At 44.7% G+C, this 576,716-nt stretch overlaps 2 protein-coding genes and 2 long non-coding RNA genes across 14 annotated transcripts; 1 reads left to right on the top strand and 3 right to left on the bottom strand.

The window, feature by feature from the left end:
• Positions 1–72,488: 72,488 nt before the first annotated feature.
• Positions 72,489–93,309, top strand: LOC119533891. Its single transcript, XR_005216925.1, has 3 exons — positions 72,489–73,215; positions 91,932–92,016; positions 93,271–93,309. It is a non-coding gene; the product is annotated as an uncharacterized LOC119533891 (long non-coding RNA).
• A 6,790-nt stretch (positions 93,310–100,099) lies between these two features.
• ITGA8 (integrin subunit alpha 8) lies at positions 100,100–326,164 on the bottom strand. Of its 6 annotated transcripts, none has more exons than XR_005217174.1 (31): positions 325,815–326,164; positions 325,035–325,168; positions 304,596–304,696; positions 302,484–302,607; positions 297,959–298,020; positions 296,825–296,870; positions 294,597–294,722; positions 293,666–293,710; positions 285,517–285,560; positions 284,589–284,645; positions 279,487–279,539; positions 266,372–266,577; positions 264,741–264,932; positions 230,836–230,881; positions 228,693–228,800; positions 181,993–182,048; positions 181,445–181,599; positions 179,603–179,740; positions 179,051–179,118; positions 177,713–177,860; positions 172,763–172,855; positions 169,115–169,194; positions 165,294–165,374; positions 155,773–155,878; positions 150,015–150,173; positions 136,072–136,200; positions 127,196–127,309; positions 117,102–117,203; positions 109,682–109,804; positions 107,253–107,562; positions 100,100–100,455 (listed from the first exon to the last, which is right to left on the bottom strand). XR_005217174.1 is itself a non-coding variant. In XM_037837631.1 (30 exons), the coding sequence occupies exons 1-30, from the start codon at positions 326,021–326,023 to the stop codon at positions 107,476–107,478; spliced, it is 3,192 nt and encodes a 1,063-aa protein (XP_037693559.1). In that variant the 5' UTR covers positions 326,024–326,164; the 3' UTR covers positions 104,264–107,475. The 6 variants fall into 6 exon arrangements, 4 of the variants coding, with proteins under 4 accessions (XP_037693559.1, XP_037693561.1, XP_037693560.1 ...); XR_005217173.1 differs by lacking the exon at positions 100,100–100,455 and adding an exon at positions 104,264–104,899; XM_037837631.1 differs by lacking the exon at positions 100,100–100,455 and having other exon boundaries at positions 104,264–107,562.
• Positions 326,165–382,349: 56,185 nt separating this feature from the next.
• Positions 382,350–386,270, bottom strand: LOC119535009. The gene is made up of 4 exons (XR_005217150.1): positions 386,112–386,270; positions 384,130–384,215; positions 383,858–383,948; positions 382,350–383,408 (listed from the first exon to the last, which is right to left on the bottom strand). It is a non-coding gene; the product is annotated as an uncharacterized LOC119535009 (long non-coding RNA).
• A 6,180-nt stretch (positions 386,271–392,450) lies between these two features.
• Positions 392,451–489,117, bottom strand: MINDY3 (MINDY lysine 48 deubiquitinase 3). Of its 6 annotated transcripts, none has more exons than XM_037837636.1 (15): positions 488,837–489,117; positions 477,495–477,574; positions 473,905–473,965; positions 472,099–472,224; positions 466,526–466,577; positions 465,522–465,636; positions 457,866–457,939; positions 456,887–456,966; positions 449,091–449,161; positions 440,914–440,994; positions 418,795–418,867; positions 413,061–413,133; positions 410,749–410,836; positions 406,873–406,944; positions 392,451–393,408 (listed from the first exon to the last, which is right to left on the bottom strand). In XM_037837636.1, exons 1-15 carry the CDS (start codon positions 488,928–488,930, stop codon positions 393,259–393,261), a joined length of 1,290 nt encoding a protein of 429 aa, XP_037693564.1. In that variant the 5' UTR covers positions 488,931–489,117; the 3' UTR covers positions 392,451–393,258. The 6 variants fall into 6 exon arrangements, with proteins under 6 accessions (XP_037693564.1, XP_037693563.1, XP_037693567.1 ...); XM_037837635.1 differs by having other exon boundaries at positions 472,099–472,272; XM_037837639.1 differs by lacking the exon at positions 488,837–489,117 and adding an exon at positions 473,297–473,361.
• Positions 489,118–576,716: the final 87,599 nt, after the last annotated feature.

Below are 576,716 nucleotides of genomic sequence, written 5' to 3' on the forward strand. Positions count from 1 at the left end.
CCTGCCCCCGGTTGAGGGGCAGAAGGACGGATGACACCTGAGTGGAGCCCTTTACAGAGCTGGGACTGGCAACACCTGAAGCCCCAGTGAGGGGCTGGGGTTGGGTTCCCAAGAGCAAACCCTCGCAGAACCGTGGCTCCCACTGGAACCTGGAACCCCTTTCCCAAGTTTCAGTCCAGGGCCAGGTCGGGATCTGAGCGGAGGGAGAACAGGTCCCCATCCGGGGTGCACCCCCTGTCTTTGCCCAGAGTGCACCAGAAACATCACCCCAAAGGCTTTGTCCTGAGAGCTTGTAACCAAGAAGTTAGGATTAAAGGGATAACTGCATTATTGTATAGATATTCCTTTTTACTTCTGGTATATTACAGCAGACAGAGGGAAGTTCCTGAAATCTCTGAACTGTCATCCAGCTGCCCTGATCTCTGGTGATGAGTGTAGAGCCTTTATCTTGTGCCAGACTGACTTCAAGAGTGTCTGAACCATTCTACAGTCCAACCAACAATGAATAAGAGTTCCAATTTCTCCACATCCTCTCTAGCATTTGTAGTTTCCTGTTTGTTTAATGGCAGCCATTCTAATTTGTGTGAGATGATATCTTGTTGTGGTCTTAATTTGCACCTCCCTAAAAGCTAATGAAACTGAACATTTTTTCATGTGTTTTTTTTTGGCCATTTGTATTTTCTCTTCAGAGAACTGTCTTTTCATGTCTTTTGCCCATTTTATAATTGGGCTGTCTGTACTGTTGTCACTGGGTTGTAGGATTTCTTTATATATGCAAGATATCAGTCTTTTGTCAGATAACATGGTTTCCAAAATTTTTTCCCCATTGAGTTGGCTGCCTCTTCACCTTTTTGACAAATTCCTTTGAGGTCCAGAAACGTCTAAGCTTGAGGAGTTCCCATTTATCTATTTTTTCTTATGTTGCTTGTGCTTTGGGTGTAAGGTCTAGGAAGTGGCCACCTAATAAAAGGTCTTGAAGATGTTTTCCTACATTATCTTCTAGGAGTTTTATGGCACTTTCTTTTATATTGAGGCCTTTGATCCACTTTGAGTTAATTTTTGTGTAGGGTGTGAGGTAGGGGTCCTCTTTCATTCTTTCGGATATGGATATCCAACTCTCCCAGCCCCATTTGTTGAAAAGACTGCTAGGTACCAGTTCAGAGGCTTTGGGGGCCTTATCAAAGATTAGTCAGCTGTAGATCTGGGGGTCTATCTCTGAATTCTCAATTCAATTCCATTGATCAATATGTCTGTCTTTGTGCCAGTACCATGCTGTTTTGACTACTGTGGCTTTATAATAAGCTTCAAAGTCATGGAGTTTAAGTCCTCCCACTTTGTTTTTCTTTTTTAGAGTGTCTTTAGCAACTCAAGGCATCTTCCCTTTCCAAATACATTTGACAACTAGCTTTTCCAAGTCTGCAAAGTAGGTTGTTGGAATTTTCATTGGGATTGCATTGAATCTGTAGATGAGTTTGGGTAGAATTGACATCTTAATGACATTTAGCCTTCCTATCCATGAACATGGAATATTTTTCCATCTTTTAATGTCCCTTTCTATTTCTTTTAGTAGAGTATGTAGTTTTCTTTGTATAGGTCTTTTACATCTTTGTTTAAGTTTATTTCTAGGTACTTGATTTTTTTAGTTGCTATTGAAAAGACCTTCTTTTTCTTGAGTGTCTCTTCACTTTGCTCATTTCTAGCATATAGAAACATTACTGACTTATGTGCATTAATCTTGTATCCTGCTACTTTGCTAAATTTGTTTATTAGCTCAGGTAGCTGTATTGTCGATTTCTCAGGGTTTTCCAGATATAAGATCATATCATCTGCAAATAATGACAGTTTTACTTCTTCCTTTCCAATTTGGTTGCCTTTTATTTCTTTGTCTTGCCAGATTGCCCTGGCTAGCACTTCTAGCACAATGTTGAATAGTAGTGGTGACAGTGGGCATCCTTGTCTCATTCCTGATCTTAGAGGGAAGGCTTTCAGTCTCTCACCATTGAGTACTATGCTGGCTGTGGGTTTTTCATATATGCTCTTTATCATATTGAGGAAGTTTCCTTCAGTTCCTACCTTTTGAAGTATTTTTTTATCAACAAGGGTTGTTGGATATTGTCAAATGATTTTTCAGCATCTATTGAGATGATCATTTGATTTTTCTCTTTTGATTTGCTAATGTGTTGTAATACATTGATTTTCTTATGTTGAACCATCCTTGCATGCCTAGGATGAACCCCACTTGGTCATGGTGTATGATTTTTTTAATGTGTCTTTGGATTCAATTTGCAAGTATTTTTGTTGAGAGTTTTTGTACCTATATTCATTAGGGAGGTTGGCCTGTAGTTTTCCTTTCTTGTAGCATCTTTGCCTGGTTTTGATATTAGATTGATGTTAGCTTCATAAAATGTGTTACATAGAGTTTCATTTTCTTCAATGTTTTGAAAGAGTTTAAGTAAGATTGGTGTCAGTTCTTTTTGGAAATTTTGGTAGAATTCTCCTGTGAAGCCATCTGGCCCTGGGCATTTATTTGTGGGAAGCTTTTTGATGACTTATTGGATCTCTTTGCTTGTGATTGGTTGGTTGAGGTCTTCTATTTCTTCTCTGGTCAGTCTAGGTTGTTCATATGTTTCCAGGAAATTGCCCATTTCCTCTACATTATCCAGTTTGTTGGCATACAGTTGTTCATAGTATCCTCTTATAATTTTTTTAATTTCTTTGGGATCTGCAGTAATGTTGCCTTTCTCATTCATTATTTTGTTTATTTGCATCTTCTCTCTTTTTTATTTTGCCAGTCTAGCTAGGGACTTGTCAATATTGTTGATCTTCTCAAAGGACTAATTTTTGGTGTTATTTATTCTCTCTATTGTTTTTTTTGTTCTCTATGTCATTGACTTCTGCTTTAATCCTTGTTATTTCTTTTCTTCTACTTGGTTTAGGATTAGTTTGCTGTTAATTTTCTAGCTTCTTCAGTTGCTCCATTAGTTCTTTGATTTTAACTCTTTCTTCTTTTTTGATGTATGCATTTAGTGCTATAAATTTCCCCTTCAGTACCACTTTTGCTGCATCCCATAGGTTTTGATATGTTGTGTTCTCATTTTCATTCATCTCTGTATATTTAGCAATTTCTCTTGCTATTTCTTCTTTAACCCACTGATTGTTTAAGAGTGTATTGTCTAACCTCCAGGTATTTGTGAATTTTCTCAGTCTCTGATGGTTGTATTCCATTGTTGTCAGAGAATGTCCTTTAAATAATTTCAAATTTTTTAAATTTATTGAGGCTTGTTTTATGTCTCAGCATATGATCTATTCTGGAGAAAGTTCCATGAGCACTAGAGAAGAATGTGTATCCTGATGATTTGGGGTGTAATATTCTATACGTCTGTTAAATCCAATTCATTTATCAGATTGTTTATGTTTTCAGTTTCCTTATTTGTCTTCTGTCTGGTTGATCTATCTGTAGGTGAGAGTGATGTGTTGATGTCTCCCACAATTATTGTGGAAACACCAATTGCTTCCTTTAGTTTTTCCAGTGTTTCTCTCATGTATTTTGTGACACCTTGATTGGGTGCATAAACATTTATGACTATTATTTCTTCTTATTGAATTGCACCTTTTATTAGTTTCTAGTGGCCTTCTTTTTCTCTCATGACATTCTTGCATTTAAAGTCTATTTTATCTGAGATTAATATTGCTACTCCTGCTTTCTTTTGGCTGTAGCTTGCATGAAATATTTTTTTCCATCCTTTCACTTTCAATTTCGTGTCCCTGTGTCTAAGATGAGTCTCTTGTATGCAACATATTGATGGTTCATATTTTTTGATCCATTCTTCCTATCTTTATCTTTTAATTGGGGAGTTTAATCCATTTACATTCAATGGTATTACTGTGAAGGCATTTCTTGAATCAGCCATCCTATCCTTTGGTTTATGTTTGTCATATATATTTTTCCCATCTCTCTATTAATATCCTTTATTGTACCCATACTGAATCTCTTTAGTACTGAACCTTTCTCCAAGTCTCTCTGTCCTGTCTTTGTTTCTCTGTCAGAAGGGCTCCCTTTAGTATCTCAAGTAGGGCAGATCTCTTGTTAGCAAATTCTCTCAGCATTTGTTTATCTGTGAAAAATGTAAGCTCTCCCTCAAATTTGATGGAGAGTTTTGCTGGATAAAGAATTCTTGGTTGGCAATTTTTCTCTCTCAGAATTTTAAATATATCGTGCCACTGCCTTCTCGCCTCCATGGTGGCTGCTGAGTAGTCACTTCTTAGTCTTATGCTGTTTCCTTTGTATGTGGTGAATTGTTTTTCTCTTGCTACTTTCAGAACTTGTTCCTTCTCTTCATTTGACAGTCTGATCAGAATAAGTCTCATAGTGGGTTTATTTGGATTTATTCTGTTTGGAGTTTGCTGGGCATTTATGATTTGTGTATTTATGTTGTTTAGGAGGTTTGGGAAGTTTTCCCCAACAATTCCTTCCTTCCTAGACCTTTACCATTTTCTTCCCTTTCTGAACACCAATGACTCTTATATTTTTATGTTTTATATTATCTATCATATCCCTGAGGTCCATTTTGATTTTTTTGATTTTTCCCCATTCTTTCTTTTGTTCTTTCACTTTCCATTCTGTCCTCTTCGAGGTGGCTGATTTGCTGTTCATCTTCCTCTAGTCTTGTACTGTGAGTATCCAGAATCTTTTTAATTTGGTCAACAGTTTGTTTTATTCCCATAATATCATCTGTTTTTTATTTATTCTTGTAATTTCTTCTTTATGCTCTTCTAGGGTCTTATTCATGTCCTTTATATCCTGTGCCATGCTCTTGTTTGTCTTTAGTTCTTTGATTAATTGCTCCAAGTACTGTGTCTCCTCTGGTCTTTTGATTTGGGTGTTTGGGTTTGGGTTATCCATATCATCTGGTTTTTTCATATGCTTTAAAATTTTCCATCGTTTTTGGCCTCTTGGCATTTGCTTAACTTCATATGGTACTTTAAGAATATGTAGGCTGATTCAAACACTGATCTCTAATTGTCAGATTTACAGCTTGGTGATGTACACTTCCTCTAACTAACCAGCAAGTAGCGTCCGTGAGCCACCTATTCCCCTCAAGTCAGTTCTCCCCAACTTTGTCTTTGTGGTGTGTGGAGGTTTGATTCTTGTGGGGTCCAATTGGTGCACTGAGTTTGTGTGTGTATGTGGTGCTGCCTGCCCTGAATGTGGGGCATGTGTCTGAGTAGTTAGGCAGGGAGAGCAGCTTTAATAATCAAACGTCCCAGGTGTTCCTGGAGATTTAAGGCTGTTGCAAGAGTCTAAACCTTCAGTTCACTCTCACCACAGATTGTCTCTGCCACTGACCCACAAGTCCTTGGTATTGGCATATGGTCCCTGGGACTTCAGAGTGGGTCTCTCTTCCAAGCCATGCCCTCCTAGGGCCTCTGCTGAGGGAAGACTGTGCTACAGCACATGTGAGTGCCATCCCTCAAGGGAAGTTCTGGGCTGCAGGGCCATGTAGGGGCGTTCCCAGCCTGCTGAAAGGGTAGCTGTATGGGGCATATTAATTTCCCCCTTTTCACACACCTCCACCTTCCTGTTCTAGTTTGCTAATGCTGCAGAATGCAAAACACCAGAGATGGACTGGCTTTTATAAAAAGGGGGTTTATTTGGCTATACAGTTACAGTCTTAAGGCCATAAAGTGTCCAAGGTAAAACATCAGTAATCAAGTACCTTCACTGGAGGATGGCCGATGGCGTCCGGAAAACCTCTATTAGCTGGGAAGACACGTGGCTGGCGTCTGCTCCAAAGTTCTGGTTTCAAAATGGCTTTCTCCCAGGACATTCCTCTCTAGCAAGCTTGCTCTTCTTCAAAACGTCACTCACAGCTGCACTCCGTTCCGTCTCTCCAAGTCAGCATGTTTATATGGCTCCCCTGATCAAGGCTCGCCCTGAATGGGCAGGGCCACGCCTCCATGGGACTATCCCACCAGAGTCACCACCCACAGCTGGGTGGGGCACATTCCAAGCAAATCTAATCAGCACCAAAAGTCTGTCCCACAAGACTACAAAGATAATGGCATTTGGGGGACACAATACATTCAAACTGGCACACTCCGGGACAATCCAAAAAGGCTATTGTCCATGCCAGATATTGTGGTGTGTGCGTGTTGCAGGAAACACTTCCTGTCACACTGGGTTGTTTGGTACAGCTCTGGGCTGCAGCGCCGGCATCAGGCAGGAGTGTTCCCAGCCTGCCGGAAAGATGGCTGTATGGGGGGATGGTTATTTTCCCCTTTGCACTAACCTCTGCCTTCCTAGCTCTGAGACAATTAGCAGTGGGTGCGTGAAGGGCTATCATCCATGCCAGATATTGAGGCCTGCCTACAGGCTGTGGGGATGCAGTTCCTGTCGCACTTCACTGTGTGGTTCTCACTGCCATAGCCACAGCCACTTTTGGGTTTTAAAAACAAGTCCAACCCCAAACTCCAATCGCCAGTTTCCCCACACCACAGCATGGCTGCTGGTTATTCAGCAGGCTCACTCACTCATTTCAGAATGCAGACTCCCAGTTTCACCAAGTGCCCAGCCCCTGTGGATTTAGCAGACCTTGTCCAGCTGGTGCATTGCTGGAACTGGTGTTCTGGGTCACTTTCTGTCTTTTATCTAGTATTTTTCATGGAGATGATTTTTGCCCTGTCTCTCCTAACTGCCATCTTCTGAAAGCCCTTATCTGTTTTTTTTTTTTTTTTACTTTACAGTCATGATCACTAAAGAAAGCCCCTAATGTTTATTAATGAAGGGTCTTGGGTCAGCCCAGAACTCACCACTCCAACTGCAAACTTATCTTGATAAATGGAGCTGGGTCTAACGAAAATGGTCCCGCCTGACATGCGCAGTAGCTTAGGCTTTAACGCTCAAGTAACCTATACCTCGTTATAATACTGAAAATCATATCCATCATCATATGAAGGCCATTTTCTTACATATGTTCTGTGACTAAGCATGTAATCAATCTGTGCATGCTCAGTAATTAGATCCCCTTAAATTATATCATCTAGAGTCACTGTGCTCATTATCCTAAAACCTGCCCATCTTTTGATTATAAAACTATCAGAATTACTACAGTTTGGGGAGACAGATTTTTGGGCTGCTAGACCATCTGCTCTCTGCTTCATGCCTAGCAATGCACTCTTTCTCTCTTTGAAACCCAGTGTCTCAGGAATTGGTCTTTTGAGCACATCAGGCAGAGAACACCCTGCTTTGATCAGCATCAATCTCTCCCTTAGGGCTCCACAGGGTCATGCTGTTGGTGGCTTGGCAGGGAACCCAGCACACAAGTGGGCCTCATCATGGAAGGTAAATTCAACCCTCTTGGTTTTGGGCCTCTGGGAATGCTGTGCCCTTGTTTTAAGGGAGGGTGAGGGAGCCTTTAGCCCTTCTGCATTTACCTCTTACTGTTTCCAAATCTCTTGTGATTGTGAGAGAAGCTGGCCTAAGAGCTCAGGGAACTAGAGAGAAGTGGGGACAGAGCCTTGATCATACCATGCCTGAAGGCCACTCTATGATTTCTCCATTGCCACTGCCCTGGCTCACTCTTGTCCTGACACTCCACACATTCCAGAAGGTCTCATCTTCAGAATCCAGCAGGTATCTGTCCTCAATAAACAGAACACCTGGGGCAGTTAGTCAGCTCTCTGCCCCTCCATGCAGAGACAAGTTATTCACCACCCTCCCATTCTATCTCAATGAACCTCATATAAGACAGATCCAAGGCATGCTTTCTGAGTTCTCCAACAAAAATATACCTTCTTAATTCTTATTGATACAGAAATGTCCTCACATCAAGATGATGAAATTGCATTTTATTTTGCAAATCTCACACCCGTCTTCTTACTCACTTCCTTAAACATAAAGTATGGTCTGGCCATAGGTGTCTAGCTGGCCATACCCTTCCCTCTGGCCACACATCTCGGGTATTTCAATGTAGGAAGAACACAGCCTCACCGAGCAAGTCCACAAGAGCCGACGTGGACACAGCATGGCTCAGCTGCTGCCAAGGCTCCTTCAGGACATGTCGGCCTCTTGTCTCCTGTGTGCTCTCCCCAGTCACGGACAGAGCTCCCAGGTGTGACCGACATCCAGGCCCCTGCACAGAGATCGCCTGCATGCCCCCCCCCCACTCCTGCAGCACAGGAGGGACCCTCCCAGGAGTTTGCATCTTCCTCTCATTCTGTGACCCCCGAGACAGATGCTCCAGCCCGGAGGCTCCCAGCCCTCTCGATGTTCCCCTCTTTGATCCCACATCTCAGCCAAGATAGCCAGAGGGAGGGCCAGCAGCTCCAGAATTATCCAGGTAGTGACTGACTTCTCCGTGGGAAACTCGGAGAACTTCCTGGCCAGACCGGGACCCTGAAAAGTGGGAGTCCAGACTGCTTTTCTAGTTCTGTTTTAGTTTTAAGATTCCATGTTTTCCAATTAACATTTTAATGATGCTGAGAGAACAATAAATGCTCTGCCATATTTTTAAATGATGGTAGCTCCCAATATTTTCTTTCACTTTGAGGATGCAATGTTTTTACAGCAATTACTTTGAGTATATTTTTCATCTTTTTTTCTCATGCAGTATAGATATACTGCTGGGCAGAACTTTAGGCTCCTTCAAGCAAATTACATAAAATGTGTTTGAAACAAATATATAAAATGCATTTTTATCATGCTTGGTGGTTTTCCATTTGATGTGACTTTGAACTCAATCCAGGGTGCAACAGGATAAACATAATATTTTATAATAGTAATTTAATGATAAGTACATTATAATAAACATAACAATGAATACATATTTAATATACATTATAAGATGCATCAATATATGTATTCAATATACATCTCAATATAAATGGGGGAACCGTGTAAGCTCAGTGAGGCCAGCACTTCCGAAGGGCTGACTGCCGTGTGGAAACTCACGGTCTGTGGGTAACTCTGCACCAGGGCTGTGTCCAAGCGTCACTCCCATGGCCCTGGCAAGTGGGCACAACTGGCAAAGTGGCTGAAGATGTCCAGGACGCTGCAGGAAAGCTCCTCCTGCCCTGCAGGCTGCGCAGATGACCAGCCAGCTCAGGGGCATTTCCAGGCAGGAATATATGTGTCCATCTCCGTCCAGATGAAGAAGAGTCAGTAGCAAACAAGTGTGCCTATTTAATCTTTTAACTTATACTTTCAAAGGTTACTGGAAGTATTGTAATCATTCTTTGTTTTTATTTCTCCTAAACCAGTAGCTCTCGCTGTGCCTGCACATTGGAATCACCTGGGGAAATTAACTAAGTAAAGTGAGGACTGGGCTGCCGCTGGATTAATTAAATCAGTCTCTGGGGCGTCACTCTTTTCTGGAGCTCCCCAGTGATCCCAGTGTGCAGGCTGGGACCACAGCTCTAAACAAATCAAGGTCCTTTGAAGTGATCCTGTGAGCTGATAAATAATTCTCTTTTCTTTCAGAATTATTAGGGAAAGCAGGGACACATCTTATTAGATGATGATTGATAGGTCTGCTTATTGATTGAGAAGCCAGACAAACATCATATAATAGAGGATATAGGGGATATAGATAGGTGACATAGATATAGTTATAGACATGGAGATTTACCTGTACTTACCTGTCTACTATTTTCTGCCCTGCTGCAGACCGTGAACAGCAGGAGGAGTGGAGGGAACGAGTGTCTTGCTCTCTCCTTCACTCCATCACCTGGAGCAGCACCTGCCTCTGCCTTGCTCTCTCCTTCACCCAGCACCACATCCACAGTCTCACCTGCCCTCACCCTCACCTGCAGCATAAAACAGCACCTGCCACAAAGCAGGTGTTCAGTACACATTACTCGGGAAGAAGTGAGATGCCCGGAGGGACCTCGTCCAGGCCCCTCATTTTATGCATAAGGAAACTGAGGTCAAAACGTGTCCTGTCTGCCTGGCACACAGATGCCCATTGCAGCAGGCAGGCGAGGGCTGGGGTGCACCCAGGTGGCCCTGCCCAGAGCTCACCATTGCTCCAGCAGCCTCGTCTGCATCTCTAACTTCCTCACAGGCATTCTTTCCTTCTAGATGAGCATAACCTCGCTTGTTTTACTTAGTGCAAGTCTCCTGGTGACAAATACTCTAAGATAAATTTTCTGAGCATGGATTAATTTAACTTTTATCCTAAACTATATATTCCCTGGTAAATAATTCCACATTGGAAGTTATTTTCCTGCAGCACTTTGTAGATACAGTTCCCTTTTTTTCTGGATTGCTTTATTTCTGCTGAGAAGTAGTTGCCCTCCTCTGAAGGCAAAAAGCCTTTCTCCCTTCTCTGAGTGCTTTCCTTTTTTTTTCTTTTTAACTTATTTTATTGCGATTGTTCACATACTATACAATTATCCAAAGATCCAAAGTGTGCAATCAATTGCCCATGGTACCATCATACAGCATGCATCCATCACCAAAATTAATTTTTTTGACTTTTCAGAACATTTTCTTTACTCCAGAAAAGAAATAAAGACAAAGATGAAAGAATGTTAAAGTACTACTAACTGTAGTATATAGTTTGCAAGAGGTATATTTTTCCCTATATGTCCCTCTATTATTAACTTATAGTGTCATACATTGTTCTAGTTCATGAAAGAAATTTTTAATATTTGTACAGTTAATCATGGACATTGCCCACCACAGGATTCACTGTTTATACATTCCCATCTTTTAACCTCCACCTTATCTTCTAGTGACATATATGACTCTATGCTTCCCCTTTCCACCACATTCACACACCATTCAGAACTGTGAGTTATTCTCGCAATGTGCTATCATCACCTCTGTCCATATCCAAACACTTCAGTTCAACCTAGTTGAACATTCTGCTCACAATAAGCAACCGCTCCCCATTCTTTAGCCTCATTCTATATCCTGGTAACTTATATTTTATGTCTATGGGTTTACATATTATAATTAGTTCATTTCAGTGAGACTATACAATATTTGTCGTTATGTGTCTGACTTATTTCTGTCAATATAGTGTCCTCAAGGTTTCTTCATCAGCCCATATATTTAAAGATGATTTTGTTCACACACCATACATTTCATCCTAAGTAAACAATTGATAGTTCCTTGTATAGTCTCGTATTTATGTATTCACCACCATCACCACTATCTATATAAGGACATCTTCATTTCTTCCACAAAGCAGGAGGAAGAGTCAAAGAAGGCAGAGAGACAAAAGAAACAGAAAAAAGAAAGAGAAAAAAAAAGAAAAAATAAATAAACATGACAGCTAGGAAGCAACAAAAGGAAAGATAGCATTAAACTAAAGTAGAATAAAGAGTCAGACAACATCACCAATGCCAAAAGTCCCATACCCCTCCCTTATGTCCCCCTCTTATATGCATTTAGATTTGGTATATTGCGTTTGTTACATTAAAGAAGCATAATACAATGTTTCTGTTAACTATAGTCTCTAGTTTGCACTGACTGCATTTTTCCCCCAATACCACCCTATTTTTAACACCTTGCAAGGTTGACATTCATTTGTTCTCCCTCATGTAAAAACATATTTGGACATTTTATCACAATTGTTCAGCACTCTAGGGTTCAGTGAGTTATACAGTCCCAGTCTTTATCTTTCCTCTTTCCCTCTGGTGTCCCACATGCTCCTAACCTTCCTCTTTCAACCATATCCAAACACTTGTCCAGTGCACTCACATGGCTGTGCTACTATCTCCCAAAATTGTGCTCCAGACCTCTCACTCCTGTCTTTTCCTGTCTGTCTGTAGTGCTCCCTTTAGTATTTCCTGTAGAGAAGGTTTCTTGTCCACAAACTCTCTCATTGTCTGTTTGTCAGAGAATATTTTAAGCTCTCCCTCATAACTGAAGGACAGTTTTGCAGAATATAGGATTCTTGGTGGTTTTTCTCTTTCAGTATCTTAAATATATCACCCGACTTCCTTCTTGCCTCCATGGTTTCTACTGAGAAATCTGCATGCGGTCTTATCAAGCTTCCTTTGTATGTGATGGATTGCTTTTCTCTTGCTGCTTTCAGGATTCTCTCTTTATCTTTGACATTTGATAATCTGATTATTAAGTGTCTTGACATAGGCCTATTCATATCTATTCTGTTTAGGGTACGCTGTGCTTCTTGGATCTGTAACTTTATGTCTTTCATAAAAGATGGGAAATTTTTGTTGATTATTTCCTCTATTATTGCTTCTGCCACTTTTCCCTTCTCTTCTCCTTCTGGGACACCCATGACTCATACATTCTTGCATTTCATGTTGTCATTCAATTCCCTGAGATGTTGCTTATATTTTTCCATTCTTTTCCCTATCTGTTCTTTTGTTTGTAGGATTTCAGGTGTCTTTTTCTCCAGTTTCTGAGTGTTTTCTTCTGCCTCTTGAGATCGGCAGTTGTATGTCTCCATTGTGTCTTTCATCTCTTGTGTTGTGCCTTTCATTCCCATAGATTCTGCCAGTTGTTTATTCAAACTTTTGATTTATACCTTATGTTCACCCAGTGTTTTCCTTGTATACTTCATCTCTTTTGCTGTATCTTCCCTAAACTTTTTGAATTGATTTAGCATTAGTTGTTTCAATTCATGTATCTCAGTTGAAGTGAAAGTTTGTTCCTTTGGGCCATAACTTCATTTTTCTTAGTGTAGGTTGTAGTTTTCTGTTGTCTAGGAATCTGGTTTCCTTGGTTACCCAATTAGGTTTTCCTAGACCAGAATGGGCTCAGATGTCAGAAGGGGGCAGTATTCAGTACCAGTTTTCCCTGAGGGTGTGTCTTAGAAGATTGACACATCCTGTGAGACCTCAAGCCACTGTGCTTTTCTTAACCTGCCCAGCAGGTGGTGCATGTCAGCCTGTAGCTCCTGACTGGTGTAAGGAGGTGTGGCCTCCTTAGTTTCTGTTTAGGCTGTTTTCCCCAGGCTCTGGGTTCTGGTTCTGAATGGAAGGCGGGTAGTAGAGCTTGGCAGCATCTTATTCCTCTTAGGGAAGATATATGCCCTAGGGAGTAATCATCAGCATTTAAATAGGTTCTTTGTCTCTCTGACTCTGCTCTCTCCACCCTTGTCTGGCTCAGAGCACTGTGAACCAAAAATGGCTGAGGCTTTCTCCACTGAGCTGCTCAGGTTGAGAGAGAGAAAAAGGGACAGACAGCCCCTCTTCAGGGCCAGTCTACAGCTCCCCCAGCTTTACCTGCTGGCCTGAGATAGCACCTGGTCCTCTGGGCTCCCCCTCCTGGCACAGAGAAGTCCGCCAGCTCTTTAAGGTCAGTCATCACTAAAAGCCTCTGTTGAAGTCCATGTTTGTTAATCAAAACCCCAGTTGGAGCTGGACTGAAGATTATTCACTTGTTCAGAGAGTGCTGCTCTTTAGCGCTATGAGGCTTTGCAGTTCAGGCTGCCATGGGGGGAGGTGGCTCCCAGCTCAGGTCCACAGTTTTTATTTACAGATTTTATGCTGTAATCTCAGGCATTTCTCCCAATCCAGGTTGGTGTATGATGGGTGGATAGTCATGGTTGTCCCCAGCAGCTATTCCAGATTATTTACTAGTTGTTCCTGGTTGTTTATTTGTTGTTCCAGGGGGGGCTAACTAACTTCCACTCCTCTCTATGCCACCATCTTCTTCTGTCTCACCCCTTTGTTTTTTATGAGTCATTAAGCATCAGTTTAGTTACAGTGTGCCTGGGTGTGGCACTGTATTTTTGTCACTCTGGTTTGAATTCATGGTATTTTGGGATCTGTTTCCAGGTAATTTTGCTTTCTGGCAATGGTCATGTCAGGTTTGGGTCTTGAGGATTGCTGACCTGATAAAAGGTGAGGGGGTGCATCCCATGCTTTATGTCTTATGATTTTTATGGAGGAGGCATGTTTTTTGAAGGGCTTTGCTTCTTTAAGTATTTTATGAACTTTGCCAGTGAAGTCCCCTGGACCTGAAGTTTCTTTATGAGTGTGGGTCTAAGGAAGATCAGTTTGTTTTCCTTCTGTGTCCCCCACTCACCCTTAGGCCCTTGGTCTGGCAGTGACACATCTGTCTCCTCAGCGTTCATGTGCTGTGTGCCCAGTGTGTGGCTGTGTTGGTGTCAGTTTTCCATCTTATTCTTGATGCTGATCACATCTGCTTTCTCTCTTTACTTCCTGTGCATTCTCACCAGAAGTGGATGAGTTTTGTCAGCCCTACCCAAACAAGGGCTTTGGCTCTGGTCATTCTCCTTAATAAATATACTTTATAATTAATTTTTGTTCTTTTCTTTATGCTCCCTCCCTTCTATTTGATTTTCAGAAGGTAGAGCATTACTTGTTCTTTTTTCTGAATCCCTGAGCTGGGAGCTTCTGCCATCCTCCTCATTGTGCTTCATTGTTGCTCATTTTTATCCTGCATTTAGATTACCCTTGATTGGCACCATCAATATTTATCTACAGCACTCATGCCTTTACCATTTCCATCACTCTTCATTCCTTTCTGAATCTCTGTGCTACCACAGGAAGCATTTCTTGGAGTCCCACCTGCTTCTGCTTCTACTCTTTGGAGATGGATGGGGTTGAGCAGGCGCCATGTCTGATGAATGGAATGCCCGGAGGAGGTTCTGTGGGTGCAAGTGTCTCCCACGGCTGCTCCACCTTCCTGGAGCTCCCGTCTCAGTCTCACTCAGACAACGTGGTTGTTAAGGCTCCACATCACCAGTCCTACTTCTGGATGAGAACAGGTTGCAGGGCTCCCAGGAGGAACAGGGCAGTAGCAAAAATACTTGACTTGCCACAAAATACTTCCAACCCCATTTTATTGAAATGCTAAATACTTTAAATATGAAATGTGTTTACATATTTATGGTTTTAATTCTTCTGTCTTCACCATGTGAATCCAGGAAATGTCTTCAAATACCACATGCTAATTTTCTTATTGCTTCCTTCTTCTTTTTTATATGAGATGTGGTGTACCTTCCTGGGGAGATTATCCTGTTTATCCCATCCAATTTTCAGGCTTTAATTTGCTTTGAAAATCTGATGTGTGTTCTTCAGAAAGAACTCCATTTACTCCTCATTTTCTAAGATCATATGACCATTTCCTACTCAAATGCCGTTTCCATCCTTCCGAGAGACGACTCCCCTCCCAGGCCTGTCCAACCGCCTGGATGGTGGATCCGGAGCCTTTCCCAGTGACTCTGAAATACCTGGTCTGGGGGTCTTGAATATTCCCGTGTTTTTCCTTCCACATCCTGCTTTTCTAAGCTTCTGTTTCCCCTTCCTGAGGCGTCCAAATGACTAATTCCACAGAGCAGCCCTGCTCTGCTCTGTGTGCTTTCTCAAGACTTTCTAAGATCTTTCTCATCTTCATTTTTAAACATATCAGTTTTTGTCTTCATAACTGAAACTTGGAAATTTTAGTTCTAGGAATTTAGAATAGGTTTGCAAAGATACCTATGTAAGGTTATTCTTGGTAGTGTTTGTTTATAAAAGTGACTGTAAAGAGCCTAAACCAGCATTTCTCAGCCTCGGTACTGTCAACATTTGGGCCTCGGAGCCCCTGGTGTGGGGCTGCCCCCTGCCCGCAGGACGCTCAGTGGCATCTCCGGCTCCTCCCAGCTGTGACGATCATGGATCTCTCCAGATATTGTCACAATCACCCCCAATCAAGAACCGCTGTCTAAACCAACATGAGTTACGCATTCTTGCACATCAGCATCTAGTCACTTTATGTAACTACCTTGATATTGCACAAGAAATGCAGGGGACCAGACCCTAAGCATTAATTAATACAAGTCATAGAGAAAAAAAGGACAACATATGCCAAAATGTTAAAAATGTTGGATTATGAGAAGTTTTCCTTTCTTCTGTATAATTTTCAGTATACAAAAAATACAGTTATATATTTTAACAATATGTGTTCATTGCATTTCACTTTGGATTAAATACATCTATTTCCACCTGGGAAAATGAATCACACTTCACATTAATAGCTGTTGCTTTTTGTAGTGCTTATATTCTTTTCTCTGTTTGTTTGTCCCTTTTGGTTTTAATCCTGCCATCTTTATGGCAAGCCTATGCATGATCTACCCCCTCTGCCTGGAAATAAGCATATCTCCTCTGGGAAGTACCTGTCCGGCCAGCAGAGTATAGCAGATGGGAAGCATGATGCTTTCCTCTAATTCTTGGCCCAGTTAAAGCTGAAATGAGAAGCCGTTGTCCCACAGGGGTGAGTCTGGGACTGTTGTGGGGGAAGGTGTGCATGGGTCTCCTAAGTCTGGAACCAAGAAAAGTGCCTTGAGGGCAGGGATGCATCTTATCTGTGGGGGCTGTGTGCTCTGACCATACTTCCCAATCTTAGGTCAGGCACTGAGGCTCATGGTGCCACACACAAACCAAGGTGGTGTGAAGGTGGTTGTGACTCACTTAACCAGGCTTTCTGGGGGCGCAGGGCAGGCTCCCAGGCAGTTATGATGATGGCTTCAGAGGGCAGGAGCTGGGTGACTGGTTTGGGGTCCTCTGTGGTTAGGGGGTGCCCACACAGGGCCAGATGTGGGGCTGAGGGAAGTGGATTGTTGGGACATGAAAGCTGTCACCAGTCAAACCTCAAAAATGGAGTGTGACTCTTGGTTAAATTCACCCCAATGTTTGGTTGATGCCTGAAATGCACCATGTTTGTTTTGATGGGACTTGGGCTTGTTTCAGTTAGTAGCCGCTGTGCCACTCTGGCACTCTGTGCAGACTCGCTGCAGACCGAGGCTGGTGAGGGGAGAGCTTCCTGCACACCTTGTTCAGGAGCCCGGCACTGTGCTCTCCGGAAAGTGAAGCAAGTGACTTGGGCACCACTGAGGAACTCAGAAGGGAATTAGGTGAGTCTGGGAGAGGCCTGGCTTTAATGGGTGCAGAGAGAAGGTTCACGACCACCTTCACACCCCCTTGGTTTGTGTGTGACCTTGATTTATACTTTGGGGACTGGTGAAGCAAGAGATTTCCAGAGATATTTAAACAGAAGGGAGAAGCGTGGACAAGTGTCTGCTGCCGTGGTCCAGACTGGATGAGAGACCATTGACCCAAGAGCCTGTAAAATACGCAGCCGTGGCTGCGGGCTGGAGTCCAGGGCTGCTCGTGGCCTGAGGCTTGGCCACGGTGCTGGGTTTGTCCTCTGTTGGTGTCATCCTGGTGAGGAACAGAATCACTAACTCTCCGCCAAGCTCCAGGGGTGTGGTGGAGACAGTTCCATCTGTAAAGTGCATGAGCCCCCACTGCTCTTCCCACGGTTGGCCCCAGGGCTCCCTCAGAAGCCGGGCATCCGGGAGACAGTGACGTCTTTCAGGAGTTGGCACCTGGCAAGGGCTGGGGATGGGAGGCCGGGGCAGCCATTGCCCTGGGGTGGGATAAGCTGGAGGGCACAGCTTTGGCTCCACCTTGTAACAAGGAGCTCGTGGGGTGCTTCTTTCATGCCCAAGGCCTGATGGGCAGCTGGGTTTGGAGTCCCAGGCTCAGGGTCCAGGAGCGCCTCCCCAGCCGTGGCCAGCAGCTGCCCCTTTAACGGCATGTAGTGTGGCCAAGGAGGGCAGGGTTCCCACCTCGTTAGCCCGTGAAAACTCCATCCATCTCGGTGGTCCGGGGACTCCAGGAGGCGTGAGGGGGGTTGCTGAAGTCTCCCCAGCGAGGGGGTTTCGGGGGCACCAGTGGAGTATGTGTTGCATTGCAATTTTGACAGATTCTAGAGCCTTTTGCTGGAAGGACCCTGTTCAAGGTGGGCTGATTTGCAAGTGACAGCACGAATGGGCTTAAGTGAAATTTGCAAAGGAGGGGTACTTGCTTCCAGAACCCAGAAGCACTATGAGATGGCGGCTTGTTTTAACGTGTGGGTGCTGATGGGGTGGGGCAGACCTCGGCTTACCAAGTAACTCCAGGAACTTAGCTCCTCTGCGGTGTCTGTTCACCAGAGGAGGATGTCGTCACCTGATGTCCCCGTGCCCTCCAGGGTGTGGTGGGTGGGTGGGATCCTGCCTACAGAGGCCCCCGGGGGAGTCCAGGTGAAGGTCTAGCAGGTCCCTTCAGGGGTGAAGGCGAACCGTGCTGAGGGGCTGTGGAGGGAGGCGGGAACAGAGCATGCCAGACAAATCCGTACTTGCAAGTATTTAGCAATTGCTGGTTGGAATCAGCGATCTCAATAATGTTGGGTATTGGGGCCTTAATAGATAGGACTCGAGGCTTCAGGGCCTGTTGTGAGGTGCCACATCCTTCCCAGGTTTTAAAAGCCAAACTGGGATGTGAAATGGGAGGCAATGGGGCCAACGTTCCTTCTTTAAATAGCTAGTATTCAACAGATCAATCACTGGAGGCCCTGTTCTAATGTTACTGAGCTGTACCAAAGATTTTAGCCAAGAGAAGGGGAGGCGGTTCGTGGAGTCATCTTTTGTTAAGCCAGTTGTAAGTGCCAAATGCTTAATTTTATTTAATTTGTCACTTGTTTGATGACCCCTAAAAGCACAGGCCTCATTTAAATTTGGTGGATCCACGGGTACAGCCATGATCTGAGCCCCAGAATTGATTCTGGCCTGAAGATTGCCAATGGGTGCTTGCAGCAGATGCTAAAGTTAACTCAGAGCCCATGCCGTAGTTGCAAACCCAATCAGCACCCTTTTAGAAGTTATTTTAGCAATTTTGGATTCCATTTGTGGATGTCTATTTCAGTTTTCTGTTTCTTCCCTCTGTGCACAGGGTTTGTGGGTGTGAGGCCACTGGATGTGCTTTGCGGGAATATCCTTCGGAATCACAGACGTGGAGGCACCCGGAGGCCCTGCTCGATCCCCCACGTTGTCTGAAATCGGTGTCGTCTGGGTGTGTAGCCTCCCCCTCAGTGGGCACTGCTGTGCTGGGTCCGATGACGCAGACTTTGAGTCTGGGTTGAATTGACCCCTTGGCTGTGCCGCGGGAGGTGCCCTGTCACCCTGAGTCAGGGTCTCTTTGGTGGCAGCAGCACGGCGGGCCCCACAGGGCTGACCTGCCGTGTGCCGACAGCTCTTCCTTGCCTGAGCCGCCACGCCGTGGGTGTCCGTGTGCCCAGGCCACCCGTCTTCTGTGGCGCTCGAAGAGAGGGCTCAGCGCCTGGTTCAGTCCCACAGTCAACGGCTGCTGGACAAGGACCATGCCGCTGAGCCAGCACACGCTGGAGTTGAAGCTCAGGATCAAGGGGAGCCATTTAGGCAGGATCTGCCCCAGTCTCCTGTCCCCAAAGATCAATTATCCAAACTTAAGCTTAGGTCAGTTAAATCCATCCCAGCCCAAAATGGCCCCAGGGCAGGAGTGGCTTTGGGTTCAGTGGAGTCTTCACCGTGTTCCCCAGAGACAAGGCTCCAATCCCACGGAGGCTGAGCTGTGGGTGGGCGGGACGGCCCATGAGAGACCCTGGTGTCTGCAGCAATGCCCCCTGCCCCCAGGACCCAGCTGCTCCTTCGCCAGCTGCGGGCTCTGGACCCTCCCCAGTAATTCTTGGCCAAAGGGAGCTGCCTCCCCCTAGTCTGGGTGCAGGGCCCAGCCCCATTCCCTCTGTTTGGGACACACTGGATGGACCTTCCTGCTTCAGACCATCCTGGGGCATCAGCCGAGGCCCCTGCCCACCCCATCTCAGCTCCGGCTCTCTCTTTCCACCCCACTGCCCCCCAAGAGCTGATCCCAGAGCAACCCCTCTGCCTGACACCACGAAGACTGGGCAGACCTGTGTCTCCTCAGACTTGAGGATGGGGGCTGCCCTGAGTAGATAAAGCCATGCCAAGGAGCTTTCCTGTACAGTCCATTTGAGTCTTCATTTTCTATGGTTTTCTCTGTGCCTCTTCTTTGCTCTTTATGAAGAAAATCTAATAGTCAGGGTATGCAGTTGCTTTAATTGTGTGCACAGGCCAACACCCACACCCCGTTTGTTCCTCCAGCAGATCCTGTGGACTGTTCTCTCTCCCTTGGGGTGAGGCAACAAGCAGACATCAGGCCACTGCCCCTTCATTTTCATTCTTTCAAAACGTCTCTCTGGTCAGGGGCCCCAGGGGGCCTTCTGGATAGGAGGGGGTGACAGGGATGGATGTTGTCTCTTCCGAAATGGATGCATCTCGTTCCGTGACTCAGCAGAGGTCTCTGCCCCCAGAGCTGTCATCGCAGCTCCATGTGCAAAAACTAAACTCACTCAAAACAGGAAAAGGGTGAAGTCTTAGGCCTCGTATGGACCAAAGGCCATGACCCACCCATCTGGACCCAGCGTGACGAAGACACTGGTGACTTCCTCATCGCCTCTGATGACTTGTCCCTCAGGTGACCAGGAGAACCGGGGACATCAGCTTACTCTCCAGTGGCTCAATGACTAAAGTACTTTGTGCTGTACAATTTGTTCCACCACTGAGAGTCTCAGCCCCTTAACTGAAGACTTCTGACTGCTATTCTCTCTTTGCCTTATATGGCATTTTCTTGTTTCTTTTTCATCTTAGCAACAAAATAAAATATCATCCTTTTCTGTTTCTTAGGTATTGAAAACAACATCTTAGAGAATCACACTGATTAGCTTCAGAACTACTAATAAATGTACAGAATGATGTTAAGAGATCCAAAACCATGTGTTCAGGAAGCTGCACGTGGGGTTTGGTGCTGCCTTGCTCCAGCGTCGGTGCCTCCCAGAGCTTTTCCAGTTGGTAAGCTGGATTGCTGGATTGCTGGATTGCATGGTGAAAGTATGTCTAGCTATGTAAGAAACTGGCAAACTGTCTTCACAAATAGCTATATCATTTTGCATTCCCACCAGCAATGAATGAGACTTTCTGTGTGCTGTATCTGTACCAACATTTGGGATTTTAGCTTTTCTAATAGGTGTGTAGTGCTGATTGTATTTTTAAATTGCAATTACCCAATGATATATTAATGTGAACGTTTTTATATGCATCTAAATAAATATTACAGCCATTCTTCATCTTTGGTTTTGCTGTTAAGCTTGTAATTCAAGACAATTACAGTAGGTTAGAAAAATATTTCCACATTCCTCTCTGTTTTCTCACCCTGTGAATTGAGGCTGAGTTGGCACCAACTGGCCATGGGTGAGGGCAGTCCAGCAGAGGAAATGCCCAAACTACAGAAACATGAAAAATGGAAAACATTTTTGTTTAAGCATTTAAGTTTTAGGAAGTTTTCATGCAAAATACATAAAAAAAAGAGAAATAAGTAAATCAATTAAAACATCTATCAGATTACAGCTTGGCTCCCATCCCATTCCTCTGTGTAGATCTGGTTTAAATGTGAGGCAATGACTTTAACCTGCCCTTGCTTCATATACTCAGAAAATAACATGGGCATCTGGGACACACACCCCTCAGCCTCCCGTGGTGGGCTCCTGCAGGAAGCAGGTGCTCTGAACAGTGGCTCAGAAAGAGCTATTTTTGTCCGGAGCTCTATCACTGTGAGAGGCCGGCTGAAGTGCTGCTGGCAGTAATACACCCCGACATCCTCAGCTTCCACTCCATGGATGCCGAGGGAGAAGTCAAAGCCAGAGCCACTTCCCCGGAACCTGGACGGGATTCCAGCAGCTCGGGCAGAAGCCCCAAAGAGGAGCAGCCTGGGAGCCTCGTTGGGTTTCTGTTGGTACCAGGCCATGGAGGTGCCCACACTGGAGCTGCTTCTATAGGTGATGGAGATGAAGTTGCCTGGAGATGCTGCCAGCGTCTCTGGAGACCGAGTCAGGACGATTTGCCCCCTGCAGCCTGGAGAGAGGCCCCACTCAGGAAACACAAAGCGTTCACTCCTCCCAAAGGCTTGAACATAACAGAGATTGAGTCCCCTTGGTCCTCCCAGCTCTGCCCGCGTAACAGAGTCCAGATGGAAGTGGGTGTTGGTGTCTCATCAGGAAGACACATCTACAAAGGCGGCACACAAACATGGCACCGCACCACCCTGCAGGGCTGGCGGGTGAGTCCCTTCTTCATAGCCTCTAACAGGAGAATGGGCACAGGACCTGGTGGGCATAGGACACAGAACACGGACAGAGCACGCCATGGTCTCCAGGGAGGACAAGAGAGGCTCAGTGCCACGTGCACTGCAACCTCATGGTTGGCCGTGGACCCCACGTCTCAGTTTCCTAATAATTAGGTCAAACCAGCTCTACACAGTACAGTATAGTCCAGAATTCATTTCAGCACATTATCCCCGCATCAAGGGCTAAAGTTCTGTTTCATGATGTGTAATCAGAAATGTGCTTACCCTGAAAACCAATCACCAAGAAGCAGAGGACCTGGGCCGAGAAGCTCATCTTGGGTGTCCTGAAGCTCATCCTGGGTGCCCTTCTGGCCTGAAGGGCAAATGGGGTGTGGGTTTCCCAGGCAGCTAACAGTTGGAGCTGCTCTGGAATTGGGGCTGTGTCCCAGGGATTATATAAGATGAGGTACCCTCAGTTAATTTGCATGAGCTGCAGTGTCTCCAGGGGCCTCTCCAGGCTGACAGGCTCACTCCACCTGCAGTTTCCAGACCATGGAGCCTGAGGGAGGAGACCCTGGTCCCACAGAAGCTGAAAGGCTTGGCTGGGCAGGGCCCGTAACTGCCCCATGTACAGGGCTCCTCTCTGGGGGCTGGGACTGAGGTCAACCCAGAGGCAAGCAGATGTTCTATTCTGGTTCTATTCTCACAGAGAGGTCACTAGACGTTCTATTCACGTGGAGATCGGGGCTCGTTCTGCTTTCTGCTCTAACCGGATCCCACATTAATCAGAGGCCACATCCAATCTATCTTCATCACAGAACATAATTCAGAACAAAAACCCCAAACAACAGCAACAAACACTGGTGGGGAAAATTTAAATTCAGTTGATGTTGAGGGAAACATTCAGTATGAGACCCGGACACCTGCTGAGAGAACGTGGGCCCAGCTGCTGGACCGACAAGGCAGGTGGCACTTCCTGCCCACACCACAGGGGAAAGCGGCTGCTCTGCTGCCCACAGAGCACATCTGAGGCCCTCGGCTTCTCGCCCCATGCTGGAGGCCGGGCCAGTCCTCAGGTAACAGGTCACGCCCCCTGAGGTGTCCCTTCCAGAGTAAGGTTGCACCTTGGGGTGGAAGGTGGGAGGGTGAGGTGAAGAGATGGTCCAGCCCGAGTTAGACGGGACCAGAGAGATGATGGGGCTGAGGGTCTGGGGACCTCCAGGGATGTCAGCAGGCCCTCTTCAGCGAGCTCCTGTCCCCCATCTGCCTCTGCTAGGCTCCCTAGGAAGCCCCCGTTGGAGCAGGCAGAGCACTGAGGTGGTGGGCTGGGTGCCCAGGGCTGATTTGCCTCTACACGTGCCCAGGGGATCTGAGGCCCAGGAAACAAGGGGCTGTTCAACCCAGCACTGCTGCTTGTGGAATGCACCGGGAGTTCAAGGAGGTATCTGGGGATTGTGTATTCTCTCTTCACTTGTTGTAGAGAATTCCACTGGCTCTACAAAAGAATCTTTCTTGACAAAGGAAAGGAATCACTTTGTTCAGGAGGATTTAAAATGACAAGGCATAGGGCAGGGTCTGTAGGGCCTTCAGTGGCAGGTGACACCCCAGGCCTGGGTATCCCTGTAACTGCAGAGGCCAGAGCCTCCGAGTGGGGAGCCCGAGAGAACTGGCAGCAAGCAGACAAGTGATGGATAGCGGGAACCAGCTCCAGGCCCCACGCTGCTGCTCTGAACAGGCAGGTGCACTGCGTGGACCTTGTGTTGTCTTATGATGCAGCAAGCCCACCACTCACAGCAGGGGACATGAGCAGGGAGGCTGAAGTCTGGGTTTGCACAACATTCCATGGCCCGATGAGTGCTCTTCTGAAGTTGTTACCTTCTTAATGCCCCATGTAGGTGCCCACGAGGGAGACCCCACCCAATGCAGACAGAGCCTTTCAGCCACCTCAAGGCAGAGCAGCTTTCCCTAAAAGTGGGCAGTGTCTGCAACACTCAGGCCTGAGGTCGTGTGTGGCTCCTGCTTTTGGATATCCAGATTGAACAACAGCTAATCAAGGTATTTTGCCTGAGACTTTTCTCCTTAAGAATTCCAAAGCTACCTCTTCTTACAATAAAATGTTCTCCATCTATTATCAGAATGGACACCAATTGATAAGCTTGAAATCAATACAAGGACCACCTCCCCTTGTATTTCCAAAATCTCACTGAGCAAATATCGAAGTGCCATCAGGGCTGTGTTCCTTCTGGAGGCCCTGGGGAAGATTTAGTGTCCTTGCTTAGCCCCTGGGACTGGGTGGGTTTCTGACACAAGATGGCAGCTGGTACGCTCATGAAGAAATCAAAAATATTTAGGAGTAAACTTTCCTATCCTTTGACAATAGCCAGAAGGAAAATGACACCCCCACCCTCACCTGCAGAGAAAGGTAAGAGCCAGGTGTCTTGTGATAGATGGTCAGTAAGTGGGGAACTCAGGGTTCAGAGGGCTGAGTTGAGTGGGATGTCTGAACAATCAGTATAAACTTCTTCAGTCACTCCAATGCTGATCTTTTATTTTTTACTTTTGATCACCAGGCCATCTGCCTTCTGAACCAGCACTCCACTGTCTCACATTCTAAGACGAAGTTTACCTCATCCAAACAGAGAGGGTCTTCCAACTTCCCCTTAGGTACAAGACAGGCATGGGTTTTTGGTGCCACAACTTAACTGAAGTAACCTCATCAAAACGTCCTACTTACAATAGCTTCACACCCACAGGGATGTATTAAGTTTAAGAACATGTTTTTCTGGGGTATACACACCTTGTGATGGTTAGGTTCATGTGTCAACTTGGCCAGGTGATGGTGTCCAGGTGTCTGGTCAAGCAAGCACTGGCCTAACCGTTACTGCAAGCACATTTGTGGCTGGTTTACTAAATCCTCAGTCAGTTGGCTGCAGCTGTGACTGATTACGTCAATGAAGGGTGTGACTTCCGCAGGAGAGAATGCAGGCAGCTGGATTTAACACAATCAGTTGAAGACTTTTAAGCGAGACCGATAGAGGACCTTCACGTCTTCTTTGGCTAACCAGTGAAGCATTTCCTGAGGAATTCACTGAAGTTGCCAATTCATTCCTGAGGAGATCATCCAACACCTTCATTGGAGTTGCCAGTTTGCTGCCTGCCCTATGGAATTTGGACTCGTGCATATTCACAGTTGTGTGAGACACTTTTATAAAATCTTATATTTATAGATACCTCTTGTTGATTCTGTTTCCCTAGAGAACCCTAACTAATACCCACCTCCAAACCACCACACTCCATCTCTGGAGCCCAAAAATGAATGTTCTTTCTACATGAAAAATACATTCAGTCCATTACAGCATCCCTTTGTTAGTCAGGATTCTCTAGGGAAACACAACTGACAAGATATGTATATGTAAATATTATGAGATTCTTATCAGAATTGTGTCACACAGCTGTGGGGATGGGCAAGTCCAAATTCTGTAGGGCAGGCCGCAAACTGGGAGCTCCATTGAAGGTTTTTGGTGGTTTCCCCAGGAGGAGCTGGCTGAAGGAGAGAATGGAAATTCTCTCTTCTGACAGCTGAAATCATTGTTGGATGAGGCGTCTCTGTTGAAGGCTACCTCCTCAGCTGATTGTAGATGCAATCATCCATAGATGCAGCCAGCTTACTGAAGATTTAAATCCACATATTATCCTCATGGTAACAGTCAGACAGGTGCTCCCTTGACCAGACAAGTGGACACCATCACCTGGCCAAGGGGACACATGAGCTTAACCACCACAATCTCAAAAGCCTTAAGTCATTCCAGTGAAAATCCTAAGTAAGAAAATCGGCCATGGATGTGGCTGTCCTGGAGAATAATTCCCCTCTGTCTGCAGACCTGTGAAACCCAGAGAACAAGTCATTAGCTTCCAAGGTGCAATGGAGGGATGGGCATAGGATAGACGTCCTATTCTGGAAGGGATCGATTGGAAGGGAATCAGGGGTCACAGGTCCCAGACAATTCTGAAACCCAGCAGAGCAAACTCCATTAGATCTCAAGTTCCGAGAGTCATCCATGGAAGGCAGCTTTGTACTCCACCCCTTCCAAGCACTTGCACTGTGGCCAGGCTCCCCACAAACTCTGGGGCCTCACCTATGGTGGGTAGTGTGGGATCTCTCCACCCAGCTGCCCTTCCCTCCCCTGGGCCCCTTGTGGAAAGCTTCTGACACTTGATATTTTACTTTCAATAACCTCAACTTCCCAAAAATGACCCTTATGCAAGTTCTTATGGAGCAAAGTAAGAATGTGTGCTTAATAAAGAGACAGGGTGAGGACAGAAATGAAAGGGTCACGGCTCTGAAGGATAAAGGTGCATCAGAGAAGTCAGAGCAAGCGACAGGATGAAACACACTGAAGCCGTTCATCCTAGGGCCTAGAGGACAGGTACTGGGGATAATCCAAAAGAGAAGGTGGGAAAGAGGTGAGGAGGAGTGGGAGGCCGTTTCAGAGCTGTAGACTCAGAGGGCAGGAACCCCCTGCAGCCCCCAGGGCAGGTGCAGGCTCCAGGTGGGGGCCCTGGGGTTAGGGTTAGGGTAGGGGTATGGTCAAGGGGTAGGGTTAGGTTTATGGGTAAGTGTAGGGTTAGGGTTAGGGTTAGGGTTAGGATTAAGGGTAGGGTTAGGTGTTAGGGTTAGGGTTGGGGTTAGGGTTAGGGTTAGGGTTAGGGGTAGGGTAGGGTTAGGGTTAGGGTTAGGGTTAGGGTTAGGGGTAGGGTTAGGGGTTAGGGTTAGGGTTAGGGTTAGGGTTAGTGGTAGAGGTAGGGGTAGGTGTAGGGCTAACCTTCCAGGAAGTGTTTGTGTTAGGTTTATGGGTAGGTGTAGGGTAGGGTTAGGGTTAAGGAGGGGCTCCTGAAGACAGCTCCGGTTGCTGAGGCAAGAGTGGAATCTCTTCTAACCCATGGTCCTGGCCTCAGAAGGCCTTTTTCCTGGGGCAGGGCATGAGTCGCTGTCTGGCAGCCAGTCCTGGGATCTCCTGGACTTGGCTTGCTCGTGAACACAGCTGGCATCAAGGGTCGGTGACTTTCTCCACTGCATGCAGGAAGGCAGCCGGAGATGGGGTCCCCCACCCCCCAAACTTTATTACCAGCCATTTCTGATGAGAAAGCAAATCTGCTAGCAACTTTACCTTCCAGGAAGTGTTTGTGTCTAATGCCCAAATACTGAGGGCGAAGCCTGAGTCCTCCTTCCCAAGCAGCAGGCCACACAACGAAAGGGAAGAAACGTGCCCACGAGGTGACCCTCCTGAGGCCGATCCCTGCTCAGGGGTCCCAGCCCACTCAGGGGTCCCGGTGCAAGGCAGGGCTTCCAGCTGCACATCCCAGAGCCGGCTTTTCCTCCACGAGCAGCTCCTCCCCGGGAGTCCTGGGCGCCGCAGGGGAAGCCCCCCAGGGTCAGGCGTCTGCCCGTGGCTTGTGGCAGCTCATCCACCATCTAACGGCAGCTTTCTGACCTAACAGTTGATAAGACTTGAGATCTCTGGTATTCACGAATCTGGCACTTTTATGACACATTCTGTAGGAAAACAAAATGATTCTCCTCAATAAGCTGGTGGCCTAGTTCAGGAGAAAAGACCAGCAGGTGATCAGGAATCCAGAACAGACGATTGAGATCCTGAGATCCCGACGAGATATGCAAGATGTGGCTTTGGAAAAGGGGGTGGGCCGTGAGCGGAGCCCACTGGGTGCAGTGAGGTGCAGCTCCTGGTCTAGCCGGCCAATGCACCCTGTTGCTTCCCTGGGAGGCCCTTCCAGGGCTGATGCGAAGAAACGGGCAGAGCAGGCGTCCGGGGTCCGCCTGGGGCCCCGTGGTGACCTCTTGTAATCCTTCAGACCGGCGCTGACCATGAGAATATTCTGTGATGATGAAAGTGTTTGCGCCTGCACTGCCCAACACAGTAGCTGTTAGCCACATGTGGCTGTTGAGCATTTGAAATGTGCCCAGTGCAACTGTGGAACTACATTTTTATTTAATTTTAATTAATTCAAATTTAAATGCATATAACCACATGGCTAGTGTTTACCATGTTGATGCCATTTTGTCCAGGAATCATCAACAATATCATCTTCCTCCAGTGCCCCACAGCCACTTGGTAAGCCCGAGAGAGATGCAGCTTGAAAGTGGATCTCTGGAAACTTCCCTGGTTTCTGCTGCTTCAGGCGCTGATGGAGACTCTCTCTTTCAGAGACACTGACAGGGAGGCTGGAACCAGACCCAGGGTCCTCGGTGGGAATGACGTCCCACTACCCGGTGCTGTCAGCAAAGGTCTCAGATTTCGGTCCTATGCACGGCCCTCTCCACTTCTGCTTTCTCACCTGGCACCAGAGCACAGCTGCACCCCTTGTCCTGGGGGCTGTGCCTGCCTGACTCTCAGCCCTGCCCAGAGTCAGGGACAACGCACTGTGAAAGGCCCAAGGTGCTGGTCTGTGTTTTGGGGAATATGCCAAGCTGCCAGCGAACAGGGGACACATTCTTTCTCAAGGGTGTGACCCAGACTGAAGTGCTTGATGAAAAATATTGTAATAAATGTACCCTTTAAGGGAAGACGATCTCAGAAGGCCCTGATTCTTTCAGGACTGGGTGGCTTTTGTTCTATTAGGAAAAAACAATTTCTTCAACAAAAGCTTAAATTTTGTTTGAAATCTCTTGAGAATGTAATAATTTTTAACTGTTATTCTGAATAGGCAGAAGAAGAAGGAGCGTTATTGTTGATTCTTGAGAATTATTCCTGTGTTCCCTCTAGGCTAAGAGGCCTTATGGGAGATTACGGGATGAAGGAGGACCTATGATGAGACAAGGGGAAACACCTGAACTGCCATCGCAGACGGTGGAGGAACAGAGTAAAAGGCTTGGGGATGTAATGCTGGAATGGATACGTTACATGAGTCCATAAGACCCCCAGAGGATGACGCTCCAGGGGACAGCCCAGCGGACGTCATTCACAAAGGCCGTCGGCACTTCACTGACATTACTAGGAAGTTCCAGGTGGCTGAGCCCTGCAGGAGAGGGGAGACGGTGAGAGGAGTGGTCATGGACCAAGCCAGAGGGAAAGACCGGGTCCTGAAGGAATAGACCAGGGGGTGGTTCTCAGCTGCTAGAAACCAGGGGTCGCAATTGTTGTAAAGATGGCAAAGTTAGAGTGAGAACCAAGTGGGCTTGACCTGCAGAGAGCATTGGAGATGGTTGATAGAACGTGGCATCCCAAGGAGCAAAATACACAGCAGCCAGTGAGGATGCTGCTTAACATCTAGTATCTGAAGAGGGCAAAAATGGAGGAGCAGGAGACTGAGGGTCACTGCTCCAATCAGAAGCAGTGACTTCTGCAGTTTCTGGATCTGATCTATTTTCCAGAACCAGAGCTGTTAATTGATGAGGTGTCTGGGTCCCCAAAAAGGAAGGACCATGCAACACAATGGCAAGTGCATCCTGTAATGATAACCCCAATTCTTCCCCAAATGGAGCTATGGCCAAGTGACTGTACCCTGAGGGAAGGGAATACCAAGACGTCTCGAGCTCTATTGCACGTACGTTCTGATTGGGCACTGATACCCACGTGGCCAAGTCCCTCTTACTTTGGGTCTTCTGTGTCTGCAGGCCCAACTGGTGATCATTTCCCTGGTCTCTGAATGTATAATTGAGATTGGCTTATTTTGCAGTTGGAGAAACCACCCTCATTGGTCCTTGGCTCATAATATTTTTATGAATTTGTTTGAATAAGTTTCCAAACTGAGATCCCTAAATTGCTTTTTTTATATGTCTATTAAATACCTTTTGATCTACATGGTCCCTCACCCACTATTTTTATTTACCTTTGATATTGATTTACTGAAAAACTGGATTGTCCTGTAGCGTTTTCCAAAGTCTGGATTTTGGAACATGTCATTTATCATGTTCCTTGTCCCCTTATTTTCTGCAAGCTAGTGATAAGTCTTGGTAAGATCTGGTCCTGCTCCTTTGGCCCCTGGTTTTTGCAGTGCTCCGGGACATCCTTTCAGGACCTCCTGCAGTCAAGGAATTGGGTTTCCATACAGGATTAAGGTCTTGTTTTAAATGACGACAGGCAACATTCCCAGTTATTTGTGTGCATGTTCCGGGTGATTTTTCCCTTCTCTTTTACCTAAATTCGAGGACAATCTTGGAAGGGGGATCTTCAGATTGAAACATTTACTAAGCAGAATAATTTCTAAGCACAAAATTACTCCCCATGGACTTTGGATCCCCACATCTGTAATCTAATTTTACATTTCATTCCATCCAGTGCATTCAAGATTGGAGTCAGGAAACTTAAAAATATCTTTTGTTGTTCTCTTTAATTAATAAAAAATAAACCAGATGTCCTTCCATGTTTGCAGGCTATTTGACTGAATTTGGAGGAGGCAGAATAAATAGAGTAAAAATTAGTCATTCCAGAAAAGTCCTCAGGGAAAAGTAAAACAACATTTTCTCATACCTTTCCTGGTATCTACAATTCATAGTCTTGGTAAGCAATTCATTACAGAATAGATTGATGTATGTAATATTGCTGAAATCTAATTTCTTTTTCATCCTTTTTTTCCTCTTTACATTAAGAATGGAGGAGCTAAGACCTGGCAAACTGAATGTACCAGTTTGAATGTATTATGTTCCCCCAAACATCATTATCTTTGATGTAATCTCGTGTAGGCAGAACCTGTCAGTGTTAATTAGATTGTAATTCTTTGAGTGTTTCCGTGGAGATGTGCCCCAACCAACTGCAGGTGATGACTCTGATTGGATAATTTCCATGAAAGTGTTGGCCTGTCCATTGGGTAGGTCTGAATTAAGTTACTGGTGCACTATTTAAGATCAGACAGAAGGAGTGAGCTTGTTACAGCCAAGAGGGACACTTTGAAGAAAGCACAGGAGCTGCAGATGAGAGACGGCCATTGAAAGCAGACTCGCTCCAGAGAAGCTAAGAGAGGGCAAACAACCCAAGAGCAAGTTGGAGAAGCTAAGAGAGGACAAACACCCCAAGAGCAACTGAGAGTGATGTTTTTGAGGAACTGCAGCCTAGAGAGGAATGTCCTGGGAGAAAGCCATTTTGAAACCAGAACTCTGGAGCAGATGCCAGCCACGTGCCTTCCCAGCTAACAGAGGTTTTCCGGACACCATTGGCCATCCTCCAGTGAAGGTACTTGATTGCTGATGTGTTACCTTGGACACTTTATGGCCTTAAGACTCTAACTGTGTAACCAAATAAACCCCATTTAATAAAAGCCAATCCATCTCTGGTGTTTTGCATTCTGGCAGCATTAGCAAACTAGAACACTGACCAAAACTTAAAGGAGAAAAGAGGAGAAACTTCTTTAATTTGATACAAAGGTCACCAGTCTGTAGTGGGATCTCGAGTCATCATACTTGGTCTGAGTGTCTAACGGATCCCAGAGCAACGCTGCAAACACAAATAGGACAAGGGGGGAGCTCTGCTACGTTTCTAAGCCTTGGGCTGCAGTGTGGGGAACACGAAGGAGCAGGGACCGCAGAACCCTCTTCAGAGCCGGGTTTTGTTGACTAGGGGAGACGCTTCCTGACACCAGCAATCTTCCTGCTTCTTTCCGTGTTATAGTGAGCTTTCCTGCATGAAAATACATTTGGGAGGTGCTACCGGAGTCATTGCTTCTCATGATCTTTTAAAAATAATCATTTTTAACAGTAATAGTATTTATCGCTTTTGTTTAAAATACTTTAACTCCATTAAATATCTTTTAAAATAATACCTGAATATTTACCAGTAAATCATTAGATGGTTGATTGACTAAAATACTGTTACACTTTGAGACAGATAAGAACATGCATGGACACACAAAGCGTTTCTTAGGATGGAAGTAGTAACTTTCTTTATAACTAAATTTTGGGCTTTTAAAAGCTACATTAGGTAAATTATTGATGAGTTTCATTGATTGCAGTCAGGGGCCATCCTAGAAAAGCAGGTGCAGAAATGTGGAGATGAGGGCACCGCTCTTCGGATGGGCCCGTTCTTGCCAGGCAAGGAGAAAGGCTGGTGGACGCATCAGAGGACTTGGAACTGGAAGGGACCCCAGGGCTGCACCCACGGGAAACTGGGCGTAGGGCCGTGTGCCAGCCCCGCATCACACAGCTGCTTGGAGGCAGAGCTGGACATGAACCAAGAGAGCCCGACGCTGCGACTGTTTTCAGTGGATCCTGAGGAGACACTAGGAACCGAGGGCAGCAGCAAAGCCACTGGTCATCACCGGAGAAACGTGGCCTGAATGAAGGCCAGAATATGGCATGGCTGGAACACAGATTTCCAATGTAAGCCTGCATTATTAAACGCTTTTCTGCTTTATTGATTGCACACGTGAGGATTCACGGAGTAGATGGAAGTCAGCTTCTAGCAGGGCGGTGGACGACACACAAGCCCCCATCGATGGTGCCCATTAGTTCCTTGTGGGTTGGCTCCCAGGGCTGACGGGCCTCTCCTTCCTCCCGAGGGAAAGGAATTGCCTGAGTGCGCCGAGGTGGCCGCCCAGCCTCACCCGCCTGACTGGGGCGGGTGTCACAGCGTCCTCTCTGCCACTTCTGTTTAAAATCCTCAGGACACAGGCTCTTCTGGGATTCAGTGGTGTGTGGAACATACCTCTATTTCAGCAATTTATCACAGGGAACGGCAAGCCCACACCAGCATATCAACTCCTCTAGCATAGGGACCTTGGCACAGATTTTTTTTTGGTAGCCTCAGCTCCTAGCACAATGCCTGACACACAGTGGAGATTCAGCAGCTGCCGCTAGCTGGCTGAGCAAATAACCAGCCACTGTGCAGGAACGATAAGGAAAGTGCCTGCTGCTTTCTAACACACACCGGAGTTCACTCATCTCTTGGCCTCACCTCTGACCACATATGTGAGGCCGAGGAGGTTGGAGCAGGGTGTCCTCCATACAGCAATGCAATTCAAAAACAGATTTGTGGGTGTATTTTAACATTACCCGCCTTGGCAGGGAGTGGGTGACAGCTGAGTGAGAGCAGGAGTCGCAGCGAGAAGGAGCTCTGGGAGGGTGCCTGGGATAACAGGGGTAGGGACAAAGCACCCTGCGGGCGGCTTCCTCCCAGACCTGCCGGTGCTGAGGCCTCACAACAAGGAGCGGCCTGGCTGCCGTGACACCCTCCGCATCAACATTTTTTGACATGTGCTCATTTTGCCAATCTTTCAACAAAGGAATTAAGGTTAATGGTTGATTTGAAAAGGTCTAGCTTTTTTTTTCTACCTGGTAACACATGCACATGGCAAAAGGAAATTCAAATAGCACAACAGGGCAAAATAAAAGTTGTTGTAAAAATGGCAAGCAAAATATATCCTGTTTTAATTTTTCTATTTCATCTTCACTATTCTTGAACAAACACCTCCCCTTGGGTGTGTCAGTGGCATTCTCTTCTCACAGTGGCATCCCCTCTTTTTCAGTATTACATGATGATAAGGCCTTGCTGTGTTTTCATTTTAAGTCGGCAGCATTTGTTGTAGGAGAGTCCAGGGTGACATTTCGTAAGTGCACCCCCCTTGGGGAACGTCGATTCCCGTCATGGCCTGAGCTGGGGCTCCCCTGGCTCCTCCCGCTCCACCTCCTGGGATTCCACTGGGTCCAAGGAGCTGAGAAGGGCTGACAGGGCTGGACCAGAGGCCAGTGGCAGACCCTCACCCCGTCCGGCTGGCGGATTTGCCTTTCACCCTGGGGAGCCCCCACGAGGGGCAGCAGAGTCCATTTCCTCTGGTGTGTACACTCACCTGGGTCCTTCCCGGATCTGCCCTCAGCTAGACAGGCCTCCAGCGAGCGCTCAACGCCCCACCCCGTGCTGGAGCCGTCCGGCGAAGGGGGCTCTGAAATGCCTGGTGGTCGTGCTGCTCTCTGCAGGCCACCCCCGGGGGCAGCCCAGAGCCCGGCAGACCAGCTGCAACCACGACAGCAGCTCGGAGAACACAAAGCCGGGGGCAGAGGTGCCAACAGGTTTCACTCGCACCTCAGTTACTCAGCAATTAAGACCACGTTTCTTGAGTGGCCCCTTTTGTTCCCAGACAGTGTCCTGGGAGGTGGGATTCAGGCCATCCTGGAGTTTACTTTTCAGCAGGGGAGACAGACAATAACCAGGTAAACAAGCGTGTGGACCAGTTTCAGCCGGTGAGAGTGCTGCGGGGAAAGTGGAGCCGGGTCAGGGACCGCAGCGTCCCGGTGAGTGTGCGAGTGTGCTTCTCCCGGGAGGGGAACCGAGAGCCTGGAAAGAAGGGGAGCAGAAGTCGTGGACAGTCTGTTTGTGAAAGCTTTTCCTGCAGCTCAGGGTGCACAAGTGTGTGGTGTGTCTTCAGAGTGTGGCCCCGAGCCCAGTCCCCAATCCCAGGGACACCAGGGAGTTTGCAAGAGGCATCTGTGGTGTGGTAGGAGAGGCCAGTTTGGCCGGTGAATCTGAGGGGGTGGGCGGTGGGGGAGCCTCTAATTCTCGTGGGTCCATGGCCAGTGCACACCGGGCAGGGGCCGTGGGGCTGCAGCAGCACGGGGCTGGGTCCCAGCGCTGCCAGGCATCAGCTGCGTGGCTTGGCACCTTGTCGGGCCTCTCGGTGCTTTAGTTCCCTTAGGTGGAGGTTAACTCAGCTTCGGCAGGAAGGAAGGGGTGGCTCCCCGCACAAGGTAATCCCAGATGCATTAGAGTCACCCCGCAGCAGGCCTCAGAGCTCCCCGCTCCCCACACGCTCCAGGTGTTGGTTAGTTGATCACCCCGGTGGCTTCAGGACCTGCCACGCACCCTGCAGCTTTCGTTAGGTGCCTCATCTTCACCCAGGGACAATCTAGCCTTCCATGGCCTTTCCTGGCCCTTGGAGAGGGATCTTCTGTAGGGATGGATGCAAAGTTCTGTCCCCTTTCTACCTAGGACTAAGGAAAAAAATACACATTCAGTCTTCCTTTGGAAATCTAGCTACAATAAGCACATGGGTCTTTGTGTATTCAGAGAAAGGTGTTCGATAGCGTGTGGGAAGATGCGAGAGAAATGGAGAACACGGTTCCTTTCCAAATTGCAGCTTCCATGCCCTGCTTCCTTCCCGCCACTTCTCTCCCCACACAGCTTCACCTGGTCATTCGTCCACCCAAACCCCCTTCAGTTTCTGCACCAGCCAAGCCCCCTCGGAGCCCAGCACACCGGCACCTGCTGTCCTCCTGCCCGCACGACTGCATCCTACATTCTCGACTTGGACTTTCCTTCCTCATGGCAGCCTCCGTGTCATTCCAGCCCGGACGAGGCTCTCCTCCGAGGTGCGGGCGACTCGGGGGCTGGAGCCTCCGGGGTAGGGACTGCTGAGCCCACTGACTCAACGCGAGCTCTCTGCTTTCTAGGGGCTCACGATTTGAAGGCAGAGCTGAAAATCACCAGAACCCTGCAAAGCAGACAGCGCAGCACTTCCCTCCAGCAAGAGGGTTTCTCTGAAACCACCACCCACACTTTGGGGCAGGAGGTGAGGCTGCAGAAGTAAGCGGGAGTTAAGGCTCTGGATGTCACTGCAGGACAGTGAGGAGGCAGAGAAGACTTTCAATCAAGAGGAAGTAACTGTCCTTAAGCTAAGCACCGCAAAGCAATTACCTGCTTCGCATCTGCAGAAAGCTTTCCAGCCCTCTCCAGCTTCTCTGTCCTCAAGGCAGTGGGAGCCTCAAAGTTTTCAGGCTCAATTTTTCAGTCCCAGCTCGGCCAATAATCAGTGTGTGACTAAGGTCAGTTCCTTAAGTTCTCCAAACACCAACATCCTTGTGAGAATAGCAGGGGCAATAACACAATCGACTTTACAGAGGTGGATTTAATGAGATCCTGCACTTAGCACAGTGACCGGAGCAGATTATACAAGCAAATTAAAGGGCTCGGTTGGAAGTCAGTAACAGATTAACAGCAGTAGTAATAACAGAAGTAGTAACAAGGTAGTAACAGCAGTAGTGACAGCAGCAATTGTAGGGACGGTGGCAGTAGTAATACAAAGAGTAGGAACATGGGTAAGAGAAGAGTGGTAATGGCAATAACCATAGCAACAATAGTGGTAGTAACAGTAGTAATACTGACAGGAGTAGTACCAGTGGTGGTAATGACAGTGCAGATAGCAGTAACAGCGGTGATGGTAGGTCAGTGCTGACGGGAGTAACAGCGGTGGTGGTAGCATCAGGCTGATGGGAGTAATAGCTATGGGAGTATTGTCAGTGCTGACGGGAGTAACAGTGGTGGTGGTAGCATCAGTGCTGACAGGAGTAACAGTACTGCTGGTAGTGGTACAGACGCTCTCCTAGCACAACAGGATAAAGGGCTTCCCTGGGTTGGTTACTTGGACATGTGTGCAAAGGTGCCTAATTTTGCAGTTAGCGTTGGTTTCCTGAGGGCAGACCCCTGGGAAGCTCTCCTTCCCCCCGCCCTCCTTACCAAGCACCCACCATCAGCAGAGCAGCGAGCAGGATCTGGAGGAGACGAGGGAGGAGAGGACGAGACAGGGGCCTGGGGGAGGGAAGGAGAGACGGGAAGTCTGGGCGTCAGCCAGGGTGGACGTTCTACCACCAACCTCCGTGCACACTCACGGCAGCAAGCTGCATGTGTGTGCACACACACTCCCACAGACACCCCGGTGAGACCCACTGGATGGGGAGGCTTTGGGCAAAACCTCCATTCTCAGATCTCTCAAGGGCCCTTGTGGCCCACGCAGGTTAAAATCCATGTTTGACTTGAGCTAAAAACTGTGTTTTCCCTGCTCCGTTCAGCAGGGGCCGTGCTGGCCCTTCTCACTCTCTCCAGCACCGTGGCCCCTCGCTGGGAATTCTGTCATCTGTGGGATCCTTGGGAGATCAAAGTGTAGGCAACAGGTGTGGAAAATGGAGGTCAAGGTGTTTCTGGGCCCAAGTCAACCTTCCCTGAGGAGCTTCAGGGCGCACAGCCAGGGCTCCCTGCTTCCATCCTGCCACCCAGCAAAGCTGGGGGCCTCCCCTCTGCTCCCACTGCCCCTCAGGTCCGGCTCAGCTCGCTGGGACCGTGCAGAATCCTGCTTCTGACACACACCATAGACAGACGGGAGCCACCAGCTCGGTCCTGAGGCCTCAGAATTAACTCCTCCATCTCTCCAGAGTTAGGCCCAGCAGAGGCTGAGCCTGTGAGTGGAGCTGTGATTGGGGCAGCCACTTTAGCAGCACAGAGGGCAGGGGGAAAGCAAGGTGAGGGGCCGTGCTGGCCTCGGCGGGTCACAGGGCTCTTTTCTTGTGTGACACACTCCATGCGGGCCCCATGGTGAAGTGAGCGCACACAGACTTTGTGGTGGTCAGTGTCACCTGGCTTCTGTGGCGTCTGGCCAGCCAGTCACCAGGAGCGAGTGAGTTAGGGTTAGGGTTAGGGTTAGGGCCACCCAAAGTGCAGCACATGCAAACAGGGGGCTGCTTGTGCTGGGAGAGAGGGAACTTGAAGGAGGAAGAGAGATTACTGAGCAAGGCCTAAATATCCCTTTTCAGATGTTTTAGCTTCTGAGTTTCTAATTCAGCTTCTACAGAATAGGCAAGTGAGGCAAACAGACAAGTCCCAAGGTTGCTCCACTCAGAAAGTGATGTCATGTGGAGACTTGGAATGTCCACTCTCCCACATGCCGAGATCTGTGCCGGAGACTAGCGGTCAAGGATGGAGGCTGCTGGGGTTTCCATCTCCAGGTGAGGACACCGACGCCAAGAGACAGAGTGACTCGACCACATTTACCTACCTGGTGTGGCACGGTCAGTACTCAAATCCCAGCCCCACAGCTCTCATCCCCAAAGCATGCATCACTGACATGCTTGAAACCAGCAGACGTTTTGTGTGTTTTGCCTTGGTTCAGCTACCACTGTGCTCCATTACCAGCATTCGTGAGTATCCTGTCAACGTCAAGATGCTCACAGACAAGCTGAGAAAAATGCTAACATCAGAAGGATTATGGCAATATTGTCGACGTGTCAATACTTGACTTTGGTTTGCTTTGCTTGAACGTGAGTAGCAGTGAGAGAGCTTTTAATAGCAATTAGCCTTTTAATGTAACTAAATGACTTCATAACATAGCACTGATGTTAATTTTTGCTAAACAAATATAAAAAGCCATATATTCACAATCTGTTGCTCCCCGGAGCACAGCACCTTTGGGTCACAGGACTCTCATTCACAAAGAGTGCTCCAGGACTACGCCAATCAGAGGCTGTTTATGGGTCCAATATTGGCCCTTTGAAGTATCTGTTGGAAAAAAACGTCATTCAGAACAAAAAGAAGTGAATAAAATGCATGTACTAGCTAGAGGCTTCTATTTGACTCCTCAAATGCAATGCAAGCATAAAGCAACAAGACTGATTTTCTTCTGTGTGAACAGCTTTGAGCTCCCAGTTCAAAAATCATTCTCAGCACAGCAGTAAAACTGGAATCATCGAACAGTTTTTGATCATTATTTCAAAGAAACAAATTGCAGACAGTGCACTGATAGTGTAATTTCTGGCTACAGGTCTTCCAGCAAGCAAACTGCTGCTCTCTTTGTGTTCAGTTGGTCACGGGGTAGTGGGCTTTCTCTACTTCTCTCTTTTAGGCTTACAAGAAAAATCTGCCTCCCTCCCTGGAGCCTCTGTGGCTCTTAAGGAGCTCCTGATCTTCTTGTTTAATTCTCATCTGTTCTGGGAAACAGGTGAGGTTTAGAACCTAGTGATAAAGAGACACGACAGACAGGTGAGAGCAGCTCAGTTTCCAAAGGTCAGTCTGCCCAAGTTTTGTTATTCTCATTTAAGCGGGTGACAGTGGTGCTGTGCTAACACTAACATCCAAGACCAAGAGAAGGCAGCCAGGGAAATGTCTCTGATAAGAATGAGGCCTTTTCCCAAACCATCTGCAAGCTGATGTTTGTGGATAAGCACCCCATAAATTGTAACATTAACAACCCATCCTCCAGCTTCAGAATGAAGCCTTGGGTTTTTAGTAGGAGAGAAATAATTGTAAACACACTCTTCTTTCATCCTGAACTTGCAATTATGCAAAGAGAGCTGGCCAAGCAATGATGGTGACCACCAAATTTTTTCCACTTTCTATAAATCCCTCTCCCTAAAAACAAAAACCAACTGTGCAAACCCTTCCCAAGCCATGAGGCAGCTCTCAGGAGGATGTTTACTTCCAAGGCTTCTCAGCACTAGCAGGATTTACGCCACTTTATGCTCGGAGCTAATGGACTCCTCAAGTTTCCGGTTGTCCTCTTCCCACAGAAGGTGGACAGCTCCCACTCTGGGCTAGGCTTTGTTTCCTTCTTTGAACCGAGAGTGATCTTCGCTCTCCCCCTCATTAGCCAAATCCGTAACTGATGAGCCGCTGGATTCCTTGGTTCAATTAAGGCTCCGTCTACCTGACACCAGCTGGTGGCTCTAGTCTAGTTCCTGAAAAAAGTAGTCACTTCAGTGGGGGAGAGAAATTAGTCCAATTTAGAAACTGTCAGAGTCACTCCTGATTTATGAGTAAATTACCCAGTAAACGTGAAGCTTCAGGGTAAAGGAGAGGACATTTTCAAAATATTCCCTTGACACGATGCTTTCCTCACCTACTCTCCTACGGTGCAGCAATTCTGCTCTTTCTGCCAACTCGGATGTCCTCAGAGCTACACATCCTTTACTTCCTGTTGACCAGCATCAGGCTGAGTGACACACGAGTTTTGAGAGCTCAGTCTTAGCCATCCCTTTTAATGATGTCTGGTCAGCCAAGTTACTCAGGTTTTACGTCACATTCTGTCCAACCCTAGGGAACCATTTCGAAAGGCAGGGTGGAAAAGCAATTGATTTTAGAACCGGCACAAACATCTTAGTGGCAGCTTGTCATTCCCCAGGCTTCCTTACTAGCAAACCCCACTATGTTGCTGTGTTTTTTGGTACTGGGATTGGTGGGTGCTCCTGGATCCCAGGCTTGAATGTTGACCTGGAAGAGCCACTCCCCTGCTCGCACCGTGCACAGGTAGGGGCTGACCCCGCACACGGTTAGGGCTGTGATATGACTGTAGTGAGTGAGACATGAGGAGGAATTTGCTGGGATGCTTCCAAGAAAGTTTTTCTGTCCTTGTGAAAATTGATGCAATAGGGAGGACAATCCTTTTCTGCCCTGGACAAGCTTTGTAAGGAGGTGACTTGAAGTTGCAGGGCTGCCGTCTTACAACTGTTGGTCGGGGAGAAGTTTCAGCTGGGGGTGGCAGAGCAGAAAATTAAAAGAAACCCATATTCTTGAAGCTATCAATGAAATGCTGAATTTTCCTGGAACCACCTTGCCTTTGGCTTTTGTCATAAGGAAAGATAACCCTCCTATCATTTGATGCACTTTCAGTCGACAAATATTCTAGTGCAATGCGGGCAAGACCTTACATGGAACCAGTGTCCTGGGCTCTGGTGTGATTTCAAGTCCTGTCAAAGAAAAGCAACATTAAGTTCTGCTTTAAATATCAGGAGTCAGGGAGGGACTCTAGTTCACAGAGGGAATCAGATCTAGAATGTTAATGTGAGGGCAAAAATGACACTGATGCACACGATTAAAGCTAGAACAAGCTTGTGTGCAGAAGCCAGACACTGTGTGGCCCATTTACCTGAAAAGTCCAGAGCAGGCAAATCCGCAGACAGGAAATGGATTCGCGGTCACCAGGGGCTGTGGGGGCCACCCCGGGGGAGTGCAGCGACTGTCGAGGTGGTGGGGTTTCCTCAGGGGTGCAGACGTCCTGCACTGGGCAGGGTGACGGTCGCACACCATGAATGTAGTAAGTGCCACTGAATAGCACACCTTAAAGCCAATGGTAAATTTTGCGTTATGAGTATTTCCACAAATTAAAAAGACTTGGAATCAGCATGGCACGGCAGTGACATTAAGTAGAAGCATTCCCATTCATGACTTAAATGCAACATTAAAGTTTTGATAATTTCCATATTTTAACTATTCAAACTGTTGGTGCATTCCTATATTTTATGATAAATGGTGGCTATTTACAACATATGTTATCAGTTCATTGCTTATGTTTAATTTCTTTAAATTTTTACTGAAATAAATTGTTTTTAAGATAACAAATGCACCACTTACTTTTGGCAACTGTCCAGCTGTTACGTCCTAGGGGCTACTGACCAATTATGAAACATTTATTAGGTTCTCAATATACACCAGTGCGGACCTTGACACTGATATATGAAGTCCTTGAGCTCTTAAGACAAATCTTGTCTGAAAATGAAAATGTTGATTCTGTAGGCTGTGCCTATTCTATGGACAAAAGCCTTTCTATGCAAATAGGAAAATTTACTGACCATGTGAGAACAAGATAAAATATTTAGCACTAATTGGAAATAAATATGAAGTTTTGATTTATATGTTCAAACTCTATAGAAGGCAGGGGATTAACATAGTCAATATATTAGGGTAGAGCTAAATTTTCAATTCCAATTCAATATGGTCAGTCAGTACGAAACGGTCAATACTGTTATAGACTAAGCTAGCGATAGAGATGCGAAGCGGAAAGTACACCCACACATTATGGCTGAACTACAGAGACGAGGCCGAGACGCTGAGTGTGGACACAGCCAGCTGGAAATAAGCAAATCTTTCACATACATGTAAAAGTAACAGCGATATCCCTGGTCTACAGAATATTACAGTTGAAAAGATGAAGATGTCGCTAACTTATTTACGTGAGATAAATTATATATTTGAGGCAGTTACAATTTCTCAATGAGGATTAACAATTTTATTTCCTCCAAACCTTTCTTTAGGAATATAACTGAACGTCGACTAAAGAGGTCAGTGAGAGATGGAAGATTGCTCAGATGATTGGCCTTCCCAGGTGGTCTGGAAGGATGAACGCCTTTTCGCTTCACGCCCTCAGATACGTACTTGGTCTTCACAGCGTCTTTCAGAGACACGAGCTGTGACATCCTAAATGCGGATCAGTTTCGGGTGGACGGGTTTTCAGTCTCTCTCTCTGGTGTGTTAAACTGAAGAGGCTGGAGGTGGGGCCGGCTTCCATCTGTAATAACTGAGGAAATTATTCTGAGGCAAATTTTTCTTTAATGGGCTTGGCCTCCCAGTTCATGGAATTAATAGAGTGTGGATAAGCAAACTTGTTCTAATAGTTGAACAAGACTGGCAAGCGCACTAGCTGTTGACAAGGATGACTGTGGAGTGGCTTTATTTCTCCTTGTTTGTTCCGAGGTGTGATGAGAGCATCCTATATGGTTGACTTTCTGCATTTCTGCGTATTGAAAGAGCACAGAGCAATCCGTAAGCTGGAGGTTGATGCCCAGTGTGTGACTTTCCAGCAGGTGTCACTGGACTGGGATCACAAACCTCATAGAAGATGGTTTCCTTGGCTCTGCTGGCAGCCAGCCTCGTTGACTCAGATCACTAAGGTGGGGGTGGGGGTTCCCCAAATCTGTGCTGCTGCCTTCTGAAAGGCTCCTCTCGCAGAGCGGGAGAGAACAGCCTGATTCCAACCCTTGACTGGCAGCCGGCCACGTTCCGGAAGGAAGAGGAGGGAGCCAGGGCAGCTCAGATGTATTTTAGAGGAGCCAAAAGGGGCAGAGAGCATACCTGGCAGATGAATGGGCCTGCGTGGAGCTCAGTGGAGCAGCAACCCTGGAGAGCAAATGGAGAAAAGACAGGCCCAGAGGCTTGGAAATCCCAACACATCAGTGTTCATCGGAAAAAAGATCCGGAAGGGTTGAGTCTGAGGTTCTGTGAAAGTCACGAAAAGAAGGACAGAAGTCAGAGGCTCCCTGTCCCTAGTGGCCTGCTTGTCAGAGTCACTCGACTGCGCTTTATCCTCTCAAGACCCCAACCCACCCCCTCTGCTGTCAGGCAGCACGTCCCCCCAGCAGCTGGCTCCTCTCGCCTCGACAGCATGGCCCGCTGAGAATCCACTGGAGCAGCTCTCTGCGGTCACCTCCTCACCCACAGTGTTATGCATTTCACTCAACCAAATACGCAGCGCGCTGATGGAGCCCCCCTCACGCGCTCTGCTCCCAGACCAGGTCTCCGGGGCAGCAGTGCCACAACAGACCCTGCTTCAGGTGAGACGCCATCTGGAAAATACTTGCTGTCGTGGGAAGCAGGCGCCTCGAGCCTCATCACTGACCTCTGATCCAGAGTCCAGAGGTCCCGAGAGGCTTCCAAGGATGTGCTGCTCCCTTCCCTGTCCTGGATGAAGCCGAAACAGGTCGTTCAGTCCACAGTGAGCTGGGCTGGCAGTCAAAACTGAAAGCGCCCTTCAATCATTATAGAGCTTGCCCACTAGTGAAATTCTTTCCAGAGATTATGGAGCACCAGTCTACTAAATATTTAAAAATATTTCCTATTATTTAAATCATCCTAATATTACATTTTAATTTGAGTAATATATAGAAATATATATCTATTAGTACATTTAACATTTATTTAATAAAATGAATAACATTTAGGTTAAGTATTTTATGGTGGGGTTTCTCTCCCACATCCTTGGTAACCATGAAGCAAAGACCCCGTGAGCCCAGTTCTTGCTGCGTCTTCACTGCCAAGGATTTCTCTGCTTTAAGAAAAAGTCAAAGTCTAAAGTCACCACACAAGAACATTAGGAAGTTTGATATGCTTCACACATGCAAAAATATTGTTTGCTTTCTAATTACATTAATTGTGGGATTAAATTAAATAGCAAGAACCCATGATATTATTTTTTTATAATATTAATTATATGTACTAATTGTAATAGCCATGTAATTATTGTAAAATACTTTAAAAATTTAGAAAATATCAGGAAAGGAATAAATATCACCATCAATCCCATTTTCCAGAGAAAAGCACTATTAAAATGTTGGTATACTAAAATATTTGGAGCCTACTTAATATATAATTCTTTGTCCTGCTTTTGTCATAACTTTGTAGTGCCTTTTACATTATTAATTTTCAAGACACTGGAAATCATCTGCTGCATGAAGTTTCTGCTAGAACACCACAACATTCTTGTAGGTTATCAGCATCCATTTCCACTGCTGCATTCGCCGTGTTCAGAGTCGAGCTGTGTTTCCTTGCGGCTCTCCCACCCCAGGGACGGGTCAGGCTCTCCCACCCCAGGGATGGGTCAGGCTCTCCCACCCCAGGGATGGGTCTAGACTCTCCCACCCCAGGGACAGGTTAGACTCTCCCCCTGCAGGGTCGGGTCAGGCTCTCCCACAGTGGCTCTTCCCCTCACTGACCTCCAGTCTCCTGTCCCTTGGCCTCCTGAGAGCCTGGCCCGCTGGGCATGTGATGCTGCTCAGACTCAGTGACGTCCGGTGCATCTTGAAGACTCTCACAGCAGCTTGGTGGCTCCAGGGTTGGTTGTCCACTGCAGACTGACATCCTGTAGCCGATTCCGTCACTAGCTCTGTCACCCCAGTGACGTCCTCCTCAGCTGGGAAAGATCACCTTTGTTCCTCCTCCTCTAAAAAGCCAGCAGGAAATGAAGTCTTTGACAAATCTACTTTTCTATTATCCTTCAATATTATCCAATAAGATGTTCAATGACATACAACAGAATCAGTTTGAGAAATATTTTTTTTATATCAACAGATTTTACATGAAGCTAAACCATCTGGATGAAAAGTAAAAAAAAAAAAAATTCAGCTTATTAGTGAGATTTGGAGACTTCAAAATATACTTTGTAGAAACTTCAAGATCCTTGTAGAATTCACCTGAATCATTTAATAAGATAAAATGAAAATTTCATGCTTTCTCCCAATGCACTGATTGTGTTGGTATAATTTTTCTGCATCTCTTCCTGAAGATATTTTATTGTCAGGCATTTTCATGGTTATGAAGAAGGGTTGCCATAAGGTGTTGTTTCTCAGCATCAGGGAGCAGCCCAGGACCCCTGTCCATTGGCTGGATGTTGTGGGCCTTTGATGTTGGTGGGATTGTGTGTGTTGGGGGGTGTTGTGTAAGGGAACTGGGTGGCTACGGTCACCACATGCTGTGTGCGCTCTACGCTTCTGTGTCTGTTGATCCGGGATGGCCCAGGACCAAGCTTGTTCCAGAAATGCAGACTAGCAGGGCAGAGGGGGGCTGCCAAAAGCTCCAGTCTGGGAGCTGGGAGACTTTCCCTGTGGCAGTGTTATGGTCTGACTGCCATTTGGCTGTGCGGCATCGGGCAAAACATGTTTACCCTTCCTGCGACTCAGTTTCCTCATCTGTGGGATGGGAATGTCGGTGCTGATCTTGCCTCCCACAGGGTTATGGAGAGTATTAGATGAGATGGTGAAGCAAAAAGTGTGCTACACTTCGAGGGTAAATTATTGTTTTACGAAGCATCACAGGGTCAGGGTGGCTGTGAGAACACACACATTACATGTGAGCAAACTGAATTTTACATTGTAAAACTTATAGTTTTATGTTTTAAAATATATTTATTTTACATAAGCCAATATTCTAAACTCCCCAAATGATAGGTATTTAGATATGTGGATTTATATATATTGCTATATACATGGGCCTGTAAAGACTAACTCATTTGCACAGGAATTTAAGAAAAGGAAAAAAGCTAATCTCAAAATAAAGATCCAAATATTAACATTTTCTTAATGAGCAATGTGAATTTTAGAAAAATCATTGTGAACACATTTGTCTTTTATTTATGCTGTTTTTTGCTTCTGGTTTCTAGGCAACAGAAAACAGGTTTTCATTTTACACCATTTAATTTCCTGTTTTTCTACCTCTTTTGTTGTGCCAGTTTTAGACAATTAATTATACAATTAATTTAAAAACTGATACATACTTCACATACCATAAAATTCACCCTTTTGGAGTGTTTGACAGTTTTCAGAAGAGCCTCAGAGTTGTGCAGCCACCACCAGTCCTAACTCAGAGCATTTCCATCCCTGGAAAGAGAGACCAGGGAACCCCAGCAGCCACTTCCCATCTCCTTGCGACCACCCACTCACCTTTGGTCTTCAGGGATTTACTGATTCTTGACATTTCACGTAAATGGAATCAACCCATATGTGGCCTTTCGTGTCTCGTTTCCTCCACTCGGCATTCTGTTTTCAAGATTCATCCAGATGGTAGCATGAATCAGTATTCATTCCAAGCTACGACTGAATAATATCCCATTGTGGGTATATACCACATTTGTTTATCCATTCATCAGCTGATGGACAGTTGGGTTGTTTCCTCGTTGGGGCTATTACGAATAATGCTGCCTGAATGTCTGTGAGCACTTCTTGTGTGGCTGTATCTCTTGGGTATGTACCTAGGAGTGAAATTGCTGGGTCCCGTGGTAACTCCACATTTGCATTTTGAAGAACCAGCTCTGTTTTACATCCCCTCCCCCAGCAACGTATGCACATTGCAGTCTCTGCATCCTCACCAGTACTTGCTGTAGTCTGTCTTTTTAATAACAGCCATCCTAGTGAGTGCAAAGTAGTTTCTTATTGGGGTTTTGGTTTGCATTTCCCTGACAGCTAATGATGTGGAGCATCTTTTCATGTGTTTTTTGGCCATTTTGTGTATCTTCTTTGGAAAATATCTATTCAGATCCTTTGCCTACTTTTTAATTGTGTTACTTTTCCTTTTATCGTTTAGCTGTAAGAGTAATTTTTATATTCTGAATACTAAACCCTTAACAGATATATGATCTGCAAATATTTTCTCCCGTTCTGTGGGCTGTCTTTTCACTTTTTTTGATAGAGTCCTTTGAAATGCAAAAAGCTTTAATTTTGATGAAGTCCAATTTGTCTATTTTTTTCTTTGGTTGCTGTGTGTTTGGTGTTCAGCGTCATATTTAAGAAACCATTATCTAATCCAAGGTCACAAAATTTTACCCCTAAGCTTTCTTCTAAGAGTTTTATAGTTTTAGCACTTACATTAGGTTTTTGATCCATTTTGAGTTAATTTTTATATCTGGTAATAGTGACCCAATTTCAATCTTTTGTATACAGCTATTGGTTAATATTTATATATTAAACATATTTCTACCACCTGTGCATTGAGATTTTAGGGGGTCAATAATAGCACCCGCCTTTCTTGATTTTAGAAGCAATTGGAAGATAGACCCAGGAGTCAGGTGGAGGTATATAAGATATTTCCTTTTGCTATTGGGGTCTGCTTAGGTTTGTTGGGGCTCCACCTGGAATTAGATGAGCTTAACACAGCCACAGGCACATCTCCACACCTGTAGACCCACACTGTGTAGTCTGCTTCCCCGAGGCAGAGAACAGATCAGAACACAAAGAGAGGAGAAGGACAGAGGTGGGACGTGTACTTAATCTTCCAGATTCGCTGACCAAATGCTTCGCTCAGGGGAGGAGTCAGAGAGGGAGGGACAGAGACAGAAGGAAAGAGAGTCTCTGGTGCATATGGATTTTTAGTGGATGAGATCTGCCCAGTTACCCACAGGTATGCCCCTCACTCACCCACAGGTGTGCCCCCCAGTCACCTGCAGGTGTTCACCCAGTCGCCCACAGGTGTGCCCCCCATCGCCCGCAGGTGTGACCCCCCCAGTCACCGCAGGTGTGCCCCCAGTAGCCCGCAGGTGTGCCCCTGCTTTGGAGGGGAATGGATGATGGAGGTGAGAGGCAGGACGAAGGGCCCCCACGTGGGGCAGGAGGAGTGGGGAGCAGGGCCCCACACAGCGTGGCTCAGTTGGTGCCTCACCTCTGAGCAGCACTTGGGAGGCGCCTGGTTTATAACCTGGGCCCGGCAGGGAACCAGCAAACAAGCTCAGTGTCGGGCTGGGAGGGACGGCGAGTGCTTCCGGAGCTGCTCGACTCCTGCGGCATCGCATCCTGAGCTCTGGGACTGACCTCCCTGGAAAACATTCACCTGTCTTCAGTCAGCTAAGAGAAGGAAGTGTCTTTGTGGTTCTTCAGCTCACCTACGTGCCCTCGTCCAGGTTGGCGCTCAGTAACCCTCCATTCTGTGGGGTTGTGTCTAGAGTCGATCAGGCCGTTCAGTTCGTATTTGTTAAGGTAAAGGAGGTTCACGTTCTGTTTTATGAAGGAAACATCCTTTACTGTAATTTCCTTAAAACGTGGAGATCCAATGTCTTTTCTGGGATTTTATTGTTTTCCTGAAAATCGTTTAACATAACCATTAAACTTGAAATTCTCGAGAGTCACCACTGGGGTCATGTGAACTCATCGACCCTGTTCTGAAAAGGTGTCAGTCAAGCTGGTGTTTATCTGACGAGCGGGATCCTGAGCGCCACCCTGCAGCTCCCGGGACGCGTCGCGCTCTCGGGGAGGGTCCGTGGCAGCTCGGGGTGTGCGTGGTGGCGGTGGCGTGTGCGGCTCACCCTGACCTGGAGGAAGGAGGGGAGGCGCAGGTGAACCGAGAAACCGAGGAGAGGAAGACTAGGAGGGGCGAGGCTAGGGCGGCAGGGCCATGCTCCTCCCACCGAGGGGCTGCGACCCTCCCCGCGATCCCGCGGCCTCGGCTACGCTCCTAACCTGTCCGGCGATGCCTGCAGCTTCCGGACTTGCCCTGCCCTCAGGGGCCGCGCTTTCGGGCTCGGGTGGCCGCCGGGAGGGGCTACCCCTCAGCGCCCAGGACGCGCGGATCCCGGCACCGCGCGGACACCCCAGGGCAGCGCCGACGCCCCAGCGTAGTGCGGACACCCCAGGGCAGCGCGGACACCCCAGGGCAGCGCGGACACCCCAGCTAAGCGCCGACACCCTAAGGCAGCGCCGACACCCCAGGGCAGTGAGGACACCCCAGCGCGGCGCGGACACCCCAGGGCGGTGCGGACACCCCAGGGCAGCGCGGACACCCCAGGGCAGTGAGGACACCCCAGGACAGCGAGGACACCCCAGCGCGGCGCGGACACCCCAGCTCAGTGCCGACACCCTAAGGCAGCACAGACAACCCAGGACAGCGAGGACACCCCAGGGCAGTGTGGACACCCCAGCTCAGTGCCGACACCCTAAGGCAGCACGGACAACCCAGGGCAGTGAGGACACCCCAGGACAGCGAGGACACCCCAGCGCGGCACCGACACCCCAGGGCGGCACGGACACCCCAGGGTGGCGTGGACACCCCAGCTCGGCGCCGACACCCCAGGACAGCGCGGACACCCCAGTGGTCCTTCAGGAACCGCCCACAGAGCAGAAGCAGACGAGGAACCACCCTGATGGTCCACATTGCCCGGTGCTCTGAATTCCTTGTGCAGGAAGCTGTTAAAATATACAGGATTTTGTGATAGAGAAGAACGAACACTGGCGATCCGGTTCCTAAGCATATAAAATATTGTATTGTTTTAGTCACCGAGATTACATGTCTTGATTATTTAGTACATCGTTAATAAATAATCATAATGAGTGACACAAATTTTCTCCAAGTTAGTTATTCTTTTCTTGGTATATTAGGAAGAAAAGTATAAGTCAGAGGATCTTTTTTACAAGAGAGAAAAGAGGTGCTATTTGGAATGATGAAAATAGCTCTTGATAATTTCAAAATTTGGGGGACAAAAAAAGGACAGTTAGGATGTTTAAATCTTGTTCCTTACCTTTAGAAATATTTCAGACACTAGTGCTGCTGACGGTCGAGATGAGGGAGCAGTGATCTCTGTCACACCTGCCAGGTGAGAGCACACAGGTGACACCCTTTTCTAGCATCCTCTGTTCCCGCCGTGATCTCAGACCATAACTCATCCCGTTTGGAAGTGACGGCCGAAACATCTGCCTTTCATTGCCTCAGCGTGTCCAAGTCCCGCAGGCGTTTCAGGTAGAACACAGGTGCCCACGAAGCTTCATTTAAACTTGGAAAACTGCAAGGCGCGGTTGATTTGGGGGTACCTGCTCTCTAGGTTGAGGCGTTTTCAGCCTCTTGCTTGAACCTGCCCAGTTGTCTCCTCTTTATCTTTCCTGTGGCGCTCGCCAGGCTAACCTTCCTGCACGCAACCCTGAACGTGCCACTCCCTGGTTCGAAGACATTTAAGGCCTCTGCAGGGAGTCTCCAAACCTCAAAGTCAGAGTGCAGGGTCCCCACAAGACTGCTTTCAGGCACTGCTGCGGGTTTGGGGTCCCCAGAGCTCACTGGAAGCTGTGACACTCTCAGCTCCTTGGAGGGAAGGGGCACAAATTAGAATCAGTGGAGGGAAGAGACATGGGGCAGGGTCTGGGAGGCCCCAGCTGAAGCTTCCTGTACCCTCCACCCCGGGCCACAGACAGGTGGGACTGTGACAGCCTGTCCAGGGTTAGGGGAGCACCCAGAGCACCCAGAGTTTCCAATGAGGCTCGGGTCCTCACTGCCTGTGGCCGACCCTGGGTCTCCCACCCCTGCTGGGTTCAGCCAAGTGCCATTCGTGTCCCCTCCTCTGCAGGCTGGGATGAGACCACTAGGCAAAGCTCCATCACAAATGACGCTATTGGATGGTCCGGTGGCAAACAAAGAAACCCCCAGGAGCAGGAGACAGCGGCCAGACTTCTCTTTGCTGAGCTCAAGGTCCTTGCTGCAGAGCCTCCATCTTTGCCTGATTCAGGTCCAGCTCAGGGTGTGGCCTCGGACCCCGCAGCCAGGCACTGGACACCTGGCGCCCTGGGCTGCAATCCTCCCCAGGTCTGTCCCCCGTGCCCGCCTCTGCTGTGCTCTGCTTTTAGGCCCCCTCTGCCCACTTCTTCACCTACAAAGGCTCAGCTCGCTTTCATCCGCAAACACGGTTCCTGCCACGACAGTTTTCTGACCCCCCCCAATCTGCTGTTTCCTCCTCTGAACCTGTGACACGGTTAAACACAGGTCACGTATGCACTGCCACACTCTGATTTGGATTTGCTCATTCCCCTGACTTGCATAAGGCCATGGAGGGCACGGACAGAGCTTCGCTCCCATGTCCACCCTGGGGAGACTCGGGCACGATGTTGGGCACCCAACAGGTGCTCAAGAACAATTCTGCAAATCACTTTCCCATTTTATCTTCTTTGATACTTTATTGAAATGCTAATATCCCTGGAAAGCCTTTCTTTCCTCCTACCTTCCTTCCTTATTAAAAAGTTATTGCCACAAAGCATTTTGTTTTATTTTTTTAAAAACATTTTAACATTAAATTTTATTGTTCGTAGATATAACACATGCATGTCATTTGAAAGCTAGAATAGTATAAAAAGGCTCGTAACAAAAACAGTGGCCCTTGCTCCATCTCCATCTTCCCCCTTCAAACCGGCTCACACAGGCAATCACTTTCAACTTTTTAGCTCTTTCATGTGGTTTTTAATAAGAGGTGCTATGGACTCAAGTCCACTTTGATATAACCTTATGTATATAGCCCCAAAGTTCTGTAAACCTAAGATATGACAAAGTATGCTGAAGGAGTGACCCGCAGGCTGGAGATGTTTGGCTCTTCAACAGAAGGATGGTGTGTGTCAGAAACTTTTAATCATTTTCAAATATTCTGGGACTATAGCCAGTGAGCTTGAGGTCGACCTTGAGTAGATTTTAGGATGGATTTTTAAAGGAATGGCTCGCCAGGTCTCAAAGAAGGAAGTGGAGCTCACCAGCATCATTTGCTAAGAACAAATTAATCATTTGTTACATCCAAACAGTACCTAAGATGGCACATGTTGAACTAACTTCATCCTTTAGGAGCAGGGTGTGTAGGTTACTGGATCAGGGGAAGACGGGGAGTTTCTAGGTTTCAACAAGACATATGATGAACTAGTTCATGATGCCCTTGGGAATAAAATGGAGGAACATGGTGACGTGTGACATTCTAGAAGTCAAAGCTGGGTGGAAATCACACAGAAACCCATTTCAGCTTAACATTAGGACCATTAAGGCAGAAGCATCTGCCCAGACAGAAAGGACTGTCCCTGACTCGGGGAGCCTGGAGCTCAGGCTGAACGGGCTCTTGCTGGGGAAGGCACGGAGGGGCCTAGAGAACGGGGTGTACCCTGGAACGCCATGCCCTCCAACGGTGCTTCCGATCCTTAGTCTATGATTCTGGCTGTAACTAACAGCACGGCTGGATGACAATATCCTCAGCTCCCAGATACAGCTTGTGCCACAGAAGCCGGGCGTGTTCTCGTGGGGAGGCTGCCAGTGGGCACGGAAAGACTGTGCTGGTAGAAAGGGCCGAAAAGCCTCAACCGCAGGAAAGCGCGAATGGAACGTGCTGCCGGTGGCTCAGCCTCTCGTCACAGCAAGGCCAGGCTAGCTCGGTGCTGCCGAGGCCATTGCCATGGAGACCACCAGGCTGGTCAGCAGGGGCGAGACATCCTGGGACGGAGGCAGCAATGCCAGGCCCAGATCAGAACCGGTCCCGCCGTCTCGCCTGAGGGCAGGGGATGGGCTCGAAGACCACGTTCCTGTCTGTCCAGCAGCTCCAAGGCCCAGAAGAAATGGGGATTTCCTGTCGAGCCAGGACTCGGGGCCAAAGCTGACCACCCACTGTCATCAAACTCCCCTGGGGAGAGAAGCGCCGTCTCCGGCCTCCCGACCTTGGCCTCAGAGAGGCCGCCGGCCACTGGCCGAGTGCCTGGGAGGGAGCAGTTGCCTGAATCTTGCGTGTGGCTTGGGGCTGCCCCTCCACCCCCCTGAGTGCTGCTGGGGAGGCCACTGCGCCACAGCCTCCTCCTGGAGCCCCTGTCCCCTGAAGCTGCATTTTGAATAAACAGCTCTTTTCTGTCACAAACCAAGACATGAAAAATACTTCTGGGTCCCACTTGCTGCTTTTCAGTCCTGCTTTCTCTGCTCTGATCTCACATTCTTGCTGAGTTCTGTCCTTTTGGGGTGCACTGTCGTGACTAAAGGAGAGGGACAAATAGGTCATAGTGCTAATACTATTCCATTTTGGGAATGGTCTTCGTTACAAGAATCTCTTTTGTACCGGGAAAGATTCTGCGCTTTCTTAAAAGTCTTTTCCTTGCAGCAATGAAGATTTTTAAAATTCCACAAAGAAATATTTCCATTCTTGGTCATGCTTGATATCATGCATCATGAACATAATTAAAACCAGCAGGAAATTCGGATATACTTGGAAAAATCAAGACTTCTGAGCATGAGTGCAGGAACAGAGAGTTGGCATCTATCAGCAACACCTCTGTGTGTGTTCCCAGCTGTTCCGACTCCACCAGTGGCTACGCACTTCTGCACAGCCCACAGGCAAGCATGTGGCAATAAAACACTGCTGCCAGCTATGGGCAGACCTCTGGATTTTTCATGGCTATTATTTCTTTAGGACAAACAAACATAAAATTCTTGCAGAAAAAAATGTTCTTAAAATGTAAATAACATTTTAAATACCATTTTGGCTGCTGCATGATTAAAAATCATTGTTTTCTTGTGTACTCTAAGTTCATTACTTAGAAGCCATTGAACCTAGAAATTCATTTACCCTTCTCTTTGGGAGTCGTCTATGTGGCCCGCATACGTGCATGTCCAGAGATGGGAAAATTGGCATCGTTCATCTTCTAGTTTCCTGCTTCATGTGTCTGATTAAATGGCAACGATTTCACTCTCTTGAGTACCTCTCCCCTCTGCTCCCATCCTCATCCACACTTTGATTATTTCTTGCCTGAGTCAGTCCTCATAACTGTCTCTCTATGTATAACCACGTTTCTCTGTACTCCATTCTCCACATTGCAGCCCAGGAAATTAAAAAAAAAAAAAACTTAAAGGAAATTAGATCATGTGATTCTCTTTCTTAAAACCCTCCCACCGCTCTCCATCACACTTAAATCCAAATTCCCTACTATGGCTTGCAAAGCCCCTACTTCTCTCTCAGGCTTCACTTATTTCTTTGAAATTCTGAGTTTTAGTAGATTTATTACTTGTGAAACCATAACCACAATCTGGGTTTAGAATATTCTCATCACCTCAAAAAATTATCTTGAGACTCGTTGTTGTCAGCTCTACTCCTACTCCGCGTCCCCGGAAACCACCAACTTGCCTCCTGTCTATACATTTAACTTTCTGGACGTTTCTTATGAATGGAGCCATACAGGGCATAGAAGCATCCGGCTTCTTTCTTTTAGCATCATGTTTTTGAGATTTATCCATGTTGTAGCATGTAGCAAAGTGTCTTTTATTTCAATTGCTGGAAAATATTCTATTATATAGATATACCACATTTTGTTTGTCTGCTTACCAGTTGATGGATATATGGATTGTCTACAATTTTTGGCTATTACGCAAAATACTGTTATGAACATTCACATATAAGTTTTTGTGTGGCTACTTCTTCATTTTTCTTGCATAGATTTCTAAGAGTCGTTATACGGTAACTGACATTTAACTTTTTAGGAAATTGCCAAACAGATTTCCAAATAGGCTGTATCATTTTACATTCCCATCAGCAATGTGTGCTTTCAGTTTCTCTACCTCTTCTTCAATACTTGGTATTTTCTCCCGTTTTATTATAGCCATTTTAGTGCTTTTTCCTGCATCTGTTGAGATGGTCATGTCATTTTGTCCTTTATTCTTTTAATAGGCTATTTTACATTAATTGATTTTTGGATGTTAACCCAACTTTGTGTTTCTGGGATTGATCACACTGGTCATGGTACATAACCCTTACCATGTGTTGCAGAACCATTTTCCTAACATTTTGTTAAGGATTTTTTGCTTCAATGTCCAAGAAGGATATTAGTCTGAAGTTTCTTTTTTTTGTGATATCTTTGTCTGGCTTTGATTTCAGGGTAAAACTATCCCCATAAAGTTGGAAATTTTTCCCTCTCTTCTATTTTCTGAAAGAGTTTATGTTTTTGTGTCTTTCAGGGAATTTGTTTATTTCATCTAAATTGTCTAATCTGTTGTCATAAAGTTGTTATAATATTTTCTTATAACTCTCTATAAGTTTGATAGTGGTGTTTTTTTTTTTTTTCCTTTCCTGATTTTGGTAATTGGTGACTTCTTTCTCATTTTCTTAGTCAATGTAGTTAACGGTTTGTAATTTGTTTAATCTTTCCAAATAACTTACTTTTGGTTTTATTTATTTTCCCTATTGTTTTTCTGATTTTTATTTCATTAATTTCCACTCTAATTATTATTTCCTTCCTTCCTTCTTCTTGTTTTGAGTTTAATTTGCTCTTCTTTTTTGGGTATTATAAAGGGTACTTTTCTTCTTTTCTGATACAGGCATTAAATCTATAAATTTATCTTTAAGCACTGCTTTAGCTACAGCCCATAAATTTTGAGATGCTGTGTTTTTATATTCAATGGGTTCAAATATTTTTAAATTTCCTTGTGTTTTCCTCTTTGACTCATGGATTATTTAGAAGTATGTCATTTAATTTCAAAATATTTAAGAATTTCCCAAATCTATTTCTCTTACAGATCTCTCATTCACTTATGGTCAGAAAACATACTTTTTGTGATTTCTATATTTTAAAATTTACTGAGACTTGTTTTGTGGCCCAGTATAGGTCTATCCTGGAGAATGCTTTATGTGCACTTGGTAACATCTGTGATTTCTGCATTCGTTGGCTGGAGTGGTCTATAAATATCAGTTTGATTGATAATGTTCATTCTTCAATATCCCTGCTGATTTTCTGCTAGTATTTCTGTCAATTATTGAGAGTGAGGTATTGTGCTCTCAGTCTTTGTTTATCTGGGATTTTCTTTATTTCATCTTCATTTTAAAAAAAATAGTTTTACTGGATGTAGGCTTTTGGGTTGAATTTTTTCTTTTCAACATTTTGAATGTTATTCCACTACTTCTGGCTTTCAGAAGACGTGGCTCCATGAATACTGTCATATTTCTGCATGATGGTAGCTTTCCGAGAGCCACGGCCCACGACTGTAAAGACCTTTGGAGAGATTAAAGGCATCTGCCCTGGAGACAATCACTGTCCGCATTCCAAAGAGTAATAAGGAAAGGGCCCCTCATCCCCTCGGGGAGGACTTGTTTACGTTCCACAGTGAGGCTGCTCTCCCTCTCTGGAAGTGGGAGGGGTCGATGCTCCAGCAGTTCCCATAACTTAAGGGAAACTCTCCCGTGGGACAGACCCCGCCACACACTCAGGAGGCCCCCGGCTCTCGGTGCACGGTCCTGTGGGGCATCGGGAGCCGACACAGCTGCTCTGTGGACCCGGAGGTTGCAGGTTTCTGCTTATATACGTGTATGTTGAGAAATCAGCCATGGATAGTATTGTTCCCTGTATATAAATTATTTTTCTCTCGCTGCTTTCATGATTTTCTCTTTGCATTGTCTTTCAACATTATTGGTTCTAAGAGTAGACCTTTGTCTTTAGGCTACTTGGGTTCACAGAGCTCCTTGGATCTGTAGATTACTGTTTTCCATCAGACTGTAACGTATTCCATCATTACTTCTTCAAGACTCTTTTTGGCCCTTTCTTTCTTTGGCTTCTTGGACCCCATTACATATGTGCTGCTACATTTGATATTGTCCCCAGGTCTCTCAGCCTCTGTCCACTTTTCCTTGATATTTCTTTTTTTGTGTCTGCCACATCAGATCATTTCTATTTTTCTGTCTTCAAGTTCACTGGTTCTTTTTTCTGCTATATTAACAATCTGAGAATACTGAGATCCTCTAGTGAATTTTTCATTCAGTTACTGTACTTTTCAACTTCACAATTTCCATTTAGTTCTTTCTTATAATTTCTATCTCTTTATTGATATTTCCTGTTCACTGACTTACCATGGTCATACTTTCCTTTAATTAGTTAAAGCTTATTTTGTTAGGTTTTTGAACACTTTGTAATAGCTGCTTTGAAATCTTTCCCTTCTAAATTCCACATCTTGGGACACTCAGAGACAGTTTCTTTCAACTGTCTGAGCTTTTCCTGAGTGTGGGTCATGCTTCCCTGTTTCTGTACATGTCTCATAAATTTTTGTTGAATACTTGAAAGTTTGTATAATATATTATAGCAACTATAGATTCTGATTTTTTTCCTACAGTTGTTTTATTGTTTATTTGTTTAGTAACTTGCTTTGACTGAATCTGTGAAGTTTGTCTCCTGCACTGTGCAGCCACTAACTTCTGTCTGTGTTTATTTCTCAGTCTGGCATCTGAGGATTTGCTGTCATGTCTGCATAATTCAGCTTTCACCAGAATATTGGTCAGTGGCCGTGTTCCGATACCCCAGGCCAGTGAGGCCTCCACTCCCTGCTGACGGATCTGTGTGGAAGCTACAGAAAAAAGTCAAACTTCCATCCACTTTCAATGCATCTGCATTCTTATTTCCTACAAGGGTCTTTTGTGGCTCCTCTGTGCATAACGCAGGCTTCGTTGTGCAAGCAGAGTGGGGGCTTGGCTAGCTCTGGTCTCTGCTGCTCAGGCAACAGCCTCCAGCCCACCTGGGGTATCAGAGAACTTGCCGAGCCCCCTAAGGTGGTCTCGCCTCTCAGAACTGCTGCTCAGTCCGCAGTGGTCTGTCGCTTTACTCAAAAGGAGGGTGGCTCAAGATGGACGGGAGCAGCCCCACCCAAGAACGCCACCGTCCTACCCAAAATTCATTAATTCTCGTAAAAAAATGCTTCTCGGTTTGTTGTGTGTCTTTGGTTAAATTTCAGAACACTGGAATCGTTGTTTTCACAGGTTTACCCTGCTTTACAGTTGCTTTTGAAGCAAGGATTTGTTGACCTCACTCGGCCGCGATGGAATTCAGAAGGCTCCGGGTGGTTATTCTTGGCACCGCTCTCCTCATCCCCGGCACTGTGGCACCATTGACCTTCTTTGTGGACCACACTAAGCCCCTTCCCCCCACGTGGCTTTTCTATTTTAACTGTCTGGGAATATTCTTTGCGCAAGTCTTACTTGACTCTTTCCTTCTCTTTCTCGTTATTGAAGTCTCTGCTCAAATTCCTCCTTCTCAGAAAGCCCTTCCTTGGCCTTGTGTAAAGTACCTTCCCCACACTCTCTTCAGACGCTACCTCTTTATGCTGCTTTGTTTTCCTCATAGAACTCATCAATATCATTATGTTGTTAATTAATTTAAAATCATCTTCCCCTCATATTTCATGGGGCACAGATTTTGTTGTGTTTACCGCTGGATCCCCTGGGGCAATCCCTGGCTTGTAGTTCATCTCGGTAAGTATTTGTTGAATGAATGAGTTGAACACAAGGTTTAACTTTGTCCTCTACAGATGCATCTCTTCCCTATTCATGCTTGAATTGCAGTTTTCCATTTCTTCCTCTGAAAATGTTAGGTTTTAAAGAGGAAGCTTTTTCAGGGGAACCACAACTATCTCACAAAGCAGTTGGAGCTTTCCTGGCAAGCACAAAGTGGTAGTGGATGCGCCCGGGGCCAGAGTGGCCACAAATCCAGGAGACCAGAAGCCCATGTGAGCATCTCAGGCTCCCGGCTGACCGACCCTTCCCCACGGCCTTCCCCTTCCCCACCCCGTGGCTCTGACATATCAACCAATCCACATCTCACCAATCTGGGCTGTAATGCTGGTTTGCTGTAAAGATGGGCAAAATGATGTGGACACACTAATAGAAGGATTAATGGAATGATCAGAGAGAAACAAGAGAAGGTGCCCGGGCACAGCTAGGAGGTCAGGCCTCAGTGGTGGCTGAGGCTCCACGGAGACGGTGTCCTGATCTGTTTTCTCAGTGGGGGAGGCGAGGGCAGACAGGCCTGCATGCTGCTCCTGGAAGGGGGTGGCTGGGGCCAGCGAGACGACCTCAAGTAGGTTGCTGGGCTGGGGGTGGGGGTTGAGGGGAGGGGTCCCAGGCAGAGGGTGGGAAGGAGGGAGCGTTGTGGGTGGAGCCGCTTTCCAAGGTCGGCCTTCTGCATTACAGTATCTGTTTAGTTAAAGCTGAAAACTATGAGCACAGAGCAACTGTGCACCAGGGTGAGCGGCCGCCCGCCTCCAAACAGGGGCAAGTCAGCCTCATGCTCAAGGGTCCACAGAAACATTCTGAAGAGCAATTCACGGGGATAACGCACATCGTGATGCTCACAGCGACCTTTTATTTGACGTCTCTACCACTCACACGATTGCAGAGGTGATTTCTCTAACATTTCCTGCTATTGTTTTGTTTTGCTTGCCCAAACTGGTTGTTATAAGTTCAGTCTATTGATTCATATGAGGTTTCCCTGGCACAGTTGGTTATTAAGATAAGTAATGGGGTGAACGGGGAAGTGCACTCGGAGAAGTCTGGCTGATCTTGGCTAAATGAGGGAAGATGCTCCAGGAGCCCCCGAGCTGCTGGAGCCCACCAGGCCCCCGGGAAGGGTGGAGACCTGGGGAAACTGAGCTGCCTTCCCTCCCAGCCCGCGGTCGGTGGCTGAGGCAGACGAGGGGGAGAGTTGCCTTGAGTCATGTGGCTGGAGCGGCAGACCCCTCCGTGTGGAGAGGCTCAGGAGCAACTCTCAGGACCTGAGCCCCACACGCATGGATCTGGGTGTGGGGGCTGGGCCTGGGGGTGCGGCAGCAGCGGTCACCACTCCTCAAGCCCCTGATTCTTGCTCCGGGAAGGGACCCTTGCTGCCCGCGCCTCGCTGCTTTCTCCTCAGGCAGCAGCAGTGCACAGGGACCTCAGGGTGGGAGGTGGCACAGTCCTGGGCTCACATGACAAGCTGCATCTCACTCCTTTTGTTTTCTCCTCACTGCGGTCTGCAGGTTTAACCCGCCGCAGGTTTCCTCTCTAAAAAGTCCCTGTGGTTTTCAGACCAGATATCCAGCTGTTGCCTCTGGAGCAGACACAGCACCATCTACCCCTCCAAAGAGTGGTTTAGGGAAATGAGGAGCACATGGAGCCCCTCAGCAGATCCTTGCCAGGCCAGGGCTGCCTCTGGGTGCTTTGGGTTTGGATGTCAGTGGCCAGGCCCTGTAGACAGCACCTTTGAGCTGGGACACTCATCTTCTTTTGCAGTCTTCCCCGCCTCTTCCCTCCCTAGGTTGCCACAATCACCACTTTGTAATCTAGACTCTCATCGCCTGGGCCTGGATTTCTGCTAGCAAATCTGTTGGCCTCCTAGAAACTTTAAGGGGCTTCTGAGCTCTTACTGTGCGAGGTGCTCACACACTTGCCGAGCTCTAATGTCCTTCCCCTCTGACCCCCACGCCCCTCCGAGCACGTCAGACCCTCTTCTCCCTTTGGCCAGGAGGTGCACTGCCCCCAAGCTTTCCCCGAAGCCTTACTTGGTGCCTTTTTAAAATGGGAGGCCCGCTTCCTTCCCTCCCACCTCCTCAAATCTGAGCCTTCAGGAAACCGTCTTCTGGGAAGCTTCTGTGGAAATCCCTCCTCTCCCTCTCCTGAGAGTCTCTCTGGGCTCAGTGATGATACCAGTGACACAGACCACTAATAGTTTCAAAGCCTGTTCTTCCAATTAAACAACTGATTTTAATGACGATGGTTCTATCATCCATTTCCTCAGAGTATTTAAAGTGGCCAAATAGTCCTGGATAGTCATTCTCAGTAAATACTTGTTGCTTGATTAGTTTTACCTTATCCAGAACTGCAGAAGACAGCAGTGAGTACCACGGTGCATCAGTTCCCTTCCTCATCGTGATTCTGAGATGCTGCGACCATCTGCGGGGCCTCCACAGATTCTCTGAAATACTTCACCCATCCTCAGGCCTTCTCGGCTGCACCGAGATACTTACAGTGTCCTCGGGGGACTGCTCAGTTGGCGTTAAAGGAGGAGGATAATGAAGCTAGAGCTAGTCACTGGAGACTTTTTATATTACAGTTGCCATTTTGTTCTGTTTAAATGCTCCTGAGGCCTCCACCCTTCCCGCCATTAGGATGCCCCTGGGTGTTTGAGGATGTGGGGTGTTGTGTTGCTTCCGCTCTGCTCTCCTCCACAGTCATCTCGTTAGTTCTTTGAGGACGTGATGGAAAGGCCTGACTCAAGTGCACCACGTAAACTCTCAAACACGGTGAGCTCGGAAGCAACCCCAGCGTCTGGAATCATGGGGACCCTGCTCCCGGGGTCAGCCACGCTCAGTACAGTCCAATTTCCTTCCCGCTGCCCACTCCAATTTAGTTATTCAGCTTCCACGGTTGGAAGTGACAGCTAATTAATTCATAGGGAGTAGAAAAAGCAGCTCCATTAATCCTCAGAGGATGCTGGTCTTTCCGTCTCCTCATCACACACCAAGAACTCATCCATGTTCCACACACCCACATCAGCTCCCTTCTCTCTGTTGCAGCCTTGCCCATGCTTCTGGATATCTGGGTTTTGGTAATTTCCAGCTGATTTAGAAAGAATTCTTTTGTAAGGAAGGGAATCGCATCCAGACTTATGGAGATAGAATTTTCCTGGATTAAAACTTCATATCTCCAATTCCATTTCATCTCTCTCAGGTTTCTTCAAGCTTTGTTTACTTCCTCCACCTTTCACCTTCCAGGGTATTAACAGTGTTTGGCTCTAACACCTTCCTCAGATGAGTTTACTGCTCAATTATCACAACCCAATTTCCCCAAAACAGTACGTGATGTATTTTCTTACCAATTTTACCTTCAGTTAAAAAGAAAAGCTTGAGCTTGTGACACAGTGGTTTCTCGCTGACCTACATCGCTGGACCGTGTCCAGGTCAACACACCAGGCTAGAGCCAAACTAACATCAATTTCTCAGAAGTGGGTGTTGCTTTTAAGCTGTAACGTATCAAATTATGAGTGAAGAAAACCGATTTGAAGAGGTTTCTTTGGGCAGGAACATCCATAATATAGAATGTGTGGTGTGTGCGACATCCCCAAATGGTTTAGCAGCACCTTGTTTCGCCGTCATTCCTTCACAAAGCTCAGGGAGGTTTTGCAGCTCCATTGCTCTGTTCCATCATCTTTTTAGTCACTAACTCTAGGATTTCCTCACACTCCTCCTCTCCAACATTTAATTTCTTTCATTTTAGTAGATTTGCACTAAAGTTGATTTAGAAAGAATTCTTTTGTAAGGAAGGGAATCGCATCCAGACTTACGGAGATAGAATTCCTTGCTTCTTTGTGAAGCTATTCATAACCCAGGATTAAACCCAGTTAGCAGCAGTGTTGAAGGTTCAGTTTAGGGTTACTAAGGAAAGTCCAGATCTGTGAGGCATGTGCATTAGCCAGAGGTTTCCGTTTAGGAGCCCGAGTTTCTCTGTTGCATGAGGGCGGCACTGCAGGACCCTGGGGCTCTCGCGGGGGGTGGAGCACACAAGCATCCCCGGCCGCGTGCAGCCTGAAGCCAAGCAGTGCTGCAGCCCTCCCCCGCCTCGCCGCCCGCGACCCTCTCGGCTGCACAGTTGTTTGTTCCGGAAATGCCACGAATCGCTGGAGAGAGGATATCAGGGGAGGCTTCTCTGGACGGCTGCGGGGCCTTCACGGGAAAGCCTCAGGCCTGTGGCCTCTGATAGAGGAAGCCACTCCAGATAATATTTGCTTTCTCTATGCTCCTTAAGGCAAATAAAACAGAAACAGGAACAAGATGTAAAAACAAAAAACATAAAAAGTCCGTTATCTGTGCCTAGTGAAGCCTTCCATCGTGGTCGTTTTGGTCAATGGAGGGAGCAGGGAACCGGGCCCTGGGCAGGTCCCTGGAGCCCAGGGGCAGGGGTCTGGGGGCTGGAGGGGTGAGACCCCCCACCCACCTCCTCTGGAGGGCCTGGCAGGGCTGCTCTGCACGAACTGGCCACGGTCCGGCTCCCTGCCGCGAGGAGTTTCTGGTGTAACGTGAGCTTGGAAACAGGCTCCCGGCTGTGGCTGGGGGCAGACAGCAGGGCCTCTGCACTCACGGCCGGGCCCTTCTCCCTGCGCATCACTCCGAAGGGCTTTGCACAGGCCCAGCAACTGCCGCAGGGATCCATGTGCCACATCATCAGGAAGAGGACACTCTCCCCACAGAGGTTCCGGCTGCAACCGGGCAGGGACCCTCCCCAGGGCCTGGCCCCTCACCCACAGGAGGAAGCCAAGAGACCCGGCGCTCATCAGAGGAGGGTCCCCCTCCCCGGGGAGGTGTTGGTTTTCCCTCCTAATGTCCGAGTCAGAAGGGGGCCTGTTCTGAAAGGTTCGTTTCCGAGATTCTAAATTTGGGCTTGTGAGGTTCATTCAGCTTGCAAAAGAGTTTGACTCTAAACAGCAGGAAGAGCTTTGGATTCCAACATCCTCAATCTGGAAGTGGGGGGCAGAGTTCTTGGCATTTACAGTGGAAGCCCTAAGGTGGACAAAGACGGACAAATGCAAAAGGGAGCTCAGCAAGAAACTGCCCCTTCGGCCTCTGGCAGGGTCCTTCTGGGATGAGAGTGGTTAATTCCCCTTAGATCTCAGAGGAAGACGCCTCCAGTGCTGCAGACGACAGGAATGAAGAATGAACTTTGTTATCTGATCTGAAGCAGGGAGTCGGAAGTTGCTGAAGAGATACACATGGCTGATAGGAAGGAAGGAACAGAACAAGTTTAAAATAAGCCCAGGAAAGGTTTACTTTAAAAAATTAAGTTGTGGTCTAAAAGCAACGGAATACTACCCTGTTTGGACTGGTAGTTGGCATTTGTTTTAAAAATAAGCCAGACACAAAGGACAAATGTTGTGTGATCTCACTGATATGAAATGATCAAAATAATCAAAGTCATAGAGACAGAAACTGGAACACAGGCTGCCAGGTGTCGGGGTGGCACAGCGAGCGGGAGTTCTGGTGTAACTGGTGCAGAGGTTCTGTCCGGGTCAGTGGAAAAGTTTTGGGGATGGATAGTGGTGATGGCAGCACAACACTGAACCCTAAGGGAAACTATGGGTTACAGTTAACAGAAAAATTAGAATAATATTGTTTCATCAGTTGTAACAGAAGTGCCATATAATGCAAAGTGTTAATAATAAGGTGATACATGGAAACTCTGTGTGTATGATTTTTCTGTAAACCAACTGCTCTAATAAAAAGTAAAAAGCACTTTTTAAAAAAGGAAGAAAACACCAAGGACGACATATCCAGGGGCTGTGCCCCCAGGAAATCCTTCTCAGACTTTCTTCACACAGGTGAAAGTTGTGGAAGGACTGACGTGCTCAGCGCGTCTGGGGAGTAGGTTCAAGTGTGAGAAAGGACGGAGCGGGGGGCAGGGGGGTGAGGACGCAGCTGAGGGCAGGGGCCACCGGGGACCGCGGGGCAGGGGCAGCCTGAGAGGGTGCAGGGGCCGAAGTCTGAGCCCACCCGGCGTGCCTGGGGACACTGACCCGCGGGGACGGCGCACGTGGGGCCACCGGGGACTGCGGGGCAGGGGCAGGCTGAGAGGGTGCAGGGGCCGGAGTCTGAGCCCACCCGGCATGCCTGGGGATGGTGACCCGCTTGGACAGCGCGTGTGGGGCCACTGGGGACTGCGGGGCAGGGGCAGCCTGAGAGGGTGCAGGGGCCGGAGTCTGAGCCCACCCAGCGTGCCTGGGGACAGTGACCCGCGGGGACGGCACACGTGGGGCCACCGGGGACTGCGGGGCAGGGGCAGCCTGAGAGGGTGCAGGGGCCGGAGTCTGAGCCCACCCGGCATGCCTGGGGACGGTGACCCGCGGGGACGGCACACGTGGGGCCGCCTTGATGCAGACATGCGTTTCCATGCGTGCGGCTGGGCCCTGGCCAAGCGCAGGTCCTGAGGTTCAAGGCTCGGAGGTTCCAGGGTTGCTCCCAGGGCACCCGCTTCTGTGGAGCTGCGGTCACAGCCCCCCACTCCGCAGACAGGAAACCGGGGCCCCGGGGCCGCTTGGTGCTGATTTTCTCCTGAGAAGCTTCAGGTCTCCTGACTTCTCCCCCAGAGCTCCTTCCTGACAAGGTTGAGGTAGGCCATGGTCTAAAACGAAATAAAGGTCATAGTTCTGTTGATAAAATATTTTACATTAGGGAAAACCTGGAAAATAACAAGAAGCAACAAGAAGGAATGATATTACCCAGTGTATCCAACCAAACCCCCAAATTCTTAACATTCTGGTCTATTTCCTTATGTTTTTTTCCTGTGCATTTTTTACATATTGACATTTATACTCTATAAAATGTGTGTCCTAATTTTCACATATTATCATATTGTGATAATATAGGCATTTCGCTGTAATATGCTGTAAATATTTCATAAACTTAACTTGAGTGAACATAACTCATTCATCTTTTGAGTCATTACTATGTACTACATGAGAAAATATTAAAGGAAAATTTAAGGATATTTAAGTTGTGCATAATCTTCCAACAAATATTTTCTAAAACTTATTGCTTCTACCTGGGATATCTATTGGGTGGGCAAAATTGACAGCGGTCTTTCTAGTTCATTCTTTAGAATATCCCCTGACTTTTAAAGAAAAAAATCAGGTTAACTTTTCAAACTTCAGAGTACTTTTTGATAGGAAAAGTACCCAGCCTCCACTGTTTCAATACACTTTCTTTATATGCCCACATACTCACATTTGCAGTTTTGGTTTTATTTTATTTTTTTAGCTCCTTGGAAGTTGAAAACTGGTTTGCAGCTTTTGGACTAATTGTTGTGGTAGAAGAGACTCCCTCCCGGCCAATCTTTCCTGACAGTTCCGCACTTGAGAAGAAGACGGAGCAGAAAGACTTCGAAGCTCAGTTCAGAGTCAGATCTGAGTGCGAGGGTCAACGTGCTGGGTCGTGGGACTATGGATAAGTTATTTAATCCGATGAGCATCAGTTTAATTGTCTGTGAAATGGGAATAAAAACATCCATAATGACCAAAGGCCCGACGCAGGCTGTGCATCGCCCTGACCCAGGCCCTCTGCTCTCGGTTGCTGCCTCTGGTTTCTGTTTCACGGGTGGTTCCTCCTCCAGGCAGGAAGCCCCCGTCTCCCCTGCCCACGAGCTCTCCCAGAACCAGACACGGCTTCCACTGGGCAGGGCTGGGAGAAAGCACAGGTCATCCCCAGGAGACAGAGTGACCTGTCCACTCGGTCTGGAGCTGGCCCTGCAGCCGGGAGCTCCAGGAGCCATGGTGGCTGCCAGCAGGGTGCCCTGTCCCCGTGGCACCAGGTGCTGCTCCTTACGGTATATTCGTGACAAGCGCCTCCAGGGAAACTGGCCGGAGCTCTGTGGCCGTGCCCTTCTGTCGTCTTTTTCAGGGTCTCCCTGGGGCACGGGGCTGATGCAGCTGGACCGTGGCTTGTGGGTGGTGTATTTAAAAAGCCATGCCTGTCTGAGAGTGCCTTTCCATTGCAAAGAACATTAGAAAATAATTGGCTGGATGTAAAGCTCAAGGCACAAACACCAGTAGGCAGTGTTTTCTTGCCTTCTGGTGTTTAATGCTGGAGAGCCATAGAAGACCACACTGTTTTTTTTTTAATTAATTGATATACATATATAATAGTGATTTCATTTTTTAATAGTTTGGGTTTTATTGGATTACAAAGTCTTAAAGCAATTTTAGAAAATACAAGAAATATCCAAGTACAAATAAAGGTCACTAGTTATCCCACCTCCTAGATACAATCACCATTAATGATTTCCTGCTGTGTTCACAGCTTTATCACATCAGTTTACTGGTAGTCAAATGTTTCATTGCTGTCTTCTCTTGTGTCATGAGTTTTAGAAATCCTCTATTGTTGGACATTGTTTTCACTTTTCACTGTTAAGTGGTTCACCTTGAAAATATCATCTTACCTTTATCTTCCAAAAGACCACAGCAGGTTTCATTCCATTGTCGAAAAATAGTTTTCCTGAGTGGTGCTTAAAAAATGTTTTTTAATCCTCTGGGCTAGAGGTGTCTTCTGCCCCTCACCCCTGCCTGGAGAACCGGCTCCGTCCTTAGCCCAGACGGGACAGCTCGAACCACTGCTGACCCTGCCCTTTGGGGCACTAACTGGCCGCAGGTGGACACCGTCTGCAGCTGGGCTCTCAGTGACCTCATCCTCCAGCGAGGGAATGGAGCCCGAGCAGGTCACCTGTAGGAAGTTAAGTTCAAAGATAAGTGCTGAGTTTTCACTGGGGGCCAACTCTGAGAACCGTGGACAAGCAAACAGGTAGGCAGAGATGCTAGTTTACAGGGGAGACTTGAATGAAGCATCATGGCCTGAAAAGAGAGGGGGAAGGGGAAGAGAGAGGGGAGGGAGAGGGAGGTGGAGGTAGAAGAGGGGGTAGGGGGGAGGGAGGGACAGACAGGAGGGGGGGGGAAGAGGGGGTAGGGGAGGGTGGGACAAGAGGAGGGGGAGGGGAGGGAGGGGAGGGGGAAGGGGGAGGGAGGGACAGACAAGAGGAGGGGGAAGAGGGGGTAGGGGGAGGGTGGGACAAGAGGAGGGGGAGGGGAGGAGGGGAGGGAGGGAGAGGGCAGGGGGAGGGTGGGACGAGGAGGGGGAGGGGAGGGAGGGGAGGGGGAAGGGGAGGGAGGGACAGACAAGAGGAGGGGGAAGAGGGGGTAGGGGAGGGTGGGACAAGAGAAGGGGGAGGGGAGGAGGGGAGGGAGGGAGAGGGCAGGGGGAGGGTGGGACGAGGAGGGGGAGGGGAGGGAGGAGAGGGGGAAGGGGGAGGGAAGGACAGACAAGAGGAGGGGGAAAGAGGGGGGGTAGGGGGAGGGTGGGACAAGAGGAGGGGGAGGGGAGGAGGGGAGGGAGGGAGAGGGCAGGGGGAGGGTGGGATGGAGGAGGGGGAGGGGAGGAGGAAGAGGGGGAGGGGAGAGGGCAGGGGGAGGGTGGGACGAGGAGGGGAGGGGAGGGGGAAGAGGGGGAGGGGAGAGGGCAGGGGGAGGGTGGGACAGGAGGAGGGCTCGGAAGGGGAGGGAGGGGAGGAGGGGGGTCGAGCCAGCTGCCTGTGGTGCTGTCCTCCCCTTGAAGCCGGGCCCCCCTCTGCCTGCTGACTCTTGTGGGGTTTCCCGCATCCTCGCCATGGATGCTCGGGGATTCCAACCCACTGACTGAGGGGTTCTTATATTCCAGTTTGTGTCAAGAGAATATCTAATTTAGGTTTAAGTAATTTTGTTTGGAATGTTCTTTTGATCTATATGCTTGGTTCTTTGTTTTAGCTCAGGAAAGTTTACTTAAATTACTGCTTGAGTTTTAACTGTTCTTGTTTCTTTCTCAAAACTACTCTGAATCCTAGGTTGGAACATCTGTCACATCTGTCAGGTTCTTTCTCCTTCTTTTCAAATTTTTTCTGCATAAGAAAGATCATTTCCATTTTCTCTGTTTACTGTATTAAATTATTTTCTGAGGTGTTTCTTTTCTGAAATGTTTCCCTTTCTCCTGGCTCAATGACTTTGGGCCCCTTTTTCCTTCTTGTTTTCCATCCTAGGGACTGGAGATGGCCTCTTGGGTGCTGGCTCAGGGCCTGGCCCAGCTCCAGCGTAGGTCTGTGCAGCAGGTGCATCGCCCAGCTCGTACCCGGGCCACGCAGATGAAGCCCTGCCTGCCCGTCACTGCCGAGTTCCCGGAAACACGCAGTCGGGGAGGACCCTTCTCTTCCTGGCCTTGCTGTGCTCCGGCTGTGTCTTCTCACCTCCTGCCCTCGCTGGGTGCAGAGCTCAGGGGAGAACGGGGGCTCAGTGTCAGTCCACCTCCAGGAGCAGGGGAGCGAGGCCCAGGGCCTGCAGACCTGGGGTCTCGGAGACCAAAGGCAGATACTCACCGGTGGCCTGTACAGATGAAGTTTGACGACTGCTGGCCTGGGGCATCCACCGAACCTCAATGCTCAGAGCTGCTGGAGCCAGGAGAGGACAGCGGGAGCCTGCTGGCAAGTGTGAAACCAGTGGGCAGGGGCCGGGGGTGGATTTGACCTTGGCTGCGGGACACACGAAGGCTCCTGTGGGCAGCGGGCCTTCCTCCCCGGCACTGTGCTCACTGGCTGTGGCTACTCTGGCCAGGCCAGGCCACGGCCACCCTGGCTGCTCTCGGGTGCCGGCAGAGCTCCCCTGGGTGGCCCAGGCTGTGGGTCCCTCACTGGGGCCTCTTGCTCACACAGGCAGGCGTGGGGCTGACTTGGGAGCCCAGGAGAGGGGCGAATCTGGGCCCTGGGTTCAGGAGGGGTTGGGCGAGGTTCTCCATGCCCAGTTTGCTCCAGCTGTGACTCGGGATGAGGCTGCTCAGGGAGCTCTGACATGGGAAAGCAGGGCAGAAGCCAGGAGCGGAGGGAGGACAGCCAGGCCCTGCTGTGCGCTCAGCCCCTCCAGCCTCGGTTCCTCCTCTGAGTGAGGGCAAAGTGAAAGAGGAAGGAGCAGGCTCAGAAATCAGCGCGGATGGGCTCTCTGCCTCCGAGTGGACCAGGAGCACCTCGCCTTGCTGCTCTCCTGGTCCCCGGAGCTAATGAAATGGTGCTGGGGGAGGGCGCTCTCCTCCTCCTGGCCTGGAGCAGAGAGCCTGCGAGAGAGCAGGGGTACACGTCCCACCACATGGGAAGACGCGTAGCCCTTCCAAGGAGAGAGTAACTGCAAACAGAATTAAGGAGCAAGTCTCCATTTACTGTGAAGGAGGCTGATGGGAGCTGTTTGCATGATTATTAAAAGTATTGCTGCAATTATCTAGCAGACGAAAGAATTCCAATGTCATCATAATCATCAATTTTTTATCCCATTGTTTGGTAAATTCTAACTGAAAAGACTGAAGAGTCATTCAGTGTCTTGGGAAAGTAAATCAGAGTTATAATTAAGGTTACTTTCCATTGCTTTCAGCAACAATGGGAAATTAGGTCTCTAATTATTTGCTATTGAAAGTACTGCTTTGGGTTAGATGCCAATTATGTGAAATGTAGAAGTGATACATGAACTATTTAAATGTACAAATTTGCATGAACTATTTAAATTATCTAGACTTAGCTTTTTTCATGCCAAGTCACAGAAGATCTATGTAGTCATTCTTTTTATTTTATTTCATGCGCTTGCCCGTTTGGGCAGCTGGCCCTGTGTCACCCTCCCCAAACAGAAAATCTCCTGAAATGTGAAGTCTCAGCCTGTGGGGGCAAGCTGGGGTGTTAACTGGGGAACCTGTGCTTTAGAGGTAACGGTGTGCCTCCCCCCGACTGCTCCTAACCCGGAGGGCCCAGACGGCCGTCCATCTGTCTGTGCCCAACACGGCCGTCCATCTGTCTGTGCCCAACCCTGCCGGCAGATCCTGCCTTTCACTAACGTCTGCTCTCCCGTTTCTCTCCTTCTGTTCACCAACAACAGGGCTACAGGCCACCTTTGTAAACGAGATTCAAGCTGCAAGCCTGTCACCCCCGTCTTTAAAAAGGAGTGCAGAGGTGCCCCCGCTCTGTGCCCCAGGCTGAAGAAGCCGACAATCCCTGACAGCCTGACACCCTCTCCCGCGGAGCTGCTCTCACAGACGCTGGAGGCAGCGGGGACTGACCGCGCACCCAGCGTCACCCGGGCCCTGACAGGCTCACTCGTCCCCGAGACCCGGCACGTCCCAGAGGACAACACGCAGCCGCTGCAACCGAAGATTCCCGCTGCCACGTGAACAGGGACGGTGGGTAGGACAAGGGTCCAAGAGGCCCAGGCGGAGGAAGGGCGCTCGTTAGGGGTGGGCGGTGCTTTTCCTTGCCCCCGACTCCTTCCCCCTGGCCCAGCTCTCAGGAATGCTGTCTGTCTGTCTCAGTCGTCGCAGCGGGTCCCTCGGCAAGCATCGTTCTGGGATAAATGAATGAGCGTTTGCAGGCTCAGCCCCTTTCTCTGTGCTCCTGCCTCCCCTTTCACCCTTCTAAGCACCTCTCTCAGCCAGGAACTGTTCATTAGTCAGGACTGTTGGGTTCATAAGCATCACTGTATTAATCCTGGCACCTCCCGTATCTATGTTTAAAACTAACAGGAATCTCCACCCAAACAAAGCAGGTGCATTGCAGATTCCCCCTAAATTAGTAACTTAAATACACTTTGGAACAATTGGAGAAATTTGAATATGGACTAGATGTTAGAAGATATTACAAAACTTGATAATTTTCTTAAGAGTGATAATATCATGGTTACATAGGAAAATGTCTATTTTTAGGAGATGCATGATTATATATGTAGGGATAAAGTGTCATGATGCTGTAACTTAATTTCAAATGGTTCTGCATTATCAATTTATTATCTATTATCTACCTATCTACCTGTCTATCTAGATAAAACAAAAATGACAAAATTTTAAAACAATTTTGGATTCTAGATTCTAGATGGTGGGTTGATGAGTGATTATCATAAAACACTGGGAAAGTGAGATAGCAGATGTCTGTGGTCTTAGGGACAAGTGTGACCCCAAAGGGTCATCGTCCAGGCTTGCCAGAGCATGAGTGTCAGAGGATAATCTTTCCTTCCAGAAAATATTCCTCAGTCTTTATTGGCAGCCTAATCCATATTTTCATAATCTTCACTGTCAAGAAGTTCATTCTTACAGCTATTTTAAATGTTGACTGAAATAAATGAGGCTCTTTGCTGTTTTGGTGTCTTCTGATTTGAAAATCTAATTGGGGGTTTGGATAAGGTACTAGACCTTTACAATTCTTCAGGATTCAAGTTCCCATGTGCGCTCTGGAATGACATCTAAGACACAGTCCTCTCAGAGGTGGTCTGATATTTATCTGGAAACTCTGACGGGAAACAGAATACATGCCCAATCCTTCCTTTGTTCATACTCTGCTCTAGCATCACCTAGAGCAGAACTTGAACCGCATCTTCATCACTCTCTACCTGTTTCCTTGGTTTGCTTTTGCAGATAGCCCTTATTCTTGCGTGACATTCTACCATGCCTCTGTTATTTCTTTGCAGTCTGTCTTCTCCACCAGAATGCAACCTTCACAAGGGAGACTGTGGTTGTCCATCTTGAAAGAATATCGGACTATCTTGGAGAGCTTGTTAAAAAATCAGATTTCTGGGGCTCCACCCTCAGTAGCTGTGAGGTGGAACCCCAGGATTTACATTTTTAACAAGTTCCTCAGTGGGTTGTCTGGGGACCCTACTTTGAGAACCAATTAATTGAATTGGTCTATTCACCAATGTTTCCTTAGCATGTAGACTCGTGTGTAGATGCAGTAACTGCTTCATGGATCCTTGTTGAATGGGTGAATGAATGAAACAGGGAATGAGTGAAAACTGGTTTACTGGTGTTATGGTTGGGCCTTGGAAATGGGGGAACTTTGAAAACCAAATGACAAACAACTTTGAAAACCAATGTGTTTTGCACACTGGATACCTCTGACTTGGGCCTTTCCCAGATCTGCTTTGCCTGGAAGTGCTTGGACATAACAAGGTCACTGCTTAAAGTCACTCTCACCAACCTTTGCAAGGAACTTGGGGCATTTTGGAATACTGTAAACCTGTTGAGGACCTTGTCAAGGAGGACATACTCTAGTCTCCTTATCAGAAAGAGAGCATGGAAGCGATGACTCAGTGTTGGGATGTGTAGGGTGTTCCTCTTTATTGAATCTGGGGTCTTCCTAGGATGCCTATTTTCTTCCAGTCAGTTCCATTCTAAATGGAGCATAATTATAAGGACACCTCATTTGGAGTACTGGGTGACCCCCCAAAAGCTATTCTCCAAACACATTTGATCCCTAGAATCCCACAGAAACACAACAGCCTCAGCTAAGTGCCTCACATACTTTTCCTGAAGCTGTATTTGATTGTTTGTTTCCTCCTAATATAAACAAAGTGTGTTGCCAGCCAAGCCAAGAGGTGGGCTGTTGGACTGAGAGCTGGAGAGTAAGGACAGAAGGGTCTTGAGTATTCTCACTGGCACATGTTATGTCTGTAAAAAACAATAGTTTCCCAATGTCACAAATGATCTCATTGTTCTTGGAATTATTCTGTAGTGGACATCTTTGTCTTTAAGGAACTTTGACAAGTGAGCAATCTGTGTTTCCAGATGCACATTTGCTGATGAAGATAAGTTCTTGTCTGAAAATGCGTGCACGCACATAGTGACCAACTATATACGTAAGTCAAGTCTGCCCCCTGGAATCCAGGCTGGAAACACAGTGGGGCCTGGGTGTCCTCAGATGGTGGGAGAGTGGGGGTCTGCTATGTTTTCAAGGTTCTGTTTTGGTGTCAGATTGAGGGAGATAAACAGTCCATTAATTTAGCAGAGCATCTGGGATCTTTAAAGCCAGAAATGGTCTTACAATTTATCAGTCTTAATTTGCTTATGCTGCAGTTAGACGGAGACGACCCCTGGGAAACACTGACAGAACGCAGGTGTTCTCCATCCAGCTCAAGCACACACACCAGCAACGGCTGCACAGCCCTCCGCAACCCCAACTTCCTCAGCCTTTTCCTTGTGCTGTGCCAATATCCAGGCGGTCTTTAGTAGCATAAACACACACTAATTCCCTTAGGCATCCCCTGGACAGGGTGAAACTTCTAATCTAACAAACATTTGTGTTCTTAATTAGAAGACGGAGGGTGGTCGGCGTTCCGGGCCCTCAGACCCCGGAAGGGCTCTCCTGGGCCAGTGTGGCTGAGGCTGGGGAAGGGCTGGCACTTCGTCACTCTGCCTGAAGGTAGGAATTTAGTCTCACATGTCTATCTTTCATTCCCACAGTTTCTCCTATAATGCTTATAAGGAACGCTCAATTTGTGTGTATGGCTGAGTAGGAATATTGGACTCGCATGCACTTAGCCATTTTCATACATTTGTGTTCTCCTTTTAAGTTCTTCTTCTTGAAAATTGGGATTTTAGTCTCCTGTGGTAAAGACCAGGGGTGACTGAGCACAAAAGTGTGGCATGAGGCGTGCTGCGGTTGCTAGGAAGGCACTAAAACCAGCGTCACCTCATGTGTCTTCACCCTCCCAGCGGGGACCCCAGCAGGAAAGAGGAGATGCTTTCCCTCACTGCACATAGGCCTGAGCTTCTTGGCACTTGCACTATTCCTTTCGATTAAGCCATTCTGTTTCCGAAGGCCACAGTTAAAATGTAAATGTTCCCAGGAGAGGTAAAACAAAAATTACTGTCTATTAGCAACTTTAGATGAAGTTATTTGTTCATGTTTGCTTATCACCTCTTTGGGCTCTGAGGGAGTGGGCCACAGGCTGTTGATTTTGAAGGGAGGAGGTGAGGTTCAAAGAAGGAAGAGAAAACAAAGATGTAAGGTCTCAGAGTTCCCAGTCGGGTTGAGGGGCACATTCTTCAAACCTGGTCTTAGTAGATCACACTCCTGCCTTGGCTCAAAAGGCCACCTGATCAAATCCACTGGGAAAACACTGAAAGTGAAGAAAGTAGAGATGGTTGATTTACAGTAGGACTTTTCAGAGCCACCATTTGCCAAGAGGCTTTGTGATTCTCCAAAATATGTTACAATACTACACAGATCATAAACTTATTTGACCCCAAACTGCCCCCTTTTTTGTAGAGCATTTTCTGGAATTTGTGCTCCTGGTAATACACTGGAAATCCGGGTTTAGTGAGTCGAGTGGTTGGAGGAAGGACAACCCCCAGGGGCCCAGTGTGACTCCATGGAGGGCGTGGGTTGGCTGGTTCTTTACCAAGGGTATGGTTGTGCATGGCTTACTGTAGAGAGGAATATTTTAGCTCTGTAAACTTCCTAACTTATTTATTTATCTCTTCTAATTTATTTTTCCAAGACTGAAGTTTTACATTGTGTTTCCTAAAATGACCCACAGTATCTGAGCTCTTATGAAACCGCTTTCCAGCCCAACGTGCACACTACGTTTGTACCAGCACCACACAATCTCTTTTGCCCACTTGACTTCTTTGACCTTCCTTATTTTATCAGTTCATCTTGGAAACACACTTTGACCAAGCACACCATGACTGTTTATACACAGTTGGAAGACATTCCACTGGAAATTAGTCTCAAAATTTTTCTGTTCCATATAGCAAGGAAGTGGTAATAGGATCCTACTGTTTCATCCTGTTTTCCTAAAGATAGTTTCCTGTGGTGTTATCAGCCAGTTAAGGATTCAGAAAATCTATAGGCATTCCAGTAACTTTCTTCCATCTCTTTTTATTTCTCCTGGAGCAAAAAAACCTTTAAGATACTTCTTTGCTAAAAGTTGAGAAGGCAAAATCTAAGAGGAAAAAAGGAGGGACACATTTGCTTTCTTTATTTCAACTATTTAGATACCCACCATGTCCTTGAGACCCCACTGGCAGAAGATGTGGGAGGGGGTGAGACGGGCATCAGGGGCTGACCAGGGGAAAACAAAGCTTCTGTTTTCCTCTCCTGATCTGATAGAACAAAATGCCTGGAGACTCACACGGGGGGAAGGAGGTTTTCAGTGAAGCCTTCCTGCGAGAGGTGGCATTTGACATGGGCTTTGAATGGTGCCTTCACCTTGAAGAAAGGTGGGGAAGTTCGTGGGAGGGAAGAGTGAGGAAGAGGGTGTGAACCTCAGGGTGTTCGGGGAGCAACAGGCCATCTGGGGGGACGGTGGCCCTCGCTCACCTGAGTCAGGAACCAGGAGTCCTTCCTGGCGCCTCCTGGGTATCCGTGCACACTTCATCGACACGCCCAGGTCCCGTGGAGTTTTTCTCCTGCTCCACCCCTTTCATCTTCCTTGTCCATAGCCTGTCTTCTTTCCTCCTGCAACTGAGCCCTAACCGGTTCCCCTTTCTGCTGCCTTCCTGGACTGTTGCCAGAGAAACCTTCTGAAAGGCGAGCCTCGTCATTTCACCTGCAGCACCCCAGTGCCATGGGAGACTCCAGATTCCCTACCACAGGCTGCGCTGTGCACCAGACCCACCGGGGACCACCCCAGCTCGTCACGGAGCTGTGTACCCGGTTGTGTCAGCTGAGTGTGGAGCCGCCACCACATTCCGGTCCCATCTCCCTGGCTCCTTGCGTTCAGGGGAGCCCACCGTGCCCAGCTGCACCTGCTCTCCCTCAGCCCCACCTTGGCCCAGGTGGCCTCCTCCCACCTGTCTGAGACCTGAGCCTGCTTGCCCTCCACCGGGAGATCTGCGGATCCTCTTCCCTGCGTGTCCTGGTCCCCAGGGCGTATCGGTGTCCCTGGACTAGGCTCCCATCCACCTGCGTCCACGTCACGCCACTGTCTGCCTTCACTCTCATACGTGGCTGATTATTGCTCAGAAGTGGAGGTGCCAGCCAAGCAGTATGTGCATTTTAAATAGATACCACTACCAGGTTACCCTCTGGAAAGGGGCATCCATTTCGACTCCCACGAGCTGTGTATAAAGGCCTCATCTTTCTCAGCCTTGCTAACATGGTAATCTACCAATCTGATTAGTGGAATATGATACACCACTGATGTTTAATAGGACTTTCCTTGATCTCTAATGGCATTTCCTGGTTTCTGTATTTCTACCTTTGTGAACTGCTTCTTTGTTCTTTGCCCATTTTTCTAGAGGGTTTCTCTTTCCCTTAATGATTTCTAAGATGCTCTTCTATGTTCTTTCAAAAGATGCACTGTAAATATTTCCCCTAACTTGTAATGTACCTTTAAGCTTATTTTATGTCATATGTCTTTTAGGTTTTTGCCATAGAGAAGTTAAAAATTTTTATGTTTCTATAAATCTTTTTCTTGCAGTTTCCAGGTTTATTTTCATTCATAAAAAGATAATCTTAGCATGGGGGTCATGCTAAGATTGTAAAAAGTATTCTACTCCATTTCCTTCAAATGTTTCTATAGGTTTATTTTTGTATTTAAACCAAATCGACTCAATTTATTTTGATGTAAGTTGTAAGGGAGGGATTGACCTTCAGCTCCCCAAACTGGTATTCCACTGTCCCAACAGTATTGAGTGACAGTTCTTTCTCCATGAATCATCAACTTAAAATACTCACATCATTTCCTAAATTGATGTGTGTGTGTGTGCCTGTGTGTCTAGTTTCTGAACTTTTCATTCTGATAAAACAAAAGCTTCTCATGCACTTTCCCCGCCCCCCTGCCTGCCCAGGTGGGGGCGACTCTCCAGGTGTCCCTCCCAGGTGAAATCTCACATCTTCTCTGGGGGGCCCAGGAGTCGGGCAGCTTCCCACCCAGAAAGCAGAAGGGGCTCCCCGAAGGGGTGGAACGGGGGAGCCCATGGCGGCGAATGGGGGCACGGAGGAGGCACGGAAGAGAGGCTCTGACTGGCCGACGCCGGGTTTCCATTTTGCAGGGGGAGCAGCGGCCCTGGATGAGCCTGTTGCTGTCCATTCTGACGAGCTGTCGGGTGAAATCTGCTTTTCAGCAACCCCCATAGGGACTGTTCCGTTTTCTGGGAAACCCCCAGCAGGTCAATCATTTTTCTCTCTGGAAAAGCCCTTCTCCGACGGGTCCCTCCCGCAGTGCCCACAGCGAGCCATCTTACTTAGTCCCATCTTTTGGTGATTTCCCCGGTGATCTCACTGGAGACTTGACGAAAACACTCCATTTGCCACCAGTGTCCTTGTCAGGCAGTCGAGTAGTCTCGGTCAGTCTTTTTGTTCCATTTGTCCTCTTTATTTTTCATGTTTGTTGCCTTTCTTGATGGCAGTGAGAGTCCCTGGATGGCTGTTTAGTCACATGTGAGACCCTGGGAGTGGGGTGAACTACTCAGCTGAGAGCGTTAGGGTTCCGCCCTTTCCAAGTCAGGGTGACCATTAACTTTATTTATTCTAGTCTTGGTCCACTAGACAGAGTTCCAATTCTATCTCGTTTTCCTTACAAACAACAACGTGTCTTGAGGATGACAAGGAATTTCAACAGAACAGAATCATGGAACGAAGTTTGTACAGCAAGGAATAAAATCAAATAGACTGATAATCCCAATTAAAAACAAATCCAAAGTATACTGGTTTGTCCCCAAATTATGTTAAACCAAGAATTAAGGTCAGGAAATAAGCCTGTCCATTGAAATGTTTGGGAAACACCTTAGCTCGGTCCTTTAAAATATCCAAGTGATTATCACTGTTCCAGAGTGTTCACCCGGATGCAGCACCGTCCGCTTCGAAGAGCCCGAGGCTCAGCTGCAGCTGCGGCCTGAGGCCTGAAGAGCATGGAGCTCCGTTTCCCAACCTTAGCTGTGCTCCTAACTGCTCACTCCCAGGGAAGGCTGTGGGTGTGCAAACAGCCCTGGGCCAGCAGGGCAAGAATCAGCCCTCTTTTGTCAGTGTGTGGACAGATGCACAAAATATACATATATATATACTTGCTGACTGGCGTTTAGGGTAGACAGTATAAGCAAGATCACAGGATCAGTACAATTTGCAGGGAGGTAAAAAACCCATGAAGTTAACTGCAGTTTACAAAGGGATGCAAAATAGTTCAGACAACGAACAGGATCAGAATCTGATAACCCACAGGACTGTGCTATAATTTTCCATTGAAACATAACATTTCTCTAGTCACCCTCCTTTTGATAAAAAATAATCTCAAAAAGATTATTCTGATTCATAAAATATGGTTGATTTCGTTAGATTTGGCCTGATTATTTATACAGATGCAACAAGAATGACGATGTACCGCATAAGCCTTTTTAAGTTTGCTTTTCATAAGGACACCTGATTGGACTTTGAAAGTCTCTCCGGGCTAGGACACCAAGGCAAAAACGCAATCCAGATTTCACCAGCAGTCCCTGTAGATTCGGGTGAATTCCTCTTTCTCAAGGTCTCTAAGCTTCCTGTGTGTGCCAGAAAGTAACTTTCTTTGCTGCCCTGTGAGGCTGGGAGCCCTGGAGCCGAGTGCCAGCCTGGTTTCTCCAGGAGGTTTTGCAAGCATCAACTTCACAGAGCCAACCTGAGCTCCCAGAGCAGTGTCTGGTCACACCTGATTAAGTGAGCATCTTTCTCAAACATGCATAACCAATTACATCCTGTTAACAAGGAGGGCAGATTCTGATTGAACCTTTGTGAATCATTACTTTGTCATAAAAATAAGGATAGTCAATAAGAGTTTCCAAATTCTGGAGACCCCAGGCAGGAAGGAAAAGGCGATTGTTTTATGAATTGTAGACAGCCTAAGGGAATAGAGTAAGGGTTCCTTGTATCTAGAAAATGGAACATTGAAACAGCAGCAGGACACAGCACAAACAGTGAGTCCTATGTCAAACCATGGACTATAGTTTTTAGTAATAGAACAATTATAAACATGTGCTCTCATCAATTGTAACGAAAGTACCACATAAATGCAAAGGGTTAATCACAGGGTGGCAGATGGGAATCCTGTGTTTTCTGCATGATTTTTCTGTCAATCCAAAACTTCTTTACAAAAGCAAAAAACAAGAACAAAAAACATCAGCAATAATCCAAATAAAATCATAATCATTGTTTATCAGTTAATTCAATCCTAGGTAATTAATCCTTGTTTTACTTGCTCGTGTCTCTGCAATCTCATGAACTCATTGGCTTCTCCACTAGAATTCTGGAATTTTGACTCAGTGCAGTGGCTTGGTCTCAAAGTTGTTTAAGCAATGACAGTGCACACTGTGCCAGGCATCTCCGAGACAATCGTGTTTGTTGAAGACGAGGCCTCTGGCCTGTAGCTGACAGGGAACATTGAAATGAAAATTGTCTGTAGTGACAGAAGACTTAGATAGCTGTGGTTAACTAACTACTGTTTTACAAAAGTGAAAGTTCTGATGAAAGTTCATTACAAAGCAATGCAACTTTCATCATTAGGAAATTTGTATTTTTGTGACAGGTAACATTTTTAAAGAATAGCTGAAATTATGAACTATAACACTGTACTGCTGTGTAATATTAGGCAGATCAGTATTGGAATATTTCATGGACAGTGCGGATACTGGCAAATCTCTAGGAAATTGTTCCAGCCCAGCTCAGCCCCAGGACCGAAGAACACGCCAGGCACGAGTTAGACGTGAATTCAGTGGGACTTTCGGACAGGAGATGAATCCACGGCAGTGGCCGCTGGGAAAGAGGGAAGTCAGCACTCGGCAGAGTGGGGTGGGGGGAGGGGGCGGTTCATAAGGGTTTAGGACAGAGACATTCCACAGAGTGTGAGAACTGACAGGGCTGTGGGGATTCCTTATCAACAGTGATCAGGAGAGGGGGTTTAATGCTTTATTTATGACACCATTTGTACATTCTTTCCCCCTGGGGAGGACTAGTGACCTTTAACATCTGGCCAGGTCAAGAAAGCAGCTACTTTCAGTACGGAGGGCAGGGGGCCTGGGCCCTGGGTCCCCACAGAACTTTACACGGTTTATCAAATGTTTACATTAATAACATTTTATCCATACAAATTAACCAACAGAAGGTTAGAAAATCCTACTTAACTTGACAACACTACCTATGCAAATCATAACATATGAAATGAACTTAATCATTTCTAGCACTTCTCTTTTTAGAAAGTGAGAGAACAAATCCTCTGGAAAATAAGATCAATAAGATGCCATTTAGAGTTTGATTTGCGGAAGGCAAAATATCAAAATTTGTCAGGTTTGTGCATTTTGTTCAATTGACAATGGGTCACTGTGAAATAATATTCACTTTCCCGTTTAACCAAAGTGATAATAAAAGATTTTAAAAGTAAAGAGACGTTAACATGCTTGTAAAAAAACTTAGTTCTTTTATAAGTGAGAAGACTTGTTCTCTAAAACAATAAAGGATGATAAGGTCACTATAAGTATCAATAAGATATTATTCTGATAAAATATAGACTCTTTGCCTTCTAGGAAGATTACTCAGATGATTAAGAATAACCTGTTTATTTTTAATTTTATTCACTTTTATTGAGATATATTCATATACCATACAATCATCCAGTGTGCAATCAATTGCTCAGTACCATCATATAGTTGTGCGTTCATTACCTCAATCTATTTTTTGAACATTTTCCTTGTACCAGAAAAAGCGAAAATAAGAATAAAAAATAAAAGTAAAAGTAAAGAAGAACACCCAAAACACCCTGCCCCATCCTATTTTTCATTCAGTTTCTTTATCCCCATTTTTCTACTCATCCATCCATACACTGGATAAAGGGATTGTGATCCACAAGGCTTTCACAATCACACTGTCACCCCTTGTAAGCTACATTGCTATACAATCGTCTTCAAGAGTCAAGGCTACTGGGTTGGAATTTGATAGTTTCAGGTATTTACCTCTAGCTATTCCAATGCATTAAAACCTAAAAAGGTTTATCTATATCGTTCATAAGAGTGACACCAGAGTGACCTCTTGACACCATTTGGAATTTCTCAGCCACTGAAATTTTATTTTGTTTCATTTCATATCCCCCTATTGGTCTAGAGGATATTCTCAATCCCATGATGCCGGGTCCAGATTCATTCCCGGGAGTCATATTCTGCATTTGCCAGGGAGATTTACACCCCTGGGGGTCAGGTCCCCCGTAGGGGGGAGGGCAGTGAGTTCACCTGCCAAGTTGGCTTAGCTAGAGAGAGAGGCCACATCTGATCAACAAAGAGGTACTCGGGGAGAGACTCTTAGGCACAGTTATATCTCTATTTGAAGTCTGGACTCTTTTTCAGCTTTTTTAAACGGTTGGTAACTTTATCCAGTGTATGGATGGATGAGTAGAAAAATGGGGATAAAGAAACTAATAAAAGGAGATTTAACCTCTCCTTTTCAGTAACGAGCTTCATAAGGGCAAGTCCCGTGATAGAGGGCTCAGAATATCAAACTGCTAGTCCTCAATGTTTGTGAGAACATCAGCCACAATCCAGGTGAGGAAGCCTAACACCTCTGTATTTTCCTCCAGCTCCTCAGGGGGGCCCTGTACATATATTTTTATTCTCTGTCCAAATTATTTTGGGATGTGTCACTATTTCACACTAACCTATGCAAACCTACCAGGTCTCACTTCCTATTGAAAGTTCCATGTAATTATGCTATTTGAACAAACTATGCGAGTTAGATTGTTTAGGAAATATACGTCTTACACCAACTAAACATCTCTTCCCTTGGTCTCACATGGAAGCTGAAGTTTTAAAGTGCATTCTGTATTGTCCTTTACCCTTTGGCCCAATTTGCCCTGGTCCAACCACATCTGCTTCATTCATATCTCTATTTGAAGTCTGGACTCTTTTTCAGCTTTTTTAAACAGTTGGTATATGTGCTAATATTGACATTCATATCTGCCAAGTTCTGGCTCTGAGTTTCAGGTGTCACACAGATACCCAAAGTTCCAGGGATATATCAGGTTACACACAAGGGGAGCAGCATCTCAGAATCTGGAGATAACCACTACAATTCAGGAACAGATTTGACTGCTGTAAGAGCTTACGATCTAGGGACTGTTAAAATAAGCATTCAATTCTGAGTTTACACATTGTAGTTAGTCCCTATTGGTGAGGCATTATAGTGTTTGCCTTTGTTTCTGGCGTACTTCACTCAACATGCTGTCTACAGGATCCATTCACCTCGTTGGGTGTCTCACAGCTTCACTCCTTCTCGTAGTTGCTCAATATTCCATTGTATGCACACACCACAGTTCACCATTCTGTTCCTCAGTCTGTGTACCCTTAGGTCACCTCCACCCATTGCAAATCATGAATACTGCCTCCATGAACACCAGCGTGCAAATATCCCTGCTCTCAGATCCTCCAAGTAAATGCCCCCTAATGAGGTTGCAGGACCTTATGGCAGCCACATACTTAGCTTCATGTGGAACCTCCCCCTGTCCTCCAGAAAGGCTACACCATTCTGCTTCCTAACCAACAGTAAATATGTACATCCCTCTCTCCATGTTTTCTCCAGCACTTTTATCTCTGTTTATATTTTTCCATATAATTTTATAGAGCTCTATTCACATACCATATAACTATCCACAGTGAACAGTTTTTCACAGTAGCATCATACAGTTGTGCATTTATCACCACAATCAACACTTGAACATATTGATTACTACAGAAAAAAAAGTTTTTATTGTTTTTTTAATAAATAATAAAAAAGATAATGAAAGGAAAAATAAAATATAAAATACAGTATAATAGTAGGGTCAGACAACACCACTACCAAGAATCCCATGTCCCTCCCATATATACCCCTCTCATACTCATTTAAGCTTGGTATATTGCCTTTGTTCCATTTAATGGAGGCATATTACAATGTTACTGTTGACCATAGACTCCAGTTTGCTTTGATTATATTTTTTCCCCAATACCATCCCTTTTTCAACACTTTACATGGTTGACATTCATTGGTTCTCCCACATGCAAGAACAGTTTTATACTTGTACATTTAGTCACAATCATTAACCACTCCAGGTTTTGCTAAGTTAAACAGTCCTTTATCTTCTATCTTTACCTCAGGTGTCATAAATGCTCCTCTCACCTCTTTCAGCTTTACTCATAGACATCTTTGTTCAGTGTAGTTGCAATATTGTGCTACCATCACACAGTATTATGCTATCCATTTCTGGATCTATACAGTCAATCTTGCTGATCATTCTGTAGTCCTTCAGCATCAAATTCCTAATCTCTACCCTCTTTCTATCTCCTGGCAGCCTGTGTTATTATCTTTTAACTCTCAAAGTTTGCTCATTAATGTTAGTTCATATAAGTAAGACCATACAGTATTTGTCCTTTTGTTTCTGGCTAATTTCACTCAACATAATGTCCTGAAGTTTCATCCACGTTATTATATGTTCCATGTCTTTGTTCTGTCTTACAGCTGTGTAATATTCTATCATGTGTATATACCACAGTTTATTTATCCACTTGTCCATTGATGGACATTTGGGCTGTTTCTATCTCTTGACTATTGTGAATAATGCTTCAATAAACATCAGTTTACAAATGTCCATTCATGTCTTAACTTCCAGTTCCTCTGAGTATATATCTAGTAATGAAATAGGTGGGTCATATGGCAAATCTGTACTTGGCTTCCTGAGGAACCTCCACACTGTCTTCCAGAGTGGTTGCACCATTCTACATTCCCACCAAAAATGAATAAGTGTGCCTCTTCCTCCACATCCCCTCCAGCACTGGTAATTTTCTGTTTGTTTTTTTTTTTTCTTTTCTTGATAATGGCCATTCTGGTAGGTGTGAGATGATATCGCCTTGTAGTTTTGATTTGCATTTCCCTAACAGGCAGTGAAGTTGAGCATTTTTTCACATGTTTTTGAGTCATTTGTATTTCCTCTTCAGAAAAGTGTCTGTCCATGTCTTCTGCCCATTTTTTGATTGGGTTGTTTGTCTTTCTCTTGTTGGGTTGCAGGATTGTTTTATATATTTGGGATAATAAACCCTTATCTGACATGTGGTTTCCAAATATTGTCTCCCACTACGTAGGCTGCTTTTTTACTTTTCTGACAAAGTCATTTGATGTATGGTCTCGTTTGCTAATGCTGTGGAATGCAAAACACCAGAGATGGATTGGCTTTTATAAAAAGGAGGTTTATTTGGCTACACAGTTACAATCTTAAGGCCATAATGTGTCCAAGGTAAACATCAGAAATCAGGTACCTTCACTGGAGGATGGCCAATGGTGTCTGGAAAACCTCTGTTAGCCGGGAAGGCACGTGGCTGGTGTCTGCTCCAAAGTTCTGGTTTCAAAATGGCTTTCTCCCAGGATGTTCCTCTCTAGCAAGCTTGCTCCTCTTCAAAACATCACTCACAGCTGCACTGAGTTCCTTCTCTTTGAGTCAGCCCATTTATATGGCTCCACGGATCAAGGCCCACCCTGAATGGGTGGGGCCATGCCTCCATGGGAATATCTCATCAGAGTCATCACCCACAGCTGGGTGGGGCACATTCCAAGCAAATCTAATCAGCACCAAAACATCTGCCCCACACAAGATTGCATCAAAGATAATGGCATTTGGGGGACACAATACATTCAAACTGGCACAATGTACAAAAGTGTTTAATTTTGAGGGGATCCCATTTGTTTATTTGTTCTTTGGTTGCTCATGCTTTCGGTGTAAGGTCTAGGAAACCACCTCCTATGACAAGATCTTTAAGAAATTGCCCTACAGTTTCTTCTAAGAGTCTTATGGTCTTAGCACTAATGTTTAGGTCGTTGATCCATTTCAAGTTAATTTTTGTACAAGGTGTGAGACAAGGGTCCTCTTTCATTCTTTTGGAAATAGATATCCAGTTCTCCAAACACCATTTATTGAAGAGGCTGCTCTGTCTCATTGCTTCGGCTTGACTGCCTTATCAAAAATCAATTGTCCATAGATGGCAGAGTCTATTTCTGAACATTCAATTCAATTCCATTGGTCAGTATATCTATCCTTATGCCAGTACCATGCTGTTTTGAGCACTGTAGCTTTGTAATATGCCTCAAATTCTAGTAGTGTGAGGCCTCCCAATTCATTCCTCTTTCTCAAGATATTTTTGGCTATTTGGGGCACCTTGCCCTTCCAAATAAATTTGGTTATTGGTTTTTCTATTTCTGTGAAGTAAGTTGTTGGGATTTTAATTGATATGGCATTGAATCTATAAATCAGTTTAGGTAGAATTGACATCTTAAATGTATTTAGTCTTCCAATCCATAAACATGGTATGTTCTTCCATTTTTTTAGGTCCTGTTTGATTTCTTTTAGCAGTTTCTTGTAGTTTTCTTTGTATAGGTCTTTTGTGGCCTGTGTTCAGTTTATTCCTAAATACTGGATTCTTTTGGTTGCTATTGTAAATGGAATTTTTTTCTTGATTTCTTCCTCTTGTTGCATATTACTTGTGTATAAGAACACTACAGATTTTTGCATGTTGATCTTGTAGCCAGCCACTTTGCTGTATTCACTGATTAGATCTAATAGCTTTGCTGTAGGTTTTTCTGGATTTTCTGCATACAGAGTCATGTCATCTGCAAACAGGAAAGTTTTACTTCTTCCTCTCCAATTTGGATGCTTTTTACTTCTTTTTCTTGCCTGATTGCTCTATCAAGAACTTCCAGCACAATGCTGAATAACAGTGGAGACAGTGGGCATCCTTGTCTTGTTCCTGATCTTAGAGGGAAGGCTTTCAGTCTTTCCCCATTGAGTACGATGTTAGCTGTGGGTTTTTCATATATTGCCTTTATCATATTGAGAAAATTCCCTTCTATTCCTGTTCTAGTTTGCTAATGCTGCCAGAATGCATAACACCAGAGATGGACTGACTTTTATAAAAGGGGTTTATTTGGTTACACAGTTACAGTCTTAAGGCCATAAAGTGTCTAAGATAACACATCAACAATCAGGTACCTTCACTGGAGGATGGCCAATGGTGTCCGGAAAACCTCTGTTAGCTGGAAAGGCACGTGGCTCCAAAGTTCTGGTTTCAAAATGGCTTTCTCCCAGGATGTTCCTCTCTAGGCTGCATTTCCTCAAAAATGTCACTCTTAGCTGCACTTGTGGTATTTGTCCTCTCTTAGCTTCTCCAGAGCAAGAGTCTGCTTCCAATGGCCGTCTTCAAACTCTCTCTCATCTGCAACTCCTATGCTTTCTTTAAAGTGTCCCTCTTGGCTGTAGCTCCTCTTCAGACCATCATTCACAGCTGCACTGAGTTCCTTCTGCTTGTCAGCTCATTTATATGGCTCCACTGATCAAGGCCCACCCCAAATGGATGGGGCCATGCCTCCATAGAAATTATCTCATCAGAGTTATCACCTACAGTTGGGTGGGGCGCATCTTCAAAGAAACACTCTCTGCCACACAAGATTACATCAAAGATAATGTCATTTGGGGGACACAATACATTCAAACTGGCACAATTCCTATCCTTTGAAGTGTTTTCATCAAGAAAGGATGTTGAATTTTGTCAAATGCCTTCTCTGCATTGATCGAGATGATCACGTGTTTCTTCTGCTTTGATTTATTGATGTGGTGTATTACATTAATTGATTTTCTGGGGTTGAACCAGCCTTGCATACCTGGAATAAACCCCACTTGGTCATGGTGTATAATTCTTCTAATGTGCTGCTGGATTCGATTTGGGAGTATTTTGTTGAGGATTTTTGCATCTATATTCATTAAAGAGATTGGTCTATAATTTTCTATTTTTATAGTTTCTTTGTCTGATTTTTGTATTAGGGTGATGTTGGCTTCATAGAATGAGCTGGGTAGCTTTTCCTCCTCTTCAATTTTTTAGAAGAGTTTGAGCAGGATTGGTATTCTTTCTTGAACACTTGGTAGAATTCACATGTGAAGCCATCTGGTCCTGGGCTTTTCTTTCTTGGGAGCTTTTTGATGACTGACTCAATCTCTTTACTTGTGATTGGTTTGTTGAGGTCATCTGTTTCTTCTTGGGTCAATTGTCTAGTTGTAGGTTGTCTAGTTCATTAGCATATAGTTGCCCATAGTGTCTTCCCATTATCTCCTTTATTTTTGCAGGGTCAATACTTATGTTTCCTTTCCTGTTTCTGATTGCATTTATTTGCATCTGCTCTTCTACTCTCTTTTGTTTTTGTTTTTGATTTTGTTAGCCTAGCTAGAGGTCCAACAATTTTGTTGATTTTCTCAAATAACCAACATCTGGTCTTGTTGATTCTCTTTATTGTTTTCTTATTCTCAGTTTCATTTATTTCTGCTCTAATCTTTGTTATTTCTTTCCTTCTCTTTGCTTTGGGGTTAGTTTGCTGTTCTTTCTCTAGTTCCTCCTGGTGGATAGTTAATTCCTCAATTTTTGCTCTCTCTTCTCTTTTAATGTAGGCATTTAAGTCAATAAATTTCCCTCTTAGCACCACCTTTGCTACATACCACAAGTTTTGATATGTTGTGTTTTCAGTGTCATTGGCCTCAAGGTATTTACTAATTTCTCTTGTAATTTCTTCCTTTACCCACTGGTTCTCTAAGAATGAGTTGTTTAGTCTCCAAATATTTGTGAATTTTACAATCTTTTGCCTGTTATTAAATCCAACTTTATTCTGTTACGATCCAAGAAAGTGATTTTTGTAATATCAATATTTTTAAATTTGTTGAGATTTGCTCTGTGATCTAACATGTGGTCTATCCTAGAGAATGTTCCACTTGAGAAAAATATATATCCTGCTGTTGTGGGGTGTAGTGTTCTGTAAATGTCTGTTGAGTCTAGTTCATTTATCATAAAATTCAACATCTCTATTTCCTTTTTGATCCTCTGTCTAAATTTTCTATCCATTGACAAGAGCAGTGTGTTGAAGTCACCAAATATTAATGTAGGGTTATCTACTTATCCTTTCAATTTTCTCAATGTTTGCCTCATGAATTTTGGGGCACTCTGACTTGGTGCATAAGTATTTATGATTGTTCTGTTTTCTTGATGAATTGACCCTTTTATTAATATATAGTGTCCTTCTCTGTCTCTTTTAATTGTCTTACTTTTGAAGTCTAATTTGCCTGATATTAATATAGCTACTACTGCTTTTTTCTGCATGTTGTTTTCATGAAATATCTTTTTCCAACCTTTCACTTTCAGCCTATTTTTGGCCTTGTGTCTAAAGTGAATTTCTTGTAGACAGCATATAGATATGTCCCGTTTTTTAATCCATTCTGCCAGTCTGTGTCTTTTTATTGAGGAGTTTAATCCATTAACATTTAGTGTTATTACTGTAAGGGCAGTATTTTCTTCTACCCTTTTGTCTTTTGGATTTTATATGTCATGTCTTATTTTTTTCCCCTCTTTCTCCTGTTAACCTTCCTGATAATCTTCATTTCTACACTCTTCTCCAAACCTCTGTTTCCTGCCTTTTCCTATCAGCCTGTAGCACTCCCTTTAGTATTTCTCATACCACTAGTCTCTTATTCACAAACTCTCTCAGTGTCTGTTTGTCTGAAAATATTTTAATCTCTCCCTCATTTTTGAAGGACATTTCTGCTGGATATAGAATTCTTGGTTGGCAGTTCTTCTCTTTCAATATCTTAAATATATCATACCACTGTCTTCTTGCCTCCATGGTTTCTGTGGAGAAATCTGTATATAGTCTTACCAAGCTTCCCTTGTATGTGATGTATTGCTTTTCTCTTGTTGCTTTCAGAATTCTCTCTTTGTCTTTGACATTGGACAGTCTGATCAGTAAGTGTCTTGGAGTAGGTCTATTTGGATCTATTCTGTTTGGGGTATGCTGTACTTGTTGAATCTGTAATTTTCTGTTTTTCATAAGAGTTGGGAAATTTCCATTGAATATTTCTTCTATTATTCTTTCTGCCCCCTTTCCCCTCACTTCTCTCTCTGGGACACCCATAACACAAATATTCATGGGCTTCATGTCGTCACTCAGTTCCCTAAGACCCTGCTCATATTTTTCCATTCTTTTCACCATCTGTTCTTTTGTATATATGAATTCAAATGTCTGGCCTTCCAGTTCACTGATTCTTTCTTCTGCCTGTTCAAATCTACTGTTGTATCCCTCCATTGTCTTTTTCATCTCCTCCATATGCCCTTCATTCCCATAAGTTTGCCATTTGTTTTCTCAAGTTTATGAATTCTTCTTTTTGGCATCCAGTGTCTTCCTTCTGTCCTTCATCTCTTTAGCTATATATTGCCTCAGTTCATTAACTTGATTTTAAAATTGATTTAGGAGATTTGTTTGAACATCTTTAATTAGTTCTTCCTTCAATTCATTGAACTGATTTACCATTAGTTGCCTCAGCTCCTGTATCTTGGTTGAACTATTACTTTTTTCCTTTGGCTGGTCTATATTTTCATGCTTCCTAGTATGGCTTGTTATTTTAAGTTGTCTAGTCACCTGACTTTCTTGACTAGTTTATTCTGGCACTTGTTTTCACTCTTTTACCTAGTGTTTTCTTCTTGGTTGGCTTTGTTCTCTAACCCTTGGTGTTCAGTTCAGCCTATTCTAGAACTTTAACTTAGATTCTGTTTAGTTCATCAGAGTTTTTCACCTCTTGTTTTTCTGTTTCTTGCCCTGCCTCTATGTAGCCTTTCTGTGTGATGGTCTCCTCAGATTTGGTCAAACACAGTCAGGTTTCCCAGTCCAGAGAGGCCCAGGACTCAGGAGGAGGGTATGGAGTTTCCTTGAGAATGAGACCCCCCTGTGAGACCTTTAGACTCTGTGCTTCTCCTGTGCTGTCCAGCAGGTGGCGCTTGCCAGCCCCCAACTCCCCCACCAGTGTAAGGAGGTGGGAGCCTTTAGTTCTCCCAGTGACCCTGACCCTGTTGGGGTGTGGCTGACTGAAGCTGGTTTCTGAATTCTAGCCCCTGGGGTCTGAGTTCCCAGAAGGAGGGCTGCCACTGGAGCTGGGCCATGCACCCCTTTTCTTGGGGAAGTTATGGTCTTTAGAGAATTTTCTCTACCACTAGGCTTATTACTTCATCTCTCAGAGCTGTCTTAGCTCTGCTCTTGCCTGGGCCCAAATTGCAAGTCTTTGAGGCTTTCTGTAATGGGCTACTTAGAATAGTTATTTTTAAGAAAGAGAAAAAGATTAAAAAAAAAGAAAAAAGAAAAAGAATGGACCAGTATAGGCTATTTAAAGAAAAGTCCTTTAATTCAGTCCTTGCAGTCCTGATGGGCTACTGAAATGCAAAAAGACAAGGATTTGTAGAGCAATTGAGGAACAATCAAGAAAACAGAAAAACTGGCTTTTCAGAGAAGGTCCCTGCCCCCCTGGGTTTGCATATGTGCCTGTTTCTGTTTGAGTCCAGTTCTTCTCCATATTGTGTTCACCCTCAACTCCAAAAGTCTCTGTTTCTATTTCATTATTTCCTTTTTGCTGTTTTGCTAGCCCTATCTCCTCTCTGCTGGTCTGACTGCTCCCAGATTCTCTGGTGTCTGGTCTCAGTTTATCTATGGTTGGAGTTTTGTTCAGCAGCCTGAGTTTGTTAATCAGTGCTGCAACTGCCGTTCTCCCTCCTGGTTCCCAGCACTGATGGTCCCTCCTCCCTTGGGATTGTGCTTGGCAGGGAGGGGCGCGGAGCGCCAGCCATGAGAACTTACAGATTTCACTGATCTCAGTTGCTCCACTTGTGAGTATTGTGTGATGTGTGTCCAAACTCAGATTCCTCTGCAGTGTCTGTTCCACACAGTTCCTGGCTATCTACCAGCTGCCCCAGAGGAGTAACTAAAACCCACACCTTGCTACTCTTCCATCTTGCTCTGCTCCCAAGAATAACCTTTTATAATCTCTAAGAGCAGATCAATAATCCAAGAAAACTTTGTCATTTTAACAGAGAGAAAACCAAATTCTGAAGATACTGTGTGTGCTGGTTTGGATGTATTATGTCCTCCAGAATGCCATTATCTTTGATGCAGTCTTGTGTGGGCAGGAAATGTATTGACATTGATTGGGCTGGAGACTTTTGATTGGATATTTCCATGGAGATGTGATCACTCAACTGTGGGCAAGATCTTTCGTTGGATAATTTCCATGAAGGTGTGGCCCTGCCCATTCAGCGTGGGCCTTGATTAGTTTACTGGAGCACTATATAAGCTCAGACAGAAGGAGCGAGGTTGCTATATCCAAGAGGGACACTTTGCAGAATGCAAAGGAGCTGAGAGAGGAGCTGCAGCTTACAGAGACATTTTAGAGAAACTGCTGCCTAGAGAGGAACATCCTGGGAGAAAGCCATTTTGAAACCAGAACTCTGGAGCAGACGCCAGCCACATGCCTTCCCAGCTAACAGCTTTTCCGGAAGCCGCTGGCCATCCTCCAGTGAAGGTACCTGACTGTTGATGTGTTACCTTGAACACTTTATGGCCTTAAGACTGTAACTGTGTAACCAAATAAACCCCCTTTTATAAAGTCAATCCATCTCTGGTATTTTGCATCCTGGCAGCATTAGCAAACTAGAACACTGACTGATAAGAAAACTCTTAAAAATCTTAGAATCCTATCAAATCTTAGCCAAATTTCACCACCACAAATAAAATTCCTTTTCTGCAAACTTTCTACATGTTTCTATATCCATTCAGGTTTTTTCCTACACTGTCCTGTTTCTCATTCTGCAATAGCCAGTCCTTTTACTTTGAGACAGAACTACTCTTTTATCTTAGCAAAAACATATCCTGCATACCTTACATATCTAAGTTGCCAAAAAGATCTTGGAAACTGTCTTCAAGTGGGCATCTTCCAAAGCACAATTATTCTCAAAATAAGGTTTGTCAGAATAATAATTCAATTTGGTTAAATGCGAATTTACATTTTTCATCATCTTAAAGATCCAGTAGATATAATGCTAGCTTATATCAGTAAAGCTGTATAAATTTAGGAGGAAATTCTTAAGTAGGATAAAGTTGTGCTGGTATTGTACTTATCATTGGTAACTCAGAAGGTATATAGTAGTTTTTATTTAACTGACCATATTAAACTAGTCCATTTTATCGAAGGCTAATCTGAATTATGAGAACTTGAGTTTAAAAAAACACATTTGGTTTTATGTCTGCAAATACTCTTTTTTCATGGGAAATACTAAAAGTTTGGTTTCTTTCATTTCTAGGACTTCAGGAGTATTAATTTACTGTCATGGCTCAAATGGGCCTTTGCTGCCAAGAGGCCAGAGAAGATGCTGGGCATGTTCAGAGGTGTGAATGTTTTTATTTGGGGCTTACTTACAGGGAAATGAAAGCCAGTCACATTGCCCTAGATTCAGGAGCTGCTCTGAATGGGGGCAGGTTCAGAGTTCAACATGAAGATATTCCGCAAAAGCAGGGGATGCCAGTGAGTGGTTTATAAGGGTTAGGACAGAGACCATGGGAGCAGGGTCTAGGAAAGAGGGAGGATTACGTGTTACCTTGTAGACACAGCATCTCAGGAAGTTCGGGGCAGAGGCCTGGTTCTACAAGGAGAGGAGGTCAAACCTTAACTGACCTAGGTCACGCAAGCTGCTGTGTGCACAGGCTTCAAGGCCTTTGGGGAAGGCCCTCAGCCCCGGGCTCCCACACCCACTAGCTCAGCAAAGCACTTTTCACCTTGTGCACATGACAAAGAACTTACCGTGTGCATAGGACCAAGAAACCAGCAGCAGCAGAAATGAAACTGCAGACTGCACCAAAAGACTCAAAAATTTGAGCCTTCTTGTCAACAAGACTAACCTGCTTATCGTTGGACTAAAAGCTAGTGAGATTGGAGCGCTCAAGTGCAAAGAGAGTGGGCTCACCCACGATGCATGGAGATAGTGAGGAGGACAGAGAACTCGAGGTTCCCCGGGCGCTTCATCGGTCTTTCTCCTTGTCTCCAGAGCCATCAACAGTCGCTGTCAGATCCCATCCTCATCGCTGAAGCTGATAAAAAAACTTTTCATGCAGTTTGGGATTTCATAGCTTTGAGTGATTCATGAACTGGGCAGCATCTCATCCAGGAAGGAGAGGGGGTTTCAGTGAAGGGGGAAGGAGAAAGGGGGTCTCCACCGAGGGGTGGGAGGGGAGGGGGGCTCTCCAGTGAGGGGTGGGAGGGGAGAGGGTCTCCAGTGAGAGGTAGGGGGGGCACCACCGAGGGGCAGGAAGGGGGGGGAGAGGGAGGGGAGTCTCCACCGAGGAGCGGAAGGGGAGGGGGTCTCTAGTGAGGGGCAGGAGGGGAGGGGCAGAGAGGGGGGCTCCACCGAGGGGCGGGAGGGTCGCTCCTCGGGGACGACCAGGGGGGCATGTGAGGAGATTCTCCGGGCAGGTGTGATGTTTCCCTGTTACTTAGGAAGTTCTCACAGAGTGGGGAGCACATGTCCATCGACTGGTGTGTTGTGCTTGTCCACGCTGATGGGTTCTCTGCTGGACCAAGACTAGATTTATCACCATGCTTTTCTTATCAGTGACTCTGAAGGTCACGTTCTGTTTTCTCAGCAGATCCCTGCCAGTCAATTGCTTTTGTCTGCTGGGAAAACCCTTCCTGGAAAGGGGTCTTTTCTGGGCAACACCCAATGCAGGCAGCCATTTTATTTTACTGCGTTCAATGCTACGTGGGAAGCAGAAGATCAAGTGGCCTACAGCCCCAAAATCTGTCTCCTCAGAGTTTAAGGAGCTCAAGGATTTTATGGATTCAAACAAGGGGAGATGGAGTTTTACCATCAGAGTATCAAGTATCTACAGGGCTGAGATTAGCTGAGTTTCAGTAACTTCAGGTATTGACTTCTGCCTGTTCTACAATACAGAAAGGAAAAACATGTATGTGACTATTAGCAGCCATAATCATTTATTTGCTCAGCCCTAATTTCTGGGTCCTGGGTCTCCTGGAGCAGTGAGGCCTATGCAGCTCTCCCTGGACGGCTGAGCCCCTTAGAGACCCCCAGCCCCAGGTGGCCCAGCTCTCTCAGGTGCCCTTTGGGCATGTCTGTGGGTCCAGGCAGCTGTGGGGGGCCTGGGTGACAGGCACCAGCCTTCTGGGGGTTCCTGGCAGTGGAGGGTGAGGACTGTGATGCAGTTGAGCGAAAAAAGGCATCAGCTTGATCCCTGTTGTCATTCTGATTTACAGTTGGTGCAAACATGATCCCTGCAAAAGGGAAATTTCCATTCATAAAACTGGGATCCCTAAGTTGTTCTGTTATTCTTAAAACAAGAGTGTGGGGCATGAGGGACCACAGGCCATGCAGTGTGAGTGCACATCCGCAGGAGGTGCGAGGAGTTGTTTATTCCTGCCACAGCACCCTTTTCAACACTTTTAGGGCCAGAGGAGAAGGATTTTACGTACATGGGCCCTGAAGCGAGAGCACTTGAACTCGCCAGGTTTCATCCACGGAGCCCACCTGGCTCCCTTATCTCAGTCCAGTCCCGCAAAATGCCGTCAGCCAGAAGCCAGTGGGGACAGCGGAGCCGGGTTTGGGTTAAACTGTGAAGAAGCTGCAGAGCAGTCGGTGGGGAAGGGACGGGGTTAGCAGGTCCAATTCCACAGAGGCTGGCTGCAGCTAAGGCTCCTGAGTGCAGGTCTCCAGGCAGGTACCTCCTGGGTAGAGTAATCTTCTGTTATTGTGCATTTTGTGGTGACCACTTTTAACCTGTCAATAGAGATGACAAGAAAATGTTCTTCTGGGAATTAGGAGCAAATTAGCCCTAAACTCAGCTTTGCATGGGTGACTTGTCAGACAGGGACAGTTTCTCCTTTGTTGGAACAGACACATTGCTAAATGGCTGTGGCCTCAGGAAATGTGCAATAAGTGGAATTTCTCTAAAATGCTGCTGCAGTGTCAGGATGTCTCCAGGCAGCCTGTTTCTGCTCTGAGTTTTCAAAATGAATCCCAGATTTTCCCTGTATAGATGTAAATGGAATTACTCCCATGCATGGCTGGGAAGGCTAAAAATGAATGCTTCATTAGCCTCCAATTGTGTTTTGTTATTTAGTGTGTCTGCATTCTAGAATACAATCTGGGAAGGGAAAAAGTGAGACACACAGTTTAAACCTTCTAGTGTGGGAAAATACCTTACCAAACAATCAGAGTCCAAAACGCCAAGCTTCCTGAATCAGAATGAAATTGTGTGCTGGTTGGAAGCTGTCTGTACCCCAGAAAGCATGTTCTTTTAATCCATTCCTGTGGGTGGGGCCTTTTGATTAGGTTATCTCAGTTGATGCATGTCCTAGGTGGGTCTTAATCTTCTTACTGGAGCCCTTTATAAGAGGCTGAAAGACAGAGGACACACACAAAAACCCAGAGACGAGAGCCTGAGAGAAGCTGAGAGAGAAAAGGACAAAGAAGCCGAGAAAGATGGGGCAGCCAGGAGCCAAAAGCACTGTTCCCCCGCAGAGCAGGTCCAGCAGTGCTGCTGTGTGCCTCCCGCGTGTGCTGGGGGGAGCTGCTGTGCACCCCAGAGAGCCGCATTCTCTCAGCCTGATCTTCAGGTGCACACCTGTTGTGGGTGGGACCTTCTGACTAGGTTGTTTCTATGCAGATGTGACTGTACCCATTCGGGGGGGGTGTCTTAATCCTTTACTGGAATCCTTTAGAAGAACTCATGGTGAGAGCGAGCTTAGAAAGAAAATGCCCCAGGAGAAGCGAGAACGACCCACAGAAACCGAGAGAGCCTTTCTGAAAGCAGGGCCCAGGAGAGAAGGACAAGCAGACGCCGGCCACGTGTCTTCCATGTGACAGAGGAGCCCTGGATGCCGGCAGCCTGTCGTCTGAGTCCAGGTGTTGTCTTGATAGTACCTTGATTTGGACATTTTCATGGCCTTAGAACTGTAAACTTGCTAACTAATAAATCCTCATTGTTAAAAGACAGTCCAATCCTGGTACATTGCCCTTCGTCAGCTTTAGCCAACTAAAACAAATGGGTGTGTGGTGAACGCATCCATGTGCATCGCTTACTGTTTGCTGGGTTGGTTTTTGACGGGCAGCTGTTCTCAGGATGTACCCTAGGAAGTCACGGCTGCCCTGGTGGCTGAGAAGGGTTGACATGGGCCAAAAGCCGTCCCTGCACTCAGGGCTGACAACCGGGCAGGGGACTCTCTGTGACGTTGCAGGAAAACAGGAGGGTCCCCCAGCCCAGAACAGGAGCATCGAGAAGGTGACGGTGTTGGAACTGAGCCCGGCTGGTGAGTGGAATCAGGCCACATGTGGAGGACGTCGGTTCAGGCCGGGGTCTGGGATGTGGGGTCTCGGGAATGGTGGGGTGGGGCCTGCTCAGATGTGCATGGGGAATGGTCCATGTGGCAAACGGGCAGAGAAAAGATGAGACTGAAGGTAGAAAAAGCTATGAGCAAGTTGTTGTGGCCACGACAGTGAAAAGTCATGGCAGGCCTGGGCCAGGCGGCACAGCGAGGGTCTCTCTGGGACCCTGGTGGGGAGAGAGGGGTCAGAGGATGCCCGGGATGCCTGAGTGACCAGCAGGGAAGGCTTAGCAGGCAGCGTGCGGAGGGGCATGCCAGGACCCACGTGGGAGTGCAAGGAAGACAGTCCTGGGCTTTCCTGCCTGGAGCTCAGGGGTGAGGGCCGGCCTGGAGGCGGGGATTTGGGAACTGCAGCTTGGGAAGGGAGCAGACTCTGGGAGGAGACTTATCTGGGGGAGAGAAGGGCCTGAGGACCCAGGGACCCCAGTGTCGATGAGCAGGGAGGAGGCTCCTTGTCAGGGCACCAGGAGGAAACATAGAGACGGGCCGGGAAGCAAGAGGCTGCAGGATCCTGGGAGCCGAGGTCACACACTCGAGAGAAAGGCCAAGGCCCTGGGGACATGGCTGGAAGAGTTTGCCATAACCAGGGGTCATGTGTGCAAGAAAGAGAAACCAAGGGGAGAGAACGACAACGAGGTAACTGTTAGAATCCAAGGACATGTGGAGGTCCTCAAGGTCAGAGAGTGCGGCAGGCCCAGGGGGCCTGGGGTCAGGGACTGAAGCACCTAGTGACCCTGCAACTGTTCTTTGAAATTCTCTCTTTGGAGCTTGTGGCAGAGACCATGTGCTCGCCTGACCCCATTTTCTTTGAGGCCGGTAGATAGAATACGCATTCCCAGCACGTGGGCTGAATGTACCTGCTACTCTGGAACTGGGCTGTAAAATCTTTCTGTGTGCTCTCTCGTCCCATCCACTGGCCAAGTGGGAAAGGCTCCGGGGACCCAGGGAGGGGCAGAGCTGCAGAAGAAAGCCACTCCGACCCGAGCACAGCGTGGAGGTGAGCAGATGGGTGCGCCTGACCAGGAAGGCTCACGGTGCCTGGGCAGAAATTAACCTGGGAGTGGGGTTTCTCTTAGCACAGCTGCCCCTCTTCTCCACTGGGCAACCCTCCACCCCTCGGCTTGCACATCCTCCCTGCGGTCCAGTTCCATACTTGGAGATGCTTTTGCATCTTTGGATCCAAGCTCCCCAGGATGGAGAACGTGACAGGCCCACCCTGGGGCAGACACCCTCTTCTGAGGCCGGAGGGCAGGGAGTGGGGCTCAGCAGGCACCACACTGCTGCGTTAAACCTGGGCTAAGAGTTCCCAAACTTAGCATCTCCTGGGGGTGGGGGTGGCTCCAGAAACCTGCATTTTTAGCAAACCAGCATGGATAGCAAGCTCGGCTGTCACTGAATCAAAGTTAATGGAGGGTTAACATATTAGATACGCCCTAAAGCTCTACCAACTTCCATTTCAACCACGGGACGTGAGCCTGCTTCCTTGCCAAGGCATGATATCAATCTTTTTAATTTTTACTAATGTAATTGGTAAAAAATGAAATCTCACTTAAAGATTTGCATTGCCTTAATTACTAATGAGGTTTTCTATGTTTATTGATTTTAATTTTTTCTTCTGTGAGTTGCCTACTAAGTGTTTTTGTCCATTTTTCTATTGGGTTATTTTTTCTTACTGATTTTAGAATGTCTATATTCTGGCTATAAATTCAGCATCTGTTTCAGTAGCATTGAGAAGATGCCAGGGCACAGGTTGAGAGAATGTTTCTGAAGCCCGGCTGCTGGGTCCTGTCGGCTGTGCCGCTCACTAGCGTGTGACCTCGGCTGGGTCACGGTCCTCTCTGGGCCTCGGTTTCCCGCCTGGGAAGTGGGAGGGGTGATAACAGCTCCCACCGGGCATCGATGTTGCAGGATTAAATGAATTGGGACAGATTCCAACAGCATCCAGCACAAAATCAGCACCATATGAAAAAATTGCCATTCATGTTATTTGTTGCAAATATTTTCTTATCTGCTGCTTGTTTTAAAGTTTTGCTGGCTTGTGTAATAAGGAAGTTAAAGAATTTTTCATAATAAATTACTAATCTTTCTTCTTAGAGCTTCTGCATTTGAGTTTTTCATAAGGGGGCCTTCTCTATCCTGAGGTTATTAACAACTCTTTATCTTAACACCCGTGTGGTACCTTTTCCCTCTCTTTACCCTATTTGGAATTCATTTTTGTGAACAATATGAGCTAGAACTCTAGATCCTCCATGAAAGAGGCACCCAGCGTGAACTCCCAGTCCTCCCGGGGTCGCCATCGCCCTGGGAGGGGAGCCGCGGTGTTGAGCCCCAGGAGGCCCCAGCCCGTGGCCATCGTCCAGGACACACTCTGCTCCGTGTCCTGGGGCCGACCACTGAGGCCTGCCTGGCCCAGGGCTTTGCCCTCTGGGGTCTCTTTGGGTATTTGTTGGTGGATCGGAGGATGCGAGGAAGGGAAGTCACAGTGTTTAGTCCACCTGCTCTTTCATTTGCCATCTGTAAATGATCCTTCTAATGCTCTTCAGTTCAGTCCTTTGAATGTTGTAGAAGTTTCCTGTGGGACTTTGGTTAGGATAGCAATAGAAACAGATTGCATGAAAATGTAAAACTACAAAGAAAAGTTTTAGATAAGAGGAAAGCAACTAAGGTTGACACATGTGATAGGATTTGTTGGTAACCCAGCCCCAAACCTGTGGGTTATAAGAAAATATATTGAACAATCTCTAGTTGTAGCTACTTGCTCATTTTGGTATTGTGGGCAAACATTAACTAATTATTCCAGCAACATAAGGCGCGCAGTGAGATTTAAAGTTTGTGGCCATGTACTGGAGCTCAAAATTATCTTTCAGCATGAATGCTTGTGTTACTTCTGTTGGGGAGAAAAGTGAATTAGAGCAGGAGGGAGTAAACGGTGCTGCTGTCAACGCATGATTAAAAGGATTTTTTCAAGGTCATGTTTTTAAGGGAAAATGATTCTTGTGAGATAAGGAGGATAAAGCAGACATTAATGTGATTTGAACTGCAGAAGCTTTGAAAGAATTTTTAGTGACTGTATACAAAACCCCTTGACCTGTGTCCTAGAATTGCCCTACACTTTGAACTCCTCTGGAAGTAACCTCATCACCACCCCGTGAAGGGGAGCCGCGCTTTCACCACCTTTTACACGCCGTGGCCTAGACTTGGACTGAATTAAGCACTCAAAGCTCCTCAAGTGCTGGTGTCTGAGTTACGGGCAGATGGTATTTGAAGACTGGGAATCCATCCCATAATTGCCATTACCTCCTTATCTGGCCTTCAAGTGGCTTAAGGACACACTCCCCTTTCCCCCTCTAATTTGTTCTTAGTGGTTTTATACTTCTTACTAATTTAACCTCCATGAGGTTAGCTGTGAAGTGACTAAAATGTAGATATCCACGGTCCTCTGATCTTGGGGGCTGTGGAGAGGGTGAGGTTTAAAGATGCCCCATGGAAAGCCAGGACTACCCTGTTTCTGGGTCTTGGGAATATGTTTCAGCTGCTTCTTCCTACCTCAGGGCCCCTCCTTTCCTCCATCCTGATCACCTGGAGGGAAGGTAGACAGGGCTCAGGTTATGAAAAGAGAGCCAGCCGCAGAATCTCAAGACACAGTCAGCATTTGCTGAACCAAGGAGCAGAAACGTGAAGCATTCTGTAAAAACAGACCAGTAGCAAATACTCAGTCTGTTCTTCCGTCAGACTGCGGGGTCCACACGGACAGCGGCCGTCCATTGACCACTGTGTGCTCGGGCCTGAGCAGGGCTTGGCCTTGCCACACCACAGCTATTTATTGAATGAATGAGAGAGAGAGTCACGACAAGGACTTAGCACAAAGGACTGCAGAATCCAGGAAACCTGAGCAGATAATCCCGGGACCACCGGAGGCAGCCAGCCTAGACGAGCACCATTTGCACGAGCAGCAGACGTTTGTCGGTTCACCTGCCCTTTTGGGGAACCGCCTTTGGGTCAACTCGCCCTTCACACCAGATTCAGGCCTGGCCGACTGGAGCCTTGCATCCCGTCACACCTACTAGCCGGCAGTCGAAGGACTTCCCGGGACCTTCGGGAGAGAGGCATTTGGGCTTGAGCCTTCTTAACCCCTTGGAGAGAGGAAGGCAACGTGGAGAGACTCAGAGCCACGAGCGGGAGACAGACAGGGGTCCTGGGTCAGGCTGTGCCTGAGCGTTTCTGTCCCATGAGCCGATGCTGCCTTTTGCTGAAGCCAGTCAGGTTTCCTGCCTCTTGTGAGTGACGCACCTTAGCCACAACGGTCAAAGCCATCAGCAGGTGTTTAGAAAGGAGGCACCAACTCTGTCTGCTGCGGTCCACTCGCACTTGTAAGAACCAGGCACAGCGCATCCCGGTGTGCGGTCGAGCATCTCCACCACTCACCGTATCATCTGCAGAGAGACCCGGGGTAAACACCTCCACTCCAGACCCGTCAGTTACATTTCCATACAGACAGGGGGTCTGCCTGAATCTGTCTATTAGAATCAGGACTCTAATATGTAAAACATATCCTACTATGGCATTTTGCTTTAACAAGTCTTACTTCTGGCTTTGTGTGCATCACATCGTATCAGTTAGTATGATAAAACTCTTCATCATCTGAAAACATTAGCTGTTAAGTTTTAAATATTACCTAGAGGTGATTTTTAAGGTATAAATACTTTTTAATGATTTATCTTTACCAAATAATTTTATTTTATCTTCTTGTGGTTGACTTACATTTAAATAATCTATGTATTAAAAACTCCCCGACTGCATTTTATACCTTTCAGTTCTTTGTAGTTGAGGCATATCTAGTCAGTGGGTTACTCAACATCAAAGAACAAACCTTTAGCTGTGGACGCCTCTCCAGTGAGGCTGCCCTTCCTCACGTGGGAGGACCGACCAGTTAAGGTGCCTCCAAGTGCTGGGCGGGTTGGGAGCGAGTGGGCTGGCGAGTGAGCGCACAGCAGCTGGGCGGGCTGCCGCCTGGGGCCGCTGCATCCCGCTCTGCACAAAAACGGCCCGACTGCAAATCTTCCAGTTTTCCAATAGAGGCCAGAAATGTGGATTTTTATGTGGATTCTCCAAAGCTTTGCATATAGGAATCAAATAAAAACAAATACTGGTAGGTCAGTGAAACCCAAACAACCATATTGCAGCCGTCCTCTATCAGCTGCCCCTTCAAACAGGCTGATTCAGCCCTGCACCGGCAGGTGGTCTGATGGCCCTTGGGTCACAAGGCCAAGTGCGGTGACCGTGCTTCATTACCAGCGTCCGGGGCTGTCACTACCCTGTCAGGCCCAAGCAGTGCAAAAGCTGTACCACAGCTGAGAGTTCTAGTAAGGAAAGGTGTACAATTGCAATGGATGGGATTTTGAGGAAAAATTCACCATGGATGCGTTATTTGGGGCTAGTCATGATTCTGAAGGAGAAAGAGTGTGAAAGTCCATGCCCATGCAACCTACAGAATTAGCCTGAAACGCGAGTGACAAAATAGAGGGGGCTCAGGCATTTCTGTTTCTGCGGCTGTTACTTTCATTATTCCACCCTCAGCGCCTCCTACTTGTCCCTCCTCTCCCTCATCACAGTCCTCCACAATCTCACAGTCAGTGACATTTCCCCCAGACATCGCTTCTCCAAGCTGCAGCGACGGACCCCACCAGCCCTCCACGGTAGGGTGGAGGTGTCTTCTCTCATTGCTCCTGTCTCAGGATGAAGCTCAGCCTGTGCTGCAGGTGCCTTGGACTCGGAGGCTCCAACAAGCTCCTGAAGTTCCAGAACTGGTCACGGGGAATTATGTGGTGCCCTCCACCTGGAGCTACCCCTACACACACACACGCACACACACGCACACACACACACGCGTGCACGTGCACGCACACATGCACACGCGCGCGCGCGCGCACACACACACACACACACACACACGGAAACTGACGTGGCTCCCCAGGAGGCCTGGGGAAGAAGACAGTGGAAGAGCAGATGGGTGGGGCAGAAGCGAGAGGGAGGGCGACTCCGTGGGTCAGCTGCTCACGGCCGGCTCCGCTCGTTCCCCAGCCTGGAGAGGGGACCGGGGTCCATGCACCCCATTCCCAGCTGTGGCACCAAGGACCTGTCCCCTCTCGCTCAGCAAACTCTCCTCCACGGTCAAATGTGAGGTCCAGGCCACACAACATGTGCCCAGTGAAAGTTAGCCAGCGCAGCCTTATTTCTCGGTTTCTGTCGTGCATCGTGGTAGCTGTTCTGCCCGACTCTGGGACTCTGGGTCATATGCCTTCCCTGTGTTGGTCAGTGGGGCTGTGGACCAAATCCCCAGAGGAAGGGGCTTCCCTTCCACTTCCCACCAATTCACTAATCAGCATCCTTCATTTTCCAGCCAGGGAGAAAGCTACTCACTTACATCCCCAAACTCACCTTTACCCAGGTAGACTCACCTTTATCCATGAGAATAAGATATTTATTTCAAGGGAAAAAAGCAGAAAAGAGAATGTATATCTCCACATATGTCTACATATAGAATGGCTGGAAGTGACTGAAAGCAACTAGTGAAAGATATCAAAAGATTTGCTGAGAAGATGGAAGGAATGGAAGGAGACTGCAGAGCAGGGCAGATGAGGAAATCATGTGAAAAATATAATTATCTAAATCTTCTAATATGCACAGGCAGGCGGTAAGTGAGGGGGAAGCATATCTATAAATCCATTATGCACATGAGGACATGAGCACATGAGGCTGAGTAGAAATTAAAAGTCTGATATGAAGTTTCTCTTTTCAGCCTCTTCAGCCCTTCCACAACTCACAAGGGTTTTGCCATCTTGCATTACTCTTCAGTGTCTTATATGGCAGACAGTTCTGAAGGTGGAGAAATACAGAATTTAAAGAATTTTAAATTCATATAGAAGTAAAAATTGTCAAATACACACATACCCTACAGTCAATAAAGCGAATAAAAGTTGAATTCTCAGACTTTAAAATCAGGAAGGTTCTCTGTTACTTCTTTAAAAAAATGCCCACCTAAAGGTTGAACAGCAGGGCAACTTTCTGATGACTTAGTTATTTCTACAGCACAGCATACAGGCAGAATAAACCACAGCACAGGGAAATCAGGAGCGTTCTTACTGTGTCGTGTTATGGCACCATAGAAGTTAAATGCAAGATGTTTTATTATCAAGAGGCACTGGTGACAAGGTACGTTTCCCCGTGGATTTTGGCCAGCAGTCATAAATAACAGAGAACTTGCTCATATGACTGCAAAAGGCCATGTGTCAGGCAGATGGTGTTTTGGGGGTGGGGGGGCTGAAATGGCAAGCAGAGTTGTCTGCCACGCCCTTGGTTCTCTGAGGTCACCATGGACTCAAGCATCACTGAGAGACCTTGGCTCAGCCTCCAAATGAGTCTACGTCTTCAATGCTTCTCACGTCTCATGCTGAGGAAATCGGCATTTTAATGGAATCAGAGATCTGAAGGAGAGAACCTGCCATGTCTGGAGAAAAGAACATCAGTCTCGGCACGCGTGGATATCAAGCAAAGGTTTCCATGTTTTAGCTCTTCCTGAGGGGTCCAGAAAGCGCTGCTCTTCAGGTCCAACCCAAGAGTGTGCAGATGCCACAGGGACGTGCAAGGGGATCTGCAAGGAGGACCCTCACCTCATCCTGCCCAGCCGGGCACCTGAATCTCAAGTCAAAGCCTAGAAAGTGTTGACACTGTTAAACGCCTGTGCATAGAACGGCTGGAAGTCACCGAAGGAACTTAGCAAAGATACGGAAGGAGGTTCTCTGCCTACCTCAAACCCCAAGCATTCAGCAGCCACGAAAGCCGTGGTGAGAACCTCCGTCCTCCTGTGACGCGTGCCGGCTCCACACAGCAGGGCTGGGCCAAGTAGCTTGGCGGGTCCAGAAGCGACACTTCCGGGAGTGACCCTCAGACCCCCGCCGGCTGCTCTGCACGAGGACAGCTGCTCCAACCTCACCTTCATTCCACGGAATCTGGGATTTGGTTTTGGGAAAACTTGAGATACGGGCATGCTTTCAAGTGTGAGTGACAGGAAGCTGAGGACTCGTCTTACTGCTTGCCCTCAGCTTTAGGGAGCACCAGAAACCAGGCCGTGCCCCCGGGATTCAGGGGCACCCTGAGGGAAGTGCCAGCATGCACACGTCTCACCGGGCACGGCAACAACGTGGTCTGTAGTGAATGGGTGATAAACACTAGAACTCACGATTAAAGGTGTTCATTCAATTTAATGAATTCTAGTGCAATACAAGTTAAAGTAACATTTGAAAACAGCCACTTACCAAAATATTTGAAAATACTGACAGAATTGGTACATTTAGGTGGATGCAAATTGAATTAGCCTTCTTAAGCAGCAACATGTGAAAGGAATACAAAAATGTTCATAGACTTTGACCAAACAATCACACACTCTTGCAAAGTTAATTCACTGAAGTGACCAAAAAGAAGACCTATGCAAAGTCACTCCTGTCAGTGTAGAAAGCTGTCAACAGCCTCCTATAAGGGGGCAGGTAAGCAAACGGTCCACAGATTGAATGGAACGCTGGGTAATCATGACAGATGCTCTAGTAGGAGGCTGTACAAGTGTGTGTACTCTGGTGCTTGGTCAGAAAGCCGGTTCTAAAAGCAGGTGTTCATCACGACTATTCTGGAGCACATATGATACTCATTCAAGAAATGTTCTTGAGCACCGACTGTGTACCACACCGTGTACCAGGTGCTGTGCTGGGGGTAGGAGACACGGAGCAGCAAGGACAGTTTCCTGCTCTTCTGGAGCGAGCGCAACTGGAAGACAGCCAACGTGAGGCAATCCAGAAAAGCTTCTGGAGGCAGGAGAGGCTGAGCCTGCCGAAGACGGAAGGGGAGGCTTGTAAAGGAGCTGAGATTGAGGTGGGACAAAAATGGAAGCAAAGTGGAGAAAAGAATTCAGTTGTGCAAGGGTGCAGGGATTAGGAGTGGCGGACATCCTTTAACATCTTTTCTTTACTCATGTAATTCACATACCGTGACATTCACCCATTTAAAGTGTACAATTCAATTCGATGGCTTTTAGAACCTTCAGAGAGCTGGGCAACCATCACCTCAAGGTATGCTGAGAATATTTTCATTGTCCCAAGAGCGTCTTATTTTTGCTCTTCCAAATCCCTTCCAATGTTAAGTGTTTTTATAGTGAAGACTCAAGAAACCTTTGCTATCTGGCCCTGTGGGGCCCCTCCATACACACGTGAGAAAGGCCATGAGCATCATCTTCTTTATGTTTCAATTTTCTCAGTGACAAGGTACATAGGTTCATGAAAATCTCCATGGATATCTACACATGTATTTACAGAAATAAGAAAAGGAGTTGAATTCTAAGAGGGGTTTCAGTGGTGACCAGTACACATTATTTACTGTATAAAAATCTCCAGGTTTATAAAACGTAATTTGCCCATTTTCCATGTCTTAAAAACCAGCTGCAAGAGTTTAAAAGAGGCTCTTTTTGAAGGGAAACACAGACAGGTTCTCGGACAAACTCCTGGAGCCAAGGCAGCCTAGCGAGCAGCTCAGGGCTTGCTGGGTTCCCACGTGGAGTGGGCAGCTCTCTCCGAGGCCCCCGGGCAATGCCTCGGGGTGCGGTGCTCGGGAAGGAAGCCGAGTCTGCCCGTGAAGCCTGCCCCTGCCCGCGTCTGGGTCCCAGGCTCGGTCTGCAAGGCCCAGCACCCCCACGCCAGCCCCGAGGGCTCCCAGTGCCTTCGGAAGGGGCGCATTTCCCCAGGGGCCTCTCGTGACTCAGATCAGGCACCGGGCGGGAGTCGGGGCTCCTCAGGGGCAGAGCCCTGCCTGGCCACCGTCTGAGCCCCGTTCTCCCTGAGGGTGTCGCCCGAGGGCCCCGGGGCAGTGTGGGACCCCCGCCCTCTGTGAGCCACTCGCGGTTCTCACCGCCCACTCGTCACAGGGAGGGCCCAAGTGGGCGCCAGGCAGGAGGGACACGCGGCTGCCCCAGGTGAGACGGACCGTGAGCCGGGCTCGTCCTTGCAATCGGCCACCTTGTTCTAGCAGACTCAAAATTCAGGATATCACTTTCAAAAATAATGAATGCCAGTGTAAACATGCCACAGATACATGGGTCTATAAAATATTGCACATTTCTTTTCTCAGAATTTCTTCATAGTATTTTTTCTTTGTTATAAAAAGGATACAAAGTTGTACAGGCTATATGAATTCAGCTGGTCAATTATACCTCAAAAAGATAATATTATACAATATTGTAGATTATTTACAAGAGTTTTAAAAATTGTATTTTTGTGGTAGTTAATCAAGAAGATGAGAAAATAGCTTAAATAACAAATTATTCTTCAAAGTGATGTACTATAAAGATCAGCAGTAAAAATGCAGTAAAGTTGGAATAAGTAATTTTAAATAAAATCCTTCAAAGTCACTTTTCTAGGTTCATCTTACATCTGTATAACTTTCTATTTCCTTCCTGTTTATGTTCAACATATTTCTCCAAGTATCTAAGTATGAGGTATAGTAGGGAAAATAGTGTTTAATCTCAAGCTAAACATTAGTGTTGTTTCTTATAGATACTAAAATGTGTTTACCTATATTTTTAACTACTTTCTAAATTAACGCACTCCCAACATTTTAACAATTGCTTTTAAACACCACTGAGGGTGAAGAGTACCGTGAAATTCATGAATTAACTAAGCCAATGGAAAGATTTATTTTTTAAATAAAAGGAAATAGAAGTGCAGCATTTTACAAAGCTAAATAAAGCTGATATGAGTCCCTGGAGGTGTGGCTAAAAGTAATTTCAGGTAGATGAATGCACAGTATTAGGTGAAACTGACCCCTAACACCAATTTGCTTTTCCCTAATACCATCCAAGTTCTGAGGAAGCTTCTGTTAAGCAAGTGACCTGCAGAAAATGGTTATCTTGGAAGGGAATTAAGCCAGTGATTTCAAAAAGCTCGCTACCCCAATCTCAACCTCCAAATCCTCTAGGCGACCAGGCTCTCAGTGAGAGAGATGGAAACTGAACAGGTAAGTTGCCATCCTCACTCTCTGGGGTCCCAAAGGTGGTGTGCAGCCCCCACAGCCCACCACGTGTCTCCTGCGGCATTTGCCATGAGGAGGCCCCTTCCTGCCCAGCTGTCAGCTCCCCTGTGGCCACTGTCCAAATTCTAGAGGAATCCAGATGCGTCATCTTTGGGTTTACCTGGAGAGCAACTTCCGTTCCCCTGCGTGTTTCAGGGGCTTCCTCCAGGGGTGGCTGGCTCTGCAGGGTGTAACAGCTCCGGAACCTTCTCCCAAGAGCTGCTGCTGCACAGACGAGGGGGTGATTGCAGGAGTCTTCCGTTTTCCAGATCACTGTTCTAGCCCTTCTCCATCCTTCGCTTGTGCAGGACCAGGGCTCCATTTTTCTGGTCTTTGCTTCCCTCTCATGCATCAGGGCTTTTGTCACTTGTCAGCTGCTCCCTGTCAGCCAAGTCGTCCGTGGGGAGTCTGGCTCGGTCGAAGAATCCGCACTGCAAAAAGGAAACATGGGTCCCAAAAAACAGTCATTTTTGGAACCCTCTACTTGTAGAAGCCTCATTCTAAGAATGCCAGATAACACTGAATTTTCACTTTGTGCATTTTCTAAGGAATGTGGAGCTCTGGGAATATGATCTGCCCAGCTCTCCCAGTCAGGAGAGGGGAGTGAGGTGTCCTTCATGGGGAAGGTGTCCTTTACCTGGGGGAGGTATAGTTTACCTGAGGGGGTGTCCTTTACCCAGAGGAGGTGTTCTTCACCCGGGAGGAGTGTCCTTTATCTGGAAGGGGTGTCTGTTACCTGGGGGAGGTGTCCTTCACCTGAGGGAGGTGTCCTTCACAATCCAAGGGTGGGTGGGTTTTCTGCAGTGCTGGAGTCTCCATTTTTACAGACTCTCTGTGGACCTTAGATAAGGGGTGCCAGTTTGAATGTATTATGTTCCCCCAAAATGCCATTATCTTTGATGTAATCTTGTGTGGGTAGATGTATCAGTGTTGATTAGATTGTAATCCTTTGAGTGTTTCCATGGAGATGCACTCAACTGTGGGTGGAAAATTTCCATGGAGATGTGGACCCACCCATTCAGTGTGGGCAATGATTAGTTTACTAGAGCATTATATAAGCTTGGAGACAAGGAGCAAGGTTGCTACAGCCAAGAGGGACACTTTGAAGAAAGCACAGGAGCTGAGAGAGGAGCTGCAGATGAGAGACAGTTTGAAGACAGCCATTGAAAGCAGACTCTTGCTCCAGAGAAGCTAAGAGAGGACAAATGTCCCAAGAGCAACCGAGAGTGACATTTTTGAGGAACTGCAGCCTCGAGAGGAACGTCCTGGGAGAAAGCCATTTGAAACCAGAACTCTGGAGCAGACACCAGCCATGTGCCTTCCCAGCTAACAGAGGTTTTCTGGACACCATTGGCCATCCTCCAGTGAAGGTACCTGATTGTTGATGCATTACCTTGGAAACTTTATGGCCTTAAGACTGTAACTGTGTAACCAAATAAACCCCCTTTATAAAAGCCGATCCATTTCTGGTGTTTTGCATTCTGGCAGAAATAGCAAACTAGAACGTATGGTCCTGGGGACACAGCATCATCCCCCAGCTGCCTGCTGGCCAGGGCAGGGCATTGCCTCCTCAAGGGCACTGTGGGTGGCTGGGGATGGTCACAGAGAAGAGGGGTGGAACACACAGTACATGGAGGAAAGCCAGATTTGTTATCTATTTCAACCCCAGAACCAGGGCACAGAAGTCTTAGTGACTTTCCACAGATTCACCAACAACTCAGGGAAGAGGTGATCCTAGAATCTTCATCCTCCTGAATTTAAATTTAGTAATTTTTTTATTTAATAAAATACATTGTGTTTTTAGGGAACCACAATAATGGCATTTGACTAAAATGTGACTGGGTTAATTCTTAGTCATTTAATTGTGATACTGTTTCTACTTTGGAATGGAAAACTGTGAAAAGTGGCAATCTTATAGGTTGTTGGGCCAGGAATTAATTCCTGTTATAGATTTCTAGAATAAACCTCAATAAAACACACAAAGTGAAAGTTGAAAGGCTTCCTAATGGAGACCGACTAATTGACAAGATTAAGACACAAGTCTATGAATATTATCACATGTATGATGTGTTTGACTTAATTGATGATCCAAGTAAAAATCAGAATTGATCTGCATTAGTTGTCACTATGTAGTTCTTGTAAAGAAAAACTTCAAAGGATTGAGGATGGGACCATGTCAGTAACAAGCTTAAGACACTGGCCAATCAGACAAGAGAGAGGAGTCCTCATAATAGCACTGTCACTCCAAGCACATTGGAAAGGACATCGCAGGCGTCAGTTAACAGAGCCTAACCCTAACTGCATTCATTTATAACGAGATGTAAAGACGAAAGCTGCAGCAAACGCCCACAGTCTTCTTAAATGTCAGCTACACTAACAGATTAACTTCGCCAAAGCAAATAAGATGCAGTTTTCCCTTTATGTACTCCAAACTGTTAAACTTCCTCAATTGCATCTCTAGCATTGTCTTTCTAAATCTCTAGCAACATCTTTCTAAATCCCTTCAGCAGCCTCTCCACTCAAAAAGAGAACGAAAGCAAATAAGCTTACCTTCCACAAAGCTAACGTTAAAATGGCCAGAACCAGGAGTCCAAGAAGTATTGCCAGTATAATTACCCACAACGGGATCGAGAAGGAGACGTTTGGGGTTGCCCAAATAACTGATGTCTTAATCTGAAATGGAAAATAAAGAATTTGAGAGTTTTGGTGAAATTAAGCAGTAACTCCCCAAATAGCACTAGTGTGGCTCTGGAAGGCTCTGTTTGAGTGAAATCACCCCAGGGAGATCTGAGCAGCTGCAGCACGTCCTCGGGTCTGCTGGAAACTTGGAGGGTGGTTGGCTTACGGTCAGCACAGAGGCCCTACAACGGAAAGGAGGTGGGCCAGCACCACCAGGTCACCCGGAAGGAAGTCCCTGGAAAGAAACAAGCCGGGACTGGGCTGGGCCCTTTGCGCAACCCCACAGAACACCGAGCCTGCTCTCCAGCGAACCGTGCTCACCTCACCGGGGGATGCCCTGTGAGCCACCCAAACTGCTGGACGTGCACGAGGTCCGACATTTCTGTCCTCTGTCAAAGCCCATAACCACCCTGCTTTTTATGGGAGTCACTGCAGTGAGCTAGCGAAGGTTTAATTGTCCTGATGATTTGAGCTGCCTTCAATCCTAATCCCAATTTCCAGGTGCCTGATTAGAGCAACAGCTGGGGACTGGAACCCCTGCTGCAGGGGAGCCTGGAGCTGAAGGAGTGCTTCGCAGCGGGACCGCGCTGGCTCAGTGTCCCTCCGCGAGCAGAAGGAGCGTGCCTGCTGCCCCACTGCGAGCAGAAGGAGCGTGCCTGCTGCCCCACACTGGTAGCCTCTGAAGCCCGGGCAGCAAAGGAGCTGCAGACCCCAACTGAAACCACAGAGGGATCTCACCATGCTGTTAAAACCTGTTGTAAAATAACAGAGAAAACTATTCTCGTATCCAAATGTTATCCACTGAGGTGGGCATATCTGGTTTTGCAGAGTGGTAGGCATTTTCCCAGCTACAGGGGACCCAGTGCTCCTGGTTTTATGGGTGTGCTCAGCCCTGACCACACCCAGGAGCCCCAGGCCACAATCCCACCCTACCCAGGCCAGGAGAGGGCTCGGGCAGGCTGGGGCTCTGGGACGTGCCAACCTGCACCCGACCTGGCTTCTCAGCTCTCAGGGAGTAAAACACTAGCCCTGCTGTGCGCCCTGGGACTTCCTTCACCTTTTAGAGTTTCTGGCCAGCATATCTACTTTCCTCCGACACGTCTGCAAGAAGTACGGCGCCCCACAGTCCCGATGGCCCACGCCGCTTGTCCCCAAGGACGGGCACAGCGAAGAAATGCATCCCGAGGCCCCAAAGCCTCATGAGGCCCTGGATTCTGCAGCCTAATAATTTATTCTAAAATGAGTCTTGGCATGTACATAGGAGGCAAGAACTGAATCCCTTCTCTTCACGTTCCTTCCCCTTAGTGAAAACATCTGATGACGCATGAAATTAATGTACTACTCAGAACAAGGCTATGAAGTGGTGTTTGAAAATAACAATATCACTGGAAGCAGACTGACAAGTTTTGGTGATGAGAATTGCAGAAGTTTTGAACTGAAAGGGACAGTCGTGATCATGTGTCCACAGATAACTTACAGCGACTCAGGAGAGAGAAAATCTAGAGCGACAGAAAATTCTGAGGTTTCTTCCTTCTGAGCTCTAACTCCACCAAGGAAACAACACAGTCTTGGTCTGTGTTTTGTGCACATGTTAGAGCTTGCCAAAATTTACTAGCAGGTAATTCATGGGAAGTCTGGTAACAGCTGCTTCTCTATCTCCCCAAGTCACCTCTTTATTATCTCAAGTCATCTCTTGCTGTCTCCTGTTAAACATGGGAAGCTGTCCTAGTTTTTTAAGTTAAAAAAAAAACCAATAATGGGGCTCAGAATAAAGGCTAACACATTGTTAGGTGAACAAAAAGAAAAGGGCTGGAATGAGCAAGCACCACCGAGAACTCGGCCAGGTTCCTGGGTCACTCGACTTTGGCAGGTTGTGATGCACAGTCTACAACACTGTCCAGCTTCAGAAACAAGCAGTCAGGGCACCTACAAAAAGGTAATTAAGGTGTCTGAAGGGTTCCCCATGTTTCCCAGCATATGCTTATCCAGCTCCCTTTTGCAGATGGCAGCTTTGCGGGTAGATCTTACAAACCTGCTGGCTTCCATTTACTCATGCTCCCCAAAATTCTGACAGGAGAGACTTAAAAAAATGAGCCAATGATCATCATTGTCCCCATCAGTGCCAAAATTTTGAAATTCTCATTATCAAAACTGAGTCAGTCTGCTTCCAGTACCATTAGGTTCATTTAAAAATGCCACCCTGTGCCCTTTCTGTACCTTAAAACGTTAGGGTTACACAAGTCACACCCGCGCCCGCAGAGGTAACTCGCTAAGGGGAGAGACACTCTCGGGAGACGGCGCCCCAGGGTGGTGCCCTCCACGCCCGGGCGGTACCGGCTGCAGATCCGTCTCCCACGGCTGCAGCGGGCGGACTTCCCCTCCGTGTTTTCCTGAACTCGCCTAGACTTCTGCTGCACGGAAGAGAAGCTGCTACACTATAGACGGTGGAAATACAGAAAACCAACAATTGTTGGACATGACCCAAAGCATTTCTTCAGATTTCCAGGACAGAGGAGACGGATGCACTGTTACTTAAAGAGCTGGATGTCCCAACCATTAGAACTAGGTCGGTCTCGGGAAACGAGGTGCTGGCGACATGGCCTGGACACCGTGAACTGTCGCCTCTGTGGGCAGCGGCTCTTCCCACAGGAGGAGCCAGGGCTCGGGGCCGAGTCGCTGCAGGACAGACCAGAGCTGCCTCGGCAAGTTTAGGAGGAAATGACCCACGTGTTTGCGGTTCAGACATGAAATCACGTTGCAGAAGTTACAGACTGGTTTTGGGGGGAGCTTGGGCAAGTAGTAAGACGTTGACAATTATCAAAACTTTGTTATTTCTAATACTTATATTTGTCTTGCGGCTCATTTTGACAGGCCCACAAGAAGCTTAGATTGAAGTATCCTTTAGATAATAATGAGAAAAATGGTCATTATTTTAAAAATTTATAAAGATTAAGCTCTAATTCATAGTTAGAATCTGTCACTCATTTCAGATAATAATTAAACACCCCGTTCTCCACTCCAGACTGGTGCTGTCCAACAGAAAGAAATACAATGAGCCACGTGTGTGACTTCAAATTTTCTAGAAGCAATTGGCATCCATTTTGAGAATATACTTTATTTAACTCCAAATATGGAAACCTTTTGATAGCTGAAAAAATACTCAGTACAATTCTTTAGCTGGGAAATGTTTAGTGTAGTCTTTAACAGCCAAAAGGAAAAAAAAAAAAAAAACCTGTTTATTAAGATCACCTCACTGAAGCAGCCTTGAGTTATTCTAAGCATAAAAAGCCTTTGTTAAAATAACTTGCTGTTGCTCTAATCTTAAAATCACCAAAAAGTTATCCTCTGTCCCCAGGAACTCTCCCGCATTGCCTGCAGGAGGATGCCAGGAACACCAGCATAGGGGCTGATAAACAGGAGCTTCTTGGGAAACGGGAGGACTTCAGGATAACACGAGAGTCTCACCAAACAGTTTTCTCTCTATTTTTCCCCTTCTGCTTTCTTCTGGATTCTGGCCAATTCTTTGTCTGTTTTTGGGTTAAAAAAGCCCAAACCTCTCTTCTCACTCTGAACTGGTCTTGGAAAGTTTTTTTTTCCCTCCGGTTCCATGTTGAAGCATCTTCTATAAACTCACCAGAGAAAAGAGACTCATTTCCCTGTGTGATGCGGAACGAGGCGGGCCTGACTGTTCAAGGCTATGTTTTCTAATGGCAACACTTATCATTTCAACATGTAATCAATATAAAAATACTAATGAGATATTTTACATTTTTTTGAACTAATTCTCCAAAATCCAATGTGTATTTTACAACTGCAGTACAGAACTCAGACACTAGGTTTTCAGTGGTTCAAGTGAAATGTAATCCTACCAAAAAACAAAGCTGTGCTTAATGACAAAACATTTTATAATTCTTCAGTTTTTAAGTTTACATTTACATTAGTTATAATTAAATGAAACTATAAATTCAGTTTTTCAGTCCCACCAGCCACGTTTCAGATGCTCAACAAACACACACGGTTAGTGCTGTGGCCAGTGTCTGAAACGGACAGCACAGCTCCGGAGCAGTCTAATGACGTCACCCAGTGCTGTGACCGACGGGTGACTGACAGCCTTCACTCCACGGTTCTTTCATCCACGAGCTGGTCCCGAGGAGATCGACAGAATATACATAAGACTGAAGGTTTATATGAGGACGTGGGCTTGATGCGATTAGCTCTTGCAACTGAGGTACTCAAAACTCAGGGAGAAAAAGCCAATCACATACCAACTAATACATGAACTGTCTTAATTCATTTTTATTTATCAGGAACTGTATCTATGTAAATAAATAGTGTGGTATTTTAACTGTTCACTCATAATTATCTGCAATTTTAGGAAGTAGGATCCAAAAATTGTAACTGGTATAAATTTTCTTAAAGTTTCCCTAAGTAGGGAACATTTAATCATAACTTCTTCGTGTTGTAAATCTTGTGTTCTTTATTATGGTTGGAAGACCATAAATAAACTTTAATATGCCCACAATTTATCATTGACATTTATGATATGTTTTTGCACATTTTGATAAAATACCGATGTAGAAGGGAAAAGCTCCCTTACATTCGCAACCATAATTAATGTTGACATCTGTATTTTTATAATACAAAATCTTGTGTAAACATACTTCATTCGAATCACAAGAATATTTTAAATAAATGTACCAAGACACCTACCTGCAGTGCCATTTAGAACAAAATAACAGCATAAAATGGACTGGCTAAACACATATTTTGTTAACAATCTTTAAATAGCTCCATGAAACAAGTAGTCTCTATTATGTTAGAAGTCTAAACAATGATTTAATACGTGGATTACATTTTAAGGTGCTGATATTTGGCTAGCAATCCTCAAAATTAATTGGATTTACAGTTCATGTGTGAGTTTTCAGAAAGAACTTTCATAAAATATTTCAAAATAACCACCTTTGGAGTCATACAATAGTTCTCTCATCTAGATGCAAATTATGAAATTCACGTTTAGTTGCACAGCATGCAAATGGAAAAAGTTCACTGGTGAGCCACAGGCAGTGTTCAAATAACTGGTTATTTCCCCCAGAGCTGAAAGGATTCAGCGTTCAGTCATCTCCCATGCATCACGCAACCCCCCGCTCTGGACGACAAGGGTCATGATGCACGAAGTTTCCTTCATTCAGCCTCAAGAAGTGGCCTCGAAAAGGGAGTACAAACCAACTACGAGCAGAAACTATTCTGTCATTGCAGGGGCACAGGGGGTAGGAGACGTGATGATCCTCAGGCTACCTGTTCCGGCAGATTCTACCTAGAAGCACGTCCTGCCTGCCAGGCTCTTTGCAGGATAGCACGCCAACCCTTTGAGAAGAAATCGCTCTGAAAATGTCTGCCTCTATCCAACCAAGCCACAGGGCCTGCTTCCCAGGGGTGCTCGTGAACCAGGAGACACGAGAGCACCATTCCCAAAGGTTTCCAATACCCTCACACGGACGTGTGGCAAGTCACCTTCAGCAGACTAGACCTGCTTTTCTGTTTTCCTATTGCAGTAACAGGGCAGTGGGGTGGGGGCACGGGCATCCAAACACGTGGACGTTCCAGGGTGAGCCGAGAACAGCAGCTGCCACCTCGGCCAGCACAGGGAGACGCGGTCCGCGTGTGTTTCTGTCAGGGAGCACATGCGCAGAGAAGACAAGCGGGCCTGATTCACTGCCCTTAGAGTTAGAAGTCTTTGAGCCTCTTTTGATAAACGCTCTACATTAAGAAGCCAAAGCCTGTTTTCTAGGTTGAACATAAATGCAAACCACAGCAGACATCTCATGAGGGAAAAGGAGCAATCTAAATGGAGAAAGATGTAGCAGTGCTTGCTTTAAATACCACCAAGACACACTGAAATATTTTGACTGCAAATCTTAACTGCCACTCCCAATTTTGGTTTACTTGACTTAGCCAGAGAAGGTACGACATTTTGGAAAGTAGACCACAATTTATTGACACTTACCTTGTTCCAGGTAGAATGCTCGGGTTTTATATACCCGGTTTTATAATCTTATTGACATTTCTCTCACGTGGATACTGTCAACAGCCTCAGAGAAGTAAACCACTTCCTGACATTCTCCGGTTGGAGCCAGGTATGGCCAGGTCAAGCCCAGGTGAACAGGACTTGGGTCCCTGCCCTCTCCGTGCTGCGCGGCGCGAGGTTCCCGACAGGGGCCTCACCCCTGAGCCGCCCCTCGTACAACTCTGAAGTGCAGTCAGGGCCCAGCCAGACCCTCTCGACCCAGTATTTGGGATGGGGCCTTAGAATGTGCCCTCTCTACAAGTCACACCAGGAATGGTTCTGTTGCATACTCCAGGTTGAGAACCACTAGTCAACAGTTAAGTTAATTTAAACTAAAAGTAGATTATGCAGGAAAGATGAAAGACCACAAACACCTTTAAGACCTAGGCCAGGAGATCACAGTGCATTCCAAAGCAGTGCTTCTCAAACTGCACCCTCATGGGGGTCACCTGAGACTCCTGTTAAAATGCGGATTCTGACTTGGTGGGTCTGGGTGGGGCCTGGCTCCACATTTCTAACTGGTCCACATCTCGAGCCCCCAGGACCAGGGGCAGGGGCTGTCCGTACCCACGGCCAAGAGGTGACTGTTGGAGCCTCACTACCGTTTTCCAGGGCTCTGACTGCAGCCACTTTCCTGCAAAGCCCAAGCAGGAATGTTCTGGTAACTGTGCCTGATCACTCCTCGTGCACACAAGTGCCAGGCAGCCACGGAGGGCAGAGGCTGTGCCGGGACAGACATTCGGGTGTCAGGAATGCTTAATCACCTCAATTTTTAAAAACAGCACTTCACTCAAATGAAGCGCACACTGCACGTTTCCTTTTTCAGGTCAAAATTACTGTTTTTTGCATAGAAAGGGAGCACGATTGGCAGGATGCACAGCTGGGCCGACCTGCCCCTCTAGAGGAACGTCCCCACCCCGCCCGGCTCACGGAGCCCTCTCTAAGCTGAAGGGGTTCAGTGGGACAGCATCACAACAACTGCTAGCATCCAGACTTACCCGAAACAAAATGGCCTGATTAAAAAACAGCATTAGAAATTTATACTGAAGGTTTAAAAATTACATCAAAAGGCTAGGCAATGTCCATACTGAGATATGAAAATACTGATGTGAAGAGGGGAACTTTTCTCAAGCCCAGGTAAACACGTAAACCTGACACAAGTCGAGCAGGGATGAAAAACAATCATTTCAGTGAAGTCATTTGTGCCCACGTTTTTGCGATACTCACGGCCATGTGTCCGCTGGGGAGCCACGCCGGCTGATCCGTGTACGGCATCTTCTTAACCTCAAAGGAAACCAGCGAGGTGAGGGCGTAGGGGTCGTTTTTCCTCTGGAAGTAAAAATATTGTATCAAAATGTATTCCATGTAAAGCTTCTAAAAGTTATCCTTGCACCCTCAATTGTTTCCATTGCTTTCCATTTCCAAACAAAATTTCCTATTCCATCTTCCTTCTTTTTCTTTTACTTCTCTTTTTCCTTCCATCCACCCATCCAATCATTCATCCCCTTCGCATTTCTGAAGAGAATCTGTCTTATTATAAAAACATAAATAGAAAGCCCGCACCCTAAAAGGATGAGCAGAAGAGTCAGTGCAGCTCCTGCTGGTAAAGCACAGGGGGGCGCAGTCGGCCACACGGCGCTTGTGCTCTGATGGAAGGAGACGGACCAGTTTCCAGGAGAGACGCCCACACCGGACCTGACTCGATGCCTAAGCCAGCGCCCCCACCGTGGACTGGGTGACTCTCTGAGGTGGGGGACACCCTGGGCACTGCAGGGTGTCCAGCGGCCTCCCTGGACCCTACTCACTAATGCCTGCAGCGTCCCCCTCTGTGATGCAACAGCCAAAATACCTCCAGTCATTGCCAAGCGTCCCCGAGGGGCAGAATCACCCTGGTTAAGAGCCAGGACCTGCAACCTTCCACAGTTTTCACAGAACTTTTCGGCAAAAGTCCCCTTTATCTAATTGGTTCTTATGTTGACTGTTGATTGAAGTCAAAGGCAGAGTATTGAACAGTGGCTCATGGAAAGTGGTGCTAAGAACCTCAGCTTCTGTGGCTTTCCTCCACCTAACCCACCCGGGGATGAGCTCAGCCACGTCAGCCTGCACAACTCCTGAGAGCAATTTTGAGTGCTGGTTGTCCAACAGCCATTACCAAAAATTAACTTACATAGTCTTAAAATTAAATAAAGTATATTTTAAAAAGTAACGCTGAAAGTTCAATACTTCCTACTCATTTTTTAAACATTTTACTAGCATCTAAGCTCTTGATATTATTACATCTAGTGTATATCTAACAGGAAAAACTATATATGGTGGCGACTGCACGTCTTTTCCCAACTCTGTATGCAGAGACATCACGCTGGTAGCCTGGACCCAGCCGTGGTGGGACGACTCACACACAGAAGGTGGCAAATGCCATGAATCTGGGAGCCAGGTTTTAAACCATGCTCTAGCACACCCCGTCTATAATCCAGCATTGGTCTCCGGAGGCCAAGCCCACTGGTCAGATTGCAACACTTGTGTTTAGATATTTTTACTGTTTTTGTTTTCCTATGGAAGTTTTCTCTCCCTTTCAGTAAACTCCATTTCCTCTAAATAAGGACAGGCCATGGCATGTAAGAACGATTATAAACTTAGTCACTATATCTTTGGAGTTTCTTCCCCTAACCCTACACTCTTGGATAAGCAATTCTACTCATTTAGAAAAATTCTTTTTTTAGTTATTCTTCTGATGTTCTCTGGTCTCCTAGCATTTCTTTTTTAGGTGAAAGTTGGATTTGTGTGTGTGTGGGAACTGCTTTTATGAAATTTGGAAATCTTTGCTCAGGAAATCACGTGTGTATGTGATTTCCATCTAATCTCCTTACTGCTCTCACTGGTAGACCCAGGAGAGGCAGCTCTTGGTAGTGTGATTCCATCTGCAAGGCTCATAAAGCACCTTTGCAAATGTGTGTCTGTTCTCCCAAACATCCAGTGAAGAAGTTCTCTTTAGTCTCCACATTCAAGAAAAAGAATTGATAGAAAATAATTTATCTGCTCTTGAAGTCAGATCTTTGGTAAACAAATCACGTGCAAACTCCACTCTACATCAACTCTGGATGGAAACTTTTCCTCTCCCCTGATTCTGTTAAGAATACAACAGTTTCTTTAAAAATCAGTAGATGGGCTTTGCACTCCAGACAGGAGGACATGGAGCACAGGTTTCTCTGTGGGCGGGTTTGTTTCCTCCATCTCTCTTCTGCCGTTGGTGGCAGTTGGCCCCCTCACCAGAGGTTCCCAGCCCAAGGCAAATTTGCTGGGTTTGGGATGAGATTGCATTTGTCATATGTTGTTTGGAAGCAGAGGTTCTGCAAATGTAGAAAGTTGTGCTGTTGCAGAAGATGAACCAGAAGTGGGTCCGCTGTCCTTGGGGGGTCTCCAGGAAGGGAACCCAGACTGATTTGTTCTCTTTTAAAATTTATTTCCCAGCAGAGGAAACTTGAGGACCAGAACACCTACCCCCACCCCTGACCCTGATTCATCCCTGGTTGTGTCTAAGGAGCGTGGCTGTGGGGTGGAGGCAGCAGTCAACAAAATAAATAGTTTAACTATTTATTTTTCTCTATTACTTTTCTCCCCAGCCAGATTACATAAAAGTGGAAGGCATGTACCACGGAGTGCACTGTTTGTAGCTTCCACAGCACCGAGCACGGCGGCTTCGTCAACACGGGGTGACCGCCCCACGGACGGTGGCGGGTGAAGGGGGCAATGGTTCCCAGCCCACACAGCACCCACCTGCCAGCACCTTCCCAAAGGGTTAATTCTTTCAGCTATTGAACTGGACCCTTCCCTGGCCCACGAGGTCACAAAGTGCAGGGAAGCATAAGAAAACGTGAGGCTGTAAAGCGAGGGCTGCAGCTCATGACAGGATTGACCAGCTCACCTCCACGGTCAGGCTCAGTGACGCAGTGACCCGCCTGGACAAACGGCGACTCAGCTCCCAGGCTGATTTGTTCTCTTTTAAAATTTATTCTCCAAAAGCAAGTTTTCTTCCACCTTTTTTCATGGGGAAAAATGCAGTTTTTCACTTTTCCTAAATGCTCTGGAGTTTCAAGGAATGGAAACGTGGGCTCTTAGCTATGACCAGCTGGGACGACATCAAAGCGTCGGCTGCTCCGGGGGCTGCAGGGCCTCGGCTGAGCCACGGAAAGCTGAGCTGTGCTCCTGACTCCACATCTGCCCTCTTCCCATAACCGCTCTGTTATTAATGCGACCGCACTGTACCCTACACAGGCTGAAACACAGGACCTGGTGTGAGACACCGAGAGCCCCCACCCCCAGGCCCTGGCTGCCCCATACCCATCTCACGTAGCCCAGGTTTAAAACACCAACATTTTCCAGAAACAAGCTCTGTGAGATGGGAAAACCTAAGCATTTACTGGTGAAACCTTAAACTACAAGCAACAATCAGAGTACATGGATCCTCTAGGACGAACCTAAATAAAATCTCTTCCTGCCCAGTTTGCCCACTGCCCACATGAACAGAACAACAGCACGCACCAGGTGACGTCTCATGGAATCGTGGACCTGCCTGGGTTAGGGGGCAGGAAGGTCACCTCTGGGCAGCGTGAGGAGAGCAGCATCCGAGAGAGGTTTGCCAGCATCACCCCTGCTTGGCTCTCGGCTTTGAGTCCAGAACAAGCAGAAGCTGCAGGAGGATGGGAGATGGGGGCCGCTTCTGTGCACTCCTGCTGGGCCACTCCCCGCGCCCCGGAGGGACCACAGCTGGCCGCGACTGCTCTGTTCTGACCCCTCGTGGGACCACAGCCACGAAGGCCCCTGGACCGCCATCGGCTTTGTCCAGACCCGCTGGTGCCTCTTTCCACTCCACAGGCCCCTGCTGCAACGGGGCAGACTGCGCAGAACTGGAGCCTGAAGTAACCGTTTCCCCGACTGTGTGATGCGGGGGCTCCTCGCCCTCACCTCGGGGTGTGAAGGAGGGGACGGCCGAGCCCCGTGGGGTTGGCCCCAGCTTTGCCCCAGCTCCTCTGTGGGAAGCCAGGGCTGAAAGGTAGAGCAGCGGCAAGCAGGCTGACGAAGGCGAGCGGTTCAGCCATTCTCGTGGCTATTCACTTAAAAAGGTGTGTGGTTTGGAAAATCAGAACTTTCCTGAGGCCTATATGACTTGAAAAGTGGAATATGATTTGAAAAGGCCAATCACAATTTTCAAACTTGTGGCTTGATAAGGTGTTGGAATTACATAGTTTTTGTTGTTGTTCAGTCTTTGAAGAAACTGGAGCATTAATAAATGCATGCCAACAAAATAATTAAATGATAAAAGCCTAAGAGCAATTTATCTTTAGGAGGTTAATAACTGGATTCTCTGAATTATTTAACCTTTTTTTTTTGATTCACAAAATTTATTTTTTATGCTTTCCCCCTCCTCTCTTGTCTGCATATGAGAATTTTATGAAAGATCCCTCGGACATTACTATGCATGTTGCTTTAAAACTTTTCTTAGATGGTGTATTAGTCAGGGTTCTCTAGGGAAACAGAATCAATGAGAGGTATCTATGAATATAAGATTTACAACAGTGACTCACCCAACTGCGGGTATGCACGAGTCCAAATTCTGTAGGGCAGTCAACAAACTGTCAATTCCAATGAAGATGTTCGATGAACTCCTCAGGAAATGAACCAGCAACTTCGACGAACTCCTCAGGAAACACTTCGCTGGGCAGCCAAAGAAGAAGTGAAGGTCCTCTATCTGCCTCATTTAAAAGTCTTCAACCGATTAATTAGATTAAATCCAGCCAACTGCATTCTCTCATGGTGGAAGACACGCCTTTTGGTGAGTCATCAGTCACAGCTGCAGCCAATTGACTGATGATCCAATAAACCAGCCTGTTGGTTTACTAACCAGCAATTGTTAGGCCAGTGCTTGCTTGACCAGACAGCTGGGTACCATCACCTGGCCAGGGTGACACACGAACCCAACCACCACAGATGGCCAGGGGATGCGCACACTATTTAGTAAGTTATACAAAGATCTTTGTGCAGCATCCCCAAAAGATAAATTAAGCTTTTATCTGTAGAATATTTTGCCAAAGCCTCTTTGGAGCATGAGTAGCTTCTCTTCCTGTTTCACCCACAGAGTGAGAGAGACTTGCCTCTCTTCTCCAAGTGGGCAGGAACTAGTGGCTGGCTGTGGTTGCCAACCCTGCCTGCAATGGGGCAATCGGGCAAGGGCTGGGCATTGCTGGGACCCCTGCCCCTTCCCAGCAGAGGAAACTCGAGGACCAGAATGCCTCCCCCCACCCTTGATCCATCCCTGGTTGTGTCTAAGGAGCGTGGCTGTGGGTTGGAGGCAGCATTTCACCCCCACTCCCACCCCACCCAGGCACGGTGCCCTTCCCGGAGACCCCCAAGGACAGCAGACCCACTTCCGGTTCATCTTCTGCAACAGCACAACTTTCCACATTTGCAGAACCTCCGCTTCCCTCAGGCCAGGAGGGGACCTTTGTTTGTTGGTTTGCTCAAGTGGCTACATTCTGAACAGACGGGGGCTGGTGGCCCAGCCAGCCCAGCACTCACCTTGGACGTTTCATGCATTAAACATGAGACGAGCAGACACGTGGGGTCAAAGACACAGAGGAAGGCAAGTCCAGCCCTGCCCTTGGGAGCTTCTGCTCTGTGTCAGCTATATAAGTGGCTGAGGGACGATCCTACCCCCCACAAACTTCATAACATAACCCCAAAAGTTGTTCACTTTGCACACAGCACAATGTCAATGTTTTCTTGACTGGGCAGTTCTGAATCCCAAAGTTTACTTGCATGGTTCATGCTTACATCTAAGCTTTGAAGCAGAGTTAAAACATTTTGCCCCTTGTTCTGAATGTCATGTCGTTTTGCTGTCTTTTCTGGCCAGTTGGGAAAGAAGGAGGTTGTTTTGTTTGTTCAAACCCATAACACTGCACTTAGCAAAAAAAAAAAGCAGACTCTTGATACAGATTCTGCGTTTTGAGGTGGCAGATGACTCCACCATGAACCAAAAGGGGTCTCTATCTTTGTGGGGTTATATAATTAAAGTCACAAAACTAACAATAAAATACAGCCAAGCCCAATATCCATAGATGTGTTCATTAACTAACGAGAAAATACAATGCAAGTCACAAAACTAACAATGAAACACAGTCCTGGCCAATATCCATAGACGTGCTGATCAGCTACATGGTCTGATTTCACCATTTTAAAGGGAATTCTATGCCCCTAAAGTTTTATGAGAGTGCTTTCCAATAGGCCATTCTCTGCTCTATTCCTCCAAAGCCCGGTGCGGTCGGTCACTAAACACCTGAAACGTGATCAGTGAGACTGAGCAACTGAGTCTTTAACTTCATTTAAATTTAAGTAGTTTAAATAGCCCCATGTGCTATTACTACCGTATTGGACAGTAAATTCTGGAATTATAAGACATTTTCTGTCCGGCGCCTTCTCGCTCGGTCCCGCGCGTCCTGTCCTCGGCCGGCAAGGAGAACAGAGGGAAAGAGGGAGAGACGCAGACAAACTGACACTTGAGGTACGCAATGGCAGTGAATGCAAGCCTTTTACTGGAGCCAGGAAGAAAATTTTCTCTGTTACATATTCCACACGAGGCCCTATACCCCGTGGGAGAACAACCTCTATGCGGCCGTCAGGCACGGCTCCCTGTGGGCTGTCTCCCCGAGGCTAGCCCGGGTAATTTCTTATATACAACAGTTGCAACTAATGTGCTGGCACTACGTAAGCGTGTACAATAGGCTAGCAGCAACCGCTGCCTCATGCGTCATATGCGGAAGCAGGATACGGGCGCCATCTTGGCTCAAACGATGGGCGGGGGCTACTCTAGAGCAGGTCGCGGCGTGTCCACTAGGCCTTAACCCGGAAAGCGGCTCCCCACAATTTTCTTTACTGGATTCTGAAACAGCATGTTATACAATTTAAAAATCCTTGAAAAAGTTATCAAGCTTTAATACACTATCTTCTAAAAATCTATACATGGTGGTTAGAGTAGCAACCAACTATCTGTAAATAGGAGTTATGGGGCCACCTGTAGTACAAACAGAAGGCAACCATGCACAGTCGTCCATGTGTCAGCCATACAGCACGGCAAAATACACCAACAAACGTGCCCATTCCCACCTATTTCTAGCTATGGGGATGGGACCTTGGGAAAACCACCTAATCAGTTTGCTCACCTGTAAACTGCAGCTGGTAAGAACGGTACATATTGCACAAGACTGCTGTAAGAACTAAGTGAGCCACTGACAGCAGAAGCATCATCATGGCGCATTGTCATATGTCATTGCTCGACAAACCGGGCAATCTGCAGACAGATGGACCTTTTGGGGAAGGCTGGCTGGGTCTTCCTTAAGTTTAGAGAACCATTTTGACGCACCTGCTCTAAGTCACAGTGCCAACACAGTATCAAGGCACACTGCTAGCCAAGTCTACGGCATCATTGCTGACGAGCCAGACACCAGGGATAACCGACTAGAAAAGGCTCCACGTGAACTGCACATACAGCCAGTGAACTTTAAGGGCTGGGAGGGCTTTAATCCAACCCTTCGTTTCACAAACAAGGAAATTGAGCCGCAGGGAGGTGAAGTGCCCTGATCTCAGCCACGTTGGAGAGGACTCGTGGGCTCCAGCCTCCCGGCCTGGCATTTCATATCAAAGGCACAGAATTCAAATCAGGGCCAGTGTTCCTAGTATTTGATTTTATGTTTTTATGTGGTTTCTTACAAATCACTTTCCCAGCAGGTAGTTTTCTCATATTTGAATGTATATGTATGAAATTCAAAAACACCTCACCCTTATGTTCACACACAAACTTTGCTAACATGTATCAAAACTGCAGGAGCGTCCACACTGATCTCAAACTGCTTCAAACTTTTGCTAAAAAGTCGTGATGACACATCTGATAGTAAATGGAAAAAACTTTGTAGTGAACAGAAAGAAAATAGAGTCATAACAACAAAACCACTTAAGCTCCAATTAATTACTTCCCCTCTTAAGACTACGAAGTTTAGGAAGTCTTTTAAGAAGCATATTTGTTAGATAAAAGAAACGCAGCAAAAGGGAGTAGGGTTTGCTGCTGGGACTATAAAATCACCGAAATAACAGTTGCCTGGGGACACCCCAGCAGCTCCCTGAGATGCCACGGCCAGAGCTGAGGCCTCCGAGCCGCAGCCAGCCCCAGCCAAGCCCCAGCTGACGTCTCAGCTGGAACCTGGAATCATCCTGACTCCCACCCCAGGGCGTGAGATAAGAAACCTTGATTACTGCAGGGAAATTCTCCAGGCAGCCGGCGACGACCCAGGCATGTCCAGAGCGTGGCCCCCTCTCCTAGACCGCACTTCCCGTCTTCCTCCAGTTTGCTGTCATCTGTGATTCTGCCCTTTCTCAGCCTCCCACGACACGTTTGTCAACACCGCTGGTTCTTCCTCCAGAATAAATCCTGAATATACCTTGTCTAACCCGCTCCTCTGTTCTGCCCCACTTTACTCCATTTGTGCCTTGGACTTTGCAGTGACTTCCTACCCCTGCTTCAAATGTCAATCCTTTCAGAGCTCACTAATTAAATAACTGCGTAACTATGAATCCTGCTTGAAGCAGCTAGCGACAGGGAGGAAACGGGGCACCCACAGCACTCTCCACGCAGTCTTCAGTGGCCCTACCCCCGGCGGTGCCACCTCCTGAACTTGGAGCTTTCGTCCTTGGTTTCCCGCCAAAGCTTCACCAGTCTACTGTGTGGCGCTGAATTTCTGAGTCATACTTAACCTGCCTTTCACACTCAACAGCATCTTCCTGTGACGCACCCATACTGAGGTGTGTCTAATTCATTCATTTCTGCGTAGCATTCCCGTGTTAGATGATGCCTCGAATTCATTTTGTCCATTCTCACACTTGTTCATTTAGGCGCATGATTATAATCACGTCACTTCCTACATTAACTCCCCCTGTGTCATGGCGCTCACTGCACGTGGAGTAAAACCCGAGGGTGTCCCGGGGCTGCTGCGTCACTTCTGCCTCGCCGGTGGCGGCGTTCGCTGCTTTTCTGCTGGTTCCCTGAGCACGGCCTCAGCCGTGGACCCTCCGCTCCCCTGCCGGGCCCCACCTGGAGGCTTCTCCCAGAGCCCCCGTGGGCCCCCTCAAAAGCAGCAGCCGCCCGCTTCCCCACCACCGTTTATCTCCCTCACAGCACTCATCGATATCTCAGCTCTTCTCACGCATCGATTCATTTGCTCATTTTCTGACCCGCCACCGAGAGGACGGCTCGGAAAGGTGGGCACGAGGCCAGTGGATTTGGCTGCTGCTCCCCGTGGCTGGTGCTGAGCAGTGACTGGCCACGGCAGCAGCTCCACGCGTGTTTGCTAACAAAGGAATAAATCATCGTTCGACTAAAGAATCAAATGAACCACACACTGCGTCGCTCTTGGCTCAAAATCAACCGGGCACGATGTTGCCCCAGGGCATTAGGCAGTGCTGGGAGATGATTTTGGTTGTTGTCCTGCAGGCTGGGGTGACACCGGCATCTAGCAGGCACAGGCCGTGGGCCACTGCACATCCCACGATGCTCAGGACAGCCCCCCCGCAGAGAACCATCCAGCCCCAGAAGCCAGGACTGCCCTTAGGCTAAAGAGGGCTGTACAACAATGTCAAAAAAGAAAAAAAAAACTTTAATTTTCATCCTGTTTAGTTTAGAAATAAAATTAAAAACAATATTTTTGAGACTATGGAAGTGTTTTAGGTCATAGAAAACAGAAAATCTAGAGATATAAAATTATATATTTATTAACTAATCTCAAAAGGATTTTACCATTTTGTTTTCTATGGCACAATGAACCAAAGGAATAGTTCCTTACAAAAAGAAAATTTCATTTTCCTAATATAAAAGAGACATCTGCACTTTCAGTGAACCCGTCTGGAATTGACCCTGACAGTGCCGGCTCCTACGGCACAAGGCGCTGGCAGGACCAGCAGTTCACAGCGGCCAGACTGAGGCCCCGTGGGCTCCCCAGGCCAGAGGAACATTCCGGAGCAGAACCCAGGTCCCTTCTAACTGGATTTCTGTTCTTTTTCTGAACATGAAACGTGAATTGCGGGCTTGCATTCCCCATCCTTTCTCTAATCGACATGGGCCCCAGGTGCCGGGTTCACTGACCGGCTGCTGTGTGCACAGTTTAGGGCCCAGGCTATTTCAGCCGTTGTCCCCTGCTGGGGAAGAGGCCAGGGGTCTTAGTCTGCTCCCCCACAGACATCTCCCCAAGGGGCTCCCCCACACTCCGCAAGGGTCCCCTTACCTGGAGGAAGGTCCGAGCCCACAGCCTGGACCTGACCTTCAGGACAGCGCTTTCTCCCCCTTCCAGTCGTCCCACCACACAGGAGATGCGCAAGCACTCAACGTTCGTGCAGTTCTGTGAAGACAATGGGCAGCAGGCAGTTAGGAGGGCAGGGCAATTACACTGTATCTCCTCAGAGACCATTTCCTAAGCACTGTCACTAACTTAAACAGAGAACACATGCATTTGGAAACAACTAAAAAAAAAAGACAGCTTTGCACCAACATTGCATCAACTTTAGTGGCAGTTTAGAGACAAAATGGAACATAAAATACAACATCATGGTGGTGAATGCACAGCTATGTGGTGACACTGTGAGCCCGATCATATACCTCGGATGGATTGTACGGTGTGTGAACGTATCTCAGTAAAACTACATTAAAATACACGGCATAAAATCTAAGCCCTTTTCCGAGGAACTTGCAATGGTCTTTCTGCAGGAAGCAATTGGACGGCTTTGTTTTCTCAGGACTTGTGGGAGCATGGATGTCTCACCCAATCTGGACCCTCACGCTGACCCGGGATCGAGCACGTCTGGAGAATGTCACAGAGGAAGGCCCCGAGCCGCGGCACCTCAGCAACTGCACTTAGGAACCGTGGGCAGGCAGGCGCACTGTGACACGCTCCTCTGCCCACAGCACCGTCTGGCTGTGAAGCAGAGCCCTCCTGCATCCGTCAGAGCGAGTAATATGTGAGCTGCATGCTTCTGGAAAGCCTTCCTTGTGACGACAGTTGGCATCTCAAGCCGCTTCCTGGCTGGGCCCCTCGTGTCCACTTCTGCCCACCCTCACGCAGGACGACTTTCCGCTGTCCTCCCACTGCCCAGGTCCTCCTCACGGCTGCGCTTCATTCATCGTCTGCATCTCAGCACTGAGCACTTGCACCTTCTAGGTGCTCAGTGAAAACCAGGTCCCTGGATGCTCTGTAAGTCGCTGACTGGGGCACTGTGCTTTTGTGAAATTGATGAACCACAGAACAACCAGAGGGACACACTGCCATAGGAAACTTCTGCCGGAAGAACCTCAGAATTCCATAAAAACCAAGCTGTCGTTCCCACCTCAATCAGGATGGCAGAGGGAGAAGCTTCCAGCCTCCATCCCCCACAGCAGCTTTGAACAACCAGCAAGAACTGGCAGAAACATCTTTCTCAAAGCCCCATAAAACAGTTTAAGGACTGCAGAAACAGGGCATGTGTCGAATCAAGGAAAAGGCCACTTAAGAGCCATAGGACCTCTTGGTGCCCTGGTTTCCCCCCACCCAGTTTGATGTGGAGCTTGTCCACACACCCAGGGTGGATCCTCGCTCCCAGTCCTGGAGGGAGCTGAGTAACCCTTGTGCACATGTGGGAGCACATGTGGGAGCATGGATGTCTTGCCCAATCTGTGTGGGGGTGGCCTGAGGGACTCGCCACCCCAGAACTTGCCCTGCATGTAGAAGGCGGCTCACAGAGCCTCCCACAGAAGGCTGTGGGAGAGCAGACAAGTCGAGCTGCCTGGGGCACAGGTTTGCAGGTTGTAGGACATGCAGAGCAGTGCCCAGACCTTGAGGAAACTGTTTCCTGGGGAAGAGGGGACATAAACATCCATGTAAATGGAGGCATTCCTAGGGCAAAACCACATGCCCAACATAAGACACAAGTGCAGAAAGGACCAGGGAGGCCCCTGCGCTTTGGCCTCAAGCTATTCTCTAAACTCATCGTATGGATAAGTTCTGAAGGAGAGCACTCACACAGGTCCATCTCCAAAGACTAGGAACAGAAAAGCATAAAGGTGCTTTCTTTTTTCTTTTATTTTTTTAGCTCCTGGCATTCAAGGAAAGCTCTGTCACAACACTAGCTGGATGCAAGCTTAAGGAACAGAAGCCTCAGAGTCTAAATTCCAGTGATAACACATTACAACACCAGAATGTCCAGGTTTCAACAAAAGATGACAAAATACACAAAGAAACAGGAAGCAATGGCCCAGGCAAAGGAGAAGATTAAAGCATGAGAAACCACCAAAGAGAAGGACCAGACCTGGGGACAAAGACTTTAAAAACGGTCCTAAGTGTCCTCAAAGTGCTAAAGGAAAATATGGGCAAAGAACTAAATGAAATCAAGAAAATGAAGGATGAACTGCAAAGAGAATAGCAATAGAGTGATGGAAATTATGAAAAGAAACCAAACAGAGCTGAAGACCTTAGTAACAGAAATTTAAAATTCTCTAAAGGGTCCAACAGCAGATTGGAGCTGGCAGAATAAAGGATCAGTGAATGTGAAGATAACAAAATCAAAATCATTGAGCCTGAGAAGCAGGAAGAGTGAAGAAAAGTGAACAGAGCCTGAGGACGCTCTGGGACACCACCAAGCGAACTGATACACGCACTGTGGGAAAAGAGGGAAAGGGGAAGAGAGAGTATTCCAAGAAATAATGGCTGAAAACTTCCCAGATTTCATGAAAGATGTGAATATACATATCCAAGATGCTCAAATAACTCCAAACAGGATAAACCCAGATATATTCACACTGCGACACATTACAAACTGTCGAGTGCCAAAGATAAAAAGAATTATGAAAACCGCAAAAGTGTGCCATGTACGAGGGAGCCTCAGCAAGATTAAGTGCTGAGTTCTCATCATAAACCATGGCAGCAAGAAGGCAGTGGAATGAAATATTTAAAAAGCTGAAAGCAAAAAGTTGCCACCCAAGAACTCTACAACAAAACTGTCTTTCACGAATGAGAGCGCAACTAGGACATTCCTAGATAAACAAAGCTAAGGGAATTTGTCACCACCAGACTGGCCCTACAGCAGGTGCGAAAGGGAGCTCTGCAGGTTGAAAGGAAAGGACAACAGACAACAGATCAAAGCTGCATGAAGAAATATAGATCTCTGGTGAGGGTAATTACATGGGTAGATATAAATGCCAGTGTTATGGTATTTTGGTTTGTAACTCCACTTTTTACTTCCTACAGAATCTAAAGGGCAAACGCACAAAACACTGACAACAGACAATGCTAAGTTAAGCCATGGGCTATGGTTAATGGGACAATTATAAAACTGTGCCCTCACCATTTTAACAAATGTTCCACACCATTGCAAGGTGTCTGTGGTGGGGTGGTGTATGGGAATCCTGAATTTCATGCAAGATTTTTCTGTAAACCCACAACTTCTCTAATTAAAAAATATATATATATGGTGGAAAAATAAAAACAACCCAAGTCAACAATTTCTTATGAATTTTTAATAATACATGAGGATTTGTGCTGCCCAAGAGAATATAGCAATATTGTTGCGAAGTAGGCAGTAACTTTTCAAGAGGAAGTCTCCTTCCTTCTTACGGAATCTGGCCCCAAACAGTAAGAAGTGTGGGTTTTGTGCTGGGTGCCTTGTGATGCCCTGAGGAGCAGGCAAGGATGTCTCCACCCCGCCGGACCTGCCGTGGACAGCGCCACGTCCTCTCCTGCTCGGCCCTGCAGCTGGCTGATGGGGAGTGAGGAATGGGGACAAAAAAGAAAAAAAAACATGTTGACAAATCGGTGGTCTTGACGCTGGGTGGAGCGAGAGAGGTCTCTGGCGTGGGAATGCGGGGGGCGGGCGCTGGTAGGGAGGGAGACAGGGAATTTGAGAGAAGCAGCTCATTTTGGGGGCAGTTGAAACAGTCTTGGACTTGGGGCTGGGGAGGCTGCGGGACCCCCGGGAAGACGGGCACGGGGAGCCCGTGGGGTCTAGAATGCGGCAAAGTGGGAGAAGCGACCCCCGGAGCTGCTCCGTGCAAGGAACTTCCCAGAGGGCGGGCCCGAGGGGAGTGGGCAGGTACAGGGCCACGGAAGGAGAAAATAAGAGAAATCCTGGAAACTTCTAAGAGACAGGCCACGGGCTGGAAAGAAAACCAGGAGGGCTCCAGGAACTGACCGACAGTTTCAAACGCTGGGGAGGCTTCAGGAGGTAAGGTTCCTGTGAGCCGAGCAGGGAGAGAAGTGAGCACGCTTGCCAGGAGGAGAGGGGTGGCAACTACAAAGGCAGCAGGGGCCTAAGGTGAGAGAGGAGAGGACATTCGCAGGCTGAGGAGGAATTACAGTTTAGTGCCAGAGATACAAGCTTTTCCTATTCAAATAGGAAACTGTGACCCCAACACAGGATATTGGCGTTTTGTACTCTGAAATTCCTAATCAGAATTGTGATTCAGTAAGTTGTTTTCAACTAAACAAAAGCAATAGGAGGTCGTATTTAGCTTTTGATTTTAGAATAAATTTTGCATAATCACTCTATGTCCAGAGTTGTTTTGACTTCAGGACAGGGGGAGGCACAGGGTTTGCAATTTTTAAACAAATAAGAGAGAAAGAGAATAAAATATGAGCCAACAAAGTAATATATGGAACTCAAAGGTTGCCTTGGCCCTCATCTGCAAGGTGTAAGGTTCTATGATATTCAAAAGTCAAGAATTATCTTTCGTCAAATGTATTTCATGAGAAAGGACAAAAGGAAAAAGCAAATGCACGTAATTTTCAAAGGAATTTTAGTTATTGCCTCCAGTGCCTCAATACGCTCAGGAGACATATGCTGAAGTGCAAAGTGCAAACACGTATTTGATTCTTGCTGTTGCCCCCCCAGGCTCGAGCTGGTTTTCCAGAGGGCTTTCCCCTCGGTGCTGCTGTTACTAGTTGGCAATTGTCAGTCTTTGTTTTCTCTCCTGAAAACTTCTGTTACCAACAAGACACAGTTGCATCTATTTCTCCCCAATATGCTCTCTTTCAATGGATCTTTGCTTGTAAGTATGAAGAAAGGTTAACTATGTGATAGGTGACAAGTTCTGGATTCTCAGGACTTTGCGTAATCAAAAAAGGCACCATCCTACTTTATTGGACAGAAATTAGTGATTAGGATTAAAGGACTTTTTATGTTTTGCTCTGCTTTTGCTTCTCAAAAATAAGATAACTCACGAACAGGAGTGTATGAGCAGAAAGGGTATCAATTCAGGGCCCTCCAGCTCCCACTTACAATCCCATTTGTCTTCCTCAAAGCTCAGGTGCTGTCTCTGCATCGCCCGATGACTCAGATTGGGGCGCTCTGGGTTGGAACCCAGGAGGGGCAGGTGCCTGGGTCCTGGGATCTCACACCTCCAGGCTACTGGTTACAAAGCAGGGGTCACGGCACAAATCCCCAGGAGCAGCTCTTGGTCCTCCCCAAAACACACATGCACCCGTACACACACACTCACACCCACATGCATGAACACACGTGCACAACACCCCCACTCACCCACAGGTACCACGTGCACACCACACACCCACTTACACAAGGACACATCCACACATGCAGCCAGGAGGGGGGAATGCTGTTTCTACCAGGGCATTTTCTGCTTTAGTTGATGGGACAAATACTTGCTTAACATTCACAGAGACTGTCACTCCAAACTGTATCTTTGGCAAATCCTTGGTAACCTTTGATTTTTAAATCGTGACAGTTTAACTTGTCACTCTTTTTAGTCACACGAAAGCTAGAAGCAGGGGTAGAATTTCCCGGAACTTGTGCACAGATTTGCTCCCACCGTGGTGAGCACTGTGGACAATCCCAGCCCCCCGCGGCACACTGTGCTTCCAGAGGCAGCCCTGCACCCTTCCCTGACAGCCTGGGTGCCTGGAACTCAGTGGGTGGGGTGGCTGGTAAATTCCGTCATCCATTACTGACGTGGTATTTGAAGTTGCTTTTGAGATGTCATTTCCTTAGAACCAAGTTTAGTATCAAAAGCATCAGGATTGAGGGAAAAGTAAGAGCAGATGGGGTGCACCCAGGCAACTTGGGGAAGGTTCCAGAAGCTCTCAGCGGTGGCTGGATGAGCTCCTGGCTCCGCTGAACGTTGCCACATCTGCTCAGCAAGACACAGCAAGGTGAGCCCGTCACACAGCTGGGCAGGCGAGGCCCTGCCAGTGTGGACTGACCAGTCTTGTTCTGTCCTCCTGGCTTTTTTTAAATAAACTTTTCTGCATGTGTACGGTTAAAATATACACAACATAAAAATCATTTTAACCACTTAAAATGAACAATTCTGTGACATTAAGTACATTGACAATATTGTGTAACTTTCACCTCTTTCTATTTCCATAACATTCTCCTCATCCCAAACAGGAATCCATACCCACTAACCAATAATTCCCCATTCCTCCTTTCCTGCCCCCTAGCAATCACTATTCTATTTCCTGTCTTGATGAATTTGCTTATCCTAAGTATTTAATGTAAGAGAAATCACACAATATTTATAGTTTTGTGTCTGGCTTATTTCACTCAACATGTTATCTCCAAGGTTCATCCATGCTATAGCATGTATCATCATTTTGTTTCTTTTTATGGCTGAATAATATTGCATTGTATGGTCATGCCATATTTTTAATCCATTATTCCATTATACTTGGGCTACTGCAAATAATGCTGCAATGAAAACTGATATACGGATTTCTGTTCAAGTACCTGCTTTCAATTCTTTCAACTAATACCTAAAAGCAGAATTTCTGGGTCATATGGTAATTCTATGTTTACTTTTCTGAAGAACTGCAAACTATCTGTGGGGAATTGAGTTGTACACTTCAGTTTGGACATGTTCTTGGTCTTGGTCTGCATTCCGGTAGGTGTGGGCCCAGTGTAAAAAAGATCTTTTCAAGATGATGCTTCAGTTCACGTGTGGCCCCACTGAACCAGGTGTGCTCTAACTGGGATCACTGGAGTCCTTTACAAGCAGAGTGAAAGTCGGATGGAGAGGGAAGCTGTGGGACATCAAGTGACGCAGCTGAAATCAGTGGAACCAGGAAGAGAAAGGAGAAGACGTCACCATGTGACAAAAGCCCAGGACCGAGGACAGCCGGAAGCCGGGCCCAGAATGCCACAGTCTTCTGGGAGAAAGTATTGCTTGGCTGACACCTTGATTTTGGATTTAGTCTAGCCTCAAAACTGTGAACCAATAATTCCTACTGCTTAAGTCAACCACTCTTAAAAGCTTCTTGCGTTTCCTAGATGTGTATATTCACATCTTTCATCAGATTTGGGAAGTTGTTGGCCATTGTTTCTTCAAATGGTTTTTCTGCCCCCTTCTCTCTTACCTCCTGGGACTCCAAAGATGTGTGTGCTGGTGTGCTCGATGCTGTCCCACAGCTCTCTCAGGGACTGTAATTTTTCATTTTTTTTTCTTTCTGCTCCTCATACTGGATAATTTCTCTCATCTTGTCTTCAAGTTTGCTAATCTTTCCTTCTGCCAGATCAAATCTGCTGTTGAATCCATCTAATGAGGTTTCATTTCAATTATTGTACTTTGCAACTCCAAAATGTCTGTTAGATTCCCTTTTATAATTTCTAGCTCTTATTTTTGTTCAGACAACATTTTCTTAATTTTCTTTAGTTCTTTTTTTATGGATTCCTTCAGCTTATTGAACACATTTATGATGGTTGATTTAAAGTCTTTGATTAATAGCCCCAATGTATGAACTTCCTCAGGGACAGTTTCTGGCAAATTTTTGTTTTTTATGTGCATGAGCCATACTTACATGTTGTGTGTATGTGTGTGTGTATGTGTGTGTTGTGGAATTTCTTGTTGAGTATTGGACATTTTGAGCATTATAACGCTGAAAATCTAATTCTCTCACTCCTCTGAGGTTTATGGGTTTTTTTAATTTTTTTTCATTGAGGACTGGAGCCATTAATTATGACTTTTCCAAACTATTTCTGCTCATACACAGGGAATGGAAAGAGAAAAGCATGCCTGCCTCTTTAAGACCTTCTGCCACTTGTGCCTTAGGGGGGCTGGGCACTGCAGCCAGACCCGGTGGTCTCCAGTGGCTCATCACAGCTCCTCCCCTCACCCCGGGTTCTGGAGGCCTCGGTCCTCATGGCCCACCTGGCACCAGCCACTGCACAGGGGGTGAAATTCACCAATATTTACTGCAATTTACCAGCCTTTTCCTCCAGCTTTTCCCCAGATGCTGCACAGTGTCCCACTCGACTCCAGAGTTCCAAAGAGCTGGTTCAGCCAGTTCCTGCTGGTTCAGCAGCTGTTCTTGTGGAGGGACAGACTCCCGGGGTTTCCTGCTCCACCGTCTCCCCGCCATCCTCTTCCTGGTCTTCAGGGCTCTGGTTCAGCCTCCAACACAGAGCCGCATCTCTGGCTCCTCTTCTGCCTGCGGCACTGGGGCAGGCAGTACCGCTTGGCCTTGAGCCCCCAGCCTGGCCCTGCCTGTCTGTCTGTGAAGTGGACATCAGGTTCTGTGGACATCGTGGCTCACAGCTGCCTCACTGGACGGTGTGCCCCGAGCACAGAGAGCTGAGCCTTGACCCTGCTGTGTGCCTCTTCCAAATGGTCAGGGCAGAAGGGCAGTGTTCATGTGCTCAAGGTAAAGCCCCAGAAACAGTACTGGAGTGAGTGGGAGAATTGAAACTGAATGCAGAAGCTCAGGCCAGAAGGAGCACAGAACCTGCTACAGCCCCACGGCGGCTCTGGCCCAGGACACCTGAGCACACCGCGCTTATCTCTTCTGGACAAGCACAGAAGATTCATGGATTCAGGGATTCAGGGACAGGCCCAGCGGCCGGCAGCCCTTGTCCAGACTCACTTCAGACCTCAGCACTCAGGATCCCCGAGCAGCTCCACACAGCCCCGCTGTTCCTGACGAGCACTGAAGCTCCGCTCACGTGTTCACTGTTATTTCTCTGATGGCACCTCCAGGGCAGGTTACAAGAGGGAAAACGATGTTGCAAATAACCCTTACAGAGATTCACTTTCATCTTCGCGGGACGCGCTGCCTGTAACACGTCAGGCACACACCTGGGCGTGGGGGACCCCATGTACCTGCCGGCCCCGCCCCTCCCTGCTCACCAGCACTCTTGCCGGGCGCTGTCTGGGGGGCTCCAGCTCAGGCGCGTGCCTCCTCCGGACCAGGTGAGGAATGGTGGTGTTTCGCAGGAAAGCACTGAGCTCAGGGGTGTCCTCAGGGGAGGCTGCAGGCTGCAAACAGAAAGAAGGAGACCCCCACAATTACACCAGCCTTCGTTACCTTTTCACCAGCCTTGTGCTCTAGGCAACTGCGGTCGCAGTTGATTCGTCTGGGGGGGGGGGGTGGCGGCCGGTAGCTAATTCCTAGGCTCCCAGGCTTCCTCTGAAGGTACCGGCGGCGGGGGCTCTTTCCCGAAGGCGAAGGCGAGGCGGGGGGCTTGGCCAGGTCCCCGGCGGGGGGGCGTGCAAGGTGTGGAGGGCGGCGAGAAGGAACAGGCAGGACACGGTTCTTTTAGGGATGATGAAACCAAGAGAGAGCTTTATTTGGCGAGAGCACAAGCTTATATTGGGCGATTAGAGGGCGGGGTAGCTGTAGAGGTCGAAGGCTTGGATTGGTTCAGAGAGGGCGCGGAGGTTGATAGACAAGGGGCGGGAGTAGTTTTGGTAACTGCGCATGCGCACTGACGGTGGGGGAGTTGCTCTGGCAATGGGGAGTGTCAGGGGCAAGATACGGGGGTGGGGAAAAGGCGGTTCCCTCCGGCAAGCCTCCCCTACGGTGGTATTTTGGGTGAGGAAATGGGGCCTGCCTCCGGCTCCACTTTCCCAGGCCTGGGGGGCTGTGGAGGGCGCTGTCGCCCGTGCCCACCACCCTCCCCAGGGGCTGATCAGGTCCCCCAGCCCAGGCCCGCCAAGTCAAAGCACGTAATCAGTGTCCCGCATTTCCCCCTTCTTTTCAAATTAAAGGAAGAAGCTTACCGGAGAGGTCCGCTAAGGGATGAGGGAAGGGGAAGGTTGGGGAGGGGAAAAAGGGTTGACGGTAGCTCAGCAAGGCTGGAGCTCAGCGTTGGTGTGGCACCCGGGTGCTCGACAGGAGCCTTGTTGCTTGCGGGATGGACGAGGATGGGAGGTTTAAAGTTGGAGGTTCAGATAAACTGGAGCTCGAGGTTGGTGTGATGTCCAGGCGATCGAGGAGGGCCTCGCGGTCGGCGGGTTGACCGGTGGCGGTGAGGTTGCGGAGGGTTGGTTGCTCTCTCGGAGTAGGGAGCGTTAGAGGTGGCGAGTCGCTGGTACTGGACTTGCACGAACGAGGAAAAAATAGCATCCGTTTGTTTCCTTACAAGCTGGACAATTCTGCGGATAATGCAGGGTCCTAAAGTGAGAGCTAGAATAATCATTAGTAGGGGGCCGAGGAGAGGAAGAAGGTAAGGAAGGAGGGGAGTAAAGATGTGGGACCAATAGCTGGTGGCTTCACGGTCTCTTCTACGTTGCTCCAGTCCCTCTCGAACCTTTTTTAGGCTGTCTTCGGCGAGACCTGTGGAATTGGCATAAACACAACACTCTTCTCCTAGGGCGGCGCAGAGGCCGCCTTCTTTGAGGAGGAGAAGGTCGAGACCTCGGCGGTTTTGGAGCACTACCTCAGAGAGGGAATTGACAGAATTTTTAAGATGGGAAATAGCGTCTTGTAGGTGACGAATGTCCTCATCAACAGCCGCCCGAAGGTGAGTTAGGGCGGAGCTTTGACTGGCTAATGCAGCGATTCCGGTGCCAGCGCCTGCAAGACCTAGGAGGGAGGCAATCGTGAGAACGGTGATGGGCTCTCGCTTTTGCAGTGGGGCAGGAGCTGCAGTTGTTTCCAGGCGGAGGAAGAAGTCTTCCTCACTGTGGTATAGGACCCTAGGGACGAGGACAATCAAGAGGCAAGTTTCATGAGTTGTATTGAGGGTTTGTACATTAAGGCAGGGGGTAAGTCCTGTAGAGGAGCAGAGCCATTGGGAGGAGTTGTGGGGAATAAGAAACTTGGCAGAGCTGCTGGGAGAGGAGTAGTTGGCACAAGCTGTGAGGCTGGGAGAGCTACTCGAGCGAGGGCGGATGCACTTTCCTGTAAAGGAGACTGAATGAAAGGTTAAGGGGACGGCAGAGGTATTCCAATTGCATTCCGAAGGGCTGTCCTCTGTGTTTTCTGAAAAAGAGAGGTTGGAGGCGACCGGCTCATACAGGGGGGAGGAAGTGGAGAGGCAAAGCCAACAAGAGGAGGTAAGATTGGGGTTGGAGGAATTCACTGAGGTGAAGGCCGCTTGGATAAGGTCGAGGAGGGGAGAGGAGTAACGAGAGGGGGGTAGGAAAGGTTGGGGTGGTGGTGTTGGCGATGCGCTGTTTGTAGCTGAGGTGCGGTTTCCGGATGCGCTGCTTGTACTTGAAGTGCGGCTGGAGGGCTGTGGACTAAGAGGGTTAATGACTTTATTAGGACCAATGGCAGAGGGGTTTTTTAATACAGCCTCCTTTTTTATTAATATAAGGGAACCCGGGTCGGTCCCTTTTATGTAAATCCGAAAGCCCCAAGTTCGACCGAGGAGCCAAGAGGGATCAGCAGGGAGCTGCACAGTGAGATTTAAATGTGAGCAGTCACCTGTAGGTGCAGTGTGGTGATAACCTCCATAGATACCCCAGGTAATGGGTTCTTCAGGAGGCTTGCAGTTCAGGGGAGCCCATTTTAGAGTTAGGTAAAGATCAGTGGCGTAAGGCTTCCAATAAGTGGCTAATGTTTCACATCCCCAATATGCACAGTAATATTGGTTGGGAGTATTACAGTAAGGTTTTCCAGAGTTTGAGGATGGGCACATGTAATATTGGGCTTGATTCCAACCAGTGGGGCGTACTAAAGGAGTGGGAAATAAATCAGTTGCGTTGACAAGAAAAGAAGGTCGCCCTGCTGTAACTTGGGTTTGTATAACTGTGGAATCTTCCCATCGTGCCAAGGTCCATTTCCAAGGTTGGTGGGGGGAGTGGGGCTGAGAGATGGCCCGGGCAGAAGAGGCGAGAGCCAACATGATCGTAAGAAGGGAAGCAATACTAGGGTGAGGGTTGTGGAGGTGTAGGGGGCTGGCTTTTGCCTGCCTATAGAGGCGTATAATTTCTCTGATCTCTATATTCTCTGGGGTCTCACTCGGGCTGGGGTTCAGGCTCAGGTGTACTGTTGTCATCTGGTGCACCAGGCTGCGGAGACGACGGCGTTCTCGTCTCGTTAGACGCGTGGTTGCTGGTGGCGGGCCGGATTGCCCTTCCTGGGATCCAGATTGGTTGTGCTGCATCATCTGGGAAAACACAAGCAAACCCGCGCCCCTGGGCGAGGAGTGGGGAGGGACCCTTCCAGGCATTATTCTCTGGGTCCTTCCAGTAAACCATCGGGGCCTGGGTAGGCCTGTATGAGGGCCCCCAATGTTTATGTAGGGGCGAAAGCCCTTCCTTATTGAATGTGAGTAAATTAAGGTGAATAAGGGCTGCTATGATAAGGTCCCCTGGAGTCGCCTGGGGGAGCATTGCCCTTTCTTTTTCTATTTGTGTTTTTAAGCGGCGATGGACTGCTTCCACAATGGCTTGCCCCTGTGGATTATAGGGGATGCCGAAATGATGGGTAATGTTATATAACTGAAGAAAGGCTGCAAAGGAGGCACTGCGATAGGCAGGCCCATTGTCTGTTTTTAGGTCCCAGGGAACTCCCATGAAGAGAATTCCTTGTCTTAGGGCCTTGATACAGTGTTTTGCCGTTTCCCCGGCAAGGGGGACTGCATAACACATGGCCGAGAAGGTGTCAATTATTACATGCACATATTTGAGGCGTCCAAAGGACGGAACGTGAGTGACGTCCATTTGCCATCTAGAATTGGGCTTTAGGCCTCGTGGGTTGACTCCCTGAGGTTGCAGGGGGCCAAGCGGCGCAAAGGGCGCACAAGTTGCACAATTGCGGACAAGATGTTTACAGGTGTCTAGGGGGAGGCCACATAGATGATGTAACGACGTAGCCGAAAAGTGAAACCTGGAATGCAATAACTTGGCCTGGTTAACAGCATCCCCCAGAGGGGCTGCCGTGTGGGTTAGCATAGCTTGGGTATTCTGAGCTGAGACCGCTTGATCTACTATACTATTGCCATTAGCCAGGGGCCCCGGAAGGCCTGAATGACTACGAATGTGGCTAATGAACCAAGGATCCTGTCGATGCTCCAGGATGCTTCTGAGGTTAGAAAGTGCTTTATCAATGGCCGAGTCTCCCGGGAAAAAGGTGGAAAACGCGAGGACTCGGCAGACCTGATACGTGTAGAGGCTGTCTGTGAAAATGTTTACTGGGTGGTTGCAGTGGGCGTTTAGCGCGTATGACACCGCCAGAATTTCCCCCACTTGAACTGAATGAAGGTTGACATAACTGAATAGGCGGGGTTCCGGGTGGTCCTGAGAATAAGAGAGGAAGGCAAAACGGGTTTTGGAGGCGTCAGTGAAGACGGTAGTGGCACCCGGGATGGGTGCAGAGGTGGGGAAAGGATGGAAGGGGCTGCGGAAGGGAAGCTTGGCGAGCCCCTGTAACAGTCGATGGCTAGGATAATGGCAGCTGAATTCCCCCTGAAATCCTTCCAAGAGGATTTGCATGTCCGGGTTGTCACGTATAAGCAGGCGGGTTTGGCCTGTGTCTAGGGGCCAAACAATTTTTTCTGGCGGCTCTCCGAATACATGAACAGCCAGGGTGACTAGATCTGAAGCTAGGCTGATTCAGAGCCGCACTGCGGGGCAAATTTTCCTAAGCCGGCTTTTAGCAGGGTGTACCCAAAGCAGAGGGCCTGGCACGGGAGTGGGGGTAGGGGCAGCGCTGTTCTAAGGGTTGCCTTGAGGTGTAGAAGGCAGCCAGGGGTTGTTAGTCGGCAGGGTGGGAGGAGTAGCGGCAACTGCCGGTAGCGGCTCCAAGGGGGAGCTTGTCAAAGGGGGAGGCGGAAGTGGGAGGCCCCAAGCGTCGCAAGATGGCGGCGTGGTGGGCGTGGCTAAGACACAAGATGGCGGACTAGCTCCACCCTGTGAAAGGGCGGGGCCTAAGGCATAAGATGGCGGACTAGCTCCGCCCTGTGAAAGGGCAGGGCCTAAGGCATAAGATGGCGGACTAGCTCCGCCCTGTGAAAGGGCGGGGTAAAGCGCATGCGGTTTCCGGCCCGGCTTAGGGCTGACGTCATCACTAGAGCACTTCCTCCCCTCAGTAGAAGAAGAAGGAGGAAGTTCGCCATTTTGGAGCAGTCCGGGGGGGGCGGTTGCAAAGAGGCACAGGGCGCCAAACAAAGAGAGAAAGACACAAAGGAGGACAGCAAAGTAATGGAGGGGAAGAGGGAGAGCGTTAGGAAGAATGGGGGTCATAGAAGAAAAGAAGGAGAGGCAGCCGGGATAATTGGGGAAGGGAGGAGCGGCTCCGGAGCAGCGAGGGAGAGGCGGCACCTAACGCGGAGCGGCGAGGGAGAGGCGGCCCCTAACGCGGAGCGGCGAGGGAGAGGCGGCTCCTAACGCGGAGCGGCGAGGGAGAAGCGGCTCCGGGAGCGGCGAGGGAGAGGCGGCCCTTACCTTGCAGGCGAGGAGAAGGGGAGCTGGAGAGGCGTCCGGGCGAGCGGGTGGCTTCACGGGACCGCTGCGTGGAGAGGACGTCGAATTGCAGAAGCCCCACGTTGGGCGCCAGTTGCGGTCGCAGTTGATTCGTCTGGGGGGGGGGGTGGCGGCCGGTAGCTAATTCCTAGGCTCCCAGGCTTCCTCTGAAGGTACCGGCGGCGGGGGCTCTTTCCCGAAGGCGAAGGCGAGGCGGGGGGCTTGGCCAGGTCCCCGGCGGGGGGGCGTGCAAGGTGTGGAGGGCGGCGAGAAGGAACAGGCAGGACACGGTTCTTTTAGGGATGATGAAACCAAGAGAGAGCTTTATTTGGCGAGAGCACAAGCTTATATTGGGCGATTAGAGGGCGGGGTAGCTGTAGAGGTCGAAGGCTTGGATTGGTTCAGAGAGGGCGCGGAGGTTGATAGACAAGGGGCGGGAGTAGTTTTGGTAACTGCGCATGCGCACTGACGGTGGGGGAGTTGCTCTGGCAATGGGGAGTGTCAGGGGCAAGATACGGGGGTGGGGAAAAGGCGGTTCCCTCCGGCAAGCCTCCCCTACGGTGGTATTTTGGGTGAGGAAATGGGGCCTGCCTCCGGCTCCACTTTCCCAGGCCTGGGGGGCTGTGGAGGGCGCTGTCGCCCGTGCCCACCACCCTCCCCAGGGGCTGATCAGGTCCCCCAGCCCAGGCCCGCCAAGTCAAAGCACGTAATCAGTGTCCCGCAGGCAACTTGTTTTTTCACAACTGAGTATGATTCCCAGGAGCGCACCGCAATTTTCTGATTTCCTAGCAGTTCATCACATGGCAAAACGAGGAGCCAGCCCTCACGCTGATGGCCGGAATTCCTGGGGCAGGCGGTATCTTCCTGGGAAGCTTTCAGCAGAAGTCATTTCCCTGAGAAGGGACGGAACGTGGAGCAGGGGTGATGCGTCGTTCCCTCATTATACACTGGGGGTGAGTAAACTGAGGAACCCTTTACGTGGGGAGATGGATCCCGAGGAGGAAGCAAAGGGGGCTCTGGCCTGGGGAGAGCCGAGGGTCCGGGTGAGCACGGCACCCAGGGGAGAGCTGCGTCTGTGCGCTACAGGAACACCAGGTCCCCAGTTTGTTTGCAAGTGTTCTGGAACATACGATGTTATCTAGGCTCCATGCTGGCTACATCTGATGGCTGAATAAACATTTTGAGAGTTCCAATAAACCATGCCTAATATCCTGTTACCATTCTTTATTTCAATCACAGTTCCTAAGGATTAAATTTAGACGGACTGAATATAAAAACCTAATTTTCTCCCTGCTGAGAAGCATATTCTTTTACAGTTTCTCTTTATCATCCCAGAAACAAAATAGAGTGTTCATCTCTGTGGAACAAACAGAAAAATCCTACATGGCAGATGTAGGACACACCCCAGAAGGTGAAGGACGTTCTCAGCGTGTCCCACGGATCCAGAGCGACCCCCGGCGCACAGGGGGAAGGGTCCGGCCGCCGCCCGCCACCCACTCGCCTCCCGCCAGAGCCCCTGGCAGGCTGCTCTGCGCAGTGGAGCTGCTCTCCCCGCCTCGCCTGTGGGGCCCAGGGGGGCACAGAAGGAAGGCCACATGCCCAGGAGCACGAGCAAACAGGGAGAGAAAGAAGACCCAGTGAGGAGGTCACATGGAGGAGAACTCCCAGAGAGTGTGGGCCACAGGTGTGACCAAGCACGTCACGTGCCACAGAGGCGCAGAGAAGGGGCCGTGCCCAGGGGTGTCAGCCAAGACAGGGCTGCAGGAGACGAGGAGGGTGCCAGCCCAGAGCCCTTGCGGCCTGGGGGAAAGTGAGCCTAGAAAATGCAGAATTGTGGAAATCATCATTGCAATCTTCCACATTTTCTGTGTGTGCTTGTGTGTGTGTGTGTGTGTAGATTTTGCTGTGACATTTAGCAAGGGTAATTTCCTCTATTTTTAAGGTCTCTGAGACTCTAAGAGATTAGACCTGTACTTGACCAGCTACAGGAGGAGGTGCTGGGAAGGGTGCGGGGCCGAGTGTATCCCCAGGGCTGCAGCCCCCACCACCACTGGCAGTGGTAATGTATCAGCCCGAAGCTGAGAAAACTCACTCCCGTGTGGTGGCACCGGATGAGTTCGTGTACAAATGAAGAGCAAGTCCTAGGAGGGGTGGCCCTGAGATTCCGTCTTCACCAGCGTGTACGAGAGTCCAGTCCTGAAACCCAGGGCTTGTCGGGAGCTCAAGAAGGGTGGCACCGAGGGCACGGCCGGCAGCCCCTGCTTCTTTCTGGGGAGCTTTAAAGCAGAGGGAGGCCGGTCACCCTGGAGCTCCATAGCCAAAAGGTCTTTAAATGATTGCCAACCAGTTTTCTCAGATAGCGTTCCAAAAGTATTTCAATGAAGAAAAATAGCAAGAAAGAAATCATCCAAGCAATGTAAATAAGAGTTAGCCTGTTCCCCAGGTGAGCTTTGGAGCCGCTTTCACGGTTGGTCGTGAGCCCACAGCCACGCTTCCCACAACCTGAAGACACTGGCAGTGAAGGAGGCTCCTCTCCGTGGTGATAGCAGGCGTTCCGTTTCCAGTAGAATTTGCTGAGTATTATGAGAATCTGAGGGGAAACACTGAAGTATCTTCTTCAGAACAAATATGAAAATTGTCTTTCTGCAGCAAGAAAATAACTGTGAATAAATGTTTCTGTCCCCAGCTGCTACTCAGAATTGGACTCCACCAGGAGTTTTCTATTCTAGCTATTCTCCAGCATAGGTTTAAATTTATGGATTAAAAGGATATTATGTAGCTGGAATGTGCAGTGCAGTTGGGAATGCAATTTCTGAAGAAATAGACTGGGAGAACTCAGATTAAAGCAGAGCGACACATACTATCCTTTCTCATTTGTAATCTGTCTTTGAATTTCAAGAATTCTCAGCAGCCAGAGGCTGTGGATGCTCTCATGTCTCTCTGTCTATAATCAACTTTATGTGGAGAGAGCACAGGGGCTCAGTCTACTGTATAATTTTCCTTAAGACTTAAGTGTTAAGGATTTGTGGGGAGAAAAAAACCTCACTTTTTTTTTTAACCTTCTGGAAAGATCATGCAAAGCATAGCTAGAAGAATCCATTCACCCCACTGGTGATTCTGAAGCTTTTCTATGTATTTGGACATGGTGTTTTTACATTTTAAAGTGTTCATAAGAGAACCTAAAGAACATCTTGACAAGAAGATAAGGCAAAAAAGAAAATGGCCCCAGTGGGTATTTTCTCCCTCTAGCTGAGGACTGGAACTGCAGACACTGCTGAAAGAGGTGGATGAAATTCCTCTGTCAGAGGGAGCATTCTAAAAGAGAAAGACAGACAGACACAGACACAAGAAAGAAATGGCAAAAGGGAGAGAGAGACACAAAGAGAAAGAGGGAGACAGAGAGAGGGAGTGAGGGTACATACAGCCAGAGGGAGAGGACAAATTGGGGAGCAAGCAGCAGTTGTCACCAAAGCATCACAAATGGAGAGGAAAAAATTGGCCTTGGGCATTAATTTTCTGATCTGACTTTCTGAAGCAATGAGCAGCCAGGTTTATCTTTAGGAGTTTGCAGGAGAAGCTTGAGTGTTAAGAGGTTAGCCAAAGACATCGGACAACACCTCAGAATGAGGTGACTCGTGCTTCCACTTGTTCAGGATCCTCAGAATAACTCTGAAAAGAACAAAAAGAAATTGCAGTATCTCAAAAGATATACTGAACAATCTTCTTCTGGGTCTCGAGTTTTAAGTGTTGTGTGAGTGTATGCATGTGTGTGCTTGTGTATGTGCGTGTGGGCATGTGTCTGCATGTGCATGAGTGTGCATGAATGGATGCATGGGTGTGTGTGCAAGTGTCCCATGTGTGCATGTGGGGATGAGTGTGCATTTGTGGACCCAAGAGTGCATGCATGCACGTGCATGTGTGGGTGTGAGTGTGCATGCATGGGTGCATGGGTGTGTGTGTGGGGTGCAAGTGTGCATGTGGGGGCATGAGTGTGCATGTAGGTGTGTGGGTGGGTGTGCATGCATGTGCATGTGTGGGGGTGCATGTGTTGGTGTGTTTATGTGGGCATGAGTGTGCATGTGGGCTCGAGTGTTCATGTGTGAGTGTACATGTGCAGGTGACTGTGAATGCATGGGTGTGAGTGTGCATGTGTGGGTGGCTTGCATGCATGGATGTGCTTGTGCACACATGGGTGGGCATGAGTGTGCATGGGTAGGCATGAGTGTGCATGCATGTGTGGCCATGAGTGGGTGTGTGTGTGCATGCATGTTCACACTTGTAAAGATGGAGAATGACAGCAAGCCCTGGCAGCTGCTGTTCCCGGAAGTCACAAGTGCCTCTGCTTTCTGAATTAATGAGAACAACAAATGGAGTGAGTTAGGAAGGAAGAAAATATTCTTAATGGTGAGACAAAAAAACCTATGTAAATCTGCCCAGCCAAGCCACTGTCTGTGTGGCCACTGATTTTAAACAACTCTGCAGGGCCCTGGCCCTTGATGAGCTGTCTGGCTATAATTTGGACTTCCTGTGGGACTGATTTTGTTCAAGAGCCGAGTTCTCAGTGGCAGCCCCCTGCTCTGCGTGATTCCAGAGACTATTCTTTAACCACACTGGCTTTCTCTCTTGTAAGCTTGTCCTACTACAGACCCTTTCAGACCAGTTTGCCTCAGGATTCTTCTGTCCTGTGATCTCTGAGCCAGTTGACTTGAAGGTTCTAGATTCTGACCCTCTCCCCCGCCCAGCCTCACACGCCGTAGCCCCTCAGCGTCTCATCCGTGGCTGCTGATTGCAAAGTCTTCCAATTTTTAACAATTCTTCACTCTTTATGAAGTTGCAGCACCATAATACGGTTTAACTTGTTCAAACCTCATCTTACCTAGAGGTCGCAGCCTGTTTGAATTACTCTCCAAACCCCGGGATAAAGCCCACCCAAACACAAAAACTGGTAGTTTGCAATCAGCATTTTACTGCGTTGAAGATAGCTGAGAAATACTTTACTTGACTCTAAAATTGTATTCCAAGAAGGATCTGGAACACATTAGTTTTGTGGATTTGTCTAAGCGCGCAAACGGCTGAGTCTTGGAATGCTTCCGAGGACAGAACGTGAAGGGCTGAAGGCGACACCTCCGAGGCGCGTCCTTCACCGCAGATCTGTGACCTTGAGGAACGGCGAACCCTCAGGAGGGACCGGAAACGGGGGGCGCGAGTGCCGAGGGGGGCTGAGCCCCGGTGCCCGCACCCCAGACCCTCGTCAGCGGGTGCCAAGGTCTCCTCCGCCCCCGGCCGCGCTGCTTTCCTGGAGACGCACCTGCAGCTCCCACCTGCGCTCACGGGGTCGGGGCGGGGCCAGGGGGCCGTGGGCTGGAGAGAGGCTGGCTCCGGCCGGCGGCGTGGGCGCCCTCCCCCAGTGTGGGCCCCTGGACGCCTGAGAACTGCGCTGTCCCCGAAGCAGACGCACAGCGCGCTCGGTGGGGCCACCAGGCAGCTGGGGGGCCCGGGGCGCTGCGCGGTCGCGGCCGGGAAACCCCCTCCGCCTCTGCGGATGCTGGCGCTTCCGTGATGACCACGTCTGGAGGCACCGGGAGGCACCGACGCGCGCTTCGGGACTGCGTTTCTCACTGGGGACAGCGTCCTCCCCGGTCCCCGCGGGGCTAACGCTGTGAAGCCGAGTACTTGCAACCAGGCGCTGACCGATGTCAGGGAAAACGCATCATTTAAACACCAGCAATTAGCTGAAGATAGGCTTAATTAGGAGAACCTTGTGAAGATTCTGGGGAACTACAAAGGCTTGGGAGTGGGGCCGTGGCTCCTGTGCGTGGAGGGCCCAGGAAATGAACTGAGGAAATCTGGACACTTTCTCTTTCCTCAGCAAATTTCCTTAGAAACGTGTGGGAGTGTCAGAGCAATGAGGGACAGAGATATTTTCAGTGGCAAGTGGGCAAAACTGCGAATGTACAGAGGAGGGAGAAGCCGACTGAAAAGCGTGTAAGGACCTGAGAGAAAGGGATTTGCCAACAGGAAATGAAGGGAAAAGGTGTTGGGAACGCACAACCCCCAGAGACCAGGTCTGCGCTGGGTGTGGGCATCCCGGGAAAGGTGGGACAACTTGCAGAAAGTGAACTGCTCAAGATGTAGGTCCCTTAAAGGCACTGGCCTCTTCTCACCCGCTGATAAAGAAACTGCAAACCCAAACAGTACAGATCTCACCTTAGTCCACTCACTGGGTAAGATTTAAGACTGGAATTTACCTCTTGCCTACACACATTTCTGCCTTCCTGTTCTTTTTACTAAACCCATCCTCTTTCTGCTTCTTAGTAAAAATAAGACTACAGACACTCCAATTTCTTGTGAAAGAATCTGAAATTGATACTAAAATTTAAACGTTTTCAGGCCAATTCTGTTGAAGGTAAACAAATAATATTAATAATAAATTATTTGTTTTTCATTAATTTCCAATTCATATTTCACACACAGAATAGACAAAGATTAGATTAAGCCTGTCTTTGCAGTATCTAGGAAGAAATTAATTGCTAAATAAATTAACAGTCATTTAATATTTTAAGAGGAAAATAATTTTCAGGTACTCTAAATTGTCTATAGTCATTGATGTAAAATATGCTGATTATCTTTTTTAAAATTATTCATTGAAAAAAGCTTTTTTAGACTCTCTGGGCCACACTTACTAAATATAGGTAAACATATTTCAAGAACCTGAAATAATAACATCTCAACGCTTTCACAGTTTCAGAATAAAAAATAATCTTAGGATTAGTACTTTTAGGGAGGTATTAATTCATATTGTACTCAAGTATTCTTACAACTGTCCACAGATTGAGAATTTTATAAAATAGGCATAAAGTTACATTTTAAAAAAGTGCTAGTCTCAGATTTTTAATCAATGTCTATATCTTAAAGAATAAGTAGGTAGCAGAGAAGACCAGGTGGCTAGTATATCTTACCAATTGGTTTGCAGGAATCTGTGAGCATTTAAGGCAAGTTATCTATTGGTACTTTTCCTGCTGTTAAATTGGTGGTTAAATGGCAACAAAGAAAAAAAGAAGCCCAACCAAGGAGGCACACATTAAACAAGTTACATAACATACACACATACGTAAACAGTGTCAGATATAGAGTAAACATCACACTCAGAGAAAGCTGAATGCCTTCTGCGAAATCATGAGCTGCTGACAATTTAGATTAAAAATCTATGACTATAATGTGACTAGGTTAAATGCAGGGCAGGATGAACATTAATCACTTCAATGTTATACATTAATATTTAAAGATGCTATTTTATAATGTTACTGCTCTTGAAGGCATTAAAATCATCTCAATGAAGAGCAAAGAAAGAGGAAATGGACAGAAAATCCAGAGAGGAAATACTTTACATAATTTTGCATAATAAATGTGGCCTTATTTATTATTTTTCCATAAAGGAGGCCTGTGGCCCTATAAATCCTTTAATATTGAGCTCCCCTTTGAGTTTTCCTCTTTTCAGCTAGGAGTCACGCTGTGTTGGAAAAGAAGGTCTTTTGAAGGATGGTGGTCTGGGGTCCCGGCTGAGTGGGGGCCGCGCTCCAGCTGGGTTTCATGCACGGGCCCTGCAGGTCCCAGGGGGATGTGCTCTCACATGAACAAGTCCTTTATGAGAACATCTGGTCAAGGGCTTCTGTGACATCTTCAAGGGCGTATGCTAATTCATTTCTTTCCTTCACAGAAGGGGCCTAAGCCATGTCTGGACCCTAACCTGAATGGGATCAGCTGTGGACACGTGAGCCCCTTGTCTATCCCAGTGAGGCTGCAGACCCGCTGCGTGGACGTGGGGTGGGGGTGCTGGTGGAGGGCAGGGTCTCACTCCCCCTCAGCCCCAGAATCTGACTCTGCCCCAGTGATCTGATGCCCGTAGGAGCTGGGGGCAGCACTCTGTGCTCTCCTCTGAGAATGGGGCTCCAGTCCGGTCTTGGCATTCCCAGGACACCACACCACGTGCTGCTGGCAACAGCCGGAAGAGGCCGTTTTGGCAAAGGTCCTCATGTATTTTTGTAATATGCCAAAAAGACTTAAAAATAGCATCTTGTACTGATTCTCCAAAATTGAACATGTTTATGTATTATTTTGGTTTGGTTGTACAACTAAGCAAACCATATAGAATAACTACATATTGAAATGGGCTAAATTTAACAGCTCACCTCTAACATTTAGCTTTTTATCATGAGCAATAAAACTAAGAGGAACTTAAATTTTCTAAGAGTGATATTTTAAATTAGGTTTGGCATTTTAACTGTAATACTAAGAAAAGAAAAAATGTGATCAATTCTCAATGAAGTAATTAATTTTTATAATTACTTAGCTTCTTAAAAGCCACTGTTTTAATTTTTTTCTTACCAAAGAAAAAAAAAAAAAAAAAAAAAAAGCCGCTGGCTGGACCAGACTCCTACCTTTATATCCTGGGGGTTGATATCAGGGCTCGTTTGACACCGCAGAGGTCCCAGGGTTTGAATATGGAAAACGTAGAGGAGAAACTCGTCCCGGGAAGACAGCGGCCAGCCCACCTCCAGGCGGGTGTCACCGATGGCGCTGGGCCCAGCGTTGTGCATCTGCAAGCAAGGGGCAGGTGGTGAGGCCTCACGGGGCCGGAGGGGAGCGTGCGGCAGTCTCACCCCCAGAAGGAAATCCCCCGGAGGAGGGCTGGGGAGGATGGCTACGGGGGAGCAGCTCGAGGCTTGGAGGGAGGCTCTTCCACTGTCAGATGCCGGAGCGAAGGCACAGCACACGTGCCCCACGCCGGTCGGTGGCCAGGAGACCTCAAAGCTGCATTAGCTTCATTTTAAACCTAGAGATGCAGTTCTACTTGCATTCAGTCAAACCCCAGTGATTCCTTCCTTGCATGGGAACCTGTCTCTGCTTCCTGACTGCTGACTTGTTGGTCACAACCACATGCGACACTCTCTCATTTGTGAGAGAACAGCCATCCACAGGTGCAAGGACGGCCGCCCGCCACAGCTCACAGGTGCACCTCTGAAAGCAGAGCTCCTTCTGTTTTAATCGGCGAAGCTCAAGGAAGGAAAGGCCACCTTGCACAAGTTGATGAGCATTTTTAATGCATGAAGTCTGTACTTGGAGGACACAAAGCAGCTTGCGAGAAAACAGTACATTTACATTTATCATGTTTTTAAAACTTCGTTTAAAAGTTAGCATGACACTTGTCTTTTTTCACAGTTTTGTAGTTAGAATGATCATTAAAACAATGTAACTGTTTCTGCTTATTTAGGTGACCTATTTCATTTACATTACCAAAGCAGTGTGATATCTGCTGATATAGTATATTTTGAGCTACAAGATTTACCATGTCAGAAACATTTGATGATCTCTTGTGGCATTACTGATAATTACCGTAAACTTTTAAGATCCACTGGTGCTAAGATTTAGAGGCAGGGCTGTCCTGAGGATGACAAGTTTGAATACGTTCCAAACTTTAAAGTGTCACTATTCTTAAGCAGAAACCAACAGAGCATTTCTTTTCTGCGGGATACTGATTACGTGCTTCAACCTGGCGGGCCTGGGCCGGGGGACCGGATCCACCCCTGGGGAGGGTAGTGGGTACGGGTGACAGCGCCCTCCACAGCCCCCCGGGCCTGAGAAGGTGAGGCCGGAGGCAGGCCCCAATTCCTCACCCAAAACCAACCGTTGGAGGAAGCTTGCCGGGTAAGACCGCCTCCCTCGTCTAACCACTCAACCCCTCCGTTACAATGCAACGTCCCCTACTGCCAGTGCGCATGCACCAATCATTGTGCAACACCCAACAACCAACCTCCGCGCCCTCTCAGAACCAATCCAAGCCTTTAACCTCTACAGCTACCCCGCCCTCTAGACCGCCCGTTATAAGCTTGTACTCTCCCCTAATAAACTCTCTTGGTTTCATCACCCTAAAAAGAAACGTGTCCCGCCTGTTCCTTTCTCGCCGCCCTCCATACTTTGCACGCCTCCGCCGGGGACCTGGCCAAGTCCCCCGCCTCGCCCTCGCCTCCGGGAAAGAGCCCCCGCCGCCGGTACCCTCCGAGCAATCCTGAGAGCCTAGGATTTAGCGACCGGCCGCCACCCCCCCCCCCCAGACGAATCAACTGCGACCGCAACTGGCGCCCAACGTGGGGCCCGAACCCACGACCCTGGGATTAAAAGCCGACCCTGGGATTCAAAGTCCTCTCCACGCAGCGGTCCAGTGAAGCCACCTGCTCGCCCGGACGCCTCTCCAGCTCCCCTTCTCCTCGCCTGCAAAGTAAGGGCCGCCTCTCCCTCGCCGCTCCACATCTGGAGCCGCCTCTCCCACGCCGCTCCGCACCCGGGCCGCTCTTCCTTTCCCGCATTAACCTAGCTTTTGCCCCCGACTACCTTTCGTCTTCTCTTCCTATGTCCCCCCATTCCTCCTAACACTCTTCCTCCAGTGGCTCTCCCTCTTCCCCTCCATTACTTTGCTGTGGTCCTTTGTGTCTTTGTTTCTTTGTTTGGCGCGGTGTGCCTCTTTGCGACCGCCCCCCCAAACTGCTCTCGCTACTAGAGGCTCCTGCCTTCTATTCTCGCCGTCTCCTTCGGCCTCGCGACCACGGTTTACCTCATTTTCTTTACTCAATAATCAACCCCCCTCTTTTTTTTCTTTTCTCCCTCCGCTATGGGTAATCATCTATCTGCACGCCAAGCACCCCAAGTTCGCGCTCTGGCCGGTCTCCTAGACACACATCGCTGTAAGGTGTCTGTCCGGCAGCTGCAAGTATACTGGGACCTCCTGCTGCCCTTTAACCCATGGCTCACCACTTGCCACCTTTGGGACCCTGTCACTTATGATCGCCTTGTTGATCGGGTCACCAACACCATGGAACATGAGAGCAAGCGCTTCCCTCCCGGCTTGCGCCCCACCTTAATAACCGTCCGCTCCTGCCTTCAAGGCTCCCTCCCCCCTGATCGAGGCCCCATTAAATCCAAGGAGGCCCTATCAACCCAGTCAACAGATTCAGATAGCGATACTAATGTAGACCACGATTCGGACACAGAATCCTTAGTCGAGCAAATTAACAACGCGCTCGAAGTCGCCCCCCGAAAACAAAGCAATACTAAGCCTCTCCTAAATGGCGAACTTCCTCCTCCTTCTTCCATTGAGGGGAGGAAGTGCTCTAGTGATGACGTCAGCCCTAAGCTGGGCCGGAAACCGCATGTGCTTTACCCCGCCCTTTCACAGGGCGGAGCTAGTCCGCCATCTTATGCCTTAGGCCCCTCCCTTTCACAGGGCGGAGCTAGTCCGCCATCTTATGCCTTAGGCCCCTCCCTTTCACAGGGCGGGGCTGGTCCGCCATCTTATGCCTTAGCCACTCCCACCGCGCCGCCATCTTGCGACGCTTGGGGCCTCCCACTCCCGCCTCTCCCTTCGGCGAGCTCCCCCTCGGAGCCGCTACCGGCAGCTGCCGCCGCTCCTCCCACCCCACCGACTAACAACCCCTGGCTGCCTTCTACACCTCAAGGCAACCCTTGGGGCAACGCTCCCCCTACCCCCACTCCCGCGCCAAGCCCTCTGCAAGCGCGTCCTCCTTTCTCTCGTGCTTTTCGCTGCTTTCCTCTTAACCTTACCCCCACACCACAGAAACCGTATGACTGGTATCCCATTGACTCAGATACTATCAAGCAGCTTCGCAGGGCCGTCAAGGAGGACGGGTTAGGTAGCCCATACGCTTCCCAAATACTGCAGGATCTCGCCATGGACTTTTGCCTCCCCCAAGACTGGGCCTCACTTGCCCGTTCCATTCTTAACCCCGGCCAGTTTGTTGATTGGCGTGCCCACTTCCAGGCAGAAGCAGCTAGGCAGAGCGAGCAAGACGCAGCCACTGGGGCCACTCATCCCCCCGAGGCTTACCTGGGCACGGGAGTGTTTATAAATGCATCCGCCTATATTAATGCGCCTGCCACCTTTTGGCCTATCCTTCGGGGAATCGCCTTGCGAGCTTTTGCCAACTGCTCTGCCTGTCGGCCTAATAAATTCACCAAGCTCTTCCAGGAGCCGAGCAAGCCTTTCGCCACCTTTGTCTCCAGAGTCGAAGAAACCTGCGCTCGAAAGAATTGTCCAGCTTGTAAGGAAACAAACAGATGCTATTTTTTCCTCGTTCGTGCAAGTCCAGTACCAGCGACTCGCCACCTCTGACGCTCCCTACTCCGAGATGACAACCAACCCTCCGCGACCTCACCGCCACCAGTCAACCCGCCGACCGCGAGGCCCTTCTCGATCACCTGAACATCGCACCAACCTCGAGCTCCAGCTTCTCTGAACCTCCAACTTTAAACCCCCCACCCTCGTCCTTCCCGCAAGCAGCAAGGCCCCTGTCGAGCGCCCGGGCGCCACACCAACGCCGAGCTCCAGCCTCGCTGAGCCACCGTCAACCCCTTTTCCCCTCCCCGGCCTCCCCCTTCCCTCATCCCTTAGCGGACCTCTCCGGTAAGCTTCTTCCTTTAATTAGAAAAGAAGGGGGAATTGCGGGATACTGATTACGTGCTTCAACCTGGCGGGCCTGGGCCGGGGGACCGGATCCACCCCTGGGGAGGGTAGTGGGTACGGGTGACAGCGCCCTCCACAGCCCCCCGGGCCTGAGAAGGTGAGGCCGGAGGCAGGCCCCAATTCCTCACCCAAAACCAACCGTTGGAGGAAGCTTGCCGGGTAAGACCGCCTCCCTCGTCTAATCACTCAACCCCTCCGTTACAATGCAACGTCCCCTACTGCCAGTGTGCATGCACCAATCATTGTGCAACACCCAACAACCAACCTCCGCGCCCTCTCAGAACCAATCCAAGCCTTTAACCTCTACAGCTACCCCGCCCTCTAGACCGCCCGTTATAAGCTTGTACTCTCCCCTAATAAACTCTCTTGGTTTCATCACCCTAAAAAGAAACGTGTCCCGCCTGTTCCTTTCTCGCCGCCCTCCATACTTTGCACGCCTCCGCCGGGGACCTGGCCAAGTCCCCCGCCTCGCCCTCGCCTCCGGGAAAGAGCCCCCGCCGCCGGTACCCTCCGAGCAATCCTGAGAGCCTAGGATTTAGCGACCGGCCGCCACCCCCCCCCCCCAGACGAATCAACTGCGACCGCACTTTTCCAGTGAAGCTCTCAGTCCCGAGCGGCCTTGGGAGCTCTGCTGTCCTTTGGCCACCACGAGAGCTGCAGGCAAAGCTGTGGGAAACGCAGAGCGCTGGGAAAGGCTGATTCTGAACGCTGGTTGGGTCCATGACAGGCCCGTTGACGTTACGGGATGCTTCTCACGTCCCCTGTATCCTGAGGACTAAAGGCTTGGCCAGGATTATTAGAAGGGTCAGGGCATGAGTTACACAGGGAAGGGACAGGAGGCCTTAATCGAGACGCACCCTCAAACAGAAGACGGCTCAGAACAGCTGACCCGAGTCCCATTCCAGGCCCCTGGGGAAGGGAGTAACCACTCTCTAGTGGTTGCACTCGGTTTACTAAACACAAGCTAACAATCACTAAACCAACTCTTCACTGTACCTCCTGGTTTCTAAATGTACAGAATTTAAATATTTCAGATGCTTGGACTACTCCCTTCTCTATTCCCAATTTAACCCTTGAAGTGGGAAAAAATCACCAGGACCTCTCCATGTGCTGGTTTGCTTCTGGAAAATATTATACTAATCAATCAACTATTTCAAATCTCAGTATAAATATTCATTTCTAATTTAGGTTATTTGAAGAGCAAAATTATTCTTATCTCATCTTTTATATTATGAGTGCACTGCTTCAAGACAATGGTGAATAATTCATAGCATCTTCTCTGATGTCTTCTGGTTGATGACAGTAAGTTTAAGAGATGAGTGGGTTTTATGAAATGTAGGAAAAAATGAAATAAGTTCTAAGGAACTAGTCATTTTTTTCTGCTCAAACTGTCCTAGCTCTAAAAGAGGGCAAATAAAGAACATTTTATCCAAGTTTGCTCACTATAGAATGGATTTCTCCAATGAGGAACAACCAACCACATGTGTGGCTGCCTAAAAGGGCACCTACCAGCCCCTTGCAACATGGTGACGTAACAGCACAAATCTAGGAAGTACGTAAAGCTAGGACCTGGGATTGCATCTTTCAAGTGCTAAGTAGATTTTGGTAGTAATGCACATAAGAATAAACCGGGAAACAACATCAACATGGACGATGACTACCTCATAGATGTGTTCCACTGAAGGACCAACTCCCTCTTCTCGGAGAGGCACCTCTTCCGGCTCCCAGTTATGAATGGGAAGGACGATCTGCGGGGGGTGGGACACCCTGGAATGTGGAGAATTGTATTAATTGTGGATGCACTTTCACTTGCAAAGAAGGTTCCACCACCATACAGGACACTAACCCTAGAAGGAAAATGGAAAAAGCAGCTCTCAATTTATTTGAGTAGATATTGCCTACGTGGAAAAAAATTCTGAAGGTGACTGCGGTGATAGAGAAAGCTCTAGAACGTGTACCCCGGCTCTTCTCAATTACTGGTCTCTAGCCCAGAGATTTCATAGGCTCATCACTTGGGAATGAGGGGGGCAGAGCAAAGAGCGTCCCCGGGCTGAGGTGAAGATCCTTAGTGTGTGTGCAGCATACATAATTCTTGCCTTTAGCCATATCGAGAAATAGATAAGCATCTAGGGTTCTGTGGTGTGTGAGATGTCCAGTGGTGGAAAACTTCAGGTAGGAAAAAGGCACGTCCACCATGCCTTGCACTGACAATCTAGTCCATTCAGTAAAGGAAGAAACAAATAAAATGCACACAGATTGGAAAGGAAGAAATAAAATTCTCTTTATCTACAGACAACATGATCATTTCATAGAAAATCCTCAAGAATCAACCATGAAAAACCTTACTAGAACTTATACATGAGGTTAGCGAGACCTCAGGATCCACTACCAGATTTCAAGACATATTATGCATGTAGATGAATGGAAATGAATAGAAAGTTCAGAAGGAGACCCTCCCATATGTACAACTGATTTCTGACAAAGATGTTGAAGGGAAAAGGTAGTCTTTTCAGAAAATGGCACTGGAACATGTGAATATCCATATGCAGAACACTAGATACAAATATTAACATGAAATTAATCATAGACCTAAATGTAAAAACTAAAACTATAAAACTTCTAGGAGAAAAAGAGAAAATTTTGTGACCTCAGATAAGCATAAATCATAAAAAATATTAAATTGGACTTTATCAAAATTAAAAATGTTTGCTTTTTCAATGACACTGTTAAAATAAAAGTCAAACCATAGACTTTGCAAAATACAATATTAAATAATATTGATAAATATGTTGTATCCAGAATGTGTGAAGAACTTTTACAATTAAATAATAGAAAAGAACCCAATAATAAATGAGCAAAATATTAGACAATGCACTGAAGAAGGGACACTGATAGCAAACGAGCACCTAAATGATGGCCGGCACGTTAGTCATTAGGCAAACGAGCATTAAAGCCACAGTGGGGCCAAAATGGCAGAGTAGGAGGCTTTATAAATCTAGAATAATGAAAGACCTGGAAAAAGAGACTGGGATTCGATGGTAACCGTGGAACCAGAGCGGACATGAGAACAACGGTGGGAACCAGAGGGAGCAAGAGGCTGCTGAGGTTTGGGTTTGTGGGTGAAAGCGGGAGCCGGTGAGCAGCTCCCACCCCTCACTCCACGGCAGAGGCTGCAGGAACGGCCGTGGTTGCCTCCATGCAGGTGACAGAGGGGCCAGCTGGGGCCAGGGCTGGCAGAGGAAACTTCCTTCTATCAACGCTGGGGCTGAGGGTCAGGTTCGGTCTGCGGGATCCCCGAGCGGCAGCAAAGAAGGGGTCTCAGTTTCGGCCCCCTGGGAAGCAGCAGGTCCACCTCTCACTCGCATCCAGCTGGGCATAAAGAGCCAGCCCACCGTCCTTGGCTGCTGCTTCTCCTGCGTCTGTGTTGGTGTTTCCCGGCCCGGCAGACGCCTGAGGGCGCAGCACAGACTCTGGACTGGCTTCAGCCCCTCCACAGCAACTTCACCGCAGCATCCGTCAGGCTGTAAAGATGCACTTTTCCACTGGCTGGGTTTCTTCCTTTCCTCTCTTGAGTCGTTTACTCTGGTGGGTCTCTGGGGGTTCAGCACAGATTCTAGCTGTGTGTTCTTCAGAAACAGTGTCTTCTGACCTTACACCAGTGTTCCAGTTTGCTAAAGCTGCCGGAATGCAAAATACCAGAGACGGATTGGCTTTTATAAAAGGGGGTTTATTTGGTTACATAGTTACAGTCTTAAGGCCATAAAGTGTCCAAGGTAACACATCAGCAATCGGGTACCTTCACTGGAGAATGGCCAATGGTGTCCAGAAAACCTATTAGCTGGGAAGGCACGTGGCTGGCGTCTGCTCCAAAGTTCTGGTTTCAAAACGGCATTCTCCCAGGACGTTCCTCTCTAGGCTGCAGTTCCTCAAAAATGTCACTCTTAGTTGCACTTGGGATATTTGTCCTCTCTCAGCTTCTCCAGAGCAAGAGTCTGCTTTCAACAGCTGTCTTCAAACTGTCTCTCATCTGCAGCTCCTGTGCTTTCTTTAAAGTATCCCTCTTGGCTGTAGCTCCTCTTCAAAATGTCACTCACAGCTGCAGCTGCACTGAGTTCCTTCTGTTTTTCAGCCCATTTATATGGCTCCAGTGATTTAATTTAGACCACCCTGAATGGGCGGGGAAAGACCTCCATGGAAATTATCCAATCAGAGTCATCACCCATAGTTGGGTGGGGCACATCTCCATGAAAACACGCAAAGAATTACAATCTAATTAACACTGATAGGTCTGCCCACACAAGATTACATCAAAGATAACGGCGTTTAGGGGGACATAATACATTCAAACTGGCACAGGGGTTTATTTGGTTATAAAGTTACAGTCTTAAGGCAATAAAGTGTCTATCAACAAAGGGTACCTTCACTGGAGGATGGCCAGTGGTGTCTGGAAAACCTCTGTTAGCTGGGAAGGCACATGGCTGACATCTGCTCCAAGTTCTGGTTTCAAAATGGCTTTCTCCCAGGACATTACTCTCTAGGCTGCAGTGCCTCAAAAATGTCACTCTTAGTTGCTCTTGGGGTGTTCGTCCTCTCTTAGCTTCTCTGGAGCAAGAGTCTGCTTCCAATGGCCATCTTCAAACTGTCTCTCATCTACAGCTACTCTCTCAGCTCCTGTGCATTCTTCAAAGTGTCCCTCTTGGCTGTAGCAAGCTTGCTCCTTCTGTCTGAGCTTATACAGTGCTCCAGTAATTTAATTCAGATTCACCCTGAGTGGGTGCGGCAACAACTCCACAGAAATTATCCAATCAGAGTTATCACCCACAGTTGGGTGGGGCACATCTCCACGGAAACAACCTAATCCAAAGGTCCAACTTAGTCCCCACTAATATGTCTGCCCCACAAGATTGCATCAAAGATAATGGCTTTTGGGGGGACATAATATATCAAACTGGCACAAAGAAGAGCATTACATATCAATAAAAGGGTCAACTAAATAACATTTAATGATTCTAAACCACAGACTTGAAGAGGGAAATAGACCTACAATAATAATTGGAGATTTCAGTGTACTGCTTTCAATACTGGTAGAACATCTAAACAGAAGATCAAAAAGGAAATAGAAGACCTGAACAGTACTACAAACCAACTAGAACTAACTGACATTATAGATCTCTTTACCCCAAAAGAGGAAATAACTAAAATCAGAACTGAAAACGGTGTTATCACTACTGACCTTACAGAAATAAGTATCATAAGAGAATGTTATGAACAATTGTATGCCAACAAGCTAGATAATCCAGAAGAAATGGGAAAATCCCTAGAAATATCAGTTTACCCAAATTGACTCAAGAAGAAATAGAAAATATCAACAAATATATAACAAGTACAGAGATTGAAACAATAATCAAAAATCTTCCACAAAAGAAAATTCCAGGCCCAGATGGCTTCACCTGTGAACTATACCAAACTTTTAAAGAATTAATACCAAATCCTTCTCAAACGCTTCCAAAAAATAGAGGAGGGTGGAACACTTCCTAATTCATTCTATGAGGCCACCGTTACTCTGATACCAAAGCCTGGTAAGGACATCACAAGAAAAGAAAATTACAGACCAATTTCCTTTATGAATATAGATGCAAAATTCCCCAACAAAATATTAGCAAACTGAACCCAATGGCATATTAAGAGGATTATACACCATGATTGGTTTGAAGCTGGTATGTACCCAGAAAAGGCCGTGTTCTTTTAGTCCATTCCTATGGGTGCAGACCTGTTGTGGGTGGGAACTTTTGATTAGGTTGTTTCACTTGAGATGTGACTTGCTGTACTGGTTTGCCAAAGCTGCCACTAAGCAAAATACCAGAAATGGATTGGCTTTTATAAAGGAGATATATTAGGTTACAAATTTACAGTTCCAAGGCCATAAAAGTGTCAAATGATGCCTTTTCTGAGGAAAGGTCAGTGGCATCTGGAACACCTCTGTCACACGGGAAGGCACGTGGCTGGCGTCTGCTGGTCCTTTGCTCCCGGGTTGCACTGCTTTCAGCTTCTGATTCCAGTGCTTTCTCCCTAAGCATCTATGGGTTCTCACTAGTCTTCTCTGGGGCAAACTCTGGGCTTCATCTCTTAGCATCTCCAAACATCTGAGTCTGTGTCGGCTCTGGGCATTTTCTCTCCAAGCATGTCTCTGAATCTGTCTTCAAAATGTCTCTTCCTTTTATCCTCTCATAGACGGTGCCAAGAAATGAATTAAGACTCACCTTGAATGGGCAGGGTCACAGCTCCATGGAAATAATCTAATCAAAAGTTCCCATCACAGTGGGCCTTCCCCACAAGACTGCATTAAAGAACATGGCTTTTTATGGGGTTCACAACAGATTCAATTTTATAGGAGTCCTTTATGAGAGGATAAAGGACACAGAAAAAGCCAAGAGAGTTCAAAGAGAAACACTTAGAGAAGACTGGAGAGAGCAGAGAGAGAAAGCCCCAGAGGAGCTAAGAGAGGACCCACAGAAACTCAGAGAGAAACCAGACGCTAGCCACACGCCTTCCCGTGTGGCAGAGGTGTCCCGGAGGCCGGCAACCCTTCTTCACAGAGTCCAGGTATCATCCTGTCGATGTCGTAAATCGGACATTTTCATGGCCTAAAAACGGTAATTGTAAGTTAATAAATTCCATTTTAAAGCCAACCCGTTTTTTGGTCTAGTGCATCCCAGCAGCTTCAGCAAACTGAAATAATGACCAAGAGGGATTCATCTCAGGAATGCAAGGGGGAGTTCAACATGTAAAAATAAACCAACATAATCCATTACATAAATAGAGTACATAAAAGGGAGTCAACAAAATCCAGCACTCTTTCTTGATAAAAACATTCAGAAAAGTAGGAATAGAAAGGAATTTTCTCAATGCAATAAAGCCCATTTATGAAAACTGACAGTTATCATGTTCAATGGTGAAAGATATAAATCTTTCCCTGAGATCAGGAACGAAACAAGGATGCCTGCTTTCATCACTGCCGTTCTACATTGTACTAGAAGTTCTTGTCAGAGAAATTAGAAGAGAAAAAGAAATAAAAACATCCACATTGGAAAGGAGGAGGTAAAACTATCTCTATTTGCAAATGACAAATTTTCATATATAGAAAACTCAAAGGAATCTACAAGAAAACGACTAGAGCTAATAAACGAATTCAGCAAAATGGCAGGGTACAAGATCAAAACACAAAAAACAGTTGTGTTCCAATACACTAGCAATGAACAGTTCAAAGAGGAAATTAAGAAAACAATCCAATTTAAATAGCATTAAAAGAATAAAATATCTAGGAATAAATTTAACTGCAGATGCAAAAGAGTTGTATACTGAAGGCCACAAAACACTGCTGGAAAAAATTTAAGAAGGCATAAATAAATGGCTAGGCATTCTGTGTTCACAGACTGGAAGAGTTGACATTGTTAATATGTCAATTTAACCCAAAGAAATATACACACCCAATGCAATTCCTATTAAAATTCCAACAGCCTTTTTATCAGAAATGCAAAAAACAGTCCTCAAATTTATATGGACCTGCAAGGGATCCAAATAGGCAATGCAATCTTCAAAAGTAGCAAGGCTGGAGGTCTCACACATCCTGATTTCAAATTGTATTACAAAGTATCAGTAATCAAAACAAATATAGACAAATAGATCAGTGGAACATCTTAAAAGTCCAGGAATAGACCCACACAACTATGGAAAATTGATTTTTGACAAGGGTGCTAAGGGCATGTAGTATTGAAAGAATAGCCTCTTTATCAAATGGTTTTGGGAAAATGGGATACCTACATCAGAAGAATGAAATCGGCCCCTACCTCACACCATAGACAAAAATCAACTCAAAATGGATAGAGGACCTAAACATAAGAGCTAAAACTATAAAACTCTTAGAAGATAAAATAGGGGCAAACACTCATGTCCTGGGATTTGACAATGAATTATCAGATATCACACCAAAAGCAAGAGCAGCAGAAGAAACATTGGCTAAACTTGATTTCATCAAAATTGAAAACATTTGCACTTCAAAGGGCATTATCAAGAAAGTGAAAAAGGCACCTACAGAAAGGGAAACAATAGTTTCATACCATCTATCAGATAGGAGTTTAATATTCAGATCATATAAAAAAAATCCAAAAAACAAAAAATCCAAAACAAAAACAGATGGTCAATAAATACATGCAAACATGCTCAACATCATTAGCCATTAGGGAAATGCAAATTAAAACCACAATGAGATAATCACTTCATACCCATAAGAATAGCTATTATTTTTTTAAAAAAGGAAAATAACAAATGCTAGAGAGAGTATACAGAAATTGAAACTCTAATGCATTGTAGGTGGGGATATAAAATGGTCCAGCCACTGTGGAAAGCAATAGGGAAGTTCCTCAAAAAGGTAAATATAGAATTAGCATTTGACCTGGAAATAGCACTTCTATATATACTCAAATAGAGTGAAAACAGGATCTCAACAGATACTTGTACTCCAATGTTTATAGCAGCAATATTCACAATGGCCAAAAGCTGGAAAGACCCAAGTGTCCATCAACAAATGTGGTACATACACACAGTGGAATATTATTCAGCCATAAAAAAGAGTGAAGTTACGAGGCTGCAATGTGGAAGGACCTTGAAAACATTGTACTCAGTGAAAAAAGCAAGACAAATAAGGACAAAAATTGCATGATATCACTTATAAGAGATGACAGGAATAGCAAATTCACAGAGATAAGAAGCAGATTTGAGGGTATCAGGGAAGGGGAGACGAGGGCATGGGGAAGGGGGAATATTTGTTTTTAAAAATAAACGATGATGAATAGAAAAATAAAACCACGATGGATACTTCTATATAACTACTAGAACGGCTAGAAACAGACAGACAAACACCACATGTTGGCAAGGATGCAGGCCAGCCGGAACTCCCTCACATTGCTGCTGGGGACGCAAAATGGAAGAGGCACAGCTCAGAAAGCAGTTTGGCAGTTTCTTACAGAAGTAACCGACCCTGACTATACAGTCCAGTTACTCCATTTGTGAAAACCTGTGTCCCCACAGAGACCTTATGCAAATGCTCACAGAAACCCTGCTCTTTATGGCCCCAAACTGGAAACAACCCAGAGGTGGGTCGGCTGGTGAATAGCACTCACGTTACACCCGCACTGCGGATACTGCTCGGTAACAGAAAGGAACGTACAACCGACACGTGCACGAGCATGGCGCTTCTCAAATGCACCAAACTCACTGGAAGAAGCCACACTCACAAGACTGCCTTCCGTACGACCCCATTCATGTGACTTTCCAGAAAAGACAGAGTCAGAGTGACAGAAAACATGAGAGGTAGCCAGGTGCTGGGGGCAGGGGAGGGCTGACTCAAAGAGTGCAGGAGTAACCGTTTGGGGTTGTGGAACTTTCTCTATTAAATGTGCCGATGGTGTCACAACTGCCAAAACTGTCACCAAGAAGAATTTTATTTTCTATAAATTATTCCTCAATGAACCTGGCTTTTAAAAAGAACCCACAATGTATACATTGTGAAAAGATATTTGTAATATCTAAACTGTAACTGATAAAGGATGTCTCTAGGATTCTAGAACATAGAAAGAATTCCTATGAACTAATAACAAGACGTCAAGCCTCCACAGAAATATCTACAGAAATATAGCAGGGATTTCCAGGAAGCAGAAGAATAGAGTCAATAAACGTTTTAAAAGCTGTTCAGTCTCATTTAGGAATTAGGGAACTGCAAATTAACCTTCAGTCAGGTACTATTTCCTACCCACCAGACTGGTTCAAGATGAAAACTGGACCATTCTGGGAGACAGTTGATAATGTGGAGCAATGGAAACTCTCCTCCACTTCTGGTAAGTAGTTTGGTATTACTTAGTCTAGTTAAATGGTGAGTACACTGACCCTGAAATTCCACTTGTAAGCATTTTCTCAACATGTACAAGCAAGTCTGTGAACAACAAAAAGACGACCCCCAAATGTTCATCAAGAGCAGAAGGAATAAGTAAGTTGTGGTAGAGGTTCATGATGTTTTCCTTTGCTGTAATTAAAATGAATGAGCTATAGCCATGTGCATTAACACAGGTGAATCTCAAAAACATATGGCTGAAGGAAAAAATAATCACGGAAGGATGCTTGGTGTGGCTTTATGCAGACACAGCTCACACAGCAGGAGGTGGCACGTGACCACCTGCAGGCACAGCCTCTGGCGACGCTGCTGCCGTTGTGTCCTGATGCCCAATCTCCCGCTGGACACCTTGGGCAAAGCCCTGCCACTGCTGGCCACGACTTCCTCGTCAAAAACACAAGGGGCCGGTACACGTTACAAGGTACTACCACACGGCAGCACACGGAACGTGCCCATGGATGCCAGGCATTCCTGCTGGCCTCTAACCGTGAGTCAGAGCCTCGGGGCAGGGGCAGAAGCAGCACGGGGTGCTGGCTCTGAGCACAGAAATCCAGGGGTGCCCCATGGAGACGTGGGGGGCAGTCGGGACTTAGGAAAGGAAGGGAACCCGGACTTCTGGAGTCCCAGAGACAACCCCAAAGATCAACTGGCATTCTCAGCCAAGGCCTAGATTGTTTTGAAGAAACAAGACTTATCACAAAATCAATGAGATCCGCACTCGTGCAGTCTGTTTCAGATTCCTTCTGCCTCGTGCTCAGCTTTTCTAGTTGGTAGCACTTCCTAGGCTTTTACTTTAGCACTTGTCTTATTGGTGCCTCATCAAAGGATAGAACAAGAAGAAAACAAGGTAAAAGTTAGACCCCATCAACCCTCACCATTAGGAGTGCTACTTAATCAAACGCAAGGTAACTGTATGGTGAGGATGAATTTTCACTATGACGAAGCAATTGTTGCGGACGTGAGACTTTCAGGAAATCACATGGTTGTCTATTGTATCTGGCTTCTGATCAACCGTTTTTTATGGTTTGGTTATTCAACTGTCAGTTTGGGAAATAAAGTGATCTCTTGTTTGGATATCCTTAGTGTAGTGGCAGCCGAATGACAGGTGCAAAAGAATGGAAAGTTATCATCACAGCAAACTGTGATCTCTAATACATCAGTTTTTACCAACATTTTATCATAACTCTTTCCACAGAAACTACCATTAACCTACTGAAATGCTTGCTTATGACTTACCCTCTTATTTCTACTCGAGCTTCTGCCGTGATGTTGATTCGGAGGCTCACAAAATTGCTGTTGGGGTTGTCCTTGTTGGAACTAAAACACAGCAGCAAATCATGTAACTGTATTTTCAAAGACATTTTACCACAATCTGTGGTCATCAAAAACATTCTGTGTCACAAAAGCCACACCCGTTACTGACCTGTTCACTCCGAAAACAATGGAATGTTCATTCTACAAAATCATAACCCTTTGTAAATGGGACTGCCAAGATTCCTAGTGATGAAAAGCCATACAGTAACTTTCCATGAAGACACAATGTATCTGAAAATACAGTAGATATCTAGAAAACCTGACACTTTTTTTTTGTTTTGATGGCTAAACCAAACAATCATTCAACTGAGTTAACTTTCCAGCCTCTGCCTCGGACAAATTCCCCAACATCTCTGTACATTATGTTCATTGCCCATTAAATGGGAAGGGACAGCAGAGTAACCTCCTGAGTTCCCAGCTAATAACAAGGAGAACCAGTATGAAAAATCCAGGGCAGCACATAATAGGAAAAACATTTGTGTTTGGCTCTGGAATGCATCATACCGTACATTGTTTTGGCAGCAAATCTATCTTCTTAGTGGCTTATTTCTTAAGTTTATATTAAATGAGTGCACGTTCGTGGCATGTGCCCTGGATGACCAGGGGGTGTGGGGTGAATGAGAAGCATGGCCAGCGGCGAGAGGATGCAGCTCCGAGACAACGGGGACGACACAGCTGCTAAGATAGAAGGTGTGCGTTTAAAATACTCTCTGAGCAGTGATAACATCCTCTTAAGTTTGCCGCTTTTTCTCTCAAGTAAATGTGATTAGATAAGAAGTTTAACTTTTTAAAAATGCATGTGTTAAGCAGCCAGTACTGTAGGGAAAATAAAACCTGTCCCACAAGAAGCTCAGGCACTCGCCAAGCCTTGGATGAGCCTCCATCTGTATTTACTGCCCTTTTGTGCTTTAATCAAAGTCACCCCAATGTCCCAAGGATTGGGCAGTTGTTAGTAAACTTGGATGTGGCCACACCGCTGGGCTACCAGGTCATGTTTGTATTCAGGTCTCATTAGGAAGAGAAATCTCCCTTTTTCAGACCATCTGGTCTCTCAGCAATTCAGCGGAAAGGCTCAGCCACGTGAGGATGCCATGGGGTACGTTCTGACCAGCTTTTGAAGCCTCCCAAACGTGGGAGCTGAAAAGGATATGATAAAATTCCACTTTCAAAGGAGGAGACAGGATTGTTCCAAGAGTGCTTTTTAAAAGTCCTGGCTGATTGTGTCTACTGATAAGGCAACTTAAACTGCAAGCACACAGAGAAGACATAAACAGCCAAGCGCCAGGCTCCTTTCCATCAGTGGGAACCCCTGAGAAGCTTGTGACTGAGCCCGGGGGCCCCGGCTCACCAGAGGCTGAACCCCAGTTACCAGCCCACTGCGTTATCATCACATCTGGGGAGGATCAGTCCACTGAAAGGGTTTTTTTAAAAGGCAGGATTCTGAATCCCTAACCACCAAGAAGTAATTATGTAGTTCTGCTTGTGCAGACTTTCTGGTTCCAAATACATTATGGGCAACTTTAGTTTGGAAACTTAAATATAATTGTCCCACAGATTAACCAGACTTTGTTCTGTTTCTAGTTCACTACTGTTTTGCAGCAGTGGAAATTACAATTCTGAAGGAAAAAAAAAGGTTTCAAGTTATTGCATATTTCTATTGCATTTCATTACTCACAACACCCCAGAAATGTAAATAGATGTCCGACTTTGAAGTCCTCTGCTGACCTGAGTGTGACAGGAGGCATCTAACCCTCCTTGTCAGCTAACAAAGCCCCCTTCTGCCACACCAGCTCATCATGAGAGACACGACTGCTCGCCAGTGGGGTGGAAAACCCTAAGGAGAGAACCAGGCTTGATCCACACTTCACGGTCCCTTGGCCTCTTTCCTGGGGAAACCCCTCACCAATCCCACGGCTGCCTTCAAAGCAGCCATCGTCCGACGTGGATGCTGAGCCGTTCACACCGTCTGTGCCTGTGCAAGGGATGATGAACTCCCTCTTGTGACGACACCGTGTCACATGCCAAGCACAGACGTGTTTCTCACGCAATACTTGGAAGCTATTTTCTTTTCTCTACTGTTTCCTATTTCCTAACGTTCCCACTAAGCTGTCTGTGGTGCTTGAATCCACCATTGCCAAGGAAGCGGCTTCAGGGATCATCACAAGGACGTGCGGGAATGGCTTGTGCGCCACGCAGAGTCCACTTACCACAAGCGGGTGGCGGCACAAATGTTTTATTTTTACCCACTGATAAGGTCCATTTCCCTTTTGGGTTATTTCCATTGAAAAGAGCATTAAACATGGGTGATGGTGGTCAATACGTACCCTAAGGGTTTAGACTTCAGAGAATTTGGTTTAATTTATTGTTATTTTAAACTCATTTAAACTGAATGCAAACTATTCATCTAAATATTTATTTATATCTTTGGAATCTGCCAGCAAAGCCCACCGATACATGCTCACCTCTCAAATACCTTCCCAAATTCTAGGATAGATTTCTAGGGAGGATAGATTTCTAGGGAGGAAGTTTTTCTAAATTACCTAAATTACCTAAGAGACCCCAATCTACACTCTTAAGGATCGTATATGTTTCTTAAAAACCCCAAATAATTGAGATTGGCTAATCGGAGTAGCTATTAAGTAGTAATCTACTGCACAATGTAATCATTCTAAAAGTTACAGCACTCTAATGACATTTCATCTTGCAGGATGTTAAGATAATTCTTTAGCAATCAGTCACATCGACACTAGTATTTGAGAAACAAATTGTTGACAGTGACTTCACTGTCCTTTTCATAGTTGGAACAAGGGCTCAGTACACTGGGCAAGCCCACACTCTCCCACAAATTATGAATAACTACAGAAGGCACATGTGCTGTCCACATATGTGTTTTCGAAACTTTTAAAACTGAAACCCACAAAAATTATACACATCTTATGGGGCATCTTAGCACACACATTTACTTTTATCTGAAAGGAGCATTTCGCCAACAGTACTCCAATAGTGGATCCTTGTGATATGGGTTCAGAGCCACTAAGCTGACACCACTGTTGCTAATGGCTTGAACCTGCAATTGAAGACCTGGTCTGCGTGCCACACTGCCCGCTCACTCATGAAGGACTGTTGTCGGCGAAGGAAGTGCAACCAGGGTAGAGGGTGAAACGCCCAAGCACAGGAGAATCCCTGATCGGGGCAGCCTGGGAGAGGGAGGTTCCTCCCACACGGCCTGCCCACGGCTGCTGAGTGCCTGCCCTCAACTGCAGTGTCAGCTCGGCCCGTCTTGCCTTCGTGCTCACAGTTCAACCACCAGAGGTTACTCATGGAGTCCTGAAAATGTAGGGGACTTTTTTTTTTTTCTTTTTTCTTTTTTCTTTTGTGCAGAGGTTTAGTTTTATGGGTTAGCTGACACCCAGCTGAGAGGATGGGGCTGTGTGAGGGTGCTCATAGGATTGGAGAAAGAATGTGTGTCAGAATGAGCACAAGCAGGTGAAGGGTGTGGGGGGTGTCCAAGACAAATGTTATTACTTTATAACTTGGCTAGATAATGCAATGTCTTTTTCAAAACAAAAAATATTGAAAAAATTGAAACAATAATTGGGAAAAACAAAGAAGGAATGGGTTGGAAAGTTTGGGTTCTAATTTCAGAAGAGCTTTTAAGATGGACTTTTTCTATTAATCTCCTTAATTTTGAGTGCTGGAGATAATTTACGCATGTGAAGTTCCTTAATGATGAAAGGTCTAACCTTCTGATTTGGAGATCGAAGTTAATGCTCACGTTTGTGTTTTCAAGACGTGGAACTGCGAATCGGAGGCCCAGAGAATACTAAGGAAAAAATCACATGGACACAAAATTATTACCTGGCAGGGGCCTTACACATAGCATAAAAATCTCTGGTTTGCAAATCATCCTGCAAACCCCTCCCCTGGATCACTGTACCTGCCCCCATCTCTTTTAACTTGGGTGGTCAATCACTGAAAGGAAGCCATGCATTCGAGATCCCGGAGCCCAGACAACTCGAGCCTCAAGACATTTCTGAGTCCCTCTCTCCATTTAGGCTGTAATGCCTTCTCTCACCACCTTTCTTTTGCACAAAGATAAACATACTTTTCCCTCTTCTCTGAAAGCCCCTCAGCACTTTCCTGCTTTTCTACTTGAAGAACTCCTACTCATGCTTCAAAGCCCAGGATCCTCTCACCCCCAGGCAAGGGCAGGCAGCACAGCGTGCTCTCCTTATTCTCTGCATCTGTCTTCACTATTCTCCCTCTACTCAACCTAGGATAACACTAATTTTAGTTTCTAATGTGGAGGGTTGTATATTTTCATCTTTATACTGTCAGAGTCTAGCTGAGTGCCAGGCATAGAGATGGGGTTCAACAGAAATTGTTGAAAGAGTGATGCCCTCACCATCCTGGGGCCACAGCCTGCCCTGCCCAGTGATGGGACCACCCCCTTGTGTGGAGCCTGCCTAGAGTTGGTCTGTGTCCCAGAGCTACTGAGCAGGAGTGGAGAGACAGAGAAGGCACAACGATTTCACATCGGTAAGAGAAACCATCCACTCCTAACTAGCAGCAAAGACCGGTTCCCCAGGAACTGAGTCGAAAGAGCCTGTGCTGAACCACCGATTTTTGTTATCCTGCTTGAGAGAGTCTGAAGGTTTATATGACTCTTTTGGCATATAAATATTTTATATCATTACATCTATTATTTAAAAATAAACTTAATAGTTAAAAATCTTAAAGTAAAACTTCTGAACACTATTGAATATTTTATTCGGTTGAAATAGAAAGTCATTTGAGAGCTATGTTTTTAAAATTTGTGGACAGGACTAAGAATTGCATGCATTTGCACACTGCACACATAAACACAGATTTATGATATGTTCTAATATTTTGAACTGCTTCTACATTTGGAGTTTTACTACAATCCATTGATTGTAGTCCTTTTAAAGTATAAAATGGAGAAGTAAATAAATCAAAGTGCTTTATAACAAAACAGAATGCAATAAAATTTGATGAGTTTAAGGACTTTAAAGAGTGAGATAAGGGAGGTATTGGGTTTCTTCTACTCTAGATCTCAGAGATAAATAAACGTAAACAATTTACTTCCTTGACTTCTGAAGACTGCTTCGCTGGTAACGTGGGCTGGCATCCAACTACATCAGCGCACCCGTGGCCGACGCACCGCCACGCCCACCCTCCGCTGAGAAGGACATCCGCTCACGGTTCTGTCCCAAGATTGCGCTTAGGTATTGATGATCTTAGATGGTCTCTGGTCAAGATTTAACAACCTTTTAATACTGGAAAAGGAGCCAGGATTCGTCACCTAGAAATGCCAACTCTGTTGTTTTCAGTTCATTTCTCTTCATACTAAATTAAGTGGCTGGAATTTCCTTAAAAACCAGCTTAGATATCCTAGACCATCTTTCATGGCTCCATTTTTTTGATTTTTTTTTCATCAGAGCTGTTGTAGGTTTATAGAAAACTCATGCAAAAAGTACAGAGCTCTATATACCCTCCTCTTTCACACACAGTTTTCTCTATCATTAACCTTTTGTGTTAGTGTGGCAGCTTTGCTACAATCCATGAAACAATATTATTATAATTATGCTATTAACTTTAGCCCACTGTTTACATCAGGGCTCATTCTTTGTGTTGTACAGTGCTTTGGATTTTTGTGTGCATGTGGTAACTTACACACAACCTAAAATTTCCCTTTTTGAATATACAATTCGGTGGCTAATTACAAAACAAAGCTGTACCTCCGTCTTCATCACCCACTGTTATGACTCCATTTTACATCTCGTCTGTTATCTATGGGGCTTTAATTAGAGAAGCGGCAGGTTTACAGAACAGTCCTGTGAGAAGTGCAGCGCTCCTACGTGCCACCCCATTATCAACACCTGGCACTGGTGTGGATCACTTGTTATGACTGACAAAAGCATGTTTTTACGATGGTACTGATGACCACAACCATGTTTACCAGGGCTCACTGCATGTGCAGGATTTTGTTTAAAAAAATTTATTCTAGTGACATATATACAGCCTAAAATATCCCCCCTTTAACCACATTCAAACATATAATTCAGTGTATTATGAATTTTTATCCAGGTAATTTTCACAGTTTTGCAGGCCGACAGCACGTGGGTGAGGTGAGGCCTGGTTCTGTCCATCGTCATTGGTGAGGACTTCGCTGAGCCTCAGTTTCCTCAGCTATAAAGGAGGGGAGATGCCTGATTTGTAGTTTGTTATGAATGTTAAATGAGATAAGGCAGAGAAGTGGGTTTATAACTCAGCCGGCAATCTACACGCAGTAGCTAATACACATCTTACCTTTCATCGAAATACCTTCTTTCTCTGCTCCAAGAAGTGAGTTTACTAGACTAGAGGTTGGCACATTTTTAATACCCCAGAGTTTGTTATGGTGTAAAAGAGTGGAAACGTTGATTCTAGCACAGTATCCTGAAGTATAAACTGGGACTAGGTGTTACTTAAGAAGAAGTTTCAAATGCTCAAATAAAGGTGTGAACATTGTGTTAAAAGGTCTATTCGCCGCAGGCTCTCAGCCCCTTTAAGGGAGAGTCTGTGCTGAATCAACCAGGGAACGCAGGGTGCGCGGCAGTGACCACAGAACCCTCCAGAGGGCCTGTCACGCCTTGGCGTGCGCTTTGGAAATGCTGAGCCAATAAAGTGGACACAATGATGACTTTTCATGAAATTCTTTTCAAATTTCATTGATAATGATACATACCAAATTTTAAATAGAATATGTATGTTCAATTTATGTAAGATTTAATTATGTAGTATTTGCAGATTTTAGAATTTTTGATTTGACTTCATAAAATTATTTTCATTATGATATTTATTACAAGAAGTTACTATGCATATACTTAAAACTGAAATTGTGTAACATAAATTTATTATCCAAAAGTAATTCTTAATGGAAATTTCCTAAACTTGGAGAGAAAAAAACAAAAACAAAAAAACAGCTCCTTATTCTTTCACAAGCAAGTTACAGATCACTATTAATCTTCTTCTTTTGCTTGCTACAAATGGTTTTCTGCGTTATTCTCCAAATACAATGAATGAAAAATATAGGCCTGGTAAACCTGATTCAGTCATTGTATTATGGTAACGTTCTTTATGCGACAACACTGTGAATGATATTCACATGGGAGGTATATATGGAAACACGTTAACTTGTCTTTGCTGGAGCCTTTGTTTTAATGACGTTATTTCTTGAGTCCTTTACTTACACTGTATTTGTTTCTGAGTTAAAAGAAAAAATCTGTGGTAAAAACAAGAGCCTGGTTGCCCGCCGCGGGAGGGGCTCGCCCCGGCTCCGCGCCCCGCGCCCCCGCGCCCCCACGCACCCCCGCCCCGTGTTCTCTCACGTTGGTTCTGGCCACCATGGGGTTCCCGAGGTCGCACAGCACCGTCCTCGTCCCGTTCCCCGCCTGGTGCTCACAGCTCGGGGGCCGCAGACCCTGCGGAGAGAAAACCAGCGGCCCCGGCCCCTCGCAGCAGCCCTGGGCCGGAGCCCTCACCGCGCACACGGGGCTGCGCTCGGAACTAACGCGCGATTGTCCGCGCAAAGGGACGCTCCGGGGGAAGGTGGAGGTTAAATGCCAGAGAGAAAGGCGTAGACCTTCACTGAGGGAGCAAATGCTGAATACAGTACTTCCACGGGCATCTCAGGAATCATTTGCACGGATGTTAACGCTGAACACTGCACGGAGGTCACCGATAACTGAAAATGGCCAAACCCTGAAATGGTGGCAACAGTGTGGCCTGTCAGCTCACTCGATGACCGTCTGCAAGAGAATCCTTGGACACGGTTTCTGCAGGCCCGGGGGCCCCTTCCGAGACACCCCCCCAGCCTCAACTCAGCTCTCCAGACGCGCCAGTGGCAAGGCAACGTCTGCGCGCTGCGCGCTGCGCGCTGCTGCCGCGGCGACCCTCCGCGCCCGACCGCCTGCTTTGATTAGAGTCTTTAAAAACTCCGGTTTCAAGAGGGGCCTGGAACCCTGCGGGATAATCCGGATCTTCCCACCCTCTGCTCGCCCTCCACCTGGGGGCCCGCCCCGGCCTCGCCACCGCCTCACCCCCGCGCGCCCGGCCCCTGGCCCAGGGGCGGGGGTCTATGAGCCCAGGTCTGTAGGAAGTAACGTGAATCCTCGAGCAAAACTTTCAGAACCGGCCCTCGTTCCCTCCCACTTTATTAACGAAACAGGCACAAACCAAACAAGCACGGCGGTCTCTGGGAAGAGCCCCAGGCGTGGGGACTATGCGCCAGGGCCGGGGGCCCAGCGCCGGAACAAGTCGGCCCGAGCAGCCCGTGCCAGGAGGCGCAGGGGGCTCGCCCTCCTCCCCAGAGGGGCCTGCGGGCCAGACAAGCCCAGAGCAGAGGACAGCCCCCCTCCCTCCTCCCCCTACCCTTCCTCCCTCTCCCCTCCCCCTCCCCTTCTTCCCTCTCCCCTCCCCCTCCTCCTCCTTCCCCTCATCCCTCTCCTCCTCCTCCCCCTCCTCTCCTCCTCCTCCCCCTCCTCCCTCTCCCCTCCCCCCTTCCTCCTTCTCCTCACCCCTCTACTCTCCTCCTCCCGCTCCTCCCTCTCCCCTCCCCCTCATCCTCCTCCCCCTCCCCTCTTCCTCTCCTCCCCCTTTCTCCCCCTCCCCCTTCCCTTCCTCCTCCTCCTCCTCCTTCTACCCCCCGACGGCAGAGGCGGGCAGGGGAGATGGGCTCTCGCCGAGGGGGACTGGGCTAACCACCTCCCTCGGGGGGCACCCCCGACAAACGCTCCCTGAGGTCCCGGATGACATGATCCTGAAGGACCAAGAAATATATTTTCAAAAGGCTGGTGATTTTCTCGGTCCCCAAGGCAGGTTTTAGTGTGTAGCCATGGCCTTAGGTGTGCGTGACCAACCCTCAGCAGACAGAAACACTGCGGGCTGGGATTTCAGCACCTTCATGCAGACAGAAAGAAAGAACCCAGCTTAAGCTTTCCGAAGTGTCCCTCTGTCCTTGCCTGCAAACCAAGGAGTGAGGTTCCACAGTAAATATTTTTATCTTATCTGGGGTTAAAAGTTATACATACATTTTCCTCTGCCTTCTAGAAATAGTTTTTTTGGCATCAATCAAACTCTTTTCTCTCCCCACATCCCCTCGTTGCTTTTCTTTTTTATAATCTTTATTTCCGCTAAGTGAGAGAAACAGTGGTTGTTTTTCTACATTTTTCTAGGACATTTTCCTCAGCGGTTCAGGAACTCCCTTGTTCTACACCGACAGCTCTGAGGGTGTCATCCCTCACCAAGACCGTTTCCCATGGCCTGCTCTCCACGCAGCTGACCACTAAGGCCTGGCCTCACTGCATTTACAGTGACAATAACCGTAATAAGCAGTTACAAGTAATCATAGCAACCAACGGAACATCCCATTGCAGGACACTGTGGTCAAGTTTAGGGTCGGAGAAATTCCTGGTAAGTTATGAACATAGTTTACCCAAACCCAGATTTGAATCTCAGTCTGCTGCTTCATAGCCCTGCAGCTGTGGGCAGTGTTAATTAATTTCTCTTTATCTGTAAAATGGGGGTACTGAGAGCCATTTCTCTAAATGGCTGGTAGGAAGGTTGAGTAAATTAAATACCTGCAAGAGCTCAGAAGAGTATCTGGACCCTAGGTGCTCAATAAATGTCAGCTTGTTTCATTATCAACCCGGGGAGTCACCTAGGGGTGCCCGGGCTGGACGGGGGGCCCAGGGGTCCACAGGATGGGGGGGTGCTGAAGGGTCCAGGGGTTGGGGGGACACTTAGGGGCCCAGGGGTCCAGGGGTTGGGGGGGCACCCAGGGGTCCCTGAGCTGGGGGAGGGGCAGGGGTCCACGGGCTGGGTTATACCCAGCGGTCCAAGTTTCCAGGATCTGGTGGGAGCCCAGACTTGGGATCAGTTGAGTGGTCTCCCATCTCTGCCAGCCTCCTGGGCTCCTCCGTGCTGTTTCCCACCGGGCTTTCCCCTCATGAAACTGCTGCATTTAGTCCCTTCCCTTCCAGGCCTCGCCTTCTGCACCCCTTTTCAAAGAAATTTGTGTAAGGGGTGTAGAAATAAGGAAAGTGTGTGGACAGAGGTGTGGGGCCGGGGCAGATGCATTTCCCGAGGAGGGCTGTGCTCTCTCCTGGCTGCATGGCTCCGGCTCCTGCCATGGGGAGGCCCTTGGACTCCAGAGGTCCTGGGGGGCCGTCTTGCTGGGGACCAGCGGATGAACAAGGAAGCCCGGGGTGGCCCGGCAGAGGGACCTCGTGGCAAGTCCAGGGGGTGCTCTGGCATTAGCCCGACAGGGGCGTGAAAATGCCTCTGGTGGTTCCCGCCCCAGCTCTGCATTTCCCAGTTGAGGACCAGGCATCCTGGAGCAGGTGCTCCCTGAGGGCCCTGTGCGGAGTCTGCCACTCTGTGCCCCCTGCCTCCAGCCCACGGCCCCGGGCTCGCAGCGGGCCGGACCGTGCCCGCCAGCTCCCTCCCTCCCTCCCCTCCGTGTTTCCACAGACTCAGAAACCAGTTCTGTTTGCTCATTCTTGGGTTTATTCCTTACGTCTCCTTTTTGTCCTGTGCTCTAAGCACCTGTCCTTTTTGCTCCCATTGCATCGTACAAGTTCAAAGATAAGGCACAGAGGCCTGTAGTCTTAGAAAAATTTAGGAGAAAGATCACTGAAGATAAATATAAAGCTACTCAAGGTTTCTAGAGAAAGAAATGGTCAGAACCTATTTTTTTCTAAAAAGGAATATTTTCAGCCAAAGATAAACAAAATGTACAATCAGATAACCCCTAATGCTTTTACCCTTGAGAGAAAATAAAAACAAAAAACAAAAAACAAAACCACTCAAACTGCATATAAATAAAAAGATTCAAACTGCCTAAAAACAAAGAAGACATTAGTATGTGGCTTAGTCAGGTAGACTGGAAGCCTGGGCTAACTGGGCCCTGGGGAAACAGCTGGTGGCAAACAGCTAGGAACCCCTTTGAGACTTTGGTTACAGCCAGCGATGGAGGCGACAGGGGCCTCCCGTGGGGCCAAGCAGCAAAGCAAGCAGCGGGCTTCACATTACACTAAAGAGGAACGCCTCCGAGTGACGTCCAGTTTAACAAAGGTGGGACTGGACTTGGAATTGCAAATATGAGTGGAGCCCTGGCACGTTTTAAAAAATAACATACTTGACCTTCATTTTTGTATTTGTTTATGTATAATTTGCATCTAATTTTAGGATTGAGTAAAAATGACTTCAAGTACATTAATATATGCTTTTTGCTCCTTCAAATAAAACAAAATCTGCAGAAGCCTGTACCTCACCATTAACAGTAACAAATAGGCTCTAAACATTCACTATGTAAAGATGTATTAGTCCTATTCTATAGATTTCTTCAATAGAAACTTGATGGTATATGATTATTAATCATGATAGCAATTACTACTCATCTAGCTTATCTTTTTAAAACTGAGGATAATTCAACTTAAACAGAACTCTTGGGGTTGTAAGTAGAATTTTATGTTCCCTAGATTTTTAAAATATCAACCTTAAAGTGCCAACATCACACCAGTTTAGAGGAATTACCTTCCATTAAATGATTTAATCATTTGGAAACCAGTAGGCACCTAATAACTCTTTGCCAAATGGCTGACTCCATTGCCAGGTGAAATATCAAACCTGGTCTTTGCTCCTAACTGTGACTCTGTATGTTGCTGAGCCCAGGGCCTCGCTCGGTTATAGGGAGAGTACAGAGTCACAAGAGACTTATAATGTTTTTCCAGAACAAGTGGTTAAGAACACTGTGGGATCTGAGGACACCCCGAGTGGGAAGACGGATATTCTGACAGTGAAAGGAAAGATCGTAAATGGCCTCGGTATCCGTTCAGCAAACAGGGGCCCTGACGGCGCCGGCTCTTCCCAGCACAGTCCCGAAGAGCCGGTGCTTGCTGGGGCCTGCGAGTCGGCTGTCAGCGCGCACGAGGATGGGCTGGACCCTCCTCCACAAGCAACAACGAAAACTAGGCCTCCTGCAACTACGGGGCACTTGGAGGACTCAGAACGAGGTTCAGGAAGCCAGCGAGGGAAGGGCCTCTGCTTTCAGCCTGTTTTCTTTTCTTTCTTGGCTCAATTGTTGATCTTTGGCCAGATTATTTCTCTACTATGGCAAAGAAAGATGTTTAAGCCCATTTATTATGTTTAACTGACTAGGGTATGATTTGTCTCTTATTTAGGAAGGACGTCTCAGCTAAGACAACCCTACTTGATATTTCTTCCATTTCAAAATTGCACCCAGCTCTCTACTACTTCAAACAATTTGCAGGCATTACCTTGTTGCCACGTTCAATCCCAACATAATCCGCCTCTTCCGGGATTGTGATAAAGAGCTCAGCTTCGTAGGCTCCTTCCCCTTCATTTCTTGCATTTATTAAGAGCATGAGGTGATTTTCATCTCCTATAATTACCTGATGCTTATCTCTAAAAATGCAGTAAAAAAAAAATCATTAGGTGTTATACATCTTGGGTTTCAAGGACGCTTTGCTTAAGGGTGAGACTGGGAGAAAAACAACATCGTGGGGGCAGGAGTGGGAGTCAGGGGATCATCTCGGGTGGGGAGGGCAGGAGAATCCCGGCCTGAGCCAGTAAGCGTTTATCAACCAGCCCTGCCCCTCAAAAAAATTACTGATTTGTACCATTTTCCAATTGCATTGGTGTAAATCCTTCCAATGTGGTTGGTTTCAAGCTACCGACATACTTAACAACTCACTGGCAAAAGTTCCTGAAAAGTTAACAATTGGGCCACGAGCCAGTAAGAGGCAGCTCCAGCACTCACTGAAAACATCCATTAGGAAGAAAAATGAAGAGAGAATGGCTTAGGAAGTAAGAGGGAGACATGCAACGAAAAGTGGATTATTAGGGGAAAAGAAGATAATAATGCAAACTCAGCTGATGCTCAGAGGATCTTCAGGTATTCTGAAGAAATTTAATTCACTTCAAACTTCAACTTGAACCGACATTTGGAAATGCCTGCCCCCTTTTGACCCGTACTCAAAGCTATTGTTTTTGACACTTGCTAAAATTGTGAAGTTTGGGGAAGTCCCTTGAGAGGTTCCAAGCAGACTGCGGACGGGGCACGCAGGAGAGCTCCTGGGGAGGAGCAGCTCCGCGTCTCCACCCAGGTGGGCCCATCCCGGCCCCACTGCTTTCAGCGCAGGTTCTCTGTCACCCGCGCAGTATTCAATTTTGTAGCACTTTCTGCTTTCCTCCATGAGGAATCATTTAAAATTTTTCAACAAATTAAATCTGCCTTTGTTTTGAGAATTTTAAGAACCCCTTTGGGATTACTGGCGACAGTCCTGGGGTGCTGCAAAAACCTCTTTGACAAAGATGGAACCAGCTGTCAGACCTCTCTACCACTTGACTGAGGCGTGTAAATATCACTAGAGTCACCAAATAGCTGAGTTTGCCTCTAAGAAAATCACATTTGTTGACTTTTGCTGAAAGATCAAACAGTCCAGGCAAAATCGTAGGTGTATCACCTGCCCCGCGGGTCAAAGAGCCCAGGGCCCGCCACGCTCAGGAATCAGGCTGTGGGGAGTGTGTCCTTCTCCCGAGAGGCTCTAAATCAGCGCCCACAATCAGGGCAGCGTCAGTTTGTTTAGACTTACGGTCTCGCCGACAGCTTCAAGTCGGGAATGCACATGTTGTCTTCTCCGCAGTCCACCAGGATGTGAGCCTGTGTTGTGCAAAGTACGCATCAGAAATATCTCGGAAAACGTGAATCACATCCTTTTTCTTGAAAATGACTAATGGTTGTGTGATCCTACCCGGCATTACCCAGGTACTGCCTGGTGCAGGTGAGTTCACGGACAGCCCAGTTCCAACTTATTCTCCAGTGTCTGCAGAGAATGTGGCTCTGGCGGTGTTTCCAGAATTACAGGCTGTATTGCTTCCATTACAGCCACATTTTGAACAAATTAAATCTTGGTTGCACAAGGGGAAGGGCTTCCGAAAACACAATGATGCAGTGTTTCAGGAAACGTCAGGAAAAATTGCCAACTGTTACATGGTATGCACATGAATGCAAACAAAAGGGACTGGCTTTGGTCTCCAGGTCACAGGGAACGTGCCCAGGGCCAGCTTGAGAAGGACCCTGGGGACCCCGGGGATGACTGAGGACTCCTGGGACCATCAGGACCCCCAGGGACGCTAGGACCCACCTGCTCATCAACCACACTCTCCTGGTAGTAGTTCAGGATGGGTCTCACTGCTAGGCCCTCTTTAAAGGTAGACTCATCCAAACTGTAATTCAGACGAATGTTGATTGGAGATAATTTATCTCGGAACTCAGTTTCGTCCTAGGGAAGACAATCATACACTCAAGAAAGTCCCCATGAAATAGCTGCGAGATGTCAGTGGGCACGATCTGCCTGCAAACGTGAGGGATGAGGTGCGACTGCTGGCAGGCATGTGTGCACTCTGGCACACGCAGTGTGCCGTGACCAGCACAGTTACCATGCGTCCAGACCTCCGATGGCTCACACAGAACCGGGCACACTGCAAAGCAGGACAGTAACTGCCATACAAGAAAAGCCCTCGAAGCCTCATGAGTTAGGTTGCGTGTGCACAGGTCTCTGGACTCGGGGTGGAAACGTCTTCATGCCTTTCCACTACTATCAGGTCTTCACACTAAGCTTGCACGGGCCTCAGAACTCTTCCAGCACGTTTGCAGTGTCCTCAGAAAAGAAGCAGAACGCCCTGATGGCAAAGTCCCCAGAGCACCCGAGACCCGGCCATGCAGGCAGGTGCCCACCTGGGAGCCAGGAGAGGCTGCTCGCAGCACTATACGCTCGCCACACGCCTGACCATGCTCTCACTCCCATGCTCTCACCCCGGGCACAATTTCCCTCACTTACTGGGAAACAAGAAGTCATGACACCAACCTAACAGTTGGCAGGAGAAATGGAAAACCGCCTGTGCCAGTTTGGATGTGTTATGTCCCCCAAAATGCCATGTTCTTTGATGCAATCTTATGGGGCCAGTAGTCTTAGTGTTGATTAGATTTTGGAACCTATAGATTGAGTGTTTCCACGAAGATGTGACTCAATCAACTGTGGACAAGGCCTTTGATTGGATGATTTCCATGGAGGTGTTACCCCGCCCATTCAGCGTGGGTCTGAATTAAATCACTGGAGCCGTATAAAAAGCTCAGACAGAAGGAGCAAGCTTGCTACAGCCAAGAGGGACACTTTGAAGAATGCACAGGAGCTGCAACTTACAGAGACATTTTGAAGATGGCCTTTGAAAGCAGACTTTTGCTCTGGAGAAGGAAGAGAGGACAAACGCCCCAAGAGCAACTAAGAGTGATATTTTTGAGGAACTGAAGCCTAGAGAGGAACATCCTGGGAGAAAGCCATTTTGAAGCCAGAACTCTGGAGCAGACATCAGCCATGTGCCTTCCCAGCTAACAGAGGTTTTCCGGATGCCACTGGCCATCCTCCAGTGAAGGTACCCAATTGTTGACGACTTACCTTGGACACTTCACGGCCTTAAGATTATAACTTTGTAACCAAATAAAATCCCTTTATAAAAGCTGATCAATTTCTGGTATTTTGCATAAGGCAGCATTAGCAAAACAGAATACCGCCATACAAACATTTTGGCTTTTTAATTTTGTGGTAAGTTTTGGAGTTTTTATAACCTAAGTATTAGCACTAAAAGTTTTTCTGAGTTGTCTCTGAAATGCAGGTCGATGAAATCTAACAAAACCTATTCACATAGAATAAAAATTCAAATAAACTCTTTTTAATTTTTATTTTGGGGGTAGGCCAGTTAGAAATAGAAACCATCTGATTGAGTGTGATTGTCAAGATATTTTTCAAGGCAAAAAAGAAGCCTTACAAGTTAACATCAGCACATAAGGAGGTTAGTTGGAGAAAGGGTCCAGAAGAGAAAGTGTAGCTTCAAAATAGTTTCCTCCTATGAAAATGAAGAGACAGCCGGGGATCCACGCAGACAAGCAGGACCATGAAGTGGAGAGAAGTGGCCTCCAGAGCTCTTACCCGAAGATAAACTGTGAAGCCCTGGCACTGCAGAGACCTCTGCCCCTGGACCACGAGAGGGAAGACGAGGTGGGGCTGCTGGTTTCCGAGGAACAGCGAGCGCTTCACAGCTCCTTTTTGCTTCAGCAAATCCAAGTGCACCTCCGCGGTCAGGGCTGGGGTAGGGATGATGGCGGGAAAGGAAAAGTGGTCACGAGCTGCCCTTCCAAACTGCTTACTCAGGAGACATTTTTTTCATAGTTGGGATTTAAAAAATGACATATAAGCTGGAAAAAAATTATAAAATACTTCCCAAGCTAAAAAAAATGTTTTCATGATGATTTTACACATATTGTTGTTTTGTCATAGTATATTGTTTTTGCAGATAATATCAACATCAACTATTGAAAGAACATTGAAGTAATATATATGTAGAAATTTCCATAGACACAAGAGAAATCTTGGTATTAGTAAAGGGATTTCTAGTTCTCTATTGCCTGTGCAGAGACAGGCTTACTGTTGAATTTCCTTGGCATAATATAGAAATGCGAAAACGAAAATGTGCTCACCTATTGTGTCTGAAATGCTCTGGCCTGTCACGGATGCACACGCTTGCAGAGAAAAGCTGTGGAGAGTAACAGCCAACATCCTGGTGGTTAACAAAGTTCTGCATCTGAAGTAGAAATCTTCCTTTACCTCACCTTAGAGGAAACGAAGGTGTCCTTTCTCCTTTATACTTCTCTAACTCTCCACACAAACACATATGCACATATCTCCCACCGCTCGGCCGGTCACCAGTTAAGACAGAGGGCAGGATTCCTTAGATGCTAGCCTGGAGGTATTCCTAGAGACTAGCTGATCTACCGAATCCACCGTTCACGGGTACGTGCCGCCTGCCCTCAGCAGTGCCCAGGAGGCTCTTCTCTGCCCCGGTGCCGCTGGAGGTGGGGGTGGGGAGGGGGGCGGGGAACAGGGGCAGAAAGAACTTGGATTTCACTCCGGGGAGAGGGGCTCTGTGGTCGGAGTAAGCCAGCGTGGCCCAGGCTGGCTGGGGCTGGGGCTCTGCGGCCGTCTGTGGGGTGGGGTGGGGTGGGACCAGCAGCGAGGCAGGAAGAGGGGCCCGAGGCGGACAGAGGTGCTCGGCCTGTGGCAAAGCAGGTGGGCACAGTGGAAGGCGAGAGCAGGATAGCGTGAAGAGGGGCACCCACAGGCGGGAGAACTTGGGCTTGCCCCACTGTGCCCTAAGCACAGCCCAGGAGACTCTGGCCACGGTGGGGTGGGGGTGGGGGCTGCCCCTCCGGCTCCCCTCCCTCCTAAAGCACTGGGGAGGAGAGTAAAAATATTACAACACACTTCACGATTTCACGACAGTTGTAAGGCTTTTACTAGTAAAATACGATAGTGCAGTCGAACGTTCCTACAAAATGCAAAAGGAGTCAATAATCCCCTGTCACACTTGAATTATGTGTCAGCTCCCTGTGTCTGTAATGAAAACACTGAAAACACGCCGTGCCTGGGACCCGTCTCTCTCCCGAGGCCTCGGGCCTGTCTTCCCTCAGGGTGAACAGTTGGTCACACACTGATAAGCCCAAACTTTCCTGAGCCGTCAATGGTTCTGCAAGTCTTCAAACAGAGAAGTCACAAATTCCAACCCACTTCTACTTCGATTAGAATTATTCAAGAATGACAAAAGTTAATCATGTCTTTACATTTTGTAGCAGACCTGGCTTTTAAAGTTGGAATTTTTCTGTGTGTATCATCATTGGAAGTGCTGGACTTTATGTTAAACTAGTCCACTGAGTTTTTCCCTGTTCATCAGTACACTGCATAAACAAAGCTCATTAGCTTTTATAAGATGAATTCCTATTTGTAATGAAAATATCAACTATATAAATGAAATAATCTTAGGTATGGTATTTTGTTCAACACAAAATTCAAAAGGAATCCAAACTGAAAAAGGAATAAGCTAAAGCTATGAATGTGAACATTTCCCCAAGGAGGTATGATATTGAAAAATGACATCATCAGCTGACAATGATATTATCACAAGTCTCCATTTGTGAATTATATGTCAGTGTGACTGTATACTTCTCTCTTCATTCCCCCTGTTGTTACCTGATTATCTTTAATAACAGGATGATGTTAACTTGTTCATACAACTTTAACTTAACCACTGCATTGCACCGAGTAGTGATAACACCTCTCCAATCTCAACCTGCCAATTTATAGACGTCTTTAGCAAAAGACAACCTAGAAATTTTAGAGTAGTGGACTGAATTCATTGTGAATTTAATTTCTAAAAAGACACACGTTGCATTCTATATAGGTGTGTCCACAGCGGGCCCAGTCCCTCTAGGTCCACACCCAGGTGTAAAGCACATTTGGGCAGGAGGGAGAGCTCAGAAATGTTACTCAGAGCGGAAATCTCAAACTAGAATCCACGTTTGTGCTGAATGTGGCCCTTTAGTCTGAATAGGTCAGTCTGAACACAAACACTACCCCATCCCAGACCCTGTGCACAGAACTCGAAAGGGAGCTTCAGAGCTTCTACAGGGCCAGGCAGACACACGTCTGCTCACGCGCTGCTCCAGTGCATGGCTGGAACGGAAGCCCTGTGAAAGCCCCATCCTCGCGAGCGTGGGTGACGGAGGAGTGAGGGGGCGTGAAAACGGCTTGAACGTACAAGGAGATTCATTTCCCCATCTAACCAATTCAGTCTTATTTCAATGACAGCAAATGGCAAAGTTTTTAGCTAAAGTTACATATATCTGAAAGTATTCTTCATATTTGAACAATGGATAGTCACTGTTTTTTATTTATAAAATAAAAATTCACATTAAATGGTTTTTATTTTTAATTAGTTAATAACAATTATATTTATTGAGCTGGCTTTTATTGTTTTCCTAATGTAGAAATGCTAATAGCAAATACTTCATAAAACTACACAGCTATTTGAAAACAGAAATCCACATTGATGGATATGATGAAATATTTTCCAGTAAAGAGTTTGCACGATAGTTTCAGATATACAATGCAAAAGTATATCAAACACAAACAAAAATTACAGCGAAGAAAATCAACATACGCCTTTCAATCATTTTGAGTGACTGAGCTAAATTCCTAGAATAAATTTTTAAAGGATCAGAAATGCACTCTAGACAGAACCAGCTGTTAACTTTCCATTTTCTGCTCTGAGGCACCATTGGTAATTTCTCATGTGAAAATAAAAGTGCCTTTCAGAAAATAGGTGCAATAGACTCAAGCAAATAATTGTAATGGTATATATTAAATATGAAATACATAACAAATTACATTTTATATTAATAATATGATTGAATGCAATAAGAAAATGGTTCATTGAAAACAGACATTTTCTTGTAAAAAGTGATATTCTTTCCATAAAACCAAACAGATCCTATAACCTGTTAAAACTACTTAAGGTGATTTTAATGAGGTGGCAGCATGAGCTACTCCAGAGTGCCATTCTCCCACAGAATCTTTGAACAAAAAGCGAAAACTGGCAGAGCCATATTCCTCAAAATTTCTGAAAAGAGTTAAAGGGTTGCAGTAACTAGACAACTGTCAAATCAAGAAAATACAGCTTTAAAAATGGAGAGGAAGCCCGTGTTTCCCTTGCTGAGTTCCTCCTCCTCCACCCAAGCATGAAGTGGAGCCAGGCTGTACTCCAATTGTGAGCCCCAGCCCTGTGCACACTGGGGTGCCTGTATGATGGTGCCAGTCCACTGTGTGATTGCCTGAAAGGCTGAACCAGGTGAAACCCCTCTCTGGTTTGCTGACCCCCCTTTCCCTTTCTGAAGTTGCAGGCAGCTAAGACAGTGCAGGTAATAATTAAGTCAAAGTGGCCCAGGGTAAAAGATTACCTGCTTTAAGTCACAAAATAGAGCACCTGGGAGATGGGAAAGTCTATTTCAGACACAGTAGAGGGAGCAATTGAATTCCTATAAATGGGGAAATTCCCAGGACCATGAGCAAGGACAAGCCCAGGATAAGGTACAGGCTCAAAAACACAGGCCCCTGCATTTCCCACAGTCCCAGGATGATCTTGGTAGGAGGGATAAACTCTGAAGGAGAGCACTGGCTAATGCAGAGCCAATTTGCAAGGATAGTGAAAGGAGTTTTTTGCATTGTTTTGTTTGTTTGTGTTCACCCCTGGCACTCAGGGAAATCTGGTTATACCACTAGCTAGTTATAAATTTAAGTGACAGAAAGCTCAGGGGCTAAATCCCAGAGTTAACACATTTTTTGTTGTTGTACAGTGTGCAATAAAAGATTACAAAACAAACAAAGAAACAGGAAATGAAGATTGACCCAAAAGAACAAGATAAAAATCCAGAAAACATCAATGAAGAAGTTCAGACTTTGGACATACTAAACAAATACTTTAAAAACTTATCCTCAATATGCTCAAGGAGATAAAGGAAAACACATAGAAAGAACTAAAGCATATTAGGAAAACAACAGATGAAAAACATTAGTCTCTCAATAAAGCAATAGATGTTTAAAAAAAAAACAAATAGAAATACCAGAGTTGAAGACCACAAGAACTGAAATGAAAAATTTCTTAGAAGGTTTCTACAACAGAATGGAGCTGGCAAAAGAAAGAATCAGTGAATCAGAAGAAAAGACAATTGAAATTATGAAGGTTGAAGAGCAGAGAGAAAAACAATGAAAAAAGGTGAACAGAGGAACCAGTGTACACATCATGGGAGTCCCAGGGGAAGAAAGAAGGGAGCAGAAGGAATATTAAAAGAAATAATGGAAGGAAACCTCCCCAATTTAAAGAAAGACATGAATATGCACATTCAAGAATCCCCTTGAACTCCAAAAAAGGAAAATTCAAAGAGAACCATATCTAGACACATAGTAGTCAAAATGTGGAATGCTAAAAATAAGGAGAGAGTTCTGAAAGCTGCAAGAAAAAGCAACATGTTATGTACAAGGGAATCCCCATAAGGCTAAGTACAAATTTCTGAATGGAAACCATGGAAGCAAGAAAGCAGTGAGACAAATATTTAAAGTTCTGAAAGAAAACAATTGCCAAACAATAATTTTACATCTGGCAAGACAGTCTTTCAGAAATGAGAGAGAGGGGTGGGGCAAGATGACGGAGTGGTGAGGTGTGGGTTTTGGTTACTCCTCCAAGGCAGTAGGTAGAAAGCTTGGAACTGTGTGGACCAGACACCGCAGAGCAATTTTACTTTGGGCATACTTCATACAACACTCACTAATGTGTGGAACAGCTGAGATCAACAAAATCTGTAAGTTCTCGCAGCCAGGGGACCCACGTCTCTCTCTGCCAGGCTCAGTCCCGTGGGAGGAGGGGCCGTCAGTGCTGGGAACCAGGAGGGAGAACTACAGTTGCAGCTCTGATTGAAAACTCAGACTGCTGATCAAAAACTCCAAACATAGATAGACTGAGACCAGACACCAGAGAATTTGGGCACAATCAGCCTGGCGGAGAGGAGATAGGACTAACAAAAACAGCAAAAACAAAACAAAACAAAACAAAAACACCCAAAAATAAAAACAGACTTTTTGGAGTTCCAGTGGACATAAAACAGAGAAGAGCAGGGCTCAAACAGAGTTAGGTGCATATGCAAATCCAGAGGGTGAGGACCCTTGTCTGAAGAGCTGGTTTCTCTGCTTTCTTGATTGTTCCTTAATGGCCCTAAACTCCTTGTCTCTTAGCATTTCAATAGCCCAATAGATCTGCAAGGAGGGCCCCTCTTTTTCCTTTTTTTTTCTTTTTTAATCTTTTTCTAAAACAATTACTCTAAGAAGCCCATTACAGAAAACCTCAAAGACTTTAAATTTGGGCCCAGGCAAGACAGAGCTAAGACAGCTCTGAGGGACAAAGCAATAAGTCTAGTGGCTGAGAAAATTCACTAAACCTCATAACTTCCCAAGAAAAGGAGGGCATCCCCTTACAGGCATCTTCCTAGTGGTCTGGGAACACTCTGTCAGCACCAGCGCCACAGTCCAGAGCTGCCACCAAACAATCCAGTATGCTAGGAAGTGTTTCCAGCAATGTTCACATGTGCCACTATATCTGGCATGGACAATAGCCTTTTGCACACCAGCAGCTAATTGTCCTGGAGCTGGGAAGGCAGAACTGTGTGAAAAGGGGGAAATTAACACACCCCATTCAGCCATCTTTTCAGCAGGCTGAGAACGCCCCTACAAGGCCCTGTGGCCCAGAACTTCCCTTGGGGGTGGCGCTCACACGTAACATACCACAGTCTTCCCTCAGCAAAGGCCCTAGGAGGGCACGGTTTGGAAGAGGGGCCCACTCACAGGTCCCAGGGACCATATGCCAATACCAAGGACTTGTGGGCCAGTAGCAAAGACAAACTGTGGCAAGACTGAACTAAAGGATTAGACTTTAAATCTCCAGGAACACCTGGGAGATTTGATTATTAAAGCAACCTTCCATCCCTAACTGCTCAAACATATGCCCCAAATTCAGGACAGGCAGCACCATCTACAAATGCAAACTTGGTGAACCAATTGGACCCCCACAAGACTCAGACACCCAGTCATCACAAAGACAAGGTTGGGGAGAACTGGCTTGAGGGGAATGGGTGGCTCACAGATGCCACCTACTGGTTAGTTAGAGAAAGTGTATGCCACAAAACTAGAGCTGACAAAGTAGAGATAAGAGTTTGAATCAGTCTACATTCCTAAAAGAACCCTATAAAGTTAAACAAATGCCAAGAGACCAAAAACAACAGAAAATTTTGAAGCATATGAAAAAAACAGATGATATGGATAACCCAAACTGAACACCCAAATCAAAAGATCAGAGGAGACACAGTACTTGGAGCAATTAATGAAAGAACCAAAGGCAAATGAGAGCATGGCACAGGCTATAAAGGACATGAAGAAGACCCTAGATGACTGTAAAGAAGAAATTGCAAGAGTAAATTAAAAAAAGACAATTTTTTGGAAATAAAAGAAACTGTTGACTAAATTAAAAAGATTCTGGATACTCATAGTACAAGACTAGAGGAAACTGAACAGTGAATCAATGACCTTGAGGATGAGAGAATGGAAAATGAAAGAACAAAAGAAAGAATGGGGAAAAAAATTTAAAAATATTGAAATGGACCTCAGGGATATGATAGATAATATAAAACGTCCAAATATAAGACTCATTGGTGTTCCAGAAGGGGAAGAGAAGGGTAAAGGTCAAGAAAGTGTATTCAAAGAAATTGTTGGGGAAAACTTTCCAAACCTTCTAAACAACATAAATACACAAATAATAAATGCCCAATGAACTCCAAATAGAATAAATCCAAATAAACACACTCCAAGACATATTCTGATCAGATTGTCAAATACTGAAGAGGAGGAGTAAGTTCTGAAAGCAGCAAGAGAAAAGCAATTCACCACATACAAAGGAAACAGCATAAGGCTAAGTAGTGACTACTCAGTGGCCACCATGTAGGTGAGAAGGCAGTGTCATGACATATTTAAAATTCTCAGAGAGAAAAATTGCCAGCCAAGAATTCTCTATCCAGCAAAGCTCTCCTTCAAATTTGAGAGTTAGCTTAATTTTTTCACAGACAAACAAATGCTGAGAGAATTTGCTAATGAGAGACCTGCCCTACTTGAGATACTAAAGGGAGCCCTACCAACAGAGAAACAAAGAAAGGAGAGAGAGACATGGAGAAAGGTTCAGTACTAAAGAGATTCAGTATGGGTACATTAAAGGACAGTAAGAGAGAGAGGGAAAAATATATATCTGACAAACATAAACCAAAGGATAGGATGGCTGATTCAAGAAATGCCTTAACAGTAATAATGTTGAATATAAATGAGCAAATTCCCCAATTAAAAGATATAGATTGGCAGGATGGATCAAAAAATATGAAACATCAATATGTTGCATACAAGAGACTCATCTTAGACACAGGGACACAAAGAAATTGAAAGTGAAAGGACGGAAAAAAATATTTCATGCAAGCTACAGCCAAAAGAAAGCAAGAGTAGCAATATTAATCTCCGATAAAATAGACTTTAAATGCAAGGATGTTATGAGAGACAAAGAAGGACACTACATACTAATAAAAGGGGCAATTCAACAAGAAGAAATAACAATCATAAATGTTTATGCACCCATCAAGGTGCCACAAAATACATGAGACAAACACTGGCAAAACTAAAGGAAGCAACTGATGTTTCCACAATAATTGTGGGAGATTTCAACACATCACTCTCTCCTATAGATAGATCAACCATACAGATGACCAGTAAGGAAACTGAAAACCTAAACAATCTGATAAAATGAATTTGATTTAACAGACATATATAGAACATTACATCTCAAATCAACAGGATATACATTCTTCTCTAGTGCTCACAGAACTTTCTCCAGGATAAATCATATGCTGGGACATAAAACAAGCCTCAATAAATTTAAGAAAATTGATATTATTTAAAGCACATTATCTGACCACAATGGAATACAGTTAGAAGTCACTAACCATCAGAAATAAATGGCATCCAAATTGGAAAGGAAGAAATAAAACTGTCATTATTTGCAGATGACATGATCTTGTATCTGGAAAACCCTGAGAAATTGATGATACAGCTCCTAGAGCTAATAAACAAATTTAGCAATGTAGTGGGATTCAAGATTAATGCACATAAGTCAGTAATGTTTCTATATGCTAGAAATGAACAAAATGAAGAGACACTCAAGAAAAACATACCATTTTCAAAAGCAACTAAAAAAATTAAGTAGCTAGGAATAAACTTAACCAAAGATGTAAAAGACCTATACAAAGAAAACCACATAACTCTACCAAAAGAAATAGAAAGATATCTTAAAAGATGGAAAAATACCCCATGTTCATGGATAGGAAGGCTAAATGTCATTAAGATGTCAATTCTACCCAAACTCATCTATAGATTCAATGCAATCCCAATCAAAATTCCAACAACCTACTTTGCAGACTTGGAAAAGCTAGTTATCAAATTTATTTGGAAAGGGAAGATGCCTCAAATTGTAAAAACACTCTAAAAAAGAAAAACAATGTGGGAGGACTTACACTCCCTGATTTGAAGCTTATTATAAAGCCAAAGTAGTCAAAACAGCATGGTACTGGCACAAAGATACACATACTGATCAATGGAACTGAATGGAGAATTCAGAGATAGACCCCCAGATCTATGGCCAACTGATCTTTGATAAGGCCCTTAAAGCCACGGAACTGGGACATAACAGTCTTTTCAACAAATGGGGCTGGGAGAGTTGGATATCTATAGCCAAAAGAATGAAAGAGGATCCTTACCTCACACCTTACACAAAAATTAACTCAAAGTGGATCAAAGACCTCAATATAAGACAGTACCATAGAATTCCTAGAAGAAAATGTAAGGAAACATCTTCAAGACCTTGTATTAGGCAGCCACTTCCCAGACCTTACACCCAAAGCACAAGCAACAAAAGAAAAACTAGATAAATGGGAACTCCTCAAGCTTAGAAGTTTCTGCACCTCAAAGGAATTTGTCAAAAAGATGAAGAGGTAGCCAACCCAATGGGAAAAAATTTTTGGAAACCATGTATCTGATATCTTGCATTTATAAAGAAATCCTACAACTCAATGAAAATAGTACAGATAGCTCAATTATAAAATGGGCAAAAGATATGAAAAGATAGTTGTCTGAAGAGGAAATACAAATGGCAAAGAAACATATGAAACAATGTTCAGCTTCATTAGCTCTTAGAGAGATGCAAATAAAGACCACAACACAATACCATCTCACACCAATTAGAATGGCTGTCATTAAACAAACAGGAAACTGCAAATGCTGGAGGGGATGTGGAGAAATTGGAACTCTTATTCAATGTTAATGGGACTGTATAATGGTTCAGCCACTCTGGAAGTCAGTCTGGCAGTTCCTTAGAAAACTAGGTAGTTACCTTTCAATCCAGTAATTGCACTTCTCAGTATATATCTGGAAGATCTGAAAGCAGTGACAGAAACAGATATCTGTACACCAATATTCATAGCAGCATTATTCACAATTGCCAAGAGATGGAAACAACCCAAATGTCCTTCAACAGATGAGTGGATAAATAAGATGTGGTATATACACACGATGGAATACTACGCGGCAGTAAGAAGGAACGATCTCGTGAAACATATGACAACATGGATGAACCTTGAAGACATAATGCTGAGCAAAACAAACCAGGCACAAAAAGAAAAACATATATGCTACCACTACGGTAAACATTGGAAAATGTAAAATAAATGGTTTATAATGTAGAATGTAGGGGAACTAGTGACAGAGACCAATTAATGAAGAGGGAACAATAACCCAATAAGAACAGATAAGCTATCATGGGTAAATTTAACATTCTGGGAATGCCCAGGAATGACTATGGTTTGTTAATTTCTGGTGGGGATCGTAGGAACAAGTTCACAGAAATGTTGCTATATTCGGGTATTTTCTTGGGGTAGAGTAGGAACATGTTGGAAGTAAAGCAGTTATCTTAAGTTAGTTATCTTTTTCTTACTCCCTTGTTATGCTGTGTTTAAAATGTTTTTTATTGTCTGGTTGTTTTATATAGTTAATAGTTAATTTTTAAAAAAAGAGTTAGTTTAAAAAAACAATGAAAAAAATATGCAGAGCCCCCCGAGGAGCTGGTGGAGAATGCAGGGAGGGGTGTTGGGCTTCCCCACCTTGATGGTTGCTGATGTGCTCACAGACATAGGGGACTGGTGGTTTGATGGGCTGAGCCCTCTACCACGGGACTTGCCCTTGGGAAGACTGTTGCTGCAAAGGAGAGGCTAGGCCTGCCTATAATTGTGCCTAAGTATCTCCTCCTGAATGCCTCTTTGTTGCTCAGATGTGGCCCTCTTTCTCTAGCTAGGTCAACTTGGCAGGTGAAATCACTGCCCTCCCCCCTATGTGGGATCTGACACCCAGGGGAGTAAGTTTCCCTGACAACAAGGAATATGATTCCCAGGGAGGAATCTAGACCTGGCACCATGGGATGGAGAACATCTTCTTGGACCAAAAGGGGGGTGTGAAAGGAAATGAAATAAGCTTCAGTGGCACAGAGATTCCAAAAGGAGCCAAGAGGTCACTCTGGTGGGCACTCTTATGCCCAATATGGACAACCCTTTTTAGATTCTAATGAATTGGAATAGCTAGCAGTAAATACCTGAAACTATCAAGCTACAACACAGACCCCTTGAATCTTGAAGACGATTGTATAAAAATGTAGCTTATGAGGGGTGACAGTGTGTTTGGGAAAGCCATAAGGGTCACACTCCCCTTTGTCCAGTGTATGGATGGATGAGTAGAAAAATGAGGGCAAAAAAAAAGGGCACCCAGTGTTCTTTTTTACTTTAATTGTTCTTTTTCACTTTAATTTTTTTCTTATTATTTTTTGTGTGTATGGTAATGAAAATGTTCAAAAATTAATTTGGGTGATGAAAACACAACAATGTAATGGTACTGTGAACAACTGAATGTATGCTTTGTATGACTGTGTGGTATGTGAATATATCTCAATAAAATTGAATTTAAAAAATGAGAGAGATTTCCAGGAAGATGGCAGATTAGGAAAGGCAGAGCAAAATTCTCCTCCATGAAAAACACTAGATAAAGGACAGAAAGCACTCCAGGACAGCAGTTCCAGGATGCCACCAGCCAGGCAAGGACTTCTACACCATAGAGTGAGGATGTAGCTGGAGAGACCAAGAGACAGCTTTTAGGACAGGTGAATGTTCAGCCCTGAACACTGCCAGGGATGGGTGGTTGGAGCCAGCTGATGAGCACAGAAGGGAGCAGCCTTCCACTCTCCATGCACCCATTTCAGCAGTTGGCTGGCGAGATAACCCTTCACAGCCCCCTGGCTGAGAGCTCCCATGCCAGGAACTGGAGTCTAGAACTGGCTGCTGAGCACAGAGCAAGCCACTTTCTAAGTCCTATGTACCCATCTCAGCAGTTGACTGGAGAGATAACTCTTCACAGCTCCCTGGCTGAAAGCTCCCATGAGGGAACACGGGAGTCAGTGGACTTGTGACTGCAACCACTCTTCCTACATGGAAGCCAGTAGTGTGCACAGTCAAGAGAACAAGGTGACACACACAAGTGCCAGGAGCCCCTCCCCAACCCCAGGAACTTGCAGGCCCACAGCAGTCAAGGACTGCAGTGCATTTGAGCTGGAAGGTGAGATGTGCAGCTCCACAACCCAAGAGTTGTCCACTTGCCTCCCCAGGAATTGCTGGGACCACTGTGCCCCGGAGCAGACTTCCTGCCAAACTGTGCAGAACTCACTACCTTCCCACAGGGCTTGCAGTCCCCAGAGCACATGGAAAATTGGTGTGCTGATGGGATTTCCACCTGGTTTGGAGCCCACCAGTGTATAGATGAAGTAGGGGGAAAGCAGGCTTGAGAGTAAGAGGTGGTTCAAGAGTGCCATCTGCTGTCAGGACCAGGAAAATGCACTCCACCAAGCTGTAGTTCTGCCAAATTATAGATAAATGTTCAAATAATCCTGCATATCCTAAAAGAACCTTATCAAGATAAGCAAATGCCATGAGGCCAACAACAACAGAAAATAATAAAGCATATGAAGAAACCAGAAGGTATGAATAGCACAAATGATCAAATTAAAAAGCAGGAGGAGACACAGAACTTGGAGCAATTAATCACAGAAGTACATACAAACATCAGTATCATGGCACAGGATACAAAGGACTCTAGAAGAGCACAAAGAATTTGCAAGAGTAAAATAAAAAGTAGTGGATGTTATGGAAATAAAAGACACTGTTAATCAAATTAAAAATATACTTGAGACACTACAGCAGATTTGAAGAGGCAAAGGAAAGAATAAGTGAACTAGAGGATAGGACAATGGAGTGTGAAAGCACAAAAGAACAAATGTTGAAAAAGATTGAAAAATTTGAAATGGATCTCAGGGAAATGATGTACAACATGAAGTGCACAAATATAAGAATCATTGGGAATGACCCAAGATGGTGGATTAGGAGAGACAGAGCAAAATTCTCCTCCATGAAAAACACTAGATATAGGACAGAAAGCACTCCAGGACAGCAGTTCCATGGTTCCACTGGCTGGGCAAGGACGTCTACACCCATAGTGGCTACGTACTTGGAGAAACCAAGAGGCTGTGTTTAAGATGGGTGAGCATTTGGCCAGAATGCTGCCAGGGAACAGTCAGTGAGAGCTGGCAGATGGCACAGAGGGGAGTAGCCTTCCATGCCCTGGGCACCCCCCTCAGTACCTGGCATGGGTGATAAACCTCCACAGAACCACAGCCAAGAACCCCCCTGCCAAGTACTGGCCATTGGAGCAGGCAGACCATCATGGAAGGGGGTAGTTTACCATATTCCATGCAGTCATTTTTGCATCTGGCTGGGAGACAGCCCTTCATGGCCCCACAGCCAAGAGCTTCCTTGAGGGAATTTGAGATTTGGTGCACTTGTGATGGCATCCACTCCTCCACAGAAGCCCATTGTGTGCAGAGCCTAGAGTCAGGGTGGCCACACAGAAGTGCCAAGAGCTGTCTCCCAGTCCCAGGAACTCATGGGCATGTGGAAAAGAGGGACTGTGGGGCATTTGAGGTGTAAGGCAAGGCACACAGTTCTGCAGGCCCAGAGTACCCCATCCACAGCCCCAGGAATGGCCAGGACCACTGTGTCCTGGAGCAGACCCCCTGCCAAACTGCACAGGACACGCCCCCACCCACAGGGCTGGCAGTCCCCAGTGCACATAGAAAATTGGTGCATTCATTGGACCTCCACATGGTTTGGACCCCCACTCAGTGCACAGATGAGGTTGCGGAGAAATGGCTTGAGGGTAAGAGGTGGCTCAGGAGAGCCATCTGCAGGTAGAACAGAGAGTCTGCATTCCACAAAGCTGTAGCTCTGCCAAATTATAGATAAATGTTCAAATAACCTTACATATCCTAAAAGAACCTAATCAATATAAGCAAATACCAAGAGGCAAAAAAAAAAAAAAAACAGAAAATTTTAAAGCATGTGAAGAAACCAGAAGACATGGTGTTCTAGTTTGCTAATGCTGCAGAATGCAAAACACCAGAGATGGATTGGCTTTTATAAAAAGGGAGTTTATTTGGCTACACAGTTACAGTCTTAAGGCCATAAAGTGTCCAAGGTAACACATCAGTTATCAGGTACCTTCACTGGAGGATGGCCAATGGCGTCCGGAAAACCTCTGTCAGCTGGGAAGGCACGTGGCTGGCATCTGCTCCAAAGTTCTGGTTTCAAAATGGCTTTCTCCCAGGACGTTCCTCTCTAGCAAGCTTGCTCCTCTTCAAAACATCACTCACAGCTGCACTTGGGGTATCTGTCCTCTCTGAGCTTCTCTGGAGCAAGAGTCTGCTTTCAACGGCTATCTTCAAACTGTCTCTCATCTGCAGCTCCTGTGCTTTCTTCAAAGTGTCCCTCTTGGCTGTAGCTCCTCTTCAAAACATCACTCACAGCTGCACTGAGTTCCTTCTCTCTGAGTCAGCTCATTTATATGGCTCCACTGATCAAGACCCACCCTGAATGGGTGGGGCCATGCCTCCATGGGAATATCTCATCAGAGTCATCACCCACAGCTGGGTGGGGCACATTCCAAGCAAATCTAATCAGCACCAAAACGTCTGCCCCACAAGACTACATCAAAGATAATGGCATTTGGGAGACACAATACACTCAAACTGACACACATGGATACACCCAAACATTCAAATTAAAAAGCCAGAGGACACACAGAACTTGGAGAAATTAATCAAAGAAGTACACACAAACATCAATATCATGACACAGGATATAAATGACATAAAGAAGACCCTAAAAGAGCATAAAGAAGAATTTGCAAGAGTAAGTAAAAAAGTAGGGGGGCAAGGTGGCAGAGCGGTGAGGTCTAGGTTGTAGTTACTCCTCCAGAACAGTTGGTAGAAAGCCAGGAACTGCACAGACCATACACCACAGAGGAATTTGGGATTGGACAAACTTCATACAACACTCGCAAATGTGTGGAACAGCTGAGATCAGTGAAATCTGTAAGTTCTTGCTGCCAGGGGGGCCCATGCCCCTCTCTGCTAGGCACAAACCCAAGGGAGGAGGGGCTGTCCATGCTGGGAACCAGGAGGGAGAACAAAGTCTGCAACCATAGATAAACTGAGAGCAGACACCAGAAAATCTGGGAGCAGTCAGCCCAGCAGTGAGGAGACAGGGCTAGCAAAACAGAAAAAAAAAAAAAAAAGAAAGAAAACAAAATAAAAACAGAGACTTTTTGGAGTCAGGTGAACATAAGGGCAGGGCTCAAACAGAATCAGACACATATGCAAATCCAGGGAGGGAGAGCCCTTGTCTGAAAAGCCAGTTTCTCTGCTTTCTTGGTTGCTCCTTAATCACCCTCAACTCCTGTTCTTTTAGCATTTCAATAGCCCATTAGATCTGCAAAGACTTTAAATAGTCCATACTGGGCCCTTCCTTTTTTTTATTTTTTTTCTATTTTTCTAAAACAATTACTCTAAGAAGCCCACTACAGAAATCCTCAAAGACTTGTAATTTGGGCCAAGGAAAGAGCAGAGCTAAGATAGCTCTGAGAGACAGAGCAATAAGTCTAGTGGCAGAGAAAATTCACTAAACACCATAACTTCCCAGCCCTTTGGGGAACTCAGATCCCACAGTTTGGAATTCATTAACTAGCTTCAGTCAGCCACGTCCCAGACTGGGCTAGAATCACCTAGAGAACTAAAGGCTTCCCGCCTCCTTACACTGGTGGGGAAATGCAGGCTGGCAAGTGCAACCTGCTGGACAGCACAGAGTCTAAAGGTCACAGGAGGGTCTCATTGTCAAGGAAATTCCATTCCCTCCTCCTGAGACCTGGGCTTCTCTGGACTAGGAAAATCTGACTGGGGCTGACAATATCTGAGGATATCACCACACAAAAAGGTAACATAGAGGCAGGGCAAGAAACAGAAAAACAAGAGGTGAAAAACTCTGAGCAACTAAACAGAATCTAAGTTAAAGGTCTAGAATAAGCTGAACTAAACACCAAAGGTTAGAGAACAAAGGCAACCAACAAGAAAATCCTAGGTAAAAGAGTGAAAACAAGCTCCAGAATAAACTAATCAAGAAAGTCAGATGCCTAGACAGCTTAAGATAATGAGCCATACTAGGAAACACAAAAATATGGATCAGCCAAAGGAGCAAACTAATAGTTCAACTGAGATACAGGAGTTGAAGCAAATATTGCTAAATCAATTCAATGAGCTGAAGGAAGACTAATTCGAGATGTTCAAACAAATCAAAATCAACTCAAAAATCAAGTCAATGAACTGAGGGAAGACATAGCAAAAGAGATGAAGGATATAAGAAGGACACTGAATGATCATAAGGAAGAATTCATAAACTTGAAAAATCAAATGACAGAATTTATGGGAATGAAGGGCATAATGGAGGAGATGAAAAAGACAACAGAGGGATACAACAGATTTGAACAGACAGAAGAAATGATCAGTGAATTGGAAGACCAGCCATCTGAATTCACACACATGAAAGAGTAGATGGTGAAAAGAATGGAAAAATATGAGCAGGGTCTTTGGGAGCTGAGTGACAATACGAAACACACAAACATACATGTTATGGCTGTCCCAGAGGGAGAAGAGAGGGGAAAGGGGGCAGAAAGAATAATAAAAGAAATAATCATTGAAAATTTCCCAACTCTTATGACACAGAAAATTAGAGATTCAAGAAGTACAGTGCACCCCAAACATAACAGACCACAATAGACCTACTCCAAGACACTTACTGATCAGATTGTGCAATGTCAAAGACAAAGAGAGAATTCTGAAAGCAGCAAGAGACAAGCAATCCATCACTTACAAGGGAAGCTCTATAAGACTAAACACAGATTTCTCCACAGAAACCATGGAGGCAAGAAGACAGTGGTGTGGTATATTTAACATACTGAAAGAGAAGAAATGTGAACCAAGAATTCTATATCCAGAAGAACTGTCCTTCAAAAATGAGGGAGAGACTAAAATATTTTCAGACAAACAGACACTGAGAGAGTTAATGAATATGAGACCAATGCTACAGGAAATACTAAAGGCAGTGATACAGGCTGATAGGAAAAGACAGGAGAAAGAGGTATGGAGAAGAGTGTAGAAATGAAGATTATCAGGAAGGGTAAAAAGAAAGAGAGGAAAAAATAAGACATGACATATAAATTACAAAAGACAGAAGGGTAGAAGAAAGTACTGCCCTTACAGTAATAACACTAAATATTAATGGATTAAACTCCCCAATAAAAAGACACAGACTGGCAGAATGGATTAAAAAACAAGACCCATCTATATGCTGTCTACAAGAAACTCAGTAACCAGGACAAAAATAGGCTGAAAGTGAAAGTTTGGAAAAAGATATTTCATGCTAACAGCAACCAGAAAAAAGTGGGAGTAACTACATTAATAACAGACAAAGTAGACTTCAAAAGTAAAACAGTTAAAAGAGGCAAAGGAGGACACTCTATGTTAACAAAATGGTCAATTAATCAAGAAAGCATAACAAACATAAACATTTATGCACCAAGCCAGGGTGCCCCAAAATTCATGAGACAGACACTGAGAACATGAAAGGATAAGTAGATAACTCCACAATAATAGTTGGAGACTTCAATACACCACTCTCATCAATGTCTAGAACATCTAGACAGAGGTTCAACAAGGAAACAGAGATGTTGAATTATATGATAAATGAACCAGACTTACAGACATTTATAGAATACTACACCCCACAACAGCAGGATACACATTCTTCTCAAGTGCTTGTGGAACATTTTTTAGGTTAGACCACATGCTAGGTCACAAAGCAAGCCTCAACAAATTTAAAAATTTTGATATTATAAAAAACACTATCTCAGATCATAACAGAGTGAAGTTGGAAATAAATAACAGGCAGAAGATTGAAAAATTCACAAATATATGGAGACTATACAACACACTCTTAGAAAACCAGTGGATAAAGGAAGAACCCACAAGAGAAATTAGTAAATACCTCAAGGCAAATGACAATGAAAACACAACATATCAAAACTTATGGGATGCAGCAAAGGTGGTGCTGAGAGGGAAATTTATTCCCTTAAGTGCCTACATTAAAAGAGAAGAGAGCAAAAATTGAGGAATTAACTGTCCACCTGGAAGAACTAGAGAAAAAACAGCAAATAAAACCCAAAGCAAACAGAAAGAAAGAAATAACAAAGATCAGAGCAGAAATAAATCAAACTGAGAACAGGAAAACAGTAGAGAGAATCAACAAAACTGGAAGCTGGTTCTTCAAGAAAATCAACAACATTGATGGACTCCTAGCTAGACTAACAAAGAGAGAGAGAGAGAGAGCGCAGATGCAAATAAATGCAATCAGAAATGGGAAAGGAAACATAACTAATGATCCTGCAGAATTAAATGAGATAATAAGAAGATACTATGAGCAACTATATGCTAATAAACTGGACAACTTACACAAAATGGACAGCTTCCTAGAAAAGTGTAAACAACCAACATTGACCAGAGGAGAAATAGAGGACCTCAACAAATGAATCAGAAGCAAAGAGACCGAGTCAGTCATCAAAAAACTCCCAAAAAAGAAAAGCCCAGGACCAGATGGTTTCACATGTGAATTCTACAAAGCATTGAAGAAAGAATTAACACCAATCCTGCTCAAACTCTTCAAAAAAATTGAAGAGGAGGGAAAACTACTCAACTCATTCTATGAAGCAAACATCACCCTAGTACCAAAATCAGACAAAGATACTACAAAAAAACAAAATTATAGACCAATCTCTTTAACGACTGTTCTAGTTTGCTAATGCTGCAGAATGCAAAACACCAGAGATGGACTGGCTTTTATAAAAAGGGGGGTTTATTTGGCTACACAGTTACAGTCTTAAGGCCATAAAGTGTCCAAGGTAACACACCAGCAATCAGGTACCTTCACTGGAGGATGGCCAATGGCATCCAGAAAACCTCTGTTAGCTGGGAAGGCATGTGGCTGGTGTCTGCTCCAAAGTTCTGGTTTCAAAATGGCTTTCTCCCAGGACGTTCCTCTCTAGCAAGCTTGCTCCTCTTCAAAACATCACTCACAGCTGCACTGAGTTCCTTCTGTTATGTCAGCTCATTGATATGGCTCCACTGATCAAGGCTCACCCTGAATGGGTGGGGCCACGCCTCCATGGAAATATCCCATCAGTTATCATCTACAGTTGGGTGGGGCGCATGTCCATGCAAACAACCTAATCCAAACATTCCAACTTAATCCCCACTATTATGTCTGCCCCACAAGACCGCATCAAAGAATATGGCTTTTTCTGGAGGACATAATACATTCAAACTGGCACAATGACTATAGTTGCAAAAAGTCCTCAACAAAATACTCACAAATTGAATCCAGCAGCACATTAAAAGAATTATACACCATGACCAAGTGGGGTTTATTCCAGGTATGCAAGGCTGGTTCAACATAAGAAAATCAATTAATGTAATACACCACATCAATAAATCAAAGCAAAAGAACCACAAGATCATCTTGATGGATGCAGAAAAGGCATTTGACAAAATTCAACATCCTTTCTTGATGAAAACACTTCAAAGGATAGGAATAGAAGGGAATTTTCTCAATATGATAAAGGCAATATATGAAAAACCCACAGCTAACATCATACTCAATGGGGAGAGACTGAAAGCTTTCCCTCAAAGATCTGGAAGAAGATAGGGATGCCCACTGTCACCATATTTATTCAACACTGTGCTGGAAGGTATAGATAGAGCAATCAGGCAAGAAAAAGATATAAAAGGGATCTGTATTGGAGAGGAAGAAGTAAAATTTTCAGTTTGCAGATGACATGATTCTATATGCAGAAAATCCAGAAAAATCTACAGCAAAGCTATTAGAGCTAATCAGTGAAAACAGCAAGTGGCAGGCTACAAGATCAACCCACAAAAATCTGTAGCATTCTTATACACAAGTAACGTGCAACAAGAGGAAGAAATAAAAGAAAAATCCCATTTACAATAGCAACCAAAAGAACTAAGTATTTAGGAATAAACTTAACAAACACCACAAAAGACATACATAAAGAAAATTACAAGAAACTGCTAAAAGAAATTGAACAGGACCTAAAAAAAATGGAAGAACATACCATGTTCATGGATTGGAAGACTAAACATAATTAAGATGTCAACTCTACCTAAACTGATTTATAGATTCAGTGCAATACCAATTAAAATCCCAACAACTTACTTTTCAGAAACAGAAAAACCAATATCCAAATTTATTTGGAAGGACAAGGTGCCCCACATAGCCAAAAATATCTTCAGAAAGAGGAATAAAGTGGGAGGTCTCACACTACCTAACTTTGAAGCATATTACAAAGCTACAGTGCTCAAAATAGCATGGTACTGGCATATGGACAGAGATACTGACCAATGGAATTGAATTGAGTGTTCAGAAATAGACCCTCACATCTATGACAATTGATCTTTGATAAGGCAATGAAGCCCAATCAACTGGAACAGAACAGCCTCTTCAAAAATGGTGTTTGGAGAACCAGATATCTATTTCCAAAAGAATGAAAGAGGACTCCTACCTCATACACTATACAAAAATTAACTCTAATTGGATCAAAGACCTAAGCATAAGCACTAAGACCATAAGACTCTTAGAAGAAAACTTAGGGCACTATCTTAAAGATCTTGTGATAGGAGGTGGTTTCTTAGACCTCACACCCAATGCACGAGCAACCAAAGAACAAATAGACAAATGGGATCTCCTCAAAATCAAACACTTTTGTACATCAAAGGACTTTGTTAGAAAAGTAAAAAGGCAGCCTACACAATGGGAGCCAATATTTGGAAACCACATATCAGATAAGGGTTTAATATCCTGAATATATAAAGCAATCCTACAACTCAACAACAGAAAGACAAACAACCCAATTTAAAAATGGGCAAAAGACATGGACAGGCACTTTTCTGAGAGGAAATACAAATGGCTCAAAAACATGAAAAAATGCTCAACTTCACTGGCTATTAGGGAAATGGAAATCAAAACCACAGTGAGATACCATCTCACACCTACCAGAATAACCATTATCCAAAAAACGGAAAATTACAAGTGCTGGAGAGGATGTGGAGAAAGGCACACTTATTCATTGTTGGTGGGAATGTAGAATGGTGCAACCACTCTGGAAGACTGTGGAGGTTCCTCAGGAAGCTACGTATAGATTTGCCACATGACCCAGCTATTCCATTGCTAGGTATATACTGAACAGAACTGAAAGCTAAGACACAAACAGACATTTGTAAACCGATGTTTATTGCAGCATTATTCATGATTGCTTAGAGATGGAAGCAGCCCAAATGTCCACCAATGGATGAGTGGATAAACTAACTGTTGTATATACACATGATGTAGTACTATGCAGCTGTAAGACAGGACAAAGACCTGGAACATATAATAATGTGGATGAACCCTCAGGACTTATGTTGAGTGAAGTTAGCCAGAAACAAAAGAACAAATACTGTATGATCTCACTAATATGAAATAACACTAATGAGCAAACTTTGAGAGTTAAAAGCTGATAACACAGGCTACCAGGAGATAGAAAGAGGGTAGAGATCAGGCATTTCATGCTGAAGGACTACAGAAGTGTTCAGCAGGATTGACAGTATAGATCCAGAAATAGATAGCATAATACTGTTTAATGGTAGCACAATATTGTAAGTACATGGAACAAAGATGTCTGTGAGTAAAGCTGAAAGAGATGGGATAGGGGAATGTATGACACCAGAGGTAAAGATAGATGATGAAGACTGGGACCATGTAACTTGGAAAAAACTGGAGTGGCCAATGACTGTTACTAAATGTACAAACATAAAAATGTTCTCACATGTGGGAGAACAAATGAATGTCAACCATCCAGAGTGTTTTAAAAAAGGGATTGTATTTGGTAAAAACATAATCAAAGCAAACTGGAGTCTGTGGTCAACAGTAACATTCCAGTATGCTTCCATTAAATGTAACAAAGGCAATATACCAAAATTAAATGTGTTTGAGAGTGGGATATAAGGGAGGGATATGGGATTCTTGGTAGTGGTATTGTTTTCTGTCCTTACTATTACATTGTATTGTATGACATTTTTATTTTTCTTTTTATTATCTTTTTTATTATTCACCAGAAAAAAAAACACTTTTTCATAATAATCAATATGTTCAAGTGCTGACTGTGGTGATAAATGTACAACTATGTGATGATGCTATGAACTGATTGTACACTTTGGATGGTTATATGTTATGTGAATATATCTCTATGAGATTGTAGGAAAAAATATCAATAGAGGTAAAAGTACTGGAGAAAACATGGAGAGAGGGATGTACCTACTTACCATCGATGAGGAGGCAGAATGGTGTAGCCTTTCTGGAGGCCACAGAGGTGGCTCCACACAAAGCTGAGTATGTGGGGCCATGGGGTCCTGTGACCTCATTTTGGGGTGTGTATTTGGAGGATCCAGGAGCTGAGACACGGGTGGTGTTTGTGGAGGCAGTTATTCATGATTTGCAATGGATGGAGGTGGCCTAAGGGTACACAGACTGAGGAACAGAATGGTGAACTGTGGTGTGTGCATACAGTGGAATACTGAGCAACTATGAGGAGTGAAGCTGTGAAAGAAACAATGAGGTGAATGGATCCTGTAGACAGCATGTTGAGTGAAATACGCCAGAAACCAAGGCAAACACTACAATGCCTCACCAATATGGACTAACTACAATGTGTAAACTCTTAGAGGACAGCCTAACAGGGAAATAATTATTGTAATGGTCCCTAGATTGTAAGCTCTTACAGAAGTCAAATCTATTCCTGAATTGTAATGCCTATCTCCAAAATCTGAGATGTTGATCCCTTAATGTATAACCTGATTGGTCTCTGGAACATTGGGTATCTGTGTTACACCTGAAACTCAGAGCTAGAACTCAGCAGAGATGAATATCAGTATTTATGCATACAGCAACTGTTAAAAAAAAAAAACTGAAATAGAACCCAGACTTCAATTAGAGATGAATAAAGCAAATCTGGTTAAGACTAGAGCAAATTGGGCCAAAGGGTAAAAGTTGAATGTGACTGTGTTCAAACTTCAACTTCCATGTGAGACCAAGGAAAGAGATGTTTATTTGGTGTAGTATCTATATTTTCTAAACAATGTAACTTCTACAGTCAGTTTGTTCAAACACTACAATTACATGGAACTTTGAATAGGAAGTGAGCTATGGTAGGTCTGTATAGATTAGAAGGAAATAGCAACACATCCTAAAGTAATTTGGGTGGAGAAAAAAAATATATATTCGGGGTCCCCCTGAAGAGCTGGGGGACAATGCAAAGGTGTTGGACTTCCTCACCTGGATTGTTGCTGATGTTCTCACAAACATTGGGGACTGACAGCTTGATGTGCTGAGCCCTCTGTCTTGAGGCTGGCCCCTATGAAGCTTGTTGCTGCAAGGAGAGGCTAAACCTGCTTATAATCATGCCTAAGAGTCTCCCTCTGAGTGCCTCTTTGTTGCTCAGTTGTGGCCATCTCTCTCTAACTAAGCCAACTCAGCAAGTGAACTCACTGCCCTCTCCCCTATATGGGACCTGACTCCCAGGGGTGTAAATCTCCCTGGCAACACAAGATATGACTCCCAGGGATGACTCTTGACCTGGCATCATGGGATTGAAAACAACTTCTTGACCAAAAGGGGGATGTGAAATGAAATGAAATAAAGCTTCAGTGGCTGAGAATTTCAAATGGAGTTGAGAGGTCACTCTGGTGGACAATCTTATGCACTATGTAGATAAAACTTTTTTTAGGTTTTAATGTATTGGAGTAGCTAGAAGTAAATACCTGAAACTACCAAACTCCAACCCAATAGCCTTGACTCTTGAATATGATTGTATAACAATGTAGCTTACAAGAGGTGACAGTGTGATTGTGAAAACCCTGTGGATCACACTCCCTTTATCCAGTGTATAGATGGATGAGTAGAAAAACAGAGACAAAACCTAAATGGAAAATGGGGTGGGATGGGGGGTGATCTGGGTGTGTTCTTTTTTATTTTTATTTTTATTTTTATTTTATTTTTATTTTTATTTTTATTTATTATTGTGATTCGGATTCTGGTGTAAGGAAAATGTTCAAAAATAGACTCGGGTGATGAATGCACAACTATAAAATGGTACTGTGAACAGTTGATTGTACACCAAGGATGACTGTATGGTATGTGAATATTTCTCAATAAAACTGAATTTTAAAAAAGTAGTGGATCTTATGGAAATAAAAGATACTGTAGATTGAATTAAGTGTTCTTGAGACACATAAACACCAAATTTGAAGAGCTAGAGGAATGAGTTAGCAAATTCCAAGATAGAGTGATGGAAAGTGAAAGCACAAGAGAACAAATGGTGGCAAAAAATGACAAATTTGAAATGGATCTCAGGGAAATGATGGATGACATGAAGCACAAGAATACAAGAATCACTGGTGTTCCAGAAAAGGAAGAGAAGAGTAAATGGCTAGGAAGAGAATTCAAAGACACTGTTGGGAAAAACTTCCCAACCCTTCTAAATGGCATAAATATGCAAATCAAAGATGCCTAATGAACTCCAAATAGAATAAATCCAAATAAGCACACTTCAAGACATATTCTGATCAGATTGTTAAATGCTGAAGAAGAAAATACTGAAAGTAGCAAGAGAGAAGAAATTCACTACATACAAGGGAAACAACATAAGACTAAGTACTGACTTCTCAGCAGGCACAATAGAGGTTAGAAGGAAGGGGAATGTCATATTTAAAATTCTGAAGGACAAAAACTGCCAGGCAAGAATTCTTTATCCAGTAAAACTCTCCTTCAAAATTGAGGGAGAGCTTAAAATTTTCACCAATGAACAAAGGAGAGAATTTGTTAACAAGAGGAATGCCCTACAAAAAATACTAAAGGGAGCACTACTGGCTGAGAAAAAAAGGAAGAAGAGAGAGGTCTGGAGAAGGGCACAGAACTGAAGAGTTTTAGTAAGGGTACCTTAAAGGCAATAAAGAGAGAGGGGGTGAGGGGTGGGAAATAAATCTGACAAACAAAATCCAGAGGATAAGATGGCTGATTCAAGAACTGCCTTCGCAGTAATAACATTGAATATGAATGGATTAAACTCCCTAATTAAAAGATATAGATTGGCAGAATGGATTAAAAAATATGAACCATCAATATGTTGTTTACAAGAGACTCATATTAGGTCCAGTGACACAAAGAAATTAAAGTGAAAAGATGGAAAAAAGTATTTCCATGCAAGCTACAGCCAAAAGAAAGCAGGAGCTGCAATACTACTTTCAGATAAAATATACTTTAAATTCAAGGATGTCATAAGAAACAAAGAGAGACACTAAATACTAATAAAAAGGACAATTCAACAAGAAGAAAAAGCAATCATAAACATTTATGCACCCAGTAAAGGCGCTCCAAAGTGCATGAGACAAACATTGGTAAAACTGAAGGAAGCAATAGATGTTTTAAAATAATCATGGGAGACTTCAATACATCATTCTCTCATATAGATAGACAAACCAGACAGAGGACCAATAAGGAAACTGAGAACCTAAACAATGTGATAAATGAATTAGACTTAGACATAAATAGAGCACTGCATCCCAAACTACCAGGATATACATTCTTCTCTAGTGCTCATGGAACTTTCTCCAGGATAGATCAGATGCTGGGGCATAAAACAAGCCTCAATAAATTTAAAAAGATTGAAATTATTCAAAGCACATTCTCTGCCCACAATGGAATGAAACTAGAAGTCAATAACCATCAAAGATCTAGAACATTCACAGATATGCAGAGGTTAAAAAAAATACTCCTAAACAATCAGTGGATCAAAGAAGAAATTGCAAGAGAAATTGCTAAATATTTAGAGATGAATGAGAATGAGACCACAACATATTGAAACTTAATGGATGCAGCAAAGGTGGTATTGAGGGGGAAATTTACAGCTCAGAATGCACACATTAAAAAGGAAGAAAGAGCTAAAATCAAAGAACTAATGGAACAACTGAAGAAGCTAGAAAAAGATCAGCATACTAATCCAAAAGCAAGTAGAAGAAAAGAAATAATAAGGATTAATGCAAAGATAAATGATATGGAGAAAAATATACAATAAAGAGAATAAATGAAACCAAAAATCAGTCCTTTGAAAACAACAACAAGATTGACAAATGCTTAGCTAGACTGACAAAGCCAAAAATATAGAAGATCCAAATCAACAAAATAATTAATGAGATGGGGGACATTACTGCAGATCCTGAAGAAATTTTTAAAAAAATCATAAGAGGATACTATGAACAGCTACACACTGACAAACCAGATAGTTTAAAGAAATGGATAATTTCCTGGAAACACATGAACAGTCTAGACTGACCTGAGAAGAAATAGAAGACCTCAACAAACCAATCACAAATAAAGAGATCCAATCAGTCAACATAAAGCTTCCTACAAAAAAAGCTCAGGGCCAGATGGCTTCACAGGGGAATTTCACCAAACTTTCCAAAAAGAACTGATGCCAATCCTATTTAAACTCTTTCAGAAAAATTGAAGAGAACAGAACACTGCCTAACTCATTTTATGAAGCCAATATCACTCTAATACCAAAATCAGATAAAGATGCTACAAGAAAAGAAAACTAGAGGCCAATCTCCCTAATGAATATAGATGCAAAAATTCTCAACAAAATACTTGCAAATTGAATCCCAAGGCACATTAAATATCATACATCATGACCAAGTGGGGTTCATTCCAGGCATGCAAGGAGGGTTCAATGTAAGAAAATCAATCAATGTAATAAAACACATCAACAAACTGAAAGGGAAAAATCAAATGATATCTCAATAGATGCTGAAAAAGCAGTGGACAAAGTTCAGCATCCTTTTTTGATAAAATCACTTCAAAAGGTAGAAATTGAAGGAAACTTCCTCAATATGATAAAAGGCATATATTAGAAACCCACAGCCAGCATAGTACTCAATGGTGTGAGACTGAAAGCCTTCCCTCTAAGATCAGGAGTGAGACAAGGATACCTGCTATCACCACTGTTATTCAACATTGTGCTAGAACTTATAGCCAGAGCAATCTGGCAAGGCAAGAAATAAAAGGCATCAAAATTGGAAAGGAAAGGGTAAAACCATCATTATTTGCAGATGATATGATCTTATATTTGGAAACCCCTTAGAAATTGATGAAACAGCTACTTGAATTAATAAACAAATTCAGCAAAGTGATGGGATACAAGATTAATGCACATAAGTCAGTAATGTTCCTATACACTAGAAATGACCTAACTGAAGAGACACTCAAGAAAAAGACTCCATTCCCAATAACAACTAAAAAAATAAAGTACCTAGAAATAAACTTAACCAAGGATGTAAAAGACCTCTACACAGAAAATTACATAACTTTACTAACAGAAATAATAAGAAGACCTAAAGAGATGGAAAGATATTCCATGTTCATGGATAGGAAGACTAAATGTCATTAAGACTCAATCCTACCCAAAATGATCTACAGATTCAATGCTATTCCAATCAAAATTCCAACAACCTACTTTGCAGACTTGGAAAAGCTAGTTATCAAATTTATTTTGAAGGGAAAGATGGCTCAAATTGCTAAAAACATTCTGAAAAAGAAAAATGAAGTGGGGGGACTTACATTTCCTGACTCTGAAGCTTACTATAAAGCCACAGTAGTCAAAACAGCATGGTATTGGCACAAAGGTAGACATATTGATCAATGGAATTGAATTGAGAACTTGGAAATAGACCCCCAGATCTACAGTCAACTGATTTTTCATAAGGCCCCCAAATCTACTGAACTGGGACAGAACAGTCTCTTCAACAAATGGGGCTGGGAGAGCTAGATATCCATATCCAAAAGAATGAAGGAGGACCCCTACCTCATACCCTATAAAAAATTAACTCAAAGTGGATCAAAGATCTCAATACAAGAGACAGTGCCATAAAACTCCTGGAAGATAATGTAGGGAAACATCTTCAAGACCTAGTATTACGAGGTAGTTTATTAGACCTTACGCCCAAAGCACAAGCAATGAAAGAAAAAAGTAGATAAATGGGAACTCCTCAAAATCAAAAGCTTCTGTACCTCAAAGAAATTTGTCAAAAGGGTGAAGAGGCAGCCAACTCAATGGGAGAAAATATTTGGAAACCATGTATCTGATCAGAGACAGATATCTTGCATATATAAAGAAATCTTACATCTGAATGACCATAGTACAAACAGCCCAACTGTTAAATGGGCAAAAGATATGAAAAGACATTTCTCTGAAGAGGAAATGCCAACAGCTAAAAAACACATGAAAAACTGTTCTTCACTAGCTATTAGGGAGATGCATATTGAGACCACAATTAGATACCTTCTTATACCAATAAGAATGGCTGCCATTAAACAGGAAACTACAAATGCTGGAGAGGATGTGGAGAAATTAGAACTCTTATTCATTGTTGGTGGGACTGTTTAGTGGTACAGCCACTCTGGAAGACAGTCTGGTGGTTCTTTAGAAAACTAGATATCAAGTTACCCTACAATCCAGCAATTTCACTACTCAGTATATACCCAGAAGATCTGAAAGCAGTGACACAAACAGATGTTTGCACACTGATGTTCATAGTGGCATTATTCACAATCATCAAGAGATGGAAACAATGCAAGTATCCTTCAACAGATGAGTGGATAAACAAAATGTGGTATATACACACGATGGAATACTATGCAGCAGCAAGAAGGAACAAGATCATGAAACATGACAATGTGTATGAACCTTTAAGACATAATGCTGAGTGAAATAACTCAGCCACAAAAGAAGAGATATTGTATGTTACCACTAATGTGAACTCTGAAAAATGTAAAACAAGTGTCTTATATTGTAGAATATAGGGGACCTAAAGAAAGACAGAAGCTAGTGAAGGGGGAATGATAATCTAATATGTACAGATATGATAATGAGGGTGATCTTAATGGAATGGGAATGGTCAGGTGTGACTATAGTTTGTTAATGGGATTACAAGTAACAATGATGCATTGAAAGTGAACATGTTTGTAAAGGTTGTTTAAAGGCATGTAACCCACAGAACAGCACCACAAACCTAAATAAGTGTATGACACTGGTGCAGAGGGTTAACAACAGAGTGGTATGGAGAACCTACCCTTTATGTATTAAAGACTATATTTAATAGGAATATCTTACCAACTCTGCACTAATACTGGGGATGAATAATTAGCATTCATAAGAGCTCTGGGATGTACTATGTTATGATAATTGTTTAAAGTTGATAGTGATAATGATTGTACAACTAAGTGAAGATAATGTAAGAAACTGACCATTTATCTTGGGATAGAATATATACTAAGCGAAGTTAGGACCTCACTACTTAATAAATCAAGCCCCCAACTTGACACTTGCTCTTGTGAAATTTAGGGTTGTAAATAGGAGGCCAAGCCCTCCTATAATTGTGCCTAAGAGGCACCTCCAGGGAACCTCTTTTGTTGTCAGATGTGGCCTTTTTCTCTCTAAACCCAACTCAGCAAATAAATTCATTAACCTCCCCGCTATGTGGGACGTGACTCCCAGGGGAGTGAATCTCCTTGGTGACGTAGGACATGACTCCCAGGAATGAGCCTGCCCTTGCAGCAAGGGATTGAAAATGCCTACTTGACCAAAAGGGGGAAAAGAGAGGTAACAAAATAAGGTTACAGTGGCTAAGGGATCTCAAATAGAGTTGAGAGGCTATCCTGGCGGTTTCCCTTATGCAAGCTCCAGCCAGACATCCCAAATGGCCACAGTATGCAATGCCCTTACCAAAAGTAGTCCCCAGATACCTAAATCCCTACCTGAGAGTCTATAAAAGATTTACTCATTATGTTTTATCTCTCAGAAACTTAAATCCACTAAAATGTTCCTATACCAGACAAATCCTAAAACCCAGAGGCAACAGCCTCTTTAATAACAACAATCAGATGCAGCCCCCTTCCCATAGTATTGACTTCCCCTTTCAATATGAACAAGTCAGGGTGGTCACTGCCTAGATACCCCTGAAGATCAAGATCAACAAAGTGATTAAATGAGAGGAAGGGGTACAATAGACAAGATAGGATTTAACAAAGGATTATGAATATTGAAACTTTACATGTGTGTATATACACACACACACACACATACATACATACACACACACACTAGAAGCTAGGGTATTAGAACACCTAGAATGAAATAACTGAAATGGTAAAACTATAACCTATAATATTTTTTGAAGTTTGCTCAGTAGGTATTCATTGAATTGTGTTTTGAGAAATATCACCTTTCTGTATATATATTACATTTCACATTAAGGAAAGACCTGAAACTGGAACTGTAACCCATAACGTTTTTTTAATTACCTACATAACTGCTTATTGAGCTGAACTTTGAAAGTTAACACCTTTCTGTATATATGTTATATTTTACAATAATGGAAATAACTGAAATTGTGAAACTGTTTCCCATAACATTCTTCAAAATTTGCTCTCCGACTACTTGTTAAATCATACTTTGAATGTTTTCACTGTTGAGTATATACATTAAAGTTCATAATAAAAATGTATAATAAATGAGAGAGAGATTAAGGCATTCTCAGGTAAACAAAAGCTGAGTGATTTTGTTATCACTAGACCTGCTTTATGAGCAATGACTAAGGTAGTTCTTCAGCCTGAAAAGAAAAGGAAGTGGATCCCAGCGGCATGAAGAAATAATGACCTCTGGTAAAGACAACCATGTGGGAAGTTATAAATGCCAGTAATATTGTATTTTTTGGTATGTAAATCCACTTCCTTACTTCTTACAGGATCTAAAATGCAAATGCATAAAAGTAATGATAAATCTATGGTTTTGGACATACAATATTTAAAGGTATAGTTTGTAACAAGTACAACAAAAAGGTCTAAGGTGGTGGAAGAGTATAGAAAGAGTGTATGTGTACGTTATTGAACTTAAGCTGGAATCAAATCAACATGATTGTTATAGATTTAGGATATTAAAATTAAGTCCCCATGGTACATATTTTGATTTGGTAAAGCTGCCTGAATGCAATAACAGAAATAGGTTGGCTTTTACAATGGGGATTTATTAGATTACAAATTTACAGTTCTAAGGCCACAAACATGTCTAAATTAAGGCATCAAAAAGATGATACCTTCTCTGAAGAAAGACTGCTGGTATCCGGGACACCTCTGTCACATGGGAAGGCACATGGCTGGAGTCTGCTGGGCCTCCCTCCTGGGTGTCACTGCTCTCAGCTTCTGGGTTCAGTGCCTTCCTGTCTCAGCTTCTCAGGGTGTGTTCTCATCTCAGCTTCTCTGGGGCTTCTCTGAGCTCTCTTGGCTTTTCCCATCTTTTATCTTCTCATGAAAAGGTAAGACCCACCTTGAATGGGCTGGGTCACATCTCAATTGAAATAACCTAACCAAAAGGCCCCAACAGGTCTGCAACCACAGGAATGGATTAGAAGAACATGGACTTTTCTGGGGTACATGACAGCTTCAAACCACCAGAGTATCAATGAAGAAAATATATGAAAAATATATACAGAAAGAAATGAGAAGTGACTCAAAATTGTACAATTCAAAAAAATCAAATAAGTATGAAAGTAGATATTAACAGCAGAATTGAGGTACAAAAAAGGTTAAAGACTGTGCCAGTTTGAAACTGTTCTGTACCCCAGGAAAGATTATGTTCTTTTGACCCATTCTGGTGGGTACAGACTTATTATGGGTGGGATCTTTAGATTAGGTTGTTTCCATGGGGATGTGACCCACCCAACTGTGGTGAGACCTTTTGATTAGATTCTTTCCATCAAGGTGGAGGTGTGACCCCATCCATTCAAGGTGACTCTTGATTAGTTTACTGTAGTCCTTAAAAGAGCTCAGAAGCCAATACAGACCCAGACACTTGGAGATGCAGACAGAAAGACATTTGGAGATGCTAAGCTAAGAGATGAAGCCCAGAGCTAACCCTGGAAAAGCTAGGAGAGGATCCCCAGATGCTTAGAGAGAAATGCCCCAGGAGAAACAAGCAAGGGTGGATGGGAGCTGAGAGAGTCAGCTAAGAAAGACAGAAGCCCAGACACATTTTGGAGAAGGCATTTTGAAATCAGCTTTAGCAAACCAGAACAAAGAATTACAAAGACCAAATTGCAAAATGGCAGAAGAAAGTCCTGCATTATCAGTAGTTATTTTAAATGTGAATAGATTAAACTCTCCAGTCAAAAGGTAGAGATTGGTAAAATGGATAAACAACCATGACCTAACTATATGCTGTTTACAAAAGATTCACCTTAAATACAAAGACACAAGTAGGTTGAAAGAGAAAAAATATACCATACAAATAGTAAACAAAAGAGACCTGAAGTAGCTATACTAATAAAATATAAAATAGACTTTAACTCAAAAACCATTATGAGTATGAGGTATAAGAAGTTACTATATCCTGATAGAAGGGGTCAATTAAACAAGAAGACATAACGATTTATCTATATATATATACATATATAATGGCAGAGCCCCAAAATATATGAAGCAAATATTAACATATATGAAGGGAGAAATAGTTCTGCATTAATACTGGGAGACTTCATAAACCACCTTCAATAAAGAATATAACATCTAGATAGAAGATCAATAGTAGAAGACTTGAATGAAACTATAACCCAGAAATATAAGATTTGAATGATACTATAAACCAACTAGACCTAATATATATATATACATATATATATAACACTATACCCAATAGGAGCAGAACACACATCCTTTTCTAGTGCATATGGATCACTCTTCAGGATGGACAATACATTAGGTTAAAAAACAAGTTTCAGCAAATGGAAAAATACTGAAATAAAATATATCTTCTCTGACCAGTGGAATGAAACTAGAACTCAATTAACAGAGGGAAAACTGGAAAATCCACAAATATCTGGAAATTAAATAATGCACTCTTTAAACAACCAATGGGCCAAAGAGTAAATCAGAAGGGGAATTAAGAAATACCTTGAGGCAAATGAGAATGAAAACACAGCATACCAAAACTGATGGGATGCAGCAAAGACAGTGTTGAGAGGAAAACTTCTAGTTCTGTTTACATATAAAAAACAGGAAAGATATCAAATCAGAGACCCAACTTCATAGCTGGGGAATATAGAAAAATAAGAGGAAACCAAGCCTAAAGCAAGCAGAAGGAAGGAAATAATAAATATTAGAGTGGAGATAAATAAAATACAGAATAAAAAAAGCAATAGAGGGAGGCAGGGCAAGATGGCGGCCTAGAGAGGTGTGGAATTTAGTTAGTCCTCTAGAGCAACTAGTAAATAACCAGGAACAGCTAGTAAATAATCTGAAACAACTTTTGGGAGACATCCATGAATGGACACACATCATACACCAGCCTGGAATGGGTGGAGCAGCTCAGATTATAGACCAGAATCATAAGTAAAGCTTTGCAAACCCAGAGCTGACACCCCACTCTCCTTGGACTAGGAGGGCTGAGATGAAACAGTGCCGTGTGGAAGAAAGAAACAGGTTACAGGGAAAGTGACTCAACCAAGCTCCAATTTCAGTTTTAATTAACACATTTGGACTACTGAATACAAGCTACAAGCACGAGGCAGGAAGGGAAGCAGATTCCTTCCAGCAGGGCTGGACGGGGAAGAGGCAGGGCTGACAGGGGAAAAATACATAAATAAATAAAAACAGAGACTTTTGGAGACAGCTGATCTCAGAATATTGGAAGACAGCTGTGTCCCAAGAAAACTAAGGGTCTGGGAACTGGCTCTGAAAAGGGGCCTTTGCTCTTTTTCCACTTTTTTTCTCTCATTCTAAGCAGCCATTAGAGACAGCCTCAGACATCTTCAATTCTGTGCTGACCCAGGCAAGTGTTGAGTTCACAGAGCCAGAAAGACAAAGGAGGAATTCAAGTGGAGAAGATAACTCCCTACCTGGCTGTATCTTCCCTAAGATAAAGGGGCTGGGACCAGTTCAAGTGGCAGCCATCCCTCAGAGAATTCAGACCCTAGGCCCTGGGGGGAAACAAACAAACAAACCAGAAACAATTTGAGCTTGGCTTCTGGCTCTCTCGGCCCCTCACCAGGTCAGGGTCCACTGTGAATTAAAGGAACCACACCTCTTTACACCAGTGGGGAGCTGCAGACTCATAAGCACCACCTGCTGAGCTGGATAGGGAAAGCAGAGTCTAGAGGCCTCATGAAAAAGTCTGTCAATCTTCCAGGACTCACCCTCGGGGAAACCTGATACTGAATACACAGCCTCCTCCTGAGACCTGAGCCCCTCTGGTCCGGGAAAATCTGATTAGAGCATTCAAGGAAACCAGATGCCTAGACAACAGAAAACAAAAAATCACACCAGGAAAAACAAAGATATGGCCCAGTCAAAGGAACAAACTTACACTTCAACTGAGATACAGGAATTGAAACAACTAATTATTAATCCAACAAATCTCCTAAATCAATTAAAAAATCAATCCAAAAATCAACTCAATGATTTGAGGGAAGATATGGCAAAAGAGGTGAAGGATATAAAGAAGACATTGGGTGAACACAAGGAAGAAATCAAAAGTTTGAAAAAACAAGTGGCAGAACTTACGGCAATGAAAAGCACAACACAAGAGATGAAGTACACAATGGTGGCACACAGCAGCAGATTTCAAGAGGCAGAAGAAAAGATTCATGAATGGGAGAACTGGGCATCCGAAACCCTACACAAAAAGCAGATGAGGAAAAGAATGGAGAGATACAAGCAATGTCTCAGGGAACTGAGAGACAACATGAAGTGCATGAATATATGTGTCTTGGGTGTCCCAGAAGAGGAAGAGAAGGAAAAAGGGGCAGAAGCAATAATGGAGAAAATAGTCACTGAAAATTTCCCATTCTTTATGAAACACATAAAATTACAGATCCAAGAAGCACAGCAAATTCCAAACAGAACAGATCTGAATAAACTTATGCCAAGACATTTAATAATCAGATTATCCAATGTCAAAGACAAAGAGGGAATTCTGGAAACAGCAAAAGAAAAGCGATCCATCACATACAAGGGAAGATCAATAAGACTATGTGCAGATTTCTCAGTAGAAACCATGAAGGTAAGAAGGCAGTGGTACAATATATTTGACTGAAAGAGAAAAACCACTAAGAATTTAATATCCAGCACAACTGTCCTTTAAATATGAGAGAAAGTTTAAAATATTCTCAGACAATGAGAGAGTTTGTGAACAAGATACCTGCTCTAAAGGAAATACTAAAGGGAGCACTACAGACAGATAGGGAAAGACAGGAGAGAGAGGTTTGGTGCACAATGTTGAGAGATGATAGCACAAAAATGTAAGTACACTGAAAAAAGATGACTGTGAGTACAGTTGAAAGAGAAAGGTTACGGGCATGTAGGACACCAGAAGGAAAGACAGGAGATAAAGACTGGGACTGTGTGGCTTGGTGAAACCTAGAGTGGTCAATGATTGTGATTAAATGTACAGATATGTTTTTGCATGAGGGAGAACAAATGAATGTCATCTTTGCAAGGTATTAAAAAGGGGGTGGTATTGGGAGAAAAACACGATCAATGCAAACTAGAGTCTATAGTTAACAGTAACATTGCAATACACTTTCTTTAATTGTAACAAAGGCAATACACCAAAGCTAAATGCCTATAAGAGGGGGCATAAGGGATGGGTATGGGATTCTTGGCATTACTGTTGTTGTCTGGCTTTTTCATGGTATTTTATTTTATTTTAACCTTTTCTTTTGTGGCTTTTTAGTTGCCTTTTTTTCCTTTCTTTTCTTTTGTCTTTTTACTTTTTTCACCTCTTCCTCTTTCTTTGTGGCTGTATTTTATCTTATTTGTACTTTTCCTTTTATCCTTTTTATTATTCCTTTTTTTCAATTCTCTTTTTTTGAGTAATGAACATGTGTAAGTGCTAATTGTGGTGAATGCACAACCATATGATAATACTGTGAACAATTGTGGATGATTGTATGGTATTTGAATATATCTCTATAAAACTGCAGGGAAAAAATTAACAGGATGACACAAGTGCTGGAGAGAACTTGGAGAGAGAGATGTACATATTCACTGTTGATGGGGAAGTAGAATGGTGTAGCCTTTCTAAGGACAGTGTGGTGGTCCCACAAGAAACTAGGTATGTGGGGGTTTCAAGGACTTGCAACCTCGGTATGGGGTATATTCTTGGAAGATCAGAGAGCAGGGACACAAATGGACATTTACGCACCAGTATACATAGCAGCAATATTCACTATTTGCAACAGATGGAGGTGGCCTAAGAGTACATTGACTGATGAACAGAATGGTGAGCTGTAGTGCATGCAAACAATAGAATATTTAGTGACTACCAGAAGAAGTGAAGCTGTGAGACACGAAACTAGGTGAATGGATCTTGAATACATTTTGAGTGAAGCACGCCAGAAATGAGAAAGCAAACATAATGCCTCACTAATATGGGCTAACTATAAAGTGTAAACTCTGAGAACTGAATCTTACAGCACAGCTTATCAGGGAAACGCTTATTGTAATGGCCCCTCGTATGACAGTCACATCTATTCCTGAGTTGTAATGGTTACCTCTAAATCCTGAGACGCTGAGCTCCCTGTGTATAACCTGGTTGGTCTCTGGAATTTTGGGTATCTGTGTGACACATGAGACTCGGGGCTAGAACTTGGCAGCTATGAATGTCAGTATCACCCCAGACAGGAACTGTTGAAACAGCTGAAAAAGAGTTCAGACTTTGATTAGAGATATGAATGAAGAGGGTCTGGTTAGGACTAGGGCAAGCTGGGCCCAAGGGTAAAGGATGATACTGACTGGGTTTTAAAACTGCAACTTATGTGTGAGACCAAGGGAGGAGATGTTTATCTGGTGCAGGATCTATATTTTCTGTAGCACACTAGAAAATTTAACATGTACAATCAGTTTGTTTGAACACCATAGGTGCATGAAGCTTTGAATGAGAAATGGGATTTAGTGAGTTTGTACAGGCTGGGGTGAAATCCTGACAGATCCCAGAGTGATATGGGCAGAGTATAAGTGTATTTGCGGGCTCCCCTGAAGAGCTGGGGAGAAATGTGGAAGTGTTGGACTTCCCCACCTGGGCTATTGCTGATTTTCCTGAAAACATTGAGGACTGCCAATTTGGTGGGCTGAGCCCTCAATTAGGGTCTTTCCCTGTGAGACTAGTTGCTGCAAGGGAGAGGCTAAGCCAACTTATAATTGTGCCTGGGAATCCCCTCCAGAGAGCCTCTTTGTTGCTCAGATGTGGCCCCTTCTCTCACTAAGCGTGTGAACTCACTACCCTCCCCCCTATGTGGGATATGACTCCCAGGGATGTGAATTCCCCTGGCAATGTGGGAAATGACTCCTGGGGATGAGCCTGGACCCAGCACTGTGGGACTGAGAAGATCTTCTTGACCAAAATGGGGAAGAGAGATGAAACAAAATAACGTTCCAGTGGCTGAGAGATTTCAAATGGAGTCAAGAGGTCACTCTGGAGGGAATTCTTATGCATTACATAGATAACGTCTTTTAGTCTTCAGTGTATTAGAATGGCTAGAGGGAAATACCTGAAGCTGTCAAACTGCAGCCCAGTGACCTTGATTTTTGAAGATGACTGTATAACTATGAAGACTGCATAGTGTGACTGTGTGACTGCGAAAACCTCATGGTTTGCAATCCCTTTATCCAGCATATGGACAGATGAATGGGAAAATGGGGACAAAAAATAGATGAAGGATAGGGTTGAATGGAGGGGATGGAAAGAGTTAGGCATTCGTTTTTGCTTTTATTTTTATTTTGGAGTAAGGGAAAGGTTCAAAAATTGATTCTGGTGATGAATGCACAACTGTATGATGGTGCTAAGAATAACTAATTGTACACTGTAGATGACTGTAGGGTGTGTAAATATATCTCAGTTAAACTGTATTTTTAAAAAGTAAATGAATAATGGGGGGAGGAGGGGAATGGGATGCTTTGGATGTTCTTTTTTACTTTAATTTTTATTTTACTTTTTAGAATAATTAAAATGTTCAAAGTTTGTGGTGATGAAAGCACAACTATATGATGATACTATGAACAACTGGTTGTACAGTTTGAATGATTATATGTTGTGCGATTATATCTCAATAAACCTGCATTAAGAAAAGCAATAGAGAGAATCAATGAAATCAAATGTTACTTCTTTGAAAAGATCAATAAAATCAACAAACCTTTAGATTGACAGAGGAAAAAAGAGTGAGCACACAAATAACCAAAACAGAAATGAAAGGGGTGACATTACTACTGATCCCACAGAAAGAAAAAGGATTATAAAAGGATACTAGAACAATTGTGTGCCAACAAATTAGATGAAATGTACAAATTCTTATAAACACAATGTATTGACTCTACAAAGAAAAAGAAAAGCTCAATAGACCAATAATAAATAAAGAAGTCATCAAAAATCTCCTCAAAAAATGAATCTAGTACCAGATGGCTTCACTGATGAATTTTCCCAAACATTCCAAGAATAATTAACACCAATACTACTCAAACTCTCCCAAAAAATGGAAGAGAAGGGAGCATTTCCTAACTCATTCTATGATGCCATCACCCTAGTAACAAAGCTAGATTAAGATACCACAAGAAAGGAAAATTAGACTGGTGGTTTGAAACTGTACCTACTCCAAAAAAGCATGTTCTTAAAGTTAATCCATTCCTGTGGGTGTGAACCCATTGTAAGTAGGCTCTTTTAAGGAGGCTACTTCAGTTAAGTGTGGACCACCTCATTCAGAATGGGTCTTAATCCTCTTACTGGGGTTCTTTATAAGATAATTAAATTCAGACAGACACAGAGAGATAGAGCCACAGGAAGCAAGCAGTTGAATGCAGAGAGAGAAAGCCATGGAAGCAAGAAGCTGAAATCAAAAAAAACCTAAAAGAGAAAGGAGAGAGCAGCATCTGCCACCATGTGTACCATGATCACCAGCAACCAGTTTTAGGAAGAAAGCATCACCTGGATGATGCCTTGATTTGGACATTTTTCTCAGCCTCAAAACTGTAAGCTTGTAAGCTAATAAATTCTCATTGTTAGAGACAACACATTTCATGGTATCCGCTTTGAGCAGCCTAGCAAACTAAAACACAGACCAATATCCCTTATGAATATAGGTGCAACAATCTACAACAGAATATTAGCAAGCTGAATCCAACAGCACATTAAAAGAATTACACATCATGATCAAACAGGATTTATCCCAGTTATGCTAGAGTGATTCCACATAAGATAATCAATGAATGCCATATACCATATTAATAAAATGAAGGAACAAAACCACACAATCAGCTCCATCAACACAGAAAAGGCATTTGATCAAATCCAATACCCTTTGTTGATAAAATCATAAGGTGATGGAAGATTTTGTGATGGATGGTGGTGAGTGTAAAACAATATTGTGAATGTACTTGAATTTTTAACATCTCAGAATTATATATTTGAATGTGGTTAAAAGAAGAAATTTTAAGTTGTTTACATGTAACTAGAATAAAAATTTAAAACAAAAAAAAAAAACAAACTGTAGGACTATTCAACACAAACTGTCAACCACAATGTAAACTATTGTTCAGGTTTTCTAATGCTGCCATTATGCAAAATAACAGAAATGGATTGGCTTTTATAAAGGGCATTTATTATGTCACAAATTTACAGTTCCAAGGCCATTGAAAGTGTCCAAACTAAGGTATCAACAGGAGGATACCTTCACTGAAGAATGGCCAGTGGCATCCAGAACACCTCTGTCAGCTGGGTGGGTGGGGTCCACAACTCCATGGAAATAATTTAATCAAAGATCTCACCCAAGGTTGGGTGAGTCACATCTCCATGGAGACACTCAATCAAAAGATTTCACCCAACCAGATTGGATTAAAAATCATGGCTCTTCTGGGGTGCACAACAGTTTCAAACCAGCACAACTCTGCACTATTGTTAAAGTATAATGATAATCATATTGCTTCATCAATTGTGACAAAGGTGCCACATTAATTCAAAGTGTTAACAATAGGAAAACTCTGCATGTGGGGTGGGGGGGTGTTCTAGTTTGCTAATGCTGCATTATGCAAAATACCAGAAAAGGATTGACTTTGGTTTATTTGGTTACAAATTTACAGTCTGAAGGCCATGAGAATGTCCAAATTAAGGCATCAACATGAGTATACCTTCACTGAAGGAAGGCCAATGGCATCCAGAAAACCTCTGTTAGCTGGGAAGGCACATGGCTGGCATCTGCTGATACTGGGTTGTGTTCCAGCTCCACTTGCAGCTTCTGTGCTTTCTTCAAAATGTTGCTCTTGGGGCATTCTGTCCTCTCTTAACTTCTCCAGAGCAAACACTGGGCTAGTATCTCCAAAGTGTCAGCACAAGTCTGCTTTCAGCAGCCATCTCCAAAATGTCTCTCTCAGCTGCCCTCCAAAATGTCAGTCTCAGCTGCTCTGAGCTCCTTCCATCTGTGAACTCTTTTACAGGACTCCAGTGATTTAATTAAGACCCATCCTGAATGGGTGGGATAACACCTCCATGGAAATAATCTTATCAAAAGTCTCACCCACAGTTGATTGAGTCACATCTCCATGGAAATACTCAGTCAATAGGTTCCAACCTAATCAACACTAATACATCTGCCCCCACAAGATTACATTAAAGAACATGGCATTTTGGGAGACACAATACATCCAAACTAACACAAGGGGTATACAGGAATCCTGTGTTTTCTGCATGATTTTATCTTTGTAAATCTACAACTTCTTTAATAATAATAAAAAAAAATCTCTTAAGTCTTACACATCCATAAAACAAATAATACTTAGAATAAATGTCTAGTTCATAGCACCAACATTCTATACCAGAGTGTGACACATATACTTAAAAATTCAATCTAGATAATGAAGGAAGAGGATTGTGACAAGATGTCTGGACAGGCAGCACCAGGAATCCTACCACAAACTATTAAACTTGCAAGAACTGTCTGAAACAAGAATTTAAAACTCTGGGGTCTAGTGGAACACTGTGCAGCATCCAAGGAAGAGCTGGAGGGAGAGGCTGTTAACCGGTGACATTGAATTTCACCCTTTGTACAGTGGCTACCATTCCCCATCACCTAACTGAATGGCAGGCAGCAGTGGAAACTGCAACCTGGGGTCCTGTCAAAGTTTGCTCATGCCAGGGTGGACTATGAGGACCTAGTCATCCAAAATCCAGGGGTAAGTGGCATCTGAAAGCTGATCTCTACAATTTCAGATTTTTGGGCAGCTGGCTCTGAGGGCAACCACTGTTCCAACCCTCCTAAGGCAAAAGTAACAGAGGAGTCCTGAAGTAGTAGTACCTTTCCTTTTTTGTGTTTTTCTTTCTAGCCTCTTCTCTGGAGCAAAAATACCTTAGAAAGCCAAGAATCACAAATTGACAGCTACAGCCCTCAACAACAACAACCAATATACATACACAGAGAGACACACACAGACACAAACAAGAACCAACCAACCAAATATGCCTAGCGATCCCAGAAGAGAGAACTAGATTTACAGATTTATGAAAATAATACTCAGAATGTCCAGTGCTCATAAAAAAAATTACAAAACACATGAAAAAACAGTAAAGTATGGCATATTTACAGGAAGACAAGTATTTGCCAGGAACCATGCTTGAGAAAGTTCATACATTGTAACAGTTAGTCAAAGACTTTAAATCAACTCTCATAAATATGCTCAATGAACAAAAAGAGAAATTAAGAAAACAATATCTGAAAAAAATAAAGAGATGCAAAGTATAAACAGGAATCAAATAGAAATTTTGGAGCTCATAAGTACAGAAATTAAAATGGAAAAATCAGACAGATTCAACAGCAGATGTGAATAGGCAGAAGAAAGAATTAGGGAACTTGAAGATAAGACAGTTAAAATCACCCAGTTTAAGGAGCAGAAAGAAAAAATAATGAGGAAATATTAACAGAGCCTGAGAGGCCTGTGGGACACCATCAAGTATATCAATATATACATCATTAGAGTCTCAGAGTGACAAGAGAGAAAGAAAGGGGTAGAAAAAGTATTTAAAGAAATTATAGCTGAAAACTTTCCAAATCTGATGAAAGACATTAATATACACATCAAGGAATCTAAATGAATGCCAGAGAGACTCTAAGGGATATACATCAATACACCTTATAGTGAAATTGCCAAACTCCAAAGACAAAGAGAGGATTTTAAAAGCAGCAAGAGAGAAGTGATATGGGAGGAAGTGCTCCCCAATAAGATTAACAGTGCATTTCTCTTCAGAAACTGTGGAGTTCAGAAGACAATTGGATGACATATTTAAAGTCCTTTAAGAAAAAAACTGACAACCAAGAATTCTGTAACCAGCAAAATTATCTTTCAAAAATAAAGGAAAAATTAAGACATTTAGAGATAAGCAAAAGCTGAAAGATTTCAATGCCAGAAGACCTGCCCCATAAGAAATGCTAAAGAGAGACCAACTGGCTGAAATCAACAGACTCAAGACAGTAACTTGAAGGCATAAGAAGAAATAAAGGCATTGGTAAAGGTAACTACATAGGTAAATTTAAATCTTGGTTAGTAACTGCTTTCTCCCTCCCTATATGACTTAGACAAATATGCAAAACACATTTTAAATCTCTGTTACTGAGTATATATTGATAAGGATGTAATCTGAGACAGTAACAATATATAGTTATTGTATATAGGGGGAGGGACCATGATATACAGGAGGAAAGAACTTGATTACTATGGAAACTAGGTTGGTACTAGTTGAATTAGGTTGTTATTTATTTATGATGTTAATTGTAATTATGAAGGTAACCATTAAGGAAAAAAATAAAGAGAAAAGGAAAGAAAAAGGAAATCAAAATGGTACACTACAAAACAGCAACTAAATGTAAGAAATAGGTAGTAACAACAATCAAGGAACAAAATATATACAAGGCATGAAGAAAAAAGTTGCAAAATGCAGAAGTAAATGCGTACTTTGATGTCAATAGATTAAAGTTCTCTGTTAAAAGAAGAGATTGGTGTATTGGATAAAAAAGCAAAATCTATCTATATACTGTTTATGGAAGTCTCACTTCAGGTATAAAAACACAAAGAGGTTGAAAGTGAAAGGATGGACAAAGATATTACAAGCAAACAGCAATCAAAAAAGTCCAGAGTGGCTATATTATTTTCAGAAAAAAAAATAGACTTGAGTCAAAAAATATTAAAAGAAGTAAATAAAGATATTATATATTGATAAAAGTTTTAATCTAGAAAGAAGATATAACAATTGTAAGCATATATGTACCTCACAACAGAGCCCCAAAATATATAAAGCAAAAATTGATAGAATTGAAGGGAGAAATAGGTAGTTCTACAATAATATTGGAGACATTAATACCCCACTTTTGATAATTGATAAAACATCTAAACAGAAGATCAATAACAAATAAAGGACTTGAACAACACTATTAATTAGCTAATTAGGCCTAATGGACAAATATAGAACACTACATCCAGCAACAGCAGAATACACATTCTTCTGAACTGTAAGTGGAACATTTTCCAGGATAGACCACATGTTAGGTCATAAATCAGATCTTATTAAATTTTAAAGTATTAAAATCTTACAAAGTATCCTCTCAGACCACTGTGGAATGAAGCCAGAAATCAATACCAGAGGGAAAACTGGAAAATTTAAAAACATGTGTAAATTAAACAACACACTCAAACCACCAAAGGGTCAAAGAATAAATCACAAGGGGAATTGGGAAATAACCTGAGATGAATGAAAATGAAAAAGCAACTTACCAAAACTTATGAGAAGTAGTGAGGGCAGTGCTCAGAGAGAAATTTATAGATCTAAATGCCTACATATAAAAGGAAAACGATCACATATCAATAACCTGATGTCACACCCAAGGAAACTAGAACAAGAAGAGCAAACTAAACTAAAAGGTAGCAGAAGGAAGGAAATAGTAAATCTTGGAGAAGAGATAAATGAAATAAAGAATAGAAAAAACAATCGAGAGAATCAACAAAACCAAAAATCTGGCTTTTTGTAAAGATCAGCAAATTGACAAATCTTTAGCCAGATTGAGAAAGAAAAAGAGAGGGCACAAATAACCAGAATCAGGAATGAAAATGGGGGCATTACTATTGACCTTACAGAAATAAAAGGATTATAAGACAATACCTAGGAACAATTATATGCCAACAAATTTAAAATCCTGGATGAAATAGAAAATTCCCTAGAAACCTACAAATTACCTAATCTGACACAAGAAAAAATAGAAAATCTCAACAGATGTAGCAAAGAGATTAAATCAGTAATTTTAAAACTTCCATCAAAGAAAATTCCAGGACTGGATGGTCTCACTGCTGAATTCTATCAAACTTTTAAAGTTCTCACACCAATTCTTCTCAAACTCTTCAAAAAAATAGAAGAGGTAATGCTTCCTAACTCACTCTATGTGGTCAGCATTACCCTGATTCCAAAGCCAGATGAAGACAGACAAGAAAAGAAAATTATAGATCAATATCCCTCATAAATACAGATGAAAAATCCTCAACAAAATACTAACAATGAACCCGTCAGTATATTAAAAGGAGTACACACCATGAGCAAGTGGGATTTAGTGCAGGAACACAAAGACAGTTCAACATAAGGAAATCAATCAAATAATACACCAGTTGATTTTTGACAAACATGCCAACTCCAATGGGAAAAGAGGCTTTTCTTCAACATCGGCTCTGGGACAACTGGAAATCCACATGCAAAAGAATGAATGCGGACCCCTACCTCTCACCATATACAAAAATCAATTCCAAATGGATCAAGGACCTAAATAAAAAGCTAGTACTAGAAAACTCTTACAAGAAGACATGGGGAAATATCTTCAGTCCTTGTACTAGGCACTGGACTTTAAATTTTACATCAAAAGCACGAGGAGTAACAAAAATAACAGATAAAATGGACTTCATAATTTAAAACTTTTGTGCATCAAAGGACATTATCAATAAAGTGAAAGGACGACCTACCAAATGGGAAACCATGTATCTGATAAAGGTTTAATATCCAAAATATATAAAGAACTCCAAAAACTCAACAACAAAAATACAAACAACGCAATTAAAAAATGGGCCAAGGACTTGAATAGACAGTTCCAGAAGGAAGACCAAAAAATGGCCAATAAGCACACGAAAAGATGCTCAACATCATTAGCCATTAGGGAAATGAAAATCAAAATTACGAGATCCCATTTCACATCCATTAGCATGGCCATTATTAGAAATAAAAGCAACAGAAAATAAAAACTGGTGGCAAGGATGTGGAGAAATAGGAAACTTCATGTATTGTTGGTGGGGATAGAAGATGGTTCAGCCACTGTGGAAAGTGGCTTGGTGGTTCCTCAGAAAGTTAAACAGAACTGCCACATGATCTGGCAATTCCACTCCTAGGTATATGCCCAAAAGAACTGAAGGCAGGGCTTAGCCAGACATTGGTACACCAGCGTCCACTGAAGCTTCATTCACAACTGCCTAGCGGTACCCAAGTGTCCACAAACAGATGGATAAGCAAAATGTGTTCTCTACATCCATACAATGGAATATTATTCAGCCGTAAAAAGAAATGAAGTACCACAACATGAACGTACCCTGAAGTCATTCATTAAGTGAAATAAGCCAGGCACAAAAGGACAAGTATCGTGTGATTTCTCCTATACGAAATACTTACAATGAGCAAACTCATAAAGGCACGAAGCAGAATAGTGGTTATCAGGGGTGGCAGGAGGGGAATGGGGAATTATTGCTAAATGACTTGTGTTTTGGTTTGGAATGAAGAAGATAGTCTGGAAATAGTGGTCAAAGTTACACAGCATTGTCAGTGTACTTAACATCAAAGAACCATTCACTTAAAATGATTAAAATTATTTTTATGTCATATATATTTCACCACAATTAAAAAGTAATTTATTATAGAGCAGAGGGAAAAACCGTAAGGAAGACTTTAGGTTGATTGATGAATACCTAGGCAACCGCCAAATCATAACGGAATTTAGTGTTTTGTAAATTTTAAGTGATCTGATTTGACTGCAGAAATTCTGAGTTTTCAGTTCCATAAAAAAAGACTTTTATCTTAAAGTTTTGCATGCCAATAAATAAACTACTTTGTTATAAAAAAATTCAGTCTGTTCTGTTGTGAATGTGTGGACACGTGACTATTTGGGGATGCTAATGTCTTCATTCTCTCAGCTCACAACGTTCATGAAATCGTGCCAGGGTAAGAATGGATGTGGGCCTTTCCACAGAGTTTCCCAGATCAGGTTTTCATTATAATGTTTTATGGTTTTAAACCATTTTCGAACGCTCTGAGGGCATTTCCCAACTACTTTCAAAAGTCGCTGAGAGGACTGGCCTCCCGGGCTTGGGGGTTTCCCAAGGTCTTTCTCCAGGGCCTTTGGTGCCCCCAACCCAGCACCCTGGCGGCTCTGACCAGGGCATGGGCCCTTGTCTCAGGCAGTGTGCTGATGTTGGCGGGAAGTAGCTTCTTTGGGTCCGGACTGGCTTGTTCTGCTTTCTGACATTCTGCTTGGGAACCAAACACACTGTCTGAGTTAGACCACGTCTCCTGGAAAATGAGGGCAAAATCCAAATGCGTCATCTATTTGTGGTTCTTCAGAGGATACCCTGAATGGCACTGCCAGTAGGACAGACTCCCGGCCTTTCCTGCAAATTGGAAAACAAGGCAGCAATTTCCTGTCTAAGTTGTGCTGCAGTTGGATTCTATTTCATAGTCCCTCTGGCTGACTGACAGGATTCAGAAGACGCTTTGAGGAGCTGTTTGAGCCGCGTCACTGACCCTTCGAAAGGCTAACTCCGGGCCGGTCAGAGCTGCTGGTCTGCAGGGCGATGGCACCAGCTCCCTCCTGCAGCTCTTCAGAAACGCTCTCAGGCCCACCCAGAGCCTGACCCACCCTGCATTCTACCCGGCCCCATCAGGCTAGAGACGTGCTGGGCTCACTCACCAGGACACTGCTGTCACGGAGTCTGGAATCCGGCACGTTTTATTTTCCAGGTTGATAATCATCGGCTGCAGCAAGAGCTGGGCGTCCACGGTCACAACTGGCCTTGCTCTGTGGGGAGAAAGCACAGGTGTTAATGAGCCACACCAGCGAGAGGCAGAAGCCACGTCCCTCTCCAGGAGCCGGTGCCGACTCTGTGCCAGGAGTGCCCTCCCTGAGGAGCAGGTGGGCAGCAGACTCGTCATTTCAAAGCACGTCCGGCAGCGCATGGACAGAAATAAAGGATGCTGTGGGCCCGCAGGCAGAGCCGTCTCCTCGGGGGTGGGATGGGGTGGGTGGGCCACGCACCTCGGCGGCCTGCAGAGCTCTGCGCTCCGCTCCCGGGTCTCCCAGTGGTTCTGCCTCCATACGGAAGAAACGCTCATCCTACAGCACGCGCGTCTGTGAGAACCTGAGATTTGGAAAGTCTTTCTCCTCCCTGACAGAGCAATCTCTGTTTCAGTTGACGATTTTCCAGTTGACCTTTGTAAGCTTGGCTGAGCCTGTGAGGGAGGCTCACAGAGTAATCCAGTGGGGCCTGCAGCCCCAAGGGCAGCTGACGGCCACCGGGGCTTTCAGGCGAGCTCGGCACCCGGAGCCGCCCGGGACCACCAGGGTGGAATTTAGGGTATCCCAGGTGAGGGGCGTGATAGAGATGGACCAACCTCAGCAGGTGGGGACCAGGCGAGGAAGGGTGTCCTGGGGGAGGGGAGCGGTCCCAGGACAGCCTGGAAGGGGCCGGGGTGGGGGCTGGGCCATGGAGGGCTCCTCTCAGACAGGCGTGATGACCACACACGGCAGGGCCCACGGGGGTTTTCCTACCCCATTTATGCTCTTTCTCTGTACTTCGTTGCGTAATTTGGGTTTCAATACTTTGTTATGTACAGTCCTTGGAGGAGCAGATGCTCATGAGGGACAGGCACTGAGGAGAAGGTGGGGAGGGGCCCCATGAGGACAGGAGGGAGGGAGGAAACCAGCTCAGGGTGCAGCTCAGAGCTCGGGGTCGGGGCTGGGTGAGGACACTGAGGCCAGGCGAGTGGGGAGGCCTCGAGCCGAGGTCACAGGGTCGTGTTTCTGTCCCTGTTGGGCCCAGGAGTTGGCCGGAGCAGCACCCGGGAAATACGGCCTTGGTGCCAGGTGTGGCCCGGGGGTGGGTCCCTCACGGCCCACCTCCGCAGACCTGAGCTCGCTGCGAGTTTCCCGGAATGGAGAGGGCCAGATACCAGCCTTCCCTGAGTCTGTTTTGGGGCTGAAGGAGAAGAAATTCTCTCCTCTTGGTGCCTCTGCAAGTTGAACTGGGTTAGCACAAGCTCTCCCAGGCATGTCACTGCCTTCCTTCCATCTTGCAGACTGAGCTAGGGCCTGGAATGCCTGTATAAATATGCCTATATAACCGTCTTTACAAAAAAGGAAGACGGAAGAGAAAGGAATTAAAAATTTTGAGCACCATCTACCAGTAACTACTCTGCACACTTTGCACACATATTTTCCCTTAATCTTTACAACACAAATAATCTCATAAAAGTAGTATCGTTATCCCCATTTTACAGATGAAAAAACAGATGCCAGAAAGTTACAGGCCCTTGACAAGGTGCGGATGTGTGCGTACGGAGGGTCACTCTGAGCCCGGCCTGCTGGAGCTGCCGCAGTTCACCTGCTCGGAGGCTCCCGGAAGGGTCGCCAGAGGGGCTGCAGTGAGCAGCTCACTCCCACGCACACCCTGCTGTGCAAGCACATTTTAATACACTTCCAAAGCAAAGAGAAGTGTTCAAACCGAGTAAGCTGAAAAAGTGTGCGCGTCATTTACAGGGTCTGCTAAGATTCATATCTTACTTAACAATAGCTAAGTCGGGGCTGGAAGTTTGGTCACGAGATATGGAATAAAAATAGAGAGGGACGAAAGAAAAGGAAAAAGTTTGAGAGCAAAAATACTTCCAAACATAAAAAAGGGGATCTAAATAATCTCCAAAATAAATAGATGGGATATGCTCTTTAAAGGCAAAATCATAAGAGGGAGGGGAAGGAGGGAGGGAAAGAGAGAGCGAAAAAGAGAGAGAGAGATACACTTGAAGCAACTAGAAGAACGTCTGCATTGCCAACCACATACCTGTAAACAATGACTTTTCCTGTTCCAAATGCACCCACAAGTAAATCTAAAAAACACAAAAACACAGAACACATGCAGTTGTACAGAAATAATCTACTCAGCTCAAAACCATAAGCAGCACATGGAGCATCCAAAATGTGAGTGCAGAGGGCTGCCTGGGATAAGTGTCACAGCCTCCCCGAATCCAGCAAACCCGACACATCAACCGGTGGTCTCAGGCCCTTCTAGAAAGCTGGGAGCTCTCATCAGAGCGTCGTCTTCCTGCCCCCAGACTGCCAGGTACCCGCTGCGAGGGCTCGTCTCACATTGTATTTACTTCTGCAATATCGCTATCCTTGGAGGGGGACTTAGACATGGCCTTTTGTCTTCACACTACAGGTAGTGCACCTGGGGGCCAGCGGGGTATGAAGTAACTGGCCATTATAATCACCTTAAACAATAATAGTGGCATATATGGAGCACTTGCTCCAGGCCAGGAGCTCTTTTAAACCGTTTACCCCAATTGCTCCCCATCGAGAAGCTGGGACATACCTATTATTGCCACAGTTTTGCAGATGGGTAAACCGCAACCTCCAAACTTAAAAAGGGGGATCTACACTAGGTCAGAGGGGGCAGGTGGCAGCAATGCCAGGTGCCGGAGACCCCCCCAACCAGCCGAGGGACGGCACACACCACGGTCTCACCCACCAGCTAATGCATGGATAACACCATCGGCTTTTCTTAATCCAATTCATAATGGCTGTTATCGGCAGAAGCAATCTAGCCAAAATAAAAATGGCCAAGACTAACTCAGCAAAGAAAAATGTAGAGCAGGAAAATGGGACTTGGTAGAAATAATGGCCAGGGAAGAAAACTGATGCCGTGACTCTTTAATTCTAGTAAAAGAGAAGAGGAAATGGGAAAACGGAAAGGGGCGCCCTTATTTGAGCACCGTGCAGACACTGGTGGAGGAATTCGACTGGGCTCAGGGGCTTCCACAGGAAGGGGCTCTGCCCCCACCCTTGGCCAGCAAACTTTCCCATGCACGCTGCCAGCACATCCACCATGTGCTCCCTCCCAAAGCCCCTCAAGGCAGAGCCACCGAGAACCCAGTGATGACCACCCCAGCCTCCTCGCCCTCAGAGGGCCCAGGTGCCAGTGGACACCTGCTCAGTGACGGCCTTCCATGGACCCCTCCTTTCTGCATCTCTGCCCTGCTCCCTTACGATTCGGGGGCCATTTCTCAGACAACCCACATAGACTCTAATCTTGTCTCCGCATCTGCTCTGGGATAACCCAACTAAGTGCACACACACACAGGCACACACGCTCGTGTGCACACACACAAACACACTCACATTTGTGTGTACACAGACACAGGCACACATGCACACACAGTTGTATGCACACACTCACAGGCACACTCAGACACAGATGATGCTCACACCCACATGTTCACACACACACATGCACACACTCCTAGGCACACGCATGCACACACAACCTCACTCACACATGCACATTCATGTGTGCACTTACACACCATGTGCACACACATGTGCATACTCATACTCACACTTGCACAACTCATGCTCACATATGCACACACATTCTCACACTTTCATGTGCACACACTCACAGACACACTTTTGTGTGCACAGACACACACTCATAGGCAGACATGCACTCACATTTATGCACACACACACACATACACTTTCGTGTGCACCCACTCACGCATACTCGCAGGCTCCAGATTCTAGAAGGTCACGTAGAGGAGGCAGACGCTTGACTCCTTCCCACAGCGGGTCATTGCAGGTAAGAGCTCGACGGCCCCCGACAGCTGTGGGAAGAGGCCTTTTCTTCAAGGAGCAGAAGTAATTCCTCTGCTATAGGGTAGGAATTTTCCACTTTGGAAAATAAAATAACTGGCAAAGTAGTCCACAATTTTCTTCATGAGAGCATGGCTACAGTTATTGGAAGCCAAGAAAGCAGTTATCTGCCACAAAAGTATGTTTGTCTTTTGAGACCCGCCTCATTGGGCCTGCTGGAAAAACCAGAAGCATTTTTGCTCCAGGAGTTGAACTTTTCCAAACTCAAGGGGAGAAGAATTGATTTGCCGATTTGCATTTCTGCCCAATTTATTTTTCCAAAATAAGTGATTGGTTTTGATAAGAATGCATTTATATACATACATTTATATACACACACAATATCTTTTTAATCTCACTTTGGTGCTTAGGAGTTTAAATGACAATCTGGAGACAGAGTAATTCTGGTGTTGACATTTGGATTCACAGCCACAGGAACTTTCTCTTCCTCTTTGAGATAGCAGGTCTCAGATCACTGCTTAACATTTACTTTCCATTGGTACAGAAACTTCCTAAAGGCAGATTCTTAAAAACAAACAAACAAAAAACTCTGCCCTTTTCTAAACATAGACACTCAGCTGTTTCTTTTCTAGAAGAAACAACTGTCTGGCAAATAAAATTGGCTCTTTCCTCTCAATCAAAAACTGTTCTCCATATGCTGGAGACCTTTTTTATTGCCTCCCATTGGCTGAGAAGCACTGTTTATTTTCCTTTCCGCTTTTAGTGGAACTGAGCACTTAAAAGGAAACAAAAAAGGGACATCAGCATGAAGGCTGTATCAGTGGGCAAGAAAAAATAACTCTAAAAATGTGAGGTCACAGCAGATGAATTGCACCGACATTTTGTACCTTATTCCTCCAAAACTGGTATTTTCAAATTAGGAAGATCCAAGTATCTAAAGTGGGGCTTGGACTGTAGGGTCTGATTTCACCAATTTATGAGAGAAATTTTAGAGTTGGGAGAAGTTACATTTGAAAACATGAGCTTTGTTTTGAGTGTGGATCTCAGGTTTGGGGTTAGGTGGGCACAGTGGAAACTTCCAGGGACAGAGAGTGGGGTGAGTAAGAGGGGAGACAGGGGCATGATCAGCTTGAAGATTATGATTACTCAGAAGGGAAGGAAGGCCTCCCTACACATGACAAATTGTAGAAATCAGAAAGGAAATTTAAATTTATAACTTCCTTAGCAAAAAATCTAGGCAAGGTCTAAAGAGAGAGGGATACATGTTAAGGAAATACATGACTGACCAAATGTTAATACTTTTCAATACTTAGAAGAATGTCTGGCACCTGGTAAAAAAAATTCAATATTAATAATTATTATTCCTAATATGCAACAAACACAAGTTAATAATAAAAACATGAACATTCCCGTAAAAAGGCAAGGCTATAAACAACCAATTCTCCCAAACAGAAATACTTGTGAAAAAATGTTCAACCTCACAAGCTATCAAAGGACCACAAACAAAAGGAACGATGAGGTGCCAAGCTGACCCTTCAGACTGGAGATGAAAGAGATTATTCCTAAGCAGTGTGGGCAGGGGCCCGAGCCCTGTGGGGATAAACTGAGAGGATTCCTCAGAAGGTAGTTTGTTGGTGGGACTGACACCCTTTGATGCAGCATTTCCATTTCTAGGGACTCATTTCATTTCGAGAAAGAAAGATGCACGGAGCCCGTGAACATTTTAACACTTTAGGTGGCTCTCAGCTCACCCTGCCCTAAGGGGAGGTCACGTGTTAAACCTGGGTTCTCCCATTCACCACACTGCCTGCCAGGACCACATCTACGGGCTCTCTTTTTGTCTCTTTAAATTATTTAAAATTAAGGCATAATTTGCATACAGGAAATTTCACCATCTCGAGGGTACAGTTCTGCACGTTCTGACAAGTGCATCCAGGCAGGAGCCACAACCAGTCAAGATGCAGAGTAACCCCGAAGTCCCCGGGGCCCCCGCAGCCAGATCCCCCCGACCCTGGCCCCTGGCGTCCGCTGAGGTGCTTTCCAGGCGGTCCTTGAACGGGGTCTTCGGGGCTGCAGCTGAGATCGTCCACACTGCCTGAACCTCGTTTGCTGCCGCACAGTTTCCACCCCGTGCTGACCCAGCTTGTGGACCCGTCGCCAGCTAAGGGACATTTGAGTTGTTCCCAGTTTTTGGAAAGTCACCACAAACATTGGCATACAAGCTTTCAGGCATCAACAGGCCATTTTTCATTAGTAAATCATCTCTCCTTGAATCTCTCTAAAATCTTTGAAGCCCTTCTTAAAATGCAGTGTTTTATTTCGAGTGAAAAATTACTGAATGGAAGACAAAAAGTTGGAAATCCTAAATTGTACTTCCCTTTGCCACTGGCCTCCGAACACATTTGGACAAGTCACTGCTCGTGGCTCAATCTCCACTGAGTCCTTACGGCTCTCGGGGTGAGCAGCCGAGAGCTCGTGGACTTCGGGCCTCCTGGGCCCAGGCTCCCCTTTGCCTCTTGGCTGTGCTCGCACACGTGGATCTCGCTCGCCTCCATCACGGGGCGTCCGGTTTCCGGCTTCCTGCCTGGCTAACCCGGACCTGGGCATCCACCTGCTTCCCGCAGTGGGAAGGTGCTTCCCAGACAGACGACGGTCGCTCACCAAGACCCACCCAGATCTGCTCACGTTTGTAAGACAGCGACAGAAAGAGAGAAACAGCGGGTTACGGCAGTGTGCAAGGTGGTGGGTCGAAGCTGGTGTGAAACACGACAACGCACAGGCCAGCGGGGGTGACACCGTGAGAACGCCCGGCACTGGGAGAACAGCTCACATCTGTGGGAAGCAGGTAAGTCTCCTTGAGTTTGGCAAATGTGTTAATCTAAAAATAGACAGAGGCTGCCTTTTTCCTTGTTTTTTTTTATTGCAACATGCAAAATAGTACTGAGAAGAAGGTTACAAGTTGAGGAAGAAATGTTTGAAAAAAAAAAAAGTGTGATTTTATCCCAGAAAGTAATAATCCTAACAATCTGTCTGAAATGCTTCCAAATGAACTCTGAAGAGAAACATTTATGGGTTGGAACATGGTGTTAGGTTGCAACATTCTAAACTACCAAAGGTTTATTTTCCTTTAAAATAATCCCACAAAGAGACTGAGAGGATTATCAAAGATGACTCGGCTTGTGAAAATAGTTCTCTCTGCATTGCGGGCTCTGGTGGCTGGCGGCTAGCACCCGCCTGCCGTGGCGCGAGGCTCCCGTCAGCTCTCCCGGGGCCACCCTTCGTTAGATCCCTGTGCTCGGTGGACAGTCGTGGAGACGTTCCTTTCTTCAGGACCCGTCTCATTTACCAGTAATTGCCTGTCTGGAATGATCCCACAGCCCCCACATCCAGGCTGACAAATGCTGTGACGAAAACCTCACGGGACTTGTAAGTTTGTGAAGGTACAAACTGATGGGCTTGAGAGAGGAGTAGGAAGGAAGGAAAGGGTTTCTGTGCCCAGGGCCCCTAAACTGGGCTCCGTCCCACCACCCCCAGGGCCCCCCCGGGCCCGGCCGGTCCAGTTGCCAAGGACCCGGCACCCGAGGGAGGCTGGAGACAGGACCCACGTTCCTCAACCCCTCACATGCCGGCGAGAGTGAGGCCACTGGTCCCCTCACCCTCTAGGGAGGGGCTGGGAGCTTCTGCAACAGGCCTGGAGGACAGAGAGGAAAGGGGGAGCCTCCAGACAGAGAGGAAAGGGGGAGCCTCAGACAGAGAGGAAAGGGGGAGCCTCAGACAGAGAGGAAAGGGGGAGCCTCCAGACAGAGAGGAAAGGGGGAGCCTTGGACAGAGAGGAAAGGGGGAGCCTCGGACAGAGAGGAAAGGGGGAGCCTCAGACAGAGAGGAAAGGGGGAGCCTTGGACAGAGAGGAAAGGGGGAGCCTCGGACAGAGAGGAAAGGGGGAGCCTTGGACAGAGAGGAAAGGGGGAGCCTCGGACAGAGAGGAAAGGGGGAGCCTTGGACAGAGAGGAAAGGGGGAGCCTCAGACAGAGAGGAAAGGGGGAGCCTCCAGACAGAGAGGAAAGGGGGAGCCTTAGACAGAGAGGAAAGGGGGAGCCTTGGACAGAGAGGAAAGGGGGAGCCTCAGGCCAGACAGAAAGGAGACCAGGGAAGGGGGGGTGAACCCCCCAAGGGAGTGCTCCACCTCACTCACACTTCAGCCTGAGGATGGGCCAGCCCCCCCCCCCCCCCCCCCCCCAGTTTTCGTCATTACACTCCCTCATGAACTTCTCTTGGGGCTGATGCTGTTGAAGAAACAAGCTATCAACAATGTCATCACTGGAAAATGCCAGAAAGAGAAATAAAATGATTACTACTATTTTGGTTTCCCACTGCTAAAATCTATACCACACAACGGTCTGGCTTAGGAATTTAGTGGCTCATGGTTTCAGAGTCTAGAAGGCTGCTTCATCACGGGTCAGTGTTTTCCGGCTGGGCCAACAATCTCCGGGGTTCCTCGGCTTATCACGACATGACAATGCACATGGCAGCATCTTCTCTGCTGGGCTCCGTGGACTTCCACCTTCTGGCTGCTCTCAGCGGCTTCCCTTTCTGTGTCCAACTTCCTTTGCTTATGAGGACTTTGGGACCTGAACAAGCCTCTTGTGGGGGACACGATTTAATCCCCAATAGTCCACCCACTGAACCCAAAAGATGTTCTTCTGACATGCAAAATGTATTCTTTCCATCACAATATCCTAAAAGCCTTAAGTCATTTCATTAACAATGCCAAGTATAAAGTCTCATCAAAACTGGTTATGGATATGGTCCACCCAAAGGTACATTCCTGTATCCAATGGGCCTGTGAAACCTAGAAAACAAATTTTCCACTTCTAATATACAATGGTGGGACAGGCCCAGGATAGATATTCCCATTCCCAAAGGGAGAATCTGGAAGGAAAACGGGTCACAGTTCCCAGACAATTCTGAAACTGAGCAGAGCAAATTCCGTTAGATCTCAAGTTCCGAGAGTCATCCATGGACCGATGTGTTGTCCCTTGGGCATGATGGAGCACCAGCTCCACCCCTCCCAAGTGCTTGTGCGGCAGCTGAGCTCTCCCTAAACACTGGGGTGAAGTCCGCACCCTCCCTGGAGCTCTGGAGTGGCGTCCGGGCTCTCCACAGAAGCTGGGACAGAGGCTCCACCATCTCAGCAATGCAGCACAAGGCCCAGCCCCTCCAAACTTGGGGCTGGTGGCTTTCCCCTCCAAGCCCAGGGATGAGCCTGGCCTTCCCACACATGGGTGGGCCCACTCCTCGGGTCTGAAGTCTCCATGGTCCAACCTCGGCTTCCATGACTCTGCCCTTGAAGTCGTTCTTCCTTCAATTCATCCCTTCTCTGTCCCTTTTGGCCCAGGCTGGAGAGTGGTTCTGCTCATACAAATCTGCAAAAACCTTGCCAGCTGTGTGTGCAGTTAAACTGGGTCCAAACATCAGACAGAAGAAATTTCCACAGATCCTTCCTGGACAACTTCATTTCCACTGAAATGACGGCTTAGATCCAAGTTCACTTGAACCCACACAGGAGCCCTGTTCTCCTGGGACTCGCTTTCCGGGGATCAGGGAGGTCCTGGATAGAGCTGCTCCTTGCCCTAGTCTCAGAGAACACTATTTGGACAGGCTCAGAATGCCCAAACCATCAATTTCTGGTTTCTTTGTGCTTGTTAAAAGGCAGTAGAGAACTTGGCATAATTGAGCTCTGATGTCAGATTGAAAGTGGAACTTGTAAACGATGAACTTGGATATTTAGCTGAGAAGATTTCCAAGTGAAGTGTGGAAGGTGCAGCCTGATTCCTCCTGGAAGTTTATAGTGAAATAAACCTATAGTGAAATAAACGAGAACTGAACTTGTTAGCAGTATCACACTTTCTGGTACCAAAATCTGTATTGTTCCCAGCTGCTAAAACAAATGCCACACAATAGGTTGGCTAATAACAGGAATTTATTGGCTCATGGTTTCAGAGGCCAGAAGGCTTGCTTCTTCCCAGGGTTGGCACCATCTGGCTGGCAATCCTTGGGGTACTTGGGCTCTTCCATCACATGGCAATGCACTTGGCGGCATCTTCTCCTTTCTCCTCTGGGTTCCGCTGGCTTCCAGCTTCTGGCTGCTCCTGTGGCTTCTCATTCCATGTCCATTTTCCTTTGCTTATACGGACTTCGGCCCTGTTGCATTAAGGCCCACTCTCTTCCAGTGTGGGCACCTTAGCTGATCACATCTCCAAAAGCCCTATTCACAAATGGGTTCACACCCATGGCCAGGGCTTGGGGCCTGAACTAAAGTTTTGTGGGACGCATGAGTCAACCCCAGCCAGAGGCAGAAGAGCACCACATGAACGACACCTGCAAACAGGAAGGACTTAAGAGGACTCTGTCGCTCAAGTCATTACTTTGAACACCTCCTTGGGTGCTCTGGGCATAAGTTAACCATGTCATCACTGTGGGGTACAAGTCTAGGCAGAGCTGGTTCCCAGCTCCTGACCTCTGCACGGCAGGGGGAGTAAGAGAAGACTGCTGTGGACCTCGGTAGCGTTCACGGCTTACGGCGTCACCTCCACACCAGCAAGTGAGGCAGAGGGTGGTATGTCCCAGCCACAGATCTGGTAATGATGGGCGAGGAAATGACACTTTCCATCACACTGTGCCCGTTTCCTGGCCTTGCCACTTGGATGGCCTGGCATCTAAATGTCAGCAGACACGGTGCTGGGCCAAGAGCCACAGGCTGACCCTGAGCAGTCCTGCTACTCAGAGCGGAGCCTCCAGGGACCGAGAGAGGAACGCCAGCCTTTACTGTACAGGCACCACTGTCCCTAATCGCCTTTCCCATAAGGGCCATCAGCCTCCTTGGCTGGGCAGCAGGGAGACACGTCCGGTTCAGCTCAGCTGCATATCTAACAATCAATAAGTCATCACAGAAGAGTCCCCATAGCTTGAAATCATCCACAGTGGGAATATTTACATCATAGATATCAGCAAATGTTACAAATTTGGGCTTTCCTCCTATCTGCCTTGGTGAACTAATTGTTAAAAATTTACCAACACACCACTGAACATAAGGTTACCCTGAAGGTGTGTGTTGGAAGTGCAGACAGTGGGATCCTCTGAGAAGTGTACAGAGGCCCCCAAACTCTCTGCCTGACAGCTGGGAGGCTGGGCTGGTTACCCATCACTCTCATCCCCATCGGGGTGGCCCCCGGGGTTGTTAATCCCAAACACTGTTTCATTCCCACTCATTCTGCTCACTGATAAAGACTGAGGTACTTGACGTGTCCTTTCTCTCCCCATTATTTTCCTAATACAGTACCAGTTATTCAACACACTATTCAAAGTCTTTCATCATCTGTTCCAAATCTACCTTTCAGGTTTACCTTTCTCCATTTAAGCTCCCATCAGTTTGGACCATGTCACTTCCCAAATTGCCTTTCTCACATCTGGTCTTTGCTCATGCTGTGTTCTCTTTCTGCAGTGCCTTGTCCACATGACCACTTAAAAGCATACCTAGATCTAAGCTCTACTTCCCCCACAAACCTTCCCTTGATCCCCTTAGCCAGTACTCTCTCTTTCTAACTCATTCAAGAGGACTATTTTCTAGTCTTCCTGCAACTCTTCTCACTGCCACCTGTTATTACAGGTAATGGTCGGGTGCTTTATCTCCATGATGACGTTGCTCCTTCGGGTATTATGCCCTAATGGTATCAATCAAGCCTTTATAACTAAGGGTTAGTGATGGCTACTAGGAGCTGCAGTGCTAACTGCTTTATACACACTCACTTAACCTCCAGAACACTCTTTAAAATGGGAACTATTATTAGGAACTGCTATACCCCTTTTAACAGTAAGGAAATTGAGGATCCAGGAAGTTGAGCAACTTGCGAAGGTTACACAGCCAGCCACTGTTACAGCCAGTATTTTTTTAATGAATGAATGAATGAATTGTATTTCCAAAAGCATAACCTCCTGAATATCATAGACTCAATAAATATTCTACCACGACTACCATCATCATCATCTTTAAAAATGAAGAAAACTGGTGGCTGTTGTCAACATAAGCTGAATACTGTTAATACTGCCCATAGCCTGTTGCCGCCAATAACAGAAATTCAAAAATGCTGACTTAAAAAATAGAATGAGGGTGACATCATCAACATGGTGACATAAGATATTCCCTGAAAAAGCTTCCCCAGAGAGTCACCGAATACAAGGACAAATCCCACTTGCTTAGAACTCTGGAGAGTTCTAAGAGACTGGAGAAGGACTCCACAAAAGCTGAACCAAAGAAAAAGAAAAATATCAGGTAGGAAATTTCCATCCAGGACCTGCTGGTCCATTCCTCTCCCCCTCCCTTGGTCCCACACACCTTGGGAGTCACGCAGAGGCAGTGGCCCAGGGCTCCCACACCAGGACACAGACTGTGGAGCCACTCACAGCAGCAAGTTAGAGCCCACAGGAATCCAGACACAGGGACCCAAGTCCACAGAGATTTAGGGAAGAACGCAAGCCACTGAGAAGTGCTGCACACAAAAGGGCCCACAGGGGGAGAGAGAGAGAGAGACCACAGTACAACTGCTGACAAGAACTCTTGTGTGCTCATAGAATCCAGTTTCTGTTGGCTGGACCACCTAAATGCAAAACAGACTTTTCTGGAATGACCCACCTGTCTGGATTGGTGCCACCTGACTCCCCAGGACAGGATACCCTAACAGGGAAGAAACTGAAGGAAGAAAAGCCTCACAGGAAAAAGTGGGGGGGGCGGGGGTTAAACTGAACAGCAGTAAGATAAGACAGGTCTCAGAACTGAAAAGTGTAAGGAAAATAGGGTACTGAGTGAGACAACGTAAACAAATAATAGGAGCCAGGGAGAAAATTCTGTAAGAAAGCCAACAGAACAGATCAAGATTCCCGGAGAAGGAATAGAGGAAAGGAAGCTATCTCCTGGAGGTGAAAAAATTTCAAAAAAAGTGCAATCTTAAAAATTGTACCACATATCCATGGCAATAATCAGATGAAGAAAAGCTGAGAAAATCTGAATAGTTAAATAAAGGATATTTTAAAGGTCTAGACTAAATTAGGCCAAGCGTAAAAGAAGAGCTTAACACAAAGCCAATTAACAGTAAACCACAGACAAGAGAAGGAAACTGACCTTCAGGGTTAACTCATCAAGGTAATCAGATGCCTAGACATAAAGAAAAAAAATTACAAGTCATACTAAGAAACAAATTAAATCTTCAGAGGAGACTCAGAATTTGGAACAATTAAGCAAAGAAGTTCAAACAAATCTCCTAAATCAATTCAAGGAGATGAAGGAAAACACGGATAAAGAGCTAAAGGTTAGTAAGAAGACAATGTGTGAGCACAAAGAAGCATCTGAAAGTATAAAAAGAAATTATAGGGATGAAGGGTACATTGGTAGAGACTAAGAATACAGTAGAGCCATCCAATAGCAGATTTGAACAGGCAGAAGAAAGAATCAGTGAACCAGAAGACAAGACAATCGAAAAGATGCAGTCAGAAGAACAGATAAAGAGAAGAATAGAAAACATTAATCGATGTCACAGGGATTTGAGTGACAGCATGAAACACACAAACATACATGTCATGGGTGTCCTAGAAGGAGAAAAGAAGGGAACAGGGGCAGAAAGAATATTTGAGGAAATAATGGCTGAAAATTTCCCAACTCTTACAAAAGACATAATTATACAGGTCCAAAACTCCAAAGGAACTCCAAAGAGACTAAATTCTAATAGGCCTACTCTGAGATGCATACTAATAAGAATGTCAAATGCCAAAGATAAGGAATTCTGAAAGCAGCAAGAGAAAACATGATTCATCACATACAAGGGAAACTCGATAAGATTAAGTGCTGATTTCTCATCAGAAACCATGGAGGTGAGAAGGCAATGGTGCAATATACTTAAGGTACTGAAAGAGAAAAACTGCCAGCCCCAAATTCTTTATCTGGCAAAACTGTCCTTCAAAAATTAGTGAAGGCTTAAAATATTCAAAGATAAACAGAAATGGTGAGAGTTCATCAACAAAAAATCTGACCTAAAAGAATTACTAAAAGAAGTTCTGCAGGTTGAAAGGAAAAGACGAGAGAGTAACTTGGAGCCATGTGAAGAAATGAAGATCATCAATAAGGGAACTAAAGGGATAAATGCAAACACAGCAAGCACTGTATCCTCCCTATACAAATCTACTTTTTAATTCCTTTAAGAGTCAATATACCACAATCAAACAAGATAAAGGCATATTTCCTGACAATGGACATGCAAAATATAAAGTGGTAAAGTAGAACAAAAACAACAAAAAGAAGGAAAACAGATGGATATGGAAACAGAGAACAGGTATGCTATTGAAGCTAGGTTGGTATCTTTCCAAAATAGTAGGTTATAGATGTAGGTTGTATAATACAAACCTGAGGGTAACTACAAAGAAAGTATTTAAAAGATACACAGAAACAGAAATGAGAAAGGGATCAGTCTGATACATCACATAAGATCAACTGTACAGAAAAGGAGATTGCAATAAAGAAAAGGAGAGACAAGAAAAGATAAGACATATAAAAACCAAAGGACAAAATGACTGAAGTAAATACAGCCTTTACAGTAATAACACCAAATGTTCATGGATCAAACTTCCCAAACAAAACACACAGATTGGCAGAATGGATTTTAAAAAGCATGATCCAACTATATGTTGTTTACAAGAAACTCACTTCAGATTCAAAGACACAAATAGGTTGAAATTGGAAGTATGGAAAAAGATATTCCATGTAAATATTAACCCAAAAAAGAGCTGGATTAGCTGTACTAATATCAGACAAAATATACTTTATGTCAAAAGTTATCATAAGACACAAAGAAGGATACTATATATTAATAAAAGGGGCAAACCACCAAGAAGAAATAACAGTCATAAATATTTATGCACCTAACCAAGGTTTAATCTATTATCATCAAGTGTTATTACTGTAAATGTAGTACTTCCTTCAGTCATTTTGTCCTTTGGTTTTTATAGATCATATCTTTTTTATCTAACTTTTCCTTTATTACAATCTCCTGTTCTGTATAATTGATCTTTTGTGTTGTATCTGACTGATCCCTTTCTCATTTCTGTTTCTTAGTTCTAGTTCATTTATCATATTATTCAAATTCTGTTTCCTTATTGATCTTCTGTCTAGATGTTCTATCTCTTGATGAGAGTAGCACATTGATGTCTCCAATTATTACTGTAGAGTTGTCTATTTCTCCCTTCAGTTTTGTAGTGTTTGCATCATGTATTTTGGGGTACCGTGGTAAGATGTTAATTCTACCCAAAATGAGTTACAGATTCAATGCAATTCCAATCAAAATTCCAAAAGCCTACTTTGCAGAATTGAAAAGCCAATTATCAAATTTATTTGGAAGGGTAAGAGTCCCTGAATAGCCAAAACTGTCTTGAAAAAGAAGAATGAAGTTGGGGGACTCACACTTCCTGACTTTAAAGCTTATTACTAAGCTGAAGTGATTAAAACAGCATGGGACTGGCATGAGGATAGATACATTGACAAATGGAATAAAACTGAGAGTTCAGAAATAGACCCTCCCATGGTCAATTGATTTTTGATGCTGCCAAGTCCACTCAACTGGGAAAATACAGTCTCTTCAACAAATGGTGCTGGGAGAACTGGATATCCACATGCAAAGAATGAAAGAGGACCCCATATATAAAAAGTAACTGAAAATGGATCAAAGACCTAAATATAAGGACCATAACTATAAAGCTCCTAGCAGAAAATGTAAGGAAGCATCTTCAGGATTTTGCATTAGGTGATGGTTACTTAGATTTCACACCCAAAGCACAAGTCACAAAAGAAATAGATAAATGGCCAAAGCACAAGTCACAAAAGAAATAGATAAATGGGACCTCCTCGAAATTAAAAACTTTTGAGCATCAAAGGACTCTGTCATAAAAGAGAAAAGGCAACCTACTCAATAGGAGAAATATTTGGAAAGCACATATTTGATGTGTTTAATATCCAGAATATATAAAGAAACCCTGCAACTCAACAACAAAAAGATTCAACCCAATTTTTAAAAATGGGCAAAAGACTTAATAGACATTTCTCCAGAGAGGAAATACAAATGGCTAAACAACACATGAAAAGATGCTCAACATCATTAACTATCAGGGAAATGCAAATCAAAACCTTAATGAGATATCATTTCACACCCACTATTTAAAAAAAAACAAAACAGAAAATTGCAAGTGTTGGAGAGGATGTGGAGAAATAGGAAGATTCATTCACTGCTGGTGGAATGTAAAATGGTGCAGCCACTGTGGAAGACAGTTTGGTGGTTCCTCAGGTAGCTAAATATAGAGCTACCATATGGCCCAGAAATCCCACTACTAGGGACGTACCCAGAACTGAAAGCAGGGACTTGAACAGATATTTTCACACTGATGTTCGTAACAGCATTACTGTGAAACAATGGAAGCAATCCAGTGTCCATCAACTGATGAATGGATAAACACAGCGTGGTATATAAAAGCAATGCAATATTATTCAGCCATAAAAAGGAATGAAGTCTCAACAACATGGATGAACCTTGAGGACATTTTGATGAATGAAATAAGCCAAGCACATAAGTACAAATATTTTATGATCTCAATGATATGAACTAATTATTATGAGCAAACTCAAAAAGTTAGAATCTAAAATATAGGTTACCAGGGGATAGACTGGGGATAGAGAATGGAGAGCTAATGCTTAATTTGTACAGAGTTTCTATTTAGCTGATTGTAAAGGTTTAGAAATGGATGGTGGTGATGGTAGCACATTATTGTGAGTGTAATTAACAGCGCTGAATTATGTATGTGAATGTGGTTGAAGGGGAAAGTTTTGGGTCATGTATGTTACTAGAATGAAAGTTAGAATATAAAACATAGGACTATATAACACAGTGAACCTGTTGTGGATGATGGACTGGGATTAATAGTACAAGTATAAGAATATTCTTTCATGAAGTACGACAAACATATGACACTAATACAAGGTGTTAATAACAGGGTGTATAGTATATAGGAAAAAGTACACCTAATGTAAACTACAGACTATAGCTAGTGAGGCCGGAGGCAGGCCCCATTTCCTCACCCAAAATACTACTGTTGGGAGGGGCTTGCCGGAGGGAACCGCCTTTTCCCCACCCCCTTATCTTGCCTGGACACTCCCCGTTGCCAGAGCAACTCCCCCACCGCCAGTGCGCATACACAGTCACCGGAGCTACTCCCGCCCCTTGTCTATCAACCTCCGCGCCCTCTCTGAACCAATCCAAGCCTTTGACCTCTACAGCTACCCCGCCCCCTAAGCGCCCAATATAAGCTGGTGTTCTCCCCTAATAAAGCTCTCTTGGTTTCATCATCCCTCAAAGAACCGTGTCCTGCCTGTTCCTTCTCGCCGCCCTCCACACCTTGCACGCCTCCGCCGGGGACTAGGGCCCAGTCCCCCGCCTCGCCCTCGCCTCCGGGAAAGAGCCCCCGCCGCCGGTACCCTCTGAGCAACGCCGAGAGCCGAGGGTTCAGCAACCGGCCGCCCCCCCCCCTTAGATAGATAAACGACGAGCACTATTCTAACACTCTATCATCAATTGTAACAAAGGTACCAAACTAATGTAGTGTCAACGATAGGGAGTTACATGGGAAAGCTGTATTTTTTACATTATTTTTCTGTAAACCTAAAACTTCTTCAATTAAAAAAAAATTTAAATAAAGGACATATTTCAGAGGCCTATGTATTGGGTATTTTAAATGAGGTAATCCATGTAAATTGCTTCACACGGTGCCTTGAACATAGAATCTCTCAATTACTGTTAAAAAACAGTACAATTATAAAACAGTGTGATCATCAATTGTAGCAAATGTTCCACACCACCACAAGGTGTTGGTGGGGGGGTGATGTATGGGAATCCTGCATTTTATGCTTGATTGTTCTGTGAACCCACAAGTCCTCTAATAAAATTTTTAAAAATAGGTGGAATATTTCAAAATGTAATTTGCTGGTTTTACCAATCTTGGTGTTCGGAATGCAGCTATAATAAATAGGAACATGGTACTCTGTGGAATACAGTTCCGTGAGAACATTTCAAGTCCGGGTCTTGCTTTCTAAGACCATTCTTCAATAAAAGGAACCACAGCTCCCTGAAGACACAGCTGGTTCCAAGGCCGAGGCAAGGAAAGCGCAAGACAAGCCTGGAGAATCTTGTGGGGCCAGAAGGTGAGGAGGTCCTCACGAGGTGATGGGGTGTGTCAAAGGAACCCAGGATCCAACTGGAGCAGTTGCCAGGGGCCAAAAACAGGACAATTTGAGCAAGAACAAGAAATACACGAATGGACTACAACCCATGAGTCTAGAGCATATAAATACATAAGTGGCTGAGAAGGGACATCTTTTTCTTACATTAGAATGCCAATTAATGCCTGAGGAGGCAGGATGGAAACAGAAAATCACAATTAGGCAATGATAATTGCTACAGGTGAGAATCATCAGCAGCTGCTAAAACTAGAGGGAAAAAGTATGATGAGAAACAGGATATTCTGCATAGACTCATAGTATCTCCCCCCAAATACTAAATATTACAAGGGGAAAATAACAACTTTGCAGTGGGAAATCTGGCTGATATTACCCTAAACAAACGGTCAAAGTGTAAAAAGACGTCAGTCACCATTTACCCTTGCGGCCGCACTGCAGGTGCATCACTCCTTCTGTGCTTCTCTCACCCAAAACTCATCACCTCAACCCAAACACTGGCAAACATCAGACACACCTAAATTCTCAGGCATTCTTCAAAATGTCTGGCCAGTGCTCTTCAAAAGGGTCGAGGCTGTGGAAGTTAAGACGGAGACTGTCACAGCTGGAGGAGACTGCGGAGCCTGACAACCAAAAATGGAGATTAGTGGGGCCAATGGCTAAATCATATGAGAACTTCTTGTTTGTCTCTAGATTAGCTAATAGTTCCTTATACACTGGTTCTATAAGATGTCGATATTAGGGGAAGGTGGGTGAAGGGTTTACAGGTCCTAATTTGCAAATATTCTGTAAGTCTAAAATTATTTGCAAGTTAAAAAAAAGTCTTATCTTGATAGTGCCACTAAATCCTTTTAATAAAAAGATAGAACTTTAATATACTCAATATCTGCTTTACAGAGGAGACAGTAAGTCTAGATCTAGAATTATAGAATCAGAAGTTTAGAGGTAAAAAGACTCTTGGAAAAGCATCCCATACAGCCACTTCCAGGTGAGAAAACATTCCCGGAGAAGCTCTGAGAGGTACTAACGCCACACCATCTTGGGGAAACTGGTTCTAGAACTCTCCATTCATTTCTGCTTCTGCTGTGGCACTGCTGGATTTAAGTCCAAGGATACTTTCAGTGACTTAATTAATTCAGTGTAATATAAATTCATGAGATATTTTTAAAAGAAATGTAATATTCTAAATTCTAAAGTGTTTATAAGGAAATTATGAAAATACTGTTCAAGGACATAATATTTTGCTTTTCATAAAAACTTGAGTAGCAGTTTGAGAAGTAAAAATAGACTTTGACTATAAGACTTGAACTTAGTTCAATTAAACTTCAAATTAACAATTTCACAAGCTCAAAGTTTTATTAAAATGCATTGTTCCCTTTGGCTAAAGGCCATCCCTTTAGCTGCCTCCCTCCTGCTTTCCCTCCTTCTTAGGGGCTTACACACTCACACACACACTCACAGCGTTCATTAAAATGGATGATAGGCCACTCTGCTGCACTGCATATGACTGTTGGAGGAGGCTTCGTGACTAGTCATCATAGATTAGGGCTGGATGACTGTCGGAGATGACTGTGATAGAGTCACTGGAGATTAGGGTTGGATGACTATGGGAGATGGCTTCGTGACTAGTCATCATAGATTAGGGTTGGATGACTGTCGGAGATGGCTTTATGACACAGTCATCAGTCATAGATTAGGGTTGGATGATTGTCAGTGACAGCTTTGTGACATAGTCATAGATTGGGGTTGGATGACTTGGGGACAGCTTCATGACACAGTTATCATATATTAGGGTTGGATGACTGTTGGAGACAGCTTCTTGACAGTCATTATAGATTAGGGTTGGATGACTGTCAGAGATGGCTTCATGACACAGTCATCAGTTATTGTAGATTAGAGTTGGAACTAGACAGGGCTAGTCTTGACCCTCTGCCCATGTTTGCTTCCGGTTTTCTTGCCTGTAAGACTTCTGCTTTTTCCTTCCTCCCTCTCCTGTGTCTGGGATATGCATTTGGCTTATGTTGTTTTACACAATCATGTTTAACTGGATTACACTAGATCATTGAATATCAGGGAATCCGGACTATCACAGCTGAAATGCTTTCACTCAACTGATGTACACAAGATACTCCTTTAGTCAGTCCTAAGCTGTCCCGTGAGCCCCGAAGTAGGAATCTGAGCACATCTGTATTTTGATTAAGAATTTTGGTGCCAGAAATGAAAATATTTATGACTCCTATTTATGTACTTGTGCCTGTGACAATTTCATCATAAAAATTTTATAACATCCTTGGTGGTAGGCTAGACGTTACAGAAATTATTGCGAACATCATTCCTCTAATCAGATCGCTTCTCCCTCTGTCAGTCCACGATGCCACCCCCTGTCACGTGGCCTGGGTCAGGGCCCCGGAGCCTCCACGAATGCCGTCTCTCTCCCTCCCTCACTCCTGCCGCCTGCCTGTCTCCGTCGGAGCCCGCGACTGCCGAGTCCTGCCTGGTTTTCCCTTAACACAATTTCATCTCTTCCTTCCTTTCCATTTCTGTTGTCATCACCAAGCTCAGCCCTAGTTTGTATGAAATTAAATACTCTTAAATGGCTAAATTTAATTCAGGGAAGAGCATTTTCCTGCTTGGCACCAAGTAAAGCGCAGTGGTAAGAAATGGGAGAGGCCCCCGACGCTCTCCTACTCAGGGTGGGAGAAGGGGTGAGGGGGTGGGGGTGCCACATGACAGGCAGCAACCTCAGGTGCTGGAGAAGCTGCCAGTGAGGGTCCCCAGTGGGGATTTATGAGGGGGTCTCAGCCAGCGGGGTCTCAACAGCTGCGATCTCACCTGCATGTTCCTGTTTGCCTGGGAGCACATCTCGTTCTGCAAATGGAGCCGGGACCAGAAAAGTCGACTGAGCAAAACAGTATAAACTAGTGTGCACTGGAAAAATAGCACCTTCAGAATATGCAGATTTATTGCTTCAAAAGCTGGATTGAATAGCTGCCATTTATTAAGATTTGTTTTTATATAATCTTATTTTAACTTAATCACATAATCCCATCTCATATTTTACAAATAATCTCCTTTCATTGCGGGATACTGATTACGTGCTTCAACTTGGCGGGCCTGGGCCGGGGGACCTGATCAGCCCCTGGGGAGGGTGGTGGGCATGGGTGACAGCGCCCTCCGCAGCCCCCCGGGCCTGGGAAAGTGAGGCCGGAGGCAGGCCCCATTTCCTCTCCCAAAATACCACTGTTAGGGGAGGCTTGCTGGAGGGAACCGCCTTTTCCCCACCCCCTTATCTTGCCCGGACACTCCCCGTTACCAGAGCAACTCCCGCCCTCCCCGTTGCCGGAGCAACTCCCGTCCTTTTCAATCGACCTCCGTGCCCTCTCAGAACCAATCCAAGCCTTTATCCCCTCAGCATTTGGGCCTTATACCCCTACAACTAGCCCGCCCCCTTAGCCGCCCTATATAAACTTGTACTCTCCCCTAATAAAGGCTCTTGGCTTTATCACCTTGAAGGAAACGTGTCTTGCGTTTCTTTCTCGCCGCCCTCCACACCTTGCGCGCCTCCGCCGGGGACTCGGCCAAGTCCCCCGCCTCACCCTCGCCTCCGGGAAGAGCCTCCGCCGGTACCCTCCGAGCAACGCCGAGAGCCGAGGGTTCAGCAACCGGCCGCCCCCCGACGCAGTAGACGCGACCGCAACTGGTGCCCTGTGTGAGGCCAATCTCCACACGACGGTCTAGCAGGTTGCCCGCTCGCCCGGACGCCTCTCCAACTCCCCTTCTCCTCGCCTGCAAGGTAAGGGCCGCCTCTCCCTCACCGCTCCGCGCCCGGGGCCGCCTCTCCCTTGTCGAATTATCCCGGCTACAAATACTGTTGCCCCCGACTACCTCTCGTCTTCTCTTTCTATGACCCCCATTCCTCCTAACACTCTCCCTCTACCCCTTCATTACCTTAGTGTGGTCCTCTGTGTCTTCGTTTCTCTGTTCGGCGCGGTGTGCCTCGCCGTGGCCGCCCCCCCCCGGACTGTTCCCGTTCCCGGGGGGTCCTGCTTTCTGTTCTCGTCGTCTTCTTCGGCCTCGCGGCCGCGGTTTGCCTCATTCTTCTTGCTAGGTGGACGCCCCCCCCCCTCTTTTCCCCTCCGCTGTGGGTGGTCGTCTGTCCGCGCGCCGGGCGCCTCGGGTTCGCGCTCTGGCGGGTCTTCTGGACGCACGTCGTTGCGGGGTGTCTGTCCGGCAGCTGTGGGTGTGCTGGGACCTCCTGCTGCCCTTTGGCCCGTGGCTCACCACTTGCCATCTTTGGGGCCCCGTCACTTATGATCGCCTTGTTAGTCAAGTCTCCAACGCCATGGAGCATGGGGGCGGGCGCTTCCCTCCCGGCTTGCTCCCCACCTTAATAACCGTCCGCTCCTGCCTTCAAGGCTCCCTCCCCCCTGATCGAGGCCCCATTAAATCCAAGGAGGCCCTGTCAACTCAATCGACAAATTCGGACAGTGAGACCAACTCGGACCACGATTCGGACACAGAATCCTTAGTCGAGCAAATTAACAACGCACTCGAAGTCACCCCCCAAAAATGAGACGATACCGAGTCTTGCCAAAATGGCGAACTTCCTCCTTCTTCTTCCACTGAAAGGAGGAAGTGCTCCAGCGATGACGTCAGCCCTAAGCCGGGCCGGAAACCGCATGCGCTTTACCCCGCCCTTTCACAGGGCGGAGCTAGCCCGCCATCTTACGCCTTAGCTACACCCACCGCGTCGCCATCTTGCGACACTTGGGGCCTCCCGCTTCCGCTTCCCCCTTCGATGGACTCTTGGATTGCGCCACCGCAACCCACACCCAACCCCCACTCACAACCCGCCTCCCTCTCCCCTTTAAAGCCGCTGCCGGCGGCTGCCGCCACCCCTCCCGCCCCGCCGGCGAACAACCCCTGGCTGCCTTCTACACCTCAAGGCAACCCTTGGGGCAACGCTGCCCCTACCCCCACTCCCGTGCCAGGCCCTCTGCAAGCGCGTCCTCCTTTCTCTCGCGCTTTTCGCTGCTTTCCCCTTAACGTTACCCCCACACTGCAAAAACCGTACGACTGGTATCCCATTGACTCAGACACTATCAAGCAACTTCGCAGGGCTGTCAAGGAGGACGGATTGGGTAGCCCATACGCTTCCCAAATACTGCAGGAAATCGCCATGGACCTTTGACTCCCCCAAGACTGGGCCTCGCTTGCCCGTACCATCCTTGGCCCCGGCCAGTTCGTTGATTGGCGTGCCCACTTCCAGGCAGAAGCAGCTAGGCAGAGCGAGCAAGACGCAGCCACTGGGGCCATTCATTCCCCCGAGGCTTACGTGGGCATGGGAGCGTTTATACACGCATCCGCCTATATCAATGCACCCACCACCTTTTGGCCTATCCTTCGGGGAATCGCCTTACGAGCGTTTGCCAACTGCTCCACCTGTCGGCCTAATAAATTCACCAAGCTCCTCCAGGAGCCGAGTGAGCCTTTCACCACCTTTGTCTCCAGGGTCGAAGAAACCTGCGCTCGAAAGGTTAGTGATCCCCAGGCCCAACTGGCCCTCGCTCGAGAACTCATTCTCGAGGGAGCCAATCCCCCTTGCAAGCAGGCTATCCTTCCCTTGCGGGAGAAGAGCCTACACGATTGGGTACTTGCGTGCAGCGCCTTTGACCCAGCTGCCGCGTCCCTAGCCCAGGCTGTCTCTGGCGCTGTCACTGCCGCCTTAGCCGCCACCACCAGTTGCTTCAAGTGCAGGCAGAGCGGCCATTTTGCCCGGGAGTGCCCCAATGCAGAAGTCAACCGCCCGCCTTTCATGCCGCGCAATGGGCGCCCCCCTCCCACTCCTTGCCCACGCTGCCAGCGTGGCTATCACTGGGCGCGCGATTGCAAAAATAACCCCAAAACCCTCTGCCGCTGCCCCGGTGTTAATCAGCGCCAAGGCGCTGAGCAAGCTTTAAACTCCAAGCGGGGCGAGCCTCAGCCCCGCCCCTAAGAGGCAGCGTCCCAGCCGGTTCTAATGAAACTAATCACCTCGCCGGCAATAAAACGCTTCTCTGGACAGTCCCAATCACTCCGGAAAAGCCTACCCGTAAATTAAAAATAGGGGGGCAGTGGTACACAGGCACGCTCGATTCAGGGGCAGAAGTCTCTTGCATGCCCGCTCAGTATGCTACCATGTGCATGGTTCTCGATGGTCCCTCGGTAGTGGGAGCCACTGGTACCTCCACTTCTCTTCAGGCCATGGGATCCATTAAGTGGGAGGATGAAGAAGGCCACTCAGGCACCTTCCGCCCGTTGTTCCTACACACCATAGACCAAATTTTATGGGGCCGTGATATCCTCGCCGCCTCTGGGGCAGTGCTTACCACGCAGCCCCCCCAATAATGTGCGCCACTGCTCGTTTAACACCTCCAGCGCCCGTTCCTCTGCAGTGGGATACTGAGAAACCTATATGGGTAGAGCAGTGGCCCCTTCCCACGCACAAATTAGTTGCACTCCAAGCCCTTGTCTAAGAACAATTGGACGCTGGCCACATAGAGCCTTCTACTAGTCCCTATAATTCGCCAGTGTTTGTTATTCATAAAAAAGCCACAGGGAAATTTAGATTCCTCCATGATCTGTGGGAGATCAATAAGCATATTCTTCCCATGGGTTCCCCGCAGCCTGGCCTCCCCCATCCGGTGGCCATCCCGGCCCACTATCATGTAGCCACCATTGACATCAAAGACTGTTTCTTTTCCATCCCGCTACATAAGCGAGACCGCCCGCGCTTTGCCTTTACAGTCCCCGTCCCCAATCACGCGGGCGCGGCCAGCAGGTACCAATGGAAAGTCCTCCCTCAGGGAATGCGTAACAGTCCGGCCATCTGCCAAATGTATGTTAATCACGCAGTGGCCCCCCTGCGGAAGTGGGCCATGCTCATCCATTACATGGATGACATCTTGGTGGCCTCTGAGGACACCGAGGTGCTTCCTCTAATCCTCAAAGACCTCACCACTAATTTAGCTGACCTCGGCCTTACGGTTCAGCCCGAAAAGGTTCAGATTGTGCCGCCATTGGCCTTCTTAGGGTTTAGCATTGATAAAACCATTGCCCCGTCCGCTCCCCAGCTGGACATACCAGATCGGGTCACCATCACTGAGCTCCAACAGCTCTGCGGTCAGATCAATTGGCTCCGCTCTGCGTTGCCGATCACCACCGCGCAGCTCCAACCACTCTTTATGCTGCTGAGTGTCCCAGAAGCCCCGCCGCTAGCGGTCTCCCGGCGCATTAAGCTCACCCAGGAGGCAAAGGAAGCCATTGCCGCCATTAACAAGGCGCTCGCCACCTGCTGTCTCAACAGGTTCAGCACTAGAGAGGGCAATCTTATAGCACTCATCCTTCCTACGCCCGGCACACCCATGGGCTGCCTGTGGCAAAATGGCCCTCTACTTTGGGCGCACCCCGCTAAAAGCCGGCTTAGAAAAATCTGCCCCGTAGTGCGGCTCTGGATCAGCCTAGCTTCAGATCTAGTCACCCTGGCTGTTCATGTATTTGGAGAGCCGCCGGAAAAAATTGTTTGGCCCCTGGACGCAGGCCAAACCCGCCTGCTTATACGTGTTAACCCGGACATGCAAATCCTTTTAGAAGGATTTCAGGGGGAATTCAGCTGCCACTATCCTAGCCATCGACTGTTACAGGGACTCGCCAAGCTTCCCTTCCGCAGCCCCTTCCACCCTTTCCCCTCCCCTGCACCCATCCCGGGTGCCACTACCGTCTTTACTGACGCCTCCAAAACCCGATTCGCCTTCCTCTCTTATCCCCCGGACCACCCAGAACCCCGCCTATTCAGCTATGTCAACCTTCATTCAGTCCAAGTGGGGGAAATCCTGGCGGTGTCATACGCACTAAACACCCACTGCAACCACCCAGTAGCCTCTACACTTATCAGGTCTGCCGAGTCCTCGCGTTTTCCACCTTTTTCCCGGGGAACTCGGCCATCGATAAAGCACTTTCTGACCTCAGGAGCATCCTGGAGCATCGACAGGATCCTTGGTTCATTAGCCACATTCGTAGTCACTCAGGCCTTCCGGGGCCCTTGGCTAATGGCAACAGTATAGTAGACCAAGCGGTCTCAGCTCAAGATACCCAAGCAATGCTAACCCACACGGCGGCCCCTGCGGGGGACGCTGTTAACCAGGCCAAGTTATTGCATTCTAGGTTTCACTTTTCGGCTACATCGTTGCATCATCTATGTGGCCTCCCCCTAGACACCTATAAACATCTTGTCCGCAATTGCGCAACTTGTGCGCCCTTCGCGCCGCTTGGCCCCCTGCAACCTCAGGGAGTCAACCCACGAGGCCTAAAACCAAATTCTAGATGGCAAATGGACGTAACTCACGTTCCGTCCTTTGGGCGCCTCAAGTATGTACATGTAATGATTGACACCTTCTCGGCCATGTGTTATGCAGTCCCCCTCGCCGGGGAAACGGCCAAACACTGTATCAAGGCCCTAAGACAGGGAATTCTCTTCATGGGAGTCCCCTGGGACCTAAAAACGGACAATGGGCCTGCCTATCGCAGTGCCTCCTTTGCGGCCTTTCTTCAGTTATATAACATCACCCATCATTTCGGCATCCCCTATAATCCTCAGGGGCAAGCCATTGTGGAAGCAGTCCATCGCCGCTTAAAAACACAAATTGAAAAAGAAAGGGCAATGCTCCCCCAGGCAACTCCAGGGGACCTTATCATAGCAGCCCTTATTCACCTTAATCTACTCACATTCAATAAAGAAGGACTTTCGCCCCTACATAAACATTGGGGTCCCTCATATAGGCCCACCCAGGCCCCGATGGTCTACTGGAAGGACCCAGAAAATAATGCCTGGAAGGGTCCCTCCCCACTCCTCACCCAGGGGCGCGGGTTTGCTTGTGTTTTCCCAGATGATGCAGCACAACCAATCTGGATCCCAGGAAGGGCAATCCGGCCCGCCACCAGCAACCACGCGTCTAACGAGACGAGAACGCCATCGTCTCCGCAACCTGGTGTACCAGATGACAACCGTGCACCTAGGCCTGGACCCCGGTCCGGAGGTACCCCCGGAGAGACAGGAGATCAGAGAAATCATGCGCCTTTACAGACAGGCTAAAGCAAGCTCCCTGCACCTCCATAACCCCCACCCAAGCATTGCTTCCCTTCTAACGATCATGCTTGCCCTCGCCTCTTCTACCCAGGCCAACCCCCACCAGCCTTGGAAATGGACCCTTGCGCGTTGGGAGGATTCCAAAATTATTTTTTGCAATATCACTGCACAACCCCCCTCCTTTCTTTTTAATGCCACTGATCTGTTTCTTCCCGGGACCTTTGCCCCCGCCAATAGCAACTCTGGCAGTTCTAGAAGGGGAGGCCGAGTTGGAGTACGCAGTGACAAAAACCTAGGCCAGTATTACATGTGCCCATCCTCAAATCCTGGAAAACCGTACTGCAATTCCCCCAACGAGTACTACTGTGCATACTGGGGGTGTGAAACATTAGCCACTAATTGGAAGCCTCCTGTTCCTGATCAATACCTTACCTTAAGGTGGGCCCCTCCAGAGTGCAAAGTCTCTACTGTTAACTGGCTCGGCCAAGAAAGTGAGGGAACCTGCACACAGCTTAATCTCACCGTGCAACTCCCCACTGATCCCTCCTGGTTACTCGGTCGAACTTGGGGCTTCAGAATCTATGAGACCGGAGACGACCGAGGATCACTTATTCTCATAAAAAAGGAGGCTGCAAACCAACCATGCCAAAATACTGCATTAAGAACACCCTCTGGCATAGGTCCCAACAAAGTCCTTAACCCCCTTTATCCACAGCCCTCCAGCCGCACCTCAGCTCCAACCAACCGCACCTCAGCTGCAAACAGTGCATCGCCAACCCCACCACCCCAACCTTTTCTGCCCCCCTCTCGTTACTCCTCTCCCCTCCTCAGCCTTATCCAAGCAGCCTTCACCTCAGTGAATTCCTCCAACCCCAATCTTACCTCCTCCTGTTGGCTTTGCCTCTCCACCTCCTCCTCCCTGTATGAGCCCGTTGCCTCCAACCTCTCCTTTTCAGAAAATACAGAGAATAGCCCCTCGGAATGCAATTGGAATACCTCTGCTGTCCCCCTAACCTTTCATTCAGTTTCCTCCACAGGAAAGTGCATCCACCCTCTCTCATACAACTCTCCCAACCTCACAGCTTGTGCCAACTACTCATCTCCCAGCAGCTCTGCCAAATTTCTTATTCCTCACAACTCCTCCCAATGGCTCTGCTCCTCTACAGGACTTACCCCCTGCCTTAACGTGCAGACCCTCAATACAACTCATGAAACTTGCCTCCTAATTGTCCTTATCCCTAGGGTCCTATACCACAGCGAGGAAGACTTCTTCCTCCGCCTGGAAAGAACTGCAGCTCCTGCCCCTCTGCAAAAGCAAGAGCCCATCACCGCCCTCACGATCGCCTCCCTCCTAGGTCTTGCAGGCGCTGGCACCGGAATCGCTGCACTAGCCAGTCAAGGCTCCGCCCTAACTCACCTCCGGGCGGCTGTTGACGAGGACATTCGTCACCTACAAAACGCTATTTCCCATCTTAAAAATTCTGTTAACTCCCTCTCTGAGGTCGTGCTCCAAAACCGCTGAGGTCTCGACCTTCTTCTCCTCAAAGAAGGAGGCCTTTGCGCCGCCCTAGGAGAAGAATGCTGTGTATATGCCAATTCCACAGGTCTCGTCGAAGACAGCCTAAAGAAGGTCCGAGAGGGACTAGAACAACGCAAAAGGGACCGTGAAGCCACCAGCTATTGGTCCCACATCTTTACCCCCCTCCTCCCATACCTCCTCCCTCTCATCGGCCCCCTACTAATGATTATTCTAGCTCTCACCCTAGGGCCCTGTATTATCCGCAGACTTGTCCAACTTGCTAAAAACCAAGCCAATGCTGTCTTCTCATCATTTGTGCAAGTCCAGTATCAACGACTTGCCTCCACTGAAGAAGCTAACCCTCCGCAGCGTCACCACCCTCGTCCATCCCGCAAGCAGCGAGGCCCCTCTCGAGCGCCCGGGCGCCACACCAACGCCGAGCTCCAGCCTCTCTGAGCCACCGTCAACCCCTTTTCCCCTCCCCGGCCTCCCCTTTCCCTCATCCCTTAGCGGGTCTCTCCTGTGAGCTTCTTCCTGTAATTAGAAAAGAAGGGGGAAATGCGGGATACTGATTATGTGCTTCAACTTGGCGGGCCTGGGCCGGGGGACCTGATCAGCCCCTGGGGAGGGTGGTGGGCACGGGCGGTAGCGCCCTCCACAGCCCCCCGGGCCTGAGAAAGTGGAGCCGGATGCAGGCCCCATTTCCTCACCCAAAATACAACCGTTAGAGGAAGCTTGCCGGAGAAAACCGCCCCCTTTACCTTGCCCGCCCACTCCCCGTTACCAGAGCAACTCCCGCCCTCCCCGTTGCCGGAGCAACTCCCGCCCTTTTCAATCGACCTCCGCGCCCTCTCAGAACCAATCCAAGCCTTTATCCCCTCAGCATTTGGGCCTTATCCCCCTACAACTAGCCCGCCCCCTTAGCCGCCCTATATAAACTTGTACTCTCCCCTAATAAAAGCTCTTGGCTTTATCACCTTGAAGGAAACGTGTCTTGCGTTTCTTTCTCGCCGCCCTCCACACCTTGCGCGCCTCCGCCGGGGACTCGGCCAAGTCCCCCGCCTCACCCTCGCCTCCGGGAAGAGCCTCCGCCGGTACCCTCCGAGCAACGCCGAGAGCCGAGGGTTCAGCAACCGGCCGCCCCCCGACGCAGTAGACGCGACCGCATTTCATCTTTACACTAACATATTATTACCTGATTTTAGAGATAAGATAACTGAAGTTAGGAGAACTGAGGATATGTTCTCACTTTTGTATGAGTTGATTTCGAACCAAAGCTGCCAAATCCTACTCTCCTGCTTTGTACATACATATATATATATAAAATTAACATAGTACATATATAGAGAGTTTACCTGTGTGTGAGAGACATTAAAAACTGTGTTCATCTGCTCTTCAATGGCTGCCATCTGGCATGCTCTGGACTCTTAATTAGTAGTAATATTTGCTGTAATTGTAATGTTAGCAGCACTGACCCTGACTGCTTTTTGTGAGCATTCTTCCTTCCCAAGACTGTCTGTCAGACTCCTGCTCAAATTCAGAAGACCTGTAACTTTCATGTGACAAGGAGTAAATATGAATCAACCTCCTTTCACATGACTGTGCTTTTGGTTGTTTCAGGCATTATGTGAGCATCTTTCTGGTCAGCTGGGGGATGAAGCAGCATAATTCACAGTAAGTGTGCACCCACCGTTCTCTCCTCCCATGGCTGGAGCTGGGCTGGGCTGGGGACATGTACACGCTCGCTTGCACTAACGAGCGGGGCTGGCAGGTCCTCACCCAGCGCACCCCACAGCAGCCGGGCGAGGAGGAACCACATGTGAGCACCTGTGCACCCCAGTGAGGGAGAAGCACTCACCCCAGGAATTGGGAAACCAGCCTCAGCCCCATCAGAAGCCAGCCCTTTGGGGAAATGGTTTTCCAAGTTGCTCCAGGCCATGACAACTCCAAGGGGGTTGACTGGTTTCAGTTCAGAATTTCAGATCTGCTGGTTGTCTTTGCATTTGTTTTCTCATGAATTCTGCAGACCAGATAGACAAAGAGACCAGGTTTGGGTTTTTGTCTCTTATCTACTTACATATGGCTACAGAGCCTGTACTTTTTCTTCAGGTAATGCATTTAATTAAGCTCAAGTTATTGCAAAGTTTCTAAGAACTAACATTTTCCTCTTAATTTCCTATTTCTTTGGGCTGTTTTTTTTTTAACAGTGATGAGTATTGTGCTACCCACCCAATCCACAGGGCGACTCATGCTTTCTCTGAACAATCCTGCTCCTTGCCCACAGCCCATCAGGCTCCCTTCCCCAGGACTGAGACGGGGACAAGGGGCAGCCGCATTTGCAGCAGGGAGCTGCGGGGCAGCCACGGCTCACCTGGTGCTCAGAGGAGTCTGCTCTGCGGCGGGAGAGCAGGAGGCTGGCGTGCAGAGGGAAGTGGACCGGAGAGAGGGTCCTGACAATCCCAGGCCTGGCTGCGCTCTTGTCCTTGGGTTCCCTTGAAACACCCTGTAGTCTTAACATAAGTACCCCATTGTGCTGGTCTGAATATATTATGTCCCCCAGAAAAAGCCATATTATTTGATGCAATGTTGTGGGACAGACGTTTTAGTGCTGATTAGATTGGAATCCTTTGAGTGTTTCCGTGGAGATGTGCCCCATCCAACTGTGGGTGATAATTTTGATTGGATAATTTCCATGGAGATGTTACCCCACCCATTCAGGGTGGGTCTAAATTAAATCACTGGAGCCATATAAATGAGCTGACAAACAGAAGGAACTCAGTGCAGCTGAGAGTGACATTTTGAAGAGGAGCTACAGCCAAGAGGGACACTTTGAAGAATGCACAGAAGACGAGAAAGTAGTTGCAGATGAGAGAGAGTTTGAAGATGGCCTTTGAAAGCAGACTTTTGCTTCAGAGAAGCTAAGAGAGGACAAATGCCCCAAATGCAACTAAGAGTGACATTTTTGAGGAGCTGCAGTCTAGAGAGGAACATCCTGGGAGAAAGCCATTTTGAAACCAGAACTTTGGAGCAGACGCCAGCCACATGCCTTCCCAGCTAACAGGTTTTCTGGAAGCCATTGGCCATCCTCCAGTGAAGGTACCTGATTGCTGATGTGCTACCTTAGACATTTCATGGCCTTCAGACTGTAACTGTGTAACCAAATAAACCCCTTTTATAAAAGCCAATCCATCTCTGGTGTTTTGCATTCCAGCAGCATTAGCAAACTAGAACACCCCTTATGAGGCTTAAGCCAGGTAAAGGTGGCTTCAAGTCTTGTATTTTTAAATGAAAGTCAGAGGGGCATCATTTTCAATACACAGATAATTTTCAGGAAACGTAGGCAGTGCATGGATTTTCAAAGGCCCTCCCTCAATTTTCTCTCTGAGGCAATGGCATGTGGCACACCTGGGCACGGCAAGGGTAACGGCCACATGCAGGCCACCAGGCCAGTACGGCACCTGGTAAGGAAGGAAGAATGAAACGTCTCAGCTCAGCCTGCTCATCTGACTGCCAGAGGCAGGGGCAGAGCCACCCAGACTCAACAGCAGGGTTCTAAAAGTGAGGTGCTGGGTTGGAACACAAGCCTGAGCCACATCAAGGTTGGTGAATCCAAGCACCCGAAGGCCCTGCCTCCGGCATTGGCAGCAGGCTCAGCAGGTGGCAGTGTGCACGCCCGGCCAGCCCTGCTGCTCCAGAGCTGGCTAAGGTGTGGCCACACCTGGCAGCTTGTTGGGACTGCAGACCCTCGCCCTGCCCACCTGAGCTACTGACCCAGAATCTGCATTCGAGCAAGATGCCCAGGTGACTCGAAGCACAGCAACACAGCGGGTCAGCTGACCGCATCCTGGAACCACCCAGGTTACCCTAAACAAATGGCCATGGTCGGAGTCCCCCACAGAGGCTCTTTAACTGGTCCAAGTGTGACCTCCAGAGCATATGGATTTTTAAAGCGTCCCAGGTGATTCCCACCTGCCACGAGGTTGGGAATCAGTGCTTCTGGAGGATGACTAGAGGCAGCCTGGAAGACGGAAGCCACTTCCTTTGTTCAACAGAGTCACAATAATGTGGAAGGCAAAGTTCTTTTGAGTCAAAAGAGGAGGACCCCAGAGCGAAAGAAAAGCATTTATCTTTTTAAGTGCCCAAAAGGATTAGCTTGGAAAATCAAAGACACACCCTAGAGGACTAGAACACAGAGTTTATAGAATATACTGAAAACTTGGGAAAGCAGGCCACCCAGTTACTTTTGGGCAATGGAAGGCTTTTGCCCCTTCCCAGGCAAACCCTTCAAAAACTACGGCCCCACTGGGGCTGGATAATGAGGTTTGGGCTGGAAACATACAAATGGCTAAAGGAGGAATAGATGGTAAGTTGGAGGGCCGTCTCAGGCTTAAGGCCCCAGCCTGCAAGTCCCTGAGTCTCATCGGTGGCATGGGAGCTGCGAGTGGACTCGGAGAGGCCCAGACAGGACAGGGGACCCGAGGACCTGAACCTCCAACGAGAGGCCGCATCCAAGAAGACAAGGGTCAGAGCCACCTTTGGCCTGTTTCTGCACCAAAGGCACACGGTCCCCAGGGAGAAGGGAGAGGGTCCTGATCTGAATGGTGTTTACCCAAATGATGCTACATCTGAATCCAGAAGGGCCTGCAGGATCAAGGATCCCACCGTGGCGGAAATGAAGGCTTGAGAGCCAAGATGGATTCATTTCTAGAAAATAAGGAAGGCACCAGATTCCTGAATTGTGCCTGCAAATGTCAAATCCACTACTCCAGCTAACAGAATCCATCCACCTACCCAGAAGGCAGTTTCCCTTCTGCAGGTCCTTGGAGACTTTATGTCCAGACAAAAGGGTGTCTCTGGGTGGCGTTTTGCAAGAAGATGAGGATCCGGGAAGTGCTGGGATGGGCCACGAATCAGAAGCGTCCTGAGAGGCGGAGTGGGGTGGGAGCCCAGGTGAGCTCCCCAGGGTGCACAGATGAATTCTGAAGCCTCAAGAACACTGTGGGGGAGAGCGTGGCTCAGAACTACGTACCTCAGAAAAATCTATTCTTAAGCATAATGCACTCCTGCAGGTGAGCACTCTTGTAAGAGGTGCCTTCAGTGAAGGTTGGCCCAACTGAATTGGGATGGGTCTTAATCCTATTACTGGAGGCCTTAGAGAGAAGACACAGAGAAAAGCCACGAGGAGCGGCTGGAAGCCGGAAGCCAACGGAACCCAGAAGAGAAAGGAGAAGACACCACCATGTGCATCCCCATGTGATGGAAAATCAAGGAAGCCCGGTGATGGCGGCAGCCAGAAGACACCACCCTGGGAGGAAACAAGCCTTCTTGTCTCGGAAACCATGAGCTTCTAACCTCCTGTAGCTGAGCCCACCCACTGTGCGGCATTTGCTTTAGCATCTGGGAAATTAAAGCAGAGAACAAGAATTCGACTAAGCTGCATTCCTGGTTGGGGCAGCCTTGGTAGAGACCATCATGGCAGAGACAGACACTGCGCTAATGTCACTGGTTACCATACATTGGCTCAGTCTCAGCGGACAAAGTCATAAGGGTAAATGGTCCCAATGACCTATTATGATTGTTAAGAAGCAGTGAAAAATAATTAAGAGACCTGATGATAGCTTCCTTTTCCCTGACTTCTCCCTCTTCTTTTCTCCCAAAGGGAATATTCCTGGGAGAAAACCTGTTGCACGCATCTCTCCTCCCAGGACCTTACTGGGGGTGTTTAGCCCTGGCCTGAAGTCGATGGACTGGCTATTGGGCCGATGTGGGCTCCACTCCCCTCACCTTGTGAAGGGCACAGCCTTTCCGTCACGCTCCCTGGTTTAAGGGTGGGAAAGGAGGACCGTGACAAGGAAATGAACAGCAACAGCTTCCTGAGCTAACCCAGGAGTTCAGCTGCATCCGTCGCTCTAACATGTATAAGGCACCTAGATTTAGAATTAGGATATACTACATATAAGAGGCCCTCCCTGACCCAATCATCATTTATTGGACTATTACAATACAACATAAGAAAATAAATTTAAGTGAACACCCCTGAAATGGCCGCGGGGAGAAAGCATCAGCAGGTGACACGATGCAATCCCACCGGTGCCCCTACAACCATGTGAGTGTCACCAAAGTCACCTGGCAGTTTACAAGGATATGTCGCGGGACCCTTTTCGCCTAACCCCAGAGGAGAAGACAAAGCCAAAGGATCGGAGTTAGGGATGTATAAGTCAGCTTACTGGAACACTGCCTCAAACCAGAAAATTCTGTACATGGAAAATACCCAGTTAGGAGGGGGGTGGGGAAAAGAGACACAGTTCTAATAAATAGTGTAAGCTGTCAGTCTATTACAGATTTCTGAGTACTTACTGAAACCTTCTTAAAATAACCAACATAAAAGTGAAAATTGAACCACAAAACCAAGAAGTCTACTGTGTGTTAAAACTCTGATTACATAATCAGTTTCCTTTTAAATGATAATACATATGTAATCCTTTTTAAAATCCTTTGACGTAATCGTTTCAGAAAAATCAGTATTTTCATACCACATGCACAAACATAGATTATCTAACTGTGCTTTATGAATTTCCTAAGCCCTCCATGTGACTTAGGTAATTAGTTATAGTTTAGGAATCATATCATGAGCTGTTTCTTTCTGGTCCATGTTAAAGTATTCAACACACATTTGGAAAATTTTTGGAAAATAGCTGAAAAATGTTTATGCTCTAAAATCATGTGATTTATGACAGAAACATCGAGGTTCATCTTAATTAAGAGGAACTATGAGATCAAACGGGAGTTACAGGCTGAAAGTCGATTGTTGTAGGAAGGTTTCTGGGGTAAGTGGTCTGTGAATGGGGCAACATTATAAAGGCTTTCAAATGGAAACGTTTGTTGCAACGCTGGTGAGTTTTGTATTCAATGTAGCTTCTTGCACCATCTTGCCTGTCTAGTACTGTCCGCCAACAGGAAAGGGAGTGTTTGCTTTGCCTGCCTTCAAATTCTCATAAAAGTCAGGCTGGGACCAAGGCAGGAAGCCTGGGCCAGGTTGCAGCCTGACCTTCACCTTTGCGAGGGAGCCGCTTACACACGATGCGTGTTCCAGAGAAGGGAAGTGGCTCCTCTCGTGGGGAGGGACCTTACCTGGGTAATCATTCTTGTCGATGTCTGAATCTCCTCTCAGTGTAAAGCCAAAGCCTGAAGGGACGGCCTGTGAGGCCCAAGCTCCCTGCAGAATTTGGGAAGGCTTGGTGTTTAACCCTTCCTTGTTCCCGTTGTAAATGAGCACTTGGCCTCTTTGATCCTTGCCTGAAAAGGGCACGCCAACCGCAATGTCTGCACAGAGAGACACATAAATATATTTTTTTAAAATAAAGAAGAATCTTTCAGAAATGGCAGTACAGCAGAGGAGCAATACCATAAAGTCTAAAGGCTTAGTAAGTTTTCCATGAAACTTCGCACTACACATGCAGCAACAGGAAAATACACATCATCTTTCGTTCATCCACAAGTGCCACTGGACCCAGTGGGTACAACAGTGAAAAGACACTTGGGGCCTCTGCTTTGAAGAAGTTTCTGTGACACCAGATCATGTGAATAAAGAAATAGTCAAGGAAAAAACAAAAAGTGATGAAGAAGACACAATGAATTTTTTAAACGTTGACGTGACAGAGGGGGTCGAATTTAGTTTAGGGTCAGAAGAGGTACGTTGTGGCCATCGGAGATGCAATGTCCCCCTTCCCTCATCTAATTGGGGCACTTGGTGTGGAATTGCCCATTTTACACTCAAGGAAACCATGGCCCAGAGAGTCTAAGAATACTTGATATTGTTAAAAATGCTTGTTGGAGCTCTTAAAAAATATCACTGAGGTTTTGCGAGAGAAGACAGAGGAAGTATGATGAAAGAGACAGCCCCGTGGGTGATCTGGCATTACTTAAATCACCTGGGAGCTCTTTGGTTCTATCAATTAATGGGGAATGGGGCAGTTTTTGAAAGCAACACATTGGTTAGAGGTGAACTTGTCTTCTTTTACTTCCCTGCAATCATGAGGTTTTAATGTGCATTTATGCTTCATAGTGCTGTAAGGACTACTAATCCCACAGGGTTGGAATCCCAGAGGTCCAGGGACACTTGCGAGGGCACCAAGGAGTGCTTGGCTGGTGTGTGCACTCGCGGGCCACTGGGTTCCAGCAAATTCCTGTGACCTCCCCAAACTTCAATAAGAAACCCTCGTTCTTAAGGAAAGGCCCTGAAGTGGATGCACATTTTCACGCACCCTTGCATGTTCTTCTGAGCAGAGGGCAGTCAAGACATTTGTAGATTCCTAACCCAAAGAACCACAGCCCTAAGCTGAGAATTTAACACTACATTCCTGCAGACACTGGCATTGCTTTTAAGTTGACTTCACAGACCAATCGAAACACAGCAGCCCTAACCCACCAAGGCTGATCGGGAGCCATGCGTTTGCCAAAATTCCTGCACTGCCCGTTTGCCTTCTGCACACACATGGCAGAGCCTCTAGTGCTTTCTGAGTCACCAAATCCAAACAGATCACTGCTGCCTTTACTTGAGATCTGTTTCATGGCACCCTAAGTTGAATGCACTGAAATTCACATTAATCAAATTTAGATTAGGCAAAACAAGGAAACTTTTTAAAAGCTGCCTTGAGAGTGCTGACAGTTTATCGAAAGCCAAGCACTTGAAAACCGCCAGCAGTGACCGCAGCCCCACGCGGGGACAAAGCCGCCGCCCCCCGTCCGCCCGCGGCCCTTACCGTTGTATCCGTCCTGGTCCAGGTCCCCCAGGGGCGCCACGGCTGTGCCGAACCTCCCGAACGCGTCGGCGCCGGCCAGGACCTGGGGCGCCCTGAAGAGCAGCGCGCGCACCTGCACGTACAGGTAGAGCCGCCCGACCTCCCGGGGGCTGCTCTCGGACTCGCGCTCCATGAAGAGGGGCGCGCCCACCAGGAGGTCGTCCATCCTGCGGGGACAGAGGGAGCTCAGGGCCGCGCTGCATCACCTGGAGCCGGACAGTTCCAAGTGATGCTTCCCCATCCCTGAGGGCATTTTACAACCAGAGCTCCCCGTCCCTGCTCTGCTAGGTCTAAGACGAGAATGCTGAAAGAAAACAGAGTTGCTAAATTGTCGCATTAAACTTTATGTTAAAAATTATGACTTTAAGAAAACCACCGATATTTTCCCTTTTCAACTTTTTACAGATACAGTATTTATACAAGTAAAACAAATCAAATAGACCCAAATAGGTTTTTCTAAATGTAGATTTGAGTTTGTCTAAAACATATATAACTATAAATTGTGTGATTCCTTGTATTAACAAAGTTTGAAATAAATTCTGTGCTTCTCTTTCCTCTTGTTTACACAGCCCAGAGAGGGGGTTACTTCTGGCTAGAAAGATAGAAAATACGATTTTCATTCCAAATGAAAATGTATAGGAATTATTTGTGTGTATATATATATTTAGGAGGAAGCTTATCGATCATTTTTAAAGTTGGAAAAATTCAAGAAATAGATACCTAAGCAAATTATTTAGAAATAAAGAGAGAGCCATAAGGAAAATAAAAAACAAATGGTTAGAGGCGTTTCCTTCAAAGCCGGGGAGGGAAGTAACAGGAAACCACTTCTGTTCCTTCCAAACTATTTGATTTTTTTAAAAAAACCATGTGCATTTATCATTTTTATTTTAAGAGTTTTAAGAAAAGTCACTAATTACCTCCACTAAAACGTGTCTGAGACGCCCCTTTCCCGTCAGAGTCGGTCACCGGAAGGACAACTGCGGCGGAGAGACCAGCGTGGATCGGGGGTAACTGAACTCGTCAATGCACCGATCAGGAAAGTGCTGTCTCTGTCCCTTCGAGACCTGCGTGGCCCGCGAGACCCTCCACTGCCCCGCCCTGGCCCCCGCCTCGGCCCCAGGCTGGTGTCTACACTCTTGCATGTTCAAGTCTCTTTGAAGTTCACCTAAAGGGGGGTGGCCCCTAGGTCACTGCCCCACGATTTACAAGTGAGGTCAAACTGCTTCTCGTACAACTGCAAGACACGAGTGGAAAAATCATCTGAGAGATCCAGACAACGAGCTGGGGGCCGCAGATGGGGGCAGCCGTGGGGCACCGAGGGCCTCCGGGGAGGGGAGGCACTGGACAGGGTGGGATTCTGGAAGGTGGGCCTGGAGGTCACAGGCCCTAGTGGGGGCCATGAGGGGTCAGATGGCCTCAGTTCGGGCCTGGAGACAGTAGTGAGAGGTCAGTGCAGAGCTGAGTCCACACGAGACACTGCCGAGCTTTGGGTCTACAGATCCGAATTTAAAGCTGGCTCCTGTGGCCACCAGCTCCCTCTCCGAAATGTGGATGATCTATAGGCGCTGCCCTCAGATAAATCCCTGGGATCTCCTCGCCCCTCCCTGTTTCTCCCCCCTTCACACACACACACGCACTTGCACACACACACCATACAGTCGGCATTTACTAAGTGGTAGGTATAATGAAGACATTGGCTAACTGTTGAGGTGAATCCACATCTTTAAACCATTTTTATGTCAATTCCTACAGAAAGAGTTCCAGTGTAAAAGAGAAAAAGGCATTTATTTGCCTTCTTCCTTTTCTCCTTCGTGGGAGCCAGAAACAAGGTGAAACCTAACCTCAGACAGTCCGGGTCCTGCAGGCCCTTCTAGGACAGGCCCCGGCTTTCCCACCACAGCCGGAGGGCCAGCCCCCGAGCCGGGAGCGAATCGCCTCAAGGTACGAGACCGAGTAGCTGAGATTTAGCAGAGCTTGTTCTCGTTCCTGGGACAAGGACAAAGCCGTGAGTCGGTCCCTGAGGGACGAGCACGAGCTCTGGGAGCGGGAAAGGCGTGGACCTCCCTCGTGAACGCCCGTCCGCAGGATCCTGGATTCCAGGAGCAGCGTGGCAGCCTTGACTTACTTCCCTAGAAATATACTCCTCTAGATACTCAAGTGTAAGCCTCCTAAAATGTCCTAAACCCCAAAAAGAAAAAGAGGCATTTGTTCTTAATTTGTAATTGTGCTCTCATGGGGTTGAGAGACAAGAGCTGTCTCAGATCCAATTGGTACCAATATGCCTTGTAGAACATTTGCACTTAATGTAAATATTATTTTATATTAGCAATATCACTTAACAGCTACAATATCTATTATTGTTTAGTCTGGTGCTTCTAAATCTCAATTTGCAACCCATTAGTGGATTGTGAAATCAATTTAGTGGGTTTCAACCCGCATTAAAAAAAAAATGAAATGGTATACAATAGAAAATGTCAGAGTGAAAACATTACACGTAACAAGGGTAAATATTGTTCTTTGAAACTTTTGTTTTCAATTGTGTATATATAATGGGAGCAATGTAAAATGTATTTCTTCTTATGGATCACAGGCAACAAAATGCTTGAAAAACCACTGCAGTATGTTATGCATGCCAAAAGCTATTTCAAAATTAATTTCTCAAATTGTTTTCCTGAATATACTCAATTCAAGCTTAAAGTTTTAAAGTATTCAATAGTAAAAGTGTTTTTCATTGACCTCTGACAAGCAGCGGTGTAACAGGCTGGGCACCATTCTAAGAGAGCATGTATATTCTTTAATCTCAAGAAAGAACCTTGATGAAGAAATAATATTAATGATGAGGTTTTCACTTGTGAAGGTTTGAAGCTGTCTGACCTCAGAAAAGATGATGTTCTTAAAGCTAATCCATTCTCGTGGGTGTGGACCCATTGTGAGTAGGAACAACCTGAGATCTCGTTCCCGGTGGGTCTTCATCATCTTACTGGAGTCTTTTATAAGAGGATGAAAACAGAGAGAAGCTAAGAGAGAAAGAAGAGACGCTCAAAGAAAAAAAGCCAGAGAAGCTGAGAGTAGATATGCAAAAATACAGAAAGAAACCACAGAAAAATAGAGAGGAAGCCACTGACGCCACAAGCTGGAAGCAACGAAACCTGGGAGAGGAGGGAGAGCCCAGAGAGGCCGCCATGTGCCTGGCCGTGTGAGAGGAGCTGAGGACCTCCAGCAGCCGGCTTTCAGGAAGAAGGCATTGCCTACTGATTCCTTGATTCGCACATATACATGGCCTCAGAACTGTCAACTTGTTAGTTAATAAATCCCCATTGTAAAAGCCAATCCATTCCTGGTATTTTGCATTTTGTCTGCTTTGGCAAACCAAAACATCACTAAAAACACTTCTCTCCACTTGGGGCATGTTGGTGGTTTGGACGAAGTCATGAGATCTAAGTTGTTAGGTAAAAGCATTTCATAAAAGCAGGAAGAATGAACAAAGCTTCGTTGTGTCTGAAACATCTGATGTTCAAGGGCAGGTTTCTTTGAAATCTGTGCAGCCTCACACAGGTTTTATCTCTACCTCTTTTTAAGTATAGTCCATGCTGATAATATGATACGATGCAAGGCTCAACCCTCATCCTCACATGTAGTAAAGCACATAAAAGGTGAAAGTGCCCGAGGCGGAGAGGCTGCAAGGCCCCACCCCACCCCCACCACAGAACATTCAACCTGAAGTATCTGGATTCAAGTTTTCTGCTTGAAAATACTGCCAAAATATGGCTTTACCACAGAAAGTTTTCCGTATTTCTTTTTCTCCTAACAACACATATCGCATGCTAATGTCCATGACTAACATTCAGAAAGTAGCTATTTATTTCAAGAATGGAGATTGGTGGGTTGTATACTAGAGCTGAATCTCATTACCTAATTCTTTTATTATATACAAGAGGTAATATAATTTAAAAATTACATTACAGAAATTAATCTAATTTATACCTCATGTTTTAGTTTGCACTTTATTTTTACATCTTTACTGGATTTTCTGCCTAATTCAATCATAATGATATATCTTGTATGAGTGACCATTCTTGTACCTCAAGCACAACACAGTTTCTTTTCATACATTTTCTCTAAAATGCTCTGAAGGTAACTAGCTGCTAGGAATCTATTTAAATTCTGCTTCTTTCTGCCCTGCAGAGGCTATAAACAAGAGGAGTGTGGAGAATGTCAATGGATTAAATTGTAGTTCTGTGAATTTCTGAAATAGTATAAATAGAGTAAGATTCAAATGCCATAATAAAACACAGATCTGTGTGCTTAGGCAAAAGATGAAAAACATCATCTGCATTTGTTGCTAACAAGTTTATCCAGAAATTCCTTACAGAGTTTACACTGGCAGAGCATGTTCCACTGGCTATCTAAGGACAATAAAATTGAAGGTCTTTTCACCAGTTTGTTTATGTTTTCAAGCCAGTCTCAATTGGACCAGCGTGCACACAATATCAATTGGACCCGCATGCACACAACTGTTTGGTTTAAAACATTTGGAATATACTCAAAACACAGAAGTTTTTGTTGTTGTTTTTGTTTTGTACTTTGGGGATTTTTTTTAATTAAAAAAAATCACCAGGGAAAATTTCTATACATTTACTTGCTTGATCACATTGGTTAACACTATGTCATTTTCCTGATGCTGGGATTTTGGAGCACTTGTTTTTGTTGCATTATGGATAGAGATGATGGGATATGTGGTCAAATAACATTCAGCAGGTAGTTGCATGTATTCTACTAACTAAATAACTTCTGACTGGGGAAGGAAAGCCCAGTTCACAATCAACTAACCAACTGTGTTTTTAATCTTATTCTGAGTTACTGCACAAGGTCAACTTGGATCCAGACTTCAAAGGAAGGTTGAGGACAAAAGGCAGAGTGGGAGGCTCCAGGGATCAGGGCCTCCAAGAAAACAACATTTGAACTGGCCAGAATTGTCTGAACCACCTATTTCCAAAGTCCAGAGTCTAGTGGAACACCGTCAGCATCCAGGGAAGAGCAGGAGGAACAGACTGGAAAATTGTGTTAAATACCCGTGAATTTCACCCTTTGTGCAGCAGCTACCATCCCCAATTCCCCAGGAGCACAGCACACAACACTGGGGAATGCAGCCAGGCTCCTGGTGCAGCTTGCTGGGGCCAGCCTGGGCTACGTGATGCTTAAGTTCACAAGTCAATTTGGTTGGGTTATGGTGTCCAGTTTTTTGGTCAAGCAAGGCATTAGAGTGATGATTACCATGAGGTTAATTAGTGGATTTAAATCATTAGTCAATTGATTGCATCTACAGCTAATTGCATCTGCAACTAATAACATCTACAGTCAACAAAAGCAATTGTCTGGAATGAGAGATGTCTCATCCAAACAGTTGAAGGCTTAAAAGAAGAACTGATGATTTCAGCAGTCAAAAAAGAGAATTCCCATCTCTACATCAGCCAGCTACCTTCTCCTGGGGAATTCATTGTAAACCTTCATTGGATTTCCCAACTTGGAACCTGCCATATGGAATTTGGACTTGCCAATCCCCGAGGTCATGTGTGCCAATTCCTATAATAAATCCCGTATGTATGTAACATAATCCTGTCAGTTCTATTTCCCTGGAGGACCCTGACTCATACAGGTTTGGCACTGGGTGTGGTTCTTGAGAAACAGAATCTTAAAGCTGAGAATTCTGAGTTGGTTCTAGTGTTTTGAGAATTGGTTCTTTAATATGATTAGATTCAAAAGCAATATTGACTCTACTTCCAATGATCGAGATACACTGATAGCCAATGTCATGAATTGACAATAGAGATATGCAAACTATCACCATTGGGCACTGCCACTCAAATGCTTATAAGAGGCAAGGTTCTAGGTGAGAGTGTATTTGATATGTTAACAGAGTTTTGTGGAGTTAAAATGTAAAATAATGTTGATTGGCTGTTTCTAAATACAGTGGATACAGTTGTTAAAGAAATGGATGAGCTCAAGACTTCAAGTCCCAGCTCAAGTGCTGCATGAAAGTTTCTACATATGCCCTAAATGAAACTCCTATATTGTGTAACTACAGACTTGAGAGTTATGAAAACCAGACCCATGGTCTTATTGTAAGAGTGGCTGAATTACAACATAAATTAAATTCCCAAACTTGCAGGTGTCTGCTGTTAGAGTGAGGGCATTGATTGGAAAGGAATGGGATCCAGAAAATTGGGGACATATGGGCTGATAATGATGACAGCGGGGACATTGAAGCCCTAGATTCTGCTGAGTCTTTTCCAGATAAACTTGTAATGGTCTCCCCTGAGGAACCAGCCACCTGACCTCCAGCCTTCTCTGAGGAATCAGCCACGCAACCTCCACCTGAGGAGATTAACCCTGCTGTGCCTAATAAACCTCTAACTGCCTCCCCTGAGGAAACAGCCCTCACACCTTTGTCTGAAGAGATCAATCCTGTTTTACCTGATTAAACTGCAGTGGAATTTAATTGAGGCAGTTGGCTTGCAAGACAAGTAATTCTCCAGGACCATCCTCCAAGACCATCTCTTTCCTCACAGGCCAAATATGAGAGTTGCATGGGGATGTGGTGGGAATCACCACCCTTTCATCCTTCAAGTCTCTGATGGTGGCACTAGTCTCCACAGTCCATCCAGGAATGTGGTATTGTTTTTGATTTACTATTTTGCTAGGTAGAGGCAGAGCTAGAAGCTTCCACTTGGCTTTTCCTACCATAATAACCCTCACTCCACAAGTCAGGGAGCCAATGTGGGGATTCTGCCAGTTGTTGACTATATGTCTATTCAAATTATGCATTCTGGAACTGAGAAATAACCACAGAATAGATCCAGGGACCCACTGGACCTACTGTGAGACACATCTGAGCTAAAAATCCATTGATGACCTGACCTCCACAAGCCCCTACTCTGACTGGTGGTCCACAGTGTTGTTCTGGGTCTCCTGGAATTACTGTTACTTCTGAGCCAGTGTCTAATAATCCCCCAAATATCTGATCATTTCCTTTTCCCCAATGCACAGTCACCCTAGTAAAAGGCCATAGGTCCCCCTGGGGAAGGCTGGGAGGAAGATTAACAGTATACATTTTTGGCAGTGTAACAGGGTCCTTCCCCAAGGGGACCCGGCCTTCCCTTCATTCAAGGGGCTCCGGATCTGTAAACTCTCTCAAGTTAGGGGTTGACTGAGGAGTCATGACTCTCTATTTTGTGATTCAAGTAAGACTTTTGTTCACTTGACCTAGAACGCTTCCACCTTTACAGATCGAGTAAGAATTTAGTAGACTGCCCATCTATTTCACTTCTAGGTACCCCGTGATCTACTAGCCAATGCCTTGGGTCTCTCTGAGTCAGACTGTTCTGATTGCTGCTTTGACTCTGCTGTCCATTATGGTGGCCATGATGAAGCCATGATGAAGTGTATTTGTAGTTGGCAATGAAGTGCTGCCTCTCGGCTTCTGCTGACTCAGGAGCTGATCATCCACAGTGTGTGTAAGGATCCAAGATCAGTGACAGCAGTTCCTGCAGGAATATCTGATCTATAGAGAAGAGCAACCACAGGGCTCTTCAGGGATGATGGAGCTAGTCTCACAATCTTACTCCTCACAGTCGTGGTGAAAGGTGTGTCCTCTGGACATTCCCAGGGTGGGTGAGCAGGTCTTACATGATAAGCCCCTCTAACTTTCCAATCTCCTCTACATCATACCATGGATCCTCTCATCTACATTCTACCATGGAAGTTCTGGCATTTTGGCTTCGGGCAGTGTTGGCCACCGTATGGTCCATGCTTCAGCCAGTCATCCAAACAAACTATTAAAGTCCTTTCTAGCCCCTCAGTCTACAACACAGAACCCAGAATCTCTGCTTTGTGGGCCCATATCAATAAATTCAGTCCATTCCAACTTTGTGATCCCTCCACCATTTCCCCACACCCTTAATATCCATTACCACACACATTCCCCTGATTTCTGTCCATTTCAATTGGGAAAATAATGCAGTTCTTTTGGAGTATAGCATACTTCATCATGGCCACACTTTGTACCTCACCTTTTGGGGCCAATTGGGACCTCAGTCTAGTTATAGGTCTGGAAGCAAAGAAGGGTGGTGGGATTTAGGCCATGAGAAGAATTAGAAATGTCTTGTATTTTTAAATGAAAGTCAGAGAGGCATCATTCAGGATGGGTCTTAATCCTCCTGGGGTCCTTTATAAGAGAATGAAATTCAGTCAAGAGATAGAAAGTCAAGGAAGCAAGAAGCCGAAAGCAACAAAACCCGGAAGAGCCAGGAGAGCCCAGCAGATGCCCCCTGTGCCTTCCCATGTGGCAGAGGAGCCCTGGGTCGCCAGCAGCCCGTCTGCAGGAAGAAAGCGTCATCTCGATGATGTTTGATTTGGACATTTTCATGGCTTCAAAACTGTAAGCTTGTAAGCTAATGAATTCCCATAGTTAAAGCCAGTGCATTTGATGGTATCTGCTTCTGGCAGCTTAGCAACTAGAACAGTTACACGAGCTCATCAATGTTCCTATGTTAACTTATGTTAACGAGTCGTCCACTTAACACGGTTAAAATGATTTTTATGTTATGTATATTATACCACATTTAATACTTAAATTAATGTTTAAAAAAGAAAATATGTAGGTCTTTAAAAAAGAACTTGGAAAATTAGGAATTTGGTAAATAATGGAAATTAAATCTCTCCTAGCACTGAACTTCGCTGGGTGTTCAGCGTCACCAATATCTCCTTAATCGCTGATAAATGCCAGGAAAGCAAGAAAACCTCTGAATTGGGAAAAATCACATTTGGTAAGAGTTATAGACTATAAAAGTATAAATAAAATTATTTATGATCATAATTAATGTCAGTAAAATACAGCAGAATACCGTGTGACTATTCTAATTTAATCAAACTGGATTTTCATATATGCCATGACATCGAAAACTGTTTATAACAGAATTGTTTCTCATCAGTCCGTTTTTTTAGCATCACTATAGACAATCTTAAATTTATTTTGGTGAAGATAACTTTAAAGTTACATTTTTAAAGTAGAAGTAATGATATGTCTCTAAAGATACTACAAATTAATCAAATGCACACATAGCTTAATAGGAATATAGATATATATCAATACCAAAATTGGGTAAAAATATTTGGAAAAGATTTCCTTGATCTTAGAACACATATAGCACTCTTCCCCCACAACCCTATAAGGTTATAAGATATATCAAGGGTAAATATATTTATTTATCCCAAATACCCAGTTTTGAAAGTGAGTAAGAGATATGTTGGTCATTTATTAGGTTTAAAATTCCTAATATTAATAGATTATAAACCCTTGCAGACTGAAATCATCTTTTTCCCTTAGTAGGTATTTCATAGGGTTTGGTAAAGTGTTCCCTGTTTTAGTGAAAAAAAATTGTTGGGTATGGCAGCAGAAGGTTTGGGTACAGGAGACCTCCCCCTCATTAGCTAGTGATCTCGGATAATTCACTTTATTTTTGTGCCTCAGTTTCCTGTAGGTTGTAAGTTTCATTAGGTTGTAAGTAGGATGTGTGGCCTGTGTCATTAAATGCACTTAACACAAAGGCACTTTGAGCGGAAAAAATCTCCCTATCAGGCAAGACAGAACTTTGTTGTTTAATAGGTTCTACAAAAGTTTCAGTTGGAAAATGGGGAAAAATTCTGCCTTTGAAGCAGATGGTAAACTGAGGAGACCAAACATATAACACCCAGAAAAATTTAACTGAAGGCAGGGGCCCAGGGTCACTAAATCCAACAGCAGGTGTCGCAGATCTGAGCTTGAAATCTTGTCAGAACCAAAAATGATCGCTCCCTTCCCCAAGGAGGCCACCAGCCTGCATGGGAGTGACCACAGCAGATGCCCAAGGTGAGCGAGAGGGTCACAGGCACCCCAAATCCACCAGCAGATGCTCACCAGACAACGGTGACCCGAGGCCTGACGCGTACACTGCCCCTCGCCCAGACCCTCACCTCAGCTCACCTCAGCTCAACCTAACTCACCTCAGCACACCTCACCTCACCTCAGCTCAACTTAACTCACCTCAGCTCACCTCAGCTTAACCTAACTCACCTCAGCCTCACCTCACCTCAGCTCAACTTAACTCACCTCAGCTCACCTCACCTTAGCTCAACTTAACTCACCTCAGCTCACCTCACCTCACCTCAGCCCACCTCACCTCACCTCAGCTCAACTCAACTTAACTCACCTCAGCTCACCTCACCTTAGCTCAACTTAACTCACCTCAGCTCACCTCACCTTAGCTCAACTTAACTCACCTCAGCTCACCTCACCCTCATCTCACCTCACCTCACCTCAGCCCACCTCACCTCACCTCAGCTCAACTCAACTTAACTCACCTCAGCTCACCTCACCTCAGTTCAACTTACCTCACCTCACCTCACCTTCACCTCACCCTCATCTCACCTTCACCTCACCTCAGCTCACCCTCACCTCACCTCACCCTCACCTCAGCTCAACCTAACTCACCTCACCTCTCCTTCACCTCACCTTCACCTCCTCACCTCAGCTCACCCTCACCTCACCTCATCTCATTTCACCTTCACCCTCACATCACCTCACCTCTGCTCAACCTAACTCACCTCACCTCACCTCAACCTCAGCTCACTTCACCTCAACCTCTCACCTCACCTCACCTCAGCTCACTTCACCTCAACCTCTCACCTCACCTCAGCTCAGCTCAGCTCAGCTCACCTCACCTGTCCCTGACCAGCTCACTCTCTGACCTGTGCCCTCTTCTCCTCGGTGCTGTCCTCAGCCCCTTCCTGAAGGAACTCTCCTCTGCTGAGCTCTCTGAGGGCTGGGGGTCCTGTCTGCCCACCTGACTGCTTGCTCCTGCCGTGGGGTTGAGCACCCAGCCAGGCTTGGAGGAAGTGACCGTCCCAGCCTTGTGGTCACATCTAAACCCAGCACAGGTGCCGTCTCTCCTCCCGGGCGTTCTCTGAAAGCACATCCAGGCATTTTCCTAGTGCACGGGCTACAGCTACCTACACCACCCTGGTGCGAGTGGTCTGTCTTTATCGGGGTGAATGTTCGCATCTTCCTTCGACCCTTCCGAGTCACCTCCCGTGTGGTGAAGTCCCTGTGTCACCTTGGCCAGGTGATGCTGCCAGTTGTGTGGATGAGCGAGCACTGGCCTGGGGTTGCTGTGAGGACATTTCATGGACTTGTAGGCTGACTCCCCCGCGTGAAGCCCCCTCAGCTCCGTCAGCACTTCCTCAGCTGTAACCTTGTCAGCATCCCGAGCTATCCGATTTAAAGGGCTTCCCTCCCAGTGCTCCCTGCCCCCAGTGTTGTTTTTTAATAGTACTTATCAGCATCCAACATGCTCTTGACTTATTTATTTTATTCATTCTCTGTAGCTCCCAGCCCCAACTCCAGTCTAAACTTGAGCTTACAGTGAGGGTGGGAAACTCTGTTTTGTTCTCTGCCAAATCCCAGAACATAAAATATAGTAGGTGTTTAAGGAACATATGCTGAATGACGGAATAATAAAAGGACATTCTCCAAGAGGTACAAAAGTGACTAAAATCGTTTCCAATCATGTACCACAACATAACACATAAAGCACATTTATTTCCAGCTACAGAAAGGTCATCGTTAATGTGTATCGAAGACATTTCTGAAGTGTTTGGCCCAGATCCTGGCACTGAGCAAGGACCCCTCAGACATTTGCATTCTAGGGTAACATAAGCTTCCTGGGAGCAGAGCCCGCGTGTGACTTGGCCACAGCTGTGTGAAGCAAGTGCTCTGAAATCCATCTCCACCCAGCAGTCTGCTTCTTATTCAATGGTTTGTTAATTTTAACTGTGCATTTGGTGACTCAAAGTAGTGTTTAATTACAATGTATCTGTGCCAGTTTGAATGCATTATGTCCCCCAAAATGCCATTATCTTTGATGTAATCTTGTGTGGTCAGATGTATCAGTGCTGATTAGATTGTAGTTCTTTGAGTGTTTCCGTGGAGATGCGCCCCACCCAACTGTGGGTGATGACTCTGATTGGATAATTTCCATGGAGGTGTTATCCCACTCATTCAGGGTGGGTCTAAATTAAATCACTGGAGCCATATAAAGGAGTTGAAAAACAGAAGGAACTCAGTGCAGCTGAGAGTGACATTTTGAAGAGGAGCTACAGCCAAGAGGGACACTTTGAAGAAAGCACAGGAGCTGCAGATGAGAGACATTTTGAAGACAGCCATTGAAAGCAGACTCTTGCTCTGGAGAAGCTAAGAGAGGACAAATACCCCAAGTGCAACTAAGAGTGACACTTTCGAGGAACAGCAACCTAGAGACGAACATCCTGGGAGAAAGCCATTTTGAAACCACAACTCTGGAGCAGATGCCAGCCATGTGCCTTCCCAGCTAACAGAGGTTTTCCGGACACCATTGGCCATCCTCCAGTGAAGGTATCCGATTGTTGATGTGTTACCTTGGACACTTTATGGCCTCAAGACTGTAACTGTGTAACCAAATAAACCCCCTTTGTAAAAGCCAATCCATCTCTGGTGTTTTGCATTCTGGCAGCATTAGCAAACTAGAATAGTATCTTTGAAATAATAATGTAAACACAACTATAATTTAGCATGTTGTTTGGTGCAAGATCAACTGTAATTTGCTACCAGAATCTGATTAACATTATTTTGTCTTTTCCACAGGTTTTACTAGTAGGTTGGTTAAAGGAATGTCAGGAGAAAAAACTCTATTTTTGTTTGAATACTTTATAAATGTATACAAGTGCCAAGGGGACCGCTAGGAGTGAGGACTACTCATTTCTTAAAGATGAAACCAGATCTTCCAGAAGTGGCAGAAACGGGAAATGTTTAAAGACTTAAAATAGGATGGCAGAGAGTTCTTTGGTAGATGCATCCTGTTGGTCTGAACCTGAAAAGCTAAAACAAATGAGCCTCTGTCTTCTTGAGGACGAACTATGGAAGGACGCATTTCATCAAGGATAATGCTAACTTCTTAACAAATGAATATAATTTACATAGAGTGAGGAACGTCTTAAAAACTTACCCATCATTGTTAACATCTGAAACTGCAACAGTATAACCAAAATAAGATGCCATCTGCAAAGGAAAACCAGAGATGACATATTTTGTCTCTTTTATAGGCTTATTTTATAGTCACCTCTCAGTTACTCTGAGAGATTGATCTCATTGCAGCACATTTTTGCTTTAAATTCATAGACTCTTGGACTTCGAATGTCTTGGAGTCAAGTTTACACCTGACCCCAGTGCATAATTTCCCCCCCACAATACCCTGTCATCTACTTGAACATGCCTCAAGATGTTCAATGAGCAGCCCATTCAATTTCTGGACGCAACTACTAGAAGGTTCTGTGCTAAACGTGGCCCCTCTGTAACTTCTGGTCCTTTGCTCCACCTACTTCTGCAATATGATTCCACGTGAAGTCGCACACGAAAGCACTTTCATTTGGTTTGCCATCCTGGCCCCTCTTTCTTAGAGACACCACATGTCGGACCTAAGAAGGGATAATATCCCAGGAAGGGGCTGCCGAGAGAGTTAGGTGGGACTTACAGCCCTCTACTTTGGGCACTTCATTCATTTATATTATTGACAAATAAAAGGGATTTGAATTTACAGGGAAACCACATCTCAGCATCAATTCATGTTGCGTTTATGGTCAGTTAAGACTCCTGAGCCTTTTCCATGGTGTAACTAGTGCCCCATAATTCCCCCAAATTCTACTTCTGAAGCTTTTGTGTTTAACCTGTGTTTTCAGGATTTATTCAGCTTGCCGAGATTTTTTGTTTCTGCATCCTGGCATCTGATGTCCTCACTGACTTCTCCTCCCACCCTCTGCTCGTCCACTCAGCAGCGCCCAGGAGCAGGGCCGTGAGCTGCCGGCCGCTCCACTGGGGCACTGCCCAGGCCGGGGTGAAAGCCAGGTGCTGTGCTGAGGGACGGGCTCCCCTCCTCTCTTCCCTACTCCAGTTTACGCGGTGACATTCGTATTCTGATGTGCCATCCTGTGGCCTCACACACCAGAAATACCCTGTATGTGCATTAAATTCTGCGAAGGTGAAGATTGCAGAACTAGAGTGGAGAAAGGTCCGGAAGTTACAGAGAACCAAATTTAGCAAAGACTCTTCAAGATAAAAGCATGAGACTGGTCCCGGCAAAGGAGAAGCTGCGAGAGTTTTCATGAGACCTTTACCACAGCTGGGACTGGTTTACCGAGAGTTACAGACCCACCCAAGGCCATCGTCTTCCTGGCCTTATCTCTGTATTTTCCATAACTGAATCATGAGAGATTTTGTTAAGAGCTTTGTTGAAAACTACAGAGTAGTGGATAGTCTAAAATCCCAAATTTGGGGGGAAAATGTAAAAAAATGCTTTATGTTCATTTAAAAAACACTTGTAATCAAGTTTCTTAACAAATGGTCCAAATTTATGTCTCTGCCTCAAAGTTGAGTCTTTCAGGGCCTTGAGCACAAAGACCAGAGGACCAACGTGTCACCTGGCCAGGTGCACAGGTAAGGCTTGTGGAGGCTCAGCAACATGGGTGGGGGTGAGAGGTATTGGGGGAGAGAACAACTCAACCGGGGGTCCCACCTTCAGGTATAAGGAGCGGCCTCGGACCGTTGGCTCTGGGGATGAGTCAACCGCCCTTCACTAGGGAGCCCGGTGCGGGAGCCGCGGCCGGCCTGGCAGGCAGAGGCCAGCAGCTCTCCAAGGCGCCGCATGCCGCGGGGGGTCTGAGGAGGGTCCGGCCGCAGTGAGGGGGCCGCGGGGGCCCAGGCGGCCAACTCCGAGGAAAGGGGGGAGGACCACACAGACCCACCCCCGGGAGACAACAGGATTGCTCGGGACCCTGCAGCTAGAGGGGGTCTGCTGCGGGGGAGCACGCGGTCCAGGCCTAGAGAGTTCCAGATGTGGGGGCTGGCTCGGGGTCCTCAAACTCCAACAGCGCGGCAGAGTCTTTCCCTGTGCGGGGTCCTTCTTTCCTAAGGAAATCCCATCTGCAGTTCTCGACTTCTAGTCTGTCTCCCTGAGCTCTGGTGCTGGTAAAGATGAATTTCTGCTGTTGTTGCCCCTTCCCTAACACTCATGTGCAAACGCACATGCACATACATTTGTGCACTTGTGTTCACATCTGCACACACATATGCATGTGCACATGCCCTCATGTGCACACTCACATCTACCCAAATACATGTGCACATGCATGTACGCACTTGCACATATATGCACTTGTGCACACTCACATGCACATGTGCACACATGTTTACATGCATGTGTGCACTCATGTGCACACACGGATACACACATTCACACATACATGTATGCACTCACATGCATACAGTCACACACGCATGCATACATATGTAAACACATGCTTACGCTCACATGCACACACATGTATGTGGTCACATGTGCACACTCACATGCACATGCGTTTACATGCATGTGTACACTCATGTGCACACACATGGATACACACATTCACACATGCATGTATGCACTCGCATACACACATGCATACATATGTAAACACATGCTTACGCTCACATGCACACACATGCACACATGTATGCAGCCACACGTGCACACTCACATGCACACGTGCACACACATTTCCATGCACACACACACACATTCACACATGCATGTATGCACTCACATGCACACACACACATGCATACATGTAAACACATGCTTAGGCTCACATGCACACCCATGCACACACATGTATGTGGTCACATGTGCACACTCACATGCACATGCATTTACATGCATGTGTACACTCATGTGCACACACATGGATACAGACATTCACACATGCATGTATGCACTCGCATACACACATGCATACATATGTAAGCACATGCTTACGCTCACATGCACACACATGCATGCAGTCGCACATGCACACTCACATGCACACATGCACACATGTTTACATGCATGTGTGCACCCATGTGCACACACACGGATATGCACATTCACACATGCATGTATGCACTCACATGCATGCAGTCCCACACACACATGCATACATGTGTAAACACATGCTTGTGCTCACATGCACACATGTGTGCAGTCACGTGTGCACACTCACATGCATACATATGCACATATAAGCACTTGTGCGCATTCTCACACACGCACATGCATGCTCACATGTGTTTGCTCTCTGGGCCATCTGGATTGCCACCTTCCTGCTAGACACCATAAATACTATGTTTGGTCTTTACCATCTCATTGGCTTGAATTGGATTATTTTTCTTTGGGCTGGGAGGAGAGAGCAGAGGCAGACTTAAAGTACAGTGCACCTGGCGCCTCCCATCCCACCTGGGGGGCAGTGCCCTAGCACAGCGGGGTCAGGCTCGCAGCCTGTGTCCAGGGGTCGCTTTCCAGCTCCAGCGACTCACTGTGAGCCACCGGTTGCTGTAGCCAAACAACATCATCTGCCCAAATTAAATTAATGTTAATTTAAGATTTCTTGCTTTCCAGTTTTGTTTACATTTAAGTTTAAATTAAAGGTGTGGTTTGGTTTGTGCATAAATTTTAAGTAGTTTATAAGAGCTATAAACCCAAGTTGCTCATCAATTTAGATTTTTACTATATTTAAACTGGGAATCTATATATTACTGAGAAATAAATAGTTGATCATTCTAAGCACATATACTTACATGCATATCAAATTATGGAAGATTCAATGACAAATGGGAATGTAGTGGTTTTGTCTAATTAAAAGAGAAGGGAGAAGGAAGAGGGTAGAGAACACTAAAATTTCTTGAGTTATGTGCAGGGAACTCTTCTCTGTAAGTTAGTCCCTGATTCGCTTCCTTCTCAAAAAGGGTTGGGAGGTACACACTTTATTCTTGTTTTGAAAATGGGGCTCAGAGAGGATGAGTGATTTTCTGGGGGTCACACAACCCCTAACTGACTCCATCCACCCTGGACCGTCCACCCTGGGGGCCGGCCCGCGTCTCGCCAGCATCTTGGTGGCCTCTCCACTGCGGAGAAGTTCCCGCCAACGAGAGCCGCAACCCTGTTTGCTGTTAAAGCCGCTCCCAGCCGGGCCCTCGGCTCAGCCAGCCTCCCTGCGCTCTGCCCATCTCTCCGCCGCCTCGGGGACCCCCATCCCGTGCCATTGCCACACCCCCCGGAATAGCTTTTATTCTCTTTATGCCTCTCATCACCATCTGAAATTACCGACAGCATCTATGCGTTTGCTAGTTAGCTGACACTCTCCGCCATCCCACCCCCACCCCTCCGTCCCCTCCCCACCCGTTGCAGGAGGCCTGGGGTCTCTCTGTCTTCTGCACTGATCTGCGGGGACTGAGCTTGTGCCTCGACTTACCAGGCCTGGGCCAGGGGACCTGATCACCCCCTGGGGAGGGTAGTAGGTACGGGCGTGAGTGCCCTCTGCAGCCCCCCCGAGCCTGAGGAGCGAGGTCAAGGCAGCTCCCTTTTCCTCACCCAATATGCCACTGGCAGGGGAGGCTTGCCGGAGGAAACCGCCTTTCTCCCAACTGCCCTTTCCCCACTTCCTTATCTTACCCACTCACTCCCTGGTGCCAAGGCCACTCCTGCCACCGCCAGCGCGCATGCACCGTGGCCAGAACAACCCCCGCCCGCTGCAACGGCTCCTGAATCCTCTCAGAACCAATCCTAGCCCCTCTCCCTTCAATATTGCCATTTTAGGCTACTTCACCTCCTTTCCAGCCCTGCCCCTCTTACCAGCCTATATAACCTGTAATCACCCCTGAATAAATCTCTTTGGCGCATACCCCTACTGGATGAAGAGTGTTTTTGTCCTTATCGCCGCCCTCCTTGCACGCCTCTCGCCGAGGACTCTGGCCAACGTCCTCCGCCTCGCCCTCGCCTCCGGGAAAGAGCCCCCGCCGCCGGTAACCTTTAAGCAGCCCCGAGAGCTGAGGGCTCGGCTACCGGCCGCCACTCCCCCTAGAAGCAGTAACCCCAACCGCACTGATCTATCCCTAGTGCCTGGAACGGGCCCCACAGATCGCAGGCTCAGTGAGTACACGAATGAATGAATGAATGAATGAATGAATGAATGATATGTTATGGTTTACTATTAACACAGAGTGGCATTAACTATTTGATATTAAAAATGCTTTTACCTGTTCACCGGTGAAATTCTGAATAAAGGTCATATCTGTAGAGTTAATGATTGAAACCTAAAATTATAGAAATTAGATATGTTACTTCATTTAACATACAACTAGAGGTTTTTAAAACCACAGCTTAAATTGTTTTTAAATTTTTGTGAAGAATGACAAGTAACTATATGTAAAACAAAAATTCAAGCGCACAAGAATGATCTAAATATTTATATTTTAAAATACTTATATTTTAAAAGCTTTTGTTTGTAGTTAAGTCTAGGATACTTTAGAAAAACCACACATTTACTACACTGAAATAGGAAAAGTGAATTCAAGAATCTTGAGAGCAGTTAGCTTGATTATTTAATGATGATTTCTGTGCTTATGCTACTTATTATGAGAAATTGATAATTACATCTCTTTGCAAACTAAAAAAACATAAATGAAACTGTAAAATGCTATCCAATAGGAAAACCCCAAATCTATAAATATTATGTGCTTGCTAGATAATTTTTTAAAAGATAAAAATTATTTAAATTGCAGGTGTTTCTTTTCCTAAGGTCTATATATTTCCTTTCATTATTTCTGAAACTGAGGCATTAAATGCAGACCACATCAGCAAGGCGTCCGAGGAGGTGGACTGGCCGGCTGCGTGGGCAGGTGCAGCCACCTGCTGACCCTGAAATTCTCACTGACTCTTGAACAACTGCCTGCAGCTCCTTTTGCACGGGGTCCACAGCTGACGGCGCCATCCCACCCACGGTCCAGGAGGGTCCACCCTCACCTTCCCTTCCTCTGCAGTAAGTAAACAGCATGGACAAGCGGGAGGGGGGTGGGGGCTCAGACAGGTCACTTGTATTAAAGGACATTTTTAAAGACTTGAAAGTTGTATTAAACAAAACATTTCTCTGCATGTACAAGAAAATATCTCAGTCTCAATACTCACACATCCAAAATTCTGTGCTCCTCTTGGAACTCCAGCAACCAGTTCTGGGGATAAAAGTGGTCTTTTAGAGAGGGGAATGCACATTTGTTGTCCAGCTATCTAACCAAGACCCCGTTTTGTAATGAATAACCGTCACGTGAGGGCTGGAAATCGGAAGGCAGGGTTTGGGCTTGGCTGTCCCTTGTTGAAAGTGCTTCTCCTGCAGACAACATGGCATTACCCGCCCTGGAGGTCCCCACTCTCCATCGGGCACCCTGGAGCCCCCGGGGCTGCGACTCAGCCGGCCCTGGGCTTTCTCCACCCCGCACTAGTGCCAGTTCAGAAAGCGCAGCCGGTCCGAACAGCACACTGAACGAGGCGGGTGAACCCAGGGAAGCCACCACTGTGAACAGTGCACGTCTGCAGCAGCAGTGTTAGGAGCCACGTGGCAGCCGAGGAAGAGGAGAAGACAACTGGGGAGAAGGCTCCGCACTCCCGCCGGCTGGTCTGGCTTCACAAGGCTGGAGCCCTGAGTCGCTGCACGTCTGGGATGAGCCATTGAACCTAATTTTCCCCCAGTCACCTGCAATAGGCGAGGGTTGGAATCGCTGATTGTTCAAGATCTTTGCAACACTCATATTTGTAAATCTAAGCTAACTTTTGGCTCATTCAAGCTTAAAATCTAGTTCAATTTGGAGCAGAGTCCTCTTCCACCCGAATCCCTAACCACAGTCCTGCGCTGGGGGCTGTGCACCTGCAGAGTGGGGTCTCAGGCTGCCTTATCGACTGTCAGGAAGTCCCTCAGGGGCTGGAGGCTGCACGTCTCAGTGGCAAATACGCTCATTTGCTCTGCGTATATTTATAGGTTATCACAGAATATAGGAATGAACAAAGCAGACCCTCTAGTGACTGTAAACTCTAGTTGGAACAGGCAGGCAATTAAAAAAGAGTAAATTAAGTGGTGTCTTAGAAGGTGATAATAGTGGAGGAGAAACTCGGCCATGACATGGTTCTGGTGCTGCAGTCAGGAGGGAAAGAAGCTGCAGCTTATCAGGGGAGTCAGGGAGGCCCTTCACGAGGTGACCCGGGAGCAGAGTGAAGTGACGTGGTGACACTGTGCACATCTGAAGACATGGGTCCAGCCAGAGGGTCAGTGCGGGCAAAGGCCCTGGGGTGGGAGGGGACCTGGGGTATTCGAAGAAGAGAAGGAGGCCGGGGTGGCCCGAGGTGAGGATGTGAGGGGTGAGGAAGCAGGAGATGAGAGCAGAGTGATCAGGGGCCAAAGGGACAGAGCCTTGGAGGGCCCTGAGGGACTTGGAGCTTCGTCTGAACGAGTTGGGAAACCACTGGAGGCAAAGGCTTACATGGCCTGACACCCAGGAAAGACGAAGCGGCTCGTGCTGTTCGAGAGACATGGTGATGGCAGCTTCTCACATCTTGTGGAGGAAGCCAGAAACCGCACCCAGTGCTCCACGTGACACAGCCCAAGGGAGATAATCAGGGTCCAAATGGAGCCCACTGGAGATGCCCCGACCCCATCGTTTCCAGGGAAAGTTTAAAATGGCAATACAGCGTGATCACTCGGTGTCTAAGGCAAGTTAGAACTGTCACTCAACTACAAAACATCCAGCTGGGAGGGAAAATAGGGTCTTTTCCTAGATCCATCCCAGTCACTCACAAGAACCCCTCAAGCAGGCCCCTTCACACCAATGCGATGAGGGAAAATGCAGCGACTTGGCCTGAGGTGGGTGGGCACCGCCCTCACCAAGGAGAGGAGGAAAGAAGCCCAAGGTTGTCAAATGCCTTCCAGACACCTTGTCTCCCACCACTTCCCTCACTCAGCCTCTGGAGAGTGGGCATCAGCATCCCCCTTTGACATACAGAGAAACTGAGGCTTGGAGACGCTGCCCCTGGTAGTTTTCAACGTCGATGGGACTCAAGAGCTGACCACAAAGCCAACATGCTTTACCCCATGTCCAGCTGCCCCCCTGGAGTGGCTGGGGCCAGATCACCTGCTTGGGCTTTAATGCACCACATCCGATTCTAGAACAAGAATGGAGAAGCTAAGCTTTCTTGAGTCACAGACACCTTTGAAAATTCGGTAAAAGCTATGGCCCCTCGCATGAGAAAGATTCACACACACACGAAAGCTTGCACATAATTCCCAGGGGTGTGAATCCAGCGCAGCCCCTCTCCACACCCAGCGTCTATTGAGAACGCCTTATCCAGCCAACGTTGGCTGCCCACTGCTCGTAGAATTCTCAGTCCCTGTGTCTAATGAAGAGTGAGTGGGACAGGCGTGAACTCCAGCAGCCACGATGCTCCCTGCGAGAACCTGTGCTTCCGATGCCCTCCAGCCCTTTAAAACCTGGGCCAGCATTCTAGGCACTCTGAGACCTGGTGGGAAATCGTTGTTCCTTTCGACCGTCTTCCCTAAGAAGTGCTGTCGTGCATCACACTGAGTGTCGTGGATCAGAACAGAGTGCTGTTCTCGGGAGCGTCCCACAAGAGCCCCGAGGCCATGCTGGAAAACCACTTGGTGCGCTTTATGGTTTCCTCTGCTAAGTCGATAACTGAATGGTTATAAGGCTCGTCTTCTTTTCAAGTACCACTTACTCACTTGTATCTCTGATGACCCCTAATCCCTATTTGGCACAGTTTCTCATGAAAGCTAATATTTAAATACTATTAATTTTTAATGTTATTTAAATACTAAGTACCTATAATATTTAAGTACTTATTATGTAATAAGTATTTCATGAGTCTTGATGACTAGCTCATTTGTCCCTCACAAGAATATGAGGTAGATGACACTATCCTCATCATCACCCCGTTCAGGTGCACAGAGATGTCGGTTGGTACGTCCAAGGTCACAGGTACCGCCAAGGTCACAGGGTTGGTCAGTGGTCAAGTCAGCGGTGAATCCAGGGGCTCCAGCCCCAGAGTCCACACTAGTAACCACTAAAATCAACAGCTGCCTTTTAGCTTAAAGTAAAAACAGATCCTTTAAGAATTAGCTTAGATTTAAAAGAAAAATGCTCTTTTAAAGAAAAACGAAACTAATAGTGTTCAACCTCTACCCAACTGCAACATTCTTTGTGAATTCCAGCTTTGTATGCCAGGTGAACACAAAACCAATGGAAGAGTTGGACTGTCCCTAAAGGTGGCCGTATTTCATTTATCCTTACCTTAAGGATCTGTAAATTAGTTAAATACTTCCAGTGAAAAGCAGCTAATGTTCATATGAAACAAGATGGAAAGTGGCAAATATTGGTTGATGGCTGAGCAGTTTAATAAATATTTAATGATTAGCGAGGTAATCGCTACCATTTATTGTCGTTTGCATCGTGCAGGTCTCATGCAGTCTTCAGGTAAGTATTCTCAGCATCATTTAAAGATACGCAAACTGTGAATCCCAGAGATCGTCGTGTCTGAAGGACATGGTGGCGTCAGGATTTGATCCTCTGTGGTCTTGGCTCTGCAGACAAGTTCACTTCCCCTTGCTAGGCTGCCCCTCCGTAGGAGTCCACGGTGAGAAAATGTGGTCTGGTGTGTATGGGGAAGACGGATGAGAACAGGACAGAGATCTGCCTTCAAGGAACAGGACACGAACCTCCAAGTCCTCCCTGGGACATTGCCACCCCGTGTCCTCACCCAGCCAAGCCCCTCAAGGCAGCTGGCTGGGTTTTTCTAGATCACAAGCATAACTGGACTATGTTGACCCCTGCTCCCCTGCATGGCTCTCTCCTGCATTTTGAGTAAATTCTAGACCACGTTCCACGACCTATAAGAGCAGGCACAATCTGGGCACGTCCCCTTTCTCTAATCCCATCTCACTTGGCTATCACTTGGGCCAGTCAAACTGAGGCCTTGGAACATTCCAGACTTCCCACACCTTAGACTGGCCCCTCCCTTGCCCTGCAGACGCATCTCAGAGCAGGCTGACTCCATGTGGGAGCCCTATCCCAGCACCCAGCATTTTTAATCGAGCAGCTGTGAGCTTGTTAGTGGATGCCTTCAGCCCCACTGGAAGGGAGACTCGGAACCGAGGGTGTCTCTGTCTGCTGACACCTGGCACAGCCCAGCTCAACACCGCACCTGGGGAATGCGTGAATGACATGCCTGGGACAGGAGAAAAGTGAGATGGTCTGGGAGCTTACAGAAGGAAACTAGGAAGGATTTCTGGAGACAACATTTGAAACTGGCCTTAAAAAAGAAAAAGCACCTTTGGACACAGGAAGATGGAGGTGGACACAGGCTCAGAGTTCTGCTAGACCCAGAGGGAGGAAGACAGAGCAAAATGTGGGACACAGAGGCCAGGCCACAGATGAGAAGAGGGTCAACTACCTCATGACTTAGGGCTTGGCAGCATCCAAAGGGGAAGAGGAAACAATGTTGGGAGACTGAGGTGGAGGTGAGTAGAGTTCAGCTTTGGACATGTCAATACGAGACTTTAGAAACCAAAGTATTAAGATGAGGGATCTTGATTTCTAACTAATAGCATAGTTTCTGTTCAAGTCGTTTAATCTTCTGGGTATTTTTCATTCATAAAATAGGTACCATGCGGGACACTGATTACGTGCTTCGACTTGGCGGGCCTGGGCCAGGGGATCGGCCACCCCTGGGGAGGGTAGTGGGTACGGGTGAACAGCGCCCTTCACAGCCCCCCGGGCCTGGGAAAGTGAGGCCGGAGGCAGGCCCCATTTCCTCACCCAAAATACCACTGTTAGGAGAGGCTTGCTGGAGGGAACCGCCTTTTCCCCACCCCCTTATCTTGCCCGGACACTCCCCGTTGCCAGTGCAACTCCCATCACCACCAGTGCGTATACATTGTTGCCAGACACCGTTGCCAGAGCAACTCCCGCCCCTTTTCAAACAACCTCCGTGCTCTCTTAGAACCAATCCTAACCTCCGCACCCTCTCAGAACCAATCCTAGCCTTTATCCCCTCAGCATTGACTTGTAACAACCCCCGCCCTCTATGCCAGCCTATATAACCTGTGCTCACCCCTAATAAACTCTCTTGGCTTCTTCACCCTAAAAGAACCGTGTCCTGCCTGTTCCTTCTCGCCGCCCTCCACACCTTGCACGCCTCCGCCGGGGACCGGGCCCAGTCCCCCGCCTCGCCCTCGCCTCCGGGAAAGAGCCCCCGCCTCCGGTACCCTCCGAGCAACGCCGAGAGCCGAGGGTTCAGCAACCGGCCGCCCCCCCCCCCAGACAAATCAACTGCGACCGCAACTGGCGCCCAACGTGGGGCACCTGCACTTGGAAGTCCTCTCCACGCAGCGGTCCAGTGACGCCACTCGCTCGCCCGGACGCCTCTCCAGCTCTCCTTCTCCTCGCCTGCAAGGTAAGGGCCGCCTCTCCTTCGCCGCTCCCGGAGCCGCCTCTCCCTCGCCGCTCCACGTCAGGGGCCGCCTCTCCCTCGCCGCTCCGGAGCCGCTCCTCCCTTCCCCACTACCCATTCTTCCGTCTGCCTCTCGTCCTTTTCTTCTATGACCCCCATTCCTCCTAACGCTCTCCCTCTTCCCCTCCATTACTTTACTGTAATCCTTTGTGTCTTTGTTTCTTTGTTTGGCGCCGTGTACCTCTTTGCAACTGCCCCCCCAGACTGCTCCAAAATGGCGAACTTCCTCCTTCTTCTACTGAGGGGAGGAAGTGCTCTAGTGATGAAACATTGGGGGCCCTCGTATAGGCCCACCCAGGCCCCGACACCTGAGCCTGGACCCCAGTCCGAGTGAACCCCCTTTTTCCACAGCCCTCCAGCCGCACCTCAGCTCCAACCAGTCGCACCTCAGCTGCAAACAACGCATCGCCAACCCCATCACCCCAACCTTTTCTGCCCCCCTCTCATTACTCCTCTCCCCTCCTCGACCTTATCCAAGTGGCCTTCACCTCAGTGAATTCCTCCAACCCTAATCTTACCTCTTCTTGTTGGCTTTGCCTCTCCACCTCCTTCCCCCTATATGAGCCAGTTGCCTCCAACCTCTCCTTTTCGGAAAACACAGAGGACAGCCCTTCGGAATGCAATTGGAATACCTCTGCCGTCCCTCTAACTTTTCACTCAGTCTCCTTTACAGGAAAGTGCATCCGTCCTCGCTCAAGTAACTCTCCCAGCCTCACAGCTTGTGCCAACTACTCCTCTCCCAGCAGCTCTGCCAAGTTTCTTATTCCTCACAACTCCTCCCAATGGCTCTGCTCCTCTACAGGACTTACCCCCTGCCTTAATGTGCAAACCCTCAATACCACTAATGAAACTTGCCTCCTAATTGTCCTTATCCCTAGGGTCTTATACCACAGCGAGGAAGACTTCTTCCTCCGCCTAGAAAGGACTGCAGATCCCGCCCTTCTGCAAAAGCGAGAGCCCATCACAGCCCTCACAATTGCCTCCCTCCTAGGTCTTGCAGGCGCTGGCACCGGAATCGCTGCATTAGCCAGTCAAGGCTCCGCCCTAACTCACCTCCGAGCGGCGGTTGACGAGGACATTCGTCACCTACAGAACGCTATTTCCCATCTTAAAAATTCTGTCAATTCCCTCTCTGAGGTAGTGCTCCAAAACCGCCGAGGTCTCGACCTTCTCCTCCTCAAAGAAGGAGGCCTCTGCGCCGCCCTAGGAGAAGAGTGCTGTGTATATGCCAATTCCACAGGTCTCGCCGAGGACAGCCTAAACAAGGTCCGAGAGGGACTAGAACGACGTAGAAGAGACCGTGAAGCCACCAGCTATTGGTCCCACATCTTTACCCCCCTCCTCCCATACCTCCTCCCTCTCCTCGGCCCCCTACTAATGATTATTCTAGCTCTCACTTTAGGACCCTGCATTATCCGCAGAATCGTCCAACTTGTAAGAAAACAAACAGATGCTATTTTTTCCTCGTTCGTGCAAATCCAGTACCAGCGACTCGCCACCTCTGACGCTCCCTACTCCAAGATGACAACCAACCCTCCGCAACCTCACCGCCACCGGTCAACCCGCCGACCGCGAGGCCCTTCTCAATCGCCTGAACCTCGTACCAACCTCGAGCTCCAGTTAAACCTTCCACCTTCGCCCATCCCGCTAGCAGCGAGGCCCTTGTCGAGCGCCCGGGCGCCACACCAACGCTGAGCTCCAGCCTTGCTGAGCCACCGTCAACCCTTTTTCCCCTCCCCTACCTTCCCCTTCCCTCATCCTTTAGCAAACCTCTCCGGTAAGCTTCTTCCTTTAATTAGAAAAAAAGGGGGAAATGCGGGACACTGATTACGTGCTTCGACTTGGCGGGCCTGGGCCAGGGGATCGGCCACCCCTGGGGAGGGTAGTGGGTACGGGTGAACAGCGCCCTTCACAGCCCCCCGGGCCTGGGAAAGTGAGGCCGGAGGCAGGCCCCATTTCCTCACCCAAAATACCACTGTTAGGAGAGGCTTGCCGGAGGGAACCGCCTTTTCCCCACCCCCTTATCTTGCCCGGACACTCCCCGTTGCCAGTGCAACTCCCATCACCACCAGTGCGTATACATTGTTGCCAGACACCGTTGCCAGAGCAACTCCCGCCCCTTTTCAAACAACCTCCGTGCTCTCTTAGAACCAATCCTAACCTCCGCACCCTCTCAGAACCAATCCTAGCCTTTATCCCCTCAGCATTGACTTGTAACAACCCCCGCCCTCTATGCCAGCCTATATAACCTGTGCTCACCCCTAATAAACTCTCTTGGCTTCTTCACCCTAAAAGAACCGTGTCCTGCCTGTTCCTTCTCGCCGCCCTCCACACCTTGCACGCCTCCGCCGGGGACCGGGCCCAGTCCCCCGCCTCGCCCTCGCCTCCGGGAAAGAGCCCCCGCCTCCGGTACCCTCCGAGCAACGCCGAGAGCCGAGGGTTCAGCAACCGGCCGCCCCCCCCCCAGACAAATCAACTGCGACCGCAGTACCACACTAATTTTCTATTGCTTAACTAGATTTATAAGGATTTATATTCATTCTTATGAAATTCTTTGAGACTTAAAAATAAAAAGTGGTACCAAAATATTTTTTTTGTCTTTCTACAAAATATTATTATCTACATTTGGGAATTCCATTTATATACATTTAGGATAGCAAAGAAAATCACACTTCTTTATAAGTCATTACAAAATGACTTTTTAAATCATTTTACCTTAGTTTTCATGCTTTATAAAAGACTTAAACTTAATAGTGTCTCTTACCTTGTTGAAAGTCTCCAGTAAATTCCCCAGCAGCCACTGAGTATCCTGTAATCACAGGTTTGAAGGCTTAACAAATGAGTTATATCTTAGAAAAATGAAAGACCTACTATAGCTTTGTTCAAAAATATCTACAAATATTATAAAATAAAGTTTAGGGCTCTATAAAGAGAAAAAGTAAAATGAACATTTTACACTAAATTCTAGAAGCATAATAAATCTGCTACTACTGATCTTTAGTAGAAATACGGCAACAAAATCAGTTTCTCAGGTCAATTTTAAGACATGAATGCTTCAGAAACTACCTTAAAGTGAAAGTGTCAGTTGTTGCATTTGAAGAATCACTGATTCCTCACAATCAGACAGGGTATTCTGAAAGCTCCCCCAGGCTCTGGTCTGATATTTCTCACCACATACAAGGCCAACTTCCTGCTTCCTTTAAAGGTAGCTTTCCACAGATTTCACTTAGCTGTAAAGGGGATGCCAGCCACACTGACAAGACATAGCTACATTTTTTTTTTTATTATTCATCAAGGTTTTGAAATGCTGCCAGGATCCCAAACATAGGAAACAACAGTGATGACATGGCTTTGTGTGGTTTGCACATAATAAATTTTGAGAACAGTCCGACAACCACAGAGGCTCTGGAAGTTGGGAGAAGCTGCTCGCACACTGGCCCTGCAGGATTGGAGTGGCTCCCCTGACACACAGTACCCGCTACTGCGGAGATATTCCGTGTGCAAGAAGCGATTACGAAGCCTACAAAGAAACTGTTCAAATCACGTAGATTGCACACCATGGCTAAATCAATAGTCATATTTGAAAAGGAAGGCGGTGTTAAATCTAGTCCACACTAAGTGAAAAAGAAAAGAACATTTGCATAAAAGCCCAAATAATATTTGAGAAGCCACACAGCTTGAGTGATGGACCTCACCAAGGTAGCTATCATCGTAGGAGGCTGGAGCCACGTCGGTCTGTTTTTCTCGTGCCAATTTCCTTAGAATATTTTTGAATGAGTAATTTGCAATGATGTCTGCAATACTGGCCGTGATCACCTGACCTGTGTTTAAACAAATTAATGCATTAACTGAATGAACGCGAAAGGCAGGTCCTCTCTCGGCAGACACAGAACGAGCAACACGTTTGCCCAGAATGGCTCACGTTTTAGCTGATGAATTTCCTGGCTGCCAAGAGAACAGCAAGACGGAGCTCGTTGGAGCTGGGTGGCCCTTCCCTTCTGATCCAAGACCAAAGATGAACTGAATTTTGCCTGTCTTCACCCCTCCACCTCTAAATGGTAGAAATATCTAAGGTGAAGACACTTCCACGGAAACGTATGTAATTAAATTGCTATTCCAGAATGCTTTAGCTGGGCAAAAGCTTAGAAATCGTCCAGCCACGTTACAGCATGTTACGGGGCAGAACCCCTTGGTGCTTGAGTGCTTCTCTGAGGCCACACCTTTGCTAACAGGTGTTTGGTATTAGGACCAGGGTCCCTGCTGGCATTCTAAGACCTTTTGTGTTCTTGCAAAGTAGAAATGCTGCATTCAAACAAATCACTCACTCCGTCAAAAAACCTATCAGCTGAGCTAAAGGGAGGGATTACACAATCTTACAGAGTGTAAAATCAGTGAGGTCCAGATTTTCCTGAGAGAAGAGTCCATGCCACCAATATTGACATGAGAAGAACTCAGAACTCAGGCTAATCTCGCCCAAATAAGTCACTATCAGAAGTCTTGAAATTTGACTGTATTGGGGTGAAAAGTATCTAAAAGGTGGCCATAATTCTCCATTCCATTTGTATGTGTTCCCATATTCATTATGGGCATCTAAGGAAACATGATCCCATGCTCTTTGGGAGAAAAACTGGAGAAATGTTTTTAAAAGACTAATATTTAACATTATTTTTAAAGCCAAATGGTTCTTTGGGAATTCACACATAATCCCCATGGTTTTTCTGTTGGAAGTTGAAAAGGAATAAAACTGGCAAACCAGGTCATAACTATTTCCAAGTGACTGTGACTGACATGTACATTCAGCTATTAAGACGATGGTATTTAAACATGAATAAACTGAGCTATGTCTGCAGAATTTGCTAATTTTCCCTGGCATTCAGCCCTGGATTAATGCTAAATGCCACTCCCTCACTGTCTTTGTTTGCTTGTTTCCTTTAAACATTATCATCCTAACCCGAAATAAAATTTTGAATTAACTATCTTAGATAAATGCTTCTATATGCCCTAACTATGGCTTCTTTTCAGCAAATCATCTTTAGCTGACATTTTTTCAACCTAAGAATAATGTGCAACCTTTAAATGGGAAATTCATTTATAACCTTAGAATAAAACTGTATACGTAGTTCACTATTTGACTTGGGCCAACTTCTAAGTCATTTCCCTGTTGCACCAGTCACCTTTTCAAAACTCAAATTTTATCACACCACCCCATGCTTAAAATTCTCCAACACTTCCCCAGTATTCTTAGGACAAACAACTTCCTACTCTAGCTAGAGCCATCCCTTGAAAGTCTTAAACCCACCAGTGGTTTCCGTTGGCCCTAGGAGGAAGCTGCTAGCCTCGTCCCGCCGGCCCTGCAGGGTGGGCTGAAGCAGCCCCTCCCTCACTCTCCGCCTCCAGCGACAGGGTCCTCTGACCACTCTTGCCAGCTGCCCCCCCTTAATGCCACAGGGCACCTGCTCATGCCCCCCTCCTGGGTCTCCAGTGAGCAGAGCACAGGTCTCAGGCCCCCACTCCAGCCCCAGCGCCCAGTGCGCCCGTGTGCGTCCAGCCCCGAGAAGCCACTCTGCCCCAAGGCCCACCGTGCCCGCACCTGTGAGTGGCCTGGACTGAGGCATCTCTCCCAAGCTCCAACCACCCCGACGACAGGGACAACGTCTGCTTTTACCCCTGGTTGTGTCCCCGGCACCCAGCACAAAGCCAGGCAGAGCCTCAACTAACATTCGCCGGAAAAATGAACTTCTAAGATGCACCAGTATTTTAAAAAACTGTTTACAAAACAAAAGTACAATTGAAATAGCGCTGCATTCCTGTGAGAACTGGGAATGGCTATAAAATTAACCTTAACAGGACGTCAACATTTGACGTTACTTCTGCTGCTTCTCCTTGTTAACAAGCACGCACTCTTCTCTGCCGACAGACTTACCTTGCCAGTAAAAACTCCCAGGTCCCCCCACGATCAGGTCTCCATCCTGGAAGACAGAGAGCAGCCTTAATAGGAAAAGAAGACACTGCTTTTTAAGGTGATAACTTATCGCTAATGAGCACGACTCTAACAGTTTGTTATGCATAAAAAGCAATATTTAAAAGAGGATCTCATATCTCAGTTATGCAGGTTAATCATTTTCTTTCCTGTTTGTCTCTCACTTATTTGGTGTGCTGTCATGTTAAATAATTTTAATTTGACTCACTTTAGGGGAGTTGAATTCTTCCCCTTGAGAATATATAAATTCAGTCTTTTGGCATTGCTTCAAGTAAACAAAACATCTACATGTCTAATACTGTGCAATTTAGCAGACATGGTCTTTTGAGTCTTTGCAATAAAAAGAAAATTCGGTTCCAATTTATCTCAAGGCCACAGTAATGCCTATTTTTTTTATACATCAGCAAATCGACTCCCTTCCCAGGAGAGAGAGTAAAAACTCCAGACTTGCAGACATAAACATTTTCTCTTCCACTTAACAGCCTCACTTTTCATATTCTGATCCCTAACTTTCAGTGGAAATAAAAAACAAAAGAAAACAAGACAATTACAGAGTAAACTAGTTCGTATGTTGATGAAATTTTTCTATACCATCTGCAAAACCATTGAATCTTTCTATTCTATATTCTTGCTAGGCAACTCTGTTTTTATTTTTGTGAAAGGCATATGATTTTTCATACTATTAGTTCTAATCTGTCATTAAAGGTAAGAGATAAAACAATTTAGAGATTCTTGGAACCTTTTTAGAAGCACTTATTTCTTTACTGAGTTTTAGAGATTTTCACTTAAACATGATTTCCATGAGTTGGAAGAAAATTGATGATTTTCCTCATATGTATTTCTGTATTATTTAATAGGTTACCATGTGCATATATTAATATATATTACTTTAATAAAAATAAAGAGCAAACAGGGAAAAAAAATAAGGAAAAACGCACCTAAGCAGGCTAGACACATATTTAAAAATTCTTTTTTGCTGTTGTTTGGGAGACGGCAAGTGACAGGCAGAGGGTAAAAAAATAAAAAACGAGCAGACAAAATAAACATTACACAGAAGCAACAAGACAAAAACTTCACCTTGTAGAGCTCCAGACTGAAGCCTGCCTGGCAGTAACCCTGGCCCTCAGGGTCGGCGTTGCCTGTGGAGACACATCGGACCGTCACTCCCACGGGCTCATGCTCCCGGCTAAGCTCAAAACAATGTGCAGTTCACGGTGGCCTTTAAAAGTCCCTCCCCGTAATTTATTAAGTGCTTTGCAATCTATTTGTTTCTGTGGCAAGACGGGTGTCATGTTGGGTTATTGAACTGGGTTCCACCCGTGTTGTCTGAAGAAGTAGCATCTCCATGGTCCGCCCGCGCTCCCCATTCCTCCAGGCGCGTCACCCACGCTCCGGGGCGAGGGCAGATGTGCTTTCCTAGCAGGAGAAGCCTCCAAAAGGGAGCGCTCAGCCCAGCGGGGTCTGCTGAGTGGAAGCTTTCTGCTAGGGTTCCAGCCTGAGTCCAGGTCCCAGAGTCCCTAACGGGAATTTCATTTACATTACAACATTGTCACAAGTTGGGTAAAAATGAAAACTGCAGTTTTGGTTACAATTAATCTCACAGGGGTGTATTGTCAGTGTTCCCAGCAGAGAATACTCTTTAGTGATGGTTTCTGCTGGATTCCACCTAATATAACCCAGTAACCAAATGACCCAGAACAGCTCATTGTACGGTAGAGTTTCAAAAACGTGGATTCCAAGGATGTTGTAAAAGTCTCTAGGGCATTAGGACCAGGAATTTACTACTTATAGCTTGCACTTTAAAATAGTTTCTGCAATTTCTGAAGTGCTAATAAATTACAACCAAAAGGTAGTTATGTACAGGGGACCTGAATCATTATATAGTTGGTTGTGAATGTGCAAATAATTACTCCATTCTTACCCAGAATTTTCCAGTATGGAAACTAAAATAGGAAGGCGCCAAAGGAAATGCACGTCAAGAGGGAAGATCTATGGGCAGGTGTGTGTTGCAGAGGCTGCTCGGAAGGGGTGGCCTCTGCACACTTCCGAGACGCCTTCTGCATCTTCCTTCGGTTAGCACTCAGCTAATTTTAGCACTGTCACCCGTTCTTCCCAGATGCTGTCTTTATTTTCTAAATACTTTTTTGTCTCATAAATTGTATTTTAACAAATTTGCTCCTTTATTTTATACTACATTTTGTGGTTTATAGTTATCAGTTTTGTAAAGTTCCCTAAAGGCTCACGTAGATAGCCTCAAATGTCTGGGTGCCACCAGGTTTCTAGAAATGTATGTGTGTAAATGTTGACATGCATGCAGGAATACTACATACATCAGATGTTTCTATGTGAACACGCATGTGCAACTTGAGTATATTTAAGAACTGGATTTCTAATATGCACAAACCTTTCTAAATCCTTCTTTTAATTAACTTTTTAACATTGTAAATTATTCAAAAGGAAATATGACTACTTTTGAAATTATTTTGCTTCTAAAGAGGTAACAGAAAAAATTATGAGAAAACACTAATTTTCACAAAATTCATAGAGAAAATAACTGTCTTCAAATATTTATGCCAATAGAGCATGAGGTTCTTCCCTTTGCGAGGCGATTTTTTCCTTTGGGTTATAAGGTCTGAAGGATTCTTTCTTCCAAGAACTCAGAGCATCCATAAGTTCACACTGATGTCTCGAGTGAACTCAGGACCCAGCAGCTCTTGCTAACCACGTGGGCCCCAAACCATAGTGGGGTGGGGGAGCCCATCACACCTGGGTGGGACCACCTGCGAGCTGCAGCACACCACCAACATGCATAGACATGCCACTGACATGCATGGACACACCACTGACATGCATGGACATGCCACTGACATGCTCAGACACATCACCAACACTCTGACATGCACAGACACGCTACCAACACACACAGACACATATGGACACATCAATGACATGCACAGATATGCCACTGGCATGCACTGACACACATGGACATGCACGGACACAGCACCGTCATGCACGGGACACACCACTGACATGCACTGATACACATGGACACACACAGACATGCCACTGACACTGACACACACTGACACATCACTAACCCACATGGATATGCCACTGACACACACTGACACGCATGGGCATGCACAGACACACCATCGATACGCACAGACACGCATGGACACATTACTGACATGCACAGATATGCCACTAACATGCACTGACATGCATGGACATGCCACAGACACACCACCAACATGCACGGACACACCACCGACAGGCACGGACACACCACCGACAGGCACTGATACACATGGACACGCACAGACATGCCACTGACACATCACCAACCCACACGGATACACCACTGACACACTGACATGCATGCACATGTGCGGACACACGACCAACATGCACGGACACACCACCAACATGCACTAACACTCATGGACACGCATGGACATGCCACCGACACTGAAAAACACTGACACATCACCAACCCACATGGATACACCACTGACACACACTGACACACATGGACACACATGGACATGCCACCAACACACACCAGCACATGCTCCCACACCACCCCCAGGGCCCATGGAGAGGGCCTGCGGCGTGGGGCTCACAGGGGTGCTGACATTCCGTTGGAAACACTGTTGCTGATGTGCCCTCCTGTGGCCTCAGCCTTCTGTCCTGAGCTGGCTGGCTTTGTGCTCGCTGGACACAAGGCCTGCTCCTGGGATGATGTGGGAAGGAGGACAGGCCCTGAGGATGTGGGAGCGGGGACCCCATGAGCTGAAGCACGTGTGGCAGCTTACTCAGCCCGCTGCAGCCCGCCAGCCCAGTTCACCTTTGTTGAGCGAGTCTATCATTCAGGAAAGCAAAGCACAAAACAATGCATCCTAACGCGCCCTGCTCAAGGCCGACGTTTTCAGAGAGCGGCCGCAGCCCCTGCGCTGAGCCCGGCCAGGCTGCGCGTCCCCGGAGCCCTCCCGGCCAGGCAGTGGCAGCGCAGGAGCCCGGGACCCCGGGGAGGCGGCTGCAGAGCAGGACGAGCCCCAGGGCGATGCGAGAGGGACGCGCTGGTCCGTTCAGCCGTGACATTTGCTGCCTTGGAAAGCGTCTGGAGCAAATCCGAGGAGCACGAGCTGACAGGGTTATAAACTCACGGAAGAAGTGCAGTACTGAGTCCCGGCCCCACCGTCGATTTTCCGAGTCAATTCAGGGCTTTGTGTCCTGTCTCTGCACAGAGCGCTGACGTCTTACCCGCCCAGGGCAGGGCACCTGCTGCCGCCCCCGCGTCGCCCCACCACGGCCGGGCGCGGAGACCCTTCACCTGCGAGCTCCCCACCGCGGCCCGGCTGCTCTCGGTTCTCCAACGGCGCTACGTTCCAGCTGCAGCACTTCCCAGAACCGGACATTCTGTGGTGAACTGAGCACTTACTTGTTCGCTGTTGGCTCCTCCACCAGAGTTTACTTCCTTGTGAACAGGGGTTTGCGCTCTTTTGTGCTCTGCCTTATTCTCTGGGCACAGACTAGAGTTCAATGTACTCCGTAACCAAGTACTGAATTAATAAAAAATTAAATCTCAATATCTGCAAAGAACCCTTATATACAGCTATTTAAAGTGAAATACTTATATACCAGGCTATTCATTCAGCTGAATTGGTCATAATGTTAAGAAACGTTTGATTTATTTTAAACAGAAAGTCATCATCTCCTTGTCAAAATCCTCACCAAAACCACCAGCGATTCGGCCCACACCCAGTTGTGGGGGACCCCGGGGCCAGCAGCCACGTTGTCACCCACTGATATCCTCGCTCCATTCTCTCTCTTGATCATTCGTCCTGATACTTGCTCACTATCTCACCTGAATTAATCTCCAATTTTAAAAATATCCCTACTAAATGGGAAAGGTTTACTTATAGTTTTGAAAATCAAACTAATTCAGAATTGGGTCTAAAAACTCAGTTTCTTGAAATCGTCAACAGAGCATTCTAACGACATTTTCTCCCCAGTGTGGTCTTGTGGACCCCTAGGTTCACTTAGGCGTGAAACCCGCTGCTTTACCAACAAGTGCCAGCGATCCATGTCATCACGGAAGACTGTGGGAGCTCACAAAGGACTCTGAGAGGGCTCGCCTAAAGCCTGTGGGTTTTCCACAAGAAAACAGAGGGCCTAAAGCCAGCACAGGGCTGCCTCCGAGGGCGTTTGTGGTAAGATCCCCGGAGCTGCCAGGCGCGGCCGGCTCCAGGGCTGTGGGGGTGTCTGGGGAAGAGCCCTGTGGAGGAGAGCGCCCTGCGCAGGTGACAGCTCCCCCAGCGGAGAGAACTCAGGCACAGGTGGACGTCCTTCCTCAGCTCCCCGAGGGGGAGTTTTGAATAGCAGCTGAGCACTGGGGGCTCAGTCAGGAATCACCTCAGGACATCTGCAAACGGGAATTTCTAACAGAGCTGCCGGCCTCGCCCTCCTGCAGGGCCACGATGTCCCTTCCCTGCTTCTCCCGCCCACGGCCACGGCTGACCCGTGGAGTTCGGGGCTTAACTGCACAGAGGAGCTCTTGAGCTGAATTTCAGTTTCAGAAAAGGAGATAACGTACTGTTCCGACAGGGAGAGTACTCGGCGAAGGCACTGAAGTTCTGGATGGCCACGTAGCAGGTGCCCACCGGGTCCTTCTCCAGCGTTGGCTTGAGGGTCCTCCAGTGGTACAAGGGAGCACAGGCCTGGGAAACATCACAGACATGAGAGGCCTTGGGAGCGGGTTCCTCACGCTACAGTGCAGTTTTATTTGGACCATGGAGTAATGTGCCTACAGTCACGACAAACCACATTAAACCATCGGGTGAGTCAACTGGCCTCCCGCAGGCTGGGAGTGACTTGGGGGTCACAGTAATTAAACTTCCAGGGCCAGTGAACACTAATGCACCACAGAATCAGAGTAAATTAAACAGACACGGGAGCAACCTCTCCCCCCACCAACAGGATTTTAAATTAAACAAAAGCAGCCTAGCTAAAGAAAATATTTCCCAAAAACAATGAATTCCTATTCTCTTTTTTAAAGATTGGGTCCACATAAAAGCAAATGATCACTCAGTGAGTGAAGCAGTGTGATGTCTTACAATGAGTGTGGCTTGAATTCTTTGTCTAATCTTCACGTAACTAGAAAAGACTACTACCAAATCAAAAGGCGCAGACGAGCTCGTGAACACCGAGTGCCGCTAACGGTGTGTCTGAGGACTTGTCAGATAACTTTGGCAGCTCCGTGCTCTGCCAGAGAAGGACATTTAAATGCCACAATTCTTTCCATTGCCTGCGAGCCATCATCCCCTAAAGAGTTATCCTTTTTATGTCTTCTCACTTCCACACGAGGGAGGAATAGTCGATCCCTGGTTTCTACCCAAACCGAATATGCCCCATGGGGCTGGATACTCAGAAAGGAGCTTTGCACACGGAAGTCCCGGGTCATGCCACAGGGCTGGGTTTATTTCTTTCTTCTGCCAAGTTTCAGTGCCCAAAGAGAACATTAAGTTGAAATGTACTTTGTATTATCCTATTTCCTATCACATAATTCAGAAACACAAGCATGCCAAAACTTAGCCATTTTTTAAATGAACATAGTATATTAATTTATTTTCAATTGTTTTGAAGGTTTCCACAAATATTGAATAAATGGGCATTGGCTATATGTTACAGATAAATTTTCAAGACTTAAAAGATCAATATAGCACACAAAAAGATTTTTTCAACCCTAAAGAGCTATTGGATGCATTCAGCTTTTCAATAGTAATTCAAACAAGTCATATGCTACTGAAGGATATAAAAGGTATTTACTAATTCTGGAATCTGAAAACTGTATTAATGCAAATACAAGAGTACAGGGAATGTACTGCAAATGCCTGCTTTGTGATCTATATTTCATCCATCACCTAGTTTATGCCAAAATCTCTTTGCAGGGCTAACCACAGGACTAAGTAAAGCAAGGCATTTCCTTTAGATACTTATTCTTATTAAAGCATAATTCAAACAGCTTTAAACAAAGCCTAAGAGCCAAAGTTATTTCTGTATGGTTATAAGGAAATTAAATCTAACAAGTTAAAAAATCCCCCAAGCTAAAACTACTTCCAGGTCCGTTTAATACCAAATAATTTATTTCTCAATAACTTAGGCACGCATCATTGCTCGGTCATAAAATCATGGCATTTTGAAGATGAAAGATAACAACTGGGGAGTGAAGCTTTGACTTCACAAAGTATTAATGAAGTCGGAGAATCATACATTAAGTGGTTTTTTTAAAAGAATGCTTTTCCTTCATTTTAAAAGGGATCAAGTGAGTCACAGCTGATAAATGTTCTGAGAATTCTAACAGCAGTAGTCCTATTCTCTGATCAAATATTAATCTGCCCTTTAAATCAATCTTAAACAATAAAGCATTTGTCTCTTCACAATTTAACTTTTATATTTCTATCTTTCTTAGATGTTTTTCAAATATTTGAAAATAATTGATTATCTGGAAAGCAAATTTTATTTCCAAATGCTTAAACAGTAACACAGATTAAGTACTAAATTTCTCTTCTGAAGTGACAATAAGCTTATCTTTGAAAGCTGGATATAGTCTTAATGAAACCTTACTGATTTTTGGGTACATGAAATCTAAAACATTTCGGTGCACGGGGTTCTCTGAGGAAGCAACACAGCAGAACTCTGTACTCACCACCACTTTCCCCCTGTGAGCCTTCACCGTTGCCCCGAACCACTGATTCGACTTAAACTCGATGGGCTCTTTGGTTCCGTTCACTCTGATCTTTCTGTTGTCTGACAGGAAGGACATGAGCTGTTAATAACTTGTAAAGCGTGGCAGTCAATGAAAACAGGTAAAAAGAATTTGTACATTAAAAATCAATTTCATACACAAGAGGATTTCCCTTTGGTTAAGTCTAAGCTATAGAATGCCTTTCATTAGGAAAATACCAAATAAAAATACATATTTGAACAGTCCATTTCACGCTTAACTTAAAAGCAGCATTTTCTGTTTTACAATTTACATTTCCAGAGAAAACTGTACTGTAAACTTAATGTGCCCTATGATAGTCTCAAATCGAATCTAAGACTAACATCTGTAACTAACCGCACTAACGATTCTGAGCCTTCTTCAAAGGCAAAACCGGGCCGTCCCCGGAGCACACGCCCAGCCCTCGAGGCCTTCACTTCCAACCGAGTTACACGTCCCTGCAGCCGCAGAAGGTGACGGTAACAGCTTATAGACACTTCACAGATGTCAGCACGTCTGGTGGGAACTCAACCCCATTACAACACGCCTCAGGTTTTAATAAAAAGCAGATATTCTCTCTTCACTCTTGATTCCCCAGGTCAACTGATTCCCCATGTGGTTCTAACCACACAGCTCTAACTGGGCTTCATCAGCAATGGATAATAAATTTCTGAAGACACCATATTCTGGCATCTACTTGTATGTGTTTCCTTTGGTAAAGGTTGTATTTTCTTCCCCGACTCTGTAACAAATGCATTACAAAATGAACTTTTAATTCCTATTAAGTGAGGCTAAAGTATACGCATAATTAAACCTTCAATTAAGTTTACTTGTGATTACAGATTGTTTTTTTAAAAAGGATAAACTACATATTCTCAATATTAACCTAAAACTTGCATTTTGACATGTTAGAAGAAAATCATGAATTTCCCTTTAAAAATTTTCATCCTTTTGATTTCTTTTTTAAACAAGTTCTGGAAATCCTCACCCAAAGTTCACAAAACTGGCAAAGAATTGGAGCACCTTACAGTTCACAGCTTAAAATTTAAAATGTAAACATTTCTACTTGTTTCTAGGCTGTTGAAAGACTGTGGAGTTCAGAGTGGAAGGTTCCCCATCACTTACTGCGCGACCTCGGGCGGCTCGCTCATCTTCTGGGGTTTCCATGTCTTACGGGCAGAGACAAAGTCATAAAGATCCCAGAAGGTGAGGAAGGAGCTTTAAGGGCTGAGAAGCCCGAGGCCACGGAAATCTTACAGCAAGACAACCCGAGGGCCATGATGTCTCCAAACATCTCTTGTTAGAAACCAGGAAACCCCACCTAAGGTGCGCCGGGCAGGCTCTCACCCAGGAATCATGAGTTTATTACCAGCGACTGGGTGGCCATCAGAACTGAAACTAGTCGCAGGGCTCAGGGAGAAAGAGCTACAGTGGCTTTGAAATTCCTAAACTATTAGAAAGCCATGAAGAGAAGCACAGCAGCTAAAAAATTCAAACTTTTTAAAGGAGATCTGCGGTCGGGGTTACTGCTTCTAGGGGGAGTGGCGGCCGGTAGCCGAGCCCTCAGCTCTCGGGGCTGCTTAAAGGTTACCGGCGGCGGGGGCTCTTTCCCGGAGGCGAGGGCGAGGCGGAGGACGTTGGCCAGAGTCCTCGGCGAGAGGCGTGCAAGGAGGGCGGCGATAAGGACAAAAACACTCTTCATCCAGTAGGGGTATGCGCCAAAGAGATTTATTCAGGGGTGATTACAGGTTATATAGGCTGGTAAGAGGGGCAGGGCTGGAAAGGAGGTGAAGTAGCCTAAAATGGCAATATTGAAGGGAGAGGGGCTAGGATTGGTTCTGAGAGGATGCAGGAGCCGTTGCAGCGGGCGGGGGTTGTTCTGGCCACGGTGCATGCGCACTGGCGGTGGCAGGAGTGGCCTTGGCACCAGGGAGCGAGTGGGTAAGATAAGGAAGTGGGGAAAGGGCAGTTGGGAGAAAGGCGGTTTCCTCCGGCAAGTCTCCCCTGCCAGTGGCATTTTGGGTGAGGAAAAGGGAGCTGCCTTGACCTCGCTCCTCAGGCTCGGGGGGGCTGCAGAGGGCACTCACGCCCGTACCTACTACCCTCCCCAGGGGGTGATCAGGTCCCCTGGCCCAGGCCTGGCAAGCCGAGGTACAAGCTCAGACACCCGCAATTCCCCTTTCTTTTCTAATTAGAGGAAGAGGCTTTACCGGAGAGGTCCGCTAAGGGTGAGGGAAGGGGGAGGTCAGGGAAGGGAAAAAGGGGTTGACGGTGGTTCAGCGAGGCTGGAGCTCAGTGTTGGTGTGGTGCCCGGGCGCTTGACAATGGCTTCGCTGCAGCGGGTTGGGCGAAGGTGAGGGGTTTAAAGTTCAGGGGTTTAAAGTTCAGGGGTTTAAAGTTCAGGGGTTCAGAGAAGCTGGAACTCGAGGCGAGAGCGATGTTCAGGTGATTGAGAAGGGCCTCGCGGTCGGCGGGTTGACCGGTGGCGTTGAGGTCGCGGAGGGTTGGCTGTCATCTTGGAGTGGGGGGCGTCAGAGGTGGCGAGTCGCTGATACTGGATTTGCACGAACGAGGAAAAAATGGCATCTGTTTGTTTTCTTACAAGCTGGACAATTTTGCGGATGAGGCAGGGTCCTAAGATGAGAGCTAGAATAATTATTAATAGGGGGCCAAGAAAAGGAAGGATGTATGGGAGGATGGGAGTGAAAAAACTGGACCAATAACTGGTGGCTTCACGATCTCTTTTACGCTTTTCCAGTCCCTCTCGGACCCTTTTCAGGCTGTCCTCGACGAGACCTGTGGAATTGGCATAAACACAGCACTCTTCTCCTAGGGCGGCGCAGAGGCCTCCTTCTTTGAGGAGGAGAAGGTCAAGACCTCGGCGGTTTTGGAGCACGACTTCAGAGAGGGAATTGACAGAATTTTTTAGATGGTAAATAGCGTTTTGTAGGTGGCGAATGTCCTCGTCAACAGCCGCCCTGAGGTGAGTTAGGGCGGAGCCTTGACTGGCTAACGCAGCGATTCCGGTGCCAGCACCGGCAAGACCTAGGAGGGAGGCAATTGTAAGGACGGTGATGGGCTCTCGCTTTTGCAGAAGGGCAGGAGCTGTAGTTCTTTCCAGACGGAGGAAGAAGTCTTCTTCGCTGTGGTATAAAACCCTAGGGATAAGGACAATTAGGAGGCAAGTTTCTTTATATTCGCTGATGATACTCGTGCTGAGACAGGGGGTAAGTCCTGTAGAGGAGCAGAGCCATTGGGAGGAGTTATGAGGAATGAGAAATTTTGCCGAGCTACTGGGAGATGAGTAGCTGGCACAGGCAGTGAGGTCGGGAGAGTTACTGGAGCGAGGACGGACGCACTTTCCCGTATAGGAGACTGAATGAAAGGTTAGGGGGACGGCAGAGGTATTCCAATTGCATTCCGAGGGGCTGTCTTCTGTGCTTTCTGAAAAGGAGAGGTTGGAGGCAATGGGCTCGTACAGTGAGGAAGAGGTGGAGAGGCAGAGCCAGCAGGAGGAGGTAAAATTGGGGTTGGAGGAGTTCACTGAGGCAAAGGCGGCTTGGATGAGGCTGAGGAGGGGAGAGGAATAACGAGAAGGGGGCAGAGGAAGCTGGGGTGGTGGGGTTGGCGATGCGCTGTTTGCATCTGAGGTGCGGCTGGTTGGAGCTGAGGTGCGGCTGGAGAGCTGTGGAAAAAGGGGGTTAATGACTTTATTGGGACCAATGTTAAAGGGCTTTTTTATAACAGTATTTTGGCCTGGTAAGTTTACAGCCTCCTTTTTTATAAGAATAAGTGATCCTCGGTCGGTTTCTTTTTCATAGATTCTGAAGCCTTAAGTTTGACCGAGTAACCAGGAGGGATTAGTGGGGAGCTGCACTGTAAGATTAAGATGTGTGCAGGATTTTTTACTTTCTTGGCCGAGCCAGTTAACAGTAGGGAGTTTGCACCCTGTAGGGGCCCACTTTAGGGTAAGGTAATGATCAGGAACAGGAGGCTTCCAATTAGTGGCTAATGTTTCACACCCCCAGTATGCACAGTAGTACTTGTTGGGGGAATTACAGCACGATTTTCCAGGATTTGAGGATGGGCACATGTAATATTGGGCCTGGGGATCACTTACCTTTTGAGCGCAGGTTTCTTCGACTCTGGAGACAAAGGTGGCGAAAGGCTTACTCGGCTCCTGGAAGAGCTTGGTGAATTTATTAGGCTAACAGGTAGAGCAATTGGCAAATGCTCGTAAGGCGATTTTCCAACGGATAGGCCAAAAGGTGGCAGGTGCATTAATATAAGCAGACGCATTTAGAAATGCTCCAGTGCCTAAATAGGCTTCGGGGTGATGATAGACTCCAATGGCTGCATCTTGCTCACTTTGCTTAGCTGCTTCTGCCTGGAAGTGAGCACGCCAGTCAACAAACTGACCGGGGTTAAAAATTGAACGGGCAAGCGAGGCCCAGTCTTGGGGGATGCAATAGTTCATGGCGAGATCCTGTAGTATTTGGGAAGCATATGGGCTACCTAACCCGTCCTCCTTGACGGCCTTGCGAAGCTGCTTGATAGTATCTAAGTCAATGGGATACCAGTCATGCGGCCTCTGTGGGGTGGGGGCAAGGTTAAGAGGAAAACAGCGAAAAGCACGAGGGAAAGGAGGACACGCTTGCAGAGGACTTGGCGCGGGAGTGGGGGTAGGGGGAGCGTTGCCCCAAGGGTTGCCTTGAGGTGCTGAAGGCAGCCAGGGGTTGTTAGTTGGCAGGGTGGAAGGAGCGGCGGCAGCTGCCGGTAGCGGCTCCGAAGGGGAGCTCGCCGGAGGGAGAGGCGGGAGTGGGAGGCCCCAAGCGTCGCAAGATGGCGGCGCGGTAGGCGTGGCTAAGACACAAGATGGTGGATCAGCCCCGCCCTGTGAAAGGGCGGGGTCCAAGGCATAAGATGGCGGACTAGCTCCGCCCTGTGAAAGGGCGGGGTAAAGCGTATGCGGTTTCTGGCTCAGCTTAGGGCTGATGTCATCGCTTGGATTTAACGGGGCCTCTATCAGGGGGGAGGGAGCCTTGAAGGCAGGAGCGGATGGTTATCAAGGTGGGGAGCAAGCTGGGAGGGAAGCGCTTGCTCTCATGTTCCATGGCATTAGTGACTCGATCAATAAGGCGATCATAAGTAACAGGGTCCCAAAGATGGCAAGTGGTGAGCCATGGGTTAAAGGGCAGCAGGAGATCCCAGTATATCTGCAGCTGCCGGACAGACACTTTACAGCGATGCGTGTCTAGGAGACCCGCTAGAGCACGAACTTGAGGTGCCTGACATGTAGATATACGATTACCCATAGCTGAGGGGAGAGGAGGGGGAGTTGCTCCCGAGCCGGGCCGGCCGGCTGGCGGGGAGGAGAAGGAGGAGTAGTTTACTGAGCAGAGAGAATGAGATAAACTGTGGCTGCAAGGCCGAAGGAGACGGCGAGAGCAGAAAGCAGTGCCCTTTGGCAACGAGAGCAGTCAGGGGGGGCAGTTGCAAAGAGGCACACGGCACCAAATGAGGAAATAAAGATACAAAGAACTACAGCAAAGTAATGGAGGGGAAGAGGGAGAGTGTTAGGAGGAACGGGGGTCATAGAAGTGCGCATACAAGAGGACGAAGAGAGCGTGGGGGAAGGGAGGAGTTCCTACTGGATGAAGAGAGCGTGGGGGAAGGGAGGAGCGGCTTCGGAGCAAGGAACCTCACACGGCTCCGGAAGCGGCGAGGGAGAGGCGGCCCTTACCTTGCAGGCGAGGAAACGGGAAGCTGGAGGGGCGTCCGGGCGAGCGGGTGACCTGCCGAACTGTCGTGTGGAGACGTTCCTCACACGGGGCACCAGTTGCGGTCGGGGTTACTGCTTCTAGGGGGAGTGGCGGCCGGTAGCCGAGCCCTCAGCTCTCGGGGCTGCTTAAAGGTTACCGGCGGCGGGGGCTCTTTCCCGGAGGCGAGGGCGAGGCGGAGGACGTTGGCCAGAGTCCTCGGCGAGAGGCGTGCAAGGAGGGCGGCGATAAGGACAAAAACACTCTTCATCCAGTAGGGGTATGCGCCAAAGAGATTTATTCAGGGGTGATTACAGGTTATATAGGCTGGTAAGAGGGGCAGGGCTGGAAAGGAGGTGAAGTAGCCTAAAATGGCAATATTGAAGGGAGAGGGGCTAGGATTGGTTCTGAGAGGATGCAGGAGCCGTTGCAGCGGGCGGGGGTTGTTCTGGCCACGGTGCATGCGCACTGGCGGTGGCAGGAGTGGCCTTGGCACCAGGGAGCGAGTGGGTAAGATAAGGAAGTGGGGAAAGGGCAGTTGGGAGAAAGGCGGTTTCCTCCGGCAAGTCTCCCCTGCCAGTGGCATTTTGGGTGAGGAAAAGGGAGCTGCCTTGACCTCGCTCCTCAGGCTCGGGGGGGCTGCAGAGGGCACTCACGCCCGTACCTACTACCCTCCCCAGGGGGTGATCAGGTCCCCTGGCCCAGGCCTGGCAAGCCGAGGTACAAGCTCAGACACCCGCAGAGATCCCAAGCTACTCAAGAAAAGCAGGTGGCTGTGAGGAAAGAAATGGATTACAGGAAAGACAGTAGTCAGTTCCAAGCTTGGCTTCTCTAGAGAAAACAATTCCTGCGATTTTTGGTGATTCCTGAGACATCTTTCTGAGAGTATAAAGTTGGACTTTGTAACAACTTGGTGAAAAGTATAAACAGTGGTTTATTCTTCAGCAACAAATTTCCTCTGGACCAAGAGTTCAAAGGGCTCCATGAAGTCCACACCCAGACTCGCAGAGTAGGGGTCTTACTACGGAGATGAGTTTGGTCCAGGGGGATCATCCCTTCATTGATCTTTCAGGGAAAAGAATCACCTCTTACAATTGTTTTATTATTTTTATAAATCCTCTGACTTTAAATCTAATATTGCAATTTTGTAAAATTGCAAATAAGAGTAAAACTTTCTGGACTTAGTTGTAAAGGCGGCCTTTTCCTAATGCCATATCTTTCTTTTTTGAACAAGATTCTTCTGCACCAGATAACCCAACAGAGGCTTGGCACTTCAATCCCATGCTGGTTTCTGATTAGATTGGATCTGACCTTTACAGGAAACAACTTCCAGGGCTCCCTGCCAGCAGCATGACTCTCCACTGTGGGGCAGGGGCCCAAAATTGAGCAGGCGTCTCCCAGCTCCCCAACAAGCATGATCCGGCTGCAGCAAAGGAGAAGGACCCCCATGCCATCCTAGTGCCCACGTGGCAGACGGGGCCTCTGTGAGGCCGGTGCACAGTCTACCAGCAGCTCCCAGGTTCTCCTGACAATCCCCGAAGGCCAGGCTCCAAGATCAGGTCCTGTGACCACAGAACCTCATGACAGCCCTCACCTCCACACACAGCCTCCTGGCCTCCACACCCAGCCTCCCGGCCTCCACACCCAGCCTCCCAGCCTCCACACACAGCCTCCCAGCCTCCATGCCCAGCCTCCCAGCCTCCTGACCTCCACACCCAGCCTCCCGGCCTCCACACTCAGCCTCCCGGCCTCCACACACAGCCTCCCAGCCTCCACACACAGCCTCCCAGCCTCCATGCCCAGCCTCCCAGCCTCCTGACCTCCACACCCAGCCTCCCGGCCTCCACACTCAGCCTCCCAGCCTCCACACACAGCCTCCCAGCCTCCATGCCCAGCCTCCCAGCCTCCACACCCCAGCCTCCTGACCTCCACACACAGCCTCCTGGCCTCCACACCCAGCCTCCCGGCCTCCACACCCAGCCTCCCGGCCTCCACACTCAGCCTCCCGGCCTCCACACACAGCCTCCCAGCCTCCATGCCCAGCCTCCCGGCCTCCACACTCAGCCTCCCGGCCTCCACACTCAGCCTCCCAGCCTCCATGCCCAGCCTCCCAGCCTCCACACCCCAGCCTCCTGACCTCCACACCCAGCCTCCTGGCCTCCATACCCAGCCTCATAGCCTCCATGCTTAGCCTCCTGGCCTCCACACCCAGCCTCATAGCCTCCACATACAGCCTCCTGGCCTCCACACCCCAGCCTCATAGCCTCCACCCCCCAGCCTCCTGGCCTCCACATCCAGCCTCCTGGCTTCCACACCCCAGCCTCATAGCCTCTGCACTCCAGTGTCCCGGCCTCCAGGCCCAGCCTCCTGGCCTCCACATCTCCACTAGCCCCTGCATGAAACCCTTCTTAGACTTAGCACCATTGGGGTGTCTGTTTTGAGCTGGGGTGCTCCAGGCAGAGCCAATGTCCTCTGGAGCTGCTGGACAGGAGGCAGGTTGTTGCCCCAAGGTTTCCCAATCTAGGGAACTCTGGAAAGGACCTCAAGATGTCCAAGGGATTCTCCATGGAGCAAGCAAAGCCATATGCTTGCTTGACTGCAATTTAAAGTTTGCTAAGTGGCAGAAGAGTTTTAATAAAGTTAATAGACAAAAATTCAGGTGAAATTTTTTGCTAGATATGGTGGTTTAGGTACACCAGAAAAGCATGTTCTCAAAGCTAATCCACTCCTGTGGGTGTGGACCTACTGTAAATAGGACACTTGGTGAGGCTGGTTCAGTTAAGGCATGGCCCAGGGTGGGTCTTAACCCTCCTACTGGAGCCCTTTATGAACAATGAATAGAGAGAGAAGCCACAAAAGCAAGAAGCTGAAATCCATGAAACCCGGAAGAGAAGGGAGAGACCGGCAGACACTGCCCTGTGCCTGGCCGTGTGGAGAGGAGCCCAGGGTCACCGGCAGCTGATCTGCAGGAAGAAAGCATCGCCTCGATGAAGGCTTGATTTGGACATTTTCCTGGCATCAAAACCATTGTTTAAGCTGAACCATTTCATGGTATGTGGCTTTCAGAAGCCTAGGAAACTAAAACACTAGGATTACTATATTTAAATTTAATATGTAAAAGAGCTCCAAATCAATAGGAAAAAGGTTAAAATTCAATGCAAAAGCCTTCCAAAGACCTGAGCAGGTGTTACAGAGAGGAACTAATCAAGTGGCCTCTAAATTCTTGGAAAGATCTGAGGCTCAAGTTGGAACAATGATGACTTAATACTTGTCACCCACCTGTTTGGCAACAAATAACATTCCCTCTGCTTCAGGAGAAAAATTCCATTTTGGAAGGCCCTTTTGGCATCATGCATCAACATTTTAAATGCACATTTTCTTGACCAAAAATTCTACTTCTAGGATTTTCTTCAATGGAAACAACACAATATGAAGATGCAATATGGCAATATTTATTTACTGTTTGTGACAGCAAAAAACTGTAACAACTTAAATGCTCACAAATATGGGATTTGAAAATAAATTTCTGTTATCTATAAAACAGACTATGATGCAGCACTTAGAACATATAAAATGGACTGTACGTATTGACATAGAATAACATCTACAAAATGTTTCTTTTTTTAGCTTTTCTGAGGCATTTTAAAAGTACAGAAAAGGACAAGGCCTAATATAACAAATGTGTAACCCCAGCCAGAAACCGTGACTGTTAAGTTCTTTTCACATCTACAAACATCAAAGTCCCCACTGACATCCATTCCATTTCCTTCCCCTCCCTTCCCTCCGCAGGAGGGAGGTGCCCTCAGGAATCCTGCGTGTGTGCTTCAGGTCATGTTTACAACACTTCAGTGTTCACCAGCAGCACAGAGTGGAAGTCCGCAAACCTGTCCTGTAACGGGCCTCATCACAAGGACAGACTCAGCCGCTGCAGACAGCATGTAGAGAATGGGCGTGCCTGTGCCCCCAAAAATTTCATTTACGGACACTGAGATCTAAATGTCATGTAATTTTCACGTCATAAAATATCATTCTTTTAAAAATGCTTTCCAACCACTTAGAAATGTGAAAACCATTCTTAGCTCATAGTCAGTACAAAAACAGGCAGCAGGCCAAGTTTAGCTGCAATTTGCCAAGCACTGAGACAGAGGGTTCTTTTGTGTGCTCCTTTTTAATTAAAAAATTGCTTTTTACTACCTTTACAATGCAGGTATATAATGTGCCTGGGCGTCACACCCAATGTTTGTGAGACATCCATGCTGAGATGTCTGCAGCTCAGTCTCCTCCTTTCTACCTTCTGCAGACTCTCGTGGCCTGTGGGACAGCCTTGCTTCATTTTATCCATCCATTCCTTTTACAGGTGGACATTTAGTCATTTTCTATTTTTTCCACTACTACAAAGGTGAGTGCCCTTCAGCCATCTCCATCTGCACACGTACGGGTTTCTCTGGACCACGGAGAATGAGGGTGCCCAGTTCCTCCAACACCAGCTGCTCTCCGGGGCAGCCCTACAATCCCTGCCTGGAAAGCGGGGTGCAGCCCTCCCTACCACAGGACTTTTAGGGCTGAAATGGCACCACCCTTCGTTTCCCTTTGCCATTTCCCTGATTATTAGTAGATCGATCATCTTTTCATGTGTATGGACCATTCATTTCTTCTGTATATTGATGGTTCATGGCCTTTCCTCCTTTTCTCATTTGTTTGTCAGAATTCTTCCCATACGCTGAGTATTGGTCCTTTTTCCCAAATAGAAGTTGCAAATAGCTTCCCCCAGTTTTTGCCCACCTGTTAGCTTCTGTGTGAAGGCTTTGTCCATCTGGAATGTGTCTGTGTTTATGCTGTGATGTCAACATCTTAGTGTTTTCAGTATGAAAAGCCGGTTGTCCCGACACCCCTTATTGAGTCCATCCTTCCTCCGGCGATTTGCAATTCCACTTCTGCGCATCGGCTGCGTGGCCGGGGTGCCTCGCCAGGATCTGCCCCAGCCCGTCCCTCCAGCCTCGGGTCATCCCCTGCAGACACACGGACTCCGCGTCCCCGAGTTCGCCCCGCGTTCCTGCGGCGCCACTGCACGTGCTCGTCCCGCCGCCCGGTGCTCGCGGATGACCGGTCCTTCTGCAGCAACTGCCCGACGCTGCACCCCTCGCCGCTGCACCACTGTACCCCTCGCCGCTGCACCACTGTACCCCTCGCCGCTGCACCACTGTACCCCTCGCCGCTGCACCGCTGCACCACCCCGCCGCGCGCACGTCTACCCGCTCGCTGCCTGCCTAGCCTCACAGTGGGCGCGCGCTGACCCAAAGGCCAACCCCCCTGTGGCCGCCCGAAGGGCTTCCAGGCTGCGGTGTTGGTTTTGCTCACGCGTGTGTGTGTGGGTGAGTTTGCGTGTGCAATACGCTGTCGGCGGTGGTTCCTTGGGGCGCGGCTCAGGACGCGCCGGCTGAGCGTTTACACCGCATCCCTACGCCCGCGCCCTGAAAACAGCACCGAAAGCTAAAATGGAATCCTGAAGCCAGCCTTGGGGGCCCACGTGGCTCTGGAGGAATTTCCCCCAAACGGGCAGCCGTGGCTTTGGGTGACCTGGGACCCCGTCCCCGAGGTGTCGAGGCCACTCGCGCTAGCCCCCTTTCCAGGGGGGTTGCGTAGGTCCCAAGCAGGCCTGCGGGCTCCCCGCTCGGGAACCGGAGCTACCAGGAGAGAAGATGGAGCACCACGGGGAGCACGGAAAAGCGGACGGAGGGCAAACCTCAGGGCCGACAGGGCAACTCTGAAAACCGCTTAGGAAGCCCCAGCCCAGCCCCTGTGGCCTCAGTCACCAGCGAAGTGCATCCCTTAGGGATTTCCTTGAACCTGTTGCAGGAGCGGTTCAGACATTTTTAATTCAAAAAGGGTGAAAGAATTCTTTAAAAATTTGTCTATAGTCCCTACCATAGTCAAATTACCTCTGTAAAAGTTTCATTTTGATTGAAACTATGTACTTGAGAACAGGATATCCTCATGTGTAAAACTTACAATAACACAGTTGTGGCCGTAGAACTCCTCTAAAAGAAGCAAGTCCAAGAAAAAACCTGGATCAATTTTTATGTCACAGAAAATCAAACTTCTAAACTATGACCCCAATATCCCAAAATCACTATTAAAAATCATAAAAGAACACCTTTTCATCATCTTACTGCAAATTTACAAGTATTTAAGGAAAATACTACACTAATTCGTTTTTCCTTAAAATGGTCAAGAAATATTAAATGAATATTCAATACGCCTGAGAGTCATGATTTATAGTATATGTGCACACCAAACACCATAAAGCTTTTATTTAAGTTATTTGTTCATATAATGATTCAAGTGTTTGATTTCATGCATAACCAGACACTAACAAAGTTTAGAGCGTTAACGGCGATGTCCGTAAATACGGTGTGGATGGCACAGGTTTGGAACAGTTGTTCCCATGTACAGTTTTCTGGATCTGGATGACAACCTAAATTTTCGGTCTCCCCTGGAATAGACAGCGGGGTCCCAGTTTCCTGTTTTTAATAACTGATTGTGCCTAGTAGGGTTCTTCAGATATTTGTTTGGTAATAAATATGAATGAGTGTTTCTACATCATGAATACCATCTGAAATCCACAGTTATCTTTCATATGTCTCTCGACTAAGGCTATGGAGGTTTGTTCTGGGACTTTTGTGGGAATAATGCCAGTGATTTTTTGGTGTGTGTGGGGAGTGATGTGCTTATTTGTTTGATGCAGCTAGAGGAGCAAATGCTAAGAAATGAAAGAATTCTCTCCTGGAGCCGCCAGACAGCTGACGCCGTGCCCTGCAGACCGCGTGGCTGCCGTGGGGATGTACCGTCCCACTCACCTTCCGCATCACTTCGTGCCATCGCATGGCTCCCGCCCCGAGCACCACACACACCAAGAACCCCCCTGCCCGTCAGGGACAGGTGCCCGCTCTGCCTTCTGAAGTGCTTGCCTGGCCGCTCGGACAGCACTTACTGCTGGATTAAAATCGCCAGTACCAGGCTTCCTCTCGCGGGTTGAGCCCTGAGGTAAGAGAACACTTCCGTCTTCATGAGCCAAGCCAGAGCTGGAGTTCACCCCAACACCCCTCCTGCACCCCCAAACCCAGCGTGGCCTCCGTTCCTACCGGTCTTTCCGACCATCCTCTCCCCACTCCCATGCCCGTGGCCACCACTGTCTTTGACTTGGATATTCCAATGGCCCTGACTGGGGTCACCCTCAAACTCATTCTCTCTCCTAAAGCCAGAGTTCTTCTAAAACAAAAACGCTGAAAACCAGGCTTGCAAACCCTACAGGACCCTGCCGTACCCAAATGCGGTGATTTTCGTTCAGCTTTTTGGATGTTTCCTACTCCTCTTGCCTTTAGATTTTCTCACACACAGATTCTTCACCTGGAACAAACACCCCAGTCTTAGGTGAAGCTGGGAACCGAGGGCTTCTTACAGCTTAACGTCCACCTTCCAACGGTCAGAGCACAGCAGAATTTATTTGCTCCTCTGTGTGGGGATCTCAGGAAGCAACTGCCATAAATCTCTCCAAGATGACCTCAAAGTGGTGGCTTTAAAACACAGGATGCGGCTGGGTTTCAGGAAGGAGGCTGTACAACCTGCCTCCCTGTAGGCCTTGAAGCTGCATTTACACTCCCTCCTGTCCTATGGTTTTCTTTTCACAGGATCTCAGCCTTGTTGCTAGAAGATGTTGTGGTACAAAGTGCCCCCCACTTCGTCTGACAAACCGCACATCCGTGGGGAGATCAGCAGCCAGGGCCAGGCTGCGGCCGACTGTGTGTCTGGTCCATCTTGGTGTCATTTGCTAACTCAGTGTGGGGTTGGGACTGGAGCCCAAACCATGTCCTGCAGACATAAGAGCTGCTTATTGGGTCAGCCAACCGGCCCCATCTCCTGGCTTCTTTGGCCCTCAGAGGCGGGGGGGGGGGGGTGGTGACATCCCACAGACGCTCTGGCAGACGCGGGCACTCACCCCCTCCTGCCGGCAACCCTGGGCTGTGTCACAGCCTCTCCCCTTGGCCCGGGGCCCTGAGCGACTCGACTGAGCAGACTCATCGTGGACACATGGTGCAAACAAGAAGCACACACCCCTGCAGGGAGCCAGAGTGCTGAGGCCCCCCATCACCATGCTGTGACCAGCCTGCTCTGGAGAAACAGCGAATGTCCACCAACGTCCTACCCTCCACTCATCGGGTGCCTTCAGTTCAGGAATCCCCAGTGCCTTTGCCTCTCCCAGGAGAAGGTGCACAGTAACTCCTGAGAAGGGGAGAGGATGTGGCCACTGCCAACCTTACTTATCATGGAACTTTCTCTCCCACTCAAAGCACTTGTCTCTGTAGAAGAGACTTCGGGAGAAGCTATGTCAGCCCTTCACCTGCCCGCTCCGAGACACTGCCGCAGGTGGCCGGCACACCTGGCTGCGGCCCGATGCACCTCTGGGGCCCCAGGAGAGATGCTCGAGATGACTTTATAAGCGTCCCAGGAGGAAGAACCAGCTGCGGTCCACGCTGTGAGATTTCACGGTGCCTCATGAGCCTCCATGGACGCTCTATGGAATCCGTCTTCTACAGGTCCCTGATATTTGCCTCTTATACCACGTCCTGTGAACCAACAGCAGGAGAAACAGGCTGTGAAAGAATTTCCCCCGGGGTGCTCAGCCTGCACAGCACACTCAAGGGCAGTCTCAGTCCCAAAACATTCTCTTCTTCTCAGAGGCCGTGGAAACTGCTGTGTTAGATGATCCAGTCTTTGTTTCTGCTGATTCAGACATAGTCCAGAATGAATAGTTATCATTACTGAAAATATCCCTGGTCTTTAGTATTCTGAAGCAAAAGCACCTATACTTTAAAAAGCCCATTGCTAACTACTCTACCATCACACAGTTTTGAATTTTATGTTTTTCACTTAACATTAAATCAAAAACATTTTGCCATATTATTAATAATTTTTGTAGATGTCACATCCTATGCTTATATAACATTTAATTGTGTGCTTATATAGTGATTTACTTGACTCTTTATATTTAGGCTGTTTGAAGCACTATTTTGTCGTATTATGCCCACTTTCTTCCAAAAAACAATTAAAGGCAATTTTAGAATGAATTTCTGAACATATGTCCTGTTGGAAATTGTAGGAAGAGAGAAGATGGGAGAACCAGAAAATTATTGCTGGGAAAGAACCTGTCCTGAGTGGTTGGGAAAGAGCCACCAGGGCACTATCTGGGGACATGGGGTGCTTGTGGGGTCTGAAATCTGGGCTAAGAGGTACATGGGGTAAGCAGTGTGGGAAGAAGGGGCTGGTGACAGCAGAAGACAGCTGGGCAAATCGGGGGGCAACTGCTGAGACAAACCCGAAAAGGAGCTGCAACCCACTGTAGGGACCTGGCCTCCATGGGGACACTGGGGAGAGAGCCACACGGGCCGTGTAAGGTCCTCGAGACACCTACTGCTGCAAGGGGCATGCCCTTCCCTTACGTCTGTGCATGTCCTAGATCAGGGAAGGTCAGGGAAGGTTGAGGCTGAGTCTTTTGCAATATTATATTCAAGTCTGTGTCCATCTACCAAACATTAGAGCTGGAAAGAAACTAATCAGTCAGTGCCCTGTAGTGCAGCTATACTGCCTGGGATGACCAGAATGTCCATGAGCTCCCCTAAGTTTAGTTCTGGTATCGAGGGCCCGGTGCCTGAACTGTGTGACACTATCAGGATTACACAGGATGACTGGGCCAGATCGAAGCTACTATGGACCCCAGAAAAGCCATGATCTTTTAACCCAAACTTGTTGGGTAGAAACTTTTGATTGAGTGTTTTCATGGAGATGTGATTCACCCAACTATGGGTGAGACCTTTGGTTAAATTATTTCCATGGAGGTGTGGACCCCACCCATTCAGGGTGGGTCAATTAGTTCGCTGGAAGGAAGATGCTCCAACACAGACGTCAGCTCCTGGAAGGAATTCTGAAGATCAGGGGATGGCACTGCGCGCTCCTGCTACCCAGCCAGCCATGCACAGGTCTGCTTCCCATTTCCAGCTGGCGTTTCAAGGACTTCCTCTTTCTAATTGCTTCCTCGGTTGCTGGGGGGCGGGTCATGCTAATCTCAGCCTGAGCTGCTGGAGAAAGTGGACGTGGAGCAACCACCCCTGATGGATCAGTGCAGTCACTTTGTGGAGTGAGGGCTCCACCCGGATACGTATTTTCTAAGTAGCAGAACTTTAGTGATGACATTATCAGCACTTAAAGGGAGCGGGTTGTCTTGGGGCCTTCTTTTTCCCTTTTACCTTTTGGCTGAACGGACTGGAGCACAGATTGCTGCTCATTCGTGCTGTTTCCTCTGTCAGTTACATGGGGAATTCAGCCCTACGTTCTTCTTTTCTTTGTTCCTGAACAAAAACTGATTTGCTCCTGAGGAAGCTAGAAAAGCAAGACATGTGACCAGCAGGCCTCCCAACCCCTACAGGAGGAAAAGGGCACCCAGGACTATGAGAAGGCAGCCCTGTGCCAGCCACACAGCCGATGCTCTCAGCTGCTGCTTCTCGTGGGCTCGCTCAGCACAAAGTAAAACAGGCCCCCGAAACAAAGGCTTCCGGTCTCTGAGCTGAAAGCAATTCCAACATACCATTCCAAAGCTTTGAAATTTCCTAACCAAACTGCCTTCCATCTCAAGTTTTTAAAATTCTTTTTCTTTTTTAACAAAGTTCCTAAATTAAGGCCAGGCACATCCTGGCTGCCTCACTAGCACCCCCACCTCCTTACGTTCACCCTGACTGTGGCTGCCAGTGCCCCGCGCCTGAGATCCCCACCATTAACCAGCACGTGCCATCTTCTTTCTCCTCAAGACGCTTCATTCAAACATCTAACACAATCAGATATTTGTGCAGCATGCTTTTACTATTGTTGAAATTTGCACTATCATGATTCCAAAGGTGAGATGTTTGTTTCATTCTGCTTCCTTTTAGTGGGAAGGGCATAATCAGGAAATCCTTATAAAACCCACTAATCTGTTTGGAAAATGTAGGAAAAAGAAGCAAATCTTGCAAGAGACTTAGAAATGAGAAGTGTGAATTTGGCAGGTGTGATGTTTTAAGTTGTTGAAGATGTGGGCATTACAAGAGAGTTCCTGAGGCAAAGTGAAAAAAATCAGTTTGGAGACGGGGAGGAAAGTTGCACCACTGAAGTGAGAGGGAAGGAAGAGAAGAGACGGGCTTTTCAGAAACCACTTGATTTTGCACAGAGCAGGAAAAGTATCTGCTCTCTGCACCTCCCCCGCCACCATATGCTTCCCTAGACTTTCTTTGCCACACTTGAAAGGGCCACAGATTTTAAGTGTTCGTGCATTTGAAGTTCTGAGCTCTTCTGAGCTTCCTCTGTTTTTGCATATATCATGAGAAGTAGTAAGAAAAATCCCAAGCTATGATAAGGTAAAAATAAAATAAATAATAATTAAGTGGTTTTTTTCAAACTAAAAGAATTTTTTAAAAAGTAGTTGACCTTGAATAAACTGAAGTGCAGAATCACAAGCCAGATGCAGATGCTACGTTAAGGCCAGTGTCCCTCGAGGCCCAGGCCACAGCGGACACCCCAGGCCCCTGAACAAGCTGCAGCTGCTTCATTAAAAGGTCAAACTCAGGATGCCTCGGAGTCAGATGTGACAGCAGAAGGCAGGAAAATCACTCATCTGCACAGGACTATTTGCCAGTGAGCGCCAGTTTGTTGGGAGTCTGCACTCAGAGCCACTACTTTGTCAAATGGAGAAACTGTCTTCCTTTTTGGGGGGAAACCGTAAGTTGCTGGCACTGAGCAGGGAGCACCTCGACGCTGGCTGGCCGGGGACCCTGAGCTTTGGGAATCCCAGGGCATGCGGACCCCCAGTTCCCAAAAGACAAAGGCTGCTGCCACCACCTCCTGACTCCCATGTGTTCCACAATGACTGCTTTTCCCCTTCAGATCTTCTCTGGAGGATCCTTTTAATTGGAATTTGTAAAGCTAGGGGCAGGGAGGGGAGGCGACAGGGCCGGGCCTCAGCACCACGGTCTGGGCAGGGTTCGGGGGATCCGGGTCCAGTCTGCCCTCCGGGGCCCGTCCCACCCCACCCTGGGCGGGAGGCCGGGCTCTACTGCCCACGTGGGGCGACTGGCCGACAGGAGCACCCCCTCACCCTGATTCCTTCTCTCCCACACGTCCTCGGGCCTTTCCCAGAAGCAACAAGGTTCCCAGAACCCCTGACGGCTGACGTGGGAACTTCCTTTCCCAACTCCTCCCGTCCTCGCTCAGTGAAACTGCCCTGGTCTTCGTCTGACAGGCCACTGCTTCATTCATTCCGTCACGGACCATTCGTTTCTCACAAACTTCCTTGCTTTTTCTTAAATTCCTGTTCAATTATTTGAGGAATGTCTTTTTCTCTCCCTATATCTTACCCTCACTTTGTTCCACTTATGAATCCCCAATCACTGCAATTATGATAACCAAAGTATATCTACCTACCAAGAAAAGAAAAAGCACACATTTGAAAGTAAAACAAGACATGATGTAGGGTCCAAGGTACTGATATTTAAATCTGCCAGATACCCAGAAGCCTTCCTCAGAGCCTACACAAAACACACCCTCTATCCTCATCTTTCTCCAATTAAAACTGACCTTTTCTCAGCATACTTATTATTTTCCTCTTTATTTAATTGCCAAAGTTGTACTAGTTTGTTCTCTACTATTTCATTGCTAGCATAATTCAGCTACAATAAGGGTTAAGTACATTCCTGTGGGTTGTTCTGGAAGCCAAAGCAGAATCTTTCATCATTAGTTCTCTGTGGGAAAGTGAACTCAAGGCTCCAAACAATTGTTTTAGAATGAATTTTTGGAAAATACTACCTGTTTGTAATTTAACATTGGGAGTTGGTCAGATTTTAGAAGGCAGTGCTGATGTGTGGATTCTCTGGTTTTCATCCACAGAACCATGACATGCTCTGGGACTAGTCATGAAGAAGGACTGAGGTGAGGTTTATGTGGGCAGACACTGGTCCTCTCTTTATCAGAGAAGAACACACTAACCAGAGCCTGACTCTTTATTCTCCAGGAATGTTCTAGAAAAGTATGACATTCACTTCCAGGATTATAGATTACTTCTCAGTAAAAACACATCAAAAAGGTCTAAAAATGTACTTATTTTCTTTGAATAATACTAACTATATCTTTATTTCAAGGTCTAAGTTTAAAATACTTTTTCAAATACAAACGAATTTGGCATGGATTAAGATGGCATTAATTTTATGTTTAAATGATTAATTCTTGAGATTTAGGGAGTCGATCCTCAAGATAGAGGAGTAACTACAAGGCACCTCAAGTTCTCGTAAAACAATTAATTGAAGGATTTCCTTTAAAAATTAACATTAAGATGCTTAATTTTCCTAGTTTCTAATAGCCCAATGTAAAAACAAAAGCTTATAATGAACGGTTTGAAAGAACTATATTACTTAATAAAGTGGTAAATAAGCTATTGTGACCATATGCACACAGATAAGAAAAACACAGTTTTAAAGTGCTTTTATAAAACGCTTTCTTAATTTGGTCATAATTCAAGGTGAAACTTGCATTGGACTTTTTTCTTTGAAATGTTTTCCATGTTCATGGAATAGAAATTACTTCCTCCTTTACAATAAAAGATACAAATTAGTTGAAGTGATAGGTAAATACTACCCCTCCAATTTTGCAAAATTCTGTAAAAATGAATATTTTACATATATTCTAAATGCACACTGATATAACAATAAACAATACAAAGAAATCAAGAATGGTGTCACAAATAGTGGTGTGGTGCAAATGGTATTTTAAATGATTGTTCATAAAATAATAGTATTTGAGTTGATATCTTCGCATTTCTCTGAAAAAGAGACATTTGATTTCTGATAATGTATACTTTTTGAATTCATAAACTTTTGGTGGTACAAATTAATATAGTCAATGTTAATGTTTTTAAAAGCATTAAGTTTAAATTATTTTCTCAGGACCTAAAGAGAAAACATAGCTGGCCTGAATTGTTTAAAATGTATTTTCCCTTTAATTAAATAAAAAACATCTGTCTAGGGATTTTGGAAATGAATGTAATCCATCCACTACTCTGCCTGTAGTAGTTTGCATCCAGTGTCCGATATTTTGAAAGAAAATTCTTTCTTTCTGTAAAGAATTAAACAGCAACATGGAGTAAAGTCTAGGGCTGCATCAGCTGACTTGCCTCAGAGTTGGGGCACTGGAAATGATAAGCATCTGTCTTTTCCCAGATCAGTCCTTGGGAAGCAGCCAAATCCTCTCCATGGTCAAGGTTAAGATGCAATATTTGTACTTCTCCAAAGTATCCACTCCCCTGAAACTGTTCATCTCAGACATTAAGGAAATGGGAGTTTCTAGGATGCATCCACTCAAGCTGAAGCTATTGTCCCCTTTGAGGGCTCACTGAACGTTTTCCTTACCTTCACTCAGGCTTGCAAGCTGATTTCTCTAGGGACCTGCATAGCGCACTGACACATCAGACAGGCCAAATGAATACAAAGAACGTGGGAAGTTGACTACAGGAAACCAGGGCTTACAGTTCAGGATGACAAAGATCACTTACTGGTGGTGTCAAACGGTATCTGCTTGCACTGAGCAGACCCCTCCACTGGCCAAGGGCAGTAATAGACGGCTCCTCCTTCCACGATATCTGGCTGGCTGGTGTTGGCTTTGGGCGCCCCCACCAAAACACTCACTCTGCAAAGGGATTGGAGAAAGCCACTCCTGAGCATCATTAAAGGGTGAGAATGAAATGCTGTCTTAGGAGCAACATGTTCCCTGGAAGAGTGAGAGGCAAGAAAATATTCACGATGGGGACCAACTGCCACACTTGATTTCCTCTTGGGAACCTCTGGGCATCAGAAACCTGATTTGGAAGGGGCGTGGAGGTGTAAGCAGTCCTGACTCTCTTCTTCTCCGGGCGGAGCTGTGAGTCGACAGTGTGATGAGAGAAGAGAGTAAAGGACAGCGCGCAGCTGCTTGTAGCAGAAGCACTCGGTGCCCAGACACTTAACTGTTACGGGCTCTGTGTAAACACACCCTGCTGTTTCTCGTTGTTTAACTGGCTGAGTCTGTTCAGTCGCTTCTCTCATTTTGGTGAAGCCTGTGTACAAGGAATGCCCGAGATTTGCACATCCTCCGCAAGCGGCATGTCTCCAGCTCAGCCTTCCCATGGGAAGTCTGGCAGGGAAGGAGAAAGGAGTGGCTGGCGCCCGCGGTGGGCGGCAGAGGGAACCTCAGGCACCGCCGCTCCCCGGGCTGCGGGCAGAGGCGCGGCGACCGGCCGCCGAGCGGCAGTCACCCACCCGGTGCCCCTGGGCGGAGTCCGCGAGGGGCGACTTACGTGTGGGCATCGGGTCGGTGGAAGTCCACTGAGTAGCCGAAGTAACTGCCCGCGGGGCCGCTGTACACCGTGAGTCTCTCCACGTCCAGGTTGAACGCCTGGGAGGCGCAGGGCCACAGCATCCCCAGGGCGGCCGAGAAGTACCAGAGCGGCGGCACGAGCGGCAGCGCCCGGCTCTCCCCGGCACGGCAGCGGGCCCCGGCAGACATCGCCTCCGCGCGGCCGGTGCTCGCAGCCGGGACCCGGGCGGGCACACTGGGGGGGCGGCCGCTGACGCCCCCAAGGCTGGCGTCCAGATCGGGGACAGACGGGCGCTCTGCCGCGCGTCGCTGCGCTCTGCTGTCCGCCTCCCCGCCGGCCCGCTGGAGCTGACCGAGGGCCCCGGCGCTCAGCCCTCCCCCGGGCGGGGCCCGCGCGCTCGTCCCACCTCCTAGCCGCGGCTCCCGGCCCCCGCCCTGCTCGGCTCAGCCCAGCGTGCGCCCCCTCACCCTCGGCCCTGCGGGCGCTCGCTCCCCACTGCTCGCACCCCTGGGAGAGGCCAGAGCGAGCTTTCTTTTGCAGTCACATCTCAAGGAAAATCTGAATCTCGGAATAGCCACCCTTAACCGGCTTTTGGAATCACGACTCCCACATGGAGCGAGAGTTTGCGCCAGTTTCCCCCAGATGCGCAGTTCTGATGGAGGAAGGTGCAAGCGCGCCCACCACAGGCCGGATGGCATTATCTGCGCAAAGCCTCTGCAGCATGAGGCCCCCTCAGGATCATTACTTTTGTCCCCCTGTTACTAGAGTTAAAATGTAAATACACCAATCCTCCCGTTCCCCTAACCCACCCCACTCCCTTGTGGAAGTAACTGATAGACACGAGAAAATCCAGATTTTACTTAAGTCTTTCTCAAAGGCATATTGAATGACCTGACCTAAATGTTTTTGACCCTCTGTAACCCCGAGGCTGATTCCCAAATGAGGAGTGTTGGAACTCACAATTTACTCTCAGTGGGGGTGGGAGGCATAGGCTGGAATCTGGAGGAGTTTAAACTACACCTCCAGTCAGGGGTATTATTGATCTCTTTCTATAACCCCTGCTTGGGGTAGGGAGTGACACTTGAGTAGATGGAGAAGGCAGAAGAGAAAAGAGGTGTAGATGCCCTCGGGTAACATCTGGTCTTTCAGGGATGCAGAGCCTCAAACTGTGTGGAGCTGGGGTTAAGTAAAAAGAAAGGAGCAAGGTAGTTTCTGAGGTATTTTAGGAGATCTGCTGGCAGATATAGGGTTTAGGCAGAGATTGTAATGGGAGGTTTATATTTGGGCATTGTGGGAGGAGAAGCTGAGGGCAAGTATTAGAGACAAACGGCTGGCATTAAATGGTTGTGCATAAATGGGGTTGGAATAAAGCAAGTGAGTTAAGGGGTGGTGGGCAACAGGGATGAAAGATCTAGTGAGACAGAGGTTACTAACAACAAGAACATTTACTGAGGCAAAGAAATTCACTTGTAGAGCAGAGGTGTGGCAGGGCCACAGGGACTCCAAAGGGTTAGCACAAGGGTGTGTGAGGCAGTTGTTGGAGGGAAGAGGTAGCAAAGACGCGGCTGCTCAAATGCCTCGGGAGATGAGGACCCAGACAGAAGGAAGGGAGGAAGACCCCAAAAATGAAGGAGAATGCAAATGAAAAGGGTCAGGAGACTGGTAGCAGAATGAAAGGGAAGGAAAGAATTCGACATGAGTGGCAACGGGACAAGGACAGCAGGCTGAGGTGGGGGGTTGTGCGTTAGATTTGGGACTTGTTGAATTGGCGTCAGCAGTGCAGGAGCCACAGAGACCCTGAACACAAACTGCAGCTCAGGTGAGCAGCAAGTCTGTACGAGCAGACTTGGAAGCCTGAGCCCACATAAAGCTGGACTTTCTCATCTCCTAACATCAGAAACTACTTGGTAAGCTGACTTGAATTTTATGCCTTTATCTTCCTTTGTCTTGTCCCAAATATCAGGTTACCAAACAAATGATCATGTCTGGATAGCTTTTTAAACTGGATAGTCCTTTCGAGTCAAGGACTTAAGAATAGACAGGAGAAGGTGTTTTTCTCAGCCCAGAGGTCCATTTGTGTTGGACACAGAGTCTGCTGCTGCTGGTCAAATAGCCATTGTTAATAAAAGTGATGTCCCCCATCATAAATCTCTGCAGATAATTCACGTGCAGCATACGTGTGTGCATGCTGAGAGCTGTCAGGACCTGCAGGCTAAGGGAGAACCTCAACTCAATCATTTTCTGATACCAGCATGTAGAAATTTGGAAATTAGTCAGATTGCAGGCAAGTCTTATATTGAAATCCAAGGTGTAAGTAAGTAGAAAGTAACGGCAAGTTTTTCAGATTCTTGGTTGCTAAAACAAATGCCGTACAATGGGTTGGCTTAAACAATGGGATTTTAGTGGCTCACAGTTTTGAGGCTAAGAGAAGTCCAAAGCTGAGGCATCAGCAAGGCCGTGCTTTCCCCCAGAAGACAGTGGTGTTATTGGGCTGTCTGCTAGTGATCCGTGGTCCTTGGCTTTCCTTTCCCGTCACATGGCAACAACACACGGCAGTGTTTTGTCCCTTCTCTTCTGGGTCTGTTGACTTCCGGCTTCTGACTGCTCCCTAGTCCTCTTCCTCTGTGGCCTTTGCAATAAAGGACCCCAGAAATAGGATTAAGACCCATCCTGATTGGGCAGCGCCACACCCCAATTAAGCAACCTCAGCAGAAGGTGCTATTAAGAAGGGCTCATGCCCACAGGAATGAATAAATGTAAGAACCTGTTTTCTGGGGTACATAGTTCCAAGCAACCCAGCACTATTTGACACATGCACTTACCCACTGATAGACTCACTGGTGGAGCTAACTAATCACAGTGATCTAGAGGAGCACTTGACACAGATGGCCTTGCTGTACAGGGCTAACTGTATATCACACAGTGATTCTAGACGTGCACTTGGCAAAGACGGACTCCCTGGCAGAGCTAACTGTATATCACGCAATGTTCTAATTGATTTGCACAGGTCCCCTGTTGTTATCTTCTTCCTTTTTCTCTGGAATAGTTCTTTTTTATTCTTTTATTCAAAATTGGGTTGGCAAGGAAAGAAAAGCTTACTTATGGCCACATACTTGGGTAAACACACTGGGTTTTGACTTACCCAACAAGCCTGTATTCTTAAAATTGTCACTTTCCACTGGACAGAAGAAGAGATTAAGGTTCAGAGAGGGGTAGCTATGATGTGCTGGTCACAGCTACGTCACTGTGATCTGAAAACAGGATTGTCAGATGCCAAAACCAGTTCCTCATGCATTAGCTCTAGAAGGAATATATTTTCAAATTTGGATAATAAGGGGAAATCACCTTCTTAGGGCAGTAAGCTGTTTTGGGGTTACCAGTCAGGACTGCCTGTGAGACGTGCTTGGAATTGGCCTAGAGCAGCTTTCCTTTTCCTGAAGTCCGCTTGTGCACGAGGGTTTGGTGGAAACTTGGTATTTGAAGAGTGGAGGAAAACTGATGTACTCATAGCTTGTTCACCTCCTTAGGAAATCAGAGCCCCAGGAGAGCAGGAAATCTTCCAAGGAGCCAGAACAAAGATGCAACAACCACAGGGAAGGGGTTGGTGTGAGTTAGTGTCCTGCATGCTTTCCTGTTCTTGACACATGAGAACAGTCAGTAAGATCTGGGATCCAAGAAATGCCCGGCAGGGGCAGTTCTCAGCTGAAGAAAAAGTCTGACATTTTAAAGATCTACTAGAACTGACATATTTGTTAGAAAACAGTCTGGGAATTGTTTATTGTGTGTGTAAGTTGAATACAGGAAAGATATACATAGTTGTTTCCCTAAAAAGAAAAGGAAAGAACCAAAAGGTCAAAGATGGAAAAGATTTGGCACAACTCAACAAAAATAAATAAGTAAAGAGTACCACAGGAGAAAAAAAATCATCTCTGGATTGTAACCAAGTACAGAGTCCTTAAAAATAGAGAGAAACAGTAGCATTTAACCTGTTAGTGCATATTCTTAAACAGAAGACCAAATGCATTCATAACGTAAAAACCAATTACCCTTCCTGACCATGTATAAAGCTATTTCTTTATATGATGAAATGTGGTTGTGCCTTAAAAATCAAGGGATGTGAGAGTCCCAGCATGATTATTTCATTAATACAACCATATTTTAAATATGTTAATTAAACCATCTACAAAATCAGCCAAATGTGAAAGCAGTGTTCCATCAGACTTAAAAATGAATATACAAGAAATGGAGGTGGTTTTCAATCTCTGTGTTTTAGGTAGTTGAGGTGACCGCAAGTCTTTCTTTTCCCCAGCTGTTCTCAGCTTCTCTGCAATATTTAAAGCAGCAGATTAGCAAACACTGGTTAATAAAACCGACTGAGGGGAAACAACTTTTAAATCCATCGAGTGTCTCTGTGACATAGGTATGTCTGCAATTTTTCTGTTCTGTTCCCTGGAGGGAAGATTTCATCACAGTAAAGTCATGCTTTTCCTTTCTGACGACTCTGTTTGCAATTCTCGTTTATGCGACCCCATCATGATTCTATTAGCCGCTGTTAAGCAGAGGCTGCTGGGCGGTGGCCTACGCTGCCCGCAGTTGGAGCAGCCACGGAAAGTCCCCACCATCAAGTCCAGACTCCAGTTAGTGCTGCTCAAAAACAGCTTTATAAACACAGCTCTGCTTTGAACAACAACAGAGTTCTAAAAACGCGTCCGCCAGAGGGAGGGTGGCAGAGGGCACCGACGCTCTCTTCCCGAGCCCTGAGGTCCGGGGTGAGTCCCGGGCGGGCACTGGGAGGCGGCCAGCTGGGCGAGTGCACCCCAGGAACAGCGCCCGGTGGCCTTCCAGGTGTTCCGTGGCTGAAGCGCCTACAGGCTCCTCCTGGAGAACGCTGCACCTCCGGGGGTGAATTTGGAGCCCGGCACGGTTGTTCCCAGCGCAGCTGTGTGCCCAGTGCCCGTGGAGGCGCAAGGGAGACATCCATAAGCGACTGTCCGCGGGGCGCGCGGGGCCAGGGGCAGGGTTAGGCTCAGGGCAGCGAGGCGAGGGGCCTCCCCTACCCCCACAGGGGTGTGGCTCCGCCTCGGGCAGGCTGAGGGCGCGTGAGACACCGGGGGGTCCCCCACAGCTAGTGGGGCGGTCGCCGAGGGGTGGGGGGGCGCGTCTTCGTCCCCAGGCAGAGCTGCGGCTCCACTCGGCCTTCAGTGCGGTCGGGGTTACTGCTTCTAGGGGGAGTGGCGGCCGGTAGCCGAGCCCTCAGCTCTCGGGGCTGCTTAAAGGTTACCGGCGGCGGGGGCTCTTTCCCGGAGGCGAGGGAGAGGCGGAGGACGTGGCCAGAGTCCTCGGCGAGAGGCGTGCAAGGAGGGCGGCGATAAGGACAAAAACACTCTTCATCCAGTAGGGGTATGCGCCAAAGAGATTTATTCAGGGGTGATTACAGGTTATATAGGCTGGTAAGAGGGGCAGGGCTGGAAAGGAGGTGAAGTAGCCTAAAATGGCAATATTGAAGGGAGAGGGGCTAGGATTGGTTCTGAGAGGATTCAGGAGCCGTTGCAGCGGGCGGGGGTTGTTCTGGCCACGGTGCATGCGCGCTGGCGGTGGCAGGAGTGGCCTTGGCACCAGGGAGTGAGTGGGTAAGATAAGGAAGTGGGGAAAGGGCAGTTGGGAGAAAGGCGGTTTCCTCCGGCAAGCCTCCCCTGCCAGTGGCATTTTGGGTGAGGAAAAGGGAGCTGCCCTGACCTCGCTCCTCAGGCTCGGGGGGGCTGCAGAGGGCACTCACGCCCGTACCTACTACCCTCCCCAGGGGGTGATCAGGTCCCCTGGCCCAGGCCTGGTAAGTCGAGGCACAAGCTCAGTCCCCGCAATTCCCCTTTCTTTTCTAATTAGAGGAAGAGGCTTTACCGGAGAGGTCCGCTAAGGGTGAGGGAAGGGGGAGGTAAGGGAAGGGAAAAAGGGGTTGACGGTGGCTCAGCGAGGCTGGAGCTCAGTGTTGGTGTGGTGCCCGGGCGCTTGACAATGGCTCCGCTGCAGCGGGCTGGGAGAAGGTGAGGGGTTTAAAGTTCAGGGGTTTAAAGTTCAGGGGTTCAGAGAAGCTGGAACTCGAGGCGAGAGCGATGTTCAGGTGATTGAGAAGGGCCTCGCGGTCGGCGGGTTGACCGGTGGCGTTGAGGTCGCGGAGGGTTGGCTGTCATCTTGGAGTGGGGGGCGTCAGAGGTGGCGAGTCGCTGATACTGGATTTGCACGAACGAGGAAAAAATGGCATCTGTTTGTTTTCTTACAAGCTGGACAATTTTGCGTATGATGCAGGGTCCTAAGATGAGAGCTAGAATAATTATTAATAGGGGGCCAAGAAAAGGAAGGATGTATGGGAGGATGGGAGTGAAAAAACTGGACCAATAACTGGTGGCTTCACGATCTCTTTTACGCTTTTCCAGTCCCTCTCGGACCCTTTTCAGGCTGTCCTCGACGAGACCTGTGGAATTGGCATATACACAGCACTCTTCTCCTAGGGCGGCGCAGAGGCCTCCTTCTTTGAGGAGGAGAAGGTCAAGACCTCGGCGGTTTTGGAGCACGACCTCAGAGAGGGAATTGACAGAATTTTTTAGATGGTAAATAGCGTTTTGTAGGTGGCGAATGTCCTCGTCAACAGCCGCCCTGAGGTGAGTTAGGGCGGAGCCTTGACTGGCTAGTGCAGCGATTCCGGTGCCAGTGCCGGCAAGACCTAGGAGGGAGGCAATTGTAAGGACGGTGATGGGCTCTCGCTTTTGCAGAAGGGCAGGAGCTGCAGTTCTTTCCAGACGGAGGAAGAAGTCTTCTTCGCTATGATATAAGACCCTAGGGATAAGGACAATTAGGAGGCAAGTTTCTTTGTATTCACTGATGATATTCGTGCTGAGACAGGGGGTAAGTCCTGTAGAGGAGCAGAGCCATTGGGAGGAGTTATGAGGAATGAGAAACTTTGCCGAGCTGCTGGGAGATGAGTAGCTGGCACAGGCAGTGAGGTCGGGAGAGTTACTGGAGCGAGGGCGGACGCACTTTCCTGTATAGGAGACTGAATGAAAGGTCAGGGGGACGGCAGAGGTATTCCAATTGCACTCCGAGGGGCTGTCTTCTGTGCTTTCTGAAAAGGAGAGGTTGGAGGCAACGGGCTCGTACAGTGAGGAAGAGGTGGAGAGGCAGAGCCAGCAGGAGGAGGTAAAATTGGGGTTGGAGGAGTTCACTGAGGCAAAGGCGGCTTGGATGAGGCTGAGGAGGGGAGAAGAATAACGAGAAGGGGGCAGAGGAAGCTGGGGTGGTGGGGTTTGCGACGCGTTGTTTGCAGCTGAGGTGCGGCCTCCGGATGCGCTGCTTGTACTTGAAGTGCGGCTGGAGGGCTGTGGAAAAAGGGGGTTAATGACTTGGTTGGGACCTATGCCAGAGGGTGTTTTTAAAGCAGTATTTTGGCCTGGTTGGTTTACAGCCTCCTTTTTTATGAGAATAAGTGATCCTCGGTCGCCTCCTTTTTTATTAATTCTGAAGCCTCAAGTTTGACCGAGTAACCAGGAGGGATTAGTGGGGAGCTGCACTGTAAGATTAAGGTGTGTGCAGGATCCCTTACTTTCTTGGCCGAGCCAGTTAACAGTAGGGAGTTTGCACCCTGTAGGGGCCCACTTTAGGGTAAGGTAATGATTAGGAACAGGAGGCTTCCAATTAGTGGCTAATGTTTCATACCCCCAGTATGCACAGTAGTACTCGTTGGGGGAATTGCAGTACGATTTTCCAGGATTTGAGGATGGGCACATGTAATATTGGGCCTGGGGATTACTTACCTTTCGAGCACAGGTTTCTTCGACTCTGGAGACAAAGGTGGCGAAAGGCTTACTCGGCTCCTGGAAGAGCTTGGTGAATTTATTAGGCCGACAGGTAGAGCAATTGGCAAACGCGCGCAAGGCGATGCCTCTGAGGATAGTCCAGAAGGTAGCAGGGGCATTAAGATAAGCAGACGCATTTAGAAATGTTCCAGTGCCCAAATAGGCTTCAGGGGGATGATAGACTCCAAGGGCTGCGTCTTGCTCACTTTGCTTAGCTGCTTCCGCCTGGAAGTGAGCACGCCAGTCAACAAACTGACCGGGGTTAAAAATTGAACGGGCAAGCGAGGCCCAGTCTTGGGGGATGCAATAGTTCATGGCGAGATCCTGTAGTATTTGGGAAGCATATGGGCTACCTAACCCGTCCTCCTTGACGGCCTTGCGAAGCTGCTTGATAGTATCTAAGTCAATGGGATACCAGTCATGCGGCCTCTGTGGGGTGGGGGCAAGGTTAAGAGGAAAGCAGCGAAAAGCACGAGAGAAAGGAGGACACGCTTGCAGAGGACTTGGCGCGGGAGTGGGGGTAGGGGGAGCGTTGCCCCAAGGGTTGCCTTGAGGTGTAGAAGGCAGCCAGGGGTTGTTAGTCGGCAGGGTGGAAGGAGCGGCGGCAGCTGCCGGTAGCGGCTCCGAAGGGGAGCTCGCCGGAGGGAGAGGCGGGAGTGGGAGGCCCCAAGCGTCGCAAGATGGCGGCGTGGTAGGCGTGGCTAAGACACAAGATGGTGGATCAGCCCCGCCCTGTGAAAGGGTGGGGCCCAAGGCATAAGATGGTGGACTAGCTCCGCCCTGTGGAAGGGCGGGGTAAAGCGTATGCGGTTTCCGGCCCAGCTTAGGGCTGATGTCATCACCGGAGCATTTCCTCCCCTCGATGGAAGAAGAAGGAGGAAGTTCGCCATCTTGGCGTGGCGCAGTGTTATTTTGCTTTTTGGGAGTCACCTCGAGCGCGTTGTTAATCTGCTCGACTAAGGACTCCGTGTCCGAGTCATGATTTGAATTAGTATCACTATCTGAGTCTGTTGGCTGGGTTGATAGGGCCTCTTTGGATTTAACGGGGCCTCTATCGGGGGGGAGGGAGCCTTGAAGGCAGGAGCGGATGGTTATCAAGGTGGGGAGCAAGCCGGGAGGGAAACGCTTGCTCTCATGTTCCATGGCATCAGTGACTCGATCAATAAGGCGATCATAAGTAACAGGGTCCCAAAGATGGCAAGTGGTGAGCCATGGGTTAAAGGGCAGCAGGAGATCCCAGTATATCTGCAGCTGCCGGACAGACACTTTACAGCTATGCGTGTCCAGGAGACCCGCTAGAGCACGAACTTGAGGTGCCTGACATGTAGATATACGATTACCCATAGCTGAGGGGAGAGGAGGGGGAGTTGTTCCCGAGCCGGGCCGGCCGGCTGGCAGGGAGGAGAAGGAGGAGTTGTTTACCGAGCAGAGAGAATGAGATAAACTGTGGCTGCAAGGCCGAAGGAGACGGCGAGAGCAGAAAGCAGTGCCCTTTGGCAACGAGAGCAGTCGGGGGGGGCAGTTGCAAAGAGGCACACGGCACCAAATGAGGAAATAAAGATACAAAGAACTACAGCAAAGTAATGGAGGGGAAGAGGGAGAGTGTTAGGAGGAACGGGGGTCATAGAAGTGCGCATACAAGAGGACGAAGAGAGCGTGGGGGAAGGGAGGAGTTCCTACTGGATGAAGAGAGCGTGGGGGAAGGGAGGAGCGGCTTCGGAGCAAGGAACCTCCCACGGCTCCGGAAGCGGCGAAGGAGAGGCGGCCCTTACCTTGCAGGCGAGGAAACGGGAAGCTGGAGAGGCGTCCGGGCGAGCGGGTGACCTGCCAAACTGTCGTGTGGAGACGTTCCTCACACGGGGCACCAGTTGCGGTCGGGGTTACTGCTTCTAGGGGGAGTGGCGGCCGGTAGCCGAGCCCTCAGCTCTCGGGGCTGCTTAAAGGTTACCGGCGGCGGGGGCTCTTTCCCGGAGGCGAGGGAGAGGCGGAGGACGTGGCCAGAGTCCTCGGCGAGAGGCGTGCAAGGAGGGCGGCGATAAGGACAAAAACACTCTTCATCCAGTAGGGGTATGCGCCAAAGAGATTTATTCAGGGGTGATTACAGGTTATATAGGCTGGTAAGAGGGGCAGGGCTGGAAAGGAGGTGAAGTAGCCTAAAATGGCAATATTGAAGGGAGAGGGGCTAGGATTGGTTCTGAGAGGATTCAGGAGCCGTTGCAGCGGGCGGGGGTTGTTCTGGCCACGGTGCATGCGCGCTGGCGGTGGCAGGAGTGGCCTTGGCACCAGGGAGTGAGTGGGTAAGATAAGGAAGTGGGGAAAGGGCAGTTGGGAGAAAGGCGGTTTCCTCCGGCAAGCCTCCCCTGCCAGTGGCATTTTGGGTGAGGAAAAGGGAGCTGCCCTGACCTCGCTCCTCAGGCTCGGGGGGGCTGCAGAGGGCACTCACGCCCGTACCTACTACCCTCCCCAGGGGGTGATCAGGTCCCCTGGCCCAGGCCTGGTAAGTCGAGGCACAAGCTCAGTCCCCGCACTTCAGGAGAAGCCAAAGCGCGGGATTTCCCACGAATAATGAAATCTTTCCCTGTGAAAAATGTTTTAGTTTCATAACAATCCTTACAAATGGATTTCTAAAATATTCCCCATTAAGAAGTTTCCAAATATCGAGTTGATCTTTCCGCATTTACTAAGATCTTCCTTTTCCTCATTTATAGTTTGCAAAAAGAAAAATAGAAGGAAAAAAGAGGGGAGAGAAGGAAGACAAGAAGGAAAGAAGCAAAAAAAGAAGGAATTAAAAACAATACCTATATTTCCCCAACTCACAACAAAATCCAAGTCAGATTTGCATGTCATCCGTGCAGACTCGATCCTGCTCAACTTCACTTGCCTTCCTGATTTTATTGATTTGTTTATCCATTCTTTTTGTTCATTCATCAAATATGAGCACCAACAACACCTCGGCTCCGAGCCAGCACTGGAGACACCACAGTGAGATAAAGAGATCTGGCACCTGCTTTCCTGGAGCCTGCGATCTAGAGAGGCAAGAAATGAGCAAGCAGGGACGTGTGTAATGGAATGTGCAGGTGCCGTGAGGGGACTGCTGGGGTGTGTCAGAGAACAACGGGTGAGGCGAGGAAGCCTTTGTGAGATGTTTTTTCTCAGAGAAGAACACGGCCACATGGCAAGTCAAGGAATAATAGAGACTGAACATTACAGGGCTTTTCAAATATGTGGGAGCTGCCCTGCTCAACCAGACCCAGGAAACAAGGGACCTTCTGGCTTATTTGGGGCCCTAACTTAACAAAGGTGAACTAAAGTAGAATTCATCTGTGTGCTCTGAGCCAAGTTTGGATGTTTGGTGCCCCTAAAGAATGCCACATGCCTCCTATGGTGTCGGTAAATGTTCTCATCCCTTCAGCTTCTCCCATCAGGGTCTCCCATGGCACAATCTGCCGAGGACCATCATCACCTTAATTCTCCCTGCACAGGACTGCCTTAGCCCCTCCCCAGTGTTAGCAGCCTTCAGGAGAGCAGCTTGGTAGTTGGAAGTAAGTTTCTTGTCTTCTATTTATATTGCCTAAAGGGGACTGACTTAAGTTGGCCTTTCTGGTTTTTATTGTTTTTACTTATTTAAAAATGTGTCCTTTCCCCAAAGGCCTCTGGGCACATGCACAAAAAAAAAAAGAACTATGACAAGTTAGACTAAAACCAGCAGATGAAAATTAAAATATCTTTTAAAGGAAAGAGAAAGAAGGCTAGTAGCGTTCTGTTCTAGTTTGCTAATGCTGCCGGAATGCAGAACACCAGAGATGGACTGGCTTTTATAAAAGGGGGTTTATTTGGTTACACAGTTACAGTCTTAAGGCCATAAAGTGTCCAAGGTAACACATCAGCAATCAGGTACCTTCACTGGAGGATGGCCAGTGGTGTCCAGAAAACCTCTGTTAGCTGGGAAGGCATGTGACTAGTGTCTGCTCCAAAGTTCTGGTTTCAAAATGGCTTTCTCCCAGGATGTTTCTCTCTAGGCTGCAGTTCCTCAAAAATGTCACTCTTAGTTGCACTTGGTGCGGGATACTGATTACGTGCTTCAACTTGGCGGGCCTGGGCCAGGGGACCGGATCCGCCCCTGGGGAGGGTGGTGGGCACGGGCGACAGCGCCCTCCACAGCCCCCCAGGCCTGGGAAAGTGAGGCCAGAGGCAGGCCCCATTTCCTCACCCAAAATACCACCGTTAGGGGAGGCTTGCCGGAGGGAATCGCCTTTTCCCCACCCCCTTATCTTGCCCGCACACCCCCCGTTGCCAGAGCAACTCCCGCCACCACCAGTGCGCATACACTGTTGCCAGACACCATTGCCAGAGCAACTCCCGCCCCTTTTCAAACTACCTCCGCGCCCTCTTAGAACCAATCCTAACCTCCGCACCCTCTCAGAACCAATCCTAGCCTTTATCCCCTCAGCATTGGCTTGTAACAACCCCCGCCCTCTATGCCAGCCTATATAACCTGTGCTCACCCCTAATAAACGCTCTTGGCTTTACCCCCCTGAATAAACCCTCCTTTTGTTCTACCCCTACTGGAGGAAGAGTGTCTTGTCTTTCCCTTCTCGCTGCCCTCCACACCTTGCACGCCACCGCCGGGGACCTGGCCAAGTCCCCCGCCTCGCCCTCGCCTCCGGGAAAGAGCCCCCGCCGCCGGTACCCTCCGAGCAACGCCGAGAGCCAAGGGTTCAGCAACCGGCCGCCCCCCCCCCGAAGCAGTAGACGCGACCGCAACTTGGGATATTTGTTCTCTCTCACCTTCTCCAGAGCAAGAGTCTGCTTTCAACGGCCATCTTCAAACTGTCTCTCATCTGCAGCTCCTGTGCTGTCTTCAAAGTGTCCTTCTTGGCTGTAGCAGCTTGCTCCTTCTGTCTGATCTTACATAGTGCTCCAGTAATTTAATTCAGACCCACCCAATGGGCAGGCCAACATCTCCATGGAAATTATCCAATCAGGGTCATCACCCACAGTTGGGTGGGGCACATCTCCATGGAAACACTCAAAGAATTACAGTCTAACACTGATAGGTCTGCCCACACAAGATTACATCAATGATGATGGTGTTTGGGGGGACATAATGCATTCAAACTGGCACACATTCCTGGAGGGAGAAAAATAAGCCAAATGGATAAGTTTAGCCCATTTTTCAACTATTTTGTAAGGAGGACTTGTTCAATATAGAGGTTAGAGTAACTTACTAAAAATCCCTGGAAAGCTATTTGCCACTACTTATGATACCCAAATCACAGAAATAATGGGAGTCCCAGGGAGAGAGGTGACCTAACTTAAAATTCTCTGCATATTAACATCAGGAGCTCTGTCCAGCCAGTGCCTCACGTCACTCATCTGAGGTAAGACACGAGCCCTGAGCAGAATTAGTGTTTCTCTCTTGAACTCTAAACCTATGCCGCCAGCTTCATCAGGGTATGGTTCTGTTTGGAAGCCAGTGCTGTTCATGTGGGAGAGGCAGTGGATGCAGGGTAAGAGCATGGAATCTGGAGCCAGATCCACTTACCCATTTGAGAGTGGACAAATGCCCCAGTCTTCCCACCTGTAAATGAAGAGGCTAAGAGTGTATTGCATGGACTTGTGAAGACTAAATGTGCTAAAGTATGTAAGTCTATGTAAGTGTCCATATGAAAAGCAGCATAAGTGCTTGCCATTAGTATTAATTACTCTTCTAATCAGTTATAGATTGCTAATAGGATGCCATTGCCTTTTCCTTCCAGTTCCCACCTGTGTCTGCCCCTCGGCAGGGACCTCGAGTACTCACCGATTGCCAGAATTGAGCCTGGAGTTGGTCACACCATTGTGGTTGAGGCTCCTCTGTTATTACTGCTAAAGGAATAGCAGATGTAGAGCAGTTACCAAAGTATTTTGAGTATTTTATGGGAAATAGATAATGTTTTAGAGATATTAATCTGATAGTTATGTGGATGAGAGAAAAATAGAGAATGTACTAATACATAGCAATATTAATCCAGATGTGAAGAAATAAAGGCCAGAACTGGGATGATGTAGTGCAGGGGGGAGGGAAGATATGACAGGCACGAAGGAAGATTTAACAGGACTTGGCAAATGACTGGCAGGAAAGACAGGGAAGAATAATCAAAAGTCATTTTTTTAAAAAAAGAACTTTAAAAAATTGAAGTATAATAAATACAGAAAAGTCATAAAATATACTGCATGATGGATCATCACAAAGCAAAACACCTTTATTACTCTACCACCCAAGTCACAAACTGGAACACTACCGGCAAAAACCCCACGTGCCCTTCCCAATCACCACCCCTTCCTCCTTCTTGAAGCTAAGTACCGTATCACTTAATAAGCCATGGTTTAGTTTTGTCTGTTTTTAAACTCAGTATCAATGGAAACATACAGTCTGTCCTTGTTTGTATCTGCTAGCTTTATTTAATATATGTGTGGTGGGTTTGGAGCTATGAACAGCAGAGAAGCATGTTCTAAAACTTAATCCAGGGGAGGCAGGGCAAGATGGCAGCATAGAGAGGTGTGGAATCTAGTTTTTCCTCTAAAGCAACTAGTAAATAGCCAGGAACTAGTAAGTAGTCTGGAACAACTGGTGGGGGACATCTGTGACTGGACATGCATCATACAACAGGCTGGAATGGGTGAAGCAGCTGAGATCGCAGCATAAACTGTAAGTAAATCTCCCCAAATTGTGGAGCTGGTGCCCCTCCCCCACCAACATGGCAGGCTGCTGAAATACTTCCCTCTGGAAAACAGCAGCAGGTTACCTGGAACAAGGGCAAGTAACTCAGCCAAGCTCCAATTCTGGTTTTAATTAACAAATTTGGACTACTGAATACAAGCTACAAGCACAGATAAACCTGGAGCAAAGAAGAAAGGAATTTGAGGTTCCTCCTGGCAGAGAGGAGGCAGGGCTGATAGGGGAAAAAAACATAAATAAATAAAAACAGAGGCTTTTGGAGATGGCTGAGCTCAGAATACTGGGAAATGGCTGTGTCCTGAGAAAAGAGGCACAGAGAACCAGGTACTAACACTAGTCGACCAGCAAAACTGGGGGGGCCAGGGACTGGCTCTGAAAAGGGGCTTTTGCTCTTTTTCCCCTTTTTTCTCTCATTCTAAGCAACTCATTAGAGAAAGCCTCAGGCATTTCCAATTCTCAGCACTGACACAGGCAAGGGTGGAGTTATCAGAATCAGAGAGATAAAGGAGGAATTCGAGTATATAAGGTAATTTCCTAAAAGGTGTATCTTCCCTAAAAAAGTGGGGGGGGGGGGCAGGGAGGAATGTAGACCCGGCATCGTGGGACGGAGAACATCTTCTTGACCAAAAGGGGGATGTGAAAGGAAATGAAATAAGCTTCAGTGGCAGAGAGATTCCAAAACGAGCCGAGAGGTCACTCTGGAGGGCACTCTTACGCACACTTTAGACAACCCTTTTTAGGTTCTAAAGAATTGGGGTAGCTGGTGGTGGATACCTGAAACTATCAAACTACAACCCAGAACCCATGAATCTCGAAGACAGTTGTATAAAAATGTAGCTTATGAGGGGTGACAATGGGATTGGGAAAGCCATAAGGACCACACTCCACTTTGTCTAGTTTATGGATGGATGAGTAGAAAAATAGGGGAAGGAAACAAACAGACAAAGGTACCCAGTGTTCTTTTTTACTTCAATTGCTCTTTTTCACTTTAATTATTATTCTTGTTATTTTTGTGTGTGTGCTAATGAAGGTGTCAGGGATTGATTTAGGTGATGAATGTACAACTATGTAATGGTACTGTAAACAATCGAAAGTACGATTTGTTTTGTATGACTGTGTGGTATGTGAATATATCTCAATAAAATGATGATTAAAAAATAAATAAATAAATTCAAAAAAAAAGTGGGGGGGGTCCTAGCTCAAGTGGCTGCCCTCTGTGGGAGAATTCTGACCACAAGACCTGGGGGGAGGGAGGGGAACCCAGAAACAACTTAAGCTTTGCTTCTGACACCCTCGGCTCCTGCCCAGGACAGTGTCCACTGAGAATTAAAGGGGCTGCACCTCTTTACATGAGTGGGGAGCTGTGAACTGACAAACACCACCTGATGGACAGGATAGGAGCACTAAGTCTAGAGGCCTCACAGGAAAGTCTGACAACCTGCTCCTCAGGGAAACTTGATACTGATTAAATCTTCCTTCTGAGACCTGGGAGCATCTGGTCTGGGAAAATCTGATTGGGATAATCAAGGAAACCAGATGCCTAGAAAACAAAAAAATTATGAGTCACATTAGGAAAAATGAAGATATGGAATTAAAGATCTGCAAAGAAATATGCTAAATCAATTCAAAAATCAAATCAATGGGTTGAGGGAAGATATGGCAAAAAAGAGGAAGGATATAAAGAAGATATTGGGTGAACATAAGGGAGAACTTGAAAGTCTGAAAAAATAATTGGCAGAACTTATGGGAGTGAAAAGCACTGTACAAGAGGTAAAAAAACAATGGAGGCACACAGCAGAAGATTTGAAGAGGCAGAAGAAAAGATTCATGAACTTGAGGACAGCACTTCTGAAAACCTACACACAAAAGAACAGATAGGGAAAAGAATGGAAAAATGTGAGCAGCATCTCAGGGAAATGACTGACAACATGAAGTGCGTAAATGTACGTATCATAAGGGTCCCAGAGGTTGAAGAGAAGGGAAAAGGGGCAGAAGCAATAATGAAGAAAATAATCACTGAAAATTCCCTATCTCTTATGAAAGACATAAAATTACAGATCCAAGAAGCACAACGTACCCCAAACAGAATAGATTCAAATAGACCAATGCCAAGACACTTAATAATCAGATTATCAAATGCCAAAGACAAAAAGAGAAACCTGAAAGCAGCAAGAGAAAAGACATCCATCACATATAAGGGAAGCCCAATAAGACTATGTGCAGATTTCTCAGTAGAAACCATGAGATTAGAAGGCAGTGGTGTGATATATTCAAGATACTGAAGGAGAAAAACCACCAACCAAGAATTCTATATCTGGTAAAACTGTCATTCAAAAATGAGGAAGAGTTTAAAATATTCTCAGACAAACAGACATTGAGAGAGTTTGTGAATAAGATAACTGCTCTACAGGAAATACTAAAAAGAACACTACAGGCAGATAGGAAGACATAGCAGAGAGAGATTTGGAGCACAATATTGGTGATGGTAGGACAATAATGTAAATACACTGAACAAAGATGACTGTGAGTATGTTTGAAAGAGGAAGCTTAGGGGCATGCAGGACACAAGAAGGAAAGAAAGAAGGTAAAGACTGAGACTGCATAACTTAGTGAAACCTAGAGTGGTCAATGAGTGTGATTGAATGCACAAATATGTTTTTACATGAGGGAGAACAAATGAATGGCAACTTTGCAGGATGCTAAAAATGCAGTGATATTGAGGAAAAACATAATCAATGCAAACTAGAGCCTATAGTTAACAGTAACATTGTAATGTGCTTCCACTAATTGTAACAAAGGCAATATACCAAAGCTAAATGTCTATAAGAGGGGGATATAAGGGAGGGAAATGGGATTCTTGGTGTCAGTGTTGTTGCCTAACTTTTTTATTGTATGTTATTTTAATTTTATTTTCTCCTTTGTGCTTTTGAGTTGTCATTTTTTCACTTTCTTTTTTTTATCTTTCTAATTTTTTCTCCTTTTCCTCTTTCTTTGTGGAAGAAATAGAAATGTCCTTATGTAGATAGTGGTGGTGAATGCATAACTATGTGATTATACAGGGAACCACTGATTGTTCACTTAGGATGGAATGTATGGTGTATGAATAAAATCATCTAAAAAAATAAACAGAGGGATACAAGTGCCAGATAAAATGTGAAGAAAGGGATGTACCTAATCACTATTGATGCAGAAATAGAATGGTGCATCCCATCTAAAGGGCAGTGTGGTGGTTCCACAGGAAGCTAAACATGGGGTTGCCATATGGTCCTGCAACTCTGTTATTGGGTATATACTTGGAAGAACTGAAAAGATAGAGATGAAAGGACATTTGCACAGTGGGGTTTATGGTGTCAGTATTCATGATTTGCAGTGGATGGAGGTGACATAAGGGTACATTGACTGATGAACAGAATGGCAAACTGTGGTGTATACATACAATGGAATATTGAGCTGCTACAAGAAGGAGTGAAGTTGTGAGGTGCATGGACATTGAGGACAGTACATTGAGTGAAATAAACCAGAAAAGAAAAGAAAAACATCATAATGCCTCACTAATATCAACTAACTATAATGTGCAAACTCTGAGAATTGAGTCTGAAAGCATAGGTTATCAGAGGAAAGCTTATTGTAAAGGTTCCTAAATTGTAAGCTCTTATAGCAGTTACATCTGTTTATAGTTGTAATGGTTATTTCAAAATACTGAGATGCTGAGCTCTTTGTGTATAATCTGGTTGGTCCCTGGAACTTTAAGTATTTGTGATACCTGAGATTCAAAGCCAGAGTCTGGCAGCTATGAATGTCAGCATTACCACATACAGCAAATGTTAAGGAGTCTGAAAAAATAAATTGGATTTCAATTAGAGATATGAATGAAATGGACTTGGTTAGGACTAAGGTAAATTAGACTAAATGGTAAAAGACAATATGGATGGTTTTTTTAAAACTTCAATGTCTGGGTGAGACCAAAGGAAGGGATGTTTATTAGGTGCAAAATCTATATTTTTTGTAACACACTATATAACTGAACTTGTAAAGTCAGTTTATTCAAACAACATAATTACATGAATAGGGAGTGAAATCTGGTTCATTTGTATAGGTTAGTGTGAAGCCCCAATACATCCCATAGTAATTTAGACAGAGAATAAGGATGTATTTGCAAAGCCCCCTTGAGGGACTGGGGGAAAATGTGGAAATACCAAATTTCCCCACCTGGAGAATTAATGATATTCTCACAATCATTGGGGGCTGCCAATTGAGAAGGCTTAGATCTCAATCTTGGGGCTTGCCCTTATGAAGTTTGTTACTGTAAAGGAAAGGATATTCCTACTTAAAATTGTGCCTAAGAGTTGTCCCAAGAGAACCTCTTTTGTTGCTCAGATGTGGCCTCTCTCTCTAAACCAACTCTGCAGGTGAACTCACTGCCCTCCCCCACCCCCCACCCTCACATGGGATATGACTCCCAGGGGTGTAAATCTCCCTGGCAATGTAGGACATGATTTGTGGGGATGAGCTTGATCCTGGCATCATGGGATTTAGAGAACCTTCTTGGATCAAAAGGGGCAAGAGAAATGAAACATAATAAATTTCCAGTGGTTGAGAGATCTCATATAGAGTCAAGGGGTCATTCTGGATGTTATTCTTATGAATAATATAGATATCGCTTTTTAGTTTTTAGTGTATTGGAATAGCTACAAGGAAATACCTGAAACTGTTGAACTGCAACCCAGTAGCCTTTATTCTTGAAGACAATTGCATAACTATACAGCTTACACTCCGTGACTGTGTGATTGTGAAAACTTTGTGGCTCCCACTCCATTTATACAGTGTATGGACACATGAATAGAAAAATGAGAACAAAAAGTAAATGAATAATAGGGAGATATGGGGGTATGGAATGTTTGGGGTGTTCTTTTTTACTTTAACTTTTATTCTTATTCTTTTTTTGTGTGTGGTAATGAAAATGTTCAAAAATTGATTGTGGTGATGAATGCACAACTATACAATGGTACTCTGAACAACTGATTGTATGGTATGGATGATTGTATCGTGTGTGACTGTATGTCAATAAAATTGAATTAAAAAAAAAAAAAAAGCTTAATCCATCCCTGTGGGTGTGAAACCTTGAAAATAGGATCTTTTCAGTTATCAGGATGGGTCTTCATCCTATTACTGGAGTCCTTTATAAGCAGAATGAAATTCAAAAAGATAGAGAGAAAGACACAGAGGGAACAGCCAGAAGCAGAAAGTCAGCAGCACCTGGATGAGAAGGGACAGGCTGCCCTGTGCGTGCCATGCAGCGAGGAGCCCAGGAGCACTGGCAGCCAGCCCCAGAATGCCACAGTCTTTGGGAAGAAAGCACCACCTTGGCGACACCCTGATTTGGACTTCTCCTTGCCTCAAAACTGTTAGCCAATAAATTCCCATTGTTTAAAAGACAATCCACTGCATGGTATTTGCTTTAGCAATGAGGAAATTAAAACAATATGTTTTTGAGATTCAGCCATGTTATTGTATCGGTGGTTCATTCCCTTTTATTACTGAGTGGTATCCCATTATATGGATATATCATGACCTGTTTATCCATTCACTTGTCCGTAGGCATTTGGATTGTTGTTGGACTTTTACAAATAATACTGTTATGATCACTTTTGCACATCTCCTAGGGCTTTCATCTGCCTGCATTTTGGTTCAGAATATATATAGGCATGAAATTACTAAATCATAGGATTTTGTTGGTTACTTTTAATATTGTAGATCTTGTTCAGTCCTTTGAATTTAAATGAGCCTGTGCTAAGTAACACAGATAGATTCTATTGTTTTATCCAGTCATTTAGTCTTTTAATTTGGGGCACGTGCCAGTTCAATGTATTATGTCCCCCAAAACACCATTATCTTTGATGCAATCTTGTGTGGGCAGACATATTGGTGTTGATTATATTTTGGAATCCTTTGGGTGTTTCCATGGAGATGTGATTCAATCCACTGTGGACAAGAACTTTGGTTGGATAATTTCCATGGAGGTGTTGCCGCACCCATTCAGTGTGGGTGTGAATTAAATTATGGAGCACTATATAAGCTCAGACAGAAGGAGCAAGCTTGCTGCAGCCAAGAGGGACACTTTGAAGAATGTACTGGAACTGAGAGGAGTTTCAGCTTACAGAGACATTTTGGAGACAGCCTTTGAAAGCAGACTTTTGCTCTGGAGAAGCTAAGAGAGGACAAATGCCCCAAGAGCAACTAAGAGTGACATTTTTGAGGAACTGAAGCCTAGAAAGGAGTGTCCTGGGAAAAAGCCATTTTGAAAGCAGAACTCTGGAGCAGACACCAGCCACGTGCCTTCCCAGCTAACAGAGGTTTTCTGGAGACCACTGGCCATTCTCCAGTGAAGGTGCCCGACTGTCGACGCATTACCTTGGACACTTTATGGCCTTAAGACTGTAACTGTGTAATCAAATAACCCCCCTTTTATAGAAGCCAATCCATTTGTGGTGTTTTGTATTCAGGCAGCATTAGCAAACGAGAACAGGGCATTTGGTACATTTATATTTAATACAGTTACTAATATATTCAAATTTAAATTACTGTTTTCCTAATTGCTTTTAATTTGTTCTACCTATTCCACATTCTTTTTGCTTTCCTTCCTTGCCTCTTTAAAACTGAATAAGTATTTTTTATTATTCCTTTCATTTCCCTCTATTAGCTTTACTATTATATACTCTTTTACTGTTGTTTTAGATGTGCATTCTTTTTTTTATCAAATTCTACTATAAATTAGCATTTTTCCCTTTATCAGAAAATGCAAACATATTAGAATACTTTAATTCAATTTATTCTTCCAGTCTTATACACTATTTTTATCATATATTTTAATTCTCAAAAGATTTAAACCCACAAGACATTAGTAGTATTATCTTATATAAACAATATTTTAAAAATATTTGCCCACATATTTACACCATTCATTGTTCTTTGTTCTCTCTGAATCTCTCAGTGTCCATTTATGGTCATTTTCCTTCTGCCTGAAAAATATCCTTTAGTATTATAGTTTGTTTAGTGTGGATTTACTGATGACGAATTCCCTTGGTCTTGGTTTGTCTGGAAATGGCTCCATTTGCCTTAATTCTTGAAGGATATTTTTGCTAAGTGTAGAATTTGGGGTTGGCAATTACTTTATTTTTAGTACATCGAAACTATCATTCCTTTGCTTCTGGTTACCTTTCTTCTGTTAGGAAGTAAACTGTTAGCTTAATTGTTGCCCATTTGAAGGTAATATTTTTTTCTTCTGCATGTTTTTAAGATTTACCTTTGCTTTTCATTTTTAGTGGCTTCAGTATGATGCAACTAGCTGTGGTTTCCTTTTCATTTATTCTTTTTGAGGTATAGACTTTCCTCAATCTGTGGGTTAATATCTTTAATCAGTTTTATTTAATTCTTGGCTATTATCACATCAAATATTGTTTCTGTCTCACTCTCATTGATGACAGACCAATTGATACACGTAAACCTTCTCATAGTATAGCCTACATGATTTATCACAATTTTTTTCTTCTGACTTATCTTGCAATTCACTAATTATCTCCACAATTGTGACTAATCTGCTGTTAAATCAGTTCATCAAGTTCTAAAATTTTGTTATTGTATTTTTCAGTTGCAGAATTTGTATAAGATTATTTTGTTTTTATAGTTTCCAGTTCTCTACCAACATACTTATTCTTATTTTTTTTAATTTCCTTGAATATTTTCAGAGTTACTTTAAGTTTGTGTCTGTTAATTCCACAATGTGCATCATTGGAGGAGGAGTCTTTTTGTATCATCTGTTGTTTTGCTAGTGTCTTGATCATATTATCTTGTCTCCATGTGTGCCTCTCACACAAGGACATTTTCAATTAAAATGCCAAATATGTATGACAAATCATACAAATAATTTGAGACTATACCAATGTTATCTTTACCCAGAAAGATTATATACTTATTTCTGGCAGGCTGCAATGAGTAAAAATGCTGTTCAATCACTTTAATCATTTTTTCAGGGATAGAGGTGATTTGAAGCTGGGCTTCAGTTCAGTCCTAGAGGGACTGGTCTATTTCCAATTCATCCTTACTTTTAGAGTGTGGACTTTTGGGGTCTTTAATCTAAGTGTGGGGTGTTAACCACTTGTGGTGGTTTCAAGCTATGTACCCCAGAAAAACATGTACTTAAACTTGAGCTGTTCCTGTGGGTGTGAACTCTTATAAATAGGTTACTTCAGGTAAGGTGCAGCCCAACTAACTCAGGATGGTCTAATCCTATTACTGAAGGCTTTATAGGGAAGGCCATGGATAGAGAAAGCCATGGGGAGAAGCTGGAAGTCAGTGGAACTGAGAATCCAGGAGAGGCTGTCATGAGACAGCAGCCAGCCTCGGAACACCACAGCCTTCTGGGAGAAAGTATCCTCTTGCTTACCTCTCAAGTTTGGACTTCTCCTAGGCTCAAAACACTTTTTGTTACCAGAAAGTGGGGTGCTGCTATTACAAAAATCCTAAAAATGTGAAATGGCTTTGGAATTGAGTAATGGTTGGAGGCTGGAAGAATTGTGAGGTGCTTAATTAAAGCCTAGGTTGCATTGAAGAGACTTTTGTAAAAATATGGACATTAAAGGTAATAATGCTGAGGACTTAAAAGGAAATAATGAATGTGCTATTAGAAATTGGGTTCCAGAAGGATGGGGGGGAGGGCAGAGAAAGTATTTGAAGAAATAATGGCCAAAATGTTCCAGAATCGGATGAAAGACATTAATGTACACATTACAGAAACTCAACAAACTCAAGCAGGACAGACTTTAAGAGATCTACACTAGTACACAATATGGTGAAATTGTTAAAATTCAAAAACAAAGAGATTTTTGAAAGCAGCAAGAGATAAACAACTTGTCACACAATGGGGGTCTTCAATAAGATTAACAGTGGATTTCTCATCAGAAACCATGAAGGCCAGAAGGCAATGGGATGACATATTTAAACTCCTTTAACAAAAAAAAATTGCCAACCAAGACTTTTATATCCAGCAAAATTATCCTTCAAAAATGGAAGAGAAATTAAGACATTTACTGGTAAGCAAAAGCTGAAAGAGCTCATTACCAAAAGTCATACCCTATAGGAAATACTAAAGGGAGACTTCAGGCTGAAATAAAAGGACACTAGACAGTAACTCAAAGGCATAAGAAGAAATAAAGAACATTGGTAAAAGTAAGTACATAGGTAAATGTAGAATCCTGTATTGTTGAATGCTTGGTTTGTAAACGCTTTTCTCCCCATATATGGCTTACCAAGCACATAAAAGTTTAATTAAAATTTATGTTAATGGGCATACAAGGTATAAAGATGCAATCTGAGACAATAACAATTTAAAGGGGGAGGGATGGAGATATATAGGAGTAGAGAGTTTGTGTACTACTAAAACTAGGTTGACACTAGTCAAACTAGAGTGTTATTACTTTAAGATGTTATTGTAATCACACAGGTAACCTCTAAGAAAATGACTAAAAATTATAAAAATAGAAGAGAAAAGGGGAATCAAATTATGCACGATAAAAGCAAATAAATACAAAAGAAAATAAGTAATGGAGTAGTTGAGGAACATACAAGACATACAGAAAACAAACAACTAAATGGCAAAAGTAAATCCTTCCTTCTCAGTTACTACCTTAAATGTCAATGGATTAAACTCCTCTATTAAAAGGCAGAGATTGGCAGATTGGATGAATAAGTATGATCCATCCTCATACTGTTTAGAAAAGACTCACTTTAGGGATAAAGACACAAAGAAGTTGAAAGTAAAAGGGTGGCAAAAAAAATATTCTATGTAAACCATAATCAAAAGAGAGCTGGACTGGTTATATTAGGGTCAGGCAAAATAGACTGTACTGGTTTGGATCTGTTATATACCCAATAAAAGGCCATGCTCTTTTAGTCCATTCTTGTGGCGGCAGACCTATCGTGGGTGGGACATTTTGATTAGGTTATTTCCATGGAGATGTGATCCTACCTGTTCTAGTTTGTTAATGCTGCTGGAATGCAAAACACCAGAGATGGATTGGCTTTTATAAAAGGAGTTTTATTTGGTTACACAGTCACAGTCTCAAGGCCATAAAGTGTCCAAGGTAACACATCAGCAATCGGGTACCTTCACTGGAGGATGGCCAATGGTGTCTGGAAAACCTCTGTTAGCTGGGAAGGCATGTGGCTGGCGTCTGCTCCAAAGTTCTGGTTTCAAAATGGCTTTCTCCCAGGACGTTCCTCTCTAGGCTGCAGTTCCTCAAAAATGTCAGTCTAAGTTGCACTTGGGATATTTGTCCTCTCTTAGCTTCTCTGGAGCAAGAGTCTGCTTTCAACAGTCATCTTCAAACTGTCTCTCATCTGCAGCTCCTGTGCTTTCTTCAATGTGTCCCTCTTGGCTGTAGCTTCTCTTCAAAACATCACTCACAGCTGCAGCTGCACTGAGTTCCCTCTGTCCCTCAGCTCATTTATATGGCTCCAGTGACTCAACTTAGACCCACCCCAAATGGGTGGAGCAACACCTCCATGGAAATTATCCAATCAGAGTCATCACCCACAGCTGGGTGGGGCACATTCCAAAGAAACACTCAAAGAATTACAATCTAATCAACACTGATAACATCTGCCCACACAAGATTGCATCACAGATAATGGCATTTGGGGGGACATAATACATTCAAACTGGCACACTACCCACACAGGGTGGGTCTCAATTAATTTACTGGAGTCCTTAAGAGAGCTCAGGGGGAGAGAGAGAGCCCAGAGCTGATACAGACAGACATTTGGAGATGCGGACAGAGAGATGCTTAGAGAAAGAACACTCAGAAACATTTTGGAGACAGCTGCTGAAACTAGAACAAGAAGAGAAGCTAAGAGATGAAATCCAGAGTTTGCCCTGGAGAAGCTAAGAAAGGACTGCCAGATGCTTAGAGAGAAATGCCCTGGGAGATCAAACAAGGATGCAAAGGAGCTGAGAGAGAGAAGCTAAGAAAGAAGCCCAGAGAAAGCAACAGAAATGAGAAACTAACCCTGGGAGAGGCTGAGCAGCCTCTGCCCATTTGCCTTCCCATGTGACAGAGGAACCCCAGATGTCATCAGCCCATCCCTGTGGGTGTAGACCTATTGTGGGTGGGACCTTTTGGTTAGGTTATTTCAGTGGAGACCTGCCCCAGGTAGGTCTTAATCCTCTTAGTGGAGTCCTTTGTAAGACATACAGAAACTTAAGAGATGAAATTACAAGAAGCTCAAAGAAAAATCCCGTCGAAGCTGGAAGGAAGCCACTGAAGCCATAGCTGAAGCAACGAAACTGAGGAGACTGGCAGATGCCACCATGCGCCTTGCCATCTGACAGAGGGGCCCAAGCTTGGGGTAACTGGTCCTCAAAGAAGGTATCGTCCTGTTGATGCCTTAACTGGGACAGTTCTGTGGACTTAGAACTAGAAATTTGTAAGCTAATAAATCTCCATTGTTAAAATCCAGTCCATTTCTGGTGTATTGCATTTTGGCAGCTTTACCAAACCAGAACACCACACAATGTAATACTATTCAGCCATAAAAAGAAGTGAAGTGCTGGTACATGCTACAACATGTATGAACCTTGAAGACAGCATGTTAAGTGAAATAAGCCAGTCACAAAGGAGAAATATTGTATGGTTTCTGTTATATAAACTGCTTAGAATAAGCAAATTCACAGAGACAGAAAACACAGTGGTTACCAGGGTGAGTGGAGGGGGAATAAGGAATTATTTCTAAATGGGCATTTCATTTGAGGATGATGAAAATAGTCTGTAAATAGTGGTGAAAATTACACAATGTTGTCACTGTGCTTAATGTCAAAGAATTGTCTACTTAAAATAGTTGAAATGATTTTTATGTTATGTATATTTTATCACAATTAAAAAATAAAGAAAACTATATGAAAAAGAGCAGATGCTTCTGCTGAGAAAGCCTAGAAGCAGTCGCACCCCCGGTGCCACGAGCACACCATCCTCCGGCTCTTGGTTTCTCACACATTCTCCCTAAAAGGAGCCGTGGGAAAATGGCTGATCCCAGGACTGGGGCAGGGAACACGCAAGATAAACCTGGAGCACCTTGTTGTGCTAGTAAATAAGGAAGTGTTCAAACAGCAAACTGATGGGTGTGTCAGAGGGACACAAGAACCAACTGAGAGAACACCCAAGGGCCAAAGCTGGATCAATTTGAACAATAAAATAATGTAGTATTAGATCATAATGCAAAGTATGAACATCCATGCATCTGTACTGATATAAATAAATGGGGAGAATGGACAAACCCCCACATGGAGGAGTTCTCTGTGCAGATCCTGCCCCTCAAAGGAGGTGAAGCATGACTTGCACCAATTGGAGGGCTGAGTATGGCAGCCTCCTTCCAAAGAGAACAACAAACGTGATCAAAATGGACATCGTCGGGGAGACCGCGTGTGGATAACATGCCCTTGATGTGACGTGATAAGAGTGGCACTTTACCTCTGTGCTCTTCCTCCCAAATGCCAACAACTGTAGGCTGCTCCAGAGAAAAACATCGGACACACATTGAGGGTCATTCTGGGGAACAGCCGGTCAGCACTCTGCAGAACTGTCCAGGTCATCGAGAGCAAGTAAAGTAGGAGAAGCTCTCAGCCAAGGGGAGCCTGACGAGCACGATGACTAAATGTTAACGTGAGATCCTTGGACCGAGAAAAGACAGCAGGTAAAAGCTAAAGCCATTGGACAAGGCATGGCCTTTAGTTAATGGCAATGTGTCAAATACTTGTTCATTAGTTGTGACAAACGAATTAACTTACTAAAGTATCATCTTGGCAGATCCATACTATCACTTTTCCGTAAATCTACAAGTATTCTAAAGTAAAATGTTTATTTAAAACAAAAAGATGCTGAATTGCACATTTGTTGGGTCCTTCAGATGCCTTCTCCTTTGTCCTGTATCTCCAAAGTGGATGCACGTTGCATGCATCTTGGGAGCAGAGTTTATTCCTCTAGGCAGTCAGCACCTGCCACAGCGGGGCAGGAGCACAGGAGGTGCGTGGGGGTGGGGGTGGGAGGGGGGGCGGCCGCCTGCAAACAGCACGTGTACGGTGGGAGAAGGGGCTGCTGCAGGGAGCTTTAGGGAGGCAGCCCCAGTCCCGGTGTTTGAACCATCTGGCACTTGCCTCTCTCTGTCCTTTAGTGATCAGTTTCTTTCTCCCTTTGTGGAGAACCTTTGAAAATCCCTCAAAACTGTATTTGCTTTTAGATGTTTTTGATTAAATCCTCTATTGTCTTTTTCCTTTGAATCCTCTCCTTCTCTCTTTTCCCACAGAGAAACTCAGAGTTTTCATTTTATTTTAGGCTTTTGTTACTGAACCAGATGATTCAGCTTCATGCTTTGATTCTCAGGCTCAAAATTTTTAAACACAGTGCCCGAGCTGTGGGACTTAGCAGACACTTCCACCCCCCCGGCTGTGCTGTTCACCAGCAGCTGCCCCTCCCTGGCCTCTGCTGGCCCAGCTGCACCAGCCTCCGCTGTCCCTAACCCTCTCCTCTCCTTGGCTCTCGCGCCGAGAGGTGGCTCCAGTCCTTCTCCACACCACAGCTACAGCCGCCCCGTTCCCCCCAGTCCTCAGAGGAGCCGCTGCCGTGCACGGTGAGGATGCCAGGCCCTGCCGTTGCTGAAACGCGATGTCCACATATGATCTCACGTGGTCCTAATACGCGGGCACCACCGCTAGCCTCACCGACGGGGCACAGGAAGGCTCCTCTTGCCCAGGGTCGCTCCGCTGGTAAACGACGGAGGCACAGTTTAAGTCCAGGCACTCAGATTCCCGAGCACTAGGATCCCGAACCACTTAATACTGATAAAACTGGTGTTTGGGATAGATGAGTAAGAAAAAAATGTCTTCTCGCTCTTTTCACTGTAAACAAGTGGTGTCCTCCTTTTAAACAGGCCCCACCTTCCTTGCTGCTGGCAGGTGCCAGGAAGGAGGGCAGGTGGGGAGAAACTGAGGCAGGGGCCAGAGCAGAGCCACCAGCTGACTCTGCCTCCTTCTGATTCTTGGTTATGGGGGCCACAGATACTCTTTCCGTTTTCAGTTTGTAGCTGTTCTTTCCTTAAAATTTTTTCCTTTGCTAGAGAAGTTGTGGGTTTAGGGAACAATCGTGTAAAATACAAGATTTCTATATATATCGCCAAACTACCAACATCTTCATTTGTGTGAAACATTTGTTATAATCGATGATAGAACATTTTTAGAATTGTACTATTAAAGTCCATGGTTTAATGTAGTGTAGTGAGCCCTACACTGTTTGTTAGCATAGTTCCATGGATTTTTTTAATTTTTATTGTTACCATATTTATAATCTAACATTTTCCCTTTTAATCTTATTCGGATACATATTTCAGAGCTGCTAATTGCATTCACAATGTCATGCTACCATCACCATCATCATTCCCGACCCTTTCCGTCATTCCCAAAAGGAATCTTGCACATTTTAAGCTTTAACTTCCCATTCGCTATCCCCACCCCATCCCCTGGTAACCTATTTGTAGATTCAGACTCTGAGTTTGCTTATCCTAATTGTTTCAAATCAGTGAGATCACATAATATTTGTCATTCTGAGTCTGGCTTATTTTACTCAACATGATGTCTTCAGGTTTCATCCATGTTGTCGCATGTATCAGGACTTCATTCCTTTTTACGGTTGAAAAATATTCCATTGTATGTATTTTATTTTATTTATCCATTCATTGGTTGATGGACACTTGGGTTGCTTCCATCTTTCAGCAGTTGTGAATAATGGTAGTGTGAACATTGGTGTGCGAATGTCTTTTCGAGTCCCTGCTTTCAGTTCTGTGGGGTATTTACTTAGTGGTGGGAATAGATGACTCATATGGTAGTTCTGTATTTATCTTTCTAAGGAAATGCAAAACGGTCTTCCACAGTGGCTGAACCATTTTACATTGCCACCAGCAATCAATGAGTGTTCCTTTATCTCTGCAATCTCTGCAACACTCATTATTTTCCATTTTTTTTTAGTAACATGTGGGTTGCTGGTGCTGAGTTCCAACTTGGCGGGCCGGGGCCAGGGAACCTGGCCAGCCCCTGGGGAGGGTAGTGGGCACGGGCAGTAATACCCTCCACAGCCCCCCGGGCCTGAGAAAGTGGAGCCGGCTACAGGCCCCATCTCCCTCACCCAAAATACAACCGTTAGAGGAAGCTTGCCGGAGAAAACCGCCCCCCTTATCTTGCCCGCCACCCCCGTTGCCAGAGCAACTCCCGCCCCTTTTTCAAACGACCTCCGCGCCCTCTCAGAACCAATCCTAGCCTTTATCCCCTCAGCATTGCCATATAAGGACCCCACACCCCTAACACCGACCCCGCCCTCTATGCCACCCTATATAACTTGTGCTCACCCCTGAATAAAGGCTCTGGTTCTACTACCCTGAAAGGAGAGTGTCTCGCGTCCCTCCCTCGCCGCCCTCCACACCTTGCACGCCTCCGCCGGGGACTCGGCCAAGTCCCCCGCCTCACCCTCGCCTCCGGGAAGAGCCTCCGCCGGTACCCCTCAAGCAACGCCGACCGCAGAGGGTTCCGTGGGTGCCCGCCCCTAGCTGCGACCGCAGTAACAGCCATTCTAACAGGTGTGAAATGGTATCTCTTTGTGGTTTTGATTTGCATTTCCTTTATGGCTAATGATGTTGAGTATCTTTTCATGTACTTTCTGGCCATTTGTAGATCTTCTTTGGAGAGATGTCTGTTCAAGTCTTCTGCCCATTTTTTATGTTTTTTTTAATTTTATTTCATTGAGATTGTTCACATACCATACAATTATCCAAAGATCCAAAGTGCACAATCAATTGCCTACAGTACCATCATGGAGTTGTGCATCCATCACAATTAAATTTTTCTAAAATTTTTAGAACATATTCATTACTCCAGAAAAGAAATAAAGACAAAAAAAAAATAAAACTCAATTCCTTCCCTACACCTAACTACCCCCCTTCCATTATTGATTCATAGTATTGGTATAGCACATTTGTTACTGTTGATGAAAGAATGTTAAAATACTGTTAACTGTAGTACATAGTTTGCAATAGGTATATTTTTCCCTATATACCCCTCTATTATTAGCTTCTAGGTATAGTGTCATACATTTGTTCTAGTTCATGAGCGGGATTTCTAATATTTGTACAATCACAAACATTGTCCACCACAAGATTCACTGTTTTATACATTCCTATCTTTAAACCTTCAACTTTCCTTTTGGTGACATATGTGTCTCTAAGCTTCCCCTTTCCATGACATTCACACACCATTCAGCACAGTTAGTTATTTTCACAATAACGTGCTACCATCACCTCCGTCCACTTCCAAACACTTAGGTTCAACCTGGTTCAACATTCTGCTCATAATAAGCAACTGCTCCCCATTCTTTAGCCTCATTCCATATCCTGGTAACTTATATTTCATGTCTATGAGTTTACAAATTATAATTAGTTTATATCAGTGAGACCCTGCAATATTTGTCCTCATGTGTCTGACTTATTTCACTCAATACAGTGTCCTCAAGGTTTCTTCATTAACCCATTTTTAAGACAGTTTTGTTCACCCACCATATTTTCCATCCTAAGTAAACAATCAGCAGTTCCCTGTATAGTTACATATTTATGTATTCACCACCATCACCACTCTTATATAGAGATATAAGGACATCTCCATTCCTTCCACAAAGAAGGAGGAAGAGTCAAAGAACATAGCGAGAAAAAAAGAAAAAGGAAAAGAAAGAAAAAATAACAGCTAAAAAGCAACAAAAGAAAAGATAGAATTAAACTAAAGTAGAATAAGAGAGTCAGACAATACCACCAATGCCTAGAGTCCCATACTCCTCCCTTATGTCCCCCTCTTAAAGGCATTTAGCTTTGGTATATTGCCTTTGTTATATTAAAGGAAGCATAATGCAATGTTTCTGTTAACTATAGTCTCTAGTTTGCATTGATTGTATTTTTTCCCCAATATCACCCCATTTTAACACCGTGCAAGGTTGATATTCATTTGTTCTCCCTCATGTAAAAACATATTTGTACATTTTATCACAATTGTTGAGCACTCTAGGTTTCAATGAGTTATATAATTCCAGTCTTTATCTTTCCTCTTTCCTTCTGGTGTCCCACATGCTCCTAACCTTCCTCTTTCAAACATACTCACAGTCATCTTTATTCCATGTACTTACATTGCTGTGCTACCATCACCCAAAATTGTGTTCCAAACCTCTCACTCCTGTCTTTTCCTATCAGTCTGTAGTGTTCCTTTTAGTATTTCCTGTAGCATAGGTATCTTGTTTACAAACTCTGTCATTTTCTTTTTGTCAGAGAATATTTTAAACTCTCCCCCATATTTGAAGGACAGTTTTGCCAGATACAGGATTCTTGGTTGGTGGTTTTTCTCTTTCAGCATCTTAAATATATCACATCCCTTCCTTCTTGCCTCCATGGTTTCTGCTGAGAAATCCACACATAGTCTTGTCAAGCTTCCTTTGTGTGTGATGGATCACTTTTCTCTTGCTGCTTTCAGGATTCTCTCTTTGTCTTCGACATTTGATAATCTGATTATTAAGTGTCTTGGCGTAGGCCTATTCAGATCTATTCTGTTTGGGGTATGCTGCGCTTCTTGGATCTGTAATTTTATGTCTTTCATAAGAGATGGGAAATTTTCATTGATTATTTCCTCTATTATTGCTTGTGCCCCTTTTCCCTTCTCTTCTCTTTCTGGGACACCCATGACACGTACATTCTTTTGTTTCATATGGTCATTCAATTCCCAGAGACACTGCTCATATTTTTCCAATCTGTTCTTTTGTGTGTAGGATTTCAGGTGCCTTGTTCTCCAGTTCCTGAGTGTTTTATTCTGCCTCTTGAAATCTGCTATTGTTTGTCTCCATTGTGCTTTTCATCTCTTGTGTTATGCCTTTCATTTCCATATATTCCACCATTGTTTTTTCAAACTTTAGATTTCTACCTTATGTTCACCCAGTGTTTGCTTTATAGCCTTCATCTCTTCTGTTATATCTTCCCTGAACTCGTTGATTTGGTTTTTGATTTGATTTAGCATATTTCTTTGAAAATCTTTAATAGATTGTTTCATTAAGGTGAAACAATATCACAACTGTATCTTAATTGAAGTGTAAGTTTTTTTCTTTGACCAGGCCATATCTTTGTTTTTCCTAATACAGATTGTAGTTTTCTTTTGTCTAGACATCTGGTTTCCTTGGTTACCGCAGTCTGATTTTCCCAGACCAGAACATGTTCGGGTCTCAGAATGGAGCTATATTCAGGGTGTATCTTAGAGGAATGACAGACTTTCCTGTGAGGTCTCCAGTTGCTGTGCTTTTCCTAACCTGCCCGGCAGGTGGCGCCTGTCAGCCTGTCACTCCTGACTAGTGTAAGGTGTGGCCCCTTCAGTTTCTGTTTTGGCTGTTTCCCCCCCAGTTCTGGGGTCTGCTTCTGAAGGGAAAGCTGGGTCCCACCTCCTTAATCTTAGGGAGATGCATCCCCTAGAGAGTTATGATCTGCATTTGAATAGTCTCTCTGACCCTGTTATCTCCACCCTTGTCTGGGTCAGAGTGCTGCAAAATGAAAATGGCTATGGCTCTCTCTTCAGAGCACCTCAGGTTAAGAGAGAGGAAAAGGAACAGAAAGCCCCCTTTTGGAGCCAGTACATGGCTCCCCACTTTCACTCATTGGCCAGAGGTAACACCCAGTCTTCTGGACTCACCCTCCCAGGAAAAAGGAGTCCTCCAGCTCTTTATGGTCAGTCATCACTAAAAGCCTCTGTCTGTTGTTGGGGGTTTGTAGCTTGTATTCAGCAGTCCACATTTGTTAATTAAAACCCCAGCTGGAGCTCAGCTGAGCTATATTCATTTGCTCAGAGAGTGCTGCTAGTTTCTATTACAGCGAGGTTTTGCAACTCAGCCTGCCATGGGGGAAGGGGCTCTCAGTGTGGTTCCACAGCTTTTACTTACAGATTTTATGCTGCAATCTCAGGCATTCCTCCCAACCCAGGTTGGTGTACAATGAGTGGACAGTCACAGCTGTCCTCCAGGAGTTATTACAAATTATTTAGTAGTTGTTCCTTGTTTATTAGTTGTTCCAGGGGACTGACTAAATTATACCCCTTTCTATGCCACCATTTTGCCCCTCCTCCTACATTCTGCCCATTTTTAAATTGAGTTGTGTTCCAATCTGCTAAAGCTGCTGAAATGCAATATACCAGAAATGGATTGGCTTTTATAAAGGGGATTTATTAGGTTACAAATGGATAGTTCTAAGGCCATAAAACTGTTCAAACTAAGGCATCAATGAGAGGATACCTTCACTGAAGAAAGGCCAATGGCATCTGGAACACCTCTGTCAGCTGGGAAGGCATCTGCTGGCCCTTTGCCCCTGGGTTGTGTTGCTTTCAGCTTCTGATTCCAGTGACTTTTCTCTTTAAGTGTCTCTGGGTTCTCACTTAGCTTCTCTAGGGAAACTCTGGGCTTCATCTCTTAGTTTAGCATGTCCAAGTATTTTTCTGTCTGCATCTCCAAACATCTGGGTCTGTGTTGGCTGTGAGCTTTATCTCTCTCTCCCTGGGCTCTCTTTAGGACTCCAGTAAACTAATTAAGACCTACCTTGAATGGGCAGGGTCACATCTCCATGGAAACAGCCTAATCAAAAATCCCACCCACAAAAGTTCTGCTCCCACAAGAGTGGATTAAAAGAACATAGTTTTTTATGGGGTATTTAACAGATTCAATCCAGCACAGGTTGTTTTCCTTTTTGTTGTTAAGTTGAAAGCTTTCTTTATTTATACTGGATATTAATCCTTTATTTGATATATGGTTACCAAATGTTTTCTCCCATTATGTAAGTTGTCTTTTCTTTCATTGCTTGTGCTTTGGGTGTAAAGTGTAAGAGACCATTGCCAAATATTTCCTTACATTTTATTCTAGGAGTTGTATAGTCCTGGTTCTTATATTTAGGTCTTTGATCCATTTTGAGTGGATTTTTGAATATGGTGTGAGGTTTGTGTCCTTATTTTTTATTTTATTTATTTTACAAATGGAGATCCAGTATTCCCAGCACAAGTTGTTGAAGACACTATTCTCTCCCAATTGAGTAGTCTTTGCCACCTTATAAAAAATCAGTTGGCCATAAATGTGAGGGTTGATTTCTGAGCCCTCAGTTCAATTCCATTGGTGTACATGTCTGTCCTTGTGCCAGTACTATGCTGTTTTGATTACTGTGGCTTTGTAATAAGTTTCAGGATTGGGAATTGTGGATCCTCCAACTTCATTCTTCTTTTTTCAAAATGGGTTTAACTATTCAGGGCGCCTCACCCTTCTGTATAAATTTGATGACTCTCTTTTCCATTTCTGCAAAGAAGATTGTTGGAATTTTGATTGAGATTACATTGAATCTGTAAATTGCTTTGGGTGGTATTGACTGTGTAATGATATTTAGTCTTCCAATCCCTGAACACAGAATATCCTTCCATTTATTTACGTCTTCTTTAATTTCTTTGCAATGTTTTGTAGTTTTCTGTGCATAAGTCTTTTATATCCTTGATCAGATTTATTCCTAGGTATTTGATTCTTTTAGTTGCTATTGTTAATGGCATGTTTTTCTTGATTTCTTCTTCTAATTGCATAGCTTGTGTATAGAAACACTACTGATTTTTGAGTGTTGATTTTGCACCCCATCTCTTTACTGAAATGATTTATTAGTCCTAGGAACTTTGTTGTGGATTTTTCAGGATTTTCTGTGTATGGGAAGTTTTGCTTCTTCCTTTCTGATTTGGATGTCTTTTATTTCTTTTTCTTCCCTAATTGCAAGAACTTCCTGTACAACATTGAATAACAGCAGTGAAAATGGGTGTCATTGTTTTGCTCCTGATTAGAGGGAAAGCTTTCAGTCTTTCACTATTAAATAGGACATTAGCCGTAGGCTTTACATTTATGCCCTTTATCACGTTGAGGAAGTTTCCTTCTATTACTAGCACTCTAAGTGTTTTTATCAAGAAGAGGTGCTGTGTTTTGTCAAACTCCTTTTCTGCATCAATTGAGATGGTCATGTGGTTTTTTTCCTTCATTCTGTTAATGTGGTATGCTACATTAATTGATTTTCTTATGTTGAACCAACCTTGCACACCAGGGATAAATCCCACTTGATTATGGTGTATAATTCTTTTATTATGCTGCTGGATTTGGGTTGCCGATATTTTGTTGAGGATTGTTGCATCTATATTCATAAGAGATGCTGAACCATATTTTTCTTTTCTTGTGGTACCTTTATCTGGCTTTGTTATGAGGGTGATGTTGGCCTCATAGAATGAATTAGGGAGTATTCTCCCCTCTTAAGTTTTTTGGAAGAGTTTGAACAGAATTAGAGTTAAGTCTTCTTGGAATGATTGGTGGAATTCCCCTGTGAAACCCTCTGGTCCTGGGATTTTCTTTGGGGAGAGGTTTTTGATTACTGATTCAATTTATTTACTAGTAATTGGTTTGTTGAGATCGTCTATTTCTTCTAAAGTCTATGTAGGCAGTTTCTGCATTTATAAGAATTTTTCCATTTCATCTAGGTTATCTAATTTATTGGCATGCAGTTATTCATAGTATACACTTATAGTCCTTTTTATTTTGGGGGGGGTCAGTAGTAGTGTCCCCATTTTTCATTCTAATTTTCATTGTTTGTATCCTCTCTCTCTTTTATTTTGCCAGTCTAGCTAAAAGTTTGTTGATTTTGTTAATCTTTTGAAAGAACTAACTTTTGGTTTTGTTGATACTATTTTTGTTTTGTTTTGTTTTCTATTTCATTTATTTCCACTCTAATCTTTGTTATTTCCTTCTTTTTGCTTGCTTTGGGTTTAGTTTGCTCTTCTTTTTCTATTTCTTTCATTTTTGAGGTTAGGCCTCTGATTTGAAGTCTTTTTAAATGTAAGCATTAAGAACTATAAATTTTCCTCTCAGTACTTCTTTTGCTGCATCCCATAAGTTTTGTATCTTGTATTTTCATTTTCATTTGTCTCATGGTATTTCCTAATTTCACTTCTGATTTCCTCTTAAATCTATTGGTTGTTTAAGAGTATGCTGTTTAATTTCCACATATTTGTGAATTTTCCCTTTCTCCGTTACTGATTTCTAACGTCATCCCATTGTATTTGGAGAATATACATTTTCAATATTTTTGAATTTACTGAGACTTGTTTTGTGACCCAACATATGGTCTATCCTGGAGGATGATCCATGTGCATTCAAGAAGAATGTGTATTCTGTTTTCATTGGGTCAGGTGTTCTTTACATACCTGTTAGGTATAGTTGGTTTACAGTATCATTCAAGTCCTGTACTTCGTTACTGATCTTCTGACTCTATGTTCTAGCCATTATTGAAAGTGGAGTGTTAAATTATCCTATTATTATTGTAGAATAATTTCTCCCTTCAGATTTGTCAGTATTTACTTCATATATTTTGAGGCTCTGCTGTTAGGTGCATATATATTTATAATTGTGACATCTTCCTGTTGAATTGTCCCCTTTGTCAGTATGTAATGACTATCTTTGTTCCACATAACTGTTTTTTACTTCAAGTCTATTTTATATGATGTTAGTCTAGCCACCCCAGCTCTCTTTTGGTTACCACTTGAATGGTATATTTTTTCCATCCTTTCAGGATCAGCCTACTTGTATCTTTAACTTTAAGGTGAGTCTCTTGCAGACAGCATACAGTTGAGCAATAGTTTTTCATCCATTCTGCCAATCTCTGCCTTTGGACTGGAGAGTTTAATCCATTTACATTTAAAGTTACTACTGATAATACAAGTCTTTATTCTGCCATTTTGCTTTTGAGCCTTTGTAAGCCATACCTTTTTTGTCCCTCAATTCCATTAAAGCCTACTTTTATATTCCTTTGTTTTCTTATGTTGAATCATATTAAGTGCCTTCTCATTTCTATCTGGATATATTTTTTATCTATTTTTCTTGTAGTTATGATAGGGTTAAAATTTAACATCTTAAATATATAACAATTTTATTTGGTTTGATACAAAATTAACTTCAATAGTATGTACATATACTTTTCCTATACCCCTCAGTCCTCCATCATTTTTGTCCTTGTTACCATTTATATTCTTGTGCATTGTATGTACAAAAATCTAGATTTATCAGTACTTTATATGCATTTGCATCTTAGCACCTGTAGGAAGTAAGAAGTGGAGTTACAACCCAAATGATGCAATAAAATAATACTGATATGTATGATTACCCAATGGTTACCTCTACCGTAAGTCTTCATTTCTTTATGCTGCTTTGAACCACTGTCTAATGTCCTTTCATTTCAATCTGAAGCACTCCCTTTAGTATTACTTGTAGGGCAGGTCTAGCAGTGACATACTCCCTCAGTTTTTATCTGAGGATGTCTTAATCTATCTCTGATTTTTGAAAAAGAGTCTCACAGGATATAGAATTCTTGGCTGGCAGTTGTCTTCCTTCAGCACTTTAAGTATTTCAAACCACTGTCTTCTTGCCTCCATGATTTCTGGGCAATCTCAATCTTAATGGAATTCCCTTGACATAACATGATGCTTTTCTCTTGCTGCTTTCAGAACTTTCTCCTTGTCTGCTGCATTTGATAGAGTGAGCAATATATGATAGGATGTATTTTTCTTCATGTTTATCCTGTTGATGTTCTCTGGATGTACATAGTCAGGTCTTTTGCTAAGTTTGGGAAGTTATCTGTTATTATTTCTTTGACAATTCCTTCTGCCCTTTTTTCTCTTTCTTCTCCTTCTGGGACTCCCATAAAGCATATACTGGTATGCTTGAGGTATCCCATAGCTGTCTTGGACTATGTTCATTAATATTTCTTTTTTCTTTCTTTTATTGTAGCACAATTTCATTTCAAGTGTCTTTCTCTAAGTTCACTGATTCTTTCTTTCTTTTGCCAGCTCCATTCTGCTGTTGAAATTCTCCTGGGCATTTTTCATTTCAGTTATTTTGGTCTTCAACTCCAGTAGTTCTGTTTGGTTCCTTTTTTTAAATCCAATTTTATTGAGATACAATAACAAATCATACAGTCATTCACAGTATGCAATAAGTTGTTCAGAGTATCTTTAAATAGTTGTGCATTCATTATCACAATTAATTTTTTAACATTTTCATTACCACACACAAAAAAGAATAAGAATAAAAATTAAAGTAAAAAGGACACCCAAAACATCCAATACCCCCCAGCCCTCCCTATTATTCATTTACATTTTGTCCTCACTTTTCTACTCATTGTTCCATGTATTGGTAAAGGGAGTGGGAGCCACAAGGTTTTCACAATCACATGGTCACACAGTGTAAGCTATATACTTATAATCATCTTCAAAAATCAAGACTACTGGGCTGAAGTTCAACAGTTTCAGGTATTTCCTTCTAGCTATTCCAATACACTAAAAATTAAAAAGGGATATCTATATCATGCATGAAAATAACCTCCAGAATGACCTCTTGACTCTATTTGAAATCTCTCAGCCACTGAAACTTTATTATGTTTCATTTCTCAACCCCCTTTTGGTCCAAGAATGCCAGGACCAAGCTCATCCCCACAAGTCATGTCCCACACTGCCAGGGAGATTTACATCCCTGGGAATCAATGTCCCATGTAGGGGGGAGGGCAGAGAGTTTACCTGCAGAGTTGGCTTAAAGAGAGAGGCCACATCTGAGCAACTAAAGAGATTCTCTGGGGGTGTCCCTCAGGCACAATTTTAAACAAGCTTAGACTCTCCTTTGCAGTAACAAATTTCATAAGGGCAAGCCCCAAGATCAAGGGCTTGGCCTTCTAAATTGGTAGCCCCCAATGCTTGTGTCATTATTCCCAAGGTGGGGAAATTTAATATTTCCATATTTTTCCCAAGTCCCTCAAGGGGGTTTTTCAAATACATTTTTGTTCTCTGCCCAAATTACTCTGGGATGTATTGGAACATCACACTAACCTGTGCAAACCAATCAGATTTCACTCCCTATTAAAAGTTCCATGTAATTATAGTGTTTGAACAAACTAACATTACAAGTTAAATTATATAGTGTTAAAATATATAGATTTTGCACCTAATAAACATCACTTCCTTTAGTCTCATCCAGAAGTTGAAGTTTTAAAGCACCGTCAATATCATCCTTTACCCTAATAGTCTGATTTGCCTTAGTCCTAACCAAGTCCATTTCATTCATACCTCTAATTGAAGTCTGATTTGTTTTCAGACTCTAACATTTGCTGTATAAGGTAGTGCTGACACTCACAGCTACCAGACTCTGGTTCTAAGTGTCAGGTTTCACACAGATACCCAAAGTTCCAGGTTATACACAAAGAGATCAGCATCTCAGGATTTAGAAATAGTCAGTACAACTCAGGAATAGATGTAACTGCTGTAAGAGTTTGCAATCTGGAAGTCTTTACAATAAGCCTTCCTCTGATAACCTATGCTCTCAGGTTCAGTTTTCAGAGTTTGCACATTATAGTTAGTCCATATTAGTGAGACATTATAATGTTTTTCTTTTCATTTCTGGTTTATTTCACCCAACATACTGTCCTCTATGTCCATTCTCATCACAACTTCGTTCCTTCTTGTAGCAGCTCAATATTCTATTGTAGGTATATACCACAGTTCACCATTCCATTCATCAGTTGATAAGGGCAAAAAAAAAGAAAAAAGAAAGAGAAAGAGAAAGAAAAAATGACAACTAAAAAGCAACAAAAGAAACAATAAAATTAAAATAAAATACAATAAAAAGGTCAGACAACAAAACCAATGCCAAGAATCCCATACCCCTCCCTTATATCCCCCTTTTATAGACATTTAGCTTCAGTATATTGCCTTTGTTACAATTAATGGATGCATATTACAATGTTACTGTTAAGTATAGACTCTAGTTTGCATTGATTCTATTTTCCCCCAATACCATCCCATTTTTAACCCCTTGCAAAGTTAACATTCATTCATTCTGCCTCATGCAAAAACATTCTTATATTTGTACATTTAATCACAATCATTAACCACTCTAGGTTTCACTAAGTTATACCATCCCAGTCTTTATCTTCTATCTTTCCTTCTGGTGGCCCACATATCCTTAACCTTCCTCTTTCAACTGTACTCGCAGTTGTCTTTGTTCAGTGTACTTCCTACATTGTGCTACCATCCCTCAGTATTGTGCTATCTGTTTCTGGATCTATACAATCAAACCTGTTGAACATTCTGTACTCCTTCAGCATCAAATGCCCTATCTTTGCCCTCTTTCTATCTCCTGGTATTTTCATTTCTACACTCTTCTCCAAACCTCTCTCCCCTATATTTTCCTATGTTTCTGTAATGCTCCCTTTGGTATTTCTTGTAGAGGATATCTCCTGCTCATGAACCTTCAGTGTCTGTTATCTCATTTTTGAAGAATAGTTTTGCTGGCAATAGAATTCTTGGTTGGCAGTTTTTCTCTTCCAGTATCTCAAATATACCATACCATTGCCTTCTTGCCTCCATGTTTTCTACTGAGAAATCTGCACTTCGTCTTATTGAGCTTCCCTTGTATATGATGGATGGTTTTTCTCTTGCTGCTTGCAGAATTCTCTCTTTGTCTTTGACATCTGACAGTCTGATTAGTAAGTGTCTTGGAGTAGGTCTATCTGGATCAATTCTGTTTGGGGTACTCTGCACCTCTGGGACCTGTAATTTTTTGTCTTTCATAAGCATTGGGAAATTTTCATTGATTATTTCCTCTATTGTTCTTTCTTCCTCTTTTCACTTCTCTTCTACTTCTGGGACACCTCTAACACTTATATTCATGTGTTTCATGTTGTCATTCAGTTCCCCGAGCCCCTGCTCAGATTTTTCCATTCTTTTCCCAGTCTTTTCTTTTTTGGGTAGGATTTCACATTTGTCCTCTAGTTCAGTAATCCTTTCTTCTGCCTCTTCAAGTCTGCTCTTGTATGTCACCATTGTGTTTTTCATCTCTTCCATTGTGCCCTTCATTCTCATAAGTTCTGTCATTTGTTTTATCAAGCTTATGAATTCTTCCTTATGGTCACCCAGTGTCTTCTTTATATCCTTCATATTTCTTGTCACATTTTCTTTCAACTCATTGATTTTATTTAAAAGATTTGTTTGAATACCTTTAATTAGTTGTTTCAACCCTTGAATTTCAGTTGAGGTGTTAGTTTGTTCCTTTGATTGGGCTGTATCTTCATGTTTCCTGGTGTGTCTCATGATTTTTTACTGTCTAGACATTTGATTTTCTTGATTAGTTTATTTGGAGGTTGTTTTCTCTCTTTTGCTTTTAGTTTTCTTGTTGGTTTTCTTAGATCACTTTATTTCTTAGTTTTTCTTGCTGGCCAGTTGTGAGACTGGCTCTGCCCCCCAGTCTTCCCCCAACATCACACACCCACTGTGGCCTGCACAGGGATATGGGGTAGGCACTGGGCAGCCCAGCAAGTTCACTCTGTGTGGTAATAGAAACCTGCTGGCTTCCAGGTGTGCTCTGTTTTCCACCAATCAGCAAGACCTTGGTTTGTTTTAGAGCCCTGCTTTAACAGTTAGGTGGTCCATATTTCTCAGCCAAAATGGGGCTGGGTTTCCATATGGGGCTTGTAGACCAGCTCCTGTGGTCCTAAGAATGGATCTCAAGCATCCTTTTAAAAGTATGTTACTTCCCTTGCACTTTCTGGCCTGTCCAGCAGATGACTCTATTCAGTAACTTAATCATCCTCAGAAGCTGCTTTGCCTCCAAGCACAAGTTGCTTCTACTCAGGTGAGCTGAAACTGCAGGATTCCTATGCCCTCACTTTGCCAGCCACAATCTGGCTTAATGTTGGCCTACACCTGTGGCAGAGTACACCCTCAGCTGACTAGTACTCCAGTTGTCTCTAGGGCAAGGAAACGGCCACCACCTGCTGCTTCCCTCAGAGTGGGGGAGCACCTCTCAGACCCAGGGCTGAAAACACAGTCTCTGTCCACATTTTCTCAGTCTCTTTGTCCCTAACTGACCTGGGCCTTGAAATGTCCTTCCCTGTCCCCCAGGTCTTCAAACAGTGGGGGGATGTCTCACTGCTGTGAGAGATTTTAAAATCTGTGTCCCTGGTGGGAAGGGTCCTGTCTGTTGATTCTGTGCCTTTCCCACATGGAAACCAAGTGAGGGGGAGAGGAGAGGATGGGCTGGTCCGGGACAGAAGATTCCTACCTGATGTTTCTTCTCTTTCTTCAGTTTGGCATCTGCAGGCTCCTTTTCCAGTCTGTATCCTCCTCCAGAGTTTCAAACAATTCAGAACTGTCCTTTTCTTCATTGAATCTCTGGAGAGAAGTTTTCAGTAGCTGTTTATGTCACCATGTTGATGACATCACCACCTATTTGGTTCCTTTTTCAAATTTCTTTCTCTTTCCTTATTTTCTCATATTGTTCATTCATTGTTTTCCTGATGTCCTGTAGTTCTTTCTCTATACTTTCCTTTACCTCATTGAGCATTTTTAAGATCCTTTTCTAAAGGCTTTCATTGGTTAGTCCACATTCTCATCTTCTTTCTTGGCATTTTCTGTATTTTTATCCTCTTCCTTTGGATGGGCCATCATTTCCTGTTTCTTTCTTTGTCTTGTACTCTTCTGTTGTATTCTGTACATTTTAAAATGTTAACTCTGAAATTACTCCCTGGGGTGTCTATTTCTTGGTTTTGTAACCAGCTGGTGATAAGACAGAGATTTTCTTGAGCCTCAGCCCTCCTCTCAGGGAGGCCTGCCCAAGGCGAATGCAGTGTGCAGGGTTTTCCCTGTCTTTCTAGGCCTCTGTCTTGTCCTGGGATCTTGCTTCCTAGTTGTTTTGGGGTCCCCTGTTTACAGGAGCTTGGTTGTCCCCTCTGTTTCCCAGGGACAGGCCTCGTCCCCCAGGTGTCTGCAGCCGTCAGGCCTTTGTCCCAGACTGTCCGTCCACCTCTATAGTTTCTCACACTCCTTTTGTTGTCTCTGCTGCCTCTGCCTGGAGGGCACATTCTGGGAGGAGGGTCACTCCAGGAGGCTTTTCCCAATTCGGTCTCTCCCAGCCACAGTAGAGTCAGGGACACATGAAGGGGCACAGACCAGCTCCAAAGGGCCCTGTAGATGGTTTAGAAGAGCGCCAGAACTTCTCCGATGGCTTCCCAAGGCTGAGCCATCCTGGCCTGGCCAGCAGACACAGCTGTCAGCTCGCTGTCCCCGCAGCCCTGAGAAGCGCCTTTAACTCTCCAGGGTCTCTGTCCCTGCCTGGGGAGGGCTGGAACGGTGGCTGCCCTCAGAGTCGGCACCCTGAGACCCGCATGCACTTGTCAAAAGCCGTGGTCAGTGAGCAGGGAAGAGGCTTAGTACGGCCCTTTCTGTCACCAGCAGCGAGCCAGGGACTGGGCCCCGTGTGCCCTCCCATGTGAGTGGGGGTGGGCGCCGGAAGCTGCCCTGCCGAGAGAGCAATTTCCAGTTCCTACCGTGAGTTAGCAGCCTCTTCCTCCCGCTCTTCCCGGGATGCTGTACAGGGTTCTGGCCTCTGGAGTTTGAGGCGGTTCCTGCTGTTAAACAGCTGTTTTGGTGGAAGGGCTGAGTCCTGGAGCTCCTGCTCCACCCCGCCTTCCCCGGAAGTCCTCCTGAGTCCACAAATACTCTTTATTGTTTATGTCACATTCAGCCGGGGTTTCTTTGCACACAAAATCATGCTATCTAAGGCAAATATTTTGTTACATTTTAGGTGTATGAAACTCTAAAATATTTTTGTGGGTTTTTAAAAAACAAAGTTCACAAAACTAAAAAAACCTAAATTCTCCAGAGGGCATCAGACATCCAGAGAACATCTGCAAATGAATCTGGATCTTTGACTTAAGAGAAAAATAATAAAATAAAAGATACATAGCCTGGGTGATTCACTTGCTTCACATTTGCAGATGGTCAGGATTGTCAGTTAATAATTTGGGGCCAGATGTAACAGATGCTCACTTAATTGGCTCAAAACATGCTGGTTTCAGATTGTAGCACACAATTGCTTTGGATTTGGTTGCTAAAAACACTCATGTTTTTGCCAAACGGCACTCTTTTGGAAGTTTGCCACAACAAACACAGAGGGTTGCCACGAGAAAGATTTGTGCTTTTAGTGCGACCGTGGAACAACACCAGGTTATAAGAAGGGAGGGAATTCATCAGCCACACATATACAGTTTATCACACACCACAGACTTGACTGAAAAGCACAGCCCCATTCTCAGAAACAGGTAACCAAGAGTGAAGATGACAACACTAACACGATCAGGGCTTTGAAATCCTTGGAAGGTTGTATTCTGTCTGAGAATGTGCACACATCCGAGGACAACCCTCCACGTGCAATCTGATGTTCATGGAGCGTGCAGCCTTCACGGGACAGAGAGCTGCAGCTGATTAGCAATCAGTGGAGATGCAGCACCTAAGGCTCAACTTTTACCAGGTTGGGAGATGCAGTCCAGAACGAGTTAACTCTAATCTGAAATATCCTTGTTAGGTTTTCAGCTTCTCTGTAAGTTTCATTGGTGCAAGATGGCTCTGCAGAAGGATGTAGTAAAAATGATGGCATTCCATTGTGCTCTCAGTACTAACTATAAAGAAAATGGAGATCTGCCTGGCAGAGTTAAAAACAGAAGTGGTTAGAATCTGTGCCTTCCATTTCTATGTGTTTTAACAGGAAGTGATGTATTTGACAGTTGGGACATGGAGAGGCACATCATATACTTACTCCCTTAGGAATAAAATGCATCTGTGTCTCTGCTCCATTTTGTTAGAATGCGTAAGGGTGACGTGTCCCGAGTAAGTAAAACATGTTCTGCAAGCTGTGCCTGGGTACTGGGCAGATGGGGCTCCAAAAGCCAGTTTGTATGGGCTGTGTGGAACTTGGAGCACGTTTTCTGACAGGGACAGATGTGATTGTCAAGAGGCCAGCCCACACGACTTGCTCATAATGGGTCAACCATGGGACAGCACACCCCAAAACGCAACAGCAATGTGTAGTGGTGCTTGTGGGCTCACCCTCGGGCTGCCGTCCTCCCCAGCTGTGGGGGACACGGGTCCTCCGTGGCAGTTCCTCAGAGACGCAAGCAGAGGGGCACAGAGAAGGGATGTGATGGGTCGGAAAAGGCAAGGACCCAAGCAAAGAAGGCCCTGGGACCAAGGGTCCGGAGGAGGGGCGAGAGCCATCCTGAGCCCAGGGCCCTCACAGCAAACGCCACGAAGAGCTCTCGGGCCCCTGCTTGCGGCACTTCCTTGTGGAAAATGCTTGTTATCTTCAAGGACAATGGCAAAGATGCAGACTTGGCCTAAGATAGCCTCACTGACAAGGAAAAAGGCAATGGTGTGGCGTGAACTCGGCCCCAAGACCAGGGTCTGGTCACCCTCCGCCGGGCAGCGGGGCCGCCCACGCCACGTGTCCCTCTGGTGCCCTTTACTCCAACCACCATCGGAATTTTCAGCACTTGCGGCCATCAAAAGAAAAGTCAAAATTGAATAGATTTAAAAAGTGGCTTGAACGTTTTCCTGACACGAACATCACCGTAGCAAAGGCCTTGAGGCAAAACAGTGTTCGACTGCCCATGAGAATTAAAATCTTCTTTTCCTTTTCTCCTTTGTAAATGTTAATTTAGTTCATTTATTATTTCAGGAAGTACACATTAATTTTTCCATGAAAAACATAGGTATATGTAACTTTTGTGTATTTTGCCTCTGTGAACAAAAATAGTCTACAACAAAATAAATAAATTACATAAACATGTTTCCTGGGAGATTCCCTGGCCTTCGTCAGCTCCTCAAAGGGTGGGTGTCGGGACCACTGCTTGGCGAAGGACGAGCGCCCGCCGGGGGGCACGGGCCCGCGGAGTGACGGATGAGGGGGGAGGTGGGAACCAAGTTTGAGAAGAGCTGGGGATTTTTCCACAGCACCCAAAATGGTGACTTTAGGGCTTATTCCCCTAAAAGAACTGAATGCCGCCAAGTCCTGTTTTAAGATGACAAATGTAAAATTTAAGCAAACAAGTGGGGTTTGAAACCCATGATTTAGCAATTTATTAAAGGTAAGAGAGGAGAGTTTGTATAAATTATCACAACTGATAATCCTGATGATTACATTTTTATTTCTTGTGATGACTTTTGGACCAGGCTGCCATGGATGGATCAGGAAAGAGCGAAAGCCCCTGAAGATTGGCAGCTCTGCCCTCCCATGCTCGTCAAAGCCCCTGAAGACCCAGTCTCTCCTTCTCCACCTTTTCATTCCTGTGGCAACTTATTCCACGTGCTGCCAAGGTAAATTCTCCCTGTTTGTGCAGTTATCATCCCTCCCTTTGTTTCTTACTACCTCCACCTGCTCAGTTTTCTGCTAATTCCCTTTAGGCGTTTGTCACTATTTTCTCCCACTAGTCGAAATTCTCCGCTAACAATGCACCCTAATCTCCGTTCCCTGTCCTGGCTTTCCATCGTCACAAGCTTTGGTAATCCTGCCAGCCCCACCCTGCTTGGCAGGAACCAAGGGTGTGAGCCCTCGCTAGACCTTCCTGAGCACGGCAGAAGCCAGGGGGAGAGACCCCCTCCACCCTCCAGGGCTTCGAGTCCAGCCCCACTCAGCAGGGGGCAAGGCCCCCAGAGCCACGGCTGCTCAGCCGAGTGGGAGCTGCTGCGTCGGCCCCCGCTTGGAAAGGTGCGGGTCAGTGAGCCCTGCCCAGCACCCTTCCCTCTGGAGAGGCGCCACTTTACAAATCAGTTCACGAAAACAAGCGATCGCCCCAAGATCGTTCCAGTTTTCCTACCCCTCCCTGCACAAAGTCCCATTCTGTCAGCCCGAGGGGGCTTTACCAGTCAAAAGACCAAAGGGAACGCCCAGCATTTGCTGAAACATGAACTTTATTTGGGGCTTACTCACAGGGAGGCAGAATTCAAACGACTTTTCTCTCGCTGGACACATACCGCTTTTGCAGGGAAAATCAGCTGTGCAATTCAGAGAACAGCAAGCCCTTTTATAAGGGTTTTAGACAAAGATATTCCTGAGGGTGGGGGGAGCACAGATGCAGGAACAGGTCACTCTGACCTGAGAGGTGGTGCAGGGAGAACTAGAATAGCACTTAAACAATTACATTTTGCTCTTTTTGTGAGACTAAGAGCCTCTCACTTCCTGCCTGCTTCCCATAAAGTTACATTTGAAGGTCAGTTTACCCTTTTTCTCTTTACTGGCTTAGAAAGACAATAGGTTAAACATTTAGCTGCCTAGGCCACACAGACTGCTGTGCACCGAAGATCTGCAGGCCTGTTTTGCTCAGGCCATGGGTTGCCACACCTTCCTTCCTTTTTTTTTTTTCTGTTGTTGTTGTTGACTTTAGGCATGTATTATTATAATCTTATACAGTCTCCATAAATTTCAAATTGATTTATTTGGGTTTAGTTATAACAGCATAATAAAGATCAAAGCACTGGGCCTCTGAAATAAAGCAGGCAATCACCATTCAATAAACACACAATTTATCTGGTATTAAAGGGTTATGTTTACAACTAAACTTTTATAAAATGGTTAGCATAAATAAATATATCATTACACTTTTTTGCATAAATATATATCGCTGCCACTATACAAGAGAGCTCTAAAGTACTCACAAGTATTCTCTGTCTCTCTCTCTAAATATATACATATGCATATATATGTATATATATATATATATATATATATATGCATGTGCGTGTGCGCACACACACACACACACACACCATTCAATAGGCTTGCATCAAAAAGTAATTCTGACCAAAGACTTCATTTAAGTAATTGAATACTGGATCCTTCTGATGTTCACCCTCCGTCTTTGAAAAAAAGGCAGTTTCTGCTTGAACTGGGCAATTCCTTGTGATTTTAAGGTGGAAGTAGTATATAAAGAAAGCCTTCCAGCTGCAGAAAGGGCATTTAAAGTCTCCTAAGTAACTAATATCCTCCAGGTCCTCCTGGGGAGAACGATCATTCTTAGTTTTCCTTCCATTTATTTTTTAAGGTCATTCAATTTGTTGTTGTCCTCTTTTGTGAAACGGTTGAAAACTCCATTCAGCTCCTGAAAAGATCCTTTTTGCGTGCAAACACCGCTTGCTCAGCCACAGGGCGCTTTGCTCGGGGACGGGACGCTGAGGGCTCCGCGGCGGGGCCGAGGGCCGCGGGGCCGGGGCGCTGTGAGGCGCGGGGTGCAGCCCACGTGCCGCGGGGTTTCCGTCCTGCGCGCCGGCTGGGTCTGGGGGTGCCGGGCACCGGCCCCTGGAGCTCGGAGCAGCCGCCGCTCGCGTGCAGAGCGGGGTGGCCGCGCCTCCACCGGGGTCTTGGCCGGGGAGCTGCCCAGGCTGCGTCCGGGAGGCTGTTTGTCCTGCAGACCCCACTGGACTGAACGCGGGTGCAGGGAGAGACGCGGAGGGTCCGGCGGCCGCCCGAGCTCGGTGCAGAAGGGTCCACATCTGAGGAGGCAGCTTCGGGCGTAGACGCCTCAGCCAACAGATGCCTACTGGGTGCCGGGTCTGCTCCGAGCCCGACACCCGGGGCAGGCTCACCAGCCCCGCTGCTGCAATCCCTGCAAGAGCCCGTCTGCCCGGCCGGTGGGCTGCACCTCGGAAGCCCCGGGGGCGGCAGCGGCTCGCTGGGGGACAGGACCCCGCCCCAGCCCCCCCGACCCCTGCACCCCAGACCCCCCACCCCCAGACCCCGCCCCTTGCACCCTGGATCCCCCGTCCCCAGCCCCCAGACCCCGCCCCAGCCGCCAGCCCCCTGCCCCCTGCACCCCAGACCCCACCCCCTGCCCCCTGCACCCCAGCCCCCAGCCCCCACCCCCTGCACCCCAGACCCTCAGACCCCGCCCCCAGACCCTGCCCCAGCTGCCAGTCCCCTGCCCCCTGCACCCCGACCCCAGCCCCTGCCCCAGCCCCCAGCCCTCCGACCCCTGCACCCCAGACCCCCCACCCCCAGACCCCGCCCCCTGCACCCCAGTCCCCCAGACCCTGCCCCCAGACCCTGCCCCAGCCGCCAGTCCCCTGCCCCCTGCACCCCAGATCCCAGCCCCCGCCCGCTGCTGCTGCCCCCCTGTCCTGGCTGCGGAGACCCTATAACCTTCACTCACTGAGCTGAGTCACAATAATGTTCTTTTGCCAAATTCTTCTCCAGGATGGACTGTCTGATCTGCGGGTGCTCCTGTGAAACTCATAAAGGTGGACAGGGCCCATAACATTGCTAAGACTTTTTCCAGAGATATTTTTAATTTGATTTCTGGTAAAACAATGGTAAACATTACCCTTCAGAAGCCTGGGATACTGCCTTCAAAGCATTCAAAAGCAAATGTCCCGTGGCGGGGGCGGGTGGTTGGCTGTGGGAGGCCCCCCTATGGCCCACCCCCACCCCGTCGGAGACCCCCTATGGCCCACCCCCCGGCCGAGGCTTGCAGAACCCAGTGCCTACCTGCTCTCACTCCAGGGGCACACACCCTGGCACAGAACTTTCCCCACATGGGAAACTAAAAAGCTCCTTCTTCCCAACATGGTCATTTTTTTCCAGAGAGAATAAAGCCGGTCCTGGCCAGACTGGTGTTGGCGTTCAGCTCTGGCTGACAGAGTGACATACTCATGAAAGGAGGAGGGGGCTGTGGGAGTGGGAGGGTGCTGGGGAGAGGATAAGGGGTGAGGTCAGTGGCTTTATGTCCCACCAAGGGCACCTGAGCCCTGTGCTGGTCAGGGTTCTTCAGAAAAACAGAACTGACAGGAGGTACGTAGGCGCGTATATGTAAACATTCAGAGATTCGCTATGGGAACTGGCAAGTTTGAATCCCGTAGGGCAGTCTCCAAGTTTAAAACTCAGTGAAGGTGACATTGAATTCCCCAGGAGAAGCTGTGCTGGATAAAGTAGAGACAGAAATTCTTTCTAACCCTGAAATCCTCAGTTCTTGCTTTAAGGCCTCCAAATGATTGGGTAAGGGGACTCTCACTGCTGAGGGCCATCTCCTTTGCTGATTGTAGATGCAGTCAGCCACAGCTGCAATCAGTCATCTAATAATTTAAATCCATCTATGAAATACCCTCCAAGTACCCATCGGGCCAGTGCTTACTTGACCAAACAACTGGCACCACAACTCAGCCAAGCTGGCCCCTGGAACAAACCGTCACAGGGCCCGTCCAAACCATTAAATGAGGTCCAAAGAGACTTCTGTGGACTTGCACCTGCCACATCTGTTGCTGTGCTGCCAGTGCCAGGCCTGTCGGTGAACTGACTGATTTAGTTGTGAGGATTTGGAGCGTTGGCTCCCATCGGCCTCTTGGTCCACACCGGGAACTTTATGTTGAAATGTGGTGGCAACAATGGACTCTCTGCCACCCCCTCTTGCACCCGAGTTCCCGGGGAGGACATGTCCATGTGCGGGATGTCTGCGGCTGAGAAAGGACGCGATGTCAGCAACCCCCTGGGATCCCGGCTTACCTGCTGCTGGAGGTCGTTTTTTTGTTGCTCTCCCTGTGGGGCTCAGCCTGGAGAAGCCAGTCTCCTAATCTGCGTGTTTCCTGAGTGGTCCCACCTCTCGGAGGGCCCCACTCTCGTCTAGGGTCCACACCCCACATTCGCACCAGAGCAGAATCTCCTACCTGTCCCCACAGTGAGTGTTCACAAGCTGTTGGCTTATTTACTCGACCCCAGCTGGAAGAGGAGTGGCTTAAACCCTATTGGTGCAACTCCTGTACTTAAATACGTTAGTAAATTAAATGCTTAGGAATTAAGACACATCTAGCTAGGTCCTGCTGGCTAGAGCAAGGCTCTCTGATGCACTGAAACAGCATCGATATCCAACCTTCAACATGTCCAGTATAATTTCACTTCTCTTCCAAAGAGACACAATCAAAATAATATTCTCTAGGAAATGCTTGGGCACAGACTAAAAGTGTTCTCCTTTTCCTTTGCCCTCCTAAAGTGAAACAATCCCAAACTGAGCTTGAGGTCATCTCTGTGAGCCCACGGCGAGGGTAAGTCCCTCCACCAAGCCCTGTGTGTCAAAAGGACATCTGCCCCGAGAGGACCTGCCCCATAAATCTTCACAGGTTACCCGGCTCAGTCCTAGTCCACATTGTGTACCCCAGTTTTGGAGCATGTAGTTCCGGAGCCGTGGTTCGCCACCTTGGCTGTGCCTCGGAATCACTGAGGGGTTTTTAGAATGTGGGTGTGCTGAAGCTCCTCACAACCACTAATTCCAGAGACTGAGGAAGGAGCCGCAGACGCTTCTGTTGTCAACCAAACAGCAGCCTGTTCTAGACCGTCCGAGTCTGCGTCCGTGCGTTCACTGTCCATGGACTGTGAGCCATATGGATCGTCTCAGTTAATACCCAACCCCAGAGCAGCTCCTCATGCTAAACAAAACAACTGCTCAACGTAATCAGCGAGCAGAATTCATCTGCGATGACTCACCGTGGTTCCCGAGCCTCCCCACTGCTTTCCCATCCCCAGCAGCTGCCCGGCATTCAAGAAGCTGCCACCATGCACAGATGAGGAGCTCGGTGACACTGCCGGCCTGGGGCAGGATTTGTGAGTCTAGGCTCCCTCCAGACACGAAGACGTTCTGCCCACGCAGCTGGAAGGCATGATTTACGACTGTCCAAGGCAGTGGCAGATGCTGTCCTTAGGGTCTTCCCAGCCCAAGCCTTCTTTTGTTTTCAGTATGAAATGCTTAGAAATGTGCCTGAGCATGTGAGAACTCAATGTATTTTAGGTATTTTTAGAGAAACTGTCGTATCACATTAGAATTGTTTTTTATTTTTACAAACACTTCCCCTTCCCACGTCCCCCCAGTACCCTCTATTTCTAGTCATCTCTTATAAATGATATATAATTTTTGACCTTATGTGCCTTGCATATCTCACTGAGTGCAGCATTTTCAAGGATTGTCCATGTTGTTGCCTGTTTCATAACTCCATTTTTTCTTACAGAACCACACTGTGTTCCTTACTATAGCTTTGTCCAATCACTGACAATCACTGCAAGTAGAAAAGAAACTGCAGAAGAAACTAGACAAACGCCAGCCCCCTTGGGGTTTCTCTCTCTGGTCCCCTACAGCCCCACCCCAGCCTTGACTGCTGCACCCTTATTTAGTTCGTGGCTTTGTGTCTTGTTCTTCCAGTAACCGGAACATGAGCCCTTTGAAGGCACGCATTGTGTGCTATGTACAATTTTGTCCCTACAGTATCTGGCACGGTCTTTTACTTGGAATGAAAGCGCAAAAACATGTCAGTACACATAAACATTAATAACTATGCAAATTTACACAATCTGTACTCTCATACAAAGATAGGAATAAATGGGATGGGCTTCTGGGGATTGCAGTGACTTTAAGTTAAATGTCCTGGGTGGAGTCCTTGGAGATTATCGTGGGGAGACGGGAGGGGTCTGCCAGCCCTCCCTGAGATTTGTCCAGAAGGCTGGCATCGCACTTGAAATGAAAGCTCTGTGCAATTTACCCTGATTTCTCCCCAAAGTGCTGCAGGGTATACCTGTGCTGGACAATCTCCAGTCCTTCCTCATTCAAGAACTATGATAGGTGAGCTAGAGTCTGGCCTGAGATCATCTTTCTACAAACCCTGAGAATCTCCTCAGGGTGGGAAGAGGCATCCATGGTCTTTTGCTTGAAAACCCACATAATCAAGCACAGGAAGTATTTAGTCTGTGTTCGTCACAGCCTGAGGGGGCTTTGCCAGTAAAAAACAAAAGAAGACGCTGAGCATTTTCTGAAACATGAACTTTATTTGGGGCTTACTCACAGGGAGGCAGAAATCAGCAGAAATCAAACAGCTTTTTTTCTTGCCAGGCGGGTATTGCTTTTGCAGGGATGTTGGCCACACGATTGAAAGAGGACAGCAGGCCAGTTATAAGAGTCTAAGACAAAGACATTTCTAAGGGTGGGAGGGCATCCTGTGACATGGGGGTGGTGCAGGGAATAAAGAATTATAGGATGGAGCTTTGTTAACAACCACAAGAGTGATGACACTTGGGGGCCAGGAAGCTGGTAGACCAGATCAACATTCTTGCTCTTTTGTGAGACCAAGAGTTTCTCACTTCCTGCTTATTTCCCATTTAAAGTTACAATTTACCATTTTTCTCTTTACTGGCTTACAAAGATAACAGGTTAAACATTGGCTGCCTAGTTCACACAGACTTCTGTGTGCCAAGGTCCGCAGGCCTGTTGCTCAGGCCAGGGGCTGCCACAGTGTTTATGCGATTACTCCAGGGCAGAGTCTAGGTTGAATCTTTATCAATTGATTTTTAGGGACGGTTTTCTTCTCCCTGTGTGATCTTTGAAGAGTTTCTCCTCCTTGGGCAAGGGGGCTCTCGGTGGGTTGTTGGGTTGTTGGGATCCTGGTCACGGAGGGCCCCTGTGGGCCAGTTTAGCCGGGGATGACAGGAGCACCCAGAGGGCCACTGATGCGGGGAATGGGTGCTGGGCCAGACCCCCATGAGCCACTGTCAGTGCCATTTAACTGATTTAGAGACCGATAGAGCAACAACCAGCTGAGGAAATGCGATTGTGTTTCCAGGCATGGGATAAGGCTGGCCACGTGGAGGCGGGAGGCTGGTGGAGCCGTGGGGGATATGGAGCGATGCCCTGGGTGCCTAGGCAAGTGTGGGGCTCAGGGTGGCTGGGAAGGGGCTGAGGAGGTGGGCAGGGGAGAGACCCAGCACCTCAGGGCTCTGTGCTCAGCCTGGGTCCTGGGGTCCCCTGGCGGGGCCACGGGTGAGAACCGGGGGCTGCTTCCTTCTGCCCCAGTGCATTAAAATAAAGGTGCGTCTCTCTAGAGGACCCCATCGTGCACCCCGGGGAGTGTCCAACAACACTGTAGTGTACATGGAGCCCTGTAAGCGAGAAGTTAGGGTGTAACAAATGGTTATGACTCCTGAATCATGTTCCCTTTTACTTTCAGGTTTATTAGAGTAGCCAGAGGGAAACACCTGAGATGTCTGAGCTGTGACCCAGCTGTCTTGATCTCTGATAATGACTATATAAATACACAGCCTTTATCTTGTGATTTTGAAACCTTGTGACTGACCCTCACTTGTACCCCTTTATCCAGGTTTTCAATTTTAGAGTCCTATGATCAGTAACGACAGCCCCTGATGTTTACTAATGAAGGACCTTGAGTCAGCCCAGAACTAACCCCCCCCAATTCCAAAACTATCTTGATAGGACTAAATCTAACCAAAATGGGCCCACCTGACATGCACAGTAGCTTAGACTCCAACTTCTAAGTGACCTATGCCTCATTATAATACTAAAAATCACACCCATCATCATATTAAGGCCATTTTCTTACACACGTGCTGACTAAGCGTGTAATCCATCTGCACATGTTCAACAATCCGATCACCTCTAACCTTGTCACCTCGAGCCACTGTGTGCCTTATCCTAAAATCTACCTATCTTTTGATACTATAAAACTATCAGAATTACTGCAGAGGGAGACAGATTTTTGGCCAATAGACCATCTGCTCTCCTGCTTTGCACCTGGCAATAAACTCTCTCTCTCTTTGAAACCCTGGGGCCTCAGGAGTTGGTCATTTGAGCGCATCTGGCAGAGAACCCCACACTTTGATCACTGTTGGTCCTTCCACAAGTCCACACGGTGGTTTCTTCCATCGATGGGGAAGGTGCCAGGGCTGGGTGTGGCAGGAAGGAGGGACAACAAGGGAGATGTATTTCTGGTGATATCAGAGGAGTATTTTCTAGTGTGATTTGGCTTTTGTTTTTGTTTTGTTTTGTAACCAATAAAGCCCTAAACTCAAATTGTTTTTGATTAGCTGACATTTCTGAAAAGAGACTTTGTCTAGGGCAAAGGGAGAGAGAGTTGCTTTGGGCTTCCTCCCTAAATCGGCAGGGGGCTGAGGTGATCAGCTGTGAAGACGGAGATGCAGGAAGGGTGGCGAAGCTGAGGGCGGTAACGAGGCTGCCATTTGACCGGAGAGCCTGCTCTCCGAGTAGGGCCCATGTGTGTCTGTGTGTCTGTGTTTGAGGTTGACTCGGAGAAGCAGAGCTAGGGAATCAGAGGTTGTCTGCATCCTTCTGGTGCTCCAAAATGGTTTTCTTCACCTCTAACAACCTCGACATTCTAAATCTCAGGTGGAAGCGTTCGGAAATGCAGTCGCTGTGGAGACACGGTCGAGCCATCCACAGCCGCTGGCGCTCAGCGAGGAGGGTCCCTGGTGCTCGAGGTCCTCGTGGGGTCTGCCGCCTGCCCCCTCCTCAGCCACACTCTGCCCTGCAGGCCTCACCCTCCCACCTGTCCCCAGGTGACCCGAGTGTGGGGATGAAATCACCATTTTATTTCTCACCAAAGTTCTCAAACCACTCCCATCCCCAAGACACCTCTTTGAAGTATATGTTTAAATTAGGAACACAAAATTGTAAGGACATTAAATAAATAAAATATTTAAGTACAAAGCTCAGAATCCATGGCTATGCTTCCAGGATCATCACATAATCACAAGATATTACTGATCGCAGGACAGTTTTAACAGGCCCATTGTATCAGACGGACAGACACACGGAGAGTCTACTCATGGCTTGTGCTGACAGCAGCACTATATCTGCATAACTGGCCTGATTAAACCACTTCTATTGTATTTTCCATGCCAATTATAAAAACTGCTAATATTTTACTTGGTCTATACTTTGGAAATTTTCCCACAGAAATTTATTAATTCTGGAGGCTGTATTCTATTGTTTAACATGTCAAATTGGAATAAATATATATTTTTATTATCATAAGGCAAAACATTTACAGAAAAATTAGAAGACACAAATAAGCATGAAAAAGGAAATAAAAGGCTCCACAACTCTTCCTTTGCAGAATCGATTCTGGTTGAAACCTTGGCTCTTTTTGTCTTGCGGGCTCTTCCCCGTGTGTGCGCAGCAGGATGAGCTGGTTTGCCCTGGACTGAGGAGGTTCCCGGGTTGCGCGGCTTTCTGTGCTAAAATCCACTTCCAGGCAAGTGGGGCCAGTCGGTTTGTAAAGGTGCACACACATACACACACACACACACAGTGAAAAACAAAATCATTTATTGAGGACTGCAAACTCATGGCAAGCATTCAGCTCTTTAGGTGCGTTATCATAACCACCATTTTTCATGAGAGAAAACTGGGCTTTGGGAGGTCCCCTCATCACTCTCTTGGAACACCCAAGTCTGCTTTGCTATTGGTCAGCAATAGGCACGTGTCCTTCTTTCAAGCTTGTCTTTTCCTTTTTAATTTTACTTATGGTTTTCTATGTCTAGAGTTTTTAAACTTTTATGCCAGTGCTATCATTTTTCCTCTTATGTAATGTTCAGAGAATCTTTTCCCAAGTGATGTGACCTCTTACCTGCACCCCTGTGCTGTCAAATCCATTTGGAACATGCTTCCGTGGAGAGCGTGGGGTAGTGATCCCTTTTCTCTAAGTGGACCACAGTCTGACACACAAATCCTTTCCCCTTGGATGTTGGATGCCATGAACTAAAGACGCAAGCGTGACAGGTGCACATGGGCTGACGGCTGGGCCTTGGGTCCTGCTGCACTGGCCTCTTATTTTGGGGCTCACGAGAGGGGGTGTGTGCTAACTGACCCCCTCCTAACTCAGGGAACGGGGGTAAAGATGGACATCTGGTCCACAACTTAGCCATGAACAATTTCTCCGACTCTGTGGTACGGGAGGTGGTTTACTGTGCGTGGTAGGGGACACACAAGGTGCGTGCTGATGTTTGGCAGTTGCCATGGAGACGGGCTGAGGAGACTCACGGTGAGATTTAACCTTGCATGGTTCTTCGTGGCACACTTCAGCGACGTCCGCTCTATTGCTGCACCGCATGGCGTAGGGTGTAGGCTTTACTCTTAAACAGCGAGGTGCCAGGCTCATCACTCTTCTTTGCAGGTGCTGTCCACTTTCTGGTTAAACAAGGGGGTTTAGGGGGACAACAATAACAGAGCCACAGAAAGGCATAGCTTCACTTGTGAGCATGTCACAAAAACTGGAATTTTAGTCCTGTTCTGGTGTGGCTCAATGGAGTAGTCCAAGTTTTCATTTTTATCTTTGATATTAAAAAAATTAAAAGCAAAAATGGAGGTATCAGTGGGATGCTCAATTGCAGTAGTAAATACATTTTTTTTGTTTAACTGTTGCTAAAAATAAGCCTTAAGCTGGTTTTATCTGTGCAATAAATGCAATTTAAAGTGATTTCACAACTTTTTAAACCACTGAGAAAAAAAGACAAATGATTTCTTATTTTGCTATAATTTCTGAGTGGTGGCAAATTGATGTCTTACCAAAAACATGCTTGGCCTGTTTGCAATTTGCTTGGCTGTACACTAATGATAAACATACATCAAAAACTTACCAGGTTTTGATAAACATGACAATCATTTTGTGGGTTAAGTTCTTGAGAGTTGTGCAAGGTTTCGGTTTTTTCTTTCAGATGCAGTGTTGCACTGTGTTAACAAAGATGTCCAAAAATAGCAAAATGAAAGACAAAGACCTTCTACAATTGAGACTTTTTTGGAGTTTATAATTAACTCCATGCATCCTAAAAACATAATTTAGTTATTAAAGATTGCACAAAGCAAATGAGCTTTGAAAGTCAACTATAAGTGAAAGATGCAAAACATGTACCTGGTTGGTCAGTCAGAATAATCCAAAGGGACAGGCACTTCTTCAATCCATAAAATAGTAGAATGTGCTGTTTGCTCTAAAATTATCTGGAAAAACCATCCCAGGCAATATTCCAACAGCCCAGGATCACACTTCTCAATCTTCTGCACATCCGTCTTTAAACTGAGAAATTCCTCCTCTTAACTCATCCATTCATTCATTCGGTAAATGTTTTTCAGGTGCCTGGGGTGTGCCAGACCCGGGAGCGAGGGCACAGCCGTCAGTGGGGAGCAGCCCCTGCCCGCAGGAGGTCACTTCCCGGTGAGGAGAGTCGGACTCGTCACAGGGCAGTGTGGGACCCCCGGGCCCCCAAGTGTCTTGAAAGAGTGCACAAAGCAGCTTGCTTGACCTTGGACAGTTAATGTTTGACCTATTCTCCTTGTCTGTGCTAAACATAATCTATAACTACCTCCTCCCTGAGACTCCCTGAGACACTGTTATCTCCAGATAATCTATAATCCTCCCCTCCTCCCTGTTGATTACATCAGCCCCTCCCTACGTTGCACGACCCCTGCTCCCATCTTCATACCCATTGGAATGACGAGCCTTTATAACCAGCCCCAGGGTGAGAGCAGTGGGTGCCCTCTGAGTGCCCTGGGACGCCTGGGGGGATTTAGGTTCTCATGGGCCCCCTCAGCTGCTGCGGGGTCTCAGGGCAGGGGCCAGGCCAGGGCGGGGCTGCCCCAATCTTCTAGGGAGATGGGAGTGGGACCCGGAGCGGGTGCTTAGGGACAGCGCAGCTGGGAGGCCCGGGCTGGCCGCCCCCCTCCTCCCCACCCCCACTGTCCCCCTCCCCCCACTCCTCCTCTCCCCCCAATCCTTCCTCCCTCACTCCCCCCACTCCTTCCCCCTCACTCCTCCCCCTCCTCCTCCTCCCCCTCCCCCTCCTCGCCCTCCTCCCCCTCCTCCTCGCAGCCGTCAGCCCAGCGAGGGACCCGCCCCTGGCAAGAGCGTGTCTCCTCGCGGATTCCTCCCGGCTCGGCGGCCCCTCCTCCCCCTGCTGAGCCCACACCCAGCGGTCGCGGAGGCCGCCGTCTGGAAGGCGCATTGGCCTCTTCTGAGCCCTCTCGGTGGCCGAGGCACTGGGTGTCCGGAAACGAGCGCGCACGGACCTGGATGAGACCCGCGCCCCGGGCTCCGGGACGGGCGCGCCCTGCCCCGAGGGCCCCTGAGACGGGCCCAGGCTCCGTCCTCCTGTCCGCTGACCTCAGCCCCAGCTCTCCCTCCCCCGCGCCCTATTCCGGGTGGAGCTTCCAGAAGCTGCCGTCCAGGCCGGTGTCCGGCCCTCGCGTCCCCCCAGGTGTGAGCGCTTCCCCCTCTGTCTCCTCCTCCTCTCCCTGAGTCTGCAGTTGCGGCTCTGACTCCATTTGTGCCCTGTCCTCACACACCACCTGGAGTCTTCGCCTCCTTCATAGCCCCTTCCCCACAGGCTGCCAAGGTGAGGCCCAAACCTGCCCCCTCATTCCCGGCCCGCAGCCCCCTGCACCCCCACTCCCGGCCCGCAGACCCCTGCGCCCCCACTCCCGGCCCGCAGCCCCCTTGCGCCCTCATTCTGGATCTAGATGGCCCAGCCTGTCCCCCTGGGGGCTGCCCCCTCGTTCCCCCTCCCCCCCCCCCCCCCGCCCCAACGCCCTCCCTTGGGCTCACTCTTAGCCTCGTGGCCCCACTTACGCTCTATCGCACCCCCATTTTTATTTTCTTGGTAGCAGTTATAAATCATAGACGCAAATTGTCTTATCTGCTTACACGCTACCTGCATCTCTCCGGGAAAACACAGGCTCCTTGGGGTGGGAACTTTGCCATAGTCCCCACGGAAATAAACAGATTTTGAAATTCCATGTTCCCAACTTAACTCATCATTCTAGCCCTCCACTGATTCCAGTGATCTTTCTCAAGTCCCGTCTTCTCGATCCCTAAACTCACAATTTTGGCATCACCCTCACCTCCTCTGTGTTGCGCTCCATGGCCAATGTCCCACTGACTGTTCTTTCCGGAGCTTTTGTAGATTCCTTCTTCCCTTCCCAAGTCACGGACTATTCCATCCTTGGTCTTTCTGTTTTTCTGACATTTTAGGGATGGACCCAGACCAGTATTTCTAAACACCGATTTTTGCTGTTTTCCCAACCGGTAGGGCACACTCCTGTTAGGAATTAGGCAAAGTACAAAAATCTCACTCTCTGCAACGCTGAGACGCAGCTGCAGGAGGGGACCAAGTGTGGGGGGTCATGTGTGAATTCTGCAGCTGAAACCAGTGACCCTGGGTTTCATTCAGGGATCACCAACTTAAACTTAAACGAGTACAAGGTGTGCCCTTGGTATTTGGTAGTATTTAACTCTAAGCTAATAATTGCCATGCCCATATTAAGAATATTGAGAATTCCAGTGCCCCGGGTCTGTGCTGTGCTGGCTGTTTCAGTTTCCGGTAGGAAGGCATTCCTGGACTTGAGGCTCACGCGTGAGTTATATCTGGCTGTAAACGTCCTTTCGACAATGTGGTTTCCCTGTTCTGATTCTCTCCAGCTTGGTTTCCTGTGGGACCTGCACCAGGTGAAACCGCTGCACATACATGTTTGGGGCTGATTGTTGATCCAGGCATATTTCCCATGAAAGATTGGGAAATTGGCATTACCACATGTAAGCCAGGTTCTCATGGGGTGGGTTTGTGTGACATGATCTCCTGAATCAGTTCACACTTGGTGCGGTGACATATTGGAGTGTTCAAATGCCCAGTCTGCATCGGGCACACTTTCAGGGAAGGCTGAAGCTCTGGCCGGCCTGTGGCACCGTCTTCCCGGTGCCTGGTCCTGGGAGCCACACTGAGGCCGGCTGACGGCCAGGGGCGGGTTGGTGAGCAGGTGCGACTGGGAGCTCAGGCTCAGCCCCCAGCTGCCTGGTCCTGTGTCCTGATGGCCGGCCTGGTCAGGGATGCCTTTCTCTAGAAAAGCATTGAAATCGGGCGTTTGCCTCAGGCATCCTCACCCACTCTCCACAGCCTCTCCTGAGATGTCTGGCCCAGATGTGCACACGCTGACAGTAACCCTCAGGCAACCCCAGCCCCTGGCACTCCTGCTCCCGAGCCACGCAGCCCCTCTGCAGCCGGACCGGGCATCTGTCCCTGCGGGTTCGGTGGGATGAACAGTGACGGAGCCTTTCACCCCCCATGATCTCATCCGCAGACGTTCTCACCTAATTCTGCGGCCAACCTGCTCTGAGGTCCATGAGTCGTGGCTCCCGGGGAGCCCCAGGGCCCCTGCTTTCTGGGTGTGGCAGCTCACTTCATCCAGTCACCTCTTGTCCAGGCCTCGGGTTACATTTACTGGGACGATTTTTTGAGCAAACTCTTATAAAGCAAGCAGTTTAAGAGAAATATCAACTCATGAAACTTCCCTTACTCAAGTGGGTGGAGAATGAATTACAAACAGGTATTGTATTGACTAACAATTCAACGCACCAGTTACTGAGTCGCACTTCTGTTTTGTGACCTGAGAGTTACCAAAACTGCAACTGTGGAGCTCGAACTCACTGCAGTAACTATTAATAACGTAAGAACACAGGCCCATTTTTGGGAATCTGCTGAAAACTGCTGCCTGCTTTTCTAAAAAGTTGGATCACTTGGGAGCTTGAATATCTTTAGTTGTTTATTTCTGTCAAGTGCTCAATGTACTCATTTGTGCATCATCTCCTTCAGACGTAGTGCTTTCAGCTAGAATACCGAGGCCTTGGTTGATGAGTGAGAATGCTGATAATTGATAATAATTACAATAACCATCATTATTGCATAGTCATGTTGAGCCAGAAAATTCATGCACAGTATTTAGGATTTTCAACTCAACCCATTTTGAAGGTTAAGAAACAGATGGGAACCAAGTCACTCTCCCAGGACCTGTAGCTGGTGGTGGTGAGCCCACGGCAGGCATGGGTCCTGGGGCCTTTGGGTCCCACCCTGCACCCCAAAATGGCCACCTCGCTCACCACCAGCCCCAGCCTGCAAAGAAACAGTCAGCAGAGAAATATTTTTTATTACAACAGGATTGTGGGGAAAGGTGTACTGACTTTCCTGGAATTGTGAAAATGAGTAGATAAAAACTGTGAGTCACTAAATAAAACCACAAAGGAAACATGGTGTTTCGGTTTGCTAAAGCTGACAAAACGCAATAAACCAGAAGTGGGTTGGTTTTTACCATGGGGATTTATTAACTTACAATTTACAGTTCTGAGGCCATGAAAATGTCCGACTCAAAGCATCAACAGGATGACACCTGGACTCGGCAGACAGACCGCCAGCATCGGGGCTCCTCTGTCACACGGGAAGGCACATGGCCGGCATCTGCTAGTCCTTCTCTCCTGGGTTTTGTTACTTTCAGCTTCTGGCTTCCTCTCTGCTTTCTCTGGAGCTTTTTTCCTCTGCCTTCTATTCTCTTAAAAGAACCCCAATAAGAGGATTAAGACCCACCTTGAATGAGGTGGGGCACATCTCAACTGAAATAGTCTAATCAAAGGGTGCCATCACCACAGGTGGTGTAGACACAGAAATGGATTAAAATAACATGATCTTTTCTGGGGTACATAACAGCTTCAAACTACACATAGTAAATAAAAAGAATCCCCGTTTTGGTTTTCCAGAGAAGTATGATTTTGACATGGCATATTTCCCCTATTAAATTTTAACAAGATTATATCTGCATTTAAGGACAAAATGTTTTAATTTAATTCCACAAGACAGCTGGAAATTGCTATTTGCTTTTTCACTTAAAATATTTGTTTAAAGTTAGTCAATTGATTTAATATGTAACATCAGTGTGAACAAGAAAAGAAGTGCAAATGACAGGGAAGCAAATATTATTGAATAATGTAACCACTGTGTTGAATGAATTAGTGTTCTCCCGTAGAGATGTTTCTAATCAACTGATTCTGAATGAAAGTGAAAAAAAAGTGTATCATCAGTCTTCTATGCAGATTAAAATAACTTCATGGCATAAAACCTTATTCATGCTTAGAAAATTGTGCGCTATGTACCTGTGCCGGTTTGAATGTATTGTGTCCCCCAAATGCCATTATCTTTGTGGTCTTGTGGGACAGACGTTTTGGTGCTGGTTGGATTTGCTTGGAGTGTGCCCCACCCAGCTGTGGGAGATGATTCTGATGAGATGTTCCCATGGAGGTCTGGCCCCGCCCATTCAGGGTGGGCCTTGATCGGTGGAGCTATATAAATGAGCTGACTCGGGGGGAGGGAACTGAGTGCAGCTGGGAGTGATGTTTTGAAGAGGAGCAAGCTTGCTAGAGAGGAACGTCCTGGGAGAAAGCCATTTTGAGGCCGGAGCTTTGGAGCAGACGCCGGCTGCCTTCCTAGCTAGCAGAGGTTTTCCGGACGCTATTGGCCATCCTCCGGTGAGGGTACCCGATTGCTGAGGTGTTACCTTGAATGCTTTGTGGCCTTAAGACTGTAACTGTGTAGCAAAATAAACCCCCATTTTATAAAAGCCTATCCATCTCTGGTGTTTTGCATTCTGCAGCATTAGCAAACTACGACAGTACCTATCAATACTGTTATATGGCAGTGAGCCATATAATGTATTTTTTTCTCCATTAAACTGACACATCCTATTTTTTACAGATCCTGAGCTGGGGTAAATTTGGTGTGCAGTAGAAGTTCCTCCCCTCCCCCCACCCCAGATAGTGGCCCCAAGTGTTTCCCACATTTTGTCTTCACCAGGAAGAGGCAGGAAGAAAGGAACAAATGCCCAATGAATGCCTGGGTGCGCTGGAATGCTTACTATGTATTATCTGGTTTAGTACGTATACAGCAGTGCTCGGTATATTCTTGTGAAAAAATGAAGATGAATGTTATTTTCAATCCCATCTTCTACATAATTAGGACTCGTTAATTAAGAAAATCGCCCAAATCCACACTGGTAGCAAGTAGTCAGGGGTTGGGCCAGGCCCTCTCCTCACCGGGAGGTGCTGTGCAGAGTCGTCCAGGCTGCAGCAGCATCAGGGCTGTGGACGGACCGTGGGACGCAGTCCCTGGGGTCAGTGTTCAGCACTCAGGTGGTCCGCCTGAGCTGCACTGGAGAACACGGCAGAGCTGCCTTTACAGGCCGGACAACCTACGAAAGTCACGTACAGTGACATGTGCCCCAACATCAGACACCTTGTACAGAAGTTCCCGCACTCTCACATGCCCACATCTAAACTCCCTCACCATGTCCCACTTCTCCCATCACACCATCACGTGACGTGCTACACAGTTCACCATTAGCTTTGCTGTTCTTCATCTCCCCAGACACAGCGTAGGGTCTTGTTTGTTCACTGGCGTGTGCTGGACGCCAAGGGCAGACTGCAGCGTGTGGGGAGCACTCGGTGAAAGTCAACTGAAGGAAAGAACACACGGAAAAGCCTTTCATATTTGGGGAACACGAGTGGATAATTTGAACATCTGTGAAGATTTGGACATTGTTCCAGTTTGCTAATGCTGCTGGAATGCAAAATACCAGAGATGGATTGGCTTTTATAAAGGTTACAAAATTACAGTCTTAAGGCCATAAAGTGTCCAAGGTAAGGCCATTGGTGTCTGGAAAACCTCTGTTACTCGAAACGCATGTGGCTGGTGTCTGCTTGCTCCCATGTGGTGTTTCAAAACGGCGTTCTCCAAAATGTCAGTGTCAGCCTCCAATGGCTGTCTTCAAAACGTGTCTCTCAGCTTCTGTGCATTCTTCAAAGGGTCCCTCTTGGCTGTAGCAAGCTCGCTCCTTCTGTCTGAGCTTATACAGTGCTCTAGTAAACTAATCAAGGCCCATGCTGAATGGGCAGGGCCACACCTCCATGGAAATTGTCTAATCAGAATTATCACCTACAGTCGGGTGGGGCGAATTTCCATGGAAACACTCAAAAGAATTACAATCTAATCAACACTAATACATCTGCCCACACAAGATTGCACCAAAGATAATGGCATTTGGGGGGACATCATACATTCAAACCAGCACAGACATTTATGCTAGAAAGCACAATCAGCTGGAGAATGGCTCCCCCAACAGATGGGCATCTAACTGTAATCCTGGGGGCACAGCAGAGCTCAAGGTGGCTTCAGAGCTGCCTTCTCTGGGCAAGGCTGCACAACTTTTCCCAGTAGCATTTAACTTTTTTTCCAGCTGAGGTACAGCCTAGATAGAGAAGGACCTCACCCTAAGTGTGGCTTGGTGGATGTGTACTCATGGACACAGCCAGGAAACCAGCACCCAGAAGAGGATAGAGAACGCTTTCACGCCCCCACTAGATTCCCTCATGCCCTCTCCTGACACCACCACCAAGGCGACTGCTCCGGCCTCTGCACCTCAGACGTGGGACCCTCACCTGCACAATTCGCCTGAGCCAAGACACCTCCAGGGGGCTCCAGGGCCTGGACAGAGGCTTCCTGGCGGAGGCCCCAGACCGAGAAGTGGACAAGCCTCCCCACTGTGCCCTGCTCATCTTCCTGAGCCACAGAACTTGAGGGTATAATAAAATGATTCCATGTGTCCTGAAGTTTTGGGGTGGCTTGTATGTAGCAGTTGATTAGTGTTGAGTATTTTTCTCAAATATTTGAGAAAAATCTACTCTTTTTCACAGTACTTGTAGAATTGGGTACTAGGCCAGTGTGGGATTGGAGACTAGTATATAACATACCGTATTTTATATACATTTGGAAGTAGTCAAGACTAGACCAAAAATACTTACTTTTGACAGCTGTAATTTTAGCAGCTAAGTATCACACTCTTGGAGTTATACATAAAACTTCATACCAGAAGTTATGCATAAAATCTTGTGCTACTTTTTTCTTATGATGAAAGGTACTTAATTATTATTGTGTCATTATGTTTTTTGTTTCCTGTAAAAGTAAAACATAAAACCCAAACCAGAGACACACAGGAAACGTAGATCAACCACACTGTCGACGGTAAAGCTCGGGTTTGAAATTCCTAAGAGATAACAATCAATCATCTGCTTCACAAACGAGAGCAGTAAAGGAACTGTGGCTGCCCGCACACACCCCCCTGGAAGAATGCCCGTGCATCTCAGTGCGCACGCAGGACGGGGCGGACGGGGCTCTGGGCCTGCGCCCCATGGCCTCGGGCTCGGCTGCCGGTGAACTCACAGCCTAGGGGGCCGTAGTGGCTGCTCTCACTCAGGCCCTGCCTGAGACCACAAGGCGTTTTCCGTGCTGTGCTCTGAGTGCTGCTGGGCACAAACATTCAAAAACTTTTATTTTTGACCCACTAATATAAAAGAATGCCAGGGCACAGTTAAAGAAAAAAAGTGTTTATTTAGGCCATCACTAGGACCATAATAAATAATGCAATTTCTAATGTAATAACAGATGTTCTCATGCATTTACTGCATTTATAAATAGACAAGGAAGCTGGCATACAGGGCTGTTGGGACAAATTTGGAAAAGCGTATTTGGCAATACAGTGAAAGTTAACAGTGTCTGGGATATGAAACAGATTCTCCTTCCTATCAATTTAAAAAATTTTTCCCCTTGTGGATCTGTGAATAAATGGTAACTTCCCCTCTAGTTTCTATTTTTTGTAAAAAGTGCCAGAAATAAGCCAACTGTCAGAGGATCCAGGTTAATAATTTATCAATATTTCCAATGGAAAACCAGTTTTATAAAAGAAATGACAAAAATTCACTCTTCTGCATTTCAATGCAAAGGCTGATATACTGCTGGAATCATTTAAAACAATAAAATGTGCCTGAATGAGACAGAACCTCAGGGTAGATGTTTGTAAACAGTAATCTTGATATTCAATATACAAATGCTACAACAGTTATGACATTTGCAATCAGCTAAATAAATGACTGATTATCTGACTTCAAAAGCAATGAACTTCGATTAAAGCTTATTTCTGGTAGTGAATTTCAAATCAAGGGTCCAAATAGGATAATCTTTAACATAAACTTTAAAACAAATAATTTAAGCATATCTTAAACACTAAAAAAGTGTTTTAAATTGGTATTTACAGCTCATCAATGACACCAGTGTATAGACTGATTCAGCCAATGCCAGTCCTGCCTCCTCTGCCAGCATCTGCGTCAGTGACCGGCCAGTCAGTTCAGCGAGGGAGAGCGGTCAGCGGCCCAGAGCAGCTCGATGTATGGCCACTTGGTCTGGAGACAGCGCTTAATGGGCGTGTCATCGGTCTGCAGCACGGAGTCTTCAAATCCCATAACCACCGCAGTCCCCTCCACATACTTCACCTGTCGGATAAAATAAAGCAACAAGGCCAATAATCTAGGCAAATTCTCATGAGAGATACAGTTTTAATAGGCTACAAACAAGATGCTGTTTATTGTTTCATACGGAACATTGCACCTAATTTTATTTTGGAAGAAATTATGAGAATATCTGCTTACAAATTAATGATAAAAGAATTCAGAAACAAAACGGTGATGCTCATTTTTTAGAATTTACTATCATGATGGAAAAAAGTATATGCAAACCACAAAACACATATAAACTGTTTTTAATAAAACAGAAACCATTCTTCAAAAGACATACCATTTGGAAGACATTTTCAGTGACTGTATTATTCACCATCTTTAGTACATACAGCGTTAGTTCGAGGCACGTGGACGCACAAGCTGCCTCGTGGGATGTAGTGCTATACGACAGCTCTATGTTCTAAGAAGTTATTTTCTCCTCTCAATTTAAGTGTTCAATTCCTAGAGCTGAAAGCAATTTGGATGTTTATCAATGAGATTTTCTATTATTGCATAAATACTTGTGAAATGCTATTTATAAGTGTACTTTTGTATAGTGTGAAAATTGTGGAAAAAACTTAAAAGGATGTCAGGACAGGAAAAAAAAATCAAATAGCAAAGAAAGGCTGATAGATGAAACTAACTAGATGGTGTCCAGGTGTCTGGTCAAGCAAGAACTGGCCTAACCATTACTGCAAGGACATTTGTGGCTGGTTTACTAAATCATCAGTCAATTAGCTGCAGCTAAAAGAGACATTTTGGAGAATGCCATTTTGAAATGCAACCTGGGAACAAGCAGATGCCAGCTGCATGCCTTCCCAGCCAACTGAGGTTTTCTGGATGCCAGTGGCCTTTCTCCAGTGAAGGTACCCTATAGTTGATGCCTTACCTTGGACATTTAATGGCTTTAAGACTGTAACTTTGTAACCAAATAACCCTCCTTTATGAAAGCCAATCCATTTCTGATGTTTTGCAAATTGGCAGACTTAGCAAACTGGAACAGATTTTCATATCAGAGAAGTGGGGTGCTGCTGTGTTTGCAAATACGAAACATATTGGAATGGCTTTTTAAATGGATAAGGGGAAGATTCTGGAAGAATTATGAGGAGCTTGATAGAAAAAGCCTAGATGGCTTTGAAGAGACTGTTGGTAGAAATATGGGCTCTAAAGATACTTCTGATGAGGCTCTGAGCAGAAATGTTGAATGTGTCACTGACAACTGGAAGAAAGGCGATCCTTGTTTTAAAATGGCGGAGAATTTGGCCTGGTGTTGGATGGAAGGCAGAATTTAAAAGCACTGAGCTGGAATACTTAGCTGAAGAGATCTCCAGACTACGTGTGTGCGGGGACTGAGCTTGTGCCTCGACTTACCAGGCCTGGGCCAGGGGACTTGATATCACCCCCTGGGGAGGGTAGTAGGTACGGGCGTGAGTGCCCTCTGCAGCCCCCCCGAGCCTGAGGTGCGAGGTCAAGGCAGCTCCCTTTTCCTCACCCAAAATGCCACTGGCAGGGGAGGCTTGCCGGAGGAAACCGCCTTTCTCCCAACTGCCCTTTCCCCACTACCTTATCTTACCCACTCACTCCCTGGTGCCAAGGCCACTCCTGCCACCGCCAGTGCGCATGCACCGTGGCCGAAACAACCCCCGCCCGCTGCTACGGCTCCTGCGTCCTCTCAGAACCAATCCTAGCCCCTCTCCCTTCAATATTGCCATTTTAGGCTACTTCACCTCCTTTCCAGCCCTGCCCCTCTTACCAGCCTATATAACCTGTAATCACCCCTGAATAAATCTCTTTGGCGCATACCCCTACTGGATGAAGAGTGTTTTTGTCCTTATCGCCGCCCTCCTTGCACGCCTCTCGCCGAGGACTCTGGCCAACGTCCTCCGCCTCGCCCTCGCCTCCGGGAAAGAGCCCCCGCCGCCGGTAACCTTTAAGCAGCCCCGAGAGCTGAGGGCTCGGCTACCGGCCGCCACTCCCCCTAGAAGCAGTAACCCCGACCGCAACTGGTGCCCCGTGTGAGGACGTCTCCACACGACAGTTTGGCAGGTCACTCGCTCGCCCGGACGCCCCTCCAGCTTCCCGTTTCCTCGCCTGCAAGGTAGGGCCGCCTCTCCCTCGCCGCTTCCGGAGCCGTGTGAGGTTCCTTGCTCCGAAGCCGCTCCTCCCTTCCCCCACGCTCTCTTCATCCAGTAGGAACTCCTCCCTTCCCCCACGCTCTCTTCGTCCTCTTGTATGCGCACTTCTATGACCCCCCGTTCCTCCTAACACTCTCCCTCTTCCCCTCCATTACTTTGCTGTAGTTCTTTGTATCTTTATTTCCTCATTTGGTGCCGTGTGCCTCTTTGCAACCGCCCCCCCTGACTGCTCTCGTTGCCAAAGGGCACTGCTTTCCGCTCTCGCCGTCTCCTTCGGCCTTGCAGCCACAGTTTATCTCATTCTCTCTGCTCGGTAAACTACTCCTCCTTCTCCTCCCTGCCAGCCGGCCGGCCCGGCTCGGGAGCAACTCCCCCTCCTCTCCCCTCAGCTATGGGTAATCGTATATCTACATGTCAGGCACCTCAAGTTCGTGCTCTGGCGGGTCTCCTAGACACGCATCGCTGTAAAGTGTCTGTCCGGCAGCTGCAGATATACTGGGATCTCCTGCTGCCCTTTAACCCATGGCTCACCACTTGCCATCTTTGGGACCCTGTTACTTATGATCGCCTTATTGATCGAGTCACTAATGCCATGGAACATGAGAGCAAGCGCTTCCCTCCCGGCTTGCTCCCCACCTTGATAACCATCCGCTCCTGCCTTCAAGGCTCCCTCCCCCCTGATAGAGGCCCCGTTAAATCCAAAGAGGCCCTATCAACCCAGCCAACAGACTCAGATAGCGATACTAATTCAAATCATGACTCAGACACGGAGTCCTTAGTCGAGCAGATTAACAACGCGCTCGAGGTGACTCCCAAAAAGCAAGATAACACTGCGCCACGCCAAGATGGCGAACTTCCTCCTTCTTCTTCCATCGAGGGGAGGAAATGCTCCGGTGATGACATCAGCCCTAAGTTGGGCCGGAAACCGCATATGCTTTACCCCGCCCTTCCACAGGGCGGAGCTAGTCCACCATCTTATGCCTTGAACCCCACCCTTTCACAGGGCGGGGCTGATCCACCATCTTGTGTCTTAGCCACGCCTACCACGCCGCCATCTTGCGACGCTTGGGGCCTCCCACTCCCCGCCTCTCCCTTCGACAAGCTCCCCCTCGGAGCCGCTAAACCACCGGCAGCTGCCGCCGCTCCTCCCACCCTACCGACTAACAACCCCGGGCTGCCTTCTGCACCTCAAGGCAATCCTTGGGCAACGCTCCCCCTACCCCCACTCCCGCGCCAAGTCCTCTGCAAGCGTGTCCTCCTTTCTCTCGTGCTTTTCGCTGTTTTCCTCTTAACCTTGCCCCCACCCCACAGAGGCCGCATGACTGGTATCCCATTGACTTAGATACTATCAAGCAGCTTCGCAAGGCCGTCAAGGAGGACGGGTTAGGTAGCCCATATGCTTCCCAAATACTACAGGATCTCGCCATGAACTATTGCATCCCCCAAGACTGGGCCTCGCTTGCCCGTTCAATTTTTAACCCCGGTCAGTTTGTTGACTGGCGTGCTCACTTCCAGGCAGAAGCAGCTAAGCAAAGTGAGCAAGACGCAGCCCTTGGAGTCTATCATCCCCCTGAAGCCTATTTGGGCACTGAAGCATTTCTAAATGCATCTGCTTATATTAATGTCCCTGCCACCTTCTGGACTATCCTCAGAGGCATCGCCTTATGCGCGTTTGCCAATTGCTCTACCTGTTGGCCTAATAAATTCACCAAGCTCTTCCAGGAGCCGAGTAAGCCTTTCGCCACCTTTGTCTCCAGAGTCAAAGAAACCTGCGCTCAAAAGGTAAGTGATCCCCAGGCCCAATATTACATGTGCCCATCCTCAAATCCTGGAAAATCGTACTGTAATTCCCCCAACGAGTACTACTGTGCATACTGGGGGTGTGAAACTTTAGCCACTGGCTGGAAACCTTCTGTCCCTGACAAATTTCTAAACCTCGCAGTAATCCCGTATACTTGCCAAAATTCAGGCTATCACTATCTCAACAGGTACCTTTGCCCTAAAAGATTAATGCTCACCATACAAAACCCTGCCGATACGTCTTGGCTCCTAGGTAAAACTTGGGGCTTCCGAATTTGGCTATCGGGGTTCGATCGGGGAACCCTTATATCATAAGAAAGGAGGCTTTAAAACCAACCAAAAAAAGATACTGTTATAAAAAAGCCCTTTAACATTGGTCCCAATAAAGTCATTAACCCCCTTTTTCCACAGCTCTCCAGCCGCACCTTAGTTCCAACTAAACGCACTTCAACTACATCTCCGACTCCACCACCCCAGCTTCCTCTGCCCCCTTCTCGTTATTCTTCTCCCCTCCTCAGCCTCATCCAAGCCGCCTTTGCCTCAGTGAACTCCTCCAACCCCAATTTTACCTCCTCCTGCTGGCTCTGCCTCTCCACCTCTTCCTCACTGTACGAGCCCGTTGCCTCCAACCTCTCCTTTTCAGAAAGCACAGAAGACAGCCCCCTCGGAATGCAGTTGGAATACCTCTGCCGTCCCCCTAACCTTTCATTCAGTCTCCTATACAGGAAAGTGCGTCCGCCCTCGCTCCAGTAACTCTCCCGACCTCACTGCCTGTGCCAGCTACTCATCTCCCAACAGCTCTGCAAAATTTCTCATTCCTCATAACTCCTCCCAATGGCTCTGCTCCTCTACAGGACTTACCCCCTGTCTCAGCACGAATATCATCAGCGAATATAAAGAAACTTGCCTCCTAATTGTCCTTATCCCTAGGGTCTTATATCATAGCGAAGAAGACTTCTTCCTCCGTCTGGAAAGAACTGCAGCTCCTGCCCTTCCTGCAAAAGCGAGAGCCCATCACCGTCCTTACAATTGCCTCCCTCCTAGGTCTTGCCGGCGCTGGCACCGGAATCGCTGCGTTAGCCAGTCAAGGCTCCGCCCTAACTCACCTCAGGGCGGCTGTTGACGAGGACATTCGCCACCTACAAAACGCTATTTACCATCTAAAAAATTCTGTCAATTCCCTCTCTGAAGTCGTGCTCCAAAACCGCCGAGGTCTTGACCTTCTCCTCCTCAAAGAAGGAGGCCTCTGCGCCGCCCTAGGAGAAGAGTGCTGTGTTTATGCCAATTCCACAGGTCTCGTCGAGGACAGCCTGAAAAGGGTCCGAGAGGGACTGGAAAAGCGTAAAAGAGATCGTGAAGCCACCAATTATTGGTCCAGTTTTTTCACTCCCATCCTCCCATACATCCTTCCTTTTCTTGGCCCCCTATTAATAATTATTCTAGCTCTCATCTTAGGACCCTGCATCATCCGCAAAATTGTCCAGCTTGTAAGAAAACAAACAGATGCCATTTTTTCCTCGTTCGTGGCAAATCCAGTATCAGCGACTCGCCACCTCTGACGCCCCCCACTCCAAGATGACAGCCAACCCTCCGCGACCTCAACGCCACCGGTCAACCCGCCGACCACGAGGCCCTTCTCAATCACCTGAACATCGCTCTCACCTCGAGTTCCAGCTTCTCTGAACCCCTGAACTTTAAACCCATGAACTTTAAACCCCTGAACTTTAAACCCCTGAACTTTAAACCCCTCACCTTCGCCCAGCCTGCTGCAGCGGAGCCATTGTCAAGCGCCCGGGCACCACACCAACACTGAGCTACAGCCTCGCTGAGCCACCGTCAACCCCTTTTTCCCTTCCCTTACCTCCCCCTTCCCTCTCCCTTAGCGGCCTCTCCGGTAAAGCCTCTTCCTCTAATTAGAAAAGAAAGGGGAATTGCGGGGACTGAGCTTGTGCCTCGACTTACCAGGCCTGGGCCAGGGGACTTGATATCACCCCCTGGGGAGGGTAGTAGGTACGGGCGTGAGTGCCCTCTGCAGCCCCCCCGAGCCTGAGGTGCGAGGTCAAGGCAGCTCCCTTTTCCTCACCCAAAATGCCACTGGCAGGGGAGGCTTGCCGGAGGAAACCGCCTTTCTCCCAACTGCCCTTTCCCCACTACCTTATCTTACCCACTCACTCCCTGGTGCCAAGGCCACTCCTGCCACCGCCAGTGCGCATGCACCGTGGCCGAAACAACCCCCGCCCGCTGCTACGGCTCCTGCGTCCTCTCAGAACCAATCCTAGCCCCTCTCCCTTCAATATTGCCATTTTAGGCTACTTCACCTCCTTTCCAGCCCTGCCCCTCTTACCAGCCTATATAACCTGTAATCACCCCTGATAAATCTCTTTGGCGCATACCCTACTGGATGAAGAGTGTTTTTGTCCTTATCGCCGCCCTCCTTGCACGCCTCTCGCCGAGGACTCTGGCCAACGTCCTCCGCCTCGCCCTCGCCTCCGGGAAAGAGCCCCCGCCGCCGGTAACCTTTAAGCAGCCCCGAGAGCTGAGGGCTCGGCTACCGGCCGCCACTCCCCCTAGAAGCAGTAACCCCGACCGCACGTGTGGAGGACGTAGCCTGGTTTCTCCTTGCAGTTTATAGTAAAATGTGACAGGAGAGGGATAAGCTGAGAACTGAACTCTTAGGTAGAAAGAAACCAGAAATTGATGGTTTGGAAAACTCTGGGCTTCCAAAAAAGTGAGTCCCCGAAGCTACAGCCCCATTGGTGGATTTAATAAAACATGGAAGACCTGCTCACACATCCCTGGAATGTCCAGAAGATACACCTTTTACCAGACTGTAAGGAATAAATTTGTGAGACTAGCTCCATCATCCCTGAAGAGCTCTGTAGCCACCCTTCTCTGTAGGTCAGATATTACTGTGGGAACTGCTGTCACTGAGTTGGAAACCTTAAACACAATGGGGATAATCGGATCCTGAGTTGGCAGAAGCCTTGTGGCAGCAGTTAATGGTCAAAGACAAGGTGAGCATGGCTACCATAATGGTAAACAGGCTCAAAGCAGCAGTCAAAATAATCTGACTCACATAGACTTATGGCACTGGCTAGTGGATCATGGAATACCAATAAGTAAAACAGATGGGCAGTCTACTAAATTCTTGTTTGATCTGTATAAGCAGAAGAATTCTAGGTCAAGTGAACAAAAGTCTACCTTGAATTACAAAAGCAGAAAGTCACAGACCCTTAATCAATTCCCAGACTTGAGACAGTTTACAGATCCAGAGCCCTTTGAATGAGGGGAAGGCTGGATACCCTCAGGGAAGGACCCTGTTACATTGTCAAAAATTTATACTGTTGCTCTTCCTCCCAGCCTTCCCCAGGGGGACCTACAGCCTTTTACCAGGGTAACTGTGCATTGGGGAAAAGAAATTATCACATATTTTGGGGATTATTAGACACTGGTTCAGAAGTGGACATTATTTCCAGGAGACCCAAAACATCACTCTGTCCACCAGTCAGAGTTGAGGCTTATGAGATCAGGTGATCAATGGGAGTTTTAAGCTCAGGTCCATCTCACAGTGGGGTCCAGTGGGGCCCTGGGACCCATACTGGTTGTTATTTCCCCAGTTCCAAAATGCATAATTGGAATAGACATACTCAGCAACTGGCAGACTCCTGACACTGGTTCCCTGACTCGTGAAGTGAGGAGTATTATGGCAGGAAAAGTCAAGAGGAAGCAGCTAGAACTGCCTCTGCCTGGAAAAAATTGTAAACCAGAAGCAATACTGGATTCCTGGAGGGACTGCGGAGAGTAATGCCACTCTTAAGGACTTGAAGGATGCAGGGGGTGGTGATTCCCACCACAATCCCCATTCAATTCTTCCATTTCGCCTGTGCAGGAAACAGATGGGTTTTGAGGATAACAGTGAATTATCGTAACTTAACCAGGTGGTGACTCCAATTGCAGCTGCTGTTCCAGATGTGGTATCACTGCTTGAACAAATCAACACATCCCCTGGTACCTAGTATGCAGCTATTGAGCTGGCAAATGCTTTTTTTCTCAATAGCTGCTAGTAAGGACCACCAGAAACACCTTGCATTCAGCTGGCAATGCCAGCAGTATACATTGACTGTGCTACCTCAGGCGTATATCAACTTTCCCGCCCTATGTCATAATATTGTCTGCAGGGATCTCGACTGTTTCTCCCTCCCACAAGACATCACACTGGTCCATTATATTATATCATGTTGATTGGACCTAGTGAGCAAGAAGTAGCAATTACTCTAGATTTGCTGGTAAGATATTTGTGTGTCAGAAGATAGGAGATAAATCCAACAAAAATACAGGGGCCTTCCACCCTGGTAAAATTTCTGTGTGTCCAGTGGTATGGAGCATGTCAAGATATTCCTTCTAAGGTGAAGGATAAGCTGTTGCATCTGGCCCCTCCTACAACCAAAGAAGAGGCACAACGCTTAGCTGGCCTGTTTGGATTTTAGAGACAACATATTCCTCATTTGGATGTGCTACTCTGGCCCATTTACTGAGTGATCAGAAGAGCTTCTAGTTTTGAGTGGGAACTGGAACAAGATGAGGCTCTGCAACAGGTCCAGGCTGCTGTGCAAGCTGCTCTGACTCTTGGACCACATGATCCAGCTGATGCAATGGTGCTGGAAGTGTCAGTGGCAAACAGAGATGCTGTTTGGAGCCTTTAGCAGGCTCCTATAGGAAATCACAATGCCGGCCCTTAGGATTTTGGAGTAAAGCTTTACCATCCTCTGCAGATAACTACTCTCCATTTGAGAAACAGCTTTTGGCCTGCTATTGGGCCTTAGTAGAGACAGGACGCTTAACCATGGGCCACCAAGTTACCATGAGATTTGAGTTACCTATCATGAGCTGGGTGTTGCCAACCCACCAAGCCATAAAGTTGGGCGTGCACAGCAGCACTCCATCAAAAATGGAAATGGTATATACAAGATAAGAGCTCGAGCAGGTCCTGAAGGCACAAGTAAGTTACATGAGGAAGTGGCCCAAATGCCCAAGGCCCCCATTCCTTCCATCTTACCTCCTCCTTCACAGCCCACAGCTATGGCATCTTGGGGAATTCCTTACAATCAATTGACTGAGGAAGAGAAGACTCGGGCCTGGTTTACAGATGGTTCCGCACAATATGCAGGCACCACCCAAAAGCGGACAGCTGCAGCATGGCAGCCCCTTTCTGGGATGTTCCTGAAGGACAGTGGTCAGGGGAAATCCTCCCAGTGGGCAGAACTTTGAGCAGTGCACCTGGTTGTTCATTTTGCTTGGCACAAGAACTGGCCAGAAGTGCATTTATATACTGATTCATGGGCTGTTGCTAATGGTCTGGTTGGATGGTCAAGGACTCGGAAGGATCATGATTGGAAAATTGGTGACAAAGAGGTCTGGGGAAAAGGTATGTGGATAGACCTTTCTGAGTGGGCAAAAAACATGAAGATATTTGCGTCCCATGTGAATGCTCACCAGAGGGTGACTTCAGCAGTGGAAGATTTTAATAATCAAGTGGGTAAGATGACCTGTTTGGTGGATACCAATCAGCCTTTTTCCCCAGCCACTCCTGTCATTGCCCAATGGGCTCATGAACAAAGCGGTCATGGTGGTAGGGATGGAGGTTACGCATGGGCTCAGCAACATGGCCTTCCACTCACCAAGGCTAAAATGGCCACAGCCACTGCCCAATCTGCCAGCAGCAGAGACCCACACTCAGTCTCCAATATGGCACCATTCCCTGAAGTAATCAGCCTGCTACCTGATGGCAGGTTGATTACGTTGGATCACTTTGATCACAGAAGGGGCAGCGATTTGTTCTCACTGGAATAGACACATATACTGGATATGGGTTTGCCTTCCCTGCACGCAATGCTTCTGCCAAAACTACCATCCATGGAATCATAGAACCACTCTATGGGGCTGTTTCTCCCACAGCCAGGATTCAGGGGTCCAGGAATCAAAGGGTGGAAACTCACTACCACTCCTAATGATCTACTAGGATAATTTTTGCTTCCTGTCCCTGCAAGCTTAAGCTCTGCTGGTCTACAAGTCTTAGTTCCAAAAGGAGGTAATAATCCCATTGAACTGGAAGTTAAGACTGCCACCTGGCCACTTTGAGCTTCTTATGCCTCTGAATCAACAGGCAAGGAAGGGGATTACTGTACTGGCTGGGGTGATTGATCATGACTGTCAAGGGGAAATAGCACTGCAGCTACACAATGGAGGCAAAGAAGAGTTTTCCTGGAATACAGGAGACCCCTAGGGCATCTCTTAGTACTACCATACCCTGTGATTAAAGTCAATGGAAAACTGCAACAACCCAATCCAGGCAGGACTACCAATGGCCAAGAAACTTCAGGAATGAAGGTTTGGGTCACCCCACCAGGCAAAGAACCACAGCCAGCTGAAGAGCTTGCTGAGGGTAAAGGGAACATGGAATGGATAGTGGAAGAAAATAACGATAAATATGAACTGCGACCAGTTACAGAAACGAGGACTATGATGGCATGAATATTTCCTCCTTGTTTTGTTATGAGTATGTTTGTATTTGTCTGTAAAACAAATATCTTTGTTTTCATCTCTGTCTTATCCCCTTACCATATGACATAAGCTGTATTGTTCACTTCACAGTATTTAAGTTAATGGAAATCAAGTTTGAGAGTTAATGTCATCCAAAGACTTGCACCCTATTTTGGAGAAATTTAGTGTGTTTCCGGTTGTTCACAGGACAGCTGTGTATTGTTAGGCAAACTATATGTCTGTTACCGTTCTCTACTTAGAGATAAAGTATGGTTTAAGGTGATGTGTATTAACTGCCAAGTTGACAAAGGGCGAACTATGATGGTTAGGTTCATGGGTCAACTTGACCAGATGATGGTGTCCAGGTGTCTAGTCAATCAAGAACTGGCCTAACCGTTACTGCAAGAACATTTGCGTGGCTGGTTAATAAAGCAGAAGGCTGGTTTACTAAATCATCAGTCAACTGGCTGCAGCTAAAAGAGACATTTTGGAGAACGCCACTTTGAAATGCAATCTGGGAACAAGCAGACGCCAGCCGCATGCCTTCTCAGCCAACTGAGGTTTTCTGGATGCCAATGGCTTTTCTCCAGTGGTTGCTGATGTCTTACCTTGGACACTTAATGGCTTTAAGGCTGTAACTTTGTAACCAAATAAGCCCCCTTTTAAAGCCAATCCATTTCTGGTGTTTTGCAAAATGGCAGCATTAGCAAACCGGAACACTAACCTAATCTATACACAGTGGCAATGACCATATAAAATGGAAATTAGTAGGTAGATATCAAAGAAAACTTTATTCCGACAACTTACGACCCAGAACCTTTATAGAGGACTCTGTGAAGTGATCCACTAACTCATCACAACGGGCTCACGGTGTGTGTACATCAACGTTTAGAGAATTCTGATTCTGCAGGTTAATGCAAAGGACAGATATCGACTGCCGTCTTTCAAGATACCTACATGACTGCAGTTATGTTTCTACCAATATAAAAGCCATAGCTATTTTCCAAAAGAAACAGCTTTATTAGCCTTAAATGAGTTTCCTTAAAAACACATGAAATACAATAAATACAATAATATTGGTTCACTGATTGTAACAAAGGCACCACACTAATGTAAACTATTAAGAGGGGGAATATATAGGAACTCTGTAATTTCTGCATGATTTTTCTGTAAGCCTACAACTTCTCTAATAAAAAAAAAACTTAATTAAATATAGGCATAGCATACGTTATAATACTAGGTCAGAATATTTGGTTTTATAAATCTATTCCCGTTTTTAGGAATCTCTAAAGACAAACTTGACCATGAAATGTGTTTTTTTTTGCATCTTTACTTTGGTTAATATATTAGTTTCCTTGTAGTTTTGATGAAGTAAATTTACTATTAAAAGTACAATTACTTTTCTACTCCCCAAAGCAAAACACCCTTTTCTGAAAAGTTGTCCACAAAGAATGTTGCCCAGGCTGGCCTGCTTGACCAGGACCTGTTTTCTGCAGAACCCTCGCTTGCCCTCCGCCCCCGCCGGTCCTTTGAACAGCTTTGTACTATCTGGTCTGTCATTTTTCTCGCTCCTGAATAACTTCACAACATTTTACCTCTGCAACTTAGTAGCTGGTAGGCTGTGCTTGACAGCTGTTCATATGCTAAGTGCCATGTTAGTGTTTCACCTTCTCTGGAGACTTACTATACTACCCAGGCAAGAGGTCCCGCAACCATGCCCGGGTGGGCAGTCAGGAACCCGGTGCCAGCCCTGCTCTGCCGGCAGCTTGCTGCGTGGCCCTGTCTCAGATGCTTTGTCTGTAAGACACGGAAGACACTGACCGAACGCTCCTGCAGGGACTGTGTTGGGCAATAACTAATCAGTGATCATAAAGTACCTCCCCAACGTAAGGCTAAGAAAAACTTCAAAATCTGGACAAACCACTTGTTAACACTTAATAGGAAATGGCATCCAAGTTTTCTCATTAGCAATTTATATTTTTTGCTATATATATGAATAAATTATCTTCTTGTGGAAAGACCTTTGGATCTAATTTAATAAAACATCTAATTTATATTTTATTATAAAAAATAAAACATATTTAGACTCAGATTTGGTCTAAAATTAGTGTAGTTTACATTAATTAATGTATTTAATGTAGAATATTTTTTTCTAAATTATGGTCTATTTTCTGAGGCCAATCTCAATGGAGATCCTGGGTATATTAAAATAAAAAGGAATGCTAGGCCTTATTCTCTCTAGAGAAATCGTAAAGTTGGAAATTACAATTGCCAATGTTAGCCATGTCTGCTGTGACTATTACTTGAATAAATGCACCTAATAGGTTGTATGTGTAGGACAAAACCCATGTGGGATTAAAAAGGGTTAATCGGTGAAACCAAACTTCCCCTCCGAACCAGGTGAGTGCACCTGGCACACGTCCACCCAGCTTGGCCATCTCCTGGCAGCTGACCCTGGGCAAGCTGCTTTCCTCCTCTGTAAAATGGGGACAGACAGATAACATCTACTTTCTAGGGTGGTTGTGAAACAAAGATGAAACAAAGTTCTTAATATAATGCCTGGTAAATGCTCAATAACTGCTAGCTATAACGGTTAGGAATTTAAATCCTTCAAAAATATTTTTCTTAATTAGAAATTTCACTGCTACCCTGCTACCCGTGTCTCCATTTGAATGGCTCTGTCAAAACGCCCACTGGACTAGCTGTCAGTGTTGATTTAGGGTGTCTAAAGCCAATGGCACCAACATGCAGGTAGAGTCTACTATTTTGTCACAATGAGGCTACTGTTACAGGTCAGCATAGACCTCACCAGGTAACAGGTATCGATCAAACCGAAAACGACCGGTTCTAAAACATGCTTTGACAGTGAAGACACTGCTGGACTCACATCGTTAGGTAGCACTTTTATAGGAATCAATCACTGTGATGTACTCATACGCTTATTTCATCAACCCGGTTACAGACAAATGACTCTGGCTTACCTTACCTTTTCGTCGTAGTTTGACTGCTTCAGTCCATTGTAGTGGTAGACGGTGAAGGACTCTGGACCACTGGAGCCCTATTACAAGCAAAAGCTTCAAATCAGGCAATTTCTAATCAGCAATTGAATGTAAAATGTAACTTTCTTAATTTCTCATCCTTTATATTGATAAAAGGAAGAAATTTAAGATTTATGGGTTTAACTACCTGAAATCCTAAAAGCCAAAACAGCCATGCGAGCAAATCTGCTTCTGGGAAGGTCTGTGGAGTGGGGGAGTATCCACTTGTGCTCTAAGTGCTTCTACACTAGTTTCTTTTATGTTTGTAACTATGTGTATTCTTACTTTAAGTTATTTTTAAAGAACCAGTTTCTAAAACATAAAAATATTTCCATAAAATATATCTCTGCATTTTCTCTGGTTGTGAATCATTTGTCCCTTTCAATAAATACAGAAAGACAATCATATCACTTTTACTCAGACCACAAACAACTACGCACCAAGACTTCCAATTTGGTTCACAATATTGAATTAGAAAATGTCATTTGAATGTTGCCAACTTTTAATGAGCGAGAAGTAAAAACACAATTATAGTGTTTAAAGAGACTTGACACTACCCAGCTAAGGGCTCTGGTCAGTTATTCCACTGCTTTACACTTGGTTCTCAATTAGCTAAAGATGACGTGCAGCCCTCTCTACCTGCACTCGGGGCCCCTGAAACGACCTGACCCCGGTGATCCCCTCCACTCTTCCTCCTGCTGCCCCAGCACGTCCCCACCTTGGCCATCACCAGCTGATACAAAGATGGCGCAGGAACCAAGTGGAGCCAGAGCCCTCCTTGGAATCTTTTCCAATTGGAATCAAGGGAAGAAAGCTGCTGACAACCATCACATCAGCTTCCTAGAGAGAGAGGGGCTGGGAGAATGCCTGCCCAATGCCAGTCCTTCAATTTCTGTGCGCTGCTCCTTCCAATTCTCATCCACTCCACCCCAAGCCAATCCAGGCTGAGGTTCTGTGATTTCCAACCAAGAAGACAGAATCCACCTTTTCAATCTCATCTCCAATGACACACCTTTCCTGAATTCTCTTTTAGACGAGCATATTACTCATCTACCCATGGAAGAGACCTGTTGTTTTTGCCCCTTTGCACATTCATGATCTATTTTAATCTTCTCTAAAATGCCTTTCTGACTTCCTTCTTTCCTCACATCTTTAACTCCTTTCTCATTTTTCAAGATCTGGTACAAATCTTAGTTTTTCTGTAAAGTTTTTCCTGATTACACTAGTTGGGTTCTTTCTTGCTTTGAAATCCTTATAGTAACAATTGCCTAAATAATTTGGGAATGAATCATATGGCACTTTGTATTATCTCTTTCACTGCTATTTTGAAAAACTATTTAAAGTTTTAACTATTTTTAACTTTTCATGCTTTGTATTCCCAATTAAAATCTACGCTCTTATAATTGTTTGTATTCCATTCAAAATGCTTTACACAAAGTAGAAAAATCAGTAAATTATTTAGTTTCCTTAATTGTATGCATGAGTCTATGCACTCATTTGTGTAGATATTCTGGCTCTTGTTTTTCAGAGTTTAATTTGCTTTAACTTAAAAAGTAAACATTTTAGTATAATAAAACACACTATTTCTCAAGCCCTGGTCACTAGCAGTCAGCATGAATTCCTGAAACACCAGTGAAGGGCGTGCAGCACGGGGGGTCTGTGAGCCAGTCCCTGCCAGCTGTGTCCTCACTGGCAAGGTGGACAGCAGCAGCACCTAGCTTGGAAGGCACACAGTGCCCGGTGCACGTATGTGCTTCATAAATGGCCTCTGCTGCTATTCTTATGATAAACAAATTGCTCTGAAATGCTTATAAATGTTCTCACATTCCCCACTCTGTCTCAAGGCAAAAGAGACTGCCTCCACAGCACCGCGTTAAGCATTTGTAAGGATTCCTCAAGTCAGATAATATTTTCCTGGTGGTCCTTCTGACCAGGTTTTGCAAGTTCGCATCACTTACTCCTGGCCTGCAGTGAGGGACAGGGCACTGTGTGTGCTGTGACCAGAGAGGACCTGTGGGCGGCCTGGGCTCCCCTGGGGTGTGGCTGGGGGCGACAGGCAGGCCTCCCTCTGAACCACCTGGAGAGCTGAAGCCGGGCGCTGGGCCCCACCACGAGGCCTGGGGAGGGCACGAGGATCTGCACGTCTGCAGGCCGTTGGAGTCCACTAAGGGGAAGCCACAAGAGGACCACGTGCTTGGGCTGATGGAAGCGGACCATCCAGGCTGGGGTGAAGACTACCAGGAACGAGGCAAAGAAGAAGAGAAAGACCCGAGGGAACTGCGTTGAAAACAGACACGCTGCTATGTGGAACACGGAAGGGGACCAGGACTCAAATTACCTCAGGGACCACTGCAATTAAAAAATTAATTCCTGAACTAATGAGTTATTAAAGTAACTATAAGCAGCATCATGTAACTGACCAACTATAAGATAGTATATTTCCAACACAGTTGGTAACTGTCTCACTTTCTGATTGCCAAGCATTTTTCACAATCGTTTCAAAATTAAAAATGAACAATATTATCTTTCTACATCACTAAATTAATAATTAAGAAATCAGTATTTATATTAAATGTTATGACATCAAGCCTTGGAAATGCAATAACTAAAAGTAAATCTAATAATATTGTAAAAAGTAAAATTATTATCAAAAAAGTTTAAAATGCTATAATTTACCAAACATTCATCAAGTTATCTAAAACACACTATTAGATTCCAACAAAGAACTTCAAAAAAATTCTTAGTAGTTAAACCTAGGACTTGGAGTATGAACATACAGGACATCACAACCCAAAACATTATTTCTAATATTGTAAAATAAAATTAATCTATTTTTTCATGAATCATTTATCAAAAACTTAAAAAGCCCAATAGCCTAAATTGTGATATCCTCAGTAACTTTTTGAATTTTACCTTACTTTATTTTCTCATACTAACACAAGGTTAGGATCAGGTTTAGAAAATATGGGTTCCTCTTTTTTCACACTACCAAAATTGAATGTGTTAAATACTGTCTATTCTGTTAGAGAGTCTTTAAATCTGAGACATCAAATTAACAGTTAAATCTTGAAATTTAATAATTATATCTTGAAAATTTCCCTCTACCAATATTTATAATTTTTCTACTTGGCAATAAATCTTTTTCTATTAAACAATGAACTTCAATTAAACCTGCTGATATGTGATGAAATGGCCATGATCACCATAGCTGAATAATCTGGTTTAGTGGTGAAATCCTTCACTTAGGTACAGGTGCAGGGGAGAGTGGCTGGCCAGTGACCCAGACACAGCTCAGGGGTCCTGAGGCTGGCACAGATTTCTACCCACCAAACTCTCAAAGCCCATGGAGGGCCCGTCCCAGAGGGCATGGCACAGCCCCATGCAAAGCTTGTTCTTGCACTCAACACCATTCCCCGGGAACTTGGGTTCACTATGGAGCTTCTACTACATACAGGCTCTTTTACCTTCTTTCCCAGTATTTAGAAAGTTCTGAAAAGACACTGACCAATCTATTAACAAGAGTTCTTTGGGAGAAGGGAAACCTTTCTCTTTTTACTCCACAAATTATGTGCACATATTGGTGTAGATGCCGTCACCCCCTCACACATACCACCTCCACCAAATCCAAGATCTGAATTACTGTATTGGAACCCGCACACTCCCTGTCCCCTCTGCATGGAAGGTCTTTGCATTATAACAGTGCTTTCTCAGCCTCTTATCTGCAGGCTACAACATTTTAAAGGGGAAGGAAAAAATGCTGAAACAATCACAGGTGACCATTTCAATAAAACAAAACCATAAACAGAGTTCCTCAGCTATGTTACCTGATCAGGAAAAAATTCTTGAAGAAATGGACCCAATAATATGATTCCTAATCCTTCTGGATCTAATTTATTCTTCATGAGGTTTATACTATGGAGAGAAAAAAAGAAAAACAGTGGATACCAAAGGAAAAGAAAGAAGCTTATTTTTCTTCTTTTGTGATTAAATTACTGGTACTATAACACATTTGACTGCCAAAAATCCTAAGAGCTGTTCTTTTTAGAACCTTAATGACAAATACATAGGAATGACATCTAAATTGCCAAACCCTGGTTATTTTAAACCAGAGTAATCTGTTACTATTTAAAATTTAAATTATTGTGATGACTTTGGAATATTGTTCCTTATAGGTAAGTAATTTAAAAACAGGCTTACAACCTCCCAAAGGCAAATTCTCTTTGCTTCATAGGTATGCCTGAATTTAGCAATCAAATGAGGCATTTAATTTAAAAAAACACACAACGTTATTTTAAGCCCAGTGAGAAAAGAAACAGCATTACAATGCAGTGATCCACAGATCATCAAAAACATCTCTTCAAAAAGCTTACTTTCAAGAATAATGAAATGGTGGCTTAAAATTCTTAGACAATGCACCTTGAAGTTAAAGGTGAAATTCTTCTCAAAGAGCTAAGGCAGACTGAGTCACAGTGAGTGGCCTGGACACTGCTGGCCCAAGGGCAGCCACATAGGTCAGAGAAGGCAGAGAGAGGTGGACTGCAGTTGGAAGAGTTTTAAAAATGAAAATGGTCTTTTTCAAAATTTTTATTCTCCATGTTATCTACCAAATTATAATTGGCAACTTAAAAATACCTACTGTACCACATGCAAAGAAGGTGACATTTTAACAGGTCTGAGACGGGCCACGAGGCTATGACATGGCACAACTCAAGCCAAGATCACACTGTCCTGAGTGAGTTTAATGTATTGCACCCTCCACACAGTACCATGAGCCTACAGGCCGAAGGAGAGTGAGGCACGCAGTTCATCTCTCGGTCGCTTCTGGAAACACAATCTGACTAAATCCACTGTACTAACTTTGTAATTCAGGGTGCACTATGTATTCTGATGAAGCGGGAAATTAGGGAGAGAATATAGCCATCTGCATAAGAAATTGAAAGCAAATTAACTTTTCCTTCTTATGCCTTCCCATTTACATAAAAACACAACACAAAACTGATAGAAATGTTAGTAACCAAATTAGAGCATTTCCAAAGTGGTCTCTACTTGGAAATCAGTTTAGAAGAAACACAGTCATCATCATTTCACCACTCACTGGGCTAGTCCAGCTCTAAGTCTCTCCTCTTTGAGATGGAAATAATTATAAGGCCTAAAGTCATAGACTGAGGTAGTAAGAATGAGAGATACTTTCAGACACGATTCGTGTACAGATGTTTACATGTACTTCACACTTTCAAAGAAAACACCTCTGAATTTATTCAAAAAACAGAATAGGACCAAATTCTAAAAACTGTGAATACCACTACAGCTTATATTGCTTTTGCTGAATCCCTTTGTCAGATTGTGCAAGCTAAACTTTTTCCATTGTCAGATGAAACGCTTGCTGAAGAAAAAAATTGTGCAGAAAAAAAAAGGAAAAGTTACTGCGGATCATAATTGATCTCTACTTTGTTTCTAAATTTGATTGATACATGTAATCCACTTATTGAGAGAGCTGTTTTTTCATGGATAGTAATTAAAGGTCCCAAAGTTAAGGAGGAAGTTGTAGATGTAAAAATACATAAAACATAACAGTAAGAATGAAGACACTGGCAAATATTAATGTTAGGCGATTATGAAAACTATATTCTGTAATACATTGGGGCCACTTATAAAGGCTTTAGACTAGTTACTTTAATCATTTGGCATTATCATCTTCACTTCAGACTGAAAATCAGAGGCCTGCTGCTTATTTAAGCAGGACCTTAGCAGTATCTACATTAAGCAGGACTGTCACTACAAAGCAAAGAAAGACACATACAAAACTATAAAAAATGGAAAAGGTTTGGCAGAAAGAAAGAATATATTTCAAGTTTACAGAAAAAATCTTATTTTTTTAGCACTTTTAAAAAAGCATGACAGTAAGTGCAGGGGGAAAGGAAGCTCACTGTAAGTACGATAGTCCAAATTCTTCCTAAAGTTTTGTTATGCTCCATATAAGCAGGTATAAAGAAAGATAAATCTATCTATGCAGAGAGATTCATAATGTTTCAATACAGTCATATATATTATATTTAATATATTTTATTATATATAATGTTTTTAATTTAATGCAATATTCTTGAGTTGGCTAAATAATAGTTCCTATTTAGCTTACTATTCAGGATCTGAAACAAGGTCCAAAGCTTTCATCACATCTTCTAGAAGTGAATCAGGTATGAACCCATTATCTGGAAAAAAAAATATCAGAAACAACTTGAAATAAGAATTTACCCGAAGTAATGCTAATATCGCTGATTAGATTCCAGTGAAAATCACATAAGGGATACAAAAAGCTAAATTTATTTCAGGCTCAATGCCTATTATTATATTATATACATGTTACTTTTCTTGGGTACACAGGCAAAGATTTATTTCAAGGTTAATGAGTTTCTAATAAAAAAAAAAAACTCTGAGAATGCCAAACAAACCTTAAAGTCAAACTAAATCTTCTTATCAGGGTTACAAATCTAAATGGGTAAAAGTCCTTTTCTACATACAAGTATAACATTTAGGAATTAGTGTATCTTTCAATACACAGTTTGATCCTTTAAACTCCTATTAAGAAATCCAATTGAAATAATTCTTTACCAACAAATTCCTATTGTTACAATGTTATTTAACTTTTTGAAAGAATGTGTAGTCATCCACTGTTACTTAGTAGCAGACAACATATGAGCAAGAAAGGAGACCCCTATAACAGATGATAAGGCATAGATTTAATGAAAATTCAAAGTTGAAATGCAGACTAGAAACAAATGTTGAAGACTTTTTAATAGAAAATATCCATTTTTTTTTTTTTAGCTTCATGAGGAAACAGAATTGGCAAATGGCCTAAACAGTGATGATACAAAATATGACATACACACAAAGCCTGCAGGGTAGTTGAACAAGTAGTTCATTTCCTTAAATGTGCAGTGTCTGACTTCCCCTATCCATTTACTCATTCCTGAAGACTGTCTCAGTTTTAAATCAACTTGCAACACAATATCCTTTTCAGGATTAGATGATTAAAAAAAAAAAAAAATCTTGCCGCAGAGCACAAGAAGTCCAAATGTCCTGCTCCTAAAAAGGAACTCAGAATAGTTGCTCTTGCAGGATTTTGAATGTACACCTTTCCTATCAGAGAGGAAATGAAGATGCTATAATTTTAAAAAGGTCTTCTCCTTTCTTAAACTTCATAAGCAGATGCTGACTCATTTGAAGACAGATTTTGACTTTAATTAAAGGGCTAAGAATCATTTGGGATAATTAAAAATAACAATTCTTTGTTTAAAGGTTTAGAGTAATTCTAATGTCAAGTTACTAGTAATTTGAGGCAAAGAGAATAAAGAAGAACTTATTTGAAGGCACTTACGAAAACATTCAGGTTTTGTGAGCCTAGCTTTGATGACTTTGAAAGCAAGAAAAAAAATATTTATTTTGCTTAGTTAGGTCATAGCTAAAAGCTCAGAATCTCCAAATGTAAAACAGGCTTTATTTGGCCACTGGCAGACAGGAACAATGAATTACCTGGACGGGCTCTGTGTGCATGGGCTATGGTGTAAACGCACTCGACAGAGGCACTGTGTGTTAGGAGCTCTTCGCCAGTGCCGGCTGACGCCCGGTACCCACCCCCAGGAAGAGCTGACTGACTGTACAGAGATGCAAACGACAACCACAAACACAGCAACGTGGCCTCTGAGCACCAGGCTTAATTTATACACCATCAACTGCAAGCTTAAACATTTCAAACATTTTTAAGGTAACTATGGGGTTTACAAGTATAAAACACAAACATACAGGAGTGTAACAAAAGCTGTACCAGGTCAGTGACTCTATTTCCTAATGGAGCATTTTAATTTTCAAAGACAATATGCCCAAGATTGGAAGAGGAGATTTGGAAATGCCTTTTTTAAAAACTTATTTTTAAATGTTACTTTATTCTTTAATCAATCATACCTACTAAGATAAATCCTTTAGAAAAAGAACAGAATCAGTAATTCTGAAACAGATGAAACCCAGGTCACCTGGCATTCAGTCAACTGATGCCTCATATTCAGAGAATATGGAAACAGGTAGAAGAGAGACACGATGTAAGAAAACCTCAGTACCGAAAGCAAAGGGAATCTGAGTGAACACAATGTGATGACTAGTCAAGCAGATCTAAAAAGCACTAAAAGAAAAAGTAGAATTTGAATGCAAAAATTAACTGTGTGAATATAAAACAGAGTTCCACGGGCTCTGACACTCAGAATGGGGAAAATGAAAAGGCACAGCAGTTGTGATGGTAAGCAGCTATTGTGTAAATATTCTAATACAGTTAAATAGTGTTTAAAACATGAAAAGGGAAAAAACCTGTTTATAAACCAAAAAGTTTATACAAGCAAAGTCAGATTAAAAGCGCCCAGGTAGAGGGAAGGAATACTCAATGCAAAAAGAGCACTGATGAAGAAGAAAGTCACTGAGTGAGTGAGTAGTCTAGTGAAGAAATGAGTCGGACTTTCAAGAGAAAGATGCAGCAATCATGAGGTCCGTTTTGAATGATGAAGGAACAGAGGGGAGAGCCAGACAGGTCTCTCGAGAGGTACTGGCTGAACGGAGTGCTGCAGCAGGGAGGAAGCATGTACGAGGAGTTCAGATGCGGCAGGGACAGCCGGGAAAAGGGTTCTCATGCCTGAGCTAGAAACAACTAACAAGGAGACGGGGTAGGGGTGAGGGGGCTCTTGGGCCATCTTTCAAACCATTTCAGGTGAAAGAAAGTAAAGTTTCTCAGGAACTGTTCTAGTTTGCTAATGCCGGAATGCAAAACACCAGAGATGGATTGGCTTTTATAAAAGGGGGTTTATTTGGTTACAAAGTTACAGTCTTAAGGCCACAAAGTGTCCAACAACAAAGGGTACCTTCACTGGAGGATGGCCAGTGGTGTCCGGAAAATCTCTGTTAGCTGGGAAGGCACGTGGCTGGTGTCTGCTCCAAAGTTCTGGTTTCAAAATGGCTTTCTCCCAGGATGTTCCTCTCTAAGCTGCAGTTCCTCAAAAATGTCACTCTTAGTTGCTCTTGGGGTGTTTGTCCTCTCTTAGCTTCTACAGGGCAAGAGTCTGCTTTCAACAGCTGTCTTCAAACTGTCTCTCACCTGCAGCTCCTCTCTCAGCTCCTGTGCATTCTTCAAAGTGTCCCTCTTGCCTGTAGTTCCTCTTCAAAATGTCACTCTCAGCTGCACTGAGTTCCTTCTGTTTGTCAGCTCATTTATATGGCTCCAGTGATTTAATTTAGACCCACCCTCAATGGGTGGGGTAACACCTCCATGGAAATTATCCAATCAGAGTCATCACCCACAGTTGGGTGGGGCGCATCTCCACAGAAACACTCAATGAATTACAATCTAATCCACACTGATAGGTCTGCCCACACAAGATTACATCAAAGACAATGGCATTTTGGGGGACATAATACACTCAAATCAGCACAGGAATATACAAGAAATATTAGATTCGGTTACGTAGAAATTAATGCTATTTGTTTTAACAAAATAATTAAAAGTTAAATTATGTTGATTAAATGTTCTATCATACTGTGCCTTACAATGTACTATTACAACTTTGATAATTTTACCCACAACTGAGTGAGCGCCCTCAGTCCCTAGCACGGCGGGCTGGGCAGCTGGTCTGGCTCCACGTAGAGGAGGAGCTGCTGGAGGGTGGGGCTTCCCTCACCCCAGGGCTGACACCCTGCTTGACACACGGCAGCTACTCAATGACATCTTATATTTACATATTTGTTTATTCAAACTAATCCTTACTTCAAGTTTAAACAAAGTGCTCTGTCCACGTAACATGGTTCAACCCAATCTAGCTTAGTGAATTGTAGGAATGAGGTCAGAAAGAAATGTGCAGTTTACTTTCAGCTGGACCTGACTGGAACTCTGGCAAGGTGCAGAGCTCGTCATCACCCTGTCCTGCACTCGTCTCACAGTGAACCCATTCTGCAAGGAATTCACCCCTCAGACCTGAAGAGCATCCACATAGGTAGAAATATGTCCCCAAATTTATCCTGCCAAGCGAGTGTGCATGGGCAGTCCTCCACTGGAACAGGAGGTCCATAAAACATGAGTATCTAGGAAGGGGTTAGAGATGTCAGAACACAAAACATACCTTGATAAATCCTAGGAAGGGTATGCCACATGAAATTGTTCAATCATTTTCTGAAATATGTTTCTTTAGATAGGAATTAAAGCCTTTATGCTTGGTTATTCAAAACAATGTGTTGCCTTTAGCATCACTTCTCTTTAGTAAATTCTGCATACTGTTATTATTTCCACTCAAGCCACTTTGGTAGCTTTTCCTTGCACATGAATCACTATCTTCTGCTGCTGTTCATAATAATAGAACTCTTCCTTCACTTTTTGCTCCCATTTGCCAATGTGATCTCCCCCCCAGTCTTCATGATAGTTCTCTGACTAATCTAAGTTCACTTTAATGACATTTCTTTGAATTTTGTATCATACTATTTAAAGAATTTTATTTTCACATTTACTTGATAGAGTTTCTAAAAGTCGTCCTTGGCTAAGTTTGGTCCTTAGTTCAAAATATATCAAAAATATTTAGAGAAAGAAACAATTCATTTCTTGTCTTTTCCAACAAAGGATTCAAGGTGGCAAAAGACTAAGTCACCCACAATGATGCAGGTCACACAGCAATGATTCAATTTTAATTTGATTTATTAAGAGGCTAAACTCATTAAGTGATAGGAGAACATAAAGATGTAAATCACTTTTATTTCCTTACCCAGAAGTTTAGAATGAAATCTTACTGAATATTTAAAAGATTATTAATCCCAAGAGGAAACAGGTAGAGTGGAAGAAGGAAAGAAGGCAACCCAAAGCCAGCAGATTAACAGCAACAACCAGCACAAGGGGTGGAGGAAGGGGACCAAGGCTGCGCTGAGCGCCTGGCCGAGGGGCTCTCACAACATCACTCGCCGAGCCTTTGGGAGTGGATGCAGTCAGAAAACAGACTTACAGACCTCAAGTCACTTGCCTAAAGGTGCCCTGCTAGTACTTAGTAAGAGAAAAGATACATTCCCTGATTTTGCATGACTCAGATTTTCAGAGAGCAAAAGAGCAGTTTCTCAAGAGTAAAAGAAGTGTCGAGATAGAAAAATGGTATTTACAAAGAGAACAGAATCCATTCAAGAGTTCATAAGGTCTTCACTGATCTAGCAACTTGTGTTTCTACCTGGTAACTTAAAAAAGGAAATTAAGGTGTTACTTGGTTTTAAAGACCTATGTGAAAAGTCAGTGAGCTAGCTGTAATAGTTTAGTCATAACCATTTAGGAAGTATATAAATGCAAAGGTGATCAAAACACCCAGGTAACAATGATACAGTCGACCTGCTAGTGATACATATGTAAAATTCTCAAAACTACACTGTGTTACTTAGGTAGAACAGCTAAGCCCGGTTTCAAAAGAGGCACAATTAATTATACAGAAATATTCTGGACGGCTGGCTTATTTAATATTCACTTGGATAAACAAATAAGGAAATAATTTACTTTTCAAATAGTTTTTTCAGAAGGTAGTATATTCCCCCTTTGAACAATACCAACAATCAAGATTCAAGTGACAATAACTCCAATGTTCTAAGAAATATGAAAACCTTGTACCATGACAAAACTTAACTAGCTCAGAATGGGATCACATTTGTTTCTGTTTTCACCATTTCCTACTTAAAATTTAAAAATGCAACCTAAGTATCAGTCAATAATCTCATTAAGTCTTTTGAATAAAACTCAAGTCTAAGAATCAATATATTTCAAAGACACAAAGATACAAAACACCAAGTTGGTGCTAATAAAATAATGGAATTTTTACCTTCTGGATCATAGGTTTGGAAAACTCTCCTGGCTTGTTCTGAAGGAGCCTCGGGAGCAACTAAAGCCATATCCTGAAAAGATAAAAAGCATGGCATCAAACAGCTAAAACCATGGTGTTAAATCAAACAGGCAAAACAAGGGCAGGGTGAAGGAATGATGGCATTTGGAATCAGAGGACTCTGAGTTACTTCTATGTCATGGGGAAGTCACATACTCTGAGTCTTAATTTCTACATCTGAAAAATGGGAATAATACTCCAACTACAGAACTGTTGTGAGAATGACATGCGATGCTTTTATAAAAACACCTGAAAACCGTAATACATTAAACAGATAATTAATATAAAAATGCAATCTTCAAAAATTAAGGATTTATACATTTGCTTAACAATAGTGTCCAGGCAAGAATATAACTTAAAATATACTCTAGTAGTTTTCAAGTATTCAAAACTAAAGTCAAGGGATTTATTATAGCAAATAATAATACAGACAATTACATATCAATGCATTTGAGATGTATGACTTTTGTATACATGCTATATCAAATATCTAGCCAAAGATCAATCAAGTTCTGCATGCCCAGAACTTTAACTTTTCTTAACTCAAAAGAAACACCCTAAAGGCAGAATTATTTCATTTCCACATGAAACAAATTCTCTATGATGACTAATTTCTTCTCATAGTAAGCAATGTTACTATTTACCAAAATTTTCAGCACAAAGATTCAATGTTGTTTGTGATTCCCTGCAAACCTCAGCCCACCTATCTAAGCTGTTTTGAGCTTCCACCACTTAATGATGTGAATCCAAAATCCAGGCTCCACTTTTTTGTCTTCTAGTCACAGCTCTGGTCCAAGACCTTGCCTGTAATGTGTGCCCTCAGACAAGCCTCAATAAAGACTTTGTTTCCCAGTATGCCTTCCCAGCAGCTCAATTCTTTTATAAGAAGTGGTAGGGCATAAATTTTAAATATAAATTTTTGTAAGAAATGTAGTAAAACTTTTTCTTAATCGTCCCACCGGTTCACCCCTGTTCACAGATGAAGGAATCAACTGTGAGAATTAGAATAGTTCTTATAAAACTATGAGGATGAGGATTCGGTTCCTGAAAACCTTAACAGAATGTTCAGTTCATGTGGAAAACAACAAGCAAATCATAACAGGCAATCTATGCAAGTCCTCAGATGTTTTTAATGAATTACAATAAAAGACAAAATAACACAAAAAATTAAAAGACCATCTGGCATGACTCTCCTATTTCTCCCTTTCCTGCATTTTCAATGATATTATTTTGCAGAAAATGGCATGCTAAGTGCCATGTTTTCCTCTGACCAAATGTTCAGAGCCTTTCTGATTTTATGATCTAGTCTAGTCCTTTACTGCAGGAAGCTTATGTGGTGGGTTGAATTAAGTACCCAGGTGGGGGCAGACTGCATGTTCTTAATCTTGCCCTGTAAATAGGGCCTTTGGAAGATGTTATTTTTAGTTAGGAGGTGGCCTAACTGGACGAGGCTGGGCCTCAGCCCTACGACTGGAGGCTTTAGGAAGAGAAGGCCACCCAGAGGCCTGCCAGCAGCCAGAACGCTACTGACCCCCAGAGAAAGCAAGTCTTCCGGACGCCAAAACTGTGAGCCAATAAATTCCTGAAATTATTCCAACCTGTTGGGTAGTAGCTGTCATAGCAGCCAGGAAACCAGACAGCTTGGATTCTAATCTTTTGCTATCATAAACAACTCTGCAATAAATAAACTTGAACAGGTCATTTCATACTAGCGCAGTTGGATTCGTAGGGCAGAGCACCAAAATAGGAATGCTGGGTCAAAGGAATTTTGCAATTTTGGTAGATATAGCCAGATTCTTGGGTTATGTTCATTTAACATACCTGGAACACTATTTCTTAAAACCCTCTTTGCTTTTCCTAACACATCACAAACGCAGCCCTAGTCTGAGATGACCTTGGCCAATGCCAGGACTGCAGGGCCAGTCTGCTCCCTTCTGTCAGATTTAGGGAGCAGCTACTAACACTGGGCCTCATCCTCGTTACTTAGCCTCCTTTATCACCCTCAAACTTTCATGGCAAAGTTTCTATTCTGCTATAAGCTTTAGCTCCCTAACCCATTTCCAACCCTGTCTCTTCCAGCCCCTTCCGCGTCCCAATAGAAGTTCTGGTGGTGGAGAAGGTGTGTGGCTGCATGTCAGGTATCATAGCTTTCCCTTCTGTTCACCACGTGCTCTATTTCAACCTCTCTTGGTTACTAATAAGTACGTAACTGAAAATATTACTTAAAACTTGTAAATACGAAAAATATGACCTAAAGATGGGGTAAGGGATTATGAGAATATTTTTCTTGGTTAAAAAATAAAAGAACATTTTTAGGGAATGGGGAGGTTGAGAAAATAATCAAAGCATTAAATTACTATTACTACATGCCCCCTTGAGGAGCCTGTGGAGAATGCAGGGGTATTCGCCTACCCCACCTCCATGGTTGCTAACATGACCACAGACATAGGGGACTGGTGGTTCGATGGGTTGAGCCCTCTACCACAGGTTTTACCCTTGGGAAGACGGTTGCTGCAAAGGAGAGGCTAGGCCTCCCTATGGTTGTGCCTAAGAGCCTCCTCCCGAATGCCTCTTTGTTGCTCAGATGTGGCCCTGTCTCTCTAGCTAAGCCAACTTGAAAGGTGAAATCACTGCCCTCCCCTCTACGTGGGATCAGACACCCAGGGGAGTGAATCTCCCTGGCAACGTGGAATACGACTCCTGGGGAGGAATGTAGACCTGGCATCGTGGGACGGAGAACATCTTCTTGACCAAAAGGGGGATGTGAAAGGAAATGAAATAAGCTTCAGTGGCAGAGAGATTCCAAAAGGAGCCGAGAGGTCACTCTGGTGGGCACTCTTATGCACACTTTAGACAACCCTTTTTAGGTTCTAAAGAATTGGGGTAGCTGGTGGTGGATACCTGAAACTATCAAACTACAACCCAGAACCCATGAACCTCGAAGACAGTTGTATAAAAATGTAGCTTATGAGGGGTGACAATGGGATTGGGAAAGCCATAAGGACCACACTCCACTTTGTCTAGTTTATGGATGGATAAGTAGAAAAATAGGGGAAGGAAACAAACAGACAAAGGTACCCAGTGTTCTTTTTTACTTCAACTGCTCTTTTTCACTCTAATTATTATTCTTGTTATTTTTGTGTGTGTGCTAATGTAGGTGCCAGGGATTGATTTGGGTGATGAATGTACCACTATGTAATGGTACTGTAAACAATCGAAAGTACGATTTGTTTTGTATGACTGCGTGGTATGTGAATATATCTCAATAAAATGAAGATAAAAAAAAAATTACTATTACTACAAAGTTAAGTTTCATGAAATTACCACTTTCATAAAATTGAGGGAAGCAAAAAAGGTTCCACTGTTTGTAGCTATGAAATAAGGCTGACACCAAATTCTCTGACATTAAGGACCTCAGAAAATGCAGGAGCCCCAAAACAATTTAAAGTGATTACTTGATTCCCTTGTCACTAAGTTCCAAGTGCTACAAATAAATATACTATGCTGATGTAGAGAGGAACTAAAGTAGACTTAAGTTCATTGCCTGTGTCTTGCATCTGGTTATGGATATGTTAAAAAAACAAACAAACAAAAAAAACACTTGGGCTTTAGAAAATGTGGTGTGTATCCTTCTATTTGACTAGGCTGCACATGGTAGCCTGAATGGAAAGATCAGCTAGCTGAAGCCTGGTATGCTCTGGTTTATCAAACGTGTTTAGCAGAGTTCAGCACGCTCTTCCCGTAACAGGCCACACAGTAAATAGCTTAGGCCATACGATCCCAGCAGCAAGATAAAATGTAAACAGATGAGCATAGCTGTCTCCCAGCAAAACTTTGTCTTGCTAAAACAGGCAACCGGCTGAATTTGGCCCATGGGCCATGGTTTGCCAACCCCTAATTTAGAGATTATATTCTATTTGTTCTCCAATGCTCTACACTAAATAAACCCACCTTTTTTTTTTTTTCTTTTTGTTGTCCACCCTCTTTTTGAGACATACCTGCAAGTGGAAAAATGTCGTAATTGCCTGTCATTTCAAAAGGAGAAGAGGGCAGGGAATGCCAGCCCGAAGGAACACAGATGTGGAAGGCAGGGAGGGGAATCAGCAGAGCATGAGTGGGCACTGACAGGGTGGACCAGGATGGAGAAGACCTGTCATGGCACATGGACACGCCATGTTTGCCAGCTGCTGGCTCCCTCCAGGCTACGAGGAATAGGGTGTGAGTGCCTGCAGGTGAGGGCTGAGAGCCTGCCAGGTAACTGATGGAGGAAAGAAATGAGGATTTCCAAAAAGGAATTTAGACAACTTATTGCTCGAAGTTAAGAAGTGTGAATCAAACATCTCAAAACACTGTGAGAAAAACAACACAACCCCCCATGTGAATTACCGAAACTGATATTCCTTTTTCTCCCCCAAAATACAGCCCAGCGGTACCGGTCAGGTTCCACATAATAACTTTGTCGTTAATAATAATGCAAATTAGGTCTTGAACAATTTAAAATATTACGTTTTGCTCCTTTAAGCTCAGTGACACACTTATAGCTAATTTTCTAAATTTCTAAGGAATGAACCCTTGTTAACCACACCGGTTATTGTAAGATGTGTTTATACTAAAGGGGAAAAAAAAGGAACAGAAAATTAAGTAAAACAAAGAGATTACTGTAAATTCTCATGAAAACATTCCAGAAGGTTTCATCCCCAAATTAAAACCAGTATATAGTCTTCTAAACTGATTGTTAGCCTGCTTATTTTGAGTGTTTACAATGCTTTTAGACTGTTGTAGAAAAATGTTCTCCTAGTTAAAGCTTGCTTAAGTTTATATGTTTAAATGTTCATACATAAAATCAGGAAAAGTTAAAAAACCACCTTCTATATCCATTAAAGTACTTCACATTTAAGTTTTAACTTTCTAATTTGATTTAAAGTTACAAATACTGGCACTAATTTTTATGAATATATTTAATCTAAACATTTTTTAACAAGGTTCCCAGTATAAAGGTATGTAGTAGGAGTGATCTATGCAACAAATTTGGTAATATAGCAATACTAAATGCATTTCATATTTATACAGCAACTGAACAGCAAATTAAGAATTCCATTCAATTGACAAAGAGTAATTTACAATCTTAAGACAACATGTTTTAGTGAGAGAGCTAATCCAACAGCCCTATTTTTCCCCTTGCATGTGAAGGAAATGATCCAGTTATAAAGGATGAAGTCAACAGCGCTCTCATGGAACAAATATGGAATGTGAAGGGGATTCCAGCCCCCAGATTTCCCACTTCCAAGATTTAACATGCCAATAACGTTTAGACAACAGGTTTAGTCCATTTTCTCATCTACCTACCTACATACTCATAATTTTCTGAACACTATCAAGTCTAGCATTTGGTAGAGAAAAACGTAGTCTGTGCCCATAAGGTCACATATAGTGAAAGAGAAAGAAAAATATGGTATGTATTTATTTCCTTGAGTATCATTAAAATTATCTTACGAAAATTACCTTCTAAAATAAAGTTAAAACATTTACTAACCCCTTCCCCTCAAGAAAAAGCCCCCTGAGTAAGGAAAGAGATTCCAGTTATGTAATTCTACATTTCCAAGTCAGCAGAGATACGTGGAAGTATTTTCTTTCCTTCGCTCCACCTATACCTCCTTAGAAGCACATTTCCATGTGAACTGCATCTGCAACAGTTGCAGGGACTCTCAGTAGAAAAAGACCCTAAGCATTAGTCAAATATTTAATACTGCTTTAGTCAGATATTTAAGCTCTGATTTACCACCAAATTTACTTTTATTCTAAAAATAGTTCTCTACAGTAGTCTAATGTAATCAGATGCTTTTATCAGAAGAATGTTAGAGGGAAGAAATTTCTACTCAGCCAATTTACTGGTCATCAGGGATTGCCAAACAACATAGCTTTTAAATTTATCTAGCTTCACTCACCTTTACTTAATCAGCAAAGAACTATAGAAAGGAAGAAAAAAGCTGTAATGGGACTATCCAATATCCTACAGTCATGAAACAAATATCCCTTTTCCATGGAGCTTTGTCTGTCTTATCAGTATAATTATATTCACCATTCACCATAAACCTTTTAAAAAAGTTGTAACATTAGCCATCTTAAACAAACACTGAGATAGCAGTGCTGTCCTTAGTTGGATGGCTAGGATCTTTAAAGTTCACTTATCAAACCTTTCATCATTATCAAAAGCAAAATGCTGCCAAGAAAAACCACTGAGAGATGTAACTAACTTAAGGTGTGATTACACTTACATGAAATAACTCAGGAGTGATCACACTCATGTGAATTAACTCAGGAGAGATCCCGCTCACCTGAATTAACTCAGGAATGATTGCCACATCCATTAATGACATTTTTAGCTTGCAGACAACAATCATAGTGCTATTTAGAGCCCCTCCCAATTATAAAAAAGTAAATCTGTAATCAATCAAATTAACTGGTATATAATTTACCTTTACAATTTAAGTAAAGTTCCATTTTAAATCACTTTACAATGTTTCAGATGACTCTATAGTTTTGAAAATGATTTGGGAACTACTATGAAACAGATTTTAAGTCAATTATCAAATGTTCCCAACGCTTCATTTCCAGCGTTGGTAGCACAATCCATAATGCCATCGTGTGAAAGTATGTAGGACAGTGGTCTTTTGTCCTTACTTTTCAAATCACGTGCAAGCTCCCAGGTGCTCTCCCCAACAGCCCTCTGCTGTGATGCACAATTTGGGGCAGAAAAGTAAGACCAGGAAAAAAGAAAGCACAGTCCTTTGAGGTTCCTCCTCCAGAAAAAGTAAATTCCAAATGCACAAGCGGAAATGTGGCAGTAGGAGGAAGTATCTCTGATGGATATGCTCTACCATCACACTTGACTCATCACAATTATTAAAACCCATTGCCGAAAGGCCCAGCTCACTTGAGCAACCTTCCCAGCCTCCCCAGGGAAGGCATCCCTCAGGTCCTAGGACATCCTGTCAGAAAAGACTCCCCTTTTCGCATCTGGAAAGCTAGTTATGCTCCATCTTTACGGGAGTGGAGAAAACACTCTCTCTAATTGCTTTCTGCGTTCTGCAGTTTATATGAAAAACCCAAATGAGAAAAACTTAACCTTTTAGTGAATGTATTTCATTAAGAAAACAGGTAACATAAGCCACACTCTTTGGGCACATGAATACCTACATAATTCAAGAAAAATCATTGACTTTTAAAAATGGTATAAGTTAATACTGTACAATCATAAACTGGATAAAAAGTTTAATCACTCTGATAGTCAAAAAGTTCCTCTTTATCTCTAAGCAAAACCTCTTCCTAGCATTTGAATTAACTGCTAACTCTCTGGACCCCAAGCAGCCCACGGCAGATGGTCTTGCTATTCTTGCCCGAGGGCCTTTCTAGGGAGGCGTCCAGGGCCTCAACCCGCTGACGATGGATCTGGCCCAGCAACCATGAGGGAAGGGGCATGGCCAGCTCCTGGCAGGCGTTCTAAGTGCCTGGTGTGGCTTTGCCACTTCCCTCTGCCATGAGGAACGCACACCCCACACACAGGCTGCGCTTTTCAGCCCAGCCTGAAAACGAGGAGGGCACAGGAAGCACACGTGCTGCCAGCACAGAGATTCGGGGTGCACGTCTGCAGGGAAATGTACAGGTGGTGGTGGTGAGAGCAGCTGCCCCAGTATGGGCAAAAAGGGCGTGTACTGTTTGTTGAGAGTTTAAATCTAACAGATCCTTTCCAGCTCATCACCTGCAGGTGATCTTCAAAATGTCCTTCTACCACTCTCACCACTCTCATTGCCCCTTCTCGAATTCTAGAAGGGGACTGTCACTGCAGCAACTGGCAAAAGGAAGTAAACCTTGATATTCTCGCTGGGGTTTTACCTTGCTTGTGCCACACGGAATATACAGTCTCTCCCTATTCATGTCTGGCTGCCCTTTCCCAGAAGCACTGATTTTAACAAAACAAACTACAGGTGACTGATTAAAGATTACACTGAACACCTTCTGTTTCATGTGAAAATGAATACCCAACAGTATAGGAATTTAACCTTGATAGGGTTGGATTAATAAGAACGAAAAGTGAGGATGTCCTTGACCCTGTCCCCCAACTAAACCCTACCACATTTTCTACTATTTTAAACAAGGTTTGACTGATTGCAAAATAGTCACAGTACTCAAATTTATAATTTTCTTAAATTTTATCATAGTTTTACAGAGAAGCCTTTACTGTTTATGGACAAGCTGCTCTACTTTCATGGTTATGCCTTACATACTCATCATGCCTTGGCAATTAACGCTTAATCTTTCATATCAGCACAAACATGAAAACATGGTATAGGGAAGCACAATTTGAAAATACATCTAATTTTTCAAGCTGGTCCTATAGCCAATCCCAACCTTTGGTTCAGCCATACTAAATCATTTACTATTCTCCAAATACAGTGGGAATTTTCACATTCCACATCTCTTGTCCTTTTTGCTTAATCTTTTTTCCAGGCCTCATTTCCTATAAGTCTAAAGCCTATCTGTTCTTTAACTCAAGTGCATTTCTTCTGCACCTCCTCTTTCCTCTTCCAGTCATTACTCCACCCTAGTCTAATATTTGTTTTTCTAAGGGAGGGAAGTATTTTTAAATGGTAGGTACCTCACAGGGTCACTTTGAGGATTAAATGAGGAATTAGCATAGTGTCTGACCCACAGAAAGCACTCAAATAGGGCCAACAATTACAATGCAGTTTTAATCTTTGCATTTCAACAGCAGCATGAGCAAGGCTGAGTATTTGCTACAACAAGTATAGTGAGAAAACAGAGGAAAACCTGGTCTTCTCACCGGTCACAGAAGATAGGGGTTACAATAAGAATAGGGCCATGAAAGGAGCAAGAGAATCAGCAGTTTCGGCACTCAAGAGGTCCAGGCTGGACCACAAACGCTGAGCAGGATTTGGGTAAACACATTCTGGGTAGAGAATGGCATAAACAAAAGCACAGAAATAAACAAAAAATCACAAACGGTTAACACATCAGGACTATTCACACATGAAGTGTGATACAAGCTCTTTTCCCCTAATCTGCTATCGTCTCCTACTGGCTACAATTATTTTCACCAATTATGGACAGAGAGCTAGAGGTGTGGACTTATCAACACAGAATCTCATTAAAACTCATGGACTTTACTCATGACAGAACACTTTTAGGCCCTTCTGTAGATGGTACATTTACCTTTTTAGACAATTATATCTGGATTCCACAATCACAAAAAATTAGAAGCAACATATTCAAAGGGAGAATGGGACTACTGCCAGTAACTGACAATGAGAAATAACTAAGACAAAAAGAACATTCAGAAAAACTATAAAGACCAGACATAGAATCATGGCTGTGGGAGGGCATTCAGGGTAGCAGCAAAGAGCATATAAGGGCAATTAATGTTCATTTTATTTAAGGAGGCAAGAAAATGTTCAATACATTTTAGAAAGCTGTATGGTCAAAATAATGAAAAATAAAAAGTTTTAGTATTACGGCGCTACAAACCATTAGCATAACCCTAGAAAGCTGATAAAGGTTAGTCCCAAAATGTGCTAAGCAGTCTGGAAACAGTTTGTGGTTAAAAATTCACTGAGAAAAATAATACCCATTCAAATGACTGAACATTGTTAGTATGTGTAGACTGTGACCAAAGCTTCCCAAATAGTTCAAATAACAGAATAACTTTAGTATCTTCTATTGTTGTTCTTATTTGAGAAGACAGGTATCTAAGGCCACAGGACATGTTATGATTTAAACAATAAAAACAAATACCTTAGGCTCTTAAATCCATTCCCTTTCTGTAGTATTTAAGGCATGGAATCTAAACATGAGCACAAAGTCAAAAACTAAGCTAAGAAAAATGGATGGGATTACTAGCCTGCATTAAAGTATAGGAAAACTCTATTACAAAATGCCTGGCTATGAATTTAATTTTAATACAAGCTCCATGAATTTTTACATACAGGTGACTTTTCTTTATAACAGAGTCTTTAAAGAATTATTTTACTTTTTTTTCTTAAAACTGTGTTATTACATGTAGAGAAATGTATTAATGGAAAAGAACTGCCCTATTTTTAGGCACCTAAAAACAAGGCCTCGAGTACTTAAATTTCGGTAGTCGTCCTAATGTTACACCAAAGAACAGTGCACAAAAGAGGCCTGCTCCCATAGAAATAATTTTATCTAGACTCCAAGTAACAGATACCACTGTAAGAACATGGTCAGCTCATGCAGTAATAGTCAAAAGTTTTGTTTTTCCTTTCATTAAGTTCAACCTCTTTGTGTTTTCATATTCAAACCTTCAGGTGTTTTTGTGTGCTCTGACCTGAAAGGAAAACTGCCTTATCACAGCAAAGTCAAAGGTGATATTCTGCACACACAGAATCCTTTTCTAACCACAAGAGAGGACAAAGAGGGATGTAAAACTCATCTCCCACAACTTCAAAAGAAAGTGGAATGGATTACCAAGGAAATTAGTCACCGAGGCAGGTTCGGACTATGTTCACATGGAATCTCAAATGCACAGGAAAAATAAAAAGGACAAATTTATTTAATCTACCATTTAGGTTATAATTCTAATCATATTAAAATAATCACACTTAAAATTTAAAGCCCTCATCTTGAATCTGCATTGAAAATTAATTTCATGATTATTTTCCAATTCAAGAGGAAATTAAGGAAGTGAACCAAAGAATTTATTCTCAAAACCCAAACGTAAAAAAGAAAGACACAGAATCAAAGGGGAAATGATGATTAGACAGAAGAAAAAGGTAAGAGGGCAAATGCCAAAATATTAAATCAGAGACTACTGGGGCATTTAAAGTATTTATCAGTAAGAAAAGCTTAACTCCTAAAAAAAAGATTTAATATACTATAAAATAAATATTACCCAGCCTTGTTATAATAATAAGAGCAAGTTGTTCTTTTGAAATTGAGGGAAAACAATTGAAGACATAAGTTTGAAGATAGGTACTAAATTCCTTAAGCATCATTTCTCTCACCTATGCAAGACATTCAAAGAGCCGTGCACAATTTCTACAGACAGTGCTGCGTCTGCAGGGCACACTCCCTCAGATAACCTAGTGGAAAGCTCTCCACTCTACTTAACAAAGCTTCCCCCTTTGAAGAACATCACTGCCGAACTGTCTCTCCCCCCACCACCCCTAAAGGGAAGACTCAGTGGGAACCCTGCTGCCTGAGGACCCTGCAGTTCCTCTGAGGTCCCCGAGGGTGGATTCTGCTAATTCCCTCCAGGACTCACTGTAAAACTCCCTTACACGGGATGGCTTGGGTGCATTTCTACACTACACTTCCTAGACACGTATGTTAAAAAGTACAATTTCAGTTCTGTTGTTTCAGAGACAGATGTTTAATAAGAGAAAAAAGATCTTTGTCTAAGTTAGATAGAAAACTAAGATGATATACAAAACACAGCAGAGAGGTAAAAAAAATTATTTCATAAAAAGACAGAAATATGTTATAAAATAGTCAATCTGAAGCTGTACAGCCTGTTCATAAAAGTTAATTATAAAACTTGTTTTTATTGATTTTCAAACAAAACCGACTTGTGAAAATCTCTTCCAACCCCACAAAATTTGTTTAATGATTCCCCATAGGTCAGGAAGAAGGTTCCAATTAAATCAAAAGGACAATTTCTGGGCCAGTGGTCATCTCAAATATGAAGTGATAACTTTAGTAAGAAAATAATTCAACACTCAAATTCAGAATCATGGCTTAAAAAAAAAAAAAAAACAACGTAGTGCCCTTTTAAAAATAATTCTACTTAATTACTTAGAGTCCTAAAAGTGAATTGCTCACCTCAAAAGGAAAAGCCAAAACAAGATAATTCAGAAGTTATTTCTCTGAATAGGAACAATTTTCTTATCTGTTCTTGAACCAAGAAGATAAATCTTCAATATGAAAGTGGACAGATACTGTGATAATCCTTAATTATAAATATTCACCAAAGTTGTTTCTATTCAATAATTTGGGGGGAAAATCTGAGTATGTAAGTCTATTTAATTTGATCAGGTAGAACAGCAAAAGCTAGCTCTGCTATTTGCCTCCGCATAGCATGCAACATCTGAGTTAACTGCTACTTCTTGATTCATAAACTTAGGGATCTATTGAAATCTTATCAAAGACTAAAGAACTGAATATATATATATATATATATGTGTGTGTGTATGTATGTATATAGTAAGTTAGTAAAAAGGTTGAGGAAGGGCGAGGTCAAATGTAGAGGGGGTGGCCGAGAAGGCCTCACTGAGGAGATGACATTTGAAAAATGACCTCAAGGAGGGAAGAAGACGACGGACTTCACGCCCTTCCCTGAGGCAAGGCCGCTTCAGGCAGGGGGTGCCAAGGGGAAGAGGAAGGTGGCCGGTGTGACTGAGCAGGACAGGGACAGGCGTGGACAGGAAAAGGCCAGAGAGGAGGCAGGATCAGTCAGTAGAGCTTGCCGGTACTCTGAGGACTTGGGACCAGTCGGTAGAGCTTGCCGATACTCTGAGGACTTGGGACCAGTCGGTAGAGCTTGCCGATACTCTGAGGACTTGGGACCAGTCGGAAGAGCTTGCCGATACTCTGAGGACTTGGGACCAGTCGGAAGAGCTTGCCGATACTCTGAGGACTTGGGACCAGTCGGAAGAGCTTGCCGATACTCTGAGGACTTGGGACCAGTCGGTAGAGCTTGCCGATACTCTGAGGACTTGGGACCAGTCCGTAGAGCTTGCCGATACTCTGAGGACTTGGGACCAGTCGGAAGAGCTTGCCGATACTCTGAGGACTTGGGACCAGTCGGAAGAGCTTGCCGATACTCTGAGGACATGGGACCAGTCGGAAGAGCTTGCCGATACTCTGAGGACATGGGACCAGTCGGAAGAGCTTGCCGATACTCTGAGGACTTGGGACCAGTCGGTAGAGCTTGCCGATACTCTGAGGACTTGGGACCAGTCGGTAGAGCTTGCCGATACTCTGAGGACTTGGGACCAGTCGGAAGGGCTTGCCGATACTCTGAGGACTTGGGACCAGTCGGTAGGGCTTGCCGATACTCTGAGGACTTGGGACCAGTCGGTAGGGCTTGCCGATACTCTGAGGACTTGGGATCAGTCAGGGCTTGCCGATACTCTGAGGACTTGGGACCAGTCGGAAGAGCTTGCCGATACTCTGAGGACTTGGGATCAGTCAGGGCTTGCCGATACTCTGAGGACTTGGGATCAGTCAGTAGAGCTTGTCAATACTCTGAGGACTTGGGACCAGTCAGTAGGACTTGCCGATACTCTGAGGACTTGGGCTTTACTCTGAGTGAGAGGGAAGCCGCCCTTGCAGGGTTTTAACAGCAGAGGAACAGGATGTGACTCACATTTTAATGGGATTGTTTTGGCTGCCTCAATGGGAAGACACTACAGTTTTTCAAGGGCAAAATGGGGTGATCAGAAGAGGATATTGCAATTATCTAGGCAAAAGATTTCTCCAATTTTATTTTTCAATTCTTTCAGTAAGTTTTTGTTTTCTCTTTCGTCCTCTTAACGCTCTTTTCTCATAGCCTCCGTAGTTTCATGGCTGGAATATCTTCTCTTAAGGCGTTTGGTTTTTTAAGTTTTCTTTAGATTCCCACACTAACGGTTTCCATTTCCACAATTACTTTTAATTTCTTTTTCATGGGAGCATCCCACACATGCCTAGCGATCCCTGCTCTGCTCACACTTAAAAGTGAGAGACTTAAAGCATCATCCATGTGGGCAGGGCTTCTGAACCTCACTGCAGGGTTACCTGGCTGGGCTGTTCACTGAGATACCCCAAATGTGTTATCTTGATCTTTTCTATGGACCTGGTCAACTTGCCCAAAGAAAACTCCTCTGGTCTCCTTACTCAGTCCTCACAATGGAGCCTCTCCCAACCAGCTCCCAGGCACCTCCTACTGCTCGAGAACAAAGCTTGCTGGCTGTCTGCCAGGCTGTCCCCCACGCCCCACCTCAGCCCAGACACCCAGTGGCCAAGTCTTTCTTCATGACAGCCATGGGAGCGTTCTGCTTGGGAAGTCAGTACACCTTAATTCTTATCTCAATTTTACCTCAAGTTTGTCACTGTCTTGCACTGTAACCTTGAGCAAATCCATCTGCACTTCTTTCTATTATGTGAAAGGGAACAAACACAAACCAGACATTTATGGTATTACAATGAAGACTATTACAATTGTGTGACTCTTAAGTTTGATGACAGAGGATTAAATAAAGATTGAAATTCTTGAAGATTTTTAAATGGATGTGACCATATCTGGTTTTTAAAAGATTACTTAAAAACAGAACAATGTATCGAAACCAGTAAGTAATTTTAAGAGAAATGCACCAACTAAGAAAACGTGCAACAGTTACTTCCACAGAGAAAATGATTTACACTCTGGCCTGCATGCCAAGGAAGGTAAGAATAGCAAGTGATACTGTATCGAGTTACCAAAAGGAGGAGATTTAAATCATTCTTTCTCTATTACATCAAAGAGGAAATTTTAGTTTTAGTGACCTTTTAAAATGGTGACATTAAATGGTGATACCTAGTAGAATCTCAATTTAAAAAGTACCCCACTCATTAAAAAAAGGGAGCCACAATAAATTTAAGGAAATCTTGAAACATTTACCACATAGCACTTAATCTGGAAAAGTGCCTAAGGCTCAAAATTAGACGAGTGCAGTACACATTACTGCCAGAAAGTTTCCGTTAAAGATCTTTCACTCAACCTCTAATCCTTCTGCGGCTCATATACCTAAAACTGAAACACAGATGGACAATGATCTATCTGAGGTAACAATAATGTTCTCAGTAAAATGACTATGATAACTGCTTATAATTTATAAGATTTTATCACTACTTACACATTCTACTTTCTTACCTCTGTTACTTAAAATCTTATTTTTCCATACTACATGCACAACAAAGTATTACATTAATCCAAAAGCATATTTTAGAAGGAAAACGTAACTGTTGGATTAATACATTTCAAAAGTGAACATGATAATTATAGTTCAAACATAGTTCAAATACAAAATTAACCCAATAAAGTATCAATAGTTCTGTACACACCCAAAAAATTGAAAGCAGGGACTTGAACAGATAGATGTTTGCACACCAATGTTCACAGCAGTATTATTCACAATTGCCAAAAGACGGAAGCAACCAAAGTGTCCAGCAACTGATAAACAGATAAATAAAACATGGTATATACATTCAATGGAAAACTATTCAGCTGTAAAAAGGAATGAAGCCCCGATGCAAACAACATGCATAACCCCTGAAGACATCATGTTGAATGAAATAAGCCAGACACAAAAGGACAGCTATTGAATGATCTCACTGATATGAAATAATTAAAACAAGCAAATTCATAGAGTTAGAAACTATAATATCCAGGGTGGGGTTAGGGAAAGGGGAGTTAATTCTTAAATGGTACAAAGTTTCTATTTGAGATGATGGAAAAGTTTTGCTAATGGATGATGGTTATGGTAGCACGACATTGTGAACATAATAAACAGCACTGATTTGTATATTTGAATGTGGTTAAAAGGAGGAATTTTAGGTTGTATATATATATGTCACTAAAACAAAAACTTAAAAAACCATAGGACTGTACAACACAAACAATAAACTCTAAAGTAAACCATGGACTACAGTTAATACAACAAATATAAAAATGTTCTTTTAGCAGTTGCAATGAATGTACTGCACTAATGTGAAGTGTTAATAATAGGGTGGTGTATGGGAACTCTGATTTTATGCCTGATTTTTTGGTAAATGTCCATGTTCTCTAACAAAAAAAAAAACAAACCTGAGTTTAAGTTTTAGATTGAAAGAGATAATATAGAGATATAAAAAAAAATAAAAAAGAGATTGGGGAAAAAACTGTAAAAAGCATTTGTGGATCATTTGAAGAGTTCATTATTTAGACGGTAGATTGTTTGATTCTTACATTTTTATCACACTTTCTGCATTTTAAAATTGAACAATTGGCAACTGGAAAGCTGTTAAAAAATCCAGTACTAGGTAAACTATTCATTTTTCAAATTAAACCCCTTATTTCAAGGATGCAAATTAACATGGGCCAGTAGCTTCAAGTTCTAAAGGAAATGAGGTTAGAAATAAGGAGAAGGGTGGTGAAGAAAAGAAGAAAAAAAACTCAGTAACTGTGAATTAAGTTAAATAAACTTATAAAAAAAATTTAACTCATGATAAAATGGAAGTTGAAATGTCAAAAAAAATTTTTTTTCTGGGAAAGAACTGAGAAAGTTGGACAATACACCACTATTTCCATCACATGCAAGAGCTCAGATGTTTGTTCATCTTGATATAAACACACCAGTCCCACAATCTAGAAAAAGGGCCTGAATATTTTCAGTGCCAGCCATGAAACTAACTGTGGGTAACATTTGTAAAAGTTTATAAGTAATATTTTTTGGCACTACATAAATACAAATTATTCTAAAAAGCCTGTGTACATATATTTGAATGCCATTGATTTAAAAGAAATACTTTTAAATCATTAAAATTAATAGATATCAAAACTGCTACCATTTATTTGATGGAATGTAAATCTGTTTTCTTCATCTTATTTGTAACATGTAGTCAACATTATTCACATTCTTGTCCAAAGTAATTTTCAGGAGGAAAAACACTATCTGCTCTTTATTATTATATGAGTCTAAAAAGTAAAACTTCCATTCCTACAAAAATTTAATTACAAGCAGACAGAATGTATAAAACCAGTTATTATAATCTAAAACAAAAATAAATCTGATTAGATGATTAATTCAGTTTTCCATTTATATCTGCAATGATGCTTAATTTTTCATTTTAATAAAGCCAAATCTAGTCCCATAAATTTCAATGTTCAATAATTTCAGGGAAATAGTATAACTATTCCTTCACAATTATTTTTGGTCTTTAAGTTTCACTGACAATGTCTTCTACATTATTAATTTGCTTAACACATACCCTTCCCCGCCATAAAGAAGGTTACATACAATATAGCGTCTACCTGATATTTGATATTTTACTCAGTTATAAGATTTCTACTTTTCTAGGCATACACTATTAGAAAATATATATATTTTTAATCACTCTATGGCATAAAGAATGAAATCTGCTAATACACATTTTCGATTTTAAACACAGGACTGTTTGCCTAGCGCATGGGCCACCGCTGCCCTCTGAAGGCAACCCCAGCAGGAGGTGAGGTAAACCCCGTGCCCACCTCCCTGCAAGGGCTCTGGTCTCCTCCCCAGTCCCATGGTCACATGAAGTGGTTTCAGCGAGTACAGCGCTGTGAGCAGCAGTGGGTATATTCAACCACAGCAAAGCTGTTCAGCATACCCTTTCTGAGGCTCCAAGACCCAGTCATTAAAAACAGATCTCTCAGTAGCCCTCTACTCTAGCCATCCACTGAGTCCAATCTATCACCAAGTCCCATCATTTTATTCAGGAGTAAATCCTCAAAGTCATGAATGCATATTCATCCTGACCATCCCTATCCTGGACCACACTGTAGTCTCTGCTTCCTTTGTATACTACCAAGTCTTCCGTTTACCGATCCCCTTTGGTTAGCCTTCAAGCCATCCGTCCTCCACAGTTAGCAACAATGATCTCTGCAAAAATGCAAATTTAATCCCATTCCCTTCCACCCTGTCCCGCTCAAACTACTCCCACCATCCATGTCTGAAAGTCCGGTGGATGTCCTGCACACAGGACAGCCTGCCTTCAGCTTTACCTGAGCCCTGGCCCACTCTTTACCTGTCAGCTTGTTCTCACCAGGGTCCTGTCTGGAATGGGTAGTTGGCTCCTATTACTGCCTCTGCAGGGGGTGCTCCTCGTCCCCTCCCCAACCCCAGCTGAATCTTACTGATGCCTCAGTCCTCAATGTGAATATCAATTCTTCAAGGCAACACTCCTAGTCTCCCAAAGTACGATAAATTCTTACAGCACCAGAGACCCGTGCTTTGCCAGCACTTATCGCAGCAGCAACTTTACTTCTGTTAGTGTGATAACTTGATCAATGCCTCCACATTGGAATGTGCACCTCTGTGAGAACTTGAGCTGTGTCTCTTTGAGTCTCCCACAACAGCACAACTCCAGGCACACGCCACACATGCAGTATTTGATTATTAGTGTGTATGCAAACGAAGATAGCTGCAACCGCCAGCACCTCCAGTACATAAATCTCATGGAACCCACTGCTTTCAAAGGCATTTACAACAGATTACAGGCTGCTTTGAAAACTATGAACTTAAAAGATATGCTTTTTAAACTAATTACGACCAGTACAAAGAATATGGCACATGAAATATGTAAAAAAGCAAACACATATACCAGTTTGATAGAAAAATATATTAACATTTAAATTAAACTGCTGGGGAAAAAACAATGTTGTTTGTTTCAGGCCACAGAAGACAATAAAGTGAACAGACACACAAAAAGAAACAAACCAAATAACAAAAATAAAAACCCAGAACCAAAATTACTTACTAAAATATAGACATCGCAAAGAAAGAATGACCAAATTTAAGTTCTTGTTGTAATTTCAATAACAGACAAAATGTTGAGAAGTTTCTATATGGCCAACACTACACAAGCACATCTTATTTAAAAACATGTGGAGGACTGCAGAGACAGCAGAGCAGGGAGCTCCAGGCGTCAGGCCCTCTACCAGTTAGTATTGAACTGCCGAAAACTGTCTGAATCAGCTATTTTGAAACTATGGAGTCTAGTGGAACACGGTATAGCATCCAGGAAAGAGCTGGAGGAAGAGGCTGGTTCAATCCAGCAAGAAGATATAATAATTATAATCATATATGCAATTCACAACAGAGCCCCAAAATATATGAAGTAAAACTGACAGAACTGAAGGGAGAAATAGATAGTTGCACAATAACAGTTGGAGACTTCAATACGTCACTTTGAATAATTGAAAGAACATTTAAACAGAAAATTGATAAGGAAATAGAGGACTTGAACAACACTATTAACTAATTAGGCCTAATGGACATACATAGAACACTCCACCCAACAAGCCAAATACACATTCTTCTCAAACATACATGGAACATTTTCCAGGATACACCATGTTAGGCCACAAAGCAAATCTTAATAAATTCAAAAATACTTAAATCATGAAAAGTATCTTCTCAGACCACAATGGAATAATCAGTAACAGAAAGAAAACTGGAAAATTTACATATATGTGGAAATTAACACACTATTAAACAACCAATGGGTTAAAGAAGAAATCTCAAGGGAAATTAGGAAATATATGAAAACACAGCGCATCAAAACTTATGGGATGCAGCACAGTGCCTGCAGGGAAATTTATAGCTCTAAATACCTACATAAAAAATGAAGAAAGATCACCAATTGTCACCTAATTTCAAACCTAAAAACACTGTAACAAGAGGAGCAAACCCAAAGTTAGTAGAAGAAAGGAAACAGTATAGAGCAGAGATAAATGAAATAAAGAGAAACACAACAGAGAAAATCAACAAAGCCAAGTTGTTTTTTAGCAAAGATCAATAAAATTGACAAACTGTTAGCCAGACTGAGAAAAAGAGAGTGACAGAACACAAATAACTAAATCAGGAATGAAATGACCACGTAAGTGATCTTCTGGTTTTATATTATTTTATTTCCAAGGCAAAAAAATTCTTATGTGCATCTCTTTTTAAAGATATTATCTTAAAGCAATTTAGTCAATTGTTCTAAAAGCGATTAAAAAGAAAGTACCCACTCTTTTAAGAAGACCCAGAATTAGTCAAGAAAAACATTTTTTGAGGATATAAATGTCACTGGAACTCAGGTGTAAAACATTAGTGCAAAACCTTTATTCAATCGACAACTCCTCTATACTAAGTGTACTATACCAGAACCTGAGAATACAAAGTATCAAAAAAAGAAAAAACAAGCGATTACGATAAAAAGCAATGGTTCTAAAACAAAAACAAGGTGTCTGATATACATGACTTTTAAGATTTGTAACAGCTAAGGAAACTAACGTCTTACTAGGAAAGCATGGTCACCTCATCGCTTGTGCGTTTCATACCGTGACTACCAGCAACCTCAGGAATGGAAACCCACTAAGACGCACTGAGCAACCCCGTCTGACTCACACGGCACACATCGAGTTCACGTTTCGCCAGGCTGATGCCTGGTGTGCCGGGGTTCGGAGTTTCTTTATTTTGTGCTCACGTCTCTAACTCAATCACTGCACACGGCTGGGTCTGTGGACAGGAAGGTGCAGGAGACAGTGCCTACCTGAGACCTGTGAAAGCTGTGTGGGAAGCAGAATCGATAATGTGATAAACACAGCAGCACAATGAACTGTGCTCTGTGGAACAAAGAAACTCCCAGGACAGGACGGTGAGGGGTGAGCTTTTCACAGAAAGGTGGGTGTAACTCGCGCCCATGACTCTGACAACACACCTAACTTATTCAGAGGCTTGGAAAAAGGTCTGGCAATTCACACGGCTCAACTGAACTATTCTTATATTCCCTTCTGTGAAATCTCTCCCGCTGTTTTGACAACAAAATCACTTCTTAATTATTTATTATAAAATTTAAGATTTAAACATTGCCATTTTATTATCTTTTACATTTAAACTGTATATAGTTTCATGTACTTTATTTATTTTCTTAACACTAAAAAGTAGAGCTGAAAATATTAAAAATAGTTATTTAATAGACTTGAAAATGCATCTGTAATGTAAATTGGAACCTATTTTTCTTTTCTGGAAATTTATAACACATAAATAAATTAGTAAAACCATGAAATCCTTACTTAGGAATTAGAAATTGTTTAGTTTCTATAGTTCAAACAATGCTTTTAACTTTTCTTTCTTCCCTAGTTTAGGAGGAAAATAGAAAGCAATGTAGCTTTCACACTGAATGTAACATATCAGTGAGCACAGGTTTTAGAGTAGTACTTCTATAACTTTCCCTGTTTAAGAGGCGGCCATTATTTATCTTGGTCTAATTCCACTAGCTAGACTTTTTATAGTAATAAGTAACTAATTAGGCCCAAATAACAGCACTGTCAACTTACTCCTTGGTACATCATTTACAATGCACATTTCCTATACATACAAGTAAACTTACATGTCAACAAGCATACGTCATAAAAAAGTCACAGAGTAATCAGGAAAAAAACATTAGAATTAAGAAAGTTTAAAGAACACAATTATACATTTTCCCCTTCAGTCCAAAGCCTATTTAATAAATGCTTGTTGAATAGTGATGATGGTGATGATGACAGCTAAGATTTACTGAGCATTTAATTTGTACCAAGCAACAATTCCAAAAGGTAGATAGTATCATTAATCCCTATTTTAAAGATATGAGAAAAGAGGCTGAGTACTGTTAGGAAGTGGCAAAGGCGTGATTCAACTAACACTGTCTGATTGCAAAGCTACTAACCTCTCTACAGTGGGAAAACTTTAAATGTAAAGATTGGGACTTAGAAATAGCTTTGCTGTAAGAATTTTAAAATAAACATATCGAAATGTATTACATCTATTTCAATATTTTAACTGTGTATTTATTAAAACTACTGAAAATATTCCATCTTAAAGAAGTAGTTAATTTCAATATCATTGAAATTAATAGATGTAAAAATGTTAGATGTTGTAACTAAAATATTTTGTATCATGTAAGTTTAATCCTTTCTCGTGAAAAGCAATCTAAAACTTTTTAAAGCAGTTATTTTCAACCTAAGTTTGTTAAAAAAATTAAAAACCAAAGTACTAAAGTCAGAAAAAGTAATGAAACTATAACAAAATTGTAACAGAGATTGTACTGAAATCATTCCAAAATTAAAGCAATGTAATAATATATCCCTTAATATTATTATTATTTTTTTTGGAGCAATTGATTTGTTTGAGGGAATAACTTGAAGTCTGCACAAAGATCCAAACTAAACTAAACTTATAAATACTTGTTTTCTAGAAGTTATACTAAAAAAAGAAAAAAAAAATCCTGCTATAAGCATACCTTGGCAAAAAATACGGTGAGGTGAGTTTCACTGCCGACAATCCAAATAGGGAATTTTGGAGATTTCAAGTAAGAACCAACCTAGAACAAATGCAGCAAAACGAAACAAATGAAAAATTTACACTGCCTGTTAAATATGTGCCCACAAACATATGAAGCATAACTAAAGTGTCCGACACATTTAATGGAAGAATGTATTGTGGGCAAACACGATGACTTGTATACTTCATCTTCTCTCTCTCTCCTCCAGTGCTTGACCGACAGAGATTAAATGCTGAATGTAAAAACAAATCACTCCCTTGTTTTGAAAAGTTCCTAGATAGAATGAACATCAAACCCTGAAAACATAAATTTGATTTACAATTATATTTTTCTTCTAATTAATTACTTTAGAAGAAAAATAATTATATATTAAACTAGTGAATTTATGAGTAAGTAATGGAAAAAAGCCTTAAGAACATCCCTGCCCTCAAGGAATCTAAAGCAATATAATCTCTTTTAAGAAAAATATATAATCCAAAACATTTAAAGAGTATGAAAGAATACTGTCATCTAACCTTTCATGGTGGGGGTAAATTCAAGGTTTTATAAGAACAGTCTCTTTAAAATACGTAAAAAACCATACTTGTAGCATGCCTGCCTATAGGTTATTATCAGTTGACTGTCATTATTCACAGTCTATATTTGTGAATTCACCTACTTGTAAATGTGCAACCCCCAAATAAATTCTTGTGGCACTTTCATGGTCATTTGTGGCATGCACAGAACAGTGAAAATTTTGAGTAGCCGGACACACACATTCCTAGGTGAGGCTGAACAAAGTGACATTCCGCTTTATTTTGGCTCTCAGATTGTAAATGAATGTCCAATAAATTTAGTGCCACACTTTTCACATTTTTGTGCTTTCTGTGGGTGATTTCACTGTTTAAAATGGCCCCCAAGAGTAGTGCTGAGGTACTATCTAGTGTTCCCAAGCACAAAAAGGCCATAATGTGTCTTGTGGAGAAGACAAGGGTGTTAGAAGAATGAGTTAGTTTTAGTGCTGTTGGCTACAAGTTCAATGTTAATGAATCAACAATATATATTTCATAAGGTATCTTTAAATAGAAACACATAAAACAAGTGTATATATTGATTGGTTGATGAAAATGTTGTCATGAGAAGCTTGTGGGAAACTAACCCTCCCCTAAGGAAAATGGTTCATATTCACAAATTTAGTGTTTGAGGCAACTTACAGAACATAACTACGGCATATTAGAATAGACTACTTAATCTATAACCATGAGGGGACCAAAACTTTGAGAGAATTACTTTTTGTGTGTGACTGAGAAAAAGAACAAGTAAAATAGACTTGCGAAAACCAATCAAGTTCATGCCAATTTCACATTCTTACTGGAACAGAAGTTTTAACTCATAAAACAACTAACCTTACCAATCAAATTTGCTGAATTTTCTTTTCTTATATAGACTGCTTATTACTGGGAAATTCCAAGTTGTTACTTGCAGCAGACAGGCCAAATTATTCTTTCCTAACCAACCAGCAGCCTCGACATATGCCCCATGGAACTCATTCTTATCTCTAGGAGGCTTCCATGGGTAGAAGAGATGGTCTCTTCATCCTGGATGTGCTAAAATGGCAATGGTGACCCAGGTGTAGAACGATGATTTGCGCTCAGTAAAGAAACAGAAAAGAAAAAATACAAAGGGAAAGGGAGAGCTCTGATCTCAGTTTCAGAGTAGAGGGGGATTTTAGATGTGAACAGTGCTAGTCCTTCCTGTTTATATGTAAGAAAACTGAGAAAGAGGCAGGGTCAGTGCCCTGCCTGAATTTAAGCAGCTAAGTAATATAGAGTTGGAATCGGAACTCAAGTTTCTGACTCATCTGGAGGTTCCCCATCACATCAAGCTGCCTCTTGCAATGAACGGTGTAGATGCTAGCTCACTTCTCTTTTAGAAAAAGCATGTGTGTTTGTGGGAGATCTGGGGGGGGGGGGGTGTTGGTATGCGTGTGCGTGCATGTACACACATGTACATGGGATACTCTCATGATATTTACAGAGACTAAAATTAAGGTAGAAATGAAAAGAAGATATGTAAAGTAGGATCAAAGGGTAAAGAAATGTTGAACTCATGAAGTATTTTAAAATAATAAAAATAAATAAAAGGGAGTGTATGATGGTACAGCCACTTTGGAAAACAGCCTGGCAGTCCCTCAAAAATACAAACATAGAATTACCATATGACCCAGTAATTCCACTTCTAGATATATGCCCAAAAACTTGCACAGCGTTATTCATCATAGTTAAAAAGTGGAAACAACCCAAATGTCCATCAAATGATGAAAGGAGAAACAAATGTGGTACTTGCATAAAATGGGATACTACTCAACAATAAAAAGGAATGAAGTACTGACACATGCTACAACACAGATAAACCTTGAAAACATTACGGTAAGTGAAAGAAGCCAGACACAAAAGGCCATATGTTGTATGATTCCATTTATACGAAATATCCAGAAGGGCAAATTCATGGAGAAAAAACGTAGATTAATGGCTGCCAGGAGCTGGAAGACGGGAGAAGGGACTGCTGAAGGGTTCAGAGCTTCTTTTTGGGGTTCTGGATTTATACATCAAAGTTAAAAAGTAATGTATACTCAAAAGTAACAAAAGGTTAATTTTTTTTCTAAAGGGCAATTCAAATTAAAGGAAGAAGAATGGCGAAATGTTCATATTTACAAAATCAACACAAACACAATTATTTCCTTAACCCTATTTCTCTAAGCATCTGGTAAAAACTACAAGTATGTAGGCTTTGATAAGGATATCTACTGTGACACACAGATGAAAGCCCCAGGTCCTGCTAGACCACCAGAGCAATATGCAGGCAGAATACACAGCAGTTACTGACTTCACACTAGGATCTTGGTAAAGACTGACATTCTTCTGTTCTACCTAACAGTTAAAGGAAAGCAAAAACACATATTTAGAAACTTTTACAATTCTAGTGACATTGTCCACACATTCATTCATCAAATACTTTTTGAGCACCTATTACATGCCCAGCAAGACCATGTCCTGACTTCAAACAGTCTACATTCCATTAGGGAAGACAACAACAACAAAAACTCAAACCAAAAAGGTAAGTAAGTAAACAAAAAAGACAATGATAGTGACTACTACTTTGAAATAATGTGAAAGTGTAACTGAGGCGCCACTTCAAATATGGCCTGAGAGAGAGTGTGCCGCCCACTGGAAGACATGAGTATTGCAGGGAGTGAGCACAAAGGCCCAGGGGCAGGAAGGGGCTTGGCAAGTTTGAGAACCAGCAGGAGACCTGTGTCTCTAGCGTAGCCACGGAGACAGCAACGAAACAGACAGGGTTAGGATCCTCAGGTCCTTGCAGGCTGCACAGCAATGATTTTATCACGAAGCATTTTAAATGGCATAATCTGATTTTCTTGGGGCTTGCCCTTATGAAGCTTGTTACTGCAAAGGAGAGGCTAAGCCTACCTATAATTGTGCCTATGAGGCACCCCCACAGAACCTCTTTTTGTTGCTCAGATGTGGCCTCTCTCTCTAAGCCCACTCAGCGGGTAAACTCACTGCCCTCCCCACTACGTAAGACATGACTCCCGGGGGTATAGAACTCCCTGGCAATGCGGGACATGACTCCCAGGGATGGGCCTGAACCCTGCATTGTGTGACTGAGAAAGACTTCTTGACCAAAAGGGGGAAGGAAAATGAAACAAAATAAAGTTTCAGTGGCTGAGAGATTTTAAATGGAGTTGAGAGGACATTCTAGAGGTTATTCTTATGCATTATATAGATATCCCTTTTTAGTTTTTAGTGTATTGGAATAGCTAGAAGTAAATACCTGAAACTGTTGAACTGCAACCCAGTAGCCTTGATTCTTGAAGATGACTATATAACTATATAGTTTATACTGTGTGACTATGTGATTATGAAAACCTGTGGCTCAAATTCCCTTTATCCAGTGTATGGACAGATGAGTAGAAAAATGGGGACAAAAGTAAATGAATAATAGGGAGGGATGGGGGACAAAGGATGTTTTGAGTTTTCTTTTTTACATTTATTTTTATTCTTATTCCTTTTGTGTGTGTGTGGTAATGAAAATGTTCAAAAATTAATTGCAATGATGAATGCACACCTATATAATGGTACTGTGAACAACTGATTGTACACTTGGGATGACTGTATGGTATGTGAACACATTTCAATAAAATTTAATTTAAAAAAACAAAACAAAACAAAACCAGTACAGCACCAAAATCTTTAGAGCATCATTTTGTGTATATAACTCAGGAAAAGACTTAACAGAGACTATCATTTTACAACAAATGAAATAGACTTGTGAAACCCAAGCAGGTTCCCAACAATGAATTTCATGCTCTTATCAGGACAGAAACCTTAACCTAAAAACAGACCTTACCAGCCAGATTTGCTGAATTTTCTTTCAACCAAGTCTAGAGGTCAAACATTTGAAAGTCATGTAGAGGAGGAGGAAGAAGTAAAAGCTGGTGAAGTAACACAGGAGGAAAATCAGGAGAGCATGGGATCACTGCACAAGTAAAGGAGCACGCTTCAAGGGAGTGTGGTGAATTGTGATGCACGGCACCAAGAAGTGGTGAAAGTGAAGACGATGTCCCCTGGATTTGGCAACATGAGGCTACTGTGACATTGATAAGACACTTTGGTGGGGCAGTGGACATGGAAGTCAGTGTGGAGAAGGCTGAAAGATGAATAGGACAAGAGCAAGTGCAGACACTGAGCGCACACAAGCAGTTTGAGAAGCACAGCTCTGCAGCACAGCAGAAAACACAAACATCATGATGACAGATCCAGTAACAAATTCAAAGCTTCTGTTTACTTCTACAACTCTATCACTTATGTAACTTTCATATAATGTAGAGGTTTTAATGGTAGCATGCGGATGTCTTTAAGGATTAAGTCATATTTTCACAGATATTTTTCATTATGCTACAATGCCTCAAAAGCAAGTATTTCATCTAAACTTCAAGAAACCTGGAATAAATATAAGAAGGCATATCAGTATTGAATGTTGTTGTATAATATCTATGAGTACTTTAAAAAAAGTTAAGAGAATAGAAACATGAATTAAATGGAAAAAATTGTTTGCTCAAAATAAACTAAACTTCAATATATGTACAATTAGCAACTAGCAAATTGACATTCTATAAACACTACACCTAAAATTTGTTCAGCAAACAGTACACAAAATTTAACTCAACTGGAAGAAAAAACAGGTAAGTCTTTACTGATGAGCACAAATTATTGACATAAGCAGCTGTTGGAAAAAAAAGTGCCCCACCTATCCACCAAATGTGTGTTAAACAATGGATGTGAATGAGTGGCATTTGTCAAAAAACACAGTTCATGGGTCAACTAGGCTTTTGTGGGCCATTCTGGGAACTGGGAATAATGAGTTCTAGGAACTCAATAGCTCAGATCAATATAAAGCAACTTTTGGATATTATCTGCCTTCATTACTGGATCTGTCATCACGATGTTGGATATTGTGTTTTCTGCTGTGCTGCTGAGCTGTGCTTCTCAAACTGCTTGTGTGCGCTCAGTGTCTGCACTTGCTCTTGTCCTATTCATCTTTCAGCCTTCTCCGCACTGACTTTCATGTCCATTGCCCCACCAAAGTGTCTTATCAATGTCACATGTAAGCCTGCATTTAGGGTTAAGGTTAATAATATTCATAACCTATGTATAAACTTAAAAAGTAGAACAAATTATCCCTCATTCTTTTGTTAGTCATTAATCAGCCATGTGAGAAACTACTCTAGAAGCCCAATGCATATTATGTATCACTGAGCATCTCAACAAAGGTATGGGGACATAAGCCAATATATACTTCCGAAAATAAATGACAATACACACGCTCCTAAAAGTTTTTAAAAAATTAAGTCAAGTAGATTTTATAAAACTACAAGTCAAATTATTCAAGAAAATAGGAGAAGCAAATCAAACACAATTCCTAACCAGCAACTTAACACTGCATTAAATTTAAACTGAAAAATATCATTCATGGTTATTTATGACACATGGTACAACAGGAAGTCCCGTAAGGAAGTCTGATCATGAAGAGCAAGGGGATGGTTTGTGGCTACGTGCTGGTGAAGTAGCAGCTTTTGGGCAAAGAGAAAGTGAAAAAGCTTCAGGTGTACAATGATGCATACTAACCCAAATCCTATTCCGTAGGTACCATCTAACTATAAACTGTCCTCAAAATATATAACCTCTACACTGTTTCCTCCTACAGCACACATGTTTTTAGGATATATGAATGTTTGTGTGCAATGAGGGTTGCCAAGCTGCCTCAGGGTCATGCCTGTTTAAGCACATGCTCATCACTAACAAATAAGGGCAGGATGAATCCTCTGTGATTATCCAACCTCTCCTGTCCCTGTCCAAGTGACCTCAGGAAAGAGGAATGATGTCTGGCAAGAGAAAAAGGAGAGGCTGCTACTGCTTTTAAAAACTAATCACCACCTGATAGAAGACAGGAGTGTGTGGTTTGGAACACAATTTTGGGAGATGGTAGCACAACAATGTAAGTACACTGAACAAAGGTAACTATGAATACGGTTGAGAGAGGAAGATGGGGAGCACGTGAGACACCACAAGAAAGGAGGAAAGATAATGACTGGGACTGTGTAACTTGGTGAAATCTAGAGTATTCAACAATCGTGATAAAATGTACAAATATGTTCTTTTACGAGGGAGAACAAGCAAATGTCAACCTTGCAAGGTGTTAAAAATGGGGAGGCATTGGGGAGGGATGCAATCAGCATAAACTAGAGACTGTAACTAATAGAATCATTGTATTATGCTTCCTTTAATGTAACAAAGGTGATATACCAAGGTGAATGCAGATAAGAGGGGGGGATAGGAGAGGCATGTTAGACACTTGACATTGGTGGTATTGTCTGATTCTTTATGGTGGGCAATGTCCATGATCAACTGTACAAATACTAGAAATCACTTCATGAACCAGAACAAATGTATGACAATACAATTAGAAATTAATAATAGAGGGGCATATAGGAAAGAACTATATACCTATTACAAACTATATACTACAGTTAGTAGTATTTCAACATTTTTTCATAAACAATAACAAATGTTTATGGAGTCAACAATTGAGGGGGGTTGGTTAGGGATAGGGGAGGATTAGAGTTTCCTTTTCTTTTCTTCTTTTTTCATCTTTCACTTTATTTCTTGTCTGGAGTAATGAAAAGTTTCTAAAAATTGAACAAAAATTAAGTGTGATGGATGCACAGCTGTATGAGGGTACCCAGGGGCAAGTGATTGTACACTTTGGATCTTTGGATAATTGTATGGTATCTGAACAATCTCAATAAAAATGAAAAAATGAAAAAAAAAAACAAACAAACAAAAAAACTAATCACCACCTCCAAAAGCACTGTTATGGAACTACCATTCTAAAATGGAAAAGAAAATTAAATCTACTTCTTCTTTCCTGGAAATCATTACGACATCTTATTAAGTGTAAATCATCAATGATTTAAACTCCATTTAAAACTATTTGGAATATTTTGGTTTTTTTTCAGATTATGTAGGGAAAGCAATATATATCACAATAACTGAGTTTCACTGCAATTCCTAACTAGCACGTGTTAAAGAGTTTAATTTTGTGAAATGCTTGGCATTTTTTTTAGTGTGGAATTGTTTTTCATATGGAATAGATAAAAGTTAGAATTTCAGGCATTTAAGCAAATTCTTTCTCACTGCTGATAAAGCATTAACAGCTGTTTTGATTAAGTATACGCTTTGTTGGTTCATGAGGAAGACAGTACATTTTTGTCACCTCAGTTTACCAAATAATACCTTGCCATTCAATAATGGATTTCTCCATTTTTACATATTATTTTATACTGGGTTCTGCCCCTCCTCAAAACAGGACAGACTGGAACAGAAAACTCAGCATGACTGGCTGGCTCAGGTCTATCCTACTAACCCTGTCAGCCTGGGGTGGGGAGTGAGGTAGAAATTGAAGAAAGGAGTATATAATTACTAATAAACTAAAATATGCTGTCACAGGAACAAAAATACTACCCACAGCAGGGGATATGTAAATAAATATTCTAAGTACCTTAAAACCCAACTTACCTTACAGTATCTTAAAGCTTCCATTAGTGTTAGAAACCCCACGGCTGCTTGTTCATGTACACCAAGAAGTTCTGTTACAAAATAAAAGGTCACATTGGATTAGTATCTCTAAATCCAAAAAAGGTTTACCTGTAAGTATATATCCAAGTGAGTATGTGTGTATACATAAAATCTCCCATATTTCACACCAATAACTTACTTTTACCCAAAACTATCCTTTGTAATCTAGTACGTATTTATTGTTAAGAGTTCAAATCAAATCATCATTACAGTACTACCCATTATAATACACCATTAGACCAGGTTTGTATTAGGAAATGTGATACTGCAGATATACATTAAATGTATTTATAAAACTTTCTGTTCAATGTTAACTTTTAAAATAGACTTTCTTTCCTTGCAATTCAGGAAATTATTGGCAAAAATAAAAGGAAAAACAGAAAGATACTTAATAACATCCATGCAAAATGACTAACCAGAATTGACTTCGAGCTAGAAAAACAAATGGATATGCTAATCACAATTTCTAAAATGTATCATTGGGGAGCAGTGAATCTACAATACATTTTTTGGACATCTGATACTATCCCTCTCTCCTGTAAATAAACACAAGCAATGTGCTTACAACTCAGGAAATAAAGAAGAATGGGAAATACTCTCTCCCTTACAGATGCTAAGAGCTTATCAAGGGAGACAAATAAAAAAAAAGTGTGCTTTCTCTGCATGCACACACACACATAGCGTGATACTAGAGCATCTCCTTAATGTGATAGGGAAGGGTTAAAGAAGTAATATTTGACTTGCAACTTGACACATATTGTGTCAGTTTGAATGTATTATGTTCTCTAAAACACCACTATCTTTGATGCAATCTTGTGTGGGCAGATGTATTAGTGTTGATTAGATTGTAATTCTTTGATTGAGTTTTTCCATAGAGATGTGACCCACCCAACTGTAGGTGATGACTCTGATTAGATAATTTCCATGGAGGTGTGGCCCCGCCCATTCAGAATGGGCCTTGATTAGTTCACTGGAGCCCTATAAAAGCTCAGACGGAGCTCACAACTAGCTGCAGCTGAGAGATACATTTTGAAGACAGCCGTTGGAAGCTGACACTGACATTTTGTAGAATGCCATTTTGAAAGGCAACCTGGGCGCAAGCAGAGGCCAGCCATGTGACTTCCTAGCTAACAGAGGTTTTCGGGTGTCATCGGCCATCCTTCAGTGAAGGTACCCTGTGTTGACGCCTTACCATGGACACATTATGGCTTTAAGACTGTAACTTTGTAACCAAATAAACCCCCTTTAAAAAAGCCAATCCTTCTCTGGCGTTTTGCATTCTGGCAGCATTAGCAAACCAGAACACATATGCAGTAATTTTCCAACACAAAAAGAGGATAAGAAGAAAATTCAAGATGGAGTAAACAGCCTAAAAAGGCAAAAAAGTATGAAAAATCAATGTGTTTGAGGGGTGAAGAAACCATCAGACTCCTTAGAACCTGATAAATGGTGATTAACTAAAAGAACGAATTAAGAAGTAGGTTCTGGGGAGGTGTGGAGACACAAAATGAGTCTGGTCTCAGCCATGTTGGGATCAAGGTACGTTTAGGACTTCTAGCTAGAGATGGGTAAACCACTGGAACACAGCAGAGAGAAGAGTTCAAGTCACAGAGAATGAAAAGATCAGAGATTATTTCACAACAAAGACACACTGCAATGACAATACAATCTGTTCATAGACTTGAGTCTTCAGCTAATAAACATTAAGTAGAACTACAATAATACATATTTGGGTCCACACATATTTCTAAAAAGCATTTTCCTAGCTAAAAATATATTTGTCGAAAACATACAATATATATAATTTTGCATCCTTCCACCATTTAGTCATGTCTTGTTCATATTTCTACTAGGATAGTGTGTTCTTCTTATCAATTAACAATAGGAGTATTGGCTCATTTTTGTTGTAAATATTTTACTATGTATCCTTAAGTACAACATCCAGAATGTGTAAGCTAAGAACTGCTAGTTTAACTTCTGAATTAGTAAATTCACATCAGAAGGCACAAATACAGGTAAGAGCAATAGTTCTCAAATTATGGTCTGGGACTCAGGAGTCCATGAGAATCTTTCCAGGATGACATGTGATCAAAATAATTTTCACAAGATGCTAAATTCCTTTTTTTACTTTTACTCACTCATGACTGTTGAGTCAAGTTTTCCAGAAGCTAAATGGCATGCTGTATCACCACAGACTGAACGTAAGCACATGAGAATCCAGTTGTCTACTAATAACCCAGATATTAAAGAGATCTGTGAAAATTTACTGGCCACCTAATTAAGGCCAGGACATTTTTGATTAGATTATTTCCACAGAGATGTGACACCACCCATTCAAGGCAGGTCTTTATTCATTCATTGGAGTCTTTAAGAGAGCCAACACAGACCCAGAAGCTTGGAGAAGCTGAGAGAGACAATTTGGAGAGAAGCTAAAATATGTAATCCAGCATTTGCCCCCGGGAAAAGCTAACAGAGATGCTTAGAGAGAAAACACCCAGAGACATTTTGGAGACTGAGTTGAAAGCAGACATTTGGAGATGCTACTAAGAGATGAAGCCAAGAATTTGCCTTGGAGAAACAAAGTGAGAACTCACAGATGCTTAAAAAGAAAGCCACTGGAATCAGAAGCTGAAAACAATACAACCTGGGAGCAAAGGACCAACAGACACCAGTCATGTGCCTTCCCAGCTGACAGGTGCTCCGGACGCCATAGGCCTTTTTATAGGGAAGGTATCCTCTTGTTGATGCCTTAGTATGGACACTTTCATGGCCTGAGAACTGTAAATTTGTAATCTAATAAATCTCCTTTATAAAAGCCAATCCATTTCTGCTATTTTGCATTCTGGTAGCTTTAGCAAACCAGAATAGTCACTCTTCTTACTAATTTTCATTGCTTTGGAAAACAGTTATTTTTTGTTCAAAATGTTATTTATGTTAACAAACAATGGGTATATTATTATTTCTGTAAAATGAATAATTTTAAATGTCTCAGTCTTAATTTCTTACATGAAAAATTATTATTTATCTTTGCTTATAACCCACAGAAGCAAAAGCTCTTTGGGATCTTCAGTATTTTTCAAGAGTATAAAAGTCATGAGATCTGAAAAATGGAGAATTATTGGATCAGAGCATTCAGAAGAGAGAAAAGAATCTGGTAAGTAGCCCAAAAAGGTAGAAATGATACTCTAGAGTCTTGTAGATTTTTTCTCCCCTTTCTCCTGAAAACTCAGCAGCACTAAATGTTTTCATGTTCAAAGAATAATACTTACGTTGGGAAATATTTTTACAATTTAATTTCCAAAATCAATTACCACCACCTAGTGTTAAACTTAGATACTACATCAATTTCCTTGGAATTTTAAACTAATGTCTTGAGAATAATACATTTATAATATCATGTTATAATTATAGCACTATAAATATTTGTAATTTGGGGGTAATAAATTTTTCAGATCAGGCCAGTAATCACCAATTTAGGTATTTAATCTGGAAGGTAATATTTAAAGAATGTATTATACCTATTCCCTTAAACAGAATATACACTTAAAATTTCCTTCTTTTGAAAGCTAAAGTATGTCATTAAGAATGATTATTGTACCGACCTTTAATATAGTGAGCATAAGAGGTCTATTTACAGTATATTTGCAGAAAATTCTAATAAGTGATTATATTTTGGAATTTTCCAGTTTCAGTTTTCTTAGGCAAGCTTTGAAGATTCATCATGCTCAGTCCCCATCAATCTTATCTGCCTACGTCACTAAGACTGTACCAACACATACAATTCTATAGAGGCAGACCTCGTTTTATTGTACTTCACTTTATTGCACTTCAAAGATAGTGTGTTTTTTACAAATTGAAGGTTTGTGGCAACCCTGCATCAAGCAAGTCTACTGGCACCATTTTTCCAACACCATGAGCTCACTTTGTGTGTCTGTCACAGATTGGAAACCCTCACAATATTTCAAACTTTTACATTATTTTTATATCTGTTATGGTAATCTGTGATCTTTGATGTATAATAATTGTTTTGGGGCACCACAAATCGTGCTCGTATGATAGTGAACTTAATAAATCTTGTGTGTGTTCTGAGCTCTACTGAGCTCAAGCCTCCCTAGTCTCTGAGACACAAATACATTGAAATTAGGCCAATTAACAACCCTACAACGGCCTCTAAGTGTTCGAGTGAAAGGAAGAATCGCAAATCTCTCACTTTAAACCAAAAGCTAGAAATGACTAAGCTTAGTGAGGAAGGCATGCCAAACGCCAAGACAGGTTGAAGCTGGGCCTCATTCCAAACAGTTAGCCAAGTTGTGATTGCAAACAAAAAGTCCTTGAAGGAAATTAAAAGTGCTATTCCAGGGAGCACATGAATGATAACAAAGTCAACCATCCTTACTGCTAATACAGAGAAAGTTTTAGCAGTCTGGATACGATCAAACCAGCTATAACACTCTCTTATGCCAAAGCCTAATTTCCAATTAAAAAAACCGAACACTTTTTTAGCATAAGTACATTGCATAGATTTTATGTGACATACTTACATTAAAAAATGATTCTTTGTTTAGCTGAAATTCAAATTTAACTGGGAGTCCTGTATTTTATCTGGCAACTCAGTTTCAGCTAATTAAACCAAATTTTTCAAGTAATAAAATTTGGAGAACATAAGCATTTCTGATTTTTCATATAAATTCTAAAAAACAAAATGCTTTTCAAATTTGTACAGCACCTACCCACTTGTTCTGGTTTGCTAATGCTCCATTTTGCAAAATATCAGAAATGGACTGGCTTTTATAAAGGGGGTTTATTTGGTTACAAGGTAAGGCATCAACAATAAGGTACCTTCACTGGAGAAAGGCCATTGGCATCTGGCTGGTATCTGCTTGCTCCCAGGTTGTGTTTCAAAATGGCGTTCACCAAAATGTCAGCTTCAGCCTTCAACAGTCACCTTCAAATGTCTCTGTAAGCTGCAGTTCCTCTGCATCTGGGCCTGTGTGGCCCTTTATTTAAAGTACTCCAGTGATCCAATAAAGACCCATCCTGAATGGGTAGAGCAACACCTCCATGGAAATAATTCAATGAGAGGTCTCACCCACAGCTGATAGAGTCACATCTCCATGGAAACATTGAACCAATAGGTTCCAACCTAATCAACACTAATACATCTGCAACCACAATACTGCATCAAAGAATATGGCTTTTTCTGGGTGACATAATATATACAAACTGGCAAATCACATTACTTAATACATATTAAAATTTCAAAATTTTAGTCTTAGAAGTTTAGATTCTCTTATCTTCTGTTTCATAAGTTCATCAACTCTTGGTTAACTGTGAATAAATGGACTAAGATATTGATTTATATTGGAAAAAAAAAGAAGGAAGACAGAATCTCTGTGTTTCTGATTTATAAGGGTTGACATCTTTATCTCAATCCCATAAAATGAATAAAACATTCAAATAAAAATAATCATCAAATAAACATACAAAAACAGTAAGGGTAGAAGGTACAGGAAAACAAAGAGTGTGCAAAGACCAAGGGAGTTTTTTAAGATAGAAATGAAAGACCATGGGAAAAGTGTTCTGTCGGAAAACAAAATTTAAAAAAAAAACATGCAGTGATACAGAAGGGAGACAGATGACAGGTGGGCAAGGCCAACCCACAGAGGAAAGCAGGTGGGCAGGGCCAGCCCACAGACAACAGAGGAGGACACGACCAGCCAATAAGAGGGCAGCAGGTGGATGAGGCCAGCCCACAGAGGATGGAAGGTGGGCAGGGCCAGCTCACTAGGGATGGGAGTGCCTTGGAAGGAGTCTGGACTTGAAGTGTATGGGAAGCTAACACTGAATAGTTGGAGCAAGGGAGCACATCAAATTTACATTTTAAAAATACTACTCCAGCTGCTGTGAAGGACTGTGGGGGTGGGCAAGAATCAATTTAGGGTGATTAGTTCTACTGAAGTTTTATTACTTTTCTTCTGCAGAAGCAAAAGATAGTCTTAACAATTGAAGCAGAAGGAGACACATAGATTGGGAACCTCTATGATTCATCTAATGAACACTATACAGTTTAACTAAAGGACATAAAAAACAATCTAGGCATCAAGACTTCATATTGTAAAGCTGTCAATTCTCTAAAGTAATTTATAAATCTAACGTGATCCTAATCAAAATCTCACAGATTTTTACAAACTGGACCTTAAAAAGCAGTTGAAAAAGAGTTCAACTGGAAAAGATAATGTAGAAAGGACTAAGAAAAGTTTGAAAAAGCACAACATCAGGGAATATGTGCTAAAAATCAAAGTGTATTACAAAGCTATAAGAAAGAGTAGATTTCACATAAAAACTCACAAATAGATCAGTGGAACAGGAAAATCCAAAGAAATGACTATTGCACATATGACAAAATTTGTTTTTTGATAAAGGAGGTGTTCCGTATCTATGGAAAATTGACTGGAGTTAGGACATTTGTTAATCCTTTTGGAAAAAGTAAAAAAGTAGATCCCTTACTTCATACCACTCATCAATAAGTACTCTACGTAGATTACACATTAATAAATAAAACCCACAACAGCATTCAAAGAAAATACTAAAGAATATTAGTTTAACATTGAGGTGGGAGAAATACAAAACCAATACAAAGGGAAAAAAAAACCCAACAAATAAAACAGAAGCCACAAAAGAAAAGACGGAATGATTTAACTTCACAAAGAGGAACAACTTAGGTATAATAAGAGACACTGTTGACAAAGGTAACAGAGGCAGCAAAGGCTGGGAGAAAATATCTGCTACACAGATTAAACACACGAAGAATTAAGAGAGAACATACAAAGAACTCCTAGAAATTGTGAAAATAAAGTAAACCCTCCCCACAAAATGCCAAAAGGATGAGAAGCAATTCCCAGAAGCAGAAATACTAAAAGCTGACAAAGACACAAAAAGATGATTAAGCTCAGGCCCACTGGCAATCAGAGAAATACGACAAAGCAGGCTGTCGCTTGTCAGTGAACTGGCTAAGAAATGTTAAAGTTGGCTAATTCTGTGTGATGGCCAGGATGCAGAAAAACAGCCTAAGTTTACACTTCATCAGTCAGTAAAGCACATTTCTGTAGGTGATTTGGCATTATCTATCAAAATTCAACAGATGTTCCTCAAAAGATTAAACGCTGCGTTACTCATGAGACCCAGGTATATATACTCAAGAGAAAGGAAAAATTATGTCCACAAAAAAACTTGGGCACAAACATTCACAGCAGCATTATTCATAATAGCCAAAAAGCAATAACAACTCAAATCTCCATTACTCACCATTTTAAAGGAAATGCAAAAGCAAATATTTCAAGTCATAATTGCCTGTAATTTTCCTCAATGGAGTCTCAGATATTAGAGACACCACTGGATGAGCATACACTACATTTACATGTATCAAGAGACCTATTACTTCTTCCGAAGAGGTTAGCTCACAGCTCCAGTGTTACAGTAGAGAAAACTAAAGGCTTCAGAAGCTACGTACCTTGACTAAAGTCACACGCTTGGGATTTGAACCCAAGTTTGTCTGGCTCCAAAGTCTACTGTTCTTAATGTTACGGTGCCTTGAAAATTGCAAAGATTCTTCTACTAGAAGGAGCCCTTTTAACCTCTGAGTAACGTAGAGTCATTAAAGAGACAACAAGCAATCAACTGGGTTCTAGTCAAATATTAATCAGAAAGGAAATAAACAGAGCAAAGAATGTACTTACGCATCCCTGAGCACTCTCTGTCACCGTCCCACACATTAGACACGGCATGTCCCGTCAGCAGGAGGTTAATTAAACTTTGGCTATTAATAAAAATTTAAAAATCAATGAGACATCTTTTGAGATCAAATGATTTCTATGGCAAGGCACAAAGTAATGACTCAATACATTAAATAACGTTGTTTAAGAAAAAAAGAGTTAGGGAAAACCTTATATTTTTCATTCAATTTAACAATAATTAACTGGACAACAGCCTTGCTAAACATCGCTAATTGCATACATAACGTTATCTACTGTTCTATATATTCACATCAATTGAATAATTTTATCCAAGAATCATATTTACATAAATGAAAAAAATAAGTGATGGTTAAACTGATAATGTAGTTAATATATAAAATCAACTTCATTTTAAAATACATATATAATTATTACTATTCTGTGTTTGATGGAAGATATGTGAAATTTAATCCTGAGGCAGGAAGGCATAAAGAAAAGGACTCATCTATTAGAGTGGGTTAAAAACTATCACTATTTTATTGTTTTTGGTAGAAATATCCATTTAAAAAAAACTGAGAGGGGGGTGCTATGCGACAAAAATGAGAGAAACCTTTTTTCTTCCAAATAGGAAAGCATTTAAAAATGATTAAGAATATATTCATTTCTAAGTCAAAACAAATACATTTCATTAATTTAAAAAACCTCATAAATGGAACATGAAAGCAGAATTTGTTAAAATACCTTTCCATTATCATTTTAAAAGAAAATATTTGCTACAATAAATGCAGCACATACATAAACCTGAAGTGAAAAACATTCATGTTTCCTGCGTAAAGCAAGCAATGCCTGAGCACATGGCTGTACCAACCCATGAACTCCGTGCCATCAACTCCACTGACAACAAAATGATCTGACTCAGTCATGCTGGGAGTTCCTAAAACCTACAGTCCATATAAGGAGAAAATAGATTTTAGTTAATTACCTGCCATGTCCATATACAGGATCTATCAAAGGTTCACTTGCATCTTCAATTTCATTTTTTATGTTTTCAATACCCTAAAGAAACCAACAAATCACTGGCTTATTTTATAAACTAAAAATGAAAATTGTGCTAGCTTAAAAATTTACCAATTTATACTATACATTAAAAAAGTACAATTACTTAAGTAAATTTCCTCTCAGAGAATTACCCCAGATTTGTAGGGCAGTGCATTTAAGATGATAGAAATAAGATATAGTTCCTCAAAGAATATCTTTTATTCCCTTTTGTGGGCTCTATATAAGGAACACTAATTGACTCACAAGTCAATCCTAATGTTGGTTAAAGAGGTAGAGAGACATAACATTTAAGTTACAAGAGGAATGAGATGAAAATATTTAATTCAAAAGTTAATATTCATTTAACTTTATGCTAAATTAAACTAAACCTAATAAACTTGTCAAGGCAGTGGTCACTAAAAAACTTACCAGTAACAAATATGTACAAACTTGAATGTTGCTAAAGATATAAATTTCAATACACAAAAGGTGTAACTGGTAGATAAGAAAGTGGAGACTTGCTTCTCATGGTGCTTTCTCAGTAATACTGGTAATTTAAATATGTACTGAGAACTTGTATCAGGAGGGCAGGAAACCTTACTTTCCTGAAAACCAATTTCCTGATACTTTTCTCCCCAAAGACCAACACCCAAATCCCAAAAGGTCTAAAATATTGGATAAGTACCCAAAGACCTAGGCATTCAACCACACCAACTACAAACTGACAAAAAGATAAAGCACCATTACACTATTCACCTGGCTTGAACATTTGGTTCTATCAGATTACAGGCCATTTCCAAGGATTAAGGAGATGATTACTCAGCAACTAAAATATTTAATGATTGCCTATATAAGACCTGGGAATATAAAGTGTAAAATCTAGCACTTGCCCTCCTCGTAAACACCAACACAAAGCAGGCTAGGGTAAAGTTAAAGTGAATAACATGAATAAGCAACACAACTGGTGAGGAAGGAGGCATCAAGGAAGAACAGGATACGATGATTTATTTAAGGACAAGAGATGGAAGGAGGTACCAAAGGGGTTTTTAACATGAAAAACCAGGAGAATAATAACCAGTCAAGGTCTCTGAACGGCGACCTCATCAGGATGGCAGTGTACGACATCCCTGGGAACATGTCTTCTTAAACACGGCTAAACAAAAGGACAGGTTCAACTCAGAGCCCTGGAGGATGACAGAGATGGGTGAAAGACTCCACAAATTTTGAATCAAAGGGGAAAACTCAGCTTGCACAGCATAGGGAGTCAGTGCTCCGGGCCCAGGCAGCTCCTGCTGTGCTGATGACCACAGAACCACCCACGGCAACAACTGAGAGCCCACGTCCACCAAGGCAGGGCACCACGGCCACACAAACCAGTCCCCCAGAAATAAGAGTGACTCATGGAGGAACTATGGGCAAGCTGTGCACACTCTTAGCCTGGTCTCCATCTAAAGGAAAAACCAGGGTGTGTTTGAACACTGACCCCTCTTGCTCCATGGGTTTGGATCCACTAATGTGGAAGTAACTGGAGGCAGAAAAACCACATGAAAAGGGGAAACTGAACCACAGTAAGGAAAGACTGTTGTGTCCTGCAGAACTCCTCCTGAAAGAACAGGGGAGGACTAGACAGAACTGCCCCAAACCACCTTACTTTGGGGCTGGTTGAGGCGGAAAAGAAAGAGGCACTAAACGCCAGAGAGATCAGTCCGAAGGTGTTTATTCGGGGCACTTCCTTGCAGAGAGCTGCAGCTTCCTCAAGACAGACGTTAGCAAAATTCACCTGAACAGGCCCGTGCCTCTGGCAGCCACTCTACAAATTACATGTAGTCGAGGAACAAAGTGACCAGATGCCAGGGGTTTGCAAACAAGTATTGGGGAAACATCTTGGTATACACTGTTTTCTCAAAACAAGATGTGTTCAGGGAGGGCTGCACTCAAGGTTATAGCAACCAAAACTCAGCATGCTTCCAGGGTATTACAGGAAGAGAAGCATAACAAACTAAAACAGGATAAACCCTAATACACCGAATCTAAGACACATACTAATCAAATGCTTGAGGCCAAAGATAAAGAGAGAATTCTGAAAGCAGGACGATAAAAACAATTTATCACATACAAGGGATCCTCAATAACACTAACCAGAAACCATGAAGGCCAGAAGACAGTAGTATGACATATTTTAGGTACTGAGGGAGAAAAACTGCCAGCCAAAAGGTCGTTATTTGACAAAACTGTCCCATGGGAGAGAGTTTAAGACATTCACAGACAAAAACTGCAAGAGGTCATCACCAACAGACCTGCCTTACAAGAAAGGCTAAAGGGAGCTCTTCAGGTTGAAAGGAGAGGACAGGAGATAGTACATGGAGCAGTACAGGGAAGTGAAGATCAACAGTCAAAGTAATTACATGAGTTAATGCAAAACCCAAAAGTGTGATCTCCTCAGTATATAAATACCCTTTCTTTTCTGTAAGATTTAGATATTGTACACAATAGAATAAGAAATAATCATATTTCCATGTTATGAATGCACAAAAATAAAGAGGTAATGTATAACAAAAACAACACAAAGAGGGGAAATGGTGGGGGGGTAATGGAGCAGAGAATGTGTATGTTGTTGAAGTGAAGTTGGTATCTTTTCACACTTGTAGGTAACAAACTTAAGTTGTTTAACAAAAACCCCAGAGTAGCCAAAAAGTAAGTATTTAAAATACATACAGAAATGGAAATGAGAAAGAGGATAATAAGTGTGCTGGTTTGAATCTATTATGCCCCCCACAAAAGCCATGTTCTTTAATGTAATCTTTTGATTAGGGTGGAACCTTTTGATTGTTTCCATGGAGAAGTGACTCACCCAACTGTGAGTGAGACCTCTGATTAAATTATTTCCATGGAGGTGTGGACCCTGCCCATTCAGAGTTGGTCTTGATTATTTCACTGGAGTTCTTAAGAGAGCTCAAGAGCCGATACAGACGCTGACACTGGGAGATGCTTGGAGATGCAGACAGAAGGACATCTGGAGATGCTAAACAAAGAGATGAGGCCCAGAGTTTGCCCTGGAGAAGCTAAGCGAGGACTCCCAGATGCTTAGAGAGAAACACTCTTGGAGAAAGAAGCAAGGACGCACAGGAGCTGAGAGAGAGGAGTGAAGACAGAAGCCCAGAGACATTCTGGAGAAAGCCATTTTGAAACACAACCCACGAGCAAAGGACCAGCAGACACCAGCCACGTGCCCTCCCAGCTTACAGAGGTGCTCCAGATGCCATCAGCCTTTCTTCATGAAGGTGTCCTCTTGTTGATGTCTTAGTTTGGACACTTTTAAAAGGCCTTAGAGCTATAAATTTATAACCTAATATATCCCCTTCATAAAAGCCAATCCATTTCTGGTATTTTGCATAATGGCAGCTCTAGCAAACCGGAACAATGAGTTACATCACAAAAATCAACTATACATGAAAGAAAGCTCCAATAAAGGAAGAGAGGGACAAAAAAGATAAAAGACATGTAAGAAACAAAGTCCTGCCTTTGTTTTTACAGTAATTACAGTGACTGTAGAGGGATTAAGTACCCCAATCAATAACAAATATAGGCAGAATGAATAAAAAAAGTACAATCCAAATATATGTTATATACAAGAGACTTACCTTAGACCCAAAGACACAAATAAATTGAACGTGAAAGGATGGAAAAAGATAATCCATGCAAAGAGCAACCTAAAGAAAGCCATGATAACCATACTAATATCAGACAAAATAGACGGTAAGTCAAAAAACATTACAAGAGACAAAGAAGGATACTGTACTTGAGTAAAAGAAGAAATAACAATCATAAACATTTATGACCTAACCACAAATGAGGTAAACACTGACAAAACTGAAGGGAAAAATAGACACCTCTACAATAATAGCTGGAGACGTCAATACATCATTTTCATGAACGGACAGAACATCTAGACAGAGGATCAGTAAGGAAATAGAAAACTTGAACAATACTATAAATGAACTATATCTAAGAGACATATATAAAACACTGCATTCGAAAACAGCTGAATACACCGTTCTTCTCAAGTGTACATGGATCATTCTCAAGGATAGACAACAATTTTAAATCATAAACATGTCTCAATAAATTTTTAAAAATTGAAATTAAACAAAGCATTCTTCGCTGACCACAATGGAATTAAGCTAGAAATCAATGACAGAGGGAGAACTGGAAAATCCAAAAATATATGGAGGTTAAACAACACACTCTGAAACAATCAATGGGTCAAAGAAAAAATACAAGAGAAATCAGGAAATATCTTGAGACAAATGAAAAACAAAACATAACATATCAAAACTTGAAACCTATGGGACATAGCAAAGGCAGTGCTTAGAGGGAAATTTATGACTCTAATTCTTATATTAAAAAAGAAGAAAGAGCTCAAATCACAAACCTAGCCTCACACCTGGAAAAACTAGGAAAAGAAGAACAAACTAAATCCAAAGTGAACAAAAGGGAGGATTAGATTACAGCAATGCAGCAACGATAAATGAAATAATAATAAAAAAAAAGAGTGAATCAACAAAACCAAAAGTTGATTCTTTCAAAAGATCAATAAAATTGACAAACCTTTAGCTAAACTGAGAGGAAAAAAAGAGAAGCTACAAATAACTAAAATCAGGAAGGAAAGCAGAGTCATCAGTACTACCCCACAGAAATAAAAAGGATTATAAGAGAGTACGATGAACAACCACATGCCAACAAATTAGATAACCTAGATGAAATGGACAAATTTCTACAAGCACACAAATTACCTACACTGACACTAAAAGAAATAAGAAATCTCAATAGACCAATATCAAGTAACTGAAAAGCCCAGAACCAGATGGCTTCATTGGTGAATTTTAGGAAACATTACAAGAATTAACACCAATCCTGCTCAAAGTCTTCCAAGGAACTGAGGAAGAAGGAACACTTCCCAACTCATTCTATGAGGTGAGCATCACCCTATTAATACCAAAGCTAGATAAAGATATCACAAGAAAAGAAAATTACAGACCAATATCCCTATGAATATAGATGCAAAAATCCTAAACAAAACAAAACAAACAAAAAAACTAGAAAACCAAACCCAACAGCACATTAAAAAAACTACAGATCATGATCAAGTGGGATTTATCCCAGGTATGTGAAGGTAGTTCAACATAAGAAAATCAATTAACACAATATATTAAATTAATAGGAAAAAAGGGGGGGGACACACCCACATGATTATCTCCATGGATGCAAAAAAGGATTTGACATCCAACACCCTTTCCTGATAAAAACACTCAGAAAACTAGGAATAGTATGAAATATTCTTAACGTGAAAAAGGGCACAAATGAAAAACCCACATCTAACATCCTACACAGTGGTGAAAAACTAAGCTTACCCCCTAAGATCAGGAAGGAGACTCTTGTCACCACTGTTATTCAAAATTGTACTAGAAGTTCTAGCCAGAGCAATTATGCAAGGGGGAAAAAAAGGCATCCAAATAGGAAAGGAAGAAGTAAAACTCCCCCTATTAGCAGATGCCATGAACCTATACATACAGAATACTGAAAAATCCACAACAGAGCTCAAAGTCACTAAAATAGATCAACATGCAAGTGTAGGAATCTTCTGCTAACCCTAACCCTAACCCTTGTTAAAAATTTTTATTGGGTTCCAATGTCTACCAATTGAAAACTAAATGACTTTTTGCATGTCCCACAAGGGCCTTCGTGTTCTGAGCCTTCTTCCCGCATGTGCCCAGCCTCATCTGCGCCAACTGCCCGCCCTGGGGTAACATGCTACAGCGATGCTGAAGAGATGTAGCCCCCCACCTGTATTATTGCCCTAGTCATTCTGCCTTTATCCTGCCACTGCTTGTCCATCAAGACAGTGTTTACTAGTCCAAGTCACAGTTCAAATGGTCCTTACTACATAGCTTTCCCTTGACTCCACCCAAGACTTCACCATACCTTCTACTACGTCCCCACCATGAAAAAGAGAGGGAGAGACAGACGGAGGCAGGGAGGGAGGGGAAGGAAAGAAAAGGACAGAAAGTTAGGAAAGGAAGGGAAGAAACACAAAACACAAAACAAAAACACTGCCATAATGGAAGCAATTATTAACGTGTTAATTTTTCCACAACACTGAGTAGGAACCATGAAATAAAACTGCATCCCATGTTATGAGTACAGTCCATAGCACAGAGTTGATGCTCAATAAATACTTATCAAATGAAAGAAGTTTGATTTCAAACATGGCTAATCTAGTAGGATACTCAACTGAGACTAACAGGCTATGGAGACATGAGATTGGCACTTAGGGAAAGGGGCAGAACTGGAGGAGTACATATTGGAATTAGCCACATACAGGGAAGCGGCCAGGATGAAAAAGCCACAGAAGAAAAAGCATTCAGGACCCAAGGTCTGAAATTTCTGGACCATAAAAATTTAGAGAAGTAGAGAAAGGAGCAAGAGATACCAGTTAAAGAGGGTGTGCCAGTCTGAATATATTATTGTCCCCCAAATGCCATTATCTTTGATGTAATCTTGTGTGGGCAGACCTATCAGTGTTAATTAGATTGTAATTCTTTGAGTGTTTCCGTGGAGATGCACCCCACCCAACTGTGGGTGATGACTCTGATTGGATAATTTCCATGGAGCTGCTGGCCCGCCCATTCAGGATGGGTCTGAATTAAGTTACTGGAGCACTATATAAGATCAGACAGAAGGGGCAAGCTGCTACAGCCAAGAGGGACACTTTGAAGACAGCACAGGAGCTGCAGATGAGAGACAGTTTGAAGATAGCCATTGAAAGCAGACTCTTGCTCCGGAGAAGCTGAGAGAGGACAAATATCCCAAGTGCAACTAAGAGTGACGTTTTTGAGGAACAACCTAGAGAGGAATGTCCTGGGAGAAAGCCATTTTGAAACCAGAGAACTTTGGAGCAGACGCCAGCCACATGCCTTCCCAGCTAACAGAGGTTTTCTGGACACCACTGGCCATCCTCCAGGGAAGGTACCCGATTGCTGATGTGTTTACCTTGGACAGTTTATGGTCTTAAGACTGTAACTGTGTAACCAAATAAAACCCCTTTTATAAAAGCCAGTCCATCTCTGGTGTTTTGCATTCCAGCAGCATTAGCAAACTAGAATAGAGGGAAATAAAGCTATCAAAGTAAACAGAAAAGGAATAGTGAGATTCTACAGAAAACAACTTAACATAGAGATGTACAGGAAGTCAGGGAAAGCGCCAGGGGCAGGAAGAACTTCCTGAAGGGATTTAAGCTAGCAAGTGCCAGATATAGTCAAGATAAAAGAAAATAAAATTCAAAAGAACTGACTGCATTTCATAACAGGAACCTTACAGAAAGCCCCTGCACCCAAAAGAGCAGGGGTGAAAGTAAGGTTGAAAGTGGTTAAATAACAAGCAAGCAGTGAGGAAACAGGAGTTGATTCCTGTTTATCAGTGTAAAAGAATTTTATTCTGAGATTTAGAAACAGCTTCAAGAATAAAATCATTCATCTCAGCAGGAAAAATAATAGTAAACTTAAACTAATAAAAACCAGAAGAAACACCTTCTTAAACAAACCTTTGTCAGTAATACAGAATATAGAAAAAGCAATACTCCAAATTTGTTTCCCCACATTGAATACTGGTCCAAGACAGCATCTTTTAATTCTGATAAACTTCCAAATGATCTTTTTCTGGGGGGAAAAAGAATTAAGTATTATTACACATTAGTATCATGATAAGATTGACTGCATCATAATTTGGGAAAATTTTTATATTGCCTTATTAAAACATGAGGTTTTTGTAAGTATTTCTAATTTTATAATACAAATCAGCCATTAAAAGCTCTTGCTGACCACTGTTAATAGTAAATTAATATATGCCATTAAGATAGAATGCCTACTTGGCAGGGAATGTCATCTGTTAAGTGAACTATGTGGCATCGATAAATTCTTTAATTATATACAGTTATTTAGAGAAATGCGGTGCTCCTTTGCTAAGTAGTATTTAAAAACGAAGAAAACCCAATTTTTAAAATAAAGCCTGAAAATCATTTAACGAATATATGAATGCCAAAGATAAGTCATACATTTGCTGCTTCTTTTAGAAGAAATGAATGTTAAATTATAATCAGCATAGACATCCTTACCTTTTATTTTGTAATAAAAAGTATAAATGCTCTAATGAAAATACGGACACTTAAAATGAAAATTACAGAAAGCATATATTGGCAAATAAGAAATAAATATGACTCTAGTCTTCATCCCACTAGAAATCTTTAAATCTACCCAGGACAGAGAAACATTAAGCTACAGTGATTTTCTTACATTGTAACTATGAAAAAGTGTTTAATTTCTTTAAAATGTGTATTTGGATAGATAATTTAGGAAGCAGAATAATTTAAGTGCACATTTACAAATTTTTCTTTTTTTAAAACTTAGTAACAAACTAATCTGCAAAGCAATGGAATTTAAATTCATGTTTAAGCAGTACAGTATTATATAAATCCAAGGGCTTTTCCACAGACTTAGAGTGGTAATGTGTTCACAAGGTAAGTATTTTAAATGTTCCGATGTTACTTACTGAATTAATGCATGAAATCGCTCAAAGCCAAGCTCTTCGACAGCCAAGGCAGCTATACATAAAAGACACTTTTCAGCACTACACATGGCAAATAAATGACACAAGATACACATAACAGCAGGCTGTAAATACTGTTAAGCAATCACAATTTTCCCTATTTTCTTACTTCCTTAAAATTGTTTTTATTTTCAACTTTAATTTACATTTCAACATCTTAGTTAACATGATTATAACTAAAAAGGATATAACATTGAGAAAGTAGAAGGGTTATTAAATAAAACTGGTTCTTCTCAGTTCAGTTTTGCTAGGATACCTTACACAATATGAGAAATTATTGGCAATCATAGTGCTTCACACATCATTACAATGTGCCCTGCACTTTAAAATCTTTCAGTTTTTCCATGAAAGTAAAATCATCATAGCTAATCTTTCTTCTCTTTCATATTAAATCTTTAGGTTTATTGCTTAGTTATTAAATAAATGTGTATAAAAAGGCATAGCATTTTGAAACTACACAGGTTCAAGGATTGCTTTAAGTTTGTTTCCTCATTTATTCATGTAACTATTGAGAAGTTTTTGATAATTCATTTAGATTATTTGTATGAACCCAGTACAGTAATACATAAAAGAATCAAAGGAAATCAAAGAAAGCATTTTAATCAAAGGTGATGTTTACTTCCCATGGCACCAGGCCCTTCTTTACAAGCCCTACAGGGCTTACCCTCCTTTCACCTTAAAACAACCCTATCGTCCCCATTTAACAGAGGAGGAAGCAGAGGCCTGCAAACATCACACAGTGATGTACTGCAGAGCAACTATTTGAACCCAGACACTCTTGGCTCCACCAAGACCAAGTATTTAAAGATATCATACACAAATCAAAATGCCTACTCTAATTTATCACAATAAACAAGTTCACATACATTTTATAAAGACAATTTTAGTATTCTTAAATATAGATTCTCACTAGAGATTTAAGGAAATGGATACATTATGAATTCAAAATTAAAACTTCTTATTTATAATTTAAAGTGTCACATTATGCTAGCTTCTCAAAACCTCATTTTAATTTAAATGTTCCAAATTACTTTTTAAAAGCTTTACAAGTCCAAATGTACTAATTTAAGTAATCATTTGAATTATGTGGGAAACAAACTGAAATTGAACCTGAGTATTCATTCCTGCAAACAAGTGTGCGTTACCCACAAGCCAAAACCATACACACCACAGAAGCCAACAAAATTAATATTTGAACAGAATGTAATATTAATGAGAGGAGAAAACACTTCACATTTAAAAATTCAGGATAAAATAAAAATTCTACCTAACCTTTTCCAAATTGAACTAACTGTTCTGCAATGCTTGATTATTCCAATAATTTTATTGGGCAAACACTATGAAAGTTGACATAAAGATACTAATTTAGAGAAAAGAGGCAGGCAAAATATAAAGCTTAGCAGGCAGGGATGGTAGAAAACACAAGAAAAGGAATGCAGCTGGGAATAAAGGAAAGAACAGGTTGAAAAGATTGTTATATGAAATGAAAATTTTAGTAGTAAGTTCAGTTCATTTGTCAAGACCTAAAGTAAATTCTCCAATTTTCAGTTAATAAAACTTCTCAAATGTATACAGTATTAAAATATATTTAAAACACATTTTTATTTCATGTCAGCTTTTAAAATGAGACATAAAATAAACTGGAAAATTACTAAAATATGTTTTCTGGGGATGAATTCAACAAAATGTGCCCATCTAAAATAGCTACTGAAGTCCAAAGTTAAGGAATTATGAGGCTCTTTGAAGCAGAGCAATTTAACCTACTATATTCCATAGTAAGCATATGGTCACCACTGAGATACTAACAAAAATGTTACAAAAAAAGATCTTACTATTTTCTCACATATTAATATATGGACCAGCTTTAAGCATATATTCTTTAATACACCTTTTAAGAAAGTTCAACTATTCCTCTCTCAGAATTTTAATATCCTAAATGAAACTATGGAAGATGCTTACATCAACCCAGTAAACCTGGAAAATATTTAAAAGCTATTCTTAAAGACACTTATGACTATCATCTTTGTAATCATTTTCTACTCATTTTCAACTGTCATCAAACTCTAAAAATATGTTAGATTCTTTCTGAAACGCTATGTTTGAAAGACCTGAAAAGGAAATGTTATTCAACTGTTTAAGTTTTAAAAATTATTCCTTTTAAATGTATTACTATGAAAATCTGCCAAGTGTAGAGCAATTCAGCTATAAAGGGAGGACAGAGAAGACAGGGGCATCACAGCAATGTCTTCCAGGGGACACAAGAGAGCCCCACAGACAATCCTATATGGAAGTCATGATGCAGCCAAAACTCACTCCCAGATACCAGAAACCAGGTATCTAATTTCTTTAAAAACAAGTTCCCTAGAAATAACTGATGAAATGAATTACAGGTGGAGTAAGTCACTTATTCAATATATACAATTGGGACTATCAACTATCAAAAACCATTTACTAGGGGCGGGGAAAGGTGACAACATAGAGAAGTGTGGAATTTAGTCAGTCTTCCAGAGCAACTAGTAAACAGCCAGGAACAACTAGTAAATAGTCTGGAACAACTGTTGGGGAACATCCGTGACTGCTCACACACCGTGCAACAGCCAGAAATGGCTGGAACAGCTGAGACTGCAGTATAAAAACTATGTCACTTTTTTTCCTTCTTTTTCTTTTCTCTTTTTATCTTTTTTGCCCTTTCCTCTTTCTTTGTGGAAGAAATGGAAATGTCCTTATATAGTGCTGGTGAACGCAAAATTATGTGATTACACAGGGAATCATTGATTGTTTACTTAGGATGGAATGTATGGTGTGTGACTAAAGCCATCTAAAAAACAGAGGGATACAAGTGCTGGAGAAAATGTGAAGAAAGGGAGGTACCTAATCACTGCTGATGGGGAAGTAGAATGGTGCATCCCATCTGGAGGGCAGTGTGTTGGGTCCACAGGAAGGTAAGCATGGGGTTGCCATATGGTCCTGCAACTTGGTTACTGGGTATATACTTGGAAGAACTGAAAAGAGGGGCATGAGGGGACATTTGCACAGTGGGGTGGTGTCAGTATTCACGATTTGCAGTGGATGAAGGTGACCTAAGGGTACATCAATTGATGAATGGAATGGCGATCTGTGAATGGAATACTGAACTGCTACAAGAAAGAATGAAGTTGTGAGGTGAATGGGCATGAGGACAGTATGCTGAGTGAAATAAACTAGAAATGAAAAACATTACAATGCCTCACTAATATGACTAAATATAATGTGCAACGCTAAGAATTGAGTCAGAGAGCATAGGTTATCAGGGGAAGGCTTATTGTAAAGGTTCCAAGATTGTAAGCTCTTACACCAGTTACATCTATTTCTGAGTTATAAAGGCTATTTCTAAACTCTGAGACGCTGGGCTCTTTGTGTGTAACCTGGTTGGTCCCCAGAACTTTGGGTATCTGTGACCTGAGACTCAGAGCCAGAGTCTAGCAGCTATGAATGCCAGCATTACTTCATGCAGCAAATGTTAGAGAGTCTAAAAAAAGAGATCAGACTTCAATTGGAGATATGAATGAAATGGACTTGGTTAGGACTAAGGTAAATCAAACTGAAGGGTAAAGGATGATACTGACAGTGTTTTTTGAAACTTCAGCCTCTGTGTGGGCCAAGTGAAGAAATGTCTATTAGGTGCAAGATCTCTACTTTTTGTAACACATTATACAATTGGACTTGTATGGTCAGTTTATTCAAACAACATCATTACATGGAGTGTTGACTGGGGAGTGAGGTCTGGTTGTTTTGTGCAGGTTAGTGTGAAGCCCCATTACATACCAGACAATTCTGGCAGAGAATGAAAATGTATTCGCAAAGCCCCCTTGAGGGACTGTGGGAAAATGTGGAAATATTAAATATCCCCACCTGGGGAATTAATGATATTCTCACAAGCACTGGGGGCTACCAAATTAGAAAGCCAAGCCCTTGATCTTGGGGCTTGTGCTTATGAAGTTTGTTACTACAAGGGAGAAGCTAAGCCTACTTAAAATGGTGCCTAAGAATCACCCCCAGAGAACCTCTTTTGTTGCTCAGATGTGGCCTCTAACTCTAAGCCAACTCTGGAGGTAAACTCACTGCCCTCCCACTACATGCCACTTGGTTCCCAAGGGTGTAGAACTCTCTAGCAAGGTAGGACACGATTCATGGTGATGAGTTTGGCCCCGGTATTGTGGGATTGAGAAAGCCTTCTTGGACCAACAAGAGGAAGCGAAATGAAACAAAATAAAGTTTCAGTGACTGAGACATCTCAAATAGAGTCAAGAGGTCATTCTGGAGGCTATTCTTATGCATTATAGAGATATTCCTTTTTAGTTTTTGTGTATTGGAATAGCTAGAAGGAAATACCTGAAACTGTTGAACTGCAACCCAGTACCACGATTCTTAAAGACGATCGTATAACTATATACCTTACACCATGTGACCATGTGATCACGAAAACTTTGTGGCTCCCACTCCCTTTATGCAGTATATGGACAAGATGAATAGAAATATGAGGACAAAAAGTAAATGAATAATAGGGAGGGATGGCAGGGATGGTATGTTTTGGGTGTTCTTTTCCACTTTAATTTTTATTCTTATTCTTTTTTGTGTATGGTAATGAAAATGTTCAAAAACTTAATGTGGTGATGAATGCACAACTATATAATGGTGCTGTGAACAACTGATTATACACTGGGGATGACTGTATGGTATGTGAATATATCTCAATAAAACTGAATTAAAAAAATCTACTAGCAAGATAATTTTTTAAAAAAGAAAAACAGAAAAGCAACTCTTTTGACTAGATTTTATACCACCATAAATCTCCATTTTTCTAGTTCATTCTGGTAGATTTTATGTCAATTACATAAGAATTATCAGAGGCAAAAGAAAACAGAATATAAATTTTTTAAGAATAGCTGTTTATTTTAAACAGAAAATCCTCCATCAAGGTATAAAAATCTTAAATGAAAGCATAATTAAAACTCATAATTAAAACTACCTTAAGATAATTTATACACAGTAACAATGTCTAAAAATTTTAGGATGACAAAAACATAATCTTAAGAATGCAAAATGAAGAAAAATGTCCCCATCTTTGCTCTTAGAAGGAATTAAAAGATATTTAAGAAATTTCCTGACGCCAAAAAAAAATAATCCTTTTCTTCCAATACCAAAGAGAACTATTAAAGCATCTAAAACTAAATTATATAGAAATGCGTTGTTTAAACTTTCTGAATGAGAGTTCTAAAGCTTAAAAGAGACTGTCACCAAGCAGAAGGTAACTAAAACATTATTTTTTCCAAAGCCAAAAGCAAAAATAAACAAACGTAATTTCCTCTGGTAATCAAACTAATGATAAAGGAACTGAAAAATACTAAGATTTGTGGATTAACTTTCGGCTAAAAAAAAGATTATGAAAATTAAGAATCTGCTTTTCTTCAAAAACTTTCAATAGTTTTAAGACAAATGTAAAAGACAGTACTTCAGGAAATAAAAATGTATCTTACAAGAATGGTCCACTTGGCAACTGGACTCTGCGGGACCTCCCGAATTACGATCCATTTCCTGGGTAGTCTTTCCTCTTATCCATGACACCAAGCAGTAGGGCCCAGAGTCGTCACAACAAGCATTCTCTAAAATATCACACAAGGTATGACAAAGGAGCTCCTTCTGCTCTTCCTCTAAAAATAACCAAAGTATAAGTTACAGTGGTTTTCTTTGGAATAATAATAATAAAAAAAAAAAAAAATCCTGTATTAAGAATGATGAAATAAAGCATTTTAAGCAGAGGAAAAAAATAAACCCCATAAATAACAGACTTTAAATTACAGCTTAGAGAAACAACATGCTTGAGGGTTAAAAACACCACTATTATAGTATTCTGATCAACTAGAAAAACAATCCTGAAAAGTGCCAATTTAAACATTATGAGAAAGAATATGCTTTTGGAATGACCTGATACTGATAAGTATAGCATTTGTGCCAAGATGTTTACTTTACTGCTCCCCATGCAGATTCTCCACATTTTTCCCCATTTGGAAATTAGTCTAATGTCTTTGATCTCCATGTCCCACAGGAGTGAAGATAATGAAATAAAACACCATCACAGCACATACACCACAATCCATTACATTAGCAGAGGCTACAGTGGTTTATGCAGCATAACATAGAAGCCAAGGACACTGTGCTGCAGTGACTTGTGCATTAGAACTTCATCGAAAATAGCACAAACACCCAGACCATCTCTTCCTGAATCTCACCCACCCTTCCCATTACAAGCAACTTAGTTAAGGTTAAAATAAAGGGAATAATATCTGCACACATCCTATGCAAAATTTTATGCTACAAAGAGCTTTCTGCCTTTGCTAACAAATTAGTTCTTTAAAGACAGGAGCTGTGCCTTTCACTTTATAACCGTCACAGCACTTACAACAATGCTTTACAAATTTATTAAAGTGAATGCATATCTATACAATAAATATCACAAATTATTAAAAAGTTCATGTTAATAATAGTATCTCTTGAATAGTTTTTTCTCTACTAAAATTTATTTTGCATTTTCAGCTATTTATTAATAAAAATTGTAAGACAACAGTGATATCTTAACTCTTAAATTCAAAATCATTAACAGATTCTATGGACAAGGTTTGGAATGGAAATTTTTCTGTGCTTATATATAAAACTGGGATGGTAACAAAATCCTACCTGCTTCCAGAAGTTATTGTGAAGTTCACATGAAATTGTGTAAGTGAAGGAAAGATCTTTGTAAACTGTCGAGTGGAATGCAAACGTTCATTATTACCAGGCAGCACCAAATATCTCTCTAGCCTAATCATATTGCAGGGGCTGGGACAGCTCCATTTGCAATTTAATTCAGAAGTATTCGCAGTACGGTTTGCATTGTGTAAGTCACTATACTAAAAGATACAAAGATAATTCTGGGTTCCTGATCATAAATACATAAGATAAAAAAGAAGTGTATAAAAACGACTATTTTTTATGTAGGCAAACATCTAACAATTCAGGGAAATGCGCCATGTTTTAACAAGAGGCCAAAGGCTTTTCCTTTAGTTATATTATTGTTGTCAAATGTCTCTTAGTTAAGAAAACCATTTGGAAATATTTATTTTAAAATTTGGAATCACTGTTCATCAACCTTACTAAACATTTTTTAAATGAACCTCAGACAAAAAATTACCACTGATAATTTACTTTTTAAGATGGATAATTTCAATTAAACTATTGCTTGTGAGTGTTGCATTATCTTTAAAATACAGGATGGAGTAAAAGTTTTTAAAAGATAGCTACCATACCTGGGCAATCCCTCCAAGAAGACTTCTCAGCAGAAAACAGGAGCTTCTTCAAAAGAAATGCCTTTATACAATGAAAGCAATAATTATTGGAATGCATTATGAACATACCACTTCTTATAAGCCTTTTACTTTAAAATGGGAAAAACTAACTTGTATCTTCTAATAAGTTGTTTGCCTTCACATTAGACAGCACCTGTGCACAATTACTTACTCAGAATACATTACTGTAAACTTGTATCTAAATCCATAAAATCCTGCTTCTTCTACAATGCATATTTTCTGGCAAACAGAACAACTGACTCAAAATAATAGACACATAACTGGTAATTAGAGAAACCTACTGCTCCATTCAGAGCATAAGCCTATAGAATAGGAAAAAGTCTGTAGTTCTCTCAGACTCCTTGAGGGAAAAGAAACCTAAATACAAAAGTGGTCTGCTCTATGAGCTCCAATCTGTGACACAAGAATACCAGTTTAGGAGCCATCATTTATTATAACCTCCTGGTTTAACTAAAAAAGTTGTAAGATTCAAAAGAATAAACAAATTGATTTTTAACCTTTCTTTAAACGAATCAACTGTTACATTGGGGATTTGACAGAAGGCAGTTCAGTGCAGCACAGTGTTTCCTTTTCAGAGTGAAGTTCAAGGGCTATCTGTACCTTAATCATATAATATATCGGCTTAAAATGCATATTCTTCAGCTCCACCCATTGAATCTGATCTCTATGAGATAGCTCCAAGAAAAAAAGGCTACCATGGTGATTCTTACACGTGTTTGAAAAGCATTAGTGTACAGATTAACGGGGCTGCTTTCAGTCAGACAGGCCTAGGTTTGAACCCTGGTTCCACTACTTTACTAAATAGAAATAATAGCATACACTTTAAAATGCCACAGTGAGGATTATGTGAGATCACCTATGTAATGCACTTAGCACAGAACCTGGCATCTTACAAGCAATCCACTCACAGTACTGTAACAAGAAATTAAGTAATAGTCTATAGTACTCCAATAGAAATAAAACCTGCAAATAAAATCAAGTGCTTCTGAATTTTCCCGAAAATGACAAGCATAAAATGAGTAGTATAATTATATTACAAAATTTTAGAAAACTAGGAAAGGACATCCATTATTGCTACTAATACAATCAGTGTTAGCATTTTGAAATACTTCCTCTAATCTTTGTTTCATACCTGTAATTTCTCTATGTTTAAAATCATAATGGTTATTTGATCGTTTTTTCTATTTTCCCAAAGAAATCATAACTGTCTTCTTAATGACTAATTGTCTATCAAGCTAGTGATCAAAACTGACTTATTTAATGTTTAAATTATATTATCGTACATTTAGATTGTAAGCAATTGTTTTACTTCTATAAATATATGAGCTTCTTCTTGAATGTAACCTTTTCCATATTTAGGATTATTTCCTTAGGAAAAAGTCACAGAAGTACAATTATTGCATCAAAGCATCTGCATTATTATGATTCCAATATAATGTAAAATTCCTCCCCAAAATTGAAATACAGATTTGTATTACACAGCAGTGTGAGACTGGGCCAACAACAGCCCACCCTTGTGTATGCTAATCATTTTAATCTTATATTTAAAGATTAGCACAAGTAAGAAACAGAACCGGGTTGGTTTATTTTTACCTTCCTTGAACATCTGATGCTGTGCTGTCCAGCACCATTCCACAGCTCGGATCACATGCTCATGCCCACTGCCCACTGCCCACCTAACACCTGGGTTCCTGGTGCTTTTCTAACCCATTTGTACAAGTTCTTTATGTAAGAAAGACAATATCCCTTCATCGCTAATATTCACAGCAAACATTTTTCTGAGCTTGGAAATCATCTCTTCTCTTCAGAGTTGAAAAATCTTTCTTTTACTTTCCCTATGGCTAAATATGGTATCAAGAATATATTTGGCATATGGTGTGAGATAATGTAAAGTCATATCTTCCCCTTCAAACTGCTAACCAGTCACACTAATGGCATTTATTAAACTTCATTTAATTTCACCATTGATTTGTAGTTCCTTCTTTAGCATGGTATGTGATAAATTACTGGTAAATTCTAAAACGTAATAAGGTCTACTTCTCCATTATTTTTTCACTTACATTATTCTTCTAGCAATACCATCATATTCTAATTTTAATAGCTTAAAAAAGTTTTAACATCTGAACTTATTCATTTCTCTTCATTACTCTTAATCATTTAGATTAATTGAAATATTAATAAAAACAAAATTCTTCCACTGATTTAAAGAATTATGTAACTGTTAAACTAAATTACTACCTCAAAGATACATAACTAACAATTATCCCTTGTTATATAACAGCCCCACTTGTAAAAATAACTACCATTTTTGAAATCACTGAAATTATAAGACAGTAAATTCTTATGATATACCTTAAACGACCCTCATAGACTTTCAGTAAAAGCCTAGGGTACTGTTACTGACCAAGAATGGCAGTGTTTAAATAACCTATCTTTGAATTCAGATAATAAGGTTCCTATTAGCAACTAATATCTGTCTCAGCTACTCAGTATAACTAGATTTAATTACTAATTTTTAGTTAAATATCATTCTTTATATTCAGTAACTCAGAGGCAAGGTTCAAACTTACTCAGTTTTTCTTAATTTTTTGTAATTTTAATAACGCAAAAAAAATCAACTTTACTCTTTAAAGAAGTAAAATAATAAACTATAAAGGATATATTTTGAACTCCATCAGGGGAAATTTTTTTCCTTCAGAAAAATACTTTCTCAATTTAATAATATAAATTTATGGAATATAAGATTTGAGGCAACTTTTCCTTGCAGCCAGCAGTTCAGATATGCATTTTTTATGCCCAATGAGTAACAAATATCATATTAAATATATATATTCAAAACATGCTGATTAAAACATAAACAATAAATTCCAACTGCTTTTCTAACAGTTCTGAAGTTACACTGCTGTTCATGGACACTGTACCATTACAGTAAACTGAAAATTCATTTCTTGGTTATAATGTAAGTTGACAGTGAATCAGCCTTTGAAATTCAAACAATGTAACGCAAGATTCAAAATCAAATAAACACATTCAGATAAAGCCTTTCTTTTGTGCAAAGAAAAAAACTTGTTTGAAATTTTTTAAGGTTTGAATTACTGTAAATTTTTAGAAAGGCCAGAGACACAGCACCAACTTTTAAAACTTAAGGAGTTAGGCTATAAAATATTAATTAATTAATCTTCAACTTTTTAGAAAATCATTTTCAGAGAAAAATGAAAACAGTACAATTAATATAGTATATCTACCTAAAATAAAAATATTATTACTCAATAACATCTTTGTATTAGAGAAAAGGTGTCATGACCAGCAATTTCAAATTTTCTGAAAGCCTGGGAACACCTATTGTTTTTCCTTTAAAACAAAGAGTCATTTTTATTTTGGCTAATTACAGCAATTCACATGAGCAAAAGTTAAGCATTAACTAATGATGCTTCATGATTATAGAGAGTACAGACATTAGAAAACAAAAAGGAAAGTATGAAACACTTAAACGCGTCCCTTGAAGGAGTTGGTAAAGTAGTCTATGTTACCTGCACAGGTGCAATAACAGCACAGGGGCCACCTTCAAACTGTTCTAATGCAGATGCCTCTGATTCGCTAAACACAAACCCTAAAAATGAAAGCAAGTAGCAAAAAATTAAAAAATATAATCCATGTAGCGGCTAGAAGAAATTTTAATGTACTTTGAGAAAGTTCACTTATCAAAACAGCATCTGAGGTAGTGAAGTAAAGTGTTTCTTAACTTTTGGAGGGGACTGAGGAATGCTTGGAAAAAAGCTAAGGAACCTACACTCCCCTGCCCAAAGGCACACCAAGGACATACACATACAATTTTGCGCCCAGGGACCTAAGACGATCAAGTGTGAACTCGACTATAGTAAAAGGACACTAAATCTGACCTTTCAATAATTTAACTTGCTGGACAGATGACTAGGTAGTCTACCTAGTGAATTCAAGCGGAATTTAGGACCCTTTCCATACAGTATCTTTCCAGCATTTCAATCTCTGAGTCACATTCTATAAGCTGACAGTAAAATGGCGTCCTTGACAGGGAATGTGCTCACACGGTTCTATCTTAATTTAAGCTTCTGACAAAGGAGGCTGCTGCAAACAGCACTGAGCCAGAAGACAGGAGAGGGAGTTACTACCTGCATGACCTTGAGTAAATCACTTCACCCAACTAAGCCTCAGTGTCTCGTTTTTAAAATGATCACTTCCAATACCAACATACTAGGAATCTATAAAGCTCCATTAATGGTTACAATTCAATCATCATTCCACAGCTTCAATGAACCCAGACTCTATACCAAGCATTTAGGATACATGTGCGAGGACCACAGTCCCCAGGATGGAGGAGCTAACAGTTGTGGCTCCTAAACAAACACTAAAATAAAAGAATAAACAAATGCTGTTACAGAAGCACAAAGAGAAGGTTATGGATACAGAAATGACTGACTTACTCTGCCTAAGCCAAGTCATAACAGGTGACTTTGAGGTTGTTCTTGAATAGGAACTTGCCAGGTACATACACAAGGGTGGGAGAATGACATTCAGGAAAAGAAAATACCTTTATTGACAGAGAAAGATTTTGTAAGAACAGGCCATATTTATGGATCAGAGGGTAACTGAATGTAGCTGGAGGGATTTATGTACTGAGTTAGGAGTACACAAAGTGGGAGGAGAGGACACTGACAAGAAGTTAATGAGGCGAAGCGTCAGACCATGACTCAGTTGGCAAAGGTCTTTCAGTAAAGCTGTAATATAACCTTTTTTTAAACACCAGAATGGGAAAGAGGTTGCTTCAACGGTTCTACAGTAACTACTGCATATTCAAATAATATTTCTGAGGTAAAATTAAGATTTGATGAGTATGTGTATACCAGTAAAAGTTTGGTACAAAATAAATTAGAGCTATCTCTGAAGTTTCTAGCGTGAGACACTAGGTGATAGCAATTGAGCCAAGAAATACTAAAGAGGATCCCATTCCCCCTTCTCTCCTCTCCCTTCCATAGAGCATTTAAACATGTATCTCACATAATTAAAAAAAAAAAAATACAAAAAACAAAACACTTCCTTAAGATGCCACCAAAAAATCCGACCATCATACTTGCATTCTTTTCCTCTCAAACCCAACTGTTTTAATAATCATCCCTGTGCACATTTCAATGTCCTTACCTCTCAACTTCCTCAACCCAAAATAACCTGTTTTTCAACCTATGACAGCCCCACACTCATTCTCAGCAAGACCACAGAATATTTCTCAGGTCTTACTTGATTTGACTTCTCAGAGAATATTGAAATGCTGACCACTACTTCTGAAAACTTTTTTTTTAAATTAAATTCCGTTTTATTGAAATATATTTGCATACCATGCATGGTGTACAATCAGTTGTTCACAGTACCATCATAGTTATGCATTCATCACCCCAATCTATTTTTGAACATTTTCCTTACACCAGAAATAATAAGAATAAAAAATAAAAGTAAAAAAGAACACCCAAATCACTCCCCCACCCCACCCTATTTTTCATTTAGTTTTCTGTCCCCATTTTTCTACTCATCCATCCATACACTGGATAAAGGGAATGCAATCCACAAGATTTTCATAATCACACTGTCATCAATTGTAAGCTACACTGTTATATATTCATCTTCAAGAGTCCAGGCTACTGAGTTGGAGTTTGATAGTTTCAGGTATTTACTTGTAGCTGTTCCAATACATTAAAATTTAAAAAATGTTATCTATTTAGCGCATAAGAATGTCTACCAGAGTGACCTTTCTACTCCATCTGAAACCTCTCAGCCACTGAAACTTCATTTCATTTTTTTTTAAATCTTCATTTTATTGAGATAAATTCACATACCACGCAGTCATACAAAACAAATCGTACATTCGATTGTTCACAGTACCATTACATAGTTGTACATTCATCACCTAAATCAATCCCTGACACCTTCATTACCACACACACAAAAATAACAAGAATAATAATTAAAGTGAAAAAGAGCAATTAAAGTAAAAAAGAACACTGGGTACCTTTGTCTGTCTGTTTGTTTGTTTCCTTCCCCTATTTTTCTACTCATCCATCCATAAACTAGACAAAGGGGAGTGTGGTCCTTATGGCTTTCCCAATATCATTGTCACCCCTCATAAGCTACATTTTTATACAATTGTGTTCGAGATTCATGGGTTCTAGGTTGTAGTTTGATAGTTTCAGGTATCTACCACCAGCTACCCCAATTCTTTAGAACCTAAAAAGGGTTGTCTAAATTCTGTGTAAGACTGCCCACCAGAGTGACCTCTCGGCTCCTTTTGGAATCTCTCTGCCACTGAAGCTTATTTCATTTCCTTTACTTCCGAAAACTTTTGACACAAGTTTTTCTTTTCCATTTCTTCTCAGTGTACTTGATCAACTTCTTTTAAATGCTAATGTGCCCCAGAGGTCTTGGGCTTTAGGATTTGAACTCTTTTCATGCTAGACATTCTCTGTAGGTCATTGCATCAAGTAATTCCTAAATCAACCCAGACTGGACCTCCAGACACGGACAAAGCCTAACATCCTTGACATGGCCCTCTTTGATGGGTGTCTGCCTGCATCTCTGCCTCAAGTTCTCAAACATCCCATTTTTTCTTTCATCCTTTGTGCATGTTGTTCCCTCCCCATGAAACACTTCCTTAATAAATCTTTCTCTGAAAGGCTCCCACTTACCTTTTAGGCTTCCCCCTAAGGCAAGGTCCTCTTAGTTCATCTCTTTCACCTGCAGCCTATGCTCCAGTACAAACCACCACCATCTCCCCCAGAACACTGTTAAGAGTGCTTGACCAGATCTCTCCACCACCTCCACCCCGACCCCCCATGGTGAATAGATCATGGTGAATAGATCACCAGAGGGTTGTCAGAGGAGTATTTCTGAAATGGAAATCAGATGTTGTTACAGACTGCTTACATTTACATGGCTTCTCACTGCCATCAGAATAAAACCTGAACTCATTTTCATGACCTAAAAGGCACTGCATGATCTGGCTCATCCCCATCAATCCAACTTTCCCTCAGGTCACTCCTACCTTCTTTATCTATAGGGAGGGCCTTGGCACCCTACAACACCCCGAGGTCTTCCCTGGGACCTTGATGCTTGCTGTCCCCTCTGCATGAAATGCCTTCCCCAATTTTCACATCGGACTACTCTTTCCCATTCCTCAAAACTCAGAGAGTTCCCTGACAAACCTAAGTAGGTCTCTCCTGGTATCCCACAGCACAACTAGAACCGAGCATAATCTGTAATCACACTATTACCTGTTTACTTGTTTACTGTCTGCATTCCCCGCAGGCACTTTGCCTATTCCATTCACCACTGCTTTCCCAAAATGCTGTATAGTCAATGATCAATCAACGGTTGTTGAATTTTTTTTTTTTTTTTGGTGGGGAAGAAGATAATGAGTTCAGTTTGAAAAATGTGAGCTAACCATTTGCAATGTTTAGAAGTGAGAAACATGGATCTGGAGCTCAGGGTAGAGGTATTAGAGACAGGAATTTGAGAATTATCATCCTAAGCATGGTAGTTAAAGTGAATGAGAACATGTAGAAGATAATGAAGTAGGCACATAAAAAAAATGAGCAGAGGCTGAGCCGAGATGGAGACTGACAAAGAATAGATAGGTATGAGAAAAACAAAGTGAGGTCCTACAAAGGAAAAATCAGGAAGTAAAGAGTAGTCAACAATTACAAATGCTGCTGAGTAAACACATAAGTCCAGATACTGAGATACTGATTAAGTGTCTCACTGGGAATACTAAAAAAAGAAATTTAGAATGCTGAGGAGAGTAACCAAACCTTAAAGGTGTGCCAAGGTGGAATTCAGAATAGAAGGAGAAATAGCAAATGAAAACTATTTGTTCAATAGGTTTGGCACAAGGGAAAAAGGACGATAACTTGAAAGGTAGGTGGGTAAATAATTATTTTTGCAGGCTGAGGACATGAGTATAAGAAAGCGGACATACAAGCACTCCAAGTCCTAAGAGAGCTGAAAGAGTGTGAGGTGGTAATGATGGGCTTGGCCAAAGACAGCGGTTCTCAAAATGTGGTCCTCAGGCCCTTGGGAGTCCTAGAAACGCTTTCAGTGGGCCCCCTAGAGGTTAAAATCATTTTCATAAAAATACAAGATATCATCTTCCCTTTTCACTGTGTTGACATTCACAATGACAATACAAAAGCAATGGTGGTAACTGTGTCTCAGTGCAAATCAAAGCAGTGACTTCAAACTGTACTCATCATCATGTCAGTTGTGACGTCAAATTGTACTGGCCATCACTGCCATGTCAACACACACGCCCAATTTAACTTAAGATTGCTCTTAACCAAAACAGCAGAAATGACTAACTTTATGAAATCTCAGCCGTTGGGTGCATATCTTTTTAATATCCTGTGAGTCCACACAGAAACTATTCTGCTGCATAATGAAGTATGATGGCAGAAAGCTGTCTCAAGGAAAAGTGCATGTGTGTGCGTGCTAGAATTGTAAGATGAACTAGCTGCTTTTTATGGAGCATAGTTTTTACTTTGTGGAACTATTGACAAACTATGATTGTTCATATTTGGGTATGTGGCAGACATTTTCTCAGAAATGAATGAATGAAGTGGGCTTGGCACTTCAAGGACAGTATTTTTGCTAATAATAATATTTCAAGTTTCAAGCAATAATCAGAATTTTGGAAAACCTGTATCTATCATTCTGAGTTTGACAACTTCTCAATACTTAAAGGACTTTTCTAATATAACCAGTGGTGATAGTACCGAAATTAACTTTTGATATTATATACAGAGCATGTTAACATTTGGAAGGCCCGCATAAACCACAGAATTGACATTTTCCAAATGACCAATGCATGCTGTTACAAATTCACTCATGGGTAAAAGATCCATTCAAAGTACAAGACAGACCAATAAATGATTTCAATGTAAGAGAGTGCAAAAAATTCACTGATGTGGCTTCAGCTTCCATACTGTGGTTAATCTTTAAAAAACTATCAATTGTAGAGTTTGGTGTGGTATCAAAGAACAATATCCACAATTCTTTGCATAGATCTGTGTGAGGCTGAATTTTCATTACACTTCAACCAAAACAGCATAATGATTGCAATAGACGGCAAGTCTTTAAGCCAAACATTGAAGAAATCTTGCAAAAATGGAAAACAATGACACCAATATCATTAAATTTTGCTGTTTTTTATAAATTGAAGTCCTCAAAGTTTTTAAGAGTTCAAAAACACTTGAGAACCACTGGCCTAGGAGAAGAAGTAAATCTGAAGGCTTCTAAATTAATTATATAGGCAAAAAGGAAATGAAGACCAAGGACATGTTATTTATTGAGAGCGAAGGGATAGAGACAGGGCAGAGAACTGAGGAAATGCTAATCTGAAAAACATAAGAAAAGCTGACAAGGAAAAAGAACTAAAAGAAGCACTAAAAACCAGCTAAGGTTTAATTCCTAAATGCATATTGATGCAGGCCACAATTTCTGCAGCAATACACAGCAGCCTGTGAGTACAAGTAAAATGATGCTGGGATAAATGGAGGACTGGGGATAGGTAAGGTGGACAGGGTAAATCTGTTCAGGGCTAGTGGGAACTAATGGTGCCAATTACCTTGTTAAGACAACAAAGCTGAGGTCCAACCTAGGAAAGGAAAGAAGTGAAGCCAAGCGGCTAGCTCTTCTACTAGTGGGAATAAGGAAAGGGCCCCAGCACTGTACCTAGGTGAAAAGGTAAAATTAGGCTCTGCAAAACTTTCAGTGTGTATCATAAATGTGAATTAGGAATGAATTCTTGCCTTCCTTAAAAATTCTAATAATTAATGCAATTGTCAAGATCCATGGGTGGGGCTTATACTTAAAACTTTACTACAGTCAGTTGCTTTTGTACTTTAGATATTAAAACTCCACGGAGAGTATTGTAGGCAGATACCCTTTACAGCAAATTCTGTTTATTTCCTTTATACATTTTAGAGTGTGCAACTGATAACATACAAAGACTATTAGAGTCTAAAACAAAATAAAATCAGCAAAATGGTTATTAAGTTTTCTATCCTAAAGCAGGAAAATGCTAAGTAGGCTTCTTCTTTTATTTCATGAATTTGAATTTCTTAGGAAATGGAGTTATTTTCCTTGTCAAGTGTTCTCATACTAAAATTATTTCCTAGTTTTAAAATAATCTAAAAAATGGCTGTTTTTTCCCTGATATGATCTGAAATTATTTGATCCTAAACATATGATTTTGTATCATGTCCCATAGTAAAGTACTGAAAAGTTTCTTTCACCATTTTAAACCTCATAATTAACTTAAACCTGAGCCATGAACCACTTTGCAATTTTCCAGTATATTTTCATATGAAAATAAACATTATTCAAACCAGTTCAACAACTACCACCTCTGTAATTCTAGCCTTCCATGAAAACAAAAGTCCATAAAAAGCCTTGTTTCGACCATCACAAGTTAAATGATCTTAGTTGAGTCAAATATCTGAACTTGGCCTTAGCTTCCTCACCTACAAAAATGGGGATAACTACATTTCTCCTTTGTGACCTCTCAGGGTTGTTGCGAGGATTAAAAAGATTTTCAAAAACAATAAAGCATAAATACAAATATAAGACATTATGATAGATCGTCTGAAGTCTTTGAATTAAAAAAAAAACAAAACAAAAACATATAATTCAAAGTAACAAGAAATTAACTTTAAGTCATAGATACTTAAAAAGTATGAGTTTAAAAAAATCAGATGTTACGTAAATTATGATTTACAGATATTGGAAAAAGAAAATCTATATGTACCAGAAATAAAAGGTTTCTACTAAAAAAAAACACTTTGAAATGATGTGATCCACCATACTGATTTATTCACATCTTAGAATAATAATTAACAATACCAGTGTATCATTTTTTACTTTGTGAAAATATTAAATCATATTATAATAAACATCCAGCCGTACTTTCAAACTTTAATCCAACTGTATTCTTAAGTCCTAAATATATTTTATGCTTAAAGTTAAACTGATCTCTTGCTTTTTCTAATTTATTAAATCTCATTTTTTTCATATTATATAACAAAAAGTGTCCCAGACTGAAAGTGTGAAATGTGAATTTCAATCCACTACAGATTTACCCTCCAAAAAAGCACAATGAACCATCAATAACAAAATTGGGTTTTCATTTATGGTCAATCTTTGGGTGAAACGTAATATAACTCAAAGCCTAGAGGAAGAACAAAAATGGGAAGAAAATGGTTTGAGAGTTTATAACATAGATGAGGAATAGGGAAACTACAGTCCATGCCTGTTTCTGTAAATAGTTTTGGAACACATCAGCACCCGCACTGCCGAGGACGGCTTTTGCCAAACAGTAGAGATGAGTAGTTGAGATAGGGACCATAAACGTTACCCATCCTTTACAGAAAATACCTCTGATCTAGATAACCAATACTGAAAAGAAAATAAATTCCCAATTATACTATGATTAACACTCCTTCTATTAGAGCTAGATGACTTCTATTTTATAGGCCTCACTGGGATGAGTCAATCCAGCCACATTTACCACCTCCCCCACTTCCCTGGTCTCCCTTCATCTACTACCTCCAGCCTCAAACTTATCAGACTTTAAAAACTGTCAGATCATGCCCCTCCTTTACTCCAAGCCTTCCAAAGTCCACACCCCCTTCATTTCATTAGGAATAAAAGTCAAAGTCCTCACAATGATCCATGAAGATTCTGTGATGTGGGCCGCATTACTTCTTCTGTCATCTTTTATTTCTCTCCCCTTCCCTCATTCTCTCGCCAGTCATGAGAGCCTTGCTGCTCCCCGAACAGGCTCAGCACATTCTGCACAGACCTTCTCACTGGGTTCATTCCCTCTGCCTGGACACTCTCCCTAGGGAACTGCATCTCAAAATGACCTTCTCAGGCCACCCCACCACAGAACCCCCTACAGCCGTTCCTTCTATCTGTTACATACCCTTAATTTATGCTAAATTATGTTTACTGGCTGTCTTCCCTCCCACCTTACCTATTAAAAACTGCAAGGGCCTGGAATATGGTCCTGACTTGTGGGAAGAAGGGGTGAATAAGTGGTACTAATGAACTAAGAAGTGAAAATATGTGCTTCCTCTTTTAAAATTGATTATAGGCAACTGAGTAGGAGGGAACCAAGCAGGAATGGGGAACACATTTTTAAGTTTAAAAACAAAACAAACAAAAAAAACTTCAAACCTTTAAATTATGTGGTGTATTGTCTTTAAAATAAAAACTAGCAAAAAAAAAAAAAACCCACTTCTTAAGAAAAAATAGGATTTGCAGATGAGAAATTCTGAAAACTGTCAAATGAATTAAAGAGAAAACAAAACTACGTGCCACTGCCATGTCTTACTTCAGCAACCATTTCAAAATATTTTAACATGGCCCATCATATAACTTCAAAATGGAACACTTCTAGATAGAACATTATTAATATTGACCCGAAATATCTTACACCTACAATTTGCTTCTAGAAGACAAATGAGTGTGCATTCACCAATTCAAAGCACAGACAGAGGACGAGGGCATCACGCCAGAGTTGGTGTCGCATCGCTGCCGCGCATCTAAGTGCAGCTTGGCCGCGTCCTGTGCCTACTTCCACATTCCCACATGACTGCTACAGCAATCTTCAGCTATGGTTTCTGCCTCTAAGAATGAATGACTGGATACAACAGTGAACACACCAAAACCAATATGACATCCCAGGTTTCAGGGGTTGTAACTTTAAAACTACATATTTGACTGCCTTAAAATCTCAATAAACCTAAGACTTTGACATTACATATCCACAATGTAACTGTACTGTCGGGGAAGCAATAAAAGATATAAAGTCTTTATTTTGAAACGGCATTAATGGAATGGAACTAATCTTAAGGAATTTTAGCATAACTACAAGGTGACTGAGCATTCTAGTATGACGACATTAAAAGTTCTATTTACAATAATGCTAACTCACCAAATAATACACAGTAATTTCTTGTAATTCTCAGGGCAAGGCCTGAAGGAGATCTTTGCTTAGCGCACATTTAAACACCTTTTAAATGAATATAACAATAGCTACTATTTACTGAGTGTTTACTACATGTCAGATAGTGTGCTAAGTGCCTTGATATATTTGCATGGCTTTTAATCCTCACAACAACCCCATAAGGTTGGCACTAAATTATCTGCATTTTACAGAGAAGGAAACTGAGGCTCAAATAAGTAACTTGAACCTGGAACACAAGTCCACCTGTTCCAAAGCCTGTGCTCTTGTTACAAGAACTGATTCTCTGAATTTCCCTTGAATTTGCATTATAATATAAACACAAGAGGCTGAATATCACTTGAGTCTATGCCATAAAATGATTAATAAATGCTGCCTGATAAAACTGGAAAAAAAATTTTTCTTAATCCTTTACAGTTTTGTGTATTTGAGGCCTGTTCAATACCAGCATAAATATGTCAAAGTAGGAAATAAGTTTCAAAATTTCTGCAAATGCAGGTGTCCAAGATTTCAGAAAACAGTAAACTGACATAAATGTCAAACGATTTATGCAAAGCATTCAGAAACTCAAAATAACAGAGCTGTGTTAGGAGTTGGAAGACATGGAACCCACTCCCAGTTCTACCACTCTGCGACTTTGGCCCAGTCTTTGAACCTCAAGGACTCATTTTTCTCTCTGTAAAACAAGAGTGAGGGAATAAATTCAGTTGGCCCTAATACACCACAATTCCAATTTAGTCAGCTCTTAGAATAGATACATCTAGCAGGGGGAAGGGACTACTGAAACCCTAAATTGGTGTTAAAAAGTACACATTTTAAAATTAAGATTCAGATTTACTATGCCAGAATTTCCAAAATCCTCTTTGAGAACAGATATTCTTTAAACAATGTTTTAATAATAATTTTAAATAACTATTATTTATTGGCCCACCTAGTGATCCTTCTGACTCAGAAGGCTGTGCTCTTAATCTCACCTAACTTCATCCTAATCTTTCCTACGCCACCTGGGTCCGTTGTGTTTTAATATCAAAACTTGAGAATCAGAGATCATTACTAGTTTAAAGTGCCCAGCATAAGGCATGGCACAGCACAGAAACTCGAAAAATGGTTAATTTTTATTTCGTTATTATCTGTATTATTAATAAAACTTCTTACATAACTCAAAATCTATGGCCCGCATTCTTTTGTAACTGTAACTATACTAAACTATGTCAAATCCGGGGATACTCTGGGCCAAGAAGAGAACACACGCAAGCAACACTGTATTTATATATCACCACCACGCCTAACCACAAACTCAAAATACAACTGCATCCTGGAATTAGACACCTTGTCTTTCCTACGGACTTCCCTCTCTTTAAAAACAGACCGAAAGGGTAACAAGCCAGGAGAGTCAGACCTGCTGGGGGCACAACCCCCGACCCCGCCAGCCTCGCGGCGCAGCCTGAGGAGTGGGAGCCGGCCGCGAGGAGCGGACACCGGGTGTGAGCGGGCGCCGAGCGCAGCCACCGGGCCTGAGGGGTGGGCGCCGGGCATGCGGGGTGGGCGCCGGGCTCCGGGGCCGGGAGTGAGGGGTGGGCGCCGGGCATGCGGGGTGGGCGCCGGGCTCCGGAGCCAAACGTGAGGGGTGGGCGCCGGGCTCTGGGGCCGGGCGTGAGGGGTGGGCGCCCGGCCTGCGGGGTGAGCGCCGGGCGTGTGGGGTGGGCGCCGGGCGGGCGCACCTGGAGTCACCTCTGCGACCGCAGGGTCCCTCCCCCTCCTCGGCCTGCGCAGGGCCTGGGGACTCGGGGGCCGGGGACCCTCTACCAGCCGCCCGCGCGAAGGCACCTTGCGTCCAGCGACAGAAGATGGTGTCCGAGAGGCCGGGGCTGCTCCGGACGCCCCACACCAGCTCCAGCAACTCGCGAGTCAGCTCGGACATGGCGGAGCGGCGGCGAGCGGGTCTGCGCTTTCAGGGCTCCTGCCGCGGACATGGGGAAGGAGCGGCGCGGGAGGCCGGAGCGCGGCCGGGCAGACGAGCCTGAAGGAAAGGCAGCAGCGGGAGGAGGAAAGCGCAGCACCAGAACCCGCGCTGTCAAGCCCGGAGGAGCGGCGGCGACAGCCCCCGCCCCGGAAGTTCCCGGCCACTTCCGGCGAGCCTCACCCCCCCCCCACTCCCCGTCCGGAAGCGGAAATTGAAGGCGGAAGCGGGCGAAGGAGGCGCGGAATCCTTGGGGCGGTGTTGGGGTCTGAGCGGCCTGGCAGCCGTTGGGCGGGCTCGACCTACTTCTGCCGGCCCGCAACGCCTCCTACTCCCGGGAGTGCACGATTCGGATCTCGCCAAGCCCTTAGAAATCTCCGCTATTGCTCAGGCTAAACCGCGGCTGGACGAGAGGGTTGGGTGGCGGTGAGGACCTGTGTAAACCCTGTAAAGTCGGACCAGGTAGTAAATAAAAGCGTGTCTGAAGAGGGCGGCGGTTTACCGGTGTGTGCGAGATAAAAAGGCTCGTCGGACACAGATTGCAGCAAGCCTGGCAGGGCTGGAGCGCCACACCTGTGCCAAAGCCCAGGGTTTGTTTATTCCTTGACAGCTTGCAGTTAAATCTAGTTTGTGTGAGAACTTTCATTGAATTTTAAAAGAAAGGGCAAGATCTGATGTGTTCCTTTTCAATTTCTGCTTTTATTTTCGGTTCTGGAAAGTAGGGAGGCTTCTGTACTCCTGGAAAGCCATACTACCTTTGACAGTCCCTTTGCACCCAGCGGCGTTACCCACTCTTCACCTAGGTTTTCTGTCTCTGAAATGCGGATAATATCTGTTTCATATGTTGTAAGAAATAGGTGGAAAAATGCACAGAAAGGACTTATTACAGTTCCTGGCATATAGAAAGCAAAAAAAAGAAAAAGTTTTATGGAAATTTGCTGCAACACTAAAGATATCTGACTTTTTTTTGCTAGTAAGTTCTAGCCAGTTTTGTATTTTTGTATAATACTTAATTTCCGTTTCCAAATTTCAGATACATGCAGTTTCATATAAAAGAATGCCCTTCCATTGGCTCACTAAAATAAATGAACTCTTAAAAATCTTCCACATCGCAAATAAGAGGGTTTTGTTAATTTATATTTTTCTGACTTTAGCTGTAGTTAAAGGGAATTAATTGCTCAAAGTACTTGACTCATATCGATGTCTTTCCCTCTGATTTTTCTTTACCCTTTTCCCTATTTTTTTCAAATATAAATTCCACTTTCTAATAAATTTCCAGTCATCACAATCGAAAGTAATAATTCTAACTTCTGAAATTCCATGGTACCTTATCTGTACCTTGTTTGTGCCAATTATTGTCTTCCTTACCTTTGCATAGAATTATTTACTCTTCTGTGACACAAGTTTATGGAATAAAATTTGTGGAAGCCAAGGACCTGTCTTTTTCATACTATCTAGCAAGGAGATTTCCACGTTGCTGGACCTCAATAAATATTAGGAAAATGAATGAAACTTGCGTTTGCTGCAACTTAAGAATTCACTATCAGCAAGTGAAGTAGGATCAGTAAAAGTGATACTAACTGATACAGTTGAATGTCTAATATTTGCAATTTACATAATTCATTTCCTGAGAACTGTGTGTCTCCATTCAGAGGTGTTTGCACAGCACCACATTTGTTTTCTTGCCATTTAGTGCATGGGTGGTAGCAACAGATTTGATCCCCCATCTATAGATGTGGGATAAAAAACTGTAATTTCAGAGTGTATTTTGAAAAATGGGAAATGTCTTGATCTGCGAGTTTTCTTAGTTCCCAGCTATGCTGAAGCCAAGAACATCTTGAGTGGGCATTGATGTGTATGTCCTTTCTATCTTTCAGGTTACAGTCCTTATTTTTAATGTTTTAAATTTTCTAAATTAACAGCATGTATATTTAACAAGGAATGTTTGACTAATATTAAATTGCTTCTGTTGCTGAATTATTCATTAGTGAAATGTGGATTTGCTTAAACTACAATAGAAAAGTTAAATAGTACTCATTTAAAATTTTCTCATTCAGTAATTTTAAAAATAAATATTGGAAGCAGTCAAGTTTGCTGCATGTATCTGCTACTGTAAGATAATGCCTTCTCTTTTTTTATAATAACTTGAAAATTACATAAATTTTCTTTGAAGTATTTATATTGTACCATATTTCAGCATATTAATTTGTTTTTTTACTTAGGGCCACCTATGGTTTTCATTAAGCTGAATCATTAAGGTGGACATAGATTGTATGAATGATCTTTATCCCTAAAAGAGAGCAATAAAACTGTAGACACTTCCAGTTTATATGTAAGTTTTATTAGTAAAACTCTTTCAAATTCAAGTTAGGGCACTAGCATAGCTGTGATCCCAGATTTCCATAATGATTAATTCTCTTTAATCATCTTTACTATTTCATAGAAACAGACTATAATTATTTACTCATTGTCAAGCCCTAACACTGTTTAATTTTTTTCCTGTCTTTCCCCAAATCATCCTGCCAAATAAAAGGAAAACAGCATTATTTCATGGTTCCTGGCAAAAATGGTGAAAAGAACAATTCTCCACCTGGAGAGCCTCAACTCCTAATTTGGTGTATTTTCACCACCACTTCTAGGAGAACTCAAATCCTTTAAACACCCCCCCCACCAATAAGATTAATAAGTTTGTGGCAGGTGTGATAGATTGAATCATGTACTCCAACAAAATACATGTTCTTAACTTTAATCCAAAGTCCCTATGGGTGTGAACCCATTGAAAATAGGACCTTGTGAAAATGTTATTTTTAATAAAGTTATGGCCCAATTTAAGCAGGTGGGCCTTAATCTTGATCACCAAAGTCATCATAAAGAAAACCCAGTAGTCACAGATGGCAGAAAGGAGAAGATCTCACCATGTGATGGGAGGAAGAAATACAAGCGCGGTCTTCAGGGAGAAAGTGAGCCTTGCTGATGTCTTGATTATGGACTTTTTCTACCCTCAGAACCATGAAACCCTCTCTCCTCCCCCCCCCAAAAAAACTTCCAGTTTGTTTAAACCAACCCATTGTGTGGTATTTGTCATAGCAGCCTGGCAAACAGACAGCAGGTCAGTGAAACAACCCCATACTCATTTACTAATAAAATTATTTCATTTATATTCCCTTTGTCTTCCAATAAGAGCATAAACCTTTCAGAACAACTCAAACTACTGTCTCTTGCATCACCCTAACCTCATTAGGATAATTCCTTAGTGGGCATGCCAAGTTCCTTCAAATCCACTATTTATCATACTGAAGTAGGGCATGGTGCATTATTTCCCAAACCATTTCCTACTGGCCTTAATACATGGTGGGAAAGGGGTTCCATCATTATATGCTGGATTAAATAATGTTAAACAAGTTGTTCATTGTAACTCTCCAAGGAGAAGATTGTTATACAGTGTTAACAGGCATATTTGATTTTTTTTAGTCCCTGAGCCTCTCACAAAGTTGATATTCTGTAGAATATTCTTTGAGTATGACTGGCATAATATAATAGACTTTTGGATGGAATTAGAAAATCTGGATGTTAGTTCCAATTTGGCCAATGTTCTCAATTTCAAAGAGATCATGAAATGAGCTTAATATTAATCACATCGTATGTTGATTGTGAGATTGAACAAAGATCATTGTACATGAGATAAACATACACATAGAAAAATAGTCTTATGTTAGCTGTATGTACAGTCTGAACAAAGGCAAACATGGATGATGAATTATTTCTGCCTTTGAAGACTGAGGAAAACTTCAGGGATGTTTGAGTGAGAGAGAATTTTGACTGGAGAAGAGGGATGTGCCTTTTAGGCATGAACACTATTGTTCCAGGAGCTTGGCATTTGTATTATGACAGGGCGGTGAGTCAGGAGAGTCTCATTAAGGAGAGCCGGGATCCTAGGAACATTGGATCTATCCTCAGTAATAAGAGCAGCTAATATTTATTGATTGCTTTTTGCACCCAAGCTCTTAACACATATGGGACAACATAACTCAAGAATCTTTAAAGTATGCACCATTATTATCTCTTGAAATGGTAAGGACTTTGCCCTTGGTCACACCGCAAGTGGAAAAACTTGAATGCAAACCCAGAGCCTTCAGTGAAGCAAGGTTTGGAACTTAGATGATTTGATTCCAGAGCCCATGGCCTTAATCTCTATGCTCAGTACTACATTGCTCTTAATACTGTGAGTGTTATCCTACAGGTGAGAGGAGGCAGAGAAGATTTTTGAATGGGGAGTGTTTTGGTTTTCTAAAGCTGATGAAATGCAATTTACCAAGAATGGGCTGGCTTTTAACAATGGGGATTTATTAGCTTACAAGTTCATAACTCTAAAGCTGTGAAAATGTCCCAGTTAAGGCATCAACAGGTCAATACCCTCTCTGAAGACCAGCTAGCAAGGCACATGGCTGGTCATTCACTCCCAGGTTTCATTGCTTCCAGGTTCTGGCTTCAGAGGCTTCCTCTTTCAGCTTCTACATGTTTCATTTAGCTTCTGTCTCTTTTAGCTTTTGTGGATTTTTCTCCCTGAGCTTCTGGGGGACTTTTTTCTGTGTTTTATCCTCTTATAAAAGACTCCAGTAGGAGGATTAAGACCCACCTTGAATGAGGCGGGACACATCTCAATTGAAACAAAAAGTCCCACCTACAATAGGTCTGCACTCACAGGAATGGATTAAAAGAACATGACCTTTTCTGGGGTACCTAACAGCTTCAAGCCATCACAGAGAATGAGAAGATCAGACTTATATTCTGCAATGATGATTGACAATTAGCAGAGAGAATAGGGATTCAAGATATGGGAGCCTGAGAGCAACTAATCTTGATAGGAAGTTACTGCAGTAGTTCATGAAGAGGTAATTGGGGCTCTAATTAAGAACAGTGATTTCAGTAAGAGGCAAATTCCAGGTAGCATTGATCTGATGGTGATTGTGCTGGTTTGAAGTTGATATGTACCCCAGAAAGTGCCATGTTCTTTAAATCCATTCATGTTGGTGCAGACCTATTGTGGGTGGGACCTTTTGATTAGGTTGTTTCAATTGAGATGTGACCCACCCAATTCAAGGTGGGTCTTAATCCTTTACTGGAGTCCTTTATGAGAGGATAAAGGACACAGAGAAAAAAAAAAAAAAAAAAAAAAAAAAGAGAAACACCCAGAGAAGGTAAGAGAAAAGCCCCTCAGAGGAGCTGAGAGAGCCACTGAATCCAGGAGCTGAAAGCAATGAAACCTGGGAGAGAAGGACCAGCAGATGCTGGCCATGTGCCTGCTCATGTGACAGAGGAGCCCCCGATGCCTGCAGCCTTTCTTCAGAGTCCAGGTATCATCCTGTTGATTCCTTAATTTGGACATTTTCATGGCCTTGGAACTGTAAATTTGTAAACTAATAAATCCCCATTGTAAAAGCCAATCTGTTTCTAGTTTATTGCATTCTGGCAGCTTTATCAAACCAAAAAGTTAGCTACTAAGAAAGGAAGGCGATATTAAAAGGCTAATAAGATGTAAATATGCTTAAAAGCAAGATTAGCATCTGTTGACCAGAAATGGAATAGAAACACAAAAAGCAGCTGTTGGAATCAGTTATCAAAAACCTCCCAACAAAAGGCTAACCCTGCCTATAATTGTGCCTAAGAGTCACCCCCTGAGTGCCTCTTTGTTGCTCAGATGTGGCCCTCTCTCTCTAACTAAGGCACCTTGGTGGGTGATCTTGCTGCCCTCCCCCCTACATGGGACCTCACTCCCAGGGGTGTAAATCTCCCTGGCAATGCAGGATATGATACCCCAGGAAGAATCTGGACCCGACATCATGGGATTGAGAACATCTTCTTGGCCAAAAGGGGGATGTGAAATAAAATGCAATAAAGCTTCAGTGGCTGAGGGATTTCAAATGGAGTCGAGAGGTCACTCTGGTGGACATTCTTATGCACTATATAGATAACACTTTTTAGGTTTTAATGTATTGGAATAGCTAGAAGTAAATACCTGAAAACACCAAACTCCAACCCAGTAGCCTTGACTCTTGAAGATTGTGTAACAATGTAGATTGCAAGGGGTGACAGTGTGATTGTGAAAACCTTGTGGATCAGACTCCTTTAATCCAGTGTATGAATGGATGAGTAGAAAAATGGGAACAAAACCTAAATGAAAAATAGGATGGGATGGGGGTGATCTGGGTGTTCTTTTTTTCTTTTTGCTTTTTATTCTTATTCTGATTCTTTCTGGTGTAAGGAAAATGTTCAAAAATAGAGTGGGGTGATGAATGCAGAACTAAAGCATGGTACTGTGAACAGGTGATTGTACACCATGGATGATTGTATGGTATGTGAGTATTTCTCAATAAAACTGAATTAAAAAAAAAAAAAAAAAAACTCCCAACAACAAAAAAAAAAGGCTTTTTTTACACCTATTAGCAGGGCCACTATTAAACAAACAGGAAACTACAAGTGTTGGAGAGATACTCCCACTGCTGATGGAAAGAAAAATGTCACAGCCACTGTGAAAGGCAGCTTGACATTTCCTCAGAAAGCTAACTATAGAATTGCCTTATGATCCGGCAATCCTGCTACTAGTTATGTACCCAGAAGATCTGAAAGCAGGGTGTATTAGTTAGGGTTCTCTAGGGAAACAGAATCAATGAGAGGTGTCTATGACTATAAAATTTATAAGTCACTCACACAACTGTGGGTATGCACGAGTCCAAATTCTGTAGAGCAGTCAGCAAACTGTCAACTCCAAGGAAAATGTCCAATGAACTCCTCAAGAAATGAACCGGCAACTTCGATGAACTCCTCAGGAAATGAACTGGGATCTTTGATGAACATGTTCAATGAACTCCTCAGGAAATGAACTGACAACTTCAGGAAATGCTTTGCTGGGCAGCTGAAGAAGAAGTGAAGGTCTCCTATCTGTCTCGCTTATAAGTCTTCAGCTGATTAACTGGATTAAATCCAGCCAATTGCATTCTCTCATTGTGGAAGACACGCCCTTTAGTGAGTCATCAGTCACAGCTGCAGTCAATTGACTGATGATTTAATAAACCAGTCTGTTGGTTTATTAACCAGCGATAAACATCTTCACAGCAATTGTTAGACCAGTGTTTGACCAGACAGCTGGGTACTACCACCTGGCCAAGTTGACACATGAATCTAACCATCACAGTCCACCCCTTGTCAACTTGGCAGTTATACACATCACCTAAAACCATACTTTATCTCTAAGTGGATAACAATAACAGACATATATTTTGCCTAACAATACTCCGCTGTGCAGCATACAACTGGAAACACACTACATCTCTCCAGAATAGGGTGCAAGTCCTTGGGTGACATTAGCTCTTAAAATTGATTTCCTTTAGCTTAAATACAGCAAAATGAATAGTACAGGTTATGCCATATGATAAGGGGCTAAGAAAGAGAAGAAAGCAAAATATTTGCTTTACAGACAAATACAAACATAATCATAACAAAACAAGGAGGAATAATTCATGCCATTATAGTCCTCATTTCTGTAACTGATCACGTGGCCATAGTTCATATTTATCACTACCTTCTTCCACTACCCATTCAATGTTCTCTTTACCCTCAGCATGCACTTCAGCTGGCTGTGGTTCTTTGCCTGGTGGGGTGACCCAAACCTTCATTCCTGAAGTTTCTTGGCCATTGGTAGTCCTGCCTGGATTGGGTTGTTGCAGTTTTCCATTGACTTTAATCACAGGGCATGGTAGTACTAAGAGACGCCCTAGGGGGTCTCCTGTATTCCAGGGAAAACTCTTCTTTACTTCCATTGTGTAGTGGCAGTGCTGTTTCCCCTTGATAATCAGGATCAATCACCCCAGCCATTACAGTAAAACCCTTCCTTGCCCATTGATTCAGAGCCATAAGAAGACCAAAGTGGCCAGGTGGCAGTCAACTTCCAGTTCAATGGGATAATTGTGTTTCCTGGTGGAAGCACTACTCCTTTTGGAACCAAGACCTGTAGACCAGCAGAGCTTAAGCTTGCTGGGACAGGAAGCAAAAATTTACCTAGTGGGTCACTAGGAGTGATAGTGAGTGGTGTCACTCCGGTTTCTCCCCCTTGAGTCCTGGACCCATGAATCCTGGCTATGGGAGAAACAGCACCATAGAGTGGATGCTGATTCAGAGCATACACAGCCTCCTGGAGAACACTGCCCCAACCCTGCAAGATATTGCCACCTAGTTGGTGCCATAATTGAGTCTTCAACAGGCCATTCCACCGTTCTATCAACCCAGCTGCCTCTGGATGATGGGGAACATGGTAAGACCACAGAATTCCATGAGCATGTGCCCATTCCCTCACTTCATTTGCTGTGAAGTGGGTTCCTTGATCTAAAGCAATGCTGTGTGGAATACCATGATGGTGGATAAGGCATTCTGTAAGTCCACAGATGGTAGTTTTGGCTGAAGCATGTTGTGCAGGGAAGCAAACCAGTATCTGGAGTATGTGTCTATTCCAGTAAGAACAAATCACTGCCCCTTTCATGATGGAAGTGGTCCAATGTAATCAACCTGCCACGAGGTAGCAGGCTGATCACCTCAGGGAATGGCCCCATATCGGGGACTCAGTGTGGGTCTCTACTGCTGGCAGATTGGACAGTCAGCAGTGGCTGTGGCCAGGTCAGCCATGGTGAGTGGAAGTCCATGTTGCTGAGCCCATGCATAACCTCCATCCCTACCGCCATGACCACTTTGTTCATGAGCCCATTAGGCAATGACAGGAGTTGCTGGGGAAAGAGGCTGATTGATATCCACCAAATGGGTCATTTTATCCACTTGGTTATTAAAATCTTCTTCCGCTGAAGTCACCCTCTGGTGAGCATTCACATGGGACACAAATATCTTCATGTTTGCCCACTCAGAAAGGTCTATCCACATACCCCTTCCCCAGACTTCTTTGTCACCAATCTTCCAATCATGTTCCTTCCAAGTCCCTGACCATCCAGCCAAACCATTAGCAACAGCCCAGGAATCAGTATACAAATGCACCTCTGGCCAGTTCTTCCAAGCAAAGTGAACAACCACATGCACTGCTCAAAGTTCTGCCCACTGGGAGCATTTCCCCCCACCACTGTCCTTAGGGGCATCCCAAAAAGGGGCTGCAGTGCTGCAGCTGTCCACTTTCGGGTGATGCCTGCATATCATGCAGAACCGTCTGTAAACCAGGCCTGAGTTTTCTCTTCCTCAGTCAACTGATTGTAAGGAACTCCCCAAGATGCCATAGCTGTGGGCTGGGAAAGAGAAGGTAAGGTGGAAGGAGTGGGGGCCATGGGCATTTGGGCCATTTCCTCATATAACTTACTTGCACCTTCAGGACCTGCTCGAGCTCTATCTCATATATACCATTTCCATTTTATGATGGAGTGCTGCTGTGCACACCCAACTTTATGGCTTGGTGGGTCAGACAATACCCAGCTCATGACAGGTAACTCAGCTCTCATGGTAACTTGGTGGCCCATGGTTAAGCAATCTGTCTCTACTAAGGCCCAGTAGCAGGCCAGCAGCTGTTTCTCAAATGGAGAGTAGTTATCTGCAGAGGATGGTAAAGCTTTACTCCAAAATCCTAAGGGCCTGCATTGTGATTCTCCTATAGGAGCCTGCCAAAGTCTCCAAACAGCATCCGTATTTGCCACTGACACTTTCAGCACCATTGGATCAGCTGGATCATATGGTCCAACCGGCAAAGCAGCTTGCACAGCAGCCTGGACCTGTAGCAGAGCCTCATCTTGTTCTGGTCCCCACTCAAAACTACAAGCTTTTCTGGTCACTCGGTAAATGGGCTGGAGTAGCACACCTAAATGAGGAATATGTTGTCTCCAAAATCCAAACAGGCCAGCTAAGCATTGTGCCTCTTTTTTGGTTGTAGGAGGGGCCAGATGCAACAGCTTATCCTTCACCTTAGAAGGAATATCTCAACAGGCCCCACACCACTGGACACCTAGAAATTTTACTGAGGTGGAAGACCCTGGTATTTTTGTTGGATTTATCTCCCATCCTCTGCCATGCAAATACCTTACCAAAAAATCTAGAGTAGTTGCTACTTCTTGCTCACTACGTCCAATCAACATATTATCAATATAATGGACAAGCGTGATGTCTTGTGGGAGGGAGAAACAATCAAGTTCCCTCTGGACAATATTATGACATAGGGCTGGAGAGTTGATATAACCCTGAGGTAGCACAGTCAATGTAAACTGCTGGCCTTGCCAGCTGAGTGCAAACTGTTTCTGGTGGTCCTTACTGACAACAATTGAGAAAAAAGCATTTGCCAGATCAATAGCTGCAAACCAGGTACAAGGGGATGTGTTGATTTGCTCAAGTAATGATACCACATCTGGAACAGCAGCTGCAATTGGAGTCACCACCTGGTTAAGCTTATGATAATTCATAGTCATCCTCCAAGACCCATCTGTTTTCTGCACAGGCCAAATAGGAGACTTGAATAGGGATGTGGTGGGAATCACCACCCCTGCATCCTTCAAGTCCTTAAGAGTGGCATTAATCTATGCAATCCCTCCAGGAATCCGGTATTGCTTCTGGTTCACTATTTTGCTAGGCAGGGGCAGTTCTAGTGGCTTCCATTTGGCCTTTCCCACCATAATAGCCCTCACTCCACAAGTCAGGGAAGCAATGTGAGCATTCTGCCATTGCTGAGTATATCTATTCCAATTATGCTTTCCGGCACTGGGGAAATAACCACAGAATGGGTCCGGGGACCCACTGGACCCACTGTGAGAAAGACCTGAGCTAAAACTCCATCAATCACCTGACCTCCATAAGCCCCAACTCTGACTGGTGGACCAGAGTGATGTTTTGTGTCTCCGGGAATTGATGTCACTTCTGAACTAGTGTCTAATAATCCATGAAATATCTGATCATTTCCTTTTCCCCAATGCACAGTTACCCCAGTAAAAGGCTGTAGGTTCCCCTGGGGAAGGCTGGGAGGAAGATTAACAGTATAAATTTTTTGCAGTGTAACAGGGTCCTTCCCCAAGTGCGGGTGACTGAGCTTGTACCTCGACTTACCAGGCCTGGGCCAGGGGACCTGATATCACCCCCTGGGGAGGGTAGTAGGTACGGGCGTGAGTGCCCTCTGCAGCCCCCCCGAGCCTGGGGAGCGAGGTCAAGGCAGCTCCCTTTTCCTCACCCAAAATGTCACGGGCAGGGGAGGCTTGCCGAAGGAAACCGCCTTTCTCCCAACTGCCCTTTCCCCACTTCCTTATCTTACCCACTCACTCCCTGGTGCCAAGGCCACTCCTGCCACCGCCAGCGCGCATGCCCGTGGCCAGAACTACCCCCGCCCCGCTGCAACGGTTCCGGCGTTCTCTCAGAACCAATCCTAGCCCCTATCCCTTCAATATTGCCATTTAAGGCTACTTCACCTCCTTTCCAGCCCTGCCCTTCTTACCAGCCTATATAACCTGTAATCACCCCTGAATAAATCTCTTTGGCGCATACTCCTACTGGATGAAGAGTGTCTTGTCCCTATCGCCGCCCTCCATACCTTGCACGCCTCCCGCCGAGGACCCCGGCCACGTCCTCCGCCTCGCCCTCGCCTCCGGGAAAGAGCCCCCGCCGCCGGTACCCATTAGGCAGCCCCGAGAGCTGAGGGCTTAACTACCGGCCGCCTCTCCCCCTAGAAGCACCCAAGGGTACCTGGCCTTCCCTTCATTCAAGGGGCTCCGGATCTGTAAATTTTCTCAAGTCTGGGAATTGATTAAGGGGCCATGACTCTCTGTTTTTGTAATTCAAGGGAGACTTTTGTTCATGTGACCTAGAATTCTTCTGCCTGTATAGTTCAAACAAGAATTTAGTTGATTGCCCATCTATTTTTGTGGTCGCAGTTGACTCTTTTGGGGGGGGGGTGGCGGCTGGTTGCTAAATCCTATGCTCTCGGGATTGCTCGGAGGGTACCGGCGGCGGGGGCTCTTTCCCGGAGGCGAGGGCGAGGCGGGGGACTGGGCCCGGTCCCCGGCGGTGGCATGCAAGGTGTGGAGGGCGGCGAGAAGGAACAGGCGGGACACGTTTCTTTGAGGGTGAGGAAGCCAAGAGAGTTTATTAGGGGAGAGTACAAGCTTATATCAGGCGGTTTAGAGGGCGGGGTAGCTGTAGGGGTTAAAGGCTTGGATTGGTTCTGAGAGGGCGCGGAGGTTGTTTGAAAAGGGGCGGGAGTTGCTCCGGTAACGAAGAGGGTGGAGGGTGCGGGTAAGGCACGGGGCGGGGGGGGTTTTCTCCGGCAAGCCCTCCCCAACGGTTGTACTTTGGGGTGAGGAAATGGGGCCTGCATTCGGCTCCACTTTCTCAGGCCCGGGGGGCCATGGAGGGCGCTACCACCCGTGCCCCACTACCTTTCCTAGGGGCTGATCAGTTCCCCTGGCCCAGGCCCGCCAAGTCGGAACTCGATAACAGTGTCCCGCATTTCCCCCTTCTTTTCTAATTAGAGGAAGAAGCTTACCGGAGAGATCCGCCAAGGGATGAGGGAAAGGGGAGGTGGGGGAAGGGATAGGGGTAGATGGTAGTTAGAGAGGCTGGAGCTCGACATTGGTGTGGCGCCCGGGCGTTCGAGAGGGGCTTCGCTGCTTGCGGGATGGACGAGGGTGGCGATGCTGCGGAGGGTCAGCTTCTTCAGTGGAGGCAAGTTGTTGATACTGGACTTGCACAAATGATGAAAAGACAGCATTGGCTTGGTTCTTAGCAAGCTGGACAATTCTGCGGATAATGCAGGGCCCTAGGGTGAGAGCTAGAATAATCATTAGTAGGGGGCCGATGAGAGGGAGGAGGTATGGGAGGAGGGGGGTAAAGATGTGGGACCAATAGTTGGTGGTTTCACGGTTTCTTTTGCGTTCTAGTCCCTCTCGGACCTTTTTTAGGCTGTCTTCGGCGAGACCTGTGGAATTGGCATATACACAGCACTCTTCTCCTAGGGCGGCGCAAAGGCCTCCTTCTTTGAGGAGGAGAAGGTCGAGACCTCGGCGGTTTTGGAGCACGACCTCAGAGAGGGAATTGACAGAATTTTTAAGATGGGAAATAGCGTCTTGTAGGTGACGAATGTCCTCGTCAACAGCTGCCCGGAGGTGAGTTAGGGCGGAGCTTTGGCTAATGCAGCGATTCCGGTGCCAGCGCCTGCAAGACCTAGGAGGGAGGCAATTGTGAGGGCGGTGATGGGTTCTCGCTTTTGCAGAGTGGCAGGAGTTGCAGTTCTTTCCAGGCGGAGGAAGAAGTCTTCCTCGCTGTGGTATAGGACCCTAGGGATAAGGACAATTAGAAGGCAAGTTGCATTAGTTGTATTGAGGGTTTGCACGTTAAGGCAGGGGGTAAGTCCTGTAGAGGAGCAGAGCCATTGGGAGGAGTTGTGGGGAATAAGAAACTTGGCAGAGCTGCTGGGAGATGAGTAGTTGGCACAAGCTGTGAGGTTGGGAGAGTTACTTGAGCGAGGGCGGATGCATTTTCCTGTAAAGGAGACTGAATGAAAGGTTAGGGGGACGGCAGAGGTATTCCAATTGCATTCCGAGGGGCTGTTTTCTGTATTTTCTGAAAAGGAAAGGTTGGAGGCAACTGGCTCATACAGGGGGGAGGAAGTGGAGAGGCAAAGCCAACAAGAGGAGGTAAGATTGGGGTTGGAGGAATTCACTGAGGTGAAGGCCGCTTGGATAAGGCCGAGGAGGGGAGAGGAGTAACGAGAGGGGGGTAGGAAAGGTTGGGGTGGTGGGGTTGGCGATGCGTTGTTTGCAGCTGAGGTGCGGCTGGTTGGAGTTGAGGTGCGGCTGGAGAGCTGTGGAAAAAGGGGGTTAATGACTTTATTGGGGCCAATGCCCGAAGATGAATGTTGAGCTGCTTCCTTTTTTATGAGAATAAGGGATCCCGGATCGGTCCCTGCTAGATAAATTCGGAAGCCCCAGGTTCGACCCATGAGCCAAGACGTATCGGTAGGGTTTTGTACGGTGAGCATCAGCCTTTTAGGACAAAGGTACCTGTCGAAATAGCGATTGCCTGAGTTTAGGCAAGTATAAGGGATTACTGTAAGATTTAGAAATTTGTCAGGGACAGAAGGTTTCCAGCCAGTGGCTAATGTTTCACACCCCCAGTATGCACAGTAGTACTCATAGGGGGAATTGCAGTATGATTTTCCAGGATTTGAAGATGGACACATATAATAATTTTGTATATTTAGGCTGCCTGGATAACCAATAGGTTTTGGATTAGGAGGGGGGAACAGATCAGTGGCATTAAAAACAAAGGAGGGGGATTGTGCAGGCTGCGGGGAACCCATGGGAAGAATATGCTTATTGATCTCCCACAGATCATGGAGGAGTCTAAATTTCCAAAGGGCCTGGCGCGGGAGTGGGGGTAGGGGCAGCGTTGCCCCAAGGGTTGCCTTGAGGTGTAGAAGGCAGCCAGGGGTTGTTAGTCGGCAGGGTGGGAGGAGCAGCGGCAGCTGCCGGTAGCGGCTCCGAGGGGGAGCTTGTCAAAGGGGGAGGCGGAAGTGGGAGGCCCCAAGCGTCGCAAGATGGCGGCGCGGTGGGCGTGGCTAAGACACAAGATGGCGGACTAGCTCCGCCCTGTGAAAGGGCGAGGCCTAAGGCATAAGATGGCGGACTAGCTCCGCCCTGTGAAAGGGCGGGGCCTAAGGCATAAGATGGCGGACTAGCCCCGTCCTGTGGAAAGGGCGAGGCCTAAGGCATAAGATGGCGGACTAGCTCCGCCCTGTGAAAGGGCAGGGTAAAGCGCATGCGGTTTCCTGCCCGGCTTAGGGCTGACGTCATCACTAGAGCACTTCCTCCCCTCAGTGGAAGAAGAAGGAGGAAGTTCACCATTTTGGAGAGACTCGGTATTGTTTAGCGGAGGGGGAAGGAGGGGGGTTGATTACTGAGTAAAGAAAATGAGGTAAACCGTGGCCGCGAGGCCGAAGGAGACGGCGAGAATAGAAAGCAGGACCCTCTGGTAGCGAGAGCAGTTTGGGGGGGGGGCGGTTGCAAAGAGGCACACGGCGCGAAACAAAGAAACAAAGACAAAAAGGACCACAGCAAAGTAATGGAGGGGAAGAGGGAAAGCTACTGGAGGAAGAGTGTTAGGAGGAATGGGGGGGACATAGGAAGAGAAGACGAAAGGTAGTCGGGGGCAAAAGCCAGGTTAATGCGGGAAAGGAAGAGCGGCCCGGGCGTGGAGCGGCGTGGGAGAGGCGGCTCCGGACGTGGAGCGGCGAGGGAGAGGCGGCTCCGCGGGGCGGCGAGGGAGAGGCGGCCCTTACCTTGCAGGCGAGGAGAAGGGGAGTTGGAGAGGCGTCCGGGTGAGCGGGTGGTTTCACTGGACCGCTGCGTGGAGAGGACTGCCCCACGTTGGGCGCCAGTTGCGGTCGCAGTTGACTCTTTTGGGGGGGGGTGGTGGCCGGTTGCTAAATCCTATGCTCTCGGGATTGCTCGGAGGGTACCGGTGGTGGGGGCTCTTTCCCGGAGGCGAGGGCGAGGCGGGGGACTGGGCCCGGTCCCCGGCGGTGGCATGCAAGGTGTGGAGGGCGGCGAGAAGGAACAGGCGGGACACGTTTCTTTTAGGGTGAGGAAGCCAAGAGAGTTTATTAGGGGAGAGTACAAGCTTATATCGGGCGGTTTAGAGGGCGGGGTAGCTGTAGGGGTTAAAGGCTTGGATTGGTTCTGAGAGGGCGCGGAGGTTGTTTGAAAAGGGGCGGGAGTTGCTCCGGTAACGAAGAGGGTGGAGGGTGCGGGTAAGGCACGGGGGGGGGGGTTTTCTCCGGCAAGCCCTCCCCAACGGTTGTACTTTGGGGTGAGGAAATGGGGCCTGCATTCGGCTCCACTTTCTCAGGCCCGGGGGGCCGTGGAGGGCGCTACCACCCGTGCCCCACTACCTTTCCTAGGGGCTGATCAGTTCCCCTGGCCCAGGCCCGCCAAGTCGGAACTCGATAACAGTGTCCCGCATATTTTACTACTTGGTACTCCATGATCCACTAGTCAACGCCATAAGTCTCTGCGAGTCATATTATTTTGATTGCTGCTTTGAGCCTGTTTTCCAGTATGGTAGCCATGCCCACCTTGTCTGTGGTGATTAACTGCAGCCACTTGACTTCTGCCGACTTGGGACCTGATTATCCCCATTGTGTTTAAGGATCCAGCTCAGTGACAGCAGTTCCTACAGTAATATCTGACCTACAGAGAAGGGCGACTACAGAGCTCTTCAGGGATGATGGAGCTAGTTTCACAAATTTATTCCTCACAGTCCTTGTAAAATCTGTGTCCTATGGACATTCCAGGGGTGTGTGAGCAGGTCTTCCATGATAAATCCACTCTAACATTCCAATCTCTCTACACCTTTGAATCCCCTCCTCCACATTGTACCAGGGCAGTTCTGGCATTTCAGCCTCTGGTAATGCCAGCCACCTTTTGATCCATGTTTCAGCCAACCACCCAAACTAACACCCTTTCTAACCCCTCGAGCTACAACACTGAATGCAGAATCTCTGCTTAGTGGGCCCATATCAGTAAATTCAGCCTGATCCAGCCTTATATTCCTTCCACCATTATCCCACACCCTTCATATCCATTCCCACACATATTCCCCTAGTTTCTGTCTGTATAAGTTGGAAAACTCATACAGTTCTTTTGGAGTATAGCATACTTCCTCATGGGTCACACTTTGTACCTCACCCTTCGGGGCCTGTTGGGGCTTTAGTCTAGTTAAAGGTCTTGAAGCAAAGACTGGTGGTGGGGGTGAGTCATCAGAAGAGTTAGAAGTATCCCTCAAGCCTTTTACCTCAGGACATTCTGTTGCATTTTCATCTCTTAAAACAGGATTAATCTCTCCAGACAGAGGAGTGAGGGCTGCTTCCTCGGGGCGGGGGGAGTGGGTGGTGATTACAGGATTAGCAGGCACTGAAGGGTTAATCTCTTTAGGTGGGGGTTGGATGGCAGGCTCCTTAGGGCAGACTGGAGGTAGGGAGGCAGTTTCCTCAGGACAGCACTCTACAGGTAAATCTAATAATGATTCAGCAGAATCCAGGGTTCCAATGTCCTCACTGCCATTATTATCAATCCATATGTCCCTATTCCAAGTTTCCAGATCCCATTTTTTTCCAATCAATGCCTTTACTTTAACAGCAGACACCCTGAGAGGTTGAGATTTTAGTTTACTCACACAATGAGAGTCTGTGTGTGGTTTTCAGAAACCTCAAGTCTGCGGGCACAGGAAATAAGATTTTCTTTCAGGGCACACATAGAAACCTTTACATGTGTCATACAGCATTTAAATTTTGAATTTGAAGCCTTTAGCTCATCCCTTTCTTTTACAACTTTATCCATAGTATCTAAGAGCAGCCAGCCAACATCATTATACCTCTTAATTCTGCAAAACTCTGTGAAGATGTCAAAAACACTGTCATCCAGAGCCTTGTTTCATGTTACAGTACGATTAGGAGAATCAAATGGTGCTATTTTGTGTATCTCCTTTGCCAACTCATGCCATGGACTGTCAGTGCCCTCTTGATTATTGGAAATAGAGTCATTAGTGCCTCTGAATCTAATCAGAGTAGAAAACAAATTGTAAAAGCCCATTTTAAGATTCTGTTTCTCAAGAACCACTCCCGGTACCAAGTTGTATTAATTAGGGTTCTCTAGGGAAACAGAATCAATCAGAGGTGTCTATGACTATAAAATTTATGAAAGTCACTCACACAACTGTCGGTATGCACGAGTCTAAATTCTGTAGAGCAGTCAGCAAACTGTCAACTCCAAGGAAGATGTCCAATGAATGCCTCAGGAAACCAACTGGCAACTTTGATGAACTCCTCAGGAAATGAACTGGCAACTTCAACAAACTCAGGAAACGCTTCACTAGGCAGCTGAAGAAGAAGTGAAGGTCCTCTATCTGTCTCGCTTGTAAGTCTTCAACTGCTTAATTGGATCAAATCCAGCCAACTGCATTCTCTCATTGTGGAAGACACGCCCTTTGGTGAGTCATCAGTCACAGCTGCAGTCAATTGACTGATGATTTAATAAACCAGCCTGTCGGTTTATTAACCAGCCACAAACGTCCTCACAGCAATTGTTAGGCCAGTGTTTGCTTGACCAGACAGCTGGTTACCATCACCTGGCCAAGTTGACACATGAACCTAACCATTACACAGGGATATGCACATACATTTGCATACAGTTGTTCACAATGGCATTATTCACAGTTGCCAAAAGATGGAAACAATCCAAGTGTCCATCAATTGATGACTGGATAAACAAAATGTGGTATATACAGGTGATGGAATATTATTCAGCAGCAAAAAAAGGAATGAAGTCTTGAAACATGCAACAACATGAAAGAACCTTGAGGTTATCTGTTGAGGGAAATAAGTCAGACACTAAAAGACAAATATTGTATGATTTCACTAATATGAACTCATTATATTATGTAAACTTATGGACATAGAATCTAGAATATAGGTTTCTAGGAGATAGAATGAGGCTAGAGAATGAGGAGCCATTGCTTAAGATGTGGAGAATTTTTAACTAGGTTGAATTTAAATGAGTGGAAAAGGATAGAGGTGATGCATTATTGTGAGTATAATTAACAGTTCTGAATTGTATGTGAGTGGTTGATAGGGGAGGTTTAGAGTCATATATGTCAGCAGAAGGAAAGCCAGAGGTTAAAACATGGGAATGCATAGCTCAGTAAATCTTGTGGTGGACAATGACTGTGATTAACAGAACACATATAAAAATTTTCTCCATGAACTAGAACAAATGTACAAAACTATTATAAGGAGTTCATAATGGAGGGATATATGGGAAAAAATGCACCTATTGCAAACTCTGGACTATAGTAAACAGTAACATGTAACAAATGTACCAAACCAATACTAGGGATCAATAACGGGGGCAGGGAGGATAACGGGTGCAGAATGTTTTGGGTTTTCTTTCTGTCTCTCTGTCTTTCTCTGTCTCTCTCACTTCCTTGAGTAATGAAATGTTTGAAAATTGGTTGTGGTGATGAGCACACACCTATGTGATGATACTGTGAGCCACTGATTGTATACTTTGGTTGGATTGTATGATGTGTGAATATATCTCAATGAAATTGGAATTTTAGAAAAGGGGTTATGCTGGTTTGAATTTATTATGTACCCCAGGAAAGCCACGTTCTTTTAATCGAAACTTGTGGGTGCAGACCTCTTGTGGGTGAGATCTTTTGATTAGGTTGTTCCCATGGAGAAGTGATCTACCCATTCAAGGTGGGTCTTAATTAGTTTACTGGAGTCCTTAAGAGAGCTCAGGGAAAGAGAGAGAGAGAGAGAGCTCAGAGCTGACACAGACTGAGATGCTTAGAGAGAAAACACCCAGAGACATTTTGGAGATAGCTGTTGAAACCAGGAGAGAAGCTAAGAGATGAAACCCAGAGTTTGCCCTGGAGAAGCTAAGGGAGGACCCACAGATGCTTAGAGAGAAACACCCTGGGAGAAACAAGCAAGGATGCACAGAGGCTGAGAGAGAAAAGCTAAGACAGAAGCCCACAGAGATTTTGGAGAAAGCAATGGAGATGAGAACCCCAGGAGAGGCCTGGCAGACTCCGGCCATGTGTCTTCCCATGTGACAGAGGAACCCCAGAGGCCACCGGCCTTTCTTCAGGGAAATTACCATCCTATCAATGGCTTAATTGGGACATTTTCATGGCCTTAGAACTGTAAATTTGCGAATTAATCCCCATTGTAAAATTCAATCCATTTCTGGTATTTTGCATTTCAGCAGCTTTAGCAAACTGGAACAGGGGGTTAAAAAAAAAAAAAGCAACTTTAGGTGTGTTTGGTTCCAGGGTTCCAGGTGAAGCAATAGGAAGAGATGAGTCAGAGTTTGAGTTAACTTCCAAAGGCTAATGTTTACTGAAGCCTCCACATGAAAAGTGGAGTTGAAGAGAAGCTAACAGGCCCCTGAGAAGGAGCCAAAGAAAGTTATAATCAGTCTACAAAATTGTTCCCATGGTAAAGAGAGCAGAGGAGAGGAAGCAGATCTGAACAGAACAGAAAAGAAATGTATTCATTTCCTATAGCTACTATAACAAATTACTCCAAACTTAGTAGCTTAAACAATGCAATGATTATCTTGAAGCTCTGAAGGTCAAAATTCTGACAGGTGTCACCATGGAAAGGGCAGGTGTCCCCAGGTCTGTGCTCCTGTTGGCTTTTGGAAGGACTTGTTCCCTTGCCTTTTCCAGCTTCCAGAGGCTGCCTGTATTCCCTGGCTTGCCACCACCTCTTCCATCTCTAAAGCCAGCAAAGGGGAGGCAAGTCCTCTAATATCACAGTGCTCTGACCATTGTCTGCCTCTCCCACTTTTAAGGACACTTGTGATTACGTTGCACCCACCCAGCTACTCTAGGATCATTGTCCTGTTTTAGGGTCAGCTGATTAGCAACCTTAATTCCATCTACAACTTTAATTCCTATTTTCCATGTAACCTAATTCAGGTTCCAGTTTCACAAATTCCAGGAATTATCATATGGACATCTTTTGGGGGCCCATTATCTTGCCAACCATGTGAAATGAAAGAGAAAGATTGTTCAGGGTTTGGGGCACATGGAGATGAAGATGTTCCTTAGGCAGTTGGGATTCAGTTTGTGACGTTCACACGTTCATTCATCCAACACGTATTGGCATGTGCCATGTGCAGGCACATTTCTATGTGTGCTGGGGATCCACCAGCTAAAAAGTAGACAAATATCCTTATGCTCATGGAATTTACATTCTAGTGTAAATTCAACAAACAAAAAACAAGTAAGTAGACCTGGTGATAAATGCTCTGGGGAAAAATAAAGCAGAGAAGGGAGATGGGATGCTGGGTGGGGATGGGGGTTGCAACTGTAAATAAGGTCCTTCCCTGACTCACAGGCAAAGTGGCCTGAGAGCAAAGACAGGAGAGCAAGCACAGGAAACAGCAAGTGCTGGGACCACTGAGAGTTTGCTGGGGCTGCTGGAAGAACTGCAAGGAGGACAGTGGAGCTGGAGACAAGGAAGAGCTGGCCTTTGGTCTGGGCAACAATGTCCCTATTGGGGCTTGTCAGAAGGTGCACATGCATTTTTCTTTCCCACAAATACCTGAGAACCACAGGATCTGCAAGGTTGGTTGAGGAAGGGGCAGCAATGCTTTAACTGCAGCCTGAACTTGCAGCAAAGCCATCTTGTGGTGCTAGGCTCCACTCAAAACTTCTGAGTCACATGGTACCCAAGTATGGAATGAGCTGTCTTGGAAGCACAGCAAAGGCTTCTTAGCATCCTGCTTCTTTCTGAGTAGGAAACACAAGGTAAAAGAAAGTCATAACCACTTGTGCTGGTTTGGATATATTATGTCCCCTACAAAAGCCATATTTTAGTTCAAACTTCTGGGATATTTGGATTAGGCTGTTTCCATGGAGATGTGACTCATCCAACTGTGGGTGAGACATTTTGATTAGATGTTTCCATGGAGATGTAGCCCTGCCCATCAAGGGTGGGTCTTGGTTGCATCTCTGGAGTCCTTTAAGAGATGCTTGGAAGCCAACAGAGATGCTTGGAGATGCAGACAGCAAGATGTCTGGAGATGAAGCCCAGAGTTTGCCCCAGAGAAGCTAAGAAAGGACCCCCCGATGCTTAGAGAGGAAGTACCTGGGAGAACAAGCAAGGATGCACAGAGGCTGAGAGAGAGAAGCTAAGAAAGACAGAAGGCCAGAGACATTTTGGAGAAAGTAATTTTGAAAAACAACCCAGAGGAAAGGACCAGCAGATGCTGGGCACGTGTCTTCCCAGCTGAGAGAGGTGTTCCGATGCCACTGGCCTTTCTTCAGAGAAGGTATCCTCTTGTTGATGCCTTAGTTTGGACACTTTTATGGCCTTAGAACTTAGGTTATTTGTAACCTAATAAATACCCCTTATAAAAGCCAATCCATTTCTGGTATTTTGCATAACAGCAACTTCAGCAAACTGGTACATCACTACAGGACAAAATAACAGACAATAGTTTGTCCTTTTTTTGGGAGGGATGTGCTAAAATGCCCAGACTACTGGGCCCCTAGGAGCATCACTGATTTAGTAAGCCTCTGAACCTTTGAAGAGCTTGTCTCCCACCTTCTGGAGCACGTTTCTTACCAGGCCTTCAGAGTACGGGCCACATCTTACTTGTCAGGTCCAGTTAACCAATGTCGGGTGTAGGAGCTGGACTCCAGGAACATCCCCACTGATTCTCTCTTTGTGGTCTCCTGCCCTTGTGTATTTGCCTCCCACACTGAATAGAGCTATGACTTCTGAGGCAAGGTCAGTGTCCCAATTTGCTAACGCTGCCATTATGCAAAAGACCAGGATGGACTGACTTTTATAAAGGGGGTTTATTTGGTTACAAAGTTACAGATCTAAGGCCATAGAAGTATCCAAACTAAGGCATCAACATTAAGGTGCCTTCACCGAAGAATGGCCAGTGGCGCCTGGAACACCGCTATTGGCTGGGAAAGCACATGGCTGGCATTTTCTTCTTTTGCTCCCAGATTGTGTTTCAAAATGGCATTCTCCAAAATGTTGCTTTTGGGGCATTTTGTCCTCTCTTAGATTCTCTGGAGCAAACTCTGGGCTAGCATCTCCAAAGCATCAGCAAAAGTCTGCTTTCAATGGCTGTCTCCAAAATGTGTCTCTCAGCTGCAGCATTGAGTTACTTCTGTCTCAGCTCTTATAGGACTCCAGTAAACTAATCAAGACCCATGCTGAATGGGTGGAGCCACACCTCCATGGAAATAATCTACTCAAAATAATCACCTACAGTTGGGTGAGTCACATCATCATGGAAACAACCCAATCCAAATATCCCACAAGATTGGATTAAAGCATGTCTTTTGGAGGACATAACATATCCAAACTGGCACAGTCAGGAAAAATATTTGGGCTTCCACCTTTTCTTGGGTGGGGATGGGGAGCCGGCTGCCACGTTATAGGTACACTCAAGAAGCCCCATGGAAAGATCCACATAAGGGAGTGAGATCTCCTTCCAAGAGCCAGCATCCACGATCCAGCCGTGTGTGTGAGCCAAAGTGAAAGCAGGTCCTTTGCCATCAGTCAAGACTTCAGGTGACAGCAGCCCTGACCAGCGTCTTCACCCTAAACTTATCAGAGACTCTGAGCCAGAACCATTGAGCTAAGTTGCTTCCAAATTCCTGACCAACATCCCAAACTGTGTGAGATGATAAATGTTTATTGTCATTTTAAGCCACTAAGTTTTGGGGTCCTCTGTTTTGCAGCAGTAGAGAGTACACTGCAATGTAAGGTACAGCATGATGCTCTGTGGGATTTCTGGATGGCCCCCATCCCTGTGGGCTATGTTAGAACAGCAGGCAGTGGAATCAGTACAACCCTAGAACAGGGCAGCAAATGCCTACTGTTTTGATCCCACGTGAATGAGCTGCCTCTGAACCTCCTTCCAGATTAATATTGAAGAAACTCATTTATTATGTCAATAGTCACATCCAACACACCCAGGGTTGCGTTCGTCTGCTATGGTAAAGATACCACAGCCCACTTGGAGTAGGAGGAACTGTTCTTGGCCAGGTTTGTGGTAAACCACTGACATCTGCCCCATTTTAGGCTGGTGGGTTAGGAGGGAATATGATGGAGGTCCTTGTTCCTTCACCATGCAAGCCTTTTAGTGCGGTGCCCCCCAAGATGCAATATTGTATTTGATTTTCTATCTTGGTTGGAGACAGCAGTTTCAGGGGCCTCACATCCTGCACTTACTCTGCAAATCAAAAACCAAATATGCAGAGGCTCTAAGCACATCTGCAGCACCAGCCTCCAGGAAGCTTCCCTGTAAGCCTTATCTCCTGCTCTTTGTGTCCTGCTGTCTTTCGTCCCCTGCCACAGGGACCTGTGCGACAGAAGTGACACTGATTTCTGAAGCTAGGTCCTAAAGGGTATGAAGTTTCTGCTTGTCTTGTGGATCACTCACTCCAAGGGAAGGCAGCCACCATGCTGTGAGCACACTGAGAGTCCTGTGGAGAGAAGAATGTGACTGTAAAAGGCTTTAAGACATTAGAAAATTCATTAGATAAAAGACCCCGTGAAGATTTAAGAGTGTGTGTCAGGGATCTTCTTTAAACAGCAGGCTTCTAAGAATTGAAAGTGGGTTAACTTTCAGCAGCTTTATCAGGAAGCCCAAGTAGAAAAGGCTTATTATCTTGAAGAGATTTGTGGCTGTGGATTTCATTTAATGGGCTAAACTCCAAAAAGATTCACAGGAGACCCATGGAGTTTTAAAAATAATTATACTTACGGAAACACCACCAATTTGGACACAGCAGATAAGACTTGGACTTTGAGTCCTCAGACTTCTATGGGAAGAAGCAGGCTGAGGAAGCTGCCCAGCTGCAAGCTCAGTGAGAAGAATGACTCAGGGGTAGAACCAAGAGCCCAGAGGGCAGATCCGGCTCCAAGTAAATCATTCCCAGGACTAAGTCCTCAACAAAGAGCTAAGAGCATGTGTCCTGCTGGATTTCAGACTGCTAGGGAACAGTAGCTCCTGTGCTCCTCCTGTTTTCCCGGGATTTGAATGGGAGTGTCTTGTGCTTATCCTATCCCTGTCCCAGAATTATGTTGGGTGTGGAGGGCTGTGATGGTTAGGTTCATGTATAAACCTGGCCACATGATGGTGCCCAGGGGTCTGGTCAAGCAAGCACTGGCCTAACCATTACTGCAAGGACATTCATGGCTGGTTAGTAAACCAGAAGGCTGGTTTATTAACTCGTCAGTCAATTGGCTGCAGCTGTGACTGATTACATCACCAAAGGGCGTGTCTTCCTCAATGAGAGAAAGCAATCAGCTGGATTTAATCCAATCAGTTGGAGACTTTTAAGGAAAAGAGAGAGAGAACCTTCACTTCTTCAGCTAACCAGCGAAGTATTTCCTGAGGAGTTCATCAAACACCTTCATTGGAGTTGCCAGTTCACAGCCTGCCCTATGGAATTTGGACTCGTGCATCCCCACAGTTGCATGAGATACTTTTATAAAATCTTATATTTACAGATGTCTCTTGTTGATTCTGTTTCCCTAGAGAACCCTAACTAGTGCAGGGGCAGATAACTTGTCTCTTGGTTCACAAATAAAAAGGAATTGTTGAGGAACAGTACTTGAGAAATTGTATTTGAGGATCCTCATCCACATTTTACACGACTTACATGATGAGATCCTGGAATTCCAGCTGATGCTGTAAAGGAATGAGACCTTTGGGCTTCGGGGTGGGGAGTGATGGTATATTCTTTATGTCAAGGGGACTTGAGTCATTAGAAGCCAAGGGGTGGACTGTGAGAGCCACTGCCCGAGACGCCCATCGGAGGCCTGTGCCTCTCGACTCTCGTGCCCTCGAGGGGCACCTCCCACATTGAGGGGGGTTGACCCAGGTGACCTGCAGGGAGCTGTGACTGCCAAGGCGAGGTCGCTCGGGCAAGACAGTTTCTGCTGGGTCTCTCGGATCCTCTTCTCTGAGGAAAGCCAGCTGTCACGTTGTGAGGACACTCAAGCTGCCCAGGAGAGGCACACGTGGAGTGATCTGAGGCCAGAGAGCCCAAGTCTCAGATTGGCCTCGTCATCAGGGCCCTACCCAGGCAGGGAGAGTCCCCGGGAGGAGAATCTGGCCTTCTTGAAGTTCTGCTTTTCTTACGAGTAAACCTATGTCTGTTTTCAGCTGTGTCTGCCCTCTTGCTGCAGGAAATGAGTGTCTTTTTAAATGCTGCCAGGAAAGCTTTTTACTCTCATTGCTTTGCCTTGGATTGTTGATTAATAGGTAAAAAACAAATGCCATTTTTGTTCTTCCATGTCTCAGTGGTACTTGTAAGGCATTGGTCTTTGTAATTCCATGACAATTTGGGTGAGGATGAGTCTTTGTAGGAAGGAGCAACCATAAACCTCTAACTGCCAGTAATTTACAGCAGCTGAATGTACTGACCGGGTCAGGGATGGGAATCTGGGTGGGGAATAACAGTGTCCATTATAGAATAGAACGCCTTTGACAACATCATGCTTAATGGGGAAACTGAAACTTTTCTTTTGTAGTTTGGGAGGAAGAAAAGGGTGCCTAGTATCATCACTTCTAGTCCATAAGGTATGAAAAAGAAAGAAAAGTTTCAATGATTAATAAGGCAGAAATAAAACTATCATTATTCATAGACTGCCCCATGCTTCTTTCCATAGCTAGCACCTTTTCTGGGCATTCTGCCTTTAATGCTGTAGACCCTTCTCACTCACTTTTACCTGTGCTTTCTCTGAAAACTTTGCCTGGAGTTGGCCAAGCTGCAAGGTTTAGCACCACCTGTCAAGTTGGGAAGTCATATAGCCCCCAAGACTATCCTCAATTCTGACCCCAACTGCAAGTTCAGGGAATTTCGCAAACTTTCAATAATTACTTTCCATAATTCACTAGATGGATTCATGGAACTTGTTTAGAGCTGTTATACTCACGATTGTGGTTTGTCACAGGGGAAGTTTACAAATTAAAATCAGCCACAGGAGGATGCAAAGGGGGCAGGGTCTGGAGGGTCCCAAGGTGAAGCCTTCATTGTGTGACAGCGTGTGACAGCGTGTGACAGCGTGTGACAGCATGTGACAGTGCGCATGGTGCAGTGCCGGCCATGGAGGCTCCCAAAGCTTGGGTGTCTCGAGTTTTTATTGGGGCTCCATCTGGTAGGTATAACTGATTGATCTGAGCCTCCAGGAAGACTGATACCGCATGCACTGAAGCCCCCACTCTACAGAGTCTTTCTGTGTGGCCAGCCCCCCACCTACGACCATCAGGTGTGGCTTCACTCCAAACAATGACACTCTTGTTAGCTATGACATAGTCGACTGCGGGTAGCTGAGCTTGTACCTCGGCTTACCAGGCCTGGGCCAGGGGACCTGATATCACCCCCTGGGGAGGGTAGTGGGTACGGGCGTTAGTGCCCTCTGCAGCCCCCCCGAGCCTGAGGAGCGAGGTCGGGGCAGCTCCCTTTTCCTCACCCAAAATGTCACGGGCAGGGGAGGCTTGCCGGAGGAAACCGCCTTTCTCCCAACCGCCCTTTCCTCACTTCCTTATCTTGCCCACACACTCCCTTGTGCCAAGGCCGCTCCTGCCACCGCCAGCGCGCATGCACCGTGGCCAGAACAACCCCCGCCTGCTGCAACGGCTCCTGCGTCCTCTCAGAACCAATCCTAGCCCCTCTTCCTTCAGTATTGCCATTTAAGGCTGCTTCACCTCCTTTCCAGCCCTGCCCTTCTTACCAGCCTATATAACCTGTGATCACCCCTGAATAAAGCCTCTTTGGCGCATACTCCTACTGGATGAAGAGTGTCTTGTCCTTATCGCCGCCCTCCACACCTTGTACGCCTCCCGCCGAGGACCTGGCCAAGTCCTCCGCCTCCCCCTCGCCTCCGGGAAAGAGCCCCCGCCGCCGGTACCCTTTAAGCAGCCCCGAGAGCTGAGGGCTCAGCTACCGGCCGCCCCTCCCCCCAGAAGCAGTAACCCCGACCGCAACTGGTGCCCCATGTGAGGAACGTCTCCACACAACAGTTCGGCAGGTCGCCCGCTCGCCCGGATGCCTCTCCAGCTTCCCGTTTCCTCGCCTGCAAGGTAAGGGCCGCCTCTCCTTCGCCGCTTCCGGAGCCGTGTGAGGTTCACCGCTCCGAAGCCGCTCCTTCCTTCCCCCACGCTCTCTTCGTCCTCTTGTATGCGCACTTCTATGACCCCCGTTCCTCCTAACGCTCTCCCTCTTCCCCTCCATTACTTTGCCGTGGTTCTTTGTGTCTTTGTTTCCTCATTTGGCGCCGTGTGCCTCTTTGCAACCGCCCCCCCCGACTGCTCCCGTTGCCAAAGGGCACTGCTTTCCGCTCTCGCCGTCTCCTTCGGCCTCGCGGCCACGGTTTATCTCATTCTCTCTGCTCGGTAAACAACTCCCCCTCCTCTCCCCTCAGCTATGGGTAATCGTCTATCTACATGCCAGGCACCTCAAGTTCGTGCTCTAGCGGGTCTCCTAGACACGCATCGCTGTAAAGTGTCTGTCCGGCAGCTGCAGATATACTGGGACCTCCTGCTGCCCTTTAACCCATGGCTCACCACTTGCCATCTTTGGGACCCTGTTATTTATGATCGTCTTATTGATCGAGTCACCAACGCCATGGAACATGAGAGCAAGCGCTTCCCTCCCAGCTTGCTCCCCACCCTGATAACCATCCGCTCCTGCCTTCAGGGCTCCCTCCCCCCTGATCGAGGCCCCGTTAAATCCAAGGAGGCCCTATCAACCCAGCCAACAGATTCAGATAGCGATACTAATTCAAATCATGACTCGGACACGGAGTCCTTAGTCGAGCACATTAACAACGCGCTCGAGGTAACTCCCAAAAAGCAAAATAACACTGCGCCACGCCAAGATGGCGAACTTCCTCCTTCTTCTTCCATCGAGGGGAGGAAATGCTCCGGCGATAACGTCAGCCCTAAGCTGGGCCGGAAACCACATACACTTTACCCCGCCCTTCCACAGGGCGGAGCTAGTCCGTCATCTTGTGCCTTGGGCCCCACCCTTTCACAGGGCGGGGCTGATTCACCATCTTGTGTCTTAGCCACGCCCACCGCGCCGCCATCTTGCGACGCTTGGGGCCTCCCACTTCCGCCTCCCCCTTCGGCGAGCTCCCCCTCGGAGCCGCTACCGGCAGCTGCCGCCGCTCCTCCCACCCCGCCGGCTAACAACCCCTGGCTGCCTTCTACACCTCAAGGCAACCCTTGGGGCAACGCTCCCCCTACCCCCACTCCCGCGCCAAGCCCTCTGCAAGTGCGTCCTCCTTTCTCTCGTGCTTTTCGCTGCTTTCCTCTTAACCTTGCCCCCACCCCACAGAAACCGTATGACTGGTATCCCATTGACTCAGATACTATCAAGCAGCTTCGCAGGGCCGTCAAGGAGGACGGGTTAGGTAGCCCATACGCTTCCCAAATACTGCAGGATCTCGGCATGGACTATTGCATCCCCCAAGACTGGGCCTCGCTTGCCCGTTCCATTCTTAACCCCGGTCAGTTTGTTGACTGGCGTGCTCACTTCCAGGCGGAAGCAGCTAAGCAAAGTGAGCAAGACGCAGCCCTTGGAGTCTATCATCCCCCCGAAGCCTATTTGGGCACTGGAGCGTTTATAAATGCATCTGCCTATATTAATGCACCTGCCACCTTTTGGCCTATCCTTTGGAAAATCGCCTTACGAGCGTTTGCCAACTGCTCTACCTGTTGGCCTAATAAATTCACCAAGCTCTTCCAGGAGCCGAGTAAGCCTTTCACCACCTTTGTCTCCAGAGTCGAAGAAACCTGCGCTCGAAAGGTAAGTAATCCCCAGGCCCAATATTACATGTGCCCATCCTCAAATCCTGGAAAATCGTACTGTAATTCCCCCAACGAGTACTACTGTGCATACTGGGGGTGTGAAACATTAGCCACTAATTGGAAGCCTCCTGTTCCTAATCATTACCTTACCTTAAAGTGGGCCCCTACAGGGTGCAAACTCCCTACAGTTAACTGGCTCGGCCAAGAAAGTGAGGGATCCTGCACACATCTTAATCTTACAGTGCAGCTCCCCACTGATCCCTCCTGGTTACTCGGTCAAACCTGGGGCTTCAGAATCTATTTGGAAGGAGCCAACCCAAGTTCCCTTATTTTGATAAAAAAGGAGGCTGTACTAAAAAACCCCTCTGGCATAGGTCCCAATAAAGTCATTAACCCCCTTTTTCCACAGCTCTCCAGCCGCACCTCAGCTCCAACCAGCCGCACCTCAGCTGCAAACAACGCATCGCCAACCCCACCACCCCAGCTTCCTCTGCCCCCTTCTCGTTATTCCTCTCCCCTCCTCAGCCTCATCCAAGCCGCCTTTGCCTCAGTGAACTCCTCCAACCCCAATTTTACCTCCTCCTGCTGGCTCTGCCTCTCCACCTCTTCCTCACTGTACGAGCCCGTTGCCTCCAACCTCTCCTTTTCAGAAAGCACAGAAAACAGCCCCTTGGAATGCAATTGGAATACCTCTGCCGTCCCCCTGACCTTTCATTCAGTCTCCTATACGGGAAAGTGCGTCCGCCCTCGCTCCAGTAACTCTCCCGACCTCACTGCCTGTGCCAGCTACTCATTTCCCAGCAGCTCGGCAAAATTTCTCATTCCTCATAACTCCTCCCAATGGCTCTGCTCCTCTACAGGACTTACCCCCTGTCTCAGCACAAATATCATCAGTGAATATAAAGAAACTTGCCTCCTAATTGTCCTTATCCCTAGGGTCTTATACCACAGCGAAGAAGACTTCTTCCTCCGCCTGGAAAGAACTGCAGCTCCTGCCCTTCTGCAAAAGCGAGAGCCCATCACCGCCCTCACAATTGCCTCCCTCCTAGGTCTTGCCGGCGCTGGCACCGGAATCGCTGCACTAGCCAGTCAAGGCTCCGCCCTAACTCACCTCAGGGCGGCTGTTGACGAGGACATTCATCACTTACAAAACGCTATTTACCATCTAAAAAATTCTGTCAATTCCCTCTCTGAGGTAGTGCTCCAAAACCGCCGAGGTCTTGACCTTCTCCTCCTCAAAGAAGGAGGCCTCTGCGCTGCCCTAGGAGAAGAGTGCTGTGTATATGCCAATTCCACAGGTCTCGTCGAGGACAGCCTGAAAAGAGTCCGAGAAGGACTGGAAAAGCGTAAAAGAGATCGTGAAGCCACCAGTTATTGGTCCAGTTTTTTCACTCCCATCCTCCCATACATCCTTCCTTTTCTTGGCCCCCTATTAATAATTATTCTAGCTCTCATCTTAGGACCCTGCCTCATCCGCAAAATTGTCCAGCTTGTAAGGAAACAAACGGACGCCATTTTTTCCTCGTTCGTGCAAATCCAGTATCAGCGACTCGCCACCTCTGACGCCCCCCACTCCAAAATGACAGCCAACCCTTCGTGACCTCAACGCCACCGGTCAACCCGCCGACCGCGAGGCCCTTCCCAATCACCTGAACATCGCTCTCGCCTCGAGTTCCAGCTTCTCTGAACCCCTGAACTTTAAACCCCTCACCTTCGCCCAGCCCGCTGCAGCGAAGCCATTGTCAAGCGCCCAGGCACCACACCAACACTGAGCTCCAGCCTCGCTGAGCCACCGTCAACCCCTTTTTCCCTTCCCTGACCTCCCCCTTCCCTCACCCTTAGCGGGCCTCTCCGGTAAAGCCTCTTCCTCTAATTAGAAAAGAAAGGGGAATTGCGGGTAGCTGAGCTTGTACCTCGGCTTGCCAGGCCTGGGCCAGGGGACCTGATATCACCCCCTGGGGAGGGTAGTAGGTACGGGCGTTAGTGCCCTCTGCAGCCCCCCCAAGCCTGAGGAGCGAGGTCGGGGCAGCTCCCTTTTCCTCACCCAAAATGTCACGGGCAGGGGAGGCTTGCCGGAGGAAACCGCCTTTCTCCCAACCGCCCTTTCCTCACTTCCTTATCTTGCCCACACACTCCCTTGTGCCAAGGCCGCTCCTGCCACCGCCAGCGCGCATGCACCGTGGCCAGAACAACCCCCGCCTGCTGCAACGGCTCCTGCGTCCTCTCAGAACCAATCCTAGCCCCTCTTCCTTCAGTATTGCCATTTAAGGCTGCTTCACCTCCTTTCCAGCCCTGCCCTTCTTACCAGCCTATATAACCTGTGATCACCCCTGAATAAAGCCTCTTTGGCGCATACTCCTACTGGATGAAGAGTGTCTTGTCCTTATCGCCGCCCTCCACACCTTGTACGCCTCCCGCCGAGGACCTGGCCAAGTCCTCCGCCTCCCCCTCGCCTCCGGGAAAGAGCCCCCGCCGCCGGTACCCTTTAAGCAGCCCCGAGAGCTGAGGGCTCAGCTACCGGCCGCCCCTCCCCCCAGAAGCAGTAACCCCGACCGCAGTCGACCTCTCAGAAGTCAGGGGCAAAGGCCTGTGGTCAGGGCCAAATCCTTTATTACGCAGACTTGCTTGCTAAGAGCACTTCACAACATCCATTAAATCCTCTTTGGACAGGTTGAGGCTACAATAAATGCACATGAAATTGAACTGCCAAATTTTTACCAATAGAATACCTAATTCTTCTTCCATATTCTGGGAGCAGAATGGAAAATTTTATTAGTTAAAGCTCAGAAACTGAAGGGAATCGGACACCCAGAAATGAGTACTTGCCAGTTTTGAGGTCCTAAGTGGTAAGGCTGAACAGGGAAATTGGTTCTGTGATTTGATACTGCTCTTAATTGGTAGTCTTATCTATTTTTTTGTTACCTGAAGTAGCAGTTGCCCACATGTGCTTGGCTAAAGTTGACGTGGGAACGCTGCCTACAAACCGGAGGAAGAAGTGCATGGCCACGGGCTCCTCGGTTTAATCGCCATGATCGCCAGCAACGCTTCCTTCCACGCAGAATCCCACGCTTGCCGCTGCACCGTTCTCTGCCACACGTGCTGCAGCTTTGGGAAACAGCTTTGGCAGCTGTCTTAGTTTCCTGGCTGCTAGACAAATACCACACAATGGGTTGGCTCAAACAACAGAATTTATTTGCTCACGGTTTTGAGGCTAAAAGAAGTCCAGAATTAGGCCTCAGCAAAGCAGTGCTTTCTCTTCTCTGGGGCTGGCTGCCGGCCATCCTGGGGTTCCCTGCCTTTTCCATGACGTCCGTGTCATCTCCCTTCTGTTCTGGGTTCTACTGACTTCCAGATTCTAGCTTCTTGTGGCTTTGTGTCCCTATGTCTGGATTTCATTCTGTTTGTACAGGACTCCAGTTGTCTGGATTAAAGCCAACCTGATTCAGTCGGGCCACACCAAAACCAAAGTAACATCTTCAGGAGACCTTATTTACGAGCGCTCCACACCCAGGGGAACACAGACCGGACCAAGCGTGCATGCACACTGGGGCCACAACTCATCCACCACCGTGGGACCTGGCTCTCGGCAGCACCTTCTAAAGCAAACAGTAGTGGCAACCCAAGGCTGCTTCTACTTTGGTTTTTATTTTTTGAAACATAAAAATTTTCAAACACAGAGAATTGAAAAGAATGGCATAATGAACACCTATCACCTAGATTCAATAATTAACATTTTACCATTTGTTTCATCTATTTTTGGTGAATAGAACTTGAAAATAAGTTATAGATATAAAATTTTATTCCTAATTATTTCAGTATGCATCCCTAAAAATTAACGCACTTTTCTACAGAGCCACACCACCATTATCACATCTAACAAAATGCACAATAATTCCCCCAAATAGTGTCCGATCTTTATCCACATGTCTTCATTTGTTCCCACAATGCCTATTAAAGCTACCGCCATCAGACCAGGATGGGATCACGGACAAACACGTTACATTTCTCTAAAGGATCTTCTAATATACAACATTCCCTTTTCCCTCCCTTTTTTCCATGACATAAATTTGTTGAAGAAACTGGGTAAACTGTCTCTTAGAACATACGATTTTCTAAACTTGCATGACTGTTTCCTTGTGGTATTGCTTACGTGTTCCCTGATGAGGGTTTTGGTTTTTCCTGTAAACTGGAAGAAGTGCAAAAAATTAATTGAATTTCATTGAATAAATTAGATGGCAAAATACTTGTTTGCAAGAATACTTTAAGAATATTATTGTGAGTTTCTTATAGTATCACATCAAAAGGCTACTTGTCTAATTGCTAGTGTTGCTAATACTGATCAGGAGTTCAAGGTGTCACCAGCGGGTAATCTATAAGGTCTGTTTTAGCTTCATGCAGATTCAATTCACTGTTAACCTTTCATTTAATGGTTTAGCATCCATGAAAATCCTTGCCTGAATCAATTTTTCATTAGGAGTTGCAAAATGGGCATAACCTGTTTATTATGTTCTTTTTTCTAAGTTCTTGAATTGGACATTTAATTCACTATTTTTCAACCTTATAAGCCTTCTAAATATAGCATTTTTAAAAATTTTTATACTTTTTATTGTATAATATAACATATATACATAAAAGTGATAACTTTCCAAGTGCAATTTAGCAGGAAAATATTTTAATGATTTTTTTAGCACAAAAAAATTAAACTGACATTGCTAGAGGAAATTGAAGGAAGCCACATAACCTTAAGTTACAGTGTTTCAGATCTCTACACAGCCTAGAGGCCAAGAATGAACCTGTGTCACACCAGCTTCATCTTCTCCATCTCTCCTCTTAAAGGCACAGTCTGGGTTATATACAACCAAGAGGTCTTTTTGGGGCTCCAGTGCCCTGACTTACTTCAATTACTATAATATTTAAATCCATCCATATCTGATGCAGAAAACATTCTACCCATCTTGGAAGTTCACTTCAATTGCTCCTCAGGCCCCTTCAGGCTGGACTTCTGATTTCTTCTCTCTTTCTGACCCTGAATTCGGAAGAGCTTCTTCCTGAGCTCCTTTTGCCACTTCAGTTTCTCCTCCTCCTCCTCTTGCTTCACCTTGAGGTGCTCTTTATTCTGCAGATGCCGTTGCTCCCTGGCCTTCTTCATCTTGTGGCTGTGCACTGTACCCAGAGCATCCAGCAGCGCAAGGATCTTTCTTTCGTGAGGCTCCCGTATGACGGCCGGTCTCAGCTTGTCTTTTGGTACCTTGCCTGCCTTTGCTTGGGTCTTGGGCTTATTCTTAAATGGAAGGGCCTTCTGCAAGGCTTTTGGAATGTGCAGTGAATTAAAATGCTTCTTTTACCTCATTATTGGCTTATACAGAGAATCCTTGCTGGGCTTTAGTCTGATGCCGTGTGCAAGCCTGAGCTGACCTGTTGTCCACATTCCCGACCAGGTGTCTTTCTCACCCAGTGGTTTCAACAAAGATGTCACTGGGTTATACAAGGCTGGGATGGAGACAGGATACCAAGTTCGTATGAAGACAATATCACTCAACAACTTATCCTCAAAGCTGGCTTGGAAAGCTCCTTCTGGAGCCCGGAGTGCTTTCTTGATCTGTCCCCTTATTCCACTGACAGTTCGAATCACAGCACCTTCAAATTTGGCCACTTCCAAGGCAGAATTAAACATTCCTTTAATAAATGAAGTGTTCTTGAAAATTTTAAATGGAAAACCAGTTAGTTTTAATTTCTTCACAATTTTTATGGATTTATCAAGATCAAGGACAACTCCTGTGGCAGCTATCCAGAAATTGGGCATCATGCCACTGACAGATCCAAGTGCAATTTAACAAGGAGTCAGAGAGCAATTTTCAAAGAATGTTATGGCTTATAATTCCAGAGTCTCAGTTATTTCCTTATTGTGAAATATAACACATATGTAAAAAGGTAATACCTTTGAAAGTATGATTTAACAAGTAGTTATGTAGGAAATTTCCAAAAATGTTGAGTTACAGTACCATAGTTACAGTTATTTCCTTACTGTGAAATATAACGTATATACAAAAAGGTATTACTTTCAAATTACAATTTAACAGGTTGCTATAGAGCAAATTCTAAAGGATACTTTGGGTTATAGTTCCACCATTTCAATTCTTTCCTTCTAGCTATTCTAATACCCCAGCAACTAAGAAGAAAATTATATAGAGATTCAGTATTCATCATCCTTTGTTAAATTCCATCTGTTTCTACCCCTTCCTCTAGTTTAATCACTTTCCCGATCTTCAGGGGTGTCTAGGCAGTGACCACCCTAACCTGTTCATGTTGGAAAGGGGTGTCGACATTATGGGAAAAGGGGGCACATCTGGTTGATGTTCTTGAAGAGGCTGTTGCCTCTGGGTTTCAGGACTTAGCTGGCATAGGAGCTTCCTGGAGGATTTAAGTTTCTGAAAAATAAACTTAGTGAGTGAAACTTTTATAAAGTCTCAGATAGGGATCTGGGTATTCTTTAGAGTTTTGGGGACTACTGTTAACTTGGGCTTATCATACTGTGGCCATTTGGCATACCTGGGTGAAGCTTGCATAGGAATAACCTCCAGAACAGCCTCTCGACTCTATTTGAAATCTCTTAGCCACTGAAACCTTATTTTGCTGCCTTTCTTCCCCACCTTTTGGTCAAAAAGGCATTCTCAACCCCTTGATGCCAGGGTCAGGCTCATTCCTGGAATCTATGTCCCATGTCACCAGGGAGACTCATTCATCTTGGGGGTCCTGTCCCGTGATGGGGGAGGGTGATGGATTTATTTGCAGAGTTAGGCTTAGAGAGAGAAAGTCCACATTTAAGCAACAAAAGAGGTTCTCTGGAGGTGCCTCCTAGGCATAATTATAGGTGGGCTCAGCCTCCCTTTTACAACCATAATTTTCACCAGAGCAAGCCTCAAGGTCGAGGGCTCGGCTTATAAAGTACAGGGTTCCTAAGTTCATGTAGCATATGTTCTGTCCATGGTAATCAATCGATATCTCACATTATCATCACTTAATTGTATAATCCTCATCTCTCTCCATTTTAAACAATTTTCATGGCCCAACATACCTCATAGCTTTTTTGAGCCCTTAATTATTTGTCCCTAGTATTTGTGTAGTACTAGTATGGTATCCCTATTAATTATCATCCCTAGTATGCAGTACATAGATTTTTCCCATATACTACTCTATTGTCAAATCTCTGTACCAGTGTCATAACTTAGAAGTATATCATGCAAGCACCTATCTATATTTGTGGTGCTAATCTGTGGGATACAGGACTTTAAACAACCCCTTTCAATCCTGTTTGTCTTCAATACAGCTCTGATACTTATAATCCCATTAACAAACAATCGTCACCCCTATGCATTCCCATACCTTTGAATTCACCCTCATTAACATGTCTGGGTATATTAGGTTAACATTCCCCCTTCACTAGCTTCTGTCTATCACTAGGTCTCCAATATTCTACATTATAAGACATTGATTTTACACTGTTCAGGGGGTTTACATTAGTGGTAACATAAAATATCTCTCCTTTTGTGTATAACTTATTTCACTCAGCATTACATCTTCAAGGTTCATCCATGTTGCATTATATTTCAAGACCTTGTTCCTTCTTACTGCTTGTGTTTGTTTGGATGTATTATGTGCCCCAAAATGCCATGTTCTTTGATGCAATCTTGTGGGGCACATGTATTTAGTGTTGATTAGGTTGGATTCCTTTGATTGTTTGCATTGAGATGTGACTCAATCAACTGTGAGTGAAGCATTTGATTGGATAATTTCCATGGAGGTGTTACCCCACCCATTCAGGGTAGGTGTTAATTGGATCACTGGAGTACTATAAAAAGAGCTGCACAGGCCCAGATGCTTGCTACAGCCAAGAGGGACACTTGAGGAACACACAGAGAGCTGAGAGCAACTGAGAGTGACATTTTGAAGAGGAGCTGCAGCTAAGAGAGGAAAAAATGCCCCACGAGAGACATTTTGGAGGACACCATTTTGAAACATAACTTGGGAGCAAGCAGACACCAGCCAAGTGCCTTCCCAGCTAACAGAGGTTTTCCAGACACCAATGGCTATCCTCCAGTGAAGGTACCCCCTTACCTGGAACACTTTGGGCCTTAAGGCTGTAACTATGTAACCAAATAAACCCCGTTTATAAAAGCCAATCCATTTCTGGTGTTTTGCAAAAAAGGCAGCATTAGCAAACGGGAACACTGCTGCATAGTATTCCATTGTATGTATATACCACATTTTGTTTATCCACTCATCTGTTGAAGGACACTCAGATTTGTGAACAGTGCAGTTGTGTCCTTGGCAATTATGAACAATGCTGCTATGAATATCAGTGTGCAAATGTCTGCTCAGCCACTGCTTTCAAATCTTCTGGGTATACATCAAGAAGTGGAATTTGCTCTCAATTGTCTAGCTTATTGGCATACAGTTGTTCATAGTATCCTCTTAAGATTTTAGAAATTTCTTTGGGATCCATAGTAATTATCCTGCTCTCATTTATGATTCCATTTGTTTGTGTCTTCTCTCTTTTTAACTTTGTCAGTCTAGCTAAGGATCTGTCAAGCTTGCTGATCTTCTCAAAAAAGCCAACTTTTGGTTTTATTTGTTCTATTTTTCTGTTCTCCAGCTCATTTATTTCTCCTTTAATCTGATATTTCTTATTTTCTACTTACTTTATGATTAGTTTGATGATCATTCTCTAGCCTCTTCAGTTGTTCAGTTAGGTCTTTGGTGTTAGCTCTTTCTTGCTTTTTGATAAATGCATTAAGAGCTATAAATTTCCCCTCTCAGCACTGCCTTTGCTGCATCCCACAGGTTATGATATGTTATGTTCTCATTTTCATTGGTCTCTAGATATTTACCAATTTCTCTTGCAACTTCTTCTTTGATCCACTGGTTGTTTAGGAGTGTGTCATTTAACCTCCACATATTTGTGAAAGCTCTGGTTCTTTGGTGGTTATTGATTTCTAGTTGCATTCCATTATGGTTGGAGAATGTGCTTTGAATAATTTCAATCTTTTTAAACTTATTAAGACTTGTTTTGTGCCCCAGCATATGATCTATCCTGGACAGCATTCCATGGGTGCTAGAGAAGAATGTGTATCCTGGTACTTTGGGATGTAATGATCTCTATATGTCTGTTAAGTCTAATTCAGTTGTCATATTGTTTAGGTTCTCAATTTCCTTATTGGCCCTCTGTCTAGTTGTTCTATCTATAGAAGAAGGTGGTGTGTTGAAGACTCCCATATCTATTGTTCCCCTCAGTTTAGCCAATGTTTGTCTCTTGTATTTTGGAGCTCCTTGATGGGTGCATAAACATTTATGATCGTTATTTCTTCTCGGTGCATTGTCCTTTTTACTAATATAATAGTGTCCTTCTTTGTCTCTTATTACCTCTTTGCATTTAAAGTCTATTTTGACCAATATTAGTATAGCTACCCCAGCTTTCTTTTGGTTGCAGCTTGCATAGAATATTTTTTCCCATTCTTTCACTTTCAGTCTCTTTGTGTCACAGGGTCTAAGATGAGTCTCTTGTAAACAGCATATCAATGGGTCATACTTTTTAACCCATTCTGCCAATCCATATCTTTTAATTGGAGACTTTAACCAATTCACATTCAAAGCTATTACTGTTGCCATATTATCCTTTGGTCTTTTAGTTGTTAGATTTATTTTTTCCCTCTCTTTTTTTCCTTTAAGTTACCCTTACTAATACTCTTCAGTTCTGGTTTCTAGATCTCTCTCCTTTCCTTTTTCTCAGCTGGTAGAGCTCCCTTTAGTATTTTTTGCAGGGCAGGTCTCTTGCTAAGAAATTCTCTCAACGTTTGTTTGTCTGTGAAAATTTTAAGCTCTCCCTCCATTTTGAAGGAGAGCTTTGCTGGATACAGAATTCTTGGCTGGAAACTTTGCTCTTTCAGAATCTTAAATACATCATACCCTGCCTTCTTGCCTTCATGGTGCCCACTGAGTAGTCATTATTTAGTCTTATATTGTTTCCCTTGTATGTGGTGAATCACTTTTTTCTTGCTGCTTTCAGAACTTTTTCCTTCTCTTCAGCATTTGACAATCTAATCAGTGTATGTCTCAGAGTAGGTTTATTTGGATTTATTCTGTTTGGAGTTCATTGGACATCTTTGATTTGAATATTTGTGTCATTTAGAAAGGTTGGGAAGTTTTCCCCAACTATGTCTTGAAACAGTCTTCCTAGCCCTTTACCCTTCTCTTCTCCTTCTGTGACACCAATGAGTCTTATATTTTTTTCACTTCATGTTGTCCATCATTTCTCTGAGATCCATTTCAAATTTTTCAATTTTTTCACCATTTGTTCTTTTGTGCACTCACATTCAATTGCCCTGTCTTCTGGTTCACCTATTCTTTCTTCTGCCCCTTCAAATCTACTATAATGTGTCTCTAGTATATTTTTTATTTGAGCCACAGAGTCTTTTATTTCCATAAGGTCTGCTATTTTTTAATTTACTCTTTCAAATTCTTCTTTATGCTCTTGTATAGTCTTCTTGATTTCCTTTGTGTCTATAGCCATCTCGTTGAAGTTGTTTTGGAGTTGCTTGTACTTCTTTAATTAATTGTTCTTAATTTTGTGTCTCTTCTGGCTTTTTAATTTCTTCATTGGGCTTGACCATGTCTTCTGTATTCTTCAAGTGCTTTGTGATTTCCTGTTGACTTTGGGGCATTTGCTTGTCTCAGTAAGGTTATTTTGGAAAACACAGGATTATTTGAGCATTTATATTTAATTTGGTAAAGTTATAGCTTGCTGGAGTGCAGTTTCCCAATACTACCAGCAGGTGGTGCTCTCAAGTAGGTCTTCCCTGAACTTCTGTGCGGTGGGCAGAGTCCAAACTGGGTGGGGAACCAATCAGTGGAGCCAATCTCCATGTGCTGTGGGGAATCAGGGTCCTGTGGCTGCAATGTGGGCCCAGAGCAGGTAGGCAGGACGGTCCCACCTGCCGGTTCTCTGCCTGCCTTGTGCCCATGAGTCTCTGGGTGGGGCTCCTAATCATGGGTTGGGTCCCCTCTCTCACTATTGCACCCCTTGGACTTCTGGGGGGGGGGGGAGAGCAAACATTGCCCCCCCAGGTTCCCTCATGGGAGCTTGCAGATGTGTGGATATGGAGGATTACCCCAGCTAACCACCAAGGTGGGTTCATGCGGTGGGTGCACAGGAGTGGGGGGGCCCCTGCAAACTCTCATGCCTGGTGGTGGTCTGGCTGCTGCAGGCCTGGGGGGTGGACCCAGCCCAAAACAAACTCACCCAGCCCCTGGGGGCACCATCTCTCCCACGTGTATTTGTCCACGTCCCCTCCGCATGCTGTGGGGGACCCTTTGCGACTGGCCACACCCCAAATCCACAGTCCCGGTCATCCTCCACCCCCTCTCTAGTTTCTTTCATGGAGGAGAAGCCCGTTCTGCCCTCACCTACTCTGCCATCTTCCCCAAAGTCTCTCCCTAAATGGAGCATTTAATATAAAATCACCATGTAAGAATCATACAAGTTTTGGTGTAAAGTATTTCATAGCCATCACTCTGTTCAAATATTTTTAATTCTCATTTTTTCTTCCTTAACCTATTAGTTATTTACAAGTAAGTTTTCCAAACATTTGTTAGAGCTCCATATTTATCATTAATTTTTAATTTAATTGTCTTTTGTTCAGAGAATATATGTTTTATTATCCTGATACTTTGCTATTTTGTGGGGCTTACTTAATTAAAGATCAATTTTCATAAAAGTTTCATGCATGATTGAGAAGAAAATATGCTTTGTGTAATAGATTAAAGAAGCTAATTTTTTTGTTCACTATCCTTAAGGTTTTTTTATCTGGTTGATTGGCCATTTAAAGAGGGGAATGTTAAATCTCCCAGTGCTAAGTTTGATTTGTCAGTATTCTTCTCATTGTGTCAACTACTGCTTTATATATTGCTATTTTATTGTTCCAGTTTGCTAATGCTGCTGAAATGCAAAATACCAGAAACGGATTGGCTTTTACAAAGGGGGGTATTAGGTTACAAATTTACAGTCCAAAAGCCATGAAAATGTCCAAATTGAGGCATCAGCAAGAGGATACCTTCACTGAAGAATGGCCGATGGTGTCTGGAAAACCTCTGTTAGCTGGGATGGTACATGGCTGGCATCTGCTGATCCTTTTGCTCTGGGGTTCTGGTTTCATAATGGCTTTCTCCAAAATGACTCTGGGCTAACATCTCCAAATGTCTCCAAGCATCTGTAAGCATCAGCTCCCAAGCATCTCTCCAAAGGTCTCTCTCAGCTGCTCCGAGCTCCTTCCATCTGTGAGCTCTCTTATAGGATTCCAGTCATTTAATTAAGACCCATCCTGAATGGGCAGAGTCCACATTTCCATGGACATAATTTAATCAAATGTTTCTGCCCTAATCAACAGACTAATCAGTTTGTCCCCACAAGATTGCATTAAAGAATATGGCTTTTCTGGGGGACATAAATATACAAACTGGCACAGGTGCCTATACTTTTAGAGCTGTTATATCTGTCTGGAAGATCACTCCTTTATCTGTGAGTAATGACTCATCAGAATTTTTGTCTTGTGTGAGAGATCTATTGCTGTCTAACAAATTTCTCCAAATCCTAGTGGCTTAAAAATTATCATCTCACAATTTCTGAGGGTCAGGAATGTGGAAGTGGCATAGCTGAGTGGTTCTGGCCCAGGATCCGCCCTGAGGCTGGGGTCCAGGTATCACTGCCCGAGGTGTGAGCAGGGCCAGAGGATCCGCTTTCGGCTTCCTTGTCACATGGCTCCATGTCTTCGCCACATGGTCGTCTTTCAGGCTACTCATGATGTGGTGCTGAGTTAACACAGAGCCAGCCATCTGAGAGAGAGGGTGGCCAAGTCAGAAGCCACAGCCTTTCACAGCCAAACCACAGGAGTGACTACCCTAACATCTGCCATATTCTACTGGCCACCCAAACAACGCTGGCCCGACACGGGGAAGCACGTCTCGAGGAAGAGAAGACCAGAAGGCAGGATCATGGCTGGCGTCTTGGAGGCTGACCTCTGCAAGCCTCAGAGTCTGTTTGCTGATATTAACATAGACATGCCAGATTTCTCTTATGTGGTGTTTGTCTTGAATATAATTTCCCATCCTTTAATTTTCAATCTTTCTTAGCTTTTTTGACAGGTAGTTTGTAAAGAGCACAAAACTACCTGGATTTTTAAAAATTAAGATCTGTTTTTAAATTTGTATGTTTAATATGCTTACATTTATTATGATCACTAATACATTTGGATTTATTTCTGCTATACTGTTTTGTGGTTTTATTTACCCTAGCTTTTCTGTGCTTCTTTATTTTTGCCTTTACTACCTTCTAGTTGATTGATCAGGTTTTCTTAATTCCATTTTTTAATTTTCTTGCTACTTGTTTGGAAGTTGTTCACTATTCTTAAGGCTTTTGTTGGTTATTTTAAAAAAATTTTAACATGCATATTTGACTTAAAATCTAAAGCGAATCAATGTATACTCTAATTCAGAACCATATACAAACCTTGAATATTCAACTTTTCTCAGCTCTCCCTTTGATCAATGGTGATAGCATCCAGTATTTAGTTCCCCCATATTTGTATAATCCCTTAATTAGCCATCATTTTTATATGTTTTAATAATATAGGTTTGTTTAGATTTACTCTTATGGTTACCACTTTATCTGTTTACCATTTCTTCCTTTTGGATTTTATTTCCTACTTCTTGAAGCAGATATATATTTTTCAGTTCTTCTAATGAGGAGATTTTTGTGATCACTAAACATTTGTAAAAATATCTTTATTCTGCCATGATTCTTAAATGGTAATTTAGCTGGGTATAAAATTCTGAGTTCTAAAATCTTACTAGTCATGTTACTTTGAGAATGTTACTTTGCCTCACTGTTCCTCAGTTTTTACATTGGTAAAATGGCAACTTAAGATTTTATTTATTTATGGGGTTGTTATTAAGATTAAATTATTTCAGTTAAGTGAGTTAACATTTGTATGGTCCTTAAATTCTCCTGGGTCATAGTAAGTGCCATGTAAATGTTTGTTAAATAAAAGTAAAATAAATGTTAGTTGTTTTCTCTTATTCCTTAAATGTAATGTTTTACATTTGTCTGTTGTTTATTGTTACTTTTGAGAAGCCTGTGGGTTATATAATTGCCATTGCTTTTTAGGAAACCTGTCTGGTCTCTTTGTTTCCATTTGAAATAAATTCTTTGTCTTTGTTTTCGCTGTTTCACTGGATGTCTAGGTGTGAATTTATTATTATTATCTTGCTTGGTATTTGTTGTGCATTGTCAGTTTGGGGATTCAGGTCTTTCATCAATTTGGGAATATTTTTGCCATTTCATTTTTAATATATTTTCTCAACCATTACATTTATTGTTCATCTCTGGAAATCTGAATAGACATATTTTGGACCTAGTCATTCCATTTTCATATTTCAATCTCTGTGTCATATTTCATGTTTATCTCTCTCTGAAGCATTATTTACTGTATCTGCAACTCAGTCTTCCATTTATTAATTCTGCACTTAATTGTATCTTACCAGCTTTTAACTAACCTATTGAGTTTTACATCTCGATTATTTTTTTATTTATGCAAGTTCCCTTTCATTATTTTCCATGGTTGCTGAACTTTTACGATAGGGTTTTCTGACTCACTTATGATAAAATATTTCCTTTTTAGTTTTCTGATTTGGGGTTATGGGCTCATTTTCAGTAGAGCTTTATTTGTGGGAATTTTGTATTGCTGTGTGGTCTGGTTTGAGTATGTATCCTACAAAGAGGTTTTGAATTTGCTTTAGCCAGGTACCACAGTGACATCAGCAGCCAGAGACTAGTTTTTTGTTGCTTTCCCAGCCAAAACATTTCTGGAATGCATAGAGAGTAGAAATAAGAACTTCAAGTCTGTGTGAGGAAAACCCCACTACCACAAACTCTCACATGGCTTTTTTTTTTTTTTTCCACAAGAAATAAGATTTTATTACAAGGCACACATAGAAATCTTTACATCTGTCATACAGCACTTAAGTTTTAAATTTGAAGACTTTAGCTCATCCCTTTCTCTTATAACTTTATCCAGCACATCTAAGAGCAACCCAGCCAACATCATCATACCTCTTAACTCTGCAAAACTCTGTGAAGGTGTCCAAAACACTGTCACCCAGCGCCTTGCTTCATACAAGAGTATGATTAGGGAAGTCCTATTTGGCTTCGGGTGACATTTATGTCAGAGGACACCAGTGATATGCAAGTATGCACAGGACAGAAAGGCTCGGACAAATATTCTGATTGAGAGCCCTTGCCTCTGAGGAGTGTAGGAGGAATTCTGTATTTTCACTTCTCTACTGTTTGACTCTTTTACAATGAGGTCGTATTATTTCAATACTTTTTAACACCCAGAAAAGATTTTGTTGTTAAATATTCCTTTAAAACATGAGTAGGCTGTTTTCAACTTTCCTCCATTTTAAATGAAATTGGGATGAATATCCTAGCACATTCATCTTTGCAGGCATCTGTGTTGATTCTTTTATGTCACCCTTAGTTCATGATTGAAGAAATAAATGGACAAGCACATATTTATTGTTTCTCTGCTTGTGCCTTTGGAAAAAAATTGCAGAAGTGTAAATGTAGTCCTTGATGGATTTTGCAAATTTGTCCTGTAAAAATGGCACCAGCTTACACTAACCCAGGAGTGGGTAAAAGGTCTTGTTTTAAAGAACAAGTATCATGTTCTTTAAAACAAGTACAGACAGTATTATGTTTTAAAATAACTACTAATGCAATCGAAAACACAATAACGATTCACATCCTTATAGTGATATTATGTGTCAAGCTCCATTCTAAGTGTTTCACACTTACTTCTTCAATTAGTCCTTGCAAAAATCCTACTTTACTCTTCACTTTACAGACAAGGAAATTGAGGCACAGGACAATGAAGTGACTTATGCAATGGTCTGGCTTTAATAAGAGGCCCACGGTTGAACACCAGGCAGGACGGCTTGAGGCTCTGAGCTCATGACCGTCCTAACAGAAGTGCATTCTTGTCAAATATTTTCTGTTTTGTGGGCAGTACTTTCTCTGTTGTAACTACTCAACTCTGCAGATCTAGAACAAAAGCAATCAGAAAATATGTAAATGAATGGGTGTGGCTGTGTTTCAATAGAGCTTTGTAGACACTGAAATTTGAATTTCACATAATTTTCACATATTGTCAAAGATTATTCTTTTGCTCTTTAAAAACTGTTTTTTTTTTATTTATCATTACAGTTTATGTATTTTAGATTCTGTAGGAAGTAAATAGTGGAGTTATATATCAAAAATGCAGTAGTATTGGTATTTATATTTACCATGTGATCTTTACTGGAAATCTTTATTTCTTCATGTAGGTTCAGTCAATTGTTTAGTGTTCCTTCCTTTCTTTAAAAACTGTTTTAAAATGTAAAACTCCTTAGTTTGCAGGCTGTACAAAAATAGACAGCTGGATAGGTATAGATGCTCACTATATAGTAAAGATACTAACCCACTGTAAGTTTTACAAAACTTTTTAATAAAATTTATTGAGATTTCTACAGTTCATGTGTTCCCACTGGAAACAATGCTTGGTTCTAAGTATGTGAAGGCATAATTAAGCTATTTGCAAATTTCTCTTAATCATGTCATTATTTGTGTGGTAACTTCACCTCTGCCCTGAAACCATCCTTATTTATCTTTAGCAGTTGGGCGTCCACTAAGACACTGCTGGAAGAATGAGTAGAACGGGGAGGACAGCTTCCAGCTCCATAGTCAGCTAGTCCTGAATCCCTGGGCCTTTGTTTATTTCTGTAAAAATCTCCAGTATTATTATATACTAACACACTACTGATGTGCAATTCTGCTGGTTCAGTCCTGCAAGTTTTTGATAACTGTGGGGTGTGGTGCACAGTCTCTCCCAGGCACTGTGAGGTGTCCAGCAGCCCCAGCCCCTGTGCCTGCACTGGTTGTGACCCCAGAAAAATAATCCCCACTTAAAAATGCCTCCTAGGAGGTAGCAGCATCCCAATCAAGAACTCTGAGTAGGCCATGGGGCTTCTTCTGTCATTCTTTTGTTTGTTTCTTCACTACTGCTCCCCTTACCACATTCCCTCAGAACCATGGTGTCTTGGTGCACAGAAGTCATCTCCCCTCACCCCCATACCCAGGTTTCTCTCCTTAGGCACTTCATTTATTAACAGTGGCTGTTTACTGAGTATTTACTGCATTATTGGCTATTATTCTTCTGAGAGCACAATGAGATAGCTTTACAGAGGGGAAACTGGATCCCCAAAAGCTGAGTCACTTTCCTAAGGCCACACAATTAGAAAGTGGCCACTTCATGGCCTTTCATTGTGAAGCTCTGTCATGTGACTCCTTTCCTGCATCCTCCACTCACATTTTTTATAGCCCCTTTACTTATTTTTTATTAAGATTTATTCACACACTGTACAATCATCCAAAGTATACACTCAGTTGTTCACATTAACATCATATACTTGTTCATCCATCACCCTGTTCTATTTTTTGGATGTTTTCCTTGTACCAGAAAAAAGTGAAAATAAGAATAAAAAGTAAGAGTAAAAAAAGAACACTCAAATCATTTCCCCCCATCCCACCCTATTTTTCATTTAGTTTTTGTCCCTATTTTTCTACTCATCCATCCATACACTGGATAAAGGGAGTGCGATCCACAAGGTTTTCACAGTCACACTGTCACCCCTTGTAATCTACATTGTTATACAATCGTCTTCAAGCTTCAAGGCTACTGGGTTGTAGTTTGATAGTTTCAGGTATTTCCTTCTAGTTATTCCAATGAATTAAAACCTAAAAAGAGTTATCTATATAGTGCATAAGAGTGCCCACCAAAGTGACCTCTCGACTCCATTCATAATCTCTCAGCCACTGAAACTTTATTTCATTTCATTTTGCATCCCCCTTTTGTTCAAGAAGATGTTCTCAATCCCATGCTGCTGGGTCTAGATTCATTCCCAGCATCATATCCCACATTGTCAGGGAGATTTACACCCCTGGGAGTCAGAGCCCATGTATGGGGGAGGGCAGTGAGTTCACCTGCCGAGGTGGCTTAGCTAGAGAGAGAGAGGCGACATCTGAGCAACAAAGAGGCACTCAGGGGGAGACTCTTAGGCACAAATGCAAGCAGGTTTAGCCTCTCCTTTGCAGTGACAAGCTTCATAGGGGCAAGTCCCAAGACAGAGGGCTCAGCATGTCAAGCTGTCAGTCCCCAGTGTTTGTGAGAACATCAGCCACAATCCAGGTGAGGAAGCGCAACACCTCTGCATCCTCCCCCAGCTCCTCAGGGAGGACCTGCATATATATTTTCATTTTTTTTAAATTAACTTTATCAAAAAATTAAAAAAAAAACAGACAATTAAAAAAAAAAAACATTTCAAACAAAACCAAAACCAAGGAATAGGAAAAAAATAACAAATAACCTAAAATAACTACAAAACTTCCAAGAAGTTCCTACTGTACCCGAAGAAAATATACAGACTATAACCCAGCAAAGGAATAAGAAAAACAGAGAATCTAAGATAACTACATTTCTGTGAACTTGTTCTTACCATACCCACCAGAAATTAACAAGTCTTAATCATTCCTGAGCATTCACAGAATGTTAAATTTACCCATGATAACTTATTTGTTCTTATTAGGTTATCATTCCCCCTTCACTATTTGCTGTCTATCGCTATGTCCCCTACATTCTACATTATAAACCACTTATTTCACATTTTTCACAGTGTTCACATTAGTGGTAACATCTAAAATTTCTCTTTTTGTGCCTGCCTTATTTCACTCAGCATTATGTCTTCAAGTTTCATCCATGTTGTCATATGTTTCATGACCTTTTTCTGCGGTCGCGGTTACTACTTCTAGGGGGAGAGGCGGCCGGTAGCCGAGCCCTCAGCTCTCGGGGCTGCTTAAAGGGTACCGGCGGCGGGGGCTCTTTCCCGGAGGCGAGGGCGAGGCGGAGGACGTGGCCGGGGTCCTCGGCGAGAGGCGTGCAAGGAGGGCGGCGATAGGGACAAGACACTCTTCATCCAGTAGGAGTATGCGCCAAAGAGATTTATTCAGGGGTGATTACAGGTTATATAGGCTGGTAATAAGGGCAGGGCTGGAAAAGAGGTGAAGTAGCCTTAAATGGCAATACTGAAGGGATAGGGGCTAGGATTGGTTCTGAGAGAACGCCGGAACCGTTGCAGCGGGGCGGGGGTAGTTCTGGCCACGGGCATGCGCGCTGGCGGTGGCAGGAGTGGCCTTGGCACCAGGGAGTGAGTGGGTAAGATAAGGAAGTGGGGAAAGGGCAGTTGGGAGAAAGGCGGTTTCCTCCGGCAAGCCTCCCCTGCCAGTGGCATTTTGGGTGAGGAAAAGGGAGCTGCCTTGACCTCGCTCCCTAGGCTCGGGGGGGCTGCAGAGGGCACTCACGCCCGTACCTACTACCCTCCCCAGGGGGTGATCAGGTCCCCTGGCCCAGGCCTGGCAAGCCGAGGTACAAGCTCAGACACCCGCAATTCCCCTTTCTTTTCTAATTAGAGGAAGAGGCTTTACCGGAGAGGCCCGCTAAGGGTGAGGGAAGGGGGAGGTTAGGGAAGGGAAAAAGGGGTTGACGGTGGTTCAGCGAGGCTGGAGCTCAGTGTTGGTGTGGTGCCCGGGCGCTTGATAATGGCTTCGCTGCAGCGGGCTGGGCGAAGGTGAGGGGTTTAAAGTTCAGGGGTTCAGAGAAGCTGGAACTCGAGGCGAGAGCGATGTTCAGGTAATTGAGAAGGGTCTCGCGGTTGGCGAGTCGACCGGTGGTGTTGAGGTCGCGGAGGGTTGGCTGTCATCTTGGAGTGGGGGGCGTCAGAGGTGGCGAGTCGCTGATACTGGATTTGCACGAACGAGGAAAAAATGGCATCCGTTTGTTTTCTTACAAGCTGGACAATTTTGCGGATGAGGCAGGGTCCTAAGATGAGAGCTAGAATAATTATTAATAAGGGGCCAAGAAAAGGAAGGATGTATGGGAGGATGGGAGTGAAAAAACTGGACCAATAACTGGTGGCTTCACGATCTCTTTTACGTTTCTCCAGTCCCTCTCGGACCCTTTTCAGGCTATCCTCGACGAGACCTGTGGAATTGGCATAAACACAGCACTCTTCTCCTAGGGCGGCGCAGAGGCCTCCCTCTTTGAGGAGGAGAAGGTCAAGACCTCGGCGGTTTTGGAGCACTACCTCAGAGAGGGAATTGACAGAATTTTTTAGATGGTGAATAGCGTTTTGTAAGTGATGAATGTCTTCGTCAACAGCCGCCCTGAGGTGAGTTAGGGCGGAGTCTTGACTGGCTAGTGCAGCGATTCCGGTGCCAGCGCCAGCAAGACCTAGGAGGGAGGCAATTGTAAGGACGGTGATGGGCTCTCGCTTTTGCAGTGGGGCAGGAGCCGCAGTTTTTTCCAGACGGAGGAAGAAGTCTTCTTCGCTGTGGTATAAGACCCTAGGGATAAGGACAATTAGGAGGCAAGTTTCTTTATATTCATTGATGACATTCGTGCTGAGACAGGGGGTAAGTCCTGTAGAGGAGCAGAGCCATTGGGAGGAGTTATGAGGAATGAGAAATTTTGCTGAGCTGCTAGGAGATGAGTAGCTGGCACAGGCAGTGAGGTCGGGAGAGTTACTGGAGCGAGGGCGGACGCACTTTCCCGTATAGGAGACTGAATGAAAGGTCAGGGGGACGGCAGAGGTATTCCAATTGCATTCCAAGGGGCTGTTTTCTGTGCTTTCTGAAAAGGAGAGGTTGGAGGCAACGGGCTCGTATAGAGAGGAAGAGGTGGAGAGGCAGAGCCAGCAGGATGAGGTAAAATTGGGGTTGGAGGAGTTTACTGAGGCAAAGGCGGCTTGGATGAGGCTGAGGAGGGGAGAAGAATAACGAGAAGGGGGCAAAGGAAGCTGGGGTGGTGGGGTTTGAGATGTAGTTGAAGTGCGTTTAGCCGGAGCTAAGACGCGGCTGGAGGGCTGTGGAAAAAGAGGGTTAATGACCTTGTTGGGACTAATATTAAAGGGCTTTTTTATAATAGTATCTTTCTTTGGTTGGTTTATTGCCTCCTTTCTTATGAATATAAGGGTTCCCCGATCGAACCCCGATAGCCAAATTCGGAAGCCCCAAGTTTTACCCAAGAGCCAAGACGTATCGGCAGGGTTTTGTATGGTGAGCATTAGTCTTTTAGGACAAGGGTACCTGTTGAAATAGCGATAGCCTGGATTTTGGCAAGAATACGGGATTACTGCGAGGTTTAGAAATTTGTCAGGGACAGAAGGTTTCCAGCCAGTGGCTATTGTTTCACACCCCCAGTACGGGCAGTAATAGTTTGTTGGGGATTTGCAGTATGATTTTCCAGGATTTGAAGCTGGACACATATAATAATCCTGAAGATTTAGGCTGCCTGGATAACTAGGAAGGTTTGGATTAGGAGGGACAAACAGATCAATGGCATAAAAGACGAAGGAGGGAGATCCTGCTGTGGTGTTGGAAAGAATTATTGTGGAGTCTTTCCAACGCGCAAGGGTCCACTTCCAAGGCTGGTGGGGATCGCCCTGGGTAGAAGAGGCAAGAACTAACATGACCATTAGAAGGGAGGTTATGCTTGGGTGAGGGTTGAGAGGGTGTATGACATGGTGTTTTGCCTGTTTATAGAGGCGTATAATTTTTCTAATTTCTCGCCGCTGCTGCGCTCTGCTCGGACTGGGGTTCAGGCCCAGGTGTACTGTTGTCATCTGGTGCACCAGGCTGCGGAGACGACGGCGTTCCCGTCTCGTTGAACGCGTGGTTGCTGGTGGCGGGCCGGATTGCCCTTCCTGGGAACAATATTGGTTGTGCTGCATCATCTGGGAAAACACAAGCAAACCCGCGCCCCTGGGCGAGAAGTGGGGAGGGACCTTTCCAGGTATTATTCTCCGGGTCCTTCCAGTAAACCATCGGGGCTTGGGTGGGCCTATACGAGGGCCCCCAATGTTTATGTAGGGGCGAAAGCCCTTCCTTATTAAATGTGAGTAGATTAAGGTGAATAAGGGCTGCTATAACAAGGTCCCCTGGAGTTGCCTGGGGGAGCATTGCCCTTTCTTTTTCAATCTGTATTTTTAAGCGGCGATGGATTTCTTCTACAATGGCTTGCCCCTGTGGATTATAGGGGATGCCGAAATGATGGGTGATGTTATATAACTGAAGAAAAGCCGCAAAAGAGGCACTGCGATAGGCAGGCCCATTGTCTGTTTTTAGGTCCCAAGGGACTCCCATGAAGAGAATTCCTTGTCTCAGGGCTTTGATACAATGTTTGGCCGTTTCCCCGACGAGGGGGACTGCATAACACATAGCTGAAAAGGTGTCAATCATTACATGTACATACTTGAGGCGCCCAAAGGACGGAATATGAGTTACATCCATTTGCCATTTAGAATTTGGTTTTAAGCCTCGTGGGTTGACTCCTTGAGGTTGTAAAGGGCCAAGTGGCGCAAAGGGTGCACAAGTTGCACAATTGCGGACAAGATGTTTACAGGTATTTAAGGGAAGGTTACATAGATGATGTAACGACGTAGCCGAAAAGTGAAACCTGGAATGCAATAACTTGGCCTAGTTAACAGCATCCCCCGGAGGGGCTGCCGTGTGGGTTAGCATAGCTTGGGTATCTTGAGCTGAGACCGCTTGGTCTACTATACTGTTGCCATTAGCCAAGGGCCCCGGAAGGCCTGAGTGACTACGAATGTGGCTAATGAACCAAGGATCCTGTCGATGCTCCAGGATGCTTCTGAGGTCAGAAAGTGCTTTATCAATGGCCGAGTCTCCCGGGAAAAAGGTGGAAAACGCGAGGACTCGGCAGACCTGATAAGTGTAGAGGCTGTCAGTGAAAATGTTTACTGGGTGGCTGCAGTGGGCGTTTAGTGCGTATGACACTGCCAGAATTTCCCCCACTTGGACCGAATGAAGGTTGACATAACTGAATAGGCGGGGTTCCGGATGGTCCTGTGAATAAGAGAGGAAGGCGAAACGGGTTTTGGAGGCGTCAGTAAAGACGGTATTGGCACCCGGGATGGGTGCAGAGGAGGGGAAAGGATGGAAGGGACTGCGGAAGGGAAGCTTGGCGAGTCCCTGTAACAGCCGATGGCTAGGATAGTGGCAGCTGAATTCCCCCTGGAATCCTTCTAAAAGGATTTGCATGTCCGGGTTGTCACGTATAAGCAGGCGGGTTTGGCCTGTGTCTAGGGGCCAAACAATTTTTTCTGGTGGCTCTCCGAATACATGAACAGCCAAGGTAACTAGATCTGAAGCTAGGCTGATCCAGAGCCGTACTGCGGGGCAAATCTTCCTAAGTCGACTTTTAGCGGGATGCACCCAAAGTAGAGGGCCTTCCTGCCACAGGCAGCCCATGGGGGTGCCGGGTGTAGGGAGGATGAGTGCTATAAGATTGCCCTCTCTAGTGCTGAACCTGTTGAGACACCAGGCAGCAAGTGCCTTGTTAATTGCGGCAATGGCTTCTTTTGCCTCCTGGGTGAGCTTAATGCGCCGGGAGATTGCTAGCGGCGGAGCTTCAGGGACACTCAGCAGCATAAAGAGTGGTTGTAGCTGCGCTGTGGTGATCGGCAACGCAGAGCGGAGCCAATTGATCTGACCGCAGAGCTGTTGAAGCTCAGTGATAGTGACCCGGTCCGGTATGTCCAGCTGGGGAGCGGACGGAGCAATGGTTTTATCAATATTAAACCCTAAGAAGGCTAATGGTGGCACAATTTGAACTTTATCGAGTTGAATCGTTAGGCCGAGGTCAGCTAAATTAGTGGTAAGGTTTTTGAGGATTAGAGGAAGCGTCTCGGCGTCTTCAGAGGCCACTAAGATGTCATCCATGTAATGGATGAGCATGGCCCGCTTTCGCAGGGGGGCCACTGCGTGATTAACATACATCTGGCAGATGGCCGGACTGTTACGCATCCCTTGAGGGAGGACTTTCCATTGGTACCTATTAGCCGCGCCCGCGTGATTGGGGACGGGAACTGTAAAGGCAAAGCGCGGGCGGTCTCGCTCATGTAGCGGGATGGAAAAGAAACAGTCTTTGATGTCAATGGTGGCTACGTGATAGTGAGCCGGGATGGCTACCGGATGGGGAAGGCCAGGCTGCGGGGAACCCATGGGAAGAATATGCTTATTGATTTCCCGCAAATCATTGAGGAGCCTAAATTTCCCTGTGGTTTTTTTATGAATAACAAATACTGGCGAGTTATTGGGGCTAGTAGAAGGTTCTATGTGGCCAGCATTCAATTGTTCTTGTACGAGGGCTTGGAGTACTACCAATTTATGCATGGGAAGGGGCCACTGCTCCACCCATATAGGTTCCTCAGTATCCCACTGCAGAGGAACGGGCGCTGGAGGTGTTAAGCGAGCAGTGGCGCACATTATTGGGGGGGGCTGCGTGGTAAGCACTGCCCCAGAGGCGGCGAGGATGTCACGGCCCCATAAAATTTGGTCTATGGTGTGTAGAAATAACGGGCGGAAGGTACCTGAGTGGCCTTCTCCATCCTCCCACTTAATGGGTCTTATGGCCTGAAGAGAAGTAGAGGTGCCAGTGGCTCCCACTACCGAGGGACCATCAAGAACCATGCACATGGTGGCATATTGAGCGGGCATGCAAGAGATTTCTGCCCCTGAATCGAGCGTGCCTGTGTACCATTGCCCCTCTATTTTTAACTTACGAGTAGGTTTTTCTGGAGTGAGGGGGACTGTCCAGAGAAGCATTTTATTGTTGGAGCATTGATTAGTTTTATTGGAACCGGCCGGCACGCTGCCTCTTAGGGGCGGGGCTGAGGCTTGCCCCGCTTGGAGTTTAAAGCCTGCTCAGTGCTTTGGTGTTGACTACCGCCAGGGCACCAGGGATAGCAGAATTTTTTTAAATCTTTCTCGTTAAGGTCTCTGTAGCTGCTTTTGCAATCGCGCGCCCAGTGATAACCACGTTGGCAGCGCGGGCATGGAGTGGGAGGGGGGCGCCCATTGCGTTGCATGGGAGGCGGGCATTTGGCCTCCGTATTGGGGCATTCCCTGGCAAAATGACCGCTTTGCCCGCATTTAAAACAACTGGTGGTGGCGGCCAAGGCGGCCGTGACGGCGCCAGAGACAGCCTGGGCTAGAGACGTGGCAGCTGGATCAAAGGTGCTGCAGGCGAGAACCCAGTCATCTATCCTTTTTTCCCGCAAGGGAAGAATGGCTTGCTTACAGGGGGGGTTAGCTCCTTCTAGAATGAGTTCGCGGGTGAGCGCTAACTGGGCTTGGGGGTCGGTGACTTTTCTAGCACAGGCCTCTTCAACCCTGGAAACGAAGGTGGCAAAAGGTTCGTTTGGCTCCTGGAGGAGCTTGGTAAATTTGTCAGGTCGACGGGCAGAGCAATTGGCAAACGCGCGTAAGGCGATGCCTCTGAGGACAGTCCAGAAGGTAGCAGGGACATTAATATAAGCAGACGCATTTAGAAATGCTCCAGTGCTCAAATAGGCATCAGGGGGATGATAGACTCCAAGGGCTGCGTCTTGCTCACTTTGCTGAGCTGCTTCTGCCTGGAAGTGAGCACGCCAGTCAACAAACTGACCGGGGTTAAGAATGGAACGGGCAAGCGAGGCCCAGTCTTGGGGGATGCAATAGTCCATGCCGAGATCCTGTAGTATTTGGGAAGCGTATGGGCTACCTAACCCGTCCTCCTTGACGGCCCTGCGAAGCTGCTTGATAGTATCTGAGTCAATGGGATACCAGTCATACGGTTTCTGTGGAGTGGGCGCAAGGTTAAGAGGAAAGCAGCGAAAAGCACGAGAGAAAGGAGGACGCGCTTGCAGAAGGCTTGGCGCGGAAGTGGGGGTAGGGGGAGCGTTGCCCCAAGGGTTGCCTTGAGGTGTAGAAGGCAGCCAGGGGTTGTTAGCCGGTGGGGTGGAAGGAGCGGCGGCAGCTGCCGGTAGCGGCTCCGAGGGGGAGCTCGCCGAAGGGGGAGGTGGGAGTGGGAGGCCCCAAGCGTCGCAAGATGGCGGCGCGGTGGGCGTGGCTAAGACACAAGATGGTGGATCAGCCCCGCCCTGTGAAAGGGCAGGGTTCAAGGCATAAGATGATGGACTAGCTCCGCCCTGTGGAAGGGCTGGGTAAAGCATATGCGGTTTCCGGCCCAGCTTAGGGCTGATGTCATTGCCGGAGCATTTCCTCCCCTCGATGGAAGAAGAAGGAGGAAGTTCGCCATCTTGGCGAGGCTCAGTGTTATTTTGCTTTTTGGGAGTCACCTCGAGCGCGTTGTTAATCTGCTCGACTAAGGACTCCGTGTCCGAGTCATGATTTGAATTAGTATTGCTATCTGAATCTGTTGGCTGGGTTGATAGGGCCTCCTTGGATTTAACGAGGCCTCGATCCGGGGGGAGGGAGCCTTGAAGGCAGGAGCGGATGGTTATTAAGGTGGGGAGCAAGCCGGGAGGGAAGCGCTTGCTCTCATGTTCCATAGCATTAGTGACTCGATCAATAAGACGGTCATAAGTAACAGGGTCCCAAAGATGGCAAGTGGTGAGCCATGGGTTAAAGGGCAGCAGGAGGTCCCAGTACACCTGCAGCTGCCGGACAGACACTTTACAGCGATGCGTGTCTAGGAGACCCGCTAGAGCACGAACTTGAGGTGCCTGACATGTAGATATACGATTACCCATAGCTGAGGGGGGAGGAGGGGGGGTTACTCCCGAGCCGGGCCGGCCGGCTGGCAGGGAGGAGGAGGAGGAGTTGTTTACCGAGCAGAGAGAATGAGATAAGCTGTGGCCGCAAGGCCGAAGGAGACGGCGAGAGCGGAAAGCAGTGCCCTTTGGCAACGGGAGCAGTCAGGGGGGGCGGTTGCAAAGAGGCACACGGCACCAAATGAGGAAATAAAAATACAAAGAATTACAGCAAAGTAATGGAGGGGAAGAGGGAGAGCGTTAGGAGGAACAGGGGTCATAGAAGTGCGCATACAAAAGGACGAAGAGAGCGTAGGGGAAGGGAGGAGTTCCTACTGGATGAAGAGAGCGTGGGGGAAGGGATGAGCGGCTTCGGAGCAGGGAACCTCCCACGGCTCCGGAAGCGGCGAAGGAGAGGCGGCCCTACCTTGCAGGCGAGGAAACGGGAAGCTGGAGAGGCGTCCGGGCGAGCGATCGACCCGCTGAACTGTTGTGTGGAGACGTTCCCTCACACGGGGCACCAGTTGCGGTCGCGGTTACTACTTCTAGGGGGAGAGGCGGCCGGTAGCCGAGCCCTCAGCTCTCGGGGCTGCTTAAAGGGTACCGGCGGCGGGGGCTCTTTCCCGGAGGCGAGGGCGAGGCGGAGGACGTGGCCGGGGTCCTCGGCGAGAGGCGTGCAAGGAGGGCGGCGATAGGGACAAGACACTCTTCATCCAGTAGGAGTATGCGCCAAAGAGATTTATTCAGGGGTGATTACAGGTTATATAGGCTGGTAATAAGGGCAGGGCTGGAAAAGAGGTGAAGTAGCCTTAAATGGCAATACTGAAGGGATAGGGGCTAGGATTGGTTCTGAGAGAACGCCGGAACCGTTGCAGCGGGGCGGGGGTAGTTCTGGCCACGGGCATGCGCGCTGGCGGTGGCAGGAGTGGCCTTGGCACCAGGGAGTGAGTGGGTAAGATAAGGAAGTGGGGAAAGGGCAGTTGGGAGAAAGGCGGTTTCCTCCGGCAAGCCTCCCCTGCCAGTGGCATTTTGGGTGAGGAAAAGGGAGCTGCCTTGACCTCGCTCCCTAGGCTCGGGGGGGCTGCAGAGGGCACTCACGCCCGTACCTACTACCCTCCCCAGGGGGTGATCAGGTCCCCTGGCCCAGGCCTGGCAAGCCGAGGTACAAGCTCAGACACCCGCATTTTTCCTTCTTACTGCCGTGTAGTATTCTATTGTGTGTATATACCACACTTTGTTTATCTACTCATCTGTTGAAGGACATTTTGGTTGTTTCCGTCTCTTGGCAATTGTGAATAATGCTGCTATGAACATTGGCGTGCAGATATCTGTTCGTGTCACTGCTTTCAGATCTTCAAGGTATATACCAAGAAGTGTAATTGCTGGATCGAAGGGTAACTCTGTATTTAGTTTTCTAAGGAAGTGCCAGACTGACTTCCAGAGTGGTTGCACCATTATACAATCCCACCAACAATGAATAAGAGTTCCAATTTCTCCACATCCCCTCCAGCATTTGTAGTTACCTGTTTGTTTAATGGCAGCCAATCTAATTGGTGTGAGATGGTATCTCGTTGTGGCCTTAATTTGCATCTCCCTAATAGCTAGTGAGGCTGAACATTTTTTCATGTGTTTTTTGGCCATTTGTATTTCCTCTTCAGAGAACTGTCTTTTCATAGTTTTTGCCCAATTTATAATTGGGCTGTCTGTGCTATTGTTGTTGAGTTGTAGGATTTCTTTATATATGAAGATATCAGTCTTTTGTCAGATACATGGTTTCCAAATATTTTTTCCCATTGAGTTGACTGCCTCTTCACCTCATTGACAAATTCATTTCAGATGCAGGAACTTCTAAGTTTGAGGAGTTCCCAATTTACCTATTTTTTCTTTTGTTGCTTGTGTTTTGTGTGTAAGGTCTAGAAAGTGACCACCTAACACAAGGTCTTGAAGATGTTTCCCTACATTATCTTCTAGGAGTTTTATGGTAAAACTTGGCTTTTTATTTATCCATTTGGATCCCAGGTCAACACAGGTAAGTTTCCTATCATCTTTCTGAGTTGGAGGGCACATATATTCGTATATATTTTTTCTATTCTGCACTGTCACTAAGGGTCTAGCCACTTGAAAGGCTCAGTGTCAGTCAGTGACATTGCACACATGCAGGCTGCTGTCTTGTGTTGATCCCCTAAACCCCAGGAACCTTGGTCACTGAGGGCAATGCCTGGATTTACTCTGCACCAGGACAGCTCATGTTTAGCTCATTTGCTTACTGCTCTCTGCTCTTCCGGTTCTTCTTCAGTTTGGCCCACAGGGATGTCTTAGTTTGCTGGGGCTGCTAGAACGAATTCTGTGAACTGTGTCTTAAACATCAGGACTGTGTTGGCTCATGGTTTGGAGACCAGACATCCAACATCACGGAATCAGCAGCCATCCCTTCTCTGAGGCCTCTTTTTTCTCTCCTGTGGTTTGCACTTCTGTGTCCAAACTTCCTCTCATCACAAGTTCTCCAGTCGCACCAGATCAAGGCCCACCCTGATTCTGGCCTCATCTTAACATGTCTCCACAGACCCCGTTTACAGACGAGCCCCCAGCCCAGGACCAGGGTGGGCCGTGAGCACGTGTTTGTAGGTGACAGGATCCGACTCACCACGGGGGTGTGATTCACCCTCTCACAGCAGGCACCTGGGTGTTTGTTTTCCACATTATGAAAGTTGTTTTACTAAGTATGTTTAATGGATATCATCTAGTCCAGCATATTTTCAGAAACTGAAATCTAGATTTCCCAAAATATGTTCTGCAGAACCCTAGTGTTCAATCCAGTGTGAATATGTGTTCTATGAAAAAAAATGAATCTTAGCAATATTTTCCTTCTAAGATTTACCTTTAAATATATGTAAGAAAACTAATCTTGATTATATCTTTTCTTTTGTTCCTGCACTGGTGGCCTTTAGGAAATGCTGTGCCTTTCCACAGAATGTGAGGAGGTCAAAGAAGCAACTGATATAACCCAATCAATTACCATCCAACCATCTCACTGATATAGTCACATAAACAATGGCCAGCGATCTACATTCTATATCCTGTTTTATATTCCAATAAATATTTGTGATATTCTGTTTCAATTTTAGGACTTCAATTCTGCCATTCCATCAACAGATGGTGCCACTGTATTACAGTTCAAATTTTGTGAAGGAAAACCATTCTGGAGCAGTTGTTCCTACAAGCATCTCAGCTTTCCTAGAGGCCTCAGTCCTTGATTTTACACCCTAAGAAATGTTTATTGTAGTTCTTTTGGAAAAAAAAAAAAAGTCTTTGTATGGTTAAAAACTATGCTGCAGGACAAAATTGGCTGGAATTCTCTGGTGTATAGTGTATTTCTAGAAACTGAAGAGTGTATGTGTGCTATTGTGTTATAAAGCAATTAGCTTCCAAAAATAATGTTTGTAATAAACAGAAGATTAATACCTGCTTTAGTATTTTATATCATAAATTCTCCTTTTATTTTCATTTTACAGTTTAAAAAATACTTCCATGTGTTAGAAAAGAGCTCTCCATTTTTTATAATGAGATAGGTAAGACAATGTCTGATGCCTATTTATGTTTCTTCCCTCACAACTGATATCCAATATAAAAATGGTCACAGCTCTGCAAAGAGATCTTTTTCTAGCTAAGTGTTCCCTGAAATTATGCCACATGGAGACCCTGGTTTCATGCTGCAGTGAGTCATGCAGGGCAGCTTGGGATGGTGCAACCCCGTGTGCCTGGCATAGAGAGAACTTAGCAGGAGGCCCGGAGCTCCATCCCAGCCCAAGCTCTGCCTTTGCCTCCTCAGGGGTGGTTGTCAAAGTCACAGCCTTATCACAGAAGGTGATATGCACAAGTCACTTCCGGAGGGATTAATTTGAAGCTTCTTCTGCTTACCCTCTGTGATTTGGGGAACAGCTAATCAGACGTATGGATGGTCTGGAAAAAAAGTAATTGACAGGACAGCAGTTCTTTAGCAATTCCAAAACCGTAGGCAACACAATGTCGTCTTTAGAATCATGTGGATCAATTAGGTGAGGAGGTCAGCAGGTGAGAAATGCAGTTCAGAGTAACTTGGGAACAGAAACCCAAGTTAGGGACTGTGATAAATGGAGCAATTATCAATACCCTGGACACATTTTATTTAATTTTATTAACAAATTGGGAAAATAGCCTTAACATCATTTTCCCTTGGTGTAACTTTGAACATGTAACTCTCATTTAGTAGCATGATATTTTTATAGTTTGCTAACAGATTTTCACATTTATACTCTGGTTTATTCTCATTCATTCTTATTACTCAACTTTCCTAGAGGCCTCAGTCCTTGATTTTATACCCTAAGAAATGTTTGTTGTCATTCTTTTGAAAAAAAAAAAAAAATCTTTGTATGGTTAAAAAATATGCTGCAGGACAAAATTGGCTGGAATCCTTTAGGAAAGCAAGTGCAGGGCCCAGACTTAAAGCCCAGTCCCTCTAAATAATGTGCTGTTTTTTTCTCATATAATGGGGGCTGAAAAAATTAAATTTACTACAGCTCTAGTGGCTTTATAGGAGAGTAAGTGAAGAAGTTTACAGCACAAAGGTGGATCAGATGGTGCAAATGTTTCCTTTTCCTGTTAAATCGTGGTAGAAGATGACATGCACTATCCTTTTAAGAATTGTGCTCTTTATTGGGGTTTAAATGGGGCAGGTGGGGGCCTTCCTGGGCTCTTTGCAGTTGGAGTGGTGAGTGAGGAGTGGGAAAGACATTCTTGGCTGGGCACAAGAGGGCAAAGACAAATCCAAGACTCATTTGTGAAGTTCCACTTCCATCTGCATTATACTCTTCTAAAGTTTGTTTGTAGTTTCTTATCCAGTCTGTGACAGACAATAAGATTTTACATGTGCCCTCGTTCCTTTGGTTCAGGGAAGTGGATAATGATTTTTTAATGAGGGAAGCTTTTTATCCTTTTTTAGATATTCCTTGATGATAGGAAGTGTGCTTTTACTCATTGAAAAAATTGTGGCTTATAATTTTTTCAGAGAAGTTTTATGCAAACTGGTTTTATATATTATATTTATATAATATATATTATATATAACAATTGAAGTTTATGTAACTTAAGCAACTGAGAAAAATACAGAGAGAGTTTAAATTTTTGTCAGTTTTGAGGTCGTATGAAGCAGAGTTTTAGCTACAGGATGACATGCTTCCAGTGGAAAACTCCAGGATATCATTTGCATTCATAGAAGGACATAATAATAAATACCTTTTATTTAGAAAAATAATTTTAAGGATAGAAAATGTGATATACAATGCCAGCAGGCGGAGAAGACAAGGGGAAGGATGCTACAAAAGGGCGATGGGTGAGGAGTGGGCCGTGAGAAGCCAGAAGCAGCAGGAGGAGGATCCTGGGGCGGGAAAGCGCCGCGTCGGTTCCAAGAAAGATCCGTTCAGTGCTGAAGTGGCCAGACGCGGACGGCTCTTCCAGGACGCAGGTGAAAGACTAAAGCGACGCCCCAAACAGTGATCGATAAGGAGGTAGAGAATGGCGCATCAAAGAGAAGGTCATTTTCTCCAACAAGCGCCCGAGGGGGGCCATCTCTGCTCGTTCCCGCGCCGGGCGCAGGGAGGGTCTGCAGCTTCGCGTTGCCCCGTGTGGCCGCAGCGCGGTCCGGCCCCGGGACTCAGGGCTGCTCCTTTGCCGGCGGGGTCGGTGGCGGCGGTGGCTGGACCCCCTCTGGGAACCGGGAGTCCGCTCTGCCCGGTGCAGGGCAGCCCAGTGGCGGGCGAGCAGCGCGGGCGGCTGACCTCGAGGCTGACGCAGCCCGCCGTCTGCTTGGCTTCCAAGGCCTGTCCACGAAGGATGCTTCCCGGTGGGCGATGACACGACGCTCTTTGCGCAGTGCCACTTTCGTGCGACCACCCCGATGCCTCAAAGCCGGATCCTACTGAGCCCAATCTCCCTCCTGCCCCTGACCGAGCCGTCGGCACTGTCCGTGAGTCTGTCCGTGTGAGCGCGCACCTCGGCCCACTTCTCTTTCCCACTATCCTGCCCTGAGCGTCCGTTTTCCAAGACGACCCGTGCATGACCACCCTCCGTCGCCTGCTCCTGAGGGGCCCCGCGGGGCGAGCTGAGGCAGGCCCGGAATGACGGCGCTGCCTCTCTGACCCCCCGTTACGCGCGTCGGTCCCTAAAGCGCGGTTCCTGCCATCCCCACTGCGGGCAGCAGCCTCGCTCTGCGCGGCTATGCAGGGGACGTGGCGTAACGCTGCCGGTGCCGCTCGCCCGCGCATTCCTTAGGGTCTGGTGAATGGTCTCCGCCAGGACTTCTGAGAACGCGGTCACTCGGTAGCCCCTGGGCTCTGGGGTAAATCCCTCCAGCGCGCACGCTGCTCCGAGCCTTTCCTTTTCCCACCACCCGCCACCGCAGGTCTGGCCTGTGGCTCCTCAGGGCCGTTGCTTCTGAGACCAGCCAGCAGTGGGCTGCCTCCTCCTCGGGGTCCTTGCAGGGGCGTTAAATCCTGCACCCCAGGAAGGTGCTCCTGCTTCAGCCCTGCGCTCCATCAAGCTCCGTGAGGACCTAGCCCGGTGCAGACTTTCCTGGCTCCTCCCAGTTCATACGGGGAAATCCTGCCTCTCCTTTGAAGCTCAGTTCCTTATCAGGCCCGACCTGTTCGCGCTGGGTTATGCTGTGACTTGTCCCTAGCGAGGGCCCAGTGGCCGGGAGGGCGGGACGGGCCTGGGGGTCCACGTGGCCCTGCAGGGAGAGGCTCCTGCGTCCTCAGGAAGTTGGGAGGGGGCGGCACTCTGGGTCCAGAGCGCTCAGGGGAGTCCGGAGATCCAGGAATTTGCGGACGTCAAGTCTGGACGTCCCCAAAGCATGTGTCAGGACCTGTGCTTTCCCAACCGGGAGCCTGACCTTTGCCTGACTTGGCTGTGAGTTCAGCCTTCTTTGGCGTGCAGCTACACTGGCAGTGCATTCTGGACGTGGTTCCCGGCTTTCCCCGCCCTTCTGGTGCCCGCTGCACTACAGCGGAAGCCATCTGGTCTCCACACTTGGCTTTCAATTGGCCATTAATCACTCCCAGCTCCTTATCTTTCTCTAGAGTTTAACATCGTTTAATCATACCCACCCAGTTTGATTGCCCTTGTCTTTATTTTTCCCCACATTCCTCAAATGCCTGGCACATGCCCCTGTGGTGTCCTCCCAGGGAGGGTCTTAGCAGTTGGCTCCCCCATCCCCTGCCCCTTTCCTGGGACTGGCCGTGCTCCCCTACACCAGTGGCTCGTTCCTGGCCCCAGTCAGCGTGGAGAGGCCCAGCCCAGAGCCCCATCTTACCCCTGCTTTCACATACCACTTCTCGAACGAAATTCACAGGCTCTGAGAGGGTTTGGGGTTCAGGATGTTTATTAGGAAGTGACCTCAGCATCCACCCCAGTGGCAGGGAGGGGCAGGGGGCACCGGCACCGCTGCAGACCGCACTGGCCGGCGGACTCACCGGCAGCTCTGGAGCAGAAAGGCCCTTCGTTGGCCAGAGCTGCGAGGCCATTGTCCTGCCACTCGGGGAGGGGCGCGATTGTAGCTGAGACGTTTCTCTGCAGCTGAGCCCTCTGCCGGGTCATCAGCCCCTTCCTTGAAGGGGGATCTGTGTGGGCTTCACAGTGTCCTAACGGTCGCCAGTAAAGGCACCTCAAATGTTGTCCAAGGACCCGAGGCGTGGAGGAGCAGGAGGCTGCGGCTGGGCGCACAGAGAGCTGTGACCCCCGAGCAGTGAGGCCGAGCCAGTGTCCAGCCCCTGAGGCCCTGGATGAGGACGGGTCCCCTGGGAAGGAAGGACTGCAGTTCCATAAGTGCATAAAACAGATCCTAAGCCCACTTATTTGGATAGATGGGAACTGAGAAAGGGGAACACCTGGATCTTTTGTGAGCTGTTGGATACTGGTCCAAGCTGGCACTGGTTTCCGGGGACCCAGCAGGTTGTGCTCCCCCTCCTGCCCACTCCCCTTCCAGGACAGGCCTGTGTGGGCAACAGACGGGGCCCCGGCTTGGGTGGTCTCCTCGTAATGACACTGAATACAGGTATCATTTGGTGAGATTTAAAACCATCATCTTGCCATTTGTTTTCCATTTGTCCTATCTGCTCTTTGCTCTTTTGTTCCTCTTTTTCTGCTTTCTTTTGGAATGAATGTGTACTTGTTGGAATTTCATTGTATCTCCACTCTTGCTTTGCCGTTTAGTGGTTGCTGTAGGTTTACAACATTTCTTTGATTTGTCACAGCCCCCCCTGCGCTTCACGTGCAGCGTGTGAATCTTAGGACAGTGGGTTTCTTTCCTCTCTCCTGTCTTTCTGCGGTGGTTGCCGTACCTTATACTACACCCTTCAACAAGTGTGGGCGTGAGGGTCCCTGCTCCCGCTCCCTGGCACAGGCACAAGCCTTGTTTCTCGTCCCCCAAAAGTTTCATCAAAAACAAGGTCACGAAGCTCCAGCTTCAGCTGCCACCTGCTCCCTGCACCCCACCCCTATTTTTCCTCCTGAGCGTTTCCCTCATTTTCTTGGAAGCTCAGCTACTCATTTAAAGAAGTTTGAATTGGGAGAAATTTTCATGATCTGCAAGAACTATCAAAATAAAATTAACTCATAATGGATCGAAGACTTAAACATTAGAGCTAAGACCATAAAATGCTTAGAAGAAAATGTAGGGAAATATCTTAAAGATCTAGCAGCAGGAGGTGATTTCCTAGACCTTACACCCAAAGTGCAAGCAATGAATGAAGAAATAAGTACAAGGATCTCCTCAAAATTGAATACTTTCATGCACCAAAGGACTTTGTCAGGAAAGGAAAAAGGCAGCCTGCCCAATGGGAGACAGTATTTGGAAACCACATTTCCAATAAGGGATTAATATCCAGAAGATATAAGAGATCCTACAACTAACAACAAAAAGACAAACAACCCAATACTTTTGCAAAGAAGAAATACAAACGGCTCAAAAGCATATGAAAAGGTGCTCAACTTCACCAGCTATCAGGAAAATGCAAGTCAAAACCACAGTGAGGTATCATCTCACACCTACAAGAATGGCCATTACCAAAAAAAGAGAAGTAAAAGTGCTGAGAGGATGTGGAAGGAGAGTCACACTTGCTCACCCCTGGTGGAAATGCAGAGTGTGCAGCCTCTCTGGATGGCAGTTTGGAAGGGAAGTATATAGATTGTGGTGATCAATGCATAACTATGTAATTATACCAGGAACCATTGATTGTATACTTAGGATGGATTGTATGATGTGTGAATAAAATGAAATGAAAGGACAGATATTGTGTGGTCTCACTAATATGAACTAACCATAATGAGCAAACTCTGAGAATTAAATTGGAGCACACAGGTTATCAGGAGACAGAATGTGGGCAGAGATGGGGCAACTGATGATTAAGGAACACAGAATGTTCAATAACGTTCATTGTGGAGCCTCAGAAATGGATGCTGCAATACTGTGTGATGGTAGCACAATCTGTAAGAGCAATTAACAAAGTAGAGTGTGAGTGTGGCTGAAAGAGGAAGGCTAGAGTCATGTGTGTCACCAGAAGGAAAGACAGAGGATAAAAACTGGGGCTGTATAACTTAGCAAAACCTAGAGTGGACAAAGATGGAAGTTAATTGTGCAACTATAAGAAAGTTCTTACATGAACTAGAACAACCTTCTGCCACTATTACAAGGTGTTAATAATAGGATGTTATATAGGAAAGAATACAGTCAATGCTTATTAAAGTCAGTAGTTAACAGTAACATCATAATATTCTTTCATTAATTGTAACAAAGGCGCTATACCAAAGCTAAATGTCAATAAAAGGGGGATATAAGAGGTATGCGATTTTTCTCTTGGGAAAAAATGAGAATGTTCTCATGTTGACTGTAGTGGTGAATGCATAACTATACCAAGAGCCATTGATTGTACACTTAGGATGGATTGTATGGGGTGTGAATAAAACTGGTAAAAATTGCTTTCTGTTGTTGGTGTTTAAAAAAAACCCACTACAATAATATAATAGTTTGTTGCTACTACTACAAAAATGTTTACAAGTAAACTCTTTGGCAGAGCCTTAGAACATTTACAAAAATCAATGGTATATTAAGGCACAAATATATTTCTTAGTAAATGTATAAATTGTACTGGACACATTCTTTGATCACAAAGCAATAAAACAAAAATTAACAACAAAAGATTGACAAAAATTAAGTACTTTGAACATAAAAATAGTTAGATATTTATAACTTCTGGGCCAATTTGAAAATGCAGGAACTATTAGAAATTTATAGTCTTAGTGTTTACTATTAAAAAAGAAAACAAAAACTAAAAATTCTACTCAAAAAGAGCCAATAAAAGATCATTAAAATATACCAAAGAAATGTAGGAGAATGGTATAAGTAGAGAAAAAAAGCAGAAAATGATGAACTAAATGTCATGAATCTAAAAGTTGATATTTTGAAATAATGCAAAAAGCAGAAAGTAGGAATTCCTAATAGTTTAATAATCAAGGAAGAAATGCAAAAAAAAAAAAAAAAAAAAGTGTATAGGAGAAGTGAACACCAGATGATGTCTAACCCGAGAAGCTTTTGGGCAAGTTCTGACAAATGCCCTAGACATGCACAATTTCTGTGCTATCTATATCAGCTAAAATTTCCTGTTTGAAGTTAAAAAAACAAAACAAAAAAACTAAAATGAAAAACAACTCAAATCAGCTTAAACAACAGAGGCATGCTATTGATGGTTTCACTGCATTATTGAGAGATGTAAGCTGAAGTGTTCCTGGCACGTGCCTAAAAAAAAAGGCAAAAAAAGATAATTCTGGAAAAAAAATAAGGACTATGGATGAAAAAAGATTACAAAAGTGCAGGATCATCTTTGGACTCACAGTATTTCATGGTACAATTTTGTGTTTGAAAATTTCCATAATAAAATATTTTTTTAAAAAAACCATCCTTGAGAATAAGGAGAAGGGTGGTTATTATCGACTAGAGAATGGTTGAATAACAGCACAGCCCTCCACCGCATAAGAGACCATTACCAATCACGGTAAATTACATTTCCGAGTTCCTTTTACATTGCTAGTATATTCACACTGTAAGTACTTGAAAAGAACAGCAACAATATAAATTATGACCAATGTCATTTATGAATATAAATCTTAAGGTTTTTAAAAAAGGAATTAAGACATATATTAAAGTAATAAATCACAACAAAATTAGATTAATTCTAGCACTTTAAGGATGGTTCAATGTCAGAAAATCTACTAATATAATTTAGCATATCAATAGTGAAAATTATCTTTCTAGATGCTGAAAAGGCGTTTGAGGAAGGTCCACTTCCAGTTCTCACAAAACCTTCTTTGCAGGAAGCTCTGACTAGGAAGTTATTTCATGAATCTAAAGAGAGGAGTTTGGAATCAGCAATGAAGCATCTTAAGAGAGACACGAGATGCTTTCCCACCAAGGCTGGAATAACACACAGGCTGCTTCCGCCTATGCTATTTTTACTATTGTTTAGGTGATTCTAGTCAATGCAGCCAGACAAAGAAAGAAAAAAGAAGAGGTGGGGGCAGGGGGAGGAGGGAAGGGGGGGAAAGAGAGTGAAAGGAGGAAGGAGGAAGGGGGGAGGGAGGGAAAAGGAAAAGCAGTTTTAAATGACAGAATAGAGCTGCTGGCAGATTATCTCCCTGGAAAAAACAAGAGAACCAACTCAATGTTATGTAATCTCAGAAGGCAGGAAGATTTCTAAGCATATCCTCAGAGGCAGAGATGGAGAAGGTAAAGTATATTTAGTCACCACACAAAAGATTAAACATAAAACAAGAAAATAAAGGAATATATGTTAACACACGTGCTAAAGCAGAGGGTTAATATTTTATATTTAAAAGATCTTGTACAAATTAGTGAGGAAAAATATGTCCTCATAAAAATGAGTTAAGAATATAAACCTGTAATTCACTAAAAGTAAATAAAAGACCAATACATGAAAATTTATTCTACTGCTCTAGTGATCAAAGAACTATGTTAAACAACAGACTGGGCTCCCTCCCAGTGAGCAACACTTTTAAGTGTTTATACCTATTGTTGATGGATTGTTACATGTTTTCTAGACAACATTTGTCCACATTTCTCAAAAGTTTTAAAACAAGTACCTACTCTTTGGCCCAGCATGGATACTTCTATAGATTATCCTAAGGAAATTTTCAAATAAGTATGCAAAGATATCCATACAAGTAAAAAATTAGACATATTCTAATCGTATAAAACTAATCATTGATTAAACAAATGATGGTGAATTTATCAAGGAAAACTGTGCAGCAATTGGCGTGGACGAGGTAAAGCTGCACTTATCGTGGACGAGCGTTCCCGATGTGTCACCGGATGAGAGAGAGCAGGTTATGAAACGTGTGAGTGGGCTTGACTGCAAGTGACAGCAGCCAACGTGAGCTCGTCTCAGCCAGAAGAAGAAAGCTTGGAAAAATGCGGAGACGTCTCGAGGATCTCCAGGCTGCTTCTCAGGAAAAGCCGCTTCTCCAGAAAGTGCGAGGCCCGGGCTGCGAGGCGGGAGGCTTGTCTGCCCACCCCCGGGGCATGTGCTGGGCCGCGTCCACCCGGCGTCCAGCTCCGTCATCGCAGTCCGGCCGCTCCTGGGCCCCACCTGCCTGAGTCCTCCGGGGGGTTAGCCAGAGCCTGCGGCGTCTCTCCGGACGGTCAGCTACGGTGGAGGACACGTCGTGCCCCTCGAACGGGCCGCCAGGAGCCCACAAGGCTGCGGGAGTTGATGCCTTTCCTGGAATAAGGGGGTGGGTGTGACTGGGCAGGCGTCCCGCAAGCATCACCGAAAAACACAAATATATTATCATATTATTCATATAGGGCTGAGTCATCTATTGGTCTCCATGGAAATAAATAGCCAGCCAGTAGTCTCTGAGACTATGAAATCCTCCCAGCAATCTCCGAGAAAGGACAAAGGGGACTCTGCTCCCAGCACACGGGCTCACACTTCCTAGACCTGTTTTCTGTCCTCTTGTCCTCCCTCTCTGTCTCTGTCTCCATCTCTCTCTCTCCCTCTCTCTCCCTCTCTCTCTCTCACCCTCTAGTACTCAGGGCTGTCTTTCCCCTCCTCTATTCCACATCTCCTTTATCCTCTTGCAATGTCCACTGTGTGAGCCGGGGGAGCCAGGCTCCCCTCCCCTGTGTCCCCATCACCTACACTCTCACCCCACACAGGACAGCCGAGGACTCCGCGGCAGACACGGTACCCTCTGAGCCAGCCTGGAGCTGGGAGCTTGTAGCTTCTACTCACAAGTATGGAAAAAAGAGCAAAAGATATTAGTACAGTTTATCACTAAAAGATGAGATTACATTATGAATTTTAATGTATTTTTATGTTTGTCTAGATTTTTACGATAGATATGCATTGCTTGTGAAATGAAATAAATTAAAATACATGATATGGAAAATGAATATATAGATGCTTATCTTGTGCCAATAATTCCCGTCAATACTGCTGAAAACCCTATTTTATTCCAAGCAGGTCAAAGCTTCCAAATCAAATCAAATGCTTCATCTTCAATAGCATTCTAGCACAACTTAAATATAGTAGTGGTTTAACAAATTTATTTTTAAAAATGAGTACATAAATACACAAACGGATAAAATAAATGTTAATTTTATAGTTTATATGACAACCAAGGTAGTAAAACCTAGAAAAATCATGGAACTGAGGCTAATATTTTTTCCAAATCACAGAGACTTAATGTAACCAATACATGAAATCAATTTCCACCAAGAAGTGACTCCCTCACTTTGTAAACAGTTGACAAAAATTGATGTCCTTTACACAGCAGGATTTGGGTAAGAGGTTAACAAAATTCATGATTAGATACGACGTGTGCCAAGCTAGAAACTATCCACTTACTATGTGGAGTTTTGCTGTTGTTGGCAAAAGCCAGTTTTCTTAGTTTGCTTTAGACTCTGCTTTCAGCCTAGTGATTGTCACTGTAAGAAACAGAAGGACTCAGGACTTGAGGATTTTCCCCCGTGACACTCGCCCGCCTTCGTCCCTGCCCACGATCGACTGACATCGGGGCCCCGCCTCTCCCCTCCCAGGCAGACACCCCCGGGTGCTCCAGCAGAGGCTCGGGACGCAGGGCTCTGGCGGGTTTCCCGCCACACGCGTAAGGACGGTCACTCCTAGGGAATGAAGTTAAAATAGGCGTCGCTAGAAAGTTTGCTGGCCCGACTCTCAGGGGAGTGGGTGCTGGAACCGCAGGGTGTGGCTCAGTGTCTCTGCGCCGTGCAGGCTGCACGACGGGGCCCTGGCAAACGGGAAACCCACTCCCACGCGCTCCCCGCGCTCTCCGCAGCAGGAGTGGAAGCTGCTGGTCAGCAGAGCTCAGCCTGGAGAGGGTTGCTCTACTACCCCAAACACTGGAGAATTTGGACCCTGTTGGCAGACTAAATAAAGCGGATTTTATTCGTGAAGACTATATTTAATTCTCCAAAGTTCCAGTTTAGAGGCCATTGGGAAGAATATCTTGTCTGATACCAAAACCAAGATTTAAGTACCTTTATGTATATGTTAAGAGAATTATCTAACTTTTTTTTTTTTTTTTTAAGCAAGGAGAGGATGACTTTTCAACCTGGGAAACCGCCAGGGGCCTCATCTCCAGGAAATTTGCCTGCCTGATTTGAGGGTGCCAGCTGACTCAAGAAATCCCTTACCTGGCAGAAAATCCATTTTCTAATATTGTTAGAAAATTATATGTCATTCCTCAGAGCTATTCAATGGGCTCCTTGTTTTTAGGAAAATTTTCTAAACCAGAGACAATCAAAGCAGATTCTTTAGTAACTATGAGACCATGGCAAAGTTGTTAAAATGTTTCCAATCAACAAATACTTACTTATCGCTTGTGTTGGGAGCTTCAGAAGAAACAGAAGCGAGTCCTTTTCCTCTGGGGATTTACAGCTCTTACAGGGGTGGGTGGGGAGGTGTTAGGGTGTGTGAATTGTGTGGGTAAGACAACAGTGATAAAAGGGACAATTACAGAATTAATCTGACTGCAAAGGAGATAGGGCCCTAAGACAGGAAGGAGGTCTGAGAGCTGGTGGGGAAGCCCACTGAGGCCTCCCGGGGCACTGGTGTCAGAAGCTGGTCAGGGAATGGACTCCGGCCCCATGGCTGAAACAGAACCTGGGCAGAGCTTGGTTCACCACCCGATTCCCACACCTAGTGAAGGCCCGCCATGCACAAGGTGCTCAGAAAATATATTTTGTTGAATAAAATAAAACACTTTTTGAGAAACTTAGACATTTTAGAGACTAATTTTTATAAGGCCTAAAACCTTTTGTTACAGGGTAGGTGACATTGCCAATATTTAGAGTGTTGACCCTTCCTGTCAGGTATTTGGAAACACTGACCCAACTTCTGCCAGGTGGGATGTTGGGAGCTTCAGGCTCCCCCTTTCTCTACCTCACCGACTTTGACAGCAACAGGGTTCTGAGAGGCAGGGCTGGGGCTGAACCTTGGGGTAGATCTCGTGAGTCCACACCCACCTGGCCATGGAGGGCGTCGGGATGGGTGTGCAAGTGGAGACACTATGGGAAGGGAGTTTCTTAATATTTTTTTCCTCACCTGAATCAGGAATCATCCTTCCTTTGCTCTTGTTTTCTTAAATAATGTATTTCCCTGATAAGAAGTAACTTAACGGCTATTCTCTTCTAGAGGGCAGGGAACACATGGTTCCCTGTAGTTAGCAGATATCCCACAGTGACATTTAGAAGTTACTCAGCCTCTCGAGTTGGCTACTCTTCAAGGCGGACAACTGCGTGTGCAGCGTGTGCACACCTGCACGTGATCACACGTGTCCAGTGGATGCCTACCGCAAGCCTCAGAAACCCGTTCTGAGACCAGAATCCAACTCATTAAAATTTACTTGAGATTCCTGAAACTTTTCTCAGAGAGCAACAGCAGGTATAAGTTGTGAATTTAAAAAAAAAAAAAAAAAAGTGTGCAAAGCTTTAACCCTTGTCTGAAAAAGAAAGCCTTTTGTGGGTAGTTGAAAAGCCTGGAAGATGGTGGGCAGGGAAGTCACGGACTTGCAGAAGGTTGACGTGGCAGACTTTGGTAAATTAGGAATTCGTCACAGAATATGGTGGAGGAGATGCAGGCTGAGTCAGATTTCTCAGGGTGGGAGAGAAGATCTAGTTATAAATTAGGTTCTTTTGAAAACTGCACTAACAGTTTTGACCACTAGGTTGTTAGAATTTGTTCTTCCAAATACAGTCACATATGTTGTAGCTGGATTTGTCCTATGTAATGCTAGGAAAATTAATAATCTGTGTGTCAGGGGTTTGGAGAATCTCTGAAAGGCTAATCACACCCCATTCCTTTGCTTAATAGTTACCAACGGCTCCTTCTAGCCTGTCGAGTACTAACTCAGCATGGCACGCGAGGCCCCGGGAGCTCTGGCCAGTGACTTACACTTCGCCGTCTCGTGCTACCATCCACTTCACCCCATGCCAAGGTCCAGGCCAGTCCTCTGGCCCCGTGGTGCTCCTCTCCCTCCTTTAGAGTCTTCCTCATTGCACTCATCCCAGTGACGTTTATGTATAAGTCAGTCTCCTTGAGGGCAGGCACCATGGTTTATTAATAATTGCATGAACAGTACCCGGTACATGGTGCAAGTGCCATAAACCCTTGTTGAAGGAGCAAACACACACCTGCGGTCTCCTTATGAAGCATAACTGCCGACTGCGTGATGGCCCCAGTGTCCCTCCCCTTGGAGAGGGCAGGACCTGGGAATGGGATCAGCTCCACTCCTGGAGGGAGATGTCCTGGGTGGGTGTGATCTACGTGGTCCTAAAAGCAGAGAACTTCCCTGGCTGTTGGAAGAAGAGGCAGTCAGGAGGGTAACTGGATGCAGTTTTGCTGGCTTTGAAGATGGAGCGGCCACAGGCCGAGGACGGTGGGCAGCCCCAGCTGACCTCCAGCAAGGAGATGGGGGCCTCAGTCCTACAACCACAGGAGCTGGGACTCAGATCCCACCAGCAGCCTAGGGAGCGTGGAAGTGGTATCTTCCAGATACTCGTGGTAGTGGAGTGGCCCGGCAGCACCTCGAGCTTGGCCTGTGAGACCAAGACCGTAGCTGGGCGTTGTTTTCAGATGCTAAGTTAAGTATATCGTGACTTGCTGAGAAGCCACAGAAAGCAAGTGCAACCAGGGTGCAGCCTGGTCAGACAGATGTGATCTGTGTCTTCCTCTCTGTTTTAGCTTATTGTTTCACTAATGGATGACGGGTGCTCCCACATCAAATGGATGCTCGTTGACATGATAAGAGAACACAGTCCAAGGCAGTTTGGCTGCTTCAAACCAAGTAACAAACCATGGCTGGGTGTTTTCCATGTGTGACGGTCAAATTCGTGAGTCATCTGGGCTGGGCTATGGTGTCTGCTTGCTTGGTGAAGCACCCTCTGGCTTGTCAGTGACTGTGGGGGAATTTCATGGACTTAAATCGTGAGTCAGGTGATTGCGTTTACGAAAGAGAGGCCTCTTCTCACCCAATCAAAGGCCTTGAAGTGAGCACTGATGATTTCAGCGGTCAGAAGGAAGAATTTCTATCTCTACTTCAGCTGGTCGCTTCTCCTGGGCATTCCCCAGAGTTTCCGTCTTGCAGCCAGCCCTACGGAATTCAGATTTGCCAATCCCCATGGTCGTGTGAGCCAATTCCTATAATAAATCCCTCCATGTATACACAGATACCTACATCTCCTCTTGGCTCTACTTCTCTGGCGAGCCCCGGCTCATGCGCCGTGTCCCACACACTCTGCTAGGCTCTGGCTGGAATTCAGCCCTGAATGGAGCACACAGAACTGCTTGGCGCTCCAGCTCACAACTGCAGACATAACTGCAGACAAAATTGTCAAAGAAGTGAACATAATAGCCTTAATGTTTGAATATTCAGGGGTTTCTGTTCTAGCAAGTACACTTACTTTCTAATTAATGAAGTACTGTTTGTTTCTTTGTCAAATATCCTTGGCATTTTTAATTTTTAAAATTTTTGGATAATATCCTGTTTCTTTTATGATTTTTGATTCTTTGATGCATTTAAAAGACTGGTAAGTTTTCTTTGATGTTCCTGGGTGCCTTAGGGGTAGTATCTTCAGATTACCTTGTCAGTCCTATAGCCAGTGGAAGTATTAATGAATTATTTGTTTGGAATTAATTGTTTTCCTTAAAGATACTAGTATAATCTTATTGAAATGTTGACTTTATAACCTCCCTACTCTCTTCCTCAAGGCAGAGACTAGTGGGACCCTGTTCATCTCCCCAATACTGAAAAGAGCTTTACTGTGCACACATCTTGGTGTCCACCACCCCTACCCCCCCCACCCACCCCCACTCCCACCCCCTCCCCGTACAAGAAGGAGAAAGTGAAGCAGGAAAGCTAGCCCTTCAGCTGGGAGCCAACCTGACTTCTAACACTCCCCTGTCTCCACCGGCTTTCCCAGGGGATGCGGGCGCACACGTCCGAGCAGCCCCCTGAGGAGGGGGAGGCCGGCGGAGAGACCCCCAGAGGCCGCTCTGCGGAGGGGCTGGGCCGGGGTGGCGGCGGCAGGACAGTTTGGGAACAGCCGAGCAGGGCGGGTTCTGAGGCCGGCTCCCCGTCGCGGCAGCGTCACTCTATGTAAAGGTTCAGCTAACATTTAACGAGCATGAATTATTATTCTATTATATAGAATGATCATTCGAATTGTTAGTAACTAGTATTCCAATTTCATAGCCTGCCGGGGATGCCCACATGTATCGTCCCTGAATTAAAAGGAAAGCAGGAAAATGCTGCGCGGCACCCGGGAGCAAGTCCCCCCCCGCAGAGCTCGCGGGGCAGAGGGGGCGGCGGGGGGCGCGCGAAGTGGGCGGGTCCGCGCCTCCTGCGGGCTGGGGGCTGGAGAGGCCGCGGCGGGCGGTCCGGGCCTGGGGGCGGCTGGCGCTGCGGGTCCTGCCCGTGCAGACCCAGGCCCGTCGCCTCCGCCGCGGGGCGGCTCGGTGGAGCGGGCGGCGCCCACCCCGGGTCCGAGCGGGCCGGTCCGCACCGGGCGGCGGCCGAGGGGCTGCACCTGGCTGAGGACAGTCGCGCGGCGCAGGGCCAAGCCCCCCGCGGGCCGAGGTCCGGGCGGCGTCTCCGCAGCCCCGAGCCCCGCTCCGGTGCCGGACTGTGTGGGCGGTGCTCGCCCCCGGGACAGAAAACAGCCCCGCGGGGAAGGCCGGGGGCCTCTGGGGCGTGCTGACATCGTCCCTTGAGTGGTTTTAAGCGAATCCCACAACTTTTTGAGTTTTTTCTGTCCCTAATCAGTCCCCGAATAGTGGTAGCGGGTGACACAAAGGGAGCCTTTAGCGTCAATGCGATGCGGACGGCGTCGCGGGGATCACCGGGGTCCCTGAGGGGCCGCCCCCCGGGCTGAGCCGAGCATCCCCCTTCCCGCCGGGAGAGGGAGCGAGAGCCCGCGCGTCGGCCGCGGACGGTTTCCAGCCCCAGATCCATCCTCACCGGCCTGGAAACGCAGCCCCGCGCGTTGCCGTCCAGGCACGCACTGCTGGAGACACTCCCTCGTGTGTGTCCCCGACACGAACTTCCCCGACAAAGAGCCTGCTCGCAGCAAGCCCGCGGCCCTTCCCCGCCTCTGCAGCCCCGCCCAGGCGTTCTCCTTTTTCTGGAACTCGGCGGTTGCCCTCCACCCAGATCTGACTTACTGAGGCCGGGTTCAGAAACAACTTCTTAACGAGACCTTCTGTGATTCCCCCACCTCTCAACTTGCATATATTTTATATTTATTAGAAGAAACAATTGCTTTTATTCTCCTATTAGATCATAACTGGGCTGCCAGATAAAATACAGGACACCGGTTAAATCTGAATTTCAGATAAACAATGAATAATTTTTTTCAGTATAAGTTCATATGTCCCATGACATATTTGGCAAATACCAAGAAAAATATTCACTTATCTGAAATTTATATTTAACTGGACACTGTATTTTTATTTGCTAAGTCTGGCAACCCTAACTGTAAACACTTCCCAGAGCCTTTGTCTTGTGCCTACTCATTACGCAGAGCTGGGGTCGGCTCATGGCCTGGGCTCGGTGAATGGGCAGGAGGCTATGGAACTGAACATAATAACTGCTTTTAAGTCATCTATATTATTGTTGCATTAATGTGTTGACAGTAAATTTTTATTCAATCTAAAAAAAAATAGTTGTGAGAAAGAAACTTGGGCTAATTTAGATATTTAAGTATTTAAAAATAAAAATTGGAGGGAACATTTGAAAGATTAAGTGTATCTTAAAATATGTCTTTGGGTTGTTAAGGAACATTATGTGGTTAAGAAAATTCTTTTGCAAAATATTCATGGATCACTTACAAGAAAAGATATATGCTGTTTAAAGATGCATTAGGAGTTGAATGGAGACAATGTTATAAAAAGATGGTACAAGTACAACTCATTGTTTAGAATAATGAGCTTATTCTTATATTGGGCTTTGAAAGAGAAAGAAAAAGCATCCCAGGTGTACTATCCCATTTGAATGAACTTTATATACTTAATCTAAAATATCTATAAGATTGGTTACCTCAAGCTAAACAGGCATTTCTCCACAAGTTTCTTAAGATTTGTGATTTACTAACCTAGGAAAGGTAGAGCAAAAAGTCATGATTTCTCCCTCAACATGTTAGCACTGGATGGTCCCTGAAACCTCCCTCTGACAGTTGGAAACCACGTGTTGGGAAAGTTCCATCATCATGCTAAGGTACGTGATACTTATGGGATGACATTAGTATGGTAGAGAGATGAAATTACACCGATACAACCAATTTAAAAGAATAGCTGTAACTTTTTTATAATTGAAACTTGCTTTTAATAAACTTTATTTTTAGAACAACTTTAAATTTACAGAAAAAGTGCATAGAAAGTACAGAGTTCCCATATACCCACACACACATATAACTGAAGTTTTATAGAGATACTTGTAGATTCACATGCAATACATGTGAGAGATACCATGTTTTGCTCACCGGGGAAGTTTTGCAAAACCATAGTACAGCATCACAACCAGGATGTGGACATTGATACAATCCACTGATCTTATTCGTATTTCCCCAGATGTATTTGCACTCATGTGTGTGTGTTTAGTTCTGTTTAATTTGTCCTGTGTGTAGACTCGTGTGTCCACCACCATGGGCACGGCGCTGGCCAGTGCCACCCACAGGATTCCATCAGCACATCCACCTCCCTAACCCCTGGCAACTACTAATCACTTCCCCATTTCTACAATTTTGTCATTTCAAAAATGTTATTTAAATGCAACCATATAATATGTAAACTTCTGAGATTGGTGCTTTTCACTTGGCCTAATTCCCTGGAGATTCAGCTAAGTTATCCTATTTATTGCTGAGTAGAGTTCTGTGGTGTGGCTACACCACTGTTTGTTAACCATTCATTCACTGAAGGACATTTGCATTAGCTCCAGTTTTGGAATCTTATGAATAAAGCTCCTGTGAACATGGAAAAAAAAAAAAAGAAATAGCTGTGTAAGCAGGGGATTTGCACGCACATGTAACAAAAGCCACAAATGATTGAAAATTGAAAAAATTTGAAACTCATTAGCAACAAAGAAATATGCAACATATTAACTAAATATAATTCTTCATTAGCAACAAGGAAATATGCAGTATATTAACTAGATATAGTTCTTTACCGATTAACGGAGCTAAAAATGTAAAAATGATACAAGTCAATGTTGCCAGCACTTCCTATACTGTGGGTGGGAGTGAAAAACAATCTTTCTAGAAAGGCTCTTGGCTATGGCTATACATATGCATATATATATACACATATACACCACAGACCTTAAGAAGTTCTACACTTCACCTATTAATAGCCCTTCTAGAAATTCTCCCTGAGAACGCGCAGAGACCCACCCTAAGACCCGTGTAGACCTCCCATTCCATCAGGAGGAGGGAGGGGAGGGCCGCCCGACCCCGGCCTGCCTGCCGCTCCCGCCCCGGGTCCAGGTGTGCGTCTCACCTCGGACGGGTCACCTGGGCCTGCAGAGGCCTCTTGCGACCCCCCCACCCTAGCCCCTCCCGCGGGGTCCCTAGCACCCCGCGGGGAGCAGCAGCGCGGCCCCTGCCTGGCCTGGGGAGGCAGACCTGCCCGCGACCCCTTTCCAGGTATCCACTGACTCAGGCTGGGAAACGCCCTGCATCAGCCCCAGGGCCTGGGGGGAAGTTTCCCCCTGGGCGGGTTTTCAGCCAGCTCGCCGCCCTCCCCCTTCTCAGTCGTCTTGGCCTCTGTGGGCCTTGGTCGGAGTGAGGCTACGAGGAAAGATTTTTCTTTCACTGTATTTTGCTTTTTTAGAATGAGGTCGCGGCTACCTCTTCCCCACCATTCATGTGTCTATTATCTAAAGTTTAGACATTGGAATTTGAAATGCATTATCAAGAAGGCTTTAAAAATTACTCTCTTTCATTTTAAACAAAAGTTGGGTCTACAAATCCTAAATTAAACTTTTTTTTTTTAACAGCCTCCTGTTTTACAAATAAACTTTCACACACACACACAAAACTGTTTTCCAATTTTGTAAACCTTTTATATTCAAGCCCCTTTCAATATTCTTGCAATTTATTTAATTAGTGCTTCTGCTTTATTACAACTGAAAAATACATTTCTACACTATTTCTCATGGTTATTAAAAATTTAAAATAGATGTCCGATTCCTACCTTTTAAAAAAGAATCCAGATGTTCATCTACTGAAAGGGTGCCAGTTTTTGTCTAGATTTAACTGGAGAATAATTTGAAACAATTCTTTAGGGACTGTTGTCACAGATGGCTGAGTGATAATAAACCTTCAGGTTGGGGTAAAGTCCTTTGGGATTGCAGCACTTGAACTGATTTTAATAATTTAAAATACTCCACCCTGCATCATCCAAGTAAATAAAAGGTATTCCTTATTTAAGTATTGCTTTTAAAAAAGATATGCAATTAGCTTCTGACACCTCACTTTTGATCTTACTCTTGACTGTATTCCTGGCCTCCCTTTCTGCAATTTGCTCCTTCCTCCAGGCTGTAAACGGGTCCAGTTTCTTCCATCTTAAAGAGCAAACCCCTTCCTGCAGGAGGCCTCCTTCTGTCCCAGGCTGAGCTACCCCGGCGACTTCCCTGCGGCATCTTAGTTATCCTTGTCTACGTCTGCACCCCTGAAAGGCAGGGGCTGGTTCTGTCCACCTAACCCCTCCAGACCTCGCAGAGGGCCTGTATGCAGTAGGTGCTCACTACAGAATGAGGGTGGTATGTGAAGCCACAGGTTTATGCTGAATCACTTATACTATCCAGGCAAGGAAGAAGTAGGATTTGGGCATTTTAGGAGAATAAAGATGTTTTTAACTACTTTACAAGCAAAAGGGAGGTTTTGCGTTCCCGATCCACAGAAGCACATGAACACAGTTTCCAAATGTTACTGTTTTACATTTGAGAGTTTGAAACCTTTTTTTCTTATGTCCTTAATTTTATCAACCAGGGCCCCAACTAGAACCTGACGACACTGACACGTTGGAATTAGGATAACTAACTCCGGAGGCTTTCATAAAGAGGCAACATAAAAGGAGGTCGGGGTGTGGAGGGACCCCCAGAGATAGTGCCGCGGTTGGGGCTGACGGCGGGGTGTGCTGCCGCCCCTAGACCCGGGGGAGCGGAGGTGGCTGGGACTCGGGTCCTGAGGGAACCGTGACCTTCTGTTGCAGGACACGACCACGGGAGACGAGCCCACCGCGTCCCCTCGCCCCCTGCGACCTCCCGGGCCTCCCCACGGGCCAAGGGGAGGCTGTGGGTCCTTGGGGTCTCCTCCCGGAGCCAGGGCAGGAAGGAGAGGGCTGGAAAGCGGGAAGTGGGGGCTCTGGGGGAGCGTCCTCGATCTCATGGAACATCCGCGCTACTTAAAGAGAGCCCTGAACTCAGCAGGCGGCGCGCTCTGGGGCTGTGCTCACCCAGTATTGGTTTGTGAAGCGCAGTGAAAGGAGTCCTGGCCTTCGGGAACGGCACCCGGCACCGTGCGACCGGAAGCGGCGAGCCTGTGAAAGCCTCCGTGTCCCATCAGCTCCAGTCGCGGTCCCTTGCACCGGGTCTGCCTCCCAGGAGCGCTCAGGACCGCATCCGCGCTGACCCGATGTTGCATCCCACGGAGGAGAGCATTTCTCCACGCGCTAAAACGCACTCCTCTTGCATTGGGTCCTTCAACAGACACACAAGTTTCTCCACCTGAGTTCACCATGCATTGCCTACAATATACAATTTTTCAGTGTCATGTTGTCTCAGTCTAACCCTCATCAGTTTAAATTTCGAGTGTATTTTAGTTCTGTAAAAATTCTCTTTACGCTCTCTATTGGGCTTAAGTAGATACAATTTTAAATATCTGGCTAGAGAGAGTACTGATGTCTAAGTAAGTTTGAGAATAGAAGATTTTATGTATGTGGATTTTATCACTGCACAGATATGAAGCCTGTGTGTGATGCTTACTTGGAATTGGCATGCTGACACAGCGAATTAATGTCTTTAAAAATACGCATGCATAGACTAGAAAACACGGTGCCTCTGACAACCAAGCCAACAGCGTTCAGCTGGAAAAGCAAAGGACGGAGCCCAGCTCGCCCAGCGACGCAGACAGCGCATCCCAGGATGGCAGGACACGTTTAAGTTAGAGAAATCCGAAGTCCTCTGGGGAGAGATTAATTTAGCAGCAAATTAATCAAGCCATTTTAAATAAAACTTTATTCAGCGAGAAAATATTGGAAGTTTAGTAAGTTTTGCCACAGTTGGATGAGATGGTACTGACTAGTTTTCACTAAAAGGCAACTAGTTTAATTGCTTCAATTCGTCACTTCAACATATTTTTTAAATAAATAGAATGTTTAGCCTTTTAATTAAATAGTTATGAAAAACAAAATAAAGACATTTCAGATGAGTCTTGTGCAAAGAGAACAACACTGGCGTCAAGACTGACCCGATTGAACCGCCTGAGTTTTAGGAAGGGGGCCGCAGAGTGTAGTGAAGTCAGCTGGGGGGACGGGAAGCTGGGGTTGGACCTCCTGCTCGGTTGGGCTGGAGATGGGGTTGCTGGCTCAGGTGCTGGAGCCCGGCCTCCTGCGTTTGATCTCAGCTCCTCCACAGCCACCCTGCCAGCCAGGCGAGGCGTGCAGTCAGTTGGAAGTTCATCAGGAGTTACTCAAAGCCTTCCCTTCTCCAGCAAACTCATTGGCAAAACCATAAAGAAACACGTCTCCAGTGTGCAGGCAACTCTACCATGAGTCAATCAGAAACCCTTTTGTACACTTTGTAGCTGAGGTGGATAGGAGGAAGGGGGAGGAAAGAAGAGGAGGAGGCGGGAGGGACGATTGTGAGGTATTTTTAGCTCAGTTTGCTCAAAGAAACAAAGAGTGGAGTCAGAAGGGAGGCGAGATCACCATGCCACGGTTGTTTTTCCTGGTTATGATTTTCTTTCTGTAAATGAGATAGTCTGGGATTGACAGGTCAAAGGTGAACTTGATAGGGTGAAGTGTTGTTCCCCCCGTCCCACTCCTCCCAAATTACTTTCCACTGTTGACCACTGAAATCAGCTGGACAAATTCAAGACCATTTCCTATACAACATATTTACACATATTGTTTTTTATTTTATATTTATATTTATTGCTTTACAAACTGTAAAGTACACAGATCTTAAGTGTTTAGTTCAATGATTTTCGACAAATATTACATGATGTAAACCCAAAACAAAACCAGTCCTCAAGAAGTTTCCACACTCCGCTGAAGCAATGCTGTCCTGATTTCTGTCATCCAAGGTCAATTGTGACTGCTCTAGAACTTGGCATCCATCAAATCACAAAGTACCTCTTCTTTCGTTGCTGGCTCCTTTGGCTCAGATTCATGCATACTGTTGCATATTTTAGCTCTCTTCTTTTTCATTGCTGAACAGTATTCCATGATACTAATGTACCACAATGTTTCGGCATTCTCCTGTTGATGAGTTTTTTCCAGATTTGCCCTGTTAGGAACAAGGCTGCTCTGATGATGGTGATCCTTATGGGTAAATATTTCGGAGTAAATTTGCAGGGTTATAAGATAGTTCACTGTTTATAAGAAATTATGAAATAGTGCTCCAAAATGGCTGATCCATTTACAATTCCATCAACAAAGCATGAAAATTGTGATTGTTCCTGTCCTCAAAAACCCATTGTTGTCAGTATTTAAATTTTAACCATTCTTTTGAGTGTTTAAAGGCACTTCATTGTGTTTTAATTTGATTTTTCCTGATTCCTAGTGGTTTACAGCATCTTTTCATGTGCTTGCTGGCCATTCATATATCTTTTTTCTAAAGTGTGTATTTAAATCTTGTACCCCTTTAAAAAAAAATGGGTTGCTTATCTTTCTACTGTTGATTTGTAGGCATACTTTATACATCATGGATCTGAGTTCCTCTTCACATATATGTACTGGGAATATAGTTTCTTTTCATTTTCTTAACTTTTTTTTGGATAAATGGATATTTTTAATTTTGATGAGGTCCAAATTATCTTTTTTTTAATAGTTAATACTTTTTTTGTTTTTTTTAAAAATCTTTGCCTATCCTTTGTTGTGAACAAATTCTCTTACTAATGGTTCTAGAAGCTTTATATATTTTTAGGCTTTATGTCTACGATTTCTCTCAAATTAATTTTTGACATGGAGTGTCAAACGGGTCAAGGGTCTTTCTTTTTGAAATATTTATTTATGTAGAAAATTGCATATCCAGTTATCCCAGCACAATTTCTTGAAAGTCCTTACTTCCCCCATTGAAATGACCTGGTGTCTTTGTAGAAAATTGATTGCCTCTGTATGTGTGGAGATATTTCTGGATTCTTTGTTCTGTTCTGTTGATCTGTTTATCTATTTTTATGGCAATATGGTAAAGTCTAGATCAAAGTCCAGACTTACTGATAGTAGTAACTTTGCGTAATGTAGTGAAATTCCTCCAACTTTGTTTTACTTCTTCAAGACTTTCTTGACTGTGCTGCATCCTTTATATTCTGTATAAATTGTAGAGTCAGCTTGCTAAAACCTTCGAAAAAAGGCTGCTGGAATTGCATTGGATCCAAAGGTATACTAGGGAATAATAGACATTTTAATTATCTATAGCTCTTCATTTTAAAAATCTTTTTTCATTTCTACCAGCAATGTTTATAGTTTTCAGTTTAAAATTCTGGCATATCTTTTGTTACCTTTATTTTTAGGTATTTGATTTTTTTTTTTTTTTGCTATTGTAAATAGTATTGCATTTTTGCATTTCATTTCCAATTATTTGTTGCTATTATTTTGAAATATAATTGATTTTTACATATATTCACCATGCATCCTAAGACCTTGCTAAGTTTTCTTATGATGTACACGTTCATATTGTCTGCTAATATCAACAGTTTCACCCTTAGCAATATTTATGAATTTTTAAATCTTTTTCTTGCCTTATTGCACTGGCTAGAACCTTTGCTACAAAGTTTTGTAACAGTGATGAGAGTGGGCATTCTTGCATTCTTGGCTTTTTTCCTGATCTTAAGGGAAGAGTATGGATGACAGCTATAGCTTTTTTAAAAATCAGTAAGGTAAGGGGCCGTTAATTTTGTCAAAATTTTACTGTGTCTTTTGAGGTGATCAATTGGTTTTTCCTCTTTTTTCTATTAATGTGTTGAAATACATTGCTTGATTTTTAACTGTTAAAACAATCTTGCATTCCTGGGAAAAACTCCACGTATTACTCTTTTGAGTTATTGTTGGAATAGATTTGCCAATATATTGTTGATTTTTGTATTTATGATCTTGAGGGATATTTGCCTGTATATATACATATTGCAATTTTCTTTTTAGGTTTTAGTTTTTTAGAATCATGCTGACTTCATGAAACAAGTTGGGGAGTGTTTCACCGCCTCTATTTCCTGAAAGAGTTTTTGCGTAGGATTATTAATATTTCTTCCTGAACTGTATGAGTGAATTCAGCAATGAAGCTGTCTTTGACTGGGGTTTTCTTTGTAGGAAGGTTTATGAGTACATAATGAATTTCTTTCATAGATATGGGCTATTAGTTTTTCTAATTCTTCTTGGGTCAATTTTGGTAGGTTGTAGTTTTCAAGAAATTTTTCCATTTCATATCAGTCATCAAGTATATTGGCAAAACATTAATTATTATGTTTCTTTATTATCTTTTTTTTATTAGAGAAGTTGTGGGTTTATAGAAAAAACATGTATAAAATACAGGATTCCCATATACCACCCTATTATTAACATCTGTATTGGTGTGATACAATTGTTACAATTGATAAAGGAGCATTTTTATAACTTTATCATTAACCTTAGTTCCTGGTTTGACTATAAGGTTGACTGTTTTTGTTGTGTGGTTCCATGGATTTTTCTTTTAAATTTTTATTCTAGTGCCATGTTAACAACCTATCATTTCCCTTTTTAACCACATTCAGATATATATTTTGGTGCTGTTAATTACATTCACAATGTTGTGCTACCATCATCACTTACCCCCTTCATTATCTTTTTAAATATCACTATGATCTGTACTAATTTCTCCTTTTTTATTCCTGATGCTGGTAATTTATGTTTCCTCTTTTTTCCTTAATCAGTCTTACTAGAGGTTTTTCAATATAATCTTTTTTGAAGAACATTCTTTTTACTTTGTTGTTTTCTCTATTGTTTGTCAATTTCTTATTTTATTGATTTTCACTCATATTTTTTGTTCTCTTTCTTGGGTTTAATTTGTGCTGCTTTGCTGTTTGTTCTTTTTTATTAGCCTTTTGGCAAGAACAGTTGCTCAATCTTGCCTCTTGGCTTACAGACCATAAAATATATTTACTATCTGGCATGTCACAGAAAAACTTTGCTGATCCATATTTTAGATTGAAAGCTTTTGTTTTTCTTTTAACTTTTTAATTATGCAAATCCACTGTCTTCTGGCTTCCATTCTTTCTTAGAAGAAGTCAGCCATCCATTGTTTTTATTGTTTTTCCCCATTTTCTAACTTCTTATGGTTGAAGTGGAGATTATTGATTTAAAGGCTTTCTTCTTTTCTAATTATATATATTTATATTTGTACTTATATACATTTCCCTTAAAAGCACTACTTTAGCCATGTCCCACAAATTTTGTTGTTTTTTTTTTTTTCTTTATCATTTAGTTTGAAATATTTTCTAATTTTCCACAATTTTTTCTCTGACTTATGGGTTATTTAGAAGTGTATTGTTTAATCCCAAAATATTTTTTAGCCTTTAGAATATCTTATTTACATTTTATTTTTACTTTAATATTATTGCTTTCAGAATAATATTCTCTATGATTTCAATCTTATGATAATTATTGAGACTTGTTAGTTTGAAAATGTCCATTTGTGCCTTAATTTTTGATGAATATTTTTGCTGATTACAGAGTTCTAGATTAGGGATTGGCAAACCATGGCCCATAGGCCAAATCTGATCCATGGCTTGTTTTGGTATAACCCATGAACTGAGATGGATTTTACCTTTGTAAATGTAAAATGTAAAAAAGACATTAGCAATGTGTCAGGCACTGTTATTAGTGCTTTGTATGTGTTAACTTATCTATCTCTCTCCATAAAGCCAGGAGGTAGGTGCTGATTTGCACGTAAGGAAACATTAGAAGGAACACATCTAATGTTTCCTGAACTAGAGTTTTCCATTGGTTTCTGATACTCTTTATCAAGCCAATGATGTTTCTTTCTTATTCTGAATGGATGAAGAATTCTCTCAAGAATCTTTTGGCAACCATATAGAAGATTATATTAATACAGTAAATTATATTGAGCTCTCCTTGCATTTCTGGAACAAACCATATTTGATCTTGATATGTTAGTTGCTTAGCTTTACCTTTAAACATTTGCATATGTTAGGTAGGTATATAGTTCTATTAAGTGCCTAATTTTGATCAAAATTAGACTGATATCAGTGAATAAATTGGGTTGTGATTCTGTTTAATCATACTTTATTACCTTCATGTGGTGCCTTAAACTTGGTACACATTTTTCTTTACATTGCCTCATTAACCTCCAGGTGAGACCTGGAATTTGACATGTCAACAGGTTATTTAACAGATTCCATTGTGTCTCTTACGAGAAGCAGTAATATACAGCTGACCTCCCAATCCATTCCTGTGTAGCTCTGGGAGGTATTTTACCCTCTGTTCTCACTACAATAGACATCCTTGGAAGGCAAGGACAACATCTTTTATTCTTTGTATTCTCAGCTCCTATCAGAGTGTGCAGGGAATAGAAAACTCACTAAATATTTGGTGAGTAGATGTGGTTACTGTGGCTTGGGGAAAGATAGATTCCACTGGTCATTATTGACCAGAGCTTACCCTATGTGCTGCTGTACCTCTTCATGTCATCTTCCCTTTTGGTGACAATGAAACCTGGAAAGGAGGCAGAATTCTGGTTGCAAGAAATGGTGACCTGGTGAAAACACGAGTGTGGGGCCACTGCTTTCCTGTTCAATGTCAGTACCAGGGACACATCCCCAGTTCCCAGATGTGGCTGCAGGAAGCCAGGAGTAAGCCCGTAGCATGCTGCCATTTACGTGTTGCCAAGCGGGCCTCTTTGTGTGCCTACATTTTTTAAGACAGATTTTGCAATGTCAAACCATAAAATGATAATCACATGGTCTTATTATCAGCTTTCTCTGGAATTCAGTCTTCTTACATATGACAAAAATCCGTTACTAGTAGTTTTTGAGCCAAAGAGACTCTGTTGTCTATAAATTTAAATCTGATCCTGACTGTAATATATGCCTCTTGTAGACAGAAAAGGGATTACTACCCACACTGGTGCAGTTACTTCAGATTATGATTTTCAGTGTCACATTTTTTTAAATAAAATGCTTTAATTTTCATCATCTGAGCACTGCAAGCAAGCCTTATTTTTAGAACTGAAGATTTAATTCCAACAGGATATGTTTAGAACTCTCGTGTACTGGCTTTCTGAAAACATTGAGTTTCATCTTATTATGAAAAGTGTAAACAGGTTATAGCTCAGAAACAGGTGCTAGAAACTCAGCTCTTTGAACGTCACAGAAATGTCTTCCAGCAGTGCACAGCACCCAGTTCACATGTGGTTTCAAATAACACCGAATTAAAACCCCATGTCTTTAGCCTTTTTCCCCTTGTTTGTTAGCTGGCAATGTAAGCTCTGCTCATGTTAGAAAAGCATCCTCTTCCCAATTTTGTCAGCACATTTCCACAGGGAACCACATATTTAACTAAGCAAAGGAACTCTTCAAAACAAAATACACAATTAATTAATTGTGTTTAGTACATGCACCTTTTAAAAAACTTAGTATTTACTGAGCACCTACTATGTGACATGTATTTTTCAAGGGCTAAAGATACAATTGTGATTTTAACAGGCAAAGCCCATGTCTCACGGAGCTTGCTTTCTGGAAGAGAGAGATGGTTAATAAAGATTGTCTTTCTGTGATCGACGACCGCCA

Source organism: Choloepus didactylus, chromosome 5 (genome assembly GCF_015220235.1).
Source record: "Choloepus didactylus isolate mChoDid1 chromosome 5, mChoDid1.pri, whole genome shotgun sequence".
Taxonomy (NCBI): domain Eukaryota; kingdom Metazoa; phylum Chordata; class Mammalia; order Pilosa; family Megalonychidae; genus Choloepus; species Choloepus didactylus.

What these genes read in the sequence shown, in the direction of transcription:
- MINDY3 (XM_037837635.1), bottom strand. Translation starts at nt 488,930, where the DNA reads ATGTCCGAGCTGACTCGCGAGTTGCTGGAGCTGGTGTGGGGCGTCCGG. An exon ending in CTTCTGTCGCTGGACGCAAG is followed by an intron (nt 477,575 to 488,836) that starts GTGCCTTCGCGC and finishes TTTCATTTTTAG; the next exon opens with GGTTTGTGTTTAGCGAATCA. An exon ending in CCAAACCTATGATCCAGAAG is followed by an intron (nt 413,134 to 418,794) that starts GTAAAAATTCCA and finishes TTTTTTTTCCAG; the next exon opens with ATAATGGGTTCATACCTGAT.
- ITGA8 (XM_037837631.1), bottom strand. Translation starts at nt 326,023, where the DNA reads ATGTCTGCCGGGGCCCGCTGCCGTGCCGGGGAGAGCCGGGCGCTGCCG. An exon ending in CACCGACCCGATGCCCACAC is followed by an intron (nt 325,169 to 325,814) that starts GTAAGTCGCCCC and finishes ATCCCTTTGCAG; the next exon opens with AGTGAGTGTTTTGGTGGGGG. An exon ending in CTACGATGATAGCTACCTTG is followed by an intron (nt 293,711 to 294,596) that starts GTGAGGTCCATC and finishes CTGTGATTACAG; the next exon opens with GATACTCAGTGGCTGCTGGG.